Below are 576,716 nucleotides of genomic sequence, written 5' to 3' on the forward strand. Positions count from 1 at the left end.
AGAAAATGGGAGCACTGCGCCATCTTGTAGGTGAGTAACTAACTCCCTCGTGCGCTGTGATTTGGCCTGTGGCGTTCCACAGCCTTTTGGCCCACTGTATTACGCAGCCACTCACCCCACTGCAGCACCCACCCCAGAATCATTGCCCAAAGGAGATGAACCGGCTGTGCATGCCTTGGATGTTGGTGTGTTCGAGTTGAACCATCGTAGGTCTTAATAAACACTAGAAAGGCTTGTAAATTTAACAGCACATTTCCTTACTCGCATTCAGCTACTGGGGCATCGTGCATCCACCACTCTCAAGTGTGATGTGGCTCTTAAAGTGTTAGTGTTAATGCTCTAGCATAAAATAGTCCCAGATTTCCTCAGTGTATAACAGGTGGATGCTCTCGACTCCTGGGCTGGGGGCAATGAATAGGGGTAGTAATGTCCACATGTACTGGTTTGTGTCTGTCTATAGTAAACAATTGAGAATGCCCACAATGTTGAAAGTGTATACAACGCTATCCCTTTCGATCACGCAGAAAAGGCCATCATCCAGCCATTGCAATGGTGTTCCTGAGGCTTGTCTATGCATGAACACAAAGTCAGTGTCAAGAAGGGCTGGAGACATATGCTGTGTGGAGGGTCCATGCCACTTGGTTGGAATCAGCTTTCTTTTTGCGATGTGGTGTCAAAGCTGTTGAAGTATGTCCAGATCAGAAGGGCAGTAGTTGAATAAGAAGTGAACGTCACCTGGAACTGAGAGAATTGAACCATAAACCATTTCTGTGGACAACGCAGGCATGTCTTCCTTCAGGGCAGTGCGCATTCCCAGCTGAACCCATGGCAACTCATCTACCCAGTTGGGCCCTGTGAGTTGGGCTTTGAGTGAAGCTTTGAGTTGCCGGTGGGAAGGTTCCACTAGACCATTGGACTGCGAGTGTTACACTGTGGCGTGGTTCATTTGTATGCCACAAAAATGCGCATGGGCTGTCCATAACACGGAGTTGAATTGCGCTCCGTGGTCTGAGATGACATGTGTATGAACTCCGAATCTTGAAGTCCACTTGGTAATGAACGCTCTGGTGCATGTCTCAGCATCGCTGGATGGCAATGGGATGGCCTCTGGCCATCTCATGAATTGGTCTATGACTATGAGGACGTATACACTGTTCTGATACACTGGCAGTGGTCCAACCAGGTTTATATGCACATGCTCAAAATGTCAGAGCATCGCTGGGAAAGACTGGAGAGGCACCTTGGTGTGCCACTGGATTTTGTAAGTTTGGCAGTGGATACTGCGCAATGTCTCTCTTGAGTCCATGCCATACATATTTGGTTGCCATGAGCTTGACGATTGGTTTGATGGAGGGATGGGACAGGTTGTGAACTTCATCAAAAAAGCGGAGTCTCCAAGACACGGGGACTACTGGCCTGGGGTAGCCCATAGACATGTCACAAAGCAGACTCGGCCCACCCGGTTGTGGTCCCACATGTTGTATGTCCAGGCTTGTGATGGCAGTTCTATATGCCTGAACATCGGGGTCCACAGCCTGTGCCCTCACCAAGACAGAGGTATCGATGCCATCCTGGATATGGTGTACTGCGCATCAGTGTCCAAATTGTTTTCTCCTGAAACATGATGCACATCCGTAGTGAACTCAGAAATGGACGACAAGTGGTGTTGCTGCCTGGCCGACCACAGGTCTGATATCTTGCCAAAGGCAAAAGTGAGTGGCTTATGGTCCGTGAACTTGACAAAATGACGGTCCTCCAAAATGTATCAGAAGTGTTGTGTGGCCAGGTACAACACCAACAGCTCTCGATCAAATGCACTGTACTTCATTTCTGATGGCTGTAGGTGACAGCTAATGAAAGCCAAGGTTTGCCAATGGCCATTGTCGGACTGTTTGAGAACTGTGCCCACCGCTGTATCAGAGGCATCTGTGGTGAGTGCCAAGGTGGTGGTGGGATTAGGATGCGCAAGTATTGCTGCATTGTCCAGAACGTCTTTGATGGCTGAGAATGCAAACTCGACCTCTGAGGTCCAAGTAACTTGTGGTGAGGAGTTGAAATAGTGGGCAAAGAATGTCAGTGCTGCCAGAATTAAACGGTTATAGAAATTCACCATGCCAAAAATTTCTGCACTCCCTTAACTGTAGTAGATTTCGGGAAAGCACGTACGGCGTCCACTTTGGTGGATAACGGAAACACACCTTCTGCCGTGATCTTGTGCACTAGGAAATCGATGGTCATTCTGACAAACTGGCATTTTCTTGGGTTGATGGTAAGTCCGAATTCATCTAGCTGTTGAACAGGAGGCATTGGTGCCATTGGTGTTCTCGCTCATCTTGACTGGATGTCGTCTAAATATATGTATGCGAATTCTAAATCCCTGCCGATGGTGTCCATAAGCCACTAGAATGTTTGAGCGGTGTTTTTCAACCAAATGGCATCCTGAGGAATTCAAAAAGTCTGAAAGGGGTAATAATTGCTGTTTTGGGAATGTTATCTGGATGGACTGGGATTTAATGATATACCTTGACGAGGTTGACTTTGGAAAAGACACGGCAATTGTGTAGGCGGGCAGAGAAATCTTGTATGTGCGTAATAGGGTATCTGTGGGGCATAGTTATATGATTGAGCCTGCGGGCACCATGTGTAATGGTGATGCCCAAGGGCTGTTGGAATGTCGAATGATACCTAATTCCTCCATGGCAGTAAATTCTGCTTTGGCCTGCTATAGTTTATCTGACAGGAGACGACGAGCCCTGGCGTAAATCAATAGGCCAGCAGTGTCAATATAATAGGCCACGCATGGGTCATTGTCGAGGAAATGAATTTAGGAATGAGCACGCCATGAAATTCGTTGAGCAAGTCAGCATAGATGTCAATGTGTAGAGCGTGGACCCCAAGTAGGGAGATTCATCGTTTCCTGGTTGTCAGAGGGTATGTTTGGAAAGAAGTGGCATTAACTTGCCTTTGCTTAATATCACCTAGCAGGTTATGGGCCTGGAGGAAATCTGCAAGTTGGGTTGTGTGACGGAAGCCAAAATGAAATCCCAATGGAACGCCATCTTCCCTATCTTAATCGTGATGTATCGCGTGCCAAAGCTGGGGATGGAAGTTCTGTTCACAGTTTAAAGGGCAAGTCCCTGCTGCTTATGCATCTTTTCAAAGTATGTTGGTGGGAGTAAACTGAGCTCTGCACCTGTGTCCATGAGAAACTTGTGCTCATGAGTCTCATAGTGGAGTAGAGGAGGCCAGTATTCATAGCAGCCGCCACAGCCATTACTGATGGCTGGCTTTGTCATTTCCTGGCAAATTTTCAAGGTTGCCACTGCCACCGTGGTACTCACATGGGGGCACACATCTATGGGTATTTTTCCCCCACTGGAAGTGGTAAAAACACCATTCTCAGCGTCTGTCAGTCTGTTTGCCCCTTTTTGTTTGAACTGCAGCTGCGGGTGGTGTACAGGGCAAGGGAGATGTCTCTACTGCTTTGGTGTGCAGTACAGTATCAGCTTCCCAGGCTATGTCATGGGGATGGCTGAAATCCATGTTTGCTATTGGTATGAAGACCTGGAATAAAGTCTCAAAGAGAAAGCAATTGGAATGAGTGTCTGCTAGTGCAAACATTTCATTAATTAAATCAGATGGATTCCTGTTGCCCAGCCCTTCCATATTCAAAAGTCAGATGCCTCATTCATGCCTGGATAATTCCAGGGTGTCCAGGAGGAACTGCCGGGACCAGGTTTTCTGCCAGGAGGTGGCCAATAAATTCACTTACTTTATTTAGCTGCTGTAGCAGCATCCAATGCATTGATGTCGTACCAAAACTTTGTGTCTTCAGCTGTTAATCCACGAAGGTGAAACTGGGTCTCAGCCTGGTTGAGCCACACTCTAGGCTGGTGAGCCCAGAAAGGGGGCAAGTGGACACCTACTGCGTTAACTGCAGCTATGGCAGCAGCATCTGCTGCTGTTGTTGCATTCATGTTGACTGTGGATTCAAGCTTCGGCTGAATCTCGCAGTTAGGGTCACCAGTTGTAGCGTCTACTCCAGTAGAGCTACTAAATCAATTCACCAGACACAGTGGTTACTCAGAAAAGACTGTTTATTCAAACTTGCCTCCTCTTTTATATCACTTTCGGCCCAGGCACCCAGGACCGGAAGTAATGTCATCTCGTGCCTGCGATGCACCTGAACGGCGCATGGTTTAAAGTGAAGATGATGGGAGCCTCGCGCCATCTTGTAGGTGAGTACCTAACTCCTTAGTGCACTGCAATTTTGCCTGTGACACTGCACGGCCTCTTGGCCAGCTGCGTGAGTGGCGATTAGGCCCGCGGACATTTGGCCAGCTACACAGGTGGCGGTTCGGCCCACTGTGTTACCATCATTGATCAGGATTTAGGGCAGGTCCACCAATGCTCAATATATCGTGACATCAGTGGTAGAAGGAAGAACAGTCCTAACCCCTGGGATGGCTCCTTACAAGTGTAAACTCGTGCAGTGTCCCAGTTAAGAGTGGTCAAGCGTGAACAGCAAAAACGCCGTTCCTATCCCAGGACACTGAATGGCCTACTTAATGGGATGCAAATGTAAAAGGGGTTTCAGTGACCTTCACCTGCTTGATTTTCATTAATCTCAGCACAATAGGGAATAGCTCAATAGCTCTTCTTGATTTCTCTGCGCTCCTTTAGAATTGTTAATCAACATAAACCTTCAAATGGTGGCCATTCATTGTTAAACAGCATCGTTGGCCAATTACTCTACCGTTTAGTCTTTTGCCTTCTAAGGATATGTTCATTCCACCCACTTTCTGGATTGACTGTTTGGACAGAGACAACTGCTCAGCTTGACTCCATGGATGTTATCAGGACTTGGTGGGGGTGGGGTGGGGGGTTCTTAAGGAATGCGGAGAGGTTGATCTGATTGGGGCTTTATTCCTTCAAATGTCGGAGAGTGAAGGGTGATCTCCTAGAGGTATACAAAATCATGAGATTAATAGATCAGGTGAATGCAGAGAGTGTTTTGCCCAATGTAGAGGAAACTAAGAATCAGAGGAGATAGGTTTAAGGTGAGGGGTGAGAGAATTAACATGGACCCGAGGAGTAACATTTTTTTTTTCTGCACATAAGGTGGTGAGTGTAGGGAACGGGCTTCAGGGGATGTAGCCAAGGCAGGTAGTATTATAAAAATTGGTGAGAGACATGGTCTGGCCTGTGATCCAAATTTATCTGGCCCACAACACAGCCTCAGGCAAAACTGTTGGAAGGGATTGATTAATACCACATTCCTGCATTCGCAAAGTACATTACTCAAGAGTGCTGTGCAATGCATGCCAGTGGCTCTTTGTTTGGTTCCAATTCACTCAGACGGCAACAATCAGAAAAAACCTCGCTGGTCTAATCAGGCATCAATGCGGGTGCATCGCTGCTCCGGCAGCCGGAGAGTGGCTGACTGAAATGAGTGGCGAGTGCTCAGGAGGGAGGACAGCAGTGCTGCCCGCGTGGAAGGAAGGGATTTCAATCCGAGAGGAAGATCATGAAATGGATAAAACTGTAGCAGAGAGTCAAAAGAAGCAGGGTTATCTCAGCACGGTGGTCATGTGGTGGTTTCCAATTCCCAATGCTGGATGCAAAACACAAAAATCTGAGGTAAAAACACAAAGTTGGAGAAAGTTTGTTTGAAGTTTGTGAGGTCCTCCAGCTTTGTGTTTTTATCCCAACGCTGGATGCTCAGTAACAACAACTTCAGGCTTTCCCTGACTGTGACACATCTGTCAGTTTTATCCTCTCCTTTCATGCAGTTTGTTCATCAGCCCTGCATTTCTGCATGTTAAAGGGTCTGGCATCCGCCATAGTGAAGTACTTTAAAGGGCTGGTCATGGCTCACATCATCTGGAGCCGACCACCACCCTTGACCCAATTCAATTTACCTATCGTCAAACAGGTCCATGGCAGATGTTATCTCCCTGGTTCTCTATTTGGCCCTGGAACATCTGCACATTAAGGACACCTATGTCAGATCACAATTCATTAACTATAGATCTGCCATAGTTCCAAAAAGATGGTATCACTGTTTGGCAGTACAGACGTGTGTGAGCAACTGCTCTCAGAAATGAACACCAAGAACCACTTGAGAACAAATATGACTAATGCCCATTTAGATGATGTCTTGCAATTGGCATCAACAACTATTGTATGTCACCCAATATTAAAATGCTTTCAAAGAACAAACAAAATCAAGTTTCCCACTGGCTGAGCTACTGTTTGTTTTGGGGCTAGTTATTTTGTTTTCAATATGAGTAGTATTTCTCCTTTTTTGACTTTTGTTTTTTTAAATTGTGTTATTTTAATGACTAACTCGTGATTTTTGGTGCATTTCCAGATTTGAAGATGCCTTTCCTGACCTGAAATGCCTCATCATAGTTTTTTGGACTTTTCCTGTGGATTGTTTTTGATAAATTATCGTCAGTTATGTTCATACATTGTACATTACATACTTCAGGCAGAGACAATCGAAAACTTCAATTACTTAATGTCTATGTTTCATTATTCATTTCATTTATGGCAGCACACACACACACACTGACACACCATCTGGCCCATGCTTGGTAAAAGGTTGCCCGCATCTGGTTTAGAGGGATATGGGCCAAACACAGGTGGGGGGGACAAGTGTAGGTGGGTCATTTTGGTCAGCATGGGCAGGTTGGAAGAAAGGGCCCATTTCTAAGCCATATGACTATGACTAACTCCTGCAAATTTGACTCCACTTTGTGGACTCACCTGTTCATCTTGGTTGTTTTCTGGATTATTGTGTTTTATTTCAAAGCTTTACATGTCTGACTCCAAATTGCTATGTCCAGGCTCTGAAGCATCTATGAATATGATGGCATATTGATGCTTCCAGGATCCTATTTTAAATGCCCCCTCAGAGCCTACTTAAATAATTTTACATCGGACCTCCATCGGTGAGCTCAAACACAGATTGGGCAGCTGCTTTGGTGAGCATCTGTCTGCAGGGGCCCCAGCTGGCCAGTCACTCTAATTCCTCTCCCTATTCCCACATAGATCAATCTGTTCTTGGCTGTGAAGCCAATCGTAAACTCAAGGAGCATCATCATATTCTACCTCTGATCTAAAACCCGACAGCTTGAACAGTAAATGTTCCAATTTTAGGTAACTGCCCCAATCATCTGGTCCAACTGTCTCCACTTGTCCATTACCTCTTCTTGTACTCGCTCTTCTTTTAACCCTGCCCTTTTCCCAGTGAGCTCTTCACTTCCCTCCCTCTACACCTCTCCCACTTTCATTTGTCCAGTGGCTCCTTGCCAGCTCTTCCCCACCTCATTTTTATGCTTTATATCTCCATTTCCTATTGTAGTCTTGAGAAAGGGTCCCAACCTGACCAACTGACTGTCCACTTCTCTTCATAGATGCTACTTGATCTGCTGAGTTCTTCCAGCTCCTCTCTCTTTGCTGTCTGTTGGACCCATTGTCTCACCTTCATCCCAGTGATCATGTACTGGCTCTTATTCTGAAGCTCATACTTTTCTCTTTCAAGCTCCTTGGTCTTTTCATCTAAGTTGGGGTGGACACGAGGCTCATCTTTGTTGAGAGAATAAAAGATGGCCAACTGTATGGGGCAGTAGCTGGCAAACTAGGAGATGATATACACAACTTCAGCTCCAACATGGAATAACTGATCCACTCAGAGTTCATCGCCATCATCACCTGGCAAAGCAGTTCTTAACTGACTCTGCAGAGAGGGTTGTGGCTGCGGAATCTGGCAGATGTCACTGAGGACTTTGCCAAGGACATTTGTACACCATTCCTCAGGGGTTCAGGCCATGTGAACTGCAGGGATTTGTTGCTGTTTAGAAAGTGTCACCTTCCTCCTCCCTCCTTTTCTCAGCAATCTGTCCTGGCCTGCACGTTCCCTCAATCAATCCATGTGGAATGCCCAGAGCAAGGAACAATTTTTTTTTGAAGTAGCTAGAAATCAAGAAAAAGTCTTTCAACTGACCTGTGGACATATGGCACGTGAATCCAGCCTCGAAACTCAAGAGGTAAGTCACCCAGTAGGTAGTGGATGATCACTTCAAAAGCAATGGGGAGGAGATCTTTCCTGTATTCTGCCAGGCCAGTGCAACTTGCTCATGCTGACCAAAATGTTTCAACTACACTAGTCCCACCTACCTGCATTTGGCCCGTTTCCCTCTAAATGTATCTCTTCATTTTTTTTCTTAAACATTGCAATAGCACCTGCCTCAACTACCTACTCCATGCAGCCACCCCCCTCGATTTAAAAATAGCCCTGAGGTTCCTGTTAAATCTCTCTTCCCTCTCTTTAAACCTATGTTCACAGATTACGGATTCCCCTACTCTGAGCAAAAGACTGACATAGATCCATAGATATCCACTGTACACGATTCTGCACTTTTAATTTCTGCTTTGATTAAATTTCTAAACCAACTCTGTTACTGTTATGACTTTACAGTAGACTAGCACATGAATACTAAATACTTTGAGATTAAATCATATTTAATGAATGCACTAATCAGTTTAAATGACTGAACATTGGAAAAAAAATCATGTAATGATACAAATATATTAAAACGAATAATTTTGAATTCTTTAGGCTAATCGTTTCTTTTGTCTTTGTTACTTTTTTAATGAAATTCCAATCAATATTTCAATGATTCAAAATGGTGTCTTACAGTGGTGACTCTTGGCAGGCAGCTCTGATGGGAATGATCACATATTCCTATTCAGAAATATTAAATTCTGATTCTGTATTCAAATTGCAAGGTGAGTATGTTTTTATTTAATTGGGTTGAAGTACAATAATCAAATAATTCACCCACTGCTTCACGTACATGTAGGTGTTTCCAACTTGTGATATTTTAGCTTTGCAATCTAATTATCCAAGACAAATCTTAGGATTGTAACCCTTCATAGTGATCAAAATGCTCTTACATTGAGCAGGAGGATAAAGTAATAGCAAGTATATCCAGCTTTAAAATAAATACATTGATTTCAATCTTACATGTTCCACGTGGTAATATATCATGTGAACTTTTCCTTTTCTTCCAAAACGTTTATGATGAAATTACTCTTAGCTTCAAGAATGACTGACAATTTTCATTTGTAATTTTTATTTCCACACTTATTATATCTTACAGAAAGAGACACAACCAAAATATATTGCCTTTATGTGGAGAAACCTTACAGACACAGCAAAAACAATAATATTGTGAGAACAAAGTTCTCATCAGAAAGCCGTTAATATATATTTTAAATAGATTATGTACAAATATTTTTCTTGCTATGTACAGTATGTGCACTACTGTGAATGAGCTTGGCAATGAGGACTACATCAAAACACAATACAGTATATTTGATTTCTAGCCTATGCTTTAGTCAGTATTTTGACATTATCCAAGTCACATCCATTTTTGGAATCAATATTTGAATATTAACTCAAATTGCATTGGTTACTGCAAAACCAACATTCAGAGGTTTCATAATTAATATTATATTATATGCTGAAACATAATCAAAGGAGAAATGGTTATTCAAGAAAATTCAATACAACACAATTTGTCAGGCAATCAAATAGAAAGGAGTGGACATGCTGTTGAAACATTTGTGTATATTAAAAATAATGATGTTGTAGTTAGTATTGGATGTAAAAAAAAATGGGGTGGCTGATAAATGTTATAAAGGGTTTCATACCATGTTGGTTTTGGCTTTGGAAAAAACTCTGGCTGGTTTCTACATCTTCCCTATGAGGTAAAGATACACTTGTGTCAAAAGAGCTAATAATTATTTGTTATAACATTATACAATTTCAGCTAGCAATTTGAGAAAAAGACAAATTAATGCTTTGGTGGGAGTCCATCATCCTCTTGTAACATGAACCTGTCCTTTCAGATACTGAGTATTTTAAAATGTATTTTTCAGCATTTTCATTGTTTATCATTGTTAAAGGACAAACACTCATTCCATATGACTAGAGAATAAATCAGAAAAATAAAATCTGAAACCTAAAGTTAGCAATAATCTCCAGGCATATTGGCAGATGCTCACTGATCTATTGACTATTTGAGCAGACAGTTACTATTAAGATATTGCTTTGCTTCAGATATAAGAGAAGCAAATTTGATTTTTTTTCACCAACTCACATCACTGACGTGTTTTCCTAATGAAATACTATGTGTTAATTCCCCAAAATGATGTTTGCATCACTATAGGCACATTTCAGCCAAACTTATTTTACAGAAGTGCTTTACCGTGCTTAATGAAGTATATTTATGTGCCTCTATAAATATTAGTTTGCTTTAAATCACATTTGTAAGGTCTTCCATCAGACATTAGTTCACAGCATTTTCAAAATCTCTATCCAGTTGTTATACTTCAAACAGATTGAAAATTCATGGTGATTGTTCCGCGGGGTTTGTTGCTTACCTGTCATATAGTTAGCAGCCAAGCATGATGTAAATTCTAATGAATATTCTTTTGTGCCATGATGAGGTCAGAAGTTATTCTATCTAATGAATTTGGAACGGATGCTTTACAATGCATATTATACCCATTAGTGCCTTGGCACAAAGATAAGGAGTTTATAATAAATCCAAACACTACATATTTAAAGTTTGATGGATGATATTTGCATCACATATTCTTTACTTAGAAATGTCAGTCTAAGCAGAAATAGTTTTGTTAAAAAGTTACCATTTTATTTTCATGCAGTACATTCAGAAGTATAAGTGAATGGTTAGAGGGAGAGGTTGAAATCTATCGAGAAATATTAACAAGTACTAATGCTTTGCCCAAAGTTACAGTGGGATAATGAAAGAGATTAAAAGTAATTACAGCATTGCGATGTTTATTTGTTTGTTAATTTACTGCTGTCAATAAAAAGAAATTGAATGTTGTCAGCCTAAGCAATGCAATCTTTAAAATAATCAGTAATTCATTTGACTGAGGCCAAACTCCTGCTTCATACAATAGGTTTGGGTCCTTGTTAATGCAAAGGAGGAAAGTATCACAAAGTTTGAAAAAGTAATTTGATGAGCTGCATCAATGATTAAAAATATTTTGTATTTTAGGATTGTGCCATTGCCACCCATTAGCTCAGGTTGAACGATACTTGCAACACATTGAGGGAGATGGTCCTCAACTTAATATATTAAAATATTAACATGATTTAAGTTTGATCAAGAGTACATTATCTCTGATTCATGGATTGTCACTTTCTCTAATTGTTTTAAGCACCTACAAGTATCTGAAGTATTAAACGATTTTAATGAAGACCCATGCTGTTGAACTATTTTGGAACATGGTCAGAGGTATGTTTGCTCCCATGATATTTACACTGATATTTGCCAGTCTTGGGATTATTACTGAGAGGAATCATTAGTCAGTGACCTAGAGCATGGAGCTACTTCTCCATTCACTTATTAACTAGAACTATGAGGTATTTAAACAGTGGCTGAATCAACACCTCTGCCAATTCTCTGGGAAGTCTAAAATAATGTTTGTACCAAGAGGCTGTGGCAGGACAAGGGGGAGGGGCAGTGGGAGGTGAAATAGCAGGAAAAATATGCATTCACAATATACTGATCCCAACTTCTTTCAGCACATTTTATAGAAAACCTTAAATCCTTTGAATAAATCTTTTTTAAAAACAAATCATGTAAACATTCTGTACCCATTGAAAGGAACTTATGATATTTATGAGAATTATCTTGCCTTAAAACATGATATTCAATGAAGAATTTGATCTGCAATACATCCATTTTATAAGGTGTAAAGTAACTGTAGTGAGGGCTAAATTTTGGGTCCCATTGTATCAGACGCAAAGAGTGTCAAGATATTACTGGAATATTTGTTCAGGCACCCACAGCAGCCACCTAGAACAAGAGTTATCCCTTAATGTGAAAATAAAGAGTCCTTCCTCTTTTGTGTGATTCTGTGACAGAAATTAAAGGTGACAAGCTAGACCTGTTCAAATCAGGGTTGAATATTGTTGTTGGCAGATGTTTCTGAAGTAAACATTTAAATATTGGAATGTACTGCTTTGGAAGCAGAAGTTGTCTTCTCCTCATTCCCACTCTCCCCAAACTGGAATTTGCTATTGCTGATGAGACATGTGAAAGCTTTTTTTTCCTCCTTAAGACAGGCTGGCTGCTTTTAGAAAACTGAGGCTTAATTTTTGTTGGTCTTCTGTCTGTTCATTGAGATGCACACCTTGTCACCAAAGCAAGCCTAAAGAAATATCTTCCCTTGTTTTCTTACAGCATGAATTTAAAAAAAACATTTCAACTGCAGCAAACAAGCTAGTGGAAGGATAACTTGGACTTCACAGCATGGGAACATCATCACTTTTGTGTTGCAGAGATGACTTTACTGCAAGACAGTTCAGTTTAAGAGACACATACTTTGAAAAACTTGTAATGCATTACTACATCTACAATGGAATCCAATGAAGCAAAATGGAATATGGAAGGTGGTTAAAACATAAAATAATGAAGGAAAAAGTTGTAGGATCAGTATTCATGTCTAAAATACAGAACACATGCTCTAAATCACAAATGTTAATTACCATTATTCTATAAAGTACGAGTCATTAATATAATCTTGCTTTATAGCTTGAGGTGAAAAGATTGAAGTGCTTAACTCAAGAATAGATTTTAGTGAGATTACCTTGGGAAAATGATTTTAAATCCCTAATAGCAACAAAATTGAAAAACAGTGCCAAGGGTGACCATTTTCATTTTCACTACAGCCTCTTCTTTCATTTATGGTGGCAGCTGACACCATCGACAGGCCAACAGAGAGCATCATTCATTGCTGTTCTAGAGAGGCATCAGAAACTATTGCATTGAGATTTAGAGTTGAACAAACATAATCAATAAGGCTAGTGCATATTTGTTGCCTCTTATGTTTCAGCTCCTACATTCATCATGTCAAAATAAAATTGTTGACTTGATAAATGTTTCTAATGAATTCACACATTTTATTTTGCACTTCAAGACATAATGCTTGCAAAATGGCACACAAACATCACGTTGCACATACTGTTCCAAGATTGACAATAAGCGCATGTCATTTCATTTTTTTTTACATTATGGCCATCAGTCCAAACATGGACTTTAATATCCATCAAGGAAAGGTTATTGCTGTACTTTGTTTTATTGACAGCTGCAAATGAACCAGTTGAATCTTAACTATTTTACTATCTACTGAACATTAACATTAAAAACGCCTAGTTTATTCAGTATTTATATATTTATATATTTATTCATTAAAAACACACCTTTTATAGTATTTTCCAATGTAATGAATCCAGTATATTGATCATATTACATAAAGCTTGAACAGTAGCATTAAGAATAAAGACCTATATTAGTTGTGATGTCATGAGTGCGCAATGTAAACTGGCATGCCACACCTTTCTCCAGTGTTAAAATTTTCCTGTAAATACTGTAAAACTTGTGTAGTGAGATTAAAAGTAACATGGAGATCTGTCCAAAAGTGTAATAGAGTGAATTCTTGTTCAATGGATTAGCAACTCAATTCATTACTGAAGTTATGTTGTGAGGGTGCACATGGGCTACCAAATTAAAATAGAGAGAAATGTAAACTTGAAAAAAAGTTACATTCAAGATAATAGTCTCTTCAACTAGAACTCAATGAAAAGCTCTTTTAACCTACTCTACATCAGTTTTACTTTGAAAATATATTGTGATCTTAATAAAAGAGCACAGTGTAAAACATACAACAATGTCTATCTGTTATTGTTGAAGTAAAGTGCAGAAATGATCTATAGGCCCTAAGGTGTCAATTCCACAATATGGCAGAATGTTAGCAACTAGATTTTTGTTTAATGCTAGGCAGCGAAGCAATAATGCTGTATACAATAGATAAATAGTTACAATCTTAGCAATAGATTAATAGCACTATGACCTTAATCTTGCCATTCACCCCTGATTCTGGTACTTGAAAGCAAATCAATCCATCCAACCATTATTTCATTCATGAATTGAACTGGTCATTTAAATTGTCATGTTAAGTCAGAGGAAAAAAAATTACAATTTAAGATGTAAAATTGTGACCTGGTTTAATACGTGTGCAAAAAAAACCAAAGACTCAGGACTTGCAGAAGTAACTGTACCAGTTCCAGCACTAACCTGATGTGCAGTGCCTGAAGAACAGGCACGTTTGGCTAACTGTCTAGAAGAATCCCAAAATATTGTACCACCCCCTCAAATACACAATATGCCCTCAAAATTAGTTTAATACACCATTTTCTTTTCAAAAATAAATTACCACACCAGTCATTTTAAAATATAATGTGATATCATTTCAATATCTGAAAATGTGGCAGAAAAAGACTGCCACTGAAATATTGTCTAGCAACATAAAAGGATATGGAAGTAAATCTTCCTGAGGGGATTTTAACCAACATCAGCTGTGGTCTTTCTACAGGGTGTGTATTCCAGTGAAATCTCAGAAAGTGTAAATCTCTCCAAGTCACAAACACCATCTTTACCCACTTGCCAGAAATTCAACCAATCAAGAAAAAAAGTTATTATTGTTTAGAGTTCCTTCTCATTTACAAATAAATTGCAGGTCCTGGCTGAGTTTATCTGGAAAAAAAAAGAGAGTTGCAGCGAGCAGGATGAGTTATCATTTTCCATCTGTACTTCAAAGTGAGAAAGAATGTGCAGTGGCAAAGCTCACACCGAAACAGGACATTGGACGATTTTCTCTTCCAGCAGAACACTGGTGACCAGAAACACAATGTACAGTATAAACATGATCAAACCAAGAATTTTGTTCATTTTCCATCTGCAGGCTCCAATTGAAAGAATGACAAAGAGGAGCATGATGAAAAGCAGGACAATAGCACAGAAGAGGCCATTACTGCTGACCTCGACAGGCCTAAAGTTGTTTGAAAAGGATTTCAGGAGCCATGGCAGAGGCAAGCTGCAAAATGATGAAGGAAAACAAATGTCAAACATTTCTGAAGCAACACGATAAACTTTTACTTCGTCAATACTTCATAGTTAAATTCTTAATGCGAGACATGCAGATTTTGCTTTTATTTTGAAGATGAAAGTACATTTTATCTGTGGGGGAAAAACCCTGCATTTCTCAATACTTTTCACATTAAGAACTGGAGCAAATACTTAGCTGTTAAGCTGATGAGTATTGGGTAAGACACCAATAAAACCTCTAAAATGTCATAGCATCTTTTATATTCAACTAAATCAGATATAACACCTCATTTTGAAGGGCATTGCTAACAATGTGTCATTCCATTAAAATTTCACAGTTAGAAAACATGGATTATGTAGCCAAATTCTGGAGTGAGATTTCAATTGAGCAATTGGAATCATTCATAACTTAACAGTTTTGTCATGCTTTCATTCTGCTGTGAATGTGTAAACTGAAATGATTCTTAGTAAGGAGAGAAAAGCATCACGGATCTGGAGAAAACTATATCTGTAATGTGAGATTAGGAGTTGAGAAGGGATGGTCAAAGTATTCATGAGGGGTAACAAAATCTGCAGATGCTGGAACCTTGAGCAGACAAAGAATTTCCGGAGAAACTCAGCAGATCAGACAACATCCATGGGTAGTCAAATGTTTCAGGTCTTGATAAAGGGTCCAGTTCTGAAATAATGATCGACCATTTCCACCCATCTATGCTATCTGACCTGCTTAGTTCCTTCAGCACTTCTTTGTAGGCATGAGGTGGTTTGGTAAATCGAGGAGAAACTACAAGGGCAGTAAGCCAGGGATGGAATGCACAAGAGTCATATATTTGAAAAGTCTCTTACAATAATAAAATTTAGCTGATGTCTTCTTTTAATAAATATCATTTTATTTTCATTCAGTCAACAGATGGTGTCAGTAGCAAAACTAGCATTTTAAATTCCAACTTAGATCACAGCATGGTAACAGGCCCTTCTGGCCCATTAACCTGTGCCACCTAAATGCACCGATGTGATCAATCAACCTAACGTCTTTTGAATGTGGGGGGAAACTTGCGTGGAGATTTCAAACTCCTGACAGAATGTGAACCCGGGTCGTAGTTGGTGTAATAGGTTTGTGCTAAATGCTACACTAACTGAGCTGAAATAGAACCTCAATAGCTCACAAAGTCACCTCCTTTAACTGCTGTGGAAAACTTATCTTCCATTTACTGCTAAAGCTCATCCCTAACAGGATTTAAGAGGAGATAACTTAAATGTAAATGTGTTTAAGAATCACTTTGCAAAGACCTGCGAGTTGGCTAGTGGGTGATTCAATGGGGCCAGGTTGCATGCATGGAGTTAAGGGAAAAGGCAGGAATACAACATATGGGAGAAAATTGGACAATTTTGAAAGCATCCTGCATTGAAAGTCAAAGGGAAATATAAATAAAAAGGTCAACATTATGTTTCATGAACTTACCCAACCGTAATATCAAATATATTACTGCCAACTGAACTGGACACTGCCATATCACCAAGCCCTTTCCGTGCAACAATTACACTTGTGATTAGGTCAGGAATTGAAGTGCCTGCTGCTAAGATTGTCAATCCCATAATCGCTTCAGAGATCCCAATGGTCTCCCCAACCTACAGAATCAAAAGAGCAAATATTATTTTGAGTGACACCTGTATTAAGAAAAGCTTATAACCTACATCAGGATTCACCCACAAAGGTCACCATACTCTAACACACTGGTCAATTGATTCTACTTGAGCAATTCCTGAAGAAAAGGATTAACTCAGTCCGTTAGTGTTATTAAGATGCTTGAATAATTTTCTGGGTACTGCATTGTTTACAGATTCAATGACAAGCAGAGAAGAAGTCTGTTCACAATGAAGCAATTGTAGTTTGAGAAAATGATATCTGATGATAAAAGATTTTTCTGTTGAGGTTATGGTGTACTATGTTTTTCATATGTATAATAGATAACAAAGTAACTCCAATAACTGACACCAGGTAGTAACAATTTGAAGGATGAGAAGAACATTGGATTAATTGAGGTTGTCAGAGCTCCTCTGCAAGGAGGGACTCATCTATTCCTTTGCTCAAAAGGTGTCATAGAATAACACTGTATAGAAACAGTCTCTTTGGCTCAGAGTCGATATCATCAATGCACTAATTCTACTAACACCACTTTATTTTCCTGATATTCCCATGAAATCCTCTTCAGTTTCTGCCATTCATCTGTGCACCAGAGGCAATATACAAGAGTTAATTAACTTACCAACCTGCAATGTAGGAGGAAATGAGCACATTCAGAGGAAATCAATATGGCCGTAAGAAAAACATGTACACTCCACAAAGATAGGGTCAAGTGTTAATGGTCAAGGTTCCTTTTATTGTCATGTATTAATACATTAAAAAATCTAATATAGATCATATGCCGTAACTTTTGCCTGCTGTAAGGCAAAGCCTCACCATTGGTATTGTCCATATGAATGAAAGAGAAGTAAAAGAGACTCCCTTCAGAGTCACTGAGTTGTGGTGATTGGGAGTTAGTGATCCTTCTGACCACTAGAGGGAGTCAGAGATGAATGTTCCACCTCGGGTGCGGGTTAGATGCAAAATGGATGCGCCACAAGGTCATGAGTTGTTAATAAAAAATATAATTAACACAAAAGAACCCACATTTCTTTATTACAATAAAAGAAACACAACATGGTACCAGGATTGGGTATCAGAAGGAGACAAGGAAAGTGTGAAGCTGATAGACACTGTGAATTGGACTGGGAATGTTGGCCATGACAGTTGTTCAAACAATGATTCATGCTGCATCTGCAAACCATTGGACTCGATAGCAAACCGGATGCATGGAAGATTGCAGCTCTACTTACCATGGTGGAACCTTAAGCACAAAAGGTTTTCAAGATGTTTGCTTTTGCCAAGGCGGATGACCAGGGAATGTTCGACAAGGTTATTGAGGTGTTTGATGGACACTGCTTACCAAATAAAAATGAAACATCAAGAGGTATGTGTTTCACTTGCACACGCAGCTGCAGGGAGAAAGCTTTGATACTTTTTAAAGAGACTTGAAATTGAAAGCAAGAACATGCAATTTTGGATCACTACAAGATTTAATGATCCATGATCAAATTGTGTTCGGAATTATTGACAAGGAAGTGAAAGAGAGGTTGCTATGAGAGATGGAGCTTACCTTAGCTGGTGCTGTAAAGATATGCCATGCCAGTGAATTAGCTCTGCAGCACACGAAAAAGTTCAGTGAGAGTGTAAAAGACAGTGAAAGTGAAGGCGTAGCCATGGCCACAGTGTCTGAATGCACACATAACAGAGAACGAGACATAGGAAACAACTAAAAGATGGAGAGACATTCAATTGTAAATGATGTGGCACCCAACATGCATCAAACAATGTCTAGCCTATGGAAAAGTCTGTAACAAGTGCAAAGGGCAGAATGCAAAATATGCAAAGCAACATTTTTCCAATGGAAACAAAACAGAAGTGAAAGTGTGCACACTATGGAAGAAGCTGCCCTCAGTGATGCATTCTTCATGGGCATGGTAGCGCAGGAAGGTTTCAAACCAACAGACCCTGAACAGAGTTGAGCAGGACAAGTGGATGGTGCCATTGCATGCAAATGGAGTAGCTGGACACAGGGGCAAAGGCCAATTTGATCTGTGAGCACAACATCAGCGCAATGAAGATAAAGCCACACATATATCCAAATTCAGTTCAGCTCAAAGCCTACAATGGACAGTGCATTGACAATAAAGGCACATGTAAACTCAAGGTGAAATTTAGAAGTAAAGAGTACCACCTCACATTTGCTGTAGTCCCAGATGAACATGATTCACTGGTTGGTGACAAAGCATGTAAAAACATAGGCCTAGTCAAGAGGACGTACAGAAATAACAGTGCCAATGTACAGACCAGCACAGAGGAAATACTAGATCAATTTCCAGACATCTTCAAGGGGTTTGGTGTTCTACCATTCACCTATATGATACAGTTAAAGGAGGATGCACATGCCCAAAAGTGGGTTCCAGAACCACTAAAAGAAAGTTCAAGCAGGAACTCAATCCAACTACATTGCTAGGGGTCATAAAGAAAGTAGAGGGGCCCACAGAACGGGTGTGTCACTAAGAAGAAGTGACCGACTCATGTGCATGAACCCAAAAGACTTGAATGCTAATATAAAGAGGGAACATTATCAGATTCCAACCAGGGATGAAATTATAAGTGAGATGGCTGGTGCAAAGGTTTTCAAATTGGATGCATCCCAGGGCTTCTGGCAATTAAAACTGCATGAAGATAACACAAAATACTGCACATTCAATACACTATTTGGACGATACTCCTGTCTGAGGATGCCTTTTGGAATTTCCTCAGCTCCTGAAGTGTTTCACAGGACAGTAGAGCACATTATAGAAGACATAAATGGAGTACGTGTGTACATGGATGACGTGAACCTATGGGGATTCTCACAAAAACAAAACAATGAGAGGCTCATCAAATTGATAAAATGCATCCAGAAGTATGGATTAAAGTTAAACAGAGAAAAATGTCACCTTTCTGGGAGATAAGCTGTCAGAGGCAGGTATGGAGCCAGGTGAAAGCAATTCTAGAGATGCCCAGATCCACAAACAAAAAGGGTATATTGAGAGTGCTGGGAATGATCAATTTCATTGGTAAATTCATACCAAACCTGTCTTACAAAACAAAGTACCTGAGGGAGTTGTTTCACGACAAATGTGAATTCAAGTGGACAGACAACCACGAGGAAGAATGGGGACAAATGAAGATCATTCTAACTACAGAACTGGTGCTTTTGACATTCTTTGAGCCATTCAGAAGGACAAAAATATTTACAGACACTTCAAAAGATGAAATAGGTGCCATACTACTTCAAGCTGTAGAAGAAGATTGGAGGCCAGTAGCATTTGCATCAAGGATGATGATCACATCTGAATGTCAGATGGAGAAAGAGTTCCTAAGTCTGGTCTGCTGATTTGAAGAATTCCACAGTTATGTGTATGGTCTACTAACATTTGTGCCAGAGACAGATCACAAGTCATTAATAGCCATAATCAAGAAAAACATCAGTGAGATGATGCCTCAAATCCAAAGACTGATGATGAAGCTACAACGTTATGATTCTGAAGTGGCGTACACACCAGGGAAACTTATTGTGCTGGTTGATGCATTGTTTATGGAAATGACGCAGAGTGAAGCACACCATGAGAGCTTCACAGAGACAGATGTGAATCTCCACATGAACCTGATCACTAAATCTTTTCCTGATTTGGACATAAAATCCAAGCAGATTACAGCTGAAACTGAAAAGGACATAGCTCTACAAAAGGTCAACAAGAATCCAAATGAAGGATGGCAATACCACAATATTAGAGCAAAGGTGCGTGTTGTCAATGGGCTTTTACTCAGACAGAGCAGAATTATTATTCCGCAATTACAATGACAAGAGATGTTGAAGGGTTGCATGAGGGGCACCTTGGAATGGAAAAATGCAAGAGGAGGGCCAGAACTACTGTTTATTGGCCAGAGATAAATGCCAACATTGACAGAATGGTCTGAAGCTGTGAGACCTGTCTGAAACATCAAGCAAAGCAGCCAAAGGAACCCATGATCATAAATGACTTCCCAGAGGAGCCATGGCAGATCTGTTCCACCTGGATGGAAAGGATTACTTGCTGGTTATTGACTATCCAGAGATTGTGCTGCTTCCCAACATGGTTGCTGCCTGCGTGATAAAATACATGAATTTTCCAGACCCGGAATTCCTCAAATTGTCTACTATGCCAATGAACCATGCTAAAGTTGTAGAAAATTTCTGAACTTTGCAGTAAAGTATGATTTTTGACATGTGGCTTCAAGTCCTTTGCATCGCCAGTCAAATGGTGAAGTAGAAAAAGGAGTTCACAGTGCCTCAGATCCTTATTTAGCTTTGATGAGTTACCAAGCTTCACCACTTGAACATAGCATGTTACCTGTTGAGCTCCTAAAGAGATGTAGACTATGCACCACACTTTTCTACTCTGCAGATCCAAACAAGAGCAGAGATGTCAAAATGAAACAAAAGGAGAAAAAAGCAAACTATGACAAGTCAGAAAGTTGCTTAAGGGCCGCTGTCACAACAAGACACAGTGAGACCCAGAGATTTCAACACCTGGAACAAAAAGGCCACTGTTGTGGAGGAAGTAAATCCAAGATCCTACAGTGTCAGAACAGAGGATGGCCAAATATTGAGGAGGGATTGAAAGAACCTGCTGAAAACGCAGTGACGCAGTAAGAACAGACAAATGCAGATGATCCAGCTTGCACAGCAACAGAGGAAACACTACCAGTGCTAGACAGTCGTGGACCAGCAGAGCTGACACATGCACGTGTGTTGAAAAGATCCACACATTATATCAAAGGACCTAACAGGCTGAATCTCTAAAAGAAAACGAATTGCCCACCTAAAAGTTTGTGCTGTTGATGTTGATCTTTATATTTGTGTTTAACTTTAAATTGGAATGAAAGCTGTATTACTATATAATATTGTTGGATTGAATATCTTAATGAAAGGAAATGTGGTGATTGGGAGTTAGTGATCCTCCTGATCACTAGAGGGAGTCGGAGACAAATGTTCCATCTCGGGTTAAATGCAAAATGGATGTCCCATGAGGTTGAGAGTTTTTAAATAAAAAAAATAATTAATACATAAGAACACAAATTTCTTTATTACAATAGAAGAAACATCACATATCTGTGGATTCACCTCCAGCATCCCCGCTGTTCGATCCATTGGCAACCTGAGCTCCAGATTCAAACCTCTAGCATGGTCTGGAAGCCTTCAGCTCCTGAGGATCCCTTCATGAGCCCTTCTTGCCCTCAGTATCCTCTCGAATCCCGGCTCCTGTTTCCATGAGCCTGTTCCAGCAGCTCGCAGCCCGCAAGGGTCACCTGACCATAAGTCACCTGCAGTCTGTGAGGGACCCTCATCTGCTGAGCCCCTCACTGGCCCACATCTGTGGTCACAGTTCTGAAGGGTCATCTCCTCTGGTTCCCCTTCTCAACGGGGTGGAGGGGGTTCTGCCCATTACTGGTGCCCTGCGTTGCTCTGCTGTTCCTTTGGAGCCTGCAACCCCTCGTGGCCACTGCCAAGCACAGGCACCACCATCTTGGGCACAAACCTCCGCGGTTAGATAATAGCAGAGATCAGGACTGAAACTGGGTTACTGGATCTGTAAACCATTAGGAAGATGTAGCAGGAGTACAAGTCATCATGGTTCACTGAGTGGACTCTGGATTAGAAGATTATTGTTGTAGGGGAAAGAAGAGTGAGGGCAAGAATGAGTAGACAGGGATGTGGAATGTGTTAACGTGGTAACAAGGAACCAAATAAAGGCCCAAGAACAGAGCCATGAAATACAGCAGTGACTTCATCTAAGTTTCAGGAACATAATTAAATTATGGTGTGCTCCCTCTGCTGTAATAAAAAATAGATTAATTGTTAAGTTACAATCATAACATGCAACCTGAGACTCATTGTTAACAAAGTTAAACTTTTCGATAATTAAGCATCTTATTCAGTAATCAACCTTTATCTTGCCAATAACTAGATCTTTGTAGTTCCCATTCTGTAAACAAAACAGAAATCGTGTCCATTGAGAGTACAAAACCTGTACCAAAATCATGATCTGGAGATCAGCTTTGACTGGTTTCCTGATGCACATCAGTTATATAATCACCTGCTATTTCAAATGCCAACTCCACGTGGCGTTTCTATTTGCTCCTACCATAATCTTGGGGATTCTGAAGCGAATAGTGAGGCTTGCTAGCTTTTCACTTCTCATCGTTTATTCCCCATCTCCACCTCCCTCAACTGAAGAACGAGGAGTTGTTGTGGATCTCTCTGGAGTTGGTGCAGTCCTCTCTGATTCTGCAATGCTTTCTGAATACCTTTGAGGATGAGGAACCTCTTGATATTCCCTTTGGCTGCTTCTCACCAGTGTCAGAGGGGCTGCGTGGTTCTTCAACCTTCATGATTCCTTTTTACCTCCTCGACAATCTCTGGAGTCAGCATCTTTACAGCCTGTTCCCTCCATCTTACTGCTTCCTCTGCCTTTGTCACTGCTCATGTTGTTTGCATCCTTGGTCAAGGAGATGTCTGTCAGTGACGTGCCCCTTCCCACTTTTAGAGTATCAGTTCCAGATTTCTTTCTTTTTTTAAGGTTTCTTTTATTACTTGACAATCTTCTGGTTCCCTTCCATTCACTCCTTCAGCAGATCCCTCCTCTATTGACTCTGCCTCTTGGCAAGGAGTGTCAGACCTCCTGATTAGGGATTGAGGTGGACATGGTGTCTAGATGGTGTCCATCTTGTCTAGGTCTCCATGGCAGTCGAGGATAAGGGGTTATTGACAGTGCTGGGAGTGGTGATCTTGGCGCCTAGTCTAGTGCATAGGAGCAGGCATGTTTTTAGGCAGGGTAACAATGTCACTTATTAGAGGACGTGTGTGCAAGTCTGTGGGGTGTTTAAAGGAAATGTGCTGAGCTGTACTATATTCTATGAACTTGTAGGCTGTAAGTCAATTGGTGGTATTCCTATTTGCCTGTTGACTTGTCCTTAGTCATCAAGGTGGTGGGATTGGGGAGTACATTTAGAATAACTGAAACATAATTTTGGAAAATGTACGATCATGCACTTTTGTAGAAAAAATAAATGGACAGAGTATATTTTAAATGGGGAGAAAATAGAAAACACGCAGAAGCAAAGGGACTTGGGAATTTTCATGCATGATAGCCTGAAGGTACATGCGAGATACTTGCATGTCAAAACAGTGGTAAAGAAGGCAAATGCAATGCTGGCATTCATTCAAGAGGAATAGATTAAAGGAGCAGGGATGTGATGTTGAGGCTTTATAAAGCACTTGTGAGACTTCACTTGGAGTATTGTGAGCAGTTTTGGGCTCCTCATTTAAGAAAAGATGTGCTGATGTGTTGGAGAAGGTTCACTAGGATGATTCCGGGGATGAAAGGGTTACCATTAGAGGAGTGTTTGAGCTCTTGGCCAGGAGTCATTAGAGTTTAGGAGAATGAAGGGGGGGGGGGGGGGTCTCATTGAAACATTTCAAATGTTGAAAGGCATGGACAGACTAGATGTGGAAAGCTTTGTTTTCCATGAGTCCAGAAAAAGAGAGCACAGCTTCAGGAATGAAGGGCGTCTGCTTAGATGCAGAAGAATTTCTTCAGGCAGAGGGTGTTAAATCTGTGGAATTTGTTGCCACAGGCAGTTGTGGAAGCCAGGTCATTGGGTATACTTGAGTCAGAGATTGATAGATTCTTGAATAGCCAGGACATTAAAGGTTATGGGGTGAAGTGGGGCTGAGTGCTGAACTGAATCAGCTCATGATTATATGGCGGAGTAACTCGGTGAGGTAAATAGCCTATTTCTTCTCTTATTTTTTTTAATGGTCTGATCTGAGTAATGTGGAGTAGTGGCATGGTTAGTGCAATGCTGTAACAATGCCAGCAATCGGAGTTCAAATCCCACACTCTGTAAAGATTTTGTATATTCCCCATGTCTGCGTGGATTTTCTCCAACCATTTGAAATGTACTGGGGGTTGTAGGTCAGTTGGGTGTAATTGGGCAGTACGGGCTCATGGGCCGAAATGGCCTGTTACCGTGCTGCATGTCTAAATTAAAACAAAATAGCCTTTGTGAAAAACTACAGTGTATTTTGAAGGTCTTCCTTGAGATGATCGCCTAGGGCCACCGTTACTTGCACTGATCCCTGTACATTGATCAGGTTATGCTGCATGTGGACCAGGACCCTTTCATTTTATGAACAGTTGTGAGTAGAATTGAACATTATGCAAACATTGGCATTTCTGACCTCACGATGGGAACAAAAGATCAACAATGATATGGCTGAAGATGTTAGTGTTCAAGACACTAGTCTTGAAAACACTGGCCATAATGTCTTGCAGCTTGTTATGATTGACCTCCGGCAGCCACTGCAGCATTGTAAAAGAATATATACCTTTCAAAAGACAATTTTTAGAAAAGGACATTCCACAAAAGAAAAGTAATATCTCTAGCAACTTTAAGATTAGCAAGTAATATCACCTCATTTAATTTTTTTTTCAATAGTCACAGATAATCATTTCTTTGCTCTTTATTTCTTAAACTGGCAGGTCTAAGTCTCAAATGATATTCATCCACATCTACACTCAGAAGGCTGCCGATATTTGGTGTGATGGTCATGAAATGCATGGGAGAAGAGTTGGCCAAATTCTACCAGAGGGAAAGGGAAGGAGTAATTAAGTAGTAGTGCGCTTTATTAGAAAAGAGACAATGTTTCCCCGAACCCGCTGTGTTACATTAAAACAACATTAGAACTACAAACAACATAGGAACAGAAACACCAAGCAGATGAGACCTCGAGATCCAAATGCAGTCCTTCTTTTTGGACATTGGCATAATGTGGCAAACAGAGTACAACAAGTGTAATATCTTTACTCTAACACCAGACATCTAAGTAATATTTTCAAAGGGGTAAACTCTGTTCATTACCACCTTTGATACCTAGAATTTAGCTTTTATTTAGATGGTTTGTGCGCATGCAATTTATTTATTTTATCTTTTTTTTTCATCTGAAGTACAGACACAAGTAATTTTTTTAGTTAGAATTTAACTAATTACCTATATGTAGATTGGTCAAAATAACTTTTTTTAAAATGTAATTGCATTTTGATGTGTTCATTTCATAATTCCATAATTTTTTCCTCAGACATTAATGGATTAGGTCGTTTAGATTTTGTCAATCATTTTAGAAGATGCCATATGGGATAAAGATTTATCTTGCTGTATGCAACAACTAAATAAGCGATGCAGAAAAGTGTATAAACTTTGCTTCCAAAATTAGATTCCGATTTTCAGAAAACAAGCCCCCATTATACATTTAATGTTTACATCTCTTTCTCTTTTGAAGTGCTAATGATGTGAAGAATTACTATCTGATGTCTACTTAATGAGAAAAGGAATAATACCTGCAGAGTAAAAAAGCAGTTAAGTTTTTGGTTTATAATTAGCAGAGATCAGTGTACTTACCTGGTGAGCCAACCAGACCATTAGATAGGAAAAGCCTGCAATCCACATGATTGACCCCAAGAACGAAATTACAAAATATTTCTGCGAACTCTGCAACATGAAAAAAAGTGTGGGCCAATTCTGAATGTAAATGGCCTATTATAATATCTCAAAATATGCTTGGGTGTCTACTTATATGATGAACCATATCCTTCAATTTACAAGCAACTTTCCAGTAATAGTGAAAATACCTTAGATTTACTTAGAACTAATTTACTTAGTACTAACTTCCCCCCAACTTCAAATTCACTTGGTCCATCTCTGGCAACACTCTCCCCTTTCTCAATCTGTCTCCATCTCAGGAGAAAAACTCTACAGATATTTTTCACAAACCTAAGTCTTAGTGTTACCTCAACTACATCTCTTCACGCCTCATCAATATAAGGATTCTATTCTTTTCTCTCAATTCCTTTATCTCTGTCGCATCTGCTCCCAAGATGAGGTTTTCCATTTCAGAGGTTCTCCTTCCTCAAAAAATGTGGCTTCCCCTTCACCACCATCAACTCAACCTTTACCCACATTCCCTATATTTCCCACACATTCTCCCTGGCCCCCTTTGCCTATACTCGCAACAAGGATAGAATTCCCTTGTCCTCACCTACCAGCCCTCAAGCCTAGGAGCCAACATGTCATCCTCTACCATTTCTGTCACCTCCAATGTAATTCCACAACCAGACACATCTTCCCCTTTCCACCTTCTGCTGAACCATTCCCTTGCACACGCATCCCTTCCCAATAATCACCCCTTTTGTATCTACCCTATGACCACAATTCTACATGCGGCCACATATCCTCCCTCACCACCATTCAGGGCCCAAAACAATCCTTCAAGTGAAGCAACACTTTACTTGTGAATCTGCAGGGATCATCTACTCCATCCAGGTCTCTTGTTGTGGCCTCCTCTACATCAAATAGGCTGGATGAGAACTGGGATATCATTTTGTTGAGCACATTTGCTCTGTCTACAGCCATAGCAGCAAACTCCCAATGGCCAACCATTTCAATTCTGCACCCCACCCCTCATGCACTGCCAAACTGAGGCTATCTGCAAATTGGAACACCTAATGTTCTGTCTAGGCACTCTCCAACCAGATGACATTAATGTAATCTTCTCTGGATTCCATTAGATCTCTCCTTCCCTGTCTCTCTCTCTCTTTCTCTATCCCTCTGTCTCCTTTCCTTCAGCACCCCATCCCCTTCCCTCTCTATTCAGAGAGCTATCTCCTCTCCTCTCATTTCCCAGCTTTCTCTTCTGCTCTCCCATCTATATCTACCTATGACCTCTTGCCTGTGGGCCTGTGCTTCTCCACCTGGCCTTCCCCACCATTTTATTCAGGCACCTGCCTACTTTTTGTTCTCACCTTGACAATGGGATCAGGCCTGAAACATTGGTTATGCATCTTTGCCAAAGAGAATGCTGTATGACCTGCTGAGTTTCTCCAGCATTTTTGTGTATTAAACTACAATATCAATGTCTGCACACTGTCTCGATCAACTTCCTGTCATTGTGATCTATTTTCTAATCTGCAAAGAATTCCTGTGTTAGCTGATGCCTTACCTTGTCTCTATACTTCTTGTATATCTGTACAGATTGCAGTGTGATGAAGAACACCCAAGACATACCTACATTGTCAATCATTTTTTGAAGTGGCTTGCTTTATGAAGGGTAATTATATAGCTAGAGTGGGAATGGACTTTTAGTAGACCTTTCATGGAGTTTTCACTATCCTCTGCACTCGGGTTCAACAGTGCCTCATTTAGCCACTTTGTTCACTTTGTTAGCTGAGCATGTTGATAGATGATGTGCAAAAAGAACTTGGGTGATAAGGAATAAACAATATTTGCTTCCTTTGATCATCTCCCTTCCGCTCATAAGGAGGATCATAGAACACTACAGCTCAGAAACAGGCTCTTTGACCATTCCATTCAGTGCCAAACTGTTATTCTGCTTAGTCCCCCACTGAACTGCAAATGAAAGTCCAAATACCTTTAGAATCCCACAGAAAGATTAATTTTTTAGCCATTAATGTCAATTTCCTCCTCAAACTCTTCTTGAATAACTTAAATTGGTTCCTATTATTCTAACACATGAAATTTCCCCCACCCCCCACTCAAAAATGGGGACCAATGAGGATCAATAGATATTTTTATTTTGATCATTATGTATGTTCGTAAATAATCTGTTTTCCAATGAATGTTGAAATCAACATTTTTCCCCCATAAGGTATTCCAGGATTTTCAATATTTGCCATTTTTACCCATTTCCCGCGTGAGATCAACACATTTGCAGGGGATAAAACTTTCAACATTTATTTCTGAAGACTCCTTGGGGTAGAAATTCACACTAAAAACTACCAAAATAAACTATGGAACAGAGTTTGGGTTCAACCTACATTTTTAAAATCAAGATGAAACTGATTCTATTCCTCCACTTTTTTCTCTCATTCTCCACATTTTCATTTGCTTCATAGATGCAGATATAGACGTGCAATACTGTGCATACTTGAAAAATTGAGAAAATAAAATCTACACAGATGCTTACCTTCTTCCTGACGTCAGGTAAGGTTATCCACAATGGAAGGATTATAGGGAGTATAATTAGATAGATAATTCGTTTATGTGTTGTATCTGGCCAGGCCAAGCTTAGTGGCTGGTCCTCATCTTCATTCTGTATGGCCACCTCAGCCTAGTAAAGAGGAATGGAACCACAATTACAGGACTCAATAGTTACTGTCAGTGTTACACACATATCATGATTTCAAGCAAAATGCTATTTTTGTTGACATTGGTCATGAAAAACTGAGCAATAATTTTGTTGGCAGAACAATAATGGATGCGGAGAAGCTAATGTTCATAGATTAAAGGAGTGTCCACATATTGAAGAATGGAAACTTCTGTTGTTTCATAGAGTCGTATAGTGGGGAAATAGGCCCTTCGGACAAACGTGTCCTTGCCAACCAAAATATCCCACCTCTATTAGTTCCACCTATCCTAACCACATATCCCTCCAAATGTTTCTTAAATGTTGCAATAGTACCTGCCTCAACCACCTCCTCCAGCAGCTTGTTCCATACACTATCAATCTGTGTAAAAAAAGGTTGCCGCTCATGTTCCTGTTAAATCTCTCCCTCTCAATTTTAACCCTTGCCTTCAGGTTCTAGATTCCCCTACTCTGGGCAAAAGACTATGCGTTCACCTGATCTATTCCTTTCATGATTAATCTAGAATTTCAAAACTTTTTGCTGTAACTAGACCACTACCACCCACATCTACCCTTTCCAACCCTTTTGCACCTTCAACAGGGATCGATTTTTCTGTGTCGCCCTGGTGTGCTCTTCCCTTTCTATCCACTTCTCTATGGCCCCCAGTACTTGCCCCTTAAACTACACTAGGTGAAACATTTTCTCTTACACCTCCATCATTCTTGTGAGGCCAGGATTCATGAGTACCTCCTCCAACCTCGTCAACTGCATTTGGTGCTCCCGATGAAGCCTCCTTGAAATTGGTGAGACCAATCACACACTTGAGGAGCATCTAAACTCTTGTCATCATGTCCATTTCAAGCTCCTGGTTGCATACTATTTCAACTCCCTTTCCCATTCTCACAAAACCGGAACAGTCCACATCCTTCACCGGGCAGAGCTTCCTGGGGTGCTTCTGCTGGCTGGTTGAGAAAGAGTCCATGTTCAAGAGTTTTAGCTAGTTTAATGGCTTTCTGCAGCTTCAGCTCACCCTGTTCTAGCAGTCGCTGATGAATGTAATCCGATCTGATGCCTGCTACACTGGCATCTCAGATCAGCTCCTCTGTGTACTCTTCTGCTGATATGGCCTTGCAGCCACAGGCCTGACTGAGGTCTCGCAGGACCTGAAGGTAATCATCGATCAGTTTCCCGGGTTGCTGCTTATGCATGGCTTGGCATAGACTTCATTCACCTGGCCCAGGTACTGGCCTTTCAGAATGTCCACTGCTTCGGCGAATGTCTTGCAATCTCTGACCATTGGGTAAATGCTGTGCCCAGCCCATGAGAACAGTAAGTGCAGTTTATCTGCGTCAGATTGGATAATCGCAGTGGAGGCCTGCAGAAACACGTTGAAGCAGCGTAGCCAGAGTTCGATCTTGTCGATGTTTCCAGTGATTGCGGATTGATTTCCAGACTCTCTGGTCTCAGTAACTTGTCCATTCCAAAAAAAAATTATGGTAATAAAATTGATGAGCTATCAATAACTCCAAAGACTAGAAGTTACCTGACTGATAGGCTTTTATTACCATAGACAAAAGGCACCTCTATGTTGCTGACCCAAGACCGGAGCTTGTTCTGGGGGAAGGGTTATGGCATTGCCACCTTTATTAGGGGAATCAAGGTGGAGGAGCCACAGGTACAATCAGTAAGGGATGGGTCAACCATACACACACAAACAGTATTAACAGTGGTTCCACCACATAAAACTAATGGTTGTCATCTGGGAGGCTGGCTGGCTGGGAATTACTTGGCTGTTTTTGCTATAGCTTCACAGTTAGTCCAGAGATTTAACATTATTAGATTGATGCTTAACTATCAGGCAAGTCTGATGCTGCTCCTGGCCTGATCTGCTGCACATCAAATTCGACAAGGGTTGATCCATCGATTTATAGCAATTGCAGAGTGAGGAACACATCAAGGTTACAGACTGTCGTGGTGTAAAATTCTGCTGCTCCCTGATGGTCCACATCACCTCAGGGATGGCCAGTTTTGAGCAGTTTTCTGATTTAAGCAAAGAGACACAGGAGAAACATAACACATCAGGCAGCATTCCATGGGCAGAGATGGTTAGTTAGCATTTCAGGTCGGAACCTTTTACATCTCTGTCAATGGATGCGGCCTGTCCTGCGGAGTCCCTCCAGTTTCTCATTGTTTGCTCAAGATTCCAGCATCTGCAGGTTTTGGGTTTCTTGACTGTTCTGATTTAAACCCATTAAACATAATGCAGGGCATCTCTAATATGAAGACAAAACTTTTTGTGGGCAGTGATTGTTTGGTGGTCAGTTTTATCAATGCCATCATAGACAGATACATCCAATACAGGCAGATCAATGAGAATGAGGGGAGATAAGTTTACCATTGTGTTGGGCCACATTTTATCCATCACAAACAAAATCCTAGGCCATTCAGAGTTCATCCAGCTCTGGTGATGGACATTGATGCCCCTCACCTAGAGTACAGTCTTGTAACTTTCAGTGCTCCTTTGAGGTGTCATTCAATATAGAGGAGCAGTGATCAATCAGTTTGGAGAGAATAAGAGGTAATAATCAGAAGGGGATCTGAGCTGTTTCCAGGAAAATTCAAAGGGCTGGAGTCAATGTTGATGGATTCCAGAGTTTTCCCTAACTACCTTTCTATCTCTGTATCATAATAATGAAGGATAAATGGGAGGACGAGAACTTTAAATGTGAGAGTTTGGTGAACAAGGCAAGAGGACAAGCACATAGCTGATGGACATGTTCTCAAAATATAATCAAAGCCCTACATTTTGTTTTCACCACTGGACAGATAAAAGACAATTAATCCAGGGTTCTTGGGATATTGTATTAATTGGATGCTCAATCAAGGTGGACTATAAAGCTGGAAAATCCAATAAGGCAGTAATTATGGAAATTTGGATCAATGCCCATGTGAAGATAGCACAGTCAGTGATGAGCACACAAACAAATGTCGTCATGGTAGCAGTGAAAACCCTTTCAAGTGTACACCATTATTACAAACCAGCAGATCTGCAACTGAGAAGCACTTGAAATTTATGACTACAGCTGCAAATAGATTAACCTGCAACTCCAAGAGCAAATCAAGCAATTGCATGGAGAGAAAATAAAAGGACTGTACACATAGACCCCGGAAGCAAACTTATTTTCATGAAGCCTTGAAAGTTGCTCAGAATCAACTAATACCATTTTTCCTTTAATTGATGTTATTTTATAATCTTTAACTGAGCCTTGACAATAGTTGGGCTAAAGCACACCTACTGTTTGGTGGCTCGGAAGACAGCAGCTGATAAGGCACTCTTGCAGCTCAGCAAGTTTCCTGATTCATGCGACTGAAGACTCAAGAGTGGAATGTGAGCAGTCTGGTGCCACAGGTCCTCTCCCTCCACAGAGGGGGCTAAGGATAGATGTATTGCATGGAGGGGTAGGGTACACATTTAGCTCTTAGGCTTTAAGCTACCAACTTGTGCAGCCCCAGTCATCTGGATCAGAATGTTGGCTTGTTTTGTTCTCTGTTGCCAAGGTAAGTTTATTTATTTTTAAAAATTAATAGCTATGTTAATTAATTTGCATAATTTTTAGTTGTTTTAAAATACATTCATTTTAATAACAAACTAAAATAAATTAAACAATATTTCAACTATTTCTAAATATTTCTCAACAATAGAAATATTTATCAACAGTTGAAAATGCCTTTGACAATGAGGAAGGAATTAGATGAGAACAGGGAGAGAGGTGGGGGGGGCGGAGGGGGGGGTGGTGGGGGTAGGGAGAAAGTCTCTCCCTGAAATCTGCTGACTGAGGCTTGGTCATTGGCTGCACCAAGTCTGAACTAGCTCAATTATTCCTCATTTTGATTAGTCTAAATCAGGATTTATCAACATTTTTTGGTTATGGCCCCCTTAGGACTCTGCTCCAAGTTTATTGGCCCCCTTCCCTGTGAAGCAGACAACTAAAAAAAACATAAAAATATTTATTTTATGTGAGTTGAAAAGAAAACCAGGCTTTTACAAGGCCCCTGTTGATGATGGCTGGTCATAATGGATTAGATTGAAATAAATGCTCACTGATGGAATAATTATGGAAAAATGGTATTATTTAACTGAATATTATTCAATAGCATTGAAACTGGGACATGAATGTTAGTTACAAACTTGCTCACAACTGCATAGTAAAATAAAGGTTGCTTCTTTCTCTATGGTCAACATTAGAGCAAAGATGCTTACAATGCAGAGAGCATTATGAAGGTAAATGGAAACAGTTGACTAGTTTCAGATGTTCTTCAGTTTGAGATTGGCCCCAACAGCATGACTTAGTCCAACATAAATTTCATCTGTATGCATTATAATGCAACTTCCAAACCTTTCATGGCTAAATATTTCCAAATTTTCTATTTTTTGTGTGTCAATGAAAAAATAATTGTTTAATAAGCAAAGTAGCAAAGATACCAATTCAAACATAATTATGGGATTAAGCTGCTAACAGTTCAAATCTCTGACGGTGGACGACTAACATATTTGCCTTTCCATCAGAGACAACCAACTTTTCACAGACATGTGTACTCAGACCTGGTCCACTACAACCTCTGCAAGGACATACATACACAGGCCTGGCTCACCGCCACCTCTGTGTGGATGAACATACACAGACCTAACTCATTGTAACCTCTGTATGGACACGTACACATACCTGGCCCACTGCGACTTCTGCTCCATTGGGCAGGCATCCATTTTGCACTGCGGGGGGAGGGTCCTTTGGAGGTGTTACTTCAACTTCTACTTGGGCTGTGTTTGGCAGCTCAACTTTGCATAAAATAAGGAAAACACAACAAATTAGAAAGTAACCCCAAAATGCTCATCAAAATAACAATTCAGTTTCTTAAAAATCTTACGTTATGCAAAATATATTGATACAAACTACTAAATGTGCTCTAAAATTTCAAAACCCACACATTTACATAATACAACCCTCGAGTCCTGTTGATGGTGGACCGAGCTGGCCAGAAATAATTTATTTTCAAATGTCAACTGAACATGGATGCATAATTCAATAAAGGTGAAGGTTCCATTATTATCACATAATATGACATTTAGAATGTTACATAAATGAAATTCTTTTGAAACTTTTCCACTGGAACCTTGTCCCTGGAATTGATGGCCAATTTACCCTTTAAGGCACCAGTGGAAAAGGGAAATAATTAGCACACTGGCTTCAAATGACGTAAAATCACCCCAGGGATTGACGACCTTGACCCCTACTCATATCCCTGGCATCGGCTGATTAAACCAGTAGAAAAAGAACAAGTTGCATCCTGGGACTATTGTTGAAGGTGGATTCTCCTGTTATCAAGGATGACTTGTGGTCAGTGTGAAAGCAGTTTGTGTCCTGGTTAAAAGTGGCCCAGTGGAAACAGCAAAAATGGCTTCTTTAACCAGGACACTGTGCAGTCAATTAACTGGGATGCCAGTGGAAAAAGGGCTCTCAACTTTTGCCTATCATAAGGCAGACAGAGAATCACCACTTTGTCCAGCACCCTTCATGGAAACTAACTGCACCCAGTGTTCCTGGTTGGTCTCTCCTCCAAGTACTGGCTAGTCAATCCCAGTTTTATTCAGGCTATTATGTGCTGTGTGATATTCTTCTTTTCCCAAAAGGTGTTGTCATGCTGTATCAGTATGTCAATGTCTAACCAAAATAGTGCCCTTGGTGAATGAACTGAACAAGCTCCATGTCTTGGGAATATAGCAGGAAACGACAGCATCCAAATGGAATCCAAGCAGTCATAATGAAGACGTGCAAATTCCACAGAGACAGAATAGGAGGTCAGGTTTGAATGCAGCTTATGAGATTTGTGAGGCAGTACCTCCACCAGTCCTGCCACTCTGCCCCACTCCAATGTCCTGTCCACTCTGCTCCCACTCCAATGTCCTGTCCACCCTGCTCCCACCCCAATGTCCTGTCCACTCTGCTCCCACCCCAATGTTCTGTCCACTCTGCTCCCACCCCATTGTTCTGTCCACTCTTCCCCACTCCAATGTCCTGTCCACTCTGCTCCCACCCCAATGTTCTGTCCACTCTGCTCCCACCCCAATGTCCTGTCCACTCTGCTCCCACCCCAATGTCCTGTCCACTCTGCTCCCACCCCAATGTTCTGTCCAGTCTTCCCCACTCCAATGTCCTGTCCACTCTGCTCCCACCCCAATGTTCTGTCCACTCTGCTCCCACCCCAATGTTCTGTCCACTCTGCTCCCACTCCAATGTTCTGTCCACTCTGCTCCCACTCCAATGTCCTGTCCACTCTGTTCCCACCCCAATGTCCTGTCCACTCTGCTCCCACCCCAATGTTCTGTCCACTCTGCCCCACTCCAATGTCCTGTCCACTCTGCTCCCACCCCAATGTTCTGTCCACTCTGCTCCCAACCCAATGTTCTGTCCACTCTGCCCCACTCCAATGTCCTGTCCACTCTGCTCCCACCCCAATGTCCTGTCCACTCTGCTCCCACCCCAATGTCCTGTCCACTCTGCTCCCACACCAATGTCCTGTCCACTCTGCTCACACCCCAATGTTCTGTCCACTCTGCTCCCACCCCAATGTTCTGTCCACTCTGCCCCACCACAATGTTCTGTCCACTCTGCTCCCACCCCAATGTTCTGTCCACTCTGCTCCCACCCCAATGTTCTGTCCACTCTGCTCCCACCCCAATGTTCTGTCCACTCTGCCCCACCCCAATGTTCTGTCCACTCTGCTCCCACCCCAATGTTCTGTCCACTCTGCTCCCACCCCAATGTTCTGTCCACTCTGCTCCCACCCCAATGTTCTGTCCACTCTGCTCCCACCCCAATGTTCTGTCCACTCTGCTCCCACCCCAATGTTCTGTCCACTCTGCTCCCACCCCAATGTTCTGTCCACTCTGTCCCACTCCAATGTCCTGTCCACTCTGCTCCCACCCCAATGTCCTGTCCACTCTGCCCCACTCCAATGTCCTGTCCACTCTGCTCCCACTCCAATGTTCTGTCCACTCTGCTCCCACTCCAATGTTCTGTCCACTCTGCTCCCACCCCAATGTTCTGTCCACTCTGCTCCCACTCCAATGTTCTGTCCACTCTGCTCCCACCCCAATGTTCTGTCCACTCTGCTCCCACTCCAATGTTCTGTCCACACTGCTCCCACTCCAATGTTCTGTCCACTCTGCTCCCACTCCAATGTTCTGCCCACTCTGCTCCCACTCCAATGTTCTGTCCACTCTGCTCCCACTCCAATGTTCTGTCCACTCTGCTCCCACTCCAATGATCTGTCCACTCTGCTCCCACTCCAATGTTCTGTCCACTCTGCTCCCACCCCAATGTTCTGTCCACTCTGCTCCCAACCCAATGTTCTGTCCACTCTGCTCCCACTCCAATGTTCTGTCCACTCTGCTCCCACTCCAATGTTCTGTCCACTCTGCTCCCACTCCAATGTTCTGTCCACTCTGCTCCCACCCCAATGTTCTGTCCACTCTGCTCCCACCCCAATGTTCCGTCCACTCTGCTCCCACCCCAATGTTCTGTCCACTCTGCTCCCACCCCAATGTTCTGTCCACTCTGCTCCTACTCCAATGTTCTGTCCACTCTGCTCCCACTCCAATGTTCTGTCCACTCTGCTCCCACCCCAATGTTCTGTCCACTCTGCTCCCACTCCAATGTTCTGTCCACTCTGCTCCCACTCCAATGTTCTGTCCACTCTGCTCCCACCCCAACGTTCTGTCCACTCTGCTCCCACCCCAACGTTCTGTCCACTCTGCTCCCACCCCAATGTTCTGTCCACTCTGCTCCCACCCCAATGTTCTGTCCACTCTGCTCCCACCCCAATGTTCTGTCCACTCTGCTCCCACTCCAATGTTCTGTCCACTCTGCTCCCACCCCAATGTTCTGTCCACTCTGCTCCCACCCCAATGTTCTGTCCACTCTGCTCCCACTCCAATGTTCTGTCCACTCTGCTCCCACCCCAATGTTCTGTCCACTCTGCTCCCACCCGAATGTTCTGTCCACTCTGCTCCCACCCCAATGTTCTGTCCACTCTGCTCCCACTCCAATGTTCTGTCCACTCTGCTCCCACTCCAATGTTCTGTCCACTCTGCTCCCACCCCAATGTTCTGTCCACTCTGCTCCCACTCCAATGTTCTGTCCACTCTGCTCCCACCCCAATGTTCTGTCCACTCTGTTCCCACTCCAATGTTCTGTCCACTCTGCTCCCACCCCAATGTTCTGTCCACTCTGCTCCCACTCCAATGTTCTGTCCACACTGCTCCCACTCCAATGTTCTTTCCACTCTGCTCCCACTCCAATGTTCTGTCCACTCTGCTCCCACTCCAATGTTCTGTCCACTCTGCTCCCACCCCAATGTTCTGTCCACTCTGCTCCCACTCCAATGTTCTGTCCACTCTGCTCCCACTCCAATGTTCTGTCCACTCTGCTCCCACTCCAATGTTCTGTCCACTCTGCTCCCACCCCAATGTTCTGTCCACTCTGCTCCCACTCCAATGTTCTGTCCACTCTGCTCCCACTCCAATGTTCTGTCCACTCTGCTCCCACCCCAATGTTCTGTCCACTCTGCTCCCACCCCAATGTTCTGTCCACTCTGCTCCCACTCCAATGTTCTGTCCACTCTGCTCCCACTCCAATGTTCTGTCCACTCTGCTCCCACTCCAATGTTCTGTCCACTCTGCTCCCACTCCAATGTTCTGTCCACTCTGCTCCCACTCCAATGTTCTGTCCACTCTGCTCCCACCCCAATGTTCTGTCCACTCTGCTCCCACCCCAATGTTCTGTCCACTCTGCTCCCACTCCAATGTTCTGTCCACTCTGCTCCCACCCCAATGTTCTGTCCACTCTGCTCCCACTCCAATGTTCTGTCCACACTGCTCCCACTCCAATGTTCTGTCCACTCTGCTCCCACTCCAATGTTCTGTCCACTCTGCTCCCACTCCAATGTTCTGTCCACTCTGCTCCGACTCCAATGTTCTGTCCACTCTGCTCCCACTCCAATGTTCTGTCCACTCTGCTCCCACTCCAATGTTCTGTCCACTCTGCTCCCACTCCAATGTTCTGTCCACTCTGCTCCCACTCCAATGATCTGTCCACTCTGCTCCCACTCCAATGTTCTGTCCACTCTGCTCCCACCCCAATGTTCTGTCCACTCTGCTCCCACCCCAATGTTCTGTCCACTCTGCTCCCACTCCAATGTTCTGTCCACTTTGCTCCCAACCCAATGTTCTGTCCACTCTGCTCCCACTCCAATGTTCTGTCCACTCTGCTCCCACTCCAATGTTCTGTCCACTCTGGTCCCACTCCAATGTTCTGTCCACTCTGCTCCCACCCCAATGTTCTGTCCACTCTGCTCCCACCCCAATGTTCTGTCCACTCTGCTCCCACCCCAATGTTCTGTCCACTCTGCTCCCACTCCAATGTTCTGTCCACTCTGCTCCCACTCCAATGTTCTGTCCACTCTGCTCCCACTCCAATGTTCTGTCCACTCTGCTCCCACCCCAATGTTCTGTCCACTCTGCTCCCACTCCAATGTTCTGTCCACTCTGCTCCCACTCCAATGTTCTGTCCACTCTGCTCCCACCCCAATGTTCTGTCCACTCTGCTCCCACCCCAATGTTCTGTCCACTCTGCTCCCACTCCAATGTTCTGTCCACTCTGCTCCCACCCCAATGTTCTGTCCACTCTGCTCCCACTCCAATGTTCTGTCCACACTGCTCCCACTCCAATGTTCTGTCCACTCTGCTCCCACTCCAATGTTCTGTCCACTCTGCTCCCACTCCAATGTTCTGTCCACTCTGCTCTCACTCCAATGTTCTGTCCACTCTGCTCCCACTCCAATGTTCTGTCCACTCAGCTCCCAACCCAATGTTCTGTCCACTCTGCTCCCACTCCAATGTTCTGTCCACTCTGGTCCCACACCAATGTTCTGTCCACTCTGCTCCCACCCCAATGTTCTGTCCACTCTGCTCCCACCCCAATGTGCTGTCCACTCTGCTCCCACCCCAATGTTCTGTCCACTCTGCTCCCACTCCAATGTTCTGTCCACTCTGCTCCCACCCCAATGTTCTGTCCACTCTGCTCCCACCCCAATGTTCTGTCCACTCTGCTCCCACTCCAATGTTCTGTCCACTCTGCTCCCACCCCAATGTTCTGTCCACTCTGCTCCCACTCCAATGTTCTGTCCACACTGCTCCCACTCCAATGTTCTGTCCACTCTGCTCCCACTCCAATGTTCTGTCCACTCTGCTCCCACTCCAATGTTCTGTCCACTCTGCTCCCACTCCAATGTTCTGTCCACTCTGCTCCCACTCCAATGTTCTGTCCACTCTGCTCCCACTCCAATGTTCTGTCCACTCTGCTCCCACTCCAATGTTCTGTCCACTCTGCTCCCACCCCAATGTTCTGTCCACTCTGCTCCCACCCCAATGTTCTGTCCACTCTGCTCCCACTCCAATGTTCTGTCCACTCAGCTCCCAACCCAATGTTCTGTCCACTCTGCTCCCACTCCAATGTTCTGTCCACTCTGCTCCCACCCCAATGTGCTGTCCACTCTGCTCCCACTCCAATGTTCTGTCCACTCTGCTCCCACTCCAATGTTCTGTCCACTCTGCTCCCACTCCAATGTTCTGTCCACTCTGCCCCCACCCCAATGTTCTGTCCACTCTGCCCCCACCCCAATGTTCTGTCCACTCTGCTCCCACCCCAATGTTCTGTCCACTCTGCTCCCACTCCAATGTCCTGTCCACTCTACTCCCACCCTAATGTTTTGTCCACTCTGCTCCCACTCCAATGTTCTGTCCACTCTGTCCCCACCCCAATGTTCTGTCCACTCTGCCCCCACCCCAATGTTCTGTCCACTCTGCTCCCACTCCAATGTTCTGTCCACTCTGTCCCCACCCCAATGTTCTGTCCACTCTGCTCCCACTCCAATGTTCTGTCCACTCTGCTCCCACTCCAATGTTCTGTCCACTCTGCTCCCACCCCAATGTTCTGTCCACTCTGCTCCCACCCCAACGTTCTGTCCACTCTGCTCCCACCCCATTGTTCTGTCCACTCTGCTCCCACCCCAATGTTCTGTCCACTGCTCCCACTCCAATGTTCTGTCCACTCTGCTCCCACTCCAATGTTCTGTCCACTCTGCTCCCACCCCAATGTTCTGTCCACTCTGCTCCCACCCCAATGTTCTGTCCACTCTGCTCCCACTCCAATGTTCTGTCCACTCTGCTCCCACCCCAATGTTCTGTCCACTCTGCTCCCACTCCAATGTTCTGCCCACTCTGCTCCCACTCCAATGTTCTGTCCACTCTGCTCCCACTCCAATGTTCTCTCCACTCTGCTCCCACTCCAATGTTCTGTCCACTCTGCTCCCACTCCAATGATCTGTCCATTCTGCTCCCACTCCAATGTTCTGTCCACTCTGCTCCCACCCCAATGTTCTGTCCACTCTGCTCCCACTCCAATGTTCTGTCCACTCTGCTCCCAACCCAATGTTCTGTCCACTCTGCTCCCACTCCAATGTTCTGTCCACTCTGCTCCCACTCCAATGTTCTGTCCACTCTGCTCCCACCCCAATGTTCTGTCCACTCTGCTCACACCCCAATGTTCTGTCCACTCTGCTCCCACCCCAATGTTCTGTCCACTCTGCTCCCACCCCAATGTTCTGTCCACTCTGCTCCTACTCCAATGTTCTGTCCACTCTGCTCCCACTCCAATGTTCTGTCCACTCTGCTCCCACTCCAATTTTCTGTCCACTCTGCTCCCACTCCAATGTTCTGTCCACTCTGCTCCCACCCCAACGTTCTGTCCACTCTGCTCCCATCCCAACGTTCTGTCCACACTGCTCCCACTCCAATGTTCTGTCCACTCTGCTCCCACTCCAATGTTCTGTCCACTCTGCTCCCACTCCAATGTTCTGTCCACTCTGCTCCCACTCCAATGTTCTGTCCACTCTGCTCCCACTCCAATGTTCTGTCCACTCTGCTCCCACCCCAATGTTCTGTCCACTCTGCTCCCACTCCAATGTTCTGTCCACTCAGCTCCCAACCCAATGTTCTGTCCACTCTGCTCCCACTCCAATGTTCTGTCCACTCTGGTCCCACTCCAATGTTCTGTCCACTCTGCTCCCACCCCAATGTTCTGTCCACTCTGCTCCCACCCCAATGTGCTGTCCACTCTGCTCCCACCCCAATGTTCTGTCCACTCTGCTCCCACCCCAATGTTCTGTCCACTCTGCTCCCACTCCAATGTTCTGTCCACTCTGCTCCCACTCCAATGTTCTGTCCACTCTGCTCCCACTCCAATGTTCTGTACACTCTGCTCCCACCCCAATGTTCTGTTCACTCTGCCCCAACCCCAATGTTCTGTCCACTCTGCCCCCACCTCAATGTTCTGTCCACTCTGCTCCCACCCCAATGTTCTGTCCACTCTTCTCCCACTCCAATGTTCTGTCCACTCTGCTCCCACTCCAATGTTCTGTCCACTCTGCCCCCACCCCAATGTTCTGTCCACTCTGCCCCCACCCCAAAGTTCTGTCCACTCTGCTCCCACCCCAATGTTCTGTCCACTCTGCTCCCACTCCAATGTTCTGTCCACTCTGTCCCCACCCCAATGTTCTGTCCACTCTGCTCCCACTCCAATGTTCTGTCCACTCTGCTCCCACTCCAATGTTCTGTCCACTCTGCTCCCACCCCAATGTTCTGTCCACTCTGCTCCCACCCCAACGTTCTGTCCACTCTGCTCCCACCCCATTGTTCTGTCCACTCTGCTCCCACCCCAATGTTCTGTCCACTGCTCCCACTGCAATGTTCTGTCCACTCTGCTCCCACTCCAATGTTCTGTCCACTCTGCTCCCACCCCAATGTTCTGTCCACTCTGCTCCCACCCCAATGTTCTGTCCACTCTGTTCCCACTCCAATGTTCTGTCCACTCTGCTCCCACCCCAATGTTCTGTCCACTCTGCTCCCACTCCAATGTTCTGTCCACACTGCTCCCACTCCAATGTTCTGTCCACTCTGCTCCCACTCCAATGTTCTGTCCACTTTGCTCCCAACCCAATGTTCTGTCCACTCTGCTCCCACTCCAATGTTCTGTCCACTCTGCTCCCACTCCAATGTTCTGTCCACTCTGGTCCCACTCCAATGTTCTGTCCACTCTGCTCCCACCCCAATGTTCTGTCCACTCTGCTCCCACTCCAATGTTCTGTCCACTCTGCTCCCACTCCAATGTTCTGTCCACTCTGCTCCCACCCCAACGTTCTGTCCACTCTGCTCCCACCCCAACATTCTGTCCACTCTGCTCCCACCCCAACGTTCTGTCCACTCTGCTCCCACCCCAATGTTCTGTCCACTCTGCTCCCACCCCAATGTTCTGTCCACTCTGCTCCCACTCCAATGTTCTGTCCACTCTGCTCCCACTCCAATGTTCTGTCCACTCTGCTCCCACCCCAATGTTCTGTCCACTCTGCTCCCACTCCAATGTTCTGTCCACTCTGCTCCCACTCCAATGTTCTGTCCACTCTGCTCCCACTCCAATGTTCTGTCCACTCTGCTCCCACCCCAACGTTCTGTCCACTCTGCTCCCACCCCAACATTCTGTCCACTCTGCTCCCACCCCAATGTTCTGTCCACTCTGCTCCCACCCCAATGTTCTGTCCACTCTGCTCCCACCCCAATGTTCTGTCCACTCTGCTCCCACTCCAATGTTCTGTCCACTCTGCTCCCACTCCAATGTTCTGTCCACTCTGCTCCCACCCCAATGTTCTGTCCACTCTGCTCCCACTCCAATGTTCTGTCCACTCTGCTCCCACTCCAATGTTCTGTCCACTCTGCTCCCACCCCAATGTTCTGTCCACTCTTTTCCCACCCCAATGTTCTGTCCACTCTGCTCCCACCCCAATGTTCTGTCCACTCTGCTCCCACTCCAATGTTCTGTCCACTCTGCTCCCACTCCAATGTTCTGTCCACTCTGCTCCCACTCCAATGTTCAGTCCACTCTGCTCCCAACCCAATGTTCTGTCCACTCTGCTCCCACTCCAATGTTCTCTCCACTCTGCTCCCACTCCAATGTTCTGTCCACTCTGGTCCCACTCCAATGTTCTGTCCACTCTGCTCCCACCCCAATGTTCTGTCCACTCTGCTCCCACCCCAATGTGCTGTCCACTCTGCTCCCACCCCAATGTACTGTCCACTCTGCTCCCACTCCAATGTTCTGTCTACTCTGCTCCCAGTCCAATGTTCTGTCCACTCTGCTCCCACTCCAATGTTCTGTACACTCTGCTCCCACCCCAATGTTCTGTCCACTCTGCCCCCACCTCAATGTTCTGTCCACTCTGCTCCCACCCCAATGTTCTGTCCACTCTGCTCCCACTCCAATGTTCTGTCCACTCTGCTCCCACTCCAATGTTCTGTCCACTCTGCCCCCACCCCAATGTTCTGTCCACTCTGCCCCCACCCCAATGTTCTGTCCACTCTGCTCCCACCCCAATGTTCTGTCCACTCTGCTCCCACTCCAATGTCCTGTCCACTCTACTCCCACCCTAATGTTCTGTCCACTCTGCTCCCACTCCAATGTTCTGTCCACTCTGTCCCCACCCCAATGTTCTGTCCACTCTGCTCCCACTCCAATGTTCTGTCCACTCTGCTCCCACCCCAATGTTCTGTACCCTCTGCTCCCACCCCAATGTTCTGTCCACTCTACTCCCACCCTAATGTTCTGTCCACTCTGCTCCCTCCTCAATGTTCTGTCCACTCTGCTCCCACTCCAATGTTCTGTCCACTCTGCTCCCACCCCAATGTTCTCTCCACTCTACTCCCACCTCAATGTTCTGTCCACTCTGCTCCCACCCCAATGATCTGTCCACTCTGCTCCCACCCCAATGATCTGTCCACTCTGCTCCCACCCCAATGTTCTCTCCACTCTACTCTCACCCTAATGTTCTGTCCACTCTGCTCCCACCCCAATGTTCTGTCCACTCTGCTCCCACCCCAATGTTCTGTCCACTCTGCTCCCACCCCAATGTTCTGTCAACTCTGCTCCCATCCCAATGTTCTGTCCACTCTATTCCCACCCTAATGTTCTGTCCACTCTGCTCCCACCCGAATGTTCTGTCCAATCTGCTCCCACCCCAATGTTCTGTCCAATCTGCTCCCACACCAATGTTCTGTCCACTCTGCTCCCACTGCAATGTTCTGTCCATGCTACTCCCACTCCAATGTTCCGTCCACTCTGCTCCCACTCCAATGTTCCGTCCACTCTGCTCCCACTGCAATGCTCTGTCCATCTGCTCCCACCCCAATGTTCTGTCCACTCTGCTCCCACCCCAATGTTCTGTCCACTCTGCCCCCACCCCAATGTTCTGTCCACTCTGCTCCCACCCCAATGTTGTGTCTACTCTGCCCCCACCCTAATATTCTGTCCACTCTGCTCCCTCTCTAATGTTATGTCTTCTCTGCTCCTACCCCAATGTTCTGTCCACTCTGCTCCCACCCCAATGTTCTGTTCCACGCTGTTCCTACACTAATGTTCTGTTCTTCTCCTCATCCACCCTAATGTTCTATTCCACGTTGCTCCCACCCTAATGTTCTGTTCTCTGCTCCCACCCTAATATTCTGTCCACTCTGCTCCCACCCCAATGTTCTGTCCGCTCTGCTCCCACCCCAATGTTCTGTCCGCTCTGCTCTCACCCCAATGTCCTGTTCCACGCTGTTCCTACACTAATGTTCTGTTCTTCTCCTCATCCACCCTAATGTTCTATTCCACGTTGCTCCCACCCTAATGTTCTGTTCTCTGCTCCCACCCTAATATTCTGTCCACTCTGCTCCCACTCCAATGTTCTGTCCACTCTGCTCCCACTCCAATGTTCTGTCCGCTCTGCTCCCACCCCAATGTTCTGTCCGCTCTGCTCCCACCCCAATGTTCTGTCCGCTCTGCTCCCACCCCAATGTTCTGTCCGCTCTGCTCCCACCCCAATGTTCTGTCCGCTCTGCTCCCACCCCAATGTTCTGTCCGCTCTGCTCCCACCCCAATGTTCTGTCCGCTCTGCTCCCACCCCAATGTTCTGTCCGCTCTGCTCCCACCCCAATGTTCTGTCCACTCTGCCCCCACACCAATGCTCTGTCCACTCTGCTCCCATCCCAATGTTCTGTCCACTCTGCTCCCACTCCAATGTTCTGTCCACTCTGCTCCCACCCCAATGTTCTGTCCACTCTGCCCCCACCCCAATGTTCTGTCCACTCTGCTCCCACCCCAATGTTCTGTCCACTCTGCTCCCACCCCAATGTTCTGTCCACTCTGCTCCCACTCCAATGTTCTGTCCACTCTGCTCCCACCCCAATGTTCTGTCCACTCTGCTCCCAGCCCAATGTTCTGTCCACTCTGCTCCCAGCCCAATGTTCTGTCCACTCTGCTCCCACCCCAATGTTCTGTCCACTCTGCTCCCACCCCAATGTTCTGTCTACTCTGCCCCCACCCTAATATTCTGTCCTCTCTGCTCCCTCTCTAATGTTATGTCTTCTCTGCTCCTACCCCAATGTTCTGTCCACTCTGCTCCCACTCCAATGTTCTGTCCACACTGCTCCCACTCCAATGTTCTGTCCACTCTGCTCCCACTCCAATGTTCTGTCCACTTTGCTCCCAACCCAATGTTCTGTCCACTCTGCTCCCACTCCAATGTTCTGTCCACTCTGCTCCCACTCCAATGTTCTGTCCACTCTGGTCCCACTCCAATGTTCTGTCCACTCTGCTCCCACCCCAATGTTCTGTCCACTCTGCTCCCACTCCAATGTTCTGTCCACTCTGCTCCCACTCCAATGTTCTGTCCACTCTGCTCCCACCCCAACGTTCTGTCCACTCTGCTCCCACCCCAACGTTCTGTCCACTCTGCTCCCACCCCAACGTTCTGTCCACTCTGCTCCCACCCCAATGTTCTGTCCACTCTGCTCCCACCCCAATGTTCTGTCCACTCTGCTCCCACTCCAATGTTCTGTCCACTCTGCTCCCACTCCAATGTTCTGTCCACTCTGCTCCCACCCCAATGTTCTGTCCACTCTGCTCCCACTCCAATGTTCTGTCCACTCTGCTCCCACTCCAATGTTCTGTCCACTCTGCTCCCACTCCAATGTTCTGTCCACTCTGCTCCCACCCCAACGTTCTGTCCACTCTGCTCCCACCCCAACATTCTGTCCACTCTGCTCCCACCCCAATGTTCTGTCCACTCTGCTCCCACCCCAATGTTCTGTCCACTCTGCTCCCACCCCAATGTTCTGTCCACTCTGCTCCCACTCCAATGTTCTGTCCACTCTGCTCCCACTCCAATGTTCTGTCCACTCTGCTCCCACCCCAATGTTCTGTCCACTCTGCTCCCACTCCAATGTTCTGTCCACTCTGCTCCCACTCCAATGTTCTGTCCACTCTGCTCCCACCCCAATGTTCTGTCCACTCTTTTCCCACCCCAATGTTCTGTCCACTCTGCTCCCACCCCAATGTTCTGTCCACTCTGCTCCCACTCCAATGTTCTGTCCACTCTGCTCCCACTCCAATGTTCTGTCCACTCTGCTCCCACTCCAATGTTCAGTCCACTCTGCTCCCAACCCAATGTTCTGTCCACTCTGCTCCCACTCCAATGTTCTCTCCACTCTGCTCCCACTCCAATGTTCTGTCCACTCTGGTCCCACTCCAATGTTCTGTCCACTCTGCTCCCACCCCAATGTTCTGTCCACTCTGCTCCCACCCCAATGTGCTGTCCACTCTGCTCCCACCCCAATGTACTGTCCACTCTGCTCCCACTCCAATGTTCTGTCTACTCTGCTCCCAGTCCAATGTTCTGTCCACTCTGCTCCCACTCCAATGTTCTGTACACTCTGCTCCCACCCCAATGTTCTGTCCACTCTGCCCCCACCTCAATGTTCTGTCCACTCTGCTCCCACCCCAATGTTCTGTCCACTCTGCTCCCACTCCAATGTTCTGTCCACTCTGCTCCCACTCCAATGTTCTGTCCACTCTGCCCCCACCCCAATGTTCTGTCCACTCTGCCCCCACCCCAATGTTCTGTCCACTCTGCTCCCACCCCAATGTTCTGTCCACTCTGCTCCCACTCCAATGTCCTGTCCACTCTACTCCCACCCTAATGTTCTGTCCACTCTGCTCCCACTCCAATGTTCTGTCCACTCTGTCCCCACCCCAATGTTCTGTCCACTCTGCTCCCACTCCAATGTTCTGTCCACTCTGCTCCCACCCCAATGTTCTGTACCCTCTGCTCCCACCCCAATGTTCTGTCCACTCTACTCCCACCCTAATGTTCTGTCCACTCTGCTCCCTCCTCAATGTTCTGTCCACTCTGCTCCCACTCCAATGTTCTGTCCACTCTGCTCCCACCCCAATGTTCTCTCCACTCTACTCCCACCTCAATGTTCTGTCCACTCTGCTCCCACCCCAATGATCTGTCCACTCTGCTCCCACCCCAATGATCTGTCCACTCTGCTCCCACCCCAATGTTCTGTCCACTCTACTCTCACCCTAATGTTCTGTCCACTCTGCTCCCACCCCAATGTTCTGTCCACTCTGCTCCCACCCCAATGTTCTGTCCACTCTGCTCCCACCCCAATGTTCTGTCAACTCTGCTCCCATCCCAATGTTCTGTCCACTCTATTCCCACCCTAATGTTCTGTCCACTCTGCTCCCACCCGAATGTTCTGTCCAATCTGCTCCCACCCCAATGTTCTGTCCAATCTGCTCCCACACCAATGTTCTGTCCACTCTGCTCCCACTGCAATGTTCTGTCCATGCTACTCCCACTCCAATGTTCCGTCCACTCTGCTCCCACTCCAATGTTCCGTCCACTCTGCTCCCACTGCAATGCTCTGTCCATCTGCTCCCACCCCAATGTTCTGTCCACTCTGCTCCCACCCCAATGTTCTGTCCACTCTGCCCCCACCCCAATGTTCTGTCCACTCTGCTCCCACCCCAATGTTGTGTCTACTCTGCCCCCACCCTAATATTCTGTCCACTCTGCTCCCTCTCTAATGTTATGTCTTCTCTGCTCCTACCCCAATGTTCTGTCCACTCTGCTCCCAACCCAATGTTCTGTTCCACGCTGTTCCTACACTAATGTTCTGTTCTTCTCCTCATCCACCCTAATGTTCTATTCCACGTTGCTCCCACCCTAATGTTCTGTTCTCTGCTCCCACCCTAATATTCTGTCCACTCTGCTCCCACCCCAATGTTCTGTCCGCTCTGCTCCCACCCCAATGTTCTGTCCGCTCTGCTCTCACCCCAATGTCCTGTTCCACGCTGTTCCTACACTAATGTTCTGTTCTTCTCCTCATCCACCCTAATGTTCTATTCCACGTTGCTCCCACCCTAATGTTCTGTTCTCTGCTCCCACCCTAATATTCTGTCCACTCTGCTCCCACTCCAATGTTCTGTCCACTCTGCTCCCACTCCAATGTTCTGTCCGCTCTGCTCCCACCCCAATGTTCTGTCCGCTCTGCTCCCACCCCAATGTTCTGTCCGCTCTGCTCCCACCCCAATGTTCTGTCCGCTCTGCTCCCACCCCAATGTTCTGTCCGCTCTGCTCCCACCCCAATGTTCTGTCCGCTCTGCTCCCACCCCAATGTTCTGTCCGCTCTGCTCCCACCCCAATGTTCTGTCCGCTCTGCTCCCACCCCAATGTTCTGTCCGCTCTGCTCCCACCCCAATGTTCTGTCCACTCTGCCCCCACACCAATGCTCTGTCCACTCTGCTCCCATCCCAATGTTCTGTCCACTCTGCTCCCACTCCAATGTTCTGTCCACTCTGCTCCCACCCCAATGTTCTGTCCACTCTGCCCCCACCCCAATGTTCTGTCCACTCTGCTCCCACCCCAATGTTCTGTCCACTCTGCTCCCACCCCAATGTTCTGTCCACTCTGCTCCCACTCCAATGTTCTGTCCACTCTGCTCCCACCCCAATGTTCTGTCCACTCTGCTCCCAGCCCAATGTTCTGTCCACTCTGCTCCCAGCCCAATGTTCTGTCCACTCTGCTCCCACCCCAATGTTCTGTCCACTCTGCTCCCACCCCAATGTTCTGTCTACTCTGCCCCCACCCTAATATTCTGTCCTCTCTGCTCCCTCTCTAATGTTATGTCTTCTCTGCTCCTACCCCAATGTTCTGTCCACTCTGCTCCCACCCCAATGTTCTGTTCCACGCTGTTACTACACTAATGTTCTGTTCTTCTTCTCATCCACCCTAATGTTCTATTCCATGTTGCTCCCACCCTAATGTTCTGTTCTCTGCTCCCACCCTAATGTTCTGTCCACTCTGCTCCCACCCCAATGTTCTGTCTACTCTGCTCCTACCCCAATGTTCTGTCCACTCTGCTCCCACCCTAATGTTCTGTCTACTCTGCCCCCACCCCAATGTTCTGTCCACTCTGTTCCCACCCCAATGTTCTGTCCACTCTTCTCCCACCCCAATGTTCTGTCCACTCTAATATTCTGTCCACTCTGCTCCCTCTCTAATGTTATGTCTACTCTGCTCCTACCCCAATGTTCTGTCCACTCTTCTCCCACCCCAATGTTCTGTCCACTCTAATATTCTGTCCACTCTGCCCCCACCCCAATGTTCTGTCCACTCTGTTCCCACCCCAATGTTCTGTCCACTCTTCTCCCACCCCAATGTTCTGTCCACTCTAATATTCTGTCCACTCTGCTCCCTCTCTAATGTTATGTCTACTCTGCTCCCACCCCAATGATCTGTCCACTCTGCTCCCACCCCAATGTTCTGTCCACTCTGCTCCCACCCAATGTTCTGTTCCACGCTGTTCCTACCCTAATGTTCTATTCTTCTCCTCACCCACCCTAATGTTCTGTTCCACATTGCTCCCACCCTAATGTTCTGTTCCACGCTGCTCCCACCCTAATGTTCTGTTTCTCTCCACTCCCACTCTAATGTTCTGTTCCCTATGCTCCCACTCTAATGTTCTGTCCACGCTGCTCTTATCCTAATGTTCTGTTCCACGCTGCTCCAATCCTAATATTCTGTCTACTCTGCTCCCACCCCAGTGTTCTTTTCCATGCTGTTCCTACCCTAATGTTCTATTCTTCTCCTCACCCACCCTAATGTTCTGTTCCACGCTGCTCTCACCCTATTGTTCTGTTCCTCTCCACTCCCACCCTAATGTTCTGTTCCATTCCGCTCTCACCCTAATATTCTGTTTCTCTCCACTCTCCCACCCTAATGTTCTGTTCCACGCTGCTCCCACCCTAATGTTCTGTTCTTCTCCACACCCACCCTAATGTTCTGTTCCACGCTGCTCCCACCCTATTGTTCTGTTCCTCTCCACTCCCACCCTAATGTTCTGTTCCCTCTGCTCCCACTCTAATGTTCTGTCCACGCTGCTCCAATCCTAATGTTCTGTTCCATGCTGCTCCTACCCTAATGTTCTGTTCCATTCCGCTCTCACCCTAATATTCTGTTCCTCTCCACTCTCCCACCCTAATGTTCTGTTCCACGCTGCTCCCACACCTAGTGTTCTGTTCTACTCTGCTCCTACTCTAATGTTCCATTCCACTCTGCGCCGACCCCTAATGAGCCATCCAGTTCATTCAGTTCTCAAAGTTTATGGTTTCAAGTTTCTGTCTGAATCTCTTTTTAAAGTTACTTTCAAACGAATAATAACCAAACTTGTGCAATGATACATGGTCAATATTTTTCATTTTTTCAATTATGCTATGAGTGAGAATAGAATAAACATTCCTTCTCCTCCCATTGTTCAAATAATTTTATTGATTTAAGATTATTTCTTAGACTTTGGACCCAGAAAAGTAATTCAGTAATGGAAAGAGTAGAGAGCACCAAGTTCTTCAGAGTTCATTGAACAAGTGACCTATCCTGGAACCACTTGTCAGTAAGGTGGAACAGTGACTGAACTTCCTGAGAAAACTGAGGTGGACAAGGCTACTGGTCACCATCCTGTCAACTTTCTACAGGAGCTCCATCAAGAGCATCTGAGCCGACTGCATCACAGTGTAGTATGGTTGCTGTAGAATTTTGGATAGGAGAGAAGCAGAGAAGATCACTGGGGTCTCCCCCACCCCCTTCCATCAATGTGATCTACCAGGAGCATTGTTTGAAGAGAGTGCACAAAATCATTGAGGACTCCTGCCACCCTTGAAGCAGCATCTTTCAGCTACTCCTGTCGGGAAAGAGATACTGGAGTATCAGAGCAAGAACCACCAGGCTGAGAAACAGCTTCTTCCTACGGGCAGTGAGATTGGCAAATGACTGAATTAACTGCTCATACTATCCTTCCAATACTCTACTATTTATTAAACAATATTTATTTATTTTTATACTGCATGAGATCACTTGTCTGTATGTGTGATATGTCTGGTTGCGTATTTGCATGTTTTTCCACTGAGTGTTTCGTTGGGTTGTACTTGTACAATTGATGAACGGTTAACTTGAACTGAACTTAAGGAATCAATTTGACAGCAATCATATGATATTTAAAATACGACATCCACCTGCTTAAATCTGAGTAATTCAATAATTAGAAATGTATCCTTTCCTGAAACATAAACATATTTATTCAAAGTAATGACATAGAAGGATTTCAATCTGTGTTAAATAGGAAAAGATACAGATTTTTGTTGTCTTAATAATCCTGTAATTTATTATCATTAAATATTCTTGCACAGGGCTGAATCAAATATCAATTATTTTACGGTTGATCCATAATATTAGAAAGCGATTGAGCATAGCTCTGTTGACTATTGCATACTGTGCAACATACAGATGACACAAGTTTCATGTGTTTTTAATTCTTGATGTGCAGATCACAGCCAGATCTTAACTTAATGATATTATTAATGAAATCTAGATACAAACTCTGGTGATGTCCAAAATTGAGCTTTTAGGACTTCATGACTAAAGGAGACCAGTGGTGATTGTACTTGTGGACACTTCTGATTCTGTAAAGACAGCAGTTTGATCCTTAAATTGCAGACATCCGCATTTAAATGCCAATGCTCAGAGGAAAAATCATAATGAAAATTTTAGTGAGTCAGCACAGAAGCACTGAGTAACAGCACCCAAGGTCAACATGATCTGATTCATTGCTCAATCCACATGGGGATGATCAGTTCCATTTTCCTTCCCACTATTACCCTCACCCTTCCTTAGGCATTGATGACCATGGGTCTGAACATTCAGAATGTGTTTTACAGCTGTCAGTGGAATATCTCTCAGCAGCATTTCGGGCTGCATTAACTAGTGCTGAGAATTGAGGGGACGTGGTCTGAGGTGTGGGAATGATGTCATATTTGCAAAGGAATATTCCATCTTTGCTGTGCCTCATGCCTGACTTGATGGTATCTCATGCAAATATAGTTATGAACAGGGAGCACAATGCAGAGGTATTAGTTGAGTGGAACTAGATTTAAATAATGGTGTAATGCCCTTTCAGGGATCTTGATGGGACATGGAAATAGTGAAAATACAGATAGACCCCTACTTACAATGGGGTTCTGTTGCTGGACCTGCTATGGTAAGTTGAAATTATTGTAAATTGAAATATTAGCGGCCTCTACCTTTTTTATTTGAAACTAAAATGTTGAAGCTGCTCATTTATGTTCATTCATGTGTTTAATACATTAATGCACTATAGAGCGTGGATATGCAGAGTGCACAGTGCATGGTTGGACATCACTTTTATGATTCTTATTCTCACTGAGAGGCTTGCACCTTCCATAAGCCAGAGGATGTCCATGGTGGCTTTGTGGTCTACCTCTGGGTGGCAAAAAGAAACCTCTGAGCAGGTATCAGGTGAATGTTGGGAACTTCAAGGGTAGCCCTGTTTTATCGGTTAATTCCAAATAAATACCCTTTCAAGAACTGACAAAACCTAGCTTTAAGAGGAATTAAAGCACAAATAGAAGATAATTGCAGTTCGACGATGTTAAAATATTGGTTCATTATTTTTCATATTGGTTAAATGGATTAACTGATTTAGGCACTTAAGATAGAGATCCCCACTTGCAGGGACTTTTTTATTACATAAATTTTCAGAATGAGGGTGCCTTAACAAGACTGGTAGCCTTTGCCCATCCGTTCTTTCCCTTGAGATAGATATCTATTTGGGAAGTGAGGATAGAGCAACTATGAAGAAATAAATGTGCATTTTTAATTAAACAGAATGAAGGAATAGGATGGATTGATGAAATGATCTCTCTGGGGCTGATGGCGGAAACCCAAAATAAAAACAGTAAATTCTAGCATACTTCACAAGTCAAGGAGTGCCAGTAGACAGGGAGAATGGCTTTCATTTCAGGCTTTTTATCTTTAATAGAAACTTTCTTGTTCCCACGTTATAAAGACAAAATACAATTCTGCACAAAATAAAAAATTTTGGATTTAAATCCAAATGACATCACAGTAAATTATGTATTTCTGTTTGGGGTATCTTGCAGTATGTTCATGGACATTCATTTTTCCAAATACACAAGGAACTGCAATTGTAGATGAACAAGTTTATAAAACAACATTTACTTTATCTTCATATTCTGCTTTTGTAGAGTTACTTAGGAGGAAGGTTTGAAATCAACACCATGACAGTATGTCTGGTTTTACAGCAGAAAGCCTTACCCGTGTGATTAGTAGTGCTATTGGCTTTCTCGCTGTCGTCCACATTGCATTTGTTTTTGGCCAATTTGTGAAGTATTGAAGCTCTGTGACGGAATTTACCTGCAACAAAGAAAGGAATGAGTACTTACTTTTGCCTCTTGAATGAAAATTCATCCCACGGAAAACCATGAATTTGAGTATTTACAATAATCCGTCTACATTTTTTTTTACAACCAGTTTAATGTTATGAGCAATCTTAAATGATGCCCATAAAAAAAAGCAGACCATGATTAAAACAGGGCAGCTCAATTTCCCACTCCTAAATTTTGCTGAATGCTGTCAGGATGTCTGGCAAGAAATGCAATATTGGATTTGATGTAAACAATGCTGGCAGATTTTGATACTAACCCACTCTGGAATGGCCAGCACATTGGATGAAGCTGCCGGGGAGCCAGGAACTCCAAGATGTTCTAGACAGGGTTGAGCATCTAGGTCTCAAGGAAAGTTTGGAACTCAATAAAAACTTAAGCTTTTGTTCATTTGGACACCATGTTCTTCTCGTCTGCACTCTCCCTGCTCCCACAGCCACAAAAACCTTATAAAAACATTGCCTCAGCCTGGCCTCAAATAAGGATTTGAATTTTCTTAGATGCCACAGAGAGAATCTGCTGATTTGAACGCAGGTTTGCATCGCTGCTGGGCACTACAATGCTTACTAAATCTGTTCGATGTGGCTGAATAGCTGTTTGGCAAATAAGATAAAATATGCCAATCCAGGCTTGTGAATTTCCTGCCAGATGCTATAATCAGAGCAAATATATTCCTGGCGCAGTCCTAGATGAAATAATAAAAGAACTGATGACATTGCAATGCATGAAAGATAAATTAAAATAATTGGCCTACTTTTCAAAAAGATATATTTGCATTGTACAGATCACATTATATTTTTAATATTTGTTAATTATTGTGGAATTGATACATATAAATGATGAATTTGATGGCATGAATGATGAGACACAAATTGCTCCATTTACAAAGCTGAAATCTGATCACGTGGAAATTCCTATGACAATTTCATATTTATGATTGAGTTTTGAGGCATTACATGTTTCAACAATTACATCTTGAAGGAACAACATTCACCATGATATTGTACTCACGACTGAGCAGGGTTCCAAAAAATATTCAAGGAATCAATATTTAAAAAAAATACTTACAGTCATAAAATAAACTCAGTTTCTCACTAAAATTCAAGAATGAATGGCAAGGAGTTACATTTTTAATATTCACTTAGTATTAAACAATTGAGCTGACAGACCTGAAGCCATCTGTACGTTTGTTTTGCTGGCTGACGTGACCAAGGGGAGGACAAACATGCAACTCAAAGGATGTCTTCCACAGAACTGGCACAGCTGTGAAGTGTGTGCAGTAGAACCAGCCTGGGTTTGTAGGGCTTGCTCTCCAACCCTTTTCCAAACTTGAGTGCATCACATTGACCTTTGCACACACTGAAGGAGGAGAGCTTTTATTCTTTCATTGATATCAGGTGCACTTGACATGAGACTAGAATGTAATTTTCTAGTTTCATTGAATGCACGGGATTCCATCGAACCTTTTGAAAAGGGAGGATTGCTCTCCATGTTCAAGAATACTGTTATGCTTCAAGAAATCTGTTGCTATATATCTCTTGGCTGCAATTGTGTCCTTGATGTGCGTTTTTGCCTCCATAATGCAGATGACAAAATAATAATTCTTAATTTTAAGGTTCTCTGAACTTCCTAAAACTGTAAAAGGTACCACAGCCACATACTATACACATTTATGGATGTCCATTAATATTCTTGTGGGATACAACGGAAGCAATGCAGTATGTAGAATGATTTTAAGAGGATCAGCTTTGAGCAGAAACCAGCTAACAGGTGGGTAAAGTGACTCAGGTGCCCGGCCTGTACGATATCTGTTTTGCTCCCTCTTTATTCACAATGAATTATCGAGGAAAAGTTTTAACATCATTCCATCTGTTTAATGAATGTAAACCAGGATGCGATGTGATGGCCCACACATCTTAAGTGCACCTGAATCTATTAAAATTGCCAGGATTTTTTGATATTAAGACTCAGCCTTCAGCTAACATAGGCTACAAATCAACCTTCTTAGGAAGGCAGGGCCCATTTCTGGGCCTATTAATATTATACTTTGAACGCATCATTTTGAATGGTCCTGAAGGACTTTAATCAATCAAAACTTTGTACACCCTTGCAATTAAACATTAATAGGCCACAGGTCAATTCATTACATGAAGACTGAAAGAATTTCATTCTCCACAACTTTGCTATATTGTTCTTTCTTGAATTTCAAACTCTAATTTATCCATTTTTCCTTTTCATTTTTGCTCAAATTTCCTTTCAGTGCAGTTTCACCTTAGTTTTTGAGAATGAACATATGCATGTCTTTCTCACAAACCAGTGTCAGGTATTGGTATTCACAATGCCGAACCCTGACTTCTTCACAGGACAACAGTACAATTAAAGCTTAGCCCTCTATTTCTATGCCAATTACTAATTAAAACCAGCCCCACTTGTCGCCACTATGTATGGCAGCAAGAGATACATTTTCCCATTGTGCTCTCACTTAATTGCTATTTTCGCCTCTTCACTGGCAAGAGTCTGTGGAAGAGCTTGGCAAGGAGTGAACAAATATGAGAAATGACTAGTGCCAAAGGCCAAAGATTTATAGCTACACTAGGCAGCACTGAATTGTTCAGTATTGAAATCATGGAGTATTTTGCAAGTTAACTTTTGGAAGCAACACTTTTATTCTATCTCCTGTTATTTGTAAAAAATACGTTCCTTTGTTGCTATTCCAGGTATATACCATAAATGAATATTACACAATGTACTCTGTTATTATAATCAATTACAATGTCATCCATTTCGATTGTGTAAGCATTATCAGTACCAGCTTTAAAATCCAGTATGATCCCATTTTAATAATAATTTGGTGAAGCCCACTTTGTTCTCAGATTCCTAGCATTCCTCATCCTCAACTGCTGCTCACCCAGATCTACTGTTAAATCAAAATTTTTTTCCTTGACCGAAATTATTTCTCCCTTCCATCTAACCTAGCTTTCCATAAGGAAAAGATATTATTTGTTACATTGCTAAGAATGACTATTCATCAAGAGAAGGTCAAAATGCATACACTGGAGAAGTCAAAGACTGTAAATAATAAGTAATAATAATCAGAAAAACTTCTCTTTCAGATTAAAAAAAAAAGTGGAAAATACATGATTCAGTCTATAAAATATAATTCACGTTGGGGCAAATTCCTCTGGGAGATTTTTCCATGTTACATTGGTATGGTCTCATGGCTTGCCATTGCTCTTCTCCCTGATCTGAACATGGTCCTACTGTCCAAGAAGCAGACCCTAAGTGGTGACAAGGCCTCTGATATGGTTATGTTGATGGGGGTGGACAGCAACATGTCCTGCCCTTAAAACTCTTTTGCAACTATTTAAAGGGTATAAAGCTCTAGCAGCTATCAAAGATACCATTTTAATATTGTTTAAATTAAACTGATTAATTAAAACATTAAACAAGTAACTAATTGAGGCCTTCTCTGGTTGCGAATGGTTTCCATTTTTACAGATGCCCCCAAGTCAATTGCGTCCCGAAGTCTGAACAAACACAGAAGAAAAATCACTCAATATAGTAATCTAACCTTCACAGTACTGCAGTGAATGGTGTGGATGAGGACCAATCAACAAGAATATTTTTTTAATGCCTTTCTCTGCCTAGTTGCAAAAGTACAGGATCATGTACAATAGACAATGTCCATCAAATAGTGGTTAGCATGGAATGTCCTGCAGACACTGAGAGATGAGGATTTGATGGGAACTGTGGAGTGGTTCCCTGAGCAGACTGTCCAGGTCATCTGGTGAAATGCTTCATTGCCAGAGCTCACTAATAAGTACCAGGACGTGGTCTGTCTGGAGGTGACTGGAGCACTCCCAATCAGATCCTTTCTGCACAACAGAAATATCACCCACAATGCATGTTATTCCCAAGATGACTGCAGTGGAGTGGAGATGGTCCCTTTGAGCGTCCCTGCTTTTCAGAATTCAGATTTGTCAAGAATGTGTGAAGAAGGATGCCAAGGTTCTTTCATCTCCAGCAGCAGCATGATAGAGGATTCTCTGATTTACTGACTGTTCCTGGGAACCAATGCAGAGACAGACATCCAGAACTGCCTTTTGGTCTTCTCAAAATTTAGTATTTTAGCATACTGAGATGTCAGTGAGGGAATGCTGCTGACTGGCACATTCCAGCCTACAGGAGTACGTATTGAAGGATTCACTGAGGCTTGGTGCAGCCAACACGTGGGCACCATGGGGAAGGACCACAGCCTATACTCCTTCTATTACTGGACACTCAGGGGCTGAGGCCAAGGGGAAATTCCTCAAACAACAGAGGGGGTGGGGGAGCAATGACGAGGTGCCACAGTGGTGGCAATGATAATAATTAGAGAAAGTATTTAACAATGTATATTGATTGAAATGTATGAATACAGCATTAAGGATGAGTAAAAACTTTGAATGATTTTCTTTTCTTTGTAAACAATTTATTGTGAATAAAGTTTATTTATTTATTTGCTCCTCTGAGGTAGCAGGAGAGGTTGACAAATATGTCACACAGGACACCTCTACTAGGCCAATTTGCATGTGAGAGTTGAAGAAGTGCTACCCAACCTAATCTCCTTTCCCTGGTCCTGGCCACATCGAGGTAAATCTGACCAGGCTTTCTCCTGCTAGCACCCATTCAGGCAGTGAGTTTCAGATCATTAATACCCTTTAGGCACTTCTATAAATTACTTTTAAACCTACGCCCCTCCTCAATTACTTTTCCCTTCAGTTGTTGCTTTTCCAAAACAAACAACCTCAGTTTATCTAATTTTTCTTGATCACCACCATTTCTGAATCCTGGCAATATCCTTGTCAATTTTTTTCAGTCCACTCTCCAGTTAAATCATGCTCTTTATTTTATACAGTGACCAGAACTGTACACTATTTATGTCAAGTTGTCTATTGCTTATCATCATGTTCCAGGAACTTCTACAGAAACCATCATTCAACTCGTCACTTTTTAGATAATCAACAGCTGCCTGAGAACCATTCATAACTAAATATGGAAAAAAAACATAAATCACCAACTGAAGGCTGTGGAAAATACTTGGTGGAAACAAAAAGAATGGCAAATGTTGCCATAATAAATCAATTGAAGCCTAATGAGGGAAATGATTTTGAAAGGTTCAAGTACAGATAGTCTACGACTTATGACCATCTGTACATTCGACCAAAAAAAAACTGCATAAATGAAAGAAAAGAAAAAAAATCTGTAAATATAAAAATGACACTTTTGGGGTGATAGTAGGGGCCTATCTATGGAAAATAGTGCCTATGGCAGGGGTGGCCAACCTCTCACGAGAGCTGGCCTTTATGGCCACCATGTTGAATTTGATGAACGATAAAAATAGAAAGTGAATTTCTGACTTACATCCATCTTGAGATATGGCCGGTCACTCAGAGCAGAACTCGGTCGTAAATCGGGGACTAACTGTACTACAACTTGAAATAACTCAAGAAAACTCAAAGTCAATTTATAATAGGCAATTAATGAGTCGTAAACAAATCTGCCACCACCCAAAATTGAGGGCTGAACTACTGAAAGATTCAATTAAAAATCTGAAAGAATAATTTTAAATTCAGACAGGATTAACAAAAGAAATACTAGAAAAAAAATTAAGATGCAGGAGTACTGACACAAGGTATTCCATGTCAGGATTAGCTCATTACTCAGAACAAGTCATTTCTTCTCCCATGGTCAACCAGAGAACTGCTGCTAGCAACTAGTCTTAAGAACATGGAGTGAATGGGCTGCAAGGGTCAGCATGAGCAATGGACTAGCCCTACTTTGCATGGAATAAGAGATCATAGAAAAGGAGCACCATGATATCTTTCACCTTTATTATCAGCTGTGCTGTTGCATCAGAACCCACAGAAGTCATAAACATTTTAATTTCTAATTGGTTGTCAATTAGGCTTTGAATGGAAATGAACTTCCATTTTGCGAGACTATGCTGGGGAAACATCGTACACCTGAAAGAAATGTCTTGATGTAAAAAAATCTGTTAGCATTAGGCTTCTGCAGTAGTAGCAGGATGACAAACACATTAATGAAAAAAAAATTGATGCAAATCCAAGGTTTTGACAGTCAGGAGCTATCATCTTGAAATAAAAAAACCCACTAATGATAAAGAGATGGGAAATTTCTTCTCCTGCTTTAAGCATTTTTAAAAGTTTTTATTGGATATTAGAAATGTCTGCTTAAATAATGGGATTAAAGTAATTTTTTTTGTACAAATTAATTGGTTTTAATTTCCTTGTTCATTAGTTTCCTTTCCTGACTTTAATTCCTGAATCATCTTTAATGTTCCTTGAGGTTCATTGTCTTCATAAATGAGTAGTTTTGTACTAACCGTTCACTGGCTTCTTTCCACACTTTTAAATTCAATACTCCCAACCTTGCAAGTTCTGAAGCTTCTCTTTTACTCATCAGCAGAATTAACATTACATACACAATAGCTCGTAATGAGGAGAAACAATTTCAGAAATTGTTCAAACGAGAGTAAGGAGATGAATTCTCACAAAATTGTGAGAGATTGTGCAGAAAATATAAATACATGCAGAGCAATTTGGGGATTTTAAGATGGTACTGAGATCCAAATGCAGAATGTGGATCTCTCTCCCTAAAGATAATTGGAAAATTAAACACTTGAAAGAAATTAAATGATTCACATATTTTTCTCTTAAAATGTGTTCAATGAATAATAAATTTCAGCCTGCGCACATGAAATTATTACTTTTGACTTAAACTCTGTATTCTCAGAGCATCTGAAGAACAGCATACACATGGGGTGAATACTTTGAAATCTTAATAATCGAGTAATTCACACAAATTTATAAAAAATTCAAACAAATTCCCGATCAATAAATAATTTTCCCTCTTCTGAATGCAATGACAAAACTAAATCCAATTTGTTAAGAATATTGACTTGGTCGTCAGTGGTCATTCTCAAAGTGGATAGAAGTTTCAAAATACAAGGTCATCTCGAAGTTGCAATCTGCAACATTCTAATCTGCAATGAATTATTGTAAATATTCATGTATAATGCGTTTTGTGTATAATGCGACCCCCATTTTTGAGGGGAAAAAGGGAGAAAAATTTTACCCTCATGTATAATACGACCCCCCTCCCCCTCGCCCGCCCGAGTCACGCTGGCGTCTCTCTTTCCCATCGCCCGCCTGATTCGCGCTGCCATCTACCCCCATCCAACCTAGTCGCGCTGCCATCAATGTAGTCAGTTGCTGATAATCTTATTTATCGTTAAACCTGGCAGAAAAAATTGCTAAAATAATAACCTCGTGTATAATGCGACCCCCCACTTTGAGCTCAAATTTAGGTACAAAATTTTTCGCATTATACACAAATATTTACAGTACTTTATCTTGGTATCACACTCAGATCAGGTCTGAAATCCATAAACAGAATATTACAGCTGTAGTTACACATTTAAAATGTTAGAAAAAGTTACAAATAACAATTTAAAAAATGCCTGAAATTCTCAACCGATGCTTTTTTTGTACAAAAAATATTAATGCAAATCATTAATATTTCAGATCAATGGCATTTTATCAGAAGAATTATGAGAAATAATTTAATGATGAAAGAATGAGGCTTCTTGCCCAGTGATCTTTGAATACCAAAGAAAATGTGTGGCAATAATTAAGATTTAAAATGCTATTAAAATTAATTTACAATATTTCAGAACTGAGTAGTTTTATAAATAGGCCATCACCTTGATATGACCTTAACTGTTTCTCCACAGATGCTTCCTATCCTGCAGAGTACTTCCAGTACTTTTGTTTTAAACTTACCTTTCATCAATTGTAACATTTTGTTTTCAGAGAATGTTAAGGTTTAGTGAATGGTTTTACTGCTATGATTAATCTTAAATGACTGCCAAGCAACTTTTCTTGTACTGAAAGATTGCATGGCATTGTGTCGTATTGCTTCACAACTGAATTATTGTTCCAGACTAAAAAAATTGGAAAATCTTCCTCCATTTATCCCAGTCACACATGTATCAACTCCTCTTTTTAGCTTTCTACATGTTTTACAATGACTGAAGTATTCCTTTGAAGGCAATCTACCTAATTTTGAAAGCAGAGCATTAGGTGCATAAACCTTCATAATATGCACATTGCAAAGAATAAATTTCCAATTGTGTCTCAATGAGGATTCTTCTTTCTGACTTTTTAAGGAACCTCACAGTTGCTACCCTGGGCAAACTTTCCACAGATAGCCTGTGAATGCTGTAATGCTGGAAAGGATCTCCAGTTACTAAAAGCTGCAACTCTGTAGATCTGTAGACCTAGAAGCCTACAAAAAAAAATCTGTGAATAGTTGCACAAGATTCATTCCATGGCCTTTACAAAATGCAGCACACAATCTTTCTCTCAGCAAATTTGTCGAATCTGCCTGTGTCTCTAATATCTGCAGATTCTTCTCTCAAAATATTCAGGCAAGTTTCACTTCAGCCTTCTTGCTCTGTTGGCTCCACTTCCATAACTACATTATTTTGCAGTTGCTGGATATTTGTATCTATTGAGTAATTTCAAAGGTATCAAAACATCTAGTTTTGAGTGAAACCCTTTCAGCTTCACAAGGTGGAGACAAGCAGAAAACAAATTTGGATATTTTAATGATTCAATTAAAAAAAAACTGCTGATTGTGATAACATTGCAATTATGTCCCGATAACAATCGTCACAAAACTAATGAAATTTCCACAATATAACAAACATTGCAAAGGTGTTGTGAGGAAAATGGATGAGTAAGTCTAATAGACCACAAACTTTGTTTATGATTAAAAAAAGGGAAATTATTTGGAAAATTAGCAAATTATTCCAAAGATGTATGGGGTTAGTAGGTTAATTGGTCATAAGGGTGCATTTGGATGGCGTGGGCTCATGGGCTGGCAGGGCTTGTTACTGTGCCCTAACTTTAAAACAAAATATGAAATTAGGGTGTAACTCCAAGTTTTTTTTAAAATATCTTAATCAAATTGTTAAAGCATCCAGATACTCAGTTTAGTAGTTTTAATCAACTCTGTGATAAACAATGAGTACGTGTCACTGTTTCACTGTTAGGCGTTGATAATTCCTAGTTTTGTTGTGTATTTCTCCACTAATTGACTGAAATGATTGTTATTAGTACCTGAAATGAATAAAAGATAATCAAGGGGATTAATAAAACTATCTTTTATTTCATTACAACTAATTAAACCCATTAAAGTATCTGCAATGTAAACCAAATATTAGGAACCATATGGTAAGGGACAAGATGTGAATGCATTTACATTTGTTCAGCCACTTGTGACTCATTCAATACGTTTGCCTCAAGTAACTTCAGAGCAGTCTATAGAAGAAAAGGAATTATTTTGTAACCACATCTTCCAGATACTAAGTTTTGTAACAGGAACAGGATGTTGGATGAATTGAAAAACAGCATGAAGTGGATAGCATCTCACACTTACGGTTGTACAATTGTTGCTGGTGACTTCGATTATGTCAACCTAAAAACAGTCCTGCCAAAAATCCAACCTATTCTGGACCCACAACACCTCCTCATTAGTTAGGAAGGCACAGCAGCATCTACACTTCCTAAGGAGGTTGAGGAGGGCAAAGTTACCAGGCGTCATTTTGACAACTTTTTACAGGAACACAATTAAGAGTGTCCTGTCTGGCTACATCATTGTATGGTATAGCAGCTGCAAGGCATCGGACTGGAAGTCAATACAGAGGATCATCAAAATGGCCAAGATCACTGGGATCTCCCTTTCCTCAATGGCTAACATTTACCAGTGTTGCATAAATAAGGCTCAAAGAATTATAGGAGACTATTTCCATCCAGTACACAATATCTTTAACCCATGACCATGAAGGAGGCATAGGAGCATCAGGCTGGGAAAAAGCTTCTTTGCACAGACTGTGAGATTGGTGAACAGAATCTTGAACTGTGTAAATTATCCCAAAATATTTGTTTCTATTTTTTAATTATAAAATAACATCTCTTTGTATGTATTTGATTTCTATGGGCTCTGTGTGTATTTGTGTGCACTGTGGTCCAGAGAACCCCTGTTTTGTTGGATTGTCTATGTGCAGTCAGATGATAATACTTTGAAACTCGCATGCCAATTGGACCTTTACGTGGCAGTTTTAGAAAAGTCAAAGGTCTTGAGTGGAAATGGGCAAAAGGGTGTGATTGCAATGAAGCTGTTGCCAAATGCAACCCTATGCCTATTGGTATGTTACAAGTAAAATTGTCAAAGTTTGTGCAATTTTCAACATCAGAAATAGGAGCAGGAGAAGGTCATTTGGCCTGTTGAGCTTACTCTGTCCTTCAGGAAGATCATGAATGACCTGGCCATGGACTCCAGTCCACTTGGTGGCTTGTTGTCCATAACCCTCAATTCATTCAAAGCGGCAGCTTCTGCTGCTTCCTTGGGCAGAGAATTCCACAAATTCACTATTCTCTGGGAGATGCAGTTCCTCCTAATCTCTGCCTTAAATCTGCTCCTCTGAATCATGTTGCTAGGTCCCCTAGTTCAAGTGTCACCTGTTAGTGGAAACAATTTCTCTGCTTCAGTCTTATCTACTCCTTTCATAATTTTACCTATCTCTAAAAGACTCTCCCCCTCATCTGTCTAAACTCCAAGGAGTAAAGTGCCAGTCTACTCAAGCTCTCTTTATGAGATAACCCTTTTATTTCTAGAATCATCCTGCTGCACTGCCTCCAAAGCCAGTACATCCTTTCTCAATTAAAGTGACCACAATTGTTCCAGGTGTAATCTCACCACTACCTTGTACAGTTGCAGAAGAACAAGATCTCAATTGCCTTTTTGATTACCTGTTGCATCTACAAAATAACTTTTGCATCTACAAAAAACTTGGTGGCAGTCTTGGAGTTACATCCTAATTTCATTTTTTGTTTTAAAGTTAGGGCACAGTAACATGCACAGTCTCTGCATGACAGCATGCTGAAATATTGCCACTATTTAAGTTTGAGTCCAATCTATAATTTTTCTTTCCAAAGTAGATGCCCTCATGCCAGATCCTTGCCCACTCGTTTAACCTATCGACATCTTTCTGCAGACTCTATACCCGCTACACAATTTGGTGTTCCAATCAGCAAACTTAAAGAAGTTACACTTGGTTTCCTTCTCCAAATCATTTATGTGCATTGTGAAATATATATTTTGAGCCACTATGTGGGAAATTTCACTGCAAGAGCATCAAGCCAATCAGAATTGAAAATTGGAAAGACCAATGTTCATTTCTATTACCACAGTTACACAGGAGATTGTGGAAGAAAGCAAGACAGAATCATAAAAGAAGAGCAAATAAAAGAAATTGCAATTTTGAACTGTAACGGATTTGTGTTAATCTTTAATTTAATTTTAAACTATATTTCTCATATATAAAAATGTCTTAGTAAATTATAGATTTAAAATATTGTATACGTTTTCTTAGTAAGTTAGTTGTGGGCTGGTATAGGGTCACACACAGGTCACAGCACATTTACAGATACACCATTGTACTCAGAGATGAGAGTTCATTCTTGCAGTTGCAGCATCTTGGAAATACAGAGCTAATGGATTTGAAGTGGGTCTTAATTATTCAAGAACAATGGAGTGTTTGCTTTATTAAAAATAGAAGTATCTAAGTGCTCAATAAGAACTGAAGGAAGCCATGTTTTTAAACTAAACCACAAAGCCTCTTGAACAAGAGAAATGAAACTCAAAGCCATATGAGTGTTAAACTTAATCCTTTGAAACAGAAGTGAGGTGATCTTTCGGAGTTGTGTCATCTACAAGAAACAAGTATGAAGATCACATGGTTTACAAGAAATTGGGTTGGCAACTGTTTAAAATTCCAATAAATGATCACAATTTTTCTAGGAAATAAGAATGACCTTGTTGATGATTTAACTGTCACAAGGTTTGGAGAAATATATTATAAAATTCAGACATTTTTACTTCATTTCAGTTTGGAGTTTACAGAAGTCAAAACGCTGTGGCACACCGGGGTTAAAACCTTGTAAAAGACAGGGTTGAGTTTCAGTAACCAGAATAGGTGCTATTGTGTGTGTTACTCCTTGAAAGGGGAAACACAGAATCAGTGCTTTTGAAATAAGGAAGACAACTTCACTGTATCTTTGGAAAAGAGGACAGAATTCTACTGGGTCTACTTTTGTTCGGCCACTTCATTTAACCCTTGTCTGGGTTTGTGAATTCATCGTGCAAGAAAATAGCCACATTCCCTCTCTCTTTGAAAAGACGGCAGAATTGTGAGTAAAGAGGCCTGAAGATATGATGTTTAAAAGCACTTCGTAATTATTTCTGAACTGAGAATTTAAGAGCTTCAAACAAGTCTAAAATGACGCTGAAGTTTTAAGAATTGACTTTTCAGAGTGGGACTTTATTACACACACACACACACACACTTATATTTTACATTTGCACATAGTGGGTTTAAATTTAGAGTTAAGTTTAAAGATAAGTAAGAAATGTTATGTTATTAATAGTTTAATTTAAAAAAAATCTATTACTTTGAATTTACCATTGTCTGGTGAATTTTCCATTGCTGTTCCTGTGTTAGTGGTAACAAAGTCCCTTTAGTCCCAAAAATAATTAAGAGGGTTGTTAGTTCATAACAGAACAAATAATACCATTTACATGAACATGTATTTTCAGGATTAGGAAATGCCAATGAATGAAAAAATATATTTACTATAGTTGTAAAACATCCATTCATAATGTACTCCATCTTGCAGGCCGGCACCATCTACTCCTTGATTAGACATTAAGTTTGAGCTAAAGCTTACCAAAATTGCTTGTGTATCAGAAGTTTCATTGTGTCTGAAACCTCCATTTTCCAAAACCTATGGCCTATTTGAGCAAAGTTGCTAATTTGAAGACAGCTAGTGCATAATTATGACCAATGGCTCCTCGGAGCAACATTCAGCTCCTGTAGCTTGGAGTGGATTCACACCAATATTCAAGAATGTAATAACCATTTGGTGTGGCAGATCTCTTCTTTGAAGTGGATCAAATGGAATCAAATGAAACTGCAACTGGAACTGGTCAGTTAATGGTACATAATAGCAATTTATCATTATCAAAACACCAAGTAGCTTCCAGCAAATATTTTGGTTACAGGTGAGAAATACAACACTATAAAGCTTATGCACACATACACTCTTCTCTCTCTCACAAATACATAAAACAGTTATAAAACAGAATTCTCTCATCATCGAGGTAAGAAGGTTTATTAAAGAATGGATTTCAATTGAAAACACAGAAGTGAGGCAAACAAAGTGATAGAAATATTTTTAAACAAGAACAACAACAGTTCAATTGCATATGAAAATATTTTTTCACATCATCACATTTACTTTTTCTCTATCAGTACAATGTTCAACGGCACAAAAACAAAACAACGTATACATAAAGATGCAGTGAAGATTAGGGAAAAATGTTAGATGTAATAATGAGACAAAACATTGTTAAAATGATTTTTTATTGTAATAAAGAATGTGTATGTTCATGACTATACAGATAATGTAACAGAGAAAGATGGAGTTCTTACCTTCTTCAGTCATTGAGTCATAATATTTTAGCTTTCCATATGTTCCAAGTTCTACAACATTACAGTAAAAAAAGACAAATGAGCAAAAAGCAAAAAAAGAGATTAAAAATCAGGAAGCAGCAGAATGCAATTTAAGGTGGCGCGCACACACACACAGTAGGTGCTCTAAATATGTGCCTGAACCAAAGTTCAGCGGTGAATGCTAAAATATGAAATTTGGAATATTGCTGCAGCAGATTCATCAATATTCAAATTAGGAAAACAAATGATCGTCTTAATCAAAAGCAATGTTTACACTGTTGAAAGGGCACAATTTTACCATGGTGCATAAAGCTCTATAGTTTGCAGAAAATTATAACTGATAATTTCCTTCAGTGTGTTGATTTTGTCTTAGTGGTGGCTTCCCAGGGCCTACCATTTAATAGATCAATTTGCTTTATTTTGTTCATTACACTGAATGGATAGATTTAATTTATCACATTAAGCTCCCTGAGCAGACAGTTAACAAGTACTGATGAAAAACCTGCTTTGGAAAAAAAATGATGGGAGTCCTGTCATTCATATATAATGATTTTATTTCTTTCTTATATCCTGGAAAACAGTCTCCACCATTCCCATTTGTTTTCTAAAATTAAAAGCTTGGAATTTTATGTCTTGTCAATAAAAACAAGGATAATGATATTTATTAATATGCAAGTACAGTAGTACAAAGTAGCAAGACACATTCAAAAAGCTGCATAAAAATCTCAATTAATAACAGGTTTGGTGAAACTATGATTCATAACCAAGGCTATCATTTTTCTTTGATTAATGTAAAAACCGTAATCTTGTAAAATACATTTAGAACAAAATGATCTGCCCTTATTAGCACATCCACTTCCCAGATCTATGGTCTTAAATTGGCTCGAGTTTGGCAGATGATTACTCTAAATTGAACTATTCTAAGCCTAAAAACTAGCCCAGTATTTCAACACAAATCTACAAGTATGAATAAAATAATTTTTGGGAAGTTCAAAAGCCATATACACAAGCATTACATTAGCAAAATAAATTTATAAAAATTCTAAATGCACCAGCATTTTTGAGGTGTTTTATATTTCTAAAGATGTTGTTCATTGTTGTACTACTCATGAAATAAAAATTTTATTTTGCAGTTATTTCTCTGATATTTATACGAGACCATTAAAACAAGGTTCCCTGCTACATGACTATTAAACCACACTTTGCTTTTAAATTGGGCAGGGCAAGAGGAAAAAGGAACAGTTTCCTCTAATAATTACTTTCCTCAACAATTTGAGAGTTTCATTGGTAAATCAATAATTCAAGTAGCATTTAATGAGACCCAAGGTGATTGAAGTTCATGAATATAGTAAAATGCCCAATAGTTTAATGTTAAATTCTGTGATGTGTGCCCAGTGTTTAGAAACTGTCACAATGCTGATGGGAGGAAGTATATACAAGACTAACAAGGTCCTAGTTGGCCTTCTAGAAGTTTTAAAAAATAGGCCAAAAGGTCTGTCATTGACTAAAGTTTTTGGTGTAGGATGTATTGACTGATGAATTTCTGAAGACACGCATCCTTGCTCGTCTACACTTCTGCAAGTATTCCAATTACCCATGCAGTGATATCTGTTGCTATAGTGTGTGCAGTTGTTCCTTTTCATGGAACAATGATGTTTGAACTGTCAGTTTACATTTCTGACCAGTCTTACCTCTGAGTTTAGCATACATTGGTCAGAACTGTGTTAGAATTGAAGCCATTTAGGAGATTGTAGGTGCTAATCTGAAGTAAAACAGAATCCGATGGAGGAATTCAATGATCTGAGCAGCATCAGTGGGAGGAAAAGAATGGTTGGCATCTCAGGACAGAACTCTAGGTCAAGACTGAATTAATACTATTGAAGGATTTCCATTTGGAATAAATGAAATCCAAGTTATTTGAAGATGCAAGCTGGTTTAGTTTAACAAAATGATTTAAACATTTCTTTGCTTGAACTGATACAAGAGGAGTGAAGAACAAATTATATCATGTTTGATGGTGATCAAAATAATTCATTGTTTCAACTTTATTGAATAAAGTTCACAATTTTTCTTTGTAGCACAATCTATTTGTTAGTCATTGTCATATAAAGATTAGGCATTAACCCTAAATCAGATATACAGATAATTAGTGCAATTAATTTGTAAAAAGGAGCTTCCTTCAACTGTTTATGCATGAAATCTGATTGAGACAATCCTTCTAAATGCCATTTTCATGGAGCTTGTTTGCTACTAAATCCTAGAAACGCATTATGTGTTTTATTAAATGTTATGTTTGGAATAGAATCCAAATAAAAATTGGAGAAAGCTCTTGCTTTTTTTAAAAAAAAGAATTTATCTCTTTCTTTTTTGAATATATTTTTCACAGTAGCAGAGAATATGCTATGACATTTAGTGCCTATTCACCCTGGACAATAAGCTGTAATGTTCAAATTTTCAGCTGAAGTAAAGGGAAAAATGCGAGGAAGGGGCCGAGGCAGGATTTTCAGAGGAGAAACCTGTAAGTATGGGGTTCCTGCCAAATTTGGAGGTCCTTTCATGTTCAAAAAATTTCCCTCCTGATAGTCAGCCAGCCTGACAGATCAGTTTTTCTAAATTAGTCACTAATTAAGGCATCAAGTGATGCAGATCCAAGACAGAAGGATACTAAATGGAGTAGAGAAGTACACTGTGGAGTAAGAATAATCTCTGGAAAAAACAAAACGGGGTTCAATGGCTGAATTCCTAATCCTACTTCTGTATTAAGATCATGTAAAACTGCACAAATCAGAAATGGCACCTGGAAAAAAATTTCTTCACATTCTATAATACCGCATTCATTACCTGGCTCAGACATTCTGTCAATCAAATGTGCATCAATTAATATTTCATATCACAATATTGTTAGTACTTACATAAATAAATAGAAAAGCAAGATGAGTAATTTGCAGTTAAATCATGTGAAATGTATTGTACATTACTCAACACTTACTGTTAAAGCTGATGACACAGGTTAAACATCAAATTTGGAATTCCCATTTGCCATTATGTAGTACAAAAATTAAATTTGATTTTCCTAAGTTGTTTCTTTTAAATCCTCAGTAAAAATCAAAAACCAGTCTGCTTTTCACAGGGAGGTGACCTGTTCTGGTTCTGCACTGTTCAGAGTTCTCAGAAAACGCAGTACATATTTGTAGCATGTGTTGTGCATAACAGAGACATTCATTAAATAATAATAGTTTCTTGTGATGTCATTAATTACTTTCAAGACACACAGAACTGACTCAGAAGCAGATGGACCCAAGCATTTGAGAGCCAGATAACTCAGGGCTAAATTAATTCATCAACCCTCACTGCACACACTTAAGTACTCTGCAGCAATTAATTTCCTGCACATTGAGAGTTTCATTTACAATTTTGTCTCCAACTGATAATTAAATCACAATTTACAAACAGTAGCCTACCTCAAAATGAACTTTTGTCCCAATGTGGAGTTGAGAGCAACTTAAACTCCTTTGGGTACAGTTGTATTGCCTACATTGTTTGCTACTAAACAACCTAGCTGCACTAATCATGATTGCCACTACACTGCACTGGGCAATAGCGACCTACTTGCTCATGACTGCCCGTGTTTGAATAGCTTCCTTCACATTTCTTTAAGAACTTCCCAAAGGATCTTGCAGCCCATGGAACAATTCTGGAAATTTAGAAGCCAGTTTGCCCACAGCAAAGTTCTACAAACAGCGTGTTAATGGCATGACCATCTTGTTTTTTTTTAATGAATACTGTTGGAAAATGTGTCTAGAATCCTCAACCTGGCTTATTTCAGTTGATCATTAAACATTACAAATGTGTCCACAGGTTATCAGATTTAATGAACACAACAGCATTTTTTTTATTTTGGAAATATTAATCTCATTTTAAAAGATATTCTGAATGACGACTTTTGTTTTTTCTTCATTTCAAATTGATTTAATCCAAGAATTCTATATTTTTGGAAGGCGGACTGGCTTGGAATTCATGGTATTTCTCTCTGGGCCAGTCAAGCAGATGCATTTTAAGATTGCTCAGTTAATGATAGGATACACTAAATTATTTGGCAGCCAGAACATTGTGAATCCCCCACCCAGTGCAGCAAGATTTGGTACAGCTCTCAGGATTTTGCAAAGGAAAGCCTCAGAAGCAGTGAAGGTGCCCAATGTTCTGATGTTGACAACTCACTAAACTAATCACCAGTGACCCTAGATATCCTTATGATTCTGAAACTGTTCTTCCCAGTAGCAATTCCGGTTTTCTGCAGAGACACATCCCATGTGTGATAGACAGATTAACCTGCATGAAAAGGATTTCATGGTGTCAAAAATTTCAGCTCACATAATACACTAAGCAATCAAACTATGTTACTTTATTTTTTTTTGTTATAAAATTATTGTTAGCTTGCAATGGTGCATATTTGATATAAGTGCAATTAATTGTTAAAATATACATAACTAGCATTGAGTTACACATGCCTAGTGATTCATTTGTTAAAATGAAGTGTGTTAAATGTTAAATAAGGTGTGTGAGACATTTCAGATAAACTTTGTACTTACCAATTTCCTATTTCTATGCTTCCATTTCATGTGGTGACACTGATAGATTCAGGAGTAATGTCTCAGTTGTGGCTCAAGCTGGTGTGTGACACTTCCTTTGGACTAATTCTTCTTCTGTGGTCCACCTGGCATTCCTGATTGCAGTGCATTCTTCTTAGCAATTTTAAAAAATAACATTAAAATGATTCCTGGAATTCTTTCCATGCCCTTCAACTTAGCAGACGGAAGCTTCTGACGAAGGTGAACAACCTCATCTGCGAAATAAATCTTGTATTTGGTCTTATGGTATTTCTCTGAGTTCTCCTTCTCAGAAGTCTGGAAATAATAGGTAGCAGTATCATTGGTGCATGGTTTACAAGATTTGCTGTCCTGTTTTCATTTGTTTCAGATAGTTTTTATGCTTTTTCATAAAAGCAGTAAATGGAAAATATGATAATTCCATAATTCAAGGAATGCTCCATTCACAAAAAAATAGGATATTTTGGCATTCATTACTCTAAAGAGTCTGCTAAATTTGGTTATCCATAAACATCATCTTACATTTCATTTATTTATAAAAATTATTTAATAATTCATGTCAGAGTCACCTGCAATGCAGACATGATTGATTGATGTATTAAGGCAAGACAAGACATGGTTTAAGGCTGGTCATCTATTTTGCACCTGTGGGGCTTCATTCTATTGAAAACCAGTGAAGAATAAAATTAGGTGGAATAGAAAATGGGAAGCAAACTCAGAACTGCCATTTCCATGCTCAGTAAGTTGTGCTCAAAGTTTCCCCTCAAGTTTTCGTTCATCGAAGAAACATTTTCAACTTTATCAGGAACTTAGTCATCTTAGGAGTGACTGACTACTTAGACAGCCAAGATGGGAATATAACCAACTTTGATTTTCTTAAAAAGGAACAAAAATAATTGATATAATCTTAATTTTTCAGGTTTGAATGAACTAGGGAAATTAATTCTTGATTTTATTTTTCTCTTTACTGTTATTAATTAAATCCACTAAGAATGCACTTGATACTTTGTGTCAATACTCAGCCCAGAGCTTTTTTTTTTATAACCTCAATTAACTATTCTGTTAGGGTAGAGAGTTAGCACAATTATTGAAAGCAGTAACCTGCTAAAAACCTGCAGTCTTATTCAACTTGATATTCTGCTCCTCTTGAAATTTCTGCTCCTCATGCTGGCTAAATATTTAAGATGAATGAATTTATTTATTGGAATCTATTTTCAGATACCTTGTACTAGTGGCACAATTTTACCCGACAATTTACTTCTGATGGAGCAGTGTAATTTAATAAAACAAAGCTCCTTGTTGAAATAAATATTGTACAATAGTTTCCTAATATAATGCAGATGCTGGGATTAATTGCCAATTTTTTAGATTGATACACATACATTGACTACAGTGTGGCATAAAGGCTATTCTAACCATATTGCGTGCAAATGAAATAAAACATCATCTCATCATATGCCCCAGTGAATATAATATTCAATCATGAGCCAGAAAGCAAAATGCAATCAATAAAAGTAACATTTTTAGAAATACTCTCATATCCAGTGCTTTTGTCAAATCATGATTCAAGAAATCTCACAAAGACATTGGAATAGACATGATCATTGTGTAAATTCTTCCATCTTCCCCATCACATTTGAATCATTTTATCATTTCTTTATGATAGTCAAAATCACTAAATACCATTAAAAAAGTTCACTGTACAAGCTGAGGATGACAGAAGTTTTTCTTAAAGGAAAAACAGTTTTAACCTTTCAAAAATATGATCTTACAAATGTAACACAAATAAACATGGCCCTACCAGCACTAGTTTGATGTCAGATCAACAAGAATAATCGCCAATCCTTTAATTCAGGACAAAATCAATATGTATCTCTTTACTGTAGCCCAAAACATATATAAAATAAAAAAATATATATAACAATAGTTTTAATGCAAAAGAAAGTTGGGTAGATTTCCAATATAGATTGCAAGTCACTATCATTCATCTTGCAATACTGTACAGGTAGTACTGACATCCTAGTAGGCTTTGAGACATCAATGCCTGCAATTTTCCATCAAACATCATTTTGGGCTAGGCCTGGCACCACTTATTTCATAATAAATGCTCATTAATGCGAGAGTACCATTTCACGTCATGAAAGATGTGAGCAAGTATTTGCCACACTATTGAATAACTGTTTGCAAAATTCCAGACTGGAATTGAGATAATTTACTCTGTACAGTCTCACATCCCAGTGCAGAGGATTACCTTCAGCCAGTGGATCCAGAGTGTTGATCATCAGCTGAAAGATGCTGTTCCTCATGAGGGTGTTGTGCAGTGAAGCTGAGCTGCCACCTCGTTGCAGACGTGGCCTGGGCTGCAAAATAACAAAGATTAATAAGCACTACATCCTTTTCTTTTGTTGGTATTTAGGATGTGCATGGTACCTGTAAAATGAGAAATATACAGAAAAAGAAGCATCAAACATTCTGGTTAGTTGTCAGCATCTTTTAAAAGTCATTCATATGTCTTAATAATTCATAGCTCATATGGAACTTCACACATTACTCGCAATTTGCTGTGAAAGTACCATTAAAAATAATACCTAGCACAGATTCAATCTTGTGAATCATGTTGGAATATGTCATCACCCAGATCTTTCCTTTAGCTACTATATAACATGACCTGTTAATATCAGTACAAGATCAAGTTGTATTTTAAGAATAAACATCAATTCATGTATTAGCTTCATTCCAAGCAAGTTCCTTGCAAACATCAGCTGGAAGAAAATTGTTAAGGACACAAAGGGAGCAATTGTTCCAAGTGCATTTAAAAAAGTTTCATAGAATTTTAATTGACAGTGTTTTCCAGATTCTCTCTCCCTCTTGATTTTTCTCCACCTGTTCAAGGGAACTAATACTGTGGGATCTTTGAACTCAGTGACATTTGCAGTTTCAGTTTGTACATATTCAACTCGCATGCTTCAGCAATTGTGTGTGGACTTGTGAAAAGACATCTTCTTCAAATACACACCTTTATCCTTTCAACCTATTCCATCACCGGCCAAAATATTACAAGCACATCATTAGAAATTAGGACCACTGGGCATTTTGATAATATATTGACTATCTGTATTCAGGCAGAATATCATGTATAAATTTGTAGCATGGCAAAATGGGAACATGTACAGACAGCATGAAATTTATGTTGCAAAGAATAAGCAGAGGCCATGCAGAGAGAGACCACGAATGTCTGTGTGTCTGTTTGGTGACTAGGCAGTATTATTATATTTGCTTGCAATATCAAGAATATATTACATCATTAAGAGACATCACAAAATCCTAAAACACCTGCATCCTCTTTATTCTACCACACTGGGAACATGTGTATTACTCATCCAAACCTTTACATTCATCTCATTGGTTTCTCACTTCTACATGCACACAAACAAGCATAAGGATTAAGAACAGAAGTTAGCCACTTAGTGCCTGAAGCTTGCTCCACCATTCAGAATCAGAATTTATTGTCATGAACAAGTCATGAAATACAATGTTTTGCACCAGCATCATATTATTATCATCTTACAACATTACTATAAAAATTGAGCATGAAAAGTAAGGTGGTATCTTTAGTTCATTGATTATTCAGAAAGCTGTCCTTGTGCCGTTGCACGTTCATCTTGAGGCTCCTGTACCTTTTTCTTGATGGTAGAAGGGTGAAGCAGGCAAGGCCTGGGTGGTGGGGGTTTTCGAGGAGAGAGGCTGATTTTTTAAGACACCACCTCGTGTAGATGTCTGGTACCATTCAACAGAATAATGGCTCATCTGACCGTAACCTCAGCTCTATACTTGCATTCATCCCCAGTAATCGTTCACTTAAAAGAAAATAACTCACATATTGGCGGCGGCATAGTCGTTAGCTCAAAACTGTTACAGTGCCAGCGACCAGGACCAGGGTTCCAATCCTCCACTGTAATGAGTTTGTACATTCTCCCGACGTCTGAGTGGGTTTCCTTCAGCTGCTCTGATTTCCTCCCACCCTTTAAATGTACTGGGGGTTGTAGGTTAATTGGGCTCCACTGGCTCTTGGGCCAAAAGGGCCTGTTGCTGTGCTGTATGTCTAAATTTATACTGGGTACACCACATTCTCAAGCAGGAGGGTGAGCAGCCAGATTTTGTTGTCCAAATAGGTCCCAATGACACAGATAGGAGTAGGGATAGAATATAAGGAGTTAGTATGAGGTCTTGATGAGGGAATACAGGAAGCTACAAAGAAAGCTAAAAAGCAGGACCTCACTAGTTGTAATCTCAGGATTGCTGGATGTGCCATACACCAGTGAGGGTAAGAATAGCAAGTTGTGGCAGATGAATGCGTGGCTAAAGGGTTGGTGCAGGGGTTAAGATTTCTGGATCATTGGGATGTCTTCTGGGGAAGGTATGACGTGTACAAAAAGGATGAGCTACACGTGAATTGGAGGGGGACCAATATCTTGGTGGATAGATTTGCTAGAGCTATTGGGGAGGGTTTAAACTAGTTTGGCAGGGGGATGGGGACCAGAATGCCAGGGCAAAGAATAGAGCAGAAGGTGGAAAGGATGATGTAATGTGGGTTTGTGAGGAAGGACAGGCAATAGGAGGAAGCATAAATGTACTCAGTCGGAGGGTTTGAAATGTGTCTATTTCAATGCAGGGTATTAGAAATAAAGGCATTGAATTTAGAGCATGGACCTGGGGGTTGAATTATGATGTTGTGGATGTTACAGAGACCTGAAAAAATACAAGCATAGGATTGACTGATGCAGGTACCAGGATTTAGATGTTTTAAAATGGAGTGGATGGGGATATAAAGAGGGAAGGGGAGTATAATTTCCAGTCAGGAATTGTATCACAGCTGCAGAAGGGGAGGATGCTGTGGAGGGAGTGCCTACCAATTGGTGTGGGTGGAAGTCAGGCATAGGAAGGGCGCAATCACTGTATTGGGAGTAGCTTATAGGGTCCAAACAGTCCTCGGGACACTGAGGAACAGATAAATAGGTAGATCTTGGAACGGTGCAAAAGTAACAGGGCTGTTGTTACTGATGACTTCAACTTTTCTAATAATGGCTAGCTCCTCCTGACTGCAAAAGAGATAGATGAGGCAGAATTTGTCAGGTGTGCCAAAGAAGCATTCCTGACACAGTATGTGGATCAACTGACTAGGCAAGAGGCCATACTGGATCTAGTACTGGGTGAATTCAGTAATAATGACCACAACTCCCTGAGCTTTAGCGTTGCTATGGACAAGGATAAAAGCAGACAATATGGTAAAATGTTCAATTGAGGAAGAGTTAATTATGATGGGATGAGGTAGGAAGTAGGGAAAGTAAACTGAGAACAGATGTTCTTGCATGAAGATATTGAAGTGATGACTTGTGCAGGGTTCTGGATAGGTTTGTCCCACTGAGATAGCCTTTAGATGGCAGGTAGAGGGAAGGATAGTTGACAAAACACATGAGGCAGCTACTTAAAGAAGATGGAAGCACACATTAGATTAAGGAAGCAAAGAACAGGAAGGGCTCATGAGAATTATATGGTAGCCTAGAAGGAACTTAAGACTTAGGAGAGCTAGAAGTGGGCATGAGAAAGCCATGGCATGTAGGATGAAGGAAAACCTTAAGGCATTCTATGTAATGTGAAAAACAGATGGATGACGAGAGTGAAGGAAGCACTGCTAAAGGATAAAGGAAGCAACATGTACCTGGAGGCAGAGGATGTTGGGGAGGTCCTCAAAGAATACCTTGCTGCAGTATTCACCAGTGAAAAGGACCTTAATCAGGGTGAAGTTAGAACAGGACAGGCTTATGTGCTAGACCATGTTAAGATTGAGAAAGAGTAAGTGGTGAAACTTTATTTTAAATTAGGATTGATAAGTCCCTGAGATATAGCCCAGGTTGCTATTGGAAGGGAGGGAAGAGATTGTTATGGCATTGGTGATGATCTTTGCATTCTTATTGGTCACAGGAAAGGTGCTGGAGGATTGGAGAATGGCAAATGTGGTCCCCTTGGAGAGGATTCTTAAGGACAGGATTTATGAGCATTTAGAAAAGTACAGTTTTCTCAGGTATAGTCAGCATGGCTTTATGATGAGCAGGTCATGCCTCATGGCCCTAATTGAGATTTCTGAGGAGGTAACAAAATAAATTGATGAAGGTTGAGCAGTAGATGTGGTCTATATGGATTTTGGTAAGGCATTTGACAAGGTCCACATGGGAGACTCGTTCAGAAAGACACAAAGCAAAGGATCCATGGAATCTTGGCTGTGTGGATTCAGAATTGGCTTGACTGTAGAAAACAGAGAGTAGAAGTGGACAGAAAGCCTTCTGTCTGGAGGTCAGTGACTAATGGGGTTCCACAGGGATCTGTTCTGGACTCTGACTCTTTGCGACTTCTAATAAATGACCTGGATGAAGAAATAGATGGAAGGGTCAGTATGCTTGTGGATGATACAAAATTTGGAGGTGTTGTGGATAGTGTTGAACACCATTGTAGTTTTCAACAGGACATAGACAAGATGCAGAGTTGGGTGGAAAAATGGCAGATGGAGTTCAGTCTGGATATATGTGAAACGATGCATTTTGGAAGGTCGAACTTGAAGGCAGAGTACATGGTCAATGGTAGGATACTTAACAGTGTGGAAGAACAGAGGGACTTTCAGTCCAAATCCTTAGATCTCCTCAGGTGCCGTGCAGGTTGATAGGATAGTTAAGAAGGCCAATAGGATACTGGGCTTCATTAGTTGGGGAATTGAGTTCAGGAGTCATGAGGCAATGGTGCAGCTTTATAAATCTCTGGTTAGACCACACTTAGTATATTGTGTTCTATCTGGTTGCCTCATTGCAGGAAGGGTGAGGAAGCTATGGAGAGGGTGCAGAGGATTTACCAGGACAAGGCCTGGATTGGAAAAAAAAATCTCTTATTAGGTACTGTTAATAGAGCTTTTGCCTTTGGAGTGAAGAAGGATGAGAGATGACAATAGTCTACAGGATTATGAGAGACAAAGATAAGACAGCCAGCATCTTTTTACCAGTCCTCTGGAGTAGCAAACACCAGAGGACATCTATACAAAGTGAAGGGAGGATAGTTTAAGGGAGACATCAGGTTTTAAAAAAAAACACAAGGGTGGTGGGTGCCTGAAGGTGGTGGAGGTTGAAACAATAGGGGCATTTAAAAGACTTTTAGCAGACACATAAGCACATAGATGAAAGAAAAATAGAGGATTATGGAGTAGGGAGCGTAGTTTTTTATGGTAGGTACATATAGGTCAGCACAACATTGTGGGCCAAAGAGCCTGCACTGTGCTGTAATTGTTCTATATACACCTCATTGCAGCTTTATTCTCTCTGCATGCTTCCTAACTCTCTTTGGTCTACTTAAAAAGTACTTGTGTCATTGACTTGACGATTTTATCACTTCTTGACTCATTTCTTCCAGGCTCCACAAATGAATTTGTTACCTCTTTAATATTCTTTTGCACATCTCTTGGAGAAATTACACAACTTACATGGACATTTTTGATTCATCTCCAACTTTCACAAGCTCTTTTTTGAATATTTCATTTTTCATTTTCCATCCATCCATAAAAAAAGTCACACATTCCTTCAATATACACAAAAATCCACCAACTAATTACAAATATGTGATGTTTCCCCCTCCCTCTCCCACTCCCACATGAAGAAAAATCCCTGCCATAACATCCAATGGTGCTTTCATTGGACATCCAGAGAAGCAATGGAGCCACTCCCTTATATAATTTTTTTATTAATCCACCTATTGCTATTTTTGTTGAGTGCAGCTACAATTGCGCTCCCATGTGCATCAAGTATGGTTGCCATATGCTGATGAAGGTGCTGTGTCGGTTTCTAAGATTATAAATTATCCTTTATCCGGAACCCTTGGGGGACAGCGTGTTCCAAATTTCAGAAAGCCCACCAGAATCATGCTGCCGTATCCACCCCCACCTCCTTCCAGTCACTTGGCCACCTCCCCCAACCACCGGTCCCCCGGCCGCCTCCACCAACTGCCGGTCCCTCAGCCTCCTGGCAGTCTCCCCCGACCGCCGGTCCCTCGGCCGCCTGGCCACCTCCCCCGGCTGCCTCCCTTGACCACCTGACAGTCTCCCCCAACCGCCGGTCCCTCGGCCGCCTCTCCTGACCACCATTTGCTGGATTTTGGAGCTTTCTGGATTTTGGAGCTTTCTGGATTTTTGATGTCTGGATAAAGGATTGTGTACCTGTACATGATTTTTTCCTGTGGGAATACAGTGACTGATAATGAATGGGGAAATCAGACTTCCAGGTCATAACTATATGTTTTTTTTTATATGGACAAAGCAACTAATACAGATTGAATTTCGAATTTAGATAGTTTATAGCTAATCTCCATAAGGTTCCCCTTAAGATATATTGTCAGGTCCAGTGTGAAGGCTACTCCAGTTATCTTGGCTAGTATATTAGCTAAATCCTGCCAAAATGGGCCCACCTTTACGCAGGAGCAAGTTGTGTGAAAAAAAAAAACGTTCCCACCTCCACCCCACACCTAAAGCACATCTCCGACACCTCTGGTTTTGCCTTATGGATCTTTTGCGGTGCGAGGTAGAGCTGGTGCAAGAAGTTGTATTAAACCAATTTGTATCTAGAATTAATCTCTGCGGTCACACTCTTTCTGCACCAGTCTGACCAGCATTTCTCACTAATTGTGATGCTCAAGTCTGACTCCCATCTCTCCCTTGATCTGTGTAGCCCCTGCTTGAGGCTCCCACCTTGGAGTACAAGGTACTTTCTTGAAATAAATTTCCCAGTCGCGGCATCCCCTCTGCCTCGTTAGGTGTAGGCGGAGTCATTGTGGGACCCCACCTATCCCTTAGATCCCTTAGGAATGATCTTAACTGGAGATAGCAGTGAGACAGGCCTATGATAGAAATGTGGCAGCTCTTGAACATTGAATGCGACAGCATAGAAAACAGCCCATTTGGCCCTTCTAATCTGTGGTGACCATCATTCTGCTAGTCCCATTAACTTTTCCATAACTCTGCAGATTCCTCCCATTCATGTATCTATCCAATTTTTTTTTTAAAAACTTATGATCGAGCCCGCATTCACCACATCAGCTGGCAGCTCATTCCCCACTCCCACCACTCTCTGAGTGAAGAACTTTCCCCTAATGTTCCCCCTAAACCTTCCTCCTTTCAGCTTAAAACAATGATTTCTTGTCTTTATTTCCCCCAATCTAAGTGGAAAATGCCTACTCGCATCCACTCTGTCTATACCTCTCAATCTTGTAAACTTCTATCAAAATTTGTCTCATTCTTCTATGCTCCAAGGAATAAAATCCTAACCTGTTTAATCTTGCCCTGTAACTCAACTCCTGAAGACCTGACAACATCCAAGTAAATCTTCTCTGCACTCTTTCAATTTTAATGATATCCTTCCTGTAGTTAGGCAACCAGAACTGCACACAATATTCCAGATTTGGCCTCACAAATGTCTTAAGCAACTCCAACCCCTATATTCAATAATTTGATTTATAAAGCTAAGATGTACTCATACATTTTTCTCCAGTATATCTTTGTCACTTCTAACTTGCCTCTCTGTCAAACAATTTGATGCCACTACCTTCAGTGAAATAATACCATTTGCTTAATTTCATGGTTCTTTTACAGTTATGTACTACATAAAGCATTCCTCTAGAAATGAATGTAACAGGAGGGCAATTATTGAAGTCTAACACTTATGGTAAGCGATGAAATGAGACTATAGATGCCAATCTTTAAAAATTATGCTTTTTATACAGAAATTTGGAAATATTTCCAGAAAGAAGACCTGGCATTAAGCTGGCTTTGGTCATTTACACTGAACCAAACAAAGTTGGCATAATGCTGGGTCAGTGTGTCATTTTACACAGCAAGCCAGCATTCTGGGAGCAAAAGAGGCGGGACATGTATCACAACAGCATCGGTGTCTGGTGTTATGTATAACATACTGTATTTGACAGCATGTGGACCCATTTTTTTCCCCAAGGAGTGGTTCAAAAGTATTCCCCCAGTCATATATGTGAAGTTGAAATTAGGTATGTCAGTGGAGGGTGGAAGGTTGGGGGGGGGGGGTGGTGGTGGGATCAGTGTGGGCGCTGATGGCAGGCTATCGGGACACTCTCCCAGTAGCCAGCCTGTTGAGCTCTGCACTGGTTACTGTTATGTTGAGAAAGTGTTAGGTTTGAGAGAGACAAATCTGGACACAAGCGTTCTGCAATCAAACTTTACTTACATTTTAAAAAAATATTTTGTCCTTGTTTTTTTCCATAAATATAAATTTCAACATTTTCCATTTTCAAAATATATTTACTTTTTCTTCCAAAACAAAACACAACAAACCCTCCCTCTCCCCCACCCCCTTCACAGTATAAGTTAGGACTTACATTTGGGTCTCTACTGGGGAGGTCACATATTTTTATAATAGAAGCAACTTTTAAAAAAAAAACTTAAATTTGGGCCCCCAAATAATCCAAATATGGTCACCATAGTTTTATAAATACATCATATTTGTTCTTTATTATGTGATTTTTTTCCATAGTTATAGAACTGTTCATCTCTGCCTTCCATCATCCTAAGTATAGAGAGGGGAGTCGGATTTCCAAGTAATCGCAATACATTTCTTAGCCACAGCAAAAGCTATTTTAACAAATGAAATTTGGAATTTAGTTAGTTTATTACTTATTTCAAAAAGGTTGCCCAAAGGATAAAGCTTTGGGTCATGTGCGAAGGCCACCCTTGTTATCCTTGATAGTATATCAGTAATATCCTGCCAGACTGGTCTCACCTTTACACACAACCACATAGCATGTAGAAACATTCCTATTTCTATCCTAAACCTTTCTGATAGTTTTGATTTTGACTTATGCAACTTTCTGTGGTGTTAGAAATAATTGGTGTAGGAAATTATTTTGCACTAATCCATATCTTGCATTTATAATTGACATCATACTATCCAAACACCCATCAGACCAGTGCCTTTCAATTATTGCAACTCCTAAATCCATTTCCCATATCGCTTTCTCTTGATCTCTGTAAACCTGGCTTTGCACCTTCATTTGGGAGAGCAAAGTGTCATGATAATGAATATGTATGAGATGTACCGGAAGTCACGTGGTATGAGAGAGAGATAAGAACACAAGCAAGAGAACAAAGGAAACGGGAGAATAAAGACACTAAGAAGTTTACCTGATAAAACTTGTGTTTAATGTTTCATTAACTTCACATTTCAGGCCACAAATGTGACATTGGCGACGAGGATGAAAGAAGCTTGAAGAAAATTAAAGACTAAACAAGATTACAGAGGATTACAGACAACTTCAAGGTGATAAGAATTTTCTCTTTGACTCAGTACTTTGGGGCTGGAATATTTCCTCATGGCTGGGGCAGACGGTGACTTTCTAACACATAGTGGAATTGCTCATTTTGACCCGACTGGTGATGCAAGCACTGTAAGTGTGAAGTGGAAGGCATGGCTGGAAGAATTTGAATCCTATGCCGACAGTCGTGGCCTATTTCTACATACTGGTACAGTTGAACAAAAAGCGCAGAGAAGGGCGTTACTTCTTTTCACTGCAGGACCCTCAGTTCGGGAAATGTTTAAAACACTTTTGAATACTGGAAGAAAGGATGAGTACCGGAAAGCGGTAGATGCATTAAATGCACACTATGTAGTGACACCAAATGCTACATTTCAACGCCATTTGTTTCGGAGAACGAGACAAGAAGATGGCCAGACAATTGCTCAGTACGTGACGAGACTACGCCAGCTAGCTGTTGGATGCAATTACATGCCAGCTGATTTGGACAACCAATTATTGGATCAAGTTGTACAGCACTGCAGATCAGATAAACTCAGAAGACGTCTACTGGAAAGAGGGAGGGAGTTGGAACTCACCGATGCTTTAACCATTGCTGCTGCATTAGAGGCTGTTGAAGGGCAATTTCATACCATGACCCTGAAAGACAACTCAAGCCAACAAATTAAGAGGCTCTCACATCGCCATAATCAGCCAAGATATACACCGACACAGGACGTGGAGTGTTATCGATGTGGAAACCGAGGTCACTTTGGAAAACACCCATATTGCCCGGCCAAAGGCAAAGTTTGCAGAAAGTGTGGAGGTAAGGACCACTTTGCAAAGAAGTGCAAAAGCAAGTCCAATGCAGACCAGAAGAGGAAGAGTACAACTTCCAAAGGCAAAGCCTGGGGGAAAGGAAAGTATCCTGGAAAGAAAGATACCATTCGCCAGATAGACGGTGACGATGATGATACCCAGGAGGAACAGAGTTGTTACCAATTTACGTTGAATGAAGTACATCATGAGAAGGTCCCAGTGATCATTGGTGGAGTGACAGTTCAGGTCATTGTAGACTCAGGCAGTGACAGTAATGTGATTGATCGACATTTATGGGAGAAGTTGAAAAGGAAAAAGATCATCTGTACCTCAAAGAAGTGTTCCAAGAAACTGTATCCATACACAGCAACCAAGCCATTGCAGACCATTGGATGTTTTACTGCAACTGTTGAAGCTGGAGATAAGTACACCGAAGCAGAGTTTATGGTCATAGAAGAGAGGGGAGAACCATTGCTGAGTAGAAGCACAGCGCAAGACCTGGCGATACTTCATATTGGAGCTTGTGTCAATTCAATTCAGTCATACGAGGATATGAAGCAAGAATTCCCCGCAGTCTTCCAAGGAGTAGGAAAGCTGAAAGGTCGACAATTGAAGCTAGCGGTAGATGAAACGGTCAAACCCAAGGCACAACCAATGCGCCGAACTCCGTTTGGACTTCGTGGGAAAGTCGAAGCCAAAATTAAAGAATTGATCGAACAAGACATTATTGAACTGGTGGAACATTCAACACAATGGGTCAGTCCCGTAGTGATTGTGCCCAAACCAAAGGGTGACATAAGACTATGTGTTGACATGAGAATGACCAATGAAGCTATAATTAGAGAACGACACCCTATACCAACAGTGGAGGAAATACTTCAAGAACTAACTACCAGTAAGATATTCTCAAAAATTGATCTGAAATGGGGCTATCATCAATTAGAGCTGGATCCAGGTTCCTGAGATGTAACTACATTTGTGACTCACTGTGGATTGTATCGTTACAAGAGACTATCATTTGGAATTAATGCAGTTTCGGAGATCTATCAGTATGAAATCCATCGAGTGATTCAAGGCATTCCTGGAGTTGCCAACATTTCTGACGACATCATAGTCCATGCACCAACGAAGGAAGAGCATGACAAACGGTTGAGGCGTGTACTATCTAGACTACAGGAGGCAGGCCTTACCGTGAATGGAAACAAGTGCCAGTTCGGTGTGTCAGAAATGGACTTCATGGGACACAGACTTACACAGGAAGGACTAAACCCTGCAGAGGCCAAGTTGAAAGCTATTGCAGAGGCACGTGCACCTCAGAACGCAACAGAGGTGAGGAGTTTCCTGGGATTGGTCAATTTTTGTGCAAAGTTCATTCCTAATCTCGCTACTGTGGCAGAACCACGAAGGAAACTAACCAGGAAAAGTGTACCATTTCATTTTGGATCTGAGCAGAAGAAAGCGTTCACAGTGCTGAAGCAAAGCCTGACAGATGCAAAAACTCTTGGATATTACGATCCGGCGGCATCAACCAAAGTCATAGCGGATGTCAGTCCGGTTGGTTTAGGAGCCGTGTTGGTCCAGATGCATGATGGAGGACCAAGAATCATTGCCTATGCCAGCAGATCGTTATCAGATGCGGAAAGAAGATACTCTCAGACAGAGAAAGAAGCACTCGGACTTGTATGGGCCTGTGGGAGGTTCCATGCATATTTATAGGGCATTGAATTTGAACTCATCACAGATCATAAGCCATTAGAGGTGATCTATGCACCTAGATCCAAACCATGTGCCAGAATAGAGAGATGGGTACTCAGACTACAACCCTACAAATATAAAGTAATCCACATTGCAGGGAAAGCAAACATTGCAGATCCGCTGTCCAGATTGATGAAGGATGGTGGTCCACAATCCAAGTCAGAATTGGGAACAGAAACAGAGAGCTTTGTACGCTTCTTAGCTATTCAGTCGACACCGAAAGCTGTGACTACGAAGGAAGTCGAGAGAGAATCCGAACGTGATCCAGAACTCATGGAAGTAAGAGAATGCATACAGAATAGACAATGGGACAAGTGTACTTACAAGGCTTACAATCCCATTAGAGACGAACTTTGTTGCATCGGACAGTGTGTATTAAGAGGTTGCAGATTGGTGATACCGCAAAGATTGAGACCGAAGATCGTATCCTTAGCGCATGAAGGACACCTAGGTATTGTTGGTACCAAGCAAAACCTCAGGACCAAGGTATGGTGGCCAAGTTGTGATAAGGACGCAGAGAAATTTGTTAAAACTTGTCACGGATGTCAAATCACAAGTAGAAGTAATCCGCCAGAACCGATCCGGAGTACGCAACTACCGACAGGACCATGGATCGATGTAGCTGTTGATTTTCTTGGACCTTTACCGACGGGTGAATCAATTATGGTAGTGATAGATTACTACAGCAGATACTATGAGTACGTGGTGTTGAAGTCCACAAGCACTGAAAAAACAATACAAGCATTAGCAGAGATATTCGCAAGATATGGATTACCTGTTACATTATACTCTGACAATGGTCCACAATTCATTTCAGAGACATTTGCGAAATACATGAGGACCACAGGTATCCACCATCATAAAGTAACTCCGAAATGGCCGCAAGCCAACGGAGAAGTAGAGAGACAAAATCAGTCCGTTGAAAAACGATTGAGGATTGCACACGCAGAAGGTCAAAATTGGCGAGAAGCATTGCTATCTTATGTGGCTGTCTATCGAGCAACGCCTCATGCACCACTGGAAAAAGTCCTGCAGAAGCATTTTTTGGGAGAAAAATCCGCACAAAAATGCCAGAAATAAAGGAAATCTGAGACGACCAGGAGATGAGGGACCACGATGCTGAAAAGAAAGGTGCAGCAAAGCTGTACACAGACTCAAAACGTGGAGCCAAGTACTCAGACATCATGCCAGGAGATAATGTTCTAGTGAGGCATGAAACTGGTGGTAAGCTAGACACACCGTATTACCATCAACCCTATACTGTCGTATCCAGAAGTGGCAGTATGGTGACAGTCAAGTCTCCGACTGGAGTCCTGTATAAGAGAAATGTCTCAGGTGTAAAAAGGTACCAGTCCAGAGATACATCGAGCGAAGAGGTTGAAAGGCCAATACGAGATGCTGAAACTGAGAGACCTGATGATGTTCCAGAGGCAGTTACCAGCACTCCTGATGAAGTGACTAGAGCGCCAGAAACACCCGAAGCCATGGCGAGCAGTATTGCCGACGCCGAGAGTGAACAACTGAGAAGCGACGACAATATCGCAGGCAGGCCGAAACGAAACCGGAAAGTGCCCAAACGATACGAAGACTTTGTGCCATAGTTTTAATAAGAACTTTGGGACAGTATTTAATCTTATATCATACAGTGCATGTATGAGTGCTGTAGGAAGTAAATTTTATGTAGTTGAGTTATAGTATTACCATTAGTTACGATGTTTGTATGTTTCCGAGGGATATTGGTAAGTGAAGGTAAAGTTTATTTCTGATTAAAGGAGGGATGTCATGATAATGAATATGTATGAGATGTACCGGAAGTCACGTGGTATGAGAGAGAGATAAGAACACAAGCAAGAGAACAAAGGAAACGGGAGAATAAAGACACTAAGAAGTTTACCTGATAAAACTTGTGTTTAATGTTTCATTAACTTCACATTTCGGGCCACAAATGTGACACAAAGTATATCTTAATTATAAATTTAATCGTGTTCCCCAGCCAAATCGTTCGTTCCATCTCACTAATTTCAGGTGGGGCTAAGTTTGGTTCCCATCTTTCTCTTAAGAATAATCTTAACTGTAGAAAGCTGAAGAATGTCCCATTAGCCACTCCATACTTATTTCTTAATTGTTCCAAAGACATGAGATCCTTCTATATAACAATCATCAACATATCTTATTCCTTTGTCATTCCATGAATTCAATATTTTGTTACCCAGATTCATAGGTAGTAAGACATGACTTGACATTCCACATAAATAAAGCCCTTCACTGTCTCCTCTTATTGAATTAAGTCCCATTCGAATCCATGATGGGTGCCTGTTTTCTTCAAAGATGATATAACTCTTGTTTGTGTCGATACATAAACTGTACTTCTTAAAATCCAGAAGTCTAAGTCTTTCAAATTTATAGTCCCATCTTAACTTTTCCAGTGCAATTTTTGGTACTTTGTTATTCCATAGGATATTCTTCTACAATTATGTAATAATTTAAAGAAATTTTTAGTTAACGCAATAGGCAACTATTGAAAGAGATACTGTAGTCTTGGCATTACCTTTATTTTAATATAATTTACCTTTCTTATTAATGTAATCAGCAGATTTTTCCATTTCTGTAAATCTTTTTCTATTCTTTCTTGTAGAGGAATATAATTAAGCTTATATAAATTCTGTAAATGATTGTCATTATTCCCAAATATTTAATTCCATCTTTCTTCCATTTAAATCTACTAGCTTTTTGGTGTCTTTCATAATCAAAGTTCAGCAATGGCATTATCTCACTTTTATCCATATTTATTTTATATCCTGATATTCTTCCATATTTTTCTAATATTGTTTGTAATCTTATCAGTGATTCAGTTGGGTCAGACATATTTAATAGCACATCATCAGAAAATAAACTAATTTTATGTTCTTCCTGTCCAACTTTGAAACCCTTAATATCCAGATCTCTTCTTATAGTCTATATATTCTTATAGCTAGGATGAATAATGCTGGTAATAGGGGAGACCCCTATCTACTTCATCTACTCAAGGGAAAATAGATGACATTTGGCTATTAGTTATAATTTTAGCTTGTGGCTTATGATAAAGAGTTTTTATCCAATTTATAAATGTTATGCCTTAACCAAATTTTTCCAATGATTTAAATGAGAAAGACCATTCTAATCAATCAAATGCCTTTTCTGCATCTATATAAATAGTTACGTTTGGATTCAACCTTGATTTTGCCATATGTATTATATGAATAATCTACCTAGGCTATTTGAAGAATGTCTTCCTTTAACAAATCTCACCTGATCTGGATGTATTAATTTTGGTAAATACTCACCAAATCTGTTGGCTAGTGCCTTTGCTAGAATTTTATAGTCTGCATTCAGAAGTTATATTTGTCTCTACCTTTCTTCAGTAACACTGTAATTACAGCAGTTGAAAAAGTTTACAGGAGGGTCTGGGTCTCTACTGCCCAGTCTAACACATCCATCAAAAGGGGAATCAACAAATCTTTAAATTGTCTCTAAAACTTAGGAGGGAACCCATCTTCCCCAGGAGACTTATTAGCTTGCAAAGTACCCAGAGCTTTCTCTATTTCTTCCTTGTAAAAGGAGCATCTAAATAATATTTTTCTCTTTCTTCTAGTTTAGGAAGTTCAACATTTGTTAAAAGTTCTTCCATCTCATTTTCATCTCCTACTAATACTAATTTATATAGTTTCATATAGTATTGGCTAAATGTATTATTTATTTATTTTTGATTATATGTTATAGTATCAGTTTATGTTTCTATTGCATTTATTTTTCTGGATGATTCCTCTGCCAAAACTTTATGCACTTGTTCTCCTAGTTCATAATATTTTTGTCTAGTTTTTAATATAATTTTTTCCATTCTATATGTTTGTAATGTATTATTGTAACTTTTTGTTCTCTAATATCCTATATTTTTCTTTTGTTCCTGATATCTGATATTCTTTCTCCACTTTTGTTATTTTCTTCTCTTGACCTTCTAAGTCTCTCACATATTCTTTCTAAAGATTTTTTAGTTTAAGAAATAATTTGTCCCCTCAATTAAGCTTTAAGTGTATCCCAAATTAGAAAACTGTTATCAGTGGAAGGAAGATTGTTTTCACAAAATATTTTTATCTGTCTCTTAAAAATTCACAAACATTCTTCCTTTTTAATAATGTAGCATTAAGGCACCATCTATACATACTTTCTTGCTTTCCCATTATCATAATAGTTAATGTTAACAGCGAGTGGTCTGATAAAAGTCTTGCCAAATACTCTGTTATAAACCACTCAACTTTGTAACTGGGCAGACATTTCCAGGACCCATTTTCTCACTTAGATAAGCGTCTCCACCCTTTTCCCAGATTTTTTTTCCTTTACTGAGCTTTTTTTCCTTTACTTTTAAACACTAAATACAAGACAGTTTATCAAAAATTTTAAAAATGTTTTCTAGTTTTAATTAGTTCCATTATTAATATTTTCACAATCTTCTCCCTCAGCAACCTCAGTCTTTTTTTTACAAACTTCACAGAAACTCTTCCACCTTGCTCTTGGTCTTGAAAAAAAAAATTGCTGTTTCCCTTCCACTATTTTGACCCTCAGAGTCTTAGGATATATCATTGAATATATTAAGTTTTTAGCATGTAGTTGTCTTTTCACATCTTCAAATTATTTTCTTTGTTTAATTAAGGTTGGGCTAAAGTCTTGAAAAAAAAAACTTTTTCATGATCAACCTTGGGTGGGCAATTATTCTGATTAGAGAAGTCATATGCTGCTCCCAGAATTATCTCCTATTCTCAGTAGCTTGAAAGTCTCACCAGAACTGGTCTTGGTCTCTGGTCATCAGCTCTTTTTGGTCTGAGTACGTAGTTTTTCTCCAAATTTGTCTTCTCCCAACACTGTGGAATCTACTTTTGAAAGAAGCTCACTGTGTCTCTTACTTCGATTCCTTCCTTCAGTCCAATGATTCGATCATTGTTCAACTGACTAAAGTTCTCCATATGGTCAATTTTGTCCAGCAGTCCTTGTTAATCCGACTCCCATTCCTTAACTTTATTTTTTCAAAGCCTCAAGATTTTCATGTGTTTCCATCAGTTCAATCTCTGCTCAACCCCATTCTCTCCATCAAGTCTTCAACAGTTTACTTTATTTTGGTCATTTTCTCTGTCATATCATTTCCACATTTATGAATTAGTTACTCAAATTCTCCATTTTTTCCTGGGTGATGCTCAATTCTTGACCTGACTCCCCAGTTTTACCTGGTTCTGCCGGTCCCATTGCCATTTTTGCACCACTCCCTTTCGGGATTTCACCTGATGTTCCTAGTTGAATAGAAGCTTTTTCAGTCTTTGTTCTCAGCTGCCTTGGCTTCTTCATACTTGTTTTATCCATTTTTGATGAAGAAAATATTGAATTTCAAGTTTTGGCTGTCTATTTAGTACTCTTCACAGAGAGCTCCGCTAAAACACATCTAAGTTCTTTGCATGGCCACACACCCAATATTACTTTTATTAACACACAACAATTAACAGAAGAGTGTGGGAAAATCATAATGGGAATAAAACACACACATGCACAATTTATAAAATGGTGTGGGAAAATCTACTGCAAGTATTGATCTGTAGCAATGGATTTCAAACTTTTTCTTTCCACTCCCATACCACCTTAAGTACCGTATTTGACAGCATATAAGTCCCACTTTTTTTTTAACCCAAAAATTGGCTTAGAATTATCCCTTGGGTCTTATATGTGAAGTTGAATTAGGCCCCCTCCAGTAGTGCAAGACCCTTATATACCTGCATGTTTTATGTGCCATCAAATATGGCAATCCCTTACTAATCACTGCTATCTAGCATTGGGGGCTGATAGTGCACTGTCAGGGGGTGGGGGATCAGAGAGCAGGGCAGTAGCATCAATTTGGGGGATGGTCTTTAATCACATTGCCACTCCCGAACACTAATCTCCTCTCCCTTAATATTGAACATAAAACAATAGTGCACAGTACCATGTGGTCTTATCAGTTTTAACATGACCTCTCTATTCCTGAATTCATTCCCCCTGTAAATGAAGCCCAGCATTCCATAGGCCTTTTAAAATTTCCTATCAACCTGTGTAACAACCTTGAGGAATGTATGGATTTGAACCCCAAGGTCCCTCTGTTCATCCACACTCTTAAGTAACTGACCATTAACCCTGTCCTCATTCTTCTGATTTGTCCTTCCAAAATCCATCACCTCACACTTATCTGAATTGAAATACATCTGCCACTTTTCTGCCCAACTCTGCATTCTGTCTATATCCTCTTGTAACCTTCAACAACCTTCTGCTCCATCCACAACTCCTCCAAACTTTGAGCAATCTTCAAACTTACTGACCCATCCTTCAGGTTATTTATAAAAATCACAAAGTGCAGGGGTCCCAGAACAGACCCTCGCAGCACTCAACTAGTCACTGACCTCCAGGCAGAATAATTTCCTTCTGCTACAATTCTCTGCTTTCTTCCTACAAGCCAATTTTTAAAATCCACACAGTCAAGGTCCCACTGATCCCATGCCTCATGACTTTCTGGATGAGTTTCTCATGGGGGTCCTTGACAATAACACAGTGACACAGGCACTGTGATAACTGAGACATGTAAAAATGGAATGGCATTTGTGGGGGACTTTAACTTCCACGTTGATTGGGAAAATCATGTTGGTTGAGGGAGTCTGGAGGATGACTTCATAGTAGTCATGATCATGATAGCTTTCTTGAGCAGCATGTTAAGGAACCAACAAGAGAGAATGCTATTTTAGATCTAGTATTGTGCAATAAGATAGGTAAAATTAACAATCTAGTAATTAGGGACCCTCTTGGAAAAAGAGGGTGCAATAGTTAGATCTAAAACTAGTGTTTTTTGCTTGAACTGGGGAGACTACAACAGGATGAGGGAGGAATTGGTCACCATGGGCTGGGAGCACAGGCTAGTTGGCAGAACAGTTGAGGAACAGTGGAAGACTTTCAAAGAGATTTTTCACAGTGCTCAACAAAAATATATTCCAGTTAAAAAATAAGGGGAGTAAGAGAGGGAAGGGTCAGCCTTAGTTAACTAAGGAAATAAAGGAAAGTATAAAATTAAAAGCTCGTGTACAAAGTCACCAAGAGTACTGGGAAACTAAAGGATTGGGAAAAATTTAAAAGATAACAAAGGACAACTAAACGAGAAATAAGGAAAGAGAAGAAGGATTATGAAGGTAAATTAGCACAAAATACAAAAAGATAGATTATTTTTTATATAAATATATAAAATGGAAGAGGGTGATTAGAGTCAATATAGGTCCCTTGGAAGATGAGAAAGGGAAATTGATAATGAATAATGAGAAAATGGCCAAGGGATTGAACAGATACTTTATGTCACTCTTCATGGTGTAAGACATATCCAGCATGCCAAAGAGTGGTGTTAGGGATGCAAAGGACCTTGATAAAATAATTGTTACCAAAGGGATAGTGATGAGATAACTAATGGGTCTGAAAGTGGACAAATCATCTGTTCCTGATGGGATGCATCCCAGGTTACTGAAGGAAATGGCAGGAGTTATAGTCAATGAGTTGGTAGTTATTTACTAAAATTCTCTGGATTCTGGGCAGGTCCTGGCAGATTGGAAGAGAGTAAATGTCATGCCACTTTTTATAAAGGGATGTAGTCAGAAGATGGGTAACTATTTGCCAGTTAATTAACGCCTGTAGTCGGGAAAATGCTTGAAGCTGTCATTAAGGATGATATAGCAAGAGATTTAGAATGAAGGGATTCCATCAGCACATGTAGCATGGATTCAGAAAGGGCAGGTCTTGTTTGACAAACTTGCTGGAGTTCTTTGAGGATATAATGGGTCCAGTAGAGGGGAACAGATTGATGTTGTACATTTGGATTTCCAGAAGGCATTTGATACGGTGCTTTACAAGAGTTTTATCAATAAGATACAGATGAATGGAGACAGGAGAAGTATATTGGCATGGATTGAGGATTGGTTAAATGACAGAAGGCAGAGAGTCGGGATAAATAGGTGTTTTCTGATTGGCAGACAGTGGTAAGTGGGGGACCGCGGGGGTCGGTGCTGGGCCCACAGCTGTTCACCATTTGCATTGATGATTTGGAAGAGGGGACAAAGTGAAGTGTAGCCAAGTTTGCGGATGATACTAAATTGAGTGGAAAAGCAAATTGTACAGAGGATGTGGAGAGGCTGCAGAAGTATATGGTTAAGTTAGGTGAGTGGGCAAAGATCTAGCAGATGGAGTACAATGTTAGTAAATGTGAGGTCATCCACTGTGGTAGGAAAAATAGGAGAGTAAATTATTATTAAAATGGTGAAAAACTGCAGCATGCTGTTGTGCAGGGGGACTTGGGAGTGCTTGAGCATGAATCACAAAAAGTTGGGTTGCAGATACAAAAGGTTATTAAGAAGGCAAATTGAATGTTGGCCTTCATCACTAGAGGAATTGAATTCAAGAGCAGGGAGGTCATGCTGCAACTGTACAAGTTACTGGTGAGGCCACACCTGGAGTATTGTGTACAGTTCTGGTCTCCATACTTGACGAAGGATATACTGGCCTTGGAGGCAGTCCAGAGGAGGTTCACCAGGTTGATCCCAGAGATGAGGGGGGTTGGCCTACAAGGAGAGACTAAATCATTTGGGATTATACTCACTCAAATTCAGAAGAATGAGAGGAGATCTTATAGAAACATATAAAATTATGAAAGGGATAGATAAGAGGCATGAAAATTTTTTCACTGGTAGGTGAGACCATAACTAAGGGACATAGCCTCAAGATTCAGAGATGATTTAAGACAGAGATTAGGAAAAACTGTTTATCCCCCATAAAACATTTTTTAAGGGATATGGGAAAAAGGGAGATAAGTGGAGTTGAGTCAATGATCAGATCAGCTTGATCTTATTGAATGGAGGAGCAGGCTCAATGGGCCAGATGGCTTACTCCTGCTCCTATTTCTTATGTTCTTAAGTAAAATCCATGTAGACCACATCTACTACCCTGCCCTCATCAATTACTTTTGTTTCCTCCTCATAAAATCTCAATTAGATTCATGAGGCACAACCTTCCCTTCACAAAGCCATGCTGACTATCCTTCAGTGGACTGTATATCTCCAAATGCTCATAGATCTTATCCATAAGAATCCTCTCCATTAGTTTGCACACCACTGACACAAGGCTCACCGGTCTATAATCCCCAGGATTCTCCCTCTTACCTTTTATAATAAAAGGGACTACAGTTGTCATTCTCCAATCTTCCAGTACATCCCATTTAGCCAAAAATGATTCAAAGATCAGAGCTATTGCCCCTTTCTTTTTTTTTCTTTGGCTTGGCTTCGCGGACGAAGATTTATGGAGGGGGTAAAAGTCCACGTCAGCTGCAGGCTCGTTTGTGGCTGACAAGTCCGATGCGGGACAGGCAGACACGGTTGCAGCGGCTGCAGGGGAAAATTGGTTGGTTGGGGTTGGGTGTTGGGTTTTTCCTCCTTTGCCCCAGTTATCTCTTTGTTCACTTTCCACAGCAGCCTAGGGTATATTGCATCCGCCCTGTGGATTTATCAATCTTGATGTTTTTCAGAAGATCCAATACTTCCACTTCCTTAATCTGCACATTCTCCAGCACATAAGCCTGTTCAATTTCAACTTCACCATGATCAAGGTCCTTTTCTCTTGTGAATTGAATACTGATGCACAGTATTCAATTAGGACCTCCCCAACCTCCTCTGTCTCCAGGCACACGTTGCCTCTTTTATCCTTTAATGACCCCACCTTCATTCTCATCATCCTTTTGTTCTTCACGTTTGCATAGAACAGCTTGGGGTTCACCTTAAATCTACATGTCAAGACCTTCTCATGCCCCCTTGAACTCTCTTAAATCCTTTCTTAAGCTCCTTCCTGGCTCCTGTACACTTCTCATGAGCCCTTCCTGTTTTGTGCACCCTATATCTAATGTATGCTCCCTTCTTCCTCTTGACTAGTTGCCTGATCTGTTTTGTCAGCCACAGTTCCATTTTCCTACCATCTTTTCCTTGTCCCAGTGGGACAAACCTACCTTGAACCCTGCACAAGTGGTTCCTAAACTTCCTCCACATTACATCTTAAACATCTGCTTCCAATTTAATTTTGCTAGTTCCTGCCTCACATCTTCATAATTACCCTTCCCCAGTTAAGCACTTGCCCATTTTGACCATTTTTATCCATTTCTATAGCTATGTTGAAGCTAAGGGCGTTGAGATTGCTCTCACTAAAATCCTCACCCACCATGACGTCCACCACCTGACCAGATTCATTCTCCAGAACCTGATCCAGTATGGCCTCTCCTCCAGTTGACTGGTCCACATACTGTGCCAGGATTCCTTCTTGAATGCACCTGACTTCTGCATTTATGGGAGCATGCATCGACTTCTGAGATGGGCTAAACCCCAAGTGTCTGCCAAATGAACTACTTGCTGTCAGCCAGATTGACTCTACCTTTTACCTTTCTGTATAATTGCAGCTCAATTTGGCAAACCTAGTGACAAATCAGTGATGTACTGGGAATATCTTGCTGGGTTGGTAGTGGTCCAGCCACACTTTGTGATTGCCCTCACCCCTCTTCACGAGTGGCCCTTAGCAACACTAATAATTTGCTGCTGGATAATCTCAACTACTGCGAGGCTTCCATGACTGTCACCAAATGGAGGGGGCCAAAAATCAAAAGTGAGCTTTAGAATGTTCAAACTGAGGACAAATCCACAGTCAAGCTTGCTCATAGCATAAGATGACTAGAGATACCTGGAAACAGCTGGAAGTGGAGCGGTGGGATCAGTGTGGGGGATGGTGGCAGGCTGTTAAGGACACTCCCGGTGGCCTGCTGTCAGTCCCCACGGTGGTCCTACTGCCCCGCTTCCCCCCTCCTCACATGAGAGCAGGCCACCGAGAGACTCCTCCACAGCCCGCCACCAGCCCCCACACTGATCCCAGCACCCCACTTCCAGCTGTTGCTAGGTGTCTCCAGTCACCTTATGCTGTGAGAATTTGAGAACAATATTTTATGTTTCTTAGCCAATGGCAAACGTGTAACTGGACAATAATCTGATCTTTTCAGTGTGAACGTGATGCTTTCACACTGTCTGAATTTCCACTTGGAAACTTTAAGATTTCTGCTGCAATTGCACACTGCCTCGAAGCTTCATGTAGGATCACATTAAGATGAAGATCCAGTTTGGAATCTTGCTGCAGCCATTGTTAGTAATGTCACCTTTGTACCTATCTTACATAGGCTAATGGTCAAGACTAAGATTAAATGCCCATCACATGGGAACTGATAAAGTGCTTGTACACCAAAAGACAATTCCAAAATGCCCTTCTCTCATTTTGAGCTTATTTTTTTTCTCATTCTTCACTCATGTGTGATATTCATGAAGTTATTTTTCTTTTGAATACCACCCATTACATGACTGATTCCAGATTCTTCAATGAAATGAATTTAATAATATGTGCAGTGCTCTAGTGAACAAGCAATCTTTGCCTCAAAGGTTCTTCCTATGCAAATCATAGTTTTTTTTTTCTCTTCACAATCAGAATTATGCTTATTGCCATGAATGTGTCACAAAATTTGTTGTTTTGGAGCAGCAGTATTGTGTGTTACAGGTGGGAAATTGCTATAAATTATAATCCTGTAAATATTTACAGGATGTTAAAAAAATAAATAATTAGTGCTAAAAGAGAAAAAGGTGGGGTAGGGTCCAGAGGTTTATTGTTCATTCATAAATCTGATGATGGAGGAGAAGAAGCTGTTTTTTCCCTTTGTGTGTTTGTCTTTAGGCTCCTGTACCTCCTTCCTGGTGGTAGTAGAGAGTAAAGGGCATGGCCTGGGTGGTGAAGGTCATTAAGGATAGAGGCTACTTTTTTGAGACACTGGATCTTAAAGATGCCCCTAATGGAGTGAAGACTAATGCCCGAAAGAAGTGAAGACCAATGCCCATAATGGCGCTGGAAAAATTTACAACCTTCTGTATCCCTTTCCTGTTCTGTGCATTAGCACCTTAATACCAGAGAGTGATGCAACCAGCCAGAATGCTCTTCACAGCACACTTGTGGAAATTTGCAAGATTCTTTGGTGCATACCAAATCTCTTTATACTCCTCATAAAATATAGCTGCTGGCGGGCCTTCATGATTGTATTGACGTGATGGCTCCAAGGTAGATCTTCTGAGATGTTGATACCCAAGTTCCTTACCCTCTCCACTGCTGACCCCTCGATGAGACTGTTTATGTTTTCCTGGTTTCTCCTTCTATAATCAGCTCCTTACTTTTGCTAATGTTGTTGTGACACCATTCAACTAGCTGATCAATCTCACTTTTGAACACTTCCTCTTTGCCGTCTATAAATCTGCCAACAACAATGGTGTCATCAGCAAATTTCTAGTGGCATTTGAATTGCCATATTGAACTACACAAAACCCATGAACACCTGGACAACAAAGATGCATACAGCAGGATGCTGTTTATTGACAACATTTCAACATTTAACACCATCATCCCCTCAAAATTGATCAGCAAACTCCAAGACCTAGGAATCAACATCCCATTGTGTAATTAGATCCTCAATTTCTTCACTTCTAGACCACAATCAGTGAGGATTTTTGAACTGGTAAGAACATCTCCACAATCTCAATCAGTACCAGAGCACCACAGGGCTGTGTTCTTAGCCCCTGCTCTACTCACTATACACCTATGAATGTGTGGCTTGGTATGACATCAACATCATTCATCATCTACATATTCGCTGATGATACCATGGTAATAAGTTATATAAAAAGGGAAATGAGTCAGCATACAGGAGGGAAATTTAAAATATGGCTGAATGGCTCATCAACAAGAAACTTGTACGCATTGTCACCAAATCCAAGGAGCTCATTGTTGACTACAGGAAGGGTAAAACTGAGGTGTATGATCCAGTAATCATTGGGGGATCAGAGGTGGAGAGGGTGAGCAAGTTTTTCTTGGTAGTCACTATTTTCCTGGATCAAACACTCTAATGGCATAGTGAAGAAAGCACATCAGTGCCTCTATTTCCTTGGGAGTTTGCGGAGGTTTCTTATGACATCAGAAAACATGACAACTTTCTACTCAGGTGTGATGGAAAGCGTGCTGACTGGCTGCATCATTGTCTAGTATGGGGACACCAATACTCCTGACCGTTATGCCCTGCAAATGTAGTGGGGACAGCCCAAGACATCACAGGCAAAACTCTCCACGCCATCGAGAGGCTCTACAGGAAGCACTGCTGCCAGAGAGCAAAAGCAATCATCAAGGATCCACATTGCTCAGCCCTCACTCTTTTCTCGCTGCTACCACTGGGAAAGAGACATAGGTGGCACAAGACTCGCACCACCAGGTTCAGGAAGAGCTGTTACCCCTCCACCATCAGACTGCTCAACAACAAATTCAATCAGGGGCTCATTTAAGGACTCTTACTTTTGAATTTAATTGACTTTTTTAAAAACTCTGTATTGCACAGTTTGTTTACATTTCTTTATTTGTTTAAATGTTTTCATTATGTACCTTTTTTGCACTATGAATAAGTGGTAATTCTGCCTTGCCCGCAGGAAAAAGAATCTCAGGCCTGTATGTGATGCCATGTATGTACTCTGACAATAAATCTGAATTATGCCTAGCCACACAGTCATGGGTGTAGATAGAGCAGTGGGTGAAGCACACAATCTTGTGTTAATTGTCAGTGAGGGGAGACATTATTACCAATCCACACTGACTGCAGTCTTCCAGTGAGGATGTCAAGGATCCAGTTGCAGAGGGGAATGTAGAAGCCTAGGTTTTGAATCTTGCTGACTAGTACTGATGGTATGATGGTGCTAAAAGCTGAGTTGAAGTCAATGAAAAGCTGCCTGATGTACGTGTTGCTGTTGACTAGGTGATCCTGGGTTGAGAGGAGAGCTAATGAGATTGCATCGCTCCATAGTGAATTGTGGCAGTAGGGAAATTTCCATGGGTTCAAGTCTTTTCTTAGGAATGAGTTAATTTTGGCCATGACCAACCTCTCAAAGCATTTCATCACTGAGGATGTGAGTGTTACTGGGCGATAATCAATGAGGCAGCTCACTCTACACTTCTTTGGCACCAAGATGATTGATGTCCCAATTCTATTTTTAAATATTTTTTCTTTCATTGGTGTAATGGCATAGGTAGTGTTGGAAGAACTGGTGAAAATCTAGTAATAATTCAGGTTTTCACGTTCTTTGGTTTCTTCATCTTCACAAGTGCTTTAACTTATTTTTAATTGGTGCTATTTATTTGCATAAAAACACACAGAAAATGCGGGAGGAACTCAGCCAATCTCACAGCGTTTATAGGAGATATATTACTGACTTTTCAGGCCTGAGCCCTTCTTCAATCTAGAAGCAAAAGAACAGAAAAACATTCCAATTAAGATTGGAGACGGAGAGAGAATGGGAGGGACCAAATGGTGTTAAACTGGATATGAAAAGAGAAAAGGTGAGAATTGTTTCTGGCTCTGTGAAAGGGAAGAAAGAGATAGACAGAGCGATGGAAAGCCAACGGGGCAAAGTGTGTGTGGGGGGGGGTGGGGTGGTGGGGCAGTGGTTTAACAGAAACTGGAGAAGTCGAAGATATAAAGTTGGTAACTAATTTTTACCTTGTATGGATGCCATGAGACCAGTTGAGTTCCTTCAGCATTTCTGTGTGTTTTTACTACAATCACAGCATTTGCAGACTGTCATGTTTCACTCTATTCATTTGAGTCTACTTTTAGCTCCAGATAAGCTCCCTTAACAGCATTGGCAGTCATCTATACCTTGCAATTGCTGGCCCCAGTAACATGTGAAAAATAATCATAGATTTCACACCATGTGTAGGCTTACAGATCTTCACGTACATTAGTTGCCAAATATTATTAACCCATCATCCAAGTTTAAATTACTTCATGTACTATACAGATCTAGTTTCATGAAAACTTTTCCTCTTGTCAATTCTGGATAACTATCTTATGAAGCACATAATAAAACTGCTTGTCATTAAATGCTTGAATTAATAATTCACTATGTAACATTTAAAAAGCCAAAACTGCTTTGATAAATATTTTCCAATGTTTTCTATCCAAGTTAGAATGTCCCATAGACTCAGTCACAAACAAAAATGTCAAATGTAATTTGATCAAGTCCGAGTAGTCATTATATCCCCTTCTGTTTGATGCTGCTCTTGCAAAAACTGGTGATGTCACATCCTAAAGCCCAGCTTCCACATGGTCCATTGGTTTAATGGCTGCACTCATTCACTGAAATATTGTTATCGGTACAATTCCTGCACTACTAGATCCATTACACTCTCATCCGAGTGTGTGAACATACTCAAAGTTATTGGTTGTAGTGGATCCATAAACCTTCTCCACAAGAATCGTGCTGATCCTTGCCAGAGTTGCATGTTCTAAAGTATCTGAAGCAGTGCCATTCCCACACCTTATGTAGACATTCACTTAATGTTGGCTATCGCTATGCTCATATCTGATGCCGTGGTCATCACTACTGTCAGCTTGCTGGTAAATTTATTTTTAATAAATCTTTTCCTCCTTTGTGAAATCCTTCCTTTATATCCTTGTTGACAATTGTAACAGGCATGAAGTGAGTTGATGAGAGTTTATTGTCACACACATATATATATAAAAAAAAATATATATATAAATATATAAGTGCAATGTATGAATACACTGAAGTATACAGTGAGTTAATGAGAGTTTATTGTCACACATATATATATATATATATATAATATATATATATATATATAAAATGTGTGTGTATATATATATATAAATATATAAGTGCAATGTATGAATACACTGAAGTATACAGTGAGTTAATGAGAGTTTATTGTCACACATATATATATATATATAATATATATATATATATAATATATATATATATATATAAAATGTGTGTGTATATATATATATAAATATATAAGTGCAATGTATGAATACACTGAAGTTCTTACTTGTTTCAGCCAAACAGATACGCAAGATACATCGACTGCAATAGTATACATTAAATTTCCATAATACGCTGAGACAGAAAAAGAGAATAAATATAAACGGATAGATATATAAATCAACGTACTCTAACTTCATGTAATCTAGAGAATTAAATCACTAAGCAACTAAGACAAATAACTAAAACAAATGCATCTTGTTTATTCCACTGCCTTCAACAACACTATACACCCATGGGTCATACATTGCTTAAGCATACATCACACAGTTACCTATACTGAAGGCCATATTAACTAGATGGGGAGGTTTGAAAGAGGATGCAGGGATGACTGACAAGGCTGCTAACAAAGCAGATAAGATTATTGGCATTGTTCATATTTACATCAAATAAATGTAAGAGACCACAAAAGGAAAATTGTGCTCAATTCCTTGGCAACTTTAGGAAGAATGAGAAAGGTCTTCAGGTGATCAGTGAGAGGGACCTTTTTTGGGGAGAATGGAGAAAATGGATTTGTTCTTTCCAAGAAATGATTTAAGAGAAATGGTAGATGTCCAAAACTGTGAATGGCTTTGTCACATCAATATCTCCAACGGTAAAGCAGAGGAAATGATGATCAGAGTGAGGCAGTGTGAGAAAACATTTCATTTTTAATGAACGTTGTCAATTTAGAAATATACTAAATGACTGACTTAATTAAAATATCCAAAATATAAATGGTTAAATATTACAGAAGGGTAAAATTATAAAGCTATGAGTAATGGGTGAAGATTTAATGGGATAGTCCAACTGAAGTCTACAGTACTCACTAGCCAGCCCAATGATGGACTATTTCACTGCTGTAAGACCTCATTAAGATGGCTTTAAAATACAAACTTTTTCATTGTTTAATATCAGGTGTAGTGCCAATTATATGAAGTAATTTTAATGAATAGTCTGCCAATAGTCTTGCACTCCGAACCAAAAACCCCACAATATTAGCTGAATTTGAAAGAAATCAGCGTTCCAACCAGATTCAAATGGGAAAATGGTAACTTAAAATGATTAAGCTACTCATGTTTTAATTAGTCCACTGACCACTGCTTATGCTATGGAGCTGGAGGCTGTGTCATTAGTCAATGCAGTCATGCTCAACACAAAATATTTATGTCTATCAATAAATTTCACGCAACCATAAGTTCTGCATTCAGATTTCTTGCAAGCAGCAAATTTTTAAGACAATTTGGAACAATTACACCACATGACACAGAGTGGACAGCCAAGACACATTAATGACTAGAAATCACAATGACATCACCACAATAATTAGTTACAATTGCCTCCTACCGTGAGCATGTTGGGATTCTTCTGACCAGCATTGGCTTCCTGATGTTTACCCACCTTTATATGTAGTGAATGGCAGGGCAAGTGAATAAAACAATAAATCATAAATTAAATGAAAGCAACATAAATTAAGTCAATCAGAAAAGTAATCATAAAACAACTCATTTCAAAGAGAAACAAAAGCCGTATTTCACAAAAAAAAGTTTAATGCATTTCAAGGAAATTCTAGGATTGTGAAACTTGAAAATGTAGAGATAATACAGCTGATAACCCAAGAAATGCCATTTCAGTTAAATAAACCCTGTTTCTGTGGAAGTAATTGTACAGTAATTTAAATGTTTATTCATCCAATATGCACATTGGCATTTCCCAGTTGAATGAAATGGATGGACAGCCACTAACTTAAAATTATGAGTTTATTTACATTAATAAGTTAGTTCAGTATATTCAAGTTCTAAATTAATGTTCAACCCAGTGGCACTTATTCCTTCTGAGAATTTCAGATGTTATCATCACATCCTATTCATGGCCTCATCTCAGGCTTCCCTTCCATTATTCATTACTCACTTTTCCCTATTTCCTGGTGCCATCACTACTTGGGTTACTGATCCTCTTCTGACCCCAGAGATCTTCCCTTTTGCCTTCTCCTCCCCATTCTTCCTTCATACAACTTTTCCCACAGTTTTGATGAATGACCTGCGGAATATTTTTGTTTTTACTTGTAATTAGAGTTTTATTTTCAAGCAGAATTTGTGGTCAATTATTTCACACGAATATGTATGGGTTGGCTGGCTGGAGTACCCACAAAACATTCTGATACACATGACTATAAAACGTGAGCTTGCTTGAAACATTATTTTTCCAATGTAATGAGCTGTATTTTTGATTTACATACTTCAAGTCAAGTGCTATTGTGGCAAGATCAGAATTGCTGCCATCTGGTAGTGCTTTAGCAAACTGCTGGAGCCAAGTTAGTGATGGTGTTCCCACAACAGTGCACTCAGGGCAGTGACAAATTTCCTCATCTCACTTTTTGGCATTTCTTGCAATTATTTATCACAGTTTCACCTGAAGTAACCCAGGACTCAGGACAGATGGGGGTGGGGGTTCAAACGTCAGCTATATCGTAGGCTGGGATCATCAAGTCAGGCTGGGTTAGTGATGCCAAATTCCATTTAGTACATCTCCGATTTATGATTACAGAGCAGGATTTATGGACATTTTTTCATCACTCCATGCAAGTTTACTTAAAAAGAACCCTCTAAAATGTCAGATAAGCTGCTCTTATTGCCAAGTAGTGAAAGCTCTGGCCAACTCCAAATCCTTACTCAAAGTTAATCTAATTCAAGTTTGTGATTGTGAATTCAACAAATATATTTGGAATATCTACTTGTCTCTTCTGCAGAAAATCATATACTGTGAAGTAATTGTTCTTCTTTGGCTTGGCTTCGCGGACGAAGATTTATGGAGGGGGTAAAAAGTCCACGTCAGCTGCAGGCTCGTTTGTGGCTGACAAGTCCGATGCGGGACAGGCAGACACGGTTGCAGCGGTTGCAAGGGAAAATTGGTTGGTTGGGGTTGGGTGTTGGGTTTTTCCTCCTTTGCCTTTTGTCAGTGAGGTGGGCTCTGCGGTCTTCTTCAAAGGAGGTTGCTGCCCGCCAAACTGTGAGGCGCCAAGATGCACGGTTTGAGGCGTTATCAGCCCACTGGTGGTGGTCAATGTGGCAGGCACCAAGAGATTTCTTTAGGCAGTCCTTGTACCTTTTCTTTGGTGCACCTCTGTCACGGTGGCCAGTGGAGAGCTCGCCATATAACAGGAAGTAATATTGAAATGATTAAATGATCTTTTGGAATGGATTTGTCTTGTCATTTTCTTAAGGATTGTATGTCAGTTGTTTTCTTTTACCCAAGTGACTTTTGAGCAAAATATCTCATATTACCTTCTGATAGTGAGTTTTCAATTGCTCAAATAACCCAAATCAGCATGATTTACATGCAACTGCCTTTAGAAGATGGAGAATCAGAAAATATCTGCAGAATCTATTTGTCAGGGATATGTTATTGTCTGGATATATTTTTGGAATTTACCAAGTGTTTACACATTGCTTTTATGTGACTATAGCTTTTGCATAATATAACCCCCTGTGAAAATATATCAAATTTAAATTCAAGGCAATGTCAGACAATGTCATACTCATTCATCAGCCTCAAAATTCTCAGTCATTATAATGAATTGCCAGTAAATTACAAATGGAACCTTCTGAAAATTAGTTCCAAGTGCCCCATACATGATAATGAAAATAATTCCACCACCCTAAACTATTTGCATTCTGGCTGACTTATTTCATCATCGTCAGAGGGAAACCAAACAAGGTTCAATGATTTCAGATATTCTATCAGAAAATTTTCAGCCAAACATCGATCAACAACTCACATCTCCTGTCAGCTACAATCTGATCCAGAAAACACATTGTCAAGCAGTCACTGAGAAATACCCATCAAATCCTTTGAGACCAGGTCTCCTGTCTGATGTACAATTATGTCCTCTTATGAACCTTAGATGACTTACTTTACCTCCTACAAAAGAGTAAAGATAAAGTATTATTGAATTTTAACCTCGAAGATCTTGACAATATCATCCTAAACAGATAAGCCAGTATTCTTCATTCCATACCACTCCCATGGTCTCTTCAGCAAGGCCACACCGAGCTCCAGAGAGTTTGATTGACAACATTTGTCTTTTATCGTTTTGGAACTTAGTGTTATTTAAATTTAATTTGCTCTTTGCAGGCCTGAAGCAAACTTTCCTCCCCAGATTTCTTCAAAATAAAACACACTATCATAAAATATTTTATCATTTTGTTTTAAAGATCTCCTCCTCAAATTCTTCTCAAGAAAGAGTTCTGTATCATTAACTAAAAGTTGGAAGATTTGGTACTGCCCAACAGTCATGGCATAGACTAGACTGATGAAAGGATTTTTAATTAAAATGCTATGATACCTCTGGGTTTGGAGGACCAATTTATTCAATCTAAAATCAAACAGAAACCAGAAGTATAACCTTGGCAGCAGCAAATATTAAGGTTACTGACGTGCGCAGCCAGGGTACAAATCTCTAGGAGGGGAAAATATACAAAGCCTTACCACCCACAATTTATTTTGCCTTTTATTTTGATATCCATGGTGTTGAAGCCTTTTAAGTCACAATTAATTTCTCCTCCAAGTGAAGAAAATACATTGCAAATGAAAATACAAAGAAGCTGTGGGAGGTGCAGCCCACCACATTTATTCTGACTTCAGCATTAAGTACTCATCTATAATAGTCCCATTTATCTGCACTTGGTCCAAAGGCTTCTTTGCTTCGGCAATTCAAGTGCTTATCTAGACATTTTTTAATATAAAGTTGTGAGTACTTTTGCTTCCACACTCCCTCAGGTATCACATTCCAGATTCCAAGTACATTCTACCTGAAATATTTCTAACTCCAAATCACCTTGAACTTCTTAATCCTCACAATATACATATCCCCCCCCCCCCACCCCTTGTTATTGACACTTCTATTATGGGGGTAAAGTTTTCCATCTCCCTAGAATGAATCTAAATTGAGTTACTGTGCTATTAAGACAAAAGTACAAGAAAATAGCCATCATAGAAGTGGAGTATTTTCACAAATTAACAAGACTTTAAAAACAATGACAGGGAACCAAATAATCTCACAATTCTGTTCTATCCATTTAAAAATTATGAGAAAGAATTTTCAGAATCAAACTATTAATGGGACTTAAGTAGACATAGTTCCAGTTAAACTAAATCATCATGTCAAAAATTGAAAAGAAGGCAAGAACTGATTTAAAATTCAATGCACAGATGATTGTGGTATCTAGTTATTGATTTTACAGAGACTTCAAAGAGTCTACATAGTCATTAACTGGTGAAGTGATTTTGATCACTTGAGCAGATTTAAACTGTATTCTTTACTCAGTTTTGTTTTGGAAGAAAACCTGAAGGGTGACATTGGAGAATGAGAGAGGTATTTTAACTTGTACTCCTCATATCAGGGACATGTCCTGGGAGATTGACAAGTGGGATCTGCTTTGGCTTGAAGTAGTACTAGTTTTGAGCAGCATTAATTCAAGCAGGTCATGAAATGAAAACTACTCCCTTCACATCAACTTTTGTGTTGACATTTGGTGTCAAATGGGAGACAAAATTTCAGTTCCTGTTGTAGCTTCTGTTCATTCACTGTTCATTAAACAAAATGACTGCTTGATTGTTGCAACTTGACATTTTTGCTTAGATTCTTACTAAACCTCAAAGAATGTATTATTTTCAACGGTTTAAAATTATCTTTCTCATAGTTTAATGACCTATTGTACAATAGCTACAGAAAGTTGCATCATTGCTCCTCACCAGAATGGAATAATTAAAATCAAGGTTAAAAAAGTAGCAGCAAAGATATCCATTAGGATGGTAACAGGAAGATAGCAGATATTGCAACATTGTATTGTGAAGTAGGGACGAAGCCACTTCAAGATAAATCCCATGGAGCTCAATGATGGGAGAGCTGATGGAAGACAATTGTATGGTGTACACATGCAACAATTAAGGTGCCTGAAATAGAATTGTGTGTTGCAGTGGAAGGATGTTGCTCACAGCAATGCCTAAGAGTTTTACAGTGACTTGAGAAAGATAACAACAGTTTGAGACAGTGTGGGTTTGAGCTGAAGGTTGTGGATTGGGAGCTAACCAAACATTTAGATTTCAGATTTATTGTCAAGATTACATACATGACATCACATACAACCCTGAAATTCTTTTCCTGCAGGCGAGATAGAATTACCACTTATTGGTAGGGAAAAAAAAACTACTTAAATGTACACACATAAACAAACTGTGCAATAGAGAGAGAAAATAATCAATAAAGTTCACAAGTATGAGTCCTTAAATGAGCATCTGATTGACTTTGTCATTGAGGAATCTGATGGTGGAGGGGTAGCAGCTGTTCCTGAATCTAGTGGCATGAGTCTTGTGGCACTTATACTCTTTTCCTAATGGTGACAGCGAGCGCAGAAAATGTGCTGGATGATTTGGATCCTTGATGATTGCTGCTGCTCTCTGACGGCAACGTTCCCCGTAGATGTTCTTGATGGTGGGGAGGGTTTTGCCTGTGATGTCCCACTACCTTTTGGAGGGCTTTCTGCTCAGGGATATTAGTGTCCCCATACCAGACTGTGATGCAGCCAGTCAGCACACTTTCCTCTGCATAGCTTTGAAATATGTTAGGGTTTCTGATGCCATACCAAACCTCAGCAAACTCTTGAGGAAGTAGAGGCACCGACGAGCTTTCCTCTCAATTCCATTAGTGTGTTGGGTCCAGTAAAGACCCTCCGAGATAGTGACTCCCAAGAACTTAAATTTGCTCACCCTCCCCACCTCTAATCCCTCAATGATCACTGGATCATACATATCTGGTTTTCCCTTCCTGAAGTCAACAATCAGCTCCTTAGTTTTGGTGACATTGAGTGTGAGATTGCTGTTGGTGCACCATTCAGCCAGGTTTTGAGTCTCCCTCCTGTAACCTGACTCATCGCTCCTTTTTATACACCCCACTAGCATGCCATTGTCAGTGAATTTGTAGATGGTGGTGTTGTCATACGGTGCCACACAGTCATGGGGGTATAGCGAGTAGAGCAGGGGGCTAAGAACACAGCCCTGTGGTGCTCTGGTACTGATGGAGATTGTGGAGGTGATGTTCTTGCCAATTCACTGATTGTGGTCTGGAGATAAGGAAATCCAGGATCCAAATTACAGAGTGTGGTATTGTGTCCCAGTTCTGTGAAGAGGGTTTGGGAAGGGAGGGCAGCAACGGAGAGAATTTTTGTTTTCTTGGAGCAGCAATAATTGGTTTAAAATGAAAATGGAAAGAACCTCAGTAAAAGGAAACAGACTGGTTTTCAGGATTTCAGAGTGCAGCTGATTTGGAGATCAACAGATGTGCATCTTTACAGGATCAGACCCGTGATCCAGAAAGAAAGATAGTGGGGAAATTACAAAACCTATTTCCTGTTTTAAAATTGGTTGAGGTAGTTTCCCCTGCGCCAGACATGGAAGATGTAGCAGGCCATATCAGACTGAAACATCCACAAGAAATGAATGAATTGCTGGAGAGAGGTGGTGGGGTGGGGGGAGAGAGAGAGAAGAGGGGGAAGTCAAAGGTGGAAATCACCAACTATAAATTAGCTTCTGCCTCTCAAATTAAAATCCATCTGAAAGGCAAGCTCCAAATAAAGCAAATCAACTTTAAAGACTTGCTCTGTGTATTTTCTGATAATGTTCCAATTATAGGAATATAACAGGGTGAGAAAGGACAAAGGGATAATACCTGTGGTTACTGTTGTTGCGAAATGATGAGGTAGATGGAAGGATGATTCTGCTTGTTGCTGTCGTGACCTGCTGCAATGCAACATTTTGACATTGTGGATTCTGCCATCTGGTGGTCTAAATGGTAACAACTAAGTAAAGAATGGAACTGGAATTTGGTGTGCAACAAGTGTGAACTAACAGAATATCTCACCACACATTTAAAGCTTGAATGTTCTCCTTCCTTTAAAGAATTTATGGAAAGCAGAATTGCAAAGGGACAGAACAATTTCAGTTGAGACCAGGTCCTAAAAATCAGTACTCAGGTAGTTTCAGGTAATTATGACTGTAACGTCCTGCTGTGACCCAACCTGCTCGTAGCCATGCTAAATAACAAATTTTTTGAATCCGAATCCATTGTTAAATCATTGAGTACATGCAGCAGTAACCTGGACACAAATATTTCAAATAATTAAAAACAACGGGCAGACTAGCATTTAGGAGTGGTTTTCATATCTCCTTCATTACTCTTGACAGCAGAGTACTTCTGAAGTAGAATCATATGCAATGCATAAAAAACTGCAGCCGATGGGCACACTGCATTTTCTGACAAGAGTCTGTTTCAGCAGTACTAAGGAACATCTAATTTAGATTATAGTGGCACAGTAGAGGTCCAACAATCTAGATTTAATCTGGTGCTAATGTGAATTTCCTAATTTGCATGTTCTCCCTCTGATTATATGGGTTTCCCTCATGTGCTCTAAAATACATGCAGGTTGATAAGTTAGGTGTTGTAAAATACTTCATAAAAAGCTGGATGGAAGAAGAATCGGGGAAAGTTGCTGGGAACCAGGCAGAGCATGGAATTGATGAGAGTGCTGAGAGTCAGTATAGATACAATGGACAGAATGTATTGCAGATGCAAAAAAGACAAGTTTGAGAACATCTACACCTGCTCCTAATCTTCCTCAAAACCATGCTGTGGGATTATTTACATCAACCTCATGGGACCTCATCTAAAATGAAGACACTCCAGTAATGTCATGCTGCATCAAAACTGAATTGGAATGGCAGTATAGATTTGGTCCTCAGTTTCTACAGCCAGACTTAAAGCTGCAACTGTCTGTCCCTTAGGCAAGGTTGCCACAGCTCACACTCAAGTGCAAAGGGCGAGATTGGCAATGTTAAACATTGCCCTCAACGCAAGAATGAGAATTCAACAGCCTCAGAGGAACAATCTGAAATAAAAGCTGACAATGGTAGAAAAAAATGCTTGGCCATAACAAAAGATGCAACAATTCAGGGTCATTTCCCAATGATGGCACCCAGCTGATGTCTCTTCATCTAAATGCTGATTAAAGTAAGCTATTATTAACATCATTTAAATCAGCACCCCACCAAGCCAGTCTATATTATCTTGTAGATTTATCCATAATTATATAAAGAACAAACAACATGGGCAGCTTCAGGAATATTTGGGAAATACTAACTATTTCAATATTTGTTACTTAACAAATTTGTTACTTAACAAGCTCCAGTCTAGAGTGATTTGGCACAATTTTATGGGACAGAACAGTACAGCACAGGGACAGGTCTGTAGGTGTTTGATGCTAAATTAAGGTAATTTCATCTGCCTGCACATGGTCTATATTCCTTGCCTGTTCATGTGCTCATTGCAACGTCTCTTAAACATTACTTCTGTATCTGCTTCCATCACTGCCCTTGGCAGCATGTCCCAGGCACCTGCGCAAAAAAAAACTTACCTCGCACATCTTTTCAACTTTCCCTCTTTCACCTCAAACTTATGCCCTTTGGTTCTTGACATTTCCACCCTTGTATAAAGACTATCTACGCCTCTAATAACTTGATAAATTTCTATCAGTTCTCTGCCTAGCTTCTAATGCTCCAAAAAAAACAATCCAAGTTTGTCTGGTTATAGCTAACATTCTTCAGTTCAACCCACATCCTTGTGAACATCTCCTTCACCCTATCCAAAGTCTTCAAATCTTTCCCATAACGTGGCAACCAGAACTACACACAATACCCCAAATGTGGCCTAACCAAAGTTTTACAAAGCTGCTAAGTGATTTCCTCACTTTTACACTGATAACCTCTCTTTATCATCTGACTTTGTGATGTTGTTGCTTCCAGAAGACTGTGGACTTGCATCTCAAGATCACTTTGTACATCAATGCTCCTATATATTCTTTCCCTTTTGTCCTCTGAAAGTGCACCACCTCACACTTATCTGGATTAAACTCCAGGTACCATTTTCCTGCTCAAATCTCCAATAGATTTATATCCTGCTGTAGCTTTTGATAACCTTCTATATTATCTACAACTCCACCAATATGTGTCATCTACAAAGTTACTTAGCAGTAATTCTTCATGTTTGTCCAAATATCTACATATATCTCACTAAGTCCCAGAGCCAATCTCTGTGGAACACCACTGGTCACACCCCTTCCCCACTTCCCATGTCAATTTTGAATCCAACCTCCAAGTCACCATGAGACTTAACCTTCTGTACCATGAGGGATCATGTAAACTGCCTTACCAAATCTGTGGCCAACACCCATTGGCCTACTGTCATCAACCATCTTTGTCATGTCCTTAAAAATTCAATCAAGTTCATAAGACACAAGATGCTTCACATAAGACCATACTGACTTTCCCCAATAATACCATGCTTTTCCAAATGCAGGTAAATCCTATCCCAAAGTTTCTTCTCTAATAGCTTCCCTGCCATTGATGTGATGCTCATCGGTGGATTATTGGCAGAAAGATTAATTTCATGTATATATAATTATATTTTTCTATCCAAAGAATGTCTTCACCTGTGAAATTCACCCTTCATTTATTCTGCTAGTTCAGCAACTTGCTTTGGCAAGATTGCAGTCAAGGCAGCCAGGAAATTATTCTATATTCCTAGTGTCCAAAGCTGCCAAGGCCTCTGAGGGACTGATTACTCCATGAAACCAGCCCACTTTTCAAAAAGGAGCCTCATCTTTCTTCATTAATTTTCTCGAATCTTGTAGGGAATGAAGCTTTTCTTCACAATTCGGGGCTTTGACATTCTTGACCCATTACTTTGCTGCAAATAGAAGCAATTCCCGTGCTAAAACTTCTAACCTTGGGAAGTGAGATGGAATGAGAGAATATATATTAGTGTGAGGAAATTCGCCAAAAAAATTAACAACATGTGGCCAACGTGTAGATATTAAAATTAAAGCAGAAACACAATAAAGTCCAATGATCTACTGCTGCAACAGAAATTTTATCCGTCCTTTTGGTTATTGCAGCAGCTAGCTCTTTAAATCAGATAGAGGTCATGCTTAAATAACTGGTGTTAAGAAAGACAGGCTGCTTAAGCCCCAGGATCAGTCAATCGAGGTGACCAGAATAATGAGTTTCATTGTGAAGCAAGATCCAAATTTAGCAGCATCAAATGTTAGTCAATTAGTGCTTCCAAATCAGAGGTCACTGGTGGTGCTGCCATGGTGAAGAAAGAAAAGAACAGAGATGGTGTAAGTGCACACTTTGACTGCATCCTATTTCTATACTCCAAAGTTGCCATGAAAGGACTTGCAAATCTCACACTCTGGAAAAGTCTCGGGCTTCAATTCTGGGTCAGTGCTGACATGGTGACCTCCTTGGGGCTGATGCTACAGTAGTTACATTGATGGTTGCACTTGTACTTCTTTGTAGAGAGACCACTGGCCTGCAAACAAATAATAACTCACAACATGGATGAAACTGGAATGCAGGTGTGGCATCTGGCGCCGCCTCTGGCTCAGGAGCTATTATTGACTGGATGATTTGTGGTAATCCTCTGAATGAAAGCTGTGAAAACCAAGTCAGTGAAAATTCCTTGCTTTATTTCCTTAAAGGTCTTGAGAATTTCAGAACTAAGATCTGTGGCAGTGTTAAAGCTTGGGATTTGTGTGATCTATGAAGTGCCTGATTTTCCTTCTGGTACTTTAATGGACATGTGAGCATCCAATCATTTGCAGCTGCATCCATGGGTGTAAAATTCATTCATGTGAGTGTGTGCTGTGGGCCATTCACCTGATAGTCCACAGACTCAGCATCTGTATCTCCTTCATTGAGGGCTCCAGCCCATAGACTTAGCAACTATATCTCCTTCATTGGGGGCTCCAGCCCACTAACTCAGTGCTTGAATCACCTTCAAATGGGAGCTCCAGGCCACAGACTCAGTGCTTGAATCACCTTCAAACAGGAACCCCAGCCCACGGATTCAGTGCTTGAATCACTTTCAATGGGCAGGAAACTGTGAAAAGGTTGAGGGGTCTTCATTCAGTCCAAGAGCCCTCACTCTCTGAACCCCATCCAAGCCAATGTTTCAGAACCTAGCCACATCTCTTTCTCCCTGCTCGGCCACCCCTATGCTGGTACCCATCATCCCTTTCACACATGGACCTCTGACCTACCCATGTTTTTTCTACTCACTTAATTGTCTGTTCTTTTTTTTAAACCCCCACACGTTGCCATGTCAACTAAACAAGCAGAGTACAATTAACACAAAACATCATGGTCTGAAGAATTTATAGGCTATGACATGTGCAAAACCATTCTAAAGCAGCACTTTCTAATCATTTTTTTTCTGAAGAAGAGAGCCAGTCCTCTGTGCATCTGAGAAAACTTATAGCCTGCTGTGCGTTTGATTTTTTTTGTTCCAACTAACTGGCCCCTCTTACTTTACACTTGCTCCCAGTTTTTGTGATGAATCTGTAATGAAAGAAGCTGTGAAGAATTGTATTTAAAAATCAATTTTAAAAACAAGTTTGGTGAGCTGCTGAAGTGACAGCTGTCAATATGTGAATGATCAAATATAGTAGAGATACTTAATGAGTTCCCCTGTGATCTTTACGAGCAAGAATATTGTAGAGAAGGCAAAACAAAATTGGCATGCTTAGGTGTGAGATCAATGTTATGGTACAGAAATTAAAATGGCAGATGAGTTGAGAAGCTGCGGAAGGTATAGCACTAATATTGAGAGGAAAGAAGGAAAATTGCAAGGTTCAAGATAGTGACATTTTGAAGGAAAACTGCAGCCAATGGCATTCCCCCATACCCGTCTTTCTTGGTGGCAGAGATAAGAAGTTTGAGACATGCTCTTAGTATGGCCTATGCCAATAAAACTGCATGTTGCAGTTGGTATACCCTACATCTACAGTACACTGCTGATGGAGCAGATGAATATATCGGGTTGTGGTTGTGTGCCACTCAAACAGACCGTTTTGTTCTCTTCAGTTCAGTGGCAACATTCACATTGATTGATTCACATAAATGCATTAACAGCATTCATTTAGAGAGGAGTAGAATATAAAAGCAAAGATAAGGCATTGGTCAGACCACCATTCTGACTTGTTTTGGGTCCCATAATCTAATGATGTGCTAGAACTGCAGAGGGTCCAAAGGAGGCTTCCATGAATGATCCTGGAGATGAAAGGGTTAATGTACAAGGAGTGATTGATGGCTTTGGACTTGTACCCAGTTAAGTTTAGAAGGAATGATGGTGGGAAGCTAATTGAAAAGACAGGTTAGAGTTAATGTGGAGAACTTTCCAGAGTCTAAGACCAGATGACACAGCCCCATAACAAAAGAACATCCCTTTAGAACAGAGATATTTCTTCAGCCAGAGGATGGCGAGACTGTGGAATTCATTGCTACAGATGGCTGTGAAGGCCAAGATATTACATATATTTAAAACATAGGTTGATAGGTTATTGATTAGTGAGGGTGTTAAAGATTATGGGGAGAGGGCAGGAGAATGGGGTTGAGAGGTAAAATACATCAAGTATAATTCAAATGGCAGAGCAGATTTGATGACCTGAATGACCTAATTCTGTTCCTGTTTCTTATCGGCTCATAGACTCCAGTCTTCTTCATGATCTTGAGCTCATAATCTAGTTTGTTATGAAGATATGGAACTTTTGGATGAGATGATCAACTAAAGATACTAACAACCTACATTGATGAACATAAACACTCCAATCTTGCTCTTTGCAGTGACCACAATACGACATGGGAGAAGACTATGATAAAGTTACCTCCCATTACTTTATCTTTCCGGATTCAGGCTGAGAAGATTCCACTGCAGAAGAACAACAATATTGGTTAACACCAAAGACACAGCTTCAAGAGAGGAAGCAAGGACTGGCTGGGCTACAGTCCAAATTACATCCAGGCTGCTTTATGCTTCGGCCATTTTCATTCCTAATACAGTTATTTTTGAAATCAGGCAGACATTTTTTCAATGGCCGAGTTAAATTGTTACATCATTTAGGACTTCTCCTAATTAATGATGATATGGTGTGTGCGCGAGTCACATTGTTGCTGCAGCTCCAGAGAAGTGAAGATAGCATCTTCTGAAGGACAAGCAAATACAGCTGACAGGAGGGAACACACAACCTCTTCAGTTCAGTTTGATGAGTGTTATCATTATTTTTGGTTATAGATGGAAAATCGTCTAATTTATTGAGGAAGGTTATTATTAAAGACAATTATCTATTTGCATAGAGCTTTTGGAAGTGTTAATTTACCTCACAAAGATAAGCGTATACAGAGCCGTTGTCATACCCACACTCCTGTTCGGCTCCGAATCATGGGTCCTCTACCGGCACCACCTATGGCTCCTAGAACGCTTCCACCAGCGTTGTCTCCGCTCCATCCTCAACATCCATTGGAGCGCTTTCATCCCTAACGTCGAAGTACTCGAGATGGCAGAGGTCGACAGCATCGAGTCCACGCTGCTGAAGATCCAGCTGCGCTGGATGGGTCACGTCTCCAGAATGGAGGACCATCGCCTTCCCAAGATCGTGTTATATGGCGAGCTCTCCACTGGCCACCGTGACAGAGGTGCACCAAAGAAAAGGTACAAGGACTGCCTAAAGAAATCTCTTGGTGCCTGCCACATTGACCACCGCCAGTGGGCTGATAACGCCTCAAACCGTGCATCTTGGCGCCTCACAGTTTGGCGGGCAGCAACCTCCTTTGAAGAAGACCGCAGAGCCCACCTCACTGACAAAAGGCAAAGGAGGAAAAACCCAACACCCAACCCCAACCAACCAATTTTCCCCTGCAACCGCTGCAACCGTGTCTGCCTGTCCCGCATCGGACTTGTCAGCCACAAACGAGCCTGCAGCTGACGTGGACTTTTTACCCCCTCCATAAATCTTCGTCCGCGAAGCAAAGCCAAAGAAGAAGAATTTACCACTGTAATTTGTGAACAAATCAATTGAAGTTTATTTGCCATTTACTGAGCAGAGCCAGATGGAAACAATTTATGAGGATGAATTGACTAGTTGGCAAGGTACGGATCAATCTTGTAGCTCTTTGGTCTAACTTTTGCCTGAGATTGTCCCTGAATAACTCCTTTTCTGTGATTTTATTATTGCTTTCTTTATTCCACTGGAATCCAATTTGATTGTAAACCTAGCATCTCCAAAATAGATCAAATTCTTGCTTTGTCACATAATAAGATATGAAATTAGAGATTCAAACAAGATCAAGAGTCCAGGTGATCAAAGGAAATTGGATAGTTAAACAAAATGGGAGAGTGCATGGGCCTTAATTTTAATATGTGGTTGCTAAACCTTTGTGAAACTATTACGCTTATAAACCAAATGTGTGCTAAGAATTTTTTTAAGCGGAATAAAAAATTTCTTAAAGAAATGGAACAGTAGCTGCACACAACCTCATTTAAATATTACTCTGCAAATAAAACAATAACACTTGCATGCTTTTCAGTTTCACTTGCCAAATAGAGAAATCAACAGCAAGCATACAGGAAGCGAGAATGAGACTAATCTCAATCTTTTTGTCAAATTCACTGGACAAATGTTTTCGAAAAGGCTTGCTTCCTGAAAAGAAATGGGGATGATGGTAGACGACTTCAAGCTGAACACAGATGATTTCAGATTTGCGGTATCTCGTAGGAAATTGGAGAAACAATAAATTAACTTTTTTTGAATTTAGTATGTTTAATTGCATAATGATCTTGATACATTGAATTAGTTCAACTGACCCAAGTTTTTCCACTGATTTTCTTTTGGGCTCAGCATCTGATGTCCTGTGTCAGTGTCCAACAATAGTTGACCATTATTGATGGATTCCAGTTGCACTGATACTGTTTTTCCAATGTCCTGGTGAAACCTTTCACCATGTTTAGCATTGACTGCACCAAGATCAGCAGGGAGGAAGTCCACATGTGAATGGAGAAAATACATTTTCAATTACATATTGCATTTCATGGTTTTGTATGCTTGAAGCATGTTAAAAATGACTAAGTCACAAAAATAGGTTACATCTAAAAAAACGGAAGGTGATAGGAAAAATTTAAGGTGATTTTCATGATCAGTAGCCTAAAATACACCCAAATACATTCAGGGAGCAAAATTTCTGTTGTTCATACTTGAGATTTGGGATTGTAGTATATACACAAACACACACACTGATCCACTCTGGTTCCTAAATGTCTGAAGCAATCAAGAATCATCAAACATTTAATGATCCACCTGCAGGAGCACATTTTTGCAGCTTTCAGCTGATTGAGGACAGAAGCAGATGGAAAAAAGCAATTGCAGTGGCATTGACATGGTTCCCACAGTGAGAAAATCTATTCCACCTGCCTCACTTTTATGTCAAGATAAAATATATACACACAGAAACAGAGAATGTTGTGTTTATGCATCAATACACACAATCTGATTACATTTAGTGTAGTAGTTATTTACTGCACTGGTAACCTTGAGGCAATGGCACTGAAAATAAGCATGAACTCAAATTCCAGCTTTTAAGTTTAAGAATTTGTATTACAGGAAACGGACTTAAATATTAATATTGGGGAGAAAAATTAGTCAGAACTTTGTTATGATAGTAAGACAAATACAATTAAAGTTAGAGATTAGAACAATATCATTTTTTACTTCAGTTGCATCTTACTCCACAGTAATTACATAGACTGGAAATCAGATTTATCAGATAAATGTTTTAGATGTGATCAACAGATAGGTACTTTTTTTTTTACATACTCCACCTGGTCATGTTTTAAAATGGTTTTGGATGGAACTGGAGTATTTTTACTGGAGTTAAATTCCCCCAAGATCCTAAGCTTTTCTTATTAGATAATATATCAGGAATAAGACCAAAAATGAAAATTGTATTAGCAATTGCAAGAAAGTGTGTAGCAGTATCATGGAAATCAGATACATATTTGCGATTAGATAGATGACATGCTGTAATTCGTAGTTGTACACCTCTCGAGAAGATTACATATAATTTAAGAAATAGATATGATTTCTTTTTGAAGATTTGTAGCCCATATTTACAAGTTGTAGGTATTTATTCATAAAAGGATATCCCCTAGACCTCTGAGGACCTTATCAGCTTCTTGGAGTTAATTAATTAATTGGCATATATTTTGTCAAGGAATAAATTTGCTGAAATTATTGGAATTTTAATAATCAGATGGGTTCTTATCTTATTTCTAACTTTTCTCTTTTAATTTTTTTCTTACTTTTTTGCTATTTGTTCTTTCCTTTTCTGGGGTTACTATTTGGGGGGAGGATGTGGGAGGGCTGAATGGGAAAAATTCATGTATTTTAGTGGTTATAAGAATGATATATGCTGTAATTTTATTAATACATTTTTAATGTGGAATTTAAATAAAATTAAAAAAAAATGAATTTGAATAATGTTTGGAAGTTTCTACTTTGAAATATCAGAGAATTATTGTAAAATTCAACCTGTGCCTCTATGATATTATTAACCAGCGCCAGAGCGCAAGGTTAATTTTTTTTCTGGAGTTTCATCACCATTCCCAGCAAAGACCAAGCACAGCAGAGTGATCTTTCCAGCTAGTTTTGATCACTTGTGTTGGTCAGGGAGGGATCCCTGATTTAAAACCAGAGGATTTGTGCATTTGAAGGTTTGTTAGGAAAAAAAATCGCCCGGACCGGGCGATGATTATCCAACTGCACGAAAACCAACAAGGTCGGGTCAGATACAGCAATGAGCTCTCTGAACCCTTCTCCATTAACAATGGCGTGAAGCAAGGCTGTGTTCTCGCACCAACCCTCTTTTCAATCTTCTTCAGCATGATGCTGAACCAAGCCATGAAAGACCCCAACAATGAAGACGCTGTTTACATCCGGTACCGCACGGATGGCAGTCTCTTCAATCTGAGGCGCCTGCAAGCTCACACCAAGACACAAGATAACTTGTCCGTGAACTACTCTTTGCAGATGATGCCGCTTTAGTTGCCCATTCAGAGCCAGCTCTTCAGCGCTTGACGTCCTGCTTTGCGGAAACTGCCAAAATGTTTGGCCTGGAAGTCAGCCTGAAGAAAACTGAGGTCCTCCATCAGCCAGCTCCCCACCATGACTACCAGCCCCCCCCACATCTCCATCGGGCACACAAAACTCAAAACGGTCAACCAGTTTACCTATCTCGGCTGCACCATTTCATCAGATGCAAGGATCGACAATGAGATAGACAACAGACTCGCCAAGGCAAATAGCGCCTTTGGAAGACTACACAAAAGAGTCTGGAAAAACAACCAACTGAAAAACCTCACAAAGATAAGCGTATACAGAGCCGTTGTCATACCCACACTCCTGTTCGGCTCCGAATCATGGGTCCTCTACCGGCACCACCTACGGCTCCTAGAACGCTTCCACCAGCGTTGTCTCCGCTCCATCCTCAACATCCATTGGAGCGCTCACACCCCTAACGTCGAGGTACTCGAGATGGCAGAGGTCGACAGCATCGAGTCCACGCTGCTGAAGATCCAGCTGCGCTGGATGGGTCACGTCTCCAGAATGGAGGACCATCGCCTTCCCAAGATCGTATTATATGGCGAGCTCTCCACTGGCCACCGTGACAGAGGTGCACCAAAGAAAAGGTACAAGGACTGCCTAAAGAAATCTCTTGGTGCCTGCCACATTGACCACCGCCAGTGGGCTGATAACGCCTCAAACCGTGCATCTTGGCGCCTCACAGTTTGGCGGGCAGCAGCCTCCTTTGAAGAAGACCGCAGAGCCCACCTCACTGACAAAAGGCAAAGGAGGAAAAATCCAACACCCAACCCCAACCAACCAATTTTCCCTTGCAACCGCTGCAATCGTGTCTGCCTGTCCCGCATCGGACTGGTCAGCCACAAACGAGCCTGCAGCTGACGTGGACTTTTTACCCCCTCCATAAATCTTCGTCCGCGAAGCCAAGCCAAAGAAAAAAAGGAAAAAAAATACTTTCAAGGTGAAGATTGTCATTTGTGGGAATGAAAACGAAAAAATGTGGTGTAAATAAACTATGACAAGTCAAAAAAGAGGTGCTACATATAAGCAGCCTTTTATACAACATGCTTAATTTTCTGGTCAATTGACTCCACAGAAAGCTACAAAATAGTGAGCCAATCCATCTTGGTCTGTCTGTTCTGTGCTCTTATTAAAGTTCACACTCTTGCTGGTACAGTCCCACCTCTCTGGAACAAAACTTTCAATGTTGATCATAGAATTTTAGAGCAAAGGAAATTATTTAATCCATTCTGTCAGTATCAGCTCTTTGAAATAACCATCTATTTAATCTCCATCCTCTAGTCACTGAAGCTCTGCAATCAAGTATATATCCAATGCCCTTTCAAAATGTGTTACCAAATCTGATTCCATCAACTTTTTGAATGGTGCATTCTTCATCATAACAAATAAAAGCCCCATTACCACATATGTATATTTCCTCCATGATAAAGTAAGTCTTTCACCTGTTGGGAGCAAGGATACTCTTTGAAATTAGTTTGGCATTTACAAACAACCTCCAGGCACCTGTGTTTCTCAGAGATCAAACCAACCATACAATTCTATTTTAAAATGATATACAATGGATAGTTGCCACTTGGGTGGCTCATATGGCAAACTAAAAGATGTTGGTGCATTGAGGTGGATATCAAGGAATTCTCTCCTTAGTGTTCTTGTATTCACCTTAGGAATACCTCTTGCAGATCTGACAGAAGCCCACACACACAAAGAAGTTCCCATTGATTAATATGATGAATGGAACTATGGCATAGTGGTTTGTTACTTGGCCAGTAATCCAAAAATGGCTTGATGAATGATTTAGAAAACTGCAAATCCCACCATGGAAGCCATGGAACTTAATTATTTAATTGGGAGCTAAACTGTTACTTCAGAAATAGTGTCTTTGTAGCCATCAGGTTGTCAAAAATATCTATCTGGTTTATTAAATTCCTTTAGAGAAAGAAAATTGCATCCCGTCTGATCTGACCAGGTGCTTGATACAAAATAAAATGGTGTTACAAGGCAATCTCTATAAAGTACAAGATTAACACCTTTAAGATCAACTTCAGCATGGGGCTGACAAAATTAAAAGACATTTGTAGCCCAGTTTATCATCTTACAATGAAGATAGTTGACAAGAGAAGAGAACCATGCCATGTACTCACATTCACAAAAACAAACCTTTGAGCTAACATCTAACATTTCTGTGTCACTATCTCTGGATACTTCCAGGCTCACTGTCAGTACAAACTCATCAGAAGTAAGGCAGAACAAAAAAAGTGGGATGTGATGGACTTGAAAGTCCAATTACATCCAGGAATAAAAAAACCCAGCAACAAACACAAGCATGCAGTGTACCCCCACTCTAGAGAGGAGGTTTTTTCTTAGAAAACAGTCCATATCACCATTTTACACAATGTAAATCCTTGCTCTCCATTAAATCCCATGTTGTAAGTGGAGATACATCCTCACTAGAAGTATTTATCAGAAAAGTAATGATTCTACAGGGTACGTTGCCTATAGGGACGGGAATTTGGATTGTGCTTTTGGCAGAAGAAAAAAGGTTGTTGCTTTAATTACTGGTAACTAAAAATGGATGACATTGTTTGATAAAATTTTATTGTACAATTATCAATAGAATATATTGCCTTGTCAGTTTTGAAAGCAAGTTCATAAGCAGGCCTCCCACTGGAAACCAGTAGCTGGTGATTATTGTACAAAAATCAATAGAAGAGATTGCCTTGTCAATTGCTAAATCAAATCCCTTAAATGCTCTCCTGCTGTGAATTGCCATTAATTAATTATTGTCCTTGATAAACTCATTCAGTTTCTGTATGATTTGTTCATTTATTTCAAGGAATCTCTGTGAGAACAAATTTTTATACTGTTTCTTAATTTTATTTTAGTAGTAATTTGTGAATTCCATGAGGGGGAATCCCAATGCAAGAACTAATGTAATCTCAGGATAGACTATATTCTCTCTTGAATTGTGAAAATTGCATTCTACTTGTTTTACGAGTTTGACCATGTTTGTGCAAATAAAATGATGGACAAACTCCTCATTTTTTGATATATTGGGTGGGAATAAAAGGACTATAATGAAGTCTAGGATTGCTTGGTAATTTGCACAGAAACTTGTATTGAGTTTCAACGCTGGTCAAATCAAATACATGGTGTGTAATGAGGAGGAGCACCAAACAAACTGGCAAATCCCAAGTAGTCCTGCCGGGCACACACTAATGCAAGCTGGAAAGGCATGTAGAATCAATTTGGAAGTTGGAAAGGCACGTAAAAGCCATGTAGTTGCAGAACACATCTGTATCCCTGAATTACACTCCACCCCCTGCCACACAATCTTTCACCACACAATCACCCAAATAATCTTTGAATTACAAAAGGAGGCTTGAAGTAAAATTGGGGAGAAAAAGCCTGGCAGCACCTCAAACTTAGCACACTGTTGGGCATTGTGGGGCTTTCAGGTGCATCATGGATTGGGTTCAGGCATATCCTGATAATAGCACCAGGATGTCAGGGCATGGATTTGTTTGGCTCTTCTACTTTCAAATAAAAATACACATTCTTAATAATTAGAATTCTTAGATATGCAGTGCTTTCACCTCCAAAGCACTTCACAGCCAAGAAACTACTTTTGAATGACAGACTCTGTCATTAAAAGGGTGACAATTTCAACATAATCTGCATAAATGACTGTGTGCTCAAGTGGTGATGATTAAGGGGCAAATGTTAGCTAAGAAACCCCGGCTCCCTGATTAATAGCCACACAGAATTCTTTTGGAGCTTCACATGGAGAACAACCTCATCAAACCCCAGTAAAGTAAAAACCACATCCTATCTCAAACTGTAGCATTCATGAAATATGTGCAACTAATTATTATTATAATACATAATTGATGTTTTATAATATGACATTTTAAATACCTGCCACCTGCTTACATCATGCAAGAGTAAAAATATCCATCTCAGGGATACAAAAAAAGGTGCCTATGCAGTTAATTATCCATTCAGAAAAATTAGATTTGGAATTGTCCATATTTCCAAAACTATTGTCATGCCAATCATATTTTCTGATGCCAACCATTATCAGGCTAGCAATTTTGTTACATGAACATGTATTGAATGAAATATTGAGAATCTTTATGTCAGTCCTATGATCTTGAAAACTTATATTCCTGAGGAATGGTGCCTGATATTGATGCTAGATTCTTATTCACAAAAGTTTTCCATCCTCCTGCACCCCCACCACCTTGATTCTAAACAGTAATATGTGGAACAAGCTCAATTCTGATCCCTCAACATTAATCTATCAGATATTTTTGGATCAACTTTTAATTTCCCTGCAATGTAAAGAAAGAATGACATCTGTGACATTATCCATGCCTTCATTATTTCACAGTAAATTCACCATTAACAAAAATGCCAAATCAGTCATCCAGGAGTTCATTTGCTTTTGCATTATCTTTCAACGACGGTCAAAAAATTAAGTACATCTTAAATCTCAGGGCAGTCACAAACGTCGGAGTACAAAAACAGTAACAGGCCATTTAGAACCATTTATTTTTTACACTTTCCCCCTCCATCTTCGATTGCATAAGCAATGCAAATAGCACATCCCTCTGTTTTCAACCCTTTCTTCTCTCCCCTCTGTTTGAACCCATCTGTTTGCAGCCCTCTGGTTGCATCATGGTTTCAACACCTCTGTTTCCACCCTTCTTTTTCCACACCTCTGATTCCATGCGGTGTCTACTCCTCTTGCTTTTGACCCCTCTGTTTTGAGCCCTCATAGCCATAAACTTCAAGCTTGGCTTAATCTTTATTTCCGGAGGGATAGAACTGAAAAGTGGGAAAGTCCCACAAAATCTGTATATTATCTTGGCTAGATCACAAATGGAATACAGTTCTGGTCATGTAAGGTTCACCCTTTTCACCAGAGCACTGTATAATTGCAAAGATATCTCAAATCTTGGACTCAAAATATTTTTTCAGTCAAGGCCAGCATGCTGTTTGCCTCTCTAATCATTGCTAAATCTAACTGCTTCCTGTAGATAGCCATCCGGGTTCCTCTGAGCACCGATACTTTTCAATCTGGAAGTATTTAAAGTAGGTAGTTTAATATTTTTCTGTAATGTTTTTGTCCATTTACTATGCTTCTCTCCACATCCTTCTGAGTCCTCTGCATCCTCACTCCACAGTTACTCCCAAAACAGATTGACCCTGTATTGAATGTGCCCAGAAGTATTGAACTGCATGTTTCACAAACATTTTTATGACTGATTCCACCTGCATTGAATTCGCCCATTGTTATTGAATGAAGATCTACCGGGACCAATGCCTGAAGAGGGCGCACAAAATCAGTGAACCGGTGCGGACTCGAAAGGCCAACATGGCCTGTTTCCACTCCGTAAATGGTTACATGGTTATATAGTTATATAATGAAGACTTGAGGAGAAAACTTGCAAATATGACATTGATCTCATGGTCACAGTCAGGTGGTAAAGTCTATTCAACCCCTCTGAATGTTGTACGTTTTTTCTGGATATACTAAGAATAGAATTAAAGCTAATGTAGAAAATAAAGATTCTATCATCTGGATAATCCCCTTACTGTCAGGAGTAATTATGAGACTGAAAATGTCTCTGGATTACCTTGGCAGGTAAGCCTGCTGATTCTCACAGGATCCTTTAATGCACAAATCAAGTTTTAAATCAATCCATCAACATGTCACATTGATAGCAGAATCACATTATTCAGCATGCAACTTCCATTGGTCTGGTTTACAGATAATTAGTTGACCTTTCTTCTCTTTGTTACTGAAAGAGCACATTTCAATTCTACACCCTTCAGAGAAAGGTGATTTCATAAACATACCAAAAAGCTGGATTTTAACATTACTGTCCAGATCTGACATTACTTTATAAGCCCTAGCTCCAACCCTACAGCAATTGGCAGCATTCTAGTCAGAGCAATGTTTATAGGGGGGGGGGGGGGGGTGGGAAAGTCATGTGATGCCATAGGGAACAAAGCGCACCATTATGACTCCTGGGGATTTAATTTAAAAAGTGCTAATTAAGTAAAGTTTATATCGTTAAAGTTACTTTAAATTATTTTAAAGTAATTACAGATAAGAATAGGGTTCCTCCGCGAAAAGAAAAGTACTTGAAAATTACCCCGAAAGAGAAACACGAGGAAAGAAAAGAACTTGGGCCTACCTTATCTGTGAAACCAGATGCTGAATTTTCTTCTGGAACCACTGGAGACAGCCCTGGTGAGGGACTATCTCACAGAGCCACCTCTGCAGATCTCCGCAAAGATGGCGCCGTCGCGAAAAGTAGATCTGCACGGCACATGTGCGGGGATTGGAAAAATAACAAGGAAAAAACTTTCCAATACTCTTAAAGGGCCAGTCCAGCACTCCAGCTGTTGAAGAAGACTTTCCTGACATAGAAGATGATTCTAATAACTCTACAAGTGAAGAGAAAGATACGAGAACAGAAGAGTTTAAAGGGAAGGCTAAGTTTTTCAAGAAAAAAATGGACAAAATTGAGAATAAGATTGATAAACTTACGAAAGCAATGGAAAATCATTTTAAATTTCTAACTGGAGAAATACAACAGGCTAAAATTGATTTGACCAAATCAATCAACAATATTTCACAAAGGGTTGATAAATTAGAAGAATGCAAGATGACCGTGAAGAAGTTCAATGTATTGCAGAATGAGTGAATGTTAAAGAAGGTTCTGTTACTGCTTTGGTTTATATGAATGAAAACTATTGGAGAAGGTCAATAATTTGGAGAATTATAGTAGAAGGAATAATCTCAAAATTGTTGGGATGTCTGAAGGTAAAGAAGACCAAGACATAAATTCATTTTTTTCATGATTTGATACCGAAAATGTTTGAGCGAGATAATTTTAAAAAGAGCAACACTTATACATTGCCAACGAAGGATGATTAAGCCTTAGGTTCTAATTAGGATTCATTATTGTCATGTCATAATAGAAAAAAAATCTAATCACCCACAAAATTAGTCAACTTTTGCCTGTACACAAAGGGGTACCCTAACCTAGCTCAGAACCCCAAAAGTACAAGAGAAGCAAAGGAGAGTCCCTTCAGAGACACCAAGTATCCATAAATTCTCCTCCAGTACTCTAGTCATCTCTGCAGCCACACAATCTCCCGCATGATCCATTTGTGAATCTGAGCTCCCAGATCTGAACTTCTGATACAATCACAAAGTTGTCAGCAGCTGAGGCATTTCAGGAGCCCTTCTTGCCATTAGCACCTGCACAAATCCTAGTCCTTATACCTGGTTCTCATGAGCCAGTCTCTGGCAGCACACAGCCTGTGTTGGTAACATTCCCTGCAAGGTTGTCTCCCAGGCTTTCTCCTCTCGATCTAGGTCTCAGATCTTCCCGTTTCTAATGCGGATCCCCGGAGACCACAACCCCTTGTGGTCCGCTGCCATTTTAGGCACTGACTTCTATGCTTTCAAAGATGTCAATAAAAGCACAGTTGCCGTTTAAGGCCCTTCAGGGTATATCTAGGTTTTAATGTTAGTGGCAGCGAGCACATAAAAAAGGTGCTGCGACCACTGTTCACTCACACATTTTGCAACCAGTGCACAAAGGAAATTAATGTGCACACATCCACGATGCATGTAAAGTAATTTTAAATTCATTATCCATTTTTATTTTGTATTCAACATTTAAATATAAGGAAGATATAGTTTTAAAGTAAGTACATAATTGTTATATATATTTAAAATCAAAACATAATAAAAACACGTTATTTAACTATTTTAAATTTTAAATGTAAAATTTGAGTGGGTTGAAGCACTGAAGAAATTGTATGATGCTTGACACCCCAACTCCGAACCCTCCCCTCAGCCTACCGCACACTGGAGGACCCGACAGCCTGACTCCAAACCCTCCCTTTGGCCTACTGCACACTGGAGCTCCTGATGGTCTGACTCAGCCTACTGTACACTGGATGCAAACCCCGATCCACACTAGCTAATAGCTGAAGAGTTGAACGTACCCAATCAGCAGAGAGCTTACACCAATCAGTGACAGGTGAGCACACAGTTTAAAAAGGCACCACTTTTGAACAAATGTCCTCGGGGAAGTGGTCGCTCCCCCTGCATTCCCCCCACCCCCCAAACTACGCCACTGTATGTCGAGATCAGCACAATTTTCAGGCAATAGGAACCTGAGGAGGAGGAATGCTGTCTCTATATTCCCTTCTCTCCTGGCTCCGTGCCATTGGTGCCATTATATAGCAGCATCGGCACTTTATATTTTCTTAAAGGAGCTTTGACCTGAAACATTGACAGCTTCTCCTTCCACAGGTGCTACCTGACCTGCTGATTGCTTCCAGCATTTTTTGTTTTTAAATTCAAATTTAAAAATGTAAAAATCTTCAGTTTATTTATATTTGATCAATGGTTCATGTCATTTTTAAAAATTAAAATATTGTTGTTTGTGGAAGTTTGCTGTTGGAAAATTAGTTGTTTTTTTTTTAAGCATTACCACACTGACTACATTTCAAAAGTAATTAGCTAGTTATAAAGTACCTTAGGACATCCAGAGATGATGAAAAGCTCCAAAAAAAGTCTTTTTTTTTCTAGAAAGTTAAATTATATATGCAATTAATAATATAAAGTTTTTGTAGGAATGAGAAAAAGCTTTCATATCTTGAACTTGCTCCATGCTTTGTTCTCACCTGGACTGTGCATGAAGCCTCTATTTTTTTGTTATCCTTTATGAGATCTTTAAAATACCATAGCCACTCATTTTCCAGATGCTTTTTTTCTGCAAATCAATCAAGTTCGCGCATGATCTTTAGTTCATGATTGGTTCCTTAACTAATTATTATATTTTGATTTTAGGCAACCTACTGGGCATTTTTTCATCCTGTTTAGATGTTGAAAGCTAAGGTCAAATCCCTTATTTCACTGTCCCGCTAATCCTTCTTTCCTGTCTGATCTTCCTTATTTTCCTCCCTTAAATAATTAGTTTAAGGAATTTATGCAATAGGTTTTAATTCAGGAAAGAATTGAGACCACTTTTTTGATAAAATGAACAAAACAACACACTGAAATTCCACGGGGGTTTTCCTAATCTCTTCAGAGAGGACAGCAATAATTGGGGGCAACTGTTTTAAAAAATGGCCATTACACCTACTTCCCTCTTCCAATGGAGTAGAAACTCAGAAAGATTTATTATTCAATCATGAAAAACTCATCAGCATTTAACAAATTATTATACACAAAATTGAGAACCTGGACTATGCATTTCATTAAAAGCTCAAAATAAATAGATTATATACTTGCTGTTATAGTTGAATGCTCAAAGTACAAGCTTTATGGTCTTAGAGCTTCTCATAGATCAGAATGTGAATTCATCAAGTTGGATCATGGAACTATAATTTTATGGTGGGGGAACAACAACTGGATCAGGGGATTCCCATAAGTTGAAGAAAATATGTTCCAAAAAGTATATTTTATTTTTATCTTTAAATGAAATTTCTAAAGTTTGAAATAAAGGTTGATGTAAAATTAGAACAAAATGAACTATATATTCCATAGTAACATGATTGCATTATTATCCTTTAATGGCTTCATTAATTAAAAAAAAATAAACATGTTATTTTATACAGATTTCTTTCAAGGCAAGCAGTGTTCATTTTTTGCACAATAGCTCTATAAGTGAGGCGAGGTAAAAGATGCACTGGCTGGAGCAATTGATTTGTTGTGCTACAAACTTCAGAAGCTGCATTTATCAGACAAGAAGGGCAAATGAGTGAAGGAGACTGGAAGGTGAGTGAGTGGGAGTGCTGGATGGCCAACTTGAGTTTTTCTTTCAGGTATGCTGCTGGATTCTCATGTTGTATCACTGGAAATACTCCCGTCATTTCTTCACTCATTCAAATTAATGGGGTTATTGAATTGCTGTAATGTTGAAATTCAGAAAATATTCTAATGCTATGAGTTATTGTTCCACTGATCTCTTGCATTATTTGTTTCAACACACCCTGTCTAGAACTTCCACTTGGGTTGGTACTAAATCCTGGAAGTACCTAATGCACTGCCACCTCTGAGCATTCCTATGGCCTTTCATATTGCCAAACTACGATCTTGTGTCAAGATATTTTTTCTGGGAAGATGGGTCATTTTCTTCATCCTGACTCCTAATTCTGTATCCTTATCACTGGTTCCTTCACTCTTCTAGCCATTTGCAGTCTTTATATCCCATTTGAGGCTGATATCTCATGTCCTACCCTACAGGAAGGCCTTCTAAACCATTGTCCGAGCATGGAAGAGTGAAGGATGTGTTGAAACAAATAATGCAAGAGATCAGTGGAGCAATAACTCATAGCATTAGAATATTTTCTGAATATCAACATTTAACCTTGGTCCATTTCCTCAAATTCTATTTCTCATCTCCATCCCCTAATGTCAATTTACAAATTTTTATCCTCAGTCCAGTCACATGTCCTTGTTTCATTCAGTTCTATAATCTGTTGAGAATTATGCCCAATAACCTTTGCTTGCCAAGAAATCCAAGGCATTTTAGTGTGCAAATATATTGCCTTAAATCTATGATAGTAGGTTATTTTTGTGCAAGACTGCTAAAATCAACCAACAGATGATTTTACTAGCAAATATAAAATTACTGTTGCTTCACGACATTAATGATGTGCAAAAACAGCAATCATCTTACCCTCACCCCCAAAGAATTCACCAAGAATTGGATATGACACTCACATCAAATAAATATTATTAACTTCAAATAATCTCATTTTGTCTGCTCAGTTATTGATAGGTTTCAAATCCTTCTCAATCAGTGACCTCACTTACAGGAGGCATTACTGAGATTGACATTGGATGGCAGCCAAACTGACATTCCCTGTTAAAATTATACACAGTCTCTGAAGCAGCCCGGGTTAATGACTGTATATCCACTGTTGTTAGTGCTGCTTGTTTTTAATTGAATAATTGTCCAAACATAACCAGTGTTTGCAAAGATACATAATATTGTTGCATGCATGTATGAATCCTTAAATTAAAAGCAAAACTTAATTGGAGGATTTGGAAGGTGTCAATAATGGACCTTATTATTATTTTAATTCCTCCTGAATCATTTTCATCTAATAATGCTACCTAAAGTTCATTTAGAATTTCTGTGTTTTGCCAGGTTTCAGCTTGTGCCATTTTGGGGCTGGTCAAATCATAGCAGTTTGTCTTTTTTTTTTGCACTTAAGCAACTTTCCATTCCAAAAATCTTTCCTTTAGCAGTTTTAAAATAAAATACATTCCACCTTGTCTTTCCAATAGGAAAGAAAAAAAAAGATTAAAATAAAAGTCACCATTTACTTTCCTGTATGTTTAGTTTCTATGATTTTCCTTTAATCTTTGAAGCAAGAGACTGCCAGACTTTATGATGTATTATTGCTGCCGATATATCTAAATACTAATCCATGACAGGCAATAACCAAATATTATCCATTGTTAGGATGAGACTATTACAAAATAGTAGAGTTAACATGCTTGCCCTGACAGTTAATGATTCGTTTCTTTCTACAGAAATAAACAAGGCCAGATGGTTGCAATGCTTGTTCCCATCTGGGAAATCCTAGCGCATGATCTCCCCAGTGCTTTTCAATACATTTGAACCCTCATAACAATAAAACTAGCTCGAATTGTTTGCTAGACAATAAACCTACAGAGAACCATATAATGCCTCAGCACAGAAACAGATCCTTTGGCACATCTAGTCACTGATGAACCATTTATTCTGCCTAGTCCCTAGACCATAGCCCTACCTCTTCCATCTAGGTACACATCCAATCTTCTCCAAATGTCAAAATTGAACCCACATCCACAACTTCTGCAGGCAACTCAATCCACACTCTCACCACCCTCTGGATGAAGTTCGCCCCAAAGTTCACCTTAAACATTTCATCTTTCACCCTTAACCCATGTCTTTTTGTTCTTGTCTCATCCAACCTTTATGGATAAAACCTGCTTGCATTTACCATAACTATACCATTCAATTTTGTATATCAGATATTTACAGAGAACACTTTTAATATATTGTCAGGTCCTAAAGATTACAGAAATCTATTCAAGTACATCAGTTCATGAAACTGCATTGTGTTTGTTCCCCCCCCCCCCACCCCCCAAGGAGTGTTGATGTCACTGGTAATGTTAAAATCCCTATTTTTACATTATGTAGTTAAGAGTCAACGACATTGGTGGATATGGAGTCATATACAGGGCAGATTGAGTATGAACCTCACCTTTCCTTCCCTGAAGGACAACATCAGTTAAAGGCACAAATGTCCAGGGCACCTGCAGTTTCATTGTTACTGTCACTCTTCCACATAACTTTTATATTTTATACACTTATTTAGACTTTTGTATAAAACATTTAAAAAAAACAGAAATTTCACATTGATTCCACCAGGTGGCACTTGCACCAGGTTCAGTCACTTGTATCAGTGATGTGAAAATGAACTCTTGTTTTTGTGCATTCCACAGGAAATAACAGTAACAGGAGCATTTTCAGAAATGGGCAAATGGGGTTAGAGACCCAGCCTCATCACTACGTGCAGCAATTGAGATAGACTAAGGATTAGGGTTTGGGGAACGTGGTATATGAATAGTGTACTTGACCTTCAGTCAGGACCTGCCTTACCAATGGGATATACATCTCACATTGGAAATGCATGGATCCTATCTGGGCATTCAATCTAGTATTTGGGCATGGACACCCAAACATCAGATAGCATCCATAAACACCCATCCTTACACACATTTTCCCCTACTTCTGTTACTCTTCAGCAAGCCACTTCCAACAAAGATGTTCCTTCAAACTATCCAAGGGCCATAATATTCCCCACTCTATAGAGTTTCTGCAGAGAAGAGGAGCAACAAATGTCACCACAAGATTGCCAGGATCACATCAATTGTAAAGATAATGTTTCATTATGTTAGGGGTGCAATAGCCCTCATCTGACATGATATATCAGTTGCCTTCAGTTTTCCCAATTCAGAGCTGTTAAGATATGGAAAATCATCAAAATAAAAGTGGGACAAGAGCCAAATCAGAAGGAAGCTTTGCTGTACAGATTTCTTTCCCATTTATAAAGAAATAGCAATGTTATTTTGTTTTAAATAAAATGCCCTCTGCTAGAACATAAAGCTGAAAATGTGAGCACCCCAGTTGTTTTTGGAGTTAGCATTACTTCATATTCTCTCAGATGATGACAAGATTTTGGCTTCAGGTACTCCTTCCTGATTGTTCCCCATAACCCTCAACTTCCCAATACACCAAACAACACTCCTTTTTGAACTACTTTTATTACAAGCCCAGAGGACCCATAAACCCAGTAGCAATAGATATTCACCAAGAAAAATGGTTACTTAAACAAAAGTTGCATTTAATTATCTTTAAACATGAAAAGAGAATTACACTTTAACTTATCACTATTGACTAACTTGGCCCCCTTCTAATTCTAAGCGCATGTGTATACAATGTGTACATTCAGAAAAGTTCTTTGATTCACAGTCCAATCTCACTTCTCATCCTCCAAGTTCATTGGTTGCAGGCAATTCTTATACTGTGCACAGAATTTAACATTTATAAAGTTCACCAGGCTTTGGTGCTTGAAAGGTAAATGTTCTTGTTGGTTTTCAGAGAGAGATTTGTTGTTCCTTTTTAATCAGCCACTTCAGTGTCTTGCTGATGAAACATGCCTCCTCAGGGTTCTCCAGATGATAACCTCTTTCTTTCAGGTCACCACAGAGTTCCTTCTTGTTCCTTTAATTCCAAGTGAAACATTAGACAGCCAGTCCTCTCCTCTTGCATGAACCTCAAGGGTTTTGACCAGGCTGAATTAAGCACTCACAACCCATCTTCCAAATGGGGCTTTCCACAAGCTTTCCAGCTTGTCCTGTTCCAGTCCCAGCTGCTGTTGCTGACTGTAACACTGTAGAAGTGATCTGTGTGTGTGTGTGTGTGTGTGTGTGTGTGTGTGTGTGTGTGTGTGTGTGTGTGTGTCTGTGTGTGTCTCACACAGAGAGAAAGCTTGTTTGACTCTCTCTGCTTGCAAAACCACATGACCCTCTTAGAACAGCAAGTTCTATTCCAGAACGAAGGTGGCTATGACAAGCTCTTTCATCTGTTGCCTTTTTGTAGACAACTATCCATTAATGAAGTCTCTTGGTCACTTTCCAAAGCTCTTGCAAATGCTATGGGGCCAATATGTCTGGCATTAGCAGAGTTCCAGTAGTTCAAACAAGATCTATTTTAAAGTGTTTGAATGTGACCTACTCCAAGAAACGTTTGACAATTTATCTCCCAAAAACATATTTATATACTCTGTCACACTTTGATGGGTATGTAACTCGTGATTTGTGCTTCTTCTTATTTTTACTAGTAGTGCACTTTTTCTTTATATTGCCGTGAAATTTTGGAATAGTTTAGAGCTTTGATTACATAATCATATTTTCTTTTCTTTTCTATCTTTTTACATTTTTCTTTTTTTTTAAATATATCCTTAAATTAATAATGTATAAGGTTAAAAAATTGTTAACGAGTTTGCTTACTTTGTTATAGCTGTATCAATGTTATTGAAAAGGAACAGGGACAAACAACAATCTCTCTTGGCTTTGGATACATTTGTGGATTCAGAGGCCTCAAAACAACAGAATCCTTACCCCTCTGCACTGTATACTGAACTCTTGTATTGCTTCCCATTTCATCAATAGATATTCCACTATTTTTGTTAGTTCAACACATCCTGAAGGCGGGGATGCACAGATAATGATGAGCCATCCAAAGGCCCTTTTAAAAAAAAAATCAAATAAATACTCACAGAGAGAGGTCAAACACAACACTTGTACCCAGCAAAATAGTTTGGATCAAGGTCAAGTATATATCATGGCTACAAAAAAAATCAATCAAATTTCTGCTGACATAGCATTGAAATCTAATCCATGGATTTGGATAGAAATCAGTGCAGCTGCTTAACATTCACAATGTTCTTAGAAACAGATTTCAAACAAATCATGGGTAAGCAAATTTAGTACATAATGTTATAAAAATGAATGCTCCTATTTGTGGTCATAACAGTGCAAACTAGAAAGGACAAGGAGAAGAACACGTGTGTATGCTAAAGTGAGAGTAAGAAAGGAGTAATGTAGAACTATAGAGTTCTACAACAGAGAAAATCAGATTTTTGGCCTATCTATTGTGCCAAACTATTTTCCACCTATCAATCTATACACAGACCATAGCCCTCCACACCCCTCCCAACCATGTACCCATCCAATCTTCTCTTAAATGTCAAAATCAAACCTGTATCCACCACTTCTGCTGGAAGTTCATTCCACTCTCTCATCACTCTCTGAGTGAACAAGTTCCCGCAAATGTTCCCCTTTAACATTTCATAGTTCACCCCAAATCATGGCTCATTTAACCTTAATGGAAAAATCTTGCTTTCATTGATCCTTTGGGTATCCTTCACATTTTGGATACCTTTTTCCAAACTCCCCTCATTTTCCAATTCTCCAGAGAATAAAGTCCTAACCTAATCAACCTTTCCCTTTAACATAGCTCCTCAACTCCCATCATCATCCTTGCAATTTTTCTCTGTACTTTTTCACAATGTTATTGATAGATTTTTTGTGGTTAGGCAACCAGAACTACACACAACACTCCAAATTTGGCCTGAACAACATCTTATACAACTTCAACATCCCAACTCCTGTACTCAATAGATAGAGAGTAGTTATGAGTAAGAAAACCTCTCGAACTCTGTTGTTTGGTTCACATTTGGCCAAAGAATGTGATGAGATCTGGGGCCAAATAAACAATGCAAAACCAAAACAACATTGATGACCCATGTATTGGTGAGTAAGTGCCACCTGATAGAGTTGACCATGACATCTTCCATCACAATGTCAACTGAGATCAGACTAATTGGGTTCCAATTACTCAGTCTTTATTTGTCCTGTATGTTGTGAACAAGGCATACCTGTGCTCTCTTCACATTGTCAGGTGGAGGTCAGTGTTACAATTGTACAGGAAGAACTTGGTCAGAAGCAAGATCAGTTCAAGAGCACAAGTCTGTAGCAGCGCAACTAATATATAGTCTGGTCCTATAGTGGCCTAAGTGGTCTCATTCTTGATATCATGCAGAGTGAATTAAATTGTCTGAAGATCATTTTCTGGATCATCACTCAGTAGGTTTGGCTGTATATGGAAGGAAAAGCTTTCACCTTTTTCTAGTGCTCACATGTTGGGCTTCACCACCATGAGATGGGTTCGTTCTTGGAGTCAGGATTAAATATGGCAGGACTGAACTTTACAGGCTCACTCAGCTCTTTGTTGCATATTGGTTTACCCTCTAGTATGAAAATCTCTCTGCTCCCTTAAAATTTTTGATAATTGTAAAGCTTTTTGTAAGGTCACCCTTTAGTTTTCATGCTGTCATAAGAAAATGGCCTGGCCTTTCAACCTTATAAAAAATGTCATTGAGGTTCTGATATTCAACTTTGACACCACACTTCATCAATGAATTGACCATACTAAACACTGTGTGTTTCTCCAGTGAAGTAGCCTTACTACTTGCTATTACATCATGTTGAAATGCACCAGGGCATGATATGTTTTTGTTCTTACCTTTACTTGTGTCATTACTGTTAGAGGTTTATAGATTTAGATCTCCCCCATCCATGGAATTTCCAGATCAATATCATATTAATCTAAATTAATATCATATGTATTTGTCTCAAGTCTGTGCTCTTCTTAAGGCCTTTGGTCTTGATATTCATAAGGAAAATTAATGTTATTTCCAAGCAACTGACCAGCTTGCTGGTGAATCTGAAATGGAGGAGTTTGAGTAAGTCAACAGCATGCTTTCAAAGTAAGCCCATCTAAGCTCTCATCTGGGGAAATACAGACAACTGGCTACTTAAACCAGCTGTCACAACTGGCTAGAAATGGATAACATCCTTGCTGGAATTTTGCTCTTTATATCCATTTCTTTTTGGAAGAAGAGGGAGAAGACAATCTCTAACGTTTCTGTCAATGAGGCCCAGTGATGTTCATTGTAGCTTTCCAGTATTAACAATGGTGTATGATAAATCAATTTGCACATCTGTTATTTGGAAGCAACAACTTTTTATATTAAAGCATGCATGGCCAAACTCAGTAAGAAATAATTACATTTACATTTGGCAGGATGTTCTCTGATCCAGCCCAGAAGTACACAATAGTGCACTAACACACTAATTGTTTCTCCATCAGCATTTTGTTTATATAGCATCTCCAATGGAACAAAATTCCCCAATATGTTTCAACTGACTGTTACCATGCTGTATGTCTTTAAAAAAAAAACCCAGAAGTATCATCAACACTAAGATATTAAGATAAATGGTCAAGAGCTTGGTCAATGAGGTCTACATCAACCCACATGCTAACAAGAAGTAGGAAAGTGGAGAGATTTAGGGAGTCAATTTCAGACATCAAGGCATTGTTGCTGTCACCAATAGTGGGGGATTTAAATCTTGAGACATCCAAAGATGTTGAAATTGGAGAAGTGTTCAAGAGCTGGAGGTACAGAGAGGGGGACATGATCATGAAAGGGTGTGAAATCGTTATGTTCTAATTTGGACATATATTTTAAGCTACTTTCGGAACAAAATTTTCCATTTTCAAAATATATAAATATACATATTTATAACTTTCTCTTTTCTTAAAAAAAAAACCAAAACATCCCCTTCCCTCCCTTCCTCTTCCCAGTATGAATCTGTACACTGTCAGGGCTTACAATTGGGTTTAAAAAAGAAAATCTTCATTGGGGAGGTCACATTTTTAAAATCATCATAGCAGCTTTTTATATTTGGCCTCTGTATAGTCCAGATATGATGGCCATATTTTTATAACTATATTATATTAACTTTTTAAATTGTATGTGATTTTTTTTCATAGGAATACAACTCTTCATCTCTGTCTTCCATTGTGCTGTATGTAGAGGGGAGTCAGCTTTCCAAATAATCGCAACACATTTGTTTTGACACAGCTAAAGCTATTTTAACAAATGAAATTTGGAATTTAGTTAGCTTATTACTTAGTTCAATAGAATTTCCCAAAGGATAAAGCTTCGGGTCATCAGCAAAGGTCACCTCTATATTTCCTTATTAGGATAACATTGGGATCTCTTCTGGGGAAGGTCGGACCTGTACAAGAGGGACGGACTCCACTTGAACTGGAGGGGGACCAATGTGCTGGCAAGCAGATTTGCTAGAGCTGTGGGGGAAGGTTTAAACTAGTTTGGCAGGGGGGTGGGGAACAGAGTGTGAGAGCAGTGTCCAGGGAGTATGGCCACCTAGATAGGAATAAAAAAGATAACAAAGGTAGGATGGAGATTAGGGTAGAAGGTAAAAAAGAGAATATATGTGAGGGTCATTCTCTGAGATGCATATATTTTAATGCAAGAAGCATAGTGAACAAGGTAGATGAGCTGAGAGCATGGATAGATACTTGGGGTCACGATATTGTGGCAATTAGTGAGACCTGGCTACAGGAGGGGCAGGACTGGCAACTTAATATGATGTGATAGGTCAGGGGGTAAAAAAGGAGGAGTTGCTCTGCTTGTTAAGGAGGACATTATTGCCCTGAGGTGGCAGGATGGTATGGAGGGATCGACCAGTGAGGCTGTTTGGGTGGAATTGAGGGGTGGAGGAGGCAAGAGGGTGCTAATAGGGGTGTATTACAGACCACCAAATGGGCCAAGAAAATTAGAGGAACAAATTTGTAGGGAGATAACGTATATGTGTGAAAATCATAAGGTAGTGATCATGGGAGATTTTAACTTCCCACACATTGATTGGGATACCCATGCGGTTAGAGGGCTGGATGGGCTGGAGTTGTTAAATGTGTTCAGGATTGTTTTCTAAATCAGTTAATAGAAGAAGCGACTCAGGACGGTGTAATACTGGATCTCCTGTTAGGGGACGAGCTAGGTCAGGTAGCGGATATTCATGTTGGAGAACCAATTGGGTCTAGTGATCATAATTCTGGTAGTTTTAGGGAAGAGCAAGGAGAGGCCTAAAGTTGAGGTTCTGGATTGGAAAAGAGCAAATTTCGAAGGAATAAGAAGGGATTTGGGGAGTATTGAGTGGGACAGGAATTTTCAGTTAAGGATGTTAATGAAAAACCGAGGATATTCAAAAAATACATTTTGAGGGTAGAGAGTAGTTATGTCCCAGTGTGGATCAAAGGAAAGGCTGGAAGTCATAGGGAGGCTTGGTTTTCGAGGAATATTGGAAATTTGGTTAGGAGAAAAAGGGAGGTGTACAAGAGGTATAAAGAGCAGGGAGCTGAGAAGTTGAAGGAAAACTACAAGGAGTGTAGAAGGAATCTTAAGAAAGAAATTAGAAAGGCCAAAAAAAGGCATGAAGAGGCTTTGACTGACAGTAAAAATAAATCCAAAGGGTTTCTATAAGTACATTAAAAGTAAAAGATTAGTGAGAGATAAAATTGGACCCCTTGTACATAGCGAGGGTAGGCTGAGTGAGAAGTCTGAGGAAATGGGGGAAATTTTGAATGATTTCTTTGCCTCGGTATTCACTAGGGAAAAAAATGTTGAACCAGTTCAAGTAAAGAAAAATAGTGGGGAGGTCATGAAGCATACAAGGATAAAAACCGAGGAGGTAGTGATGGCTGTGTTAAAAAAGATAAAGGTGGATAAATCTCCCGGACCGGACAAAATATTCCCAAGGACACTCAGGGAGGGTAGTAGATAGTTAGTGGGGCCATTAACAGAGATATTTAGGATGTCACTGGCCATGGGGGTGGTGCCAAAGGATTGGAGGGTGGCGCATGTGGTTCCTCTGTTTAAGAAAGGGTCCAAATGCAAACCTGGGAATTATAGGCCTGTAAGTCTGACGTCTGTGGCAAGTTGATGGAAAGTGTTCTGAGGGATGCTATTTACAAATTTTTGGAGGTACAGGAGTTGATAGGGAGTAATCGGCATGGTTTTGTCAGGTGTAGATCATGCTTGACAAGCCTGATTGAGTTCTTCGAGGGGGTTACAAAAAAGGTTGATGAAGGGAAAGCTGTGGATGTTGTCTATTTGGACTTTAGTAAAGCTTTTGACAAAGTTCCCCACAGGAGGTTAGGAAAAAAGGTGGAGGCATTAGGTATAAATAAAGAGGTAGTGAAATGGATTCAGCAGTGGTTGGATGGGAGGTGTCAGAGAGTAGTGGTAGAGAATTGTTTGTCCAATTGGAGGTCGGTGACTAGTGGAGTTCCTCAGGGTTCGGTCCTGGGTCCACTATTATTTGTTATATATATTAACGATCTGGATGTAGGGGTGGAGAATTGGATAAGCAAGTTTGCGGATGATACAAAGATTGGTGGTGTTGTGGACAGTGAGGTAGATTACCGTAGATTAAAAGGTGATTTAGGAAGGCTGGAGGTGTGGGCTGAGAAATGGCTGATGGAATTTAATACAGATAAATGTGAGGTGCTATATTTTGGAAAGGCAAATTTAAATAGGTCATATACATTGAATGGTAGACAATTGAGGAGTGCAGAGCAACAAAGGGATTTAGGAGTTATGGTAAATAGTACCCTCAAGGCTGATACTCAGGTAGATGGTGTGGTGAAGAAGGCATTTGGAATGTTGGCCTTCATAAATCGGAGTATTGAATTCAAGAGTAGGGAAGTTATGATGAAATTGTACAAGGCATTGGTGAGGCCAAATATGGAGTACTGTGTACAGTTTTGGTCACCAAATTATAGGAAAGATATAAACAAAATAGAGAGAGTGCAGAGAAGGTTCACGAGAATGTTGACAGGATTTCAGGGTCTGAGTTACAGGGAAAGGTTGTGCAGACTGGGGCTTTTTTCTCTGTAGCGTAGAAGATTGAGAGGGGACTTGATAGAGGTGTTTAAGATTTTAAAAGAGATAGACAGAGTAAATGTGGATAGGCTTTTTCAATTAAGACAGGGAGAGATTCAAACTAGAGGGCATGGTTTAAGAATGAAGGGGGAAAATTATAAGGGGAACATGAGGGGAAATTTCTTTACGCAGAGGGTGGTGGGGATGTGAAATGAGCTTCTGGCAGACGTGGTCGAGGCGGGATCATTGGTTACATTTAAGGAAAGACTGGATCGTTACATGGATAGGAGGGGACTAGAGGGGTATGGACCGGGTGCTGGTCAGTGGGACTAGGAGGGTGGGGATTTGCTACGGCATGGACTAGTAGGGCCGAACTGGCCTGTTCTGTGCTGTAAGTGGTTATATGGTTATATGATTATTTCAGTAATATCCTGTCAGAAAGATCTCACTTTCACACACCACCACATAGCATGTAAAACATTCCTATATTTCTGATTTTGATTTATGCAACTTCTGTGGTGTGAGATATAATTGGTGTAGGAAATTATATTGCACTAATCCATATCTTGCATTTATAATTGAAGTTATACTATCCGAACACCAATCAAGCCAGCATCTTTTCATCATTGTGCCTCCTAGATCTGACTCCCATCTTGCTTTTGATCTCTGCAAAGTACATTCTAGATATAAATATAGGTGTATTCTCCAGCCAAATTGTTCATTCCATCTCACTAACTTCAGGTGGGGCCAAGTTTAATTCCCATCTTTCTCTTAAGAACATCTTAACTAGAGAAACTAGAAGAATGACCCATTAGCTACTCCATACTTATTTCTTAGTTGTTCAAAAGACACGAGAGATCCTTCCATATAACAATCAACATATTTTATTCCTTTCTCATACCATGAATTCAATATTTTGTTATCCAGATTCATAGGCAGTAGTACAGAGATATTTAGGATGTCACTGGCCATGGGGGTGGTGCCAAAGGATTGGAGGGTATTGAGTGGGACAGGATATTTTCAGTTAAGGATGTTAATGAAAAACCGAGGATATTCAAAAAATACATTTTGAGGGTACAGAGTAGTTATGTCCCAGTGTGGATCAAAGGAAAGGCTGGAAGTCATAGGGAGGCTTGGTTTTCGAGGAATATTGGAAATTTGGTTAGGAGAAAAAGGGAGGTGTACAAGAGGTATAAAGAGCAGGGAGCTGCTCTTTATGGTGTCCTCAGTGATATATTTGGTATTTTCCCCGATACATTCATTTATTTCTTGCCATATCCTAACATGTGCAGGATTATCCATTTTTTTGTTATTAATTTGATATTCCACTTATAAATGAGCTCCTTCATTGTCTCCTCTTATTGAATTCAGTCCCATTGGAATCCACAAAGGGGGGACTATTTTCTTCAGAGAAAGTTGATAAAAATCTTATAATATATATATATATAATACTTCTTAAAATTCAGAAGTTTAAGTCCTCCCTGTTTATAGTCCGATGATAACTTCTCCGGTGCGATTCTTGGTACTTTGTTATTCCATACAAATTGTCTTATATAATTATTCAATAGTTTAAAGAAGATTTTAGTTAGTACAATAGGCATTACCTTCATTTTTATACAATTTACCATTCTTATTAATGTAATTGTCAGATCTTTCCATTTCTGTAATTTTTTTTCTATTTCTTCTAGTAGAAGGGAATAATTAAGCTTATGCAAGTTCTGTAAATTATCATCATTTTTCCTAAATATTTAATTCCATCCTTCTTCCATTTAAATCTACTGCCATTTTGGTAACTTTCATAATCAAAGTTCTGCAATGGCATTATCTCACTTTTATCCATATTTATTTTATATCCTGATATTCTTCCATATTTTTCTAATTTTTTGTTATCTTATCAGTGATTCAACTGGGTCAGACATAATACATAATTGCACATAATCAGCAAATAAATTAATTTTATGTCCTTCTTGTCCAAGTTTGAAGGCCTTAATATCTGGATCTTTTCTTATAGTCTATGACTGAGGTTCAATAGCTAATATGAATAATGCCAGAGATAGAGGATACCTCTGTCTACTTGATCTACTCAAGGGAAAAATAGATGACATTAGTTTATTAGTTATAATTTTAGCTTGTGGCTAATATTTTTTTATCTCATTTATAAGTTTTCTGCCTACACCTAATATTTCCATTGTTTTATATAAGAAATACCATTCTAGTCAGTCGAATGCCTTTTCTGCATCTAAAGAAATAGCTATGTTTGGATTCAGCCTTAATTTTTCCATATGTTATATTGAATAATCTACTAAGGCTATTTGGAGAATGTGTTCCTTTAACAAATCCTGCCTGATCTGCATATATTAATTTTGGTAAATACTCACCCAATCTATAATTTTATGGCCTGCATTCAGAAGTGATATTAGTCTAAATTATGAGGTTTTTTGTGGATCTCTACCTTTCTTCCATAGCACTGTAATTATGGCAGTTGAACAAGTTTCCAGGAGGGTCTCTGTCTCCACCGCCTGGTCCAACACATCTATCAAAAGAGGCACCAACAAATCTTTAAATTGTCTGTAGAACTCAGGAGGGAACCCATCTTCCCCTGGGGACTTATTAGCTTGTAAAATACCTCGAGCTTTCTTTATTTATTCCTTTGTAAAAGGAGTATCGAAATCATATTTTTCTCTCTCGCTTCTAATTTAGGAAGTTCAACATTTTGTTAAAAATTCTTTCATTTCATTTATATCCCCAGCTAATTTTGATTTTTAGAGTTTCATATCGTTTTGTCTAAATGTATTATTTATTTCTTTTTGATTATATATTTATAGTATCAGTTTCTGTTTCTATTGCATTTATCATTCTGGATGACTCCCCTACTTTTACCTGCCAAGATAACACTTTATGTGCCTGTTCTCCTAGCTCATAATATTTTTGTTTAGCTTTTACTATCATTTTTTTCCATTCTATGTTTGCAGTGTATTATTTTGTAACTCTTTGTTCTCCAACTTTTTTTTGTGTTCCTGATACCCCTTTTTGCAATTTCTTTCTCTAAACCTTCCAATTCACACATACTCTCTCAAGATTTTTAGTACAAGAAATAATTTGTCCCCTCAAGTAAGCTTTAAGCATATCCCAAATTAGAAAACTATTGTCAGTGGAAGGAAGATGGCTTTCACAAATTATTTCTATCTGTCTCTTAATAAATTCACAAAAATCCTTCTTCTTTAGTAATTTAGCATTGAGGCACTATCTGTACATACTTCTTTGCTTTTCCATTATCGTAATAGTTAAGTCTTGCCAAATACTCCATTTTTACCACTCTACTTTGTAATTGGGCAGACATTAAAAATAGGGCAATCCTTGTATGTGAATCATGTTCCCTTGGATAGAATGAATAGTCTCTTTCTAAGGGGTTGAGCCACCTCCATGTATCAATTAAATTTAAATCCTTCATAAATGATAATGTCATTTTTGTAGCTTTTTCCCTTGTTATTGCCCAATATTTGATCTAAAAAAAAATTGAAATATCCTCCAATCAATATATTTTGTTTTCCTCCTCCAGTTTTAAAAACTATATCATTCATAAAGACTTCTTCATAGTTTGGGCTATAAATATTCATAAGTGTCCATGATTCTGCATAAATTTCACCATGTGCCATTACAAATCTTCCAGCTTGATCAGGTAATGTCTCTTCTATTATTATTGGTATATTTTTATTAATTAAAATCACTGCACCTCTTTCTTTTGATCCAAATGAAGATGATATTACTTGTATCACCCATCCTCTTTTTAATTTTGTGTGTTCCAATTTGGTAAGAGGTGTTTCTTATAAATAGACTATACCTCCCTTTAATTTTTTTTAAGTATGCCTAGACCCATTTTCTCTTCACCTGTCCATTAATTCCATTAACATCTTTCTAGGTCTTTTGCATGGCCACATCCCCAAAACAAAAATATTTTTTTCAGAAATCACAATAGAAAAATGAATATCAAATTCAATAGTGTACAGTAGTGCTGCCATTGGTGCAGACCCAGGAGAATGGAAAGCAGATGTTCAGTGTTGCTCTGGAGGTTTCAACTGCCCTTTCTCAATGCCAATGGTTCCTTCAGTGCTGGTCAAGAAGCTACAAATTCTAGGCCTCTGTACCCTACTCTGCAACTGGATCCTTGACTTTCTCATTGGAAGACCACAGTCAGTATGAATTGGAAACACTGCCTCCTCCTCACTGATCATCAACACAGGTGCCCCCAAAGGATGCATACTTAACTCACTGCTCTACTCATTATACAGCAATAACTGTGTAGCCAGGCATAATTCCAATGCCATCTACGTTCGTTTGCTCATGAAACCACAGCTGTCGGCAGAATTACAAATGACAATGAGGAAGCGTACAGGAGGGAGATAGATCAGCACATTGAGTGGTATAATGATAACAACCTTGTGCTCAATGCCAGCAAGATGATGATTGTGGACATCAGGAGGAAGTCAGGGGAACATGACCCAGTCCTCATCGAGGGTTCAGTAGTGGAGAGAATCAAGAACTTCAAATTCCTGGGTGTCAGCATCTCCGATGATCTGTCCCGGAGCCTCCATATTGATGTAATCTCAAAGAAGGCTCGCCAGTGGCTATACTTTGTGAGGTGTCTAAAGCGGTTCAGTATGTCTCTGAAAACTCTTGTAAACTTTTACAGATGTACCGTGGAGAGCATTCTGGCTGGTTGCATCACTGCCTGGTATGGAGGCATCAACTCTTAGGTCAAAAATAAACTCCATAGAGTTATTCATTTGGCCTGCAACATCACAGGCACCAGACTCCATTCCATCAAGGACATCTACATGAGGCAGTCTTAAAAAAACCAGCCTCTATTCTCAAAGACCTTCACCACCAAGGCCATGACCTCTTCACTCTGCTTCCATTGGGGAAAATGTACAGGAGCCTAAACACGAGCACTCAAAGGCACAAGGACAGCTTCTTCCCCACTGTCATCAGATTCCTGAATAATCAATGAACCAAAGACACGGCATTACTTTTCGTGCACTCATTTTGTTATTATTATTTTATTTTTTAAGTAATGTTGTAAGATGGTTATATATGAATGTTTGCACTATGATGCTGAGCAAAACACTGAATTTCGTGACTTGTTCATGACAATAAATCCTGATACAGGCTTAAAAGTCTTGTTAAAGCAGCCAGCAGCATTTTATTTTAAAATCCTGAAACCTTGTGGTCTGTGGCCTAGATTGTGGCGCTATGCTCGGCAGCATCCATGAAGGGTTGCAGACTCTGGGGGGAGTAGCAGACCAGTGCACAGCACCAGAAATGGGAAGAACACCCCCTTCCCCCCCCACCCCCATGTTGAGGAGGAGAAGCAGAGGTGATGACCTATAGTTCAGTGACTATGGCAGCAAATCACCAGCTGAAGAACCTACAAAGGCTGAGGGAAATGTGCAGTCAGAGGACCCGCATGGACTGCAGGTCACTGGCTCATGGGAACTAGATATCGGAACCAGGATTCAAGAGGGTGCTGAGGGCAAGAAAGGCTCCCAGGACCTGGAGGTTTCCTGATCATATTGGATGTTTGGATTTGGAGCTCAGGTTGCCGATGGTTTGAACTGGAGTCTGTACAGTTGCAGGATTGCTGGAGGCAAATTCACAGACACTCAGTGATTCGAAAGGGACTCTTTTGCTTCTCTTTTTCTTGTACTGTTAGGGATGCCGGGCAACACTAATGGTGACCCTTTGTCTGTCTTACAGCAGGCAGTAGGCAATTTCATGTCATATTGCGTGACAATGAAGGAATCTTGAATTTTGAAATTCCAATGCTCCCTCACCCACTTTGCTTTACTCTTCAAATCACAGTTAAAGAATGCAAATCTTAAAAATGGAGTCGGCAAGGAGAAAGTACATAAAAGAAGATCTGTAATAGCTGAAAAACTAAGATAGTATAATAGGAAAATGCCATAGTAGAAAAATAATGGTACATGATAACCTCAAACTCATTTAATAATGGATCTGGTTAAAAATAGTTCATGGAAATACATCAGTGTGTTTTATTCATAAAGCCTAATCATTTCATAATGACAAGCTCATTACAAGATTTAAGAGAATATCATTCAATTCTTTTCTAGTAACAGTAATGTGGTGGCACAGTTGGTCTAGCTGTTAGCGCAACAGCTTTACAGCGCCAGCGATCGGGACTGGGGTTTGAATCCCGTGCTGTCTGAAAGGAGTTTGTATGTTCTCCCTGTGACTGTGTGGGTTTTCCCCGCGGGCTTCAGTTTCCTCCCACCATTCAAAACGTATTGGGGGGTTGTAGGTTAATTAGGTGTAAATTGGGCGTCATGGACTCATAGGCCGAAAGGGCCCATTACTGTGCTGTATGTCTAAATTTTTTAAATAAAATGTAATATTGTGCTTTCAGGAGCGAAAAGTAGAATAATATTGGACACATCATAAGGAGTAATCACTCCCATCTTAGCAATAACACAATTGGAAGCATAGTATTGCTATTCCATAATGTCGCCTTTAATTGAACAGCCATCATCTCCTCCAAAGGACAACTTTACACTACTTCCATTTGCCATCATGGCTTCAAAATTAGTTTGGAAAATTGCAGTTAAAATAGAACTGTCTACACTGCTACATAAGTATGATGAGGTCACACAAGTTCAGTTCATACATTACTTGCACAGCATGAACATCTGTGCTCCTCTAATGTTGACCCTTTGAGCACATTTAATGGACTTCACTCTAGTCACACAATTTCACCGACTCCATTGTGTCTGCTCCAAGGTCAACACATTCAGCTGGTTTCCATCTACTATTGTTGGCAGAACTCTCAACCATACTGGCTCCATTTTCTGTGCTTCTCTTCTCACTTCCCGTGTTCCCCTGATGAACAGGCCCCCTGTATAGCCGAGGTGAGGAGAACCCTATTCAGGGTGAACCCACACAAGGCAGTAGGACTTGACAGCGTACCTGGTCAGGTACTGAAGGACTACACAGACCAATTGACGGAGGTCTTCATGGACATCTTCAACACCTCATTGCAGCAGTCTAATGTTCCCGCAGGGTTTAAGACAGCCAGCATCATCCCAGTACCCAAGAGTACAACATGAATGCTTTGAGCAGTTCGTGATGGAATGTACTAAAGCGCACCTCCCAGGGATGCTGGATCCATTTCAATTTGCTTATAGAAGAAACTATTTCACAGACGATGCTATAGCCTTGTCACCTCACTCCATCCTGGCCCACCTGGAGAACAACGTCTCATGCGCCAGGCTGTTGTTAATTGACTTCAGTCCAGGTCAATAGCAGAATATTGAGCGCGATTGTGCTGAGCAATAGCGCACCTCAGAGCTGTGTGTTCAGCCCGCTCATGTTCACGTTATTGACCCACGACTGCATCGCCAGATCCAGTTCCAACAGGGTCATGAAGTTTGCAGATGACACAACAGTAGTTGGTTCATCAGCAACAACGAGTTGCACTACAAAGAGATAGAAAATCTTGTGAAATGGCTTGAAAGTAACAACTTGAATCTCATTGGGGTCAAGATGAAGGAGATTATTGCAGTCTTCAGGAGGACCAAGAACGACCACCTTCCACTACACATCAACAACTCTGTAGTAGAGTGGTAGTAGAGAATTAAATAGTGACCTATCATGGACGCAACTGCGATTGAACTTCCTGAGAAGACTGAACCAGGCAAGGATACCGGGTACCATTAAATCAACCTTCTATAGGAGCTCTTTCAAGAGTGTCCTCGCTGACTGCATCAGTGTGGAACGGTTGCTGCAGAGAAATGGATCAGAGGTCAATCTACAGAACCATAAGTGGCAGAGAGGATTGCTGGAGTCTCCCTCCCCACCATCAACATGATCCACCAGGATTGTTGTCTGAAGAGGACACGCAAAATCATTGAGGACCTCTTCCACCCTGCACACAGCATCTTTCAGCTGCTCCCATCAGGGAAGAGATAGAGGAATATCACCAGGCTGAAGAAAAGATTTTTCCCACAGGCAATGAAAATGCTGAATGTCCAAAGGAATTGCTCACACTAACCATCCGAGACTCTCATTTGTACAAAACAATGTATATTTATTTATTTATATAGATAGAATGCTTGTCCTACATATGTATTTTTGTATGTGTGTTATGTCTCGTTGTGTGTCTGCATGTTTTTGCACTGAGAACTGGAGAATGCTGTTTTGTCAGGTTGTACTTGTACAATCAGTTAACAATAAAATTGACTTGACAACATCTACTATCATGCCTTCATCAAGCTTCAGGGATGCAAATTCTATAAGCAAATTGAAATGGATCCAGCATCCCTGGGAGGTGCACTTTAATACATTCCATCAAAAAGCTCAGCTAAAATTTTGAGACATGGATCAAGGTGTAGCCAGAATGTAGATCAACCTTGGCCTGCTGCATCACAGAGCGGTACAGTTGCTGTAGAGCAGTGGTTTTCAAACACTTTCTTTCCACTCACATACCACCTTAAGAAATCCCTATGCCATAGGTGCTAAGTAATTAGTAAGGGATTACTTAAGGTGGTGCGTGAGTGGGAAAAAAAGTTTGAGAATCACTGCTTTAGACCCAATTGTTACTGAAATAATTTGCTTGAAAAAAATTGTCATTGGCCCATTTCTTTTGAAGTTATGAAACTGTGCATATAACAAGTCAATTAGGTACAATTAAAACAGTGGTTTTCAAACTTTTTCTTTCCACTCATATACCACCTTAAATAATCTCTTACTAATCACAGAGTACCTATGGCATAGGATTACTTAAAATGATATACGAGTGGAAAGAAAAAGTTTGAAAACCACTGCTGTAGAGGAATGGATTGGAGGTTAATCCATAGGACCATAAGAGTGGCAGAGAGGATCGCTGGAATTTCCCTCCCCTCTGCCAACACCCACCATTGACGTGATCTAACGGGAATGTTGACTGAAAAGGTCATGCAAAAGTCATTGTAGACCCCTTCCACTCTGCACAGCATCTTTTAGCTGCTCCTGTCAGGAAAGAGATACAGGAGGATCAGAGTCAGCGCCACCAGGCTGAGGAACAGTTTATTCCTACAGGCAGTGAGAATAAGAACAAACAAAAGAACTGCTCACACTAACCACCCGAGACCATCATATTTAAGAAACAATATTAATTTATGTATTTGTGTATATGAATACTTAACGTGCTAAGTATTGTTTGTCCATGTGTGTGTTATGTCTGGTTGTGTGTCTGCATGTTTTTGCACCAAGGACCGGAGAACACTGTTTCGCTGGGATGTACTTGTACAATTAAATGACAAACTTGACTTGACTTTCTCACTTCACTCTCACTTACCAACTACCAATTGGATCATTCCCTCCAATTTCTGGCACCTCAATAAGATGCCATCACCAGACTCATCATCCTCCCCTCTTTCAGCATTCTGGATGGGTCATTCTCTCCACTATTCCCTATATCATTCATCTGAATCCACTCCCCATCTCAGCATCTTCTGATGCAACCACAAGAGATGCCACACCAGCCAATTGATCTTTGTCTTGTCACCATGTTGGGACTCAGCTCTACTCCCAATTGGTCTTCCTCCTGCTAAGTGTATTGTGGTCAATGGTCACAATACACATGACACCTCGACATTAAGGAAATCTACACAGATTGGGTTGACTACTGTAAAATCCCTAGCACCCGGCAATGACAGGAATTGGTAGATGCCGGTTATGTGTATTTTCCAGTTGCTTGAGGCCACGTGTTGTGTGAATGGAGAACTAATGGCGAAGCCTGTAAATTTTAAAGTTCAATAATTTTATCCATTTATTTTCCATGATTTTTTGGCTAGTTGTTTGAATTCCATATAACAGGGATTTTACTGTATTTTGCAAGTCCTTAATCAATTTGCAGAGATGACCCTAAATTTCTAATTGCCTTTACTATCCCTACTCTGACATCCATTTTTGGCCCCTTGCAATGTCCTAATGAAGCCAAAGTAAACTCAGAAATCTTCTGATTTGGCACATCACAGCCATTGGGATAATATTAAACTGAACAATTTCAGATTACCATCATTTCCAATTTGCACCACAAACTGAAATTTTAAGTTTCACATGGCACAGCAATAGGCCCTTGAGTCCGTCATGCACATGTCATCAATGCTGATCTCATTTACCAGTCCATAATTTTCTTTGGCTCACCAACCCAAGTGCTTCTTGAACTACTTAAATGCTGTGAGGGGGCCACTCACTCAAGCAGTTCATTTCAGATTCTAATCATCCTCAGATCCCCTCTAAACCTTTTATTCTTCTCCTTTGCCCGTGCCTCCAAGTTTCAGAAAGGCTTTGAGAAGAGTTTCTTTGGAAGAACATTTCTAGCATATTTTACTTTTATTTCAGATTTCCAACATCCACACTGATCTATATCTCACAATTCCAGCACTTCTTTTATTTTCATTCATCTCTCTTTTGCTTCTTTCAGACGGATCAGCCTTGATGAAGAGCTCAAGCCAGAAATAATTTTTAAAAAAATCTTTATCTTAGCTACATAAAGGACACTGTTTGATCTGCTGAGTTTCTCCAGCATTGCAATTTTACTTCAATCATGGTGTCTGCAGACTGTCGTGTTTTATTCCTCTCAGCTGTGATGAATAAACCTTCAATGACCACTTTCAATTGTCACCATCAAGACCTGGCATTGAGCCGCAGATGGTCTCCAAGCTGTCAATTGCCCTCTCTTTTATTTCTCCACCCTTCTCTGCAACTTAAAACATATTTCAACTTTTAGTGATATTGAAAGGCCTTTGAACTGAAATGATAACTCTCTCCACAGTTGTTACTTGGCCTCCTGACTATTTTCAGTTTTTTCTGTTTCAGTTTCAGATTTCCAGCATCTGCAGTTTTTTGATTTTCCAAATTGGGCTCTGACACCATTTGTGACCGTAGTTTTATCTATCCTTAAAGTCTTTCATCCACTGTTGTGAATTGGAAAGGCCAGTGCTGAATACAGAGCGGTCAATCTGAAAACACTGGGTAGGCAATAAGCAAAATAATAGCACAAAAAAAAAGAATCGAGAAGCCCAAGGACAATATCAAATCAGAAATTGCACATATTTAATTGAGTGAATAAATATTTAATGTTTGAATTTCTTTCCTCGTGGGATAGATTATATTTGTGGAATCTAATATGGCTGATGAGGATCAGCAAAATATTTCAAGGTGAAGTAATTAGTAATTCAATAAAATGTTTGAGATTTTTTTTACTTAATGTTCACATTAAATCCTGAAATAGAATTTGCACAAGACAAGTTGGCTGGGTAATCTACTGATAGAGAAGATGAGGACAACACACTCAGGAAGTCTAATGGTTTCTTAGCCTGTACTTCAAGGAAGTCAAAACCTTTCTGCAATGGTGAATCACCTGCAACACCTTGTGGAGATTTGGTCCCTCTGTGCAAAGAATGGGTACCATGAAAGGTCAATAGACAAACTACAGATTTAGGATTCAATCTAACAAAACGTAATTGGAGAAAGTGTACCTATACTCTTCAGCATTTTGAAGAATGGAAGTCAATTCTCTACAATCCATAATATTCTTTTAAGATGTGGCAGGGTTCGAGAGGGTGCTGAGCACAAGAAGGGCTCCTGAAGGGCCTCAGGTGCTGAAAGCTTCCTGATGGTATCGGAGTTTTGGATCTGGACCTCGGGTGCCAATGGAGAGAATAGGGGTCTGTGCGGCTGCAGAAGCTTTGGGAGCACTGGAGGTGGATCTATGGACACTCAGTGACTCCAAAGGGACACTTTTACTTCTCTTTCTCTTACTATAAGGGGCGGCAGGCAATACTAATGGTGACTCTTTGCCTGGCTGTCAGCAGACTAAAGGAAATTTTGTGCAATATTACATTTTCTATTTTATTGCATGACAATAAAAGAATCATGAATCAATGCTGAGAAGCCACTTCTTCTCTGTAAAGGTTGGGGTGGGAGGTTCATGGTCTGGCATCATGGTCATGGCCCACTATTTATCTCTTATTTATTGTCAATAAAAGAACAGATCATTTGATCAGAACCACTGCTTTTGTGGAAACTTGCTGTCCTGGTAGTACACCGATTCAGTGACCTGGAAACTGTGATGCAAATGTTACTTGCCTCCTATCTGCTCAAGCTAGGCTTTTCAGCTGAACGGCACAGACTGTTTCAAGATCCAAGGAACTGCAAATGGAACTGAGCATTGCAATCATCCATAAAATATTCCCACTTCTGACCTAGTGTGCATGAATTGCTGATGTGGTTGGGCTAAGAATACCATCTTGAGGAGCTCCTGCAGTGATGTCCTGGGGCTTGGATGATGAGCGTCTAATAACTCCAGTCCTTTGCATGTAGCACAATGACTCTTAATGAAGAGTTTTCCCCTCGTTTTAAGTTTTATTAGGTCTCATTGGAGCCACACTGGATACCATTCAGATGTCAAGGACAGGCATTCTCATTTTGTAACAGACAAACTGCTCTTTTAACCATGTTGGTGCAGCAAACTCTGTAGCCGAATGGTCTTGACACATGCCAATCTGAGCATCAGTAACTAGCTTATTAGGGAGTATATGCTATTTGATTATAGTGATGAGATGTTCCTTTACTTTGTGGAGCAGTAATTAATGGGGTGCATTTCCAGACTTTTTAATAAAAACAGGTCACATCTGCAACAGATTCTCCCCCACGTAAAGCAATTTAAAAAAAAATCGTTAAGCATATAGGGAAATAAAAATGCACCATTTTCTTGACAAGTTCCATGCATACACGAAACAAATAACATCTCTCTATATTGGGACTACAAAGCATTGCAGTGCATGAAGACCTTTAGTGAGTTGTAAACCTTTTGTAACAGTTTTCTGTTACTGATGAATCATTGCTTGTTTATAATTTAGTATTACACAAGAACTAGGGAATGCAGCCTCCAGATTGAGTGGAATATGTTTCTCAGAGAGTGGTGATTCTGTGGAATTCGCTGCCCAGGGGAGTAGTGTAGCCGCCCTTATTGAATATATGCAAAATGCATAGATTGTTTGCAAAGTAGGATAAATTAAGGGTTATTGGACAGTGGAAGGGAGGTGGAGCTGAGTCCACCGCAAGATCAGCCATGATCTCATTAAATAGTGGAGTGGACTCAACAGCATAATGGCCTACTCCTGTCCCTATTCCATTGTTCATATACTTCAACAGATAGTTTATACATCTCTCTGTGTTGCAGATCCTGACTTGTGGGCCATATTAGCTAGTGTGGAGGATCAGAACACAGCTAGTATGGAAGGTCTCGCTTGCTGCTGCCTTTCAGCTAACTAACTGACTGCACAAGGATTACAGCCTCTATTTAAAATCAGCAACAATATAAATAAAACCTCATCAGGTGCTTCTAGAAATGAAATAGTGAATCCACCTAATCTTATTATACTTCCATAACAGTATTTAAATACATTTCACTTCTCCTTCATCTCACCTCTAAATGTTACACCAATTCATTACCAACAAAAATTAATACTATATCCTACTGAATTTAAACTCAAAATGTTTTAGCCAGCTCATCAAAATACACATACGGTTGCACGGCAATATAGGCTATTTAAAGGCTAACCAAATTACCCTATAAATAGCCAGTTTAGGATAATGGATATTGATCATTTGGACATTTAATCTCCATTCTCAAAAATACTTATTAGCTCCAGATATTCTGAAATACTGGTGACAGAATATAATTGGATTGAGATAACCAGTATCTCATGTGTGCCCCAGTACTGAGGCCATTTCAAAATCTGCAACAATGGCCTTTTTTCTTAAACACGCATCAATTTTTATAAACAGAGGTAATAATGGATTCAAAATCTACCCAAATGCTACAATTCAGAGATTCCACAAAAATACAAATAATCTGGTAACTTGCAATATTTCTTGCTGCTCTGCTGGAAGCAGCATTTAAGAAAATTGAAAGAGATACAACATCCATTAAAATATGCTGGATGCTTTTAAATGGTGATCAATTGGTTAAAAAAGTTAAGATTGCCGTTTCAGTGAAACACACACCATGATGTCTGTCAGAAATGAATACAAGCTGGAGTACTATGAAGAAATTTGTCTTGAAGAAACAAAGTCTTGATAAAGGGTCCTGACCTGACCTTACCAATTCTACTTATGGATGATGTCTGACCTGTCAAGTTCATTGTTTGTTCAAGATATATAATCGTTGTTACTATGTTCAATGAACTTGGCTGATGTTTCTTGGGACAAATCATTACAGGGGAACCAGGGAGAGAGACTACTTCTAATTGTTCTCTGGTGGGGCTGTTTTCCCTTCTGCCTGTCCATGTTGGGAAGGGGAGTGGTCTTTATAAAATCACATACCCAAAGGGCTCTTTATTTTGATTCCTGTGGCAAAGAACTGTTAGCATTTATTGCCCAGGCTAAAAAAAAATTTGCAACCTACTAAACACGTTGGAAATTTTTAAAGGATCTAACTACGTTTTAGTATTCTAATTATTTATATAGATCAAGTATTTTATAACCATATAACCATTTACGGAGCAGAAACAGGCCATGTTGGCCTTTCGAGTCCGTCGGTTCACTGGTTTTGTGCGCCCTCTTACCTTTAGCTCCTTGAAGAATTTGAATTCTCATCCTTCTTCCTCCAAAGAAGGAAGCACTAGGTCTGCTAATCTTTAGGCTGTTGAGTTTCCTGCAATATAATATTGAGTATGACTCCAGGGTGTGAAGGGCAGTACAGCAATAATTCAAAGCTCTGGGTATAGATGTGGCCAACTTGTGTCCTGACAAACCACTTCTCAAATCAATGAGGGACTGCTTAGCCCTTGTATTGATGAGCTGCTTGTGTTTACAGAGTTGTTTCTTCAATGTAACATAATGCACATAAAATGGATTTTAAAAATTTTACTTATTATTTATACTGACTGGTATTTAGACAAAAGCAACATTTGGAAGAGGGGATGGAACAGGCTGCAGAGCTGGAGGAAGTTTAAGATCTCACGCACTTGGTCAAGGTCAGTGAAAACATTAGCAAATCACATCTCTTAGCAACTGCACCACTAGATCACACATTACTCTCTCTGTACACCACACTATCATTTATCTAATTAATCACCAACAGCTATGCCTAACACCTAGCCTTATATCACATCCTGGCGCACTTTGCAGGGAGGATCTTTCTCCTGGTTGGGTATCTAATATCTGGGGTCATAATGTCAGGATACAGGAGAGGATACTTAGGATTGAAATGAGGACAAGTCTCATGTCATTCAACAGCATTGCTAAAGCCCAAACCCCTACCATTGACATCATCAGGTTTTCCATCGACAAGAAATGGAACTGGACCCCACATTCCTTCTTGTGCCTGTAATACATAGTTGGAGGCTTGGCCTTGTTGGCAACTTGTTGAACTCTTGAATTTGTAAAGCTGTTCTATCATCCACAAATTAGAGCAGGTGTACAAAAGAGTTTGTCCCACTTGACATTCTCTAGAATGAACCAATCTTCTTGAATGGTTCTCCACATCTACCACACTAGGTATTCTGTAAGGAGTTTATGTTCTCCCCATGACACATGCTTGTATTCCTCTGGGTTCTCCGGTTTCCTGGCACCCTCCAAAAGCATACGAGGTTGTTGATGAATTGGGTGTATACAGGTATTGTTTAAAATCTTTTCAAGAAAACAGTACTCACAGCTGTGCACCATGTGTGCACATGGCTATAGTTTGCATTATCGTTGCATTATATTATTATTTATAATGTTGGCATCCAATCACCAAGTGCTCCCATTATTGCCCTGAAAACATGAACTTCAGTAACTATCAGCTGTGTGGCTTCATCCGCGTCACACGCCATCCTGACTTCCAAATGTGTTGCCATTCACAGTTGTTAACAGATACAAATCTTGGAAGACTGCACACTGCAGAAGAACCTTCTTGAACAGCTGACAGCCAGAGAGCAGCTCCTTGTCACCTTTCGAAGTGATGATTATTCATTGCTGAACTCTGGCAATGGACGCACTCCTTGCCTAAATAAAATATAGAGGGAGCCGTTCTCCACTGCATAACAGCTTCTGTCTTATCGTGACAAAGGGTTCAGTCCTGGATCATTAGTTATATATCTTTGCCTCCTATGGATGCTGCAAGGGGTGGCGAACCTGTGGACTTCATCACAGGAGATGATGGAGGCCAGTCCATTGAATACAGTAAATATTGATTTATGGACACAAAAGACATCAAGGACATCAGATACTTAACACTGAGACAGAAGACCAGCTTTGATCCTACTGAATGATGGAGCAGGCTATAAAATAGAATGGTGTAGTTCTGATTTATCTTTCACTTCCCTCCAGCTATTCAACATGGGCAGGCACATTATTAAAAACATTGCGACATCGTCATACACTTTTCCCAATTTAAAAATACAGCAGTTACAAGCCCTTCTAGCCCATGCCACCCAAATATCCCAACCTACAACCTCTGTACGCTTTGAAAAGTGGAAGGAAACAGGAACACCCAGAGAAAAGCCATGCAGGTATAAGAATGTACAAACTCCCTCCAGACAGCACTGGTTTTGAAACTGGGTCACTGGTGCTGCAAGCATATTGTACTAACTGTTAAATTAGTTTTTTATTCTTCACTCAACCTTGCAGGACAAAGTAGCAAAACATCAGCCAGCAACCTCAGGCTTGCAGAGGGCAGCCCTGGGGTCCATTGGCTCTGCAGCCTGGAGGTGGTGATGCTGCTGGTCATTACTTGAGCAGTGAGATTTCAGCACAGAGATGAAATCTCTCTCACCACATTCTCTTCTGCACTCATGTCACAAACTCTTCCTATACTGATGGCTTAAAAGTGAGCTTCTTATTTCATACCTCGCCTCGTCAGTTGATGTAACAAGTTCAGTCACAAATCAGGTTCACAGATATCCAGGGAGCTGGTTCAGATATGGGATCCACTCTGACGTGCAGTCAGGTCACCGGGGAATGGCCCCTCATCTACACTGTACCTAAAGAATAAAGTCACATACAAGCCCTCCTCTCAAGGGCTTGAGATAAAATTGATGGAGTCGTTTCCTGACTTCTGATGAGCACAGAACACTGAAGCATTTGGGGCATTGTCAGTCTTCTTCAAAATCTGAGACTGAGTCCTTCTTCCACCATTCCAGAGCTCTGCCTGGTGCTAGGGATCAATAATTTCTGTTGAAATCATACCCAGCTCCACATTACTTGGCAAGTTTGTATTTGCATTGCAGTTCAAGCAGAAGTTGCCTAATGTTTGCCTGATGCGGTGGACGTTCGGACTCTGTCACATCGGCTAGAAGAGTCGAATGACCTGCTTTTCTGTTATGCGCACCCAGCTATTTAGCTGCTCTGTCACACAAGCCAGTTCTGACTAATATTTAAAGAGCCCTTTGACTTCATCCATGTTCTCCAGAAATCTGACAGCTTCATGATGTGGCTAAATCACTGGCCTTGGAAAGAGCATCAGTGGAAAAATGAAGAACGAATTTACAGGTCACTGTTACAACTATATCCTTTATGATCCCTCTGGTGTGATAATTTGATGCAAGTGGCCAGTTGCTGTTCATAGTCGGCGCATCTGAAGCTGTGCTGTTAAGGTGCAGTGCTGTTGCCTTCCAAGGCTTGATCTCTGCAATGAAGCAACTTCCCAGCAGCTTGGGTACAAACCAGGAAACTGGCTGCTGAGAAATATAAGGACAGGAAAAGACAAGAGGGTTTATACCTAGATAGTTGATCAATTTGTTAATGATTTCAACCAAAAGTTAAAATGTTGTTTGGATGATTGACTTGGTTGTGTATTTTCTTCATTAACTCTGTTTACAGGGCTGCTGAGAAGGCACAACAGAAGCTAAGACTCAAAGGTGCTGGTGAAACTCAGCAGGTCTTAGCAGAAACAAAGTATAAAAAAACCAGGACTGCCAGGCTAGGAAACAACTTCTTTCCGCAGGCAGTGAGACTGCTGAACAACCCTAGCAACTGGTAAGTTAGTTATGTATACATTTATTTTAGATGGCTATGTATACATGTTTGTGTGTCAGGGGTACTGTGTGTCCTTGTGCATGCACTGTGGTCCAGAGATACGCTGTTTCATTCAGTTGTATATGTACAATCAAATGACAATAAACTGAAGATCTTGCAGCATCCATAGGAGGCAAAGATATATAACTAATGATCCAGGACTGAACCCTTTGTCACGATAAGACAGAAGCTGTCATGCAGTGGAGAACGGCTCCCTCTATATTTTATTTAGGCAAGGAGTGCGTCCATTGCCAGAGGTCAGCAATGAATAATCATCACTTCGAAAGGTGACAAGGAGCTGCTCTCTGGCTGTCAGCTGTTCAAGAAGGTTCTTCTGCAGTGTGCAGTCTTCCAAGATTTGTATCTGTTAACAACTGTGAATGGCAACACATTTGGAAGTCAGGATGGCGTGTGATGCGGATGAAGCCACACAGCTGATAGTTACTGAAGTTCATGTTTTCAGGGCAACAATGGGAGCACTTGGTGATTGGATGCCAACATTATAAATAATAATATAATGCAACGATAATGCAAACTATAGCCATGTGCACACATGGTGCACAGCTGTGAGTACTGTTTTCTTGAAAAGATTTTAAACAATACCTGTATACACCCAATTCATCAACAACCTCGTATGTTTTTGGAGGGTGCCAGGAAACCGGAGAACCCAGAGGAATACAAGCATGTGTCATGGGGAGAACATAAACTCCTTACAGAATACCTAGTGTGGTAGATGTGGAGAACCATTCAAGAAGATTGGTTCATTCTAGAGAATGTCAAGTGGGACAAACTCTTTTGTACACCTGCTCTAATTTGTGGATGATAGAACAGCTTTACAAATTCAAGAGTTCAACAAGTTGCCAACAAGGCCAAGCCTCCAACTATGTATTACAGGCACAAGAAGGAATGTGGGGTCCAGTTCCATTTCTTGTCGATGGAAAACCTGATGATGTCAATGGTCTGGGGATTAGCAATGATGTTGAATGACATGTGGAAATATTTAAATGCATGCCAAATATGGTCACTGCTGGATAACTACATGAATACAATTACACTTGCCATTTATCATCTCAAGTCAAAATATGTCAGTCTCTCTGCACTGGTGCAGATGGTTATGTTTTGTGGTTATATGGAATTGGATCCTCTACTAAATCATCAGTCATTTCCTGAGGGCAGATTTGTAGACAGACTTTTATTGTTGCCTCTTCCCTTATTTTGGGATGACACCAAAAGTGATACAGTGCCCGTGCTAAAATACACCTCAACCAATGGCTGAAATACCTTGTATTTCTACAATGTAATTTGAAATTCCATGAATCTCACCAATTTAATGCTATTCATGGATTATCATCTAGTTTTCTTACCAAGCACAATAGACTGATTTCCTCGATGATCTATGCACTTAGAGTTCTTTCAAGCAATGAAGCAACATCAGAATTTTACAAAATGGGTACAGCGAGCATTAAGAAATAGGCAAAATTCTGCACGTCACACAGCATCAAAAGAGCTGGGAACAACTGTTAATTGTCAAGGTAAATAATCTTACACTCAATGTAACCAAAACTAAGGAGCAGATTGTTGACTTCAGGAAGGGAAAGCCAGAGGTGTACAATCTAGTGATTATTGGGGGATCAGAGGTGGAGAAGGGCGAGCAAACTTAAGTTCTTGGGAGTCACCAACTTGGAAGATCTTTCCTGGACTCAACACACTAATGGCATCGTGAAAAAGCACATCAGTGCCTCTATTTCCTCAAGAGTTTGCAGAGATCTGGTGTGACACCAGAAACACTGGTAAATTTCTACAGAGGGGTGGTGGAAAAAGTGCTGACCAGCTGCATCACAGTCTGGTACAGGGACACCAATACCCAAGCATAAAGCCCTCCACAGGCAAAACCCTTGAAAACATCGACAGGGTATGCTTCTGTTGGAGAGCAGCAGCAGCAATCATCAAAGATCCACACCACACACACTCTGTTCTCATTTCTGCCATCAGGAAAGAGGTATAAGTGCCACAAGACTCGCACCACCAGGTTCAGGAACAGCTGCTACCCCTCCACCATCAGTCTCCTCAACAACAAACTCAACAGGGACTTATTTAAAGACTCTTGTGCACGTCAATGATTTTTAAAAATTCTCTCTGTATGGCACAGTTCTTTTACATTTGCTATCTGTTTACAGTTCTTTATTTGTATACATGTATACACTGCATACAGTTTTTTTGCACTTCCAATAAGTGGTCATTCTGCCTCACCCACAGGAAAAAAAGAATCTCAGGGTGGTATGTGATATCATGTGTGTACTCTGACAATAAATCTGAAATCTGCTCTTCACTTGTGGTGGACCGAATTGAGAAATAATGAAGATGTCTGCATTGATGGGGGTGTTTTAAGACAGGTATAAATGCTTTGCTGACTAAATTTCAGTAAAGAAATAAATTATTCAGCATCTTTCCTATTACAACTTCCACATTGGAGGCATTTTCTCTAATTCCTTTTCTCAGAATTCTTTGTGTGGGTGAAAGATGGAATAGTTTTGGGAGTGAGAATGATCTGTTTCACCCCGTATTGCTTTAACCAAACATCAAATATATAAAAAGGTGAAGTACAATGTGAAATCCTAATGAGAATCCACACTGCACACGTGGGAAGAGTTGCAGTAATTGCCTTCAAAGTCTCATTAATCAGTGCTGTTTCCTCTTGTTTCATTTGCCACAAGTACCACCTGCATGCAATGGCCCTAGCAACATTGATTGAACCAAGTTTCAAGCCAATCTCTCTCTCTCTCTCTAAACCTTGTTCATTAGTGGCAGCGGCATTAGCTGACTACAGGCTGAAATGCTTTCTTTAGGTTTTAATTTACAAAATAGAGAAATTACAAGCAACACTGCATCTTCTTGCCAAAAATACTGCTTCAGATTGTCAGTGTTGGCAGGTGGCTTTATGACAGTGTTTACCACAAAATAAGATGCTCTTTGTTTGCGTGGAATAAATCACAGTACATGGCACACTGGGGCCAATCTTTGAAAACAGCTGGCATCCTGTGAGAAATGTATGCAATCTTACATTGGATTCCTGTTTGTGCAATTGTTACACAACTATATTCTATGTTTATTAGCAGTTCTTGAAGCAGCATAAATTAAAACCTGACCATTGAAATACATGAGTGAATTTAATAACAGAATAAAATTAAGATATGTAATTTAGCAATAATCAAACCATTCCAAAGGGCATGGCACTCTTGGTATTGAATTAGTAGTGGACTTATCAAAATTCAAAGAAAACAATAGTGAACTTTGTCCTCAAATTATATAGTAAAAGTAGCATGATTTTAAAACAAAACATTGTACCTCATAATTGTTAATTGGGGAAGGGGACTGATTAGAGATAAATGGTGGGGACATGTGTCTGGAGGCAGAGTGGAATTGATCCTAAATGGATAATCTGCTTCTCAATGTTCTCTAGGCAAAGGGAACTTGGTGAATATGAGATCAGAGTAGAACAAGCTAATGTGCAGGAGCTTGTCATGGTTTAGAAAGAGAAAACGCTGGATTTTCTTAAAAACATTTTGATAGACAAGTCTCCAGGACTTGACTGGATTCACCCAGATTATCAAAGGAGAGAAGTGATTGCCAAGTGGTTAATGGCTTGATTCTAACTAGTATTGAGGAACAGAAAGATCTGGGGTCACAGCTATATGACAAAATACGCGGAGGATTGTTAAACAATTAGACTGAGTTAATGAAGGCAAGTGCAGGCTATGTTGTTGACAGCTAACATATTTGTCTGACCAGTTGGTTAGAAAAAAACAGTTGATCCTGAAAAGTATAATGCATTTGATGAATTGTAACAGAAAAAGAATATACAACAGATCAGAAGTTGCTGAGATATGCGGAGGAACACAAAACCCTGATTCTGCAGATCCATGAAGGCAGTGGACAGGCCAATGAGGTGGCTTCAAAGACATGGATTGCTTTATACAAGAACAAGGATCTTTTGCTAGAACTATACCCAACATGGGGTTAGATCATATCTAGTTAACTTACAACTTGAGTGCTGAACCCTATTCTGATCACCTCATCGCAAGTTTTACCAGAGTGTTCAGAAGAAATTTATGAAGATCCTGCCAGGACTGGAAGATTTCAGTAGTGAAAAAGGAGTCGTTTTCCTTCAGGGATGAGTTGCAGACTTCTTGCACTCAAAGAGATTTTCCACCCCCTACCCCCCCACTCCACACACATTTTTTCTTGTTTTATCAGTAGAGTCTTGGAGTTGGTTAATACTCCATCTAGATCCATCAATCTGCACCCGAATCATAGCCCTCTATACCTCTCCCATCCATGAGCCTATCCAAATTAATCATAAAAGTTGTAATCGAACCTTCATCCACAGCCAGCTTGTTCCACTCTCCCATCGCCCTCTGTGTGAAGTTCCCCTTCAAGATTTCACCTTTAAAACATGTCCTCTAGCTCTGGACTCACCCAACCTCAGAGGATAAAACGTGTTTGCATTTACCCAGTCTTTTTGATGGTCCAATGAATAAAGTATTAACCAACTCTAAGTCCCAGCAACATTCTTGTAAATTTTCTCTTTCAATCTTACTGAAATATTTTCTGCAGATAGGTGATCAAAACTGTACAGAATACTCCAAATTTGGCGTCAATGTCTTGTATAACTTTATCATAACATCATACTTCAATTTATGAAGCTTAATGTGCCAAAAGATCTCTTTACAACCCTAATTAACAGTGATGCCACGTTCAAGGGATTGTGCATCTGTATCCCTAGATTTCTCTGTTCTGCCACACTCCACAGTGCCCTACTATTTACCAGGCAAATCCTAGCTTGATTGATCCTCCCAAAGTGCAATACTTTACACCTGACTGCATCAAATTCGATCTGACATTTTACAGCTAATTTTTACAGCTGGTCCAAATCCTGCTGCAAGCTTTGAGAGCCTTTCTCACTGTCCACAACACCTCCAATCCGTAAATTTGCTGATCCAATTTATATCATCCAGATCATTGATATAGATGACAAACAACAATGGACCCAACACTAATTTCTGAGGCATCCCACTGGTCACAGGCCTCTAGTAAGAGAGGAAATGATCTTCTACTGCTCTCTAGTTTCTCCCATAAAGCCAATGTCTAATCTAATTTCCTACCTCATCCTGGATGCCTAGTAGCAGAACCTTCTTGACCAACCTCCCATGCAGGACCTTGTCAAAAGTCTATGTCCATATGTACAACATCCACCATCTTACCTTCATCAACTTTCCTAGTAACCTCCCCAAAAAATCTTTAAGATTGGTGAGACATGATATTTCAATCAAAACACCATGTTGACTATCCCTAATCAGTCCCTATCTACCCAAGTACTTATGTACCTGGTCTCTTTGGATACCTTCCAACAGCTCACCCTGTACTGATGTCTGTTTCACTGGCCTGAATTTTCCAGATTATTCTTAGAGCCTTTCTTAGACAAAAGAATTACATTAGCCATCGTCCAATCCTCTGACTCCTCATTCATGGCTCAGGATGTTAAAGGTTTAAGTTTACCCTTTAAGTTTTACCTACTAAGAAAAATGTCTTTCCTAGTCCCTATTATTTTATGCACCTTGAATAAGTTTCCCTTGAACCTACGTTTTACAAAGTAATTCTGAGACATCCCCTAAAGGGTGACAGAGTGAGAAGCCATCATATTCTAGTCCGAGAGTGCTCATTTGTAGAGCTGTGATTTGAAAACCCTTGGAGGAAGTCTAGAGGGCATGATTCTGTTCCTTTTCCATGGATAGAATGGACCAAAATGCCTCACATTGTAAATGTACTGATTTCTAAGAAATGTACACATCTCCAATTATTACTTTTTACAAGTACAACTGGAGCAGCAAAGTGTTTCTTCCTACCATACAAGCTTATTGACATCAGAATCCTTCTTCCGGTAGACCTGTCAGAATAGCTCGATGTTGTAACATAATTTTCTTTAATTATAATTTAAGGATATATTTATTTTATAAACACAAGTATAGCCAATGTTATCTAGAATTCTACACAAATCTGCTGCAGCCAAGAACACAATACCAAATACAGTAGAATACAGGAAAATTATCCAATGGACTGGTGACGAGTTGTCCCGTGAATAACAAAAAGAATCATAATGCTCAATAATGTACAGGCATTACCATTGAATTCCAAGAGCAGTATTTTTGATGTTCCTCAGACACAATTCCAGGAAAAACTGAACGCAAGAAATGATGCATTCGTTAATCAAATCACGAGAAACATTTGATCACAGTAAGTAAATGTGACATTTACAAGACTGGAAATAAAAGATGACACGGTGTGATCGTTTGAGAAAGCACTTCAAAATAGTGTCAATTCTCCTCCAAGGTGGCATGGTTCAGCAGTACAAAATCAAATGTTTTATTTTGAATATTCAACTAGTGAGCCTGAAAGGTTGAGAGATCTTAAGACCAGAATTTTCCCCAAAAATCCTCCCCATTTTCTAGCAAAGCCAACAACTTTTATAAATTAAATGCTGTATCCACAAATGAAATATCCTTCTGAGGACAGTGCATCTGCCATGTATTTCATTTTTTTTCTCCAAGGCTAGATTACAGAAGGCAGACGTCATCCAAAACTCAGAATCAGAATTCACTGTTATGAACAAGTCAGGAAATTAGGTGATTTTTGCGGCAGCATTTCAATACCAACATACATATTATAATCATCTTACATTACTATAAAGAAAAATAATAGTGCACAAAAGTAAGGCAGTGTCTTTGGTTCATTGATTATTCAGGAATCTGATGGCAGCAGGGATGAAGCTGTCCTTGAGCTGCTGAGTGCTCGTCTTTAGGCTCCTGCACCTTTTTCCCCAATGGTAGCAGAGTGAAGAGGGCGTGGCCTGGGTGGTGGGGGCCTTTGAGGATAGAGGCTACTTTTTTAAGACTGCCTCATATAGACATCCTCCATGGAGTGAAGTCTGGTGTTTGTGATGCAGCAGGCCGAGTTAACAACCCTCTGGAGTTTATTCTTGTCCTGAGAGTTGGCGCCTCCGTACCAGGCAGTGATGCAGCCAGCCAGAATGCTCTCCATGGTACACCTGTAGAAGTTTATGAGAGTCTTCAGTGACGAATCGCATCTCCTCAGACACCTCACTAAGTGTAGCCGCTGAATTAATGAGCCCCAGGGTTGCAACATGTCCAGACAGAGGATGAGGTGTTTTTCTATAAGCTCACATTGGGCTTTGTTGCAAAAGTTCCATGAGAAGGGAGGTGGTTGGTTGATATCGTAGAGCAGACCAGGATGTTTAAAGAAAAAGCTCCAATCAGAATATTGCAAAGATAGGAGAAAGTGTACGTAGTATCACATTGAAGCTGTTGAATACGATGAACCATTGGTGGTGTAGAAATGGTGTGGACAAGAGGCATCTAACCATGCATGAGTTGGGAGAAGATGATAAGAGTAGAAAGAACAATACTCGAAAGTGCTGGATCTTAGCAGCATCTATAGGAAGTAAAAGGCAGTCAATTGTTTCAGGCCTTAATTGAATATAAAAAGAAGGGGGGGGGGGTAAGTGGAAATAGGTAGAAACAGGAAAGAGTGGTATGGTTGAGAGCCCTGAATGAGGGTTGGCTGTCGTTCAGGAAAGTTAGTTACTTCATTTCTGTCATTTCTTCCCTAGGAGAGTGGAATCAAGTCCTTGGGGGAAGGAATCAAGGCTACTGTGGAAGACTGGGCTTTTAATTAACATTGAGCACTGTCCTATCCACGGAGTGATAGATAGAGACATCAGAAATTGTCCATGTCTGACTATGTAAAAACACAAGCAGGCAAATAGAATGAAACATTTGTCGTGTTTAAATGCATGACACTACACCGATATAGTCGTCAATGAAGTGGGAAAAGCATTGAGATGTGATGCTTGAGTAAGACTGAAAGATATTCCATAAAATTCTAATAGCAACACCTTTCATTTCAAGGAAGTGATTAGTTATAGAGGAGGTTGTTGAATGTACGGACATGTTCAGCTTAGAGTCTGTGACAGTAGGGGGAGGGGGTTGGGGAGTGGGGATAGGCTGCCAGGGCAGCCTAATTTAAGAAAATAAATCTAATTAATTAATTAATTATTTTTAAGATAATTAATTAAAATCTATGAAGCTGGAATGACAATGCATATACGTGAGCTTACTCTTCAAACTTTAATCTGTCTAAATAAATTTAAAAAGTACCTAGCAAGCTCAAAGATGCCCCTACATAGTGATTAATGGGTTTTGGCAATGGCCAAATTCCACACTATATCAAACATACTGCACTATGTAAAGGTGATTAATCTTTGCCAACAATAATTGTTTATTTAGAAAAGTAGCTTTTTATTATGCCTCAGACTTTTGGACATATGCTCCCAATTCCACTATATTTAAATGTGAGGGCAAAAGATTTTAGTCACAAAATCCTGTATTATGATTGAAGAATAATCTTGTTTGGTAAAGCTGATCTCGGAATGGATCAACTGTAATTGTCCTTGCTATTACTCTTTATGTCCTGATAGCATGCTAATACCAATATCAGACATAGTGCACCATTTAAAATTATTTCTGTGTTCTCTGGCTCTCCACTCAGCTCTGGATCACCTCAAAAACAGAAACTCATACATACACTACTCTTCATCGACTACAGCTCGGCCTTCAATAACATTATTCCCTCAGTGCTAGTCAAGAAGCACAAACTCTAAGCCTTTGAACCCTTCCCTTCCCCCACTGTGCAATTGGATCCTTGACTCTCTCATCGGAAGACCACAGTCAGTACGAATTGGAAACAACATCTCCAAGGATGCGTGCTTAGCCCACTGTTCCACTCATTATACACCTATGACTGTATGGCCAGGCACATTTCCAATGCTATCTACAAGTATGCCAATTTTGAAGTTGTGGGATCAGAAAGGAATTAAATTAGTTGAAGATTGTTATGAAGCAGGATATTTTATTTCATTTTAAAGAATGAAAGAGAAATATGAAATATCTTCGAATACTCTTTTTTCTTCTTTGGCTTGGCTTCGCGGACGAAGATTTATGGAGGGGGTAAAAAGTCCACGTCAGCTGCAGACTCGTTTGTGGCTGACAAGTCCGATGCGGGACAGGCAGACACGATTGCAGCGGTTGCAGGGGAAAATTGGTTGGTTGGGGATGGGTGTTGGGTTTTTCCTCCTTTGCCTTTTGTCAGTGAGGTAGGCTCTGCGGTCTTCTTCAAAGGAGGTTGCTGCCCGCCAAACTGTGAGGCGCCAAGATGCACGGTTTGAGGCGATATCAGCCCACTGGCGGTGGTCAATGTGGCAGGCACCAAGAGATTTCTTTAGGCAGTCCTTGTACCTTTTCTTTGGTGCACCTCTGTCACGGTGGCCAGTGGAGAGCTCGCCATATAACATGATCTTGGGAAGGCGATGGTCCTCCATTCTGGAGACGTGACCCATCCAGCGCAGCTGGATCTTCAGCAGTGTGGACTCGATGCTGTCGACCTCTGCCATCTCGAGTACTTCGACGTTAGGGATGTAAGCGCTCCAATGGATGTTGAGGATGGAGCGGAGACAACGCTGGTGGAAGCGTTTCTTATTATCAAATTAAAGCCCTATTGTTGGGTAATTTTGGACATACGTTACGATTACCCAGACGGGTCTAAATTTGAAAATTTACTTACTGATGGTGGCAAGAAAGGATTTATATCTGAGATGTATGTTTTATTGTAGAATAAAATGCTTAAGTCAGATGTTTATAAATCTAAATTAAAATAGGAAAAAAGATTTGTCCATATCTATTTCTCAGGATGATTGGATGACTTTATGCGAGGATAGTATGACTAAAATTGTAAATGTAAGGTACAGATTGGTTCATTATAATTTTCTTCATCAATTATACTTAACTCCAGAGAAATTAAGGAAATATAAATTTATTTCTTCTGATTTATGTTTTAGATGTCATAAGGAGCTTGGTTCTTTTTTTATATTCTACTTGGTTATGTGAGACAGTGAAACCTTTTTGGAGCAAATTTATGAAATTTTTAGAAGCTATTTATAAATTGAAAATTTCACTTGATCGTTTAGTATTTTTATTGGGCTATATTAAGAAATTGAATTTGAAGTTAAAATTAAATAAATTTCAAATTACTTTTTTGAGATTGGCCTTAGCTGTTGCTAAAAAATGATTGGCAATTACTTGGATTATTCGGTGATGGCATTTAGAAATGAGATCTTGTATTCCATTGGAAAAGATAACTTAATTTATGTAATAATTATTCTTTTTTGTTAAAACTTGGAGTCTGTATTTTGGACTATATGAGGTTGAATTATTAATATTCTTCCCATGCATTGATGGTGTTGCTCTGAATCATGGGAAATAATTGAAAAGTTTTATGTTTTGTGATCTTTTTTCTTCTTTCTTTTGGGGTAATTTAGTGGGGGTGCAAGGGGTATCATTTTTTAAAATATCATATGTATTATGTTTTTCATATTGTATTTTTTATTGTACGATTTATCATAGAAACATAGAAGATAGGAGCAAGAGTAGGTCATTCGACCCTTCGAGCCTGTTCCGCCATTCAACAAGATCATGGCTGATCTTAAAGTTCAGTACCCTGTCCCCGCCTTCTCTCCGTAACCTTTAATACCCTTATACTGAAGAAATAGATCTAATTCCCTCTTAAATATATTTAATGAACCTGCCTCTACTGCCCTCTGTGGCAATGAATTCCACAGATTCACCACCTTCTGGGTAAAAAAATTCCTCCTCATCTCAGTCCTAAATGGTTTGCCTATTATCCTCAAACCATGGCCCCGGGTTCTGGATTTTCCCATCATTGGAAACATCCCATCTGCATCCATTCTGTCCAGTCCTGCCAGAATTTTATATGTCTCTATGAGATCCCCTCTCAATCTTCTAAACTCCAGCGAGTACAATCCCAATTTGCACAATCTTTCCTTATAAGTCATTCCTGCCATTCCAGGTATCAGCCTGGTGAATCGCCTCTGCACCCCCTCCATTGCAAGAACATCCTTCCTTAGATAAGGTGACCAAAACTGCACACAATACTCCAGGTGTGGTCTCACCAAGGCCCTGTACAGCTGCCGTAAGGTATCCTTGTTCCTATACTCAAACCCTCTTGATATGAAGGCCAACATACCATTTGCCTTTTTAACCGCCTGCTATATCTGCATGCTCGCCTTCAGAGACTGGTGTACAAGTACCCCTAGGTCTCTCTGCACTTCCCCATCTCTTAATCTATTGCCATTCAAATAGTAATCTGCCCTCCGGTTTGTATTGCCAAAGTGGATAACCTCACATTTATCCACATTGTAGTGCATTTGCCATGTATCTGCCCAGTCCCTCAATTTATCAAAATCACACTGGAGCTTCCTGACCCCCTCTTCCGTGCACACAACCCCTCCTAGCTTAGTGTCATCTGCAAATTTGGAGATATTACATCCAATCCCCTCGTCCAGATCATTAATGTAAATTGTGAACAGCTGGGGTCCCAGTACAGATCCCTGTGGCACTCCACTGGTCACCACCTGCCACTCAGAAAATGAGCCATTTATCCCAACTCTCTGTCTTCTACCTGCCAGCCAGTTCTCAATTCACATCAATACCATGAGCCTTGATTTTGGAAGCCAGTCGTTTATGCGGGACCTTATCAAAGGCCTTTTGGAAGTCCAGGTACACCACATCCACTGGCTCTCCCCCATCTATTTTACCTGTCACCATCTCAAAGAACTCCAATAGATTTGTCAAGCACGATTTACCTTTTGTAAATGCATGTTGACTCCATCCGATCCCTTCTCTGCTAGTCATATGCTCCGCTATTACATCCTTAATAATGGATTCCATCATTTTGCCCACTACTGATGTAAGGCTCACCAGCCTATAATTCCCCACTTTTTCTCTACCCTCCTTTTTAAATAGTGGGGTAACATTAGCTACCCTCCAATCCATGGGTACTGATCCTGAGTCTATTGAGTTCTGGAAAATAATTCTTAAAGCATCTGCTATCTGAATGGCCACTTCCTTAAGTACCCTAGGATGTAGATTATCAGGCCCTTGGGATTTATCTGCCTTCAATCCCATCAATTTCCCCAAGACCATGTCCTTAGAGATACTGATTTCTTTCAGTTCCTCCCTTGCATTAGTCTCTATGTTTCCCAACATCCTTGGGAGGTTATTTGTATCTTCTCTTGTAAAAACAGAACTAAAGTAAGAATTTAATTGGTCTGCCATTTCCTTATTCCCCATTATATATTCCCCTGATTAAAATTTAAAAAAAACATGTTTGCCAATGACACCACAATTGTCGGCAGAATCATAACGGCAATCAGGAAGCGTACAGAAGGGAGATAAATCAGCTCATTGAATGGTGTAATGTCAAAAACTAAGATGATTGTGGACTTCAAGAAGAAGTCAGGGGAACACAACCCAGTCCTCATTGAGGGCTCAGTAGTGGAGAGAGTCAAGAACTTCAAATTACTGGGTGCCAACATCATAGAGGATCTGAATTAATGAATTCAACAATTGCAGATAATTAGTCTTTCCTGTTTGGTTTTGCTCAGATGTTTGGAAATTCACCTGTAACAAGAAACCAGTTTTTCCACTTTCCAAGAACGCTACATGATCTGCTGAATATTTCCAGATTTCTGATATGTAGCATCTCATGTCCTCTACACCTCATAGTTCTTGCACTCTCCATTTCCTACCTTATTTATCTTCCCCAATTTACATTCACCCAGGCAGGCCACCTGTTTTTATATTAATTGGGAATGCAATGTAGTCGTCAGCCACAATGATGAGGTACTAGCTCCATCCGATGGAAAGCAAAAACTACTTTTAGTTTAAAAATAGTTTGCAAAACCTTTTTAAAAATGTTTTTGTTGAATTTAACATAATAATCCAACATACAAAGTCTACTAATACAACAAAAAGCATGTCATATCATATACATGTCACAAATTAATTTTAAAAATCCATCCATATTTATTGATTTAACATTATTTCTTAAAAATAATTCTGGATAAAAAGTAATAGAATTACTTTTTACTAACCCTTGGTCAAAACACAGTATTATGCCTAATTTGACAATATGATCTAGGACAGTCATAATTAAACCTGTATATAATTAATCTAAAAAAGAAGTAAAAAAACTAGAACTAAATCTAATCTACCACCTCCTTCTAATCAAGGTTACCTTGTACAAATAAAAAGTGAAGAACCTTCTAATTTATGCAATGCACCTTGTTAGCTAATTGGTAAATACATTGATTGGAAGTAATTTTAGGTGAATGTTTAAATCTTCAAAGATAGTTCAATGGAATTTACGTCTGATAACGTAAAGCACCTCCTTTACCTCATACAGTACACTGAATGCGGAAAATTATAAGAATAGATTTTTTCTACGTCATTAATCAAGCTAGAGACACGAGTTAGAATTCTGGGAAGATTTATCAGTGAATATAAAAATCTTTGCAAAAAATTAAATGGGTATCAACTCAACCGTAGATGCAATCTTGTAATAACTTTCTTTCACGACCATCCATGGTCACCAAATTAGGTTTAAAATAACATTCCTTACTTATAACCAAATGAGAAAATAACTTTCTGCACTGTACAGTAATGATGGATTGATTCAAGGGGAACAATGCAAGGCATTCAGATGACATGAACTACAAATGCCAAGTTCAAGAAAGACAGAATACTTAGATTCAATTATGAGGGTAATTTTATCATTTAGAATCTAATTTTACATTTCTAGCTGCTCAGAACAAAAGTTATTGAGCAGCACAACAAGAGATCAGAATGACATTGAACAGATGCCATGTGATTGTTACTATAATCGGGCCTGACTTTTCCTGTCCAGTCATCGACTTTGCTACTGCTTTTTAATAAAGGCCTGGAAAGCCATTATTTCTATTTTCATTATCAAACACCCAGTCATTCTTCAGACAAGTTACGCAAGGTTTCACTCCCAGAGTAGATCATGTCTTGAAAAACAGAGGGGAAAAATTTGGGGACCGTAAAAGTATAGCTCATATCTCTCTTATCTTCTTGGAGTATAACAGTTTCCACATTTGTCTTTACTCAAGAAAGGAGGCAATCATGCTTGATAAATTGGAAGTAAATAGAGAAAAGCAATGAACAAGGTGGCAAGAAGTAATCAACGCAAGGACATGTAGGTAACAGCATCAGGTGAAAAACATTTCTTCAAGACAACCTATCAAATCATTTTCACAATGCTTCTCGACTCACTGGCTTTTCAGCTTGTGTGTTTCATAATTCTGGGGCCACCAGATGGGGGGCGGGGGTCCTCATTTATTAAGCCAGTGTTTATTAATCCAAAAGAAAATACTAATTACTTAATCAAAAAGAAATTAAAACTGTTCCAGTAACAACAGAATCCATTACTTAGGTTTCATGCTTTGCAGATTTACAAGCCTAGTGATTTTAACACTCATGAGAGAAAAAAAAACATACACAAATGCTGGAGAAACTCAGCAGGTCAAACAGTGCCATTATGAGGCAAAGGTGAAGATACATCACCAACGTTTCGGGCTTGAGCCCTTCATCAAGGTCACCAAATTAGGTTTAAAATAACATGCCTTTCACATAACCACCTTGATGAAGGGCTCAATCCTGAAACGTTGGTAATATATCTTCACCTGCTACATAAATGCTGAGTTTCTTCAGTATTTGTGTTATTTTTTCACTTAATCACAGTGTCAATGGAATCCTGTTTTACCTCAACACTCATGAGACTGGTTTTTAGAGGAAAGCTTTCTGAATATTGTCGTTTAGCACAATCACAAAACACAATGTTCCACTCTGGTGCCCACAAACTATTTGTGGACTTCCTTCCTTGCTTTTTAGTCTTGAGAGACTCCAACAGATGAAAATTTTAGAGACATTTGAACAAAGCTTCCATGCTGGAGATTCCAGACTAGTTAAACCACCCATGGAGAGAATGAAATAGCCATCTCTTCTCCTCAGCAACCCCATTAGTTCTACTGCCTTTTGGTGAATCAACACAAGGTTATACACAAAGGAGGGGAAATGGTTGAAAATGGTGAGACATTACATCCTGTCAATCAAGATGACAAGACATCATTGCCTCTTGTCAGGCTCCTCTAATGGTGTATGGCCAGGCTGCCTTTTCCATTGTGGAATGGCAGGTCACTAACATGATCTCTTCCAAGGATCTAGGAGGAGGGCACACAAAACAGACCAATCCCAAAAGGAATCTAATTATGCACACCACACTGAACTAATTTGTGTGCTCTTGCTGTTCAGCTAACTTGCAGGAAATTTCAAGATTTGAGTTTTCCCACAGAAAATCTTAGAAAGCAAGGGTTACTTCCCATTTTAGCAAAATAAGCAAGTTGAATAACTCAGCTAAAATCCTATATTTAACTATTCAGTCACACAACAGTACAGGAATAGGTTATTAAGATTATGCTGGTATTTATGCTCCATACAAGTCAAGATTTAAGATTCCTTTATTTGTTACATAATAGAACAGAAGTTGTAATGTTACACAAAATTGCCTTATGCCTGTCGTAAGGCAGACAAAAAAGTTGCCATTAGTGTCACTAGACACCCCTGAAACTATGAGGAAAAGAGAAGCAAAAGAGTCCTTCCAGAGTCACGGAGTATTCGTTAATTAGTCTCTAGTGCTCCCACAGCCTCTGCAGCCGCAGAGACTCCGATACAATTCATTGCAATCTGAGCTCCAGATCCAAACCTCTGAGATGATCAGGAAACCTTCAGTGTCAGAGGCCCTTCTTGCCCTCAGCACCCTCTTGAATCCTGCTTCTCATGAGCCAGTCTCGAGCAGGCTGCAACTCCAAGCAGGTCCCCTGACCACAAGTCACCCGAAGTTTGTGTGGGCCCCTCCGCTGCTGTGGGTACTGTCCTGTAGGTTCTCATCTTCTCCTTAACAGAGGGTGTTCTCCCCTTTTATAGTGCCCTGTACCAGCCTTCTGCTCCCCAGAGTCTACAACCCATCGTGGCCACTGCCAAGCACGGCGCTACTTTTGTGGGTGCAGACCTGTTGCAGGATTTTGGTGTTAAAACACCATCAGCTTCTTAAACAGGCCTGTATGGAGCCTGCAGCATTAGGAGCAGGTGGTTGAATCCTTTGGAGTAGCGCTGTGACCGCGCTCTGCTCTTTCGGGTCCACACTAGCAGCAGTGTGGCCATTGGAGCAGCACTGCCTTTTTTCCCCTTCTGGCACTTCATCTCATCTCTTTTTCATATGTGTTTACCTTTTCTGTTCTACAAAGCATTTAGCCTTGATCAAGGGTTCCATCCCAAAACATTGACTGACCAATCCATATCTACCCATGAATGCTGCCTGGCCTATTGAGTTCTTCCAGTATCTCATTGTTGGCTCAAGACTTATGCTTTTCTACAAATGATTTGTTCTGTCTCCTCATTGTGATGGGAAGTACCACATTTTGTCAAGTTTAATAAAATGGACTGATCAAAATATGATTAATAAACTGAATGGTAATTGTATTCCCTGAAGCATTTCGATGCCTATTTTCTAGTTTGCCTTGGTAATTGGAAAATGCCACGCACATATTTTATTTAATTGCAAATTCATCTCATCTGTGAAAATAGGTGATGAAATAGAAAAGGTAATCCAGAAACAGAGGGAGGTCTTGTTTGCTGAAGCAATTACAAACTGCTGAGGATTCATGATTATTTATCACTGATCTACAATTGGAACAAAACTGTGAAGGCTTTAGTGGAGGACATAATATATATTTTTTTTCTTTGGCTTGGCTTCGCGGACGAAGATTTATGGAGGGGGTAAAAAGTCCACGTCAGCTGCAGGCTCGTTTGTGGCTGACTAATCCGATGCGGGACAGGCAGACACGATTGCAGCGGTTGCAAGGGAAAATTGGTTGGTTGGGGTTGGGTGTTGGGTTTTTCCTCCTTTGCCTTTTGTCAGTGAGGTGGGCTCTGCGGTCTTCTTCAAAGGAGGTGGCTGCCCGCCAAACTGTGAGGCGCCAAGATGCACGGTTTGAGGCGTTATCAGCCCACTGGCGGTGGTCAATGTGGCAGGCACCAAGAGATTTCTTTAGGCAGTCCTTGTACCTTTTCTTTGGTGCACCTCTGTCACGGTGGCCAGTGGAGAGCTCGCCATATAACAGGATCTTGGGAAGGCGATGGTCCTCCATTCTGGAGACGTGACCCATCCAGCGCAGCTGGATCTTCAGCAGCGTGGACTCGATGCTGTCGACCTCTGCCATCTCGAGTACTTCGACGTTAGGGGTGTAAGCGCTCCAATGGATGTTGAGGATGGAGCGGAGACAACGCTGGTGGAAGCGTTCTAGGAGCCGTAGGTGGTGCCGGTAGATGACCCATGATTCGGAGCCGAACAGGAGTGTGGGTATGACAACGGCTCTGTATACGCTTATCTTTGTGAGGTTTTTCAGTTGGTTGTTTTTCCAGACTCTTTTGTGTAGTCTTCCAAAGGCGCTATTTGCCTTGGCGAGTCTGTTGTCTATCTCATTGTCGATCCTTGCATCTGATGAAATGGTGCAGCCGAGATAGGTAAACTGGTTGACCGTTTTGAGTTTTGTGTGCCTGATGGAGATGTGGGGGGGCTGGTAGTCATGGTGGGGAGCTGGCTGATGGAGGACCTCAGTTTTCTTCAGGCTGACTTCCAGGCCAAACATTTTGGCAGTTTCCGCAAAGCAGGACGTCAAGCGCTGAAGAGCTGGCCCTGAATGGGCAACTAAAGCGGCATCATATATTAGAAGCCAGTTAAATGATGTCCTATTAATATCCAGCAAGATGATTCATTGAACTATTGTTATTTTGTACAATTATTCATTAGTCAGATTTATTGCTAAAGCAATAGTAAAACAAATGGATTACCAATGAATATCAAAGCAAAAGAATTTGCTTTGCAGTTCTCTGGATGAATGGTGGTGTCCAGTGTGATGACACCCAAAATGTACTTGTAGAAAGGAGGTAGTATTGTAGTGAGCCGAGTGACTGCGCGGTTAGATGGGCTGAGTCATCACTCCAGTCATCCAACACAAGATGGTGCAGGCCCCCTCCCATTCTGAGGGAGGGGGACAGAGCTGCTTCCGTGTTGCATGCCGCTGGACAGGGAGTGACGCCACAACATGCAGAAGTCACTTCCAAAGGCCAGCGCGCCCCTCACAGGAAGTGGGTGGTCTCCTCGAGCAGCGCAAGGAACTCAAAATAAAGCAGTTACTGGTTCACCTCGTGCTGTGTGGCTGTCTCTCATTTCAGTAGCCCTGCCGTTAGCAGACACTACAGTGGTGAACCCAACAGTTCCAATGTCTTTGGAACCCACCTCATATGTGACAAAATGCAGGATGCTGCTAACGCTACAGTAGCAACGACTGCGACCAATGCTATGGATGTGCATTTGCTGCCCTTCTGGGCAAATCAGCCCAGCTACTGGTTACAACTGGACGAGTCACAGTTCCAGATCAGAGGCATTATCTTGGAGAACACCGCTCTGGTTCATCGTCAGCGCCCTGGACGCCACTACCACAGTTAAAGTAAGCTCCTTCATGGAAAATCCTCCTATGGAGCACAAGTACGAGCGTTTCTGCCATTTCTTCCTTGATTCCCCGGAACTCAGCTAACACGAGTGCGCTGTCCACATTCTGAATAATGCAAGGCCCCTGGATGATAGGAACCCCTCTGAGCTCATGCAGAAAATGGTGGCCCTAGCAAATGAACACACAGACTGTTTCTTGTTTGAGGCCCTGTACCTCTCCAAGCTACTGGTGCACATTTCCTTGGCAATATCCAACATGGATTTCAGTGCCCGACACCTCGTAGCCAAAGAAGCAATCAGACTTTTCCACACCCTGCAACAGAGCTCCATACACATGCAACTGATCTACACCGTCGGCACCACCGAGTCAGCCCCCACCCCCCACAGTAGCTGCAGCCCAGCCGCAATGTAACGAGAGCTCAGACAGAACGATTACTGTTTCTATCACCGCAGATGGAGCCGTAGCACCAAGGGTACATCTCTCCATGCTTGTACCCCAACACCAAGTCAAGCAGGAAATGGACAGGCTAGTCGCCGAGAGTGGCCTTGGCAGCACCTACTTTACCTCAGGGACTAGCAAACAAAGAGGGATTTCCGAGTTGACCCAATCGCAGAGATAAGCCTTATTCCACTGACATATTTCAAACTCAAACACAATCCCAAGGGATTTCCCCTACAGGCAGCCAACGGTTCCTCCATTTAAAGTTTCGGCACCCGTCTGGTCACAATCCATGCCGTGTACAATTACATCTGTGGGACAAGCCCTACTTGGAGCAGATTTCCTCTGGGCACACAAGCTCCTGGTGGGCGTGAACAGATGCCATTTCGACAATGCTACCACGTTCCAGTCACATCCCCTCACTCTACAGCAAAGTTCCTTTCTGTCTTTAGCAATCTACACTCTGGACCATAATGAATATGTCCTCCCACTGGCCAAGTACCCGTCACTGTTGGTGCTCAACTTCAACAATCCTAAACCAGCACATAGCATTGAGCACCACATTGAGACCACTGGGGCCCCAGTGTATGCAAAGACTGAGTTAGCTGCCATGGAGAAGTTGGGTATTGTTCGCCATTCAAACAGCCCCTGGGCATCCCCACTGCACATGGTCCAGAAGAACTCTGGTGGCTGGCATCTGTTGGTGGCGACAGCCACCTCAAAGACACCACTGTCCCAGATAGATAAGTCATCCCACACGTCCAGGATTTCACCAGAGGCTCCAGGGCTGCCAGATCTTTTTGGAGGTGGGCCTTGTCAAGGAGTACCATCAGATTCCTGTGCATCCTAACGATGTCCTTAAAATGGCCAATATTACACCTTACTGTCTTTGAGTTCCTTTGGATGCCTTTCGGTCAAAAGAACGCAGCCCAGCCATTTCAGCGTCCCATGGATGTGATTGGCAGGGACCTCGATGAGGTCTACCTGGATGGAATTCTCATCACCAGCCCTGACGCCAGAACCCACAGGACGCACCTGACTCGCCTTTTCAACAGGATGCAGGTGTTTGGACTCATAATGAACCCAGTTAAGTGCCAGTTTGGCCTGGAAACTATCGATTTCCTGGGACACCATATCACCTGAGAGGGGGCCACACTGCTGCCGGATAAGGTGGAAGCCAACCAACATTTTCCCAGGCCAGGCACAATCAAAAGCCTACAAGAATTCCTAGGGATGGTGAACTATCATCATTTCCTCCTGGGAGCAGCTACCCTAATGCAACCCCTATTCAATCTCATCAAACTTGACAACGAGGCACTCCAGTGGACATGCAAAACCGTGGAAGCATTCCGGAAACCAAATGGGCCACATTTTTGGCCCATCCAGGCTCTTTCTCCTGCAGGCCCTTACGACAAATTCATCGGACAAAGCAGTCAGCATGGTGCTGGTGCAGTCGGTTGATGAACAGTGGCGTCCCCTGGCTTTCTTCAGCAAACATCGCCGAATAATAGAAATCAAGTACAGCACATTTGACCACGAACTATTGGCTCTGTACCTGGCAATATGACATTTCCGATACATGTTAAAAAGAAGGGTTCTCGTTGCTGACACAGTCCACAAACCACTCACCAAGATTTTGAACCTGTGGTTTGTGAGGCATCAACGACACCTCTCCTACATTTCAGAGTATACAATGGACATTCGCCATGTCGCAGATGAATCCAACATGGTGTCCAATGCGCTGTCCAGACCAGCCATCGTCACTACCTCAGGAGGGCTCGATGTTGTTCAGTTAGCCAAAGACCAAGCAGAGGATGCAGATGTCCAGGCCTGCCGGACCACAATCACCAGCCTGAAGGTTAGTGATTTCGGTCCTTCACCGGGGAGCCTGACTTTACTGTGTGACATGTCCACAGGCTTCCCCAGACCCATCTTACCCATGACCTGGTGACAGTGGGTGTTGCACCAAATACATGGTCTGTCTCATCCTTCCATAAGGTCCATGATCCACCTGCTGTCTGACAAGTTCACGTGGCATGGCCTCTGCAGCTACGTAACCCTGTGGGTTAAGACTTGTTTGGACTGCCAATGCACCAAGGTGCACAGACACATCAAGGCCCCACTCCAGAATGTCAACTCAGCACAGCCCCATTTTGACCGTGTGCACATTGACATAATCGGCCCACTACCTGTGAGCCAAGGTATGCAATATTTATTCACAGTAATTGACCCTTTGAAACATTGGCTGGAAGCAATACCCCTACCCACATGTGACATAGAGGCTTGTGCAAGAGCTTTTTTGTCCATTTGGGTTGGACGCTTTGGAGTCCTGACCTACATCACAGAGTTGCCCAATTCACGTCCTCACTCTTGGCCAACCTAGCCAAGTTCTGCAACAGCCAATTACACCACACCATGGCCAACCATCCTTGAATGTTTCCACCACCACCTGAAAGCAACTCTGAAAGCTCGACTACAAGGCCCTAATTGGAAGGACGAACTCCCATGGATGCTGTTAGAAATTCACACAGCACCAAAAGACCTACCAGTGTCGTCAGGTGAGATGGTGTACAGCTCCCCACTTATAATCCCAGGGGACATCCACTTCAACCGTCCTGACCCACAACCCTGTGCTCTGGACGTCCTCCAGCGATTGAGGGAACAAGTGGGTAGACAGAAACCTCCACTACCTTCCCGACATGGCTCTCCACCTTGCCACATCCCAGTGAACCTGCAGACCACCGAATTTGTTTTCATGTGGAAAGGACAGCAAGGGATACCCCTACAATGCCCCTATGAAGGGCTTTTCAAGGTGTTAGCATAACAGTGTCATTTTCACCTTGGATAATGGCACGTGGTAGGCAAGATTTACCATCGACCATGTCAAGGTAGTGCGTCTAGACTCATATCAGCCCACCCCAGATCCCCAGATCATACACAAGGCCACCCACCCAAAGACAGTACAGCAACTTGCTTGCAGCGATTCTTGGGGGGGGGGGGGGGAGTGGTGTAGCGGGCCGAGCGACCAAACGGTTATACGTACGGAATTGCTGCCCCAATCAATTGACAGAAGATGGTGCAGGTCCCCCTTCCCTTCTGAGAAGCCCACAGTTAGAAACACGCATTGCCCGGGGAACAGCACTGCTTGTGTTGCATGCCATTGGACGCATTGATGTCACTTCCTAAGGACAGTGCACCCCTCACAGGAAATGGACGATCTCCTCGAGCAGTACGAGGAATTCAAAAATAAAGTTCATTTACTGGTTCACTTCGTGTTGTGTGGACATCTCTACAGTGTGACCAATTACTAATTGTAATTTAGCTTTCTTAGCTTGCTTAATTGATTGACTCACCCCACTGAAATTGTCAATTGAGTACTTAACATTCAACAATGAAGCACAAGTCTGATCTTAAGAACACACCAACATCTTCATTATGGTAGGTGCCAAGCATGAAAATATTAATATCTAGATCTGGACCTTAAAAATCTGAATGTTCTTCATGCAAACATCAGCAAGTAGGTTTCATGTTCTGAAGAAATTTTCATGATGTCACTAGACTAGATTTATGAATGGCATATTCGCTGGCCAAGATGAGATCAAATAGGCCTAGGCTGACATTCAGAGTTTGGAGGAGAAGTGATTTCATTGAAACTTACAAAATTCTGAATGCTCAACAGGTCAGGCGAAAGGAGGAGTGTTCCAGGCTTAGGAGCCAAGGATCAGGCTTACTCTCTCAGTGCATGGGACAAGTTATTTAGGATAGAAATTTAAAAAAAAAAGTAATTTATTACCTCAGAGGTCAGTGAATCATTGGATTTTTCTATCCCAGAGTGACTCAGAGGCCAAGTAATTGTGTTCATTCCTTTGGATATTAAGGGAATCAAAGGATATGGGGGAAACTCAGGAAAATGGCTTTGAGGTAGATGATCTGACCTCGCTGATGGGAAGAAGAGATCTGATGAACCAAATAACCTGCTTCTCCTCCTATTTCTTAGGTTCTAATATAGTTATGAAATGGAGATGCACCAAGAGGAATTACAGTTCTGGAAGATACATCAAAGATGTATAAAAATAGGACAGGAGATGTAAACATGAGAAACAGGTGAAAGAGTGAGCCAAATGGCCTCTCAAGCCTTCAAAAAGATTGTGGCTAATCAAATATTTGCCTCAACACCATCTTCCCCTTCTTTTTTCAATACAGCTTGATCCATTTATAGTTCAACCTTGAATATATTTGTGGACTCCCTTTCTCCAGTACTAGAGGCTTCAGGAATCACACCATTCATGGCTTCTGTGGCAGCCACGTCATCATAGAAAGTGAATCCACTTGTACAGGCAAGAAACCAATCCCTTGCATTGCTACAAACTCAAGATTGATGAATGTGGGCCATATAGAAGTGATAAATGGAAACAGTACAATGGCCATAATAAGCTTGACAGTCTGGTTGCAAGTTTGTCTGTAGGGTAAAGGACAACTAAGACACATCCATTCCTTGGGGAGCACAAGCTAAACATAACCTCTTCCTGAAGTTCGCACCCTGCAGTTTGCTTGCGGATGCTCACACGATGCTGAACATTGCAGACGGATGCTGCTTTTTGACCTGCCTTACAAGCCCCAGTCAACTGTATTTTCTCCTCTTCAAAAATATATGGATGTGGCAAGGTTCAAGAGTTTTTTTCCCTCCTAAGATATCCATAGATATCCATTATTGTACTGAACAGATCAGCAAAGAAAAGAATGCACAAAGTTTTCTTGCAAATTCAGTCTGAGTTCTTTAATAGCTGATAGTTTAATAAACAAGTAGGCTAATGAAACAATGACTCTTGGCAGGAATGCAAGGAAGCTATGTGAAGTATCATCTTCAGTCAGCTTTGCCCATTTTAAAGCTACACATCAACTATCGAAATGTAAATCAGAGTTCAGTTCAAATCACACCTCAGCTATGTTGCAGTCCAAAATAACACCAGGTACCGGCAAAAACTAAAAAAAGCTGACCTTCCCATTTTATAGAGAAACAGAAATACTTTTCATGGGCATCACAGTGACAACTAATTTGACTACATATTCCCATCTTATAGAAACTTTTGATGGGAGACTGACTTTGAGAATGAATGATGTTTTGAAACACAAAGACTACAACAATTGATAGTTCAGGTACCAACAAGCTAGCTTAATACTTCCTCTTTGGCTGCAAATAAACTTTTATTTAAGTTGCTTTGGTGAATGATATGCACTTAGTATCCAACCACAATGGTTATTCTCATAACCACATGGAGAACTAGAGATAACTGGCATGAAAAAGGAATGCAAAAGAAAGGGAGAAAATAGGTTAGTTTGATTGAGTGCAAGGGTGCAAGAAGTGAGGAGGTTTAGACAGAGCATGAACTCCAAATGCACTGTATTGTTATTTGGGTAAGCAACATTGATGTTAGAAAGAACATCGTATTATGTTGTACTGATGGAATCAAAAATAGTCTCTGTTCACTCTGTACACCTTGAACCTCAGTCTAGTTCAGAGAGATTGCAGTTGTAGACATCCACCAATCTAAGCAAAAACGAGCTTATTGTTGAATGGGATGTGAAGCATGTGAAACACCTTGCCACATCCAAAAAAAAACCCCTGCTCCTTCTGAAACAGCATTTGGTCAATCTTTAATGAGCCACTGGTATTTTTCACGGATGGATTCCTGACAGTCAACTACCGTCTGTCTCATGTGAACTTAGCAAAGGCTGTATACACAAAGAGGAACAGGAGTCAGCCTTTGGCTCATTTAGCCTGCTCCAGTATTCATTAAGATCACGGTTGATTTAGCCATGCACTCAGTTCCATTTACTCGCCTGTTCCTCATAACCTTTAATTCCTACATTCATCAAAAAATCTATCTTTATCTAAAACACATTAAATCAGCCTCTACTGCTTGCATGGGTAGTGTAGTAAACCAGTTATACATAGAAACAGAAGATAGGAGCAGGAGTAGGTCATTCGACCCTTCGAGCCTGCTCCGCCATTCAACGAGATCATGGCTGATCTTAAAGTTCAGTACCCCGTCCCCGCCTTCTCTCCAGACCATGATTGGCAGCTGCCGGCTGGACACACCTCCCAAGACTGATCCTACCCATAACCCTCTGCATGCTCTCCCTCTCTCTTTGCTTTGATCAGTCAATGAGGTTGATGGTGGTTATAGTTTCACAACTCCAGCCTTTTGTGGTACATCAATTTTATTAACTAAAAATTTCAAAGCAGCATGGAACAGTACCTGAAACTGATAAACTTGACATCAATTCCTTGGTCACCGCATGCCCCGAACACGTTTTAGCTTTGGCTACACTGCTTTAAAAACTTCCTGGTGGCAGCCGCAGATGCCATCACCACAGATGCTAACCAACTGAGACTACTCCCCTTATGGGTCAGGACCCAAGTGTTCCCAATGATCAGCAAAGCCAGCTCATACCAAGCAACTATGCAGATCTTCAAGGCCCAGTATCGCAGGAAGGTTAATGAGGTCTATGCCAAGCACCTCCTGGGCACCAGTAAACAGCGATCTGGTGAGTCAAGCACCAAGTACCTGTGGGCCCTGCAGAACCTGTGTAGAGCGTGTGACTGTAAGGCCTTGTCAGCTGCCCAGAATGCAGAGGACCTCATCAGAGACACATACGTGCTGGCATCAGCTCTGGGCAATGATTACTGGAACAAAAGGTACTCAATCTGCAAAGGGCAGTTAAACTTGCAGAGATACTGGAAGTGGGCCTCCAGAACACAAATTAATACTCGGCCACTTGGTTGCCACTATCCTGGGACGAGGCATCATCCTGCCCTGTGAGTGACCGGTCCCCTGCACTGTCCCACTAATCTAGTGATTTGACCTTGGCTGCTGTTGCAGGTCATCTCCCCAATTTCTTCTACTTTTGTTTTAAAAAACTTTATTTATTGAAAAATTATTGCTAAACATACAGAATACACTTAACAAAATTTGTGTGTGTGTGTGTGTGTGTGTGTGTGTGTGTGTGTGTGTGTGTGTGTGTGTGTGTGGAGAAAGAATTTTTTTTTTTTAAAAGAAACCCACCCCCCCACCCATCTCTTCAGCCAGCTCTCTTAAGGAGAGCCAAAGAAATATATAAAGAAAAATTAAAAATAAAATAAATCAAGGTACATCTAAATGCATATATTCCAAATATAATGGCTGCTTATTAACAAAAAAAAATAATTATCATGCAAAACATATGTAATTTTTTCCATAACAATACAAGCTTTCATTTCATTATGCCATCGCATTATATTAATTACTGTATTATCCTTCCATGTACTTGCTATACATTTTCGGGCTCTTTGGCTTGGCTTCGCGGATGAAGATTTATGGAGGGGTAATGTCAACGTCAGCTGCAGGCTCGTTTGTGGCTGACAAGTCTGATGCGGGACAGGCAGACACGGTTGCAGCAGTTGCAGGGGAAAATTGGTTGGTTGTAGTTGGGTGTTGGGTTTTTCCTCCTTTGTCTTTTGTCAGTGAGGTGGGTTCTGTGGTCTTCTTCAAAGGATTTTCGAGCTACAGACAATGCTAAGTATACAAATGCAATTTGGAATTTATCCAACCCCAATCCCTTTAAAGGAATCACATAACCCAATAAAAAAAACAAATGGATCTGATGGTAACTTAAACTTATACAATTTTTCCAAAATTAACTTAATTTCTACCCAAAATGGTTGTACACACATACAGGACCAAACAGCATGTAAAAAAGTTCCAACATCCATACCACATCCAAAACAGGAATCTGAATTACTAAAGCCATATTTTTTCAATTTCTCCGGAATTAAATATAACTGATCCAAAAAGTTATAATTAACCATTCCATATCATACATTTGTCAATTTAGTAACACTGTCATGACACATATTCATCCAGTAGTCTTCAGGAAAAACAAAAGTTAAGTCATTTTCCAATTTAAGCTTAGATTTTTCCCATTCCAACTTGTCTATATTATCTTGTAATACTTGATACATAACAAAAATATAGCCCTTTTTAGGCATAGAAGAAATCAAAGACTCGAACTCCGACAATACGGGTAAAATCATCTCTCTACCATACATTTTTTTTAACCAGCAACCGCAGTTGATAGTAAACAAATAAAGAAGCTTCAGCAATATCAAAGCAGTCTTTCAATTGAGTAAAAGAAACTGACCTTCTACAAAACAATCCTGCAAAATTTTTATACCCTTAAAGTTCCAATTCTTTAAATGACTATTAAATAATGAAAAAGGAATAATCTGATTATTATATAATGGTGTTAAAATAGATAATTTACCTTTTGATCCTATGATCTTATTCTTTTTTATCCATAACATCAATAGATGTTTTAATATTGGCACATTATACTCCCATAATAAATCTATATTCCATCAAAATATAAATTGATGTACTGCAGTTTCAGAAATACATGCCATCTCAACTTTAGCCCAACTTGGAGGTCGATCCAAATCTATCAAACCACTAATAAATTTAAGTTGGGCTGCTTCATAATAATTCTGAAAATGAGGTAATTGCAATCCACCTAATGCGTACTTCCAAGTAAGCTTATTTAATGCTACCCTTGGTAATTTACCTTTCCATAGAAATTCCTTAGTGACTTTATTTAAATCCTGGAAAAAGTTCCTTGTAAGAAACCATGGTATTGATTGAAACAAATACTGGATATGCGGAAAAATATTCATTTTAATACAATTAACCCGGCCAATCAAAGTTAACGGAAGGTCTTTCCACTTAATTAAGTCTGCTTTTTTTTCAACAATGGTACATAATTTATATAAAGATTGATATTCAGTATTCACAATTATTCCTAAATATTTAATTTTATCCATCCATTTCAAATTAATAACATTTTTATAACTAAATAATCTCCTTCACCTACCAGTAAAATTTCACGTTTATCTCAATTAACTTTATACCCAGATAATGATCCATACTGTAATAAACATTCATGTAAATGTGGCAAAGATTGTTCTGGATTTGTTAAATATATCAAAACATCATCTGCAAATAAATTAATCTTGTATTCTTCATCCAGAACTCTCATCCCTTGTATCTGCTCATTTTGCCATATTAATTGAGCTAATGGTTCAATGACCAATGCAAACAGGCCTGGTGACAATGGATAACCCTGTCGAGTAGAAAGTGTCAATTTAAATGACGACGAAACCTGTCCATTTGTCACCACCCTAGCAGTCGGGTTTGTATATGAAGCTTTAACCCAGCCAATAAAAAGGGGGCCACATTTAAACTTTTCCAAGACCTTAAATAAAAAATTCCATTCGACCCTATCAATAGCTTTTTCTGCATCAAGTGCAACCACCATTGGATGGTTGGGCTGCCGTCAGTATGCATTGATCAAACTAATTAATCAAAGAGTGTTATCTGAAGCATGTCTATTTTTAATAAAACCTGTTTGATCTACATGTATCAATTTAGGTAAATATTAAGCAAGCCAATTTGCTAACAATTTAGCTATTATTTTATAGTCCACATTCAATAAAGAAATAGGTCTATACAAAGACACCTTTAATGGATCTCTATCTTTCTTTGGAATTACAGTAATTAAAGCACTAGAACAAGATTCTGGTATCTCATAATATTCAGTCACCCGTTGTAATACCTCCCCAAACACCGAGGATAAATCTTCATAAAAAATTTTATAAAATTCCACTGAAAACCCGTCATCACCAGGTGACTTACCATTAGGTATTTTCATCATAACAGTCTTAATTTCTAGGTCTGTGAACAAAGCTTCCAAATCTATAATATCCTCTTTATCTCATGCTGATAAATTTAATGTAGATAAAAAAGAATCAATAGATCCATTATCCTGTTTCCCCCTCAGAAGTATGTAATTTTTTATAAAATGAATAAAACTGTTCATTGATTTCCTGAGGTTTATAAGTAACTGTTGAATTATTTTTAACAGCATTAATAACCCTTGAAGTCTGCTCCTCCTTTAACTGCCACTCAAGTACTTTATGTGCCTTCTCACCCCACTCATAATATCATTGTTTGGTTCATTAAGTAAACATTCAAATTGATAAGTCTGTAACATATTATGTCGCAATTTCAATCTAGTCATAGCTATTTTCTGATCTTCTGTCACTCTCTTCTGAAATTCTTTCTCCAGTTCATCAATCTGCTTTTCTAATTTAATACTTTCAGCCATATACCCTGTCTTAACTTTAGTAGCGTAACTAATTACTTGTCCTCTAAATAAGCCTTTAACGCAGAGTTAACATTTTCTGTTAAGAAAAAAATCAATCTGTTTCTTAACAAAAGCAACAAACTCAGGTTTATTCAACAACATTGTATTAAACTTCCATCTACCAGATGGACGTATCACCTTCGAACTTTCATAAGAAAAAAATAATAAAGAATGATCAGATATTACTCTACTCTTATAGTCTGCCTGCAATAACTTTCCCTGTAAATGCGCCAATATTAAAAAAATCTATTCTAGAAAAGGAATCATGCCTAGAAGAATAAAAGGAAAAATCTTTCTCTGTAGGGTTAATACTTCTCCAAATAGCTACCAAATTTAAGCCTTTCATTAAAGCCCCAATTTATATCACCATCTTTGATTTTCTCATTCATTTTGGGGATTTATCCATCAATGGGTGCAAAACACAATTAAAATCTCCCCCAACTAAAATATTTTCATTAGCTTGACTTAATAGCAAAAAAGCATCTGAAATAAAACATTCATCATCTACATTAGGTGCATAGATATTAAGTAAGGTCCAAAGTTCATTAAAGATTTTACAGTCCACTTTTAAAATCCTCCCAGCATTCCCCTCTACATTCTGTAACTCAAAAGATAGATTCTTATGAACTAAAATTGCTATACATTTTGCCTTAGAGTTAAATGAAAAAGAAAAAACATGACCAACCCAATCTCTTTTCAATTTCAAATGTTCTTTTTCAGTCAAATGTGTTTCTTGTAAAAAAGAAATTTCAATTTTCATTTTCTTAATTTCAGCTAAAACTCGCTTTTGCTTAATTGGATTATTTAATCCCTGAACATTAAAAGTTGCAAACTTCAAACTAGACATTTTAATAAACTATCAATACAAGGACGTAATACCAAAAAATGCTCTCCTGTTAATAAACAGAATCTACTGTCCCTCCCCTAATGTTATAAAAAGTTAATATAAAAAGGAATACAATTAATTCCCCCCCCCAAAAAAAAAAGAGAAAAACACCCAAAGGTAGTAATTCCCTAAAAAACTGGGTGTGGTACACCCCACCAGTGGCAGATGACTATCAAAAATATCAGTGCCATCCACCTCCCCCAGTCATAAATACAATATATATAATAATGTAATTCAACATCATTAATATATTCATCCCTGGGACTCCAGTCCCAAAGATTGAATCAAATCTTCAGCATCACTAGGACTGTGCGTCAAAGCCTCCTTCTTCCCATCTTTCCATTTCCATGACCATTGGCCCTTCTTTTAGCTGACAACGCTGAGATTCTTCCCTGACCACGTAGATCTGGTAACAAATTAGCAAAAACCAATGCATTGTGATCATTCTCAAAAAATTGAGACTAATAATTGCCATAAAAGACCTTCAACATTGCAGGGTATCGAAAAGCAAATTTATATCCTTTCCGCCACAGCACATCCTTAGCCGAATTAAACTCGTGTTGACATCTGATAATTTCTTGACTCAAATCAGCATAGAAGAAAACTCTATTATTCTGACTCATCATTGGAGCTTGACTTTGTCTTGCCTCTGTACTGCCAATCGTAAAATCATTTCTCTATCCTGATAATTCAAGCACCGAATTAACACTGCTTGCGATGGTTGACCCGGTAACGGTTTCCTCCTCATCGCTCTACGTGTCCTTTCTAATACCAAACCACCTGGAAAGAACCTCAGGGATCCAATCTTTAAAAAAAAATTTATTGGATCCGCACCTTCAATATCTTCCTGAAGGCCGACAATTTTTACATTATTTCTCCGGCTTTGATTTTCCAATGGATCAATTTTAAAAAAATTAATTCTCTCTTCCAAATTCCCCAATCCATGAACGAATCTTCCACTTTTTCTAGTTTGTCTTTATTATGTAGAACTTGGTCTTTACATTCAGAAAAAGTTGTCTCAAATTTTTTTTAATTCTCCTGTATCACATCTACTGAATTAAGGCATTTAACATCTCTCTTAAGCGTTGATAAATCTTCAGACATTGTAGATTGCATTTGAGTCATTTGATGAGATATAGTATCCATATAACAAGCAATCCCTTCCAACACAGTAAAAATAGAGTTCAGTCCGGATTCCATTGCCACATCTTGAGACCCACCTTCTACAGGCTCCTCCTCCAGTTGTTCCTGTGAACTAGTTGTGTGAGGCAAGTCCACTTCTTGTTCCATCTTTGTCAAGACTTTCCCCGTGTGGTTGTGGGTTTGGAAACCCAACGACGATGCACCGACATGATTGGGGTGCCGCCGCTCAGAACCCCTGCAGTCCACACGCATTCCATTAGATCGCGGACCCTGGAAGCACCGCGCATGCCCGACAGAGCCAGGGGCTGCACAGGTGCGGTCTCCAGCGCCTTCCTGTGCACCCCCAACTCCCCCGATGGCAGTGCTCTTTGTTCCTTCGGATCTCCTACATGCCCGACTTCGTGAATGCATGGGTCATCGGTCGGTTTCTTCAACTTGTGGGAAGAAGACCAGCGCAATGTTCAACCTGGCTGGAGTTCTCTACGGCTTGGAGGCTCCTGACGGCAGCTCCATGGTTCCAGCTGGACAGGTAGGCCTCAGTTCTTCAGCACTTTTAAAGAGTAATTTTTTCTGTAGTTGAACCTTAGGTTTTTTTAAATATTAGCCACCATTATAGGCAACTAATATGCTTAGAAACAGAATTAAAGCATTTATATACTTAAATTAAAGTTTAAAAATGGGTACTTTAAAAAAAAACTGGCTGGGGAGGATTAGGATCGCACGTCTGTCCTCTACGCTATCTTGCCACGCACCCCCCTCCCCCCAATTTCTACTTCTGCAGGCAGGGTAAGCACCCGAGAAATGTTGCCCTGTCAAGGATCCAGTGTGCTCCAGTTGCCAGAAAAAGGGGAATCACTCCAAAGTTTCCCAGTCCAAACCTTTCATGAAATCTACCAGCACTGCATGTGGACAGTCGCCACTCTGGGCAGCACGATCAATGTCATCTTCTCTGAACACCAATGGTGCCATGTGCAAGTCATGGGGGCCACTATTTTGGACTGTACGCCAAACACCATCTTCCCAGGCATATGACACCATGAGGGGTCAAGGCCAGCCATCTCGAGAGTGTGAGCACCCATCAGACTCAGTCAATGAATCCACACTGGCCTCTATCACCCTGAACCAGGAGGCACTGCATGAACTCGTCAGGTCCATGATGGATGTCTAGGTAAATAGGCACGTTATCAACTGTTTATTTGATAGTGCGAGTACAGAAAGCTTTATCCCACCCCAATACTGCTAAGCGACTGTCCCCTAAAGTACGGCTGCCAAGCACGGGTTATCACTCACATCCAAATCATACAGGGCAGCCACTCATGGATCCTGTATAGTGACTGACTGTTGGAGGCATACTGTACAAATGCTTCAGAATGCTCGTCAGAATGCTTGCTACTGGGGTTGGATTTCTAGTGCCAACTTCAGAAAGTCAATGCAATTTGAAGGCCCCTTGCAGGTGACGTGTGGCCTCTCAACTCTCAAGGTCAACCCTACCCCTCCACCCTGCTGTTTGCCAATCTCATCCCTGATTGCAAGTCGGTGGCCACCAGAAGTAGATGGCACTGTGCGGCTGACAGGGTGTTCATTAAGTTGGAGGTTCAGCGCTTATTGGATGAAGGCATTGAGGCCAGCAATAGCCCTTGGAGGGCCCAGGTGGTCATGGTAAAGAACAGGAATAAGAAATAGATGGCCATAGACTGCAGCCAGACCATCAACCAGAATACACAGCTTAATGCTTACCCCCTTCCCTGCATATCTGATATAGTCAACCAGATTGCACAATATTGGGTATTCTCCATGACTGACCTGAAGTAGGTCCATCACTAGCTCCCAATCTGCCCATAGGATTGCCACTATACAACATTCAAGGCAGATGGGCACTCTACCACTTCCTGCGAGTTCCTTTCGGTGTCACAAACGGTGTCTCTGTTATCCAGCAGGAGATGGACTGCATGGTGGACCACTATAATGCACAGGCCACTTTCCCATAACTATCTGCGGCCACGACCTGCTGGTTCATGATGCAAACCTCCACAAGTTCCTCCGGGCAGCAAAATACATGAACTTTACTTATAACGAGGACAAATGTGTATTCTGGACACCACAACTAGCCATACTTGGCTGCGTGGTCGAGAACAGCGTCATTGGCCCTGACCCTGACTGCATTCATCCACTGATGGAGCTACCTTTCACATATACCCTCAAAGCACTGAAATGATGCTTTGGGTTCTTCTCATACTACGTTCAGTGGGTCCCCAACTATGCAGACAAGGTTTGCCCTTTGATCAAAGTCACCACATTTCCCCTGCCATCAGAGGCCCAAGCTGCATTTGACAGTATCAAATATGACATCACCAAGGCAACCATGCATGTCCACTCTATTCCAAGTAGAGAGCGATATGCCGGACTTTGCCCTAGCTGCCATACTCAATCAAGTGGGCTGACCCATCACCAGTTGTCAAAGCCCTCCATAATATCTTTCATGCTCTTTGGGAATTCTGGCTTCATCCACAGTGACCAGGTGGTATCATTCATGAGTGATGAGTTGCAGTAGTACCTGCTTGCCATGGCTATCGCCACAAGCAGGATCACCAGTTACAATCCTAGGGGTAATGGGCAAGTGGAAAGGGTGGAAGACTATCATCCTCCTGGCACTGAGGTGACTGTGTCTCCCAATGGCAAGAAGTCCTCCCAGATTCAATCCACTCCATCTGGTCACTTTTATATACCGCCACCAACAGCATGCCTTACCTCCCCAGGGTGGTCCTGCTCTGGAAGCACGTCAAGCAATCTAAGTCTGACCCACTGGTCGAGATAGTCCATCTTCTCCACACTAACTCCCAGTATGCCTACATTGCCTTCTCTGACGGGCACAAAGACACTATCTTGATCCAGGACCTGGCGCTATCGGGGCCCTCCCTGACCACCACTGACTTTCAACAGATTCCCTTCCCCCAACTTTAACCTTGGGGGTCCCAGGAACTGCAGCTGACCACCCCCTTCCCCTGGCCACTGCCGTCGCCAATGATATATCAGCACCACACTCCCTTAGTACCCCACCTGTCCCCACCCCACAGCAAACTGTTAACAGGCCAATGTCACAAGCTGTTCAGGATGATACAGCAGCACCCCAACAATTGCACGGCAGAGGAGATCCCATGATAGACTGAACTTGTAAAATGTATACACGTACAGTTGTTTCACCCTCTCTTTTCTTCCCCTCACTCTGCAGGACTCTTCTTAAAAAGGAGGGTTAAACATGGTTTACCACTGTTATGCCATGATTGGCTGCTGCAGCTGGACATGCCTCCTGTAACCCATTCTATCCATAGCCCCTTGCATGCTCCTCCTTTCTCTTTGATGGTTGTTCCAGTCTAGTTAATAAAAGCCTGATAGTTTCACAACTCCCGTCTTTTTGTGATTATTGATGGTACACCAGGTGGAGACTCCATAGACACACTAGTCACAGGGAGAGGCAGTTCCCCCTCATCACTGTCTAATGCTTTCCCTTGAATTTGAGGCTTTTTGTCCCGTAGTTTCAGTCTCAACTACCAACGAAATCAACCTCCCTCTTTGATCTGATCTATCTTTTCACAATTTTCTATAAGATCCCTCCTCATCTCTCACAGCTCGAATAAATATAGTCCAAGCTACTAAATCTCTTCTCATAATCTAACCTCTATTTCTGGAATCAGCCTGGTGAACCTTCTTTGCACCATCTCCAAAGCCAGTTTATTGTTTCTCAAGTAATGAGTCCAGACCTCCACAAAGTACCCCACGTGTGGCCTCTCCAGTACCCTGCGCAGTCACAGCAGAACCTCCCTGCTCTTTAAAATACAATCCCTCTAGTGATGAAGGTCAACTTTCATTCACCTTGATTATCTGCTGCACCTGCAAAGTTACATTTTGCGATTCATGCAGACCCAGGTCACTCTTCACAACAGCACGCTGCAATATTTCATCATTTAAATAATAATCTGATCTATTTTTCTTTCCAAGGTATATGATCTCACATTTACCAATGTTGTTTTCCATCTGCCAGACCCTTGCCCACTTAATCTATCTAGAGTATCTCTCTCTACAAGCTCTGAGTTTTCCATACAGTTTGCTTTTCCACTCAATTTAATACCATCAACAAACTTGGCTATGCTAAAATTAAGTAAGCCAGTGAAAATACCCAGATTCATAACAGTATAAAGGAGGACCACAGGTTCGACTAAACAACAGGACAGATCTCACCTGCACTTTGCCTACCCAAATCAGATCCCTCAATAATATCTAGAGCTTTAAAACAAAATCTTCATTGTTCACTACATAAAAAATTAAAGCATAATTACACAAACCAAATTTAATCAAATTACAAAGGAAGAGGATGTCATTGCCAAAATAATTCCTATATGTACTAAATTTAAATATCTCCTTTAGATCCAAATATTTATGTTATTAAAAGCCAATTCCATGTGTTTTTCTCTCCCCCTCTGAGTGAACACAGACACCTGCCTCCTCTAATTTCTCTGCAATATGTCATGAAACAACCTGCTGAATCAGAAACAAATCAACAGCAGATCCCTCGAGGAAACCTTGATGTCCAAATCCTCCCAGTACCATACTACAGGAGGAATGGAAGAAATAAGTAAAAGACCAAGTTAGCTAACACAAGAGTGGCATCTTGATTTAAATTCCCTACATCTTAATTAGTTAGAAAGATGCATTAAAGTACCAAAGATGGTGCAGTAATCGCTCTATCAAAAAGAGGATGGAGGAAGAAATCCCATGTGCCCTTCTGCTGCTGCAGTGCTCCCAGGGTTGAATTTAATCCAGTCAGCAGCACTTTGAAAGAGAACATCTGCGACCTTGGTGATGCTGCAGGAAGATGCAAGCTGGCTGATTCTTGCCAACTCCTGCTGTTGCCTGAAAACATCCTGTGGAAGTTGAATGTTATCATTTTTATTGTTACTGTCAGTATAGTGTTGCTATTGCTTTGTGACTTCATGTTTAGTTCCAGGAAATGATTTTAGTTCATCAAGGGCTATGTGATTTCCAGCTGTGCATCCCTGCAAACACCTTCTGTTACCCAGTCTGGTCTCCATCTCTGTTCCTCAGTTAGATTCCATTTCTTTCACCATCAGGCCCCAATCACTTCACCTTGCAATGCCCTTCCACGTTCAAATCTATTAATATAATCTTCTTGTTTGTCATACGAGGATGAACTGAAAGGGAATGGCAGAGGGACAAATGAGAGGTGATGTATTTTAGTGAGTTAAGCCAAGGCAGGATATGCACAGTGAAAGGTAGGGCCTTGGGGAGTGTTGTAGAACAAAGAGACCAAGAAGTAGTAGTTCCCTGAAAATGGTAGCCAGTTTGATGAATAAGATGTATAATCCTCTTGCTTCTAGCAGATGGGGGACTGAGCACTAGAGTTGGGATGTTGTGTAAGCAAGAAAGACTGCAGATATTGGAAAACTGGAGCAACACACAAAATGCAGATGAAATTCAACAAGTCAGGCGGCATCCACGGAAAGCAAAAGTAAGTCAATGTTTCAGAAGGAAAACCTACATGAGGAAATTTTCATATTGTCATTATTTCTGAAGAAGGATCTTGGCCCAAAATGTTGATTACCTATAGCCTTCCATAGATGCTGCCTGGCCCGCTAAGTTCTTCCAGCATTTGTGCGCTGCGATGTCATGATACAGCTGAACAAGACATTGGTGAGAGTGGACTGGAAAATGAAGGATGTCATTAAGCTAGAAAGGGTGCAGAAAAAGGTCACAAGGAGGTTGTCAGCATTGAATTGCATGAGTTACAAGGAGAGACAGGATAGGCTGGAGATTGAATCCCTGGAGAATCAGAGGCTGAAGGGTAGCCTTCAAAAATCATGAGGGGGCATAAATAAAGTGAACGGTCACAGTCTCTACCACAGGGTCCAGGACCATAAACCAGAGATAATTAGTTTGAGATGAGAGGGGAAAGTTTTTTTAATAGTGGGTGGTGTGTTTATGGAACAAACTGTCAGAGGAAGTGGTGCAGGTGGGTACAATTACAATGTTTAAAAGAGATTTGAACAGCTGCATGGAAAGATTTAGAGAGATAAGGGACAAATGTGGGCAAATGGGACAAGTTCAGGGAGGCATCTTGATTGGCACAGATGGATTGCGCTGAAGGGCATGCTTCCTTGCTGAATAATGCTATGTCTACCATGCCAACGACAGGTTATGGATGTGCTAGAAAGTGAGAAACTGGATATAATAGTCACTAGTCACCAACTAGCCATCCTCCACCCTCCTCGCCTAGCGGAACATTCTTACCCTTAATAAAGATGTATCAAAGCCTTTAGTTTCTTTCTTGACAAAGAGACCTAACCGGTCATCTTCCACCAACACCCTCTTCCATCTAGCAGAACTTTCTCTCACCTTTAAAGACACCAGCATTGTTTCTATTTCAACCATAGTGTCTGCAGACTTTCATGTTTTACTTCTGGATACTATAATGATCATAAAAGGAGGGGTGCTGCACAAATTTGTGGGCCTACAGACCCTTCATCTTAATGGAATTCATCCCAAGGTACTGAAAGAAATGGCAGAAGTTATCCTTGAGGGTTTGATGATAACTTACCAAAGTTCTCTAGACTCTGAGCAGGTCCCAGTGAATTGGAAGGTAATGAATGTCATGCCACTTTTCAAAGAAAGATGTGGGGAAAAAGAAGACAGGTAACTATACGCCCGTTAGTTTAACATCTATAGTTGGGAAAATGCTTGAAGCCATCATTAAAGAAGAAATAGGGAGACACCTGGAATGAATTGGAACCATCAGGCAGATGGATAGGTAGGTTTTGTTTGACAAATGTACTGGAATTCTTTGAGGATATATCGTGCATGGTAGATAGAGGAGAACAGGAGGATATTATTTACCTGGATTTCCAGATGACATTTGATAAGGTGCCACATAAAAAGCTTATCCATAAGATGTCTAGAGTTGTGGGTGATGTAATAGAATTAATAGAGGATTGGTTAACCAGTAGGAAGCAGAGAGTTGGAATGTATGGATGTTTTTCTAGTTGGCAATCAGTAGCGAGTGGTGCAACTGCATGTATTGTTACTGGGCCTACAACTGTTCACAATATACATTAATGATCTGGAAGAGGGGATAGAGTTTATTGTGATTACTAAATTGAGTGGAAGAGACTGCAGAGAGATATATAGATAGATTAACTGAGTGGCCAAGGGTCTGGCAAATAGAGTACAATGTTGGTAAATGTGAGGTCATTCACTATGGAAGGAAATGTAGAAAATCAGATTATTACTTAAATGGCAAGTATTTGCAACATGCTGCTGTGCAGAAGGTCTTTGAAGAGCTGGTGCATGAATCACAAAAAGATAGTTTGCAGGTGCAGCAGGCTATCATGAAGGCAAATAGAATGTTGGCCTTCATTGCTTGAGGGATTGAGTTTAGGAGCAGGGAGGTTATGCTGCATCTGTACATGGTACTAGTGAGGCCACATTTGGAGGTGGCAGGCAGTTCTGGTCTCCTTACTTTTCAGGAAGGGCATTCTGGCTTTGGAGGCAATGCAGAGGAGAGTCACTAGATTGATTACAGAGATGAGGGGATTAGCCTATGAGTAGAGATTGAATCGCCTGGGACTGTACTTGCTGGAATTCAGAAGAATGAGAGGGGATCTTATAGAAACACAAAATTATGAAAGGAATAGATAAGATAGAGGTAAGTAAGTTTATTCCACTAGTAGGTGAGAAGAGAACCAGGGGCCATTGCCTCAAGATTCAGAGCAGTAGATGTAGATGCTTTATCCAAAGACTGGTGAATCTACAGAAACTCTGACCATGCAAGCAGTGGAGGATACCTCATTAAACATATTTAAGGCAAGATTGGATAGATTTTTACATAATAGGGGGAATTAAGAGATATGGGGAAAAAGGCAGATAGGTGTTGATGAGCCTGTCATCGAATCTGCCGTGATCTTATTGAATGGCAGAGCAGGGTCAATGGCCTACTCCTGCTCCTATTTCTTACATTTTTATGTAAGCCCTCATCCTGTAAAGAATGTGTCAGGCAGAAGAATGCAGAGGCTACCCAACTCCTAAAACATCTCTGGCTTAGATTATCAGATAGATATGTCTTCTTGAGCCAGACTAGAAACTCTTAAACATAGATTAATGTCTTATACAAGCTGGACATCCTTACCTTCATTACTAAGAAGCAGAGTGTATGCAAGACATTATTTTCCTCACTTGTATCAAGCAAAGGTAACAATAATGAAATAAAACTATGCAAACATCTCAGGAAACAGCCTGGGAAGATTTCAATAATCTTTTTGTGGACTGAGGTACTGCAGGGGAGCACCTAGGATCCCACCATCATACTCCAATGAGCTTACAATAAGATCTGCTGTGATAGATTGCCAATTCCTCTTATCACAATAAGTACAGCCACCTTTTGGGTTTTAAACTGGCAGTGACGAGTCACCAACTTCATGCTCTACTGCACGAGGAAAAAAAGTCACCAAACTATTTGGAACAGAATATTATTCCAAATAAAATTTTACCATCACCTTTAATTGGTTTCTTAATAAGTCCAAAATAATTGACATTTAGAGGAATCCTTGGAATTACCATTAATATCAACACATTAATTTACACATTATAATCAATAGCTAGCTTCGGGAGCAAGCACACACTCCAACCTGGGATATACTATAAGAAGAACTGCTCTTCTCCTATTCCAATATATTCCAACTGGTCTTTCTCATGCTTCTGTAAATTTGAGGTAATTAAGAACTGGTGACCAGATGCCAAATTTCACAAAGACCCTATCATTTACCACCTCTGCAGTTGTGCATAAATACTGGATCCCAGTTAAGTAACGGTTTTAATATTCTTGTATGCTTGCAGATCTCTCCCGTCTTCCCCAGCCCTATAACACTAAGATAATTTGCCTTCTTGAACTCGCTAAATTTAATTAATCTACTACTTGATGGCTCTGCTTTCAGTTCCCAAGTACCTAATCTCAAAAAGTTCATCACTCTATGGCAAATCAATTAGAAAAGATAATGTGTTTTATGTTTCTACAGGAAAAATAATAGAACATCTTTGAAAACTCCATAGTGACATGTCTCTAGTATGTTTGTGAATCATCTACTCAGCTACTGTGGATACTCAGAGAGCCTTCATTGAAATTAATGAAAAATGTTTTTATATCACAACAGTTCCTCCTGGTCCTGCTTTCTATAACATTTACTTAATATGGTAAATATTTTAAAGCACAGATCATTAAAGCACTAACTGTTGCTTTCAGAATTTGATACAGAATTGCTGAAATCCCTAAATTCTTAAGGATTAAAATGATTGCAAGGTAAATTTAGATTTGGATACTTTTTAAATTTTACTTAATTCTGATACCCATTATTCATTTAAAATTAAAGTGGGAGAAACATGTAGCCCTGTTTCTGAATTCTAAAATGAACTCTTTTTGGTGCAATGACATCACATAAGCTGCCACCTTGATGCTGCAGTACTCCCATGACGCAGAGCTCACAGAATTTTGTTTTCACTTTTCTGAACCCATGAAGCAGTTGTTACAGTGAGAAAGAACATGTATTCCCAGTCATTACTATATTGACCCTTTTAAAAGGGTGCACATTTATAATTAATAACAGCCTTAACTGAACTCTTATTCAATGCAGCACATCAGAAATATTCCTGTGAAATATATGGATCACTGCTTAATGACAACTGAAAGGTAGGAAAACAGACTCTTAGCATTCTATTTCAGTGATAGACAAGGATAAAGCATCACTGCAACGCATATGTTATTACAGCACCAAGAGCTTATAGTACATTGGGCACGTAACAACTCATTTGCTACTTATCCATTTCTGATATTCCACATTTATACCTTGCATTCTATATTCGATACAAATATATAGGTGTAATACTGTTACCACAGCAAAACAGACTACCTTGATCTATAGCTTTCCTTTGCCCCCCCCCCCCCCACCAAAAAAAAACTATGTGCTACTGTCGCTATCAAGGTCAAGCAAAACATTCTTATGACAGGTTAATGCAGCAGATGAAAGATAGCCTCTGCTGCACTAGCTGGTGCCACATTGCATTACATTGTGCAGCACTATGCACCACAGGTTAGCTTGCCCCTCATTGTTAATTTTCCATAATAAAAGGTAGGCATGTTTGTCCAACTAATTTTATTTTGGAGCTGGATTTTATTGGAAATACAGATCAATCTGCAATAAAATGTTAAGAAAGAGGGTTAATTCATCTATTTTTACAAAATTTAGAAGATATATACCAACAATCACTGTCATATCTAGATCCTGCAACCCTTTAAGTCAACACAGTAAATTTCTAATTGCACAACTTCAGAGGCTCGGTCATAGTGGTATAAACAGCAATCTATGATTTTGCTCATGTTTGCACGTTTCTCCTATCTTTTGGAAGACAGTCTGATGTATGTTTAACCAAGATAAGGTTTGCTGTAAAATAATAAGCCTTTACATAAATGAACAGACAAACTTCCAGTGAAATAAAATAAGTGTAGAGAATTCCATAGTTTGAACTCCTGGTGGTTACTATAGGACTGGAACCAGCCACGCTCACCAGTAGGGGCTTGCTGTAGGTGACGAGGAAAGTGGGAGTACGCCATATTTGCTTAGCATGAAAAATCAACATCATACAACCAGAATACAATATAGCTGCAAACAAATTATTAAACAAAAATCCCTTTCCTGCCAAATAGCAAAAATCTTGAAATGTAAAATGCTGAAATAATCTTTTTTTGAGACCTTAGTTTTTCCATCAATTTAGGTTCCAACTAGAAATTTCGTACTATTTTTCCTAGAGTGTCGACACTAGAGGTCAAAACTTTCAGCATGGATAGGGATTGGGTGGAAGAAAGTACAGAACAGTTAGTATCTGGAAAGTGCAAGGAACAATTCTGACTTATGATCAAGGCAGAGCTCCCTGCAAATATTCAGAAAGATTCTCCGGGCACACAGATAGATCAGATCCTTTCATAATCCTCCAACGCAAAAGCCACTTTGCAAAAATGCACCTGCAATAATACCATGAAACCACAATATTCTTCCAGATGAATAATGCGTCTATTCATCACTTTTTCCATTGCACAGTGAATTCCAACTTCCAAAAATGGAACATTAGCGGAAGACCTGAAGAAAACATGTCAATATTTCTGATAAGGTAATTAATTAATGATACTCCATAAATCCCAATTGTGAGCTTTTGGAATATTGGAATAGCAATGGTTAGTAATCAGCAGAGAAGTATTGTAATTTATTTTTCCATCCCCAGTCAGCTGTTCATTATGTCTGTAATCTATTTTTAATTTATTTTCTCCATCATAAAAAACATAAAAGCTTTCGGAAGAAATATAATCACTGCCCTGGATCTCTAACATCTCTAAACCAAATATGTTTGCACAGATATAAAAAAATAATCATTAAAATAATGAAATTAACCATCATTTTTGATGTGGATGGAAATGGCCATTTCTTTGTATTGTTGAGTCCAGATCCTGGAACTCCCTACTCAAAATCCTAGAACTCCCTACTCAAAATCCTAGAACTCCCTACTCAAAATCCTAGAACTCCCTACTCAAAATCCTAGAACTCCCTACTCAAAATCCTAGAACTCCCTACTCAAAATCCTAGAACTCCCTACTCAAAATCCTAGAACTCCCTACTCAAAATCCTAGAACTCCCTACTCAAAATCCTAGAACTCCCTACTCAAAATCCTAGAACTCCCTACTCAAAATCCTAGAACTCCCTACTCAAAATCCTAGAACTCCCTACTCAAAATCCTAGAACTCCCTACTCAAAATCCTAGAACTCCCTACTCAAAATCCTAGAACTCCCTACTCAAAATCCTAGAACTCCCTACTCAAAATCCTAGAACTCCCTACTCAAAATCCTAGAACTCCCTACTCAAAATCCTAGAACTCCCTACTCAAACAGTTCAGGATTATTTTCACAACAGGGTAGGCATACAGACCAAACATTATAGAGGAATTCAGGAAAGGGAGTTGAAATGTTAATTTGTCCTCTTTCCATAGATGTTGCTTGACCTACTGTACATTTCCTACATTTTCTGTTTTTCATTTAAATGCTCTAACTGGGAGAATGTTGCTTAAAATTGGATTCAACCCATGTTTGGTTCTCTAAAGCATGGCTTCAGTTAGTAGCATTGCCCAATCAGGAACTCTTATTGGACAAATTGCAGATTGAAACAAAAGGATTACATCCAGAAATGAGTGAGAACTGAGACCTGAATTATACCATAGGGGATCATGCTCAGTTATGGACGATCTCTGACATTTGGCCATGGAGGTTCCAAAGAAGGACGTTGGTGCTTAAAGACATGCTGCAATACTCTCAATGACTGCAACAGGGACAGAATATCTAAAGGAACAAACAAACACGTAGTTCCTCTACAGGTAGGAACAGAGGAGCAGGAAGCATGTTAGGCCCATTCTAAAAGTCTGACAGCTGATAATTACAGTAGTCACCTGCAGAAGACAGAAACTCCATACAATGGAGCAATGCTGTAAGAAATTTATGATGTATCAAGTCATGTGCACAAGCATTGATACCAGCACTATTCAGATCCACATTGTAGTTACCCTGGATGGTTTGAGATCAATCAAGGTGACATTCATTAGAAGAAAGAATTGTCGTTGCTAACCATTGGAGTATTGCCTCAGATGTTAACCTCAGTGCAGATGGCCCCATTTAAGCAGGGCAGGCATGGATTTGTGCAGTCTCTCTCCCAGCTGATTATTGGTATACCATGTTGGCATTAATGATCTATCTAGGAAAAGGATTGTTTGGCTTGCTTCTACAGACTTCATTTTGTGGGCTTCTTTGGACCATCTCCGTTAGGGTCTCCTTTATATTTTGTGCAACTTATGCTGCCTTTTCTGTTCAGCAAAGAGATGAGCCTATGTCATGGTCAGTTTCTATCGATCTGATCTCTGCCTTCTTCCCATTGCCTCGTGGATTTCTGGCACTTGTTGCTAGTAATGGTGCCATTTATAAAAATTATTTGTCTCATACTCACCAAGAAGGTTAAGTGACTTGAGTTTCATAGTGGCAACTTGTTGTTCGGGTTTGTGTGGGTTTCACAGGCTAAGAACCGGACTAATGTTGAGGTACAAAGCACACGTTTATCTTGGGAATGCAAATGGGACAACAGGGTCAAATATGCTAGGCAAACCCCCTATACACACATAGTATGCAACTGGTAAATGTACACTTTGGATAACGAGGGAGGAACCGAAAGAAGACTGGGGGGAAATTACATGAACACACACATTCAACAGTCAGGATCAAGATGACACCATGTGCCCCCACCCCTTAACCGGTACAGACACAACTCTTGCTACTTAACCTCGGGACTCACCCCAACCCAGTGTGAAAGGTGCTATTTACATGCCATGAGGAGTCTAAAAGAGGCAGAGCAAAGGGGAACATGGTCCTTTATAGTTCTGCAGGCAGTACGGAGTGGGAGGGGGGGCAATCACTTGGGACAGGCTGGACCCTGTTGGCTGCTGTGGCCAATGGCTCAAAATCAAGTGCAGGGGCTCAGCAGGAATCAGCCAAGGTGATTCACCTGGGTCAATTGGGTGAAGGTCAGGGCTGAGTCTGGGGAGGCTGCCTGGACTGCAGCACCTAGTGATTTAGGTGGGCCAATCGCAAGGGTCACTTTGATGGCTTGGGGTGAGTCTTTGACCTTGATTGGCAGGTTGTGTCCTCCTAACAGGAGCACAGCAGTGCCACCAGGTGGTAGACGTTGCCTGTCCATTACACAACTGCTCCTCTCCCTTCACCCCGTTTCTCTGGGAGGGCATTTGCCATGGAAAAGCTTAAAAAGATAATGCTGCTGTCATTTTGACTTGTCAGCAGTGTCCATGTGCATGTTGGAACAAGAGTATTTAACTGGTTTACAGTTATTCTTTAGCCTATTCAATACCAAAATTCTGGAAGGCAATAGACGCCTACATCAAGGGCAATAAGTCTTTAGACAGGTTAGCTATGAGGATGCTGTGCTGCCTGTAGTACTTCCATTTATGCAACCAAATTAAAATGAATTAAGTGATAATTTCCAACTGCTGAACTAAACTTACCAATAGAGAGGGCACATTCCAACATGCACAAGTGGATTTGCAATAACAATACCGAGGTTTTGATCACAAAGCAGCTTTCAGTTGTGGGTCTAATCAAAATGACCAGTCATCTTCAAGTAAAAACACTCTTTAAAACCACAGCAACAGGCAGGCTAGCTGATAACCGGAGGAAAAAAACATCCCAGCTCTCCACCATAACATGATCTCTAAGTCACTCCAGCTGATAGTAGGAAAAGCTAATGATCAAATCAGAAAATTAGCAACAAATTTCACAGCAACGACTAAGAGAGATCAGGTTCAAACATAATTTTGACTCTTGGATAAGACTAAAAGATTGTTGCAATGATTGCAAAAGAAAACATTTCTTTTGAGGCTTCTAGACCCACATTAGAGTAGTTATTCTTTGGCTTGGCTTCGCGGACGAAGATTTATGGAGGGGGTAAATGTCCAAGAGTAGTTATTCGGGAATTGGCAAAAGACCAATGTTGTAGACATTGGACAGAACATCAACCTTAAGTGGAGAGGGAGTAAAAAAGGACAAGAACATCAGAAGAGGAGCAAGTCCCTTACACTTCAAGCCTGTCCATCACTCAATATGATCATAGCTGATCAATGTTGACCTCAACTCTTAGTTCTTCAGTTCTTTCAGATATTTATCTCCACCTTAATTCTAAATCATGATCTGGTCTTCACCATCCCCTATATCAGAGGATTCCAAAGGTTCACTATCCTCAGAAGAAATTTCCGCACATCTCCATTTTAAATGATCATCCTCCTGTCCTGAAACTTGATGTTTGAAAGTCACCCTTCATTCTTCTAAACTTCACACCCAAATTTTTCAGCCTCTCTTGAAATAAGGAAGAAATAATTTAAAAAACTAGGTTTAACTCTTTGATTTTAAGAAGGAAAAAATATTCACTCTCATTCTTTCATAATCATGTTTTGTTCTAAAAAGTTTGCAAGTTTTTAAATTTTAACAGCAACATTGCAGCACCCCATTCCTCATTTTGCATTGGCAAGAGTACTGATTTGCTTTAGTACTCCAGTTAACCAAAAAAAAATTCCACTTGCTGAGAACCTTGCACAAACCCTTGTCCTAAACTGGCATCGCCCTAGCAGCAAACTACCCAATAGTCCAGTGTGGAGAGACTATCTGCAAGGGCAAGGGATAAATGGGCAGCCATGAGTAGAACTGCTCTGGGCAGAGAAGGAGGGTCCAGGGTGACATCTTGGTCAGCAGTGAGTGTGTGCCACAGCCTGCGAGTATATACCATAGCTCCTGAGCAGCAGTTCCTGCTCTACTTGTTGACAGACTCTCCTAGATATTGTGGTCTCCTTCACTACCTGCTTTTGGATGTGATAATAGATTATGTTGTCTTCGGTGTGTGGTTGAACAGCTCAAGGTCATAGCATTATATTGCACAGTAACAGGCCCTTCAGCCCAAATAATCCATGCCAACCATAAAACACTTATTTGCATTAATCCAAAATTGATCCTCTTTTCAATTTCACTCCACATTCCCAGAATCTCCCCCCACCCCCCACAATTTTGACCCTTCTCGAACATCTCATAACAGTTTGCAATAGCTGACTAATCTATACACGTGCACATTCTTTGGGATATGGGAGGAAAATGCAGAACCTGAAGAAACCCACACAAGTCCACATTTGCAGCACCAGAGGTCAGGGTTGAACTTGGGTCTCTGGAGCTGATAGGTAGCAGCACTATTAGCTGTGGTGCTGTGCTGTCTACAAGCTATCCTCAGTCTGAAATTACATCCTAACAACTGAACAGTGATGCTTTAAGGAGATGTCATCCAGAAGAGCTGGAGATCTTCCAACACATCCAGCAAGAGGTGATGAGAATAACCATATGATCCAGGCTGTCTATCAATATCTGAAGCAAGTATTGCTAGTTTTTAGAAGTGACCCACACTCATCATGCAATGAAGGGGTGGTCCAGAGTCCCACTTCTCAATGGTGCAACACTTATCCCAGCCCACCCAGGACATTCCCTCCACACTGGGCCATGGGGTAATTTTTCCACTGGATTTGCTCCAGGTTCCCTGCACATTAAGGCACAGCAGCCAGGAAGGGAGGAGTTAGGACTGGTTCTCAATACTGCACCACCGTCAGCAATGCAAGTCTCTTTAAAAATTACCATAATAACTCCTTTCAGATTCCATTGGCAGTCTCATTCCTTTAAAACGCACCTTAAAACTCACCACCTTGTCCAAGTACCTTGGTAGTTATAATAAATATGCTGCATAAATGGTAGTTAACTTTGTCATGCAATGCAATCCTCACCACTTATGGAGAGCTCATTTACATAAACCTGATATATCTCCAGTTAATTGTCAATACAAGGTAACACCATTCATAAAATTGAAATATTTTTATTCCATTCAGCTGTCTGTATAGCCAATCTGAAAAAATTACAGCACTAATTTATCTATAGTAGCCTGGAATATTTATGGCAGTGATTTTACTCCATAAAGTAGCTTGCTGTACAAATATAATGGCTTGTGAGTATAATCATCTGCATTCAGTTTGGCAGATACTTGAAATAGATCTAAAGCCATGATCAATTCAGCACCCTAATTTTAAGACATAGCGTGTATTACTCTATTGTGGGTAACTTAATAATCTCTAGAGAGCTGGATAGTCTCATCTGCTTTTGCTATCACTACGCCTAGAATGTTCAAATCTCTGTGTTAATTTTATTAACATCATGTTGGTCCAGTTTAGTACTTATTATATCTCATTCAGTACAAATGCTACCAGACTACGCTTTTGATAGATAAGATTTGCATTTGTTTTTCTACATGAAATTGATGCCCCTTAATGCTCTCAGATAAATTTCTAAAATGCACTGTGTACTGCAGAAGTTTCTTTAAACATGGTTATGAAATATTCATTCTAAATGTTTTTCTCAAATTATCGGTTGGTCACACTCTGTAGCAGAAATTGTTTGTTTACTTGATCATCCACTGTCATCATTAGCCTTTGCTTTTCCTCATTGGGGAAAACGACAGCTTCCATTGTTCCTAATATCCTTAGGGCTTCTCCGGAATAGGTTCTCAGCAATATTTTTTTGTTTCTTGCAAATGGCATCTGCCTTAAATTCTGGCCACAAAGACATGTTTGAAGATGCTGTTTGCCTAAAGCTATGTCTATATTTTTTCAAATAATTGTATTTAAAAAAAATATTCTGGATACAAACAAAATAACTCATACCCTTTAAATTTTTCACCTTCCTCAATATCACATCAATGTTCTTTCAGATTTTGCTGTAATGGCATTCCCTTGGGACACTGCTTGCTATATTCTATTTAGCCTTGCGACTGTAGTGACTATTTTAAAAATTTTGACATAGAGCACCATAGCAGGCCGTTTTGTCCCACGAGCATGTGAGGTCCAATTACACCCAATTAACCAACAATCCTAGTATGTTTTGAATTGTGAAAGGAAATCGGAGGATCCAGAGTAAACCCACAGAGACACGAGGAGAACTTACAAACTCCTTACAGACAGCGCCAGATTCAAACCAGATTCAAGCATTGTGCTAACTGCCATCTTCCTGATATCATCAGGATTAATCACAGGTTTCTCTTCTTGCCCTACCAATACAGCGACAAAACCACTTAACATCCTCAGTGGTTTGTTTTTGCAAATGTACTCAGCAGACTATTAACCTTTAATAGTACATAGTGCAGAATGTACAGATCTGTGTATATGAGATAAGAACAACTCAGTGTGTGTAAAGTTTATTTAATAGCACCTCATTAATCACCTCTGAAATATTTTCTAAATGTAACAGTGAATTGTCACGTGACAATTCTTCAATCAGCCTTAAATATCTCAATTACTCACAACCAATATTATATATTCCACATATTACAATTTTGTTTCCCTCAACATGCCAATCATAAAGGAAGAGATTCTTTGTTTTACAGGTACTTTATTTTAGCATGAGGAGTTCAACATAAACACCAACTATTCACTGGATGAAGTCTGTCATTTGTAAATATTTGGGTTAAAAATTCTGGACCTTGCAATTGGCAAGCCCATTAATTTTATATTCCCAAAGATTGCATATGATCAAAGATGTGAAGGTTAAACATCTCTTGCATGAGACACAATTCAATTGTAAGGAAGCACAATAACCATTTCTGCAGCCTTATAATGAGAAAAGATGGTTATAGATCAAGTGAAAATAGTACTTGTTGCATTTGGTTTAAAAAAAATTGATGAATTTCTGAGATTTTGCAGCAAATAGCCCACAATACAATACCAACAGGCTAACTTGTTTTAGTTAGAAATACCCTCCAGTTAATTTTAAAATGTTAGAGATTGATTTCTTTGGATTCAACGCAGGAGGACGAGAAAGCACAGTTGTGTGCACCTACAAAATCATTGTTGAATGAGAACATTTGACAATCCATTGTTACATTCATGAAAATGTTTCATTTCCAAATTACTTTAAAAGTTCATAGCACAAGGTGTAAACCACAAAAGCATCAAAGAAGACACAAGCTTGAAAATGTCCTTCAAAATATGCATTGTTAACAAGCTTTTGGATGAAAATTGTGAAGTGCTATTATGTCCCAAATCAGTGAAGATTGGTAAGGACATCTCCCTCAGTACTGGAGCAATACGAGGCTGAGTGCTTAGCCCCCTGCTTTACTTGCATTACACCAATGACTGTGTGGCTCAGTACAACAACACCATCTACAAATTTGTTTATGATACCATGGTAGTGGGTTGTATAAAAAGGGGTGATGAGTCAGCATGCAGGAGAGAGATAGAAAACTTGGCTGAATGGTAGGCTATCAACCACTGCCAGAAGATCACCAAAAGCAAGGAGCTGATGGTTGACTTCAGGAAGTCAAAACCAAAGACGTATGATCCAGTGATCACTGGGGGAATCAGAGGCGGTGGAGAGGGTGAGCAAATTTAAATTCCGGTGAGTCACCATCTCAGAGGACCTTTCCTGGAACCAACATGCTAATGTCATTGTGAAGAAAGTACATCAGCATCTCGAGTTCCTCAGGAGTTTGTGGAGGTTTGATAGGACATCAAAAACTTCGTCAAAATTCTACAGATGTGTAGTGGAAAGTGTGCTGACTGACTGTATCTCAGCCTGGTATGGGGTTACCAATATCTCGGAGCATGGAGCCCTGTAAAATGTAGTGGACACAAAGCCTCGCCTTTGTGGAACGCTGGCATCGGAGTCCACGCAACAATCACCAAGGATTCATATCACGCAGGACATGATCTGTTCTCACTGCTGCCATTAGGAAAGAGATACAGGTGCCACTAATACCACCAGGTTCAGGAACAGTTTTTGCCCCCTTCACCATCAGACTCCTAAACAACAGACTAAGTGACTCATTTAAGGAGTGTTACTATGCACATCATCTATTACTGAATATATTTTTTTTCTGTATTCCACATTGTTCACCTTTGTTTCTTTTGCATTCACACCTTTTCTTGAGTTCAGTTCTTTGCATTACTGATGAGTATAAATTCTACCTGGCCTGCAAGAAAAAGAATCTCAGGCTTGTATGTGATGTCGTGTAAGTACTCCAACATTAAATCTGAACTTTGAACTTCAATATCTTTTATTACAAGTGGTGAATTCTTTATTCTAAAGCACACCCCTTGCAATATTATGCTGAGAACATATTGCGAAGTATTTTCTTATCCAGAAATAGCACAATAATTGAGATAGAACAGAAAATGGTGTGGATAAATAAGTGGGTTATCTGCCTTGCCTAAAATACCTCAATAAAGGAATGGAGAATGAACAACAATGGGCAATGAATTGGTATTTTGAATATCCAAGCCTATAACTGTATCTTTGCCAATTAAAAAAATCTTTCACTCAGTAAATCTTGGATGTTTTGTGAACATAAATCAGTATAGTGGCTATTTTGGATATTAAACTACAGGAGCCAAACTAATTTGAGACCATTAAATAATGATATGTAGCTGCATTTGTTAATTAACACAGAGTAACATGGGTTGACAGTGTTTTAAACTCTGCTTTCACCAATACTAAATAATAAAGGGTTCAATGACCAAGAATTCCTAAAGCCATTTTAACTTTATGATTATATTGTTATTAATGGACATCATCTTGCTTTACAGAGAAAGATCAAATTAAAACTGATGTGTTGAGTATTTTTTTCCATTTAGGGAGGATTGTAAAACTAAAATCATGCCTGGCTCATTACTGCCAATTTTAGATCTATTCAAGGAGGTTTCGTTCCATGATTGATTGCACCAGAAGTAAACCCTTTTAATGATTGGACTCCAACCTACAACAAAAAAAGTCTCAGTAAGCTGGGAGGAAATCTCAGCCATGTCATCAACATTAATTAGTCTTTAGCATCATGCTACGATTTTAGGCCCACCTCATTCAGGCCTTTATTTCATCTGCGTCAGCACCTGCCCATCACATAGAACTGCAGAAGATTTGGTCAGCGCAGGTGCAATTATACTTCTTCATCAGTACTTGCACTAAGGTGAAGAATATTCCTCAAATTAGTCAATCTGAGTGGCTCAGTCCCTGGTCTGTGCACAATCATTTTCATAGCACAGAGAGATGCATCTTCTGTTTCCTCAGAGTTTATTTGATTTCAGAAAACTCAGACAATCTTGGAGAGTTGGCAACTCTAGATGCATTTCAGAATTCAACCGATGAAATAGCCAAAGTGTTTGTCAATTTGATTTTTTTGAAGCTACCACACATGTACTGGAGCTAAGATCACACATAAATGGATAAATAAATGGTCTTAGAATGTACAACATATTTTGGTAGATACATTAAATTTCAACATTCAAAGTTTAAGAACTATACATCATTTTCACTTGCACAAATGTCAAAATCTTGCAACTTTTACCTTAATTTTGTCTATTGATTCTGTACTCAGGCTGGCTTCTGAATTTATTACTTGTAATACTAAATGTCTCCAAGTAAAATGGCTAAGAAGTTTTTAAAAATACATTGCAAAATATACTGCTTTGTTTTTAAATAAGACAGATTTAAATCTTTCAATACAAGATTAAGGAACACGACACAATGGTGACTGCCAGAATGTCAGTGGTAAACCCAAAAATAATAATGCTGCTGAATCTTAATGATAGATGCCTAGATTCTCACTGAGAGGTAACAGTTGCCTAGCATGTGGCATGAACATCACTTGCCACCCATCAGCCATTTATCAGAATGTGAGCACAAGGAATATGATGTACTCTCTACAATGATTTATTAGGTACAAAGAATGGGATAAACATAGAGAGATGTTAAAGAGATGTAACCTGAGGAATGGTGATTAAAAAAAGCAGCATGAAAACAAGAAAACTACAAACCAGAGAGACGGTTCTCCAAAATTTTAGCAATTATGTGATGACAAAGTAAAGAATCCAACCACTGAACATGCATAATATTTGCTGTATACTTTGGATTAATCACATTGCTGTATTGAGCAGATCAATAATAAAAATTAATGGCAAAATGAACTGAACACCTAGAAGGCAATTTTGCCCTTGTGTGCGAATTTTTCACTCAGGTGTAACTGAAATTAGATACTCATTTTAGGTACAAAATCTTTAGGAATTGTACATTTGCAACCACAACAGTTACAACAGCTGGGAATATTTTTCATGTGCGTGGCTGTAGGGAGATGTTGCTCTGCTATGACAAACTATTGAGACAGAGTAGAGGAAGCTTTATGATGCATCTAATTACCACACACCTATTCTGAGAAAGCTCACTGCACTTCCCATCACCAGTTGGCTTCATTTCAGTAAGTACAAAATTCATCAAAATAAAAATCTCATCAGTAAATGAAGATTATACTGGAATGCAATCCAACAAGCTGTCAGAATGCCAACGTTGAAATCAAGAGATGGATTGCAGCACACAGGGTCAATTCATTCCATCTACAAGTTGCCTCAAACAAATGCATCAGGAACCAAAGTCTAGATTCATCAGTACTGTCAAAAATCTTAATCTGATATGTGGGCTAAATGGGAAGATTGAGCAATAGATTTGCTACTTGGGAAGGTTGACAGTGCACTGCCATTGCAAGAACAACTGAAATCAATGGCATTTTGCTGTTGTATAATATTCAACAGAAAATGTCTGATGGTGTTTGAATGAACGGACAAATCAACAGCAAGCAACAGAAGAGGAAATAAGTGACAGAATTTTAGAAGTTGGCTGTCATAAATAAGGCATAGGGAAGAGATGGAGACTGAGGAAAAGAATTTCAAAACACAGGCTACTGAGCAAGCCATCATTCGGAACTCAAAGATGAGCAATAGATGCTGTGAACATAAAATATTTTACTAAATATTTAGGAAAATTGAGTGGGCTGGATATTTCATTTTTTTTTTTAAATAAATCATTCATTGCCTCATATGTCCATTTCATGAATTCCCTCGATGTCAAAATGAAAGACCCAACAATTTGAGAGAAATCCAACTATGGCGCACCAGTTAAAGAAAGATACACAAATGACAGAATTGGCATCTAGAAGAACTGTTAATTTGTATTTGAGGCACTTCTGTCATAATGTATAAAGAGGGATTTTGAGTGTTACTTTTAGAAGCAAGATTGTACAGTATTAGAAATCATAGATGTGATATTTTGTTTCAGGATAATTCTGACCTTGCTGGAACATTTTTCACTTTAAAACCTCATATGTTCTGGTCATTGTACATTGCCATTCTACCAATTGACAGGCGATCAAAAAGCTAGAAGGAAGAAATTTGATCCCAATCTATGCTTGCATCGCCAGTCAGGGACAAATTCACAGTGGTGAACTGGACACAAATGAAAGAGAATACTGACTAAAAGGTGAACGTTGCTGCTGACATCATCACGATAAGTCAAGCAAACGTACTAATGAAGAACCCAAAGCAAACAGGGGTTAACAAAACTCAATTAGAAAAATATAAATTGCATGAGTTTGGAGGGATTCCTGTCACCAAGCTGTTTCTTCTGTACTTCTCCCCTACTGACTACATTAAACAAAATATATTTTATGATTTCAGTCTGTAGCTCCCCTTAAATGTGATCTTCAAATAGACCAATTTTGTCCCTTACTATCCTTTTGTCTTAATATACCTGTAGAAACCCTTAGGATTTTCCTTTTCATTGTCTTCCAATGCAATCTCATGTCTTCTTTTAGCCTTCCTGATTTATTTATTCCTCAAGTACCTAATTTGCTCCATGTTGCCTTTACCTGCAATACGCCTCTCTCTTCTGAACCAGATCCCAATATCCTCAAAAACCAAGGTTCCTTATGCCTGCTAACTTTGCCTTTGATCCTGACATTGAAACACTGTACTCTCAAAATTTCACCTTTTGAAGATCTTTCTTGTAGGCTGGTGAAAGCAGTCAAGGTTCTCAGAAGTATGTCCATTCTCCCCTTTGGAAGTATCTGATGGAGTTCATCCTGCCAGTCAACAGAAGCTCGTGTTTTATCAAAGACTGATGTTGTTTACATATTTTCAACATGTTCTTTATTAATGAATGGATTTACAGCTAATTGTGGAATATGATTGAACCCAATGAAAACTGTAGTGTTTCTGCCTACTGGAGCAGTATAGTTCTCACAGGGATGTCCCAGTTCCACATTAGGGGAATCATCTCAGAGGACACCAAGTTCTGGCACATCATCAGCGCTCTGGACACCGCCACCACTGCTAAAATAAGCTCCTTCGTGGAGAACCCACCAATGGAGCACAAGTACAAGTAGTTCTGATGGTTCCTCCTCAACTCCCTAGAACTCAGCCAGCACGAGTGCGCCGTTCGAATCTTAAACATGCAGGACCTTGGTGACAGGAATCCCTCCAAACTCATGCAATTTATATTTTTCTAATTGAGTTTTGTTAACCCCTGTTTGCTTTGGGTTCTTCATTGGTACGTTTGCTTGACTTATCGTGATGTTGTCAGCAGCAACGTTCACCTTTTAGTCAGTATTCTCTTTCATTTGTGTCTAGTGAATTTGTCCCTGACTGGTGATGCAAGCATAGATTGGGATCAAATTTCTTCCTTCTAGCTTTTTGATCGCCTGTCAATTGGTAGAATAGCAATGTACAATGAGATGACAGCTTCACAGGGAATGGGGCCCATATTCTTTGAGCAAAGTCCTAAAGGGGCCATAACCAAAAAAAAGGTTGAGAATAAGTGCACTAAAATCAGGAGAGAAAATAAGATCAGGTGCTGTTTACCAGGGCTCCTTGACCCAGAGTCATACATAGTGATGCCAAGTGTTCATACACCACCCCTGCTTTGCAACACTCCACGTGATGTGCAGAATCACTTGGTTTGGACAGGTGCCTGCTGAAGGGATGAAGAGCACGTTAATAGCATGTACAATGTAACTAGAGGCATAAAGCAGCTGGATCCCTCAAAAATTATCTCTGGCCATTTGAACTAATAATGAACCACAACACAGCAAATAGCGATTCCATTGCACATTTCTATAATACCACAAATAAAAAGATATGTCGGGATGAATTAGTTTTGGGAGAGATGTAAAATACATCCATTGACCCGCCTGCCTTGTAAATGAGGGGAAGGTTTTGGGAAGTCAGGTGGGTGGGGGGGGGGGGGGTGGTAGGAAGCGAGGGGATTGCGATGTTTAGAGTTCCAGGATACAGGTGCATGACAGGAATGGAGTTAAGGAAGGGAGACCGGGTTTCTGATTAAAGAGGACAACAGAGCAGATTATTCTTGGAAAATAATCCAGACTATACAGGTGGAATTTAGAAATAGGAATGGAGATAAATAGGGATGTGATTGTTCCACAATTCTTCCTAAAGTTGGTGGGAATTAGAGGAGATCACTGTCAGAATACAAATGTTCTAATAGTAGGTGATTTCAACTTTCCTCATATTGACTGGGACTGCTAGAGTGCTAAAGACTTGAAAGAAACAATTTTGTGTCCAGAAATTCTTACTAGAGAAGGACCAACAATGAACCTCAAATTGGAAAATGAGGTAGGACAAGTGACCAGAGGGTCAGTGGGCAAGCACGCTTGGGCCAGTTAAAATCATTATGGATAAGGATAGGACTGGTCCAAAAGTTGAAATGCTGTATTGCGCCAAAATCAATTTTGAGAGTATTAGATAGGTTGATTGGGTGAGACGATTTGGAGGTAAGGGACCTCTGGCAAATAGGAAGTTTTTGAATGTCTGATAGGGAGAATTTGGTGACAGCGTAATTCTGTTTGAGTGAAGGTTAAGAGAACCCTAGATGACAAGGGATATCAAAATTCTGGTCAGGGAAAGGGAGGCACTTGCCAGATATAAACAGCTGAAATTAAGGTACATCAGAGTACTTACAAGAGAAATCAAGAGGTTAAAAAAAAATCAAGATAGCTTTGGCAGAAAAGGTAAGGGAGAATTCTGAGAGATTCTATGAGTAAAAGGGTAACTCGGTGGAGAATTCGTCATCTTGTGAATCAATATGGTCATCATGTGTGGAGATGCAGGAGATTGGCAAGGTCTTAAATGAAAATTTCTCATCTTCATTTGCCATGCAGAAGATGGGAAGTTGAGAAATTCAGGGTCATGCTGAATTCAAGGTAGTGCTATCCTGAAGCATAAGCACATTTTAAAAGAAGATGCTGGCAGTTTTAAAGTGCATTAAGGTGAATAAATCTCTGGACCCTGATCAAATGTATCATAGCACATTATGCAAAACTGGAGAAGAATTACTGGGGCTGTGGCAGAGATAATTGTGACTTATTAGCTCCTTGTGGGGTACTGGATGGTGTCTAAAGTTGTGGCATTATTTAAGAAGGATTTCAAGAAACTGTATAAATAAGCCAGGGATCTACACAGTGGTGAGCCCAAAATAGGTTTTGAGAAAGTTACTGGAGGGATTTTTAAGGGACAGTATTAGAAATAGGAATGGAGATAAATAGGGATGTGATTGTTCCACAATCTACTTGCATTTGAAAAAGCATTAAAGGAATATCACCATAGCTTTGAGCGTGTGAAAATGAGCATGACAAATTTCATTTTGTTTTTATATCAAGATGTGATATAAAAAAGGAGTAATGGTCTCATCCATGTGGACATTTGATGCTCACGTAGACTTTATCAAAGCCTTTGACATGGTCCGCATAGTAGGAAGGTCAGATCATGTGGGATCTAGAGTGAGCTACTCACTTGGGCACAAAATTAGCTTCAAGCATAGGAGTTAGTGGAAAATCATGTGACCTTCCTGGTTGGAACCTAGTTGGAAGTCACCTCACCTGCCCACCTGTGAGGTTGATGTGTGATTGATCCTCCAGTGCGAATCAGGTGAGGCTGACATGCAATTGGTCCTGGCAGGTCACATGAACAGCCCCTCCATTGAAAAAGCAGTACATGGAGTCTCTCTTTCTCTTGCATGGAGACCATCACTGAACTTCAGGCTGCAAGCAGCTTCAAAGGGCTGAATGCAATGAGCTCATCTCGGATCCCAAGCCGTGGGAAAATCTGGAGACCAGGTTCATTTGATAAACTTGTTAGTTGTAATTAATTTACTGTTTATTAGTGTACTCTGATTGGTAGAGATGGAGAGGTATGTTAGTAGGTTTTGTGTGTTTAACCATCGCGTTCCAAAATGAGTGTTGAGAATGTTTAACAGTGATTTATTTGCACCCAATGTGTAGTTATGTGTATTATTCTGGGTTTGTCTGTGTGAGTGTGTATCCTTTAGTGAATTTTTCTGTGCATAAACAAAGACCACTGTTGTGTTCAGAATAGGTTTGATGGGTTCAAAGAGAATTAAAGCTGGACAGGTATTATTAACAAACAGATGTGAATGCTGTTGACATGCTTGTTCTCGTAGTGAAGGTGGCCAACTAAAAGTAAACAGGATTTAGATCAGCTGGAGAAGTGGACCAAGGAATGACAAACATGACCTATTGCAGTTTGGTAAGGCAAGCCAGGCACTATAAGCAGTAGCATGTGGTGGAACAGAGACCCCATATCATGGTGAAAAATGCTTCCGGTACCCTACCTTTATTTATCTGGGCAACAAATAAAAGTGTTGGGATGTTACATTCCAACTGTTGGTGACACGCTGGTGAGACAAACTTGGAGTATTGTGTGGAATTCAGTCATGAAGCTGGACCAGATGCAGAAAAATCTGCAAGCGTTTTACTGAGATTGGAAAGCTTGAGTAATAAGGAGAGGCTGGATAGGCCAGGACTTTTTTTTCCCTTGTAGCAGAGAGGCTGAGGGATGACCTTGGAAGTATACAAATTCATAGAGGACACACAAGGTAAATAGCTGAGCTTTTCTCCTGGGGTTTATCTTAAAAGCAATCACTCCAGAAATTCATTTCTTCAATACATATTTGAACCATGGGTTTGAGGTCTGAATCCAAGTAGAACTCAATCAACCAATTAATGCTTCATTTATCAGTGAGCAAGTGTTGCAATAATAATAACCTTGCTGCTGAATGAGGGCAAACCAAATGAGTGATAGCCAACCAGGTTAGAGTTATCCTGCTTATTGTGGACTGGATATAACATGTAATTTTCACAGCTTTTGGTGTACAGCAGTTACATTGGCATAGCTGATTTTTGAATAAATTTCCTAAGTTATCTTGTAACCTTTGCCAGATTTAATGCTTCCAAGTAGTTTCCTAGTATTGTGCAGAGTGAACCATCGTGCCCAGTGACCTTGGATCGAATTTGATGCTGTCTAAAGGAATGGACAGGCTCATGGGCCAGAAGGGTCAGTTACATTGCTGTATATCTAAAATCAAAGTTTTAAAAAAATCATTAGATATACTCACTACTACATAATTGATTCCATTAAAGGATCAGCTGATAACACTCATGTGTTTAATATGAGCAACCAAGCAGACTTCACTTCACTTGGAGAGGAAAGGTCTAATAAACAAGGTGATTGGTGAATGTGAGAACAATTAAAAATTTGGGACTTGAAAGTCTTCTGGCATTCCAGCATTCTTGGAACACTTAATTTTCCTCCTTATTCACAAAGGATATCTGGCAAAGAATGTACAGCTCTAAACCAATATTGTTCAACATTTTGTCAACCAGAGAATGATGCTCAAAACAGATTTAAAATAGCTATTTTATTTGATAAAATATTTTAAAATTTTTTTTTAGAGATACAGCATGGTAACAGACCCATGCTGTCCATATAATCATTTAATCCACTAATCCTGTACATCTTTGAAAAGTTGGAGTAAACCAGAGCACCTGAAGGAAACCCTCGCAGACACAGGGAGAACATACAACCTCCTTACAGACAATGCTGGATTCAAACTGGATTGCTGGCACTCTCATAGCATTGTGCTAACCAATATACTTACCACACCACCCTAATTTCCTAAAACATCCTGTTCTCTGCTGAGACTAAGGATGACAGTGATGTCACTATGACACAGTGATGTCACTAAAACGTCCTGTTGTTCTCTGCTGAGACCAAGGATGACAGTGATGTCACTATGATGTCACTATGACACAGTGATGTCACTAAAACGTCCTGTTCTCTGCTGAGACTAAGGATGACAGTGATGTCACTATGGCACAGTGATGTCACTAAAACGTCCTGTTGTTCTCTGCTAAGGATGACAGTGATGTCACTATGATGTCACTATGGCACAGTGATGTCACTAAAATGTCCTGTTCTCTGCTGAGACTAAGGATGACAGTGATGTCACTATGATGTCACTAAGACACAGTGATGTCACTAAAATGTCCTGTTGTTCTCTGCTGAGTCTAAGGATGACAGTGATGTCACTATGAAATTGAAAGATTAAACTGACAGCATCAATCAAGGATTGTTGAGATTTCTTATAAACTTGAAAGCCTTTTCAATAATAAGATTTTGATCAGCAAGACCATCAATGAGACAACTTCGATAGACCCATCAGCTATGATCGAGACTTGGTAATTAAGACTATGACAATTTCTCAGCAATATCTGGAGACTGATGCCCACTTTCAGACCACATGGGAGCCTCAATGTCTTCTACAGTGATCAACTTGTAACATCACAAGTATTCAAGTTTGCAGATTCCTGATGTATAGATGCAGAGTAATGGACCTGACAGGTTATTAAGTTGGTAATGGAAGGAGTAATCTATGCCATGTCCTTTGTAAACACTAAACCTCCTCTTCATAGCAGGCTCATCCTGTCAAGAACTAGAGCACAACATGTATGCCAAGAACAGGGAGAGAACCCACAAGTGGGCAGCACAATAAACTGTAGATCATGCAAATCTTCAAATGATGCATTTAGAGGTACTACTAAGGAATGATTTCCTATTTGAACAAGGATTAGTGCTTTAATCAGTGAGGAATAACCAAGGGAGCAGCAACAGATTGTTCATCACCTTCGAAGATCTGCCACTCTACTATCATGTGCGTGACATCAAAATTTTCCCCTCCCATTCATTTATTTCACCTGCAAAACACAACCAGATCCTAAAAGGATAATAAGGTACATGGAACCCATCTTCTGTAAGTGACACTCAGTTGAGATACTACAGATATTAAATCTGTGGAAATTTAGGAAGTCTGCATGAAGAATAAAGGGGATAAATATGTTTTGTTCAGTTTCTTTCTTAATGTGCTTGTTATTTTAAACCCTTAAAGTCCAAATGATATGAGCCATGGAAGGCTGATGTGCAGTGAAAGAGAGGTTTTTTTTTTAATTGAATTCTGCATAAACACTTGATAGTTGTAAAGATAAAGAGTGTGAGTGTTTAGGAATACAAAACTTGCAGCCAATATGCTGATGATGTTTTCAAAAGTCTGCATTTCAACCTTCCTCTCTGAACCAAAGAGAAAATATCCAAACTGAAATGGCTCCTCTTTAAATAGGTGCCAATAACTTCTGTTTTAAATGTGGTCTAACTGCTTAAGCAATTACAATTTTCCAGCCTGTTCCACAATTTGTGGTTTACTAGAAAATGCTAGGGGTTGGTGGAAAATTCAACTTATAGTTGCTTACAGTATAAACATTTAGGCACATTGGTTGCCAGATGCATGGTTCTCAGTTAAAATCAATACAACTAAGTGTAAGAGACAGACCAAATGCCAGCTTTTTGCTCAGGCAACCAATGATAAATTCCAGTTCCTGTATTACCAACCACTGGCACATCCAACCCCTCCTGACAATGTCTTCCTTTATGAATGCAGGAATGCCTTTGACAACATTCTGCACAAGAAACTAGCAACCAAAGTGGGGGATTTGAAGGTAGCTTTATGATATGATTCCATAACTGAATAGGAGGCTGGGAACAAAGCAAGTGTAAAAGGAAATTTCTATGATTGATAGAACTTGGTACAAGGTTCACAAAGTTTAGCAGTGGGATTTCTCAGCCTTCTCAACCCCAATACCTTGACTGAGGCATGGAAGAGTTGCACTTCCATGTTTGCAGATGACACTAAATTACAAAACTGCTTTGTAGCTAGAAAGGAGTAGTCACAAGAGGGACTCAGGTGTATGAAGTGACAAAGCAAAATTGCATCAGAATATAAGTTTAATTGAAAATTTGTCATGACTACCTTGGGACAAGGATAAATTAGAATATTTTCCTATTGTGCAGAGGGTAGGAGAAATGGAAGAGCATTTGGAGTCATGATGACACTTATTTTTATTTTCATCTCTATCAGGAGGAACAATACACAAAAGTTTCAATGCACTGTTGGTCATTAACCTGATCAGAATGATTTTGGCGAGTTTTGAGATAATGCATCTGTTACACTGAACCTGTGTGAGTATCCATAACAAGGCAAATAGAATTAGACACTAAACCTCAATCCATTTCTGATAGTTGGTCTTTAAAAGGCAAGAGTCAGATTGCACGAACTTACTTTGCATTTAGGTCATATAAAAGTTTGTGATTGAGTTTATCAATTTTAAAATGGAGAAATGCAATAGAGAAGAACAATAAAATCAATTCTTCAAGACTATATCTGAAGAAAATGAATAAATTGAGAATGCCATTTATGGGAGGAGCCAGGAATAAGTTTAAGATTTTTAAAAAAATGTAATCAATTAAGCCAGGAGTGTGGAGCATCAAATTATATGAAGGAAAAAATTGGCACTTGGATTTTAGTCAACTCCTAACCATAGACTTGTGTATTTGTCCATCAGTTCTCTACATCAGCAAGCCTAGTTGGTGCAAAACAAACATCTGCTGGAGGAACTTAGTGGGTCAAGCAGCACCAGTGGGAGAGAAAGAATGGTCAATGTTTTATGCCTTTAATCACACTTTAAAACCCTTTATCAAAGCATCAACAATTCTTTTCCCCACTCTGGTACTTTTCAACCTGCTGAGTTCAACACTATTCACCTCAGATTCTACGATTTGCAATCTCTGGTGTGTCCCCAAGCTGAATATGATGCCAGGTTCAAGAAGGCAAAAGATCCAGTGCATGAAGAGAAGGTCTTCAGATATCTCAGGCCTCATAACTGGTCAGAAGTTGCCCAATGCTTCAATCTACCAAAATTAACCAGATTCATTTCCCAGCATTCATCAACTGTTGGTGACACACAAATGAACAGAAAACAAACCATTTGGCACTTCAAGGGAATTTTTTTTTTAAAATCACTATTGAAGCCATTTCAATTCTAGGAACTTGTGCGCCAAAATTTGCATGACTTGGGATCTAGTTTAATAGCAATTCACTGTAATGCCTTCACTGCAATGCAAATTTAATACAATTATTTTCAATAACGTGGCAGAATCAAACATAGAACAAACTGTGCATCTCTCCAGATGTTTACTCACTTCTAAACATTCTTTCCAGTGAAGGTTGCCTAGAGTGAATGTGAAGGCCCCAAAATCCACCTATAATTGATAAATATTTTGGGAGAATTTGGTAATATTTGGGGGGGGGGGGATTTTGGTAAGATTTAGAGTAGGTTACATACATGCACACATTTTAAAACAGATTTTATTTGAAAGACTGAAGAAATATTGAAGATCTCTGGAGAATGTTATGCACATTCACAAGTAGGTGTTAATTGAACTGACATCATAAAATGAATGACCATTGTTATGAACTGGTGCCAGGATAGCTACAAGTACCTTTCTGCAGGGTGCTGACAGGAAGGTCACTCCTGGGTTTTGTTTATCTAACAGCAACTTGAGCAGAAGAAAGAACTGTTGTTTGCTGAAGAAGGTGGGGGGTTTGCAAGTAAATCACATGGTTTTGCTGGAACTTTCAGTTGGAGAGAGGGAAGGAGAGAAGAGAAACCCTTTCAGCTTGTGCAAGTGTGACACTGAAAAGCAGTTGAACAGTGCAAGCCAGGAAGAGCTGGTTGAAACTGATGAAAAGTTCCAAAAGCAGTGGATGATTGGAAGTGCTATCTGTCTGATGTTTCTCTTGGAATAAGAGAAGAACCTCTGTGGTGACCTGAAAGAAAGAGGTTACCATCTGGAAAACCCTGATGGGACAAATTTCATAAGCAAGACATTGAGGTGACTAATGGTGGTACCTCAGTTGTAGAAATCCTGGAGCAACAAAACTCTCTCTGCAAACCCTACAAGAACCTTCCTGAGCAGTAAATATTTACCTTTCAAGAACCAAAGCCTGGTGAACTTTATACACGTTAAATTCTGTGCACAGTATAAGAATTGCCTGCAACCAGAGAACTTGAAAGAAGAAGTGAGATTGAACTGTGAACCAAAGAACTTTTCTTAAATTTACACACACATTGCATACACGTGCGCTTAGAATTAGAAGGGGGTTAATTTGGGTTAGTTACGTTAAAGTTTGATTCTATTTTTCATGTTTAAAGTTGATTAAAAACAACTTTTATTTTAAAAATCACTCGTCTTGGTGAATGTCTATTGCTGCTGGGTTTTGGGGTCCTTTGGGCACGTAACAATGACTGAACAGGATAACCTTGAAGGCTCTACAGTAATGTCCTCCCAGTTGATCCTTCCTGCCAATGTTTCTTTTTGTTTAAGGGATATGGGGATCACAGAATGCCAACCCTTTTTGCTGATTCATGACACCATGAGGTGAGTGATGGCGGACAATCTGTATCTTGAAATCATGCGCTAAACTCTCCTGTTGCCAGCTTTTTACTTCCCATTAGTTCTGCTTCAACAAAGGAACAAGTCTGGATGTATGTTTTGGAAAAGTTGGGTTGGATCCTACTTGTACTTAAATCACATCTAATTTTGCAGAGTTGGCCAGTAGGTTACATCATAAAAATCAATACTCATCTCATTTAAAATCAAGAATTGAATATTTTGCGGTAATTTATCAGTACAACTGATCTGTAAATTTAGTACACATATTCTGAAATTTACAAAATAGGAATTACAAAGGAAAATATTCTGAGTTATTACTCAATAAGGAATGTAGCATAACTGAAATTCATATCATAATTTCAGGCACACATTCACATTTCCAAACGCAGAGAATGAGTTGAATGGATTTTGGGGTAAAGGGCAATGGTGAAGTAACTGAAAGTTTTGTCCTGGGAACCAAAGCTGAAGATCCTGGAAAATAGAAGGGCTTACAGAAGTAATGTCAGACCACAAGGCTCATCCAGCTTGCTAAATGTACAGCTGCAAATGAGATGGATGGAAAAGACATCAGAATTGTAGAAAGTTGTTCAAGTGTGGGACAGATTGTTAGAATAGAGACAGAAAGGGACAAGACCATGAAACGTATTAAACAAAGAATTAGAGTTTCGGATAAACTCCATTTTGAGATGTGGAGAACATCATTTGAATAGTTGAGTCCGGGACTAACTTACAAATTTTAATTAATCTTAAATGCTTTATCTGGGCTCTGCAAGCCACAAGCAGGATAATTGGTGAATGGAGGTTGAGGTGAGGGGAGGGGTAGTGGGGCAGGGCAGCAACTTGTCTTTCAATCCTCAACCATTTCTGCATGCAAACATGAGTAGGCCAAGTATTTTTGTTTGATGTACCAACAGAAAAAAAAACAAAATCAATATTGTTCCCACTCTAGCTGATCCTGACAACATCAGCGATTCCTTGTCATTAGAACTGATTGAATTTAGAATAGTTTTATTCAAGTCAGGCAGCAGCATTCCTTTACTGCACTGTTACAGGTTAGTACCATTACAGAAGTTCAAAGGGTCTAAAGATTTTGTTTGCATCATCCAGGAACAGATTCCAGGATCAGACTGAGCACCATGCAAGAAGAGCACCAAAATTCACAAAAGCTACAGTTCAAATGTTATTAAAAGTTGATTTTCGATCAAATTATCTCTCTCATCATTTATAGTGAAATCCTGATCATTTTGATATAAAATTGCAAACTTATTCTTGTGGTGATATGTAATTACACCACTAGGTCACCAGGGGTCATCCCGGTGACCTTGTATATAACTACAGTCTAGCCTTCCAGGTTTGTCTTGCAGAGAGACAAGACCTCTTCGTGTACATATTAGTTTATTAAAGCTGTCTTATACTCACACTGCTGTTGTGGTTATTGTCAGTACAATTCTTAAACTGTATTGTATCGTTTAGATCATGCAGAACAACAAAGGACCAATCAGTTCAGCTTGTAATTAAGTTCTGCACAAGCCTCTTTTCATCCTTCTTCACCCAATATGGTCATCATAACTTTGTCCCTTCCTCACATTGGTCTATCTAGTCCCCAAAATGCACCCACATGCTTCAAATGCTTACATTAACACAATACTCTGGGATTAAAAAAAGTCCCTCCTTATTTGTCCACGTTTATACATAACCAAGTTCCATCCAACTCTAACATATGGTTAGTGTAGAGCTTAGCACAATGCTATTACAGCACCCATGCCACCAGGGTTCATATCCCACCCTGCCTATACGGAGTTTGTACATGTACATCTTCCCCTTGACTGCATGGGTTTCCTCCCATCATTCAAAACGAACCAGGGATGTAGATCAATTGGGTGTAATTGGGCAGCATGGGCTCATGGGCCAAAATGTGCTCTATGTCTAAATTTAAAATATAAAATCTGTATTCACTAACATATTCAGGCTTCATAAATAACCATATAACTATTTACGGAGCAGAAACAGGCCATGTTGGTCATCTCATCATCATTTCACTCCTCACAGTCTCTCCAACTCCCGCCAGCCACGAACCCTTCACAATCAATGCCCTTCTAGTTCATGACTCCATTTCCATTGTCAGCAGTGCCTTCAGCTGCCTCAGTCTGTGAACCAGAAAAGCCTTCCCCAAGCTTTTCCTTCCCTGACTCACCTACTCCTACCTCTTTCCACAAGGCCCTTTTATAGAGGGAAAAAAAGCAAATGTAAAGACAGAGATTCTCCTTCTTTACATCATTGCATTTACTTCCATAAAAGGTCTGAAGGTGGATTGCCTGCTCAAATTTGCTCCATCTTCCATCAACCTAATGGGTTACACTTAGGGTTAGAGTGAAGTCACTCCACCTCCTATATAAAAGGATTGCTGTTGAAAGCAGCTTCAAACAATAAGGTCAGATGATTGACGTTGTGTTGACAGCCCCATTGCCTTGCCACAGAGAGGCTGGTGGAGAAGTCAAGCTGAGCTTGCTCACCCCCCTCCCCCCATGTCACTCCCCCACTCCTTTAAGCCAATCTCCTGCTGCTCTCTCACACCACCTGCTCCTGATGGGTCTGTTGGGTCACAGAGCAGCTGCTGCTATGTTACACACCCCGGCCCTTTTTGCCCTGAGAAGCCAGCAGGCTGCTCTGGGCTACATAAAAGGACTGCATTATCTGCCTTTTCAGTCCTATGCGTAAAAAGTAAATTTACCTTTTAAAAAAAAATTAAAAAAAGCAAGCAGGCAATAGTGGGGCTTTTGTGCCTAAAAACCCCTACAGATACTGACTGAAAATGCTGGAAAGAGAACAGGCAGAATCTGTGGAAGTGTCAAAGGGTCAAACATCAGGATGTTCTGTGGGTTCGTATGAAGGTCTTTGTCTTAGAGATCTTAGCACTGTTTCTCTGTACTGGCATTTCCCAGCATTTTCACCTTCATATTCCCCTTCTGATTAAATTTATTGTCATTTACCACAATTTGATAACCATTTGTGAAAGTCATTTAGGAGTATTTACTTTACCAAATATGCTAATATAAATATATATTTTGTTGCGGTTAGGGGTAATTACAACTCATGTTATCTTTAATAGAGTTCCCTGAATTTTGAATTGCATTTATATTTATCCAAGGTTCCAGGAACATGATGCAAAATTAAAAATTACTTCCACACTCATTTGTAATTTTAGAGCAATGGCTGCTTGGAGTGAAAGTAAATACAAAAGCATTAATGGAAAGTTAAGTGGTAAAAGAATACATTTACTATTGCATTAATGGAAGACCCAAACAAGAAAAACAAGTGTTTTAATATAAAAGCCATGGATAGTTTTCAGGAGCTCTTTATTGAAATTACAATGGCAATTATCCCTGGGGAAATTGCTCAGTTCCCTTTCCTTCCCTGACGATCTTTCTGGCATTGCCCCTCATCATCAGAGGGCCATCCAAGCATAATTAGAGATTTTTATAGTTTTACGTTAGATCCAAACTCTTATTTTTACCCTGGTGCAGACTGCTTTAGTTCTGATTTTTGAACTGGATAATTGATGTAATTTGCAGACGTCAATAAATCTGATACACTGCAATGTACAATATGTCACACAACAGGTTTAATGTTGCTGACCAGAGATTAATTTCAAAGCAATGCAACAATTCACCTCATCTACACATTTTAATCATTTGCTTCAGGTGCAATTGGCTGTGTTTCAATCCAAATGCTTCCATACTTGAGCATTTTGAGATTCTGTTGTTCATGCAACATCTCATCAAATGTCAGAGTTGAAGTAGTTTCTTTATTCAAGCTCATCCAGTCAGGAAAGTGATACAGGAGTATCAGAGCCAGAACCCCCAAGCTAAGAAATCACTTATTCCCACAGGCAGTGAAATTGCTGAACGACTAATAAACCCTCTGAGACCCAACTATTCATTAAACAATATTTATTTATTTTAAAAACACTTGTACATGCTCTGCACTCGTATTATTTGTCTGTATGTGTGCTATGTCCGTATGTATGTTTGCATGTTTTTGTACCAAGGACTGGAGAACGCGGTTTTGTGGGTTGTACTTGGACAATTGGAGGATAATTAACTTGAACGGTAGAGTCCATGTTTTCTGTAACGAAAAACCTATTGGTGCCAATATCTTAAAAGATTAATGCCAAGACAACAATTGAAAAAAGTCAAAAAATAAAGTAATTCTGCAGAAATAATTGAATGAATTAATTAACAGAATTAACTAATTAACAGAATTAACTTATTGACACTAAACTACGATCCTCTCTAATCTCAGAATGCTGTTAGGACTGTGATGTGAGACAACATGCAAGTACCCAGTATTGTAAACTTCATGTACAGATATGGTTGTGCTACCTTGTCACTCTCATCAAGAGTCGTCCAATGATGCAGAACATATTGCTGATGATGGTCTGGGCTGGGAAAATGTCAAGATCTCCATTTAATCGAAAAGAATAGTCCAGCAGTGCAAAGCTCTGCAAGTACTGACTGCAATTACATTGGTACAAACTTTAACAAGACTCAAAATTAATTATTTTTCTTGAGATAATGCAATTTTCAAACAGTTTTCTCTGGCACATTCTGCCTTCTGAGTGCCTCTTTCCTCCACAATATCTTAAAAGATTTTTCAGTGTCTTATTTCTAAAACTGTGGTCCAAAATGCAATTTCTGAGCACAAAATCGGATGTGATATTGATGAGAGATGGCAAGAAAATAGAACTGGAGAGAATGCAACAATCTGAATTAGTTCAAACTAACCAAGAGATTTTGTCAACTATTTTTCACCTTTGAGGCTGTGGTGGGCCCTGTGAAAAATACAATAGTGCTTTAAAATGAACATTACTTCTGGAAAAAATTGGGGAAGTGCATCCCTGCATATTCAACATTTGCCTTTGCTACCAAGCAAAAGTGTACAATGAGATCAATGCTATTTGGAGAATGCTATATTCTGCAATTGCATTTGAATTTTTGGATAGTAGTAATTTTCTCAAAAGTACAAGAATAATCTAAGTGATGTTTGTGCAAAAATTCCCACGTGTTATGTCAATCTGTTCTATCCCACCTTCTCCAAATCTCACTTATCAAGTAAATGGTCAAGGTTCTTCCTTGATAAAAGAAAATCAAAGGATTTTATCCTTACAGTCATATAGGTCCCTCACGTCTATCTTCCCACTCACAAGCACAATACAGTTCTGATTATCCAAAAAAATTCAGATAAATGAGGATATCCAAAACAAATCAGAAATCCTCATTTATCCAAAAATTTTTCAGAGCCGAACTGACTGGGGATCTTGGGCTGCTACTGACAGTGGGGACCACGGGCTGTCGGGGAGAAGCAGGGACCTTAGGCGGTCAGGCAAGAGTGGGGCCTCAGTGGGGAGGCATCAGCAGCCAACATTTTTTGTTAAGAATTAAACATTATTTTATGCTTAAAAAGCCTTCCCTTGTTGTTTGTTGTTGTTTAAACATTGATTCAAGTGATTTGCTGTGGCGATAATATCACCCAGTGATATTCTAAAATAGCCACTCTGACTCCTGTTTTTTTTAAAAAAGTTCTCAAAAAAAAAATTAATCCATACAGGTCTGGTCCCAACCATTTTGGATAATCAGAGTTATATTCTATTTTTCCAAATAGAACTGGAATTACACTCAACAATAAAGGCCTCCAAATTGCTTGGAATTTATAGACACGTGGAGTTAAAAGGAGTCAAAGTCAGTTATAGTCTTACATTTTAAGAATGATTTCAGTTAATTGGGACCACACATAAGTTTTTTTAAAAAATTGTAATATTTATGTTCATCTTTAAAGTTAAAATATTTAATTGTAAAATATACATTTCACAGTAAAGTTATAGATTTAAATATATTTCTAGTGAGGGTATTGTGGGCTGGATCCAGGGTCACACATAGGTCACATTACATTTACAGAGACTAAGAGGGAAGAGTTCATTTTCAGAGTCGCAGCGTCTGGAAAACAGCCATAAAACTGAAGAGGTGTTCTTAATTGAAACACAATTACCATGTGTGGTTCTTAAAAACATTTTTGTGTACATTCAGCATTATGCTGGCAGCCGATTCAAAATTTCAAGTGCCATTTGGATGGCATGAGCCAGATTTTCCGGAGTCATAGTCACTGATACAGAGACGATGTCAGAAGTTTGTAGATGTGAGGAGGTCATCTATCTTAAGTTGTGTCTTGGACAGAAATGAAACTGAAATAGTAGTAATGTCAGGTCACATGTTTTCAGAGAAACAAATGAAGAGAGAGGTTTTGAAATTAGTTGGTAGAAACCATACCTCCTGTGAAGAATACAGGGATGTTTTCTCTGTGAAGAGAGGAAGTTTCAAAATCCTTTGAAAAGAATCTGTGTTCTTATTAACAGAAGGAACACCCAGTGATATTCTAAAATAGCCACTCTGACTGCTGTTTTAAGAAGAGGCAGCCTCATTTCTGTCCAGAGAAATGGACACTTGATTAAGAAATTTGAAATCAATGGAAAACAGACTCCACAACTCTTAGGCAAGTTAAGAGGGAGTATATGAAATCACTCATAAGAAGAAATCTCTCTGAAAGACAACTCAAGAAACTTGCGAGCTTAAAGAGATCTGAAAACAGACAATGTTTAAAAATGCTTCATAATTACTTCTGAACTGTGATTTTAAAAGATCTCGGGTTCAACAAGATAGTTGAAACTAGACTTTAAAATTTACTTTTTCCAAAATCAAACTGAAACTGTAATGGTTTGAATTTAATCACACGCATGTATATACATTTGCACATAATGGGGTTTAAGATAGATAGTGGGGTTTAAGATAGAGTTTAAGTTTAGAGATTAGTAAGAAATGTTATGTTATTAATAAAAACTATTATTTTGAATTTACCATTGTCTGGTGAATTTTACATTGCTGTTCCTTTGTTCGTACTAATAAGATTTTATTAGTTTGAAAACTTTGTGAGATGGCAAGACCAACAATTATTGCTCATCTCTAATTGGTTTGGAACAAAAGACCTTGAGAAGGCAGTTAAAAGTTAATTACATTGTGGCTTTGGGTTAAGGATAACAGATTTATTTTCATCTCTGGAACAATCTCACTGCTTCAGTTAGAATTATTGGCAAACATTTTTCTTTGTTATTTAAACACATTTCCATTTCCAAACCTTGATGGTGGGATTTAAAATTAATCCAGTTTTCTAGAATTCTAGCTCGGTTACACAAATGCCAAGAATGACCCGTCACAACTGCTTGATTTTTATGATAACTTTGGAGATTGAATGAGGTCGATTGGGAAAGTAATTGACACAAATATTTTTTGAAATATTTTTGTCTCCACTCATCGTGGAAACTAATTAAAGTCTAGAAACAAGATAAATAATACTCAAGGTGTCAAGAAATATTACAAGCAACATAATTATTTCTGCACGGCTCTGCTGTTCATGATGTGGTTGAGGATGGATGATCAAATGATTAAAGACCATGACTCACACAAAAAGAGCACCAAGATATCAAATCACATTGGAAAAATAGTCACATAAAATTGACCCTCAAGTGGAGATCTTTATGGACTATTTATTATTATATGGTTCATTAACTGCCATATTCCAATGAAAATTTACAAGAGGGTCAGTTGGGAATTCAATTTAGTTATTTACATAAGAAGTTGGAGCAGGAGTGGGCCATCTGGCCCATCGAGTCTATTTGGTCTTTCAATATCATGGTTTATTTACCCAAGAATTCAGCTCCCCCTACCACCTTTCCCCCCCCCCCCCATAATCCTTAAATTCTCCCACTTTGTAAAAATCTGTCTTATATATATTTATCAAGGCAGCTTTGACTGCTTCCTGGGGCAGAGAATTCCACAGATTCACTTATCTGTGGGGAAAATCAGTTCTTCTATCTCCATCCTAAACCTACTCTCTCATATCTTAAGGCCATTTCTCCTGGTTCTAAGTAGAAACAACTTTTCTGTGTCTATCTTACCTATTCCTTTCATAATTTTATCTGTTCTTATAAGATCCTCCCGCTTTATTCTGAATTCCCAGGTAACTCAATTTCTTCTCATTGGCTAACCCCTTCATCTCGAAGATCAATCTGCTGAGTCTCTTCTGGATCACTTGCAAAGCCAATACATCTTTTCTTGTGAGGAGGCCTCACCAATGCCCTGTACAGTTTCAGAACCCCCCCCGCCGCTCACAAATCCAATCCCTCAAGGAATAGCCTTGTTCCCTTCGTTAAATGCAGGAAATGAGAATGGCCAACCTTATTCACGTAACACCTGCTTTCATGTGATATTTATCCATTTGATTAAATGTACACTTGAATTAATGTACACCTCTCTATTCGAACAGAATTATACACATTTTCATGGTTTCTGCAGATTGCTTTTCCCTGGCAAAATTACAAATATATTTAAATAGAAAAATATTCTTATATCAATAATTTATTGCAAATGGCCTTGCATTATTGCTCTGTATTTAATGGGGTCCTTGGAGACTCGAGACCTTACATAGACATGAATATATTTGCCTCTGGGTAATGCATGGAATTTATTTATTCTTCTGACCATTTTGTAGGATTAAAAGTGAATACAATGCAAAACACTTTTGTATGAATGTACGTTGTCATTTTGAAATGCACAAGTTATCCGTGGTTGCTATGCCAAAGCCCGATGCGGTTAGTGAATACTATGATTCCATTCTTCCAGATGTAATCAATTTAATTTGGTCTACACTGAACTTTAACCCTTTACTTGGCAATTTGTTCTATTTGGAATTTAAAAATCAACTTCTACACTTATAGCAAGGATGGATATCAAATGCATGATGTGATTAAAGTAACTGATTCAAGCTTATTTCAAAACTTCTGACGCAGAGTTGTAGATCGACAGGGTACCATTAAAATGTTTTTCATGGAAGTCAATCCAATATACTCATTTCTTTTGTTTGTTACAGGCCCAGAAGACCCCAAAACCCAGCAGCGATAGAAATTCACCAAGATAAATAGTTAGTTAAACAGAAGTCATTTTTCATTTTCTTTGAACTTATTACTATTAACTTAACCTCCTTCTAATTCTAAGTACACATGTATGTAATGTGTGTGTGGGGGTGTAAATTCAGAAAAGTTCTTTCATTCACAGTCCAATCTCACTTTTCACTCCTCCAAGTTCACTGGTTGCAGGCAATTCTTATACTGTGCGCAGAATTGAACATTTATGAATTTTCACTGAGCTCTGGTGCTTAAAGGTAATTGGTTACCACTCAGAAAGGTTCTTGTTGGTTTCAGAGAGAGGTTTGTTGCTTGTTGGACGCACACAAACTGATTCCCTCTGATCAGCTACTTCACTGTCTTGCTGAAGAAATTTGCCCCATCAGGGTTTTCCAAATGATAACCTCTTCTTCTGCAGGTCACCACAGAGTTTCCCTTATTTCAGGTGAAACACTCTAGCCAGTCATCTCCTCTTGTATGGACCACAAGAGTTTTCAACAGGCTGAACTCAGAACTCACAACCAGTTTTTAAAATAGGGTTTCAACAAGCTGCTAGCTTGCCATGACTGCAGAAACCAGTTCTTTCTCCCTCTCCAACACACACTCACCGCCTGTTTCATCTCCCCTCTCTCTCTCTGCTTGAAAAACCTCATGACCTTCTTAGAAGAGCAAATTGCACCAGACCCAAACGTCAGAGTCTATTCATCTGATGCTTTCAAAACAATAATCCATTACTCCACAGCATGTCCAATTAACACCTACTTGTGAACTCTCTATGGACATTCATCAAAGTTTTTGCAAAGGTTCCCGGAGCCTGGACTGTCTGGCTTAAGCATTGCTCTGGCATTGTGAATGAGATCAGTTTTGTCAAGTGTTTGTGACCTGCACTACTCCCACAATTCATCTCCTTCAAAAACATCATATAATATAAATATAATCTGTCATGTTACTGCAGATCATTTTAAACATTAGTTTAAAAAAGAAATGCATCTTTACGTACTCTGATCACAGATGTTAAAAATATTCATAGCAAGTCAATATGCTTGCTACATTAGAATAGTAGTTTTATTTATTGGTCCTTGTTAGATATCCTTGTTCTTGGCACAGATTGCAATCAACATTGTATTTTAGGCACCCCAAAGTAAAAATTGATTTAGTAGATTTGAGTGCTAAATGGGAGAAATGCATGTGAATGGAGGTCTATGAGATCCTGCATCATTAGATCTGCAAATATTTTGTAATAAAAGAGTTACTTATTGGAATTAGCAAAACATCAACAAATGTTCAATGTGGGCCTCCCTTCCATTTTGCAAGTCTTTTGCAAAACAAGCAGAAAGCGGAGCAGAATCTGCATCGGGCAAGCTAGGATTCCACCATCTTTCCTCCAAACAGAATTTAACTGTATTACTTTCAGGGTCTCCATTAGTCAATATTATGGGAAAGTCATGTGGTTCTCTCTTCTCAGGATCAAATTCAATTCTCAGGCACAACATACATTGGTTAAGCATTACATTAAACGCACTAGTAGAACTGGGAGAGAAATGAGATGGATTCTAATGATCCAGATCAGCCCAATGTTGAGCGATTAATGAAGCAAAGAAAATAGGAATATCTTCCCAGGTAATAAATTGACGTTAATGATAGTCAACAGCAGCAAAAATGTGTCATGAAGAAGAATGTTCCTTTAATTGATCAGACAATTCCTTGTTCAGAAAATAAACCACTTCATGGAAACAGCAGCTTGAGACTGTTTTGTCATCCTGAGGCTACATTCACCAAGGCTGTTTGGAATCATTTCAATGTGCTGGGTTCCTGAGTCCTTAAATCTACATCTAAACTTAAAAAAAAAAATCACACAAGTGGCTTAAATCAAAAGACTAGCACATTCTATTCTGACCGACAGAAGGGAATTCACAACAAAAGGAAGAGTCAAACAGAAAAAGGAATGATGACTAAAATGGTAACAGCAAATTTAAGCATCAAATTTAGAAGAAAACAAGAAAAAAAATCTTAGATTTCAGAGCACCAAAGTTGTCCTTAGATTTTACTTGCCCAAAGTAGTTTAGACCAGAGGCATTTGGAAATTTCAAACATATAAAAAGAAAATTCACAGGTAGATTTTAATTGACAGTGTTTTTTTAAAAATTATTTACAACACAGTTGAAGCTGATTCTGGCTACTGAAACCCATGCCACCAAATTAACCTACAACCTCATTCATTTGGAGGGGTGGAAGAAATTGGAGCAACCAGAGAAAACCCACACAGGTCATGGGGAGAACGTACAAACTCCTCAGACAGTGCCGGGTTGCTGGTGTTGTAATAGCGTTGCGCTGACCGCTCCTTGTACACCTTGCCTAATATTGTTTTAAATAGTGTTATACTGTAAAGAGTGAACATCTTTATTTGTCACTGGCCAACAGGCAACTTCTGGGACACCTACTGGTACTTTTTATGCTCTTCATTTGGATGGAGCCTGCTCTCCAACTTGACCATAAGAAATCCAACACATTTAAAACATGAATTTTCAGTTAAATCATTTCCTTAAAAAGTTCAAGTGTTCATAAATCAACTATTTTCTGAATTTGTTGTTAAGAAATTTATTACTAATATGTACATAAAATTACAAGATACTGTAAAAATTATACAATTCAAAAATCCAATGGGAGAAAGATTTAAATATAAAAATTCAGGAGGAGATTTGGTCACAATTATGTTATGAAAGAGTTACAAGTACAGTAAACGTTAGATATCAAATAGTTCAATATAACTTCCTTCATCAGTTGTATTATGCTCAACATAAGTTAAATGGACTTAATCCTAATTATTCAAAGAAGTGTTTTTGATGTGCGAAAGAAATAGGGACATTTTTGCATTCAGTGTGGTCTTGTGAAAAAGTGGAAAGGTTTTGGAATGAACTGAGTTTATTATTAGGGCAAATTATTAAGATAACAATACCAAAGGATCCAAGAATACTTTTACTTGGAGATATTTATGAAAACAATATAAAATTGAAATTGGACAAATACCAAGAATTTTTAAGTAACTGCAAAGAAATGTATAGCGATATCATGGAAAGATGGAGAAGTGTTATTAAGTAGATGGTATAATGAGATGCAAAATTGTATATCTTGTGAAAAAATTGTGTATAGTTTAAGGACTTGAGTTTAAAAAATTTTTTATAGTATTTGGAAACCATATATGGATTTTATGGATAATTTTCCATCCACCTCTTCCATCTTATCCACTCCTCTTAATTAGTCATTTTTAATAAGAATTAATGATTGTCTCTGCTAATATTGTGTATTAAATAGTAGGTGTTTCTTTTACTTTTGGGTGGGGGGGATGGGGAGAAAAATATAAAAGTACTTTTGTTGTATCATTGGTTATGGATATTTGATTAATGTTTTATTCATTTTTTCCGTAATGATGCAAACAATTAAATAAAATTTTATAAAAAACTGTTTTCTCAATAACATTAAACAGTAATACCATACTTGAAGTAAATTTATCCAGTTATATTTTGGCAAATTTCAGTTTCCTAATGTTCCATCCCTGTAATCTCCCTTTTACATTCATTGTCCATCGGCAACATCTACCAAGGGCATGGGGGAAATTCAAGATAAATTCCATCTTTGGCATCATTTTCTAATTCTGCATGATCAAACATCAAACTGTGGATGTACAAGAACTTGGCAAGTGATTGCAAGTCTGAAGTGATCTTTTCCGAAAAGATACAAAAATTAAATCACCGTGTTCACTATCTAATAACTTGCAGAAGCTGAAATGCATGTTTATAAACATTCATGTCATTCATTTGGGAGTACGTTCAAACCCCAAGACTAATGTACTTCAATCTTCACAGCATCTTCTCCTTTTGCCACATTACATATTCACAAAATTATTATTATTGTCAACACCCATTTCTCCAAAAACCTCCTTGCCAAGTTCTCCAACAATGCTCTTCATCAACACTAAGTTCTATCCTGCATAAATCATGTTTTGTTGTAGCTAGCAGCACATTTAGCTTCATTTACTCAATCCCCAAGGTCCACACATCTACATAGAACCAGAGAATATTACAGCAGAAAAACAGGTCCTTTGGCCCATCTCGTCTGCTTGGTCCCAATGATCTGCACCCACACCATAACCCTCCACACCCTTTCCATCCATGTACCAATCCAATTTAAAAAAAATATCAAAATGGAGCCAGCATCCAATATTTCTGCTGGCAGCTCATTCCACATGCTCACCATCCACTGACTGAAGTTCCACTCAATGTTCTCCTTAACACTTCCCCTTTCACTCTTAGTCCATGTCCTCTAGCTTATGTCTCACCTATCCTCAGTGGAAAAAGCCTGCTTGGACTCATTTTATTTATACCCTTCATAATTTTGTATACAACTATTACATTGCTCCTTATTCTTCTACACACCAGGAAATAAAATCATAGTGGAAGTTATTTGCCAGGGTCAACTGTATCACTGAAATTGTAAAATTTAAAATAGAATTAGGAGAGATTATAAATATGTAAGCATTGTTTATTCTGGGTTCACTGCATTTATGTGTTTGAACAGTTATTTTTCCTTTTCCAGACAACTAGTAAAAGGCATAATCTACATAATATTTTGTTAATGGGGGGGATATTTTTGACAGTTTAGTGAACATTAAATCATCATGAAAATAGCATGCAGTGCAATTAGAAAGAACAAGGAAAGGTGCCTTAAGTATTTAACATCTCGACCATCTGATTCTCCATAAAATGTTGTGTTGTTCTGTGCTGAACAGATGGGCCGGGTTAGAGGAGGTAGTAATGGTGAGGGGGACATCCTATTTATTGACTGGTAACACACAATTGGAATTAATTTTATATTAAGGAACAATTTACTCATGGAACTGCTACATTTTAAGTCAATATGCTTGAACTTGTGTTCTTCTGTCTCATTAGCCCCTTAATTACAACTCAAATGCACAATTTCAATATATTCACAACATGCCTAGAACTTGTTCTCATCTCAGTAATTGGAGGCCAATCAGTTCATCACACCCAAAAATTTGTGCCCAGTTCTAAAAACTGACAGCCAACTTCCGTACTTGCAGCAAATAAATGACAATAGTTCAGCTGCCCAATTTTCATTGCCATTAAAATAAACAACCTTACAGTATCCCTGAAGAAGGGCTTAGGCCCAAAACCTTGGTTATATATCTTTACTTCCTATGGATGCTGCAAGATCTGCTGAGTTCCTCCAGCATTTTTGTGTTTTTGCCATAAAGTGCACAGAAGAATTAATTGTCTATTGAAACCCAGGATAATATCATTGCTTATCCTTTATTTTTCAAACTCAGGCAACCCAAGATGCAACATCAGTTAATATTAATATACATTCTTTATCAACCACAGAAAAGAACTTCAGAGGGGGTTATAGAAGGTAACAAAATACAATTGCAAAGAGGATGACTCCAACCAAGAGAAATAAATACTGCAGATGCTGGAATCTTGAACAAACAATAGCCCCTTTTCCATTGGCACCCTATCCCAGGAATTAACTGGGAATTTACTGGGATGGAGTCCAGTAGAAAAGGAACATTGTCCAAACACAGGCATCAAATTATGTCATTTCATGCTGGGATTAACTTACTCATATCCCAGGTGTTTGCTGATAAAACCAGTGGAAAGGGGACAGCAGAAAGTCACCCATCTGCAGTTGAAAGTAGAACACTCTGATCCCCAGGGATGAGTTGTGTTCAGTAGAAAAGCAATTAGTGCCCCAGTTAAGGGTAGCCCAGTGGAAACAACACAAAGGGCTTCCTATCCTGCACAGCCGAATAACTGGGATGCCAATGAAAAAGCTAAGGACTGCTGGAAGAGCCCAAAGAGACAGACAACATCCCTGTGTTAAAACGATGGGTAGATTCAATAAAAGGTCCAAACTCAAAATGCTGACTGAAGATTTCTACCCATGGATGCTGTCTACCTGCTGAGTTCCTCCACTAGTTTGCTGTTTGCTTTGGGCTCCAACTAAGCCTGCTTTGCTCATCAATAAGCATTGAACAGTATTGGCCCACTTGCAAATGTAAAGCCAGATGGTGATATTTGATCTGATGCAAAGGGAATAATACAGTTACATCATTGTTATAGTCAGAAAAAAAAACCAAAAGTCAGGAAAATAACATTTGAACCAATGAAAGACAAAATCCTTAAACAAAGCACATTTGACTGCATAACGCTTATCTGTGGCTAATGGCCAGCTACATTATATTTGCAGGACAAAAAAGTTAGGGAAGAGATCGAAGACAGAAATGACCTTGTTCAGTCACCGCACCTCACACATCATCCTACCTCTTAGCTTAGTGCTAGCCGATGATTGGTATAAATAGCATAAGTCCATTTATCAAATGGGTTACCAACTTTAGAAGTGCAAGCAATACATTTTTCTCCAACTTTTGTCTACTTTTTTTAATAGTTTAACCATATTTTTTATTTTTAAGATTTTTTTTAAATTCAAAGCTCATCAAAATGGATTTAAATGACTGTCAGAAGCAATTCAAACAGTTCAAATGTTTTTGAGAGCAGCAAACTTTTGAAAATGAGTCAGGAAATTCCAGTGGTGAGATCCACGATTCAAGGCTTAGTCATCTCTTGCAGCCAGCACCCCATTAGGATTACAATGCAAACACAGCCATGGTAAAAACAATGGGGGATCTATGCATGTTGCCATCAAAAATGATCTGGCCAAGCCATTGGAAATCATTTTAATGCTGGAATTGTTATACCTTTCCCTTGCACAATACTTTGCCAAGGTATACTTTCAAATAATAGAGTATATAGAATGAATACAAATTAGCAGAGAGGAAGTGAGTAAAGGTCCAATGGAGCAGTTGAAATACTCAGGTATAACATCAGGCTGATAATTAGATTCTCAAAGTTATTGATGTTGGCCAATTTGGAAAGGGGAAACTATTCATAATAAATACTGAAGGTATAAAAAATGGTAATATCAGAGGGAAATAGGAACTGATTCACATTTGGCTGAAGTAGTAACTTTCAGGTTACGCAAGGTTAAAAGAGCTGCAGATAGACAAATTCACTGAAGTGAAGGAGAGATATTTTTATCTACAGGAGATCGAAGTGAAAATCTAAAGATATCAGTGGGTACGTCAGAATAAACATGTGCATGCTACAGAGAAAGGCAAAAAACTAGAAGGTGAGTGAACACATTCAGCTACTGATAGAGATCTTTGCTGAAATTGTTTATCAGTGCTAAACTTGATTTTTCTAGCACTCCAGTGGCTAAATTCTCATCTTTCACTTTTGATAAACTTGAATTATTCTAGATTCTGAGAATGTCTCCAACTCCTAACATCCATCAATACCATCCCACCAACCTTCATTGGTTTGAAGACTAGTGATTCTGGAGAGTGCCCCATCTCCAGAAAACCAGATGTTTAAACATAAAATGCTAAATACACTGTGGGTGAGGAGAATGCAGTGTGAGCTCAAAGTTCAGATCAGCAACCTTTGACCTTTCTCAAAGTGAAAGAATCTGATAAGTCTCAAATGTATCTTCGGGTTCTCTTCACGGATCCTACCTGACATTTTGTACTATTTTTTGTTTGTCTATTTTCAGAACTCTTATGGGAACAAAGCCTTTGTGAAAATTAGTGGAATATTCAGCCCTTGAAATTTGGAAGACTAATTTGTTCCTTACACCACAGCTCTGCATACAATTACTGATCAGAGTCTTAAAAATTGTTAATGGCCCAGAGTCAGGAGATTTATTTTTGAGAATAAATTCTAGATTTCACACACCACTTCACTTGGTCCATTATTGACAAGCTATTCAATTAAACTCACTCATTTACTCTCTTGCCAAAGCACAACAATGTTTCACTTTTTCCAAATATTTATTTAATTCACTTTTGAAAGACACTGTTGAATCTACTCATACTGTCCATTCAGGCCATGCATTTTCAATCAAAACTCACTGACAAAAAAAAAATCATCTACTCTGGCTCTTCTGCCAAATACTCTAAAACTGCACCGTCATTATCACCCCAACAGTATGTCAGAGAAACAAGTTTCTACCAAAGCCCCAAAACTTTGAATCATAGCTTGTCTTACCATTCTGTGATTGAAGAAAATAATTACCATACAGCAACTCTAATCCATGGTGAAAATCTGTAATGGAACAAACTGCTAGAATTAATTAGCATCTGCTGGAGACACCACACTTGCCTTTTCTCCTCTATCTTTCCTACTGCCCAGGGTCCTAGACACTCTCTGGCTGAATGAGCTATTGATTAATATAGTGAAACACTGATTTTACGGGCCCCGATTTAACGTGAATTTAGATATATTGCGATGAGTCATTGCACTGGGTTTTTTTTGGTCATTCAGGAACTGAAAAGTTTTTTGTTGCGTTAAATTAAAAATGGAACAAACTGCGAGAAAAAGAAAATCTTTTTCTGTGAAAGATAAACTTCATGCACTTTACCTAATCAAGAATAAAATTCAAACTCAACTTGCATGAGACCTTGGGATACCGGAATCAACATTTTGTGGCTGGAAATCAAGAAATTATGTGTGTTGCTTTAAAAAGTTGAAAAATTAGGAGTAAAAGCTAAACACCGAAGATAGCCAAAGATGCCAGCCTCGATGACTCCCTGTATGAGTGGTCCTATTTTCAAAGCTCAAGCAGAGAAGTTTGACAAGCAGATCAATGGAGAAACCTTCCAGTTCAAAGCTAGCAATGGATGGCTAGACCAGTTTAAACACCATCATCGGATTTCTTAAATGTTTGAAATCGGCTCTGCCGGGGGGGCGTGGCAAGATGGCATAAGGATCAGACGTGCCTTCCAGTCCTCTCCTGACTCTATCTTATTGTTTTGTCTAGAAATGCCCGTTAAAATTCTTTAAAAGTTTAGATAATTTCAGTGCTGTTAATTTAACTTATGATGGTACAATTGGTGGAAAAGAGCAAAAAAAACTGACAACAGATCATCAAAAAAACTACATTTTTCAAAAGTTCAAGTTTTGGAGCCTACCTACAGGAAAGTCACCGGGACTCAGCGTGAAATGGATCCCAGGAGAGAGGTACAGTGTTCGGATGTAGAGCTCTATGTTACATCAGTAGAGCCCCCTAAAGAGGGTGCCAAACAGCCTTTAGAACAAAGAGTTACTCAAAGGCATTTGTCAACTGTAGAGGTGGCGCTGCAAACTGCGTCTCTTGAGATAGAAAAACCTATACAACTTGATGTACTGGGAGAACTTAATACATTATGGACTGGGGAAAACCCCGGCCAGCGTCCTCCAGTCATTGCTGGAGAGGCTGTGGCTGGGGTTTCCACACGCAGTCATACTACAAGGAAGGCAACCAGAATGAAGGAAGGAACAGAAGATCCTTTGGTTATGCAGTAGAAGCAGGAATCTGTTGAGCCAAAATCTCTTCCAATTGAAAAGATTTTTGTGAATCTTGAATCTAAATTATCTTATACAATGCAGGGATTATCCAAGATTATGATTGAACTTGGTACTAGGTTTAATACTCTGGTGAAAATACATTCTCAACAGATGGCTGAGTTTGGAGCTTTTTAAGCTTGAAGTGAGAGATAAATTTAATTTGTGTGAAGATGATATAGACGAAATACGGGATCAAGTTTTTGATGTGACCAAAATGGTCGAAGACTTACAAACTCAAAATAAAAAATTGGTGAAAAAGATTGATTATTTGGAAAACCAATCCAGACAGAACAATATAAAAATTATTGGTTTGCCGGAAGGTATGGAGGGACCAGACCCAAGAACATTTTTTACTGAATGTATTCCGCAGGTGCTGGGTCAAGAACATTTCCCGGAAGGTATAATACTGGAACGTGCTCACAGAGCCTTGCGTAGAAGACCTATTTCAGGTCAAAGTCCAAGACCTGTTTTGGTTCGTTGCTTGAATTATTACGACAGAGAAATAATTTTACGAGTGGCTATTAGAAATGCACAACAGAGAAAATCACCCTTGATGATTCAAAATAATCGAGTTTTCTTCTATGTGGATTTGAGTCAAGAAGTTATGTTCCAACGACGAGAATTCAATCCTGCTAAAGAGTTGTTGTGGAAGAAAGGTTACAAGGTAACCTTTAGATATCCAGCTGTTTTGAAGGTTTTCCAAGATGGTTGCCAACCAAAGTTCTTTGATTCTCCAAAGGAAGCTATAGCATTTGCTCAAGAGCTGCCAATTACTCAGTTTCAAAAGAGACATAGTCCGCTGCGATCTCTAAGGAGACAAGAGATGGAAGAAAAGAGCCGTGCTCCAAGAAGGAATGGTTGTAATGGTGACTCAGCAGTTGGAGCTGATTAAAAGAAGAGTTGTCCTTTTTTTTTTCTAATGTTTTTTTTAAAAAAAAGGGATATTAAATAATGATGATGTTAGTTTAAGATGAAGTGAGAATTGGGGGAGAGAACTGGATAGGCACTATTTCCTGAAAGTCATCTGCTACGTGTGAGTTATCTCACACCCATTTTTTTTTGGGAGTTACCGCATTGCGCGGTTTAGACGGTAGGGGGTATTTTTAACCTCCTACCCGTTTTTTTTTCCTTTTTTTGTATTATTAGATTAAAGAGTGAAGGGTTTTTTTTGTTTAAATATAAAAAAAGCATAAGAAAGTATTTGATTGTTTAAAAAACTAAAAATTGATGTGGTTTTTTTTGTAAAGTTTATTCAGTAGATAAGGAATATCTGAAATTTAAATGTGAATGGGATGGATAAGTTTTTTTAAAATATTTTTTCTTTAACTTTAAGGTGAAGGAGTGGTAATTCTGGTGTATATTATTTTGCTATTTTAGTTATAGAACGAAGGGAATAATGGTGAAAGTTATAAATTGAATTGTACAATTCTTAATGAGGCTTGAATTGTGTTTGTGGTTTATGCTCCATTTGTTGAAGATATAGATTTCGTTGTAGATGTGTTTTTATTATTTGAATATCTGAATTTTAACGTAATGATTGGGGATATTTAAATGTGGTATTGGAGCTTTTATTGGATAACTATTCAAGAGTAAATGGGAAAAATGGTGGAAGAGTACTAAAATTGAATTGTACAATGCTTAATGAGGCTTGAATTTTGTTTTAAGATGGTGGTTTATGTGATTAATATGATGATTAATGTGAAGTTAGTTGATATTTCTCTATAGAGAAAGTTTTTTTTCATCTTTTTTTTCATGCTACAATTTTTTTTAAGAATTGATTATTGCTTAAGAATTTTTGATAGATAATGTTACTAACTTTACTAATTTTTTATATTAAGTTTGAGTTAAATATGTTTCATCTTAACTCCGTTTGTTAAATATATGCATTTAAGTTTGATTTAAATATGTTTTTTTAAATCTGATATCTTAGTATTAATTACTTTTCTTTTTGTTAGTATTTTAATTGGTTATGTTTTTGTTTTTTTTGTAAGTGGGTTTTTTTTCTCACATATATTATTAACTTTATTAATTCTTCACTCTTTATTTGGGGGGGAAAGGGGGGTTGGACTAATTTGAGTTGGGTTATTAATGTGTAATAATTATTGGGGAGGGTATAGTTTATTCAGATTACTGATACTGTATTGTAATTTTATTATTTTATTCTTAATTTTTTTTAAATGTAATCCTATATGTTATTCATGTTATAAAATCTTAAATAAAGTTTAAAAAAAAAATAGGCTCTGCCGACAATGCCGCCGCCAGCCACATTCAAGCAAGCGACACGCGATCATTTTAAAATAAATAGAAACTGGAGCCTCTTTCACACTTGCATCCCACTAAATTGCCAGTTCAATGTCCTGAGATAGGAATGGGGTTAAGTTTTTTTACACTTGACCACTCCTAACTGGGACACTGAATGCTTTCACACTTGCAAGGAGCCATCCCCAGGGTTAAGACTGTTCTACCTTCTACTGCTGATGTCATGTCACATCGAGTGATGGTGGACCTGCCCAAATCCTGATCAATGTATTATGGCCTTGCATGCAGTCTGGCAATGTGAAAAGGTAGATAAGTTTTGGAAGGACAGAAGTATTTTATTGGGACAAGTTTTGAAGATGCAAATTTTGAAGGATTCCAGAGTATTTTTATTGGGAGATATTTTCCAATTGAAGTTAGATATTTATCTAAAGAAGTTTTTAAGTGTAGCAATAGTAAAAAAAATCTATAGCTGTAACATGGAAATCTGGTGATATTGTGGGTTTGAATAGATGGTGAATGGAATTATTAAATTGTATATCATTAGAGATAATAATGTATAATTTAAAAAATCAACCAGAAAAATGTGATAAGATTTGGAAACCCTCCATGGATTTTATTGCTACCACTCTGCCTGTAGCATCCACCACACCCCCATCCAACCTACCCTAATTAGTTATGGGTTAAGATTGTTATGCAAATTGCAGTAAATTAATTAAAAGATACAAGTTTATTAGGCAGGCTTTTCTTTTTCTTTTTTCCTACTTTTTTAGGGAGGGGGGTGGGTAGAGGGGAGAAAATATATAAAAACTGTATTACCTGTGTCGTAGTTTTTATTGTTTTCATGGATAAATACTGTATGTTTTGACACAAATAAAAAATAAAATTTATAAAAAATGTTATGATCTTATATTTTAACAAAATTAATCATGCATAATTATAACATAATTAAACTTTGTGAACAGCACAGTATGAGCCCTTCAGCCCCTGCTGTTGTTGTGCCGACCTATATAAACCTTTATAAGGGACAGTGGGAAAGTGCTAGCTAAATAGCAATAGTGAACAATTTTTAAGAAGGGTGGGAAAGTTGGTAGTTGATAGCAGACAATTTATAAAGACCATGGTTAAAAGCAATGGTGGATCCTTCACTAGAAGGATATTGCATTGGTCAGTTTCTAATGGAAGGAATCCTCCTCCACAGAGATCAAGTTTTAGAAGAGGATTGTTATCTAAAAATATTTAAATTAAATTTGTTTCAATAAAAACCTTCTGTCACACTCCTTGTGTTAAAATCTGTTATTGACTTATTTAATTTTGATTCAAATCAGCTTCAAGTACTTTGCACATGGTCTTCAGAAACTAAACAGAACAGTCAGGTATGATAACATGTGCTTCATCTAAAATGCATGAAAACACCTCGTGCATGAAAACTGAAAAATTAAACAGATAGTTTAAATTTGACAGATACAAGCAAGTGTATTTTAAATGTGCTGAGAATGGCTTCTTGCTTTGGAAGCCATCAATGCATGTTATCTTCAAGAAGACATGTGCCACTAAGAGCTTTATAGGTTAATGATCCACACCTTGAACTTTAATGTCATTAGAAATTATTACTGGTCAGGTCACTTGTCTGAGTACTACTGGTACCTGTTGCATGGTCAGGTGATCAGCGACTAAACCAGCTCCCCCACCAGGCTTGCCTGGTGAGGTGAGTGGCAAGACACCATGCAGAATAAAGAACAAGACCTATCAAAGGGCAGATGAACCCTCTCATAGGCCATCTAGCAAACACGTGCCATGAAGCGCAGAAAGGGCATCCCTTGCATCGAAGCTTAGTCTGGTAATTCACTGCAACATAACTTCCCCTAGCCGTCTTGGACCACACCATGCTACTGGATCCCAGAGAGGATGTCGAGAGGGTGGGTTTCGACCCCTACTTACCTAAATCCATTCATGCACACACTATTCCTTTCTGAGGAGTTGAGATATCCTCATATGAAATTCCACAAACTGACTGAAAGGAATGATCATCATCCAATGGAATGGATAGCCAGAATTGGAATAAAGTCAAATGCACACCATGCAGTAGTAGCCCACTGATGGATATGAGGGGAAGGATCAAACTTCACATATACCCATTTCCCTTTCTGCTCTACAGTTTAGATAAATCCAGATGTTCAAATGGTTTAATAGTGTTCATGATAAAAGCACAGATAACACTAAAATCCGTACTAATAAAATGAGAAAAATTCAGATGTAAAGAGGGCAGAGGTAAAACAAAGACCCCTGGAGAAAAGAAGCAATGTTTTGGGCAAATAACCCAAGTACATTAATCAAATTATTTCATGTGGTAATGCTGGCTTGTTCTTAACCATCAGACATGGCCTTCTTCAACAATAGACTAAAATAATAGCAAATTCAGGATTGGAATAATGATAAAGAATGCCATGATTATTTCGGTTGACTATATTATCACATGGCTATGTTCACTCTATGTACTTTGAAGCACCTGTAAAAATGATCAAGGCATTCATGCACAATTTCCATTCCAATAAAATAAATCTTTGACCACAAATATTTAGCTAACTATAGATGAGGCCTGGCAGTGTGATAATAGAATAACTGGACATTTTGAAATAACATCAATGTTAAAGGGGCAATGACAAATATTACAAAGTATCACACTTGAAAATGTAGATGTAATATATTGATAGTTTCAAATTAAATTTGCTCAGTCACTAGGCTTTAACTAGCAACTCTAAAGATTTATATGACCCATTGTGTGCTCATTTCCAGTATTAATCGCTAAGCAACCAAAATATTTTCTGAAGAGTTGCTGTTAAATTGTCAATCACATCCTTAAAAGACAGTCAGATTAGATTAGGGACATTCAGACACCATACTACACAAGTGTTTCAAAAGAACAGCAAGCCCTCCAAACACACAAATGTTAAACAGTGCTCATGCACTCAGTTTGTTGCCTTTGGGGAAGCTACAAATTTCAAATACTTTTCTTAATTTTGCTCATTCTTTGGTTCTGATTGTAAATGACACCCCCTCATCCACTGCTGCTGCAAAGTTGTCACTGATGTTAACATTAAAGCTTATACAGGAACAGTAGCAATCAGCTTATGAGTAGCATGTGCTGAGAAATAAATTTGCATTTATACCATGTCGTTATCATACACAGGAGGTGCATGGTTTGCATGAAGTATCTTCATTTTGCTCCAAGTTTGAGATTATACCTCATCACTTTTAACAGTGACTGAAAGTAGATGTCTGGGGAAACACCAATTACAAGTATCGAATTCTCAGAATATGGGAGGGAGTCATATTATTAGATCCTGAGAGTTCGGGACAGACTTCAATCAACGAACCAATGTTTTTTCCTTACCAAATTGTGTGCACATTAGTAATACAAAATATTCATTATTTGCAGAACAGATTAATCACAAGCCAAATACTTGCAGAAGATGTTAAGCCAGAGTTGGAGTGGTATTATTGGATTACCATCTTAGAGAAAAATTGTCCTATTTATGCATATATTGGCATGAATAATACGTGACTAAAAATAATACATATTGCAGGAGTTCACTTGGATGTATCAAAATGAATGCAGCAAAGATAATTGCACCTTCAAAATCAGAACTAAATTCAGATTCTATCCCATACAAGGTTGTAGGTTAGCAAAACTGAAAGACATCAAAGACAAGCAAATTACAAATCTGCTTTGCCAAATTCAATTTTCTGCATTGTCACTCACAGGAATGCACTGGAATTGTACCAGCTACAGCCAACATGAGAATTTATATTGCAATTCCTCAGAGCAAGTTATTCATCTTGGTTATGTTGTCAGGGGAAGGGATAGGATGCACAAGAAGAAATGGAAAATTAGAGGAAACGATTGAGCAAACGATTAACTTTCCTTTTTGATATCACAAATACAGCTGTTGCAACCCAGGAAGCCTAAACATAGCTTTCAGCAGTTATTCCCAAACATCAAACAACAGTACAGTCACCATCACTATTCATCATCTCCATAACTTTCATCCATCCTCATCTTGTAAAATAGATTTAATCCAATTACAAAAAGGAAAATCCTTCACATAATGTTGCATGCAAAAACATTACGATCACAGAATGTACAATTTCCAGAAGTAAAAAGTACAATAGGGCAAAATTACAGAACTTCTCTTGGTTTCATCTTCCTACAAACTTTTGGAAATATGAATCTGAACTAGCAAGATTCTGGCAAAAAGCTAAAATTAACTAAGAATGAACCACAATTTCAAAAAGGAGCACTTCCGCAAATTTTGTCAGCTATTTACTAGAACTAAAAGATATACCAAGTAATGAATTTGCTGCATTTCCAGATGTTACATTTCTGATATACATTTAATGGCCTGAACTTAATACAAGGTATTATATTATCAAAGTAGTATTTTATGTGTGGCATTATGTGGAAAAATGGTAAAAGGTTTTGATAAAACCCCCCCAAAAAACACAATTCTTCATGAAACCAAATAATGTCCATGAAAGAAAGCAGACAAAGAATTGCTGGAATAACTCAGCAGATCAGACAGTATCCAGGTCAGTCAACATTTTGAAATTAAACTCTTTATCAAGACTACAATTGTTGTGGTGAAACCACTATTGCATACATTTGCATGCCACATGTAAAAAGTCATGACCTTTCCTGGTTAATCCTGCTCTCATTAGCCAGCTCGTGACTCCTTCCCCATAGAGGCTGTCATGCCACAAGTCTGGGTCAGTGTGAGTGACCAACACAGTGATGCTGTCCATCTCTTGTAAATAAAAGCAACTTCAATCTTTGTGTAATTGATCATGATTCAATTGCATAAATAAAGAACATGGAGGAAGGGCCCAAAGGCAGTAGGTCAGAAAGTGTGAAGAGACAGGTAGAGGGAAGAGTTATTGGGAAGGAAGGGGGGGGGGGGTGGGAAGTCAGAAAGACAAAAAAAAGTAGATAAATAAGAGATGGAAACAGTAGAATTAGAGGGGGGGGGGAGAGGAGTGGAGGTTACTGAAAGTGAGAAAAATTATTGTTTGTGCTGTTAGGTTTAAGAGTGTCCAGAAGGAATATGATGTATTGTTCCTCACATTTATATCTAGCCTCACCCTTTTAACGGATGAGGCCAAGGACACAGGTTTCATTGTAGGAATTCCTTGACTGCTCAAGATTCCAACATCAGCAGTGTTTGTGTTTCTCACTCTATGGAGAGAAGATAATAGCAGACACAACTAATGATATCTTATCTTAGGGGATCATACTAGAACACTCAAGTAAAAAAAAACATTTCTGCTCTTTTGAGGTACATTTGCTGGAAAATCAACAAATTATTACTGTGCCATTTGTAAATCATTAATTTGGTCATTAGAATTGATTGAAATAAATATAATCCTTATGCACCTCTTGTTCTTTTGTACTGTGCAAAAGAGCATACCAATAGAATGCTGGCCCATGCTCCTGATCCAGTGGTTCTCAACCTTTTTTTGATGCCATAGGTGCTCTGTGGTTAGTCAGGGATTACTTAATGGGGTAAGTGAGTGGGGAAAGAAGGTTGAGAACCACTGTCCTAACCAATTACAAATATCTTCATCTATCACAGGGATCCTGTAGATTTAAGTCTCATTCAGGCTCGGTCACAGTAGAATTATTCTTCAATTTGTGTGAGTGAATTGTATTGATACTTGCTTGCACTTCATCTTTGCAAAATTAGGAAAAGAATGAATGGCAGTGTGGTTCTGTAAAACTGAGGCTTATTCTCGGAATTCTAGAGTCTAGTGATCACAACCTTAATTGTTTCCATTCAATGCATCAAATACATTGAGAGGAAGATCAAATAAAAGGCTCATGATATTGATTAAACAAAGAATTAAAACTAAAATTGTGAAAGCAAGCACAGTGAGAGTTCTGATACCTTGTTTTTCCTGGCAAAATATTGTATGACTTGTGCTAAATGGCTAAAAAAAAAAAGACATTTTGCAAGCGAACTTTTCAAATCTAATCAAGCATAATATAACAACTATTTCAAACAAGAATATACAGGTATGGCATAGACAGGAGAATTTTGATAGATGCAAGCTTTTAAAAAATGTTTCAAGCTTTACTTTTCAATGTTTGGGAAGCTATCAACTAGAAACGCAGCCAATCGAGGTCCTGTGAATTGTATTCTTGGGCACAAACCAATGAACAAGATCAAAGCATTTAATTTAAAGCAAGACCCACATTATGAAATAGCATTGCCCGCTGGACTGCATGAACACAGCTCACCCAAGATACTTCAGTTAATAGCATGTCTCCCGCACCCAACGATTGAGTCTATCTCCGAATGGAGTTGACATGCATCAAATGCTTACCAATATTAGATATGACCGTGAGAGCCCCGTTTTAAAATTCTCTAGGCATTAATTGCGGAACCTTTCAGCTCGTGTTCGAATAACTTAGGACTTGTCAGCATGCAAAACCCTTCCTCAAGTTTGACGAAGGATTTCTGTCCCTATGAGCTTCCAGCACGACCCGTTTTTAGATTGCAGCGCACAGGACCGTTTGAAAGCCTCTCCTCAATGATTCAGGACAAAGGTCATCTATAAAATAAGATCACACCTACCTTTTCATCGCCATCTGTGGCTGTCGCCTCCACCACTTTGTTCCTGTTTAATTTATTTTTCACCCATTTTTCGATCTGAATGTTGAACTTCATGAAGATCACGTAGCTTCCATAACCGGACAACAGAATTAGACTCTCCCACCAAAAGATGGTTTTATCCAAAAAGAAAGCTATAAGCAAAATCAGGTCAATGATATAAAATGACACATCTCTGAAGAGCGGCCACCAAGTGAGGCGCAGAATTTCTTTGGAGAAGACAGCGCACATCCCGATGACAAACAGGATGTTGAACACTGCAGAACCCACTATGGTCCCAATCCCAACGTTGCTGCGAGATATAAAAACTCCTATTAAAGAAGTGAAGAGCTCTGGGGCCGAGCCACCAGCTGCCATAAAAGTTGCCCCCGCCACGTCGTCCGATATTTTCATCTTATCAATGATAACTGTCAAGGACGGTACAAAAAATTCGTCGCACACGATAGCTAATGCCACGAACATGTAAATCATGCCAAAGACGTGGAAAATGATAGCTCCTTTCCTTCGCTGCTCCAATGAAAAAATATCCGGAGGATAATCTCCACTATCGGTTAAATTATTCTCAGAGTTGGAGGCTAGCGACTCCGCGTACCTTAAAGCGAGGGCAGATCTCGGGGTATAATTTTGAACCTTGGGAAATGTCTGCTTTCCCTCAAAGCCCAGCAGAGTTCTGCGTTGGACCTGTGGCTTGGCGGAGTTGCTTGATTTCCAGGCGAAGGCACTGAATAAGATGGAGAACGCGCTGAGAGCCATTAAACCGAGGCAAAAGCCCACAACTCGCGACAGCCTCAGCTTCCTCTTGGCCTGGTACCGGTGCTTGCGGCAAAACCGAGGATGGGAAGAGAGTTGCTGCCCTCCACAGCACAGACCCGTCTCCTCAACCCCAGTACTCAAGTTCTTCGAATTCATGACGAGTCGCTTCTGGACTTGACCAGAAATGCCGTGTTCTTCCTTTATTTATACAAGTCGAGTGATCAGAGAAGAATCCTTCATTCACTACCCGTCTTCATGGCTTTGAGAGGAATTTCTCATGGGAGCCAACTTGTGCTTTAAAACGAAGCTTGAGGCGAAATTGATGCGAGTTTCAACGTCCTGCAAAACATACAAAGCCACTTAACACTTGCATCAGAGTTTTAATAGAGGATTGTAACACTGGGCAGTTTTTTTAATATATAAAAAAAATACATGATTGAATTAAACCTTGTGATAAAGTTACTTCAACATGCAGCAAGACTGGTCTTTGCGTTACATTACCAGGAGCTGTGAGGACTGCAGTCTTACTTCCCAATATTCTCGGTGAAGTCTGCTCCTCGTGTACTAAGTAGCAGAATGGGAGGGGAAAGGGGAATCATCAACCGAGGCTCTCGCTTTTTAATCACAGTCCAGTGACCCCTGCTGGTAAACGCAGCAAGAGGAGATTTGGCAAGATCAAGGTCCACTGCAGTGGCCTTCGTTTATTTCTCACTCCTCTAGCCCCCTCGGTTTCATAGTGGCAGAACGGATTGTCCCCACTCCAATATAGGAAAGGGGCTTTTCCGTACGTTTACAGCCCGAGACCAGGTTGCGCTTCGCTGGAACGGGGTGCGTGGAACAATGGTCATCGCTTAACGGGAACCGTCCGTCTTAAGGGGTAAATGGCACTGTCCTTTGTCTTCCTGAAGCAGGGGGAGGTGGGGAATTTTCACTTGGGATACCTGGACCTGCCAGTGTCCGTCCTCCTCCATTGGATCTACAATGGGCTTAACAGATCGGTCAGCTCGGTCTCGGTTTGATGTGGAACCGCATCCCTGTCCAACAACAAGTTCACCGGGTCTTTTGTCAAGACGGGATGAAAGCAGCCGCAGTCCGTAATTTAAATTCACGTTCAGCCGAAGCCCCTCGAGTCGTCTCCCTGGTCAGTGTCAATGAGCAGATCGGGCTTAGAGATGACAAGCGCCGACAATTACAATGAGCTCTTCGACCTTGCGTTCACTTAAGATTTGATCGGAACCAGCAGGGGCAATATGATTGCAGTCTTAAATTACGACCCTTTTGTCTTTGACGAAAGGTTGGTGGAATATACAAATCAAACTGGAATGCACAAACTCCCCCTATTCACTGCGGGACGATGATTTAAGAAATAGTTGGGTGTCCAAGAGCAAAGTCCGCAGGACTGAAAGGTTCTTAGGTTCGTTTTTTTTTTAAATCCCCCCCAAAATGGTCAGATGAACTGTGTGTATTTCTAACACTTCGCATCAATAGTTGCAAGCTTTTCCTAAAATCGATGAGACACGACATACATGAAAATATATCCTGCAGCGCAGTTGCCTAATTCGAATCCCTCCGAGGCTCGAATCAATAGCGACACTCGCCTTCTCCAACTGCGATTTTGTTGATCACGTACAGGTGATATTTTAAATGCTCGCTATCTGTACTCGTGAAAACATCCTGGCAAAGCTCGTCTTGGCTTGGAGATGATACATTTCAAAACAGCGCAAACCCGAGTGCATCAAACATGGGTTTCATACACAAGCGAATTGATACATTTTGCAGAGTTTTCACCTGAAAAATAAAAGAGGCTCACCGGGCTCAGTGGCTGCAGTTCGAGTTCCAACGTTCCCTGCCCCTCTTCACGTTGAAGCGTCGCTGCTGTGCAGGAGAAGCTCCGGGACACTGGCAGCAGGTTGGATTCATCCTCCTTCACCAGCAGGTTTCATCCTCGGGAGACCAGAGAGAGAGAGATCATCTAAGCTTCAGACGCGGGTGTACCACGTGAGCGCCGTTTAATAGGTTTTTACACCAAAAAAAATCGACAATTATTTCGCCGGTTAGCTTTATTTCTCCGCCATCTAAGGGGAAAGCATCGGGAGGCTGATTTTTATTTTAACCCGTAGTTATGGCTACCAACGCGGTCTATTTGAATGCACAATGCAAAAATAGAGGAATGGTCTGTTCAAAGTGCTAACTTCCAGTGGTTGGGGGGGGGGGGGGTATTCCAGGAGACTGTATCGAATTTGATGCGAGTTTCGGGGCCGCAAGATTCACCGACGATCGAAGATCTCGCCACTGGAAGGTTTCACCGGAGATGCTCGGCGCATATTGCGTCAAATCTCTGGAAAATGCTTGTCAGTGAATCGATGTGTACGTGATTTCCCCCCCACCCTGTCACAAAATAACCCATTAACAAGCCAGTGCTGTGAACTTAATAGGTGATGTCGTTTGGCTGTCAGCGAGTGGCGGTTCATAAAAAGTTTCTATCTGCTGGTCTGGTGTGCCATCGTTTATAGCACGTTTTGCGCATTCCTACGATGTTTACCGACGACCAAACAATATTGCAGGCAAAACTTAACGTGGTCAAACTCATTCTGTTTGCTGACTACACTGTGGTGAGCAATCTATTATTCTGCAGTGACATAATTGCTGCTGATTAGATAGTTTGTCCAAGTCAGCTTGTTTTATTAATAGACGATTGTTTCTCTGTGAATGCGAGATTAGATGGTCATGGGATTTGGTACCTTGGCTCCAATGTTTCACGCGTATTTCTTCCGCTCTCCCTCGATTCATTCGATTTTTTGGGGGTGTATTGTTGCTAAAAGCATTTTGTCAACTGGCATTCAGTGCACCAAAGGTGACCAGTAATTCGCAAGAATTCTGAACGTGGGTGAAGAAAGACCATAATTGTATCAAATACATTGGTTACAAGCTGCTTAGAATGCGAGTAGTTAGGACTAACGAACTGGACTAACAAATGTTACCTTACCCATATGAAGAATGCCATAAAATGTTTAAAAATTGTAACTAAATGCACTGTACTTTTAAAAATGAAACAAAATATCTTGAATATTAAGCTATCAACTTGAAACATCTAATTAAGTGGGAATCATTTCCACATGTAGATTTAATTGATGCTTTCAAAATGTTACCATTTGCTCGCAGAATGGGCTGTAGATTGTGATAAATTTGCTCCTTTAAAGGTTACAGAGAGAAAAAAAAATCAGGTAGCATAAAGGTAGATAAATCCCTGGGGCCTGGTCATATGCCACTTGTGGGAAGCTAGAGAAGAAATTGCAGGAGCCCTGGTAGAGATGTTTGATTGATCTTGAGCCACAAGGTATGATTAGATTAGAGGGCAGCTAATATTGTGCCTTTATTTTAAAAAAGGCCTTAAAAGTACATCAGAACTACAGGCTCCTTGTCAGTGGTGGTTATGTAACTGGAGAGGATATGAGTGATGGGATCTACTTGCATTTGGAAAGGCATTTGCCTTTTGGGTGGAAAATGAATTTAATTTATTTTTAAAGAGGTGACCAAGATGATTGATGAGAGTAGGGTGGTAGCTGTTTGCAAGGACTATAATATGACCTGTGTTGAGGTCCAGGAGGCTGACCCAGAAGGTTAAATTCTATGAGATCCAGGATACAGAACTGGCTTGACTGTAAGAGAAAGAGTTGTAGTGGAGAGCTGCTACTTGGATCCGAGGACTGGACCAGTGATGTATTATGGGAATTGCTGCTGGGTCAACTGTTCATTGTTTATATTATTGACTTGGATGACAATGTAATTAGCAGGTTTGTGGGTGACAGCAAAATTATGGTATATTCGACAGTGAAGGTTATCTAAGATTACAAAAAAATGAACTGGGAAAGTGGAATAAGTGCAAGATATTACCCTTTGGTAAGTTTAACCATTTACACAGTGAATGATAGAGCCCAGGAGTCTGAGGAGCAGAATCTAGACCTCATCAAGTGCTCAGTAGTGGAGAGGGTCAAGAACATCAAATTCCTGGGTGTCAAGATCTCTAAGGATCTGTCCTGAAGCCTCCATGTCAATGCAATCATGAAGAAGGCTCATAAGCTGCTATACTTTATGAGGTGTTTGAGGAGATTTGGTGCATCATCAAAGACTTTTGAACACTTCTGCAGGTGCACCGTGGAGTGCATTCTGGTTGGTTGCATCATTGTCTGCTATAGAGGTGACAGGCCAAGCAAAAAAAATCCTTATGATTGTTAATTTGGCCTCCGACAATATAAGCACCAGGTCTCATTCAATCAAGGACATCTACGTGAGGCAGTGTCTTGAAAAGCAGCCTCTATCCTCAAAGACTCCCGCCACTCAGGCCATGACCCCTTCACTCTGCTACCATCGGGAAGGAGATACAGGGGCACAGAGACAGCTTCTTCCCCACTGCCATCGGATTCCTGAAAGATCAATGAACCAAAGACACTGCCTTGCTCCTCATGCACCACTATTTTTATTTTAATTTTTAAAAATATTATTGTTGTAAGATGATTCGTAATATCAACGTTTGCGCTGTGATGCTGCCATAAAACACCAAATTTTGTGACTAGTTCATGATAAATTCTGATTCTGGGAGTGTCGTATTACAAAAGACCTGGGGGTACATAAGACATCGGAGCAGAAGCAGGCCATTCAGCCTGATGAGTCTTCTGTCATTCCACCAAGAGCTAATCCATTCTCCCAATCAGCCCCACCCCTTGCTTTCTCCCCATAATATTTGATACTCCGACTATTCTGATAACTATCAATCTCTGCCTTAAATGAACCCAACAAACTGTTCTCCACAGCATTCCAGAGGTTCGCCACTCTTTGGCTAAAGAAATTCTTCTGCATCTCTGTTTTAAGTGGTGCTCTTCAATCCTAAAATTGTGCCCTCGTCCTTGATTCCTCTCCATGGGAAACTATTTCCATTAGATACCACCTCATTCTTCTGAACTCCAAGAAGTACAGTCCAAGAAGTACAGTCCTCATATGCTAATTCCTTTATTCCAGGGATCATTCTTGTAAATCTCTGAATCCTCTCCAATTCCAGCACACCCTTCCTTAAATAGTAGCCCAAAACTCTACCCTGAACTCTGTGAGGCCTCACCAGTGCCTTATGAAGCCTCATCATCAAATTCCTGCTCTTCTACCCTGTTCCTCTAGATGTGAATATCAACATTTCATTCACCTTGTTCATCACTGACTCAACCTGGAGGTTAACCTTTAGGGTATCCTGCCCGAGGTGTTTCATCCCTTTTCAGCTCTGAATTTTGAATGATCCCTATCCAAATAACAACCTGCCATTTATTCTTTCTTCCAGAGTGTATGACCAGAGATATTCCTTCATTGTATTTCATTTGCCAATTCTTTGCCCATTCTCCTCCTCTGCAGCCTTTCCATTTCTTCCTCACTACATGCCCCCTCTATGTATCTTTGTATCATCTGCCAACTTAGCCACAAAGCAATTTATTCCACAATACAAATAATTTATTCTGTAATCCAAATCATTAACAGGCATATAATTTCACAAATGTGGCAATTGGCATGCTGTCATCTCTCTCCTGACAACCTTGAAAGGTATACTACAAGTGTTTTTCACAATGAAGACTGACCTATTCAGTTCCATTGCCATCTCCCATAACAATTTCTCCAGCATCATTTTTAATTGGTCCTATATCTACTCTTGCCTTTTTTTTAAAGAAAAAAACTTTTAGTATCCTTTTTGATTTATTTGCCAGCTTCCTTTCCAAGTTCATCTTTTCCTTCCCAATAACCTTTCTATAAGCTTTTGAAAGCTTCACAGTCTTCTACCTTTCCAGTAGCTTTTGCATTCTTGTTTGCAGTTTCTTTTGCTTTTTCTTTGGCTTTGACTTCTTTTGTCAAACAGAGTTGTCATTTTTACATTCAAATTTTTTTTTAAAAATATTCCTGCCCTGCACCTTCCTTGTTTCTCGCAGAAACTCCAGCCATTGCTGCTGTGCCATCCTCCCTGCTCTTGTGCCTTTCCAATCAACTTTTACCAGTTCCTCTCTGACCTCTGTAGTCCCCTTTTTCCCATTGGTATAATGACATATCTGATTTTTGTTTCTGCCTCTCAAACTACAGGGTGAATTCCATCATATTATGAGCACTGCCTGCTCAGTATTCCCTTAACTTTATCTCCCTTATCAACTTTGGTTCATTCCACATTCCCCAATCTAGAATTGCCTGGTCAGCTCAGCCACAAGCTGTTCTACCAAGCCATCCTGAAGGCATTTGATGAATTCCTTCTCTTGGGTGTCAGTACCAACCTGGTTTTCGAAATCCCCCGTGACTAATGTAACATTGCCCTTTTTTTCTACACATTCGCTTTTTCCCACTGCAGATGGCTGGTCACATCCTAGCTATGGTTTGGGGGGCCTGTACACAGCTCTCATCAGAGTCTTTTTTTTACCTTTTACAGTTTCTTTATTCTACCCATTCATATTATCTATCTTCTGATCCAATGTCTCCTCTCTTCAAACATTTAATTCTGTGTTAACCAGCAGAACTACCCTCTCCCTACCTCCCTGTCCTTCTGAAACATTGTGTATCCATGAATATTTAGTTTCCAGCTGTAGTCTTCTTACAGCCACAATTCAGTGATGGCCAAAATGTCTTCACCTGCCAACTTCCAGCTGCACGCCAGATCATCAATTTTATTTCTTGTACTATGAGCATTTAAAGACCTTCAGTGCTGTAGTCATCACCCTTAACAATTTTGTTTCCAAAGTACCCCAAATTAAACCATGGAACTTGGGTTTCAGTTTTGTTCTCTTGACTGCCGATCCTTTCTCATAATCTTGCTACACAGTATCTGTTATGCTTGTTCTTTCTAGAAGAACTGACTTTATTTTCCTTGAGCTACTTCAACTGACTTCCAGTGACAATGCCCACGACGTCTGTCAGATACCATTTTCGGTGTCCTGACCACCTACGTGCATTGCATGCTGGGAAATGTAGTTCTTATTTACACACATCCTTTCCCATGAAAAAAACCACAAATGCAATACTATGTGTACATAACAAAAGTATCTACATTCCGTGGCCAGTCTTTCTTCAGTTACATCAGATGACATCTGGCTTTATGAAGTCATTCGAGTTCATTCAGGGCATCAGCAAGATTCAGCTGAAATTCAGAAATTCATGAAGAGGCTTTCTCCTGCTCTTATTTTTCCTGTTTATCAGCAAGTTCATGAACAGTGGCCAGTAGCTGTTGATTTTGCTGTTGCAGTTCCTCAACATTATGATAGGTCACCAGATGCTGAGAAATCACTTCAAAGGAACTGCTTATGTCAGCAGAATTAACTTCATCTTCATGTAAAATATGATTTCGTCGCACATCTTCTAGTTTCATCAAAAGCACCCTATTCTGCTGTTAAAGATCTGACATTTGCATTTTGTATCTCTGATTCTCCCTGTTGAGTAATGAAGCATGCTCATTTACCTCATTGGTGCATTTTTTGTAAATGGCAAATTTCCTTCATGGCATCTTTTAATTTAGCTGAGAGATTTTTCACAGATTTTTGCACACATTCATATTCTTCACTCTGGCACTTCAGAAGCAGAGCTTTTATCTCCATTTCTTTCACAATTTCAACCAAATATTTATTCTTTCACTTATTTTCATGTTTTGCTGATAGCAATTGGTCCTGGGCTTTTTCCTTTTCTTTTTATTTGTTTTAAACAATACAAATTTAAAAATACAATGAAAATCCATTATGAACTGTTACACATGGCTATTCAACAATCAGTACATCCAAACAAGTATATAAATTGAAAAACACATACATAAATCATAATCTGGGTAGTATATTCCAACAAAAGAAAAAAAAATAGAAAACCCTTTTCCCTTACCACTGCTCTGAGGTTATATATATTTAACATTCAAATAAAAGCAAAGGGAGATTTTTTTAAAAAATTTTAAAAATGTAGGTTAGAGAGTCAAATTATCCTGAAAAGTTATAAAGTGGGAAAATGAGTCATGAATGACCCCACCACATCTGAAATCCTATACCTGAATTATTAACTGAATATTGAATCTCTTCCATATTCAGACAGGACATGATGTCCCCCAGTGTAATGGACCTGTGTTAATAGTAACATTTAGGGTTTTGTGAGCTGGGATGCAACTTGGTTCGTGGGCCATTACAATAGTAACATTTTCTAAATGTATCATTTACCTGATATTATGTTACCATTATCTTTATGAATCTTTGTAATATGTTGTTTAGCACCAAATCCTCTCAATTGGTTATCAGATTTATCACCATGAATGTAAAAGTGACTCTTAGCCTTCAAAAACTGGATATGTTGAGAGAAGATCAAATGTAAAGTTCGATGCATTTTTAAAATATAATTCTGGATTTTTTTTTAGTTTGAGCATACTGTTGATCTATTATTTGATTTGGTTAATTAATTCAGATCTTTCATTATTAGTCTTCACTTTTTTAGTAACAGAAAAATAAATAATTTGTCCTCTGAGAAAAGCTTTCAAGGCATCCCATACAACTAAATTGGAAACCTCCAGTGAAACATAAGTATCAAAGAAGAAAGCTGTCTGTTCTTCCATAAATTTAACAAAGTCATTGTTTGAAAGTAAAACTGAATTGAAACACCAGTGTCTTTTTACTCGAGGAAAATTAGGAAGAGTCCTTGATAGTGTAACAGGGATTAAGTGATTATCAATGAGAATGTAATCTATACGTGAATGACGAACATGTGAGGAAAAAAAATACTCTTTATTAGTAGGATGAAAGAAACCCCCACTGTCAGAAATACCATAATCTGATAAGAGAATAATTAATGAGGCAGATTTACTTCATGTGGCAGGGTTAGTGGATGAACGATCTAACCAGCAGTTAAAATCTCCACCTAAAACAGGTGAATATAAACTTAAATCCGGCAAAGAAGAAAAGAAATTTTGGGTGCCAGTATGTTTAAGTTGTTTACTTACCTAGTTTGGTCGGCGTCCTGTTGATCCCCGTGAGCATTGGAGGCATCCACGGATTTGTTTAGCTTTCTGTGGCCATCTTTGTTCTTATGCGCATGTGCATTGGTTTATTAGAGTGCCCGCTGGAGCATGCGCAGTACGTTTGTATATTGGAGTCCCAGTTGGAGCATGCGCTGAAGTGTATGATGCGAATCAGGAGCTTTAGATAATTAGAAAACATGGTAGCAGTTAAGAAGGAGGGTAAGTGGATCATCATAAATTTTGATGACCGTCTTCATGAATGTTACTCTGGATTCATGGAACTTTAATGCAAGGTTATTTATAATCATTTCATTGAATGTTAAAAAAGATAGTTACCAGATTACATGTTAAATAAAAGATTTAAATATATCTTGTTTTGTATTGAAAATAATTGAAATGCATCACGAACAAGTGTCTTCAAGCAACTATGTATTGGAGCAAAGTCGCTATATTTTTATTCAGTGATAGCTTATTGTTTGGAACAAAAAATTAAAGGATCGAAGATACAAAAGAAACTCTCTGTGCTTTGGATTGATATTGAAAATATTTGATGGCCATATATGATGGCCTAACCCTAACCCTAACCCTAACCCTAACCCTAACCCTGACAATTAGCAAGTGAGGAAAGTAATTTTTTTGTGTGTGTGCCCCTTGAGTTAGGGGCAGTTTGTAATCCACATCCAGCTGCCATGAGTAACAGCCAGAGAGGGATTCATATCTTCTAATCTTATTGAAAAGTGTCATATAATCATGTTGGTGAAGCCATTTCTTGAAAATCAGCAATATTATTGATGGATGCTCAGGTGGAAACTTGTTTATTAATACCAGCACATTATGGCCATCAGAAGTGGTAGGCTTTTGCCTGTGGATCCTGTGTATTTTGTGGAAAGTTTGAACACCATTTGGATTTTGCTGCTGCTAGTCCATTGGGGACTATTGATTTGGCTTGTGTTGTGTGTGCTTGAAGTACGGAGGAACAAGATGAGTAAAAATGGCTGCAACATCTGCTGACTTTGCTGTTAAGGTGCAACATATTGAAGGCATGAAGGCTGCGGATCTTAGAGAAGAACTGAGCCAACGTAAACTAGATACAAAGGAAATAAATATGTTCTCACTGAAAAACTGAATCTAGCAAGGGAAGAAGCCAAGGCTTTGGTTGATGGGAATGAAGACATTTCAAAATTATTGCCGAAGGCAACGACTGAATATGAAGATATGTCACCAAAAGGTGATGAAGATAAAAGGCTGAAGGTGTGTCACCAAAAGAGGATAAAGAAGGCCAAGAGGCTGAAGATGCAACAGATGTTTAATTTGATTAGAGGGAGAGGTAAGTAAGAAGACGACATATGACCTGCAGGACAAAGTAAAATCAAGTGACAGTGCATCAAATGTTGAAAACAAGAGAAGCAAACAAAGTTCTTCTGGTTCAAGCTCCAGAGTTTCTAGTACAACATCAACACATGAAAAAGTAAGAGCTGAAAAGGCTGCTCTTGATGCAGAACAAGAATGGCTTAAGGATAAATATGCCTTAGAAGAACTAGAGGAAGTCCAGGTAGAGCAGCTTCAAATAGAGAAGAGCAGTTGGAATTGAGAAAAAAGTTGTTATTGATTCCTGGTTGAAAGTACTAGAAGGTTCAGGGGTATCTGGAGCTCAAAGTAGATTATCTAAAATGTATGATGGTATGAAATCATAAGAAAGAGCCACAGGAAACAAAACCAATTATTAAGACTGATATCCGAGTACCTCAGGTACAAGGGCAAATCCTTCCAGAGTGTGGTATAGTCAAATGTTGCAGTTTCCTTGGCATTTGAGTCAAGTATCAGAATATGGGTAAACCTACACATATGAGGTTTTCCAATGCATGCCGTGAATGTGGCAACAAAGTATCATCCATGAGAAGAAACAATGAAATCACTGCATCATTGTTCTGGCTACAGTTTCTCTCTTCTTTGCCCAAGCTTTTGATACCCACTTCATTGCCAAACATTCATAAGATCTTTTAGATGCAATATTGAAAACAAGTGCCAAGACCCTGGAGATTGTCTTTATTATTTGGAAATGTACACAGAAGGACAGCCATAGGAGCTTGTAAAGTGTTGTCAACACGTATCCTCAGGATTCGACAGAGCTAAGTCTTTACTAGAGCAATATTTGGCACAGCATTGAATTGGTTTAGCCTATATAAATAAAGCTCTTAAATGGTCATCAATAAAACCAAATGATTTAACGGCTCTACAAGCATATACTCTCTTTTTAAGAGGATGTTCTAATGCCATGGAAGATATCAACAATATTTGTGATCTTGAAATGCCTGGTAATATCATCTTAGATAAATTACCCTACCAAATATGGGATAGATGGAGAAGAATGGCTTGTGATTTCCATGAAAAATATGGTCAAAGAGCTACCTTGAAGGATTTGGTGGATTTCCGAGAGGGGCAGGTGTACATTGAAACAGATCCAATATATGGAAATACCAGAGACGTTTCAATGGGGATCAAAAATGTAGGAAGGTCTAACTCTCAGTCTAGACTGAAATTGAAAAGAACTTTTGCTACTAATGTGACAGTTATAAATAAAGAAAAAGATAAAGTAACTAAGGAGAAGAATTGTTTGTTCTGTGAAGGTGGACATGCTTTGGAAATGTGTTTACAGTTGGAAAAGAGAAAATCACTTTTAAAGGAAAATGGAATATGTTTTGATTGTCTGTGTGAAAGGCATGTCAGTAAAAACTGCAAGAAGCAACTTAGTTGTAATATATGCAGTCAGAAGCATCCTAGAATGTTCCATATTCATCAGAGGAACAAGGAATTGGAAAAGGAGCAAACAGAAACTAAGCTAACATCAGAAAGCATAGTTATAGCCTCTGATCAGACAAGTGGTCTTACTGAGGCTGGTGTGGGTAACTGCAAACTCTCAATAGTGCCTGTACAAGTCAAGACAAAGAATGGGGATGCAATAATATGCACTTGTGCATTTCTTGACCCAGACAGTATTGCATCATTTGCACAGTGGGACTGATGAACAAATTTAATCTTCAAGGAAGAAAGTTGAGGGGAGTCAATTTATGCAAGATATTTTTTGAAGATTGCAGATATGCAGGGGAATATACTAATAGGAGAGGATTTTAACCTTAATTTGGACTCAAAGATGGATAAAACTGGAAAAAAGACTAACAGAAAGAACAAAGTAACCAAATTTATGGTTAAATCAATGCAAGAAATGCAACTTTTGATTATTATGGAGGAGACAACATCCAAAGGAGAAGGAATATTCATATTATTCGGGTAGACATACTCAAGGATAGACCTATTCCTGTTGTCAGCCCACATTCAAGGGAGAGTTAGGAAAATGGAATATAAAGCTAGATTGTTATTGGACCATTCACCCCTGTTATTAGCAATAGAGCTGGAAGACATCCCACCGAGAACGTATAGATGGAGATTAAACTCCATGCTACTTAAAAGACAGGATTTTAGAGAATTCATTGAGCAACAAATTAAAATGTACTTTGAAATAAATACAGAATCAGTGAAAGATAAGTTTATGGGATGCAATGACAGCGTTCATCAGAGGGCAGATAATAAGTTATATAACTAAGATGAAGAAGGACTACAATTGGGAAATAGAACAGTTGGAAAGGGAAATAGCAAGTACAGAAAAAGAATTAGCAATAAAGGAAGATACAACTAAAAGAAGAGAATTGGCAGACAAAAAAATAAAATATGAAACACTACAAACATATAAGGTGGAGAAGAACATAATGAAGACAAAACAGAAGTATTATGAGCTAGGAGAAAAAATGCACTAGATACTAGCGTTGCAGCTCAAGACAGAACAAACTAAAAGAATGGTATTGGCATCAAGGAAAAAAGACGAACTAATTACATATAACCCAACGGAGATCAACGAAAACTTCAGGGAATTCTACGAGAAATATATCAAACTGAGAACGAAGGGAAAGAAGACAAAATAGATAAATTTCTAACTAAAATTGAACTACCGAAATTGCAAACAGAGGAGCAAAATAAATTAATAAAAGCATTTGAAATAGAGGAAATACAGGAGATATTAAAAAAACCTACTGAACAATAAAATGCCGGGAGAGGATGGACTCCCAATAGAAAGACTTGTTAATTCCTCCTCTCCTGGAAGTAATGAACCAGATTGAAAAAACACAAAACATGCCAGATTCATGAAAAACAGCAATAATAACAGTAATACCAAAGACGGGGAAAGATCCACTAATACCAGCATCGTATAGATCAATATCTCTACTTAACACAGATTATAAGATAATAGCTAAACTATTAGCAAATAGATTGGCCGACTGTGTACGAAAAATAGTAAAACTAGATCAAACTGGATTTATTAAGAAAAGACGAACAATGGACAATATCTGTAAGTTCATTAACTTAATCCATGCAGTACAAGGAAACAAGACGCCAACAGTGGCGTTTGCTTTAGATGCAGAGAAAGCCTTTGACAGAGTAGAATGGAATTATTTATTCAAAGTACTACAGAAATTCAACCTACCAGAGAAATATATTAATTGGATTAAAGCATGTAAAGCATGGGAACATTGGCGAAGGTGACAGTAAATGGATATATATCAAACCAATTTAAATTAAGCAAATCAATTAGGCAGGGATGTCCACTATCTCCCTTACTGTTCACGTTAGCTATAGAACCACTGGCAGAACTGATAAGAACAGAAAATAAAATGAGGGATAAAAATAAAAGAGAAGGAATACAAAATCAGTCTATTTGCAGATGATGTCATAGTATACTTAACAGAACCAGAAATATCAATAAAAGAATTACATAAGAAATTGAAGGAATATGGAGAAGTATCGGGGTACAAGATCAACGCAAATAAAAGTGAAGCAATGCAAATGAATAATGCGGATTTCACAAAGTTTAAGAAAGAATCACCATTTAGATGGCAAACACAAGCAATTCGATACCTAGGTATACAAGTAGATAATAATCTCAGCCATCTATACAAACTAAATTATCAGCCATTAATGAAGAAATTACAAGATGACTTGGAGCACTGGAAAGACTTACCACTAACACTGATAAGAAGGGTAAACTGTATAAAAATGAACATCTTCCCAAGGATACAATACCTATTTCAATCATTACCAATTCACCTAACAGAGAAATTCTTCAAGGAGCTAAAGAAAATAATAAGGAAATTCTTATGGAAAGGGGTGAAACCGAGGATAGCGCTAGATAAATTAACAGAATGGTACAAACAAGGAGGCTTACAGCTACCAAACTTTAAGAATTATTATAGAGCAGCACAATTAAGATACCTATCAGATTTTTATCACACAAGGGAAAAACCAGATTGGATCAGATTAGAGCTAGATAAAATAAGGGAGAAGGTACCTGAACATATACTATATAAGTGGAATGAAAAGTTGGTGCAACATAGGAATTCACCAGTACTGCACCATCTGCTCAACATTTGGAAGAAGATTCACGTAGAAAGGAATAAAATAAATTATCAACTACCAAAATTAATATTGACGCAAAATCAACTAATCCCTTTCACAATAGATAACCTTTCTTTTAAAGAATGGGAGAGAAAAGGGATCAAAAGAATAGAAAATTGTTTTTTGGGAAATAAATTATTATCTTTTGAACAAATGAAGGACAAATATGTTTGCATACCACCAACTGAAAATCTACTTGAAGGACAAATTGGGAAGTAGTCTGAGGTTACCAGAAGGAAGCAATTTTGAATATGTGATTACAGACACAATGATAATTAAAAGATTTATAACAAACATGTACATCAAACTGCAAGAAAAGGAGAACAAGGAAACAAGCTGTAAACCTAAACAAAAATGGGAACAAGATCTAAACATAAAGATAAAGAATGAAACATGGGAAAAGCTATGCTCTGGAACTATGAGAAATACAATAAACACGAGGTTATGCATGATACAATATAATTGGTTACACAGGCTATACATCATGCCCCAAAAGTTAAAAAAATGGGACCCAACAGTATCAGTCAGATGTTTTCGCAGTAAGAAAGAAATGGGAACAACAGTACATGCAATTTGGACATGTGAGAAAGTGGAAAAATTTTGGGAAGATCTAAACAAGGTATTTAATAAAATCACAAAAAAGCAACATACCAAAAAATCCAGAGATTTTTCTTCTAAGGAATATAAGAAATAAAGTACTTGGACTCGATTTGGATGGAGCACAAAAAAAGATTTTTTATGATAGCCTTAGCTGCAGCAAAAAAATGTATTATGTCAACCTGGAAATTAGAAGATAGCCTGAGAATACAGCAATGGTACATAGAAATGAATAAATGTATTCCATTGGAAAAAATAACATATAATTTAAGAAATAACATTACAGTATTCGAACAAATTTGGGAACCGTACATGGAACACAATAGAGAAGTCCTACCGCAGACTCCCACCACCTAAAATGACAGAAGGAAAAGACAATGAAATGAACTGACCCAGTATGTAAAAGTAGAAGACACAAATTTTTTGTTTACTTTCATTGTGTGATGACATTGTTTAATGGGTTTAATATATCATTTAGATTGAACGTTGAGTGAATGGGGGGGGGCGGTGAGGGAGGGAGGTGAGAAAATGACACTGTGTATATTCAAGAGGGAAATGTCTGTGTATATTTTGGTCAGTATGGTTCATAGTGTGAAAAATTTTTTTAAAAAATGAAGAAAGTTGAAGATTATATTGAAAAACATGGGTCAAGAAAATATCAATTAAACCAGCATTGTTTCAGGCTCAGAAGTTTCTGGATTGCATGGCAAATAATTTTATACACTCCAAAGACTATGCCTCTGCATGAAGGAAACGTCCCACGTCAAAACGATATCCATCAGTTGTCTTACCTGTGGAAGGTTTATCTCCCTTAAGTTATTATGAGGTAGAGATGCTGATTGATTCAGATGTACCAAAGGCTTTGGAACCACTATATGTAATACAAAGTAGGGGAGATGGAACTAGGCTTGGATGGACAATTCATGGACCTTTAGGAGGAAATAATAATATTGCTCAGGAACAATTAGAGGCAAGCGTCAGCAGGATTTTGGTTGTAAAGGTTGATGAATTGTGGGAACAGCAAAAGACTGTAAATAAGAAATTCACTTCTGAAGAAAAGAAAACAGATCAATATGAAAATAAATCAAAGGTATCTAAAACAATATTGAAGGAATTATTTTCATCAGAAATGAATGAAAATGAAGTATTAGAAGATGTTGCAAATTCTGCTGGTGCTTATTTCCGTGTAATTGAATCAGAGGCAGGATTAAATCAAAAGACAGAACAAATTCAAAAGCAACTTCTGTGGTTCAGAGATTACAGCAGACAAAGTCAATGAAGAAATCTTGCAACATGCTGCAAAACTGGCAAATGCAGAAAATTGCACTGATGGAATAAAGAAGCATGTTACTGACAATTTGGTCCAACTGCATTCAAAGAACAAAATGTTGAAAAAAGATTTGGAAATATTAGATTGTTAAAGTTTGCATTTTTATTTTGGACAGACATTACTCTTATGAGAAAACGTTATAGATTTATTTGTATTTTTTTTATAAAATCAGTCACTAGCCCCCAGGGTTGCCAGAGATAAAAACTTATTCCCAACAAGACAATTATCACCCATCAACTGGTTATGTAATGCCATCAAAGAAACATTCAAGAAGGCTCACAAATGAGATAATAGCTTATAACATGGAGGTGCTAAATAGCTTGTTCCATTCTGTCGAACTGTCAATGAACAACTCCATTCATAAAAAGCTTCCCGTGCAAACACAACTGTCCAGGTTTCATTACCTGTCAGACCCAATTTTAATTGTCAAAAGCTGTAGAATGCACCCAGTGACTCTAACAGTGCCAGGCCAGCCCTGACCCAATATTGTTTCTGCCCAGAAGTTTCACTCTCCATTGTTGACCTGATGGTCTAATATTATTGCAAAATTGTCCATTTGCATATGATAATTAAAGACCAGATATCAGGCAGGCAGAGTACAGATGTTAATGTATATTGGGAGTAACTTTTCCAGGCTACTGTTGATTTTGTATGCAAAGATATCTTTTAATTATGATTTGCACATGTGAATAAATGATTGACATACAACCATTTCCGTCTTTAGAAGGGAACGGTACCTTATGTAAAATCTGTGCCTGTAAAATTTGGTTCAAAGAGATGCCTATTCACCACAAAAGTTAAATAAATTGAAAACCATTCTTTTTTTTTGATTTATGTTTTAGATGTGGATAGGAAGTTGGTACTTTTTTGTATTCTACTTGGCAGACACCTAAGATCAAATTATTTTGGTTGGAAATTTATTAGAAAGAATAATTGGAGTTAAATTCCCACAGGATCTAATGTTGTTTTTATTGAGTAATATTAAGGGGGTGAAACCCAAATTAAAATTTAAAATATGTTCCAAGCAAAATTTGTAAAAATTGCTCTGGTAACAGCTAGAAAATGTATTACAATTAACTTGGAAGTCAAATATAAATTTGGGAATTGAAAGATGGCATGCAGACGTTCGGAGTTGCATACCATTTGAAAAAAAATACTTGCAAAATATGTGATATTTATCTCTTAAATTACAAAATATGGAACCCATATTTTAAAAGTGTGGGTATGAATATTTAAGTGAAACTCTGATATAGCCTTTCTTCTAAAATAGTTCTCTATATACTATGTTTTACAATATGGGAGGCTTCTGTTGAGGGTCTCTTGTCCTATATCTTTTTTTTTGTCTCCTTTTTTATTGTTGGGGGTTGGGGGGAGGGAGAGAGGGGGACTAATAGGGTTTTTGTTTTCTTTTCTCTTTATATCTATATATATCACGTGTGTATGTGTGTGTGTGTATATATCACAATGTGTATTTGTAATATAAAATAATTGCAACTTTGTGTAGTTTTAAAATTTATAAATAAAAGTTATAAATTTGTATGCAAGACTATGCCTTAAATATTGTACTGTTTCAGCTGAACCTTCAAATGAGATTCTGGTATTAACCATGGTAGTACTAGCTACCTGACATTAATACTACTCATTCCTTCTGGTGTGTCTCATATTTTGTGGTTCTGCTGTGTATTTTTGTACCTTGACAGGTGGCACGATTGTTACATTGACCTAGTCAGCAACCTCTCACTGCAAAGATCACCACGTATGTTGTAATCGGCCACAAGGACACTGGAACATCAGATAGAATTGAAGTGCCCCTTCGGGATCCTTGAGCCTGAACTCCTTCACTGTTCCTGGGGAGCATTGTGATCACTCATACAAGGTTAGGCCTGGTTCCCTGCCGAGAAACAGAACCACACAGAGAACCCAAGACACAGAATTCAAGGCAAGTATAAGGAATTGTGAAGGATTGTGTCAGAATTGTGCTTGTTATCAACAGGCAAAAGTTTTGTGAGAACTGTGTTGGACGTGGTTCCACTCAGAAACAGCTATGACTGTTAGGCAAATTTAACTCAGAAATTGGTGATAAAAGTATAATGAAAACAGTTTTGGAAATAGTTAATTTGGAAAAGGCTACCTTTGCTAGTTGGGGAAATTAACTTTTACACTGTCTGAGAATGTGGACCTTAACTCGGAGGCTGGTTACAAAATTATTGTTTAACTGCAAACCTTTTTGGAATTGGTTCATTCAGAAAAGGTTACTTCTGTTAGTCGGAGAAATTTTACTGTTAAACTCTACATTGAGAAAAGGCTACGTTTGTTAGTTAGTGAAATTGTTTTTTTTGTTTTTTCATAACTTTCTTTATTCATTCAACAAAGTTATTACATACAATAAGAAAAATACATATTATGAACAATTTAAAAAAAAAAATCATTTATGTATATCAAAAAAGAAAAAAAGAAAAAATAACACCCCTCCCCCTCTCAGCCAACTCTCTTTAGGAGAGCCAAAGAAAGAGAAAAGCAAAATGAAATATATTTACTAAAATCTAATCAAGGTAAATCTAAATGTAAATATTCTAAATATAAAGACCACTTATTAAAAAAAGAATAATTATCATGTAAAACATATGTAATTTTTTCCATTACTAAATAAGTTTTCATCTCATTATGCCATCTATTAATATCAATCACATTAGCATTTTTCCATGTACATGCTGTACATTTTTTTGCAACAGATAAAGCTAAATACACAAAAGCAATCTGAAATTTATCTAATCCTAAATTTTTCAAAGGATTCAACTCACCCAACAAAAATATTGTCGGATCCAGAGGTATTTTGATCTTATACAAACATTCCAAAAACAATTGAATTGCTTTCCAAAAAGATAACGAAACAGCATGAAAAAAAGTTCCAACTGAATTACCACACCTAAAACAAGAATCTGATTCATTAAAACCATTTTTTTAAACTTTTCAGGTGTTAAATACAATTGATGTAAAAAATTTTAATTAACCATTGCATAACCAACATTTATCGATCTAGTAACACTGACAAATATCTAACCAGTCATCCTCAGAAAAAGAAAAGTTGATATCCCTTTCCCATTTAATATTAGATCTATTCCATCCCTTTTTTTCCATACTACCCTGTAATATTTGATACATCAATGAAATATATCCCTTCTTTGGTGCAATCACAAGAAAAAACTCAAATTTAGTCAATTTAGGTAAAATCATATTTCTACCAAATATTTGTTTTACTAGAGATCGAAATTGATAATAAACAAATAAAGAATTCTCATTAATACCAAAATCTTCCCTCATTTGATTAAATGATAAAAATTGACCTTCTTTAAAACAATCCCACACCCCCCCCACCCCCAGTTAGGGAATTTTTATGGAGAGGTAAATTTTTGAGAGTAGCTTTGAATAAATTAACTTGGAAATATAAGTTAGGGGGATTACGTTTACCACATTTTCAAAATTATTATGAAGCAGCCCAACTTAAATTTATTAGTTCCTTGATGAATTTGGAACAGCCTCCTAGCTGGGCCAAAATTGAGATGGCAAATATTTCTGAATTTGAAATACATCAATTTTTGTTTAGATGGAATATAAATTTGTTACAGCAATATAATGTGCCTATCCTAAAACATTTAGTGAAGTTATGGATTAAGAAAAATAAAATGATAGGCTCTAGGGCTGAATTATTGGCTTTGACTCCGTTGTATAATAATCAACTTATTTCTTTTTCAACACATAATCGAAGTTTATTGCATTGGAGATTTAAAGGTGTGAAGAATTTTGGAGATTGTTTTAAAAATGGTAAATTTTTATCTTTTAATCAGATGAGGGAAGATTTTGGTGTTGATAAGAATTCTTTGTTTCTCTATTACCAAATTCGATCTTTGGTAAAACATATGTTTGGTAGAGATATGATTTTACCTGAAATGACTAAATTTGAGATTTTTCTTATGAAGGTACCAGAGAAGGGTTATATTTCATCTATGTATCAAATATTACAGGATGGTATGGATAAAAAGGGTTGGGATAGGTCTAAACGTAAATAGGAAGCGGACATTGGTTTTATTTTTTCTGAGGATGATTGGTTAGATATTTTTTATGATAGTGTAACTAGATTGATAAATGCACATTATGCAATGATTAACTATAATTTTTTACATCAATTATACTTAACACCTGAAAAATTAAAAAAGTATGGTTTTCATGAATCAGATTTGTGTTTTAGATGTGGTAATTTTGTTGGAACTTTTTTTCATGCTGTTTGGTCATGTATACGTATACAATCTTTTTGAAAGAAAATTCAATTGTTTTTAGAATACCTGAATAAGATTAAAATACTTTTAGATCCGGCAGTGTTTTTATTGGGTAGTTTGCAACCTTTGAAAAGTTTGGGATTAGATAAGTTTCAACTTGCTTTTGTATATTTAGCTTTATCTGTAGTGAAAAAATGTATTGCTAGTACATAGAAAGATACAAATACGATTGATAGTAATAGATAGCATAATGAGATGAAATATTGTTTAATAATGGAAAAACACATATGTTTCATGTGATAATTATAGTTTTTTATTAATAGGTGGTTGTTATATTCAGAATATTTACATTTCAATTTAAATTGATGAGATCTTAATATGTATGTTTAATTTTTTTTATATTTTTTTCTTTCTTTATGGCTCTCCTTAGGAGAGTTGGCTGAAGGGGGGGGGTCTTTTCTTTTTTTTCTATATATAAAAACATAACATTCATGTTTAGGGTTAATTGTATATGTTATGTACTAATTGTTTTTTGAACGACTTAAATAAAGTTTAAAAAAACAATCCCCCAAGTTTTGTATACCTTTAGATTTCCAATGTAATAAACATTGATTATACATTGAAAAAGGAATAAGTTGGTTATTATATAATGGTGTTAAAGTCAATAATTTACCCTTAGAACCCTTCTATTTTTCCTCATCCATAACTTCATTAAATGTTTTAGTATGGGCACATTATATTATTGTAATAAATTTAAATTCCACTGAAACAAAAATTGATGTATTTCAAATTCAGAAATATTCACCATCTCAATTTTAGCCCAACTGGGGGACAGTTCCAAATCCATTAATAAACTAATAAATTTAAATTTAGCTGCCTCATAATAATTTTGAAAATGTGGTAAGCGTAATCCCCCTAATGCATGTTTCCAGGTTAACTTATTTAAAGCTACTCTCGGAAATTTACCCTTCCATAAAAATTCCCTAACCATTTTATTTAAATCTCAAAAAAAAAATTCTTATCAAGTAAACACCGAATTGACTGAAACAAATATTGTATACATGGAAAGATATTAATTTTGATTGTATTTATTCTTCCAATTAAATTTATAGGAAGATCCTTCTACTTAATCAAATCAGCTTTGATCTTTTTCATTAATGGTACATAATTTAATTTATATAAAGATTGATAATCAACATCCACATTTATACCAAATATTTAATTCGATCAGTCCACTTAAAATTAATAATATTCTTATAAACTGAATAATCTCCTTCACCTATCAGTAAAATTTCACTTTTTTCTCAATTAACTTTATATCAAGACAAAGATCCATGTTGTGTTAAACATTCCTTCAAGTGTAAAAGTGACTGAGCTGGGTTTCTTAAATACACCAGTACATAATCAGCAAATAGATTAATTTTATACTCCTCATCTAAAACTCTCATACCTTGTATCTGTGTATTTTGTCGTATCAACTGTGCTAAAGGTTCAATTACTAATGCAAACAAAGCTGGAGACAAAGTACAACCTTGTCGAGTTGAATGAGTTAATTTAAAAGGTTCTGAGATCTGACCATTTGTCAATACCCTGGCTATTGGTTTATTATATAAAGCTTTAATCCAAGCAATAAAAGAAGGACCAAACTTAAATTTCTCTAAGACTTTAAATAAAAAGTTCCTTTCAACTCTCTCAAAAGCCTTTTCTGCATCAAGAGATATCACCATCGGATGGTCAGGGCACTGTTGATCACTCGAAGAATATTATCTGAAGCATACCTATTCTTTATAAAACCTGTTTGATCAACATGTATCAACTTAGGTAAAAATTTAGCCAATCTATTTGCTAATACTTTAGCTATTATTTTATAGTCTACATTCAACAAAGAAATTGGTCTATATGAAGAGACCTTTAACGGGTCTCTATCGTTCTTAGGGATTACAGTAATTAAGACACTAGAGCATGATTCAGGTAAATCATAATGTTCCTTAATCTGTTGTAACACATCTCCAAACATTGTTGATAAATCATCATAAAATACCTTATAAAATTCAACCGAAAATCCATCATCACCAGGTGATTTTCCATTCGGCATTTCCAACATAGCCGATTTAATTTCTAAATCAGTAAAAGAAGCCTCCAGCTTCAATATGTCGTCTTCTCCTAATACCGATAATTTCAACACCGATAAAAAGGAGTCAATCGAACCGCTCTCCTGTTTTTCCTCAGAAATATATAATTTCTTATAAAATGAATAAAACTCATCATTAATCTCACGAGGTTTGTAAGTAATAGTCGAATTCTGTCTGACTGCATTAATAACCCTTGATACTGTTCTTTCTATAACTGCCATGCAAGTACCTTATGTGCTTTCTCACCCCATTCATAATACTGTTGTTTAGATCTATTAATCAAGCATTCAAATTGATAAGATTGCAATGTATTATATTTCAATTTCAATCTAGACAACTCTTTCTTCTGATTTTCTGTTGCATCTTTCTGAAATTCCTTTTCTATTTCATCAATCCGTTTCTCTAATTCAAGATTCTCGGTCAAATAGTTCTTTTTAACCTTAGAGGTATAATTAATTATTTGACCTCTCAAGTAAGTTTTCATAGCATCCCACAATATAAATTTATTCTGAATGGAGTTAATATTTTATTCCAAAAAGAGATTAATTTGTTTTTTTGAAAAATTCAATAAATTCCACTTTTTTTTTATATTCTGCCTGCAGTATTTTCCCCTGTAAATGTGCCGATACCAAAAAAAAATCAATTCTGAAAAAAGATTCATGTCTAAATGAATAAAAAGAGAAATCCTTCTCTGTTGGGTTAAGATGTCACTAAGTATCCACTAAATTAAAATCTTTCATCAAAGCTCAGATTTGAATTGACATTGTAGATTTTTTAACATTTTTTGGAGATTTATCTAATAAAGGTTCCAAAACACAGTTAAAATCTCCTCCAAACAGAACATTTTCATTAGCTTGTCCCAAAAGCAGAAATGCATCCAAAATAAATGCTTCATCATCCATGTTCGGTGTATAAATGTTAAGTAAAGTCCAAAATTCATTAAAAGTCTTACAATTCAACTTAGGAATACATCCTGCATTCATTTCCATTGATTGTAATTCAAAAGATAAATTTTTATGCATCAAAATTGCTATTCCCTTAGCTTTGGAATTAAATGAAGAAGAAAAAATGTCCAACCCAATCCCTCTTCAATTTCATACTTTCTTTTTCATTCAAATGTGTCTTCTGTAAAAAAGCAATATCAATCTTCATCTTTTTAATGTAAACCAAAACTCGCTTATGCTTGATCGGATTATTTAATTCCTTAACATTAAAGGTAGAAAATCAAATTTGACATATCTAATACAATTGTTAGATACCAAAAATAGTCACAAAATTAATAATAGCAAAGAATTTTTTTTTATATATAGAACCCTCAAATTAAAATATATAGGCCCTCCAAATAAAAATAATATTCGTTAATAAGAGAGAGAAAAAAAAACAAAACAAAACTACCAAAAGGTAGTAACTCCCTAAAAAATCTTGGTGTGGATTACCCACTAGTGATCGATGACTTACAAAGAAGTTAGTGCAATCCCCTCCTCCCCAGCCAGCCAGTCAGAAATATTAACATATTACAAAAAAAAATCAGCCTTAAGATTCCAGTCCAGATGGTGAACTCATTTCAAGAGTAGATGAACTCTTTCCATTCCCGTTCTTTCCATTTCAGCCATCTTGTCCATTTCCAAGTCTATCAGATTTTCTTTTAGGAGATAATGGTGGACTCTTTCTTTGTCCTCTTACATCTGGTAATGAATTACCAAAAACCATTGGCTCATGCTCACTCTCAAAGAATTGAAACTGATAATTTCCATAAAACACTTTCAACACAGCAGGATAACGAAAAGTAAATTTGTAATCTTTATGCCATAAAACATCTTTAACTGGATTAAATTCACGTCGGCATCTGATGATATCTTGACTCAAATCAGGGTAGAAGAAAACTCTACTATTCTGAACCATCATTGGAGTTTGCTTTTGTCTTGCATTTTGAACTGCAAGTCGAAGAATTGTCTCTCTATCCAAACAATTCAAACAATGAACTATCACAACTCTTGGCAGCTGATCAGATAAAGCTGGTCTTCTTAAAGCTCTATGTCCTCTTTCCAATACCAGTCCGTCAGGAAAGGACTCTTCCCCCAACATCTGGGGAATCCAATTTTTAAAAAAATTTGACGGGATCTTGACCTTCTAAACCTTCTGGCAAACCCACAATTTTCACATTATTTCTTCTGTTTGGATTTTCCAAATAGTCCATTTTTTTATTAACTCTTTTTCCAGGGCTCCTAAATCTTTAACTGAATTTTCCACCTTTACTATTGTTTCTGTATTGGATTGTACCTGTTGTTTACATTCAGAAAAAGAAGCTTCAAATTTTTTGAAGTTTTCTTTAACTTCTGCCTTAACCACATTTAAGTCTGAAATTATATCAGTATTGATTTGAACCACCTGAAGTGCAGTTTGAATTACAGGATCTGGTTCCATAATTTGTAACTCACTTTCTTCCAGCTCTTCTTCCATTTCCTGTACAGCAGTAGAGTAAGGTAAGTCCTCTTCTTGTTGCTTTTCAAAAGTAGCATTCTAGTCGTTTTGCTGCGAGTTTGGACACCCAACGATGACCCCCTGACTTCCTCAGGGGTCGTCACTGCTGTCCCCCCGCAGACCATTTTTTAATAAAATTATGGAGTTCTCTGTGATTAATAGCGCCACCCAAGCGCATAGTCACTGCAGACTGCGTGTCTGCCATCAGAATCTTCTTTCTCCGTGCTCCCGTCTCTTCCAACGGGAGAGTTCTCTGTAGCAAGCCTCCAGGCTCGTGTCTGACTTCTTGGGAGCGTGCTCCTTCCTCCGCAGAATGGGTCGAACCAGCGCCATCTTGAGACTGGTGAGTAACTGTTACCTTTGCTTTTGTGCCTACCAGCGATCGTTGAAGCTTGGGGATCGCTGAAAACGGATTCGAGGCTGTTCCAAGTTGTTTAGGCCCCAATTCTTCTGCACTTCAAAACTGTATTTTCTTTTGTAACTGAGACTTAGTATTTTTTACATTAGTATCCATAATGGCTCACCAAAATATCAAACTAAAAATTAAAGTTTTAAATTAAAAATAAAGGGTTAAAAAACAGACATTTAAAAGTCTGACCAGAAAGGGCAGGGATTACACGTCTGATCTCTATGCCATCTTGCCACGCCCCACAGTTAGGGAAATTGTAAGGTAAATCGCAGTTTAACTCAATCTGATATAGAATAAGGAAAACTGTTTGAAAAACCGATCAAAATAGGGTACCCTTGTGCAGCAGATGTGTTTTCTGCATCCAAACCATGGTAAACAGTACCGTTTCCTCTCAAAAGACTGGGAGATGAAGCTTGGCTAGCAGGAGGAACATGGAATAAAACCAGTTTAGCCGAGGCTGAACAATTAAGACGGGGAGGGAAAAAGCTGCAGCTAAGAAATGGAAAAAGAGAATTAGAGAATGGATAGAGGAAGCCAATGAGAAGTGAGATGTGGAGAAAAACTGAGTACTCAACCTTAGGAAAGGACAGGGAAATAACCAGAGAGGATGGGGCACAGATCCTATATCAGAGAATTCAGCAGGCCTATCCCAAGAAGACAGATGGGACAGAGAACTCCCCATGTCATATACAACAGAAATAACAGACTGTATAACAGAAGGATTAGTGGTCTGCCTCAGATTAAACCTAATAATAGCTGCTTCCAGTTTGGAGGGAGAGGACATTGGAGTAGGGTTTGCTCTACTAAAGACAATGATGCAGGGGTCCCATAAGTGCAAACAAACTATGCTGGACAGCAGCAGGAGAATAATATAATGAAGTTTGGGTCCCCACTACATGTCTGGTATATCGACCCTGATCTTTTCTTGGTCAAGAAATGATTGGCAGATCCTGCCCTATCACCCCTGTGCCATATACTTTTTAATGACTGACATTAAACTTTCTCCAGCAGTTACAGAAACTAAACATTTGGATGAACTACATATCAAGCTAGAAGTTGCGAAGTGAAGGCTTCCAAGTGTCAAAACAGAAGCCCAATAGAAGGCATTACTCAATTGTGATCAAATTTAAATAAAAATTAAATGGGATATTTAAAGACCACAAATGGTTACAATTTAAATAAAGAAACAGTCCAGCACCAACTACAGAATGTGAAACTGAAGTATCATTTCAGGTTAAAAGTCTGGTAGTTACTATTAAAATATTAGCAAGTGTGAGGGGAAAAAAAACAAACACACAATTTATAGCATGGGGAAAAATGATATATATTAAAAATACGAGTGTGAGCAGATCGCAACCAGGTGAAAATCTAAATAGAAAGTTCTATTCAGTTCACTTATGCACTCTTCCTCACAACCCCACCTTAGAGAGAGAGAGAGAGAGAGACTTTGCTATCACATCAGATCTGTATGTGCTTATTAAATGCATTTAAAGTGCTGTTTTGTTTCCTATACTGCACTGAGCCCATGTTAAATTTTCTACTTGACATTATTCGAAGATAAAAGATGCTATTGACAAAAGCAGGTTAGTAATTAGCAGTTATTAAAATACATGCAAAAAAAATTTTTAGGCATTAAAATAAGAAGTCATTTATCAGTGCCCATTTTTCATACATCACTTCATCATGTTAGAAGGGAAGCACTATAGTCTGATCAACTTTTTCCATTAAAATAAAAGTCATTTATTGCTTTCATAAGTTTAACAACTTTAGAACTCTTTCAAGTAATAGTCGTCAGACTTTGAGTCAGAAGGCATTTACAAACTGAGGCTGCTCAGGACCTGTGATTCCTAACCATGTAGTGGGCTCCTTGTAGTGCGTGTCGAAAGAACCAAAGACTTGTTGATCCAAACCAAGGCTTTTATTAACTAAAAGACTGGAGCATATCACAGGTAGGTCGACCAGTCCAGAATGACCTGGTCTGGCTAGGAGCAATCCTTTAAGACCTACCAGTAGGTGTGGCTACACTCTCAGCCAATCACAGTCATCCTACACTACCATCTGTACCTATGTACATACACACATTGGTGATGGAATCTGTGCTATCACACCCCTGCAGCCCTTTACACATTGGACCCTAAATTGACTGGTTGAATGGTGATCGGCCAAATTAAGGACGCTCCTGCCCCTTCGGTGACGCGGTGAGTGATGTGTCATGCACTCACCATGTTGCTGGAGGCCCCACAGAGAAGACCCTGTTCCCTGTGATGACCTCCAAAAGGTAAGTGGCCAGGGCGGGTGCAGAATCAGGGTGGTGGGGCAGAGGGGGGCACTGTTGGGGCCAGGATGAGTGCTGGGGGGGGATATGCACTGTTGGGGCCAGGATGAGTGCAGGGGGAGGGGAGAATGCTGTCAGGCCGGCATGCGAACACTGTCAGGGAACGGAGTGGGGCGGCGGGGAGTGGAGTTGGGGCATGAGAAATGGATGTCCTTCTTACCCATAATCCTCTACACTGCTGGAACCACTCTGGAGTTCCAGCAACGTGGGGGATTATGGGTAAGGAAGATGGGCGTTGCATGCAAGGGCTGACATCATTTTCTACACGGGCAGCCATTGATCTCTTACAAATTGACCAGCAGCAGCTACATGGTGCATGTTCATGGGCCGGCAACCCACCTCCAAGATGGTTTAACCGGCCAAATTGGCCGGTTAAACTCATGTTACAATCCAATTTGTAACCCCATGCTGAAATCCTTGTTGAATAGGTAAGAAGTTTCATGTTAATGTATTGTTGTGTGACAAGGCAGTGAGTGGACCCATGCCAGGTTTTGCGGGGGAGCTATTATTATTGTAATTTTAACTTGTAGGCTGAGAGCTTGGGGGAAGAGAAGGCCAACTGCGCAGGCACTATGAGTGACATCAGCAGGGTTCAGGCACCAGGTTTAAAATGGTAAGCTCCTTTCCATTTAGTTTAATTGCTGTGTGAGGAGGCAGTGAGAGATTAGTTGATTAGGGATGTGTCTAATTGACACAATTGATTAGGGCTAGAAATCAATTGAGTTAACAGGTAGAGAGTAATAAAATGAGGGACAGCTATTGGGGCGGCCAGCAACAGAGTGATGCATTGATGTTGTGGGTTTGTCTCTCAGCGGCTTTGTCAAGCAGCAGCTGAAGTTGAGGAGAGCTTTCTCCTCATAAGGTAAGGGTGGTAAGTTTGTTTAATTAATTGTGATTATTGTAAGAATTAAGTTATAGTGCCAGCAGTTAAGGCAGTCCAATGTTCCAAATTCAGGATCTTGGGATGACCGGGGCAGCACAAGTGTCCCTAATGACTACATCTGCAAGAGATGCATCCAGCTGCAGCTACTGGGAGGCCAAGTTAAGGAGCTGGAGCTAGATGAACTCAGGGTTGTTCGGGAAGCAGAGGTTGTGATAGATAGGAGCTTTAGGGAGCCAGTCACCCCTAAGTGTAGGGAGGAAGGTAGTTGGGTGACTGTCAGAAGAGGCAGAGAGAACAGGGTAGCCCTGTGGCCATCCCTGTTTTTGATACTATTGGTGGGGACTACCCACCAGGGACAAGTTGTACTGGTTGGATCTCTGGCACTTGGACTAGACCCTTAGCTCAGGAGGGAAGAGAGGAATGCAGTCATGATGGGGGATTCGATTAATTAGGGAGACAGACAAGAGATTCTGTAGGAGAGATTGATTATCCTGGATAGTTTGTTGCCTCCCTGGTGCCAGGGTCGGTGATATCTCAGACCAGGTGCTCCCGATTCTCAGAAGGGAGGGTGAGCAACCAGACGTCATAGTCCATGTAGGGACTAATGACGTGGGCAGGAAGGGTGAGGAGGACTTGATAGGAGAGTTCAGGGAGTTAGGAGCAAAGTTGAAGGAGAAGACCTCCAGGGTTGTAATCTCAGGATTGCTATCCATGCCATGTGCTAGTGAGGTGAGAAACACAAAGATAACACATGGCTAAAGACATGGTGCAGGAGGGAGGGTTTCAGGTTTCTGGATAATGAACTCTCTTCCAGGGAAGGTGGGACCAGTTTCAGTGGGATGGTTTGCATCTGAACTGGAAGGGGACTAACATCCTTTGGCTAGTGTTGCTTTGGGGGGGGGGGGGTGGTTTAAACTAGATTTGCAGGGGAAGGGGAACCAGAATGTTAGAGTAGATATTAAGGAGGAAGACTATGAGAGTTATGCAAGGACTGCATGTAAAGACAGGGTTGTTCAAGAAATAAATGGTCTCACATGCATCAACTTCAATGAGAGGAGTATTGTCGGTAAGGTGGATGAGCTTTGAGCAAGGATTGCCACATGGGATTATGACATTATTCTTATTAGTGAGACTTGGTTGCAGGAGGAGCAGGACTGGCAGCTCAATGTTCCAGGGTTCTGTTGTTTCAGATGGGGTAGAGGGCAAGGGAGGAAAGGAGGAGGTGTGGCATTGTTATTCAGGGAAAAATCACTGCTGTACATAGACAGAACGCCACTGAGGACTCCATATGTGTGGAGCTGAGGAACGGGAAGGGCTGTATTACAGACCACCCAATAGTCTGAAAGAAATGGAGCAGAAAATCTGTAGGGAGATAGCAAACTAGTGTAAGAAGCAGAAAATTGGGATAGTAGGAGATTTTAACTTTCCACACATAGACTGGGACTCTCTAAAGTAAAAGGGCAGGGTGGGTTGGAGTTTGTCAAATGTGTACAGGAAAGTTTTCGACATCAATATGTGGAGGTACCAACAAGAGAGGATGCAATACTTGATCTTTGAGGGAACCAGGCAGGTCAGGTGGAAGAAGTTTGTGTAGGTGAGCATTTTGGGTCCAGTGACCATAATATCACTAGTTTCAAGTTAATTATGGAAAATGATAGGTCTGGTCCTCAAGTTGAGGTTCTGAATTGGAGAAAGGCCAATCTTTAGGAAATGAGGAAGAATCTCAGAAGTCCATTTGAATAGGTGATTTTCTAGCAAGGATGCACCCAGCAGGCGGAAGGCCTTCAAGGATGAAATTTTGAGAATGCAGAGATTGCATGTTCCTTCCAGGAATAAGGGCAAAGTTAACAGACGTAGGGTACCTTGGTTTTCAAAGGAGATTGGAGAGCTGGTTAAGAAAAGGAGTGGGCTATATATACAGTATAGGCAACAAGGAGCAAATGAGCTACTTGCAGAGTATAGAACATGTAAGAGAATGCTTAAGAAGGAAATTAGGACAGCAAAAAGAAGGTGCTTAGGCAGATAATGTGAAGGAAATTCCAAAGAGTTTCCACGAGTATATTAAAAGTAAAAGGCAATCAGAGTGGTCACTCTGTATGGAGCCTCATGAAATGAAGGAGATCTTAAACAATTTTTTTTTGCATCAGTATTTATGCAGGAAACTTGCATAGTGAATAAGGATGAAAGGGAAAGTGTCATGGAACATATGAAGTTTAAGGAGAAGGAGGTGCTTGCTTCCTTGTAATGAACAAAGGTAGACAAATCCCCTGGACTGGCTAGGATATGATATTCCCTCACATCTTGAGGGAAACAAGTGTTGAAATTGCAGGGCCCTGGTGGATATATTCAAAGTGTCCTCAGTAATGGGGGAGGTGCCAGAGGATTGGATGATGGCTCATGTTGTCCCATTGTTTAAGAAGGGCTCCAAGATTAAACCAGGCAATTATAGAACAGTCAGCCTGATGTCAGTAGTATGTAAATTATTTGAAGGATTTCTGAGAGATAAGAGATATAGTTATTTGGACTGTAATTAGCTAATTAAGGACAGTCTGCATGGATTTCTGTGTGGTAGCTCATGTTTAACAAATCTTGTAGAGTTTTTTGAGGAAGTTACCAAGAAGGTTGATGAGGGAAAGGCTGTGGATGTTGTCTATATGGACTTCAGTAAGCCTTTGACAAGGTTCCACATGAGAGGTTGGTTCAGAAGTTTTGATACTAAGTATGCACAGAGAGGTTGCAAACTGGATTTGAAATTGGCTTGGTGGAAGAAAACAGAGTGGTGATGGATAGTCTCTTCTCAGACTGGAGGTCTGTGTTGAGTACTGTGGCTCAGGAATCTGTGTTGTTATCAATTTTATAACATTATTGTTTGTTATCTATATAAATGTCCTAGATGATAATGTGGTGAATTGGATTAGCAAGTTTGCTGATGACACTAAGATAGGAGGCATTGTGGACTCTGAAGAAGATTTTCAAAGCTTGCAGGTGGATCTGGACCAGCTGAGAAATTGGGCCAGTAAATGGCTGATGGAAGTTAATGGAGATAAGTGTGAGGTGTTGCACTTTGGAAGAGAGCATCAGGGTAGGATGTACATAGTAAATGGTAGGCCAATGAGAAGAGTGGAGGAGCAAAGAGATCTGGGAATACATATACATTGTTCCCTGAAGGTGGTGTCGCATGTGGACAGGGTTGTAAAGAAAGCATTTGGCATCTTAGCCTTTATAAATCAAAGTATTGAGTACAGAAGTTGGAATGTTATGTTAATTTGGGATGTTATGGCCACACTTAGAATATTATGTGCAGTTCTGGATGCCCAGCAGCAGGAAAGATATCAATAAGATTGAAAGAGCACAGAGAAAATTTACTAAGATGTTGCCAGGTCTTCAGGAGTTGAGTTACTGGGAAAGATTAAACAGGTTAAGACAATAGTCCTTGAAACAAAGAAGCATGAGGGGAGACTTGATAGAGGTTTATAAGATTATGAGGCGTATAGAAAGAGTAGATGTGAGTTGAATGTTTCCACTCAGATCGGGGGAGATAAATATGAGAGGTCATAGCTTTAGGCTGAAAGGGGAACATTGGGGAAAGGTTTTTCACTCAGAATGGTAGGAGTGTGGAATGAGCTGCCATCTGATGTAGTGAATGCAAATTCAATCTTTAAGTTTTAAAAACAAATTGGATAAATACATGGATAGGAGAGGTCTGGAGGGTTATGGAATGAAAGCTTCTCATTGGGACTAGCAAGTTTTATTGGTTGGCACAGATCAGAACAGTCAAATGGCCTGTTTTCTGTGCTGTAACATTCTATGTTTTTATAGTAATTACTTGGAGCAGGAATGTCTCTTCCTGATCCTGGCTAATTACTTACCAGTCTGCCAACTTGCTGCTTAAAGTTTAGTCAGGCTAGATGGGGCTTTTATCTCAGGAGATTAGCAACAAAGGTATCAGTCAGTGGTCAATAAAGTCAGGATGGTGTATGGAAAACAATTAAAAGTGAAGAGAATTTAAAGTAGACCTAAGAAACAAATGATCAGAAATAAATTGAGTAAGAAATTCCACAGAACCATTTTCTGGATAAAGAGTTTAAAATGTAAAAGAATTGAGATGAATTGCAGGGGAAGTTGTTTAGGGGATATGTCAAAGACAAATATTTTTATTCTGAGAGTAGTAGGTACCTGGAACAGTCTGCTAGGAGTAATGGTGGGAACCAATACAATAAAAAGATTTAAGAAGCTTCCAGATAGCCGAATGTGTATGAAGAGGATGGAGGGATGTCTATCATGTTTAAGCAACAGAGCTTAATCTGTTTAGGTGTCTGGCACAGACACATGGGGTTAAAAAGTTTGTTCCTGTGCTGTGCTGTGCTATTCTATGGATGCTTTTAAGGGGAAGTGAGGTAGGCAGTGAGAAAGAGAACTATAGAATGTGAAAACAAGTGTGGTTGGAGGCCGTGACTAATGAACTACAAATACCAGCAGTGAGTAAACAGGTTTGTGTCTTAAATGCTGTGTCATTTTAAATGATTTTTAGAAGCTGGGTGAGAGGGGTAAAATCACAGCACCACAAAAGTTCTGAAAAACTTTACGTGTAAATCGGAGGAACAATACCTCACCTTCTGACTGGCCACCCTCCAACCGGATGGCATTAAGGACAACTTAAATTTGGTTCTTTTTATTTCAAATTTAACTGCTCAAATGTTTTGCAGGAAATGCCTTCAAGGAAAATTATACCCCAAATAAGGACATTAAGAAAGGCCTTGGATTGAACCATGCACGTGTGACATAAAATTTGTTGAGATAACATCATTTCAAAATTTACATTTTCACTGCTACCTTTTCTTCAACTCAGGATATTCACTTTTAAACTACCCTTGTTTTTTAAAAACACTCCAATTTTCTTTAAGGTGAAGACTCTTTAAACTCAATTGTAAGTTAACCTAGTGTTCCTGCAAACCATGAAAAGAAAGGCAATCAATAAATGGTTACATTGAAAATTAACAAGGAATGTCTGAATATTTTCATTCCATTGAAATGCAGCAACTCCGCAAAGGAGACAAGATACCCAAGTAAACAGGCAGACAGCAAGTTTCTGGACAACTGGAACAGTGAGAAAATTAAAAGCTGCTTTCTTTTGCCTGACAGTCGACAGACCGGATTTGCCAGATATGTAACATGTTACAGTGGAAGGACTGCCTCTGAGAAACAGCAAGGGGAATAGAAGGATTGTTTCCCATCCTGATACTCAGTTGTAGATGATGCCGACTGACCAAACTTGTACAGTACCTGATTTCTTTGTTACTTGATTACATGCACAATTATACCCACATTGGCAAGAAAGGAATGATAAATATTACTGTAAATACCCTGCTGCAAACATGGTGACAGTAGGATGCACCTCTTGCCATGATGCCATTTTTTGTTTACAATTAACTATTTTTTGTGATTACAATTAGCCATATGATCAGCTTTTACTAAATTATCATAAATGCATTGCTGTAAATATTGGTGCAGTAGAGTTTGTGCTACACGGGTGTGGAGAAGAACAACATGTACACCAAAGCCTTATAAAATGAGACTGGTTTATTGTTCTGGTCATCACGCGTAAATGGACCCCAGGTGCTGACTTCAGGAGCTTGAGAATAAAAGCAGGACTGTGAGCCCAATAAAGCTGAGTGTGTTAACTACACCCGACTGAGGTTTGTGTCGTTCTTTCCGGGAGCAGTGTGTCCTTTCTAAGCTAACCTGCATACAGCTATAACCTTTCCTGTGCTGTGGGCTCTGTCAAGCCATAGCTTATAGCAGCTAGTTACAGTATATAAATTTTATTAACAGACTCTCAATCATGGATACCTCCCTGAAACCTGGAAGACTTGAGATGCCACCCGAGCTGGAGAAATTTTTCACCACTGGCTCCCAATGTTTTGAAGCATACCTGCGCGTGAACAATGTTGTGCAATATGCTGTGGAGATGGACCATCTTGTGGCTCTCCTCAGAGAAGTACCCTACTCCATGGTTAGGGAGACAGTCATGCACCAGAATGCACTGAATCTCTTCAGAACCTACTATGATATGCTACAAAATACTTTGTTTGCAAGACATCAACTTCACACTCAAAGTCAACAAGCCAGAGAGAGCGAAGATGCTTTTGCATTCGCACTAAAATGGCTGTCCAGACCCTGTGCTTGCGCTGCTGTCACGGCTGAAGTCCACCAAGAATCCTTAATGTTGGATTGGGGTACATTAGACAATGCTTACTGGAGACCCCGGGCCTAACCTTTAATGCTGCTTTGCAACAATCGAAGACGCTTTGGGCTGCGCGACAAAGCACTAAAGTCCGTGAGAAGAAAAGAGGTGCCGAAGCGGCACCCCCAAGGCCTGTCCACAATGATGATCCACTGCTGAGCGCCACCAAACTGCAGCGTAGGGACTGCGACAGAAGTTGCTACTTCTGCAGATTGGTGCTGCCTATATGCTCACGGTGCCCCGCGTGACGAGCTGATAATGCCAACTGTGCAAAGCGAGGGCACTGGGCCAGAGCCTGCTAGGCACAAGAGTCATCATTTAGCTCACGCCGGGAGTTGAAGAGAGGGAATAAGAAACGCACAAGTGCTGCTAATAAGCAAGGCGCCACCGTGAGACTGCTGTGTTGACTTGGAGAGCCAACAATTCATCTAACACCTTCCGAAATCATGAATGGAACTGCCAGTGACAGGGTGAGCTCTGAAAGATCGTTGGCACGGGAAGACCCTGTTCTGGCATCGATGACGATAAACCAAGATGAACCCCATGGACTGCAGCATTCCTCCATGAAGGTGAAGGTAAACAGGAGCCTGTTGACTGTTTGTTTGATTCAGACAGTACTGACAGCTATATCCACCCTACGACCACAAGCTCCCTGAACCTTAACCTGTATCCATCTAAGCACAAGATTTCTATGGCTTGTTCTGGACAAAATGAGATGTTACAGATTGCTGCAGAATAATCCTGAAAGTTCAGGGAAACAAATACAATGATTTCAAATTGCAGGTGCGACCTGGTCTGTGCGCCCCAATGATATTAGGGATAGATTTCCAGTGCCAAAGGCAAAGTATTGTACTGGCATTTAACGGCCCATTACCATCGATCACGATACCCCAAAGGGCTGTTTGTGGGTTGCAACCCTTAAGATTAAACCTCTGCATCTTTTTACCAACCTAACCCCGGATTGTAAACCTATAGCTACAAAGAGTAGGCGCGATAATAAAGAGGACAGACTCTTTATCAAGGACGAGGTTAGTCGTTTATTAAGAGAAAAAAATCATCGAACCCAGTACAAATCCTTGGCATGCACAAGTGATAGTCGCCAAAAATGGCACGAAACCTAGAATAGTCGTGACTACAGGTTTACACGACTGGATGCTTATCCCCTGCTACGTATCTCAGACGTTGTAAACCAGATTGCACAATACAAAATATACTCCACAATTGATCTGAAATCACCCTACCATCAGGTGCCCATTCACAAGAATGAAAGGCAGCTTACTACTTTTGAGGCAGATGGCAGACTATTTCAATTTAGAAGGGTCTTTTTTGGAGTTACCAACGGTGTTTTGGTTTTCCAAAGAGAAATGGATAAGCTAGTAAACCCTCACAAATTGCAAGACACCTATCCTTTATCTGGATAATGTGGCAAGGACCTTAATAATCGCTGTCATAACTTCGAGAAGTTCCTCCAGGTGGCCAAGGATCAGAACTTGACCCTTAACAATGTCAAGTGTGTATACCGCACTAAACGCATGGCTATACTGGGCTACGTTGGGAGTAGAGGCGAAATCAGCCCTGACCCAGAGAGAATGAGAGCTTCCCCCACCTGTGACGCAAAATTCCCTCAGGCACTGCCTGGGTTTTTTCTCCTATTATGCCGAATTACACAGATAAGGTGCAGCTACTGTTTAAAACAACTGGTTTTCCCCCTGTCTGAAGAAGCCCTTTGTGCTTTTGAACACTTCAAACAGGATATAGCCAAGGCGACAATGTCAGCTATTGATGAGGATTTACCATTCCAAGTGGAATCTGACGCGTCCGATTGGGCTTTAGCAGCAACACTAAATCAAGCTGGTAGACCTCTGGCCTTTTTCTCTCATACATTACATGGGCCGGAGGTCAGGCAATTGTCTATTGAAAAGGAAGCACGAGCCATTGTAGAATCCATTCGCTAATGGAGACACCTTTTAGCCGGAAAGAAATTCACATTACTGACTGATCAAAAATCTGTTGCCTACATGTTCAACACTAAATTGAAGAGCAAAATTAAAATCGATGAGATCATGGGTTGGCGAATTGAGCTTTCCACTTATGATTATGATATACTCTATTGCCCAGGAAAGTTCAATGACCCCCTGGACGATCTTTCTCGCATGACCTGTGCAAGTCTGCAGCTAGACCATTTGAAAGGCTTTCATTTTTTTTTAAACTTTATTTATTCGTTCAAAATACAGATAATAAGTAACATGTATAACAATAAACAAAGCATGAATGTTATATTTTATATATATAAAAAAAGAAAGAAAAAAAGGAAAGAAAACCCCCCCTCTTTCAGTCAACTCTCCTAAGGAGAGCCATAAAGAAAAGAAAAAAATAAAGAAAAGTAAAGCATACATTTTAAAATCTAGTCAATATAAATCAAAATGTAAATATTCTGAATATAACAACCACCTATTAATAGAAAAAAACCATAGTTATCCATGAAACATATGTAATTTTTTCCATTATTAAACAATATTTCATCTCATTATGCCATCTATTAATATCAATCATATTCGTATCTTTCCACATACTAACAATACATTTTTTCGCTACAGATAGCGCTAAATACACAAAAACAAATTGAAGTTTATCTCGTCCCAAACCGCTTCAAAAAAAATTCCAACAGCATTACCACATCTAAAACACAAATCTGATTCCTAAAGAACATATTTTTCAATTTTTCAGGTGTTAAATATAATTGATGTAAAAAATTATAATTAATCATCGCATAGCGTTCATTTATCAGTCTAGTTACACTATCATAACAAATACATGACCAATCATCCTCGGAAAAAATGAAACCAATATCGACTTCCCATTTACCTTTAAATTTATCCCAACCCTTTTTATCCATACCATCCTGTAATATTTGATACATAACTAAAATATAACCCTTCTCTGGTACCCTCATAAAAAAGTCTCAAATTTAATCATTTCAGGTAAAATCTTATCTCTACCGAACACGTTTTACCAAAGATCGAACTTGATAAAAATACGTTTACACTTAATCAGACTGTTTAAACCCCGAACATTAAAAGTAGCAAACTTCAACTTTGACATATACACTAATATTACTAAAAACTAATAATATCAATATATAAAGACTCAGATCAACGTAAATAGGCCCTCCAATAGGAGAAAAAGAAAACACAAATTAAAGTCTAAATAAAATGAAAATAAAAGAAAGATAAAAAGAAAAAAAAATCCCAAAAAACTACCAAAAGGTAGTAATCCCAAAACAAAAGTTAGGTGTGGATCACCCACCAGTGGCTGATGACTAGTAGAACATAGAGCAAATTTCTCCGTCCCCAGCCAAACAAAGAATAACAACAAAATATCATAATGACATAAAAGGAAAGTAAAAATAAAAAAGTTCTTCTATTCATCCAAGGGATTCCTGTCTAAGTGACCCCATTTCAAGAGAGCGGACTTTCTGTTTCCATTTCTCCCATTTCTGCCATTTCTTCCATTTCCAGAACAACCAGATTTTTCTTTAGGAGACAATGGTGGGCTACATCTTTGTCCTCTTACATCTGGCAACGAATCAGCAAAACTCATTGCTTCACACTCATTCTCAAAAAACCGAGATTGAAAGTCTCCACAAAACACCTTCAACACTGCTGGATAGTGAAAAGTAGACTTATAACCTTTATGCCACAAAACTTCTTTAACTGGATTAAATCGACGCCAACGCTGAATAACCTCTTGACTCAAATCAGGATAGAAAAAAACTCTACTATTCTGAATCATTAATGGAACTTGTCGTTGTCTCGCGCTTTGCACTGCTAAACAAAGTATCGTTTCTCTGTCCAAATAATTTAAACATCGAATTATCATGGGTCTCGGTGGTTGACCAGGCAGAGGTCTTCTTCTTAAGGTTCTATGAGCTCTTTCCAATACCAGACCTCCAGAGAAAAATTCCTGCCCCAGTATTTGTGGAATCCATTCGGTAAAAAAAACGAAGAGGATCTTGTTCTTCCATACCTTCTGGCAAACCAACAATCTTCACATTATTCCTTCTACTTTGATTCTTCAAATAATCTACTTTCCTCTCTAACTCCCTCTCACGTTCTTGCAATTCTTTAACGGATTTTTCCACCTCCAACACTTTTTCTGTATTAGAAGCCACTTGTTGTTGACATTTCAAAAAAGCAGCCTGAAATTGTTTAAAATCCTCACAAGATGCTTCCACACGTATTTTAACTGTATCCAGTTCCAAAATGAGCCTCTGAGACATTTCATTCAGCATACGCTGAATGATAAGGCTTAGCTGTTTACATTGTAATTCAGAAAAGCTCAGCTCTGCTTTCTCTTGCATAGTGGCAGAACCAGGTAACTGCAGCTCCTGCTGCATCTCAACAACAGGCAGTTTAACAGTTTTATTGTGGGTTTGGAATCCCAGCGACAGCACCCCGACTTCCTCAGGGGGCCGACGCTGTTCTCCCCCCGCAACCTGTTGTTGCTTCAAAAACTCACAAAAAAGATCAAGATATTCAGATTGGAGTATATCCTGGGGTATTTCAAGCAATGGAGTCGTCTTCTTGCATGCCCCCTCTTATAAAGTTGGCAGGCTGCCAGGATCGGGATCCACATCAGGGGCACACGCACCTTCCCCTGAGAACGGGTAATTCCAGCGATGTCCTTCTCCTGGTGAGTAGTAGTCATTTTTTCAGTTCCCACAGGCAATCTCCATGATTTAGGCTTGAAAGAAAACAAACCTGAAGTTGTAGCAGACTGTTTAGGCCCTAAATCTTCAACACTCCGAAAATGTAGTGTCTTCTGTACTTGAGGTTTAATCTTTTTACCATTAATGGCCATAACAATTCCTTGATACTTTAAACTAAGTTTTAAAAAATTTAAACCTGAAAACAAAGAGTTAAAAACGGGTTCTTAAAAGTCTGGCCAGAGAGGTCGAGATTACATGTCTAGACTCTACGCCATCTTGCCACGCCCCCCTTGAAAGGCTTTCATGATGAATTATGTCACCCAGGGGTCACTAGATTTTATCATTATGGTAAATCCCTCAATTTACCATACCCTTTAGAAGGCATCAAAAAATTGACTAGCGAGTGTTCAGTCTGTGTGGAGTGTAAACCACGCTATTACAAACCTCCCAGTTCTATGCTAATTAAGGCATCTAGACCCTTCGAATGCCTCAGCATAGATTTTAAAGGACCACTACCCTCAAAGAATAAGAATGTCTTCTCCTTTAACATAATTGATGAGTTCTCTCATTTTCCCTTCGTTATACCATGGGCGGATGTTTCTGCTAGTAGTTATTAAATGTCTTGATACGATTTTCAGTATTTTCGGTTACCCTAACTTCATTCATAGTGACAGAGGGTCAGCTTTCATGAGTACAGAACTTAGGGAATACCTTCTTGATAGGGGAATCGCTACTAGTCATACTACAAGCTATAACCCGTGAGGTAATGGTCAGGTGGAATGTGGTAATGGTACAATCTGGAAAGGTATCACTCTTGCACTGAAGTTGAAATGTTTCCCCACCAGCTGCTGGCAAGATGTGCTGCCAGGGGCATTACATTCTATTTTCTCACTGCTTTGTACAGATACCAATGAAAGCCCTCACCAACGTGTTTTTACTTTCCCCAGAAAATCAAAAAATTGGATCCACCTTGCCAACCTGGCGAACTGAGCCCATAGAAGTCTTATTAAGAAAACATGTCAGATTGAGCAAATCTGACCCGCTTGAAGAGCATGCTCAACTGCTTCAGGCTAACCTGCAGTATGTTCATGTTGCTTTTCCTGATAGGAGAGAGGACACTGTTTCCCTTTGAGACCTGCCTTCACCTGGTCTGCGATCTGCTAGCCCTTCCACTATTCTGATACCCTCACTGCCCTCCCCACCACAAGAAAATCAGTTACTTGATCCATTACCCATGGAACAATACTCTCCGCGTGAGAATGTTGCCTCCCGCTCTCCATTCCTTTCCATAGATGGGGCGAAAAATCCTTCATTAGGAGATAAAGTTCCACTCTCACCAATGCCTTTGCGCAGATCTGCTCGTATTTCTAAACCTCCCTAGAGGGTGTGTTATGACCATTTTTAATCGTAGACATAATTACTGTTATCTCTGTAGCCTGTTTTCTGATACGTGTTCCAATTAATTCGGGTTTTGTATTATCTTGCTGTAACTGTTTACATCTGAAATTGGTCAATTTTTGTGGGAGGTGAATGTGATGAGGTAATGGGGGGGGGGGGGTGCTTCTCATTCTTGGAGTTGCTTGCTATTGCCTATGACTGTATAGATGCTCCACACTACTGGTATAACAGATGGAGATGTTTTCCCACTGGCCGGTATAATGATGGTTATAGTCTGTTAATAAAAGCCCTGTATTAGTATTACACTTATCTGGTCCATGTCTGTGGCATATCAGGACCCAAGGCAGTTTGTCCTCCCAGTTGGAATCCTTGAGCTGGGCCATCAAGGCTGCCTTGAGGTGCCTGTGAAAGTACTCCTCCATTGGCCTGAGGGTGGTACGCTGTCATATGGTGGAGCTGTGACCCCAGGAAGTTAGCCAGCACTGCCCAGAGCCCAAAAATGAATTGAGCCAAATGGTGAATTGTGTGACCCTGTCCAAGGTTAGGTACTCTGGGATCCCGAATCTGAACATCTAAGTGTCGATGAGTGCCCTGGCGCAGGTTTCTGTGTTGGTATCAGCCAGCAGGGCAGCCTCAGGCCACCTCATGGAGTGGTCAACCATGGTCAAGAGGTATCTTTCCCAAGGGAAACTAGTAACAGCCCCACTATGACCATGTGTATATGGCTGAAGCTGCGTCGTGCTGGTTCAAAAGTCTGTATGGATGCTTTCATGTGAACCTGTACTTTGGAGGACTGATAGTTCGTGCAGGTCTTGGCCCACTGGTTGACCTGCTTATGGAGGCCATGCCAGACAAACCTGCTAGCCACCATTTTGTGCCAGGTTGTGAATGACATCGAAAACCTCGTCCCTCCATGCAGCAGGAACAATGGGGAAGGCTGCCAGTGAAGACGTCGCACAACAGTGTCAGGTTACCTGGGCCGAAGGGGACATCCTCTCCCCTGAGATCAGAGACAGCTGACCTATATGCGACGATCTCAGGGTCCTGCTGCTATGCTTTGGCGAGGGCCATATAGTCGATCCCCTTAGCGTGTACCGACTTGATTGCGGGATGTGAAAGAGCATTGACTACTATGTTGCTTTTCACCATGATGTGCTGTTTGTCTTTGGTAAATTCAGACATGTAGGACAAGTGTCTCTGTTGTCGGGCCAACCACAGGTCCAATATCTTATGGAAGGTGAAGGTCAGTGGCTTGTGATCGGTTAAGACCTTGAATTGCTGGCCTTCCAAAAAGTAACAGAAATGTCTTACTGCTGGGTACTGCACCAACAGCTCTCAGTCAAAAGCGCTGTATTTGAGCTCTGAAGGGAAGAGGTGCCTGCTGAAAAAGGCCAGGGGTTGCCACTGACCCTCAATGAGTTGTTCCAGCACACCCCCTACTGCTGTGCTGGAGGTGTCGACTGTCAGGGTGGTAGGTACCTCATGTCTGGGGTGGTCCAGTAGGGTGAAATTGGCCAGTGAGTGCAGCTTTAGCATTCTGGAATGCCCTGGAAGACTCATCATCCCAAGTAATATCTTTTGACTTGCCTGCCATCAGAGCGAAGAGGGGGAACATGATGTGTACCTGTGGTAAAAGTTTATCATACTGGTGAATTCCTGTGGTCCTTTTATTGTGCATGGCTTAGCGAAGTTCTGGACTGCCTCGACCTTCTCGGGGAGGGACGAAGCCCCGTGTCTGTTTATCCGGTGCCCCAGAATGCACAGTTGTCTCAGGAGGGCCTTTGGGGTTGCAGCTAGTGATGAGGATGTTGTCCCACTGTGTTCATCAACTTCTGAAAAGTTTGTACCGCATTCCTTAGGCTGAAGGGCATGCGGAGAAATTCAAATAAACTAAAGGGGGTTATAATTGCAGTCTTGGGAATGTCATGGGGGTGAAATGGGATTTGGTGGTACCCTGGATGAGGTCAACCTTGGAGAACACCCGTGACCAATGCACATTGGCAGCAAAGGGATAACGGCCGGTGTCACCCCCAGGTCTGCACAGTCACCTTGTTTGTTAACCATTTTTTGGGTCGGTCCACATCTCCGTGTGCAGGCCGCTATACTGCTTTGATTGTTAAAATGATAATGCCTTGATGGTTAAAATAATACTGCTTTGATCATTAAAACAACATTGCTTTAAATCTTAGTTAAAAATTTTGTTAAGGGAAATCATTCCCTGCTATGGACCACCTGAGGCACTGAGTTCAGATAATGGTCCTCACTTTTTAGCCAAGGAAAATGAAGAATTGTATAAGGAATTGGGGATCCTGCAATGTTTCATCTACTTCCATCAAACCCAGACAACAGGAATAATGTGCAAATTGAACATTTAAAAACTAATCTGGTATAATTGACTGAGGAAACAGGGCTAAAATTGGCTAAAAAGTGTGACCCCTGGTATTGTTTAAAATGGGGGTGACAAGTAAAGTCAGGGCTATCTGCTGAAGTGATGGTCCAAAGACAGCCAATATGGACACCTTGGGGAGCAAAAGCCTGCACCACCAGTGGGGGATGGATTTATTATCAGAGGGTGATAAGATGACCAAATATCTGAGTAATCTAACTAAGACTTTTTAAAACAGTGCATTCACAGGTACATTACGCCCACATAAAGGAGGATGATCCAACAGATCGAACTGGTGAATTTCCAAACATTGAACCTGAACATCACACCCTCTTAAAGAACTGGGATCAGAAGAAATTGGGAACTTGGTGGGAGGGGCCTCACTGGATACACCAATCAGACTGAAGGAAAAAAGGCCCACCTCAAACCTAAAGACCTTTTATTCTAACAGACTGAGGGGGAAAAAGGGGGCCCACCTACAACATGAGAACTTTATTGTTATGACTTTTTGTTTCAACTGAATACTGGAGCTGTGACTGAAAAGAGGAATTTTGGGTGACCGTTTAATACCTTTTTAAATGTGCTTTACTTGTATGTCAGGCGTGGCCAAACCTGCTTAAGGTAGGAGCCATGTACAATAAACGTCAGATGTTTGAGAGCCGCAAGGCATGAAAAATATTACATGTTTTTACTCTTACATGCAAATTTTGATACAAAAAAATTTACATAACTATTAAGAAATACATGTATGTAATAATATTAATGTATATAGGCTTTAAACTGCTCATTTATATTGGTTTCATTAATCAAAATATACTCGGGTGATAGTCGAAATCTATGGGCCAATTTTTAGGGTAAAATTTAGGGGTCAATTATTACACACATACAACTTTTGATCTCGGTAAGTACCGGAGTTGTTTGAAGCATCAGGAGCTCCGATGAGCGACCAGCAGGGACTGGGTGGTAAATCCATGTTCGCAATATCAGGAGCTCCGATGGGTGGGTGGGTGCTACCATCACCAAATTGCAAGCCATATCTACTAACACTTCACATTTCAAATACCTCCATGAGCTGCACATTCATGTCAAAGAGCCACATGTGGCTCTGGAGCCGCAGTTTGGCCATCCCTTTGACATGTTGATAAGATTAATGTTAAGAGCTGTTGAATCTATTCCCATTTTCTAACTAACCCAATGGGAGGCATTCCCCCAAGATCCAGCCAAACAAGTTGTTTCCTTAAGAGTTCAGATTCTTGTATTGATATATTCTTATTCTCTAATGCAGCCATTCTTACTTTTAAATGCAGCTGAAGTCACTCATTCGAGTTGAGCTGAGTCTCTAAATTTCTCAAACATTCTTCGATGCTGCCATGCTGCTCTTCAGCCTTTGTCAGAGCTGCAACTCGCTGGGCAAGTTCAGCGTCTGCTTCTGGTAACATTTCTGCTCGCTTCATTTTTTGCTGCAGTTTCTGTTCAGCAAGTTCCAGGCATTCCTGTAACTGTCTATTTTTGTCTTCCAGCTGGCATAAGAAGGCATCCTTATTTGCCAACTCATTTTCCAATTTGTCATTCATGTCATGTAATGAGGTTGATTCTCACTGTGCATTAAGATATCGCTTCTCTTTAAGTAGCCACTAAATAGGATAAAATATTTATGTTAGGATTGATACCAATTTGTAAAATTTATATAAATTAAATTATATCCCCTTGCTGAAGAAAATAAAAGACATGAACAGATGGAAAAACCTGCCAATAACTTTGGTAAGAAGGGTTAATTGTATTAAAATTAATGTGTTGCCAAGACTCCAATTATCTTTTCAATCATTACCACAAAGATTTGTTCAAGATTTAAATAAAAATGTTCGAAAATTCCTTTGGAATGATAAAGTGGCCAGAGTTTCTATGCAAAAATTAACATGGGATTATGATATGGGAGGACTTTGACTCCCAGATTAAAAAAAAAATTACTAGGCAGCACAGTCTAAGTTTATTGCCTCTCTCTTTGAGGGGGGTGGTAGACCTTCCTGGGCATAAATTGATCTGCATAAGGTAAGTGAAAAGATACCAGAGGACTTTATTTATAAATGGGATATAAAATTAATATCTGCAACTATTAAAACATATAATTAATGTCTGGCATAAAACAAACAAACAAATTGGAATTTAGGATGTGCTGTCACCTAAAACTCCCCTATTTAATAACAAATTAATGCCATTGACATTAGATAATAGGATTCTGGACACCTAGTCTCGTAAAGGGATCAGGTGTATCGAGGACTGTTTTGATCAAGGGCAATTTATGATGTTTGATCATCTTAGAAATAAATATTTTATTGAATAATACGTTCCTCTGCTATATTCAATTAAGATCTTTTTTAAGGTCAACTTGACATGGAAACAGTTGTTCGAAAGGTGAATATAAAAAAATTATATCAGCTATTTATCTTCAGCTTCAAACGGAAGCCCCTAAACCGGGGCTACACAGGTCAAGACAAAGATGGGAATCAGACTTAAATATAATAATTTGTGAACAATGCTGGTCTGACTTATATTGTGACAGCAGGATAAATACTATTAATGTTAAGACATAGACTGGTGCAATATAATTTCTTGCATCAGTTGTACCTCGCGCCTCATAAGTTGAACAAAGTAAAATCTGAAATTTCAGATCATGCAGCAGTAAGATAAGAACCATTTTACATTCAGCCTGGTCATGTCCCAAAGTGAGAACTTTATGGTAGATCTGGGTGATCTTCTAGAACAAATTACCATGAAACAATTTCCACATCCCAGAATTATTTTTGTTAGAAAATATTAAAGATGTAAGACTTACAATGAAGCTGTCAAAACGTCAATTACAATTTGTTAAGATTGCATTGGCAGTGGCCAGGAAATGTATAAAGGTTTCCTTAAAGTCTGATCCCCATCTAGGATTGGCACGTTGGAATGCAGAAATGCAAAACTGTGTCCCCCTGGAGAAAATCACTTAATCTGAGGAATAGGTACGACATATTAATGGATATTTGGCAGCCATACCTACAACATGTAGGGATTAATATTTAATTGTTTCACCCCTTGCCCTGCCCCACCCAACCTTTACCACCCACCCCAATCCAAAAAAGTCAGGTAATTTTTAGGCCTGAAAGATTAATGAAGGAGCCTGAGTTATTTCTCTTCTTATTATTTTGGTTCTTTTTCTATCCTTACTTATTCTTTCTTTTGTTCTTTTCTTCTTTTTCCAAGGGATGGAGGGAGGGGTGTCATTTATAATTATAGTCAAAAGGAAGGATTGTTGTTATATTTATTTGTTAATTGTATTGATGGGTTTATATGATTTGATTGACTTATAAATTCTATAAATAAATTATTTAAAAAGAAGATATCACTTCTCCACTGTAATTTTCCTTTCTTTCATGAGTGTTGTGTGCTTATCTTTAGTCTGTGAACCCATTATGAAGACTCTTTACACCAGGCCGAGCTCTTCACAGATGCTCAGACCTCATATTGGCTGTACTCTCCTTTCTATATTCAGTAGTTGTGATTTTAGATGTTGCCCTTCATGTTTGAAGATCACCATAAAGGGCCCTATTACTGAAACGTTCTCTCCAGTGTAGCCTGTCACTTTTAATTTCACAGGATAAATCTTGCTCTTATCTCTTGATAAGAGATTGATAAGAGATTCACTTGGGCTCTGGTGTCGAGCTTAAATGGAATTACTGTCTCATCACGGTCACTGGAATGATCCATTCCATTTTGCCAGCAGCGTTCTAGAGTAAATCCGTAAAGAATTCCTCCATTTCTTCATCCACTGTGTATACGTTCCTCTTGGCATCCCCTGCTTTGCAGCTCTTTGCAAAATGATTCCTTTTCCCACATTTATGGCAGGACTTTCCATAGGCAGGACATATCTTTGGTATATTTCTACCTCCACACCTGCTGGATTTGCTGTTTGATCTTACCACATTGCTTTGTTGTTGCTTTGGGAAACTCCGGGTGCTCTGCTCATCTGTTTTCATTGCATACACTGTTGTATCTATCCTGTGCATCTCCTTAACTGGTGTGTCTACCTTGTGCAGCTACTTAGCTTGTGCTCATGAGGTCTCTGCTGCCTTACACAAATTCAACATATTCATTCATTTCCAGTGTCAAATCTTTTTCACGTAACAGTCGATTATCTGAGATTTTGCAAACTATTCTGTCTTTAATGAGTGAATTTTCAAATCCCCAAATTCACAGGACTTGGTGTGGTGAAGCTCAGCTAGGTATTGGTCAAAGCTCATAACCTTGTTTCTGGTCACACTAGAAAAACTTGAATCTCTTAAATGTGGCATTTTTACTTGGAACAAAATACTCCTCAAAATTTGTCATCAGAGTGTTAAATGTGAAAGCTGTCACATCATTTTGAAAACTGTTATGGATGTCCAAGGCATCTTCACCCATCACGTGCAGAAACATAGACACTTTTCATTTTCCATGGGTCTCTCCCATTCCACCAGCTTCTAAATAAATGTTGAATCATTGTTTGGAGCATTTTGAATTATTGGTTAGATTGCTGGTAAACTTCATCAGTGAGGGAGGATTTAACTTATCCACGCTTATGAACTATTGTCTTCTCTTACTCACTCAGACACTTCTGACACCATATTCTTTCCAGAAGAATTACTTTACGTGGACTTAACACTTAAGTGACATTATTTTCCTGAAGCTGTTTCGATTGACTTCCAGTGATAATGCCCACAACTCCCGTCATTTACCACTTTCGGTTTCTGGGCAACCATGTGTGCATTGTATGCTGGGAAATTTGGTTCTTATTTACAACATAATAACACAGTATCTATTTGTGTATTTTGTGCCTTATACATTGCCCCCTCACTCTGCTTCCCATCCCACTGCCAAACTAATTTAAACACTTCCTAACAGCTCCAGCAAACCTGTATTCCAGGATATTTGTCTCCTCCCATTTAGATGCAACCCTTTTTGTACAGGTCAGGCCAAAAGAGATCCCAATGATCCATGAATCTGAAACCCTGTCCTGTGCACCAATTCTTCAGCCACACATTAATCTGCCATAACTTCCTATTCCTGCCCTCACTGGTGCTTGACACAGTCTGCACTGCAGAGATCACCACCCGTGAGGCCCTGCTTTTTAGCTTCCTTCTAAACTCCATAAATTCCCTTTTCAGGACCTCATCCCTAGAGCTATCTATGCCATTCGTACAAATGTGGACCACAACGTCTAGCTACTCACCCTCCCACTTGAGAACACTGTGGTCAAGATCTGAGACATCTCTGACCCTGGCATCTGGGAGGCAACGTACAATCCAGGAGTCTCTATCATCTTCACAGAACCTCCTAACTGTCGAATCCCCCAATCCCTATAGCTCTCCTCTTCTCTCTCCCCCCCCCTTCCCTTCTGTGCTAGAGACTTGACCACTGTGCTTTGTTCCCCACAACCTCCCAACATATAACCATATAACCATATAACCATATAACCACTTACAGCACAGAACAGGCTAGTTCGGCCCTACTAGTCCATGCCGTAGCAAATCCCCACCCTCCTAGTCCCACTGACCAGCACCCGGTCCATACCCCTCTAGTCCCCTCCTATCCATGTAACGATCCAGTCTTTCCTTAAATGTAACCAATGATCCCGCCTCGACCACGTCTGCCGGAAGCTCATTCCACATCCCCACCACCCTCTGCGTAAAGAAATTTCCCCTCATGTTCCCCTTATAATTTTCCCCCTTCAATCTTAAACCATGTCCTCTAGTTTGAATCATCTATATGTTCATCCAAAACAATATAGATTGTTTAGGTGAATGGCTACAGGGGTGCTCTGTGCTGAATGCCTATTGCCCTTTCCTCTCCGAACAGTCACCCAGTTACCTGCCTCTTGGGTTCGACTGTCTCCTTATGGCTTCTGTCTATCACCCTCTCTTTTGTCTATTAATCCCCTCTTCCTCCTGAATGATGATGCAGCTCCAGCTCCCTAACATGGTCTGTAAGGAGCTTAATTTCTTGGAGGAGTAGTCATCAAGGACACTTGTGCTGTCCCAGATTTCCCTCATCCTGCAAATGGAGCATACCATTGTCCTAGCGCCATTTCCTCTACCTGCTTTGGGTTACTATGAAAATATCTTACCTTAGTATGTCCTTAGCCTCTGTTCATCGAACCCTCTCAAACCAAAGTCTCTAAATTATAGAATTTATAAGTCAATCAAGTCATATAAACCCATCAATACAATTAACAAATATATATAACAACAGTCCTTCCTTTTGACTATAATTGTAAATGACATCCCTCCCTCCATCCCTTGGAAAAAGAAGAACAAAAGAAAGAATAAGTAAGGATAGAAAAAGATCAGAAATAGTAAGAAGAGAAATAACTCAGGCTCCTTCATTAATCTTTCAGGCCTAAAAATTACCTGACTTTTCTGGATTGGGGTGGGTGGTAAAAGTTGGGTGGGGCAGGGCAAGGGTTGAAACAATTCACTGGGCCACTCACACACTGGCCAATCCAACAATGGCTGCTCCAGTTGTGCCTGCTTCTTTCATTTGTTCCTGCTAATGAACTGCAATGTAATTGGTTTGCTAAAGCTCCTTTTTAAACTCTTCTCTCTGACCTGTATATCGCTCTCTCTCCTTGTGATTCAATTGGTTTTTAGATCAAAACAACAGGCTTAAAACAAGAGATTAGCCTTTCAGGACTGAGAGAAGAAATTTCTTAGAGGCGAGAAGTCTGTGAAAACTTGATCGCTAAGTAATAGACCGAGATCAATAGACTTTTGGATATAAAGGGAATCAAGGAATAATGGGTTTACACAGGAAAATGGATCTGAAGTAAAAGATTTTACTGAATTATGGAGCAGGCAAAATTGCCCATCTCTTGTGTTCTAATTACCATGTTAATGGTTTTGTAGTTGTGCTTGCCAATTGATCCTTTTACCAGGCCTGAAGTTTTATTCATCAATGAACATAGCTAGAGAAGCCTGTCTGAGGAAATTTTTTCTCTTATATATTCATAAGCATCAGATAACAATGTTTTACTTACACTTTAATCGTTAAGTTTGTTAAAAGTGCGCTGTTCAATATGCACTCATTTAATCTTTTGAAGATTTATCTGGTTGACTTGCCAATTGCACTACAATTAACCAACACTGAATATCAGATACACCAGGTGAATGTACCTTCATCATTGCTAGATTATATAGTAATGAAATGTATAATATTTTGGAGACATGAATTAAAATTCTGCCTTTGCAGCTGAGAAATTAAAGTTTATTTAGCAACCCATAAATTTAAAAAAAATCACCTAAAGAAAAATACATGTGTTCCTTTCAGGAAAGATATTGCCATTTTTAAATTATCTGGCTTGTTTGTGAATACAGACACATAGCAACATGGTTTATTCTTGTGACCTCTAAAATGCTTTTGGAAAGGTACTCTATTTTAGCAATTCCCTGTAGAAATTAATAGTTAGCCTTTCCTGAATCAATTCTGGCACTGCATTCAAGAAAAGTACACACTACAAACTCATCCTTTCCAACATCAGAGGTGTACAAAATGCCAGAGCTATCACATTGAGCAGAGCTGTCCTACAATCTGTAGACAAATTTATTCTTGAAACTGTTAAAGGTTGTACTGTAACATGCCCTCAAGCAATGCACCAGTGGTTCTCAACCTTTTTCTTTCCACTCACATACCACTTCAAGTATTCTCTATGCCATAGATGCTCTGTGATTAGTAAGGGATTGCTTAAGATGGTATGTGGGTGGAAAGAAAAATTTTGAAAACCACTGTTTTAATCATACTTAATTAACTCGTTATGTGTATGGTTTCATAGCTCCAAAGGAAATGGGCCAATATTTCAGTAACATTTGGATCTAGAGCAGTGATTTTCAACCTTCCCTTCCCACTCACATGCCACCTTAGCAATCTCTTACTATCACAGAGCACTGATGGCATAGGAATTATTTGAATTAGTATGTGAGTATGTGAGCCACCTACGGCTCCTAGAACGCTTCCACCAGCGTTGTCTCCGCTCCATCCTCAACATCCATTGGAGCGCTCACACCCCTAACGTCGAGGTACTCGAGATGGCAGAGGTCGACAGCATCGAGTCCACGCTGCTGAAGATCCAGCTGCGCTGGATGGGTCACGTCTCCAGAATGGAGGACCATCGCCTTCCCAAGATCGTATTATATGGCGAGCTCTCCACTGGCCACCGTGACAGAGGTGCACCAAAGAAAAGGTACAAGGACTGCCTAAAGAAATCTCTTGGTGCCTGCCACATTGACCACCGCCAGTGGGCTGATAACGCCTCAAACCGTGCATCTTGGCGCCTCACAGTTTGGCGGGCAGCAGCCTCCTTTGAAGAAGACCGCAGAGCCCACCTCACTGACAAAAGGCAAAGGAGGAAAAACCCAACACCCAACCCCAACCAACCAATTTTCCCTTGCAACCGCTGCAATCGTGTCTGCCTGTCCCGCATCGGACTGGTCAGCCACAAACGAGCCTGCAGCTGACGTGGACTTTTTACCCCCTCCATAAATCTTCGTCCGCGAAGCCAAGCCAAAGATGTGAGTGGAAGGAAAAGGTTGAGATCCACTGCAATACACTATTACTGCAAACATTAGAGTCCAATCAAACAGACACTGATCATCCCTGACATTCCACTTTGGTTCTGCTAGAAGGTAACATGCCATCAATCATATCTTCAGATTTCTTCTACCTTAATATTCCTTTTTAAAATAATATTGTCTTAAAATTTAAATTAAGGCACTGTGTTTCAGCATTTACTTGCATACTCTTGCAATTTTAATCACAATCCAGCTGCATGTTGAAATATTTCTAGAATGCCACAGAAATGTATTGGGCATGAAGACGCAAATGATCCATGCAGTACAACCCACTTTTCTATAAAGACTTCTTGCGAAAACCAGTGGAGTTGCAAAATAATAGGCTACTTTCATGTTCCAGCTCTACAAATCAAGCTAGCAGACACTGCAGATATCACATGCCTTCTTTCCCATCCTATCTACTTGTTTGGTCACTTTCAAGGACATAACGATGCAAACTTCATGAAATCCAGCAGCTGACGGACACTTCCTGCTACCTCTCTGCAATGACTCCATTCCAATTCAATAGTGAGGAAAACAGAAACGTTTTGAGTAAGTAACTTATATTTTAAAAAGTTACCGTAAATATTTGTGTATAATGTGAAAAATTTTGTACCGAAATTCGAGCTCAAAGTGGGGGGGGGGGGGGGGGTCATATTATACATGAGGTTATTACTTTAACAATTTTTTCTGCCAGGTTTGACGATAGGTAAGATTATCAGCAGCTGCCTACATTGACGGCAGCGCGACTAGGTTCGGGGTGGGGGGGATGGCAGCGCAACTTGGGCGGGTGAGGGGGAGAGAGATCACAGTGAGACTCGGGCAGGCGAAGGGGTAGAGAGAGACGCCAGCGTGACTCAGGCAGGCGAGGGGGTAGAGATAGCAGCACAACTCAGGTGGGCAAGGTGGGACAGAGACGCCAGCATGACTTGCGTGGGCGAGGAGAAGGGGATCATATTAATCATGGGGGTAAAAATTTTCTCCCTTTTTCCCTTCAAAAATGAGAGGGGGGTCGCATTATACACAAATATTTACGGTAAATTAAATATTTTGATACCTTTTGGCTTTTCTCTGATCCATTGTTTTAAATTGTTTTGATATTATTTCTTTTTAAATGGAGATTCATTATTAATGGTTTTATATATTAATTCCCAAGTACTCAAATTCTTTAAAAGCCAGAGCATTTCCATCTGTGAGCTCTTGGATACAATGGGAACAGAATGTTATTCTTGACAGGGAAGAAAAGTCAATGTCTTTGCCCTCCAACAAAACATCTGTGAAAATGGACAGTTATGATAGAGGTAATGATACTTTATAGCTGTTGAAATCACTCTGACAAATTTAAAGAAGAACAATTGAGTCATTTGTGCACTAGATAAAGTTCTGTTCTTGGACTTTCAAGTTCCAAGTTTATTGTCAGGTGTACCAAGGTACAAAGAGAAATTTGTTTTGTGTGAAATCCAGCCTGTCAAGCTATACATAGTAGAACAATTAAAAACACAGTACTAAGTGCAGAGAGAGATCAGTTAAAACAGATTTTGAGTCTGATCATGCATGATCTCACACTTGTGAATCTTCTTCCCAATGGGAGGAGGAAGAATTGTGTGCGGCTGCAGAGAGAGAGAAGTCCATTCATATGTTGGTTGCTTTTCCAAGGCAGTAGGAAGTGCAGCTGGAGTTGATGGAGAGGAGGAAGGATGTGAGGGAGCAGGTCAACCTGGTGTTCATATATTTACTGTTTTGTTGAAAACAATGGTTAGCAAGAAAATAGCTTACTTGCTTAATACAACACAGAAGGAATCCATATAGACCAGTGGTTCTCAAGCTTTTTCTTTCCATTCACATACCACTTTAAGTAATCCCTATGCCATCGGTGCTCTGTGATTAGTAAAGGATTGCTTAAGGTGGGATGTGAGTGGGAAGGGAAGGTTGAGAATCACTGCTCTAGACCCAATTGTTCCTGAAATATTTTGCTTGAGGAAAATTGTCATTGGTCCATTTCCTTTGGAGTTTCGAAACCGTGCACATAACAAGTTAATGAGGTACGATTAAAACAGTGGTTTTCAAACTTTTTCTTTCCATCCACATACCACCTTAAGCAATATTGAAAGTGAAGACCAAGGTTTGGGTAAATTTAAACGTACAGCACCCTTTCGGCCCACGAGCCTGTGGTGCCCAATTACTCCCAATTGACCTACATCCCCCAGTACATTTTGAAGGTTAGGAAGAAACCAGAATACCCAGAGGAATCCCCCACAGATATGGGAAGAATGTACAAGCTCCTTATGGGCAGTGCCAGATTTGAATGCTGATTGCTGGCGCTGTAACAGTATTAGTGCTAACTGTTCTGCCCTTCTGCTATGAGATAAACAGGTGCAGAGATGCAATATGTCGTATGAATTTAATATACTGCATATAACTGTCTTGAGACATTTAAGTGGTTAGTTTTCTGCAATATCATTAATAGTAAATAAACCCTTAAATAATGGTCAATCTCAATTTAAAACGACATTGTTAGTCAGAAAGGCTATGAAGGGGGAATTTGGGGTTTATGTACATAGTCTCAATCAGTCCTTTTTAATGGTCAGATCTGCTAGGTGATAACTATAGAAAATCTATTGATATGAATGAAATCCATGCATTTGCAGCTTACCTGTTTTTATTTTGTACCAGTTCTCTTGTTTCTAGTGCAATAAACCAGAAAAAATGAGAAAGATGTTTTTTTTTTATAAATAACAATGAAACAATCTTCAAATTCTCCCTCCACTGAAGTTGAAAATGTTTTTACCAACAATGATTTTACACGTAGTTACTGTACTTGGAACTTAGAACATTTACAACCTTAAATAAATCTCTTTGGGCTGAAAGGAAAATGTGCCTTTATGTCATGACCAATAATTGAGTAGCAAAAAGGAATTGAAACACTGGATCTACCATGATATTACGTTTGGATAGGACAGCAGGACCATGAGGCCAAACGATGCCTCTGCTACTTGTTTCTTTTCATGTATGCTGTTATGAACCATGCATAACGAGCAACAATTCACAATTGACCAGCTAATTATATTTCTAACTCTTATACTATAGTCTTAACTTTTAAATTATCCTTAACACTTAATCTATGCCCAGCTTTGTTCAGGTGTCTAGTGTATGTGTGTGTGAAATACCCAAATCATTACAGTTCAACCTAAAATCCAGAAAGTTACTTCAAAGTTCAGTCTTTTCAATTCATTGTTGAAGCATAGACCTTAGAAATTTGATGCCCAGAATTACAGATGAATTGATGAGAAGACTGGAATTGTGACTGATACAGACTCTTGAATTCTTCTTGCATTGCCTTTGAAGAAATGTCCTAGTCCTTTTGTAGGCAAGATTCGAACTAGGTGGCCTCCAGAAAACTTCCAAGACCCTGGCACCAGTCTCTCCAAGTGACTGGCACTGTTAATCACAATCAAAATTACTTCCCAAAAAGACCCTCCTGGCACAGGTCAGTCCACCAAAAAGGCCCAGCCATTCACAGAGCATGCTTTGCCCAAAAATGGCATGATTCTCCCTTGCAAAATCACAATGCCTTTGGAAATGTATCGAATTGTAAAACAGTCTGTGACAAGCCTTCCCTCACTTCTTCCAATGTATTGAATTATCGCTGGGCTGTGACTTGTGCATGTGATCGTGTGAAATGTTAAATGTTAACAGTGTCTAATCTATCCCTTATAGTGATAAACCCATTTTGGTGCTAATTTTTTTCACAGAGATAGGTCATTATGCAAAATGGATTGAATAGTATGTCTTATTTTTTTGCTATTCTGACTTTGGCTTCTGAGTATGGTATGTACTACAGTGATGCCAATTTGGGAAAAATCTCTTATTTTGCAATGGTCTGAATTATAGTTCATTTGATATGAAGATGAATATCTAAAATAAAATACAAGAATAGTGTAAGATAATTAATCACAGTATAAAATATATTCACAGCCTCAAAGGCAGCCAATATTATAAAGTACCCACATCACCTTGACCGTGTCTTCTGCTGAGTTCAGGAAGAAAGTACAGAAGTCTAATATCCATCAGGGGCACTGACCTCCCATCCTTTGAAAGCACCCATGTAGGTACTGTCTCAAGAGGGCTGCTGACATCATAAAGGACCCCTGCCACTCTAGTCACATTCCCTTCTTGCTGCTCTCTTTAGACTGAAGGTACATACCACCAAAGCCTGGTCCAGCCCTGGAAGCCATTTGAACAGCATCTCTAATTTCAAGTCAGATTTTTTAACCACCTGCGATTAGGATCTTAAACTTGCCCGTCCATTCCGAGTCAAGTCACCTTGATTTCTCATTCATACCATGCTCACACAATAAAGACGGAATAGTTTTTCTTCAGGACTATGGAGCAGGTTTACATAAATATGTTAAAAGTTAAACATTTTAAAATATTAAAATGTATACAGTAAAAGTCCACGTTACTATCCACATATGTTCTGGGAATTCAGGAACCTGGTTGCTTGGGGGGGAAAACCTGTTACCTGGGTGCTATGTTACCACCCACCAGATGGCAGAAGGGAGAACAGTTTACATGAGGGGTGTGTGGAGGCCTTCACAACGTTCATTGGTTTTCGCCTGCATTGACTGTTGTAGATGTTCTTCATGGTAGGAAGAGAGCCCCCAATGATCTTTTCCGTTGACTTCACTATCCTCTGCAGTGTCTTGTGGTCTGAGGAGGTACGGCTTCCAAACCAGGCGGTGACGCAGTCACATAGGATGCCCTCAATACATCCTCTTGAGAATGTAATGAGAATGGAGGGTGGGAGATGATTTTTCCTCAGCCTTCGCTGGAAGTAGAGGGGCTGCTGAGTTTTCTTGGCTATGGAGCTGGTGATAAGGGACCAGGTGAGAGTTTCCACTATCCACTCCAAAGAACTTGATTCTTTTGATGACCTCAAAGGTGGACCCGTCAATCGTCAGCAGAGTGTGGTCCCCCTGGGCCCTCCTGAAGTCGACAACTACCTCTTTTGTTTTTTTAATGTTCAGATACAGGCTGTTGGCTTTGCACCAGTCCGTTAGCGACTGCACCTCATCTCTGTAAGCGGACTCCTCATTCTTACTAACCAAACTACCGCACTCCTCAGTGCCCAACCGTTCACCGTCTTTTCACGGTTTGTCCTTCAAAACGCAACACCTCACAGTTGTCCATGTTAAATTCCATCTCCTGTTTATTCCAGCTGGTCCAGATCCCTCTGCAAGCTTTGAAAACCCTTGCTGTCCACAACGCTTCTGATCTGAGTATTGTCTGCAAACTTGCTGATCCAATCACCACATTGTTGTCCAGATTGTGGATCTAGATGACAAACTATGCTGGCCCCAGCACGATCCCTGCAGCACACCACTAGTCACAGGCCTCCAGTCTGAGAAACTATTGTCCACGGCCACTCACTGGCTTCTCCCACACAGCCAATGTTTTTGAATATTTTAATATGTGATTTCACATCCAAAGTACAGAGAGCCTATGGATAGATGTTAAAATTCTCAAAGATACACTACACTTAAAATCACCAATGCCTGAAGAGGGCGCACAAAATCAGTGAACCGGTGCGGACTCGAAAGGCCAACATGGCCTGTTTCCGCTCCGTAAATGGTTATATGGTTATATGATGACTGATTATAAAGTCATTGCTGGATATTTCTCAAGTTCTATTTGGCAGCCGATTACAAGAAAACCACAACCAGAATATGTTAACAATCATTGGATGAGAGTATGTTAAGATGCTACTCTAATGCTCATAAAAATAATTATGGAGGATGTGAGGCTTGGAGTAACAGTAGTGGAACTGTACACTGTTAATCCCTGTCGAATAAATGTAATTGATGGGTGAATGATTGGGATGTATTGCACAGAGTAGATTGAGGCTAATGGGACAGTTGGTGGAAGATATGATTTAGTGATAGCTTCACTGATCTTGGTCTTTGTGTCAGTCCATCTGCGGATCATTGAACTCGGTTCCTTGCCTTCAGCTTTGATTGTTGCTCTTTCATTATTCCTGCTTGACCAGGTCTGGGGTTCTATAGCTTACTGGGGAGATTACCTCTATCTACCAGATCAGTTGTTACACAAATCCCACAGAACCACATCCTAAAACCAGGGAGATTATTCTCACTTGTATTCTACCATTCCTTTCAGCAAAGTGCTATGACCTTTAGATTGGCTGTCACCACTTGTGGCAGGCCACAAAGTTCGTCTTTCAGAGATGCATGTTTAGTTTTATGCAGCTTCATCTAATGCTAACTAGTAGTGGCATCAGCCATCCACAAATGTAGTAAAAATACCCAGAAATGCTGGAGCAACTCAGCTGCTCTCTCAACTTCAATTGGAGGTAAAGATATATGGATACTGCAAAACTGGCTAAGTTCCTCCAGCATTTCTGGGTGTTTTTACTACAATTACAGCATCTGCCGACTTTCACACTTCACATCCACAAATGTGGTTTTATGGTCAAGTGCAAGTAAAGAAAATAAAGCACTTGAATACCATCTAACAAAATATTTCTTTCTTTGGCTTGGCTTCGCGGACGAAGATTTATGGAGGGGGTAAAAAGTCCACGTCAGCTGCAGGCTCGTTTGTGGCTGACCAGTCCGATGCGGGACAGGCAGACACGATTGCAGCGGTTGCAAGGGAAAATTGGTTGGTTGGGGTTGGGTGTTGGGTTTTTCCTCCTTTGCCTTTTGTCAGTGAGGTGGGCTCTGCGGTCTTCTTCAAAGGAGGCTGCTGCCCGCCAAACTGTGAGGCGCCAAGATGCACGGTTTGAGGCGTTATCAGCCCACTGGCGGTGGTCAATGTGGCAGGCACCAAGAGATTTCTTTAGGCAGTCCTTGTACCTTTTCTTTGGTGCACCTCTGTCACGGTGGCCAGTGGAGAGCTCGCCATATAATACGATCTTGGGAAGGCGATGGTCCTCCATTCTGGAGACGTGACCCATCCAGCGCAGCTGGATCTTCAGCAGCGTGGACTCGATGCTGTCGACCTCTGCCATCTCGAGTACCTCGACGTTAGGGGTGTGAGCGCTCCAATGGATGTTGAGGATGGAGCGGAGACAACGCTGGTGGAAGCGTTCTAGGAGCCGTAGGTGGTGCCGGTAGAGGACCCATGATTCGGAGCCGAACAGGAGTGTGGGTATGACAACGGCTCTGTATACGCTTATCTTTGTGAGGTTTTTCAGTTGGTTGTTTTTCCAGACTCTTTTGTGTAGTCTTCCAAAGGCGCTATTTGCCTTGGCGAGTCTGTTGTCTATCTCATTGTCGATCCTTGCATCTGATGAAATGGTGCAGCCGAGATAGGTAAACTGGTTGACCGTTTTGAGTTTTGTGTGCCCGATGGAGATGTGGGGGGGCTGGTAGTCATGGTGGGGAGCTGGCTGATGGAGGACCTCAGTTTTCTTCAGGCTGACTTCCAGGCCAAACATTTTGGCAGTTTCCGCAAAGCAGGACGTCAAGCGCTGAAGAGCTGGCTCTGAATGGGCAACTAAAGCGGCATCATCTGCAAAGAGTAGTTCACGGACAAGTTTCTCTTGTGTCTTGGTGTGAGCTTGCAGGCGCCTCAGATTGAAGAGACTGCCATCCGTGCGGTACCGGATGTAAACAGCGTCTTCATTGTTGGGGTCTTTCATGGCTTGGTTCAGCATCATGCTGAAGAAGATTGAAAAGAGGGTTGGTGCGAGAACACAGCCTTGCTTCACGCCATTGTTAATGGAGAAGGGTTCAGAGAGCTCATTGCTGTATCTGACCCGACCTTGTTGGTTTTCGTGCAGTTGGATAATCATGTTGAGGAACTTTGGGGGACATCCGATGCGCTCTAGTATTTGCCAAAGCCCTTTCCTGCTCACGGTGTCGAAGGCTTTGGTGAGGTCAACAAAGGTGATGTAGAGTCCTTTGTTTTGTTCTCTACACTTTTCTTGGAGCTGTCTGAGGGCAAAGACCATGTCAGTGGTTCCTCTGTTAGCGCGAAAGCCGCACTGTGATTCTGGGAGAATATTCTCAGCGACACTAGGTATTATTCTATTTAGTAGAATCCTAGCGAAGATTTTGCCTGCAATGGAGAGCAACGTGATTCCCCTGTAGTTTGAGCAGTCTGATTTCTCGCCTTTGTTTTTGTACAGGGTGATGATGGTGGCATCACGAAGATCCTGAGGCAGTTTACCTTGGTCCCAACAAAGCTTGAAAAACTCATGCAGTTTGGCATGCAGAGTTTTGCCGCCAGCCTTCCAGACTTCTGGGGGGATTCCATCCATACCTGCTGCTTTGCCACTTTTCAGTTGTTCGATTGCCTTATATGTCTCATCCAGGGTGGGAACCTCATCCAGCTCTAGCCTTAGGGGCTGTTGAGGGAGCTGGAGCAGGGCGGAATCTTGGACTGAGCGGTTGGTACTGAAAAGAGATTGGAAGTGTTCTGACCATCGGTTGAGGATGGAGATCTTGTCGCTGAGGAGGACTTTGCCGTCTGAGCTGCGCAGCGGGCTTTGGACTTGGGGTGAGGGGCCGTACACAGCCTTTAGAGCCTCGTAGAAACCCCTGAAGTCGCCAATGTCCGCGCTGAGCTGTGTTCGTTTGGCGAGGCTAGTCCACCACTCATTTTGGATCTCCCGGAGTTTGCGCTGAAGATGGCTGCATGCGCGACGGAAGGCTTGTTTCTTCTCTGGACAGGACGGCTTTGTAAGGTGAGCCTGGTGGGCAGCTCGCTTCTTTGCCAGCAGCTCCTGGATTTCCTGGCTGTTTTCGTCAAACCAGTCCTTGTTTTTCCTGGAGGAGAAGCCCAGTACCTCTTCAGTGGATTGCAGTATGGTAGTCTTCAACTGATCCCAGAGGGTTTCAGGGGACGGGTCCGTGAGGCGGGTTGCAACGTCGAGCTTTGCTTTGAGGTTTGCCTGGAAGTTTCCTCTCGCTTCGTCTGACTGCAGTTTTCCAACATTGAACCTCTTTCTGGGGGCTTTATTGTTCCTGGGCTTTGGCTTGAAGTGAAGGTTGAGCTTGCAGCGAACCAGCCGGTGGTCAGTGTGGCATTCCGCGCTAGGCATGACCCTGGTGTGGAGCACATCTTGTTTGTCACTTTCTCGCACCAGGATGTAGTCCAGGAGGTGCCAGTGTTTGGATCGGGGATGCATCCAGGTGGTCTTAAGGCTGTCCCTCTGCTGAAAAAGGGTGTTTGTAATGACAAGCCGCTGTTCTGCGCAGAGCTCCAACAGGAGGCGCCCATTGTCGTTGCACTTGCCGACGCCATGCTTGCCCAGGATTCCTGGCCAGGTTTCTGAGTCTCTGGATTATTATGTAAACTTGGAATAAAAAAATGTTACATTTCTGTTACAATCACAGCCACATTAAGAACTCTAAAAAGGTCTTAAGCATATGATTTGCACATACCTGAAGTATATCATTTTGGCTGCAATGCTATATTTTGTTGGGTTTTTTTGTCAAGTTTATATAAAGTGTGTTTTTTCTGCCACCTTGTGGTGACTGATATTTGTAAAGTGCATCACCTCTCACACATTGCACTGGGATTTAGATGGAACACTGCCTATTGGTAAATGTTCCTGAAATGGCACACATTCGGGAGATTTTTTTTCATTACACAGATCAGAATAGTAAATAGTTGGAATTCTCAATGAAGCAAAATGCACAAATAGTGTGATTATTTATATTTTCCAATACTTACAAAATATTTTGTTTTATTATCACAGAACAAAATTTCCACCAACAAGTATTTTGTAAGACATGGATCAAAGTTGGCAAATTGCATGATAAAAAGAATTTTAAAATTCTTATGTAAAATATAAGAATCTCAAGGTCCTTAAGCAGCATGATATTTAAGTTTCAACCAAACCTTCTAAGTCAATTAAGATACATCAATACCTTTTTCTCTTCTGCTGATGGACTATGACCCAGCAGCATCAATACTGTCCCCAAGTGACCATTCTAAATGTGTCACTGAGCCAGGAGGCTCTGTCACCCTATGTGCATTAATGCTAAGCCTGATCCAGCCCTCAGTCAACATCCACACACAGTCACTCAATAATGGGTAACAGCAGGAAGCCAAGCTGATTTTATTTCCTTCACTTTGTAGCCAAGCTGAGATCATTTAACCTATTTTTGTTGCTTAATAGTTATGATTAGATAGTGGAACAAAAATGTAAGAGACCAAAACAAAACTCATCACAAAGCAATGCAGAGAATTATGCAAGATTTATTCACCACAATAGTTGCCCTGATTACACAGGAATGCATGTGTCCCAGTGTAGGGTCTGGTTGAGATCAGAAAGCACTTCAGAAACCCTAAGCTGTTCATTCTGGTTCCATGTCACATTGGGTATTGTAGTTCTCCACAGTAGCGTGTCGAATGACTCAAAGGCTTGTAGATTCAAACCAAGGCTTTTATTAGCAAAAGACTGGAGCGTAGTACATCGAGGTCGACCAGTCCAGACTGACCTGGGTCTGGTTAGGTGCAGCACTTTATGACCTGGCCAGTAGGTGTGGCTACGGCTCTCAGCCAATCATTAGTACTATTTACAAATATATACAGAGGTGATAGGATCCCATAGTATCACATCCACAAAATGGACTTAGTCTTTGATTTTAATTATTTTTTTCCATGATTGCTTTAATATTTGTACCTTTTAATATTAGTTGGGTTTCTTCTCATCTTTCTTTCTAAAATTGATCACATCAGGTCATGAGTTTGTCTTGGATTGAAGGAGAGGAATAAAATCAGCTCATTGATATTCTCTTGAAAATCAAAATTTACAGATGCTGGAATAAAAGCAGAAAATTATAGAAATGCTAACAGGACAGATGGGGGAGGAAATCAAAGTTCGAGTTTCAGGTTGAAGACCGGCCATTAGAACTGGGAGAGAGAGAAAACCTGTAGTGTTTAAGTTGCAGAGAGAGTAGGCAAAGGATGGATAGGACAAAGGAGATATCTCTTATGGGCTGAGACCACGGTGATAAAATGCTGACAATTGGCAGGTTAACGAGTGTAGTGAGAAGAGTCATTTATTGAAGTTACAAACCCAGCAGTCCTCCCATACTGATAATATTAGTTTCAAAGGCTGTAAATTTTTGAAAATTATTTGTCAACACGAGAACTTTGTTAGAGGAACTAATTAAAATAAGCACCATTATTGCAAAGGCACCTTTAAAGAACTACCTGAATTATTGATCAATTAAAAATGTATTTTGCCTTAATTTCCCAAACCTTGGGACCCTGATGCTGGAAACATTGAATTTGAACCTAATTAATCACCAGTGCCAAAATACCTATGTAATTTCTCTGAAGGGCATTAACTGTGGTGATAAATACCCATCGGTTTGCTCAAATTATGATCCTGACACATGCAATCTAAAATGAACAATCTCACCATTCCTCCACAACCCCACCTTGCTCATAATTTCTGTAGAGCTTGAGTTTGCATGTCAGCCCCTGTCAATACATACTCAATAACTGGTCTTCAAATCCCAGATCACTGGAATGCCCAAGGACTGAACAGATGCAATTTATTGTGATCACCAGTAAGACTAATCTGATGTATCCATGGAGAATAATAGATTGACAGAGAAATATAGCAAATGCCAGCAGACAGACAGGCTCAGTAAGTTCTTGAAAAATAGAAGGATAAGGTTGCAAATCAATGAGCTCAAAGCAAGCTCATGAGAAAAATAGAATGAGAAGGCAGGGAAAAGTTTATTTCTCATGTGCATCCCTTTGTTTTTCCAACAAAACAACACACATGGCCTGTTTGTCCTGTGTCATATGTATTGCCATAACCAATGAGCTGTGATCTGGTGGATGGCTTTATTCTTCAAACTCAAAACATATTTTAGGCTCTAGTAGAAGTTACCTGATTGGGAAATGCAGAGGCATGCTATCAGTGGAGGAGCAAAGCGTGGTAATCAGCAGCCCATCTAGTTAATCTGTTATACATGCTTCCTTTAAAATTGTTCTTTGGATTTCTGAAGGATGCAAAAATAGATTTTTTTTAAAGTTAACACACTATGTAAAAGAAGTTTGTGTATATTGGAAATGTGGGCAGTATTGCCATGTGCCATATACAATGCTTTCATCCATGACTCTTCTTCTTTTCTTTGGCTTGGCTTCGCGGACGAAGATTTATGGAGGGGTAATGTCCACGTCAGCTGCAGGCTCGTTTGTGGCTGACAAGTCCAATGCGGGACAGGCAGACACGGTTGCAGCGGTTGTAAGGGAAAATTGGTTGGTTGGGGTTGGGTGTTGGGTTTTTCCTCCTTTGTCTTTTGTCAGTGAGGTGGGCTCTGCGGTCTTCTTCAAAGGAGGTTGCTTCCCGCCGAACTGTGAGGCGCCAAGATGCATGGTTTGAGGCGATATCAGCCCACTGGTGTGGTCAATGTGGCAGGCACCAAGAGATTTCTTTAGGCAGTCCTTGTACCTCTTCTTTGGTGCACCTCTGTCACAGTGGCCAGTGGAGAGCTCGCCATATAACACGATCTTGGGAAGGCGATGGTCCTCCATTCTGGAGACGTGACCCACCCAGTGCAGTTGGATCTTCAGCAGCGTGGATTCGATGCTGTCGGTTTCTGCCATCTCGAGTACTTCGATGTTAGGGATGAAGTCGCTCCAATGAATGTTGAGGATGGAGCAGAGAGAATGCTGGTGGAAGCGTTCTAGGAGCCGTAGGTGATGCCAGTAGAGGACCCATGATTCGGAGCCGAACAGGAGTGTGGGTATGACAACGGCTCTGTATACGCTAATCTTTGTGAAGTCTTTCAGTTGGTTGTTTTTCCAGACTCTTTTGTGTAGTCTTCCAAAGGCGCTATTTGCCTTGGCGAGTCTGTTGTCTATCTCGTTGTCGATCCTTGCATCCGATGGTGCAGCCAAGATAGGTAAACTGATTGACCGTTTTGAATTTTGTGTGCCTGATGGAGATGTAGGGGGGGCTGGTAGTCATGGTGGGGAGCTGGCTGATGGAGGACCTCAGTTTTCTTCAGGCTGACTTCCAGGCCAAACATTTTGGCAGTTTCCGCAAAACAGGACGTCAAGCGCTGGAGAGCTAGCTCTGAATGGGCAACTAAAGCGGCATCGTCTGCAAAGAGTAGTTCTCGGACAAGTTGCTCTTGTGTCTTGGTGTGAGCTTTCAGGCGCCTCAGATTGAAGAGACTGCCATCCGTGTGGTCCCGGATGTAAACAGCGTCTTCATTTTTGAGGTCTTTCATGGCTTGTTTCAGCATCATGCTGAAGAAGATTGATGCTCTCTGTTGCAGGCAAAATCTTCGCTAGGATTCTCCTAAAGAGAATAATACCTAGTGTCGCCGAGAATGTTCTCCCAGAATCACAGTGCGGCTTTCACGCAAACAGAGGAACTACTGACATGGTCTTTGCCCTCAGACAGCTCCAAGAAAAGTGCAGAGATCCAAACAAAGGACTCTACATCACCTTTGTTGACCTCACCAAAGCCTTCGACACCGTGAGCAGGAAAGGGCTTTGGCAAATACTAGAGCACCTCGGATGCCCCCCAAAGTTCCTCAACATGGTTATCCAACTGCACGAAAACCAACAAGGTCGGGTCAGATACAGCAATGAGCTCTCTGAACCCTTCTCCATTAACAATGGCATGAAGCAAGGCTGCGTTCTCGCACCAACCCTCTTTTCAATCCATTACTATTATCATTGAAAATAACACCAAAAGATTGGAGTTACTAGACAACAGGCTTTTATTTCCATAAGACTGGACACTTGCTCCTGTTGCTGGCCCAATTCCAGGATTTGTACTGAGGGAGGGACTTGGGCATAATTGCCTTTATTGGGGAATTCCAGGGGGAGGAGACAGGCCAACCATACAAAGAGATACAGTACCAATGGCATAACAGCATCACAGTGGTATCACCACATTCACCCCCTCTTTTAAAAGAAAGTCCAGCGAGATGGAATGGGTTCAGTGTCCATTACAGGTTCAGCCAGTCCAGTGGTCTGTGTCTCAGGGACCGCTGCGGTGCCGGCTATGGCACAGCTGCTAGTTCCTGGTCGATTTGGAGCATGTCAGCAGTTGGCGTACCCGGTGAATGGGGAGGGGCAGGTAGGCGGGGGTTGGGACAGGGTGGTCGGAGCAGTTGGTGCATGAGTCTTACTAGATTGGTGGCTGTCTCAGGATTTCCTGCACATGCCAGGTCCCAGACATAGACAGTGTCTTTGCACTGTTACAAGCCCAGAGGACCCATAAACCCAGCAGCAATAGATATTCACCAAGACAAATGATTACTTAAACAAAAGTTGCTTTTAATTATCTTTAAACATGAAAACAGAATCACACTTTAGCTTATCACTATTGACTTAATTAATCTAATTTAACCCCCTTCTAATTCTAAGCGCATGTGTATGTAATGTGTGCATAAGTTCAGAAACGTTCTTTGATTCACAGACCAATCTCACTTCTCATTCCTCCAAGTTCAATGGTTGCAGGAAATTCTTATACTGTGCACAGAATTTAACATTTATGAAGTTTGCCAGGCTTTGGTGCTTGAAAGGTAAATGGTTACCACTCAGGAAGGTTCTTGTCAGTTTTCAGAGAGATTTGTTGCTCGCTGGACACAAACTGATTCCTTGTAATGAGCCACTTCAGTGTCTTGCCAAAGAAACTTGCCCCATCAGGGTTCTTCAGATGATAATTTCTTTCTTTTAGGTCACCACAGAGTTCCCTTTTGTTTTTTTTATTTTAAGTGCAACATTTGACAGCCAGTCTTCTCCTCTTGCACGAACCACAAGGGCTTGGACCATGCTGAACTAAGCACTCATAACCTGTCTTCCAAATAGGTTTTTTCCATAAGCTTTCCAGTTTGTCCTGTTCCAGTCCCAGCTGCTGCTGCTAATGTAGCACTGCAGAACTGAATTCTCTCTCTCTCTCTCAATCTCTCTCTCTCTCTCTCTCTGAGAGAAATTCTGTTTTCTCTCTCTGCTTGCAAAGCCACATGACCCTCTTAGAACAGCAAGTTCCACTCCAGACTGCCTGCGGCTCTGACAAGTTCTTTCATCTGTTGCCTTTTTATAAACAATAATCCATTAGTGAAGTCTCTTGGGCACTCTCCAATGTTTTTGCAAAGGCTCTTGGAGCCAGACTGTCTAGCATGAGCAGAGCTCCAATAATATAAATAAGATCTGTTTTAAAGTGTTTGCATGTGACCTACACTAAAAAAAATCTGCACTGATTTATCTCCCAAAAACATACATATAATCTGTCAGAGTGCCCATCTGGGTATGCCACGCAGGCATATTGGGGGTTGGCATGGACGAAGTGGACTTTCTTTTTTTTTTGTAACTTTTTATTTATTGCATTATAAACCATATCAACCAAAGTATGTATAAATGTTTAATTAAATATACACAGTGACATTTTCCCTTTTTTTCTCCCCTTCCCTCCTTTCCACCCCCCTCCAAAACCAATAATTATTAAACATATAAAGTACAATAAAACTATATCTTCACACAAAAGAAAAACAAAAAGCAAAAATGTGTCATATACTTCTACACATTATATCTGATCGTGTTTATCTTCTTATCACTTTAGGAGGTGAAGGTTCGGGGCCGGCATTTTCTGTTATATTTCATGTATGGTTCCCAAATTTGTTCAAACAATGTAACTTTGTCCTTTAAATTATATATAATATTTTCCAATGGAATACACTTATTCATATTCAGGCGCTCTTCCATTTTCCAAGTTGACATTCTTTTGCTACTGTTAAGGCTATCATAATGAATCTTTTTTGTGCTCTATCCAATTTGAAACCTAGATCTTTACTTCTTATGTTACTTAAAAGAAAAATTTCTGGATTGTTTGGAATGTTGTCATGGGTCCTCTACCGGCATCACCTATGGCTCCTAGAACACTCCCATCAGTACTGTCTCCGCTCCATCCTCAATATTCATTGGAATGACTTCATCACCAACATCAAAGTACTCGAGCTGGCAGAGTCCACAAGCATCGAATCCATGCTGCTGAAGACCCAACTGTGCTGGGTGGGTCACGTCTCCAGAATGGAGGACCATCGCCTTCCCAAGATCATGTTCTATGGCGAGCTCTCCACTGGCCACCGAGACAGAGGTGCACCAAAGAAGAGGTACAAGGACTGCTTAAAGAAATCTCTTGATGCTTGCCACATTGACCACCACCAGTGGACTGATATCTCCTCCAACCGTGCATCTTGGCGCCTCACAGTTCGGCGGGCAGCAACCTCCTTTGAAGAAGACAGCAGAGCCCACCTCACTGACAAAAGACAAAGGAGGAAAAACTCAACACCCAACCCCAACCAACCAATTTTACCTTGCAACCGCTGCAACCGTGCCTGCCTGTCCCGCATCGGACTTGTCAGTCACCAACGAGCCTGCAGCAGACATGGACATACCCCTCCATAAATCTTCATCCGCGAAGCCAAGCCAAAGAATAATATCTGATTTAGCTCTTCCCAAAAAGTATTCACTTTTGAGCATGTCCAAATTGCGTGTATTGTTGTTCCAATTTCTTGTTTACAGTGAAAGCATCTATCCGATATTGTTGGGTCCCATTCTTTTAATTTCTGAGGGGTGATATATAGCCTGTGGAACCAATTATATTGTATCATACGTAGCCTTGTATTTATTGTGTTCTTCATAGTTCCAGAACATAACTTTTCCCATGTTTTGTTCTTTATTTTTATGTTTAAATCCTTTCCCATCTTTGTTTAGGTTTGTACCTTATTTCATCATTTTCCTTGCCTTGCAACTTAATGTACATGTTTGTTATAAATCTTTTAATTATCATTGTGTCTGTAATTACATATTCAAAGCTGCTTCCTTCTGGTAATCTCAGTCTGCTTCCCAATTTGTTCTTTAAATAAGCTTTCAATTGATGGTATGCAAACATTGTACCTTGAGTTATTCCATATTTGTCCTTCAACTGCTCAAATGTTAATAAATTGTATCCCAAAAAATGATTTTCTATTCTCTTGATTTCTTTTCCTTCCCATTCTGTAAAAAAATAAGTTGTCTATTGTAAAAGATATAAGTGGATTTTGCATCAAGAGTATTTTTGATATTTGGTAATTCATTTTTTTCTTTTTGTGTGTATCTTCCTGTAGAGCTCGTCGAAAGAACCAAAGACTTGTTGATCCAAACCAAGGCTTTTATTAGCAAAAGACCGGAGCTCTTCACAGGTGGCCGACCAGTCCGGAATGATCCGACCTGGCTAGGGACACAACCCTTTAAGGCCCAAACAATAGGTGTGGCTTAGCTCTCAGCCAATCGCTGTAAGCACAGTCTAGATACAGTAACTATATACACTATGTACATTGGTGATAGATCTGTACTATCACATTCACCCCTTCTTGGAGAATTGACCCTGGGAAAAAAAAACAAAAACGAGGGAGAGAATGAAAAGGAAGGGGTAGGTCAAGGACTGTAGCGGTCAGGGGGTCTGACCATCCGGCGTGACCGCCGTGGTGCCGGGATTGGGGTCACTGGAGTGGTGTCGCCAGCGGGCTCATCGGGTGCGACTGCTCCGTCGCTCAATTCCCCAGTCGTTTTTTCGGCAGGGTGGCCCGAGTCATTGGGGTGCTGTTGGTCCTTCTGTTGCGGCACGGGGCCTGGAGCATAAGGAGTTGGGGGGTTTGCTGGGTCTACCGTGTCCTGAGCTAGGTCCCGCACCGAAACAGTGTCCTCCTGCCCGTCTGGGAACTCCACGTATGCGTAATGTGGGTTCGCGTGGAGTAGAGTCACTCGGTCGACCAAGGGGTCGTTCTTTGAGTGCCGGATGTGGCGTCGCAAAAGGACGGGGCCAGGGACGGTGAGCCATGCCGGTACAGTGGTTCCCGATTCGGATTTCCTCGGGAAAAGGAACATCCTTTCGTGGGGGGTGGCATTTGTTGCAGTACATAGGAGGGAGCGGATGGAGTGTAAGGCACTAGTGAGAACCTCCTGCCAGTGAGAGGTGGGGGGACCTTTAGACCGGAGAGCCAGTGTAACCGCTCTCCATATGGTGGCATTCCCCCTCTCGACCTGGCCATTACCGCGTGGGTTATAGCTCGTGGTCCTGCTTGAAGCAATACCACACTCCAGAAGGTACTGTTGCAGCTCTGCACTCATGAATGAGGACCCCCTATCACTGTGGATGGAATTGGGGTACCCGAAGATGGTGAAAATACTGTGAAGGGCCTGTATCACTGAGGTGGCAGTGGTGTCTGGGCAGGCCACAGCGAATGGGAAGCGGGAGTATTCGTCGATGGCCGTAAGGATGTAGGTATTACGGTTGGTCGATGGTAGGGGTCCCTTGAAGTCTACGCTAAGACGCTCGAAGGGGCGGGTGGCTTTGATGACGTGGGAGTTATCCGGACGGAAGAAGTGGGGCTTGCATTCGGCGCACACCGAACAGGCTCGGGTCATGGAGCGGATCTCCTCAACTGTGTAGGGTAAGTTGCGCGCCTTGACAAAGTGAGCAAACCTAGTGACCCCTGGATGACAGAGCGCCTCATGGAGTTTCCGTAGTCTGTCCATCTGTATGCTGGCGCACGTCCCCCTGGAGAGCGCGTCAGGCGGGTCGTTGAGCTTACCAGGCCGGTACAGGATGTCATAGTTAAAGGTGGAGAGTTCGATTCTCCATCTGGCGATTTTGTCGTTTTTTATCTTACCACGCTGGATGTTGCTGAACATGAAGGAGACCGCGCATTGATCAGTCAACAGTGTAAAGCGCCTCCCAGCGAGGTAATGTCTCCAACGACGTACCGCTTCAACTATGGCCTGGGCCTCCTTCTCGATCGAGGAGTGTCTACTCTCCGGACCCTGGAGGGTTCTGGAGAAGAAGGCTACAGGCCGACCGGCCTGGTTCAAGGTGGCTGCCAGGGCGAAGTCGGATGCATCGCTCTCGACTTGAAACGGGACAGACTCATCGATCGCGTGCAGCGTCGCAGCAGCGATGTCAGATTTGATTCGATCGAAAGCCGCTGTGGCTTCGGTCGAGAGGGGAAAAGAGGTGGTCTTGATAAGAGGACGTGCCTTGTCGGCGTAGTTTGGAACCCATTGGGCGTAATACGAGAAAAGGCCCAGGCAGCGTTTGAGAGCTTTCTGGGTATGTGGGGGGGGTAAGTCCATTAAGGGACGCATGCGGTCAGGATCTGGCATGACTATCCCGTTTTCCACCACACAACCTAGAATAGCGAGTCGTGTGGTCCGGAAAACACACTTGTCCAAATTGTAAGTCAGGTTTAGCTGACGGGCAGTTTGAAGAAATTTGTGTAGGTTGGCGTCATGGTCCTGCATGTCGTGGCCGCAGATGGTGATATTGTCCAGATACGGGAAGGTAGCGGTTAGCCCGTTCTGGTCCACCATCCTGTCCATTTCCCGCTGGAAGACCGCGACACCATTTGTGACCCCGAATGGTACCCTGAGAAATTGATATAGCCGTCCATTCGCTTCAAAGGCCGTGAATGGTCGGTCCTCGCAGCGGATCGGGAGCTGGTGGTAGGCCGAACGTAGGTCAATAGTGGAGAAAATGCGGTACTGGGCGATCTGGTTCACCACATCCGTGATGCGTGGCAGGGGGTACGCATCCAGGAGTGTGAAGCGGTTAATGGTCTGGCTATAGTCGACCACCATCCGTAGTTTTTCCCCATTCTTGACAACCACCACCTGGGCTCTCCAGGGGCTTGAACTGGATTCGATGATGCCCTCATCCAGCAATCTACGCACCTCACTCCTAATGAATTGCCTGTTTTCGTAACTATATTGCCGACTTTTGGTGGCCACAGGCTTCCAGCCAGGGGTGAGGTTTGCGAAGAGTGCTGGCGGGGCAATCCGGAGTGTGGAAAGGCCGCAGGATTGGTCCAGGGGCACGGGGGCGGGTGGCTCGGGTGCTTTGGGAGTGGGGCGATGGCAGACCGAGAGGGGGGCATGGGGTCCCCCAAAGTGTAGGGACACCGTTTGGAACTGACACTGGAAGTCTAATCCCAGCAACACTGGGGCGCACAATTGGGGAAGGACGAATAATTTAAAGTGGGTGACCGTCACGCCCTGTACTTCCAGCGTGGCGATGCAATACCCCTTTATCCCAGTCGAGTGCGACCTCGTCGCTAATGAGATCCTCTGGGTAGTGGGGATAATGTCAAGTCCCCAACGGAGGGCCAGATCTGGCTGGATAAAACTGTCAGTTGACCCAGAGTCAAATAAGCAATTGGTGTAGTGTCCATGCACTTTAATCAGTTCCATTGCTCTGGTGAGGGGATGAGAGCATTGCTGGTTTAATGTTATTGAAGCAGTTGACAGGCGAGTTTTGCGCGATGACGTCACGCAACGGGATGACGTCACGCAACGGGATGACGTAGTCAACGCTCGAGGAGCAGGTTGGAGAACCTCCCGGAAGTGCTGTTGTGGCGGGTGAATGGTAAGTAGTGGGGTTTGTAGTTGCTCGCGATCGGCGGTCGGGCCCTGGCGGTCGTCAGCGATGGACGCTAGGTTGAGCACCTGGTTGGCCGCGGGGGTGGCTGCGGCGGCGGTAGCGTCGGCCCCGGGGGTGTCTGTGGCGGCGGCAGCAGCGGCGGTAGCGTCGGCCCCGGGGTTGTCCGTGGCGGCGGCGGCAGCAGCGGCAGTAGCGTCGGCCCCGGGGGTGTCCGTGGCGGCGGCGGCAGCAGCGGCGGTAGCGTCGGCCCCGGGGGTGGCTGTGGCGGCGGCAGCAGCGGCGGTAGCGTCGGCCCCGGAGGTGTCCGTGGCGGCGGCAGCAGCGGCGGTAGCGTCGGTCCCGGGGGTGGCTGTGGCGGCGGCAGCAGCGGCGGTAGTGTCAAGTGTTCCGCACGGGGGCGAGAGGCAGGCCATCACCATGGTTGCGACGGTGGGTTGCCCCTTCCGGGTTCGGCGTCTCCGTGACGTCAGACGTTGCCGTGCAGGGGAGCCCTCGCTCTCATTGGACGAGAGCTCTGGGGAAGAAGAGTTTGAATGGGATAGTGGCGGTTGAGCTTCACACGAGGCACTGTGTTTGCTGGCGGCCATTTTAGACCTACAGACTGCAGCAAAGTGGCCCTTTTTAAGGCACTTCTGGCACCTGGCTTTTCTTGCTGGGCACTGGGATCTGCTGTGCTTGTCCCTCCCGCAGAAATAACATTTCGGGTTCGCACGGGGCAGGGTAGCAGCAGCCGACAGGCCGTCAGGGGTAGGGTAGAAGGGCACTCTACTCACATCAGAACGAGGGGTCCAGTCCCTAGAGAGCTCGGTGGACTTTAAGGCTGCATCCTCCATTGTGATTGCAATCCGGGCCACGTCCTCTAGTTTTTCTACCCCTTGCTCGAGCAAACGCAGCCTCACTTCGTTCGACCGGAGCCCGGCCACATAGGCATCCCGGACGAGGTCGCTAGTGATCTCGGCAGCAGTTTTGTCCACACAGTTACAGTCCTTGCCCAATGCCTTTAATACTTGTAAATATGCCCTGCTGGACTCGCCGGGCTGTTGCTTCCTCGACGCAAGCACGAGCCGGGCATGAACTCTGTTCACCGGTTGATCATACAGTTCCCTCAGTACCTTTATGGCTGCGGTGTAAGTGGTCTCATCCTGGAAGTTCTCGTAGACTCTCAAGGACACCATAGACAGCAATGCTGTTAGACGCTGGTTATCCTCCTCTACCTGAATGAATCTCAGGAAGTTTTCAAAGTTCAGCAGCCAGAACTTAAAGGCTTTGAAGGCTGTAGCTGACTGTGGGTCGATATCAAGTTTTTCTGGCCGAGTTAAACGCTCCATCCCTTTCAAAAAAAATTCTTTTTGCTAATAAAATTGTAGAGCTCGTCGAAAGAACCAAAGACTTGTTGATCCAAACCAAGGCTTTTATTAGCAAAAGACCGGAGCTCTTCACAGGTGGCCGACCAGTCCGGAATGATCCGACCTGGCTAGGGACACAACCCTTTAAGGCCCAAACAATAGGTGTGGCTTAGCTCTCAGCCAATCGCTGTAAGCACAGTCTAGATACAGTAACTATATACACTATGTACATTGGTGATAGATCTGTACTATCACACTTCCATATTTTAAGTAAGTGATGCTTTGCCAGTACTGGTGAATTGTTATATTGCACTAGCTTTTCATCCCATTTATAAAGTATATGCTCCGGTACCTTTTCTCCTATTTTATCTAGTTCTATTTTAGTCCAATCTGGTTTTTCTCCCATCTGGTAAAAATCTGATAAGTACCTTAATTGCACAGCTCTAATAATTTTTGAAGTTTGGCAACTGTAATCCACTCTCTGTTAATTTGTCTAGCGCTACCCTTGATTTTTTTTTCCCCTTTCCAAAAGAACTTCCTTATTATTTTCCTTAGTTCTGCAAAGAATTTCTCAGTTAAGGGAACTGGTAATGTTTGAAATAAGTATTGTACCCATGGGAATACGTTCATTTTAATGCAATCCACCCTCCCCATCGACGTAAGCGGTAATTCATTCCTATTTTCCAAGTCTTCCTGTTTTTTCCTTATTAATGGTTGATAATTTAGTTTGTTCATGTGGTTTAGGTTGTTATCTATCTTGATAACTAGGTATCGAACCCCTTGTGATTTAAATGGAAATTCTTTTTAGAGTTCTGTATCGTCCACATTACTCATTGGCATTACGAAGAATTGGACTTTCTCAACCAGTGGGTCAGTCTTATGGCCACACACATGCTTTTGGAGCAGGACTGGTCCTGGGTACATCAACCAGGATGGTAGCGGACATCCTGGGGAAGGAAAATGTTCATTTATGTGGCGTGGTGTTAGTGGCTGTACACAGGAGGGATCTAACTGTGTGGAGTGCCTCAGGGAGGACCTCCTGCCAATGGGAGACATGTAGGCCTCTTGATTTCAAGAGGTGGCATTCTCCCATTCCACCTGGCCATTCCCCTGGGGGTTATCGCTGGTGGCTCTACTGATGCCAATGTTCCACATCAAAAGGGACTGATGCAACTCGTTGCTCATGAAGGAGGACCCCTGATCGCTGTGGATGTAACTTGGGTACCCAAATAGGCTAAAGATGCTGTGCAATGCCTTTATGACTGTTGCCATGGCCATGTACGAGCAGGGGATGGCAAAGGGGAATTGAGAGTTGTCATCAACTACGTTGATGATGTACAGGTTTTGGCTGGAGGAGGGCAGGGACCCCTTGAAATCTATAGTCAGGTGTTCAAAGGAGTGGATGGCCTTGATCAGGTGTGACTTGTCAGGCTTGTAGAAGTGTGGCTTGCACTCAGAACAGACCTGGCAGTTTCTGGTCAGCATCCTGACATCTTTCTGGCTTTGATGAAGTGAAAAAGCCTGGTGACCCTTGTGTGACAGAGGCAGTCATGGAGTGCTTGGAGTCGGTTGGATTATAAACTGGTGCATGTCCCCTGGGACAGGGGACATTGAACTTCTCAGCCAGTACAAGATGTCATAGTTATAGGTGTAGAGTTCTATTCTCCACCTCAGAATCTTGTCATTCTTGATTTTACCCCACTGCTTATTATTAAACGTAACAGCGACTGCATGTTGATCAGTCACAGAGTAAATCGTTTGCTGGCCAGGTAGTGGCTCCAGTATCGCACTACCTCAACAAATGCCTGGGCCTCCTTCTCAATAGAGGAGTCCCAGACTTCAGGGCCAAGGAACCGCCCGCTTGGTTAAGGGTGGCTGCTATGGTAAAGTTGGAGGCATAGCTCTCCACATGGAATGGGGTGGATTCATCCACAGCATGCATTGTGGCCTTGGCAATGTCTCCAAAGCCGCCCAAGTTTTCACCGATGGGGGGAAGGAGGTGGCCTTCACCACCAGGTCTTGTCCACTTAAGAAGCCCAGGTACCTCTTCAGGGCCTTTTGGCTGTGAGGGAATGGGAGCTCCACCAGGGGTGCATGTGGTCAGGGTCAGGCCCATTGATGCCATGTTGCATGACGCAACTGATGATCTTCAGGTGTGATGTGCAGAACACACATATGTTTTTATTATAGGTGAGATTGAATGCCTTGGCTGTTTGGAGGAATTTTTCTAAGTTTGCTGTGTGGTCCTGCAGGTCATGGCTGCAGATGGTGACATTGTCCAAATAGGGGAATGTGGCCTTGAGCCCGTGCTGGTCCATGATCTGGTCCATTTCTCTCTGAAAGTCACCATTGATGACTCCAAAGGGGACCCGTAGGAAGTGGTAGAGATGGCTGACCGCCTTGAACGTGGTGTACTAGCAATCCTCCTGGCGGATAGGGAGCTGGTGGTATGCCGATTTTAAATCTATGGTGGTGAAAACCCAATACTGGACAATCTAGTTCATCATATTGGCAATATGGGGGAGAGGGTACACATCCAGCTACTTGAAACAGTTGATGGCTTGGCTGTAATCAATCACCATGCAAAGTTTTTCCCTGTTTTTGAGCACCACGACCTGAGCTCTCCAGGGGCTTGTGCATGGTTCAATTACCCCTTCGGCCAGAAGGTGGGCACCTCTGACCTAATGAATGCCCTGTCCCCAGTACTGTAATCGCCTGCTCTTGGTAGCGACTGGCTTACATTGAGGGGTGAGATTGGCGAACAGGGGTGGGAGGATATCCGGAGGGTGGACAGCCCACAGGGGAGACGCAGTGGACGGATTGTAGTATGCCACTTGGTCATGTGCAGCGGGGAGGGCAGGCAGTTTTGCGGATCGTGATGGGGAGCGATGGGGTTCATCGAACTGCATAGTGAAGCTCTTGTGGTGAGACTGGAAGTTCAATCCCAGTATATCGGGCACTCAAGCTGTGTATTTCATAGGTTGTGCTGTGTATGGTCAGCGTCACCGTGCAGAAGCCACAAATTTCTGCTGACTGGGACCTGGAAGCCATGAAGATCTTGCAACGCGCTGGACTCACCACAAGAGAATAGTCCCACACAGTATTGGGATGTACAAAGCTCCCTGTTCTTCCACTATCAAATAGACAATTTGTGAGATGACCATTTTCCTCAACCTCCATCATTGAACAGGCAAGCTGGTGAGGACTGTCCTGGTCAAGAACAAGCAATTCCAGTACCTGGTCCTTGTCGGAGTCGCTGTGATTCGGACTGGTAAGATGGTGCCCACAACCCAGGCTCATAAGATAGTGGCATCCATGGCACGCACATGGTGTTGTTACTCGGGGGCAGAAGTGGTGTCGGAAGTAACGCTGGCCAAGGTGGCGGCCCCTTGGCCCACACGCAGTGTTGTCAATCAAGGGTGGAAGTGAAGCTGGAAATAATATCCCCACTGCTCGGATGTGACGCTGCTAGGGAAAGGGAAGCTCTGGACTTGCAGACTTTGGCATAGTGTCCCATCTTCCCACATCATGAGCACACCACTTCCTTGGCTGGGCAGCGCTTCCGGGGATGTTTCTGTTCACTGCAGAAGTAGCACTTCGGGTGCTCGGTGGCGGCAGTGAAAGAGGTGAAGTTGGGGTGCACCTACATAGAGGGGGCCTGGGAACTCATTACCCAAAATGGTGGCCCCCTTTGCCCACGTGCACTGTTGTTGTTAAGGGGCGGAAGTGATGCCAGAGATGACGCTGGCCAAGATGCCACCAGCCTCCACTGCCCGCACGCAGCGCAGCTAGGGAGAGGGGAGGGTCTGGACTTAACAGACTTCCGCATCATGTCCCTTCTTCCCACATCCTGAGCACACCGCTTCCTTGGCTGGGCAGAACTTCCAAGGATGCTTCTGTTAGCTGCAGAAGTAGCACTTCGGGTGCTCAGCAGTGGCGGTGACAGAAATGAAGTTGGGCGCCCCTGCACAGAGGTGGCCTGGGATCCCGCATCCCATGTCTCCCAAGAGGCAGTCATGGTGTCAGAGGAGAATGAGTCTGTTTTCCAGAGGGCTGCATCCAATGTTTTGGATACCTCAGAAGCCCTCTGAAAGGTCAATTCATCCAGTTCTAGCAGCCGTTGGTGGATATAGTCTGATCGGATGCCTGCTAGGCAGGCATCCTTAATGAGCTCATCTGTATAGACCTCAGCATTAACGTCCCTGCAGTTGTAGGCTGGCTTGAGTTCAGCCAGGACCCAAAAGTATTACTCAAGGGGCTCACCAGGTTGTTGCTTGAGAGTGGCCAGGAGATGTCTGGTGTAGACAGTGCTCGTCCTGGGCCTGTACTAGCTTTGGAGCTTGTTCATGGCCTCCTCATACGTTGGGCAGCTCCTGATGATCACGTAGGCATGGTGGCTGACCTGCAATCATAGCAGGTGTCAGAATCCACGTCTTTTGAGCGGAGACGTGCAGAAAGTTGTTAAAACAGAGTAGCCAGTGCTCAAATCAGTCTGGGGCTTCAGATTAATATGTAGTTTGACTGGCCTCGGAAACTGTCCATTGAGGTTAAAAAACATCCTTACAGTAGCGAGTTTCAGACATCAACCATATCTGTTTAAAAATATCACCCACAAATCTCCTTTAAAACTCCTTCCTCTCATTTTTAACCTATGCGCTCTTGTATTTGATGTTTAAGATTTTCCCTCTGGAGGAAACATCTCAACAGCGACTTTGTCATACTCCTTTAGGAATATGTAGATTGTAATAAGGTAACTCCTTGTTCTAAACTCTAACTTTTTTAGCTAATAAGAGAATTCAATAAGTGAATCTCTTTAGGACTACCTCTAATTAAAATATGTCTTTTTTTAATTAAGCATACCAAAACATACCAATACACAGGACTCCAGGTGTGGCCTTGTTAATGCCCAGTACAATAGTGGCAATATTTTCCTATTTCTAATCTCCAATCGCATTCAATAAAGACCAACACTGCCTTTGTCTTCCTGACTACTTGCTGTATCTGCCTGTTACCTTTTTGAGATTCGTGCTCAAAAACAGTTAGATCCCTCTATATTCATCTGTGATCCTTTTCCCTTTGGGTAACAGTCTGTCTTTATGTTCCTCTTATGAAGTGCATCTCATACTTACCCACATTAAACTCTATTTACCAAATTTTTGGCCACTCACTCAGCCTATCTATACTGCATTGCAAAATCCAAATATCTTCATTGCAACATACCCTCCCACCTATCTTCAAGTCATTTGCCAGTTTGAATATCTTTGCCCCCTCCTCCAGGTCATTAATACAAGTCAAAAGTAAATGAGAGCAAATAACTAGTCCTTGGGCATTCTATGAGACATATCCTTTCAGCCTGAAAAATGCCTGTTTATTCCAACTCTAAAAAAACCAGTCTTCAATCCATTGCTCCCTTACCATGAGCTCTTATTCTGTGCACTAACCTTTTATATGGAACCTTGTCAAATGCCTTCCAAATACTTTTCATCTAAAGATTCCTCTCTATCATCTTTACTTGCTACACCTGAATTCTCCAGAACTGACTATTTTTGCTAGTTATTCCTCTATTCTCTTTTCTTTCATTTATATGTTCTATCTCGGACACATTCCAGTAGGTCAAACTGTACAACATCAGCCAGACTTCACAAGATTAGCAAACATAACACAGACAAAGGGGTGTAACACCCAAAGTAATGTCTACATTATGACACACATTCCCTTAGTCCCACCCACTGGCCCTCCCCCACCTCTGCTACCTGGACTACTTGCTTTCTCTCTTTCTCAAGGAGAATACAGGTACAGGCTATCTAACCCCTATACTCTCAGTCTTTATGAAGGTTCCAACCTGAAACATCATCAATTCTCGATTTTCCATTGATGCTGCTTAACCCATTAGTTTCTCCAGCAGATTGTTTTTTTTTCTCTCTCTCCTTTTCGGTCCTGTTGAGGAGTCTGATGGTGGAGGGATTGAAGCTCTTCCTGAACCTGGTGGTGCAAGTCTTGTGGCACCTATACCTCTTACCTGATGGGAGCAGCGAGAACAGAGTGTATGCTGGGTGGTGCGGATCTTTGATGATTGCTGCTGCCCTCTGATGGCAGCGTTCCCTGTAGGTCTACGCAATAGCAGGGAGGGTTTTGCCTGAGATGTCCTGGGCTGTGTCAACTAACTTTTGGAGGGCTTTAAGCACAGGGGTATTGGTGTCCCCATACCAGACCATGATGCAGCCAGTCAGCACACTTTCTACCACAACTCTGTAGAAATTTGTCAGGGTTTCTGGCGTCATACCAAACCTCCGCAAACTGCTGAGGAAGTAGAAGCGCTGATGTGCTTTCTTCATGATGCCATTGGTGTGTTGGGTCCAGAAGATCTGAGATAGTGACATAACTATCTTAACTACAAAAACTTAAATTTGTTCACCCTCTCCACCTCTGATCTCCAATGGATTGTATACCTCAGTTTCCACCACAGAAGTGAAGGCTACTATATTAAAAGTAAGTTTTTTTGGCAACTGAACTGTATCAAAATCTATTTGGCTGACAAATCCATAATGAGTAGCTAAAGTTTTGTCTTACTATCTTTTCAAACTTGCTTAAATACGTCTAAAATAGGACAGCTTCAGACATATCTTAACCAGCTTTGAAGAATTGGTGAGGCTGAGCTCATCATGGAACTGTATCAAAATAGAAGGAAATGAGCTTTAAAATAAAATACAGTTGGATAGAAACAATCTACTTTTCACGGTTTTCCAACAGAAAAGTACTTTTGTAGCATTTCCAAATTTATACAAAAATGAAACAAATGGAGAGGAACAGGCCTTGAGAGATTTTTCATAAAGGAGCAAGGTGGTGAAATAATATTGAGGGAGAGAATTCCTGACAGCAAGAGGCAAAGTGATTGAAAGTGCAGCCATCCTATGAGAGGTTGGGGAGGGTGGAGTAGAATGGAAGGTCAGGGTAGATTTCAGTCAAGGGCATGGACTTGAGGCATTTTCAAGAGTGGTAACTCCCTGCAGCACAGCAAGGAACAATGATGCTCATTGAGTGAATACATGTTTTTAGTCATTAAACTTCAAATTCTTAAAGAACAAAATACCTCTCAATGACAATAAAAGAATTCACATTAATGTCTAGAGATGGGAACTGAAGAGGACCATTCAGCTTCTCGAACCCGCTCCTCCATTCCATTGCATCAAGGCAGATCTGTTCTTCACCTCTATTTCCATTTCCCCACGTTAGCTCCATTTGCTTGGAAAGGTGTTCAGTGTCATCTTCTGCCAGCCACGAAAGTTGTATTATTTAGCTGCTTTTTTCATTAATGTAGCATAGAGTTAAAGATAATAAGTTATACAGCATGGAAAATGATCCTTCTGCCCACTGAGACCATCAAGCATCTATTTTACAGTAAACCTATACTAATCTCATTTTATTCCTCTTCTCAAATTTTACCACTCACCCACATACTTCGGGACAATTTACAGTGGCCAATTAATCTACAAACTTTTGGATGTGCATGGTTAATGATAACGATAATGGAGGAACTATGTATAAAATGTGCTTGAATTTCTACATGGTCAAACCAAAATGTATGCAAATAACCTTGAATAAAATCTGGAATATGCACTTTCATCACGTTATCAAATTTGATAACAAATTAAAAAATGTAGAGCATAGGGGCAAATAAAGGAGAAAAAATTGTGTCTTTGTCCCAAACATTATGAAGGGCACTGCAGGTCAGAAATATTCAGTTATTCTAGAAAAAAATGACTTTTCAATGGTGCAGGTAATTCTTTAATGGTGTTGGGGCAGTCTATGATTAGTGTTACTAGGGGGAGGTTCAAGAGCCTGGTGGCTGTTGAAAAGAAAAACATTTCTTGAACCAGGAGGTCCTGGTCATCAGGCTTCTGAATCTTCTGTACTGAAAGATAGCAGTGAGGAAAGGTTGTCACCAGGGTGATGGGTGATGGCACCACCCCATATAGATGTCTTCAATAGATGGGAGCTCTGAGCTTATGATGGAACTGGCTTTGTTTGCTCCCTACTGCAGACTTGTGCGTTTCAGGATGTTCAGATGATCAAACCAGGCTGTAATCCAACTATTCGGTATATCATTCAATAGTCACAGAGAGAACATATGAACTCTACATCGACAGTGCCAAAGGTCAGGACTGAATCCAGATCACAGCAGACACAAGGCAGCAGCTGCAATAGGTACACCACTATGCCACACACTTCTGGTGTCTACTCTAAGGTTCATAATTTGGGTTCCATATCTCTACGACTTGTTCATTTTTATTAATGAAGGAAGTATGCCCATTAAGCCACTGATGTTCTCGTGGAGTTGAAGGCTATATAGGTCTTTGAGATTCTGAGGTCATCTGGTCATTTGGAACATCTACTGTGTTTCATTCTGTTTCAACAGTGTACATAAGGATTTGGATATGATTTTAAATTGGTTGCCATGTGCTTTTAAAATAGGGCTTAGAAAAATATGCAGAAAATGAATCAGATTGTCAAGTTTTGATTAATCCATAGATTGTTCATGGAAAGCAGGCATAATCTGTAACAATTAATCATTTACCCAACATACTTAGCTATCTCAGTCTTGGACAAGTTCCATTCCAGATTTCTTCTTCAATCAGTGTTTTGAAATAAAGGAAAGTATCATTAATTACATTTAAAAGAATGAATAAGCATGTACCTAATAATGGCAAGCTCTAAGAGCTAGCAAATACTTGATTGGCCTCCTTCCATGTTAAAAGGAAATATGGGAACAAAATAATGAAATATGGAAACTGTCCTGCATTGTTCAACATATTATGTCTGAAATAAGTTGGAACAGGATTAGCCTATTTAGCTTCCAGCCTGCTCTGCCATTCATGGTTGATTTAACTTTCTTTCTCCACTTTCTTGATCTATCTCCAAGTCCCGGAACTATTTCCCAATTAAAAATCTAGCTCATGTATTTAAGGATTCCCCCTGTACAACTTCCTGGGGGCAAGGAGGAACTAACACATCTTTCTGAAAATTCTTGGTGGAAAGTATGACCTTTATGTGTATTTCTGCCACAGGGTGTCACTAATGCATTGTGTGTTCGAAGTTTACATTGGCAACAGCAAAGTCAAATGAGTTTGTAGCAACAATTATACAGGGCCTCCCTGCCCAGCACATTTCCATAATGTTCCAACACATTCTTAAGCAAGTTATCTTACTTCTAGTTATGCAATAGCAAGAGAGATTTTTTTTTCTCTCCTGCATACTGGGTGGATCAAAAGCTTGGATCCCAATCTAGTAGTATTGAAAGAGTAACTTCACCTCAAAGGAATTCTTTATGGAAATAATCTATCATCAAAGCAACCAGTGATAGACAATAAACATTATCTTATACCACTGTGAATATTCCAAGAAGTTAGTTAAGGAATTGATCTCATTGTACATTGAGAAGATGTACAATGAGATAATGGCATGCTACATTAGTATGCATGTGTATTAACTAATTTAAAAAAACTAACAACATGTTCTTGTTTATCTTTGGGGAATTTAATTCAAGTGTAGGGAGATGATGCTTCAGTTACACAGGGAATTCATGGGACTATCTGGTACACAGTGAGAATTGAATTATTCGAAACCTGAGGAATCATTGCAGAGTGGAGGTGAAAAGGATACCTCCTCTTGTGGGTAAATCTTAAAAAATATTGGTGACAGTCTGAAAGTAAGGGGTTATCCATTTAATACAGATATGATGCAAAAAATATCTTTCATATTGGTCCCGATTGCTGACGCTGTAATGGCATTGCACTAACTGATATGCTATCTGGACCGCCCAAAGGGGATGAAAACTACTGGGACTAAGTAGGAATATAGATATGGTTTTACAAATTATTGAGCAGTCTCAAGGGCTAGGTTTGCTTCTGATTCCTATGTCTGAATGTACTACAGCTCACTGAAGTTACAATAGAGTACCTCACAGCACAGAAATGTTTTGTAGCAAATGATGAATGTGGAGTTAAAGTTCGAAAGGTAAGGATGGACAAAGGGGAGAATTTCAAGGAGGTTTTTGGAAAAATAGGTGGTAAGTGACAATTCGAAGGAAATGGATTAGTCTTTGAGTGATTTCTGCAGGAAACCATACAGAATGACAAGGGCGTTCATCAATGTAGGGGCTAAATTTACATTTCCAAAAATTATAATTGAAGAGATAATGAAGGATTTAAATTGTGGTAGGTAAACTTACAGTATCTCAATCACCACCTTCCACTGCAAACCTCAGAAAGGCAGTAAGTTACCGTGTTTGAGGATAATGTTTAGACAAACACATTTAAGGTGTGTTGCAAGGAACTTTATCTCAAAGTAGAAATGATGTAATCACGATACAAGTTTATTACAAAATGTCATGCTTTGATGTGCCAGATAATATACACCAGACTCCGTGTTACCTTATATGTAACATGACAGCAAACCTCGGTTAATTATTGTAATCCTTAATGTCGCTTTGGAGACTTTATTTTGTAGAGTGCAGAGCATTAGTCATTGTCAATACGAAGACACCTGCAACCCTTTGAACTTTACCCAGAGGAAATGAGTTTCACAAAGGAGTATTCAATGTTTCTCTTATCAGTCAGTTGAACAGTGAGAGCGGACAAAGATGCAGGTTGGAACAATCTTCATTTTTTAAAGAAATTTTATACATTAAGCATGTGAAATAGTAATTTTTTTTCAAAATGCTAATGTCTAAACATAAAATTTTGGGGGAAAGCCAGGTTAATAGTTTTCAACAACTATTTTGATGTGGTTTATTTCATGACGTTTCTTGCAATGTAGAATTCAACAGAAATGATTGAAAATGTATCATCTCATATATGACTCCCCATTTATTCATGACTGTAGAGTTAATGAGAGTTCTGTCTTCTACATTTTCCTGAAATTTAGTTTGCCCCACATTCCTTTGATAATATTTATCTCTTTTCCTTCCCCATGAGATTCCCTCATTGAGCAGAAAGCAGCTGTCTGACCTTAGCCAAAGGCAACCTTATTCTTGTCATTGGATTACAAATGTGGCAGCTGCAATATTTGAGCTGAATGTCAAATGATTCCTCACATACTAGTGATGATTGGACCTACCACTTATCTACAGCAAATATACAAGTTAAATTTGCTCTTATTAGGATTCCAAATTCCACTCATTGAAATTAATTGCTAGCTCTTAATCCTTGTATCTCAATATGTTTTCTTGACAGACGTCGATCTTCTTCAGAAATATAAATTAACACTATTAATTTTACTATTAGCTTCCCTCACACTTGGACCTTGAACAAACCTGCAAACTATCATTGCAATTATACAATTGACACTTACCTGGCTGGATTTCACGCCACTGTTAAACGTTCAGGCTTCAATGACATCATTCCATATGTTATAAGACCTCTTTCTACTTTCCACAAAATATCATGACGAAAAGAAAAGTTAATGATGAAAACAATTCATTGTCTCTGGAATTTTCATTCTCTTGATCCAATTTATTGTCTTTCCTGACAAAGTATTATGCATGTAATGAAATTTTTGATGTGCTGCTTCTGACCTTCCCTGTCCTATTTTAACTATAAATCATTCTTTTTCTAAATCAACTTTGTTTTGTGAAGCAACCTTTCAATCACAATATCCAAAAAAAATGTTGGAGTTTTGAAATAATGCTTTTTTGACAATGTAAATATTTTTATTTTAAAATGTTTTATAAAAATATGGTTTAACTCTTGAAGTAAAATAAACAATAGCAAAACAAGTTATAACCTTCTTTGTACATGACATCATGTTTCATTTCAAACATCAATTTATTCATTTGCCCATCTCCTTTTCTTCCTTCATGTTCTATTCTCTCTTATCTATTTAGGGCAATAGTTTGAAAAAGAATGATCAGGGGCACAACACAATTTAAGTTACAATTCACAAAGGCTACAATGCCAACCATTGTACAGCCTTGCACAGTCAGAAACAATTAGCCCAATTTTATCAATATTTTCATCTTTTTCAACAGAAATATATTGGAAAAAAACCCAGAAATTTGCACCATGTTCTCAAAATGTAATATTACTAATGATTATAAATGAAGTTAAAATTAAGAAATAGAGCTCTCCATTATTTAACTTCATCACTAGATTCATAAAAGCCAATCTCTCTGATCGTAATGTCAGGAAAACCTGTTTCTCTAAATTTACTTATGCTCGGTAGCAAGAGCATAAATGATTTAACCTGGAATTAAAGAATCATTCTTTGTGGAAAGATCAAGTGGACTGAGCCTACAGTCTCTAAAAGTTAGAAAGGAGAGGTAATCTCAAGGAAAGTACAAAATTCTTACGGAGCTGGCATGGTTGATGCAGGGATGATGTTTCTCCTGATAGAATGTCAAGAGCAGGGATCACAAAAAATGTCCACAATTAAGCACAGAGATAAGAAGAAATTATTTCACCCAAGTCTTTCTGCACAACTGAATGCTGCAATCTTCCACCATTTAAATAATGATCTGATCTTTGCTTTTTCCTTCCAAAGTGGATGACCTCACATTTGCCAACATTATACTTCATCTGTAAGATCCTTTCCCACTCACTTAGCTTATCTACATCTCTCTGATTCCTCTGCATAATTTGCTCTCCCAATCAATTTTGTGTCATCAGCAAGTTTCTTTTGTTTAAATCTCCTCCACCATTTCCCCATCTTTTTCATACTTATCCAGCTTCCTAGCTTTTACTTTGTGATTTTGTTTTCTCCTATTGGAGGGCCTATGATGTGGGAAGGAAGGAGGTGATGAGGTCCTGCAAAGAGAGTTCAGGGAGCTAGGCACCAGGTTGAAGGTCAGGGCCTCCAGGGTTGTGATCTCAGGAATACTACCCATGCCATGTGCTAGTGAGGTTCGAAATAGGAAGATCATGCAGCTTAACATGTGGCGAAAGATGCGGTGCAGGAGAGAGGACTCTCTTCCAGGGAAGATGGGGAACTGTTCTGATGGGATGGTTTGCAACTGAACTGGAGGGGTCTAATATCCTTACAGGAAGGTTTTATAGTGCTGTTCTAGGTGGGTTAAAACTAGATTTGCAGGGGGATGGGAACCAGAGTGCCAGAGCAGATATTGGGGTGGAGGAAGGAATAGATGATGTAAAAACTGCATGCACTGTTTGAAGTCATCAAGTTGTTAGCAGGTACAGCTATTTCAATGCAATGAATATTGTAGGAAAGGCAGATGAGCTTAAAGCATGGAATTATGACATTGTGGCCATTAGTGAAACTTGGTTGCAGGAGGGACAGGACTGGCAGCTCCATGTTCTGGGGTTCTGTTGTTTCAGATGCAAGAGAGCAGGAAGGATGAAAGGGGGAGGAGTGGCATTGCTCCTCAGGGAAAATATCACAGTTGTGCTCAGGTAGGACAGACCAGAGGGCTTGACTAATGAGGCTATATGGGTGGAGCTGAGGAACGGGAATGGTATGACCACACTCAACATCACACCCCCCCCAATAGTCAGCGAGAATTGGAGGAGCAAATCTCAAATCCCGGAAACAAAGTTGTGATAATAGGATATTGTAACTTTCCACATATGGACTGGGACTCTCATACTATAAAAAGGCTGGATGAATTTGTCATAGGTGTTCAGAAAAATTTTCTAAATCAATATATAGTGGTACCAACTCGAGAAAGTGCAATACTGGATCTCCTATTAGGAACCAGACAGGAAAGATGACATAAGTATTTGTAGGGGAACAATTTGGGTCTTGCATTCATAATGCCATTAGTTTCAAGTTAATTATGGAGAAGGATAGGTCTGGGCCTCAGGTTGAGATTCTAATTTGAAAAAAGATCCATTTTGAGGAAATGAAAAAGGATCTAAAAAGTGTGGATTGGGAGAAGTTGTTTTCTGGCAAGGATGTGTTTGGTAAGTGGAAGACCTTCAAAGGTGAAATTTTGAGAGTACAGAGTTTGTATGTTCCTATCAGGATATCCCCTTGAAAACTCAGATAATGCTGGGACTTCAGGAACTGAGTTACAGGGTAAGGTTAAACAGGTTAGAACTTTATTTCCCTGGAGTGTAGAAGAATGAGGGGAGGTATACAAAATTATGAGGGGTATAAATAGAGTAAATGCAAGTAGGCATTTCCCACTGAGGTTAGGTGAGATGCAAACAAGAGGGCATGGGTTAAGAGTGAAAGGGGAAAAGTTTTGGGAGGAACACAAGGGGAAGCCTCATCACACACAGAGAAGTGGGAGTCTGGAAGGAGCTTCTAGCTGAAGTGGTGAATGGAGACTCAATTTTCACATTTTAGAAAAAATTGGCAGGTACATAGATCAGAGGGGTTATGGATTGGATGCAAGTCAGTGGAACTAGGCAGAATAACATTTCAGCACAGAAAGGAAGGGCTTCAGTGCCTGTTTCTGTGCTGTGTAATGTTCTATGGTTTTATATCATCTTCCATCAGAACAACATTTTGATGAAAGGTCATTGCTGCATATATACTACAACCCTAACCCTAATGAGAGGTTATGAACAATAACTGTGACTATAAAACTGGTACTTCTTTGAAGTTTGTGTTGGGTAACTAACTGTTCTGTGTACTGCAATAATGTTGTAGACAGTTTCTGAGAGGGAGTCTGTGAAAAGCCCCAAAATAAAGGAGATATATTTTGTACTCCCCACTCTCTGACCTGAAACATTATCTCCCTCTCTCTCTTTACAGATGTTGCCAAACTGTCATATATTCCCTGAATTTTGTGGTTTACTTAAAAATTTATATTCAATTGCAGACTTGAACCTCAACAACCCATCAAAAGATTCATCTGTCTGCCTCAGATTTCTCCAATACAAATGTGTCCAGGAACTAATAAAAATGTTTATCTGCCTACAGCAGTCAAAGCATTATTGAGTTCCACATATTTCTTTGGCTTGGCTTCGTGGACGAAGATTTATGGAGGGGTAATGTCCACGTCAGCTGCGGGCTCGTTGCCGGACAGGCACATATAAATGTTCAAGATTTCACGGATAAAGTGGAAAGTGAGAAGTTTGGCACAGGATGTTGTGTGGCCAGGTTCAATCATGTCAGGAGATGCTGCTCTAGTGGATGACACTGCTTAGAGTCATAGAGTTGTACAGCATAGAAACATGCATAGCTTATTATGCTGAACAACGTGCCCTCCTGCCTTCACCCCACTTGCTCACATTAGGCTCATATCCTTCCAATCCCCTCCCATCCATGAAGTTATCCTAGTGTTTTTTAATAGAAATTAACATACCTGTTTCTACTGCTTTGACTGGCAGCTTGTTACATATCCTGCCTAAGTTCATAATTGTCCCCTCACATCCCTTCTAAATTCTACCCTCCACACTTTATAATTAATCCCTCTGGTCTTAAATTGTCCTACTCTAGAAAACAGGATGTCATGATTGATCTTTTCTATGCCTCTCATAATTTTATAGACCTCAATAAGATCCCCTCTCTATGGAAATGAGATCTAGTCCTTCCAGTCTCTCACAATAACTCAACTTCCCTAATCTTGGCCATAGCTTCATAAACCTCTTCTCTCCCTAACAGGCATAGGGAACCTTGTTATTCAGAGATATTAAGGTCCTGGTTATAAAGAAAATGGAGATGCATAATAGGTATAATAGATGCATAATACAAGGAACAAACAAAGTACTTGAGGACTATAAGAAATGCAAGAAAATGCTTAAGGAAATCAGGAAGGATAAAAGGCATGAGACGTCTCTGGTAGACAAGGTAAATGAAAATTCCAAGGGCTTCTAGAGATATATTAAGGGAAAAAGGATAGCAAGGGTCAAAATTGGTCCTATGGAACATCAGGGTGGTCCTATGTTCAATGGAGTCAACTGAGAAATAGGAAATCTTAAATGGATTTTTTTGCATTTGTATTTACTTGTAAGATAATAGAATACATAGAATCCATAGAATCGAGGTAAAACAGCAGTGAGATCATACATGCTATACATATTACAGAGGATGAGAGGCTTGCTGCCTTGAGGCAAATAAGGGAGAAAAACTGCAGGGGCCCTAGCAGAGGTATTTAAGATGTTCTAAGCCACAGGTGAGGTACTGAAGGATTGGAGAAAAACTAGTGTTGTTCCTTTTTGTTTCTCTATGAATAATCTGGGTAATTCTAGATCAGTGAGCCTAACATCAGTGGTGGGTACGTTACTGGAAGGTACCTTAAGAGACTGGATATATACAGTAAGTACATGGATAGACAAGGACTGATTAGAGATAGTCAACATGGCTTTGTGCATTATAGGCAATGTGGTTTCAGGGATTTTACCAGGAAAGTTGATGAAGGAAAGGCAGTGGATATTGTTTACATGAAATGTAGTCAGGCCTTTGACAAGACCCTATAAGTGGTCAAGAAAGTTGAGTCACTCAGTATTCAGGCTGCAACATGGCAAATGCAATTTAATGCTGCCAAGTATGAGGTGTTGCATTTTGGGAGGACAAATCAGAGTAGGACTTCTATAGTAAATGGTTGGGAACTGTGGAGTGTGATAGAACAGAGAGATCTGGGAATACCTTGAGAGTGGCATCACAAGTAGATAGGGCTGCAAAGCAAGTATTAAGAACCGGAGTTGGGATGCTCTGTTGAAGTTGTACAAGATATTGGTGAGGCCAAATGTGGAGTATTGTGTGTGGTGCTGGTCACCTACCTACAAGAAATATATCAATAAGAATGAAAAGGTGTAAAGAAAATTTACAAGGATGTTTCTTGGACTTGAGGTTAGGATTTTATATTCTGGAGCATTGAAGAATGAGGGGAGATTTGATAGAGGTTTCCAAAATTATGAATGGTATCGATAGGATAAATACAAGCAAGCTTTTTTTCATTGATGGTAGGTGAGACAAGAACAAGAGAACAGGGTATAATATGATTGATTGCCCTCAGAGACAAGCGAGGAGTACAAACACGCTATTAATAGCTTACAATCAGTGGCCAGTAGACACAATAGAATCTGAGGTAAGGCAGGAAAACCAGGGTTTATATTGGGGTTGGTGAGGGTGGAGCCAGCCATCTGAACCACACACAGACAGTGAATTTCAGTTCACTGCAGTCACCCCTTCCTTCAGAATAGAGCCTATGGGTGAAAAACAGAGACCATAGATTTAAAAAAAACCTAATAGTTTACAAACATTTACAAGTTTAAGTCTGTCAGGGATCTGGTAATTCTGGTTGAGCTGGGGGACTTTGGGCTTCCTGAACTTCCTGGACCCACTGTGGTAAAGGGATAGTGGGTCTCGAGGACTCCAGCTCAGGTCATGGGGTGGATTTGACTACTACCCAAGCAGTGTCATCTGGAACCCTGGGTGGGGTAATTGGTAGTTCCTGGCTCGTTTGACGCATCAGATCCTCAGTTCCAGTGGGTGCCAGGTTTCTGATCAAGACGGGGTCCTCTCTGCCATAAGTGTATGCCATGTCGGCATATGTTGGGTGGGCAGGTGCACCTTCTCAAATGGGGGGGTCTGTCTTGCTCCTCCTCACATACTTTCTTAGCTGGACTGGCCCCAATGCCATTAGCCAAGCCAGGAGAGTAGCTCCAGATGTGGATTTCCTCTGGAGCGTGAACATAAGCTCGTGAAGAGTTGCGTTGGTCGCCATGGAGTGGAGCGCCGTGGGTAGGACTTCTTGGGGATTGTAGCTAGTCGTCCTGCTAGAGGCAATGCCTCTTATGAGCAGGTACTGGTGTAGTTCTTCTCTCATAAATGGTGAGCCTCAGTCACTATGGATATAGCTGGGATATCCAAACAGGGTGAACATAGAGTGCAAGGCCCTGATGACCATGGTGGTGGACATGTCTGGTCAGAAGATGACGAACGAAAAATGTGAATACTTGTCGATTACGATGATAAAATACATGTTTCTGTTGGTGGAAGGGAGGAGACCCTTGAATCGACACTGAGTTGTTCGAAGGGATGGGATGCCTTTATCAGGATGGTAGAAGTGCGGTTTGCACTCTGTGCAGACTTGCCAGGACTTGATCATTTCCCTGATATTCTCAACAGAGTAGGGCAGGTTGCATGCCTTGACGAAATGAGCCATGCGAGTGGTGCCCGGGTGGAAAAGCTCATTGTGCAGTGACCACAACTGGTCGGTGTGTGCAGAGGCACAGCTTCCTCTTGACAGGGCATCTGGAGTTTCATTGAGAGTACCTGACCTGTATGCCATGTCATAATTATAGGTGGAGAGTTCAATCCTCCACCTGGTAATCTTATCATTCTTTATTTTTCCCCTTTTTGCATTATTAAACATGAATACCACCAATCGTTGGTCAGAGCAGTGTAAATTTTCTGCTGGCCAGGTGGGTTCTACAATGGCTTGAGCCCCTTTCTCCACTCATGGGTTCCGAAGCTCGTGGCTTTGTAGGGTGCCAGAGAAAAAGGCAACTGGCCTGCCCACCTGGTTAAGGGTAATGGCCAGACCTAGATCAGAGGGATCGCTTTCCACCTGGAAGGATGTGTTCTTGTCCACCATATGCATGGTGGCCTTTGCGATGTAGCTCCAAACATAGTCAAAAAACACCTGGGCTTTGGCTGATAATGGGAATGAGGTGGATTTTAAGAGGGGGCAGACCTTATCCACATAGTGAGGGACCCACTGGGCATGGTAAGAGAAGAAGCACAGACACCTCCATAAGGCCTTCATGGTCTTTGAAATCAGGAGGTCTAACAGGGGGCGCATTTCATTGGGGCCAGGGCCCACAACTCGACCACATAGCTCAGGATCACCAGATGTTTCATCCAGAACACCTACTTACTGGAGTTGTACATGAGGTTCAGAGCCTTGACCGTGTGGAGAAGTCTCTGGAGGTTGACATCTTGGTCTTCCAGAGAGTGGCCACAAATGATGATGTTGTTGAGATAAGGGAAGGCAGCCTTCAACCTGTATTCGTCGACCATTTTGTCCATCTGTCTCAAGAAAACTGAAACCCCACTGGTGATGTCAAAAGGGACTGTCCGGAACTGATAAAGCCATCTGTCTGCCTCAAATGCTATGTAGGGCGGTCCTTGGAATGTATAGGTAACTGGTGACATGCAGCTTTCAGGTTGGTGGTCATATAGATCCGATACTGTGCAATTTCATTTACAATGTCCGAAATTCGAGGGAGGGGGTACACGTCCAGGAGTGTGAAACGATTAATTTTTTGGCTGGAGTCATTCACTAGCTTGGACTTTTCTTTCTCTTTCACGACTCCACCTGCTGTTGTTAGGCTCAATTATATTTTCTTTGAGTAGCCGCTGTGTCTTGGCTCTGATAAATTCCCAATCCCCCGCACTATATCACCTGCTCTTTGTAGCTATTGGTTTGCAATCGGAGGTTGTGATAGTACAGATCTATCACCAATGTACATAGTGTATATAGTTACTGTATCTAGACTGTGCTTACAGCGATTGGCTGAGAGCTAAGCCACACCTATTGTCTGGGCCTTAAAGGGTTGTGTCCCTAGCCAGGTCGGATCATTCCGGACTGGTCGGCCACCTGTGAAGAGCTCCGGTCTTTTGCTAATAAAAGCCTTGGTTTGGATCAACAAGTCTTTGGTTCTTTCGACGAGCTCTACAATTTTATTAGCAAAAGAATTTTTTTTGAAAGGGATGTAGCGTTTAACTCGGCCAGAAAAACTTGATATCGACCCACAGTCAGCTACAGCCTTCAAAGCCTTTAACTTCTGGCTGCTGAACTTTGAAAACTTCCTGAGATTCATTGAGGTGGAGGAGGATAACCAGCGTCTAACAGCATTGCTGTCTATGGTGTCCTTGAGAGTCTACGAGAACATCCAGGATGAGACCACTTACACCGCAGCCATAAAGGTACTGAAAGGACTGTATGATCAACCGGTGAACAGAGTTCATGCCCGGCTCGTGCTTGCGTCGAGGAAGCAACAGCCCGGTGAGTCCAGCAGGGCATATTTACAAGTATTAAAGGCATTGGGCAAGGACTGTAACTGTGTGGACAAAACTGCTGCTGAGATCACAAATGATCTCGTCCAGGATGCCTATGTGGCCGGGCTCAGATCGAATGAAGTGAGGCTGTGCTTGCTCGAACAAGGGGTAGAAAAACTAGAGGACGTGGCCCGGATTGCAATCACAATGGAGGATGCAGCCTTAAAGTCCACCGAGCTCTCTAGGGACTGGACCCCTCGTTCTGATGTGAGTAGAGTGCCCTTCTACCCTACCCCTGACGGCCTGTCGGCTGCTGCTACCCTGCCCCCTGCGAACCCAAAATGTTATTTCTGCGGGAGGGACAAGCACAGCAGGTCCCAGTGCCCAGCAAGAAAAGCCAGGTGCCAGAAGTGCCTTAAAAACGGCCACTTTGCTGCAGTCTGTAGGTCTAAAATGGCCGCCAGCAAACACAGTGCCTCGTGTGAAGCCCAATCGCCGCTATCCCATTCAAACTCTTCTTCCCCAGAGCTTTCGTCCAATGAGAGCGAGGGCTCCCCTGCACGGCAACACCTGACGTCACGGAGACGCCGAACCCGGAAGGGGCAACCCACCCTCGCAACCATGGTGATGGCCCGCCTCTCGCCCCCGTGCGGAACACTCGACACTACCGCCGCTGCTGCCGCCGCCACAGACAACCTAGGGGCCGACGCTACCGCCGCCGCTGCTGCCGCCGCCACGGACACCCCCGGGGCCGACGCTACCGCCGCTGCTGCCGCCGCCACAGCCACCCCCGCGGCCAACCAGGTGCTCACCCTAGCGTCCATCGCTGACGACCGCCAGGGCCTGACCGCCGCGACCAACGACCTACCCACCGCCAATCGCGAGCAACTACAAACCCCACTACTTACCATTCACCCGCTAACGCCGCCACAACAGCACTTCCGGGAGTTCCTCCAACCTGCTCCTCGAGCGTTGACTACGTCATCCCGTTGCGTGACGTCATCCCATTGCGTGACGTCATCGCGCAAAACTCCCCTGTCAACTGCTTCAATAACATTAAACCAGCAATGCTCTCATCCTCTCACCAGAGCAATGGAACTGATTGAAGTGCATGGACACTACACCAATTGCTTATTTGACTCTGGGTCAACTGACAGTTTTATCCAGCCAGATCTGGCCCTCCGTTGGGGACGACATTATCCCCACTACCCAGAGGATCTCATTAGCGACGAGGTCGCACTCGACTGGGATAAAGGGGTATTGCATCGCCACGCTGGAAGTACAGGGCGTGACGGTCACCCACTTCAAATTATTCGTCCTTCCCCAATTGTGCGCCCCAGTGTTGCTGGGATTAGACTTCCAGTGTCAGTTCCAAACGGTGTCCCTACACTTTGGGGGACCCCACACCCCCCTCTCGGTCTGCCATCGCCCCAGACCCGAAGCACCCGAGCAACCCGCCCCCATGCCCCGGGGCCAATCCTGCAGCCTTTCCACACTCCGGATTGCCCCGCCAGCACTCTTCGCAAACCTCACCCCTGGCTGGAAGCCTGTAGCCACCAAAAGTCGGCAATATAGTTACGAAAACAGGCAATTCATTAGGAGTGAGGTGCGTAGATTGCTGGATGAGGGCATCATCGAACCCAGTTCAAGCCCCTGGAGAGCCCAGGTGGTGGTTGTCAAGAATGGGGAAAAACTACGGATGGTGGTCGACTATAGCCAGACCATTAACCGCTTCACGCTCCTGGATGCGTACCCCCTGCCACGCATCACGGATGTGGTGAACCAGATCGGCCAGTACCGCATTTTCTCCACTATTGACCTACGTTCGGCCTACCACCAGCTCCCGATCCGCTGCGAGGACCGACCATTCACGGCCTTTGAAGCGAATGGGCGGCTATATCAATTTCTCAGGGTACCATTCGGGGTCACGAATGGTGTCGCAGTCTTCCAGCGGGAAATGGACAGGATGGTGGACCAGAACGGGCTAACCGCTACCTTCCCGTATCTGGACAATATCACCATCTGCGGCCACGACGTGCAGGACCACGACGCCAACCTAGACAAATTTCTTCAAACTGCCCGTCAGCTAAACCTGATTTACAATTTGGACAAGTGTGTCTTCCGGACCACACGACTCGCTATTCTAGGTTGTGTGGTGGAGAATGGGATAGTCATGCCAGATCCTGACTGCATGCGTCCCCTAATGGACTTACCCCCCCCCCCCCCCACACATAACCAGAAAGCTCTCAAACGTTGCCTGGGCCTTTTCTCGTATTACGCCCAATGGGTTCCAAACTACGCCGACAAGGCGCGTCCTCTTATCAAGACCACCTCTTTTCCCCTCTCGACCGAAGCCACAGCGGCTTTCGATCGAATCAAATCTGACATCGCTGCTGCGACGCTGCATGCGATTGATGAGTCTGTCCCGTTTCAAGTCGAGAGCGATGCATCCGACTTCGCCCTGGCAGCCACCTTGAACCAGGCCGGTCGGCCTGTAGCCTTCTTCTCCAGAACCCTCCAGGGTCTGGAGAGTAGACACTCCTCGATCGAGAAGGAGGCCCAGGCCATAGTTGAAGCGGTGTGTCGTTGGAGACATTACCTCGCTGGGAGGCGCTTTACACTGTTGACTGATCAACGCGCAGTCTCCTTCATGTTCAGCAACACCCAGCGTGGTAAGATAAAAAACGACAAAATCGCCAGATGGAGAATCGAACTCTCCACCTTTAACTATGACATCCTGTACCGGCCTGGTAAGCTCAACGACCCGCCTGACGTGCTCTCCAGGGGGACGTGCGCCAGCATACAGATGGACAGACTACGGAAACTCCATGAGGCGCTCTGTCATCCAGGGGTCACTAGGTTTGCTCACTTTGTCAAAGCGCGCAACTTACCCTACACAGTCGAGGAGATCCGCTCCATGACCCGAGCCTGTTCGGTGTGCGTTGAATGCAAGCCCCACTTCTTCCGTCCGGATAACTCCCACGTTATCAAAGCCACCCGCCCCTTCGAGCGTCTTAGCGTAGACTTTAAGGGGCCCCTACCGTCGACCAACCGTAATACCTACATCCTTATGGCCATCGACGAGTACTCCCGCTTCCCATTCACTGTGGCCTGCCCAGACACCACTGCCACCTCAGTGATACAGAGGTCAGGTTCAGAAACAGAGGGGGGGGGTCAATATTTAGAGTGGAGAGATGGCATGTGGCATTCGGCTTTTGGGCCCTTCTGTTCCGCACCGGGATTGGAGGGAGTGGGACAGAGTACTCCATGGTCACGCTTTTAAGGTTACACAGGAAGTCCAGGCCCAGCAACACAGGAGCACACAATCCTTCAGTACATACAGTCAGAACTTTCAAAATTCCCCACCCCCCCTTTTTACAGTTAGATGTACTACACAATACCCCTGGATCATCATAGAGGGAGAGTGCAAAGTTAGGAAAATATGATAGTCTGTCAGGTACATTTTTAAGTTGTACCACAGAGCCATCGCAGAGTTTATAAAGCTCTCCGTGGAGCCAGTGTCTACTAAGCAATCTGTCAAATGTCTGTTTACCCTCACCTCCATTGTTGAGTTATTCAATTGTTGGGGTATTGCCTGATCCAGGACGACCGATGCCAGTGCTCTGGAAGCCACGTTGCTCCCCATGCCAAAGTCAACTTTCCTCTTTGTCTGTGGGCAGACAAGATGGCATCGACCATGAGGCACGGCAAGATAACCACCATTGCTTCTCGTGATGGTTTACTTCCGGTGGCGGGTCTCACCATGAGGCGCAGCAAGATGCTGGCGGCGAGTGCGGGGAGAGGCTGAGGCTGGCACTTCAGGACTCGGGCACAGGTTGAACGTTAATTTGGGGGCCCTCTTTGGGTTCCCTTAGCCTTCGAGACCTTTACCCAGTGCCCTCGCTTACCGCATCCTGAGCACACAGCATCCTTCTTTTGGCATCTGGCACAGGGGGGCTGTGTCAGTCAACAGAAGTAGCATCCCTGATCATACATGGCTGCAGCATTCGGCGCTGGGGCTGGGGTGGGTCACCAGCGCCCCAATGACCTGGTCCTCTGAAAAGGCACCACTTTCACCCATGAGGTCATCAGCTTGTAATTGGTCCTGTTCGAGCATGTTCATCTGCTCCAGTGTGCTGGCCAAGTCTTTCTTCCCCAACTCTAGCAGTCGCTGCCTCATGTATCTTGACCTCACTCCTGCCACAAGGGTTTCCTGGATTTGTTCTTCCTCTCTCACCCGGGCTGTGACCACTTCATAGTGGCATTTTCTAGTCAGGGCCCACAGTTGAAGGACGTAATCGTCCAGTGACTCGCCCGGACACTGCTGATGTTGAGAGAGCCAGTACTTCACCAGGGCCTCATGTAGCGGGGGTTTAAGCTGTCTATGGCCAATTCATAAGTAGTACAGTCTCTGATGACAGTGAACACCTTGGGGCCGACTCAAGAGAGAAGAGCAGATCTCCAGAGACAATTGGAGTTGTAGACGTCTTGTAAGGCTGTCAGGTAGGACTGGAAGCAATCCAACCAGTAGGCGAATTCCTCTGGGGCCTCTGGGGACAGAGGGTCAACCTGGAGCATGCCTGGCTTCAACTGGGCTTCCATCCTGCTTCAAAATGAAGCTATTAAAATTGTAATGTGACTGATTGCACTCAGAGACCGTGAGGAGTACAAACACGATTTTAATAGCCTTCAATCGGTGGCTGGTAACCCTTGCGTGAATCTGAGGTAAGGTGGGAAGACCAGGGTTTATATTGTGATAGGTGAGGGTGGAGCCAAGGGAGGAGCCAGCCATCTGAACAATACATAGATAGTGAATTCCAGTTCACTGCACAGGGGTTGAATGCGAAAGGTGAAATGTTTAAATGGAACATTAGGGAAATGTCTTACTCAGAAAGTGGTGAAAGTGTGGAATGAGCTGCCAGTGGAAGAGGTAGATGTGCTTTTGATTTCAACATTTTTAAGATAAGTTTGGATAGGTTCATGGATGGAAGGAATATGCAGAGTTATGATCCAGATGCAAAGTGATGGGATAAATAGTTTGGTACAGACTAGATGGACCAAAGGATCTGCCTCTGTGCTGTAGTGTTGTAAAGTACCAACTTTTCAATCTTCCAGACCTCCAGAACTTCTCCTACCCTCAGCAAAGAGTTTCGAATGGCTGTCAAGGCTCCAATAATTTTCTTCCTGCCTTGCCACAATATTCTGTGTACACCTGGTCTGTTTTATCCACCTCATATAATCTAATTACACTGTCACCTCTTCATTACTGACACAAACTAGGCTATCTTTAGATACCTCCCTCACCTCCCACACCCGCTCCACGTACACAAAATATTCATCGAAGATCTTCCACATCTCCTCTAGCTTTATACATAAATTCCCGAGACCTATATTTTCCCTCATGACCCTTTTGTTCATAATACTTTTATAAAATCATTTTGGATTCTTCCTTGCCTGTCTGCCAAAGCCATCTCCAAAACTTTTTTAGCTTTCCTTATTTTCTTCGTCACTATGCCCCTACATTCCTTATGCTCTTGAAATGATTCCCTTGAACCTACCTGCCCTGTACCTGATATATGCCTTTTTCTTTCTTGTCTGTGCCTCTCAATCTCTTGTTCACCAGAGTTCTTTTACCTGGCCATTCTTGCCATTTCACTTACTGGGAACATATTTGTCATGGACCTTCCTTATCACACTCTTAAATGCACCCACTCCCTTTACCAATTTGACAGTTGTGGTTTTACTCTCCAACATTTACATCCAGTCAAGTATTGCTAAAAAATTGTTCTGCACCTATCCACATCCCAAGCTCATTTGCTTATCCACCAGGCTTTTTGTGTTAAAATAAACATGGGTTACCCGTCCTACCTCGCTGCTTGTCCTCCATCACCATATTCTGTTTCAACACACTTCCTTCACCTTCCTTTCTAATTGTAACCTTTTCAGTCCCACTCATTCCATCGGAACCTAGTCTCCTCCTAGTCTAGTTTAAAGCCTCCTGGGATGAATGTAGCAGCTTACTCCACCAGAAAATTGACATCCCCCTCCTCATTCCAGATGTAACCCATCTCTCTTATACAGGTCACTTCTCCCCAGATAGATCCCAATTATTCATTAATCTGAAACTGTCCTTCCTGCATCAACTTCTCAGCCATGTTTTCATGCATTCTATCCTCTTATTCTTATTCTCAGTAGCATGTGGCAGTGGTGGTAATGTAGAGATTACCACCTTGGAGGTCCTACTTTTTATTCATTGCCCTAACTCTCTGTATTTGTTTTGCAGGACCTCATCCCATTTCCTATTGGTAACAATTGTATGATGACTTAGGAATGCTATGCATTTGGCCTGAGGTCTGCCTGACCCAGACACCCACGTGGCAAAATTCCATCCACGTGTCTTAATCTTGGTCACAGAACCTTCTGCCAGTCCCTCTGAGCATCGAGTCCTTGTCGTATATTAAGTTTTGAGAAAACTCTGATGTCAACCAGACTTGCAATTTCTTGAAGCTACTTTTTAGGCTTAATCAAAATTGGGTGGAACTAAATAAATGGATTGTATTGTGATGCAAAAAAGATTCAAGACTTCCAAAGATCCCATTAGTAATGTTTGACTTGCTATCTGTCAGTTTAATGCAGGAAAGCTTGAAACCCTTGACAGAAAATGACCCAGACAGGTGAAAAATTATAAATATGAAAGATTTTGGCATTTATTATCTCTTTTTAATTCAATTAAGTATACCATTGTGGTTGTTTTTAGTTGTTTTTGTAACTTTTTTTAAATGAGGTACTTATATTCAGCTGCAACTCTAAATTCCAGCACATATGTGCAAGGATATCAGATTCAGCATATCTCGAAATTCATTGTTTTGCAACAGCATCACAGTGCGAACATCTTAAAAAAAACTTTACAAAATAAATAAGAAAAAGACAAAATAAGGCCGAGTCTGTGGTTCATTGGTCATTCAAGAATCTAATGGCAGAGGGGGAAAAGCTGAGTGCTCGTCATCAGGCTCCTACACTTGTTTCCCAATAGTAGCAGAGTGAAGAGGACATGGCGTGGGTGGTGGGATCCTCGAGGATAGAGGCTGATTTCTTAAGAGACTGCCTCTTGTAGATGTCCTCGATGGAGTGAAGTATGAAAGAATACATTTTATCAATATGATTAATAAAGGGATAATGGATTAGTTAAGATGCATAGCTGTCTGTGCAAATGTGGGAATAAAATTGCCTTCTTTAGATGGGAATATAATTGCCTCTTAACATCTGTGCCAAAGTGAGATAACTAAGTTCTCAAGTATGTCAATAAACCTTGAATTCAGGACACACTGACTTTCCCAGATCATTTCTTGACATTACAAGGTAACCTGTAATGGTAAACACAACAAGCAAGGGTGTGAAACTTGTGAGGGTCTCATGCAGACACCTGGCCAAATTGTGTTTAAATGAACAACAAACACTCTGATGCTTTGAGTGTTTGTGGCTCAGTGTAGACAACAAGTCACTCCTGCTAGTATTACAAAGTGTTAAATAAAAAAGTTGTTGTATGCTTAATTGGTTCTGTTGTGTTTTCTGCTGTTTGTTTTCTTACAGCATGGGTTGACTTTCACAGGAGACTGGTGCCTGTGATGTTTCAGGCTGAGTTAGAATCATATAATGCAGCACAGAAACAGGCCCTTCTTGTCCGTATAAAACTATTATTCTACCTAGTTTCACTTAGCTGCACCCTGACTATAGTCCCCCATATACCTCCCATCCATGCACTTGTCCAAATTCTTCTGAAAAATTAAAATTGAGCCCGCATTCACTATGTCAGCTGGCAGCTCTTTCCACAATCTGAGGAAGTTAAGGATCCAGTTCCAGAGGGGGATGCAGAGGCCCAGGGTTTGGAGCTTGTTGACCAGCACAGAGGGAATAATGGTGTTGAAGGCTGAGCTGTAGTTGGTGAAGAGCAGTCGTATGTATGAGTTTGCTGTTTTCGAGGTGATCTAGAGCTGAGTGGAGAGTCAATGATATTGCATCTGCTGTGGAGCAATTGTGATGGTAGGTGACTCGCAGTGGGTCCAGTCCATTACTTAGGCACATGTTAATTCTGGCCATGACCAGCCTCTCAAAGCATTTCATCAGTTTAGAAGTTAGTGCCACTGGGTGAGAGTCATTGGGGCAGCTCACTCTGCTCATCTTGGGCACCGGGATGATTGATGCCCTTTTGAAGCAGATGGGAACCCTCAACTGCAGTCATGAGAGACTGAAAATGTCGGTGAACACTCCAGCTTGTTGGTTGGCACAGATTTTCAGTTTTTTGCCAGGTACACAATCAGAGTCTGTCTCCTTGCGAAGGTCACCTTCTTGAATGATGCTCTGACGTCAGCCTCAGAGACAGATATCACAGGGTCCTCTGCCTGTGCAGGATTCTCATAGGCATGAGTTCTCTTTCTCAAAGCGGGCATCTCTTCTTGTAGAGATCTTTATCTCCAGTCTTAAATATCCTTGATCTCACCTTCAGCATATTGCGAAACTTCTGATTCATTCAAGGCATCTGGTTGAACAATATGTATGACAATAAACTCATTATCCTTTCTTGATGTTACAGTTGAACATATAGAAAAACGAAGAAAGCAGGATCAATCAGTTTAATTACTCTTTTCATGTTGAAATGGCTGCCCACAGTCATTTGTCTCTACTCTACCTGTGTGTGATTACACACAAGTTGTGATTCAAGCCAAGAGTTCTCCACTAATATAATTGCAGCACCGATCAGAGTCTAGCAGGTCAATCATATCCCAACTCCCCAATTTTTCTTGCCATCATGCTGTAACTCAGCTCCACAAACTTCCCACTGAAGGGCAGGAATCTGCAGGACAAGTATGAAGCACTTCAACTGGTGTCACATTTACTCCAGATCCAAGGTCATTCCAACCTCAAGCATTGAAGTGGCAGCCAACAAATGTATATGTACATATTCAGAGGCCAAATACCAAGTCATTCTTGATTCATTCACTGGAATATATAATAAACATCCCAAAATCAAAGTTCCTCCACCAACATCCTCTGTTGCACAACATCATTTCCCAAAGGCCCATGCAATTGCCAACAAATAGGAGCAGGAATTGGCTATCTGGCTCCTCCCTACAATGATCCTTGGTTGTCCATCACAGGCTTCATCTCCTCTTCTGTCAATTCCCCATAGCTGTCAATGCGCTGATCTTGGATCCAACCACTTCAATCCTCCAGGGTAGTGAATTCCAGACACCAACAGTTTTTATGGGCTTTAAAGGCCTTTAAAGTTTTTATTTTTTTTACATTTAGGCATACAGCACAGTAACAAGCCATTTTGGCCCAAGAGTCCGTGCTGCCCAATTTACACCTGATAAACCCTACACCCCTGGTTTGTTTCAAACAGTGGAAGGATACCAGAGGCATCGGGGAAAACTCATGCTGATACAGGAAGAACATACAAACTCCTTACAGACACCGTGGGATTTGAACCCCAGTTCCAATTGCTGGTCCTGTAAAGGTGATGCTTTAACCACTATGTCAACTGTACTGTAACTATAGAAATTGAAAAAAAAGGGCTCACTGTCCCCACCTGGTAGCAACCTCTCAGTAAAGAAAGGTAGCGATGACAAAGTTCAGCAGCACGGCCATTAGCCATTTGCATGTAAGTGCATTCAACAAACCCATCATTGAGCTCAAGGATTACAAGGCAGCCACAGTCCCATTCTCCTATGTGTTTCAGAGACATGGTCTACCTGCTGCAGAATTTTAAAGTAGTGGAGAGACACCACTGCAAATTCCTCTCCATTTATTGGTAAGAGAAGTGAAACCATGTCAGAATTGCTCCCACAGCAGCAACTCCAAAGTCAAGCTTGTAATTACACTCAGTCCAATTCAAAAGCCAGGCATTATTGTTGCCTGACATCCTGAGTCCCTCCAGCTTCTCGATCACTTATAGTTCTTGTGAAACAAAAAATGAAGGAATGAACTTTAAACTGGAGAGTCAGCTATGATCTTCTTGAAAGGTAGTGTCGGCCTATTCCTGCTTCTATTTTTCACATTAAAATATGATGGATGCAGAGAATTTGTTTGCCCGCTTTCCTCTATCAAGGATTTAAGCAGAGTGCAAAGTGTATGCTCATGTTACTGAATTGGGTGACCGGTATTATTTCTTTACTTGCTACTCTTTCAACACTAATATTAAACAAAGGTGACCTGATGGCGCCCAGCAAAATTCACATTCTTTGTCAAAGCCATTCATCGAATACACAAACACCAACCCTGAAAGGCTTCTTTGGAATTGCGGTAGAAAAAGTCAACAAGCTCCAGGAAACTGACTGATAATTTTCTCTTTTTCTCCCTGCCTTCCTTATCATCATCACCCATCTGAATGCCAGGTCACCTTGAATTTTTCTGCTGGAGGTCAACAGTGATCTGATAATTACAGCTCTCTGACTTGTTGTTTAAACAGATGCTCACATTTAATAGAAGAATGACCAACTCATCCTTCTCAATACTGAGTGATTACAAGAGAGAAAATGAGCACCCAGTTCCTGCTTTGTCAACTTTCCCAAAGCACACAGCAAAATAATCATTGATGAGAAGAATTAAGAAAATGGCTTTCTTACTAAAAATGTCCATATTGCATTGACTTCTCCTTTATCTTTACAAAATAACAGGAGCAAACCACATGGAACAGAAGAAATTCTGGATAACCATGCTGCTTTATTTTCTTCCCTCAGGCAAGTATCGGCTTGTACACAGTTTTTTTTAACATTTTCCACCCAGCTTTCTCAAGCAACCTTTTTGGTGTGAATGATCACAGGGGTGGGGGAAGGGGGGGGGGTCTTCAAGCTATTTAATCTGGGTCAAACAATATGTACTTTATTTTTTTTAGATGTCAACAGCATTTGCTGGAGCACCCACTAGGAGAAGGAAGCTTGCCTGTACTTTCTCTCTTCAACGACACATGCTGTAGCTTGCACTACCATTCCATTTTTTTTATTGGGTCACAGGATATGAATACTGCAGATAAAGCTGTCATTTACTGTTCATTCCTAACTGACTGAACCGTGTGGCCATTTCATAGGACATTTCGAAGTTAATTGCATTAATGGCACTGGAGGTACACTTCGGCCAGTCTGTGTATGGCAGATTTCTCTTTCTCAACGGCAACATTCAATCAGATATTTTATGACAATCCAGCAGTTACTATTTCAGCTTTAAAGTTCCCTCAACTGTTTGGAACTCTTGTCCCAGAACGATGGTACAGGTCTCTGAATGTTAGTGATTTAACCATGACAATATCATATATTATATTACACTTGAGAAAATTACTTACAATTTAAGAGATAAATATCATATATTTTGTGAAATATGGAGCCCATATTTACAAACTGTTGGTATTAAAATTTGAATGAATCTCAAACATACCCTTTCTCTTGTGGGTCTCTATGAATATATACACAAGTTCAAAGTATTGGAAAGTGAAGTGCTCCTGTTGTGGTTTTCTTGTCCCCTCTCTTTTCCTTTTTTTCTTAGTTTGTAGGGGGTTTGGGGAGGGGGTGGGGTGGATTTAGAGGAGGTTTTTCTTTCTTTTGTATTTTTTACTTTCTTTTTTTTATAAAATACCACATGTATTTGGATTAAGTTTGAAATATTGTGATATGTTTGTTACGTGATTAAAATATTAAGAAAAACAATATCACATGCAACAACCCCATGTTAACAGTATGTATCCAGGATTAAAACAAGAGTCGTTCAGGTCTCTGAAGCCCACATGTTATTCACAACTGAGCCACCAAATGAGTTAGCACAGCAATGTTTATTACAAAACTCAAAATGATACAAACTAGGAGATTCCTGCACCATGGCTTTCTCCCACGCACAACCAGTTTTCAATAATCCATAACTTTCCTTGTTTTAATGTTCTTTATTACAGATATAAAACTTATTTTGAGCAGATATTCTGTAAACTATTGTGAGTCATTGTATTGCTGAGTTCTGAAGACATGCTTCAGGTTTAAAAGAATTTATCAATGTTATTGAATTAACTCCAAACATTGTGCATGTATATACCCCTCATTATTTGCCTTTTTTGAATGTGGTTTATATTCCAAAGCCCAACCTAAGTTGGTTAGGCTCACTACAATAAGCAATAATGCCAACTTAGAGGCTCACTGAATGAGAAGAGTGATGTTCAGAACAATAGAGTGGACATTGAACAACCAGAGAGTACTTCATTTTAAGATTATCGTGTGTCCATGCCTTTTCAAAATCTTACTGATCAAGTTGCGCTTATAGTTTTGCTTTCATCTGTAATTAATGTAATTATTGCAAGTATAATTACCCACAATCCTGTTCGGCTCCGAATCATGGGTCCTCTAACGGCACCACCTACGGCTCCTAGAACGCTTCCACCAGCGTTGTCTCCGCTCCATCCTCAACATCCATTGGAGCGCTTTCATCCCTAACGTCGAAGTACTCGAGATGGCAGAGGTCGACAGCATCGAGTCCACGCTGCTGAAGATCCAGCTGCGCTGGATGGGTCACATCTCCAGAATGGAGAACCATCGCCTTCCCAAGATCGTGTTATATGGCGAGCTCTCCACTGGCCACCGTGACAGAGGTGCACCAAAGAAAAGGTACAAGGACTGCCTAAAGAAATCTCTTGGTGCCTGCCACATTGACCACCACCAGTGGGCTGATATCGCCTCAAACCATGCATCTTGGCGCCTCACAGTTCGGCGGGCAGCCACCTCCTTTGAAGAAGACCGCAGAGCCCACCTCACTGACAAAAGGCAAAGGAGGAAAAACCCAACACCCAACCCCAACCCACCAATTTTCCCCTGCAACCGCTGCAACCGTGTCTGCCTGTCCCGCATCGGACTTGTCAGCCACAAACGAGCCTGCAGCTGACGTGGACTTTTACCCCCTCCATAAATCTTCGTCGGCAAAGCCAAGCCAAAGAAGAAAAGAAAGAATTCTGTGAATAGATTGCAATTCTTATGGTGCCGCAGTATTCGTAAACATAAATCATCACTTGGCATTATTCATCACAATTGAAAGGATCCATGTCAACTGCAAGTTCAAATGTGTTTTTATGGAATTCAAAGTTACTAATGAAGGCAATAGCGTCAAGCATTTCCCTAACATCCTAATTTACAATTTATTATCTGACACCAACATATCAGACAGGCAGAATAACAGACTGAAAGTAGCTCAATAAAGTCTCAAAACAAAAGCAATGTGTTTTTTTTCTGTTTCTCCTTTACAATTGTTGTTAGGGAACCATTCACATCATGTCCTATAACCAGAAGCCTCTAATGCCAGCATCTACTGAAACTCCGTTATAAATCTCACCTCTAAAGTTACATATTAACATGTAAATATCACAGCATTTGCTGGATTTTCTCACCATGTCCAATTCCATATGGAACAAGGTGCAGTGACAAAGTTTGTTTTGGGTGCAATCCAGCTGGACATCCCATAAACCCCATATAAAGTACAAGAAGTAAGACAACACAGAAGAGCAGAATTACAGAGAACTATCAGTCAAATCAGAGAAAAGGCAACATAATTTTGCACGTACAGGGTTCATTCAGGAGTCTGATAAAGGCAAGAAAGAAACTGTCCTCAGATCTGGTGGTGCATGATCTTACAATCCTGAATTTTCTTCCCAATGGGATGAGCAAGAAGAGAGTGCAGCCAGGGAGGGATGAGTCTTTTTTTTTTAATGGCTGCTTTTCCAAGGCATTGGAAAGTATAGATGGAGTCAAAGAAAGGGAGAGGAGTTTGTGTGATGGTCTGATCACAACCCTCTGCAGTTTCTTGCAGTTTTGGAAGAAACAGTTCACATATCACACAGTAATACACCCGAACAGGATACTTTCAATATTGCCTTTGTAGAATTTGTTAAAGGAACACAGGTAATGTGGCTAATTTCATCAGGCTTTTAAAGAAGTAAAGGTGCTGGTGCCCTCTTTGGCCTTCATATGAACATGGGTAGACCAGGACAGGTAATTATGGTTGTTTACTCTGAGCAACTCATAGATGTCTTCTACAGCCATTCTCAACAGGTCCTCTATATCCTCCTGGGGGCCATACCACATTTAAGTAAAAGCCTAATTTTCTTTTCACTTCACATAAATATATTTTTTTTATGAGGTTGGTAGGAGAGAAGTACAGAATAAATCTAAACTTGACTGAATCACAGGGAAGGTGACCCCAAAACATGAAAGTTTGCAGACGCTGTGATTGTAGTAAAAGCACACCAAAATGCCGTCTTTTCAGCATCGATGGGAGACAAAGATATATTCACAAAGTTTTGGGCCTGAGCTCTTCTTCAAGGATCAGAATCAGGAAATCTCAGAAAAGCTCAGAATTCAGACAATGCTGGCTGGGGGAGGAATCTAGATCAACAAATGTGTTAATTGGATATGATAAGGGAAGAGGTAAGAATTTATCATGTTTATGCGAAATGAGATGGAAGGAAGAGAAAGAGCTCAGGGAAGGTGAAGGGGGAAGAAGTAAGGGGAAGGGTTTAATGAAAGCCAGAGAAGTCAAAATTAATACCATCCAGGTGGAGGGTGCCCAGTCAGAAGATGAGGTGTCATTCCTCCTATTTGCAAGTGGTCTCAGATTGGCAAAGTATGAGACCACGCAGAGACATGACACAAGGGAATGGGATGGGGAAATGAAATGGGTGGCCACTGGGAGATCCACGGTATTGCAGAGGAAAAAGCCGAGGTGCTCAACAAACCATTCTCCCAGACTGCTCCAATCTAGAGGAGACCACAAACTTTGGCCCATAACTTTGAGCAGAGTCCTAAAGGTGCCATAGCCAAAAAAAGGATGAGAGAGTCTGGTTGACAACTTCCACCTCAGCACCGTTAATGCAGACCAGAAAGAGAGCTCCACTCCTCTTCACCATTAATGCGGACCGGAAAGAGAGCTCCAACCCTCTTCTGGAAGTTGAAATCTGAGTATGCAAAATTTAGAATCATTATCAAAAAACATTCAGGATGTGAAGGGGAGAACTTTTGGGGGGTAGTGAATAGTGAGTGATTTTGAATAATCTTCTGGAACACATTGCTTCATAGGGTGGTGGAGTCGGATTCATAATTAGGTTAAGAAAGGTATTGGATAGATTTGAAAAGTAAGTGATGGTGACTGTCAACTTGACAGCACAGACATGACGGGCCAAGAAGTCTACATGATGCTGAATGATTCTATGTTTCTGTGCATGCAGGAGGACAAAATTATCTTCTCCTGACTCCAGACTGCAACTGCAGGCAGATGCTGAACACTGCTCTATATCTGCCCTTCTGTTTTCCCTCCTTCCCTTGGGATTTGGCTCCTACAGATCACTAGCACTCTATGACTTCAGGAAGCTAACAAATTTGATATATCCTGCTTTCACTCCCTTGGTTTAAGCAGTATGTGCTGTCTGTAAACCATTCCCCATTTCAGACATGGTCCACCTTCAATCCCCCAATGTCTAAAAGCTGTTAACATCCGTGGGATTTATTTGGAAGTTATTGAAGAATAAAAACAGACTGTCCTCCATGTTTACTTCAGAAGGAATTCTGATCGCCAAAACAAACTGTGACAATGTTCCTATGTCTAAGAATGAACCAAAACTTCCCTCCAAATTGTTAGCGAGGTTCCCCTTGCAGGTCAATGGATTCTTGATGTCTGTATTATTGAGACTTCACCCAAACACAAACAGTGCCTTTGTTTTCCTCACCTCGCCTATCCACTGCTATTTATAACATAATTTTCAAAACTCTCTGTTCTGCTAAAAGATTGCATTCATTCTTCACAAAACCTAATTGACCAGCTGAACGTTTCTGCCATTCTCTGAAAATATTTCATTTGATTTGTGATTTTTTTTTGTCTTCCCTCATTTTTTAGATTTATATATAATTTTGATCCAATTTTAAATTTCCCTTTACTACGCATTACAGCAGGAGGCCATTTAGCCCTCGAGTCCATGAGAGTATTAGCAGAATAATACCATGCCCCATCTCTTTATTTCTCTGCACTCTGGTAACTTAGATTCTTTCACATATGCCCCTAAATTCCCATTGATTCGTTTCTCACATGCCCACATGTCTTTGAGACACAGGAAGAAACCAGGGCATTTGGGAAAACTCATGCCGTGACAAGGTGCAGTGAACTGGGATTGACTGGCGGTGTGTTATGTTGATGGCTGGCTCCACGCCCATCTGCTCACTTTTAACCCTGGTATCCTGCCTAAACTCAGAGCCCTTCCGAAGACTACTGTGAAGCCCTACCCATAGTTATAAACAAATAAAAGTTTTTATTCTCCCTCCAGTCGTGAGAGCTTTTATTCACGCTACAATTTTATTAGCTTATTCCCTAGAAGATGGAAGTGCTGCTCAAGCCAGGTATACTGCTGATAGACTCTCTGTCCCCCGACGCAGCTGAGGAGTTCACGTACTGGCTAGACTGCTTCCAGGCCTACCTAAGTGCAACCAGAGATGTCTTCCAAACCGATGTCCACACTTGTTTTGAGGGTAGGAGCAAAATGGTATGCAGACATCAGGAACTCCGCAACATATGATGCTGTCATTGAGGCATTGAAGGCTTGGTACCTGTAGTAGCAAAATGAGGTCCTAGTGAAGCACTGACTCGCTCTACGTTGCCAATGACCAGGAGAGACCATCGATGACTACCTGCTGGATCTGTGGACACTTGCCAAGAAGTGCAGGTACAAAGCGACTATGGGTCACATCCGTGAGGAAGAACAAATCCAGGACATTCTAGTCGCAGGGGTCCACTCAAGGTACATGAGTCGGGAAAGAAGAACCTGGCTAGTCATTTGAACTGGACTAGTTCAAGAATGACAACCACGAACCCAGTGAGCCCGCTCACCCAGGTGACGCCTTCCAAGAACTGGCTGCTCCCGCTACCCCAGTCCTAACGGCTGCCACTTCCCTTGCTAGGGAATGCTTTTTCTATGGCAAGAGCCAGCATCCTTGATCTCATTGCCTGGCTAAAGACTCAGTGTATCCCAGCTGTGGCAAGAAAGGGCATCATTGGGTGAGGGTTTGCCACGTAAAGGGAAGCCCAGAGTAGTCTGTGGCCTGCACCACTCCCGGATCCGATTCCTGCCCCAAGCCATCTTCCCCGAATTCACCTGAGCCCAGTTGTTGCGCTACATGCCGACGGGGGGATGGCAGAGGCAGTGAGGAAACAGCGCAAAAAGGCTTGGCGACCATCTTGCTGCAACTCAAATTCAAACTCGGCGCCATCATCGTTGGAGGAGGAAGGAGGGCAGCCAACTTGCCACACCACAGGTCAACTCCATCTTACTCACATGGGGGAACCCAGGATGGTGGGGGCCACTCGAGTGAGGAGTATGGAGTCTCCAGCATCCTGGGCTCAATGGTCCAAGATCAGGACAGACCTCACAAGCTCAGCAACTCCATAGTGACTGTAAAGGTAAATGGACATTCCATTTAATGCTTAATCGACACGGGCTCTACTGAAAGCTTCGTGGACTCATGAACTGTGCAAGAGTACAAACTAAAGACATATCCTTCTAATTATCACACATTCCTTGCATCTCATTTTCATTCTATGCGTGTTTAACAACATTGTATAATAAATCTGTTATTTGAAGGAGGGGAATTCTGTAAATTTCACCTGTATATACTTGATGAATAGTGTGTTACAGTGTTGTTGGGTCTGGACTTCCTGTGTCACCTTAAAAGCGTGACCTTGGAGTATTCTGGTCCCCTCCTCCCGTAACGGTTCGGAACGGAGGGTCCCTAAAATCAGAACCCACATGCAGCCTCTCCACACTTAATAGCAACCCCACCTCTCTTCCCGAATCTGTCCTCAGACTGCAAACCTATTGCTACCAAGAGCAGGAGGTACAGCACAGCAGACCGAGATTTCATAAAGTCTGAGACACAACGTCTGCTCAACAAAGGTATCATCAAACCTAGCACCAGCCCATGGAGAGTGCAAGTGGTAGTGATAAAAGGGGAAAGTAAGAACAGGCTAGTAATTGACTATAGTTGAACTATTAGTCAGTACACACTCCTGGACACATACCCCCTCTCTCGAATTTCGCACATGGTGAATGATATTGCGCAGTATCAGGTCTATTTGACCATTGACTTGAAAGCTGCTTATCACCAGCTGGCAATCCATTCCGAGGACCACCCATTTACAGCATTTGAGGTTCACAGTTGTCTCTATCAATTCCAGAGTGTCCCTTTCAGTATTACTAATGGGGTTTCTATCTTCCAGAGGCAGATAGACAGAATGGTGTATGAGTATGGGTTGAAAGCTACCTTCCCCTACCTCAATAATGTCATCATCTGTGGCCACTCCTTGGAAGACCATGATGCCAACCTCTAGAGTTTTCTCCACGTGGTGAAAGCCCTGAACCTCACTTATAACTCTGACAAGTGCATGTCCAGGAGTAAACGGTTGGCTATCCTTGGCTACGTGGTGGAGAATGGCATCATTGGCCCCGATCCCAATAGCATGTACCCCCGGTTAGAGCTCCCCATCCCAGGACCACAATGGCTTTGAGGAGATGCTTGGGTATTCCAGTGGTTCCTGATACGCTGATAAGGTTCACCCTCTCTTAAAAGCCACTAACTTCCCCCTCTTGGCTGAAGCCAAAATGGCTTTTAAATACCTCTGAAATCATATTGTGAAGGCCACCAAGCATGCGGTGGACAAGAATGCACCTTTCCAAGTGGAAAGCAACACTTTGGATGTCGCCCTGGTCACTACCCTCAACCAGATGGGCAGGCCAGTTGCATTTTTTTTCTCCAGACATTACAAGGCCATGAGCTCTAGAGCTGATCTGTGGAAAAAGAGGCTGAAGCCATTGTAGAATCTGTAAGGCATTGGAGACACTACCTGGCTGGTAGGAAATTTACACTCCTCCCTGACAAGCTCCCAGTCACATTCATGTTCAATAATGTCAAGAGGGGAAAAATCAAGAATGACAAGATTGCTAGGTGGAGGATTGAACTCTCCTCCTACAATTATAACATTGCCTATCAGCCAGGAGCCCTTAATGACCCCCCAGATGCCTTATCCAGAGGAAGTTGTGCCTTTGCACACACTGGTCAACTGTGGCCTCTGCATAATGAGCTCTGCCATCCAGGGGTTAACCTCATGGCTCATTTTGTCAAGGTGCACAATGTGCCCTACTCCATGGAAGACACCAAGGAAATGACCAGGTCTTGCCAAGTCTGCACGGAGTGCAAGCTGTACTTCTACCACCCAGCAAAGGTGCACCTGATTAAGTCATCCAGGCCCTTCAAACAGCTCAGTGTTAATTTTAAGGGACCTCTCCCCTCCACGAACGGGAACACTTTCTTTCAGGTACTGATGGTAGTGATCAGCCATGATCTGTAAAATGGCGGTGCTGGCTCAACGGGCCGAAGGGCCTACTCCAGCTCCTATTGTCTATTGTCTTTATTGTTGATCAGTACTCCCACTTCCCTTTCGCTATCTCATGTCCAGATATATCCACTTCGTGGCCCTAGATTCCATTTTCATCCTGTTTGGGTATCCCAGCTGTATTCATAGCAACCGGGGCTCATCCTTTATGAGTGATGAGCTACATCAGTACCTGCTGGTGAGGTACTGATGTAGCCACAGAGCTCATTCTCGCCACCCCCAGTCAGGGCTTTAGGGGATCTGGTTCAGGAGGAAAGTGCATCTCCCTCCATCAATAAGCCAGAGACCCAGCCCACCTTTCCTCCATCACAAGGAGACCAGGAGACCCAAGGAATCCAAGGCCCCCCCCAGGATCTCCAGACCCCCGGACCACTTAAATCTGTAAATTTGTAAATAACTGTATATTTTTCTTTTTTTTTATGAACCCATGTTCTCTGTCTTCATTCACAGACCCTAAATTCTACAGGAAGGGGTGAATACAGTGAACTGTAGTGTGTTGTGCTGATGGCTGGCTCCACCCCCATCTGCTCACATAAAATCCTGGTTTCCCGCCTAAATCCAGAATCCTTCCAAAGACCTCTGTGAAGCTCTATCCATAGTTATAAGCTAATAAAAGCATTTGTTCTCCCTCCAGTTGTGAGAGCGTTTATTCGCACAGCACAGAGTGACCAAGCAAACTTCACATCGTCAGGATTGAGCCCAAGTCTATGGAGCTGTGACGCATCAGGAGGGCCATGGGCTCCTCCTCTCATAGCATAGACAGCTGATCAGAGCCAATCTGGAAAGCCATTCTGCAGATGATAGGTGCATAAGAGTAACCTTAGAGACAGCAATGTTTCTTCCCTCTTCACATAGAAGGGTGTAGTCTTTGCTTGGTAACTCACTGTGGTAATTCAGCAAGGAGCAATGTTCCACCAGATAGAATCCTTTTAGTGTCAATTTGCAATTAAAAGCTTTTTGAACAACTCAATGGTGTGGATCATGCTCAACTCTCACCCTTCCTTGTATTTGTCCCCAGAACGACCCCACACATCCGCACAGACCAGTAACAAGCTCATACATCTAATTGCTGCAGTAAGCTGATGGGAGTGCTAGTTGAGAAAGTGGTCAAGGCTTGTTAAGTCTGTAGGAACTGTAAATAGGTGATGAATGAGGAAAGAGAAGAAGAGGGAGAGATAAACAATTAACAGAACTAGTGTGGTGAGATGCAATTCATGGAGAAACAATACTCTGGAGATGCCAGACATCTGTAATAAAAGCTTGTCAAGCAGCATCCAGAGAAACAAAGTTACATTGACAGGTTACTGGTCTTTCATGAAACTGGCTGGTTTTCTGAAATTGTTGAATGCAAATCTAAGCCTCAGGGATTACAAAGTGACATCTAAAGATGAAATACTTCAAGCTTCTTTTTTGTACATTATAATAGGTTCAAGGGTAAAAGGTGTGAGAGGAAGTAATTGGAAAATTAAAATGATCGGTCACTGGTAGCTTGGGATCAACCCTGTGGACAGAGGGAGGTGGCTTGCAAAGGGGTCATGCAACCTGCATTTTATTTCTCTAATGTAGATTAGTAAGTTATTGGCATCAAACTAGGCTTTAAATCACAAGATAGCTATCATACTAGACATTAGCAATTGCTTTTAATTCAATCTCCCATGAATCAATACCACTTTTTCTGATACATATACATGACTATGCCCAATGATCTACAAGTACTTTAATTAGACTGGAGCTGTCCTTTTCAAAACTGCCATTCTGTGCCTGATGGTTTTGAATGCAAATCAAGAGGGTTTGCAAAGTATTGGTGTGCTGCCAATGCTTTCAGAACTGATGACCTGACTGTGTCAAAGTGGTCAGGTCACTGATTAGAGGGGATGTAATGGTAACATGCGACCATCTGACAGTTATCAAATTGACGCACCAAATGCACCAGGACAGACAACCATTTAATTGGATGTCGCAGCCTTCAGCAACAGTTGCTATTTCAGTTTTTGTGTTCCTGTGTGGAGATGGAAGGATTTCCAGTTTCATGTTAAAAAGCCATCAGAGGAATGCTGGCAGAGTCACACATCGAATCGCAGGAGACATTTTAACCAAATAATAAGTGCTGTATTGGCCATGGCTTAATATATTCAGTCATAACGAACAGCCACCTCCTGTACAGGAAGAATACAGTAGGCATTTGACAGCAATATTAGCTACCATTGTGAAATATTACATGATATGTTGGATACAGTGTCTGATTCAGACATGAAGATTCTCAGCCCATCATGTAGCATTTAAAAGAAGTAAAGGGTAACTAAGGTTTTGGGCCTGAGCCCTTCGTCAAGGTATGAGCAAAAAGCAGGCAGGCCCCTGAATAAAAGAGTGGGGGGAGAAGAAGAGAGGAGGGAGGAATGGGCAGGGAGAGGAGTATATGGTAACAAGTAAGAGGTCAGAGGTGGATATAGGTGAGAGGGTAGAAGGGAAAAACATTGAAGTGATGGGGAGGAGGTAGCTCAGAATGTAGAGGAAATAGAAAGGGATAGAGAGCTGAAGGAAAGGAGACAGAGGGATAGAGAAAGAGAGAGAGAGTCAGGGGAAGGGTTTAACAGAAACTAGGTTCATCTGGATGGAGAATGCCCAGACGGAATATTAGGTGTTGTTCCTCCAATTTGCAGATAGCCCTGGTTTGGTAGTGCATGAGGCATTAATGGTTTGCCTTTAATTCTCTTTGTGAAATTTGCTATTTGCCTTGATAATTGGCCTGTCAAAGGCAGAAGAATAGAAGAGAGAAAACTTGCCTCTCTTTTGCATCTGTTAATACTTTCATTCTAGTTTAATTTCAATGTTTCAGAAAATGTGATGGATAGCTTCAAAGCTAAAAGTGAGAAAACAAACTATGATTTAATCAGATATCATGTATGGAGAGAAAATCATTAACTAACATGTACTGAGAACTGGAACAGATTGGTGAAGAGGGACTGAGGGACTGAGCAAAGCAGAGTGTTCCCAGATCTGCCAATTATTAAGGAAAGCCCTTTGAGTTTTGCCAATGTTTGAGGACTCACACAAGGCCAAAAGGTTATTAGGATATAGTTACAATATAGCAGGGTGTTCCATAGGTAAATTCCCAAAGTAACGTAGCTGAATGAAATAATTTCCATTTTGTGCAGAAACCTGAATGCTATTCAAGGCTTCACAAGAAAAGCTGACTGCACTTAAGTCACCCATATTCTCTGTCATGATACCCTCTTGAAATCAACCTCACCTCTTCTTATCCTACCTAAACAATGGCCATTTATCTGCATACTGGACAACCAGGTTTCTCTTTCTGCCAGTCTTGGCAGAAAATAGACTGCTTGTATTTAAGACACTTGGGAGTAAAAATAGCTCAGCCTTTATTGAGGCTAACATCTGTTTCCAATTCATTGTCTGCCCACAACCTTCTCAAGCTCTTGAATTTTTTTTAAACTGTAGCACAACTGAAGTCATAATACATTTGCTTGGCTAAACTCCATCTGCTCTTCCATACTGAATGAGTTGCTGGTTTTAAAAATAAAAGCACAATATTGAAGGAAAGGTAGGTCCAGCCTTCTTTTGAGAAGTTTGCTTTCCTAGTCATGAGCACCATTGATAGCAGTGTAAAAAGTGCCTTTTGCCAGCCACGTACTGGTATAGAAGATGAAACTCTTCCCATTTGACTTTTATTTGCATTGAATTAATTCTATTCCACTTTGTATTAGCATTCTCTCCTCTAAGCTTCAATATTGTTTAACTTCCAAGGAAGTTCAATTAGGCACACTCCCTTTTCCATCAGGCAAATGGGACATATTTTGATGCTTTCAGTTTTGATATTCCTTTATGCAAAACATCGGAGCTTCAGTTTCTAGGCCCAGAATTTCCAATGAAGTACTTTTACAGACAGATTCACAGTAAGGCAAGTCAAAACTTATTCTCCTCCATATCTCGTCAACAGACATTTTTCATTCTGAGCTCTTTTGCCGAATCATGGTTTCAAAACCAGACATGACTCCCATGTCTAAAATGGATTTCTCCCTCATCTCACACTCTTCCTCCTTTCCCCTGGACCTCCCATCACCCATGGCCCCTCCCCTTTAAATTGTGACCTACTTGTGTTCTTGTAGAGCTCGTCGAAAGAACTAAAGACTTGTTAATCCAAACCAAGGCTTTTATTAGCAAAAGACAGGAGCTCTTCACAGGTGGCCGACCAGTCCGGAATGATCCGACCTGGCTAGGGACACAACCCTTTAAGGCCCAGACAATAGGCGTGGCTTAGCTCTCAGCCAATCGCTGTAAGCACAGTCTAGATACAGTAACTATATACACTATGTACATTGGTGATGTACTATCACAGTTCTCAAGTGGAGGAAAGGCCTCATGCATGCAGTACATGCAAGGCCTGTTCTATTGCACACTTCCTTTGCAATTGGGATTTGGTCTGGGGGCCCATGAAGGAAACATATATCAGTCTTCCACCATTCATCACCATTAAAAGTATTGGCACTGAACAACTTCCTGGACAATGGACAGCTGATAGAAATGACAGTTCAGTACAGATGTATAAATGTTGTTCTAGGGATGGAGAAGATTAAGAAAAAAGAATTGCCTTTTTTTTCCAAATAGTTGGAGATATATTCCCATCATATAAAATCGTAAGAGGCCAAGATGGGATGAAAAATGGGTATCTGTTGTTTTCAGCATCCATTAGGGGCTGTCACGCAACATGCTGGATGTCTGGGATGCTTAACATTTGAGATAAGGTGAGGTGAGAGTTTATTGTCAGATACACAAGCACAATGTACAGGCGCACTGAAATTCTTCCTCGCTGCAGCAACGGAGGTATGTAAGACACACCAACAAAAATAAAATATTCTAAATAAAAGTCAATTGTAACCATTTTGTTTGTAAAGAGCAACCACAAGTACTTGTCACTTAATCAAAATGTAAAGATGAATATCCTGCTTGACCTGCTGAGAACTTTCAACATTTTATAAATCAATTCGTTGTTGACGAGACATGAAATTGATCCAGATGTTAACTTCCGAATGAGAATTAAATTGCTTTCTATTATTAAAACGTAATATTGAATGAACTGAGACAAAGGGGTTTCATAGCTTTGAATCTGCTGCTCAAAAGATCAGTTCAGCAGTTTCTCTCTTGTTCTGACCTCCAAAAATTTGGGAAGCCGTTTTAATACTGGAAAATCTGTGCACATTTTGCATTTGAATTCCCAATATATTCCCAGCAGATAATTCAGTTATAAACAGAAAATTCATTAACAGCACTCTAAATATTAAGATGCAATGAATAAAGACTAACTAGGTCAAAATTACTGTTTTGGTGTTGTAAATAGATTTAAACTTTGGTGTTTTAAGCAGAATTGCTTTTATTCCTGTCATATACAAATTGTTTTTACACAATGAATCAATTACTGTAATTACTATGTAAGTAATCTAGCTTTCAACAACAGGTTAAGTAAGGACACTGAAATGGGTTTTCAAAGAATATGCTAGGAAACCTGGGTGAATGCTCAGCATCTTGAGGTTTTAGTAGCTTTATTCTCCTTGTTCAGGCAGTTTTTCACTCAAATTCAGAGAAACAATGAGTTAGAGAGAAAATACATTTGTTTTAACCATTTTTTTGCAGCACATAACAAGCTAATAGAAACCCAAATTCAGAAAGCAACATTCTTTTTCTCCCCCAAGGACAGTAAAAGACATCCAATCTGAGAATGGACTAGACTATTTTTCAAGTCCCCTCAGTGCCAGCCTAAAAGCAACGGTTGAGTAATATACCGAGGTAAATATGGTAGTTAATATATGCCTCCGCTCCCTTCAGATGAACAACCTAAGGAATCTTCATCAGGCACTATGGTCTAAGCAATGGCAACCAATGAACGATTACAAAAACATAAAAATACCAGGAGGAGCAGTAGCTTTGTATACTCAACTGTTTGTTAAATAAAACACATTGATATTCATTCCAATTCATATTCCTACATATTCTATTGTAATATTGTATATTATATATTACACACCCTTAAATATATGAATCAAATTATTGCAAAAATCAAATTGTTGGAAAAACTTAGTGATTAATGGCCTCTTTAGGGGGAAAGGAATTATTGACACCCATAAGTCGTAGGAGTACAAACAGGCTATTCATTCCATCAAGTCTGCCCTACCATTTAATCATAAGATAATCCATTTTCCCACTCAGCACTACTGCTCATCCTTCTCCCCATAACCTTTGATGCCCTGGCTAATCAAAAACCTATCAATCTCTGCCTTAAATGGACCCAATGACCTGGCCTCCACAATGGCCTGTGGCAACAAATTCCATAGATTTACCATCCTCTGGTGAAGAAATTCCTCCACATCTCTGTTCCATTCAGACATTCTTCAATTCTGAAGTTGGGCCCTTTTGTCCAAGACTTTCCCTCCATGAGAAACAACTCTGTCCACACCTTCCAACATTCTAAATGTTTCAATGAGATTCCCCTCTCATTCTCCCAAATTCCAATGAGTACAGTGTAAGAGCTGTCAAATACTCTTCATATCATAACCCTTTCATTCCCAGAACCTCTTCTGAACCCTCTCAAACGTCACCACTTCCTTCTTAAATGAGGAGCCCAAAACTGCTCACAATACTCTGTGAGGTCTCACCTGTGCCTTATAAAGCCTCAACATCACATTCCTGCTCTTGTATTCTATTCCTCTTGAAATTAATGACAGCATTACATTAGCCTTCTTCACCACTGGCTCAACCTGCAATTTACCTTCAGGCTATCCTGCACGAGAATTCCCAAGTCCCTTTGCATCTGGGCATTTTTAATTTTCTTCCCATTAAAAAAAAATTCTGCCTGTTTATTTCTTCTACCAAAGTATATGATCGTACACTTTCTCACATTTTATTTCATTTGCCACTTCTTTGTCTACTCTCCTAATCTGTCTGCAGGCTTCCTGTTTCCTAAACATTACCTGCTCCTCTGTATCATCTGCAAACTTGGCCACAAAGCAATTCATTCCACAATTCCAAATCATTAATATATAACACAAAAGAAAGTGGCCCCAACATCAATCCCTGTGGAACACCACCAGCAACTGGTAGCCCATCTAGAATATCAACTCTGTATTCCAACTCTCTGTTTCTTGCCAATCACCCAATGCTCTACCCACGCAGGTATGTTTCCTGTTATACCACAGGTTCTTGCTAAGTAGTCTCATGTGCAGCAGGTTGTCAAAGGCCTACTGAAAATCTAAATACACATCATCCTTTATTTAGTCTGCTGGTCACTTCAAATAATTCCAATACATTTGTCAAGCACATTTTTTCCTTAAAGAAACAATGCAGGCTTTGGCTTATCATGTCATGTGCCTCCAAGAACTCTGTAACCTCATTCTTGACAATCAACTCCAACATCTTCCCAACCATAACTTTCTTTCTGCTGCCTCCATCGCTTCTTGAATAGTGGGATGACATTTGTGATTTTCCAGTCCTCCAGGACCATACTAGAATCTATGAATTCCTGAAAGATCATTACCAATGCCTCCACAATCTCTACAACTACTTCTTTTAGAGTCAGAATGTGAAATCCATCTTGTCCAGGAGACTTATAGACCCTTAGACCTTTCAGCTATCGGAACAACTTCTCCCTTGAAATAGTAACTCCAAATCCTTCATCATCTTGCAATGCTAATAATGTATTCCACAGTTAAGACAGATACAAAATATTTATTTTCTGTAGTTCCTTGCCATCGCCTTATCTCCCATTGTTATATCTCCATCTTCATTTTCTAATGGTCCTATTTCTACTCTCACCTCTCTTATGCTGTTTATGTACTTAAAGAAGCTTTTTGTATCCTCTTTGATATTATTTGCCAGCCTACTTTCACACTTCATCTTTTCCCTCCTTATGAGTTTTTTTAGTTACCTTCTGTAAGTTTTTGAAGACTTCCCAATCCTCTATCTTCCCCTAATTTTTGTTTCCTTGTATGCTGTTTCTTTTGCTTTTACATTCTTGATGCCCACAGCTCTGATACATTTCTATTTAAGTATTTCCTCTTCCTTTTGTATGCACTTATCCTGCACCTTCCTCATGTCTTGCAGAAACTCCATCCATTGCTGCTTTGCCATCTTCCCTACAGTAGCCCTCATTCCAATTTACTTTGGCCAATTCCTCTGTCATGCCACTGTAATTTCCTTTAATCCACTGAAAAACTGGCACTTCTGACTTTATTTACTTGGTGTTAAATCTCAAATTGAACTCAGTCATATTGTGATCACTGTCCCTCTAATGGTTCCTTTACTCCAACATCTCTGGTGCATTAGACAACACCCAATCCATTACAACTGTCCCCCTACTTGTCTGGATTCCTCCCCCACCCAGCATTGTCTGAATTCTGAGACTTGCTGAGATTCCCTGCTTCTGGCTCATTCTGCTCATTCCTTGAAGAGGGGCTCAGGCCTGAAACATTGGCAATATATCTTTGGATACTGAAAAGACCAACTAATTTCCTCCAGCATTTCAGTGTTTTTACTATTTTCATGAACAAGCTATTCTAAAAGGTCACCTCGTAGGCTTTCTAGAAATTCCTTCCCTTGAGATCCGTCCCAACCTCATTTTTCCTATCTATTTGCATATTAAGATCTCCCATGACTACCATCACGTTGCCCTTCTAACATAGCTTTTCTCTTTGCTGTTGTAATTTGTTGTCCACATCCCGGTTACTGTTAGGAGGTCTGTATGTAACAGCCAACAATTACTTTTTGCCCTTCCCATTTCTTAACTCAACCCACAAAAATTCTATATCTTCTGATCATATATCACCATTTTCTAATGATTTAATGTTATTCCGTACTAACAGAGCCACACCACCCCCTCTGCTTACCTGCCTATCCCTTCATCCTTGAACATTAAGCACCTACTGACATCCATCCTTTAACTCTGACTCTGTGATGGCTACAATATCATGCCCGTCAATCTGCAGCAGAATTACAAGGTGATCTACTTTGTTTCTTATGCTGCATGCATTTAAATACAAAACGTTCAGCATTTTATTTGCTACTTTTGACTCTATGTCCCTGTGGCATTGCAACTCATTCCAATTGCAATTTTGCCCTATTTGTCAGTCCTTCCATGCAAACCCCCTACAAGCTGCTGTCCCTACTTGTGCTCCAACTGCCTCTTCCTCTGCTTTTTCATTTTGGTTCCCATTCCCCAAGTATCCCCACCCCCAACAGCATTAGCAAACCTCCCTGCCAAGATATTGGTTCCCCTTGAGTTTAGGTGCAATTTGACCCACTTGCGCAGGTCACCCCTTCCCCACAAATTTTTGAAATTATCCAAGAACCTGCACCATCTCTTCAGCCACACATTTGTCTGCACTACTTTCCTGTTCTCCCCTTTCCTGGAAATAATCCAGAGATTGCCACTTTGGAGATTCTGCTCTTCAGCCTCTTTCTTAACTGCCTAAATTTATTTTGAAGGATCTCCACCCCATTCTTGCCTATGTCATTAGTACCAATATGCAGCACAACCTCCGGTTGCTCACCCTTCCCCTTAAGAATATTCTGCACCTGTTCGGAGATATCCTGGAACCAAGCACCCAAGAGGCAACACATTATTCTGGAGTCTCTTCTGCAATTGCAGAATCTCCTATCTGTTCTCCTGACTATTGTTCCTTCTTTTTATTAGCTATAGCTAATTAGCTAATGGAGAAATTTAAACAAGCATTTACCTCACCTGCTAATTTTTTTTTAAATTCTTGTTCACAGTCCTGTTCTTGCTGTCCCTGATGAGATCCATGAAGTGCTCCGTTTTAAACTCTTCTTCCCAACCTGAGTGCAGCTTGCTCTGTGAATCGATTGTTCCACCGCTGATGGAGAGTTGTAATAGTCAATATAAAGCAGAAAGGGGAAGAGACTGTGTATAGATCATCAAATCACTGATCAATGGCCTATTATTCTAAAGTATATCTCAGATAAGATCCACTTTTATCAACAAGTGTTGGATATTGTCCTACTGGTCTGGACAACATTGAGATATAGGAGCATGAATCCTAAGTGAGGCAACATCTATATTATGATGCTCTCTACACCACACTGCTGATTACTTTAGATAGGCCAACTTGACTAATTGCAAGCCAGAGCAGAGGAGTGGTAGAAATTGGTTATCTTTTTCCAAAGAAACAGTACTGATACTCAGACTTTAATAGCCTCAATCTCTGCTGTATGTTTCATGATTTCATGGCTGAAATGAAAACTGCTGATGTGAAACTTACAGAATATAATCACAACTATGTCCAGTGGCTGTTCAAGCTACTTTATCAAATTCAGTTGTTCCAGTCATTACCATAAGTGACCTGAAAGAAAATGGCACCCAAGAAGGAAGAAGTAAAAACAACGGGAAAAAAAAGAAGAAAAGATGCCAGAAGAGAAAGGAAAAGGCCTTACCCGCATGAAGAAGGGAGCCGTTATGGAGAAGAGAGCCCATTCTCCGAGGTTGGTGACGACCTTGCAGTCACGACCCCTCGACCGCTGGTCTGCAAAAATGGCTCTCTGAGCCAAACAAAAGTGTGCAACTGTGCACTAGATTGGAAAATGTGGAAGAATGAGAAACGGCTGTAGTAATGGAAGTGAATGACTTAAGAAGAAAATTGGAAGAAAGTGATAAAAATGTTAAAGAGTCACAAGAGTTGTTAGCTCAGAAAATTGATATGATGGAAAATTATAGTAGGCGAAACAACATAAAAATAGTGGGCCTAAAGGAAGATGAAGAAGGCACAGATATGAAGGAATTTATAAAAGAATGGATTCCAAAGGTCCTGGGAATGACAGAAATACAGGAAGGAATGGAAATAGAAAGGGCACACAGAACACTAGCTCTGAAACCACAGACACATCAAAAACTAAGATCCGTTTTAGTAAAATTTTTGAGATATACGATAAGAGAAAATATACTGGAGCAGGCAAGGAATAAAATTAGAGAAGACAATAAAACATTGGAATACAAGGGTCAAAAAATATTTTTTTACCCAGACACAAGTTTTGAACTCTTAAAGAAGAGAAAGGCGTTTAATACAGCAAAATCGATCCTATGGAAAAAAAGGTTATAAATTTATGATAAGACATCCAGCTGTGCTTAAAATATTTATCCCTGGGGAGCAAAACAGACTGTTCTCAGATCTGAAGGAAGCATGAGAATTTGCAGAATGCCTGCAGGACAGAAGGAGAGATGAAGAGATGTAACAAGAATGAAGAACAGCAATAAAATACATATAAAGATGTAAAAATAATGTATATGTAAGAACTAAAGAAGGGAAAGAGAAGGGAAGAAAGGAAGTAAAGGGGAAAAAAGAGGGTGAGCTTTGTTATATGTGTAAAAAAGTCTTTTTGGTGGGGGGGTTGGATAGGAGAGAATAACCGTCACTGCGAAATCAGTTGGTGCTTGCGAGCAGGTTCGCAATCCAAATGGAGAGGGGAGTTGTGGTTGCCCAGCAAGGGATAAGGGGCAACTTAGAGAGGGGGGGAACATTTGGGGCTAAGGGAATGATGGATGTGGTAGTTGTTGAAGTATTTTATGTTTTAAATCTGTTGTCATACATTGAGTTTAAAAAGGGAAAACTGAGAGATGAAAATGGGGAAAAGGGGGATGGTGGTGGTGAGGAAGCAGAAATGAGGTGTAAACAGGGTATGAGATGGCCATGTTGAATTATATTACAATAAATATTAATGGAATACATAACCAAATTAAACAGAAGAGGCTATTAAATTTACTGAAGAAAGAAAAAAATAGACATAGAATTTGTGCAGGAAACGCATCTAACTGAAGTGGAACATAATAAATTAAAGAGAGACTGGGTAGGGCACATAGCGGCAGCATCATATAATTCAAAAGCTAGAGGTGTAGCTATATTATTTAATAAAAATGTACCAATCAAAATAAAGGAGGAAATAATAGATCCAGCAGGGAGGTATGTAATGATAAAGTGTTAGATATATTCAGATTTTGGAATTTGCTCAATATATATCTGCACCTAATGAAAAGGATCAAAAGTTTATGCAAGATATTTTTTTGAAGATTGTAGATACACAGGGGAATATATTGATAGGAGGGGATTTTAACCTTAATTTGGATCCAATGTTGGATAAAACTGGACAAAAGTCTAGCAAAAAGAATAAAGTGGCCAAATTTATGGTTAAATCAATGCAGGAAATTAAACTTATGGATATATGGAGGAGGCAGCACTCAAGGGAGTAGGCATAAAACATACTCAAGGATTGATATGTTTTTGTTGTCAGCCCATATTCAAGGGAGAGTTAGGAAAACTGAATATAAAACGATTGCTATCTGATCATTCACCTCTGTTATTAGCAATAGAACTGGAGGACATCCCACCAAGAACATATAGATGGAGGTTAAACTCCATGCTACTTCAAAGGCAGGAATTTAGAGAGTTTATTGAATGCCAAATTAAAATGTACTTTGAAATAAATACGGAATCAGTGAAAGACAAATTTATATTATGGGATGCAATGAAAGCCTTCATTAGAGGGCAGATAATGAGTTATTTAACTAAGATGAAAAAGGACTACAATCAGGAAATAGAACAGTTGGAAAGGGAGATACTAAGTAGAGAAAAATAACTAGCAACAAGGGATGATATAACAAAAAGAAGAGAATTGACGGACCAAAAAAAATATGAAACATTACAAATGTACAAGGTGGAGAAGAACATAATGGAAATAAAGCAAAACTATTATGAACTAGGAGAAAAAACACACAAAACATTAGCCTGGCAATTTAAAACAGAACAAGCTAAAGGAACTGTATTGGCATCAAGGAAAAAGGACAAACAAATTACATATAATCCAATGGAGATTAATGAGAACTTTAAGGAATTTTATGAACATTGATACCAAACTGAGAACGAGGGGAAAGATAATAAAATAGAAGAGTTTTTAGCTAAAATTGAACTGCCAAAATTGTAAGAGGAACAAAACAAACTGATAAAACCATTTGAAATAGAGGAAGTACAGGATATATTATAAAAGCTGCTGAACAATAAAACGCCTGGAGAGGATGGATTCCCAATAGAATTCTATGAAACATTTAAAGAGTTATTAATTCCTCCTCTCCTTGAAGTAATGAACCAGATAGGAGAAACACAAAACTTGCTAGATTCATGTAAGATAACAATAATTACAGTAGTACAAAAGACGGGGAAGGATCCACTAACACCAGCATCAAATAGACCAATATCTCTACTTTATTCAGATTATAAGGTAATAGCAAAATTATTAGTAAACAGATTGGTCGACTGTATACCAAAAATAGTAAAACAAGATCAAACTGGATTTATTAAGAAAAGACGAACAGCGGATAATGTCTGTACATTTATTAATGTATTTCATGCAGTTCAAGGAAATAAGAAGCCAACAGTAGCTGTTACTTTAGATGCAGAAAAAGCCTTTGACAGGGTAGAATGGAATTATTTATTTAAAGTACTACAGAGGTTCAATCTACCAGAAAAATATATTAATTGGATTAAAGCATTATATAATGGACCATTGGCGAAGGTAACAGTAAATGGATATGTATCGAACCAATTTAAATTAAGTAGATCAACTAGGCAGGGATGTCCATTATCTCTCTCACTATTAGCTCTAGCAATAGAACCATTGGCAGAACTGATAAGAACAGAAAATAAAATAAAAAGGATAAAAATAAAGAAGGAGTATAAAATCAGTTTATTTGCAGATGACATCATAGTATACTTAACAGAATGAGAAATATCAATAAAAGAACTAAATAAGAAATTGAAGGAATGTGGAGAAATATCGGGGTACAAGATCAATGCAAATAAAAGTGAAGTGATGCTAATGAGCAATGCGGATTATACAGAATTTAAAAAAGAATCACCATTTAAATGGCAAACACAAGCAATCGATACCTAGGTATTAGGTTAGATAATAATTTAAGCCACTTGTACAAATTAAATTATCAGCCACTAATAAAGAAATTGCAGGAAAACTTAGAACATTGGAAAGAATTACTGCTAACATTGATAGGGAGAGAAAATTGCATTAAAATGAATGTCTTCCCAAGGATACAATATTTATTTCAATCATTACCAATTCCCTTAACAGAGAAATTCTTCAATGAACTAAAGAGAATAATAAGGACATTTTTATGGAAAGGGGGTAAACCGAGGATAGCGTTAGATAAATTAACAGAGAGGTACAACCGAGGTGGTTTGCAGTTACCAAGCTTAAAAAATTATTATAGAGCAGCACAATTAAGGTATTTATTGGATTTTTATCAGACAAGGGAAAAACAGATTGGACTAAGATAGAGCTAGATAAAATAGGGGAGAAGGTACCGGAACATACACTTTATAAGTGTATACTAATTAGTATGAAGATCTAAATCAGGAATTAAATAAAATCACAACAAGCAACATACCAAAAAATCCATTGATCTTTCTTCTAAGTAATATAAGAAGTAAAGAATTAGGCCTCAAACTGGATGAAGCGCCAAAAAGTTTTATTATGATAGCCTTAGCTGTAGCAAAAAATGTATAATGTCAACTTGGAAATCAGAAGAGAGCCTGAGAGTACAGCAATGGTACATGGAAATGAATAAATGTATTCCATTGGAAAAAAAATAACATATAATTAAAAAAATGAAGTCACATTATTTGAACAAATTTGGGAACCATACATGGAACATAACAGAGAGGGCTTACCTCGGACCTCCACCCCCTAAAATGATAAGAAGACAAAACGACTTGATCCAGTGTGTAAAAGTAGATGAGACATTTTTCTTGTTTATTTTTCACTCTGTGATGACATTGTTTAATGGTTTTATTGTATTGTATATGTTGAATGTTTATTGGTTTTGGAGGGGGGTGGGAAGGTAGGGGAAAAAAAGGGGAGAAAATGCCACTGTGGAAGAAATGTTTATATGTATTTTGGTTGATGTGGTTCACAGTGAGAAAAAATTTAAAAAAGAAACTCGTAAGTCTGCAGTCACTGTGATTGGATTAAAAACACCAAAATGCTAGAGGAACTCAGCAAGTCGGCTGCAGGACCTGCTGAGTTCCTCCAGCCTTTTTGTGTTTTTACTGCACGGATTGGCATTTTCACCCTAGACCAATCCGTCTGAAGGCTGATGAACTAACATATGGAAGGACACCGTTTGGCATGATTCATTCAACTGTGCTTAATTGTAAAGGTGATTCTAGGTACTAAGATGACACTAAGTTCATCCTCACAATTAATGGGTAATATGAAATATAAACTGCATGCTTCACAAGTTTTCTTATTTAACTAAACAAATTAATATCTAACATTTTGCATATGTGATATTGGAATATCAGCAAAACTACAGATATATTAATTACAAATTCTGTCTTTCTCTGTAGCTTTTCTCTTTCAGAACGCCTTTCTCCTAGTGTGCCTATATTTCTTGGCATTTCTTTCATCCAGTCACAGAAACACACATCAAAGTACATTGCAACACAATGACTAGGAAGTATTTTCTCATTATCTAGATGGGCTAACAAAGTACTTTTTGTTTGGTCAATGGGGAAGCCAACTTTTATTCAACACAACCACTTCTCACCTTTGTCTTTTTTTTTAAAAAAACATATCTTTAATCAATAAACTATTTTTTTCAGGGAAATGGCCAAAATATTCTTTTTTTTTAAACACATATCCACATTAGCAGAGCAAAGTGATTACAAAGAAGAGCTATTTTTAAGAACGCCACATGAGAAAAATGTTCACTTTCAAAAGTTGAGCTCACTCAGATTATCCACATTGACCTCAAAAGCAATTTTAACAGGATTGTGCCCAAGTGATGGAACTTGCAACAGCTTGGCACCAAACTATTGTGACCAGCAGACAGTATAAGTGGAGAAAATGCCATGGCATTGCGTCATAATTTTCCAGAGTCCCAACTGTTATTGCTGAGGGATTCATTTCCTTCCTGTGCTCACAAAATTCTCTTCTAAACTCAATTAAAAGACTGTGAAGATCTAAGCAAAAAAGGATGCAATTTCTAAAGCAATTCTTGTTATGAACCTTGCAGACATGAATGCAATTGGCTTTATTTTACTTTTTGATTTCTTTACTAAAATATGAGCAGCTATTTTATTTTCATTCTTTCCACAATACAAATTTATTTAGTAAAAATGTCAAAATGTATCAGAGCCAAAAACAAAAAAAGAATAATTGCAAATCATTTCAAAAATAGATCACACAATGCATATTCACTAGATTTTGGAATAAGTTATCTAATTATGATCAGTAACAAAAATAATTACTAAAAAGCCAGCAGGACAGCAGAGCATTCTAATTAATCAATCTGGGTGTGCTCTGTGATTCCAAGTCACTGGTGGAGAAAAGTGACATATTCTTAGAGAACCAATTCCATTGGCTTGTTACCCCAGCAACTAAACGTGACATCCAAGTATAACCGTTTCTTCCCCATACAGGATAATGCTACATGTGCTGATTTATGACTGGGGTAGTCTGCTGAAGTGTCACACTTGTTTACTCTCCTCACATCTCCCAGTGCACTTGACCTCAATCATAAACTCCATTATGGAGCTATAAACTCCTGTTGTTCATTAGACGTTAATCTTGCCACCCAGGGTTACCTTACTTTTAATATTGCTCGCCCTCTTCTGGATCTGCCAGCAACAAGCTTTGGTATTTTAATTTTGTTAATGTTCAAATGCAGTACCTAATGCATCAATTTCAATAAATATAGACAAACTAAGTTGTCCTAAAATATAGGCTCTATACTAATTAGTATGATAGGCAAAGTGGTTTATTCGAATAGAGTTGCAACATATTTGTAGGGAATACTGAGTCCACACATCTAAAGTTACTTTCTTTTTTACACAAAAGGCTCTGACAATACTCTGAATCCATTCCACCAGATTGCAGTCAACGTTACTGAAACTCTTCATAGTTCTGTCTGACAATTTGAAGACATCTGCTTGTATTTGGACGTGACCAATATTTGTTAATGTCCATAAGACATTTAATAAGATGCTATATCAAAAGTTATCATGGCAAATAAGAGCTCATGATGTAAGAGAAAACTAGTGGCATGATCAAAAGATAATCCCATGTCCAAATGTTACCCCCAAAAGCTATGAGAGTAGGCATAAGTTGATCTTTTCCTGGTTAACAGTAGGCAACATGTGGTGTTCCACAGAAACAGTTCCTGGGCTTCAGTGTTTTACAACTGATATAAAGAACTTGAATGAAGGCACTGAAGGAAATATTATTCAATTTTCTGGAGACAAAAAGGAAGTCGTGAAGAAGATACAAGGAGGCTACAAAGGGATATGGATAAGTTCAGAAAATGGGCAAAAATCTGGCAAATGGAAGCTTTATGTGGGAAAGGTCTGTTTTGACAGGAAAAATGGAATGGAAGCATATTGTCAAAATGGTGAGAAATTACAGAGTTGTGAGAAGCAGATGGATCCTCGTGTCCTAGCATATAGTTTGCAACAGGTTAACATGCAATGCTGCATGTAATTAGGAAAGCTAACAAAATGGTGCCATTTATTGCTTGGGGACTTGAATACAGGCTGCAAGGAGATCTTGCTTCTAATAAGTAGGGCCACATTTGGAATTCTGTGTATAGTGCAGATATATTAAATGTGAAGGATGATAATATGTTAAAAGATGTTCAGAAAGAGTTTACTGGGATGGGGAACGGGAGGGTTGACTTAGAAGGAAAGGAAAGTTATGCTGTATCCGCTGGAGTTAAGGTGAGTGAAAGGGGATTTGATTGAAATGTATCCTGAGGGGTCTTGACAAGGTGTATATAGAGACGATATCTCCTCTTGTGATAAAATCTGGAACTAGTAGTCACAATTTAAAATAAGGGATTGACTATTTAATACAGAGATGAAATCATTTTTTTCTCAGGTGGTCACAAATCCATGGAATTATCTAATTATCAAAGAGCAGTTGTAGCAGAGTTTTTTGGATTTTTTTAAGTAGAGGTAGGTAAATTCTTGACAAGGTGCTAGTCTACTGTTGTTATTTGAGAACTTACCATTCAGATTATAATTTGATCAGGCAACATTTTATTGAATGGCAGAATTGAGTGGCCAATTGGCCTCTCCTGCTCCTACTACAAATTGTCTGCCTTGTGATATTCCTCCTTATACACACTATCAATGACTCCAAAGACTGAGTGAGGAACAATAGGCTTTAATACACATTAGATTTCAGCGGGCCCATCTCCATGAGTTCGAACGAATGGAAGGTCGACCTATATGGCCAGGTCACAGGGGGAGGGGTTACAGGGGATTGAGTCATCAGTGGGCGGGCCAGCCACTTATACACAGAACCATAGAACAGTATACGCATATCTTGACTCTACCATCAGTTGGAATGCTCATAAGGTTCACTTGTTCCTTCATTTATAAATCTTATTGAATGGAGACTGCAGAAAACTTATAGTGGACTCAGCTGTTTTAATTTCCTGCTGACAAAAAGTATCCTGCAATTGCTCTGTCAGTTCACTAAAATGTTGTTCACTGAAATGTGGTTCATTCAGTCAGGAACTTTTCAAGTTTGTGAAAATTTCCCATTTGTTTTCTACCAGAGAGACCAAAATTTCAATTACTTAATAACTGAAGATAGTTGCATTTTCTAGATTTAACTCATTCAGATTAAAGATTATATGAGAACAGGCAGTGTCGTGCAGTGAGAAAGGAGAAATATGGCATCCATAAAAATTGACTCAGTTTTGAAGTGAAGTTCAAAAAGAAGTGTCAAAAGTGGTTTTCTGCTTCAGGGTCAATTCCTTGTGGTGCTCAGATGTGGCGATCCTGTCTCATGTCTACTCCTCTCATCTGGAACATCTGGTGCTGAAGAGCTGACCAATAAATTTACGTCTGTTGTCCACATTGCAGTCTATATCCCTCCACAGGTGGACATTAAGCTAGGACTGGAAGATCTACAGGCAATGATCAACAAACATCATACAGAGTATCCCAATGCCTTCTCACTCATTTCTGGGGACTTTAACCAGGCCAGTTTCAAGAAGGTGGTCCCACCCAACTACTACCAACAAGTCTCCTCCAACTCCAGGGTATTGCACACACTCAACCACTGCTACTCTACCAGCAAGAATGCCTTCCACTCCATTTCCTTTTTCTGGTTCACGTTAAGGCTCAGGTTGTTGTTCTTGCACCATTTTTATGAGTTGCCCATCCCTTCCTCTCTGTAAACCAACTCATCATTGATGCTGATGAAGCCGACAACTTTAAAAAAATATTTTATTTTTGTTTTTATTCCATAAATATACATAGAAAAACTCTCCAATATTAACTATATATATTAAACTTTTTCCTTAGGAAAAAAACAAAACAACCCCTCCCCCCTCTCTTTCACAATATAAATCCACACACCATCAGGGCTCACAATTATGTTGATCATCAAAATTTGTATGAGGAAGTCACTTGTATTTATACTATAGCAGCATTTATTATTATCCTTTTTAATATTATAGTTATAATTATAATTGGGCTGCTATATGATCCCAATATGGCTGACATATCTTAAAAAATTATATCACATTTGTTCTTTAAGTTATATGTAATTTTTTTCCAGGTATGCAATTATTCATCTCAGCAGTCCACCATGCTATATATGTAGAGGGGAGCTAGATTTCCAAGTAATCTGTATCTTGCAATAATCTGTATCTTGCATTTATAATTGATGTCATGCTATCCAAACACCAATCAGACCAATATCTTTCCATTATTGCAACACCTAGATCCGACTTCCATCTCTCTCAATCTCTGTAAACCTGGTTTCACACTATCATTCTGGAGAGCATAATACATCTTAATTATAAATTTACATGTTCTATTTCACCAATTTCAATTGGAGCTAAATTTTGCCCCCATCTTTCTCTTAGGAACTATCTTAGCTGGAGAAAACAAAATAAAGTCCCATTAGCAGCTTCAAATTTATTTTTTAATTGATCAGAAGACATGAGATCCATCCACATAATAGTCATCAATATATTTTATTCCTTTATCATACCATAAATTCAATATGTTGTTACCCAGATTCATATGTATTAATATTGGGTTATCCATCTTTTTTGTTATTTAGCTTAACATTCCACTTATAAATAAAGTCCTTCACTGTTTCTTCTTCTATTGAATTCAATCCCATTCTGATCCAAGATGGGGGCCAGGTCCTCTTCAAAAAAAAATAATGAAAATCTTGCTTGTGCTGATAAATAATATTTCTTAAAGGGTAGAAGTCTAAATCTTCCCAACTTATAATCCCATGTTAGATTTTCTAATGAAATTCTTGGCACTTTTCTTATTCCATATTAATTTTCTTATGTAATTATTCAACAATTTAAATAAATTTTTAGATAATACAATAGGCAATGATTGAAAAATTAACTGTAATTCTGGCATCACCTTCATTTTAATACAATTTACACTTCTCACTAGAATAATCATCTGGTCTTTCTATTTCTGTAAATTAAATTTATACAAGTTCTGTAAATAATTATCTGTCATTGTTCCTAAATATTTGATTCTATCTGTTTTCCATTTAAATTTACTACCTTTTTGATATCTTTCATGATCAAAATTTTTCAATGGCATTATCTCACTCTTGTCCATATTTATTTTATAACCTGATATTCTTCCACATTTTTCTAATATTGTTTGTAATTTTATCAAGGATTCAGCTGGGTCAGATACATATCATAACACATCATCAGCAAATAAAATAAATTTGTGTTCTTCCTCTCCAACTTTGAAGCCCTTAATGTCCAGATCTCTCCTTCTAATCTCCACCAGTAGTTCAATAGCTAGGAATAAAAAGTACTGGGGACAGAGGACACCCCTATCTATTCAATCTACTCAAGGGAAACCCAGTGATATCTGATTATTAGTCATAATTTTGTCTTGTGTTTTATGTTAAAGAGTTTTTATCCAGTAATACATTTTTCTAATGTTTTAAATAAGAAAGACAATTGCTTAACTGTTTTTTTCTGTATCTAAGGAGATGGTTATACTTGGATTCAACTTTGATTTTGCTAAATATATATTACATAAAATAGTGTACTTAATCTATTTGAAGAATGTCTTCCTTTGACAAATCCCACCTGATCTGTATTCTGGTAGATATTGTCCCAGACTATTAGCTAATGCCTTTGCCAATATTTTATAATCAGCTTTAAGGACTGATATAGTTCTATATGATTAAGTTTTTAATGGGTCTCTACCTTTCTTCGGTAGCTCTGTAATTATAGCAGTTGAAAACGATTCCAGGTGGGTTTGGGTTTCCAGCAACCTGTCCAATAAATTCATCATAAGAGGTATCGATAAATCTTTAAATCATCTGTAGAACTTGTGTGGAAACCCATCCTCCCCCAGAGATTTGTTAAATTGTAGTACCCAAGGCTTTCTTGGTTTCTTCTCTTGTGAAAGAGGCATCTAAATCAACTCATTCTCTATCTTCTAATTTTGAAAATTCAACATTTGTTAAAAATTCATCCATCTAATTTTCATCTCCTAATAATTCTGATTATTATAGTATCATATAAAATTCTCTAAAATATTATTTATTTATTTTTATTATATGTCATAATATCAACCTCTGTTTTATTGTATTTATCATTCTGGATGACTCCTCTGCCTTTAACTATCAAGTTAAAACTTTATTCTCCCATTCTCCTAATCATAATATTTTGTTTGGGTTTAATATATTTTTTCCATTCTATACATTTGTAATGTGTTATATTTAATTTTTTTGTTCTCTAACAGTCTACATTTTTCTTGTGACCTTGTTCTCTGACATTTTTTTTCCAATTTCGTTATATCATTTTCTAGACTATCCAACTCTGCAGCATATTCTCTCAAGATTTTTTCGTATAAGAAATAATTTCTTCTCTTGGATAAGTTTTAGCGTATCCCATTTTAAAAAGCTATTACCAGTAGAAGAAAGGTTAGTTTCTCAGAAGAGTTCTATATGTCTCTTAATAAACTCACAAAAGTCCTTCCTTTTCAATAGTGTGGCATTGAGACATCATCTATACACACTTTTCCATTATTGCAATAGTTAAAGCTAATAGTGAATGATCTGATAAACGTCTCACCAAATATTCCATCTCTAACCATTCTACTTTTTAACTGGGCAGACATTTAAAACAAATCAGTCTTTGTAGGTGAGTCATGTACCTTTGATTAGAATGAATAGTCTCTTTCTACAGGGTTAAGCTGCCTCCATATATCAATCAAATTTAAATCCTTCATAAATGATAGTGCCATTTTTGCAGCTTTTGCCCTTGTTACTGTTCTGGCTGATTTATCCAGTATTGGATCTAAACAGAAATTGAAGTCTCCTCAGACCAGTATATTTTGTCTTCCCTCTGCTGTTTTTAAAAATATATCCCTCATAAAGGCTTCATTGCCATAATTTGGTGCAAAGATGTTCATAAATGTATATGATTCTGCATAAATTTCACAATGTGCCATTACAAATCTTCCAGCTTGGTCATTCGGTGTCACTTCTAATTTTATTAGTACATTATTGTTATTAGAATCGCTACTCCTCTTGCCTTTGAGCCAAATGTAGATGATATTACTTGTCCCACCCATCCTCTTTTTTATTTAGTGTATTCTGATTTGGTAACATACATTTCAGGTAGAAAGACAATATTTGCCTTTAATTTTTTTTAGATGTGCCAAGACCCACCTCCTTTTCACCACCCCATTTATCCCATTAAAATTAAGAATAATAAATTTTAACATTCTGTCCATATTGATTTTTTAAATAAATATTGTTTAACAATAAAACCTTTTCAGTTGTTTAAATAATATTGATCATTCCCCTTAAAAAAGACATAAAATGTCCCTGCCTTGACAGTGATGTAAACAGGTGTTACAGCCATTATGAGCCCAGAGGACCCCAAAACCCAGCAGCAATAGATATTCACCAAGACAAATGGCTACTTAAACAAAAGTTGTTTTTAATTATCTTTAAACATGATAACAGGATCAAACTTTAACTTATCTCTGTTGACTTACTTAACCTAACTTAACACCCTTCTAATTCTATGCACATGTGTGTGTACATTCAGAAAAGTTCTTTGGTTCACAGTCCAATCTCACTTCTCATTCCTCAAAGTTCACTGGTTGCAGGCAATTCTTATACTGTGCACAGAATTTAACATTTATGTATTTCACCAGGCTTTTGGTGATTGAAAGATAAATGGTTACTGCTCAGGAAGGTTCTTGTCAGTTTTCAGAGAGAGATTTGTTATTCCAAGACATCCACAACTGATGTAATTCCCTCAGTCACTTCAGTGTCTTGCTGATGAAACTTACCCCCTCAGGGTTCTCCAGATAATAACCTATTTCACCACAGAGTTCCTTCTTGTTTCTCTTATTCCAAGTGAAACATTAGACAATCAGTGCTCTCCTCTTGCATGAACCACAAGGGCTTTCACCAGGCCATCTTAAAAAATGGGCTTGCCAGCTTGTCCTGTTCCAGTCCCAGCTGCTGTTGCTGGCTGTAACACTGAACAAGTGATCTCTGTGTGTGTCTCTCTCTCACTGTCTCTCTCTAAGAGAAAGCCTGTTTGACACTCTCTGCTTGAAAAACCACATGACCCTCTTACAACAGCAAGCTCTCTTCCAGACAGCATCGCCTCCGACATGCTCTTTCATCTGTTGCCTTTTGCAAACAACAATCCATTAGTGATGTCTCTTGAGCACTCTTCAAAAGCTCTTGCAAAAGCTCTGGAGCCAATACGTCTACCATGGAGCAGAGCTCCAATATTTAAAATAAGATCTGTTTTAAAGTGTTTGTATGTGACCTACTTGAACAGACCTTTCCCATTTTATCTCCCAAAAACACATCTATATATATTTATATACTCTGTCACACATTAAACCCTGAAAGTCCGCGAAAAAACCCCATGGGATCTCTTGAGGAAGAAAAACCCTTCCCTCTTGCACCATCTTTTATAGATACTCCTCTCCAGGCCCCATTCTTCATCTTCGGATGGAGTCTCCATCTTGCTACTACTTTTCCCAAGTTTACTCTCTTTTCTAAGCTCTCCATCAACATTTCAATAAAATTTACTTTTCAACAATAAATACGATATTTTTAAAAAAAATACAACTTTTACTTAGTCCCCTTATAATCATTCATCACAGTCTTCCTCTTTGGCATCCTTAGTATTTTCATAAACCTCGCAGGAAGTCTTCTGCCTCGTTCTTAGTCTTGAAAAATCATTCATTACCTTCTCTTACTTTGATCCTCAGAGTCGTGGGGTATGTCATTGAATATTTCTTGTTTTTAGAATGCAGTTGTCCTTTTACGTCATTGAATTTCTTCCTTTGCTTAATCAAAGTAGGACTAAAATCTTGGAAAAATAGCACTTTTTCAGAGTCAATCTTGAGCGGACCATTATTTTGCTTAGAGCACACATGTCAAACTCTGGCCCGCGGGCCAAATTTGGCCTGCGATATAATTATATCTGGCCCACAAGATCATTTCAAAAATGTATTAGAGGTGGCCCGCTGGCCGCCGCGCCAGTATAGAGCATGCACAGCTAATACTATAAATCCCAGAATGCATTGGCGTCAGCCCGCTAATCGCCCCCACCTCCTCTGTTTACGTTGCAGGGTCTCACCGTGGACTCTGGTTTTGGGGCCTGGCCGGTGTCAGGGGAAGCCAAGGCCGCTTCCCAGCGCCCGGAACCGGAGGCCTCGGGCCTGACCTCGCCAGGACCGTTGCCCACTCCCCCTCCCTGCCACAGGCCGACCCGCGACTCACGGTGACGGGGCCGCTGATCAGCCGAGACGCCGCCCTGCAGCGAGAGCCGATGCCCCCACACTGTCGTTGTCCAACCCGATTGCCCGCAAACCCCACCCTCCCGCACACAGGCCTGAGTAAGGATTATGAACTTTAATCTCAGGATAAAACGATCTTCCAATAGTTTCATGTCACAGTGATAAATATATTCCTGGTTAAAAATGGTCCTGCACCTGGATACAAGCTCATTAGGTATAAAACTTGAAAAGTGTGTAAATCAAAGGATATCTGTACCAATGGAAAAAGGGCATGGAAAATAACCCTGCTAGAGTTCATGCCCACAATCAGTCACCCATTTGATTGTTTCAGGAATCATGTTATTCTCCCACATTCTCAATAGCCCTCAGATTTTACTATTCGACAGCACACTAGCAACATTTGACAAATCCTCTATAGAGAAATATTATTTATTGAATATTTTATTTCTCATTTGTTAATGCTTCTGGAAAGAGTTTATCCAAAACTATTATTAAACATTTATTTTAATAAGAAAAAGTTTAACATTACATATGTTGAAAGAAGAGAAAACATGCAGATGTTGTTGAAAATTTTCAATAAATATTTAGTTCGGCCCTCGACTTAGTCCAAGTTTTTAATTTTGGCCCTCCGTGAATTTGAGTTTGACACCCCTGGCTTAGCGTATTCATATGTTGCCCCTAGAATTGTCTCCTATTCCCAGGAACTCAAATGTCTTACCAGGAATGGTCATGGTCGCTGATTGCCAGTTCCTGAGTCCAAGGGTCCAGGGAGCCTTTCAATATGCAGTTTTTCTCTGAATTTGACTTCTTCCAATAATCGTGGGATCTATGCTTCGAAGAAGTTCACTGGATCTCTTCCCTCAGTTCCTTCTGTCAGTGCATAATTCAGACATTATTTTGCCCGATAAAATTCTCCATGTGGTTGATCTTGACCAGCAGACCTTGTCTGTCCGACTCCCATTGGTTTGCATATTTCTCCAAAGCTTTTAGCTTATCTTGTGTTTTTACCAAGTCTACTTCTGCTTGGGTCATTAAGTCTTCAATGATTTCTTTAATTCCAGTCATCCTTTCAGTCATGTCTCTCATTACATTTTCAAAGTCAACAAATCAGTTGCTCAAGTTTTCCATTTTCTCCAGGATAATATTTAGTTCTTGCCCCGACTCCCCAGGTCAGCTGGGGTCCACTGGACCCAAGGCCACTCTTGTGCCGCTCCCTTTCGGGCTTTTGCTGAGTAGAAACTTCTTCATTTTTTGTTCTCGGAAGCCTTGGTTTCTTAGTACTTATTTTGTCCATTTTTTAAAAAATGAAACATTTTCATTTTTAAAATTTTAACCATCTTTTTTATATTCCTCATGAAGAGCTCGATCAAAACATGTCTGTCATCACACGGTCACGCCCCTACCCAACCACTTTTGTATCGATTGTTTGAACTGTCAGTGCAGTTGTGGGTCAACAATGTGGACAATCGCAGCCCTGAGGTCAGCATGATGGGACTTTGGATTTTGCTATCAACCCTAATTGACTGTGGATGTTCAGTCAAGAAATCCAGAATCCAATAGCAGAGAAAAGTGTTGAGTCCCAGCGAGGACACTTTATCCACCAGCCTCTGAGGTATGATCATGTTGAATGCCAAGCTGAAATCAGTGAACAACAGCCTGGTGGATCGGGACAGAGTGGAAGATCAAAGCTCTAGCACCATCTATGGGCTGATATGGGTGGTAGGTAAACTGGAACTATTCCAATGTTGCTGGAAGATGCGATTTGATGTGTTCCATTACACTTCCAGAGGACTTCATGATCATAGAAATCAGTGCCACGAGGCACCAGTCATTTAATCCAGTTACCATCACTTTCTTGGGCACTAGATGGCTGCATTGTATCCTGTGGGGACAGTGGACTGCTACAGTGAAATGTTGAAGATGTTCGTTAGGACCTCCGGCAGCTGAGCCACACAGGCCTTCAGGAGGTCTCTGGTCCTGTTGCTTTGCATGGGCTGACCCTGGATAGGATTCTTCTCACCTCAGCTGTAGCTAGTAAAACATGAAGGTTTGCAGACACAGTGCTGGAGAAAGTCAATGTAATTGAACAGCTGTACTCCTCTTGAAAAGATCACACAGATTATATTTTATATTGTATATAGATATGTTTTAAAACGAGAAAAATTATGGCAGGTTTTTTTTTAGTGTAGGTCACATACAAACACTTCAAAACAGATCTCATTTAAAATGCCAGAGCTCTGCTCAAGCCAGACAGTTCAGTCTCCAAGTGCCTTTGCAAAAAACTTTGAAGAATGCCTATAAGGACTTTGCAAGTAGGTGTTAATTGGACATGCTGTGGAGTAATGGATTATTGTTTTGGAAAGCAACAGATGAATGAACTCGGATTACGTCCAGAGCACAAACTGAGTGCAGTTTGCTGTTCTAAGAGGGTCATGTGGTTTTTTCAGAGAGAGAGAGAGAGAGGGAGAGGGAGAGGGAGAGGGAGAGGGAGAGGGAGAGGGAGAGGGAGAGGGAGAGGGAGGGAGAGAGAGAGAGAGAGAGAATTCAGTTCTACAGTTCAGCAGCAGCAACTGGAACTGGAATGTGAAAATTTGAGGAAAATCCCCATTTTGAAGACGGGTTGTGAGTTCTTAGTTCATCTTGGTCAAAGCCCTTGTGGTCCATACAAGAGGAGAGGACTGGCTGCCTAATATTTCACTTGAAATAAGGGAAATAAAAAGGAACTCTGTGGTGACCTGAAAGAAAGAGGTTATCATCTGGAAACCCCTGATGAGGCAAGTTTCTTCAGCAAGACACTGAAGTGGCTGATCGAAAAGGAATCAGTTGTGGGTGTCCAACAAGCAACAAATCTCTCTCTGAAAACTGAAAAGAACTTTCCTGAGCAGTAACCATGAAGCACCAAAGCCTAGTGAAATTCATAAATGTTAAATTCTATGCACAGTATAAGAATTGTCTGCAACCAGTGAACTTGGAGGAGTGGAGAAGTGAGATTGATCTGTAAATCAAAGAACTTTTCTGAATTTACACACACATATTACATACACATGTGCTTAGAATTAGAAGGGGGTTAAGTTAAGTTAATCATAATAATTTAAAGTTTGATCCTGTTTTCATGTTTAAAAATAATTAAAAGCAACTTTTGTTTAAGTAACCATTTGCTGTGGTGAATTTCTATGGCTGCTGCGTTTTGGGGTCCTCTGGGCTCACAACATAGTAAAGGTAATGATATATAACCAATGTTTTGGACTGATCCTTTCATTAAAGTATGAAAAAATGTCAGCAGGCCCCTGAACAAAATGGTAAGGGGGGAAGGGGCACATTCCCAAAGGCAGACGTCCTTCCAAGTGAAGCAACACTTTACATATTTGTGGGAGTTATCTACTGCATCCGGTGCTCCCTTTGTGACCTTCCCTATATCAGAGAGACTGGGTGCAGACTGGAAAATTGCTTCAATGAGCACCTTCACTCTGTCTGTATCAGTGACAGGGATCTCCTAGTGGCTAACCACTTCAATTCTGTGTCCCACTGTCATGCTCACATGTCTGTCTATGGGCTCATGCACTATCCCACCAAGACCACCCGTAAATTGGAGGAACAACACCTAAATTTCTGTCTGGGCACTCTCCAGCTGGATGGCATTAACATCGACTTCTCTGGTTTCTGCTAGCCTGCTCTCCATTCTCGCTCCCTTCCCTTTCTCTTCTTCCTCCAGCTCTCCAACTTCTTCCCCTCTCCATTCACAAAGCCATACCACTCACCCTACTTGCTTGTGTGTCCTCCCTCCCTTATCCACCTATTACCTCCTGCCTTTTGGGTGTGCTCCTCCCCTTGCCCTTTCTCCCCCGCCCCCTACCATTTTGTCTAGGCACCTGCTGAAATTCTTTCATACTTCGATGAAGGGCCCAAGCCTGAAACGTTGGTTATGTTCCTTTATATTTACTATATAACGTCACCTGTGGCTATGCAGGATGCCTGTTCTTCATGGGAAGGGCAAGGGGAGGAACAATGGTATCACATTGTTTTTCTCATCGAACCATGCGAAGAAGATATTCAACCTGTCATAAGGGAGGCATCATTGTCACTGACCTCAGATTTCAGAATGATTGTCAGGGTGCATACATGACATCACATACAACCCTGAGATTCTTTTTCCTGTCGGCCAGGCAGAATTACTACTTATTGCTAGTGCAAAAATACTGTTCACAATGTAAACATGAATTGTAAATAAATAAAAAAAATTAAACAAACTGACTGCATACAGAAAGGAAAAAAAAAAAACCAATGAAATGGAAAAGTAAAAGTCCTAAAATGAGTCCCTGATTGAGTTTATTGTTGAGGAGTCTGATGATGGAGGGGTAACAGCTCTTCCTGAACCTGATGGTACAGGTTTTATGGCATGCGTACCTCTTTTCTGATGGCAACTGTGAGACCAAAGTGTGTGCTGGGTGATGTGGATCCTTAATGCTCTCTGATGGTAGCATTACCTCTAGATGTTCTTGATGGTGGGAGGATATCCTGGGCTGTGTCCTCTATCTTTCACAGGGATTTACACTTGGGGGTATTGGTATTCTTATACCAGACCATGATGCAGTAGCCAGCACATTTCCTGCCACACATCTGTAGAAATGTGCCAGGTTTTTAAAAAAAAATTATATTTTATTTTTCATTTTTAAGTATATTTAACATTTAATAATTATACAAAACAATAAGAAAACTCCACTTCCCCTTCTGCATAATCCCAATTAAACAAAGAAAAAGAAAAATCCCATGGTCAGTTTGTACAGTGAAACACATGGAGGCATGATATTACTATATTGCCCTATTCTTCACAGTGGTCTACTGGCTACCCAGAAATAATCACATGCAGTGAAGTGCCTATATGTTCTAGATAAGGTTGCCAAATTTTCAGAAGGTGTTATATCCTTTTCTAAGATTATATGTGATCTTTTCAAGAGGAGTATAACTGTTCATTTCCAAAGACCATCTATCAATGAGCAGAGGGGAGTCTGATTTCCATGTCGCTACTATACATTTCCTGCCCACACATCAAGCAATTTCTGTAAATTTAATTTGGAAATTAGTTAACAATCTACTAACACTCGTAAAATTCCCCAATAACAAAGCTCTGGGTCAACTGGGAAGGTGACTCCTGTGATCTTAGCCAGGGTGTCCCAGAGGTCATGCCAGAAGGGTCTCACCTTTGAACTGAGCCAGGGAGTGTGCAAAAAGGAGCCAACCTCTATACCACACCTAAAGCACATCTCTGACTACTCAAGTTTATATTTATATAGTTTCTGTGGGGTGAGGTACAGCTGATGAAGAAAATTATAGTGGACCAATCTATACCTTGCATTAATAGTAGTTAATGAACTTGCTTGACGTAAATCTGACTAGAGTCGTTCACTCCCATCTCACTCTGGATTTATGCAAATCTGGATTTGGGCCTTCATTCATCAAACAGTGTACTTTATGTAGCAAAGATAAAGATAACCTTGAATTCCACTGCCACACTTTAGAAAGTAGATCATGGAGGTGTGCATCCACTTCCAACATACAGTCAGAAACTGAAGAACACAGGATCAGCAGAGACAACTGCATATAGATGGTCTGGAAGGTAAAAGACTGGCTTTATGACTGTCTGGAGTCAGTAGATTGAGCCACATTTAAGGATTCAGCTAAGGATCTGAATGATTATGCCACAATTGCCAATGTTATCAGGAATTGAATGGATGAGTGTGTTCCAACCAAGCCTATCCAGGTATATCCTGTATCAACCAAAAGACACACAAACTGTTGAAGACCAGATATGTGAATTCAAATCAAGTGATTCAGAAACCTACAGAAAGGCCAGGCTCAACTTCCAGGAAGTCTTTACCAAAGCGAAAAGGCAATTCCAGACCAAGTTGGCATTTCAGAAGGATGATCGGCAACTGGGCCATGGTTTGTACATCACATCCTGTAAGGCCAAACTGGATAATATCATTAAATGTGGCACATGTCTTTTGGACAAGCTCACTGCCCTCTTCAAAACAATCATATACCCTCATAGGGCCTCACTGACCTCATCAACTCTGCGCTCCCAGTTTCTGAGTCTGATGTAAAAAGAATCCTCAGGAGGGTGAATTCTTGAAAAGTGTCTGGCCCAGCCAGTGTACCTGCCAATATCCTCAAATCCTGTGCATAACGACTACCTGGAATTTTTGTAGATATTTTCAATTTCTTGCTGCCATAGTCTGATATCACCACCTAGTTCAAAAGAGCATGCATTGTACCAAGAAGAGCAAAGTGAACTGTTCAACAACTTCAGTCAGTGGAATGTACATCTACTGTGATTAAGTGCTTTGGGAGGTTAGTTTTTTTCAAGCTTTAATTAAAAGATAACAGAAACATAACACAATATAGAAATAATCAAAAAAATTTTTTATTAATACCCATCCCCCCCTCCCACCCCTACAGCCAGCTCCCTTAAGGGGAGTAACAAAAAAAATATCGATTATATATATAAAAATAATTATAAATGTTAATAACATTTCAAAGTATATCTAAATGCATATATTTCAAATACAGAGACCACGTACTAACAAAAGAATGATAATTATCTAGTACAAGTAATTTTTTCCATAAAAACACATACATTCATTTTCCCAATGTGCTATATTAATCTCAGTATCATCTTGCCAAGTACTAGCAACACATTTACATGCTACTGATAACAGCAAATGTAGAAAAACAATTTGAATTCTATCCAATCCCATTCCCCTTAACAAATACAAATTTCCCAACAAGAAAATCATTGGATCTAATGGTAGTATAAAATTATATAATTTCTCCAAAACTACTTTAATTCCTTGCCAAAATGATTGAACTTTAACACAATTCCATACAGCATGTAAAGAAGTTCCAATACATGAACCACATCTAAAACAAGAATCCGAATTACTAAACCCATTTTTTTTAAAAACTTTTCCAGGGTCAAATATAATTGATGTAAAATATTTTAATTAACCATTCCATATCACACATTAGTCAATTTAATTACATTGTCTTGACACATATTCGCCCAATCTTCTTCAGGGAAAATAAATTCTAAATCACTCTCCCATTTAAGTTTAGATTTCTCCCAATCTGGTTTATCCATACTATCTTATAACAAATTATACATAACTGAAATATAACCCTTTTTCAGCATAGAGGAAATCAAAGATTCAAATCTCGACAAAGTAGGTAAAATCATCTCTCTACCATAATTATCTTTTATCAAACCCCAAAGTTGATAATACGCAAACAAAGAATTTACAGGTATATCAAATCTTTCTCTCAATTGGTTAAAAGAAAGAAATTGCCCCTCTACAAAACAATCTTGCATTGTCTTTATACCTTTAGAATCCCAAATCTTTAAATGATTATTAAACATTGAAAAAGGAATAAGCTGATTGGAATTAAAATAGATAATTTATCTTTCAATCCTAACACCCTATTTTTTTTTAACCAAATCTTTAATAAATGCTTCAATATCGACATATCATATTGCTGTAACAAATTCAAATTCCAACAAAATATAAATTCATGTATTTCAACCCTAGGAATACACGCCATCTCCACTTTAGCCCCGCTAGGAGGCTGATCTAAGTCCATCAATCTACTAATAAACTTCAACTGGGCTGCTTCATAATAATTTTTAAAATGTGGTAGTTGTAGTCTGCCCAATGTATACTTCCATGTAAGTCTATGCAATGCCATTCGAGCTAATCTACCTTTCCATAAAAACTCTCACACTGCTTTATTCAAATCTTGAAAAAAACACTTAGAAAGTAAACAAGATAGTGACTGGAATAAATATTGAATTTGAGGAAAAATATTCATTTTAATACAATCAACCCACCAATCAAAGTTAATGGAAGATCTTTCCATTTAATCAAATCTGATTTAATCTGCCTTAATATAGGTACATAATTTAATTGATATAATGATTGATAATTCATATCCATAAACACACCTAAATATTTAATTTTACTTGTCTACCTTAATTTTGTAATTGTTTTAGATTCAGAATAATCTCCCACTCCAACTGGTAAAATTTCACTTTTATCCCAATTAACTTTATATCCCGATATTTCTCCAAATTTCAACAAATACTCTTGCAATTGTTTCAACGACCGTTCCGGTTCTGGCAAATATACCAACACATAGTCCGCAAATAAATTAATTTTATATTCTTCATTCTTAACTCTCATCCCTCTAATTTCATAATTTTGTCTAATAACCTGAGCTGATGGTTCAATAACCAATGCAAATATGGCTGGTGTCAATGGGCAGCCCTGTCGAGTTGAACGAGTCAATTTAAATGGTAAAGAAATCTGTCCATTTGTCACCACCCTAGCAATCAGGTTTGTATATAAAGCCTTAACCCAACCAATAAAAAAAGGGCCGAATTTAAATTTCTCGAACACTTTAAATAAAAAATCCCACTCAACCCTATCAAAAGCTTTATCTGCATCTAATGCAACCAGTATAGGATGGTTAGGTTGCTTTTGATATGCATTGACCAAAGTAATTAATAGAAATATATTGTCTGATGCATTTCTATTCTTAATAAAACCTGCTTGATCAATATGTACCAATTTAGGCAAATATTTAGCAAGTCTATTAGCTAATACTTTTGTTATAATTTTATAATCCACATTTAATAAAGAAATAGATCTATACAAAGACACTTTTAATGGATCTCTATATTTTTATGGAATGACAGTTATTAAAGCACTGGAACATGATTCTGGTAACTTCTGATCTTCAGTAACTTGATTCAACAATTCTCCGAATTCATTAGAAAAATCATCATTAAAAAAGTTTATAAAATTCCACAGGGAATCCATCATCTCCTGGGGACTTTCCGTTTGGCATTTCCTGAATAGCTTCCTTAATTTCAAAATCCATAAATGGAGATTCCAATTCCTGAACATTATTTCCATCTAATATCAGTAACTTTAATTTATATAAGTAAGAATCAATAGAACCATTATCCTGTTTCCCCTCAGAAGTATATAATTTTTGATAAAATGAATAAAACTGGTCATTAATTTTATGAGGCTTATAAGTTATTATTGAATTCTTCTTAACAGCATTAATAATCTGAGACAACTGTTCAGCTTTCAATTGCCAAGCAAGTACTTTATGAGCTCTTTCCCCAACTCATAATAACGTTGTTTAGATCGATTAATTAAGCGCTCAAATTGATAAGTTTGTAAAGTATTATAATGCAATTTCAATCTCTAATGCAACTTTTTTTTAAATCTTCTGTTACACCTTTCTGAAAATCCTTCTCTAACTCAGCAATCTTATTTTCTAACTCTGAACTTTCTGCCATATATTCTTTCTTAACTTTCGTAGAATGACTAATGATCTGCCCTCTCAAATAAAGCATCCCATATTACAAAATGACTATCCACAGATTTAACATTTTCAATCAAAAATAAAGAAATCTGATCTTTAACAAAAGTAACAAACTCTGGTTTCTTCAATAACATTGCATTAAACCTCCATCTAAATAACGGACGTACTACTTCCAAACTTTTGCAAGAAAAAAGTAATAGTGAATGATCTGATATAACCTTACTTTTATATTCAGCTCATAATATTCTACCTTGTAGATATGCTGATACCAAAAATAAATCAATTCTAGAAAACGAATCATGTCTCGAAGAATAAAAAGAAAATTCTTTCTCTGTAGGGTTAACTTTTCTTCAAATATCCACCAAATCTTTCATTAACGCATTGATTTGTTGCCATCTTTGATTTCCTTTTACTTTTTGTATTTCTATCCACTAAAGGGTTGAGAACACAGTTAAAATCACCACCAACTAAAAAAATTTCATTAGCTTGATTTAACAATAAAAAAAGCTTCTGAAATAAATCGCTCATCATCTATATTATGGGCATAAGGACTTTGGGAGGTTAGTTATGGAGAAAATCACCCCCTGTCTCAGGAAGGACCCAGACCCACTTCATTTCTCTTATCTTCACAACAGGTCAAGAGTGGATCCATCTCACTGGACCACCACACTGCAGATCAGCTGGACAAGAACACCTATGTCAGGATGTTGTTTATTAATTACAGCTCAACATTCAACACCATCATACCAGCAAAACTTGTGAGCAAAATAAGGGATCTAGGACATGGTCATCCCTCTTCAAATGGATCCTCAGCTTCCTCATCTGCAGACTCCAAACAGTGTGGATTGGCCAAATCACATCCTCCTCACTGACCATCAATGCAGGGGCACCTCGAGTCTGTGTGCTTAGTTCTCTGCTCTCTCATGTAGCCATATTCAGCACCGGTGAAATCTATAAATTTGTTGAAGACCAGAGGGTGGCGAATCTGTGGAATTCATTGCCACAAAGGGCAGTAGAGGCAGGTTCATTAAATATATTTAAGAGGGAATTAGATCTATTTCTTCAGTATAAGGGTATTAAAGGTTACGGAGAGAAGGCGGGGACGGGGTACTGAACTTTAAGATCAGCCATGATCTCGTTGAATGGCGGAGCAGGCTCGAAGGGTCGAATGAGTGAGAATACAGGATGTAGATTGAGAATCTGGTTGGTTGTGTCAGAACAATGTCAACAAAACTAATGATCGTGTTATGGTTTTACAAAGAAGAAGCTGAGGGACCACACACCCGTCTATCGATGAGACAGAGATATCAAGTTTTAGAGGACCTTACCTGGAGTCAGCACATCGAGGCAACCATGACGAAAGTTCACTAAGGCCTCTACTTTGTAAGGTATCCTGTGGAAAATATACTGACTGATTGCATCATGGCCTGGTCTGATCATTCAAGAGCTCAGGAAAGCAAAGGCTGCTGAAAATAGCAAGCATAGCCAGGTCTATCTCAGATCTGACCTCCCATCCATTGTACATATCTACAGTGCCCTCCAAAATGTTTGGGGAAAAATAGACTTTTTTCCTTTATTTGCCCGTTTGCTCCACAGTTTTAAATGTTTAATCAAACAATTCATGTGATTAAAGTGCCCATTCCAGATTTTATTCAAGGGTATTTGTATACATTTAGGTTTGACCATATATACATAGTCCCCCCATTTCAGGGCACTATAATGTTTGGGACATTTGGCTTCAGAGGTGTTTGTGAGTACTCAGGTCTGTTGAATTGCTTCACTGGTGCAGGTGTAAGAGAACAAGGCTTGCTGCTAAGATTTTGAACTGCTTTGGTGTCTGTAGTTGCCATTTTTCAACATGAGGTCTAGAGTTGTGCCCATGAAAGTCAAAGAAGCCATTATAAGGCTGAAAAGCAAGAGAAAATAGTAAGAGACATTACCCAAACTTTAAGATTACCAAAATCAACAGTTTGGAACATCATTAAGAAGAAAGAGCTCAATAATCACAAAGGGACTCGTATTCCAAGGAAGACCTCCACTGCTAATTCAGAAGAATTCTCTTTATAATAAAGAAAAATCCCAAACCATTGTCTTGCAGATCGGAAACACTCTTCAGGAGGCAGTATGAATGTGTCAATAACTACCGTCTGCAGAAGACGTCATGAACAGAAACACAGAGGATACACTGCAAGATGCAAACCACAATTAGCCATAGAAATAGGATGACCAGAGTAAAGTTTGAGACCAAGATTAACCCATATCAGAGCAATGACAAGAGCAAAGTGTGGAGGCGAAAAAGAACTGCCCAAGTTCCAAACCAAACCACCTCATCTGTGAAGCATGGTGGTGGGGTTATTATGGCCTGGGCATGTCTGGCCGCCACAGGTACTGGCACAATTATCTTCATTGGTGATGTAATTGCTGATGACAGTAGCAAAATGAATTCTGAGGTGTATAGAAACATCTTATCTTCTCAAGGTCGAGCAAATGCCTCGACACTCATTGGACAGCGCTTCATCTAACAGCAAGACAATGATACCAAACATACCGCTAAAGCAACAAAGGAGGTTTTCAAAGCTAAAAATTGGAAAATTCTTGAATGGCCAAGTCAGTCACTCACCCAATCTAAATCCAATTGAGCATGCCTTCCATGTCCTGAAAAGAAAATTTAAGGGGATAAGCCCTGAAACTAGCAGGAGCTGAAGATGGCTGAAGAGCATCACCAGAGAAAATATCAGCACCTATTAATGTCTATGAATCATAGGCTTCAAGCAGTCATTGCATACAATGGATATGCAACAAAGTTCTAAATATGACCACTTTAATACCATTGCTATGTCCCAAATATTAAGGTGCCCTGAAATGAGGTGACTATGTATAAAAAGTGCTGTAGTTTATAACCTTGAATAAAATCTAGAATGGGCACTTTACTCACATGTGCATTGTTTGATTACAAATTTAAAACAATAGAGCACAAGAACAAATAAAGGGAAAAAAAGAGTCTTTGTCTCAAACATTATGAATCACTGCCCCATGAAAGATGCCAACATTGTAACGGACCTCCCATCGCTTTTGTCACTACCTCCTCTCACTGCTAACTTTGGGAAGAAGGTACAGAAGCCTGAAGTACAGCAATTCCAGGTTCAAGAACAGTTCTTTCCCTCCCAATCGGTCTCATGATCTTGAACCTTCCCTTCCTGCTTTCATCATTAATATTCCAAGACCACAAAAATGTCCCCTTTATTGCATTATTTCATTTCCTGAACTTTTTATTTCCTTGCACTATCAGTAACTGTAAATATTTATTATCTATCTAACTTTCTATGTATTAACTCTTTCCTTACAGAAGTACCTGTTTGCCTGATCAAGTAAGAATTTCAGTGCATGTGTACATTGTACTTCTGTGCATGCCAATAACGTCATTATCATACCTCAATTGATTGTCATTGGGTTCCCATGTACCGCAATGGAGATGACTTGCTTAGTTCCCATCTTATCACATAGATGAGAAGATTCTAGAATTGAGCTTTTATAAAGTTTAAAGAGGAGTTTCTAATTGATAAAGATAATTTTACTCTTTTTCTCTCTCCACAGATGAGTTTGACCTGCTGAGCATTTCCAGTATTTCTTGTTTTATGTCACATTTCCAATATCTGTGGTGTTTTGCTTATGGAACACATTCTCCTGGCAATAAATGCATCTGAAATTCTGGGCATAATTGGTCTGAATCACATCACTATGTTGCCATTAATTTTGCTCATTGGCCGCAGAGGTCAATAGAGTGTGAACAGAATATTTTATTGACGTGTTGAGTAACTAAAAAATCTCTTCAGCTGATGTTCCTTTGGTGGTGACTAACAAAACATTATGTGCTCATTGCACTATAATAAATGTTCCACCACAGCTCTGGCCTCCTATGTTACACTGCCACAAACTTAACACCAACCTCTATGTCAGTGGTTCTCAACCTTTTCTTTCCACTCACATACCACTTTAAGTAATCCCTATGCCATAGGTGATCTGTGATTAGTAAGGGATTGCTTAAGATGGTATGTGGGTGGAAAGAAAAAGTTTTAAAACCATTCTTTTAATTGTACCTAATTGACTCATTATGTGCACAGTTTCATAGCTCCTAAGGAAATGGGACAATGACAATTTTTCTCAAGCAAAATATTACACTAACAAATGGGTCTAGAGCAGTGGTTTTCAACCTTCCTTTCCCACTCACATAACCACCTTGCAATACCAGTTTATTTAAATAGTGATATATGGTAACCTATGACCATGTACTCCTTTAGACTGGCCACCCTACATCATAGGGTTGTGTTAGGCAATGATATCAACCTGAGGCCATTTGATGCAAATTCCAATAAGTTGTGCTGTATGTGGCAAAATTTACAAAACTGTGGAACTTAACATAACATAACAATTTACAGCACGGAAACAGGCCATTAGGCCCTTCTAGTCCGCACCGAACCAAACACCCCTCTATAGTCCCACCTCCCTGCACAATGCCCATAACCCTCCATCTTCTTCTCATCCATATACCTGTCCAACCTTTTCTTAAATAATACAATTGACTCCGCCGCCACTATTTCTCCCGGAAGCTCATTCCACACGTCTACCACTCTCTGAGTAAAGAAGTTCCCCCTCATGTTACCTCTAAACCTCTGCCCTTTAATTCTTAACTCATGTCCTCTTGTTTTAATCTTTCCTCCTCTTAACGGAAATAGTCTATCCACATCCACTCTGTCTATCCCTTTCATAATCTTAAATACTTCTATCAAATCCCCTCTCAACCTTCTATGCTCCAAAGAATAAAGACCTAATCTGTCCAATCTCTCCCTATACTCTAGATGCTTAAACCCAGGTAACATTCTGGTAAACCTTCTCTGCACTCTCTCCACTCTGTTTATATCCTTCCTATAATTAGGCGACCAGAACTACACACAGAACTCCAAATTAGGCCGCACCAACGTCTTATACAGTCTCAACATCACCTCCAAACTCCTATATTCCATGCAATGATTGATAAAGGCCAGCATACTAAAAGCCTTCTTCACCACCCTATTCACGTGAGTTTCTACCTTCAGGGAACGATGTACTGTTACTCCTAAATCTTTCTGCTCTTCTGTATTCATCAATGCTCTCCCATTTACCACATATGTCCTGTTCTGATTCTTATTACCAAAATGAAGCACCTCACACTTATCAGCATTAAATTCCATCTGCCATTTTTCAGCCCACTTTTCTAAGCAGCCCAAATCCCTCTGCAATCCTTCAAAACCTTCTTCATTATCCACTATTCCACTTATCTTAGTATCATCTAGATCATTAATGTATATAACGAACAACAATGGGCCCAATACAGATCCTTGAGGCACACCACTGGTCACCGGCCTCCAACCTGACAGACAATTATCCACTACCACTCTCTGGCCTCTCCCTTTCAGCCAATGTTCAATCCATTTGACTATCTCAAACTTTATACCTAAAGACTGCACCTTCTTAACTAACCTTCCATGTGGTACCTTATCGAAAGCCTTACTGAAGTCCATATAGACAACATCCACTGCGCTACCCTCATCCACATTCCTAGTCACCTCTTCAAAAAATTCAATCAGATTGGTCAAACATGACCTTCCTCCCACAAATCCATGTTGAGTGCTCCTGATCAGACCCTGTCTATCCAGATGTTTATAAGTACTATCTCTAAGAATTTTCTCCATTAATTTACCTACCACAGACATCAAACTTACAGGCCAATAGTTGCCAGGCTTCCTCCTTGAACCCTTTTTAAATAACGGAACCACATGCGCAATGCGCCAATCCTCCGGCACTATCCCCATATCTAATGACATTTGGAAAATTACCGCCAGAGCCTCTGCTATTTCCTCCTTCACTTCTCTCAATGTCCTGGGGAAGATCCCGTCTGGTCCCGGAGACTTATCCACCTTTATATTCTTCAAAAGCCCTAAAACGACATCTTTTGTAATCTCTATATTCCCCATATTAACCCAATTTGCTTTTTTTATCTCACATCTCCCAATATCCTTCTCCTTAGTGAATACCGAAGAAAAGAAACTGTTCAATATCTCCCCCATTTCTCTAGGCTCCACACACAGTTTTCCGCTCTGATTCTCTAAGGGACCAATTTTGTCTCTAGCTTTCCTTTTACCATTAACATATTTGTAGAACTCTTTTGGATTAGTTTTTACCCTGCTTGCCATAGTTTCCTTGTACCTTCTTTTAGCTTTCCTAATTCCTCTCTTAAGATTCCTCTTACATTCAATGTATCTTTCAAACATCCCCTTAACTCCATGCTTCTTATATCTAATGTACGCCTCCCTTTTTCTTTGAACCAAGTTTCCAATATTCCTTGAAAACCACGGCTCTCTCAAACCTTTTTCCCCTCCTTTTAACCTAACTTGGTATAGGATGTAAGACAATTCTGAATTTCCAAACAGAATTGTGTCAGACTTTGTTTTCTCCAGGTTATTTTTTTTTCACGTAGCAAGAAATATAAATTCTAATAGAAAATCAATCACATCAAGCAAGGTTTAGTACAAAAAAACCCAAAAAATATTGATCAAGCAGAGTAGCATTGTTAACAGTGGATATTTTAGATTTTATAGTCACTTATTTGAAAATGATCTGCCAACTAGCAAATGTTTTAAGCAATATTCACAAAGGTTCTAGAAAGACCATTTACTTTCATTAATTTATTACTGGCTCTCAACCATTTAACATTGCAAAATAAAATTCACATCTTTAAATGCTGAATGGCTCCATGTCCTGAACAGTTCCGCTATATATAAAATATATTACATGTTTACAGTAATGTTTTTATTTCACAATGGGTTCTGACCAGTGTGCCTTACATGCTGTGAGTTGGTGCTTATTTGTGCTAATCTCATTACCCATAACAGCTATGGAATAAATGTTCTTATGTGAATTGTACCATTTACTGTCATTTCCTGCCCAACCACAGCTGTGTTAATGAATGCATATGGTGTGCCTTGGGGTCATTATTTGATTGATAAAAAACAGGCATAAAGTCCTTTTTGCTGGTATGAATTCTTTAATGGATCTTTTCATTATATTACATTATCTCTCTTTCTTCACACTAGGAGACAACATTAAGGTTCTCTTTACGGCTATGGTCTCATGGATGCCAGCAGCTAGCTACAATTTCGGACAGAAGGTTAATAAAGTGCTAACAGCTATACTGTTCCTCCTTGTGCAAAACTGTATAGTAAAACTGCACCATATACCTCAAGGAGTGTGGTTAGAATATTCTCCAAAAATATACCTTTAAAAAAAAAATCAAAGAATTAAGGATCAACAGGATTTCTTTTCCCATTTTGGAATCAATTTGTCCTGCAATAAATCAGTGGAAATTGTTCCTGTGAAATTATAAGATGGTTTCACCACCAGATGGCTCTATTCATTTGGGTGAGCTTTCTGATAACAGGCTCTAATGGATTTTTATCTGCCCAGAATGAACGCAGCAAAAGAATCTCCCTCATTACAAGCAAAGTTATTTTACTGGACAGAATTCTTTACAAAATGTTTTACTAGGTTTGAATAAAATTTTATATTCCAATTTGCATTGAAAAAAAAATCAGACTTCAAGGACGTATTTAAAAATATAAAACCAGTCTAAAAATTACTACTTTAAAATGTACGGTAATAAATTATTTAAGGTCACCTTGATGTTGTTCAGACAGAAAAGGTGAGTAGATTTTTAAAAATTTATTCACTTGATATTAAATATTATTCAGTGCTTATAATGTCAAAGGCTACAAAATTAGGCACATTTGAAGTGGCGGTGGTCTAAAGTTACTCCTTCTTTCAAAGTCCTTCAAACACAATCTTAGAAGATCAAGGCTGTGCCTATATTTCATCGTATATTGTTCCACTACAGGTTCACTCTGAGTGAGATTACAAATTATATTTTTTTTAAAGAGTAAAATTCCATCATTTGCTCACTCAACCTATCAATTTTTCCTTCCACAAGTAATTTCATGCACAATCTGTACTATAAATCGCTCATCTCCAAGAGAAAATTCAACACACTATCTCCTGGCTACCCATATAAAACTCCAAGTTCACAATTTGCCACCACTGCTGATCTTTGTGAAAAGAATGCTTGTATTCTACGTGAACAATGTGTTACCCACCTCATTCCCAGCCATCATAGGGCATAGTATCTTCTGTTTATTCGTTTTTGGCTTTAATTCAACAAAAGTGTAGATTTAGTGTAGAATTGGCAAAACAATCACATGACAGTTGTTGAAGCATATTTTCCACCCAGAGTGTAATGGTGGTGTGGAGAAAACTTCTAGAAAGGCCAGTGGAGACAGAATTCTTCAATCATATTTGAAAAAGTAAATTCAGATTGGCAATTTTTGGCATTGAGCCAAATTCCTCTATGCCATTAATTTCTATGATTTTATAAACAATGATGAGGACAGAAAACACAACTTTAGGGAGGAACTCAAGGTCAAACAAGAAATGGAGACCATTTCCCAAACTATCAGATTACACTTCACTTGTGATAGGGCTTAAAAGTGCTAAACTCGAACTCATTTCTCTTTCAGGCATATTTTCACATTTTGCAATTGCCTTTATTCTGACTGGCAAGGAATAAAATACAGAAGAGGCTTCAAAAAAATACTGTGATGAAAATCAAGTCGTTTGAGACTCAGAATGAAGTATGTTGGGACATTTTTATTTACATTGGTCTTAAGCTTGTTCTCATTACATCAGGGCCCACTTTAATAGACAACTTGACAAACGTGAACTGTCCTTTAAAATGATATGCAACAAATACTGGGTGTAACTTTTTAATTGGCTTGTAAGGTTATTTCACATGTTAAACGAAAGTTCATAATTAAAAGAAGTATAACCACAGGGAAAATGTTTTCAGTGCAAGATACAAAGCTCCATGTGTGTTCTGCATCGTTAACTTTAATAACCTCCCCTTCTTTGAACACCAATACTCAGCTGAAGAGCTGCTCCAGAGAGCACAGGAGACTGGCATTTCATTCAAGCGGAAGTGAATCAGACTCACTCTGTTGATATGATGCTGATGGATCCTTTGGAAGATTGCTCACCATCAACAGCATCCATATAACTCAATCCCGTCTTCAGCAACCTCCCCTCCCCCCACAGATGGCTCAGTAGAAACACATTTCCTTCCCAGACATGGCTAGCTCATGTGCTATTTTGACTAGTGAACAGTAACAGAGTATTTATTGTTGCATCACTTCTGAAATAATACTCATTGTTTCTTGTTTGTAAACAGGTAAGTCACAGAAAAATACTTGACTTAGTTTTCGGAAGGAGTGACAACAATCAAACTGAATGCATTTGGCCATTTTACAAACTGTTTAGCTATTTTGCTTTCCTCTGCAAATTTAAATGTAATGGTTGGAGCTGTCTTAGGGCACAGGTAGTCTGACTCTATAAAAGTGCTATTATTTCTGAGAGAAACTTGTTGCCAAACTCTCTATGCAGATCAGTCCAATCATTTGTTCTTTGAAAAATAAAAGACAATATGATGAGGTTTTTCCTTTTGAATCATGCCCTGATTCAGCACATTGATGTTCCTCTGCAAGGCATTATAGAGTGGCAAGACATTGATTTACGCAACCACATTCTCACTGTGAATGCTTTACTATGCATAGCTATCAGCTGGAGAAATTGGACACACCATAGGAGAAACTAACATTTTCTTAGACTTTTCAGGCGCTCCAAAATCCCCTAAAAGCTGATGAGGTGTTTCAGATACAAAAGAAGCTCGATTCTCCAATAACTTCTACAGATGTGCCATCGAAAACATACTTGCTGGATGCATCGCTGCGTGGTATGGGAGCTGCTGTGCTCAAGCGTGGTATGGGAGCTACTGTGCTCAAGCGTGGTATGGGAGCTGCTGTGCTCAAGCGTGGTATGGGAGCTGCTGTGCTCAAGCGTGGTATGGGAGCTGCTGTGCTCATGCGTGGTATGGGAGCTGCTGTGCTCATGCGTGGTATGGGAGCTGCTGTGCTCATGCGTGGTATGGGAGCTGCTGTGCTCATGCGTGGTATGGGAGCTGCTGTGCTCATGCGTGGTATGGGAGCTGCTGTGCTCATGCGTGGTATGGGAGCTGCTGTGCTCATACTTGCTGGGTGCATCGCTGTGTGGTATGGGAGCTGCTGTGCTCATACGTGGTATGGGAATTGTTGTGCTCATACGTGGTATGGGAGCTGCTGTGCTCATACTTGCTGGGTGCATCGCTGCGTGGTATGGGATCTGCTGTGCTCATACTTGCTGGGTGCATCGCTGCGTGGTTTGGGACCTGCTGTGCTCATACTTGCTGGGTCCATTGCTGTGTGGTATGGGAGCTGCTGTGCTCATACGTGGTATTGGAGCTTATGTGCTCATACTTGCTGGATGCATCGCTGCATGGTATGGGAGCTGCTGTGCTCAAGATTGGAAGAAGCGACAGCAGATTGTGAATGCAGAACATTACAATAGTTTCCCTCCTCTCCATGGACTACATCTGTGTCTCCCACTGCCGTGGAAAGGCAACCAACATATTGAAGAACCTATCTTACCCTGAATGCACTCTCTTTTCCCTCCCTCCTCCCATAGGAGAGAAGGCTTATGAGCGTGAAACCACTCACTAATAGGCTTAAAGGCAGTTTCTTCACTGCAGCCATCAGTGTCCTAAATGGACCCTACAACAATGCTACCATCCTGCCTTTACTTGTTGCTAATTGATCATTCTTTTTATTGTAATCCTCTAATCTGCAAATTGTGCTCTTAAAGATAATCATTGATTCTGCTTGCAGAAGAAGCCTTCTAGATATTTTGTGACAAATGACAAGAATTTTGAATATTTCAATCTCTTAAACTCTAGATGGTACAAACCCAATCAGTTAATCTTCCCTCACAGATATCCTCTAGGTATATGCCTGGTGAACCTACGAAAGAACATGAGTGAAAGTTAATGCGGGTGTATTACAAATAATTATGAAGTCAAACAATACATGATCAATTACTGGAACAGAACTTGAGCACATGAAAATAAGAAATAGGATCAGAAGTCAGCCATCTGGCCTATTGAACCTGCTCCTCCATTCATCTATTCTTCAAAAATCTGTCTGTGTCTTAAATACATTCAATGAGGCAACCTCTATTGGTTTGTTGGAGAGAGAATTCTTCAGATTCACTCCCCAGAATTTTGAGGCTAGGTCCTCAAGTTCTACTCTCATCTGCCAGTGGAAACAACCTTTCCGCTTTTATCTTATCTATTACATTTATAATTTTGTACAAAACAAAATGCTATAAAATTTAAAATGGCCCAGATGACAATAATGAAAATGGCACAAAGGTTAAAAATCAGCTATAATCTTGCTGATTTTTAATGTAGGGATGAGGGCTCAATGGTTACTAAAGCTTTTTCTTATGCTTTTCTGTACACGTGCATGTGATACGGAATGATCTTTGCATTGAGAATGGTAAGGGATATGCTGAAAAGTATGTGGAACCTCCATTCAGAAGCACAAGTCAATCCATCACCTTCCTCCTCCAGGAGGTTCTGTGCTTTATGCCTTCCATCCCTTGGAAGGTCGATAGTCAAGAAAAGTATCTGATTGCTCAACCCGATGAAACAGCATTCTCCAGTCCTCAGTGAAAAATATGCAGACACACAACTAGACATAACACACATAGAGACAAACAATAAATATGCAAGACACAATTGAGATGAAGATATAGGTTATGGACTCCTGTGCATCTCTGCGCACTTCAAACTTGTGAAAAAAACTCAGTCTCCTGTCACTGTACCTTCTTCAGACTCTCTTTAAAGGAAGTAGAATTGTCGGGCTGCACAACAGCAGCCATGGAGATTCCTGAAGTAATAACTATCAGCAGATGCCTGTCACAGTGAGTAACGTGTCAAGATACCTGAAATTATTGCAGCATCAGATGGTCTGGAGAACTTTTTAGGAAAGGTATTCCTCAACAATAAAAGCAATTTAGAACAACCTAAGTTTGATTAAATTACATTCAATGAAGTGCTTCTCAAACCCCCCCACCCCCATTTGAGAAAGAGAAGCAGAGGAGATAACCCAAGGGATGGCAGCCATGGCAGCGGACCAGCGAGGCATTCTGCAGCAGTGGATTTTTGGTAACTCGAGGCAAAGAACCTGCACAGGCTGCAGGCAACTGCAGTTGAGGGATTAACACTACATGGTGGATTGCCGGCTGAAGGGGTACCAGGTATTGGAACCAGGATGCGAGAGGGTGCCAAGGGAGCTGAAAGTTTCCTGATCATGTCGGAAATTCGGATCTGGATCTCAGGCTGCTAATGGATTGGACTGGACTCTGTGTGGCTGAGGAGGCTGCAGGAGTGCTGGAGGCAAATCAATGGACACTCGGTGACTCTGGGGAAACTCTCCTTTGCTTCTCCTTGTCTGTAAGAGGTGCACCAGGCAATTTCTGCCAATGGTAAATCAGTCTGCCTGATGACAGGTTAAAACAAATTCTGTGTAATTAAAGAATCTTCAATCATTTGACGCAATCGATTTTAATGGCTAAGTTACAAGTTAAGAAGAATCACAAGTTAAGAAGGATACTTGTCACACCAACGTGCAATGAAAAACACACATATGAGGGACCTGCTTAAGGGCAGGACCTTTGATATATCTTTGAATCAGTTGAACTTGAAGGATTGGTGCAGGAGCCAAAGAAAACTTCCTCAAACACCAATATAATTAAAACTATACATTCTGTTTTCATGATGATGGCTTGGGGATGAGTAATGACCGAAACAAAGAGGATCACTCCATTCTTCTTCTTTAAAATAGTTCTAAGGAATAACCCAAGAAAGAAGTTTTAACCAAATATAGACATAGCATCAGACTAGATTTTTTTTGCTGATATCTCTGGAAAACAACTTCAACCCAGAAGCTTTGACTCAAAAGTAACCAACTGAGGCACAAGTATCAAGTTGAAAGGATCTTGGAAAATAAGTACTTGATGAATTTATATTAAAAAAAAAACTATTTATCAGAAGTTAAAGATCTAACCTTATACCTTCTGGTTTTTACATCTCAATATCACACAAGGCAAGGGATCCAATCTATTAAACCATGCAATATTTCCCTGTGTTGTAGACAAATGAGAATGAAGGGAAGACCAATCCTTTTATTTTCAGAACAACACTTTGATTCTTTAGGACATGCAACATTTCAATCAACAAAGCAAAATCAGAAAAATACATTTTTTCCTTATTTGTTTCCATCTGGGGAAAAAAAAACACAGCTGAAACATTTCATTTGCACAAACTGTATTGGTGCATCATTTGTCTTTTGGGGGGGTGGGGGGGAATAATGGGAAGTTACACTCCAACTTCTATTGTCCAAAATCAAGGGAAACCTTAGCCTAAAAAGCATTCTTCAATGTCTTTCACTGTTTATTTTCAAAACCTAGTCTGTTTGCTGTGCCTGTGAAGTGAGAATGGAATCTCTAATGTGCAATTCTGCTACCTTTCCGATTCCATCACCTCAACTCTGCATGAGCAAAATGATGAAGTGAAAGATTTACACCTCGTGCACCATGTCCTTTGAACTCCTTAGCTTTGAACATGATTTATCCTTGGCATAATGAAATGAATGGGCAGACAACTGCTGCTCTCTGGTTCTCTCTTGCTTGGTGTGAAAGCCTTGACAGTAACTGATCTGATACAAAGACAGTACTGAAAACCTGATTAATTCTCGCTATGTTATGAAAAGCAACAGAAATAATAAGGGTGCACTAAAAAATTTTAAAAAGAAACCTTTTTATTTCAGGCCCATTAGACTGAACACCATTTATGTTCAAAAATAATGCCTGGAATTTTTTTTAATCCAAGTGAACAATTTTAAGCCTCTTATTAGTTGTTGAGAGGGGCTGGGAATGCTGCTCCACCCCAGAGGACAGCTGAGATTTTGGACAATTTTAATTCTAAATCATGGGGTATGGAACTAATAAGGAAGGGAAAAAACAAGTCAGCACACAGTGAACTACACGTCTGCAGACATTTTCCAAGGTTTCAGATGTCAAACCAAACATGTGCAAACACCTGAGGAAGTAACGACACTAACATGCTTTCTTCTGGATGACGTCAGTACGTTGGGTTCAGGAAAGGTCCTCCAAGATAGCAACTCCCAGAAATTTACCCTGCTCACTGTCTCCACCTCTGATCCCCCAATGATAACTGGATCGTACGCTTCTGGTTTTCCCTTCCTAAAGTTTGCAATCATCTCCTTGGCTTTGAAGACAATGAGTACGAGGTTGTTGTAGGTATCAGATTTATTGTCAGAGAACATACATGGCATCACATACAAACCTAAGATTCTTTTTTTTCCTGCAAGTGCGGAAGAATTACCACTAATTGGTAGTTCAAGAAAAAACTTTGAAAGTGCAAACATGTAAACAAAGAACTGTTAACTGATAACAAATGTAAGCAAACTGACTGTGCAATACAGAGAGAACAAAAAGAAAATCAATAAAGTGCACAAGTAAATGAATCCGATTGAGTTTGTTGTTGTTGTTATTGTTGTTGAAGAGTCTGATGGTGGAGGGGTAGCAGCTGTTCCTGAACCTGGTGGTGGGTGAGTCTTGTGACACCTATAAATCTTTCCACCCTTACTTTAACTCCATGTTTTAATGAAGTCTGACCCCATAAATGGACTAATAGTACCTTGAGCACAGAGAAGGATCCAATCCATCATTAGCTTCTTCCAATGCATCTAGGTTCTTCAGAGAACCTTTTAATCCACTATCATATTAGTTGCTTACCATCTTCAGCAATGGCTTACTTCACTTTGTTTGCATCAGCACTTCCAGAGGCCCCCCCCCCCCCCCCCCCCCCACCGAGGTGGTCATCTTTTGCACTTCACACTAACATCAAGATTATGTGATTATGTGGCCACCTTGAATCTACAACCAGCTCACCTCTCCATCACCTCAATCAATCCTTGCTCTGCCACACTGCAACAACCTTGTGTCTAAGTGGTGTTCTAATGTCATAAAGCTGAGGTCTATTTCAGCTAGCATCTAGCCTATGGTTTTATTAGAAAAAGATCAGGAATTCTTACTGAATATACAGTTCTCCAATCATGTAAATTCTGATGTTATACATCATTTCAAGTTCATGTTTGTCACCAGTGCCAGGTACAGTAAAAGATTTGTTATATATGCTATCTAGCAAGTCTATCCATACATAGGTGCAGAACAATAAAACAGTACAGAGAGCAGTGCTACAATGAGAGGTCAATTTGAATGGAGTAAAGACAATATTATTTAATTAGTGTATTTTCCTATTTGATTTGAAACCAGAAAATCAACCATTCATATCCCAATACATAAAATAAAATCTAATTTTTTTCTTGCTCTATCAACCCTCTAAATTATCAAATCAATTGCTGTCACGTGGTCACTCTCAGAAGCCGACTATTATTAAATTAAAAAAGTGAAGCATTAAAGGAGTTGGGTGGCATGGTTAGCGAAGCAATTAATGCAATGCTGTTACAGCACCAGCGATTGGGACTGGGCTTCGACTCCCGCGCTTCCTTCGACTCCCGCGCTTCCTTCGACTCCCGCGCTTCCTTCGACTCCCGCGCTTCCTTCGACTCCCGCGCTTCCTTCGACTCCCGCGCTTCCTTCGACTCCCGCGCTTCCTTCGACTCCCGCGCTTCCTTCGACTCCCGCGCTTCCTTCGACTCCCGCGCTTCCTTCGACTCCCGCGCTTCCTTCGACTCCCGCGCTTCCTTCGACTCCCGCGCTTCCTTCGACTCCCGCGCTTCCTTCGACTCCCGCGCTTCCTTCGACTCCCGCGCTTCCTTCGACTCCCGCGCTTCCTTCGACTCCCGCGCTTCCTTCGACTCCCGCGCTTCCTTCGACTCCCGCGCTTCCTTCGACTCCCGCGCTTCCTTCGACTCCCGCGCTTCCTTCGACTCCCGCGCTTCCTTCGACTCCCGCGCTTCCTTCGACTCCCGCGCTTCCTTCGACTCCCGCGCTTCCTTCGACTCCCGCGCTTCCTTCGACTCCCGCGCTTCCTTCGACTCCCGCGCTTCCTTCGACTCCCGCGCTTCCTTCGACTCCCGCGCTTCCTTCGACTCCCGCGCTTCCTTCGACTCCCGCGCTTCCTTCGACTCCCGCGCTTCGACTCCCGCGCTTCGACTCCCGCGCTTCGACTCCCGCGCTTCGACTCCCGCGCTTCGACTCCCGCGCTTCGACTCCCGCGCTTCGACTCCCGCGCTTCGACTCCCGCGCTTCGACTCCCACACTGTCTGCAAGGAGTTTGTACATTCTCCCTGTGTCTGTGTGGGTTTCCCACCCTCCAAAACATACCGGGGGGTTGAAGGTCAATTGGGTGTAATTGGACGGCCTGTTAAAAAGAGTCCGCGCTTAACCCAGATTTCTTGTGTGCTTGTTGTCGAGTTGGTGATACTGCAGATACAAATGCAGAAGCGTATTTTTGTGCAGGTACACTTGCATATGAACAAGATGCCAAGAACAGGTTTAGGCTATGTTCAAATAACTAATTATCTTTCAATAGCTTAACTCAAACACAACTTCTCTGGGGTAAATGCCATAAATATCTGGTTGGCATTTGTGGAATCATATCCGAACAAGTTGCAACGGTTTAGGAAGGGCTAGAATAAAGATTGTCAGAAAAAGAAAATGTCAAAAAGGTCATCAAAAGGCAGCTGAACCCCCATTGTAACCAGAGTTTCAAATTTAATTACAAAACAAAGTATCACTTTTAAGTGTACAACTCCTAAGCCTCATTGTTGATATTATAATAACACAAATTCTTCCTATGCCAAACTACAAATGGACTTCATTTGTCAAGTGTGATATTTTGGAATATGATAAAGGAGGATTGGATTAAAAAGTGAATCATATTAATGTTCTCTTACTTCTGTGACCTGGATTTGAATTCAACCAAGATGAAGGAATACTTTTTTCTTTACCAGTTGTAAAAATCCTGCACAAAATGCATTTAAAGCAGTGTCAACCTAATAGGTCAGTGTTGAAATTTTTTAAAGTGGAGTGTCAAACTGGCCACAAACAGGGTTAATAAGAAAAATGACTGTAATGGAATTGGTGCATTAGAGCAGCAGCTTTTTGTCAATTCGAATAATTGAGGCAAAATACCAGGAGTTTTATTCCGCTTTTGATAATGTTGTAATTGAATGCATAACACTGGCAGTGAGATACAAAAGTCAGATTTCCATTGCTGATAATTCCAATGCCTGTATACCATGAATGAGTTCATTCAGTCCCAATGATCTCACCTCAGAAAGATCTACCGAAAAGAACCGCAGCCTTGTGATCTGCAATGTTCTCCACTTGGCACCATGTCAGTGTTGCTTTGTGGTTTCTGTTATTCTTTCCAACGGGACCCTTCAAATGATCATATATTGCCTAAAAAGATCTCATCTCCCTCTGATTTCTCTTTGCAAATGTGCCAATGGATCTCATTTTTCTATTCTGTCAACAATAGAACAACATGTAGCCACTTTAGCTGAGAATGCATCTGCAGTGTGTTAACCAGATGATTAACTGAGAAAAGTGGAAAATTATTTAACTTGGCAGTGCACAGTATCAACATATTAAAAATAGGTTGTTTCAACAATACCACCATTTCCTTTAATGCCATAATTATTGTTGTGTGTGGAGGAAACATGGCCACCCTGCCTGTCTGGAACATACGTATTCCAGGTAGTCGCAAGACCTCCTCGTCTGCAACTAATTCGGAAGTCACATCATCAAGGTTGGACTCTGGCCACCCATTAGTGCACACCTTGCCATTGGCTAATTTAAATCACCTAGGGTTATTATTGGCTAGAAACACAGATTAGCACTGTATATAACACCAATGCACAGCACATTGTTTCTCTCTGCCTCGTGGTCAAAGCCCCGGACATCACTTCATGCCAGGTTGCTACTGTATCGCAGAGATCCACAACCCCATTGGTCTTGGAACCACGCACGTGTGTGTGTGTGTGTGTGTGTGTGTGTGTGTGTGTGTGTGTGTGTGTGTGTGTGTGTGTAAACCTGCTAACCATCAGGGGCAGCAGGAGGCAACCCAGGGGTTAGATTATAAAATGCCCAGGCAGACCAATGGTCATCAGAGCACCACATGCCCTCCCAACTGGAGTTTCCTGAGGCCAGGGGGAGTTGTTGGGGAGCCCTATGGTTACTGATATCCCTACTTAGTTGCCAGTAGGGTATCACATCCAAGTTAAGTAATCAGGACACACAGAAAGATAGGGAGATAGAATCCCAGCAGCATCACCATTGTGCCCTACAGGAGGCGGTGCAGACTGCCAAAGTGCGAGTGACCATCCTAGAAATTAAAGTCAGGGAGGCAGCTTCCAAGATGATTGAAACACAGCAGCTGCAAGGGGAGTGGATCGACACGTGGTTGGGGGATGGGTATGTATGGATGGATGGTGATAACCATGAGGAAACTGAGTCCCATGATGCATGTCCTCCTCCCTGTGTGCCTGAGCCTTTGCAAACCCAACCAGTAACTATGCAGCCCCAGAACAGCCATGAGGGCCCCCATCAACCCTCTAAAATGGAGTGGTAGCCAAAAAAGGGACCACTTCGAGGTGGGCATGTATATGGTCACTGTGAGTTAATGGAGTCCTGGGACTACTCTGGTAAGGGGATAACCAGCCAAGGGGAGCGATTGTGATCCAGGCCAGGTTCCTTTCCCTCCTAGAATGGGACTTACACAGTCGGCTGCAGTGGCACACAGTTGGCAAGGGGACATGGGTTTTTAGGGAGTGGGCACTGAATGGGAGTATCTACTGAGGCTCCCATGAGCACCACTTCCCAGGAAGGATGAAGGTGACTGGTACCTTGGCATGCTATTTAGTCACCACTGCATGCCCTGACCATAGAGGAGTGGTCTTGCCCCTCGTAATGGAAGCCATTACCATTCTGGATGGATCAGAATACATAGAGCACAGTGCACCTGCTCAGGCTTGCAGGGCTAAGGCAAAGTTCAGTAATGTCACCCAGTCAGTGACTCACAGAGGCAGGTATGGACTCTAGAGAGGGCATTGTGGGGGGGGGGGGGGAAGTCCAGTGGGGAAGGAGCTTCCTGTGTGGCACACACTCTGACCTGGACCAACCCCCCATCTGGTCCTCCCCCACTGGAGGTTGCCCCTGATCAATCTATCTGTTGAGCTCTCCCAAACCCCAATCCCCTCTCACCCCCAGCAGAAGACTACCCTTTAAGCTGCTCCTCTTCTCAATCTAAAGGACTATGAAACACTCATCTCAACAGACTGCTGTGATCCCATCAAGGATTTCAGCTAACTCCATTTCAGCAACCAGCAAGAAACAGCTTTTTGTCACCTATTATGCAAAGAATTCTCAGCAACACAGGCAATAGCCGTTGCCATGGAAATTTAAACCTCAGCATTAGACGTTTGATTGCATTTATTGTGATTTGTATTATGGGCACAGACTTTATATTAGACTTTTTGTGTTGTTTCTCTCCTTTTTAATCCTGTTCAGCTGTTGTAATGTTTTTACTAAGCACCCTGTCTATTGAGGTTACAATTTATAAGTAGTGTCACAGATTCAAAGTTACAATTAGAGTGTCATTGATCAAATAATAGTAATTAACATTGTATATTTTGTTTCACTTGACAATGACAGTGTCACTCCTGCGCTCCTATTAACAGAAACAAATACCTCATGGGATGGGTGATTCAGGACCTTTTATTTAAAAATCAAACAGAGGAGTCCCAACTCCTCCTGGCTATCATTACAGGGATCCACCATAGGCAAGTGTGCCATCCGTTTAAAGAGAATGCGAGCAGAAAATTGGGCTGCTCTGGGTACACCCTGGATATATGACTGCTAGCCTGCCCCCCACCTCAATATGGGATAGCACGTAAACAGGCAATTGGTATCTGTGCTTAAGGAGCGCCCAAGCAGGAGGCAAAGACATTAGGCTTTGGCACCTGGTGGATGATCTTCCACTGCCTGCCTGCTCGCACACATTGGTGGTAAGAGCGCTCACATTTGCCAGCCAAGCTGGAGAAACCAGGCATGCGAGTCAGTGACCAGACAAATTTCTTTTTCTACCCTCCTCTCTGACACTGGGGAGCAGCTCCTACAGCAACATGCTCTATGAGAAACACAGTGACACTGTTTGGTCAGTTGGGGGGGGGGGGGGGTGGGGAGGGAGGGAAGAAAGCTGGTGAGGCACTGTCATTGAATTTGTTATGTGTCTATTCCAGCATACAGAAGGCATTTGTGCATATATTGATCTGCTTGATTGGTAACTTTTTAAAATTTTAACCAGTCTTTTTGGTATTTTTTAAAATCTCTTCCAATTTTTAAAGTTATAGTATGTACATAGAGTTATTGATGGTCTTCATAGTGAATGCAGAGTAATGTGTCTTCCAAAGGGTAGAATGTTATGTGAGGAGGATACGTGGCCTCCCTGCCTCTCTGGAATGTGTGTGTGTGTTGTGTTGTTCCCCATCTGAAATTTATTTGGAACTCACATCACCTGTCAATCAAGGATGGACTCTGGCCACCCATTAGTGCAAACCTTGCCATTGGCGAATTTAAATCACCTAGGGTCATTATTGGCTGGAAGCACAGATTAGCACTGTATATACACCAAAGCACAGTACATTCTTTCTCTCTGCCTTGTGGTCGAAGCCCTGGGCATCGCTCCATGCCAGATCACTACTGTGGGCATCGCTGGAAGTGTCATGGGTAAGGTGTGCTCTTCACTGAAGTGGAGTTGTTATTACTGCAATAGAACTCACAGAGAGCCACACCCCATTGGTCAAGGAACTGTGTGTGTGTAAGAGTCTCTGTTTGTAATGCATGAGCAGGTCAAGTATACATTTACTGTTGTCCAAGGTGAAAGTCAATCTCATCACTTAAGTGAAATAGTGAATGAGTATCATTTAACCTTCTCCCCGGTTTGTCTCCCATGTGTCAATAAAAGTTGTGTAATTGTAACACTTGTCCAGACTCATTTCTGAAAACTCACCAAAGGTGATGCTCTTTTCAACATGACAATTATTTAAGATTCCGGTTGCTTTATTCAAGGCCTGAATATTTGACTGGATGTGCATCTTGTATAAAATGTGGGTTAAAAAAACCTTTTTTCTCCCTCCTCTGAAGTTGTCAGTTCTGGTTTTTAAATTTCACTTGTAATTTACATAGAACCTTAAAGTGAGACCCCAATTACCCTCAAAGATTCCACGGCAGTCCTTTAAAAGACACCTGAAAAGTTATCTTGAGCGTCCTGAATAATATTTAACCCTGAATCAATTTTCATAAAATTAGATTTTCATTTTGTTCATTGTTGGAGCATGCTCTGGACAAATCAGCTGCTCGTTCAAATTACCTGGATTGTCTGACCTGTCATTTATAAGTTAAAGTCACATCGCTTGTCAATGAATCTGTGGAACTCCTGAGACTGACTGGCTGAGCCTGTCACAGACTTTGCAACACTCAACATAATTTGGGACAGGAGAGGTCACATTACTGGCCTTCTCACACTATAGCCAAGCATATCAAAAAGAACTTTTAATTGAAATGATCAGATTAAAAATTGGTCTTATCCAAGTTTTTAATTTATCCCAACTATGACAGTAGATTTCAATCTAATGGATAGGTTTAAAAAGTGTTTCAAATTAAATGGGTCAAAATACACAAAATAAGGCAGACAAAAATTGCCGTTAGTATTGCCTGGCATCCCTTAAGTAAGAGAAAGAGAAGCAAAAGAGAGTCCCATCAGAATCATTTAGTGTCTGTGGATTTGCTTCCAGCACTCCTGCAGCCACGCAGACCCCTATTCTATCCATTGGCAATCCAAGCTCAGACTCCAAACCTCCAATATGATCAGAAACACTTCAGCACCCAAGGCTTTCCAGGAGCTCTTCTTGCTCTCAGCACCCTCTTGAATCCTGGTTCCATGAGCCCATTTCCAGCAGCCCACAGCCAGTATGGGTCTATTGACTGCAAGCCATCAACAACCCACAGCCTGTGTGGGTCCTTCAGCCACTGAGCCCCTCGCTGGCCAGCTGGCAACCATCCCAGAGGTTCTGCTTTCAATCTTAAAGATCTCCTTTATTAGTGGCACTTGATCTGATGCTACATTTGGAATCCATGCCTTCCATTTTCTGATTTAATCTGAATTATGCAGGTTAAATTGAGTAAAGGAGATAAATCACAGAGATGCCATCACATTGAATAGCAACAAATCAACTGGTGTTGAGACACTAGTTGATTTCTCCATTTCCAATGATGTAGTGATCTGAATCCTGCAACAAGAAACCACACAATATCCCCCGAGATTATACAACCCGAGATTATCTTTCTTCAGCAACAGAAAACACATATAAACAAAACTGCAGATGCTGGAAACCAGTAATAAAACAGAAAATGTTGGGTACACGTCAGGCTGTATCTGTGGAAAGAGAAACCAAGAAATCACTTCTGTTTGTGAGCTCCCTCCTCACAAGCCAGCAGATTGCTAAGGGACCTCATGAATCCAATCATCTTCCAACCTAATGTTATGGTAGGTTCAAGCAGTTAGAACAGATAATGCCCCAGAGGCACTATTAAGGTATTTCATTGGCTTCAAATATTTCAAATATTTCTGAAAGGCACAACAGAAACACGCATTTATTTTGTTGCTAGAGCTTGTTGCACTCTTGTCACATTCAAATGGGCTGATACAGTATGTGTTGGTGCAAAAGACTCAATAATTGACCTCAGTCCTATCCTCACCAACTTCTCACATATACATAGAACATAACGCAGTATAGGCCCTTCATCCCAATATGTTGTGCCTATACAGCCTTCTCCAACAAGCTAATCCTTCCTTACCTCACAACAATAACCCTCTATTTTTCTTACATCCATATGCCTATCTGAGTCTTTTAAATGTCCCCATTGTACTAGATTCCACCAGCAGCCCCAGCAATGCATTAAAGGAAGATTTCCTCTGTGTTTAAAAAATACCTTCATCATCTCTCCTAAATTTTTCTCCACTCACCTTAAGCAGATGCCCTGAGGTGTTCGCTATTGTTGGCCCAGGAAAAAAAAATCCTGCTGGCTGTCCATCCTATCTCTACCTCTCAATCTTTATACTTTATTAAGTATTATCCTCCATCTCTCCAAAGAGAAAAGCCCTGGCTCTAAGATGTCATAAGATGTTCTCCAATCCAGGCAACATCCTGATGAATCTCCTCCAACCCTGTGAATTCAATGTAGGACTCATTGAATGGCAAGGTCAGGAGAGGAACTTTGATCAAGTCATCTTGTCCTCAAACTACAAATGCTAATATCATTATAGAATTTCTTCCATTCTCCTACCCTAATAGATATAGATAACAATGCACATTCTTGTCTGAAATAGTGGAACCTATTTGACAACAGATCCATCTCAAAATCAACATTAAAAATTTATATCACAGGATTTCTTTCATAAATTATGTCCATGCTAGATGAGAAATTGTGATTTGGCCCACTTCACCTTTTAAGCATTTGATCTGTAGCCATTGCAGGGCCATCACTCCTCAACTGCAATTGTGATGAGAATATATACCTCCACCAACTTTCAGGCAACAGGTTCCACACACCCACCACTTTCTTGGTGTACATGTTTTCCTCATCTCCCTTGTAATACTTGTCCCAATTACTTTCAATGTATGGTAACTGATCTTTGTCTCTACAGCCATCCCACTGACTACCACGCATTGATATTCTGCTTGTGTCAAGTCTCAATGCTATTCCACTCATGGTTTAATTCAAAGATGAAAGGCGGCCATTCTATTAATGGGCAATATAGAGAGAAAAAATTATCCAGCTGCTAGAGTTTCAATACAAATCAGTCTGCTCTGATAACTGATGGATGGCACTTGACTTGAATCATCAGTTTTCACTATCCAGCAGCTATTGAATTTTTTCTCACTACTCTTGGGTGATTTATTCTTCCTTGTTAATGGTGACCTTGTCAGTTCTCTTGGAATTAGGTTTCTCTTTCTGCAAATGCGCAGGGATGGTGGTGTGGAAATGAAGAGAAAACAATTTCTTGTAAATAAAAAGAAATCACCTTCACTGCTTGCTAATTTCACCAAAATAATAGTTGTATGTATGTAATTTATCAGAGAAAGAGAAATTTAGAATATTAGTTATCAAACATAGAATTGTCAGGTAGAGATTTTCCAATCAACACACAGCTAACCACATTGAGATTAAACACTTCTGCAGAGGGAATGAGCACATTCTAGGAAGTCTCATTTGAATCCTTGCCCACATTTTCCAGGTTCCACCTAAATAGCAGCTTTGTCAAAAAAACCCAGGAATAGATCAGTTTCCATTTTTTGTTGTTTTTTTTTTAAAAAAAAAACTTTCATACACCTATTAGTTTACTTGCATTTCACACTTTCAGCCAACAAGATTTACCTTGTAATTTTACCTTTAAAATATTATTCCAAATTTAAATGAAAATTATGAACACAATATAGATAAGGTTTGATACATTTTAAAACCAAGCTCAACATAGATGAATTCTTGCTTACTAAATGTGCAGACTGTGACTTTGGGAAAGAAATAACATGAGTTAAGTGATTAAATTTATGTGTCACATAGAACCTTTGAACTTGAAAGGAGACAGCATTAATAACATATCATTCTAAATTGGTTGTAAATGACTTGTGCCTCTGGGTCTCCAGTGTATCATTTTTTCCTTTGGTGCAATGAATTTGACACAGAAATGACTTCATTTGTTCACTGATTGAAAGAAATATATCATAATAATGACCTTTCCTGATGTTCAGGCATAAATTCTTGACTGTATTAATTCTTACAGGATTTTTAATAATAGCAGGTTTACACAATGTTCCCAAATTAAATACAAAAAATAGATTGATTGCCTACAATATATTGACGTATCAGGTTGAAATAAGAGTTTATAGAGCTGTGAAGTGTACCAGATGTTGCTGGTAATCCATACAGAGTAAAGCCTGCATTAGTCCTTACCCAAAGAGCTTTAAATGATGCATCAGAAAAATATAGCCAAAGACGGCGATCTATTTTCATTATGCTTTGGGGAGCTACCTTCAAATTTGGCACATTTTACTTTAAAGGAAAGTAAATCCTCAACATTTTCCTTATAGAAAAGGAAAATATTGTCAGAACTGAACAGCATTGGACACTGAAATTCATTTTAATTCACTGTGAAATGCATACTAATACTTCTTACAAGCACTTGGCTTGTAACTTTTTTTTGCTTCACTGCATACACACCTTCCCCCACCCATCCACCTTCCAGAGGCCAAAATCACTCAGATGTATATATAAAAAAAACTTTTTCAGTCCCCCTCTAAATCTCTAACCTTAAATCTCTGCCCTCTCATCTTAGTCTTAAATTTACCTATTCTCCTTGAAATTTTGTATACTTCTAACAGGTTCCCACCACATCTTTCTCCAATCCAAGAAAATCAAACCTAACCAGGTCCTAATCATTGTTGAAATGTTCTACTCCAAGCAACACCTTTGTAAATCTATTCAGCATCACCCGACGGTGAACACTTGTAGAGTGACAATCAAGTTAGGTTACAAATACATATAATCAAGACTCCAAAATGGACAGCACCAGGTTTTGTTACATCCTCATATCTACCTTATTGACCTTGAATTATTCCCTTTTCTAGATAGATAATAATTTAATTTTAAATTGAAAGTGCCAAAAAAAAAACCCTGCCACAAACCACCTGGATCTATAATTACCTACATTTGTTGCATTGTTCGTTTTGCAAATTAACACTACATTGGCCTCTCTTGAAGATAAAGACCTCTGACTACATTTCTTGCAGATGTTCACATTGAAAAACAATATAATGTTTGACAAGTCATTCCACTACAGGATCTTCTCTCAAATGTTTAACAACATTTTTCTCCTTGCCTTTTCTAACTAATTAAAAAAAAATCTTTCAATTACCTCGAAATGTGCAGATCTAGTCCTGACATTATCTATGAAACGGTCGCGCCTTGTTCCAACAACCCTGATGTCATCAAACTGACTGACCATCCAATTAAAATGAAGAATACTCACTGTCACAGCACAGAAACGAAATGTTATAAGTAACATTTTAAAATACAATTAGGAGAAAAATCCATTATTTTCGAAATATTTATATAACAGGGTTATTCTCCTTTTACTAACGCCCGCTAGCTAAAAGTAGCACCTACCGTATTGTATAATCAATCATTTGCAATGTGATTAGTTAATAAACTCATTCACACATTCAATTAATTTCACCTAATTACGTTAGAGACAGTAGCCAACAGAGAGGGGACTATTTAACTCAAACAACGCGAGGATTTTATCTTAAATTATGCATGCATAAAAGTCCTGGAGTTGCTGTCAATTTCACGGTGAAAGTTGATTGATTGTTACCATTACAATTGCACATTCGGAGCAATTAAAATCCTTGATCTGAGAAAGGAGTCCAATCCCAACAAATTGAAATGAACCAGTGTCACCAAACCTCACGTCCTTGGGAGGCAATGCGCCTTTTCTCAGTCCACTGAAACAAAATAACAATGAACATCGTCACGGGAGATGCATAGAATGTTTATTTTAGATCTGTGTGTCCACTTACAAATTACATTTTCGAACATGTCAACTTGGTGTCGAGGAGAAGACCGGTTCCTTCAATATGTCTACTCCTCCAATTCAGAACAGATCATTCATCATTTTAATTGTTGAGGTTCCAATTCCTAGAATACCCTCCTTAAGATCACACTGGGTTCATCTTCAAGTGTTCTTTGAAATCTCCTTGAAAAAAATATATTAAATATTGCTGATAACATTCTTAAACACCTCATGAAAAGATTCTGTGTAGATGCAAGCGAACGTTGTTTATTTGTCTTTAAGGACTAACATCAGAATCCAGAACAAATACATAAAAAAGTAAAATGGTTGTAATACATTCCCATAAATCATTGTCAACGCTCAAATACATATTGTGGAAATATATTTATGATGTGAAGCAATAGAATCGAGTCGAGAAGTACGGGCTTGGAGAAAACTAAGGCTAAGTATAACGTGCATGCGGATCTACACTGCATTTGACTTTGCGCTTGATATGTGTGGCCTGTTATTGGACAGGGGAGATCCTACTTGCTTGAATTTGTTGTTCATTAATCTGATCTTCCACAAGTCACTTGATTGATTCCATTAACAAATGACACCTGCGTCAAAAAAATTCGCCCGAATATAAAGACCTTGTCGCATGAACACTCTTTTCCAGCTCGTTCATAAACGGGGATGACATTTTCGCACTATGAATACCATATATATTTTTTTAAGTGTGTGGATGAACTCTTACTGGATCTGAAATTCTCCATTTCTACTGAGGGGATGGTGTAGAAAAGGGTGTCATTTGATTTGGATGCGGTCAGGAAACATTGGCTTGGAAATGGACACTGTTGAAACATGACTCATGATTCTGGACTGGGGCTGATGGATCGTGGGGAGTGAAACCTAACAAGAACATTTATCATTCAGATAAAAGATATCAGAACCTGGAAATTCGACACGAAGGTTGCATTTCCCTCCCAAAATAAAATCTTTGAAGTAACTGAGAAAAGCACCAAGGATAAACGCGACACCTGGCATGTCTTTAACTCTTGAGGCTTCCGAGTAGTGCAATCAGACACCAGTGGCACCTTGCCACTTGAAGCCCTGCCAAAAGGTAGGTTCGAGGAGAGGGACTGAAACTAATAGAGCAGAAGTACAAGTAGAGGCACATTTTTTGGTGCCATATAAAAACTACTAAACGTCTGTGGAATAGGAAGGCAATTAGTACTTGGATTTGGAGCCATTTTTAGTCAAGTCCTTGACGAATTCACATGCATCACCTGCAGAGAATAAACAGGAAGGTCCTCGACCGATAGCCATCGCTTCTCTGGGAGCCGACAGCGAAAGGACGGCCTTCCGAGGGGAAACCAATCCCCATGCTTCTGCGCTCTCGAATAACTTAGGCGCTTTTCATTGGGGATTGATCGAACTCGGCTCGTGTTAAGGTTATTCTGGTAAATCATCACGGGAAACTAAAGAGACAGTGAAGAGACCGTCCCGTTGTTTTTGACCGATGTCGGGTTGAACTGGCACGTTAGGCTTCATCATACTTGGGCGTTGCTTCAACTTACAACATTGCGATTTTGAGAAGTATTTGTGCTGTTTTAATACAATCCAATTTATTTCTTGATGACATTACATGATCTTTCTGGAAATGATCACAAAAGCCAGAGTTATCACGTAATCAATGTGAAGTATCTAACGAGTCTCAATCGATTCTAACCCGCCCAACCAGAATGAAAGAGAAATCCTCCTCCCACCAGTCGGTGGCGACCAATCACACACACCTCGACCCCAAGACATTCAGAAGCGACTGAACTTATACTCGCGCGTGAACGTTGTAGATCAGGGCGGCCACATTTTGGTTGAGATTTATTAACAAAATAGCGTGACACGGAATCCCGTGGTGTCCGGAGAGACGTCAATGAGACCGGTTGCTCAAAGATTTTTTTTGCGCCGCTATTCGGGTGTTTTACGTTTCGGTTGAGGTTTTGAAGTGCGGACACTTCATCTGAATTTATTTCTCGATTTTGCTAATGTATCTTTTTGCCTATTTTCGAACTCTATCGATCTAAAAGTTACGATAAACGTGCAGGGAAACAGCAGGAATATCACAAATTAAACACAAATGTTATGGCTCGCTTCGGATTAAAGGAAACTGGTGGCCACGGTTAACCGTCCGCAAACTCTCAACCCAAGACACTGCATCAGAGCTAAATGTCGGTGAAATGTGGCAAATGTAATGAAACAGCGACCTAGCAGGTGGGTTTATGTGCTGGTCTGGATGTGTAGGGTATAAACACTTCACAACAGGATATTTGGATTACCTCTGGTCTTTAGATTGCATCCGTATTTAAAGCTCAACTCCGAAATGAGTTGGCGTGTTTGAATTGAAACACTTCGTCATTCTGAAATCACACTGAAGGGAACCAATTTGCCTTTGAACTCTGTTAGGCACGCAGACTTCGAATCCTTGCAAATCCAAATCTAATTGCCAAAAGGTGGTAGTCATTTTTAAACTTTCATCAGGGGTTTTTACAAACTAGTTTTATCTCGAGAGAGAACATTCATTCGGTTGGCACGATGTGGAGCACCTTTAATTATTTTAATCCGTTCACTAACAACAATTTACAGATTGTGATTACATACAAAACGGATTTACAAAGGGTGTTCAAAATTCCTTGCAGCAACACGTGTATCTACTCAGCAGAAATGTGGTCCCATTTCCGCACAAACAGAAAGCAACGGGTGTGCAGTCTAATTAAACGGCAATGAAGGGAAAGGTGTGCATCAATGACAGCCTCGCTTGCTTGGAGTTCGGATTTCAAGAGGAAGCTCAAACCCCATTAAATATCAATTAATCCGCTCACTGGCCAAGTCATGTGAGAGGCAGTAATCGCGGCATGCAAATGATTCTTAAAAACAAGTCACCCTGCAAACATTCATCACCTACATTATATGCTGATAGAACTGGTCTCACACGAGTCGAACGCTCGGATTTTGTGGCTTGACTATTTTTTAATACAGCCACAAAGCAACAGCCCGGATAGCGCCACGATGTTACAGCGCCAACGGGATAGTTCGAATCCGACACTCTCTCTCTCTCTATTAGGAGTTGGTATGTTCTCGCCGAATCTGGGATGGTTTCCTCTCAACCTTCAAAACGTAGCGGGGTTGCAGGCTAATAGGGGCATTTGGACGGCACGGTCCGGAAGAGCCTGTGACCGCGCGGTATGGCTAAATTAAAATAAAACCCATCCAATACCAGAAAAATAACTTATTCTAATACCAATTATTTCTGTATAACCTCTTTACGTGGGATGAGATGCCGCGGGGAAACGAGAATGTCATGGTATTTCACTAAATGAGCGTTCCCACGAGGGAAAACGGGTGTACATTTAGCTGATCGCTGCAGTAAGTGTGGTCGGTTATGAACGGTGGGTCCCGACTTAAAATTCGCAGATTGACCACTCTGGTCCCCAGTTTTCTCGTTGATTTAAGCTACCAGAAAGGTAAAATTCATCTCCACCACTTTATTCCTTTTTGCACAATCATGAAGCTGTAATAAAATTGCACAGTCAATTTGATGTCCAAATCTTTGATCGTTTAATTTTGTAATGCGTTCAATCTTTCTCCATGTCGAACCTATCAGCTCAGCCTGCTTCACCTGGGTGTTGTCCAACAAAATCAGACACTGAAACATTGAAGCAGCGACTGCGCGGCGATTTTAACATCTTATTTCACTCTCGATTTCAAGCATTTTGGCTGCGCTGTTGATCCAATTAAGGAGCTTTGATATTAACTGTGCCCAGCCTTTGGTGACGGTCTCTTGAAGTGTAATATCGTTCATTATTGTTGGCTTTCGCCAAGAACCTGTCCTTCATACTGACGCCATCGCCTACTGACCCGCAGCGTTATGGCTCAAAACAGAGCGTCTTCCCGTTTACCTCACTACATCTTTTCTATATCTTGATTCTAGATTGTCCAAATTTCAGCACTGGATTAGCAGAAAAAAACTCGCTAAATTTTGGGAATAAAAACATTGTTTTCACATCCTAAATTCCATTGGGGAGCTGAAGATTCCAGTTCTCTGGATCTTTACTAGACTTGATGCGGTATTTGAGCCCATGACTGAATTTTGAACCATACAGTACATTCATAGGAAACGCAACACTAACGACTTCTTCCTCCATTCAGCTTTGTCACAATATGTTGACAAAGAATTGTGCAGATGCTGAAATTGGGAACAAATAAAGAACCTTTTACTTTGTGACACCTTTTGCCTCGACAGATCTGCCATCATTATATTTATTTTTGAGCCAAAGTGTGTTGTGCACTCAGTTCATCTATTGTTGAGCGCCTCATACCTGTTAACTGCAGACTCATCTATTCTAGTTTATGCTGATCTCCCTCTTCTTGTCCCTGTAAATTTGTGTTTATTGAAACATTGCTAATATTATAATTACCCATTGCTAACTCTTGTTTCCCACCTGTCAACAAACTTTCAATGCATGCTAGTGTGTTCCTGCAGCTTCCTGTGCTTTAATTTTGCACACTAACCTGATGTGGGACTTTATCAAACACCTCCTTAAAATCCAAATATACCACAGCCATGGGTTCTTCCTTATCTTTTCTGTCAACAAAAAGCCCTGGTAGGTTTGTCAAACACGTTTCCTCCCTTCAGAAATCCATGTTAGCTTTATCTAAAGTCTGATATTTTCTATTTTTCAAAGACTACTTCCCCTGTGAATGAGAGTTCCAGTGAACAGTAACATCTGAAAACAACAGCAGCATGGAGAAATATGATGACTAGATTACACTCTACTTCACCATCACTTGCTACAGACTCCAGCTTGTCGGATTGCATGTCCAGTACTAAAGGAATAACTAAGTATTCCATAGACACCGTCACATTGAGTCTTGCCATAAAATTTAGTCTATGGCTATCAACTTCACCACCCTCTATGGCAAAGTATCTGCATTTTGAAACCTTAATCTTGAGATGAATTGCCAAACATAAAGCCGTGCAGTGGTAAAATCCATCTATTTCATTTACTGCCTCACTTCAGTCCCTATTACACACCTTCTAGTTGTTGAAACTCTCATCCATATCTTTGTAACCTCAACTTTGCTCTTTACCCACCTATTCCTGAGTGGGTAAACAAATGGAATCTTAAAGTGATGTAGCACAGAAGCAGCCCTTTGGCCCAGCAAGCCCGCTTTCATTAGCTCCTCCCATATTCAGCTATTTACTCACATGTTCGGAAACATTTACAATGGCCAATTAAACTACAACCCTGCACATCTTTGGGATGTGGAAGGAAATTGGAGTGTCCAAATGAAACTCGTGCCATCATAGGGTATATGTGCAACTCCATTTAGATGGCGATCAGGATGGAACTCAGACCTCTTGCACCAACTGTTCTACTAACTGCATCATTGTGCTGCCTCAAAAATGGAAGCCCTCAAAACGTATCTGAAATGACATCATTTCTTTCATGTATTGCCATGTGCTTGCTGATCACACTCTTTCTTGGTGATGCCTAGGGTTCTCAATTACTTTCTTCTATCTTTGTGTCCTGTGGTAACACCTAGTTATTCACCATTTTTGTTAAGTTCTCAATTTTGTTTTCAACTAATTCTGCCACTTCACTGTTTCCCAAAACCATAACTTCTTTCAATCCTTTCAATATCAGGGATATCCATATTCATCAACTCATAATCTTGAGAGGAACTGAATATGAATGTATCAATGTCCTGTTGCAGAGGGTCAAACCAAAATGCTGATTCTCCTTTTGCCTCCACTGATGCTGTCAGACCGCCTGAGTTCTTCCTGCAGTTTGTTCTTTTAGATATGAACAGAGAAATTGGGAGCAAGAGTAGGCTACCTGACCCTTCATGTTTGCTCCACTATTCAAGACAATCTGATTGTCACCTCAATCCCACACTCCCTTCTTTTCCAGTAACCAGTCAATCTCTTTTCTCATAGGTATCTGCCAACCTCTGCATTAAAAATATTGAAAGACTTAATTTTGAGGGAGTTCCAAAGACACTCCCAAAGAAAAGAAAAGTCACACATGTCTGAATATGCTCTGACTTTTATTGAGTTACAGAGAAACTGTGGTTATAGATGTTAAAGGCCTTTGTAGCAAATGCAGACATTCAAGAGGAGAACTGGGCAGAAGGATCAGCATAGACTTGGTCAGCTAAAGGACCTATTTCCATGCTGTACAACTCTATGATCTTATGGAAGACCATCTCTTGATGATCTCTTAGTAGAAGTCCTCTAAACTCAAACTACATTGAGCTTTTATACTCTTTAGAACAAAGATAATAGTAAGAGATTAAATACAATTTCATGTGTTACAATTGCATAGATTACTTCAATATTTGGGTGCGGACAAATGGTTCCATCAAATTAACTTTTTTTTTAATGGGAATACATCTCAACTGTCAAGATACCTTTGACTCTGCAAATACCTTTACTGGGACAAAATAATTCACGTTAATGGTCCAAAACCTTTTGAAGACAGAAACCCCCAGATACTCAAAGTTAGCGTTGTGAGGCCTGACTCTTAGTGAACACAAACAGATGCCTATAACCATATTTGATGTGCAAAGTAGCAAAATAACCAGATCCACTTGAAACCTTCTTTGGCGCAAACGAATTTAGCTGAAGATGTCCGATGGCTGTTTTTTAGTAGGGCAATTAGCACAGCCCCATTGTTTTATGCTAGTCCAATGCATGCAAGAATGTCACATGGTTATGTCAGTTTTCAAACCATATTTTAAGTAACCTCCTGCTGTGAGCTCATTGCCAGTGTTCTGCAGATAGTAGTTTCTTTATATAGCTGTCCTTTTAATTTCCAAACTGATGATTGCTGATTGCAGTTTATATTTTGAAATATTTCCTGAATCTTGGTTCTCTTCTGCATTAATAACTCATGAAGGATCCCGATCAGAATGGTGGCAAATGCTAATTATTTTCTAAAATGAAAAACATCACACTTGCAGATACCATAGGATTTTACATTAAATTACTCCACCTTGACCAGGGTGACATCAGTTAAGATTCTGTGAGCTATATTTCCCCTCCTAACCCTTTTTGCTTTCCCACATTCCTTTTCCCCATTGTGCCACTCCTTCAAGTCAAATCAAGATAAGTTTATCATCATCTGATTTCACAGGACGAAACAGCATTCTCTGGTCCTCAGTGTAAAACATACAGAAGAAGAAGCTTTCCTCAGCCTGGTGGTGCTGACTGATACTCCTGTATCTCTTCCCCAATGGGACCAGCTGAAAGATGCTATGTGCAGGATGGAAGGGGTCCTCAATGATTTTGCGTCTCCTCTTCAGTCAACGATCCTGGTAGATCACATTGATGGGGAGGAGGGAGTCTCCAGTGATCCTCTCTGCCACATGTATGTTCCTATGGAGTGACCTCTGATCCATTTCCCTGCAGTAACAGTATCACACTGAGAATCGGCCAGCCAGAACAATCTCGATAGAGCTCCTATAGAAGGCTGACATAATGGTGGCCAGTAGCCTTGCCTGCTTCTCAGCAAGTGCTGTCACTGTGGTGCATTCCTGACAATTGAGGAGATGTGTGTCCATGATTAGGTCACTGGTTAAGTGAACTCCAAGGAACTTGGTGTTTTCCACTCTCCCTACTATAGCGGTTTTGATGTGTAGTGGAGGGCATTTATTCCTGGTCCTCCTGAAATCTATGATCATGTCCTTAGTCTTGTCCCACATTGAGCCTCGGGTTCTTGCTCTAGCACCCTAATGTTAGATTTTCCACCTCTTCCCTGTCATGCGACTCATCGTTGTTGCTCATGAGGCCAACTACTGTTGTGTCACCTGAAAACTTGATGACACTGTTGGAGCTGGATTTGCTAATGTAGTTGTTGATCAGTAGCATGAACAGGAGCTGGCTAAGAACACAGCCTTGAGGTGCATCAGTGCTTAGCGTGACGGTGCTCAATGTCCTAAAATCTCATCTGCCATACTACCTCCATACATTACATCTTCGATTTTGAATTTTGTTTGAAAAAAATCTGCAAACTGCATGATAAATTTTACTCCACTGAAAATACTATTTAAATAAAAGGTATTGTTAGTTATCTTGGTAGTTTATTTGAAAGATTGTTTTCTTAAAACCTGCAGATTAATTCAGCATCACCCACAGATTTAGTTTGTTTCGTCATTTCCCAATTGATGCTCCTCCCTTCAAACCTTCCTCCCCCTTACATTTTTAGTTAGACGTCTACTGACGTTTTTCCATACCTCGATGAAGGGCTCAAGCCCGAAATGACGGTCATGTATTTTTTTTATCTTTGCTCTATTAAAGACACTATTTGACCTGCTGAGTGTTTCCAGTATTGTGATTTTCGGGATGCCACACCTGTTGGCTTTTAGTAAATGTGTTAGTAGAGGCCCACTGGTTCTTATGTCCAATTCGTCACATTTTGTAACAAATTCACTTCATGTTGGCAATCTATTGTACAGATTCTGTTTATATTAAAAAATTAAAGATTTCCTTTATTATTGCATTTCATTTCAGATGATAAAATGTGAGATTAAGTTTTAAGATATTGCTGCATGAAATAATGGGATTGCAGGATAAAATAATAACTACCAGTGCAATCTAAATCCCTGGAGAAACAAGCAGGAGTAACTACAGTACAAGGAACCAACTTCAATTGCTTAACCTCTGATCTCTTATCCTGTCCCTTGGGTACAGGTATCAATTAATACGCATAATGTGCCAAGGACACCTCAAAGAATAAAAAACAAAAAAATCAATTATTCAAGCTTTAACACCCCAAAACAAGAACTTTAACCTGCAACTGCTGAGGTGATGAAAATAAGACGGATATCGTAAATGTTCTGCTTGGTCTGCTGACAGGAAAAACAAACAAAGACTCTCCATTCAAGAATGCTGTCTAAGTGACTGTGACTGAAGTCTTTGCATAGGCAGAAGGATTAGGTTTCAGACTATCTATTCTCAGACTTGCTTATTTTGGATTTTTTTGAAGAACCTATAAACTGTCAGTTCTTATTATCTGCTTCCTTGTAAAAGTCTGAATCGCCAACTGATGAAGTTCCTCAATATTCAGTTAAATGTATCAGGCATGTTACTTCTAGGGAAATTAAGATGGAATATGTTGGCTGATACTCTTTGAAATCATCATTGAGTAACAATATCCTATCATGGTTGATAGGAGAAATGATAAAAATATTTCTTCAATTTCCTACAGTGTATTCTAATGTTGGCAGTCAGTCCTGAATTAGATCTGCTTTAGGATCCAGCACAATGAATTCCCCCACAGGGATTTTATTGCATCCAATGGAACAGTGGAAATCCCTGTGCTTTCAGATACAGTGAAAAGTCATGATAAAAACATCTATTGAGTGCCAAGTTACATGCTGCTGTATGTCTGTAACCAGGCATTTTGTGATCAACATCTGCCACTTGATCCTTCATTGTCTTCCATCTGCCTTTCTCCAATGCGGTCCAAATGTCACTAGCAAATTAGCTTTATGAATTAAGTCCAGAGATTTTTCTCCTCCCTACTGTAAACATATTTAAACAAAGGACAAAAATAATACTTTGGAGTAACAGAGATGCAGAGGAAATGATATAGTAAATAAGTGATAGACTTAGACTGGACACATCTAATCATTCTCACCAGCCCAGTGAAAAGCATCAACCATTTTAAGTAGAAGACCTTTCTTGCCTCACTTGCTTGTTATTACCCCATAGTTTTGACAATTTTTTTTGATATTCAGATGAGATCCTCAAAAAAAGAAATTGAAGTAGGTTATTGTGCCCTTACCCCAACCCTCTGCCATTATCTTTTAACTTCTGCACCTCTTCCCTGCACTAACTCCATATCCTTTTATTTTCTTACTTTCCAAAAAATCTGTAACATTTTGTCTTAAACATACTCAATTTTTTCGTAGTGTTACGAGCCCAGAGGACCCATAAACCCAGCAACAATAGATATTCACCAACACAAATAGTTACTTCTTTTAATTATCTTTAAACATGAAAATAGAATCACACTTTAACTTAACTAACCTAACTTAATCGCCTTCTAATTCTAAGTGATGTGTATGTAATGTGTGTGTAAGTTCAGAAAAGTTGTTTGGTTCACAGTCCAATCTCACTTCTCATTCTTCCAAGTTCACTGGTTGCAGGCAATTCTTATACTGTGCACAGAATTTAACATTTATAAAGTTCAGCATGTTGGTGCTTGAAAGGTAAATGGTTACCTCTCAGGAAGGCTCGTATTAGTTTTCAGAGAGGGATTTGTTGTTCCAGGATATCCACAACTGATTCCTTTTTAATCAGCCACTCCAGTGTCTTGCTGACGAAACTTCCCCCTTCAGGGTTCTCCAGATGATAACCTCTTTCTTTCAGGTCATCACAGAGTTCCTTTTTGTTTCACTTATTCCAAGTGAAACATTAGACAGCCTGTCCTCTCCTCTTGCATGAACCAGAAGGGCTTTGATCAAGCCGTCTTCCAAATGGAGATCTCCACAACCTTGCCAGCTTGTCCTGTTCCAGTCTCAGCTGCTGTTGCCCACTATAGGACTCTATAACTGATCTCTGTGTATGTCTCTCTCTGAGAGAAAGCCTGTTTGACTCTCTCTGCTTGCAAAACCTCTTAGAACAGCAAGCTATCTTCTAGACAGATAGCAGCTCTGATAAGATCTTTCATCTTTTGCCTTTTTTAAACAACAATCTATTAGTGAAGTCTCTTAAGCATTCTTCAAAGCTCTTGCAAAGGCTATAAGGCCTTGATATGTCTAGCATTAGCAGAGCTCCAGTATTTCAAATTTCTGTTTTAAAGTGTTTGTATGTGACCTACTCTAACAAACCTTTCCCAATTTATCACCCAAAAACATATCTATATACTCTGTTGTCACAGTAGAGAATTTCAAAGACTTGATGCCACCTGAAGAAATGTCCTCTCTTGTTGGCTCACCCTTATCATGATATATTTATCCCTGGTTTTTGATAGTCACCACCTCTGTATTTAAACCCCGCTAGACTTTTGTATGTTACATCTAAATAATTTTGAATAGGTTTACCTCTCAATCTCCTAAATTCTAAAATAGTAGGGGCTAGTTTGCTTAATATCTCCTCATTGGATAATCCTGCCATTCCAAATTCCAATCTGGTGAACAGTTATTGCATTTTCTTTATCATATTTTTATATTTAAAAAATATATTAGATATAACAGATCATTTAAGACCATGAGTCCATGCTGTCCAATTTACACCCAATTAACCCCTAGCACGTTTCAAATGGAGGGAGGAAACCAGAGCCCCAGGGGAAAATGCATGCAGACACAGGGAGTTCATACAAACCCATTACAGACAACACAGGATTCAAAACCTGGGTTCAATTGCTGGCACTGCAAAGGTGTTGCACTAACCATAACACCAACCATGCCACCCAATACACAGATGGTCTCCCATCCAAGTACTGACCACACCTGAGCCTGCTCAGTTTCTAAGATCAGACAAGATCAGGCATTTTCAGGCTTACATGGCTGTATGCATACTAAAAAATATGTTTATAGTAATATTTATAGCAATAGCAAAATAATAAAAAATATTTATAGCAAGTATATCTTGGCTAAGGTCAGAAGATCAGAATGTGTGCAATATTCCAGATGCATTCTGACCTCAATATAGTCTTATCTTTAGCATCACAATAAATGAAAATAAGACATGGAAGCTTCGGATTTAAAACCTGGTTCAAGTTCACCTTTGAAAACAAAAGTAAAGTTATGTTTTCTCTTGCATCAGACCACAAGAACTTTGATTCTAATTGAGAGTACTCTCAATTTGCATCAAACATGGGAAAGTAATTCCTTGAATATAAAGTCTTAAATGTATATTGGAGCTTTATTTAAAGTTATATTAACTTCACTATTATTTATCTATAGATTGAAAGGCCTTTGAAGACTTTGGTTCTCCTTTTCATATAGAGTAGTGGAGCAGAACTGCTATGTCTCAATAAGATGCCTTTTGTCTACCTGGGCTTTTGAAGATCAGGAAGACCCTGTTCCATTTTTTTTTGAGACCTCAAGAAGTTTGATGAGTTGCCATTTCTGAGATAAATAAGTGCAACTTTTATTGATGCATGAAAATATAATTAATAATCATATTTATTATACTATTATATAATTAGATTAATTTTAATTAATAATTAGGTGATGTTATCTAATTCCACAGTAATTACAAATTTGGGAAGCTATCCAACTTTACAATATGGTGTTGATTTAAATAGATCCTTATTCATCATTGTGTTTATCCTTTGTTCAATTTTGCTTTCAAAAGTTGGGATATCTGGAGTATCAAAGTCTTGAAACAGGGAAAAGTATTGACAAGAAGAAAAGACCCAGAAAACAGTGTGCTATTCCTCACTCATTACCTGTTTGTGTCTGACACAGAATAAATCAGTGGTTCTCAACCTTTTTCTTTCCACTTGCATACCATTTTAAGTATTCCCTGTGCCATAGGTGCTCTGTGTTAGTAAGGGATTGCTTACGGTGGTATTTTAATCGTACCTAATTGACTCATTATGTGCACGGTTTAATAACTCCAAAGGAAATTGGCTAATAACAATTTTTCTCAAGCAAAATATATCAGTTAAATTTGGGTTTAGAGTAGTGATTCTCAACCTTCCCTTCCCACTCATATACCGCCTTAGGCAATCCCTTATTAATCACAGAGCACCACTGGCATAGGGATTACTTAAAGTGGCATGCAAGTGGAAAGAAAAAGATTGAGAACCACTGAAAAACTGAATTTTAAAAGTGGGATTAAGTACAAATTTGTATTGTGCAGTTATTATTTTTGAATAGTGTAAGCCCTTTTTTGAAGCTTGTGATGAAATTATTCATTTTTCTTCTCAAAACACTTCCATGTTTAAATCAATTTACATTTCATGCTCTGCCAGGGTTCAATTGTATTGACTTCCTGGTAGAAAAAGGTAATGTTTCAGGGTGACAAAAAAAAATAAGCTCACAATTTTCAAGCATAATTTTCAAAGTTATTAATCAGTCTATTTTCTTCCCACCCACACAAAAAAGATGATATTGAAGTAACTAACAATGTGATACAGTTTCTCATTCTCACCTTCTATGTCAATAATTAAACCAAACTTTCTGGTCACTTTGATCTCTTGATATTGAATCCAACTCCTTTATTCAGAAGCAGTCTCTTGTGTCTTGTGCATCAATTTCAGGGCTCAAGGGAGAAACAAGAGAGTGAGGTGCATTGCAGCGAGCTGACATGGATAGTCTATTCTACAAATTTCTATAATTGGTTAATGATAATGGTAATGTGTCTATTGTCATATACATTGTACAATGTATACCATCTAGAAATTGATTCAGTCCAATCCCTGCATTTTCTACATTCCATTTCTTAACTCCTACCTTATCTATTCTTTATTTCTGTCAGCTTTATTCATGACTTTTTGGTCTTCAACAATGGATTTATTTGTTCTAAGATTCTCTTGGATCCCAAAATTCCCACTTCCTCACCTGCACTAATTTCTTTGTTATGTTTCAAATAACAACTACATTTTTCGATAAGGAACTCATCTTTTTCAAAAGAAAAATGAACACAAGACAAAAAAAGGACTAAAATTGTTTTTTTTAAATCTTAGCAATGAAAGAAGATGGATAAAGGAAACCATAAAGAGATGTTAGCACATCTCCTCTGTAGGGAAATTATAAAAATTGATAATATTTACATTGAGAAAGAAAGTGCATGGTTAAAAGTTTGTGAAACACAAGCAAAGAAAATGTGAAAGTTATTTTGTTAATTGTACTGTAATTTTGATAAAAAGAAAAACATCCAGGAACTCAGGATTTACAATAATTGATATTCAAATTAAAGCAACTCTATTCTAACTTCTGAACACATACACAAGTAATTTTCCACCTGGTATTTTGCAAATACTGTATTTATTTGCTTTCTAATATCAAATTAGATACTGTACATTTAAAAACTTGAATTTACATGATAGTTTTCACATATAGGGTACATGTACTTCAACTCACATTGATTATTATTGTAAGCAAATTAAAGCAAAGTCTCAGACACAACAAATGGAGATCAAGAGTGATGATCATTGAAGAGCTGTCATTATTCAAGAAATTAGATGGTCTATGTTTACCTGAACATGTTGGTAGGACCTCCAACTGAAAGGTAACACCTTTTTCAATCCAATGCTTCTTCCCTCTCAATTCTTAGTCCTATTGCAGGGTCGCAACCTGATATGTCGCTAATTTCTTCCAATTAATAGTTGTTGCTCAACCTGCTGAGTTCTTTCAGCAGTTTGATTTTAAATGCTTTGCTCCCTCAGTGTTTACACATCACTTTGGTACTCAATTTGTATTTTAACCCATAAGTTTCTGAATATTTAGGAGTATGATCAATGGGACTATCTGACATATTTATGCAATGATACAAAAGACTAATGACTTACTAGAGCATATTCTTGCATCTTAAAGTCTCAACATATGCTTGCAATAAATATATAAACACACCAATAAAACTAGCAGGGTATTTGATAACAATGGATTGGAAAAAATCAAAATCTACTCCTAGATATATGGTGCCAATGTTTTACCTCTGTAAAAGATGTACAATATGTTTATAATTAAAATTAGCATAGAAGACAGAATTCCCACACCAGCTCCTGGTAAGTGAATGGTGACAGTAAATTACAATATAAAGTGGACCTCCCACCTTTACAAACAGTTTAATTGTGAAATATATGATCTACTAATGGTTTCAGAATAAATGTTGAGTTTATTAAGTCACGTACCCATGGTTTTAATAACGAAAAGTGATACCCTTGAGACAAAAAACGTAATTGAATTGATATACTGAGGTTAAAAAAAGGGGAATAATAATGAAAATCTATTTATAATGCATTTGTGATAAGAAGCAGATGTTCTCCTGTAACATTTTCTCTGTTTCCGCTAGACCACTGGGAAGGTCAGTAAAAAATGACAAATATTTCTAGTTTCCACCATGAAAATTAGAAAAAAAAAACATGTTACATCTGTGCACCTCCTTAGATAGGGCATAGCTATGCTCTGCTGTATTGATGCCAATCAACTTTATCCCTGTCAGGATCTTCCCTTCCAAGCTGTAATAGAATTACATATTTATTAATGGAAATCTCATCTTTATTGTTCTTTTGGATAATGTTAACATTATTGTTAAATTCAACAATGTTAATTTTTCTTAACAATACAGCAGGGTAGAAGCCCTTCCATCCCATGAAACCTGAGGAGCCCAATTACATCCAATGAACCTACATTTTATTTGGAGGGTGGAAGGAAACCAGGGCACCCAGGTTATTGGGAGAACATTCAAACTCCTTGCAAACAGTGCCAGATTCGAACCCAGATCGCTGGTGTTATAATAGAGTTGAGCTAACCACCACACTAACCGTGCTGTCCTTTTTAGACTTGTTGGGGACTAATGAGGCTTCACAGTGGTGCTTACAACTTTAATTATTTTAACTGTGGCTTTTCTGTAAATACATTGGATAGATGTACAGTTACAACTTAACTTTCATTCCTTTTTTTCCTTTTTTTAATTATGGATCAGGAACTCTGTATGTCCAGCAGTTTATTTAACTGTGACTCATTTCTGAGTTAATTGTGAACTTGTTTAAAGTTCTCTTTACTACGAACTGAAATCACATTGACAATACATTGAAAAAAATTCAATGAATTCCTAAAACTCTGCTAGACATGTTGATTAATTTCATTATTAAAGAATGAGCATTAGGGCATAAAGATGTTAATAGCAAAGTTGATAAATACTTTCAGACTGGTGGGGTGTTGGTTTTAATAGGACATTGTACCTTGACATGATTAATTGCATGTCTTTTTAAACTTACTTGTTTTAGAATAAAGGAGGCATTCTTTTTTATTATTTGGTTTCATTTAACATGTTTGGGGAGGGCACAAGATCTGTGAGGCTTAGAAGTATTTGGTGATCTTATCTGTCTTAACTAAATAAAATTGCTTTTGCAAGGTGAGGTGGCTGCTTTTCAAATTTAGCATTCATCCATTTGTTTTTCCTTCAGTGTAAACAGCAGGTTTTTACTCTGATTGTTTAATTATGTTATACGGCATCTCATACCTTCTATGCAACACTCTCTGGTAGTACAGATTCTATCACCAATGTGTGTATGTACATAGGTACAGATGGTAGTGCAGGATGACTGTGATTGGCTGAGAGTGTAGCCACACCTACTGGCAGGTCTTAAAGGATTGCTCCTAGCCAGACCAGGTCATTCTGGACTGGTCGACCTACTTGTGATATGCTCCAGTCTTTTAGTTAATAAAAGCCTTGGTTTGGATCAACAAGTCTTTGGTTCTTTCAACGCGCACTACACACTCCAGCTTTGAAGTCATTTCCAAAACCAAGGTTGTTGATGGTACCACAAGTTCCTGCTTGAGAGTACCAAGAGCAAGTGTTCGCAGAATGTATGAGGAGGAAAGCAGACCAAAACTCCATTGTCTGCATAGAATCATATACTTAGAACACAATAAATAAAAGCATGAGTTGGTCATCTAGCCTATCGAGCCTACTCTGCCATTCCATAATATCATGGCTGATCTGGCCATGGACTCAGCTCCACTTACCCACTTGTTACCCATAAACCTTAATTTCCCTAGTCAAAGAAGGGGAGAGAAGCCACATCTTGAGGCTAATGATGGGACAATTAAATTCAGGGTCGAGCTAGAGACTCATTATAGGGATACGGATATCTCAGTTAATAATGCTAGTGCAAATTACAAAGATAGAGGGGAGAAGATTGTTGCAGCACTCGTGTTATAGGTACCAGTTATTTCGCTAATGTGGGATTAATGCCAGATTACAATATGCACATATCAGAATAGATAATAAGGTGATCAGATCCGGCAGAGACACGTACAAATGAGTTATCAGCTTCCACACAATAACACTGTAAATTCATTTCAGTCAGCAAAATGGAATTACAAGGTTGCAAACTAATCAAAGGGTTGAGATGGTGTCATAAACCCCAAGAACAAAGACTGTGTGGTTTCTGAACAATGATTGAATCCCAAAATTGTTGACATATTTTATGACAGGTGATAATGACTTTATCTCTGAAGGCTAACAGCACAGTGTCTGGTCAAAGGCATGGTATCCTTTTTCTCAAATAAGTTAAATAGGGGGTGATTCTTCCTGCAGATTTGTGGCACCCAAAAATGTGCCTATTTATGGAAAGCCAGGAAAGAAATTGCTGGGGCCCTATCACAGGCCATGTGTGAGGTACCAGAAGACTGGAGGGTGGCTACAGTTGTTGCACCTTTATTCAAGAAGGACTACAAGGATAAGCCAGGAAGCTACAGGCCAGTGACATCAGTAGCAGGTAAGTAAATAACGGGATTCAGAGAATTTGAACCTGCTCACATTTGGATCATCGAAGACCAAATAGAAAAAAAGTCAGCATGGCTTTACTGCATGGGAAATTGTGTCTCATAAATTTTGTGGAGTTTTTTGAAGAGGTGACCAAGAGAATTGACCAGGTGCTAGATGTTGTCTACATGAACTTTAGCAATGCATTAGACAAGGTCTCACAGGCTAGGGGATTCCAGGAGGTCAGGTCATTGGGTTCAAGGGTGAGCTATCCAATTGGATTCAAAAGTGACTTGGTTGAAAGAATCAGAGATTGGTAGTGAAGTGTTGCTTTTCTGATTGGAGCCCTGTAAACAGTGGTGTGCTGTAGGGACTGGTGGTGGGTCTACTGTTGTCATCTACAGAAAAAAAAAACCCTGGTACCTGGCACCTATGGGGTTCACAGATGCTGAACAAGTGTATTTTTCTGTTGTTTGAGACTTACTCAATGCAACACCTAACTAATACACCTACATTAAGAATAAACAGTTTAAAAGACAAAAGACCGATATACTATACCGTACTTACCATCAGAAATAGATCTTCAGAGCCTGCTTATTTAAATAAGTTGCACTCCCTTTATGCAATGGAATATGTAAACCATCTATTATCCCTTCATACATTTGTGTCCTTGTCAGTATAGGCCCTGATGGAATTCCATTTCCTACTCATTGCCCCTTTTCATTGGCTGAGATTGAGCAAATCTGCTGGCTGAATTTGCATCAATGTAGTGAATTGTCCCTTCGCTGTAAAATGTGGAAGCATGAGATGAATCATAGGGAACCTATGCAAATGATGCAAACAAGAAAAGGCAAAGAAGACATTTTTTCTCTCACACTTGTCTACATCCTTGAAGAAAATTTGACCTGTGTGTCCTGGTTACACCTCTGGCAACCAGCCTGAGCTCCAGTGGACCAAAGTGCTACACTCCTTTGTTGCAAGACCCCAAGACAGCTCTTAAAGGAAAGATCTATGCCACAAAATTAATCTCTGCCTGTAAAAAGAAACCCGATTTGGAGGAAGCGCTGCCTTCTTGAAGAAAAGCTAACTTTGCTTGAGTACCTATTCTTACTTGTTTTCATTTTTATTTATTTTCTGACTTTTTTGCCAGTTATTTGAGACTGCCAGTTGCTTGAATTCCAGATACCAAGAGTTTTAGGAATAACTTGGATGTTATTCTGTTTCTATTTATAGATCAAGCCTCCCATGGAAATCATGATTTCAGAATGTTACCAATTGGACATTTTTTTTGATTGCCCTTCATTGTGCTCAGAAAAGAGAAAACACAACAAATAGCAAAAGAACTAAAGAGGTTAATGGGGCCCAAAACTCGCTGATGGTGATGGCATCCTTAATATCTCATTGGGTGATCCCAATTTCAAGCGTGTCAAAAATGTGGCCCAGTTATTTCCTCAAAAACCGGGAGAAAAGCCAGCTTCTACCAGTCTCACTCAGCTGTGGTTGACTACAGAGTGGGCTGGTGTTGATTCCTAACATTTATCTCCAAGAAGAATTGTTGTCTCAAACCTAAACCCGATCAAAGCGATGATGAGTTTTATTTAATTAAACATTCCAACAACCTTGTTAGTGATTGACAATTATATCACAGTACTTTGAAAATGTTCTTACTGTGGTGCACTAGTCCGATTCATTTGGTAGGTCATTTTAAATATACAAATCAATGTTCAATGCAAGTATCGAGTTAACTTGTCACCTTACTCTTCACTTAGAAGAAACAGCAATAGACAGCTGAAGAGAAGCAGATATCGAGAAATTGCAGACAGTGGGTAATGAGGTTTGGGCAGTTTTGTGGACCTTGTTTAACAAGCACCAGGCTGGAAATTGACCCACTGATCAACATACATCCTATGTGGAATCCAGCAGATTCATTGATGGAGATTTGCATGTAATTATTTTGAAGAATTTTAACAATACTCCAATAAGCAATAATTTTTCCTCAGCTAAACACAAGAAGGTTTTATATCAGGCCAATTAAAGTATACAAAAATAAAATCAAGACAGAAAATACTCAGGTGTTCACACCACACCTATAGGACGACAGACAAACATTTAATGTTTCAGGTTGAAGGCACTTTCTCAGAACAAAAAAGGGAGACAAAAAATAACGTGATGCTGCAGGGCGAGTCATATCGGAGCGGGGGGGGGGAATCGTCTCTGATAGGGTAAAACTTGGATTCCCATGGCAAAAAGCTGTAAACAAGGTTATCTGATCAATGATTGCAGTTTTGAGGGTGAGAACAAGACATAAGAATGGAGATAGAAGATTGTGGAAGTTGCAAAATGCAGAGGAGGAGGACAGCTGTGCCTGGCAGGTCAGGGTGAGCACATCGCCATTTACAGAAAGGTGGGGAAGGAAAACAAGCTGAGCTAATATTACAGGTGGTCAGCTGATCAGACTGAGCAATCAAGTTTCCCATGGAATTCAATCCTGGGTTCAGAAGGCTGCAATGTGACCAGACTGAAGCTGAGCTGCTCTTGCCCAAGGCCTCACTGTGACAGTGCAGGAGGCCACCAACCAATATGTCAGAATCTAAGTGGGTTAAAGGGATTAAAGTTGTAGCTACCAGAAAACTCAGGATCACCCATATCCTTCAGGTCAACCTGGTTTTACCCCATCAGAAACCCCATACTTCCTGCAGCTTTACAACCTTATTTTGTTTCCTCTTCAATTTTCATTAAGGGTCTTAAAACAGGGAAAAAAAATGTTTCTCTTTCTACAGCCGGACCTGCTGAGTATTTCCAGCATTTTCTCCTTTCGTTTTAGATTTCAATCATGAGTCAAGCCATCCCCTTTCTGCCCTCTGCAGGGGTCACGCACACTCAGTGACTTGTTGGGACTCCCAACCCCTTCCTGTCCTCTGGCACTTTTCCCCTGAAAAGAAGTGCAACAGCTGTCCCTTCGCCTCCTCCCTCACTACCACCTAGGGACCTAAAGAGCCTTTCAAATTAAGGCAGTGGTTCAGGTGAACCTCTTCCAACCATTCAGTGCTCACGGTGTGGCCTCCTCTGCATTGGTGAAACAGGCAAAGACTAGCCAATAGTCTTGGAGACCACTTGTTCTCTGACTTCAAGAGCTGCTTTGAGTTCCAGTTGCATTCCATTTATCTCTCTTTCCCACTCTCACATTAACCTGTCTGTCCTTGACCTTCTCCATCAATGAAAAGAAAACACAAATTTGATCAGTTTTTATTCCACTTAGAACTTAATTGTATGAACATTGAATTTTCCAGTTGTGGGTAATTTTCCCTCCCTTCCCCTGTGTTTTCCTCCGTCACACACTCATCCGTTCACCTAGTTTTCTTCTTCTCTTGATTACCTCTCCCATTGCTTCCCCTTCCCCACCAGGTTCCATTTGCCCAAGATCCCTTTTCACCTATCACCTACAACACCCACTCAACCTCCCGCCCCCCCCCCCCCCCACCACCCACCCCGGCACTGCGACATACTGCCATTCTTCCCTGTCAGCGCTGACCACTCAAAAAGTTGACTTGCACCTTTAGCCTCCAGAGATGCTGCTGGGCCTGCTGAATTGTTTTATGGTCTTAGATTCCTGCGATTGCAGCCTCTTTATTTTTCAACTCTCTGATCTCCTGTTTTCCATCAGTTCCTCGTGGGAAATGCCTTAAGGCGTATGATCTCCCTGCCAAGACTGGTACTCCCAATCACAGCAGGCATTGAGGGAACAGGAGAAACAAATCTGTGCAAATGAGTGGAATTTTCTAGTATGTCTTTGTTAATGAGTCCGAAGTGTCATCACTTCAGCACAACTTTGATTATTCTGTTCTGTATTTACAAACCAGCAAAGAGGGATCAACAACTTTTTTTTCTAAAGATTTAAAATAAAGCTCAATACCTCCATATAACTGTAACTTGTTTGACTGGATTGTAATAATGATGCTCTGATCATAAAAAAGATGAACATGGAAGAGACAGACCAAAAGATCAGAGCTCATTTCTGAGAATCAATTTGTCTATTACAATATCTGTCTTTTCATGCCTCTGTGGAATTTATAATTGTTTCAGGGGCTTTCCAACAGGAAAGGGTAATGGCTAAAAAAACAAGCTAAAGGTTGACAAGCTTCAATTCAGCAGTAAGCAGCAATGGAATGGGAAGCCATTTTGTACTATTTTCTGCCTTTTTTCTCTCCCTTTCAATAGAAATTGTTGCTAACATAGACCACACCAAAATCCTTTCTTCCCCTTTCCCTTTCTTTTTAAATCTTTTGCTGAACACTGTCTGTCTGAAAGGAGGACAAGCATGTAAATTATGCCAGACATTTTGTGAGCTCACATTTTCAGTATTGGAGGTACACACATCACTGACTGACTAAAAAGGAACGAAGGGGGGAGAAAGAAGAAGGAAACCTAGCAAGGTCAGTAATCTTTCTGAAGGGAGCCAGATTGCTTCAAAGCCGACGGGTGCGGATTTGCTGGCTGTGATTTTTGTTGTTTTTTTTGTCTGTTCATCGGGCCAGACGTGGTGGGCAGGGAATGCTCACACACCAGTGAGTAGCTGAGAAATATCGAAGAGAACAAAGTGCTTCTAACAGCGGTCATCGTGAAAACCAAATCAAAGAACATGTTTTGATCACGATTTGTTTTTAAAAGTTCCATATTTACCATAGAAAAGAACTTGTATCTGTTAATCCCATTATCTCTATGACGCACTGAAATTTCTGTGACCAATGGCAAACTAGCCAATTTGTTTGGGTATAAAATTTAGTTGGTATAATTTCTACAATAATGACCTCTTGGAGATATCACACTTACATTCACAACAGTCAAAAAGAAAGACCTTTAATGGTTCATTTGATCCTTTATTTTGCGGTCGTTTTTTCACTATAATTGTTTACATAGCGTGTTTATAAAGCAATTGTAAATGTTCATGTCAGATGTCAAAAGATGCACTAATTACAAAGTCTGTGCTAAATGCACAGAAATATACAACCATTGATGCTAATCTGTTTTTTTTTCCCTGACAGTCTGCTTTGGAATCAGAATGCACAGTCCTAATCCTCTCTATTTTTATTCTTTAATTTTCATTTTGATGTCACATTTTTTTAAAAAAAGATTTAAAAATTATATTTACTGTAATTTTAATTACAGTCCTCGATGCACCCCCAAACTATCCTTTAATTACTCCTTGTTAACACTAAAATTGGTTTTACAAATAGTTCAGTTTAATTTTGTCGAATTACAAATGCATCTCACATTAGCACACACCTAAACAATAACTTCAATGTGAACTAATGCTTCCACATTATGTGAGCATTGTCATTTTCCTTGTCTTTTACTATTTGCTGCAGTTTTGAAATTGTTAATTTTCTTTCTTGTTAAACTCTTACCCATCTCTTGTATCTTTAGATGCTAAAGTGAATGATTAATTTGAACTGACAGCTCAAAGCCCTTTAGAGTAAGAAAGTACATGGAGAAACAGTTTAACCCATCATAAAAACATCATAACATAATCATTTATGAGCTACCCCATGATGTTATGCCAAACATTCAAAACTTTTGCCAAAACTAGCATTGTTAGATTATTTTAATTCAAATTAAATGCTTCTTCATTGCACAATTATTTGTACTGTTTCCTTAATAGCCTAGAGGATGCTTTTGCAGGCCAAACTATCATAAAATGTGAACTAAATAAATGAGATTTTTTAATGACTTCCTTAGGTGCTGTTTGACTGCTTTCCAGTAGCTCCACAGGACCTCTTTCTACATTGCTGGACCTTTGCCAGTATGACAATCAACAACTGAGCTGACTCTTCTGTTGGAGATTATTTCTAGATTTTTTTTGATTAGTGAACGGGGTTATTTCTAAACTGAAACAGGATGTCCTGCTGATGTCTCAGGCTGTGAAAGGCTCCATTTTTTTCAGCTGCACAGGCTCTGGAAAATGGCTTAGCTTAATCCTGGGTACGAGTACATTGCAGTTGCAGATTTCTTTTATACGAGGGATGAATGCAGCCTGGCATTATGGATAAGCTTTTGTGCCATGGCTCAAACTACTTGCAGCAATAACTTTGCACATTTTCAACAAGAACATCCATCATTGCCTTGCAGTGGTGACTGATGGATGATGAAATATCTCAGCATTGATCATTTTTTCTTTTGTCTATCAGCAAGGCTCCAAAATACCTTTTAGATGTGCTGGGTAAGGGGCCAAAATTAAGAATCTGTTAGTTTTCTGCAGAGGTGATTGTAATTAATGCAAAAGAAAGGAGTAAATAAATATCCAAACTTCCCAATAGTCAGTGCTTAGCTCAAATGCAATTATTTTCACCTCTTTAAGCTCCAAAGTGCCTTGGTCATTTTCAGCTGTAAGGGTGGGATTTCTCTGTGATGGCTGCCAAGCATTATGTATCTCGTAAATTTCTGTCGGCAGCCGTACATGCAGCAGAAAATGCCTGATGTGCATTTTATTTTTTTTCAGCCGTGCTTGGAGATAGATGCCCAGCCAAGAATCAATAGAAGTCTTTCCAGTTAGGAAACAATGGGTGGGTGTGAGTGACAAGAAGCCCATAGGACCAGGCTCTGTCAGCATCGGCCTTTGAAGTCAATACTGTAATAGGCTGACCCATGGAAAATCACATCATAATTGCAGGACAAACTCATTGCAGCTCCTTCAGCTGCTTTGTCATATTCACTGAACCAAGAATAGATGCACTGGCACTGGAAGTCTGGAAGATTGGTCTAAGCACAGTTGGGTTAATATGTGTGCACAACAGGAGTGACTCTATACAAATTATATGAATACTAGTGGATGAATTGTTGCTTGTGAATTTCTCCCCATCTGTCCTTCTACAAAGGGAATTTAACGTTGTTTTATCCTGAATGTGTAGATTACCATCCTATAACAGATCTCACTTTAAGTATATAGAGTTAAAATTGTAATACATTGCAAATTTTACATCTGTTTGATTTGCTCTGGTGTCAAAGCCTTACAATTTTTTCCTCACAATTACAATATCGTCATGTGATACAATCAAATCAACCAAACTAACTTACAAAGTTACATTTCAAGATCCAATTAAAGTGTATGCAATAGCTTTTGTAAATGTGAGATAGCAAATGGTGTTACAATTTAAATTGTTAGGGGCAGGTGTGTATAACATGAGCAGCCTGATTCATCCCTCTTGAGGAGCCCAGCATAGTAACACATTCCAACTTACCCACATAGTGGAATATTCCGTGCATGAACATTCAAGTCATCTCTCTAAGAGAATCATACAAAAACATTTGAAGGCTCAAAATCGATATTAAGACTTCATTTTGTAGTACAGAAACCTCCCAGATGTAATAAATGAATAAATTCCTTGTACAGTACATCATTGGAACTACAGAACATTGGAATGTCAACTTAAAGAAAGATAATAGATTACTACTACACCTAAACCAGAGGAATCAGTGCAAAATGACAAATTACTCTCATCCCATTAACTGTTCTTTCTCTGAAAAAGATGTTCAGTGTATTTTAGATCTGCACTGAGATTGTAACAGCTGTTATAGCTGAAAGTTTGGTCTCTTGCAGCCCAGAGTTACAAGTGCTCTTATTTATTTTCTCTGTGGTAAATTGTCTTACATTTGTTGTTCTTTTCAATAATATGTATCAAGCACAGACCATTACATGACTTGGATTTGAATGCAGAACAGCTCAAATCATGTACTACAGTGGCATTTTGATTCTAGCCACTTAATGTGTTGACAAGCTTACCAGCTAGTTACCCAGCTGGTCTGAATTGGTGGCATGCCTTCTAACAATCAGGGTTTGAGAATTTCATACTCACTCCAGAACTGGAGGGTATCAAGTAAGCATATTTCACTATGCTGCTGACTGAGTATTGAATTGTAGGAGATCTTTGTCCTTTGGAGCAAATGTAGAGCAGAGCTTCCATTGTGATACGGACAATATTCATTTGGGACTCAAGAAACTGCAACTGCAGTAAATTTGATGGGCTGAATGGTCTTTTTATGGCACAGTGCTCTTTATTTTTTCCTATTTTCTTACAATATGGAAGAAGATCCTTCAATGTACGAATCATACACTAGCTCTCAGACCAATCCTATTCTTCCATTTATCTTCCTGAAAGCTTTTTTCTCTCCCATGCCCATCAATTCTCCTCATTTGCACTAGAGATAATATACAACACTATTAACTGACCAACCAGCATATATTTGAGACCTGGGAGGAAATCAGAGGACTTGGATGAAGCAGTCACTAAACTGCTATGTCATTGTGGCACCCAGGAAATGAGCAAAACAAACCATCTCTAACCCTAGGATCGCTACATTGTGATTCAAGTTTTAAAAAATGAAGCCTCCAACTTTGGCGGAAAAATGAGCAGGGTATTTTTTAGCTAGTGAATAGTTGAAATTTGAGAATGTTTAAAAGGGGTCCGGGTGTCTTCATAAACAAATTACTGAAACTTTATATGCAGGTACTCCATGCAAATAAAAGGAAAATAATATTGTTGCCTTTATAGCAAGAGGATTTGAGTGCAAAAGTAGTTCAAGTTCAATTCAAGTTCAAATTGATTGTCAGAGTACATATTTCACTGAAACTATATGGTCCCTGTTTGACTGTAGCTAGTATAGATCTGGTTTCCCCAGCGAAGACAGGATACATTAGCAAAAATGGGAGTGCCATGAAGCTTCACTCACAACGTTTCCAGGAACCATGGCATTGTCCAAAGAGGAGAGAGAGATTAAACAAAATCTTCTTCGTAGTCTCTAGAGTTTAGAAGAATGAGATGTAATCTGATTAATTATGCAGTGATTCTGGAAACGATTGACTGGCTGGATGAATTTTCTTGGATGGTAGGTGCCAGAGACTGAATGGAATAATCCTGATTCTATTTCTTATGTGCAAAATTTCCAGCCTAATCCTCTTCACCCCTGTCCATCCCTTATCACCCTCTCTCTTCTCATATGATGCTCACTTTTTTCTCTTTCAGAGTTTGTGATCACATTGTAATCATTCCTGATGTGACTCACCATTATGTTTTGTTTAATATGCCCTTGGGAAAAAGCTTAGGATATTTTTCCATATTAAAGTCACTGTGCATAAACAATCCATTCTGCACACTATCGTACCCCATGGGAATGGCCTTGTCCTTCCTCCATTGATTCTGATAGAAAGCAGCTTCCAACATATCCAACAGGAAGTGATGAGAAAGATTATAGGATCCAGGTGGTCTGTTAGCAAATTGCACAATTGCTGATAACCTATCAACACCTTCCCATCCCACCCCAACCTCAGCATGAGCCAATGTTTTACTGCCAAATAACCACTGCCCTTCTGAGGTCTATGGTTGCTGTTCATCCACCTAAATCCTACCCATATACCAGTGCTAGGATAGTACATATTCAGTTGCAATAAAATACAGCCAAAATTTGAAGTGGGTCCATAATTATCTCTCTATATATCTCCACTATATGTCTCTCTATATCACTATATATTTTGCTATATCTCATATATATACACAGGTGTATGTACTATATATATATATATATATATATATATATAGTACATATAGCTGTATACCTCTATATCTCTACCTGTATATCTCTTTATACTGTATAATATATATCACTATATCTCTCTATTTTATATTTATATACAAATGCAATAAAATTACTTTTAAAAATAAATTAATTAGTGCAAAAATAAGAAAGTTTGAAAGTGCCTGTGGTTCATTGTTCATTCAGAAATCTGATGGCAGAGGGGATGTCCACGATGGAATGGACACTGATGCCTGAAATGACCGAGTTCACAACATTTTGTAGTTCTTTTCTTGTCCTGTCCATTGGCACCTCCATACCAGACATGATGCCACCAGTCAGAATGCTCTTCATTGTACATCCATAGAAATTTGCAAGAGTCTTTGATGACATTCCAAATCTCCACAAACTCCTAATGAAATATAGCTGCTGGTGAGCCTTCTTCATGATTGCATCAACTGGGAGGCCCCTGGCAAAATCCTAAGAGATGTTAAAACCAGAAACTTTAAGCTCATAAACCTTTCTCCTGCTGATCCCTCAATGATGACTGTTACATGATCTCCTGATGTCCCCTTCCTGAAGTCCACAAACAGCTCCTTGGTTTTGCTCATGATAAGTGCAAAGTTGTTGTGGTGGCACCATTTATCTAGCTGAGCTATTTCTACATCTCTCTCTTTCTCCAGGAGATGTTCAGTCTACTTAGAGCAAAATCAAAGTAAAAGAGTTTTAATATGTATTTGAAGGCTAGCAAGAATACAAATCACCATCTCCTCCCTTCACAGACTAAATGTTATAACTAGTTAAGCCATGTGTACACTGTCCAATCAATCAATTCTGCAGATTGTATGGCATAACAATGTCTATACTTTCTAAGAAGTCTGAGGAAATTTAAATGTCATCAAATACTCTATCAAACTTTTACACCTGCACTGTTGAAAGTATACTGACTGTATACTCAGAGCCCCATATATATAATCAGAGCCTGGTTTGGTTATTCAAGTGCCCAAGGACAAAGAAGACTGCAGAGTGAGCCAACATGATCAAGTCCATCACAGGCTTATTCCGACAAACCGGAACGCCCTCATTGGACAGATCTGTACAGAGGTATTCATTAGCTTCCAAGATTAGTAGGCATACCTTTAATCCAATACTTAAACATACATTACAGATTTGGTTTCAATTTTGCAAATTAAAAAATTTTGTTTATCTAGGACTATTTATCTTTTTTTCATCGTCTCTAATGGATCAAGCCTTTTCTTTTTGGAAAAGCAAAGGAATTGTCCATTTTTTTTGTTCTGTTTATAGATGGATGTTTAATATCTTTTGATACATTATCTAACAAATGTAATATACCAAAGTCACATTTTTTTAGATATTTCCACGTTAGAAGTTTTTGAATGAGATACTACCTAACTTTCCTATATCCTATCCACCTGATTTGGTTGATTCTCTTTTTCATTTGAAATCCTTCCCATAGATAATATTTATAATAATTTATTAAAATCGCAATCAATCTCTAATGATAAAATTAGAGGAGCTTTGGAATTGGAACTTCAGTCACTTCCCCCAGAGGAACTTCGGGAAAAGATTTTTGGAATGGTTAATACCTATTCATTATGCGCCCGTCATACATTGATTTGGTTTAAAGTGGTACATCAGGTTCATATGTCGAAAGATAAATTGGCTGGTAGATTTCCTAATGTTATTTCTATGTATGATAGATGTAAATCACAAGTGGCCACACTAACGCATATGTTTTGGTTTTCCTCTGTATTGGAGAAGTATTAGACAGATATTTTCAAGACTTTGTCAATTATACTGGGTATTAGATTGCAACCTAATCCATTGACGCTATTTTTGGAATTATAGTTCCAGAGATGGGTCAAGTTCCCACTTCTGCACGTCGGGTTGTAGCCTTTACTACACTGTTGGCCAGAAGAATCATTTTATTTAAATGGAAAGATCCTAATTCACCTACTTTGATGCAATGGCTCTCTCAACTTATGTAATGTTCAAGTAGAAAAAAAATTACAAGTTGCACTTTTGATACCATCATTAAGTTTGAAGAGACTTAGTGTCCTTTTATAAACTATTTTCATATGAATTCACCTATATTTTGACTTCACCTGTTTGGAATTTCTGCTTTTTTTTTATTGGCAAGGACCAGATAAATAGTTTGTATTAATCTGTTGTAATGAACACTCAGTTTAGTTTGCCCAGACCTTTTTTTTCTTTATTGTTGTTATTTCTTTAATGTTTATGTTGGTAGGTTAGATGGGGGTTTTAACATAATTTTTTCTCTTTTTTGAATATTCCAAATTGAGGAGAAAGGGACAATATTGTTCGATATGTTTTAATCTTATATGTTGTATTAGGTATTGCAATATATTAATGTTTCGGTTTTTCCTATTTGATTCTGTATTCTATTCTCCTTATGTATTGTTTACTATAACATGTTTAATAAAAAGATTGAAAAAGAAAAGTCCATCACAGGCTCCAAACTCCCATCCACTGCAGACATCTATGTGAGGCAATGATTAAAGACTCCATCACCCTGGTCACAATGTCTTCTCACTGCCACCTTTGGTAAAAGATATAGAAGCCTGAAAACCAGCTCCTCTAGATTTCTTTCCAGCAGCTATCAGGCTCTTGAATGTCTCCTTTTTACACTAATTACAACATCACAAGAGGACTGTCTGCGTAATTTTTAACACCATTTTTTTACGTGCACTATGGTAACTGTGAATATTTTTTTATCGATATATATCTTCTAGATTTATCATCTCTTTTTCAATTTAATCTAATGTTTACAATGGTGGTTTTTTTTGTGAAGTACCTGTTCAGTTGCAACAAGTAAGAATTTCAGTGTATCTGTATATAGAACAATGTTTATGACAATGCATTTATGATTATTATTACCTTTGTAACATCATGAGTTCTTGTGTCCCACTTGTGACACTTGAAAGACTGAAAAAAATTAAAAGATATCAACTTAAAGTGAGTTAATAAATAAATTTAAGCAGAGGTTTAATATTGTGCATGAATTCATTCATTATTTTATGACACAGTTTCAAACTTGGAATGTCAGACAAGCGTGTTAAAGCTGATTATAACTGCGTGTCATTGTCTGCACCACACAGTATTCTCCGCAAATCCATCTGCTGCTTCCAAGTCAAGAAGACAGCTGTTGCCTTTCTCCGTTTTCAACTGTTTGGAAAAACTTCAGATCCTAGATGAAAGCACTGACTTTATAGATTGCTTTCTGAGAACTCAACATGACAATTTTCAATTTATTTTAATTAATTATTTGATGTTTTACTGAACAGAGAATTGTATGCACTGATTTGTATTTGTTGAGAATATCAGACCTGAGCTCAGAAGAATATTTCTGTTTACTTTAGCTTTGTAAGATAAAAGACAAGTAAATTCTTGGGATCTAAACCTTAAAGTAAAAGTGTGCATTTTAGCATAGTTTATAATAGACTTACATTTATACACTGCCACCCTTTTCACATTTGTTAAAAACCTGCAGTTTTTTGTCTGTAACCATTAGATTGGAAACAGAGCAAAAGACTTTGTTCTTTTACATGCTGGCAAAATAACGTTCTTCATTTAACAGATGAAGGTGAAGCTGGTAGGGCCAGCATTATATTACATGGCCACTTCCTGAAAGAACCGGTGTGCAACCATCGTGAACTACTGCAGTCCTTCCAAAGAAAGTATTCCCGCTGTGCTGTTGCACAGTATGTCAGAATCTCGACCCAGTAATGACAACGGAATGGTGATATATTTCCAATCTACAATGATGAGTGTAGGATATACATTAAGTGTGGACTCCTAACATCTAATAAAGGCTATTTTTAAAGTATGCAGATAACATGATTAAGGTTCTAATTATATTGTGATTTTATGGAAATTGTAAATTCAGGGATACAGCATGGTAACAGGCCTTTCTGGCCCATGAGCCTGGCTGCAATGTCCATACTTACTAATTCCAGTTGTCTTTGAAATGTGAAAGGAAACTGGATGACCCAGAGAAAACCCATATGGTCATGAGGAAAACATACAAACTCCTTACATTTTAGCAATATTAGGTTCCTGACAAAATGTTTTGACCTGGGCTGCCAGTTCCAAATTTTACTCCATGCACTCAGCCACGTGCTTGATGCTCCAGACACCAAATCTGGCAAGGAGAGACTGGGCAATGAGATCAACATGCATTGGCCCAAATCAGTAAATATCAGGGAATGGAGAACTGTCTTTGGAGAATTTGTCTGGACAAGTTTGAACAAGTTATTGTTGAGTAAGTGCCATTCAATAGAATTGTCAAAGATACCTGCTGATGAGTAGGACTTGACTGATTGAGTAGTAATTGGACTGAAAGAATTTGCTTATTTTTTGTGGACCACATTTATCTTTTACTATTTTGTTGTATGGTTTCATTGAGAATGGGATGATCTCTCTGAGCATCTTCCAAAACATATCAATAGATCTATCGTAGACTTTGCTGCTTCCCACTCTCTTTGGCGTTACACATTGAGGGACATGGCTTGTCAGGAGGATCGAGTTTGGAAACTTTTTCAAACCGTCATAACAGAATGAAAGGCAACCTCCACGGATAGAGAGAAAAAAAAACCAAGAGTTAATGCTTCAAGTCAATAACTTTTCAAGAACCCATCGCATCCTTCAACCATTTAATGTGAGAGGATTCATCAACAGAGGGAATGACATGGTCTTGCATATTTTGGCAAAATTCTCATCTTTCTGAGCTGGAATATTATCTCCTCAGAGCGTCAAGTACAGTTTAATGTTGCGGTTGATTTCCTGCATTAACTTAATCAAACACTTCAGAATGTGAGCCAGAGTAAAGTACACTTGTCAAACTGTGTATGGAAACTGCTTTACCATAGTTACACAGTCATTCTGATAGGGAATAACTCAATTTAATAGCATATACGCAATTATACATTTTCCCATATTTCAATTTTGTTTCAGGAAGTTCTTTGAATGTTAAGGAAATAATTGAAATATGTATGGACAGGAACAAATCTGCCTTGACATTTTTAATGAAAATTAATGACCCATCTCAGTGGCAGTATTGTTTCACTACTTGCTGTCAATGACAAAACAAATATTCAGAAGTCTTTTAAGTCATGCTTCAATATGATATATTTGTTGGCTAACTGAATACAATTTTATGGCTCTCTGAACTATTTTATTGTTTATTTTGCAATAACATTTTATTGCTTTTTTCATATTAAATATAAAGGAAAAACAGATGTGGAAGAAAACCAGTAGACTTAAAATGTGTACCATGATCCACAATGCATTTTAACAGCGACCATCCTCTGTAATCCTGTCATTTCTGGAGCACTTAGTTAAACATTGCTGTACTTTTAGTAAATCAGGATTTCTTTGTCTTTGGCTTGGCTTCGCGGACGAAGATTTATGGAGGGGGTAAAAGTCCACGTCAGCTGCAGGCTCGTTTGTGGCTGACAAGTCCAATGCAGGACAGGCAGACACGGTTGCAGCGGCTGCAGGGGAAAATTGGTTGGTTGGGGTTGGGTGTTGCGTTTTTCCTCCTTTGCCTTTTGTCAGTGAGGTGGGCTCTGCGGTCTTCTTCAAAGGAAGTTGCTGCCCGCCAAATTGTGAGGCGCCAAGATGCACGGTTTGAGGCGATATCAGCCCACTGGCGGTGGTCAATGTGGCAGGCACCAAGAGATTTCTTTAGGCAGTCCTTGTACCTTTTCTTTGGTGCACCTCTGTCACGGTGGCTAGTGGAGAGCTCGCCATATAACACGATCTTGGGAAGGCGATGGTCCTCCATTCTGGAGACGTGACCCACCCAGCGCAGCTGGATCTTCAGCAGCGTGGACTCGATGCTGTCGACCTCTGCCATCTCGAGTACTTCGACGCTAGGGATGAAAGCGCTCCAATGGATGTTGAGGATGGAGCGGAGACAACGCTGGTGGATGCGTTCTAGGAGCCGTAGGTGATGCCGGTAGAGGACCCATGATTCGGAGCCGAACAGGAGTGTGGGTATGACAACGGCTCTGTATATGCTTATCTTTGTGAGGTTTTTCAGTTGGTTGTTTTTCCAGACTCTTTTGTGTAGTCTTCCAAAGGCGCTATTTGCCTTGGTGAGTCTGTTGTCTATCTCATTGTCGATCCTTGCATCTGATGAAATGGTGCAGCCGAGATAGGTAAACTGGTTGACCGTTTTGAGTTTTGTGTGCCCGATGGAGATGTGGGGGTGCTGGTAGTCATGGTGGGGAGCTGGCTGATGGAGGACCTCAGTTTTCTTCAGGCTGACTTCCAGGCCAAACATTTTGGCAGTTTCCGCAAAACAGGACGTCAAGCGCTGAAGAGCTGGCTCTGAATGGGCTACTAAAGCGGCATCGTCTGCAAAGAGTAGTTCATGGACAAGTTTCTCTTGTGTCTTGGTGTGAGCTTGCAGGCGCCTCAGATTGAAGAGACTGCCATCCGTGCGGTACCGGATGTAAACAGCGTCTTCATTGTTGGGGTCTTTCATGGCTTGGTTCAGCATCATGCTGAAGAAGATTGAAAAGAGGGTTGGTGCGAGAACACAGCCTTGCTTCACGCCATTGTTAATGGAGAAGGGTTCAGAGAGCGCATTGCTGTATCTGACCCAACCTTGTTGGTTTTCGTGCAGTTGGATAATCATGTTGAGGAACTTTGGGGGACATCCGATGCGCTCTAGTATTTGCCAAAGCCCTTTCCTGCTCACGGTGTCGAAGGCTTTGGTGAGGTCAACGAAGGTGATGTAGAGTCCTTTGTTTTGTTCTCTGCACTTTTCTTGGAGCTGTCTGAGGGCAAAGACCATGTCAGTAGTTCCTCTGTTTGCGCGAAAGCCGCACTGTGATTCTGGGAGAATATTCTCGGCGACACTAGGTATTATTCTATTTAATAGAATCCTAGCGAAGATTTTGCCTGCAATGGAGAGCAGCGTGATGCCCCTGTAGTTTGAGCAGTCTGATTTCTCGCCTTTGTTTTTGTACAGGGTGATGATGATGGCATCACGAAGATCCTGAGGCAGTTTTCCTTGGTCCCAACAAAGCTTGAAAAACTCATGCAGTTTGGCATGCAGAGTTTTGCATTATCCCTGAATTAAAATACAAAGTTCAGAAACATTGTGAATTTTCTTTTATAATAATAAAGAACTTGGATTCTTTTGAAAAAACAATATTTTATTAACTTTATCATGACTGTGAGGAGGCATCCATCTTGAATCATCCTAAACTGCAATAAACTAGTCTCTGACTCCCTCTAGTGGTCAGCATGATCTCTAGCACTCTATCACTACATCACCTTTCCTTGAGATGTTTAATCTAACAACAAACACACTAATACAGTATTCATTTCAATTTACAATTCAATACAAACATAAACAAACATCAGTAGCACAAATTCTTTAAGTTCGTTTTGTTTTAGAGATTCAGTCTGTCAGCTGCTTTAATAACACATTTGGATCTTCTTAATGCAGGTGCTTGTTGTTGGCTTTGCTGATCCACTACTGCATAGCATTGGCGGTGTTTCCTCTGTTGTTGTGCAGCCTGGATCTTCTGCATTTGTCTGTTCCTGTAGTGTCTCTTGTATTTTCTGCAGGCTCTTTTGATTCCTTCTCAGTATTTGATCTTGGATCTACTTCCTCCAGATTTTAGCCTTTTTGTCTCAAGAGTTGGAATCTCCGAGTCTCACTGTGTCATGTTGTGCCAGTGGCCCTAAACTTCTTGCTGACTTATCATAGTTCACTTTCTGTCTCCATTGCAGATGCTTTTGTTTCCATTCGACATCTTTGACACCTCTGTTCTTGTTTGGATCTGCAGAGTAGGGAAGTGTGGTGCATAGTCTACATCCTAGCAGAAGCTCAGTGGGTGACATGCCATGTTCAAGTGGTGAAGCTCTGTAACACATTAGAGCTAGATAAGGATCTGAGCCACTGTCTATGCTTTCTTGAGCAACTGTTTAACTATGTGTACTCCTTTCTATGCTTTACCGTTTGACTGTGGATGCAGAAGATTTGAAGGCACACATCGAAAATCATTTTTTTCTGTAAAGTTCTGGAATTCTCTACTACTGTATAATGGTCCTTTGTCATTGTAGACAATCTGAGGAATTCCATGTCTTGCAAAGATCGATTTCATATATTTGACACAAGCAGCAGACATATTAGGAAGCAAAGCATTCTCCATATAGTTTGATAGATTAATCAATAACCAGCAAATACTTTTTTTCTATCCATGTGGAACAGATCAGTCCTAATTTTCTGCCATGGTTCTGCTGGTAAATCAGATATTATCATGGGTTCCTTTTTCTGCTTTGCATGATGTTTCAAACTGGTTTCACAACTTGAAACATCCTACAATGCCAGAGTTTATCCCTAGCCAATAAACAGCAGTTCTGGCCCTCTTCTTGCTTTTTTCCATTCCAAGGTGCCCCTCATGCACCTTTTTTCAGCATCTTCTGTTCCAGTGATTGAGGAATGATAATTCTGCTCTGAGTAGAAGACCATTACAATACTCAGCCCAGCTCTGATGTTGTAGTATGGCTGACAGTCACTTCTAGGCCACCCTTCATTCATATTTATGATGACCTTCTGTCAAACTGTGCCCTTTTCTGTTTCAGCTGTGAGCTTCTTGGATTTCATGTCAAATACGGGAAGCAATTCAATGATCAGGTTCACGTGGAGATTCACATCTGTTTTTATGGAACTCTCATTGTGTGCTTCACCATACTTTGTTTCCTTGAATAATGCATCAGTTAAAACAATAGGTTTCCCTGGTGTATACATCCTCTTGACTAGGCTTAAGTTTTCACATAGTTTGTCACCCAGCAGTGATTCATGTCCATCTGGGACTACTGTGAACCTGAGGTGGTGCTCTTTAACTTTAACTTTGAGTTTACAAGTACCTTCTGTGTCAGTGCTTTGCCCATTGTAGGCTTTGAACTGTACAGGATTTGCATGGACATATGGCTTTACCTTCATTGCCCTGATGTAATGCTCACAGATCAAATTGATTTTACCCCTATGTCCAGCTTGAAAGGAATATTTTTTTCCATTAGTATGCAATGGCACAGTCCATTTATCCTGCTCTACTCTGTTCATGCTTGGCTGTTCAGTGTCTGTTGGTTTATAAGCTTCCCGCACTACCATGTCCACGAGGAGTGCATCACTGAGGGCAATTTCTCCTATAGTGTGTACAGGATGCACACTTTCATTTCTGTTTTGTATCCCTTTGGGGAAAAAAAAACTTTGCTTTGGATAGTGATTCTGCCCTTTGTACTTATTACAGACTTTTCCATAGGCAGGGCATTGTTTTGGTGTATGTTGAATGCCACATCATTTACAATTGAATGTTTCTCCTTTTCATTGTTTCCTCTGCCTCATGTCATGGACATATACTATGGCTGAGGCTATGCCTTTGTTTTCACTGGCTGTTGCAACTCTCACCAAATTTTTTCACATGCTGCTGAGCTAATTCACTGGTGTAGCATATCTTCACAGCTCCAGCTAATGTGAGCAGTCAATCACAGGAACCTCTTTTTCACTCTCTTATAAATAAACCCGAACACAATTTGATCACAGATCATTGATTTTTGAAGTGATCCAAAATTATATTTAATTTGAATGGCAAGTCTGTTAAAAAAAGTATCAAAGCTCTCTCCCTGCAGCTGTATGAGTAAAAAAAAACATATCTCTTGAATGTTTCACTTTTCTTTCATGAGCAGTGTTCATCAAACATCTTGAACTTGCCCTGGTCTTCTGCGTCAGCAAAAACAAATGCATTGAAAACCTCTAGTGCTTGAGGACCCACCATAGTAAGTAGCAGTGCAATCATCCATGCTTAAAGTTTTCTGTCGAGTTCAATGGCTTGCAGATACACCATGAATCTTTGTTTGAACAGCCTCCATTGTGGTCGACATTTCCATCCCAATTTCCAGCATCAAGAGTCCTTACACTTTCCATTTCTCTGCTGCTCTTTTGAATGAACTCACTCCTGGTACCATGTAACATTTCATTTATTGAAACAAAGAAACTTGGGTTCTTTTTTAAAAAAACTATATTTTATTAGCTAAAGAACTCACTCAGGACCATATGGAGGCATCCATCTTGAATCAAATCAAGTCAAGTCACGATTATTTATCGTTCATACCATGCTCTCACAGTAAAGACAAGATAGTATTTCTTCAGGACCATGGAGCATATTTACATAAATATGAGTTGGAATAGAAATTAAACATATTAAAATACTAAAATATTAAGACATATAGTAACAGAGTATGGTACCCTATTGACAAATTTTCTGGGAATTCAGGAGTCTGGGGGAAAAACCTGTTCCCCAATCTGGACTTAGGGGTCCAGGTGCTGCAGTATATCCTACCAAATGACAGAAGGAGAACAATTTACATGAGGAGTGTCCTTCACAATGTTTATTGCCTTTCACCTGCTTTGAATGTTGTATATGACTTTCATGGTAGGAAGGGAGCCCCCAATTATCTTTTCCATTGACTTCACTATGCTCTGCAAGGTCTTGCAGTCCGAGGAGGTACAGCTTTTTTGGCTTTGAAGCTGGTGTTAAGGGAACAGGTGAGATTCTCCACCAAGTGCATTCCAAGGAACTTGATACTCTTGATGACCTCAGTGGTGAATCCATCATTGGTCAGCAAACTGTGGTCCTCCAGGGCCCTCCTGAAGTCAACAACCATCTCTTTGTTTTTTTTTAAACGTTCAGATACAGGTTGTTGGCTCTTCACCAGTCCATTAGTGACTGTACCTCATCTCTGTACCCTGACTCATCATTCTTTCTGATCAGGCCCACCACGGTTGTGTCATCAGTAAATTTGATGATGTGGTTTGAGCTGTGTTTAGCTGCATAGTAGTGGGTCAGCAAAGTGATCAGCAGTCAGGCTAAGCACACAGGCCTGGGTTGTGGGGGGGGGGGGGGGGGGGGGTTGCTGCTCAGTGTGATGGTCTTGAAGGTGCTGTTACCAAGCCGACTGCTGAAGTTTCTCTGAGAGGAAGTTAAGAATCCTATTGCAGAGGGAGGTGTTTAGACCCAGCAGGCTCAACTTCCTTATCAGGGACTGTGGTATGATCATGTTGAATGCCGAGGTGGTTGATAAAACAGCATTGAAATACCGAGCCTTTGTTTTCCAGATGAATGAGGGCTAGATAGAGGGCAGTGATGATGGCATTGTCTGTAGAGCAGTTGGGTCTGTATGCGAACTGCAGTGGGTCTAGTGATGGGGTCAGCAGGAGCTTGATGTGCCCCGTGACGAGCCTCTCAAAACATATCATGATGATGGACATGAGTAAGTAGTCATTGAGGCAAGACATAGATGACTTCTTCGGCATAGGAACAATGGTGGCAGCTTTGAAGCACGTTGGGACCACAGTGTTTCTCAGGGAGATGTTAAAGATGTCAGTGAAAACTTCTGCCAGCTGAGCCGCACATCCCCTGAGCCCTCTGCTGGGAATGTTATCTGGTCCAGCAGCTTTCCGCGGGTTACCTTACCGAGCTCCCCCTTCATGTCAGCCACTGCAAGACACAGCACTTTGTCATTTGTAGGAGAGATGGTCTTCTTCGCTACCGCATCATTTTTCACCTCAAATCCAACCCCAGCTGCTACAAACATCTCCGGCTCCCTCTAGTGGCCGGAGGATCTCTATCACTTTATCACTACAGTCTCCGTCTCCCTCTATTGGTCAGGAGGATCTTTATCACTGAGGATTAGCACAGAATTAAAACACAAAGTTCAGAAACAAAACATGGTGTAAGTTAATGAAAGGATAGGAATAGCCTCATCAGGAGTGCGTCCAAATATTTCTACAGAATGAAGATGATACTATATTGAAATAAACCTTAATAATTCATTTTTAAAAGTTAAGTGTTCTAATAGTCAATTTAGTAAAAATTGTACTTCAGTTAATAACAGTTATTAACTATTCCATTAACTCACGGGAATCCTTGCATCATGACTGACAACATGGAAAAGGAAGATCTGGAATGGTATTGAAAGCCTTTTCTGCTAGATCTCACAGAAGCCCAGTGTGAACAATGGAAAGTGCGCCTCCCAAACCATCCACCTGCCTTATCTATTGAGCCCCTGCTATTTCATCTATGGTAGCATCTACAGGCCCCACATTGACTTTATTTGTTATATCAAACTGGGGTAGAATCAAATCATCCATAGCAACATGGAGCTACACAGAACATAGAAGATTATGTTAGAATATACATAGACAGTAAAAAGAGATATAAAATGGCTATTTTTAAAAAATCAGAGAATTCTTGCTCTGAAATGCAGAATAATATCCTATTATTGTCTCCATGTTTACTCCATAATTTTCATGCTTAGAGATCCTGTATAAATTATTTTGAAATAGATTTTTAAAGTACTTAATATTTATTTTGCAAGCATTGACATGTATGTTTGTTTTACATTTCCTGCTCCTAGTTAAAACCAATTTTCCCTTAGTAATTGTATAACAATAAACTCTAATTTAATCATCTATGACTTATCTTCACCCACCTGACCCCCCCTTCTTTCTTGCCTCTCTATCCCTTTATCTGACACCTGCCAGTCAACTGCTTCCACCACCTGTTATCCTTCACCCCTCCCTAGTTCACCAATTCCCCCCTGGGTCATATCCACCCCTCACATCCTGTCCTCCTTCTACTGGCTGTTTCCCCTCTGCACTCTCAGTTTTGATGAAGGATTCTGACCCAAAACATTGACCATTCTTTTTCTTCCACTGATGCTGCTTGACCTGTTGACTTCCTTCTGCATATTGTGTTTTTTTTATTTGCTCCAGATTGCAGGTTGCTGGTGTGACCTTTGATGGGGACCGTACTCAATTTAAAAGCTCTTTCCAAGAACTTGTTGCATTGAATCAACTCTTGATGCTGTTAGAAGTCAAATTAGACAGAAGGTTTGTTTAATTTTAAAGCTTATGGGAACAGGTTGCTGATATAAATTGCCTGAATGAGCTTGGTATTACTTGCATTAGTCAACTTATGAAATAAAGACTGGTAACTTCTTGAGAAACTGCCCGTGGAAAAGAAATCTTTTGCAACCTATATTTCAGCTCTGATGTTTTTTGGGTCTCTCCAAAAACACTTATCTGATTGACTTTATACCGAGGCTGCCAGCTTGTCGTGGCACAAATGTTTCAAAGCAAAATAAGTGCATATGCAAGTATTTTTTTTAAAATTCCAGAGTAAAATTCGTTTATTCAAAAGCAATGGAAACATTCCAGTTGACTCTGAATGGATCCTGATAGAACAGACCAGTGGAATGGTAAAAGCAAGAAGAGTTTCTCATCTTTTGCCTCTACAATTGGCTCAGAATGAATCATCCTCCTGCTCTATTAGGTTTTGCTAAGATATTCTATTGAAAGTTTAACCATCTATTTTATTCCATATAATATGCTATGGGCTTAGTTTCCTCAACATGAAATTGATGCAGGAGGTGTCGCTGATGTTTTAATCTTTTTTTCTACAGAGAAGATGGTAGCATTTACAAAAACTAGTCCTAAAGTATTTAACAGCCTCTTGTTGCAAGGAAGATTTGATCTTTCTGATTGTGCATTAGTTCCTCTATAAGGAATTTTTTTCGTATGTAATATTGCTCCATGCATTGCATTTTTTAAAAAATCAAGAGTGAAGGAAGATTGCCAATAGACTTTGACAATTATCCAAATAGCTTATACAGTCAAGAATGATTAGAGGTTTGTCAAGTCAGGCTGTTACACCATGTCTCTGCCAATTAATTGATTGCATCTTATATTGGATTTGTAATGGGACAATGTTTGTAAGCACAGGTGCCCTGGGCATTGATACTGGCCATTTCATGCTTGTTCAGTTGGACATTGTTAGTTTTGACATGCAATATTGAGTGCCATACCAGAGGGTGTAGGAGCAGAGGAAAGACAGTAGTCCACTTAATCCTGGATTTTTTTTTCCATCATTCAATCAGATCATAGTTCATCTGTAACTTACTTCTGTGTATCTTCCTATGTCCATCATGCTTTAGGACTTTTGGTGATTTTTTTCAGAATTGATATTAATATTCAATTGACATTTATGCAAGAGTGTTCCAAAGTGTAGTTTCCTTTACACATAGAAATAATTCATAGTTGCAAAAGCTGGTGCCAATTTTTATACTATGTCCTTTAATACCAGGCTCCCCAACAATGGAAAGTTTCTCTCTCCTTCCCACCCCCACAATCAGCCCTCAACCTAAATTTTAGGGAATATAAAATTTGTTTCTGTCATCGGCCCTTTTAATTTTTACCAGTGAAATCCAGGTTTTATTCTGGTAAATCCAAGTTGCATTCCCTCTTTCAATAACCCAACACCCAACCCCAACCAACCAATTTTCCCCTGCAACCACTGCAACCGTGTCTGCCTGTCCCGCATCGGACTTGTCAGCCACAAACGAGCCTGCAGCTGACGTGGACATTTACCCCCTCCATAAATCTTCGTCCGCGAAGCCAAGCCAAAGAAGAAAGATCACAAGTGCAGTGAATTGTGATTTGTTGTGTGATACACAAGGAGACTGAAATATAAATAGTTAAACTTGCCCATAACTAAATGGTTTAATTTATTAGTTTGGCTGCTAAAACCTATATTAATTTTAAACGTGATTCCAATCTGTTATTTTCTGAAGAAAATAACATGATAGCACCGAAAATAAGCACGGGCAGAAACAAACAGAAGAGGTTTCCCAGCAAACTCTTTCGGCAAATGACAAATGTTTCCTGTCATCTGGGCAATGCTCTGGGTTCTTCTACCTAAAAAGGTAGTCAGCAGTAACAGTTATGAAACATGCATGCAATTTTTTTAAAAAGCATAAGGAAGTCCCCAAGCATAATAATTGTGAAGAAAACTTTTGCATTGTTTTTGTCAAAATGAATTTCAATAATTTGAAATATAGCTTCAAAGAATTTTTGCCAATTGAAAGATGATGTGTTAATGAATATGCCCACTTTCAATGTGTAACAGATTAAGCAGGCAATTAAACCCATACTCAAGAACTCACCCCAATAATTTTGGGTAACACTTCATTCAGTACTTAGGGAGCAAGTGGCAGGATCATTGGTGAGATTTTCTTCCAAATCAGAACAATGAACCTTCCAAAGCATATATACACAGGAGGAGAATATGCATGACTTTAAAATGAGTAGATTTAAGACTTCACCATCCAGTGGAATCAATTCTTGCCTCAAAATCCATTTCACCTGAGAACTATAATGGGGCTGTTTCTTCACATGCAACTTTATGGGAGGTCGACTAGTGTATCAAACTAATCCATACCAATATAAATCTTTTTTACTACTCTTATACACTGTGGTTAATTCCACATGGGTTCAATCTTAGGACATGTAAATATACTTGCTGGTAAGATGTAGAGAAATTTTGGAATAAAACACTGCAATTTCAAGGCAAATATAGATTCCTCTTTGGTGCTCTGTATCTATCACATATCATTTTGACTTTACACAAGCTGCTATTAAAGCCCAGTCTGGTGGGAAGCAGAATTTCTAAGAGATCTAAAGCAGTTATTGAGGTAGTTAAGAAGTTTTAAATTTTGAACAATTTTGTTTCAATGCTAAGAGGAAGCAGATGATGAGCCCTTTATCTGAACATTAAAAAAATGAGGAAGAAGTATCAAAAACAGATATGCATAACTCTTCTGTAATTGTCAGGAAGCCTCAGATCACACTCAGATATAGCAATATAACTTTAGCCTTAAAACAGGGTATATTGAATGTAGACGGTGGAAACTTTGGAAAAGTGAGTAGATTCTCATGCAATATTAGGTAGGGAGCTGTAAAGCAGGGTACTATATGGAAATTGCCCTATAAATTCTGGATATAAACTAAAATGTGATGGGAAGCTGAACACAATGAATGTGCTTTTCCTGCCTTACGTTCTTGTATTTTCATTTATCCCTCCACATTCACAATTTTTCAAATGCTGTATACTTTCCTATTTATAATTATACTTCCAATGAAAAGTTATTAATCTTTGAATGTTGGGTTTTAATGAAATACTTGTGAGCTCTCACATTTGAGAAGGTCAGGGACTTTAAGAAGAAATAAAACAAAAGCATTAATTGTCATAGCAAAGAGAGAACATTAACCCTGTCAAAGAAAGTGAAGCTGAGCAGTAATGGTCCTTTTTATGATTTAAAGGATTAGTACAAGTTAAAATAAAAGCCTTTCCACAAAGAGTAGAAAGAAATCTGTTTCATGCTTCTTCGGATTCAGTATCACTTTTAAAGTTCTGCTAATAGCATCTTATACTAATTCACAAAAACTAAGCCATATTGCTGCACTTAGCACTGTTGAGACCACCCACACGGGTGTACATACAAAAACCACATGTGTGAGGAATGTCTGCTGTTAATGGAAATCAATATCAGCATTACAACCCTATTACACTCACAGAGCAGCTTAGCAGACAAAATCACTTGATTCATCTTTTAGGTATCGTCAGCTACATTTATACAATTGGATATTACTCTGCTGGCTATCTTACCAAATGTATCTTAATTCTAATAGAAAATAATGTTTCAATTGATTTAATTACCCCCTGACACATTGGTTGGTGAGAATACTATGCTACATGGTGGACTTCACATCTGATTAACTAGATGTGAAGGGCAACTTGAATGTTATGATAACAGGTGGTAAGGGTCTCTTTTTCGGCTCTCCCCTTGTGCATCTTTATAGAGAAGCAAAAAGTCCATTGGAAAGATAAATTTTTTTTAGGGGCAAAGCAGGATTTCACTCACAACTTTATTTTATATGATACACTTATTTTAGACAAGCTAACAATTTGCTTTTTAACAGTAAAACTGAAGCAGCCATTCAGTTTGCCTATAAAATTTAGAGGGAGGCAAGACATTTGTTGTGTGGTCTCCACATTCAACTTTGTGAAGTTTCAATGCAGCAAATCAATGCAAACGTTTCAATACCAATCATGCATCAAGGACTGAGGGGAGAAACTCGGAGTTGCATGGGAGACCACAGATGTTAGAATATGAAGCTCAACATAATCTGCTGGAGGAACTCAGTGGGTTGTGCAACATCAATAGAAAAACATTAGGTTTTGCTCTTTCCCGTTCATCCTCATTTCATCAAAAAGTCACATCAGCATTTACATTTCAAAGATACCAAATAAAATGTATCAGAAACCCAGGAAAACTGCTATGATTTATGGTGAAGGGTTTGCAATGCAAATTTAACCCAGAAATAAAGTCCACACCAGATTCTTTGTGCTGTGAAGGTACATGTTGAATTTTACACTGTGGCAAGTTGTAGGTAATGGAGTTGTAATGGTTATATAGCATATTGAGCCTCATAGATATCTGGCCCTCTCATTGAAAATATACCGGATCAGGATTTATGTATTTAAATACAAACAGGACTACGATCAGGGAAAAGACTCCATTGTAAATTACCAGTGAAACTTCAACTAAATCTCTTCTCAAAACATTAAATATTTTACCTCTATTCAACCTATTCTACGTATTATTCACTATTTTGTTTTCTTTTTATTGATTTTACTGTGATATGAAACATACAATAGACAATGCATAGAGTGAATATGGATACATGATTGACAAGATTACAATATACAACAACCAATGAAAAATTGGTGTCTTCATCTCTCCATACACAGTCAAAGAGGAAAAATAAAAGACATATTGTACTAAAACCCCCTATACTAATCTATATAAAAAAAAGAAAAGAAAAACAAAAACAACACTAAAAAGCATTGGAAAGCCTTGGAACAGCATTCATCCAACATAAGAAGCCTGGTCCTCACCTACAAGAGAAACTTGATGATATCAGGAAGGGACAACAACTCCAAAAGAAAAATGTTAGAACTTATGTCATATGAAAATATTATATGAATGGGCACAAAGTTTCTTCAAATTTAATAGAAAGAATCAGATGTCGTACTTCTAATTTTTTTCTGAATTGTTTGAGAAAACCATTAGACTATAGTAGGAGGAGTGGTTCCTTCCATCTAAAAAGAATTGCTCTCCTAGCCATCAGGGTAGCGAAAGCTATTATCTGATGAGTAGAAGCCGGAGAGCGACCTACATCCTGCTCCTAAAACTCCAAAAAGAGCAGTTAAGGGATTTGGCTGTAAATCAATTGCAAGAATTACTGAAAGAGGACCAAAAATATCTTTCCAAAACTGGACAGAACCTAAACATATGGGTCAATTAGGCCACTTGTGAATTACAAGATCGTGTTATATGGCAAGCTCTCACTGGCCACTGTGACAGAGGTGCACCAAAGAAAAGGTACAAGGACTGCCTAAAGAAATCTCTTGGTGCCTGCCACATTGACCACCGCCACTGGGCTGATATCGCCTCAAACCGTGCATCTTGGCGCCTCACAGTTTGGCGGGCAGCAACCTCCTTTGAAGAAGACCGCAGAGCCCACCTCACTGACAAAAGGCAAAGGAGGAAAAACCCAACACCCAACCCCAACCAACCAATTTTCCCCTGCAACCGCTGCAACCGTGTCTGCCTGTCCCGCATCGGACTTGTCAGCCACAAACGAGCCTGCAGCTGACGTGGACTTTTACCCCCTCCATAAATCTTCGTCCACGAAGCCAAGCCAAAGAAGAAAGATTGCATTCAAATTAGGAAAAATATGGGCAAGCTCATCTTTAGACATGTGCACCCAATCTACTACCTTAAATTGAATAGGGGAATGTTGAGCACACATTGATGAAGTATTAACTAGTTTAGGAATCTTTTCTCACATCTCTGCAGGAAAAGATAGTTGAAGCTCTTGCTCCCATACCCTTTTAAATTTATGTCAAGACAGGTCGCAATTTTAATAACGTCATGTATAATTGCTAATAAAACCTTCTGGGAGGCGATCAAATTTTAAAAAAAGCATCAACCATATCTGACTGATATAGCAGGGGAAAATTAGGTAATATGGCATTCAAAAAATGTCTAATTTGAAAATATCTAAACAGATGCAAATTAGGGAGACCATGCTTATTTGAAAGTTTCCTCAAAGGACAAAAGGTAATCTTCCATGAACCACTCCCGAATACAAAGAATACCCTTAGCCTTATGAAAAAAAAGCTTGATCATTCACAGATAGTTGAAAAGAATAATTAGATAGAATAAAAACGGATAGAGTAAAATTCTTTAAATCAAAGAACTTCCGGTACTGAAACTATATCCATAATGCATTTGGGTATAGGAGTGGTTATCAATTTACTAACCTTGGTAAGTACAAAAGGAAAGGAAACTCCCAATAAAGAAAATTTCAATTCTAGATTTACCCACAATGGATGTTCAAATTTATCAGAATGAAAATTCCAGAATATGGTATATCTAATATTAATTGCCTAATACTAAAATCTGAAGTTAGGTATTGCCAAGCCTCCATCCTTTTAAAACTTCTGTAATTGAGCTTTATTTAACCTAGCATTTTTATTCTGCCAAATATAGGAAGATATTGCGGAATCAATAATATCAAATTATGACTTCAGAGTAAAAATTGGAATGGCTTGAAATAAATACAAAAATTTAGGTAAAACTATAATCTTGATTGCATTAATGGGACTCTACTAATGATAATGGGGACCATACAGAGAGGGATTGTTTCACGTGGTCAATCAAAGGAAAAAAATGAGCTGATATAAATCTTTAATTTGTTTTAAACGTCTAGATAGATAAAATATTCCTGAACATTCTTAAATAGCATATGCTCATAAACAGATACCTGAATATTCAGGTGAAGTAAGTCACTCTTCTGAAGATTTAATTTATAGCCAGAAAAAACACTGAATTGCGAGCAAAGAAAACATAAAGGAATACATTTCTCTGGGTCTGAAACATATAACAGCCAATCACCCACATATAAAGTTTCTTTATATCCCCCCCCCCCCACCATTAATTCTCCCAATATTGTTAGAATCTCAAAACACAATTACTAAGGGTTCCAATGCTAAATCAAACAGAGCTAAGAGGACAGCCCTGTCTAATTCTGCGCTGAAGTCTAAACAGGGAGGATTTTGATGGTTGGTAACAACAGATGCAGAAGAAGTGTGATAGATCAGTTTAATCCAAGAAATACAACCAGGGCCAAAATTAAATTTCTCTAAAACCTCAAATAGATAAGGTCATTCCTGTCAAATGCTTTCTCAGCATCCAATGAAATAACACATTTTGGAATCTTAGTTGAAGGAGATATGAATATTTGAATATGAATAATGATTTTTAATGAACCCGGTCTGATCATTGGAAATAATACAGTGAAGAACAATATCCAACTAAATAGCTACAATTTTAGAAAAAAATTTGAATCAACATTTGATAATTATGTTGGTCGATAAGAAGCACGATCAGAAGAGTCTTTATTCTTTTTTAAGAATTAAAGAAATTAATGCCTTGTAAAAAGTCTGAGGCAGGGTTTCCAAAGAGATAGAGTCCTTAAACACTTTACATAACCAGGGAACAAACAGGTTAGAAAATGATTTGAAAAGCTCAATCACGCATCCATCTGGACCAGGTGCTTTACCCGATTGAAGAGAATAATAGCTTTAAAAATTTCATCCTCAGAGATAGGTTCCTCTAAAGATATATTATGAGACAGTTTAGGAAAGTTCAATTGGCCCAGGAAATTATCCATTGAACTTGAATGATTATGAAAATCAGATTTGTATAAATTAGGATAAAATTCATGGAATCCCTTATTTATTTCATCATGATCAATAGTCAGGTTTCCATCTCATTAATGAATCTCTGTAATCTGTCTTTTAACTAGCTAATATCTTACCAAATTTCTCCCCATGTATGCAAAACTGGCTTTTGGATTTAATGAGCTGGTTTTCAATTGAGCAAGTTAAAAGCAATCATTTGCATTTGGGGTTCCACTCTCTCTTTATAAAAGTCAGAATTAGGAACTACTGAGTATAATCTATCAATTTCTTTAATCTTATTAACCAACAACATTCTTTCCTTATTTGTTCGCTTTCTCAGCCCCACTGAATATGAAATAATTTGACCTCAAAGATAGACCTTAAAAGTATCCCATAATATCAAGCTCGACATTCCTTCAGTAGAATTTATTTCAAAAAAGGTATCTGTTCTTTAACAAACTTTTCATCCTGTAACAAAGTAGAATTAAACTGCCATTGCCTGGAACTGGAAATGACATCAGTCAATTTAATTGAAAGCTTCATTGGCGCATGATCAGATATAACAATTGCTTCAAAATCACAAGTAGTAACAGATGGTGCTTGCCAGTGTCAATAAAGAAATAGAATATTTATGGTGAACATGAGAGAAAAATGAAAATTCTTTATCATCTGAATGCAAAAACCTCCAAATATCTAGAAGCCCTGAGTCCAACAACAAAGAATAAAACTAGCCAATTTATTTGTGAGTATCTGATTGGAGGCTGATTTATCAATCAAAGGATTGAGACAGCCATTGAAGTCTCCCCCACCCCCCTCACCCCCATAAACAAAATATAATTATTCAAATTCAGCAATAATGAAAACACATGTTTAATAAATACAGGGTTGTCACAGTTAGGAGCATAAATGTTCACCAGCACAACCTTATTTTCATATAGGGAACCAGTTATAATTAGAAATCTACCATTGTAACAGTATCAAAATGTATAAACTGAGTAAAAAAATCAATAAAAATTGATACTCTTTAATTTTAGCTTGGGATAAAGAATGGAATTGTTGGGCCTCCCAAAAATTAAAAAAAAAAAATTCTGACTAACCTCCCCTCGAATATGCACCCCCTGTGCACCCCCTATAATGTTAGCTTGAAGCCTTTTAAACACATTAAAAAAAAATTCTGACTAACCTCCCCTCGAATATGCACTCCCTATGCACCCCCTATAATCTTAGCTTGAAGCCTTTTAAACACATTTTTAAAAATTCCATTCAATTGGATTATTCAGGCCATTCAAATGCCACAATACTAGATAAAAAATCTTGCCATTCATCATGTCTAAATACTGTGTAAATCTATAACAGAACCATGTATATGGAGCAAGAAAAAGCCACATCCAAAGGGATGTTTACAGACCATGGAGAAAACCAGGCAATGAAGCAGTTAAAATTGGTAAGGATGGAATTCCAAGACAGTCCGGAGAAAAGTACCTAATCTACATAACCTTTCCCCTCCCTAAAACCCAAAAGCTATCCTATAGTTAGATATCAAGCTAATTAGCATTGCAACCCCCATTGTCTCCAGCTGGCTAAGCTCCAAAATACAAAAAAAAATTAATTCCCAACATAATGTATTCAGAACATGCAGGAATTATGCAACATCAAATTATAAACCAAGAAGATGTTCTGTCTGAAAGCCACAAGGTCAAACAAAACCAATTAACATACATCATCCATTTTAACCTTAAAAGTAAAGTAAAGCTGAAAACAATAGGATATCTTAGATATCTTCAGGAGAAGAATGCCAACTAAAAAAAAGATAGTAAAAAATAAACAAATTATAGATTGACCTAAAGAAAATACTTTAAATTAAATTAACCTTCCACCAAACAAAACCTCTTACGAAGACCATCTTTCGGTGTAATTTTCAAACGTGAAGGAAACAATGGGAAGGTCGAACCTGTTTATATAGTTCAGCCATTATTGCTTTATACTGTGCTTTCTCAGTAAGAATTTCAGGGCAGAGATCCTCCACAATGCGAAATTCAAATTCTTTGTACTTATGTTTTTTCTGTCATTATGCTTCACGGATTATAATTTCTTTGGTCTGAACGTAATGCAGACACAGAATCACTGGTTGAAACTTTAACTCTGGGGAAGGTTTCAATCATAAAGCCCAATGCACTTTATCCAAGATAGGAGGTTTCTATAGTACAGCTCCCTCAAATAACTCAAACAAAAAATTCAAAAAGATTTTAATTGTTGTTTTCAGGTAAACCAATAATAAGTAGATACAGTCTGTAATTGTGACTTTCCAATCACTTTCTGTTTAAACTTGTTAAGTTGCTGTGTAGTGGAAGTTAAAGTCTGCTCCAAAGAATGTAACCTTCAACATGCTTGACTGCACCCTACTCCAACATAGAGATCCGACCATTATGAGCCTCTAAGTTTAAATTCAGGGCAACCAGTTTGCTTTTAAAACCTCTAAGTGTTGATTCTAGACTTAACAACCATTCATCCAGTTTAGCATGCAGCTTCTTGAGAAGTTCAGTAATTATTTCTACTGTTAATGGAGTGTTTTTAGGATCTTCCTTAAGGTTTCCATTTTTCTTTCTGTTTTTCCCATTTTTAGTTTACACTTCTGAGCAATGTCATTGTAAATAAAATGAAATACTATTATGCAGGGCCAGATTTAAGCCTATTTGACCAATTTGATCAAATTGGGCCCCGTGCCTCAAGGGGGCCCCGTGCATGTGTCTGAGCCCAGGCCTTGAGCAGAGAACACTGTGACGGACTTCATTTAAAATTGTAAGAAAATAATAATACTATAGGCCTTATAAACTGAGGGATTTGTCAGTGAACTCATGAAGTTATTGCCTTTAATTGATCGTATTATCTCAGTGAAATATTTTTAGGAAATATGTCTTTGATTAAACTACTGGCTATAGGCCTCCTTTGTCTCCTTAGCCAAAAATGTCATGTTTTGTATTCATTGCATCCAGTAAGATGGATGTATTCCGGAGCTGATGAAGCATCTCTTATTATTATCAAGATCAAAACAGGCGATAGGCTAATCAATAAGAGAACTTGTCATTTAATATGAGATTGAGATAGCGTCATGCTAGCCTAGGGCCTAGCCTATATCCTAGGCTTAAGCAATTAGCCTGAACGTAAATAGCCTCGGCCCTAAATGTAAAATTTCTGACAATATTAGCAATCGTAGATGGAATTAGTTAGGATATTCGGGTCTTGTAAAGATTAATAACTCCAGAGTTAGGTTATTTTAAGTTGATCTTTACTAGGCTAGGTCACTGTGGGGGTTATAGCCTACATCTTTATGAGCTGGTTTACAAGGTTATTCAGCTATAGGGGCATGTACTGTACATCTCGGGGTTTTTCATCTTTACAAGATCCAGATATTCTTAGCAAGGCTGCCTCTGTCATTGTTTCATAATTTTGCAGTAGTTTGATTTAGTATTAAAATAGTACTAGGCTACTGTTACTAACTATGCTATTGCACTGCCAGGACTTAATATAGCCTATTTCAAGGTTTTGGTGATTTGGAACAGCTTGACCATGTGGAAATTGTTTTCTTCAGGGGAAAATTTCATCCATTACACGCATCAGTTTTTCCGCCAATTTTCTAGCCAAATATCTAGCGACAAACTAGCGCTAGACATTTGACTAGAAAATCAGCTAAACAAAACAGCAAAATTAAAGTGTGTCCCCCCCCCCACCCCCCATTCTGGAATGTAACCTTAACTAACTAACCTAACCATTACTAAAAAAAGGCAATTCTTACCTTATTCGAAGTTGTCATCATTCAACAAATCCAGAATCGGTCGCTTGTTTTGCTGTTCTGTGGCATGCACAACTTAAGAGTCGGGTGCGTTGTTCCAAGCTGACGTTGGAACAACGTAAAGCTAATGAACAAAATGACGTGGGATTGACTTTGGTTTCATACGTTGTACCAATGATGATGACAACATTGTTCCACTTTTATAACAAATTGCTAACATCTTTTGTGTAATTTTAAGTCTAAACATTTTAAAATATATTTCTTTTATCTTAAAAATATAGCCCAGAGAATTAACTGCTTAAAATTTATATGTCATTTTACATGGCAGGCACAAGACAAAGGGCGTAAGTATTTAAGCGGCAACCAGAAACAAGCACTGGCCAAGGCTAAGGTAGCTGAAAATGAAAAACATAGAGCTACTATCACAAAATTCCTTGTCACTCCATCTTTGAAGTGCCCATGTATTGAGGATGAAGAAAACAAAAACAATTCAGAAAATGACAATACAGCCTTGAGACCAATTACAGTTGATGAATACAATGATGAAATTGATAACAAGTTAGAAAAGGATGACACAGCTGTGAATCAAATTGAAGACGATCTCAATACACCAGAAGACAGTGCCAAAGCGGCAAGTCCACTTATAGCCGAAAAAGACCAAGCCCAAACATCACGCAATGATGGATCATCGATGAGTACAGTTGTAATTAACATTTATGATGACCCAGCCAACTGGCCAGCATACATAAATCAAAATGTAAGAGATTATTTAAGAATGAAAGGTCGTCCTATTCCAGTGAATAACTTCCCACAAAATGAAAAGGGATCGTGTTTTTCAAAGTTTCACTGTAAGAGGAAACTTTCAAATGGGGAGTGTGTTGAAAAACCTTGGATTATATACTCTCAGTCTGCCGATAGAATTTATTGCTTTTATTGTAAACTTTTTAGTAAGAACACAACCAGTCCACTATCAACAAGTGGATTCAACAACTGGTCTAATCTTTATACAAGGTTGTGTGAGCATGAAAATTCTAAAAACCATTTGGAAGCCACATGGAGTTTCTGGGAGTTACACCGAAGACTTTGGAGAGGACAGACAATTGACAAAGAACTTGAAATAATCGTCAATGAACATGCAAAGCACTGGCAGCAAGTATTCAAAAGGCTCGTCGCAATAGCGCAGTTTCTTGCTGAGAGAATCTAGCATTTAGAGGAACAGAGGAAAAAGTTGGTAATGAGAGTGTACACAATGGAAACTTTTTAGGTCTTGTTAAGCTGTTTGGAAAGTTTGACCCTGTTCTTGAAGAACATTTGCGAAAAGTCAAAACCCACGAAATTCATAATCACTATTTAGGAAAAGATACTTAGAATGAACTATTAGACATTATGGCTACAGCTGATTTGAATGAGATACCGAAACGCGTAAAAGCAGCTAAGTACTACGCCATAATTTTCGACTGCACACCTGATATGAGTCACCAAGAGCAAATGTCTCTAACGATCAGGTATGTGTCTGATGTTAACTTGGCTCCTCCAGGTGTTTATGAACTTTTCATAAAGTTTATGCAGGTTGAAAGTAGCACAGGAGAAGATTTATATAAAACATTATTAAACACACTGAAGGAATTAAATTTAGAGGTGAAAGACATTTGAGGCCAAGGCTATGACAACGGTAGCAACATGAAAAGTCACACATCTGGAGTAGAAGCACGAATGTTAAAGATAATTCAAGAGCTTTCTTTGTACCCTGTGCATGTCACAATTATAACCTTTTACTCGGAGATGTAGCCAAGTGTTGTCCAGAAGCTATAACAATTTTTGGGATCTTGTAAAGGATCTACATATTGTTCTCAGCATCAACTAAGAGGTGGGCAGTTTTTAACAAACATGTACCCGGGTTATCAGTGAAACCCTTGGGAGTGTCAGCTTTATAGTGTTAAAGCTATTTGTCATCAGTTTGGAGAAGTATATGATGCACTTGTGGAAATATCAGAGATATCAGATGAGCCCAAGGTAAAAGCAGAAGCTGAATCTTTAGCAAACCAGCTAAAAGACTACAAATTTTTAGTTTCTTTGATATTTTGGCATGAAGTACTTTTTAAAGTTAACTATGTAAGCAAGGAACTACAAGGTGAAACAAAGGACATTGATGAAGGCATGGAGTCATTTGAAAAACTATTATCGTGGCTAAGAATTTATAGAGAGGGCAGTTTTAATGTTGTCCTAATAGGCGCAAATGAATTGGCTGAAGCTGTTGAATTACCATTGGAGTTTAGACAATTTCAAGAAAAAAAACTACGTAGAAGGAAGAGAATGTTCTCATAAGAGGCAAAAGATCAAGGTTTAGATGATCCAAAAGAAGCACAGAGTTCAGTGCTTCAGCTTAGTGCTAGACAAAGCTATTCAATCTTTAGAGTCTAGATTTAAGCAGCTTAAAAGCCATGTAAAATTATTAGGATTTTTAAATAACTTTCAGAGCTTACAAAAGGCAGAAATAAGGAAACACACAGCATACCTTGAAGCAGCTTTAACTGACACCATACTAAAACAGAGCACTGATGGAGGGGTAGTTACTGAAACGACTAAAGACGTGGATGGTTATCTGTTGGCCTAAGAACTTGAAGCTCTGAAAACTTTTCTTCCCTTCAGTGTCGTTAAGTCTCAAGCTCTCTTTCAATACCTGGTAGTAAACAATCGATTCACAGCATTTCCTAATGTTTTTATTGCTTTGAGGATTTACTTAACAATAACAGTCGCATCGGGCGAAAGGAGTTTTTCCAAAACTAAAACTGATTAAAACATACTTACAGTCAACAATTTCATAAGAGAGACTAAACAATTTGGCGATGCTATTTATAGAAAATGACATGACTAAAATCATTGATTTTGAACTTCTTTTGAAAGATTTTGCAAATAAAAAAGCCAGAAAAGTCTGTTTCTAAAAGACCTGCATAAACAGTATGTCTGTAATTGTCTTAACTTGTATTAAAAAATTCAAACTTTCATATTGTCTTTCAATATTTAGTATATCAAACATTTAATGCTTTTTGGCTAAGAGTGGCATACTATATGAAATATAAAACATCAGTTTCGACTTTTGTAGAGTAGAGGCCCTGCTATCAATTTTCGAATTGGGTCCCGCAATTCCTAGCACCGGCCCTGCTATTATGGAGAGAGCCAGTCTAATGAGAAAATTCCCAGCACCAACCTGATACCAGAATTGGTCCTCTGGTCCAGCTCTCAGTAGAGTGTCTTTATCATCGAGCTGATGGTCCCTTGGGAGGGTGCCATGGATGGGGCACAAAAACACAAGATACTATGTTATTCTAATCATGGTGACAAAGCAGAAGAGCGAGATGGAAAGCGTTGTAGAGGATTTGTGGCCACCTCCATGACCCTCAGAATGGCAATTAAATCACTCTCCAACTCAGTCAAAATGAGCAATCACTGGATTTGGCTGATAAGGAGGGATCCTATCTAGGTTCCAAAATAAGAGAAAATGGATATGGAACACATATCCATAGTCTGATCAGCATGTGGTGGGCCTACCTTAATGTTATATGTGGATTGTGGAGGAACACGTGGCCTCCCTGTGTGCCTGAAACATTATGGATTGTGGATAGTCCAGTGACCTCCCTGCCTGAAACTTATTCAGAAGTTGCATCACCAGCCAATCCCCATGTCTCCTTTCTTCTAGCGGTGTCTGTGCATCTTTCCTTTTCCCTCCATCCCCTTTCCCTAACCCCTGCATTCACAGAGCCATATCCCTCCACCCATCAATTCTTACCTTTCATCTTTCCTGTGCTCTCATCTATATCTAATCAACACCTTTTGTCCGTACTCCTCCCCTTGCCTTTTCTTTTCTTCTCCCCAGCTATTAATTCAGACACCTCCCTGCTTCCTATTCATAACCTTGAAGGGCGCCTCTGAAATGAAATCAGACTGCAAAAGAATACACAGAAAAAAAATCTCTTCAAAGCATACAGACTTCATTATAACTAATCAACTCGTATACGGGGAGTGAGGAGGACTATCAGGAGATGTCTCAAGCAGACATCTTTCCAAAGTCTCAGCTCTCACTTCAAAAATACAGAGGTGTGCTTCTATATTTGTGCAATTTAAAATGAGAAAGGGGAAAAATGACCCTTATTCTTAATAATACACCATTTTATATATAAAAAAATTAGTTTCTCTGCCCCAAAGCTTGGCTTTTTGGTGTTCACCTTTCACAGGTAAAATAGAATGTGTTTTGCCTCGAAAAATACAAAATTAATGATGCTTGCACTAGCTTTATCTCAACCTTTAATTGTTCTTTTGCAAGCCACATTGGGTGACATTTTTGACAACATGCTGCAAGGTCATATTTACAGCTGTTTTCAGCCATATTATGACACACTAAACATTTGTCAGCCATCTTGACTGTCTCTAAATTTTAAAAGCAGCAGCCTTAGCATTGGGATACAAGTCAAAAGCATTGAAATATTAGTGAGATAGTGATCATTCTTCTACAGGCTCAGGCCTGAAAAGTCATTTATATATCTTTAACTCCTATGGACGTTGTGAGATCTGCTGAGTTCCTCCAGCATTTCTGTTTTTCAATAAATTTTAAACTTTGATCTTTGAAGAACCTTTTTCGCTTGATTGGATAACTGCAAATTCAGTCACGCGATGGATTGATTTTCAGGGAGATTTTGAGGTAAGCACACATGTTTGCTTGGATTCCAACTCCAGTTTATTCAAAAGTATAAAATTCCTGGAGATAACTGTGGTTCATAATGATGGGAGCTCAGAGCAGATAAAACCTCATTCTTTGCCATGGAATCTTCCCAGATCATCCTCTGAGCCAGAATCTGCTTTGTTCACACTTTTCTTTCTAAAGGTTCCCCAAGGGGAATCTGTGATCTGCATCCTTAAGGAAGTAGATCAACTTTAATTGAACAGCAAATGTGCTCCACCTGAATCATAAGAATATCTATGCCAGGATTGTGTTCATCGACTACAGCTCAATGGTTAACAACATCATACCAGCAAAATAATCAAACTTGGGGATCTGGGGCATAAGAAATCAGCAGGAGGAAACCTGCAGTTCAAGCAGCATCAGTGAAAGAAAAAAGAATCAATGATATTTCTGGCCAGAACCCTTCATCAAAACCAGGGACTCTTTTCCCCCCTTTGCAACTGGATCCTGAACTTCCTCATTGTCAGATGCCGTTTGGTGCAGATTGGCAACATCATTTCGTCCTTGGTGATTCTCAGTACACATGATTGAGTAGCCAAGTTCGGCTCCAACATAATCTACAAATTTGCTGGTGACGTCACTCTTGGTGGTTGAATAACTGGCCATGATGAGACAGAATACAGGATAGAGATCAAGACTCTGGTGTGGTGCCAGTCAATAATCTTGGTCGCAAAATCAGCAAGATCAAGGAGCTAACTGTGACATTGGAGTCTGAGGGGCCACACATACGCCTTCAATGGCAGTGGAGTGGGTGAGGACTTTGAAGTTCCATGACATCTAGTTATTTGTCTTAGAACCACATTGCCAACATATCTCGGCAATCAAGTCTGAGAAGATTCAACAAATCATCAAATATTCTATCAAATTTCCACAGATGTTTTGTGGAAAGTTTTGGACTGGTTGCATCACAGTCTGGTTTGGAAACTTCTGTGCCCAGAAATGTAGAAGGCTGAAGTCGGTGTCCATCGCTGGCGCCAAACATTCATCCTTTGAAGACATCTACCATAAAGTCCTGCCTCAACATCATTAAGGATTCTCATCACACTGGCTACAATCTCCTCTTGCAGTTACCTTCATACAGAAGCTACAAGATCTGGATTCAAGACAATATTTTTCTAAAAGTTATCAGTCTTTTGAATCTCCTTATTATTACCCAAACCTCAAACTGGGACCACCAAATGATCGGTCTGCACAATTTAAACATTTTATTTTGGACCAACTACAACTTATCTGTCCTTTTACATTTCTTTTCTCTTTTTCTATTTCATGGTGCACTATGGTATTTTAGTTCATACTATTGTAGTTGATGTATCTTATGTAACTGTGCAACTACAGCAAGTAAGAATTTCTATGCATCTGAACATTATAGTTACATATATGACAATAAACTCCTTTATCAGATCAGAAACATCTTCACACCAGATATACTGAGGAACTGATAATCTTTCTATGCAGATTTGTATAATAGACTGGCCACAGAGAGCGGAGCCTTTTGGAACTTGTCGAGGTTCATCTGAGCAGTATAACAGAGGACTTTCTCAAGATGCATATTGAGGCAAACATCATGTGTTGCTGGAGACACAAGAATCAGCAAATGCTGTAATCTAGAGCAAAAAATTAAACTGCTAGAGCAACTCAGGAAGTCAGCCTCATCTGTGAAGGTATTTCAGGCCAAGTCCCTGCATCAGGACAGTGTAAAGGTGGGGTGGGTAGGAGGGAAATACAGCCAGAATAAAGAGAAAATGAGGCAGAGGCAATAGGTGAAACCAGGTGGAGCAAGAGATGAACTTGGAAGACCGTGGCTGGTGAAAGGTGGAGACACAAGGAGAGAGAACAAAAAGAGGAGAGGGGAGGAGAGGAGAGGGTGGAGATAGATAGAAGCTAAAAGGTAATTAGTGAAAACAAAGAGACTGTAAATGCTAGAATCTGAAAAGTAAGTAGTGAAACCAGACAAGGAAGGGTTAATGGGCAGATAAAACCATTTGGGAATTACTCTGGGTGACATGGATGGAGGAACAGAAGGAGAAAGGGGAGCATGGGTCACACAAAGTTGGAAAATTCAATGTTTATGCCATTGGGTTGTGACTAGGGTTGGAAGAGCTTTTGGCACATAGTCCTTCATAAATCAAAGTACTGAGTATGGGAGTTGGGATGTTATGGTAAAGTTGTGCAAGACATTGGTGAGGCCAAAGTTGGAGTATTATGTGCAGTTTTGGTCACCTAACTACAGGAAGGATATCAATAAGATTGAAAGAGAGCAGAGGAGATTTACCAGGATGCTGCAGAGACTTGAAGAACTGAGTTAAAGGGAAAGGTTCAACAAGTTAGGAATTTATTCCCTGGAGAGCGGAAGAGGGAAAACTTGATGTGTAAAACTATGATGGGTATACATAGAGTAACTGCAAGCAGGTTTTTTCCACTGATGTTACGTGAGATTAAAAACTAGAAGACATGGGTTAGGGAGAAAGAGGAAACGTTTAAAGGACATTACAGGGAACTTCTTCATGCAGAGAGTGGAAGGAGTGTGGAACAAGATGCCAGCTAAATTGATGAATGTATGACTGTTATTTTGTCTTTTACGTGGCTTGAACTTTTGTTCATCCACATTCCTCCTCCTCTAAGCTCTGGGATTGTATTTATTCTCAAGCTTGGAGTTTAAGAATGGGCATGTGGTCAACACAGGCAGCAGCCACACAGGATGAATTGAATTGTTTATTGCTGCATTCATTAAAATACAGTGAAAAACTTTGATTTGTTTGCTGTCCATGCAAGTCAACCTTTGCACAATAAGCAGACAGTTGAAAAATAAAAATATAAGAATTACAATAACACGGTATAGTGTCACACAAGACTGAAGTGCAAGGTATAGCATCAACGAGAAAATTACAGTTAAACAGTGCCATAATCTTAAATAAGAGAAAACAAGAAATTGTGTTGTACCTTATGCATCCTGTGGCTGAAGAGAGGGAAGAGAGTGATATGTCCTTCAACATATCGGCTCCTTTCCTGATGCTCCAGGAAATGAAAATGGAGTCATGGAGACCTAGTGTACAGAAACAGGTTTTGATGTCCACCAAACTAGTCCCACTTTCTAGCATATAGCCCTCATCCCTCTAAACCTGTATAAATGAGTAGAGGGTAGAATGGTTTGAGTGATGGCTTGAGCTGTGTTCACAAGTCTCTATATTTTCTTGTCATTTAGCAGAGCAGTTTCTACACATCCAGAAAGGATATTTTATACACTGCATTATAAATTAGGTAAGGTATCTATTGCTACCCTTCCACCATCAGACTCCTAAACAACAAAACCAGAAACTCATTTAAAGACTCTTATTATTTTTATTATATTCTGAATTGCAATTTGCTTGTATTTATTTCTTTGTTTACATTTCTCTTTTGTTTACATACATTTTCTTGAGTACAGTTTGTTCCACTACCAATAAGAGGAAATTCTGCCTGGCCCACAGGAAAAAAAAGCATCTCTGGGTTGTATGATGTCATGTATGTACTCAGATAATAATTCTGAACTTTGATTTGAATTGCCTCAGGCTTCTGAGGAGTTAGAGGCATTAGTATCCTTGACTCAAACGAGCTAAGGCTTTCAGACTCATTATTGGAGAAGTTGTCACATTTGATAAATTCCCAGCAATTACATAGAATTATTTCTGAAAAAAAAAAAATCTGATTCATTGGTTTGGAGATTGCAAGGCACGGTTGGTAATTTCCATGATCTCGAAAAATCAGGTGTGCAGGTATGAAAGTTCCAAAGGGGCAGCATAATCAGAAATCTAAATAGGTTTGAAGGCATTTTCATTTTCAGACAAAAAGAAAACACCTGTTGCTCTGTTATTTTCAACTACAGTGCCCTCCATAACATTTGGGACAAAGACACCTTTTTCATTTATTTGCCCCGTGCTCCAAAATTTTAAATTTGTGATCCAACAATTGGCATGTGATAAAAGTGCACATTCCATTTTTATTAAATGTTATTTGTAAACATTTTGGTTTGACCATGTGGAAATCACATCACTTTTTACACATTGTTCCCCATTTCAGGGCATCATAATGTTTGGGATATTTGTTTGCAATTACTCAGGTATCGTTAATTGTTCCATTGGTGCAGGTACGAAGAGCACTGTAGTTACCATTGTGCCTGATGAAAGTCAAAGGTGCCATTAAAGAGGCTGAAGAACAAGAATAAAGAGACATCGCCCAAATCTTTGGATTACCAAAATCAACAGTTTAGAACACCATTAAGAAGAAAGAGTGTTCTGGTGAGCTCAGTAATTTCAAAGGGACTGATAGTCCAAGGAAGACCCTCCACTGCTGATGACATAAGAATTCTCATCATAATGAAGAACAATCCCCAAATGACTGTCCGACAGATGAGAAACACCCTTCAGGAGGTAGTTGTGGCTACTGTCCACCGAAGACTTCATGTACAGAAATGTAGAGTCTATACAAGATACAAACTACTAGTTTGCCACAGAAAGGATGGCCAGATTACAGTTTGCCAGTATTTAAAAGAGCCTGCAGAATTCTAGAAAAAAGATCTTGTGAACAGATGAATCCAAGATTAACTTGTATCAAAATAATGACAAGAGCAAAGTGTGGAGGTGTGAAGGAACTGCCCAAGTTTCAAACCATACCACCTCATCTGTAAAAATTGGTGGGGTGTGTAGCACGAATAAAAGCTCTCACGACTGGAGGGAGAACAAACACTTTTATTAGCTTAAAACTATGGGTAGGGTCTCACAGTAATCTTCAGAAGGCTCTGGGTTTAGGTGGGAAACCAGGGTTATATGTGAGCAGATAGGGGCAAAGCCAACAATCAGCACAATACATTACCAGTGAATCTCAGTAAACTGCATTCACCCCTTGCTGCAGGATTTAGGGTATGCGAATGAAGACAGAGAACATGGATTCAGAAAAAAAGTTGAAAAATATAGTTATTTACAAATTTACAGATTTAAGCGGTCCATGAGGTCTGGAGATCTTGGTGGAGTGCCTAAGCACTGGGGGACCTTGGACTCCTTGGGTCTCCTGATCACCTTGAGAGCTCGATCCTCCACCTAGCAAGTTTATCATTTTTTATTTTATCCCTCTTGACATTATTAAACACAAATACGACAGAGCGCTGCTCAGTGAGGAGCATAAATTTCCTACCAGCCAGGTAGTGTCTCCAGTGCCTCACAGCTTCTACAATGGCTTAAGCCTCCTTTTCCACAGATGGGTTCTAGAGCTTATGGCCTTGTAATGTCAGAGGAAAAAAATGCAACTAGCCTGCCTGCCTGGTTGAGGGTAGCTCCAAAGCATTGCTTTCCACTTGGAAAGGTACTTGCTCGTCCACCGCGTGCATGGCAGCTTTTGCAATGTAATTCCAGAGGTAGTTAAAAGCCATTTGGGCTTCAGCCAAGAGAGGGTGAACTCTATCAGCGTATTGAGGGATCTACTGGGTGTAATATCAGAAAAACCCCAGGCATCTCCTCAAAGCTTTTGTGGTCCTGGGGATGGGGGCTCTAAGAGAGGACTCATCCTATCGGGATCAGGGCCAATTATACCATTCTCCACCACGTAGCCAAGGATAGCCAGACATTTAGTCCTGAGTACACACTTGTCAGAGTTATAAGTGAGGTTTAGGGCTTTTGCCACATGGAGAAAACTCTGGAGGTTGGCATCGTGGTCTTCCAAGATATGACCACAGATGGTAGCATTATCGAAGTAGGGGAAGTAGCCTTCAACACATACTCATCCACCATTCTGTCCATCTGACTCTGGAAGATAGAAACCCTGTTAGTAATACTGAAAGGGACTCTTTGGAATTGATAGAGATGACAGTTAGCCTCAAGTAGCATATATGGATGGTCTTCGGAACGGATTGGCAGCTGGTAATAAGCAGCTTTCAGGTCGATGGTCGAATAGACCTGATACTGTGCCATATCATTCACCATGTCTGAAAGTCAAGGGAGGAGGCATGCATCCAGGAGTGTTAATAGTTTGGCTATAATCAATTATTAGTCTGGACTTGTTTTCCCCTTTTATCACTACCATTTGTGCTCTCCACAGGCTGGTGTTAGGTTTGATGATACCTTCGTTGAGCAGATGTTGGGTCTCAGACTTTATGAAATCTCAGTCTGCTGTGCTGCACCTCCTGCTCTTGGTGGCAATAGGTTTGCAGTCTGAGTACAGATTCGGGAAGAGAGGTGAGGAAAGGCTGCATGTGGGTTCTGATTTTAGGGGCCCACCATTCTGAATGTTTCAGGAGGGAGGGGACCAGAATACTCCAAGGTCACACTTTTAAGGTGACAGGAAATCCAGACCCAACAGCACCAGACCACACAATTCATCAGGTACATACAGGCAAATCTTACAGAATTCCCCCCTTTGTGGTGGTACACCACCAGCCTACTGGAGTGGGCCACCTCTGTACCTGCAGAAGTGTAAGGAGACAGAACAACACCTGGCCAGCTGTCATTCAGTCAGCCTGAATGGATCAAGCCCCACCCGGTCGGGTGTCAATCACCCTCCAGGAAATAAGCCTGCGCCGGCCTCCCGAGGCCTTACTCAGAGTTGCTGCAGCCACAGCCAGCCTGGCTCTATGGAAGTCTTTGTGGATTAAACCCTGTTGTATAGTCTTTATCTTTGTGTGTGTCTGATTCTGGCTAACAGTGCACCACACCCTTCAAATGCAGATGTGCTATGTGCTATACAATGTTGTTGAATACACATAGAATGCGAATGAGATGCAAGGAATATGTGATAATTGGAAGGATACACCTCTTGCACAGTCCGTGAATCTATTAAGTTTTCAGTAGAGCCTGTGTTGATTAGGCATTTAATGGAATGTCTGTTTACCTTCACAGTCCTTATGGAGTTGCTGAGCTGTTGAGGTCTGTCCTGGTCCAGAACCATTGAGACTAGAACCCCGAAGACTCCATTCTCCTCACTTAAGTGGCACTCACCATCATGGGTTGGCCTGAATGGGAAAGATGGCGTAGATTTTGTGGCGTGGCAAGATGGCCGCCCTCCTTTCTCCTCTGATGATGATGGTGCCAAGTTTGAATTTGGGTCACGGCAAGATGGCCACCGAGGTTTTTCGCGCCATTTCCTCATGGCCACCGCCACACTCTGTTGGTGTGTAGCGCAGCAACTGGGCTCAGGTGAATTTGGGGCAGAAAGCTTGGTGCTGGAATTGGATCCAGGAGTGGTGCAGGCTGCGGACTTCCCCGGGCTTCCCCTCATGCAGCAAACCCTTGCCCAATGCCCTTTCTGGCCATAGCTGGAAAACATGGAGTCTTTAGTCGGGCATTGTGATTGGGGATGCTGGCTCTTGCTGCAGAAAAAGCACTCTCTAGCACAGGAAATGGCAGCTATTAGGGCTGCCAGTCCTTGGAAGGGATCACCTGGGTACTGGCTTCAAGGTACATCATTCTCCAGCTTGACCTGTTCCAACGATTTAGCCAGTTCAATATGGCTAGCCAGGTCCTTCTTTCCAGACTCGAGCAGTTGCTGCCTCATGTACCTCAAGTGGACCCTGCTACTAGAGTGTCCTGGATCAGTTCTTCTTCACGAACACGGCCCATAGCCACTTCGTACCTGCACTTCTTGGCAAGCGTCCACAGATCCAGCTGGTAGTTATCGATGGTCTCTCCTGGCTGTTGGCGACATCGAGCAAGTTGTTGCCTCGCTAGCACCTCGTTTTGCGAATTCTGGAACCAAAACTTCGAAGCCTCAAATGGCAGCGTCATATGTAGTGCAGCCCCTGATGACTGCATACCCTTTTGTTCCTACCCTCAAAATGAGTGCGGACTTTCCGAGTTCATTGGTGTGGAAAATGTCTCTGGTCACGTTCAGGTAGGCCTGGAAGCAGTCTTGCCAGTACATGAACTCCTCAGCTGCGTCGGGGGACAGAGAGTCTATCAGCAGTATACCTGGCTTGAGCAGCACTTCCATCTTCAAGGGAATAAGCTAATAAAAGTGTAGCGCGAATAAAAGCTCTCACAACTGGAGGGAGAACAAACACTTTTATTAGCTTATAACTACGGGTAAGGTCTCACAGTAGTCTGGGTTCTTGGTTTAAGTGGGAAATCATGGTTATATGTGAGCAGATGGGGGTGGAGCTAGCCATCAGCACAACACACTACCCAATTCACTGCAGGATGGTGGGGCCTAGGCATGTATGGTTGTCATAGGTACTAGTGCACTTATCTTCATTGATGATGTAGCTGCTGATGGCAGTAGGAAATTGAGTTCTGAGGTGTATAGAAACATCTTATCTGCTCAAGTTTGAGCAAATGCCTCAAAACTCATCGGACGGCACTTCATCCTACAGCAAGTCAATGATCCCAAACATACTGCTAAAGCAACAAAGTAGTTTTTCAAAGCAAAAACCTGGAAAATTTCTCAATGGCCAAGTCAGTCACCCAACTAAATATAATTAACCATACCTTCCATATTCTGAAGAGATAACTTCAAGAGCTGAAGATGGCTGCAGTAGAGACCTGGCAGTACATCACCAGAGAAAATACTCAGCACTGGTGATGACTATGAATCACAGAGTTCATTGCATGTAAGGGATATGCAACAAACTACTAAGCATTAATATACATACCATTGCTATGTCCCAAATATTATGGTGGCCTGAAATGAGGGGACCATGTATAAAAAGTGCTGTAATTTCTACACAGTCAAACCAAAATGTACACAAATACCCTTTAATAAAATCTGGAATGTGCACTTTAATAACATGTGAATTATTTGATTACAAATTTAAAACTGCGGTGTACAGGGGCGAATAAAGTTGAAAAAATTTCTTTGCCCAACCATTATGGCGGACACAGTCTACTTGCTCAGTAGCTTAGATTGATCCTATAGCTCATGTTTAAGAGAAAATGCGAAGCAATTAACTTGCTGCTAAATGCATTCATTTTCATTGAGGCATAGACCGTTTAAGATTCCTTTTATTGTTATGTAATGCAACAAAATTTGTAATACTGTATACATGAAATTTCCTTTTGCCTGTCGTAAGACAAACAAAGTCACCATTAGCATTGCCTGGCACCACTTACAATAACTGAAACAGAAGCAAAAACTCCCTTCAGAAACACTAGTGTCTGGATTAGTTTCCAGTGCTCTTGTAGCCTCACAGAATCACGTTCAATCCATTGGTAATCCGAGCTCCAGATCCAAACCTCCGATTCAATCAGGAAACTTTCAATACCTGAGACCCTTTGGGAACTCTTCTTGCCCATTTCTTAATAGTTCCAAGTGTGGCAAATACATGAGATGGTGAATCTTTTCTAGAAAGAGGAAAGGCCTATTCAGACCATCAAGATCATAAGTGCATTTCTGTGGATAACCAATCCAATGGCATTTAGAATCCAAAATGGTAAATTAAATCTCACCTTTGAAGCCACATAACTAAACTTTGGTAACAGTTGCGGAACTTAATAGGACAGCCTTTAAATTGTGCAAATATGGTTTTAAAATCTTGTTTCAGAGACAAATACTCTTCCATCTGTTGCATTTAGTTGGAATAGACTTCTACATCTATATCGAGGAGCAGCACAAGTCGCTATAAAATCTAGGAATACACGATGTTTTCTCTAAGTTATCAGTCCTGTTGTCAGGCCAGCATTGCAGAGGCAGTATATGCTTATTTTTTTTCATCGTGGAAATTTGTGGAACTTCCAAGGGATTTCTTAATTTATAATATAGTGGGTGCTGTTTAATGAATGCATTGAATAAGCATTAAAAAAGCTGCACATTAATAAATTTCAGTTTTAATTTAATATCCTCTGATACAGAGTAAAATGCACATGGCTATTTTGAGGAAAAATCAATCTAATATAGCTACATAGATGACTAGCACATAGGCTAAACAAATAGTGTCCTCCATAATGTTTGGGACAAATAGAAAACTTTTTTCCTTTATTTGCACTGTGCCTCAGTTTTAAATTTGTAATCAAACAATTAAATATAATTAAAGAGTACATTCCAGATTTTATTCAAGGTTATTTGTATACATTTTAGTTTGACCATGTTAAAATTACAGCACTTTTTATACATAGTTCCCTTATTTCAGGGCATCATAATGCTTGTGACATTTGGCTTCACAGGTGCTTGTAATTACTCATGTTTAATTGCTTCATTGGCGCAGGTATAAGAGATCAAGGCTTGCTTCTAAGCTTTTGATCTCATTTGGAGTCTGTATCAACACGAGGACTAGAGTTGTGCCAATGAAAGTCAAAAGAAGCCATTATTAGGCTGAAAAACAAGAATAAAACAGTAAGAGACATTGACCAACCCTTCAAATTACCAAAATCAACAGTTTGGAACATCATTAAGAAGAGCGTACTGGTGAGTTCAGAATCACAAAGGGATTGTTATTCCAAGGAAGACCTTGACTGCTGATGACAGAAGAATCAGAATGAAGAAAAATCCTCAAAGTACTTCTGACAGATCAGAAACACTCTTCAGGAGGTAGGTGTGGACATGTCCGCAGAAGAATTCATGAACAGAAATACAGAAGCTACACTGCAAGATGTAAACCATGGAAAAGGTGCTACGCTTTGGATATTAGGTAGTTCCTTTGCACCTCCACACTTTGCTCTTTCCATCTCTCTGATACAGGTTAATCTTGGTCTCATCTATCCACAACACCTTTTTCCAGAACTCTTCAGGGTCTTTTAAAGACGTCTTGGCAAACTGTAATCAGGCCACCCTATTTCTGTGGCTAACTAATAGTTTGCATCTTGCACCTGCCCTCTGAAGAAGGTTTCTTATCTGTTAGAAATACATTTGGGGATTTTTCTTCATTATGATGAGAATTCTTCTGTCTTCAACAGTGGAGCTTTTCCTTTGCCTACCAATCATTTGTGATTACTGAGCTCACCAGTACGCTCTTTCTTCTTGACCATGTTCCATTCCAAACTGTTGAGTTTGGTAATCCTAAGGCTTGGGTGCCGTCTCTTCCTGTTATTTTTCTTGTTCATCAGCCTCCTTAATAGCATCTTTGACTTGCATTGGCACAACTCTGGTCCTCATGTTGAAAATGGGCAACTACAGACTTCAAAGGTGATCAAATGCTTAGAAACAAGCTGACATCTTTGTAGCTGCACCAACGAAGCAATTCAACAGACCTGAGTACTCACAAACACCTGTGAAGTCAAAGGTCTCAAACATTGTGGTTCCCTGAAATGAGGGGGACCATGCATAAAGTGCCATAATTTAAACCTGGTCAAACCAAAATGTATACAAATAACTTTGAATATTATCTGGAATGTGGACTTCAATTACATGTGAATTCTTTGATTACAAATTTAAAACTGTGGAGCACAAGGGCAAATCAAGGAAAAAAATCTTTGTCCCAAACATTATGAAGGGCACTGTAGATACCTCAGAGGTAACATATTATCATTCGACCATAGAAAGTATGTACACAATTTTCAGTAATTTGGAAAAGAGGATTTATTTTGTACTCTAAATACAAAAAGGTGATGGAAAAGATAAGGCAAAAATATTTTGGGAGTGTGACACACTTGTTCTAATTAAATATTGTGGGAGACTCAACATTGTAATATGTTCTGCTTGAGATGCAAGCTGAAAAGTTGATGTTCACTTCAACAAAAAAAATGTAAGATGTCCCACATTTTGAACAGCCCCAGTTCATTTCCATCTTGATTTGATTACAAGCAAACATGTTTGGTTTAAACCATTAATGTTCCAATATCATATTTTCCCTTTAAAGCAAGCAATGAAACCAACCCTTTTTCATAAGTCTCAACTGCACTGTTTTCACTGCATTGCCTTTTCACATCTGGATATACAGGGTACAATCAAATAAAGAATGCATTGGATGGAATCATAGGATTGGGTCACAATCAAATTTAGCAACAGAGCTTTAAAAAGTTTGGAGGATTTGTACTACATAATTTATCCACACAATTAAGATGGACCAAACAATTATATAAATTAAATAGAAATCAAAATACCAAGTGGAACCTCTGAAGATTGGAAGAGATATTTTTTTTCTCCAAGAAATAATGCGTTTTACATTTACAACAAAATTCAAACAGTAATGGCAATTGAAAACATACACTGAACATCACATAGATGAAATTGAGAAGTTTTCTTTTCACCCATTTCATTTTTTTTTAAAAACGCAGACTGATTCTTCTGATACAAATTGCACATTAAAAGTATGGTAACATTTCAAGTAATGAATACAATGACCGATTTGAACCTCGTTATCATTGGAAAGTACACTTGTTCTGCTGGAAGCAACTTCTGAATCTTCAGTAATAAAAAAGTACTAAAATTCATCCCCTCTTTGGACTCAAAGTAACAGTTAAGGTCTCCTCAAAAAGACTCCTTTGAATCTATACTCTCTAGAAAAAAATCTATTCATAATCTAAAGGATGGACAGATATGCATGGACGTCTTACCAGAATGGTGAAGACAGCAAAAACAGACTTGGCAGTGAAGGGTGCATTTCAAATAAATAATTAATCCCAAATTAAGAACTCTCTACAACAAACTTACAGAAAATTGGCAAAAGAATATTTTAGACAATCCCACAGTCTTTTCAAAACAATTTAAATACATCTGAAATGCCAAAAGTTTTAAACTAGTGATCAACCAGCCTGGTTGGCAAGAGTTCTCTTCTGTACTTCATCAATTGGTTTTGTGAGCCTGCACAATGGTAAGACTGAGCAACACGTGGGTGGATATATGTTTGTATCAAGAAACCAATGTGAGCAAAACATGTGAGTTACAGATTCACATGGGTGACAAAAGCATGCATGAATAAAGCTGCATTGTACATTATAAAGTCAAGAAAACTACACCCACTAAAGAAAATCCCAATTCCTGCTGAAGTTTGAATCAATGCAGAGGAGAAAATCTATTTATGCTGATAATATTCATTCTGATTGATCACTAATTAAACCAAAGGTGGTAATATTTCAAAGAACAGTGCACAATTATAGATTTTAAAGCACTACAGTTTTCAATTACTAAGGCTACATGTTGTGTAGTCACATATAGTGTTCCTACTATCGCAGCTAGTTTACAAAAGAATATTAAGAGTCCAGATAAATTCACCAGACAACTGGCAAATGGTTACAACTGCATTCACAAGCCACGTGAAGAGTGCTCAATATCTGGTAGTGTTGCTCCAAGGATCCAAGAATATTGTTCAGTTTACTTCTTCAATAAATATATCAGTTGTATACTAAGGCAGTGTTGCACATGCATCATTTGCTATGTGAACTTGAAGACCACTCAGATACATGCAGAGCAAATATCTAGGGATGGAAGGTAAAGGACCTCACAGTCCAACATTCCCAGTATTTTCCTCAGGGTGATTGGAGTCTGTCAAATCTCTGCATTTATTCACCCCCCCCGCAACATGTTTTGGAGTGAGAAGCACGTCTAGCTGAAAAAGGTGCAGTAAGTTGCTCTTTTGGGGCGAGCCACATGGTCTGCACAACTGCTAGTTCAAATCTCCAGCTTGTGGCCAGAGGGTGGGGGTGGGATGAGGGTCATGTTTTTCCATCAGGAAGCTCCCGAAGTTTCCAGGTAACTCTGCAATTTGCGAACTGTGGTTTTGTCCAGTGAGCAAAGGTCAAAATCAAACGTTGTGTTTGTGATGTGAAAATGTCCCGTCTCTTCTATGAGATTAACAATCTGAAAACAGATAGGCAACAAATTAGCTGAATTCCATTCCCATCTATTATCTATTTATTATGCAAACTGAATTTCAATTGTGGAATATTTAGTACCAGGGTTGACTCAGCATGTCACTATGGCAATCACATTTATTAATAGATACAATAAAAGGCAATATGCAACACCATAAGTCATTGGAGTAGAAATTCAGCCCATTGAGTCTGCCCCACCATGTGGATCCATTTTTTCCACTTAGCCCCACTGTCCAGCCTTCTTCCCATAACCTTCGATGCTCTAACATGCTCTCCCTTAAATATACCCAATAACTTGCCATCCACAACCACATGTGGCAACAAATTCCATAGATATACCACCCTCTCTCTGAAGAAATTCCTCCACATCTCTGTTTGAAGTGGATGCCCTTCCATCCTGAAGTTGATCCCTCTTGTCCCAGACTCTCACACCATGGGAAACAACCTTTCTACATCTACTCTGTTCATGCCTTCGAACATTCAAAATGTTTCAATGAGATCTCACCTCATTCTCCTAAATTCCAATGAGTACAGGCCAAGAGTTGTCAAATGCTCCTCATCTGTTAACTCTTTCATTCCCCGGATCATTCTCCTCTGAACCTTCAATGTCAGTTACATCCTTTCTTAAATGAGGAGCATAAATCTGCTTACAATACTCCAAGTGAGGTCTCACCAGTGCCTTATAAAGCTTCAACATTACATCCCTGCTCTTGTACTCCATTCCTCTTGAAATGAATGCCAGCATTGCATTTGGCTTCTTCACCACTAACTCAACCTGCAAGTTTACCTTCAGGTTATCTTGAATGATGTTTCCCAGGTCCCTTTGCATCTGGGTATTTTCAATTTTCTCCCCATTTAAAAAAAGTCTGTCCATTTATTTTTTTCTGCAAAAGTGCATGACCACACAATTTATGACAAGGTATTTCATTTACCATTTCTCTGCTCATTCTCCTAATCTGTTCAAGTCCCTCTACAGTCTCCCGGTTTCCTCAAAACAACCTTCTCCTCCACCTACCTTTGTATCATCTGCAAATTTGGCCACAAATCATTAGCCATAATCAAAATCATTAATGTACAACATAAAAAGGAGCGGCCCCAACATCATCCCCTGTGAAACACCACTAGCAACGACAGCCAACTAGAATTCTTTTTATTCCAACTCTCTGCTTCCTGTTGATGGAAACAAAATGCAGGTAATTTTATGTGCTAATTTTGCCAGTGGGCAAGGTTTAATTTATGAAGAATTAGCTTAAAATTGTTTGCTTAACACTATCAAGGAAAATGTTTGAGGTTAGCTTCAGTCAAGAACCTGCTTTAGACACACATGTGTTTAGTTATGTGGGCCCCCCACACACAAAATCTATTAATCGCTTGACCCAATGCAATTCACCAAGTACAGTAAACAAGAAAGAATAGAACTCAGTGGGGCAGTCAGTATTCAGGAAAGCCATAGCCAGTCAATTATTAGGGCTATAAACCTTCATCAGGAATAGCGAGAAAAGGATTTAGGGGAGCTCAAAGGGGACACAAGAAGCCCTTGGCAAATTGAATTAAGGAGAACAGAAGGATGACGAGAATGAAGGTGCCTGAAGGTGGAGGAGGATGGGGAGGTCCTAAATGAATACCTTGCTTCAGTATTCACCACAGAAAAGGACCTTGATCAAGGTGAGGTCAGAGCAGAACAATCTTGTATGCTAGACCATGTTGAGATTAGGAAAGAGGAAGTGCTGGGTCCTCTTAAAATCATTAAGATTGATAAGTCCCCAGGGCCAGACGAGATATACCCCAAGCTGCTGGAAGAAGAGAGGAAAGAGATATCTGGCAATGATCTTTGCATCCTCCTTGGCCACAGGGGAGGTACTGGAGAATGGCAAATATGGCCTCTTGTTTTAAAAAGGCAATAAGGAGAATCCTGGGAATTATTGACCAGTAAATCTTACGTCAGTGGGGTGTCAACTAGAGGAGAGGATTCTTAAGGACAGAATTTATAAGCATTTGGAGAAGTACAGCCTTCTCAGGAATAGTCAGCATGGCTTCGAGAAGTGAAGACTGTGCCTCACAAGCCTAATTGAGTTTTTTGAGGAGGTAACAAAACAAATTGATGAAGGTATGATGCCAGATGTGGTGTTTATGGATTTTTGTAGGTCACTTGACAAGTTACCCTATGAGTGACTCGTTCAGAAAGGCATGAGGCATGGAATCCATGAAACATTGAATGTGTGGATTAGAATTGGCTTTCCTGTAGGAAACAGCGAGAAGAAGTGGACAGAAAGTATTCTGCCGGGAGGATAGTGACTAGTAGATTTCCACAGGGATTTGTTCTGGGACCCTCACTGTTTGTGATTTTTTTTGAAAATAAATGACCTAGATGAAGAAGCAGAAGGATGATAAGAAAGTTGGAGTTGGGCAGAAAAGTGATGGATGGTGTTCAATATAGATAAGTATAAGGCAATACAGTTTGGAAGATCAAACTTGAAGGCTGAGTAAAGGGTTAATGGACGGATACTTAACAGTGTGGAAGTACAGAGGGATCTTTGGGTCCAAATACATACATCTCTCAAGGTTGTTGCACAGTTGATAGCATTCTGGGATTCATTAGACAGGGGACTGAGTTCAAGAGTCGAGAGGTCATGTTGCAACTCTACAAATCTCTGGTGAGACCACACTTAGAATGTTAAGTTCAGTTCTGCTCACCTCATTATAAGAAGTATGTGAAAGTTATGGAGAGGATGCAGGCAGATTTACCAGGATATTGCCTAGATTTGAAAGTAAGTCTTATGAAGCAAGGTTAGTAGAGCTAGGACTTTTCTCTTTGTGGCATAGAAGGATGAGAGGTAACTTAATGGAGGTCTACAATATTCTGAGAGGCAGAGATGAAGTAAATAGCTAGTGCCTTTTTCCCAGGATATGAGTTGCAAATCCAGAGGGCACTTATACAAAGTGAAGGGAGGGAAGTTTAGGGGATTAAACTAATTAACCAGGATTAATTTAAAAAAAAACACAAGAGAGTTGTGGGTACCTGTAAAGCATTGCCGGGGGAGGTTGGAACAATACAGGCATTTAGAGACCCTTAGACAGGCACATGGATGAATGAAAAACAGAGAGTTACAAAGACAGGAAGGGTTTTATTTTTGGTAGGAATATATAGTTCAGCACAACATCAAGGGCCAAAGGGCCTGCACTGTGCTATAGTGCTTTATATTCTATACAGAGAAAAACATCAAAGTTGCTTTCTATGTGCCAATGCAATCACCTGGAAGGCAATTTATCAAGGGGTTTGGGGCATCAAAAACTCCCAAGAAATGGCGATACTCTGCAAGTGTCTTCAGGACCCTGGACAAGAGTTGAAATCGTTGCACCAATGGAGAAGGTACCAGAAATGCCCAGGAGACTACAAATGTTGTAATGAGGAGCAGCAATCAATCTGCTGGAAGAACTCAGTAGGTCAAGTAACATCCTTTATCAGTCTTGATGAAGGGTTCTAGCTGAAATGTTGACAGTTCTTTTTCTCCCACTGACACTGCTTGACCCACGTTCTAAAGAGAGGATGAGGCAACAATGGTCCATTGAGTTCATTTGAGAGCGGAACCTTACTGACTCCTCCAGCACCAGATTTGTTGCTTTTTTTAAAGCAGGTTATGTCATTTAACCCCTGCTACAACTGAAGGGCATCCTTAGTTGTTTCCATTCTTGACCTGAATCTCCACTTATTGATGGCAGTTCGGCATTCAATAGCATCATCCCCTCAAAACTGATCAGCAAACTCCAAGACCTGGGCCTCAATACACCACTGAATAATTGGATCATGGATTTCCTCACCTTCAGACCATAATCAGTGAGGATTAGTAAGAACATCTTCTCTCCAATCTCCATCAGTACCAGAGCACTACAGGACTCCCCTCTTAGCCCCCTGCTCTACTTGCTTTACACCTATGACTGCACGGCTCAGTATGACAACAACACCATCTATAAATCTGCTGACATTAGTGGTTTGTATAAAAAAGGGGTGACGAATCAGCAAGAAGGAAGGAGATTGAAATGCTGCTGTCTGAGAACAACACCACTTGAAGATCCACACCACCCAGGAGATCCCTCAGATATCAGTGCCACAAGCCTCATACCACCAGGTTCAGCAATAGTTGCTACCCCTCCACCATCAGACACCTAAATAACAAAATCAGAGTCATTTATGGACTCTTACTTTGGACATTATTTATTATTAAATGTTTATTTTCTGTATTGTTTACATTTCTCTCTTTTGTATCCTTATCTAATCTTGATTACAGTTTTTTTTTGCATTACCAATAAGTAGAAATTCTGCCTGGCCTGCAGGAAAAAGAATCTCAGCATTGTACGTGATGTCCTGACGATAAATCTGAACTTTGACAAGGCAAGTCAGAGACAGCATGAATGCAAAAGAGAGGGCATACAACATTGGAAAAAAAATTACAGGAATCTAGATGATTGAGAAGCTTTTAAAAACAAAAGGCAATTTAAAAAACAGCAAGGTGTGGAAAAATGAAATATCTTGATAAGCTAAGTCATTAATATGAATGAGGATACAAAACGATTTTTCAGATAAACAAAAGAGAAACAAGTATAAATAAATGTAAAATTGTAAATAATTGAGACAAAAGTGATTGCTTCTCAGACTGGAACCCTCTGTCTAGTGGTGTGCCTCAGTGATCGATGCTGGGATCATTGTTATTTGTCATCTGCAGTATATCAATGATCTGGATGATAATGTGGTACATTGGCTCAGCAAGTTTGCAGATGACATTAAGATAAAGAGGTGTTGTGGACAGCGAAGAAGGCTTTTAGAGCTTGCAGAGGAATCTGGACCAGCTGGAAAAATGGGCTAAAAAATGGCAGATCGAATTTAATGCAGACAAGTGTGAGGTGTTGCCTTTTGGAAGGACAAACCAAGAAAGGATATACACGGTAAATGGAAGGGTACTGAGGAGTGAGGTAGAACAGAGGGATCTGGGAATATAGAATCATAATTCCCTGAAAGTGGTGACACAGGTAGATAAGGTTGTAAAGAGAGTTTTTAGCATATCTGCCTTCATAAATCAAAATATTGAGTATAGGAGTTGAGATGTTATGGTAAAGTTGTACAATGTATTAGTGAGGCCAAATTTAGAGTATTGTATGCAGTTTTGGTAACCTAACTATAGGAAAGATATTAATAAGTTTGAAAGAGTGCAGAGAAGATTTATTAGAATATTTTAATTTACAGGGAAGAGTTTAACAGGTTAGGACTTTATTCCCTGGAGCATAGAAGATTGAGGGGAGATTTGATAGAGGTATTTAAAATTATGAGGGGGATAGACAGAGTAAATGTAGAATGCTTTTTCCACTGAGGGTAGGTGAGATACAGAGGACACATGGGTTAAGAATAAAAGGGGAAAAGTTCAAGGGAAACATGAGGGGGAACTTCTTCACACAGAGAGTGGGGAAACGAGCTTCCAGATGAGATGGTGAATGCAGACTCAATTTAAGAAGAATTTGGACAGGTATATGGATGGGAGAGGTATGGAGCACTATGGACTGGGTGCAGGTCAGAGGGACGAGGCAAAAAAAAAATTGCTTGGCACAGACTAGAAGGACCGAAGGGGCTGATTTCTGTGCTGTGGACTTTGGACTGCTGGAAAATGATCTGGGAAAATAGTAACAGGAAACAAAGAGATGGCAGATGAACTGAATAAGTATTTTGCATCAGTCTTCATTGTGGAAGACACCAGCAATATTCCTGAAATTAGAGAAAGTCAGTGGCAGATGTGAGTGTAGTCACTATTTACTGCTTGGGAAGCTGAAAGTGCTGCAGGTTGTTAAGTTACCTGGACTGATGGACTACACTCCAGGGCTCTCAAAGAGGTAGCTGAACATATTGTAAAGGAATTAATGATCTTTCAAGAATTATTGTGGGCAGGAATAATTCTAGAGGACCAGAAAATTGCAAATGTCACTCCACTCTAAGATGGGAAAGAGGCAAAAGACAGGAAAAAGTGGGGAATTTTGTCTGACTTCAATGGTGGTTTAGATTTTAGAGTCCATCTCTAAGGACGAGGTTTCAGGGTACTTGAAAGCACATGATAACATAGGTCAAAGTCAGCTCGATTTCCTTCAGGGGAGATTTTTCTTGCAGGAGAGGCAAAGGTGAGTAAGTGGATATTGTTGACTAGATTTTCAGAAGGCCTTTGACAAGGTTGTTAAACAAGAGCCCATGGAATAACAGGAGAGGTACTAGCATGAATAGAAGATTAGCTGACTGACAGAAGGCAAAGAGTAGGAATAATGCGATCCTTTTTTGGTTGGCTGATGGTAACTAGTGGTGTTCCACAGGAGTCAGTGTTTTGGGACTGCTTACATTTCACGTTATACATAAATGATCTGGATGATGGAATTAATGCCTTTGTGACAGCTGTGGAAGCCAAGTCATTGGGTATATTTAAAGTAGAGGTGGATAGACTCATGCTGAGTAAGGATTTTATTTCACTCTTATAATGACGTGTTAAATTTCTCCTGTGTGCAGAAATATTTCAAGCAATACTTCAGTCCCTTTATCTAATGATCTAGTGAATCCATGATACAGCAGCCATGACCAGGTTCACTATTAAAATCAGTGAAACTAATCTGAAGACAAAGATATTAAAAAGTTAAACAATCCATTCAAATTCCCATCAGCAGTCAACTTGTTTGACTAACTCCAGAGTTCCTGGAGTGCCATGACTCAGCTGACCGTGTGCTCACATTTCCAAACACTTCTGGGTTCAAGTGCCACTTCAGAGACTTGAGGACATATTCCAGGCTGACAAGGCAGTTCAGTGTGGAGAGAACAGTGTACCACAAATACAAGATGCAATGACCATCTGTTAAACAGGGCACTAAACAAAGTTCCTGTTAAAAAAATATTTTGAAGGGTATTTGTCCTGGCCAATATTATCCCTTCACACATAGCAACACAAAAAAAAATGCTAACACTGGAAACTTGCTCTATGAAAATTGGTCATGACAATCTGGGGCAGAAAAACAATCTGCTGGAGGAAGTCAGTGATTTGAGCATACATATTAGTATTTTAATGTGTTTAACTTCTATTCAAATTTATGTAAATATGCTCTGTAGTCCTGGAGAATCACTATCTCATCTTTACCATGTGAGCATGGTATGAATGATAAATAAAGGTGACTTGACTTGATCAGTGGGAGAAAAATAATAGATGGGTTGAACATAAGAAATAGGAACAGGAGGAGGCCATCCGGCCCATCGAGCCTGCTCTGCCATTCAATAAGATTGGATAATTGACTCAACTCCATCTACCTGCCTTTTCTTTATATCCCTTAATTCCTTTTTTCAGTAAAAATCTATCTAACTGAACCTTAAATATGTTTAATGAAGTAGCCTCAACCATTTCCCTGGTTAGAGAATTCCATAGATTCACTACTCTCGAGGAAAAACAGTTTTTCCTCATCTCCGTTTTAAATCTACTCCCCTGAATCTTGAGGCTGTGTCCCCTAGTTCTGGTCTCACCTACCAGTGAAAACAATTTCCCTGCCTCTATCTTATCTATCCCTTTCATAATGTTATATGTTTCTATAAGATCTCCTCTCATTCTTCGGAATTTGAATGAGTATAATTCCAGATGATTCAGTCTCTCCTCGTAGGTCAATCCCCTTATCTCCACTGCCTCCAAGACCAAATATGGAGACCACAACTGCACACAGTACTTCAGACACCAGTATCTTGCAGCATGACCTCCCTGCTCTTGAATTCAATTCCTCGAGCAAAGGCAAACATTCCACTTGCCCTTTTAATAACCTGTTGTATCTGCAACCCAACATTTTGCAATTCATGCACAAGCACTCCCAAATCCTTCTGCACTACAGCATGCGGCAGTTTTTCACCATTTAAATAGTCTACTCTTCTATTTTTCCTACCAAAATGGATGGCCTCGTATTTACTAACATTGTACTCCATCTGCCAGACCTTTGCCCACTCACCTAACTTAACTATATCCTTCTGCAACCTCTCCACATCCTCTGTGCAATTTGTTTTTCCACTCAATTTAGTATCATTCGCAAACTTGGCTACACTACACTCTGTCCCCTCTTCCAAATCATCAATGCAAATGGTGAACAGCTGTGGGCGCAACACCGACCCCTGAGGCCCCCCACTTACCACTGTCTGCCAATCAGAAAAATGCCCATTTATCCTGACTCTCTGCCTTCTGTCAGTTAACCAATCCTCAATCCATGCCAATATACTTCTCCTGACTCCATTCATCTGTATCTTATTGATAAGACTCTTGTAAAGCACCGTATCAAATGCCTTCTGGAAATCCAAATATACAAAATCAATCTGTTCCCCTCTATCTACTGCACCCAATATATCCTCAAAGAACTCCAGCAAGTTTGTCACACAAGACCTGCCCTTTCTGAGTCCATGCTATGTCTGCCTGATGGAACCCCTTCATTCTAAATGTCTTGCTATTTCATCCTAATGACAGCTTCAAGCATTTTCCCGACTACAGACATTAAGCTATCTGGCCAATAGTTGACTGTCTTCTGCCTACATCCCTTTTTAAAAAGTGGCGTGACATTTGCTCTCTTCCAATCTGCCAGAACCTGCCCAAAAATTGGTAAATGACTACCAACTCATCGACTAGAACTCCTGCCATTTCCTTCAGTACCCTGAGATGCATCCCATCAGGACTGGGTATTTGTCCGCTTTCAGTCCCATTAGTTTGCTCATCACTATCTCTTTTGCAACAATTATTTTATCGAGGCCCTCATCTCCCTTCACATCCCTACCACCACTCTTTGGCATGCTGGGCATGTCTTCCTCCTTGAAGAATGACACAAAATATTTGTTCAATGCCTCGGCTAGTTTTTCATTACTCACTATCAATCTCCCTTTCTCACCTTCCAAGGGACCTCTGTTGACTCTAGTCACCATCTTCCTTTTCATATGTTTAGAACATTTTTTGCTATGTTTTAATATTTTTTGCTAACTTACCTTCATAATCCTTCTTCCCTTTCCTTATTTCTCATTTAGTTGTCATTTGTTGCCTTTTAAATTTTGCCCAATCCTTTAGTTTCCCACTACTCTTGGCTACTTTGTACATATGACCCTTTAATTTTACACTTTCCTTTATTTCCTTAGTTAACCAAGGCTGACTCTTCCCTCCCTTACTGCCCTTATTTTTAAACGGGAAATATTTTTGTTGAGCACTATGAAAAATCTCTTTGAAAGTCTTCCACTGTTCCTCAACTGTTCTGCCAACTAGCCTGTGCTCCTAGACCATGCTGACCAATTTCTCCCTCATCCTGTTGCAGTCTAACTATTGCACCCTCCATCTAAATGAGAAATTCAATCATGCTCTGATCACTTTTTCCAAGAGGGTTCTTAACTACTAAATCATTTATTTTACCTATCTCAATGAACAATACTAGATCTAAAACAGCATTCTCCCTTGTTGGTTCCTTAACATGCTGCTCAAGAAAGTTATCATGGATATATTCTATGAAGTCATCCTCCAGGATACCTCAACCAACTTGATTTTCCCAATTTACGAGGAAATTAAAGTCCTCCAGACAATGGCCATTCCGTTCTTACATGTCTCAGCTAACTCTCGGTTAATGGTCTGTGCCATTGTGCTATTGTTATTTGGTGGGCGAGAGACAACTTCCACCAGTGATTTTTTAAAAAATCTCAACCCAGATATACTCAACATTCTGTTCTTTAGATCTTATGTCATCTCTCTCTCTCTATCTGTTCCCCTGATCTCATCATTGATTAAGAGCGCCACCCACTACCTTTACCATCCTCTCTATCTTCTCATTCTACCTGATACCCTTGAAAGTTTAATTCCCAATCATGACCAACTTGCAACCATGTTTCTGTGATGGCCACTAAATCATATGCCTGGGTACTGATTTGCACCTCAAATTCACTGACGTTGTTTCTAATACTATGAGCATTTAGATAATGACCCTTATGCTCATTTTAAATTTTTCCCAATCCTTTTAGAATCTAGTGACCTCTGCATCTTTTGCTTTTGACTTTTCTGCCCTCTTTTTTTCTTTTTTCTCTTTCCTAACTCTATCTTTGGTCTTTGTACCACCTTCCTCATTCTTTCTTTGTAGGTTCCCATCCTCCTACCCCATTAGTTTAAACCTTCCCCAACAGCACTAGCAAACAATCTCCCTAGAACATTGATCCCACCCCTGCCCAGATGTAGACTGTATGGTTTGTACTGGTCCCATCTGCCCCAGAACCAGTTCCAATGCCTCAAGAAACAGAAACCGTTCCTTCTGCACCACTGTTCAAGTCACATATTCATTCTAACTAATCTGCCATTTCTATTCTGGCTAGCTCGTGGCACTGGTAATAATCCTGAGGTTATTACTTTTGAGGCCCTACTCCTTAATTTATCTCCTAGCTCTCTTCAAGATAGACTGCAGAGAGGAGATAGCCAGTACAATGAGGGCGGGGGTGGAAGGGGCTGGACAGGAGCCAGTTGACTGAAAGGTGCCAGATGAAAGGGATGGGTAGTGGGGGGGGTCAGTTGGAGGGGGGTCAGGAGGAAAAAGAGGGGGGTCAGGTGGGAAGGTGAATTGTAGATCACGAGATGAGAGTTTGTTGTTATATTCATACAATTACAATGCACAAATTCACCAAAATTATTTCTTGCTGTACCTGAGCAGACATTCAAGTCAGTATACATTAAATATACCAAGGCAGTAAAGGAGATAAATATAAAAGGATAAATAATTAAATATTAACAGATGCAGTTAATGAGAAAAAATTAAATTTCTCTCGTGCAAACTGGTTCCGGAGTAGTTTATGGTTTGGGTCAGAGCGGAAAGGGAGGTTGATAGCCATTACATAAAAACTATTCTTGAACCTAGAGGTGTTTGCCTTCAGCCTTCTACCTGAAGTTAGCAGTGACAAGAGGTGATGGGGGTCCTTAATGATGATGTCTGCCTTCTTGAGGCAGTGTCTCAGAAAGAAGTTTTCATGAACAAGAGGTTGTTGCCCATTATGTACTTGGCTGTGTTTGCCACTTTCAGTAGCCTTCTGCATTCCAGGGCACAAGTTTCCAAACCAGTCTGTGATACAATCAGTTGGTATACTTTCTGGAGTACACCTGTAAGTTCAATAGCATATTTGACAACATGCTAAATCTCAAACTCTTTTGAAAGTAGAGGTGTTGGTGTGCTTGCTTCACCATTATCTTGACTTGTTGGCTCCAAGAGAGGTTCTCAGATACATATTTTGCAGGAACAAAGGTACTAACCCTCTCCACCGCTGCCTCCAACCAAAGGAGTATGTGATCCCTCCACCTCCATTTTCGAAAACCCACCATCATATGCTTGGCCCTGCTGTGTTGATAACAAGACTGTTGCTTTGACACCACTCAACCAGGTTCTTGATCTCCATCCTTTATTCTGACTCATTGTTCCCAGTTATTTGACAAACAATGGTGGTGTCATTAGTGAATGTATAGATTGCACTGGAGCTGAAATTGACTATCCAATCGATGATGTATACGGAATAGAGCAGGGACTAAGCACACAGCCTTGAGATGCCCATGTTGATGGTCAGCAAGGAGGTGATGTTGCCATTCGAGGTCTGCTAATGACAAAATTGAGGATCCAGCTATACTAGGATGAACAGAGGCCCAGGTCCCGGAGTTTGATGAGATGTTTTGCTGCTACGATAGCATTAAACATCAAGCTGTAGTCATTAAAAAACGACATGACATAGGTGTTCTCGTGACCCAGGTGATCTAATGCAGAGTGGAGGGTCAGTGAGAAGGCATCTGTGATTGACCTGTTGTAATGATAGGCAAATTAAGATGTGTTCCAGTCCTCCCTGAGACAGGAGTTGATTTGCTCCATAACCAACCTCTCAAAACACTTCGTATCACAGTAGACACAAGTGTCACCAGCTGGTAGTCATTGAGGTAGGTCACCTTGCTTTTCTAGGGCACTGATATTATGGATGTCCTTTTGAAGCAGGTGAGGACCTCAGTCAGTAGCAATGAGAGGTTGAAAATGTCTGCAAAAGCTCCACCCTTTTGGTCCGTGCAGGTTTCAGGAATATGGACAGGTACAATGTTTAGGCTGGATGCTTTCCAAGGATTCACCCACCTGAAGGATCTTTGTAGATCAGCCACAGAAACTGGGAACATGGAGTCACTGGACATTGTGGGAGGGTGTATTTTTGTTGTCCCCTCGTAAGCAAGCATAGAAGTAATGAGCTCATCCAGAAGACATGCGTCACAGTTGATGATACTACCTAACGTGTAAGCTCTGGCACCGCTTTCAAGTGCCACATTGGGATAACTAGAGGGTGGTGATTAGTGAAGACTTTTGGCCTAATTCAGCATGAGCTTTGGACTTAACTTCAAAGAAATGTTCAATTTCAGTAGGTTGGACTTGATCAACTTTACTATGTCTGTAGTCAGGGTACAGTGGAAATTAGCAGCTAGAAAAGGCCTAAAATAATGTGGTTCATACTAATTTTATTCATGAAATATCAAAATAAAACTCTATTGACAAAAAATACCCAACAAATTTCAGCATTAAAGTGAGATATACTATTAAAAGAAATTGCCTCCAATAACCTGACTGCCAATTAGAAATATGATAGGAAAAATACAAAATGGTCATTTTAAAAGGAGATACATAGGAAAAAAAACTAATGGAAAGAAAGACTTTGAGATAGAAGCTCCTTGCAATGGAACTCATAGGTTCAACTTAAGGAGCATCTCTGGCATATAAATTATGAATTCAATTGTACTTAAATTAAGATATACATTTAATCAAACACCAGACCATGACACTTTCTTACCTGTTGTAGTATGTGCCGCTCACGAAGTGTCATTAGTCTTCTATGAAGTTCAACCAACTCATCCAGATATGCCTAAAATAGGAAAACAAGTAGGAAATTAACATTTTATAAAAGATATTTGGTATTCAAAAGTATTATAGATTCAGCTGCAATGTGAGCCTTGCATATAAAATCATTGTCAAGTGGTATCTTTGGGAATTTGCACATCATTCATTTTCAACTGAAGCTATTCTATGCAACTGTACTGAAAAAAACCCAAAGCATCTTTCATTAATTATTTATACCAATTAATTGGATTCAGAATCCACCAAACATTTCACGGCTTCCTATGATGGGGTTAGGCAAATTAAAGAGAGCAAGGGACACATAAATTTGTGCATTATGTCCAATGCCAAGATTCCCAGTTTACTTCTCAATTAGAAGCCAATAGAAGTGTTACTGATTGCAATTGATTCTGCCGAGTTACATAGAATGAACATGTATGTATATTAGCCATCGACTTCTTTACTGATTTCATTGCTCATAACTTGCCCTACAGCCTTCCATGCATGGCCTTTGAAGTGTCATCACATACTTCTCTAATGTTAAGATAGTATTTCCTCTACCACACTTCATGGTATGAAGTTCAAGATTTCAACAACTTTTTGGATTAAAAAAAACTTTCCTAATCTTCATCAAACCTCCTGCAGTCTTTGGTTGAAAACATTTTATCCTCATTCATTCATAATAAAGAAAACAAGTTTATTGTCATATATGTACATTACTCTGCACCAAGGTCAGCAAAAACACTCAGTTGCTCACTTCATTTTTGAGTCACTTTTTCCTTAAAATACAGAACTTAAGTTCTAAAATAATTAAGCTTACAAGATTTGCATTTAAGCTTCCTGAAATAATACAAGATCGGTACAACATGGAACATGTGTAGTATTTACTGTTAAAAATCTGATTTATGTGGAAAAATATCCAGTTTCCTTCAACTCATTCAGGCTGTGTGGGCTTCTAAATTATTGTTTTGATACCAAAATTAAAACCCAAAATTGTTTTCTTAAAGTATTAAGAAACCAGTCAAAAACTATGTGTAACACAAATAATCCAGTTAAATTTAAATTTTAAATCTAAAATATATTAACTTGCCAAAAATTTCAAAATTACATACTTACAACAAGCAGGATGGGTTAACTGGGAACACATCTTACAACTGGGGAAAGGGAGTGGAAAAACACAGAGAACCATAGCCAGAAGAGGGTAGACAAACATTGGGCTGATGAAGACAAAGGGCATGGAAAAAAGATCTAAAGAACAGTATTTTGGAATCAACACTAAAAGGATTTTATTCAAACAGATGAAACTGCTCACATATTCAGTAATGTTTGAAGTGATGCAATTTTCTTCAACCCATTTTATCCTGCCATTTAACGCCCTGCTCCAGCAATAGGTCTTCTCTTGTTTCAATAGTAATTAAATGCTGTTGTTGCAAACTAATGCAGACAAGTAACACTCAATAGCAGCAACAGTTGAAACTCAATGAGAATGCAAATGAAGTCACCATGCATTACAGTGGATCTCATCTTCAAATCAATATGCACCATTTACAAAGATTTAAAGTGGGTTTACTCAATTTACTAAATATACCACAATCAAGAATTAATTTCCTTATTCTTAGCTAAGACTTTTGGTCCTTCAGCAACTAGTGCAAGAAACTAAAATGGTGAATTAAGAATTGTCCCATTACACTGGACAATGAAGATTTTGCTTCCTGAACTTTTTTTGGTGTATTTTTATGGATTTTAGGCTGCTGATCACAAAAATTTAATTGCGATTTGTGGCGGCTCACCCAGGCGAACCATCTCATGGAGATGCGGGCAAGTCAACGGCAGATCTGAATGTGAGAGCTCGGGGTGCAGGGCAAGCCCACAGCCTGGCAGCTGACGTCATAAAGGACGTCGTAATGGTGAAGCATCATGGGGTTCCAAAGGATTTAAACGCATGCGAGAGTTCTATTAAAGTTAGTTGGTTCAACTCACTAACAACTCTCCATGGTTCTTTTGCTCGCCGTGTGCCTAGTGCAACTATATTGGTGACCCCGACAGTCCAAACCACATTTGGACCCAATGTTGATTGACTCAAGCATGCAGAATGCCGTTTCACTGAAGATGCCAACTTTCTGGATCTCTTAGCTGCAGGTTTGGTTTGAACAGGCTGAAGCCCAATTCCAGGTCAGGCAAATAGTCTCACACGTCACAAAATACTATGTGATCACATAGTGATCGGTTCACTTGACCAGGAAACAATAGGCTGAATTATTGACTTCCTACACCAGCCACCAGTTGTGGACAGGTATGAAACAATCAAGGCACTCCTGATCTGTACTTTTGGCCTCTTCCACTGTGAGCGTGCAGCGAGGTTGCACCACATGGACGGCCTAGGCAACTGTGCGCCATCGGCCTTAATGAACGAGATTTGGCACTAGCAGATGGCCATAAGCCATGTTTATTGTTTGAACAAGTCTTTCTCGATCAGATGCCAGAAGATATCCGCCTCCTCATCACTGATGATTTCAGTGACCCACACAATGTAGCGGCTCGTGTAGATATCTTGTGGCACACCAAGCATCACGGCGGGGTCTCCATCAGCCAAGTTACTGCTGACCAAGTTTCCCGGGCCTGGTCCACATCATCAATGAAGCAGGTGACTCCCACAGCATGGAGTGGCCCCAAATCAGACTGCTGGTGTTTTTAACCACCAAAAGTGGGTTTCAGGAGCCCATCGTTGCTGCCCACCCTGTTTTTTTCTGAGAAACGCTGGGGTTGGCTGTTGCTAATGGCTACGACAGCTGGCTACCGTGATAGCCTTCTTTACTTATGGGACCGACATTCAGGGCAAAAGTTCCTCGTAAACAAAGGGGCGGAGGTTAGCGTCTTACCCCCTCGAGCCATGACACCCATGCCAGGAAGTCAGGACCAGTGGTCACTGCTACCATCCACAGCAGTATTTGCACATACAGCATGTGAACCATTCCATTACAGTTCAGTTCCAGCTGTTTCACTTGGTCATTTATGCTGGCAACTGTGTCGCAGCCTTTATTGGGTGCAGATTTCCTCCAGGTGCACTGCCTCCTAGTGGACCTCAAAGGACAGTGCCTAGTGAATGCCAAGACCTTATCAGTCCGCAAAACCAAGTTACCAGCCCCACACCTGGACTCTGTGACTTTGTCAGGCAACAAATTTGCCAGAGTACTGGCAGAGTTCCCGACCATTATTATGCTGCAGCGATGCCCCCAAGCATGGTGTACAGCACCACATTTCCACTCAAGAAACATTGCTACACAACCAGGCACACAGGCTCCTGCCCGACAAACTCCACCTTGCCAAGGAGGAGTTCAGGAAAATGGAGATGGGGATCATCCGGTGCTCAGACAGCCCATGGGCCTCTCTGCTGCACATGATGCCCAAGTTGGCTGATGGCTATGTGGCGACTACAGAAGGCTCAATGACACCACTACGGCCGATTGCCACCCAGTATTCCACATTCAAGACTTTTACGGCCAATTTTCATGGGGCATGCATCTTCTCCAAGGTCAACCTGGTCCATGGGTATCACTAGGTTCCTGTCCATTCCAGCAATGTCCTCAAGACAGCCCTCATTCCTCAGTTTACCCTATTTGAGTTCCTGCGGATGCCTTTCGGACTCAAGAATGTAGTACAGATGTTCCAGTGGCTCATGGACTCAGTATGGCACAGCTTGGAATTTCGTCTTCATCTGCCTAGATGATATCCTAATCGGCAGCTGCTCGACTAAGAGAATTTGACGCATTTGTGCCAAATCTGCCACCACCCGAATGAATACAACCTGGCTATCAACACTGCAACAGTTTGGACTGTTGACCATTGATTTTCTTGGGCACTGCATTGACCGACATGGAGTGGTTCCCTTGCTGGCAAAAGTCAAGGCTATAAGCCAGTTTGCCAGGCCATAAGCCAGTTTGCCAGGCCTAGTTCAGTCAAGGGCCTACAAGAGTTTGTGGGCATGATCAACTTTTACCATTGATTCCTACCATCAGGAACCCGTTCAGCCTGATGTCCAGCAAGGCCGAGGAAATCACCTGGGATACAGAGTCAGCAGTGACTTTCGAGCAGGCCAAGGGTGCCCTTGCAAACAGCAACCTCCTGGTAAACTCATGGGTGGATGTGCCCACAGTCTTCAAGGTTGATGCTTCCATCTCAGCAGTTGGTGGCATGCTGCAACAACTAATTGAGGGTCAGTGGAAACCACTTGTGATCTTCAGCCAGCACCTGCGACCTCCAGAGCTGAAATACAATGCCTTTGACAGGATGAATCTTCTACATCGTCATCAAGCAGTTTTGGTATTTCTCAGAGGGGTGGGAATTCACAGTCTTCAGGTCCATAAACGTCTCACCTTCGCATTCGCCAAAGTGTCGGATCTGTGGTCGGTATAGCAGCAATGCCACCTGTCATACATTCTGGAGTATACCACTACCGTCAAACACATGTTCAGGAAAAATGTCGAGGCCAACGTACTGTCTCCCATCTCCATCCAATCGATGCATTCCCTGTCCCCAGGGTTGGACTATGCAACGCTCACCGAGGCACAGCAACTGGACAAATAAATGCTGGCCTATCACACCGTAATCTCGGGCCTGCAACTGGAAAACATCCTCATTGGCCCAACAGACGTGTCCACCCATTGTTCCAGCCACTTGGAGGTGTCACATTTTCAATGCACAACATGGTTTGGCCTACCTGATCATTTAGGTAACCATCCAACTGATGGCAGATAGATTTGCTTGGCATGGCCTAAGCAAGCAGATTGGGCACTGGGCCAGGACATGCATATACTGCCAGCTGACGCACAGGAGATTTGAGCACGTGGACATCATCAGTCCGCTGCTGCTCTCCTGGGTGGGGGTAGGGGAGGGAGTGCAAGGTACCTGTTCACCATGGTCAACATGTTTACTAGGTGGCCAGAAGCAGTATTGCTCGCCGACACATCAATGGAGCCTGCACCAGAGCATTCATTGCACTTTTCAGCCTCCTGCCACATCACTTCAGACAGGGGGTCGCAGTTCATGTTCAGTCTATGGTTGGCGCTGGCACAGCTACTTGGGACCCAAGTGCCCCACACCACGGCCTACCATCTGCAGTCCAACGGCCTGGTAGAGCATTTCCACTGGCACCTGAAGTCAGCCCTGATGGCATGTCTCTGAGGCTCAGATTGGGTGGACGAGCTCCCATGGGCACTTCTTGACATCTGCACGGCACCCAAAGACCTTGGCACCCCACTGACGGTTCCAAGCGAGTTTGTGCCAGTGGCCCATGCACAGAGGACACACTCGCGGGAGTACTCACAAGACTCCTAGAGAAGGTAGGAACACTAGCTCCTGTCCCAACCTAGTGCCCAATTCTTAGCATTAGTCAGATTTCTCCTTGGAAAGCATTAACATTATTATCCTTTATGATATCTTCGCTGCATTTAAAAATGCCATCAGCTTATAAATACCAAGCAAATCATGGGTTAATTAAATTTAATTTGTTTTGCTCCATGCATGATAAAATAAAGATAAAGGGAAAGACAACAGATATTGATTTTCTGTGGTATGCTATATTAGGAGGCAAAACTGGCAAGATATTTCTCGTTTAGTGTGATGCCAGCTCCAGGGTGCCAATTAAATTAATGGATAGTGTTAGAAACTGCATTACCAGCAACAATAACAAAAGTTCACCTTAAAATTCAAATATAATTCCATCTAAAACCAGTCAGACATGCTTGTATCCCTGCTGTATGATCATATGTGCCCCATTTGTTCATTAGAGTTCAAGTTCATTATGGAGGCCATTTGGCCTGCTGAGTCTGCTCCATTCTTCCACTCAGCCCCATTCCCCTGCCTTCTCCCCATAGCCTTTGATACTCTGACTCTGCCTTAGATATCCAACAACCTGGTCTCCACAGCTGCCCTTGGCAGAAAATTCCAGAAGTTCAGCACTCTCTAGCTAAAGAAATTCTTCCGCATCGCTTTTCCCTTCAATCCTGACGATGTGCCTTCTTGTCCTTGACTCCTCCACCATGGAAAAGAAGTTTGCCACATTTACTCCATCCAGGCCTTTCAACATTCAAGATGCTTCTTCGAGGTTCCTCATAACAGAATAAGATACAGCAATTGCTATCAAAATTAATTACAGAAGGATCGAAAGGGCACCGTGGGTCTGAGTGACACAATATCGTGGATATGAGCCATAATTCAAAATGTCAAGGACATGGGTTGACCAGAATTGTTTGACTACGATGGGGAAAAAAGACAAGAGAGCAAAACAAAAGATCAGTGCATTCGCACAAACTCAAATGCCATTAGAATCAAAATGATTGGACAATTACCCAGTATAGATAAGCTGATTTAATTTCTTGATTTAATTATCAGTTGACTGAGTCCAAAGGAAAGTGCCATAGTTTGTGGATTTATTCAAGTGAATTCTGACATTCAGTAATCAAATTCAATACTGCCACTGCTCCCAGTCAAGGGGCTCACCTGATTCCATGCTTACACCATACATCATTTCGGCCCACTCATATCTGGATTTTATGGAAGGTCCGAAAGCTATCTTTGAATCATTACTGCTATCCAAAGGAGCCTCATCTCCAGGAAACTTATTTGTTTCTTATCTGATCAGTGCCGTCCAAAGCAGATTTAGAAGAGATCAATTTTTGTTCCCTACTTTAACTTCAAAATACCAATGCTCTTCCAAATCTGCACAGCAGATTCCTCAGTAATGATATGTGCTAAGTTCTTGTCGACTTTGGAGCTTGTGGTATTGTAACACTGCTGCAGCTGCAATACAAACAGTGCTGGCACTGATGTGAACTGAGGAGCAGAGATATCTTCCAGCATCCCTCTGCAGGGTCCCAATGTCCAGTAATTTAATTGACAGCCCTGTACAGCTTTAAGCCACCTGTTGAATGAGACTGGTGTTTTTCTTCTTTCAAACCATTAGTGAACCCAAGGAGATCTGACCCAAGATGACAGCAGCCATTCTTGGCAGCCCAGACCATGAAAGTGTGGACTCCGTGGCAGCAGAGGACCTGTGCTGGGTATCAGAGTAAGAGAACATCGCCCCGCCTTGAGTGATGACCCTAGATAGTAGGAACGACAGCAGTGGATCAGTGAAAGCCCTCATACCAGGTCCTGGGATGATGGAAACTGGCAGATGGGAACCAGGTATCAGGATTTATGATGGTGCTGATGACAAGCAGGGATCCTAAAGGGCCTCAGCGGCTAACATCTTCCTAATCATACCATGGTTTCAGAACCAGGGGCCCACGAGGGTTACTTGAATGCCTGAAGCTCAGGTTCCATTGCTTGACCCCAAGGTTACAGGAGCAAAGGAAGTGGCAGGATTAATTGACGCTCTGAAAAGACTCTCATTTGTTTCTTGGAAGGGGTTTTGGATGTGTGGTCCAATTTGTGTTCCTTCACAGCCAATCAAATGTAAACAAAAATATTATCTATTTATGTACATGACAATACAAGAATATTGAACTAGATCATGATCAATTACCCCAAGTCTGACATGGGACAAACCATTTTGACCAAAAGCTTCTCTTCCACAAGCCACACTTACAAAAATAAAAATCAAACTCAATGAATGAAACTGCTTTGGATGAAAACATTCATTTCAAAGAAATGTTCCTGCAAGATGATTACGGCAGCAATCTATTGGGCCAATAGAGTGCGTCTATGCTCTGCTCTATCATTTCAGGATTGTACAAGCACCAAACTACATACTAAAGTAACAAGATAGAGAGTGAAGCTTCAGAAGAGATCAAAGATGTCTTTAAATTGTCAGGTTCTGAAACAGTGTTCAGGAGTTTCATGCAGCCCTAGAAACTGCAGTTGATAAAGGGAAGAGAGGAGAGAGAGCTAGTTTGGGGATGAGCTAGGAGAAAAAAATGCTTTTGGCTCATGCAGTTTTACAAAGTTTAACCTCACAGAACAATTCTGCCTCAGCCGTTTTCCCCAGAGAATAAGTAAAATGTATCAGCAAAGTGGAACTCGAGAAAAGGGCAAATGTTTTGCCATTTTGAGTCACACTTATAAAATGTCCTGCTTTCATATTTGCTCTGCCCAACACTCAGGACTACAATGTGCTATTGTATGAAAGAACTTCAAGAATACAAGAAACACAGCTTACCTTGTCATATTCACCATTCTTTATTGCTTTCTCAGGTTTGCTTTGCTTTAATGGGCTTTTGACTTCTAACACCTGTTGTAATAGAGGCGTAAATACTTCAGCCACAGGCATCCTCAATGCTCTACTTTCTGGCTGTTCTCAGGCTCCAAAAATAACTACACTTCATGAAAAAAATGTTGACTTTGGCAAGTACTCCACCTCTCCAAATTCAGTTACCTTCTCAATTTTCCCATCCTTAGCTCCAAAGTGAGGGGCACAGTCATCTATGACTTTTTCCACATCCTCTATCTGCATACTTGCAAAATCATTCTGCCACCTATACCCAGCAGAAGTGGGTACAGGTATACCCCACTTTACAAATACTGTACACAAATTATGAAAAATTGCTTTTATGAAGAAATCAGTGTTCACTTTTACAAAAGGATTTGAATGGGTTTTCATTTTTCACGAAAATAACTTCCAGTAGTAGTGAAAGAGTCTTCGCTATTTCGGCTTACGAAAGGTTTCCTAGGAATGCTCTAGTTTTGTAAAGCAGAGTATACATGTTCTTCATTTACTCCGCATTAGCACATTTGTTTATCTGTCTACAAATACCCGAGTTTGCGCAAGAATGGATAGTTGGTGAAAGTTCGAAAAGTTGGTGAAATGCATTTAGTTGCATCAAAACTAGAGTTGGAAGCCATAATTTATTTGGAAGCATTTCTTTTGAAGGCTTTCACAACAATCTTACAGGTTCAGGGAAGGTATTGTAACATTGTATGAATGTCTGACATCAGTGTTCATTCCTTACCAATAAACAATGAATGAATGGATCCTCAGTCCAGTCAAAATAATGTGTTAATTTCTGACCCTATTCATAATAGCTTGTCATTTAAACATTAGCTGATTGTGGATGGCATATTTAAGAAAAGTTTTAGTATTTGCTTCAAGCTTAACCCTGGTGTAAAGAATTTTACTTAGTAAATAATATTCATTCTCACGGAAGAAAAAAGTGTCATGGCTATTCCAACTTTTTTTCCTGCTCCCAAGAGAGGTTTTCTTTGTACTTTATAATGACACTGGCTATCTGACAATAGCAAGATTTTTTTGTAGACCATGACCATAAAGCAAAGGTAATAGAAATGCAGATAATGCGAGAGAAAGTGGCAATCGTATTTGAATTTGAGCACTGACAGCATCTTTCAAAAAGCACAGTTCATCTACAGAAGTACTTTCCTCTTGATCATGCAGTTTCAATTAAAAAGTTTAATTTTCAAAAGATAAAATGTATGTAATAGTAACTGGAGAATACATGCTGAGAATATATCATCAACTAATTATCTAATCATTCACACTATCCTTAATCTCCATTTTTATCATGGCATGAACAGAAATATATAATCAGTAGCAGCTAACAGTTACTGCAGAAGATGGAAAATTAAAGAGCAAGTATTTTTTTAAAATTTAATTCACAGTCACAGCTCTTTCAGCCCACAAGCCTGTGCCGCCCAATTACACCTTATTAATCTACGACCCCGGTACATCTTGAAAGTTAGGAGGAAATTGGAGCACGGCAAGAAAACCCATCCAGACACAGGGAGAATGTACAAGCTCCCTACAGACAGCACTGGATTTGAATTATGGCAGCTGGCACTGTAACAGCATTGTGTAGGTATTTATTAAAGCAAATACCGAATTTGAACATTGGTCATAAAGGAACTAGCTGCAACACTGGGGTACTTTGTTTTACATGGTACATTTAGACATTACTATTTTCTGCAATATACTTTTTTGGAAACATTCATGCTCAACAAGTTTTGTGCAATTACCACTTTCTCCAATAGGCTAAGTTGCACCTAACCTTGCTAAGAATCAAGAAAAATTAAGACAACAGCTTAATGGGTACGATAAAGTGAGATATTCATCTCTGCAAGAGATCATTGTTTCAAAAGCATATTTATCAAACTTAAGTTCAGCAGTTTCCAGTGAAAGCTTGTGATAATGTTATGCAAATACTGCTTGCCCTTTGCTATAATTTATTTTTCAGAATGGCAACTCATATTTGCAAATGCATGATTCATCTGTCAAGTGAATGTAGAGAAGTGCAACAAAATAAAGGCATCTTAGTATACCAAAGTTGAATGATGAGGGGGTGGGGGGGGGGGGGCGGGGGGAAGAGGGGAAATGGAAAGAGCAAAGGAAAGAATTGGGGGCAGGGCCCACTCAGGGAAAATTGAGGGGAGGAAGTCAGAGAAAAAATAGGGATAAAGGAAAAGTGAATTTCAAGTGTTCTAATCAGTTCTCCAAAAAAAAATTATTCCCAATACATTTCCGATAATATCTTCCAGATTCATACAAGTATTTTAAAAAAATGATATTTGGGTTCAGCTTTCCAAATGCTGTAGTTTATTGCACAGCTTCACCCATACCTGATTATTGATGTTGCTTGCTTTTAGTATTGGAGGTGCTTCATTTCTGGGTGGGGTAGAGTTGCCACTGTTCTCACTGTCGCTCCCATCACTCAAACTCATTCTGTAATAACAATTAAGCAAAAAGTTGAGGCACAAAACACTCAAGGATAAATTGGGAGTAGATATTTAATTCCTCAGAGTTCATTCCCATGTCGATGAGGCTCTGCTATAAAGACTTAGGTGCACAATGATAAATTGTTTCTTCTTTCTAATTCATTATTTCTCTTGTTCCCACATGAAATTATTATTTTGATCAAGAGGGCAATTTTTAAAAAAAAATCTTTATTTTGTTAACTTTTAGATCATGTTTCTGGAAGGACTCTTGTGATGTTCTCTGGGGGAATAATTTTTATCATGTGAGTAGTGTCAAAATCCATTTCACAACTTACTAAGAGGTGCACAAGTATCAAGCAAGCAGACAAGCTTTTCCACCTTCATCCCATCAAGGGAACAAACTGCTTTAATTTTCCACTATTATCTTTGAAATCCCAGCTTCAGAACTTGTTCCTACAGCAGCAGTGTTATCATTTTTAAAAAGTTTCCTTTTCGATCTTACTTTCAATTAATGGTGCTAATAGAAATGAAATTTTCAACAAGTGCAAATTATGCAGATTGGCTTTCTACGTGAACTGAGAAGGCAACATGTAGGGTACACCAGCCATTCTCAACCCTTTTTCAGCAATGAGCACCCCCTGGACTCTGCTCAAAGTTTATGAGCTTCCTTTTCTGTGAAGCGGCTTTAGTTTCTTCAATACATCTCTCATACCAACTACATAAAAAATATTTATGTTACGTGAGGTAAAAACAAAAGGCTTTTACTTAAATGTGCTGTGCCCCCTGGTTTTGTGGGGGAGGGGGTTGGGTCCATACTGAGAAGAGCTGGTGTACACATATACTAATTAGTCAGACATTAAATCAAAATAAACTCTGCATTTGTAACAAATATCCAAATTGACCATGAAAATTTCTAGTTTTGATACAGAACTGAAAAGTAGGGATTATTCAATAGAGATTTAACCAAAATGAAAAACCAAGTCATCTTATGCTTTCTGTACTGAATGTAGCAAAATATTATAGAGTTTAATAACTAATACAACACAAATTTTATTTCTAGAAATTTAATGAAGGAGAAGCACACCATGCTTCATTCACCTTTTGGAGATTTTCTACTTTCAGGAAACTTGACTTGCCTCCACTGCCATTTTGGTAAACAAAAGCAAAATCTGCAGTTTTCAAATGCTGATTGGGTGCATAATACATTGAAGGGTCAAAGAAAAAGAACAGAATGAAATGAGCAGACAGAAGAGCACAAGATAGAGCCCAACATGGGCACGATGGGCCAAAAGCCTCTTCTGTGCAATTGTCTTAGAATTCCAAGTGACAGGTTCCCAGCTCAGTCCTGAGGAAACATCGAGAATCATGGGTATTATGAGATATCATGAGAATTGACTGATATTTAATACACTGGACACCACAGGACTAGAATTATATAATGAGCAAAGGCAATATATTTTTTATTTCATCATTCTAAATGTTAGAAAAAAATTGACTGCTTTAAGACCATTATTGAAATGACCTCACGAGGACAGAAAGTGAAAAGCATTTATGACAAATGCCAATATGGATATTTACATGGAGCTTTGAATGGAAGCAAATTTTAATTCTGATAAAATTCTTTGTAAAAACCAGCAATAGTTGGTCCTAAAACCTAGCTTTGAATATTTCCTTTAGAAATTCTCTATGATGAATCTACCAATGATTCAGAGTGCACATATTGCAGAATGCAACCACAATCAAATAAAACACTGTCCTGTCATTTTATCAGAAAAATTATATTTGTGAGCACAAAACATTGCCAATACATGGAGCAGGACTTGATTTAAAATTCCTTTATTGTCATGTAACATGTAATATCATACGAAATTGTCTCTTACATCAGGCAGAAGGCAAAGAGTCGCCATTAGTGTCGCCCAATGCCCTTACAGTAAGAGAAGCAAAAGAGAGTCTTTCAGAGACATTGAGTGTCCATGGATTCATCTGAAGTGCTCCCACAGCCTCTGTAGCCTGTTCCAGCAATCAGCAACCTGAGCTCCAGATCCAAACTTCAGACATGATCAGGAAGCCTTCAGTGCCCGAGGCCCTTCAGGAGCTCTTCTTGTCCTCAGTGTCCTCTCAAATTCTAGCTCCAATACTTGGTTCCCATGAGCCAATCTCCAGCAACCTTCAGTCTGTGAGGGTACTCCGACCGAAGGTCGCCTGCAGCCTGTATGGGACCTTCAGCTGCTGAACCCCTTGCTGGTTTGCTGCTGTGGCCACCATCCTAGAGAGTCTTTCAGTTGCAGAGTCCCTCATTGGTCTGCTACTGTGGTCACCGCCTTGAAGGTTCCCTGAACTGCTGAGCCCTTCACTGATTTGCTGCCGTGGTCACCATGCTGTAGGACTATCTTCTGTTTCTCATTCTCCATGGTGGAGGGGGAAAGAGTGCTCTCCCAGTTTCCAGAGGCCTGCACCAGTCTGCTGCTCCCCCAGCATCTGCACCCCTTGTGGTCCTGGCGGGCACAGGTGCTGCCATCTTGGGCACAGACCACATTAGTTTCAATATTTTAATTTAAAAACACTGTTGGCTCCTTTAACAGGCAATTAAACACCTCTACAGGTTACAGCAGCTCCAGCAGTGTAGCCTTTTTTTTTTAAAATGAGGAGCAGAGTAGGAAAACTCATGGTGGCATGGTTAGTGCAGCGGTTAGCACAGTACTATTATAGCACCAGTGATCCGGGTTAGAATGTGGAGCTGCCTGCAAGTAGTTTGTACGGCCTGCTGGTGATTTGATTGGATTTTCCCAAGATGCTTTGGTTTCTTCCAATCTGCCAAAACCCAGGGGGTTGGTAGATTAATTAGACAGTACGGGTTTCATGTGTTGCAATGAGTTTCTACCATTGCGCATCATTACAATTTGTATAAACAAAAAAGTGTTCTCTGCTGATATGTACTTTGGTTCACGATCCTCAATCCAGAATGATCCAAAACGAGACCACGGATAGTGTCAGAGTAACACATTGAAGGAAGATGATGAATAGGTCAAAATATGGACTTCAATTTCTGGTTTGCCAATGCTCTTAAATAACAGAGCAACCTGAGCACGTCATGACTGCTCAAGACAGTAAAATACAAAATCACTGAAATACCAGTTTTCGTCATTTAAATAAAGTGTGGTTTCAAATGTGCTTAAGGATTTTTTATTTTGCTGAAGTTTTAAATGTACTTCTTTCAGTAATTTATAAACTATCGTAGAAAAGAGCATAAAACACAGCTTAGGGTTTCAGGAAAGCCCAGTAGATCAGCAGATATTGCTCCAACTTCATCACTCCAATGACCTGAGTTTTCTGTGTGAATATAGAACAGTGCAGCTCAGGAACAGGCCCTTCAGCCCATGTCTGTGCCAAATCTAAATTTATCCTATCTGCCTGTGTGGTCGGAATCCATGTTTGTTAATGTGCCTGCATAAGTGTCTTTTAAATATAAAAACACACAGAGAAATGCAGGATAAACTCAGCCGGTCTCTCAGCATCCATTGGAGGAATATTATCAATGTTTTGGGTCTGAGCCCTTCTTCAAGGTATAAGCAAAAAGCAGGAAGGAATCGGAATAAAGACTGGAGAGAGGAATGAGAAGAGTGCAGACAACAACTGAAAGGTGTTAATTGGCTATGATAACAAGCTGAGAATTGATTTTGGCTCTGTGAAAGGAGACAGAAAGAAAAGGGAAGAGAGAGAGAAAGGGACAGAGCTGGGGGAAAGGAGAAAGGGAAAGAAGAAGGGGGGGGGCAGTTTAACAGAAACCGAGGTCAATGTCGATACCATTCAGTTGGAGGGTGCCCAGATGGAAGATGAGACAAGTCCTTCCAATTTGCAAGTGCACGAGTCCATGGACAGTCATGTCATCAAGGGAATGAGATGGGGAATTTCAATGGGTGGCCACTGGGAGATCCATGCTATTGCTGCAGATCCAGCTGAGGTGTTCAACAAAGTGATCTCCCAGTCTGCACTCAGTTTCTCTGATATAGAGGAGACTACCATGGGAGCACCAGAGGCAGAAGATTACCCCTGCAGATCCACAAGAGAAATGTTGCTTCCCTTAGAATGAGTGTTTGGGGCCTGAATGGTGGTGAAGGAGGTGGTGTGGGTGCATCTTCTGCAGTCACAGAGTTAGGTGCAAAGGGGACGATTGGTGGGGAGGGAGGAGTGGACAAAGGAGTCACAGAGGGAATGGTCCTGTGGAGGACAGAGAGGGGAATATGTGTTTGGTGCTGGGATTATGTAGGAGGTGGCAGAAAGGGATATGTTGGGCATGGAGGCTGGTGGTGTGGTAGATGAGGACAAGGGGAATCCGGTCCTTTTTGTACGTGAGGGTGGAGGGAGCCAGGGCAGATGTGCTGGTAATGGATGATGATATGGGGGTGAGGGCGAGTTGATGGTGGTAGAGGGAATGCCATGTTGTTTGAAGAAGGCCTTTTAAATGTTGCTGTTGTTTCCACCACCTCCTCTCCTGACTAAGTATTTCTCGACCATCTATGCCGTTCATCATATTTTATATTTCTACTTGGTTACTCCTCAGCCTTCTATACTCCAGAGAAAACAATCCAAGTTTCTCCCACCTCTCCACACTCCATACAGGCAACATCCTAGTGAACTTATTGTACATCCTTTCTACAGCCTCCACATCCATCCTATTGTGTGGTGACCACAACTGCACATAAAACTTCAAATGTAGCCAATCCAAAGTTTTATGCAGTTAAAAATTATTTCTCAACTTTTGTACTCAATTCTTGATCAATGAAAGCAAATAAAGGGCCCTGGAATTTGAATATGACCTTTTAATACATTTTCCTGGATTAAACAAGGTCTGTCATTTTTCCATCTAAATTTCCAACTGATTTATAACTTGCTGTATTTTTTGACAAGATTCATGGCTTTCATTTACAAACTTAAGAACATAGAACATTCAGCCTCTTTGGCCCATGATGTTGAACTGACTTATATAAACCTAACTCACAATCCAAACCTTCCCTATTTCACACCCATAACCATCTTTTTCTTGCATCCATATGTCTAAGTCTTTTAAATGTCCCTATTGTACCAGCCACTACCACCACTCCTGACAATGCATTTCATGCACCCACTTCTCTATGTAAAAAAAGTACCCCTGATGTCTTCCTCAAAATTTCAATCCCTCAGCTTGTACAGATATCCTTTGGCATTTGCTACTCACCCCTTGGAAAAAAGGCAGTGGCTGTCCACCCTATCTTTTCCCTTCATAATCTTGTAGACCTCTATTAAGTCTCCTCTCATTCTTCTTTGATCCAAAGAGAACAGTTCTGTTGACCTTGCCTCCATTCCAGGCAACATTCTGGTAAATTTCCTCTGCACCCTCTCTTTGGCTTCCATATCTTTCCTATAATGAGATGACCAAAAATGAATGCAATATTCCAAGTGTGGAATAACTAGAGTTGTATCAGCTCTTTAACTCCAAACTAACAAAGGCTAGCATACCATAATCCTTCTTAACTACCCTATCAATATGTGTGGCAATATTGAGAGATCTATACATTTGGACCCCAAGGTCTCTCTGTTCTTCCACACTGTTAAGAATCCTGCCATTAACCATGTACTCAGCCTTCAAATTTGACCTTGCAAAATGCAGCACTTCACATTTATCTGGATTAAACTCCATCTGTCACTTATCCACCCAACTCTGCATCCTGTCCATATTCTGCTGTAATCTTTGACAACCTTCAACACTATCCACAACACCTCCAACCTTCGTGTCATCTGTAAACTTACTTACCCATCTCTTTACTTAATCCAGGATTCCCTGAGGAATCCTCTGGTCACTGGTCTCCATGCAGAATATGATCCATCCTCTACTATTCTCTTACAGGCAAACCAATTCTGCATCCATTAGAATTACCACCGACTTTTTCATCTGCAGACAAGCCAATTCAGAATCCAACAGGAAGACCACTTCCTTTTTCATCCAAATTGTACATCTTGGTAGCTATATCCATTATCTACATATTGCAAGCAGAAGTTCCAGGACTGATCCTTGCAGAACACTGGTCACAGATCTCTAGCTAGTAAAACACTCCCCTACTATTTCTGTCTATGATCAAGTATGGATCCAGTTCATCAACTCACCACTGATCCCATATGACAATCTTCAGGACCAGGCTACCATGAGGGACTTTGTCAAATGCTTTACTGTAATTAACTACCCTTTCTTTATGATATTTGTCACTTGTTCAAAAATTTTAGACACGACCTCTCCCACACAAAGCCACTTCTGACAAATCCATGCTTTTCAAAATTCAAGCAAATCTGTCTTTAAGAATTTTCTTGAATAATTTTGCGACCACCAAAGCAAGGTATGTTGTCTTAGAATTTCCTGGCTTGTTCTTTGGTTCCCTTCTTAAACAAAGGAACAACTGATTATTCTCCAGCCTTCTGTTGCTGGAGTGAAAATAAATATTTATGTTAAGGTTCCAGCAATTTCCTTCCTTACTTCCATCAGTATTCTAGGATAGATTCCATTAGGCTCTAGGGATTTATCCACCTTAAATGCTTTACTAAGATACCCAGCATGCCTGGTCAAAAAAAAATACCCCTTCCCAATCTCACCATCATGTATGTCATTCTCCTTGGTTAATTACTCTCCAAGGACTTAACCCATTTCCTCTGGCTACATGCACAAATCCCTTTTTCCTTGACCTATGTTTTGCCAATCTACTATTTTTCTCACTATATATATATATATATATATACTGAATACCTTGAGTTTGTTCCAACCTCCCAGAGACATGCCAGTAGAAAGTTTAATTAGTGATCGAAAATTATCCCCAGGTTAGGAGGATCAGAGAAGAATTGAGGGTGCAAAAGTCAATTGCACAAGGGAGAGAACAATTTATGTCAGGTGGGGTGACAGTTTTGGCTTTGCTCTGCTAGCAAAAATCTATGTGATAGGCTGAATGGCCTATGTGTTGTGGGAAATACACAGAATACATCAGTTAAGGAAAATGCAAAATAATAACATTCATACATCTCAACTTTCTCGTTGCTACACTACCTGTGCCCTCTGCTTCCACAATGAGTATTTAGTGATCTCTCTACATCAGACAGGTTTCCATTCTCATCTTCATCTGACTCATTGTCTTCAGAATGGAGATCTTCCATAATAGATCTCAGTGGACCTATTTAAAATACAAATGAAATAAACTTCACAACCAACGTTTGAATGGGATACTGTCAAATGGATTACAATGCAGATCTTTCCTCTCTAACTTGAAAACAAAGAATTCCTCATTGAAGAGGTGACTTTCATACTCTTTCAAACAATGAACAAAGCTGAAATTGCACTGTGGAAGATAATGGTACAAGAAAATCTAGTCTTCTCATAATTTCACGCATACACTTCTCATGGAGATCAACATTCAGAGACTGTGGATACTTTCTTTTCCCTTCACACAGAGATAAATGGCACACTATCAACTAAGACTTCCTGGCTCAGCACCAAGGTGAAGTTTAACATGTTTTTTTCAGAATTTGCACAACATTTGGCACACTTAATTAATGAAGCTGGGAGATTGCAAAGAAATTGAATATAACAGTTCTTTTTTAGGAACTACATTAATCAGTTGGCCACAAATCATGAGCTATTTCAACCAGTTGTTCCTTTTTGACCTTATTTAAAAGCTCAGCAATTAACCTTGAGCCAATCCAAGGGAAAGGGTAAGGTTTATGATACAATTATAGATCATTTCTTGTGCACTTCATATAACAGGAGTCCATCATTAATTTCAGCACCAAATTGTTTGGCTTCTTCCCTCATTAGCTAACAGTAGCAGTTGATAATTGGCAGGTCAGGACAGGTCAGATTTGTTCTATATGGCATGCACAATAAACTCAATTTGGTTATCAGTCAGTGGTTAGAATTGAATTCAAGGGTTTGAATAAACACACTATCTTGATTAAGCACATCAAGCTTCAAAGTTAGCCTCATTTTGAATTATATTTCTTATACAGTCGTAAATGTAAACACTCAGCCTATATGAATGAGCATAAATTTAAAGTGATCCCAAAAGGTGATATACAGATGCCATCTTGATCTGAACTGGAATTGGAACAATTCAGATGGGAAAAAAATATCCTTGCAGTAGCCTCTCCCCACACCACATAATCTATTTGAACTATCTTGTCACATTAAAAACTATGTAAATACAATTTAACAAATGAACGTTATTGCTTTATATTCAAACTGGTCAGAAACAAACCATCAAAAGAGAACAACTCTGAGGACTAGATCCAAACCCAGTCTGGGGGCTTCAGTACCAAGTGAATGACAATTACACTATCTGCTAAAAAAAATATTGTTACACCTCAGTTTTCAGAGAGACATACCTTCTGATGGCCTGATAAACATTCTTCACTTAATCAAAATATTACTTGGTTCTTTGCCATTTACTGCTGGCAGACCTTGCTATGTGCAAATATCACATTGAGTGATTTCATCAAATTTTAAAGCAGTGGAGAAGGTCATTTGTACTCTGGCTTTGTCAGGTCTTGAAAAGAATTCACCCACAACTTAATTTGTTTCTACAATAATTGGATTTCCATTCATTTGCAAGTCTTTTGAAGGATCCTCCAGAATCTGATCCATATCACACCACATTTATTTGGAGCTGCACCATTAGTGTAGCAGTTAGAACAACACTGGTACAATATAATCCCAGCGATCAGGACCAGGGCTCAAAACTTGTCTTGTCTGTAAGGAGTTGGTAAGTTCTCTGTGTCTGCATGGTTTTTTTCCTTAGGGCTCCGGTTTCCTTCCACCATTGAAACAAACCAGGGGTTGTCGATTAATTGAGTTTAAATGGATAGCACAGGCTCATGGGCCAAAATGGCCTTTAACTGTGTATGTCTAAATTTTAAAAAATTCTCAGTAGGTCATTTGCCCTCTGCCTCTCCATACTTGTACTGACAAAATCCCACAAATTTTAATGCAATTTGGTCTCTACTCCTACGTCTCCAGCCTCGAAAACAAATCAGCTTCTTCACTGTGTAGAACAAACATCTTTCATTGCTGGTATAATTTCATATTTCATTCAGGAATCATAGTATCAGGCCAGTTGTAGTGCACATAAAATGCTCGAGCAGTTACAGGGCTTTTAATGAGTTGGAAAGGATAAATGCACAAAAAGACAAGTATTCTATGCTTCAGCAGCAAATTGAGGACCCCCAAAAAAACATTAATTGAATCTTAGAACAAAAATGACAAGTGGAGGAATTACTAGGTGTATCAATGGAAAACACTAACTCTGAAGGGATACCCAAGCTGCATCTGGGGAATGAATTAAATCTGAAAAAGGAAAAGGCAGGGAAATTGGACCATAGAATAGACAGATCAAAGTGTTGAAGATACCCAATAGGCTTGTATAAATAACACAAAGGCAGAGAAGACAAATTCAAAGTAATATGGACATCCTAAAGCATGGAGGACAGGACAAACTTCAGACACCGCTAGAAATTATATGCTTTGAATGGAAATGCTTGTGGTAATAGGAAGAACAAAATGGCAGCAAAACACAGCGAGGAGTTATGATAGGGTGCAAGGACAGAACACGGGGAGAGGCATGATGAACTAGTGTGGCTGGACAACTGTAATAAGAAACAAAGTTAACTAGGCCTTGCATCCTATTCCTAAAAGCATTCAAACCTCCAAATGATATTGCAATTTAAAGCAACAAGCATCAGGTATCATGAGCATCAGGCAAAGGATTGCTAAATAGCATACTCAAAGGAACTCTATGGGTTTACTTTGCTTAAAAAGCAAAAAATAGCAGTGGAATCAGGAAATATACAAATAAGAGCTCAACAAAATATGAGCAGTGAAAGATTGTTAGCCAAAATGAAACCCAATAATTACTGCACAAAAAAAAGGGTAAGAAACCATCAGCAGACAGGGAGATGGAAATTCTGACAGGTTCAACAAAACCAACTGTTGAAGAACAATGGAATATTGACAGAACATGCAACTCACAATAGGATTCAGACAAAGTTACACTGGGATCCTGGAATATACCAATAGACTCACAGAAACTTGGAAGTCAATCAAGGGAACCACAAGGCTGACATTTTGCATTACAGGGACAGATAATGAGGCCAAGTGAGGGGGAACATTGAGATAGCTTAAATGCTACCCTTGCTAAGAAGCTAATAAACAATGAAAAGGGCTACTAGAGAAGAGAATTTCAATGGATTTTAAAAAATATGGGGATGCCACTTCAAATCTTTACCTTGTCTATTGTTTTGAGATGGTGTAAAACTCGAACTGGAATTTGAACTGGAACTAGAACCAGCAGGACTTGGCTGTTGAGACTTCAAGGAAAAACACAAGAGGAAAACAGTCAGTATTATTGCAATAGTTGACCAAGTATAAAATTAAATAGTTGAAAAGTTCTTTGACATCTTGTAATATTGGCTCATACACTATATTTTTTTAATTTACCTTATTTAAAAACACAATCAAAGCAATTAAAAATTAAAATCAGTTCAGTTCTCCAAATGTGGAACAGCAATGTTTTCTGCTATGGATTATGATTCAATTCAAATTATCAATTGAGATTACTATTGTTTAAATCAAGAAATAATTAGTTTTACAACATAGTCATTGGGAACTTTTTTCCAAATTTGAGAACTTGGTTTCTACTTGGAAATATCACCGGGTAGTCTATTTTTGCATGCAACCAACATTTCCCATATCAGATTTTTTTCCCCACTGCTTAATAATGAATTTTCTTTTTAATTTCTGCAAAGTTCTCTCCAGCTGTTTGGAATTGTTGTTTAAAAACACACCCAAAATTGAACTACAGACATGGATCTAGCTTGGTTACTCAAAGTATTCATCATAGAGGCCATTTTCTAACAGGGATATAGCATGATATCAGCAGAGAACTGGACAATAGAAGGTGAACAGCAAAACCCTGGAAAGAGGTCCAATTGAGGAAAAGGGCTTTTGAAGATCAAAACCTCACACTTGGCACAAAGCGAACAGACAATAATGATCTCTGTCCTCTTGCATGCTTCTCAGATCAGCATTAACTGGAGCAGTCATTTCAAGGCATTGGAAAGATGCCACCAACGCGGTCAGCACAAAATCCTCAAAATTTCCTGTAAAGATCTATGAACCAACAAAAGCATTCTCTTTCAGATTGACATCTCCAGTCTAGAGGCCATAGTTCCACTGTTAGTCAGATCCTATAATTTGCATGCCCAACATCAGACTCCTGAAAGAAACTCACAAATTCTGATCTCTCGTGGAAGGGTAATAACTAGATGGATGGAGACATTTTCAAGCCTTATTCAAATCCAGCAATGGAAAACACAACATCCCCTATGACTGCTCAAAGTGGAGGTGGCAGCTTCAGGAAGATATTTGAAACTTTGCATCCGGAATACAGAGTGTGCAAAGCAAATTGTTTCACAAACTACTAACCAACTGCCTGAAATATGGACAAGTTTCCACACTGGCCTTAGCCAACTGTGAACCCACAAAATCAGAGGGTAAAAGTCAGTCATTCTTGATCCCAACAGCCCAAGCAGAAGTCAAAGATAAGTGAAGATGGGTAACATCTACTCAATAATCATACTCAACACTGAAGCTCCTCCAGGCTGTCTGCTCAGTGCCCTCATCATATCTATATGTTGGTCAGCCCTGCGACCTACAAGATCAAGCCTCCAACATGAACTTTCACCCTGAACCCGGCAGCCTACAGGACAAGCTTCAGACACTAGTTTCTATCTTAGTCTCTGCAACCTACGGGATCAAGTCTGTCATGAACTCCCATCCTGGCTCCGGGAATGCTCGGGGCCCTCTCCCTCCACCCTCTGACTTCCCTAAATGCTCCCCTCCCTCACCTAGACCCTTCGTACCCTCCACCTCCTGATCTACCTCATCCTCCTCCCCAAAACCCTCTACCCTACTGAACCTCCCCTAATCCCTGCTTGCTTTTCACCATCCCTTCCAACTTTCCCCTCTTGGAAACTGAAGGCTCAGTCATCAGTAGAGTCCTCATCTTTGTCCCCCTTCACCCACAACTCAACAAGTTCCACACAAGCCATGATACTGAACTCTTCTTCCATTTGCTCTGTCTCCATGCCCAATTCCACAACTACGATTCTCCAACCACTTCTACAGACCATTTCTCCCGCTTTAAACTTTCTTCCTTCTCTTGGAAATCTCATTCCAGTCTCCTGCATCTTTATATTTCCAACTGCTGCAATGATATCAACCATATTAACTTCATTACTCCCCACACTCATTCCAATCTCACCCCCTCTGAACGCCTGGCCCGCCACTCTCTTTGCACCAATCCGAACCTCACCAATAAACCTGCAGACAATGGTGCTGCTGTTGTGGTCTGGCACACTGACCTCTATCTGGCTGAAGCCAGATGACACTCTCAGACACCACTGACCCCTCCAACAAGATCCCACCAAAACTCATCAAACCACTGTATCAGAAACTATCTCTGAACTGCACTTCCGGTAACCTCCCTGGCACGGCCTCCAATCTCATTGTTTCCCAATCCCACACCTCTGATTCTACCTCCTACCCAAGATCCACAAACCCATTTGTCTCGGCAGACTCATCATGTTCGTGTCCGAGTCCCATGGAATTGGACTCCACTTACCTCGACTTGGTTTTGTCCTCCTTGGTCCAGTCCCTCTCCACCTACATCTAGGACACTTTACATGCCCTCCATCATTTCAACATCTTCCAATTCTGTGAACTCTATTGCCTCATATTTACCATGGATATCCAATCCCTGTACACCTCTGTCCCCCAGACCGAAGGTCTCAAAACCCTTGGTTTCTTTCTGGAGAATAAACCCAACCAGTCCCCCTCTATTACCACCACCCTCCATCAGCTGGTAGAACTTGTCCTCACCCTGAATAACTTATCCTGCTTTCTCCAGGTTAAATAGGCAGCCATGTGTACCTGCATGGGTCCCAGCAATACCTACCTTTTTGTTGGTTATGTGGAGCAATCCATGCTACAAGCCTACACAGGCAAGGCTCCTCAACTCTTCCTCTGCTACTTTGATGACTGCTTTTGTGCTGCCTGATGTGGCCATGATGATCTTGTTGACTTCATTCACTTTGCTGTTAACTCTCCCTGCCACTCCCCCATTCATTCTCTCAATTCCTAGTCTTTGTCGCATCTGCACCCAGGATGTGGACATATGCCAGATCATCAGAGTTGTCCTCCTTCAAGCAACATGGCTACCACCAACTCGAACCTCCCTTGCAATATCCTCCATTACCCATACATCTGCCCTGGTCTCCTCCTCTCCCACACGTAACAAGGACAAGATTCCTCATCCTCACCTACCACCCTCCACATCCAACAGATTCTCCTCCACCATTTCCGGCACTTACTACATGATCCCACCACTAGACACATATTCCCCACTCTCTCCCCCCCTGCCTTTTACAAGGACCAACCCCTCAGTGACTCCCTTGTCTACTCATCCCTCCCCTACCTACTCCAATTGCACCCACACCTCCTCTCTCACCATCATTCGGGGTCCCAAACAGTCCTTCCAAGTGACCACATTTCACTTGCGAACCTGCAGGGTCATCTACTCCCCTTGTGGTCTTCTCTACACCAGAGAGATTGGGTGCAGACTGGATGATTGTTTTGTTGAACACCTCGGCTCTGTTCGCTGCAATAGTGTGGATATCCTAGCGCCAACCCATTTCAATTCCCCATCCCATTCCCTTGCTGAAATGTCTGTCCCTGGTCTCGTACACTGCCAGATTAAGACACCTACAAACTGAAGGAACGCCACCTCATTATCTGTCAGGGCACCCTCCAACCAGATGGCATTAACACTGATTTTCCTGGCTTTCATTAAACTCCACCCCCCCCCACCTTCACACACACCCTATAAGCTTCTTCCCCCAGCTCTGTCTCTCTCACTTTTCCCTTTGTCTCCATTCACACAGGCAAAAATTAATTCTCACTTCTCCCCTTTTCAAATCCACTTTAAACCTTTTGATGGTCTTTACTCCTCCCGCAGCTAGCATTAGGCTCTTTCAAACTGCTGTGTAAAATGGGGTTAACCGGGCAAATTTCCTGGTTAGCACCCCAGTTACATGGCAGTTAGGAAGGGTCTGACCCAGTCAATCCCGTCAGAATCCAACCAGGACCCTGACCTACCTCAGAGATAGTCAGGAAACCCAGTTAAGCTTACCTAGGTAACGTCCACAGTCTATTTGAAAATGAAAATGGCCGACCTGCTTATTCCGGTGACGTCAGCGCTTGCGTACATGCATCAATGGGTAGCCAGCATCCCAATATCCGGCAGTACTTCTGGTATGTGCTTCATCATTGCGGGTGTGGAATCGCCCTTAAATTGCTGGGTTGGTGATTTAATGGATAGATTCCCCCCTGCAATTTAAAAGGCGCTTCCAGCACCTTTGCCCCAGTAATCACACCTGGGTCCCGGGGGGCTACCCAGGTGCTGCAGTTTAAAAGAGGCTAGTGTCTCTATTTCAAGATTTCCTGTTTTTTGCTTCTTCTTTGTTTATTCATCAAAGATGGACACAGGCCCAAAACATCGGCAATATATCTTAATCTCCTATGGATGCTGCAAGATTGGCTGAGTTCCTTCAAAATTTCTGTTCGTTACTGCAATCTCAGTATCTGCAGACTTTCATGTTCACTAATACCCCTATAACTGTACAGCCAAATACCTTTCCAACTCGGTCTTCAAATTTTCAAATGAAATCACAATAATCGGTTATGTATCATGTCACGATGGGATGGAATATAGGAAAGAAATCAAATGCTTGGGTCATGGTGCCAAAATAATTTCTTTCACAACTTCAGTGAGATGAAGGAGATGATCACAGATTTCTGAAGAGGGGAAAGAGATCACATCTCTGTGCACATCAACAGTGATGAAGTGGAAAGAGTTGATAGCTTCAAGTTCTACAGAATACATATATCCATTGAGCTGACTTGGGACAAACACATTGACTTAGCAGTTAAGAAATTGCACCAATGCATCTGCTTCAAAAAGACCAAGCTCAACACAATTCCTTGTCCCTGAACAACTTCTACACGTGCACCATCCAAAGCATACTTGGTGGATACATCACAACATGGCATGGGAGCTGCTCTGCTCTAGATCGGAAGGTGCTACATGAAGTAGTGAATGCTGCTCAGAACATAATGCAAACTTCCCTTCCCTCTTTGGGCTCCATCTACATCTCCAAATGCTTAGGAAAGCCTACCAACATATGAAAAGACCCATCTCACCCTGGATACATTCTTTTCTCTCTTCTCCCATCAACGGGAAGGCTTAAGATTGTGAAAGTGCACAACAGCTTTAAAACAGTTTCTTCCCTGTGGTCATTAGTCTCCTGAATGAACTTCACCACAGGGCTGTCATAGTGCCTTTACTTGGTGCCAATTTTAATATAATTCTGTATTCTGCAATTGTGTTCTTCACATGGATGTATGAATTTTAGAGACAACTGCTCTTAGAAGAAACCTTCTCACTATAGTAGGTATAAGGCACCAAATAAACAAACACCAATGGGTGTTGCTCCTACAGAATTCACTTCTGGTCACAGAATCTCTTAGTCATGCCTGGCCAATAAATACCAAGAATGTCCACCTGCCCATAGCCTACCAGCTCTTAACTGCAGTGCGGCTTGGACTCAAAGCCACTCCCGATCGGCAAGGGACTATTCAGTGCAGGGCCACCCCACCAAAGTTACAAATTGTACTCTTAGAATTGCTCATCACTTCAGGCATATCCCCAGTTCTCTTGACAAAGAATGTGATGTTTCCAACAATTAAATATTTTTAAAATATTGAAAAGAAAGTTAATATTAAAAATTTAAACATGAATAAACACGAGAAAGCATTAAATACATTTTAAACATAATTCATGCAAACCTATAAATTAGGTCTGGAGAAGGCCAATCAGCCCTTTAAAATGCTTCATCATTTAACAATAACTGTGGCCAATTCAATTGTAATCTCAACCCCATATTCCCATCTCTGGCTAGTAAACTTTATTCCCCTTTCTTATCAATTACCTTCCAGTTTCCACTTAAAAATATGCAAAGACAGCTTCCATCATTCTTTAGCAGAAGAGAGTTCCACTAAACCACAACCTTTTGAAAAAATAAAAATGCAGCTCATCTGTCTTGAATGGATGCCCCTAGAAACAGTGATCTCCACTTCTGGATTCTCCTGTACATCTTCCTCACATTCTCCCTTATAATATTCACCAAGATATTCTGCTTTGTTCTTTTGAAACCCCATCCAATACAAGTCTAGCCTGTTCAACCTTCCCTCACAAGACAACCTACTGATTTCTGACATTAGTCAAGTAAACATTCTCTAAACTGCTTCCAATGCAAATCATCTTTCCTTAAATAAGATTAGTACTGTACACAGTACTCCAGATATGGCCTTACATAAACAAAGCATGACCTCCCTGCTTCTGAATGAAAGGAAAACATTCAATTAGCTTTCCTAATTAGATTCTGTACCTGATGCAAGGCTTTTACAATCTCTTATTTAGATGATGTGTTTTGACTTTTCTAGCTGAAGTGGACAATTTTACACTTTTCTACTTTGGTTACACCTCCAGTGAACTTCATTCAATCGTGACCTTTGATGCCGAAATTTGCATGCACACTTGCTATAGTTTCCTCTCATATCTCAAAGGTTTTAGGGATGATTTTCAACATGTTGGAAAACTGCTGTAAGCTGGAGCTTAGTTGCTGAGGAGAGAAATACTGTAGCAAGGATAACAAGGTTTCAGGATCTCTGCATTTGAATGTGCAACACTCTTATGGCCAAATTGTCAATCTCATCCTTCGAACATAAAAATATTTCAGTTGCATGATATTTTCAAATCATTCATCATAATGGCCACATGGCATGTCAAAGCTTCTGATCCACACAAGGCACTGCACAATGATCTTTAAATGGGAATTCTTTGAAAGGAATACAAATATTTTCTGCATCAAGGACAACTTTTGTGGTAATAGTTTCCTGACCCAATCGGTGTTTCAGTCATATTCACACCGAAAACTGAACAGTTAAGTCGTCTCTGTTCTGTGATATGTTCAGTTATTTCATGGATAAATAAACTACAACAGCAGTGCAATTTTCGTGTCACTGAAGCCAAGCTGTGAAAAACACACTTCTATGCAAGGGTCTCAGATGCTCTCAACAGTTGCTTCCAGCCATAAATCCAGCAATTGTACTATCCTATTGAGCAGGATGATTTATAACCTGGTTTTGTAAACTGCTCCTCCCACCCCCTAACCCTAACCACTCCAATTCCCATTCCCCAGAATGTCCTGCTGGGTATATTGGTTAATAGGAATTGTGGGGACAGGCAAGGGTGGTGAGGGAGTGCAGTTGATGGAATGGAGGAGAAAAGGTTTTGAAAGGTAAAGACAGCTCATTCTCTTTGAATAATTTTTTTTCTGAAAAATGGACCACAACCATAAACACTCACTAGAGCAAATCATTAAAAGGATGGTGGCATTTCAATTTCACAATCCCCTCATAATCCAAGTCACTTTGAAAACAGCAATTAATCTGAATTTGGCCACAGTGTAGTGAACAGTACATTTTTGGGAGGACATTTGTTGAAAGACTCAAAATTGGTCACTTAACACAGAGATTAATTACATTATTATTATTATTTGAAAAACAAACTGGACCCAAGGTCCATTCATCCATTTTAATGCCCTAACTGATCATGCAAAGAACAACATGGTTCAAACAAGTGAAATTCACATTAAACATGAAATAAATAGGCTATTTTAACTGAACTTACCAAATTAAAAACACTATGCAGAATGAATCCAGGTTCTTTGGGAAATCAACATCAAAGTTATCAAGTCAGAATGCCAAAACCTCCACTTCAGATTTAGCAAACTGGTCTTTATGCTTTAATTCTCTAATATACAATTACACAGATATGATGCAAGCTGGTATTAGTATTGATCTGGATCAGTGGCAGAATGGGAAATGTTCTTATTGGCTAACTCGTGTAAAGTATTCTTGTACTTATTTATTCTTCTGGGGAGAACTCCATCGACTTAGGTGCATGCAAATCAGTAAATGCATTTTCATTTTTGTCACTGCCCACATGATAGTACGCTGATGGTCTTCTTTCCCAGTTACCTTGACAGGTACATTTTCCTCTCCATTTTCCCCATACTTAAAAGGGATCAAGCTTTGAGCCATTAAGATTTATTTCTCTGCTGGTTCATTGGTCCCCTGCTGGTCAGCCTGTTTATCTTACAACAGTGGTTTTCAAACTGTCCCCTAAACTCACATTCCACCTTCAGTGTTCCCTGTGACACAAGTGCTCTGTGATTATTAAGGGATTTTTTTAAGGTGGGATGTGAGTGGGAAAGGAAGGCTGAGAATCACTGCTCTAGACCCAATTGTTTCTGAAATATTTTGCTTGAGAAAAATTGTCATTGGCCCATTTCCTTTGGAGTTATGAAACAGTGCACATAGTGAGTCAATTAGGTACGATTAAAACAATAGTTTTCAAACCTTTTTCTTTCCACTCACATACCACCTTAAGCAATCCCTTACTAATTGCAGAGCACTGTTGGCATATGGTTACTTAAGGTGGAACATGAGTTTGGGGTGGCAGTTTGAAAATCACCATCTTACAACAATCTCAAATTTTGTTTTAAACATTTTCTCTGGATTTGCTCTCGTGAAAATGGAAACATTAAATATTGGAAATACACAGGTAAGGCAGCAGCCTTGCAGAGAGAAACAATGAACTTTTCAGGTTTAAGATACGTCTTGAGAGATAAACAAAGGAACCAGCATGTTTTAAGTAGCAAAGAGTGGATAGAATATAAAGAATAAGTGGTAGATCAGAGGCAAGATGGAGACCATGAGAGACTGAAGGATAAGTGGTGGTCTCCATCTGACTGAGAGATGCTCATTTCCTGATTTTGTTACTTTTGATGAAAGGTCATCAATCTGAAATGTTAATTCAATTTCTACACATTTACCGTCTGACCTGCTTCATGGATTTCTGGCATTTCTTGCTTTCATTACTTCATCTTTAATCCACCCATTTTCATTCTGTTTCCATATCTGCCATAACTTGTAAATAATTCAATTTTACCCCTTATTGCACACATGTCAAACTCTGGCCCGTGGGCCAAATTTGGCCCGCGATATAATTATATTTGGCCCGCAAGATCATTTCAAAAATGTATTAGAGGTGGCCCGCCTGCCGCCGCGCCAGTATAGCGCATGCACAGCTAATACTATAAATCCCAGAATGCATTGACGTCAGCCCGCTAATTGTCCCCACCTCCTCTGTTTACGTTGCAGGGTCTCACCATGGACTCTGGTTTTGGGGCCTGGCCGGTGTCAGGGGAAGCCAAGGCCGCTTCCCAGCGCCCGGAACCGGAGGCCTCGGGCCTGACCTCGCCAGGACCGTTGCCCACTCCCCCTCCCTGCCGCAGGCCGACCCGCGACTCACGGTGACGGGGCCGCTGATCCGCCGAGACGCCGCCCTGCAGCGAGAGCCGATGCCCCCGCACTGTCGTTGTCCAACCCGATCGCCCGCAAACCCCACCCTCCTGCACACAGGCCTGAGTAAGGATTATGAACTTTAATCTCAGGATAAAACGATCTTCCAATAGTTTCATGTCACAGTGATAAATATATTCCTGGTTAAAAATGGTCCTGCACCTGGATACAAGCTCATTAGGTATAAAACTTGAAAAGTGTGTAAATCAAAGGATATCTGTACCAATGGAAAAAGGGCATGGAAAATAACCCTGCTAGAGTTCATGCCCACAATCAGTCACCCATTTGATTGTTTCAGGAATCATGTTATTCTCCCACATTCTCAATAGCCCTCAGATTTTACTATTTGACAGCACACTAGCAACATTTGACAAATCCTCTATAGAGAAATATTATTTATTGAATATTTTATTTCTCATTTGTTAATGCTTCTAGAAAGAGTTTATCCAAAACTATTATTAAACATTTATTTTAATAAGAAAAAGTTTAACATTACATATGTTGAAAGAAGAGAAAACATGCAGATGTTGTTGAAAATTTTCAATAAATATTTAGTTCGGTCCTCGACTTAGTCCAAGTTTTTAATTTTGGCCCTCCGTGAATTTGAGTTTGACACCCCTGCCTTATTGCATACATTTTCAACAGTTGAATGAGGACTGTTGCAGTATTCAGTTAAAACACAGATTGATGAACAAAGATACAGAGGTGAAGTAGTAAAGGGTTTTGGAAGATTTATCATTGGTCTTTGGGTGTAATCAGGTTCACTGTCTACAGGAGACCTTCTTGTTGCCCATTGTGTGAGAACACTCAGGCCGCTTGACTGATTTGTACAATGGAGACCATTGGAGGAGTGCAGGTGATGTGTTGAAGGCTAGAGAGAGTTAAATCCACTCTAGTATTTGACATTTCCACCTTGGGAAAAGGACGGACTAACCTATGTATGCCTCTCATAATTTTACGTGCTTCAATCAGGACATTACTCAGCCTCCAATGCTCCCGTGAAAACCTTCCAAGCTTAATCCAACCTCCCTTATTGCTCACACTCTCCAATCCAGGCATATCCTAGTCAATCACTTTCAGCACTGTTTCCCAAGCCTCCACAATCAACCAGGACCATTCTGATGCATTGCAAGAGATAGAGATGAGGTTTGGTGAGAAGTGTGGATGTAGGATGGGCAATCAAGGCATCGAAAGGCAAGCTGGTTAAAAATGGGTGGGGGGGGGGTTAAATAATAGCCAAGAATATTTTTTTCTCAGTACAAACACTTTCAGAATAGAGAAAGGCACTATTGGATAAGGAGAAAAGAAACTTTTGTAGCAGTTAAGAAAGCAGTTTAAATGGGAATGGAAGATTTGGAGGAAGAGATGTCCACGGGCACAGGTTCCCATGAATAAAATGAGAATAGAATGGGGTGAAAATAGAGCAATGGGATTCATGATGAGGGGAAAAAGCCGCCTGATGTGGCTGATGTGGTAAGTGGTAAAAGCAGTAGAAGCAGCTGAATTAATGATGTATAGATTGGGGAGAGAAATCATGAGTGGCAAGAGAATTAAAAGGACAGAATAAGTAAACACAGACAGAAGGCTGAAACAGCAAAAACAGCAGACTGATAGAGACAAGCAGAAGTCACCATGGACAAGACAGTTGACAAGTTGACATGCTCAAGATCTAGAGTTACTGAAAATGGCCAACGCAAAGACAAGTCAAAATCTGATTGAATCTGGATACTCAATGTTGATCTGAAATCTTCAATGGCAATTAAAATTATTTATGTAAAAGTGCATTTTTGGCAGGGGATACACAATAGTTCTAAATATGTCATGCAAATCAAGTTTATCTGATGTGAAGCTCATGGAATAACTACTGCATTCACTGATATAGCCAAGATATTTGTAACTCAGTGCAAAGAAGACTGCTTAGAAACCAGGAAAAAAAAATCTCAATCTAGAGCTCAGAGTTGTAATTTTAGATTAATAATTTTTGATTAAAATTGAATATATGTTTAATTCTTTTTCAATTTAAATGAAGGCATTAATGTTCCTGGTTCCTCTCAATATGGATCAATTTTGTTTAGATTGATGACATTAAAGAACCAATCTTAAAAGAATAAAGATAAGTCAGGGTAGCAATTGTGCTAAGATTTGTCCCACTATGAATTCAGGAAACATGCTCTTCAGGAATACAAAACTACCCCTGCTGATTCTATATATGAAAAAGGATTACCATCCTGCTGGCTTTGACACCTCTCGAAAGCAGAGGCAACCTTTAGCACTAAATGTGTGTCTTGACAGTTTTACAAGCTGTTATTCCAAAGACTGCGCTATTAATGGCATTATTCACTTGGGGCATTTGACCACATGCCCCTGGTAACTAACCATTGAATGTTTGGTGCATAGACCAGAATTAGCATAAAGGCATTCTACAACAATAGAGGACTCATTGCTTTCTCTTGTGCCGCTGCCACCCACCAAACCCATCCCAGCCCCGTCCCACCACAAAAAGTAAATAAATGCTTATTTTGCTGTTAAGGGGCCACCCTATGCCTTCTTTCTGTTTTACTCATTTTCTAGTCCCATAGACAAATTAAAGGGAATTGGAGTAAGATGCTCATTTATGCACTGGCCTGTTGCAAGATTTACAACATTCCAAAATGTGTTTTTCTTTTAGTGCCTTCATGGTGATCTGTAGAAAACCATGGTGTCATCCTCCTATACATTCTTTAGGAAGTCTTTTCAATCAAATGAATTCACATTTCTGCTGCCCTTAAGGTTTCCACAATTCTAAAAATAAACATATTATTTCCATATTTCATGAAACACCTTGTTCAACAATAGGTACAAAAGGAAATTTTGGCCAAATACACAAAAAACAGCTACAATTATTTAAATAAGTTGATTTTTTTTTAAAATCCATTCCTTCAGTAGCCACCAAAGAACTTCTGTGAGGTTCAAAGTCTATTTTCCTTTTGCATGTTTCCAACAATTGTAGAAGGAAGGGGTGGGAAAAAAAGCAAAATGAGTTCATTTATGTCCCATCTGTAAATAAATGAGCATTCCTTTAAACTGGTTGAAAGATCTTCCAATCTATATATGTAGTTCTTAATTTTAGGTGATCAAAAGCTATCAGAGTGCACAATAGTGATAAAATACACCATTACCCTGCTCTACCCATTGTGATAGAATGGAGAATGTGACTAAAAGACCAACTAGGGTGGTAAACCATAGTTAATTCTATAGATTTCTGGGGAGAATGAGATGTACTTTGAAGTTTTTCTTAATGCAATTTACAGCCTGTTTGTCTGTCTGGGTGTCTAGCTGACAGTAAACACATGGTCAAGAGTCTTCAATAAATCACAATCCTTGAACACATGCTTTGCCCAGCCAGACACCACTAAGGAACTCATAAAAACAGAACCCAACACTTATCTCTCTTCCGGACTCTTATTTGTTTTAGAAAGAACACTTAAGGATAGTTGCATTTTAAAAGAAACATCATTACCAAGATATCCCAGCAACAAGGTTCAATTAAATGCAAGTTTATCTCTAAGTAATAATACACCAGTCACATATTTGTAAACATAATAGTGCAAAGAATTGATATAATTCCAAACTTTTAAAATTTAGATATACAACACAGTAAAAGGCCATTTTGGCCCATGAGTCCGTGCCACCTAATTTATACCGCAAAATTACAAAGTTATTGTAAATTTGAATAGGTTACTCAAGGGTCATGTTCTCCAATGAACTTCAAGTACTTGCTTCTGAGCTTGAGGACAATTCTGATTTAGAGGGTGGCATGTTACAAGCCAGCTACTTGGACAGGAATAAAATACAACGTAGTCATTCAAAATGTTGTTCTACTTGAATGGCTTCCTTATGCCAATCCATTTCACAGGATACAAAAGACCAAATTAATATACATCTCAGAAAGAGTATAGGAAGAGAAATCTTTCTTCATCATGAAGAAGCAAGTAGGTGATGTCCAGTGAAAACTGCTCTGACAAACAAAAAAGTTAAAAGCCGTTGGTTAGGAAATGGAGTTAATGGGGAAGATGATGGTCTTGGTTTCCCATTCTGATGGTGTGAAGGGAAATGGAAGGCTCTGAGCTGGGAAGTATTGAGAAAACAATATTTGCAGTCAGAAATGAGACTGGAAGGAACATGCAAATAAAATAAAAGTGACTTTTGTTCAATATTAACTGACAATTTTAAGTTATTTATGTAGAATTAGACAAAAATAAATTAGCAAGACTGAGGCCACAATTACATGTTCACTGGAAAGGAACAGGTTCCAAAAGTCACATTGCTTCCACATGTTCCATGTCTTTTGCTCTATCAGACTGCAGCTAGATTTTAAAAACTTTGTAGTAGATAAATATTCTCTGATGGGTTATGTCCTTGGATGTTGAGATGTTTGAGCTTTAATTAGCTCAGAATATTCAAGTATGAACTAGCTTTACCTCAAATGTATTCCATGTCAAAATAATTTTACTTTCTATATTGGGAGAGTGAACACAGCCAAAACAGTCTATTGTGGAAAATATAAAAGCATCAATTTAATTTCAATGTAATACATAAAATTATTTTTCTCATGTAAATATCTTGCCATGACTGCACAAGTTGACAAGAGTCACTCATTCAACATCAACAATTCTAAAAGTATAAAGAGTAAGGTTTTGAGGAACAATGTAAACTGGCCAATTTCTTCCTCAGATTGGCATAAGTTTAGATTTTTAGAAATCTCAAGTTTTGCTTTTTAAAATTCTATCTCAAACACAAAATAACCAAGAGGAACTAGTAGGGTGGAGGGGCAATTAAAACAAACTTTGCACTTTTCCTCCTCTCACCTTAAACCTATGCCCTCTAGTATTTGACATTTCCACCTTGGGAAAAGGACGGACTAACCTATGTATGCCTCTCATAATTTTACGTGCTTCAATCAGGACATTACTTAGCCTCCAATGCTCCAGTGAAAACCATCCAAGCTATCCAACCTCCCTTATTGCTTGCTCACACTCTCCAATCCAGGCACATCCTAGTCAATCTCTTTCAGCACTGTTTCCAAAGCCTTCACATTCTTCCTGTAATGCAGCAACCAGAAATGTACACAATATTCCAAATGTGACCTAACCAAAGATTTATACAGCTGCAAAATTACTTGCCACCTTTTATATTCTATGCCCCAATTGATGAAGGCAAGTGCAGCTTATCCACTTGCGTTGCCACTTTCAGGGATATTACATCCAAAAGTTACATGAAAGGTTATGGAGACAAATATTACATAATAGGTTATAGAATGAGATGTTTCATTAGTGGTTATAGTAAGTAATATTACATTGTATGTAACATTATTCTTCCCAGAGTTGATCAATATTCTCTCGCCAATATATTAGTGCAAATATAAATGCAATGTTTTTCTGTTAAGTTTTAACTCCCCAACTTAATTTCTTTTGAATGAAAAAACTAATTGGTGAAACACTTCTCGAAAATGATCACAATTTCACTACCGGTGAGCTAATGTACAAATGATTCCACTGCCACCATCATCCCACCCCAATCCCCAATACTGACCACGATTATCTGAATCTTTGGATTTATCTTGAATTGTGAATATATTCAAATGAATGCTTCGTATCTGGGAATTTAAAGCAGACTTTTATACAATCATGTAATATTTCCAACAAATAGGTCAGGAGTTACATGCACCAACTAAAAATACATTGGTTGAGGAAATTATTTTTGAATAATGCCATTATTAGCAAATAAAGATGAATTATTTAGCAAATTTTATTTGGTGATGTTGAATTTTCTTTCAAGCTGCCCTCAATACAAAAAAGCTTAATATAACAAAAACTGTACACAAATAATGATCTATGTGAAATATTTCAAAGAACTGGAAAAGTCTAATAACGTTTGCAATGGAAATGGATCATAGAATTTTCATCATTTGTGAATATTTTCTGCTGCAGTTTAAAATCAGAAAATCATTGTCATTTTCAAAATGTTTACTATTTAAGGAAGTATTTATTCAATGCAAATGAAATAAGATTCAAGTACAGTACATTTTCCTGTATCCGAAATGCTTGGGACCAAATGTCGTTCGACTTTTCAGTTATCGAAACAAAACCAAAAAACCCCAAACCAGCATAGTAGCATCAGCAGTTGCCGGTCCCCAACACCTCCCCACCGTCGCCAGTCCCAACCATGTTCCCCACACTTGCCCATAAGCCTGACATCCCCAATCCTGCCTGGGAGGCTGCTCTCCTTGATTATGCTGAGAGAAAGGATTCTTCTGACCGACTTGTAGCTGGTGACAGTGGCACGCAGTTTGGAAACTAAGTACAGTGGAGGGTAAAAAAGATATGGAAAGAGAGAAGGGAGTTAACAGAAATGAAGACCATCAGTATTCACGCCCTTTGGTTTAAGGGCTGACCTTTGCATCTAATTTTCCCTCATGCGCTGCCTGATCCGCCAACTTCCCCCAGTCGCTCACTGATGGCTCGAGATTCCAACCTTCTTCTGAGCCAACATCCAGCCCTTCAGTGTCCGTTTTCTTGGCTGGTTCTGAGGTCTGTTGTTACCAAAGGGCCCCACGTGGGCAAGTCAGGTGGTAATTTTTTTTTCAACTTGCGACGTCATGTGGGCACTGATAAAACAATTTGGTTTTTTGATTTTTCAGTATTCAAAACTTCAAATTACAGGGAAACATACTATATTACAGAAGTAACATACTTTAAAATAGTTTTACGTTATGTTGCTGCATTTTATAATTCTGAATCAGAAAAAAAATGTTCAATCATAAAGCAGCAAAACACATTTGCCGTGCCAATTGATATCTTTATAAAGATGACAGCAGATGCAAAAGACATTTAGAATTTTCTATCCGCAAGAAAATTAAAAATATGAGAATGATAATATTAAAACATAAATTGAACACTAACATCTGAAAATATCAGAATTGACTGTAGCAAGTGATAGTAAACTTGTTCAGGTCAATAGTTGTCTAACTATGCCAGTACTGGTCATCTCGTTGGGCACTTTATCAAAGAATATCACAGTGAAGAATGTTTCAAAAGCAAGGAATTAAAAAATCCATTTAGAAAAAAGAGAAATGCTGTAAATTTGTTCAAGGATAAATATAACACACATAAAATGAATTACTAGAATGGGGGCTGTGGTTCACAATTTAAAAGAATTAAAAAGGATGCCATTTTTAAGAAAGTTTTAAATGATATTACACTATTTCAACAAAACAACTAAACTCAAAGAAATTGGTGAAATGGTTAAAAAAGTGTTTGGAAAATGATCAGAACAGTTAAAGAATTTGTGGGTAACCAATTTCACCAGGAGGTACAAAACAGCCAAGAGAAATCAACAATATTTTAGATTCATTGGAACTCCCTTCCTATTGATTTTAATGGGCAGTGTTGGATTCATCCCATCATCTGCCATGTGAAAATTAAACTTAATCCTGTCTGTTCTCAAGATAACAAATGAACCAAAAATAATGAGCATATTGGCGCAGACTTAGAAATTGTCACTGTGACAAATATATCAACAACGGCCCCGCAGAGGGTCAGTTTGCCTGAGCTTGCCATGCAAATTGTTGTTAAACAGGAAATGCAGCAGTCAACAAGTAAACAGAGAAATGGGATCTCTGACGAATGCGCATCCTTGCAATTAGAGTGCAAGTTCACATATGTGTTTGTCTGCTGCAGGGCCTGGTCTTCAGTTAACTTCCAGGCATTGGATCTAGACCCTGCTCTGTCAATCCAGTCCACGTACAATGACCACTTCACTCTAAAAGAACTCGTGCACAGACATCATTCATTAGACATTAGAGAGGAAGTCAGCCTTTTATTTAAGAGTGTTTTAAAATAATAGACAAGGATACACACAAATAAAAGCAATTAAGATTAAAAGTAAAGCAAATTCCTTAAATTTACAAATGAACAGTCACTCAATCGAGCAATAAAAAAAAAACAAACTGCCCAATTTATGCTCTCTAGCCCACTAGGATATGGACATTTTCTGCTTCACAATAAACAAGAATGTTTATGTTGAAAGCTTATTCTATAAGGTCTAGGGAGAGAGGACTCAATGGCCTACTTCTGCTCCTATATGTTGTGGTCTAAATCATTAGGATGTAATGCAGTGTGCAGTTAATTGTCCCAGTTTGGGGAGGAGAATTTGGTTTCATGTGCAGAATATTAACATGGACTTCCTTCTCTGATGTAGAGAGCATGAAGGCAATACAATAAAAGGAAAACATAATGCAAATTATAAGATCCAGGCATCTTAAGTATTGTTCTTTCAACAAAACTCCTCACAATGACCTCTTCATTTCTTACCCAGTTTCATTAAGCTCTTGCCACGATCTAATTTTGAGTCAACTGAAAAAATTTTTGCCCAAATCTCAAAGCACTACACAAAGTGTTGATGAGGAAGAGGAAGGAAGACTTTAATTAAGTTATCAGAACCAGATGAATTGCTTTTAAAAAGAAATGGGGGCACAATAAAGCTATTAAAAGAAGACCGAGGTTAGTTTCTACAGCCTAAGGGGCTGAGATTTGAGGAAGGGAGTGGGGGGTGGGGAGAGAAAGAGGGAAGAGAAAAGAGGGATAAGCAGAGACTTTGGTTTTCACACAGACTACACTATTATTCTACTTGCACCATAAAACTATAAATTTCCAACAGCAGCTTCCAATAAAACTGTCATGGTCCCATGTGAAGGTTCTTCCAGTTTAACATTAATGAGCGTGCATCACATAAGAAATTCTGATTCATAATGAAAGTCATTCTTAAATCTAGTTTGACTTCACCTATGGTTAAGTTTGAAGTAGGTATCAGGGCCAAAATAGACCAGAAAATTATCACCTCTCTTTGCCTCAGATTACTCATGTCAGCAGGAATATAAACAGGAAATAATTAGAAACTGCAATTATCAATTTCCTGAAATAAACAAAAGGAAAACAAAAGGGGCTCAATAAACATGACACTCTTTGGTGGCCGAGCAAGCTTCCTGCCAACAAAAGGCACATTAATCGCTAACTGGATCATAAAAGCTTGCACCTGCAAGACACTGTTTGATGTTAGTGAGAATACAAGCTTCGCTCATCATTACAAAAAGTTACTCCAAAAAAAACTTTGTAACCAGCAATATGGTTGTTGTATCAATCCACTTTAACTAGCTTGCTTTGAGGGAGTGGGTGGGGGGGCGGGGGAAAGGAAAAATAAAAATCACATTTCTAACCAACTTTTAAATTTGTTTGAATTCTTAATCCAATTTTGGAGAGACAGGTACAGGGAATCACTTTGACACGTATGGTTCCAATACGAAAAGTGACTGATCCCATTACACACCACAAATTGAACAAATGAGGAACACAAAATCAAAAATCATAGCAAAGGGCTTTATGGCCTAGTTATTGATGAAGAATGACACTCTTGAAAAGAGAATGCAGGACATTCATACCCAGGCTACATTGCTAACTCTACCTTTGGGTCTGACTGCACAAGACAACTGCCACTGCAGACCATCGCAGAACACAGAAAAGCATACAGACAACTGCATCAGTATATTTTAATACCCTCAAAAGAGACAGCAGAGCAATTAACCCTTGGCACATTAACATTCCGCTCAAAGTGGAGGTTATCAAACTATCAATAAGTAAGGTTCTGTTGATAAGACAATGGACTTGAAGAAAAGCAAATGCAAATTTGATCAACTAAGGATCATTTTTGTTCAGGAATGCCCGAATAACTAAGGCAAGGAACACCTGGCACCTGTTGCAGGGCCTAAATGCCATAACCTGTTACAAAACCAAATCCGGAAAAGTAGCTGATGACAAAGCATCTCTCCCAAAGGAACTCAACACCTTCTATGCCCAATTAGATGACAGTAACAAACTGTGCCGCCAGACGATCCCATCCTAACCTTCAAGACAGGAAATCCAAGGAACGCATCCGGCCCAGATGGAGTACCTATCTGAGTATTAAAGATCTGTAATACTCAACTTACAGAGGTTTTCACAGATATCTTCAATCTCTCGCTCCAGCAGGATGTGGTACCCACCTGTGTCAAACAGACATCAAGAAGAGTGTAGTAATAACAATCAACCAGTAGCACTTACATCAACAGTGATGAAGTGCTTTGAAAACCTAGTGATGATGCATATCAGCTCCTGTATGAGCAGTGACGTGGATACATTCCAGTTTGCCTATCATGGAAGCAGGTCTATGGTGGATTCCATCTCACAGCCCTGGAACATCTGGACAGCAAAGATGCATGTATCCGGATGGTCTTTATCAACTACAGTTCGGCATTTAATACCATTATCTCCTCAAATCTGATCAGCAAACTCCAACACCTGAGAATTAATACCCACTGTGCAATTGGATCATGGATTTCCTCACCTCCAGACCACAATCAGTGAAGACTGGTGACAACAACTCCTTCACAATCTCCATCAGTACCAGAGCACCACAGGGGTGTGTTCTTAGCCCCTTGCTCGACTCACTTTACACCTACAACTGTGAAGCTCAGTACAACAATAACACCATCTACAAATTTGCCGACAATACCACTGTAGTTGGTTGTTCAAAGAAAGGTGATAAGTCAGCAAACAGGATGGAGATTGAAAACTTGGCCGAATGGGACACCAACAACAACCTTGCACTCAATGTCACCAAAACTAAGGAGCTGATTGTTGACTTCAGGAAAGCCAGAGGTTTACAATCCAGTGATCATTGGGGGAATCAGAAGTGGAGAGTGTGGGCAAATTTAGGTCCTCTGGAGTTACTATCTCAGAGGATCTTTCCTGGACCCAACAAACTAATGGCACCGTGAAGAAAGCATGTCAGCATCTCTTCCTCCTCAGGAGTTTGCATTGGTTGTTATGACACCAGAAACCCTGGCAAATTTCTACAGAGGTGTGGTGGAAAGTGTGCTGACTGACTGCATCATGGTCTGGAATGGGAACACCAATACCCATGAGCGTAAAGCCCTCCAAAAGGTAGTGGACACAGCCCAGGATATAACAGGCAAAACCTTTGCCACTATTGAGTACATTTACAGTGAACACTGCCATTGGAGGGCAATCATCAAAGACCCACACCACCCAGCACACCCTCTGTTCTTGCTGCTGTCATCAGGAAAGAGGTAGTGGTGCCACAAGTCTCACACCATCAGGTTCAAGAACAGCTGCTGCCCCTCTACCATCAGAATCCTCAACAACAAACTCAGTCTCATTTAAGGACTCATTCTTGTGCACTTTTTGATAAATTGCACAGATTGTTTACATTTGTTATCTGTTTACAGTTCTTTTATCTGTTTACACTAGCCCCTTTCACACTACAATCTTATCCTAGAAATTAACAGCCAATATACCAGTTAAAGGGCCAGTGTGAACGCTCAAGAATCAGCAGGCACGCATCAAATGACCCTGAGATGGACCTCCTAGGAAGGGTGTATCATTCCTGGGTTCATCTAATGCCTGTGTGATGATTAGCCAAGTGTGAAAGGGACATGGACTATCCAGGGACAAAGTAGTGACACATTGATGATGTTTTTGCATGAGTGCAGGAACGTGAAGGAAACAAAAAATGAGAAAGGTATAAATTTTGTATTCAATTTACTAAATCTTTATCAACACATTATGATCTTGTATTTAATCAAAATTAATCATGCCTAATTAAAACATAATTAAGCATTATGTATAGCACAGTATGAGCCCTTCAGCCCATTGTTGTGGCAACCTATAAATTTATAAAAGACTTTGGGAAAGTGGTAGCAACAATAAATCACATACGTGCACAATTTATAAAGACTGTGGGAGGGAGAGAGGGGGAGAACGTGGACTTGGCCTTCCAGAATTCCATGTGGCAGAGAAAGGGCTGTATACACTGAACACTCATGGAGGGGTTTCTCTGCTGCACGGAATTCTGGGAGGGCAGGTCTGCTATCACTCGATGCATCATTCAGACGTCACCGGTGGTGGATAGGCACCCCTCTCCCCGGGGATGCCTGGTGGTGAATGTGAAAGGATGCAAAGAACTAGTTAAGAGTGGTCCAATGTGAACAGCAAAAACAGCTTCTTTAACCAGTTCATATTTTTGCACTACCAATTAGGGGTAATTCTGCCATGGCCACAGGAAAAAGAAATCTCAGGGTTGTATGTGATGTCTTGTATGTATTCTGACAATAAATCTGAAATCTGGCTTGCAAACTATAACCAGAAAGATTGAGAATTTTAGTAGGATTTAAATATCTCAGTCGACACCTAGGACATCTCAACTTTTATGCTGTCCACATCCTAAATCCCATTATACAAAACTTCTCAAGACAAGTTGTTTTAATTTTACGTTATCACTACAGCTTTATAATCTGGCAGCAAATAATTTGGAATCAATAACAGTACAAGCTCGACAGCATGTTATTGCAACAGGATATCAAAATGAGAGAAGTCTTGAAAAATTCATATTGATTTTTCCTTCATCTTATTCTGATTGCTACCAAACAAAAAGGAATTAGAAATAACATCTCAAAATGCCAAAATGTAGTGGAAATTGTTCAAGTATATTACATGACTCAACCACTGAGTATATTAAGTAGAATTTTCACATCAATTTGCATTGAAAATAAATTTAGAATGACAAATTTAAAGTATCAGAAGATACTGTGACAGAGTATATAGATATGTTTTTGGGAGATAAATTGGGAAAGGTTTGTTAGAGTAGGTCACATACAAACACTTTTAAACAGATCTTATTTGAAATTCTGGAGCTCTGCTAATGCTAGACATATCAAGGCCTCACAGCCTTTACAAGAGCTTTGAAGAGTGCTCAAGAAACTTCACTGATGGATTGTTGTTTGCAAAAGTAAAAGATGAAAGAGCATGCTGGAGCCGCTGCTGTCTGGAGGAGAGCCATGTGGGTCATGTGGTTTCGCAAGCAGAGAGAGTCAAACAGGCCTTTCTCTGAGAGAGAGAAAGAGTGAGAGAGACACACACACAGATCACTTGTGCAGTGTTACAGCCAGTAGAAGTAGCTGGGACTGGAACAGGACAAGCTGGCAAGCTTGTGGTAAGCCTTTTGGAAGATGGCCTGGTCAAAGCCCTTGTGGTTCATGCAACAGGAAAGGACTGGCTGTCTAATGTTTCACTTGGAATAAGAGAAACAAAAGGGAACTCTGTGATGACCTGAAAGAAAGAGGTTATCATCTGGAGAAATCTGAAGGGGCAAGTTTGGAGTGGCTGATGGGAAATATATCAGTTGTGGATGTCCTGGAACAACAAATCTCTCTCTGAAAACCGATAAGTACCTTCCTGAGTGGTAACCATTTACCTTTCAAGCACCAAAGCCTGGTGAACTTTATAAATGTTAAATTCTGTACACTGTATAAGAATTGCCTGCAACCAGTGAACTTGGAGGAATGAGAAGTGAGATTGTGAACCAAAGAACTTTTCTGACTTACACACACATTACATGCACATGCGCTTAGAATTAGAAGGGGGTTAAGTTAGGTTAAATAAGTCAATAGAGACAAGTTAAACTTTGATTCTATTTTCATGTTTAAAGATAATTAAAAGGAACTTTTTTTAAGTAACCATTTGTCTTGGTGAATGTTTATTGCTGCTGGGTTTATGGATCCTCTGGGCTCGTAACAATATTCATTCCTAATCATCACTTTGCAATATTACCATGATGCATTTTGTTTTCACCCTCAAGAGATAGAGGGAAACAAATTGTGTGCATTAACATCCCAACAATCCTTAGGCTCAGGAAGGATTGATCTTGGCTGCCATTTAATACTGACAATGGGTTGGTATTTTTAATCAGGAGCCTAACTAGTAGACCTGAGAGCAATGAAATTTGAGTCTCAGATATGCATTGGGCATTTTCAAAAAATTCCATATCCTTATGATGAGTTAGGTTGGTCATGATCAGGCTGAGTTTTAATATAATCCAGAGATCAATATTGTGAGGAGTGCAAAACTGGCAAAGGGAAATTAATTTAGTAAGTCCAACGTTATCATCATTTAGATCTTCAAATTTGGAATGTTAAATTTTTGATGAATGATGCCCATAGAATTACATCATAAGAAATCAAGACAGTAACTTTCCATTGTTTATAAATTAGCCAAATTTGTTTAGGTATTTCAAACAATGAAAACAATTCTTTAAGACATTTTCATTCGAAAAAAAATTCCTTGGCTTTACAGTGCAGCCTGAGAAATAATGCCAATATTCATCTGACCCAAATAAATGTTTATGCTCAAATTTACAATGCAAAATTACAACCAGATTTGGTGTTGAGTATGCAAAATGTTAACCAATATAGTATTTTTATGTCTATTAGAGCATACAAATATCCATAGCATCCATAGAATACTCTTTGCATTGCAACTTTAAATTACAAGATCATCCACTTGAAATATAATTTATAGCTGTAATATTTGTTTAAAGAAAATATAAAGTTCTAACACTAACATGTTGTTGAGTTACATAAACCTCCATGATCCACATATCTTTCAATAAATTAGGGGTCAGAAAAAAAGTTACTTTAATTAGAATTGGTAGAACCAGACAAATATTAGCCAATGTATAGTTTATTTTGAAGTAAATCCTGAAATGTCACAGGTACAGGATCAAACAAAATTCATTGGGTCAAGCAGCATCAGGGGAAATGAAGGAGGGAAACTGGTCAGAAGATTGTCTAGGAAGAAGGAGGTGGGGTAAGATTAAGATTTTCCTGATGGGGCTACAAGGTATATAGAGACTGGATGCCCATGGTGAAAGCAAGACGGAGGTACTAGGGAATCAGAAGTTGTTAAAATGGCAGAATGCGTGCGAGGTACCCCAGATGTAAACAGGGGGGGTGGGGGGGGGGGAAGAATAGCGCTGAACAAGGAGAGAAAAGATGTTGTCAAGTTACAAGGAAATAACTTCAGTGGAACAAACCTGCCAGTACCTCCTGAATATGCACACTTGATAATGCAATAAACAGCTTCAACCCCTTCCACCATCAGATTTCTGAACAGAACAAATCTATGGACACCACTTCACTTTTTCTTTTTTTTTGCACTAGTTATTTTTTCAAATTCTTTATTTAAGGAATTGTAATTTTCTACTGTGTTCTGTACAATACAACAGCAAAACAATACATTATGTAACACATTCATGACAATTAACCCAATTCTGATTCTGTTTGTGGATCCCAGAGAAAGAAGTGCAAAGAGTAGGGTTGGGGCCCTGTCAGGTTGGAGGGTATGAAGGAGAGATCTCCTGATGCAATGAGATCTGTTACAGTGCAAGCGAGTGGCCAGAGGCATCACCACTGGGAGGTTTGGTGGCAGGGGGGGGGGGGGGGGGGCTGGTGGTGGTGTAGTTCTGTTGTTGAGGACTCCTTACCAAAGAAATAGGTGGAGGCAGAGGAAGAAGAGTTCAACAACATTGTGGGCCCAGATGAGCTCTGCAACAGTAAATATGGTAAGGGTTCAGATGCACAGGCAGGGGCACAAAAGGTATGCCTCTGCTGAGGAGACACCAGGGAGAGAAAGTCAAAGACCTGGCAGGGACAGAAGTTAAAGCCCATTGTGAGATCAGAAGAGTGGGAAGTACACGACAGAGGAGGGGGCTCAGGGAAGTGGAGGAGCTCGGAAGAAGAATGAGAGGGGGAGGGGACAGAATGTGCTGGGGTTGGGATGAGCCAATTATGTGCGAAATTAGCAGCTGTTCACTGCAAAGGCTGAGAGACCTTCAGAGGAAATGGAAAATATTTCTCTGGTAACTGGTTGAGAGGATTAATTAAAGAATCAGTTTTGCAGTCATTCATAACATTTAAAGCTTGACCACAACTTTAAAACGTTAACTGTGCTAGCTGCAACTGCAAAACAGTTCTGTATTTGTGCAGCCAGTGAGCAATTCTCAGATTACCACACCTCAGCATCTATTCAAAATACATGTGGAGAACTGTTTTCATTTTTCTTTTAGTCAACTCTATTGTAAAAAATCAAATTCTTCTGCATACAGAAAGAGAGGACTCCTGCTCCAAAAGGTGTGAGGCAGTGGTAGAGAGAAAGCAAGAGTTTCTTGAACTTTTCCTTGCTGTTTAACAGGTCCATCATCAACACATGTTCCTGAGGATACGTTCATGTTTATTGTCACACACATCAAAAATAAGCATTCATGTAGAGATTGCTCTGAGAGCAGTCCAGTAGACGTCTCATGCTCAGTACAAGACAATACCAAAGTGTGGCGTTACAAACAGAATTGGTTGGTATGGAGCCAAGGCCATTTTGGGGTTCATTCTGGAGTCTGACAACAGCAGGAAAGAGATTGTCCTTGAATCTGATGGTGTGTGATCTCAGAGTTGTGAACATTCTTCCTGATGGAAGAGGGTGAGAGCATGGCCAGGGTGTTGATGAGTACTTTAATACATTGACTACTTTTTCAATGCAGATGGGGTTGCTGGAAAGAAGGCGGGTGTGTATGAGGACCTGAGCCATGTTCATGACCACAGTGCAGTCTTTTGATGTTTGAGATGCTAAATAAAACAAAGACTATTGGGAGATCAACTTCCTCAAAAAAACTTTGGGATTATACCCAATATTTATGCCAATGCCACTATGGCTATGTTCTCTTAGCCATCTAAAAACATCTAAGGATACAAGAGTAAAAATACAACGCTGGAGAAACTCAAGCAGGACAAACCGTGTCCTTTATATAGTAAATGTAAAAATATATCACCAACATTTCGGGTTTGAGCCCTTCATCAAGGTATGGAAAAATTTCACCAGGCATCCAAACAAAAGAATAGGGGGGAGGGGAGGAGGTGTGATTGCAATGGTTGGTGATAGGGAGGGAGAGGACAGCAGCGATCAATGGGAGGAGGGATGGCTAGGTGAAGGGGGAAGAACAGGATAAGGGAAGGGAAGGGAGGGGGGAGAGGAGAGCAGGTTAGCAGAAACCAGAAAAGTCAATGTTAATGCCATCTGTGTGGAGAGTTCCCAGATAGAAAATCAGGTGTTAATCCTCCAATTTGTGGCTAGTTTTGGTGGGATAGTACATAAGGGCATGGACAGACATGTGAGTGTGAAACAGAACTGAAATGGTTGGCTACTGGAAGGTCTTTATCACTGGTGCGTACAGAACAAAGGTGCTCAGCGAAGTGATTTTCCAGTCTGCGCCCAGTCTCTCCGATGTAGAGAAAGCCAAAAGGGAGAACCAGATACAGTGAAACAGTCCTGTGGATATAAAAATGAAGTGTTGCTTCATTTGAAAGTCCTATTTGGGGCCCTGGAATGTGGTGAGGGATGAGGCGTGGGTGCAAGTGTGGCACCTCCTGTGACCACAGGGGAAAGTGCCAGGGAGGGAATGAATACACGAGATAGTCACGGAAGGAGTGGTTCCCACATGAGGCAGAGAGGGTAAGATGTTCTGGTAGTGGGATCCTGTTGTAAGTGCCAGAAAAGTGTGCCCATACTTTTGGGGGCCCAAAAAGGCCTTTCAAGTGAAGCAATACTTCACTTGTGTATCTGCAGGACAGATTTACTGCATCTGGTGCTCCCTTTGCGCTCTTCACTATATTAGAGAGATTGGGCGTAGGTTGTAAGATCACTTCGCTGAACTCCTTCGCTCTGTCCACACCAGTGACAGAGACCTCCCAGGAGCCAACCATTTCAGTTTTGTGTCACTCTCCCAGTCACATGTCTGTCCATGGCCACATGTACTATCCCATCAAGACCACCCGCAAATTGGAGGAACAGCAGCTGATTTTCCGTCTGGCTATTCTTCACACAGATGGCATTAACATTCGACTTTTCCGGTTTCTGCTAACCTGTCTCCTCTTTCCCCCCCTCCTCCTTCTATCCAGTTCTCCTGCCCCCTTCCTTCTCTATTCACCCAGTCATCCCTCCTCACTTTGCTTGCTACTGTCCCCTCCCTCCCTTCTCCACCTATTATGACCTTGATGAAGGGCTCAAGCCCAAAACGTCGGTTTTGTATTTTCACTTTTGCTACATAAAGGACATCATTTGTCCTGCTGAGTTTCTCCACCAATTGTGTTTTTACTTCAACTATGGTGTCTGCAGACTTTTGTGTTTTACTTCTTAAGAATACAGGAGTCATGTTTCAGAACTTTGAGAAAAGACTAACAACTAATTTTTTTTTGCAAGTACAATGACAGGAAAGAAATAAATCACTGACAAGCTACAGCTGAAATTAGTTCAGAATAGCTGAATCCTTGATGGTATTTGAAAAGCACATCACTGATGTTCTTTTAACACAAGCTTCTTGTACCGGGCTAAATGGTATTTAAAACATTGTGGACCCATCTCTTCCAAAACTAAACAGCTAAATACCCAGTCATCTATTTTCTTTCACCTCATGGGAATTTGAAATTGAAATTTGACTCTGTAGATGTTCCAAGAATAGAAGAAAGAATAGGTTGTGGCGGCTCACCACAAGGCAAGCGAACTGGCCCCGCTTGTAAGCCACGTGGCGGGGCAGCTGGTCAAAATGGCACTGTCGGGAGTTTCCCTTCCTTCCAGCTCGCGGCTCAGAAACCTGCGCTAGGGGACCACGTGATGCCCGGATGACGTCAGTGCCCTCCAGCGCGGTTCTCAGCCAGGTCCAGGCTGGGAGTATAAGTGCAGCCCAGCAGCCTGCAATAAACTAGTCTGTTCACTGAGCTCAACCCGTCTGGTTGCGTGTGTTATTGCAGGAGCAGTGTAGCCGCTGCTACAATTGGTGACCCCAACTGGTTCAAACATCTTTGAACCCATCATGTGCGAGCCTGGGATTGGTGCTATAGCCGTGAAACTGCCTGAATTCTGGGTTCAGGAGCCGGAGACCCGGTTCATCCACGCGGAGGCCCACTTTCACCTCCGCCAGATTTCGTCCGACACGACCAAATTCTACCATGTGGTCACTGCCCTGGACAAGGCCACCGCCAGATGTGTGCTGCACCTTGCTCAGCACCCACCCACCGAGGACAAATACGAGACCATCACGTGAGTGCTTACCAGGTCCCTCGGACTATCCAGACACCAGCGTGCCACTCGGGGGCTGCACCTCGATGCCCTGGGGGACAGGTCCCCGATGGATGAGATGCTCAAGCTCATCAGTGAGCACACCAACTGCCCACTTTTCGAGCACACCTTCCTCAAACAGATGCCTGGGGCATCCGCCCACTGCTGGTACAGGAGAGCTTCACCGACCCGAGGAAGGTCACCCAGAAGGACCAAGAGCAATGGCTTGCATGATTCTCAGAAGGCTCAGTGGTCCAGCAGGTCATGAAGCACGGGCACAACCACGCCAGCCCACCCCTAGTGCTAACGTAGAGCACCCGGCCCCTGCAGGGGCCCTCAAGAGCATAACCAAGGCCACAGCATCCGCTTCAGGCCTCTGGTTCTACCACCAGCACCAGGGACCCAAGGCTCGGAAGTATCATCAGCCCTGCTCATTCCAGAGAAATGACCAAGCTGCGGCGGCTGGCCAAGGACACAGCCTTCTCTACCTGCAGGACTCAGTCAGTGGCCAGCGGTTGCTCGTTGACACTGGAGCCCAGATTAGTGTCATACTGGCCACGACCATTGAATCCAGGAACCGACCTCGTGGACCTCCCCTCCATGCAGCCAACATAATGACAATCCGGACGTATGGAGACAAGACAGTCCACTTCCAGAACGCCCAACAGAATTTCGCATGGAGGTTCACCGTCTCGTCCCTCCCGACTGCCATCCTGGGTACAGACTTCCTCCTCGCACACGGGCTTCTGGTGGACTTTTGAGGTAGGTGCCTGGTGGACGCTCGTACCTTCCAGGTCGTTCACCTCGATGCCTCCCACTCGGAGCAACCGCAGATGGCCGCGATCAGCATGCCCAGAGACGAGTTCCAGCAGATCTTGGACAAGTTCCCAACACTCTTTAAGCCACATTTTTCCACTGCCTCATTGCGCCACAGGGTGTTCTGCCACATTCCCACCCAGGGCCCGCCAGCTCCCACCTGACAAGCTCCAGGTAGCGATGGAGGAGTTTTTGCACATGTTGGAGCTGGGGATCATTCGGCAGTCTGGCAGCCCATGGGCCTCGCCAATCCACCTGGTCCTGAAAGCCTCCAGCGGCTGGCGTCCCTGCGGAGACTACTGATGGCTTAACGAGGCACCATTCCTGACCGTTACCCCATCCCTCACATCCAGGACTTTATGGCCAACCTGCATGGTGCGAGGGTCTTCTCCAAGGTTGACCTGGTGCACAGATATCACCAGATCCTGGTGCACCCTGAGGACATACCCAAGATGGCCATCATCACCCCCTTTGGCCTGTTCGAATTCCTGCGCATGCCGTTTGGGCTCAAGAACGCCACTCAGACCTCCCAGTGCCTTATGCATTTGGTGGACAGGGACTTGGATTTCGACTTTATTTATTTGGATGACATCCTTGTCGCCAGCAAGGACTGGGTGCAACACAAGGCCCACCTATGTGCCCTTTTCTCTTGGCTGGCCGACTTCAGCCTTACCATCAACTCAGCCAAGTGCCAGTTCCTGGGCCATAACATCACGGCTGAAGGAGTCACGCCCGCTACTGCGAAGGTTTCCGCCATTAGGGAGTTCCCATGCCCGAACAGCCTCAAGAGGCTGCAGGAGTTCGCGGGTATGGTCAACTTTTACAACCGCTTCATCCTGGGAGCTGCGCACATCGTACAGCCACTGTTCGCCCTCATTGCAGCCAAGCACAAGACACTTGCTTGGAACCCACAAGTCTGTACCGCATTCGAGGCCACCAAGGATGCCCTCGCGAAGGCCGCCATGCTCGCCCACCCGCACACCGACCTGCATATGGCACTTTCTGTCGATGCCTCTGCCACATCCGTCGATGCCGTCCTGGAGTAGCAGGTGATTGGGCATTGGAAGCCGCTGGTATTCTTCAGCCGCCTGCTCCTCCCACTGGAACGCAAGTATAGTGCCTTCAACCGCTAATTACTGGGCATGTACCTGGTGGTGCGGTATTTCCGCTATTTTTTGGAGGGGAGGACATTTACCATCTTCGCCAACCACAAACCCCTCACCCAGGCGCTCGCGATGGCAAAGGATCCCTGGTCGGCCCGCCAGCAGCGTCACCTCTCCTTCATGTCGGAGTTTACCACCGACATTCGGCACAAGGCGGGGAAGGACAATGTAGTTGCTGATACACTCTCACGATTGGCCATCTGCGCGCTGACACATGGCCTCGCCTTCAACCAGTTCACCCGGGACCAGAAAGCTGATGAGGACCTTCAAGACCGCCATCACCGGCCTACATTTCCGAAACCTCCCGACTCCGAGCCGCAAAGGCACCATCCTGTGCGATATCTCCTTGGGCACCCCGTGGCCAGTGGTTCCGCAGCAGTGGTGCAGGCAGGTCTTCCATCGCATCCATGACCTTTCACATCAATCTATCAGGTCCATGGTCCGGATGGCAGCAGAATGGTTCATATGGCATGGGCTGCGGAAGCAGATCGCGGGCTGGGCCAGTACATGCACCCATTGCCAGACGTCCAAGGTGCACAGGCACACCAGGGTGCCCATACAGGAGTTCGAGCACGTCCAGGAACTGTTCACGTGGACATCATCGGGTCCTTACCCGTTTCCCAGGGAAATTGTTACCCGTTTCCCAGGGAAACTGTTACCCGTTTCCCAGGGAAACTGTTACCCGTTTATGGTGGTGGACCGCACCACTCGCTGGCCCGAGGTGATCCCGATGTCAGACGTCTCCACTGACTCCTGCTCCCGAGGCCTGTTGCATGGTTGGGTTGCCCGGCGTCCTGGCTCACCTCACCAGCTATCAGGATGCCCAGTTCACATCTGCGCTCTGGACACAGCTCGCCAACATGTTGGGGATACAGTTACACTGTACCATGGCCTATCACCCGCAGGCCAATGGACTGGTCGAACTTCTGCACTGCCACCTTAAGTTGGCGCTCATGGCCTGCCTCATTGGATGGACGAACTGTCTTGGGTGCTCCTGGTCATCCATGCCACTCCCAAGGAAGATCTGCAGGCGTCATCAGCTGAGCTGGTCTACTGTGTGCCGCTGGCACTACCTGGTGAGTTCGTCAATGTACCTCACAATTCCCAGCGGTCGCCGCATGAATTACTTCCTCACCTCAGGGCACACTTGGACTCCTTTAAACCCCCACTGCCACCCAGGCATGGCACTCGCCCAACTCACATTCCTGGTGAGCTGCTTTCTGTGGAGTTTATTTTCGTTTGGCGGGGCCCAACCGCAGCACATCTGCAGCGATTGTACGAGGGGCCGTACAGGGTGATACAGCGTTCCGGCTCGACGTTCACATTGGATTTGGTCGGCAGGCATGAGCTGTTTACCATGGACAGGCTGAAGCCAACGCACCTCGATACCACCAATTCCGTGGTCGTTGCCCAGCCCAAGAAGCGAGGATGCCCGGCAAAAAAGGACATTGGCGGTGGTTCTGGGGGGGAAGGGGGACTGTGTGGTGGCTCACCACAAGGTAGGCGAACCGGCCCCGCTTGTAAGCCATGCGGCTGGGCAGTCAGCCAAAATGGCGCAGTCGGGGGTTTCCCTTCCAGCTTGGGGCTCAGAAACCCGCGCTTGGGGACCACATGACACCCGGATCACATCAGCGCCCTCCAGCGCGGTTCTCAGCCAGGTAAAGGCTGGGAGTATAAGTGCAGCCCGGCAGCCTGCAATAAACCATTTGCTCACTGAGCTCAACCCGTCTGGTTGCGTGTGTAATTGCAGGAGCAGTGTAGCTGACGCTACAAGGTTAACATACCATTTCTCAATGAAGATCTTTACACACTTTGTAGTGGGATTTTGTGTTTTACTTTCAAAACCAACACATTTGCACAACATTTCTAACCATTTGATTCCTCAGCCTTGCACCACTGTGCAGTGCCCACGAGACTTTTCCTGCTCTTTTAAGATCCTGTCCTCCTTTCTTACTTCACTAAGATGTTGATGCTTGCTAATTTGCTTTCTTCATGTAAACATTTGAAACCAAAACTTACAATTAAAATCACACATTTCCAAGTTTTCTTTAATGATTTAAATCTTCTTGAACCCCTAATGGTATCCTGCATAAAGAAGCTTAGATCCGCAATTTGTTTTCTCACTTTTTAAAAATAAATAGGCTTGTGTGAGAAGATAAAGGTGAAGACTTCCAATTCTTATTTCAGAAGTGCCATTTGCACAGACCACATTTTCTTGCACACTAAGATTTAGGACTTTGGTGCAAAAACTTTTCACAAACCATGTATGAAATTCACACAGGAGTTTGTCTTAAAATTTGTTGTTTTTCTGTCAAAAAAATTAATGAAGATGACAGAAATTGCCTCAAATCTGGTGTTTAGGATTTTTTTTACTGAGGTTATATTAATGTTACAATAAATTACATTCATAAACATGGACAGCCTATTTAGGTCTTGTTTAGAGCCAATACAAAAGCAAAAAAAATCTCTGCTTAGATTGTCTAAATGAGAAGAATTTTTTTTGAATATTTTATTTTTGTTTTTTCCAATCAATATACATAAAGTTTTTCATGTAAGTATATGTATTTATATATACATACACACACACACACACACACACACACACACACACATATATATATATATATATATATATATATATAAAAACTTATATTTTTTTACAAAACACAACAACCCCTTCCTTCCCTCCCTCCCTTTTCCCAGTATAAATCCATACACCATCAGGGCTTACAAGTAATTGGAACATTTTTTTGCCACAGCTAAATCTATTTTAACAAATGAAATTTGGAATTTAGTTACTTATTTCAATAAAATTGCCCAAAAGATAAAGGTCCAGGTCATCTGTGAATATCCTGCCAGAAAGGTTTTATCTTCACACACAACCACGTAGCATGTAAGAATGTTCCTATTTCTATCCCACAACTAAAACACATTTCAGATTTTGATTTATGCAACTTCTGTGGTGTGAGATACAATTGGTATAGGAGATTACATTGCAGTAATCCGTACCTTGCATTTATAATTGACATCATACTATCCAAACACCAATCAGACCAGCATCTTTCCATTATTGAAACTCCTTGATCTGACTCCCATCTCTCTCTCTCTCTCTCTCTCTCTCTTGATCTCTGTAAACCTGGCTTTGCACTTTCATTTTGGAGAGCCAAGCACATTTTAGATATAAATGTAGGTGCATTCCCCAGCCAAATTGTTTGTTCCATCTCACTGACTTTAGGTGGGGCCAAGTCTGGTTCCCATTTTCTCTTAAGAATTATCTTAACTACAGAAAGCAAAAGAATGTCCCTTTAGCTATTCCATTCTTACTTCTTAGTTGTTCAAAAGTCATAAGAGATCCTTCCATAGAACAATCATCAACATACCTATTCCTATGTCATGCCATGAATTCAATATTTTGTTACCCAAATTCATAGGCAGTAGTACATTTTTACATAAAGGTGTCCTCAGTGATACACCTGCTTTTTTTCTCCCCATTACATTCATTTATTTCTTGCCATATTCTATTCATGTGTATCAATTTAGGATTATCCTTCTTTTGATATTGACTTCACATTCCACTTATAAAGTCCTTTATAGTTTCTTATTTTATTAAATTCAGTCCCATTCTAATCCATCAAGGGGGACTATCTTCTTCAGAGAATGATGATAAAAATCTTGCTTGTGCTGTTGGATAATACTTCTTAAAAATCAGAAGTCCTCCCAGTTTATAATTCCATGTTAACTTTCCCAGTGCAATTCTTGGTACTTTGTTATTCCATAGGAATTGTCTTATACAATTATGTAATAATTTCAAGAAATTTTGTTAGTACAATAGGGAACAATTGAAAGAGATACTGTAGTCTTGGCATTACCTTCATTTTTAAACAATTTACCTTTACCTTTCCTATTAATGTAATTGGCAAATCTTTTCAATTTCAGTAAATGTTGTTTTTTTCTTTTTTTTAGTAGAGGAATATAGTTAAGCTTATATAAATTCTGTAAATTATCATCATTATTCCTAAGTATTTAATTCCAACCTTCTTCCATTTAAATCTACTGCCTTTTTGATATCTTTCATTACTGAAGTTCTGTAATGGCATTATCTCACTTTTATCCATATTTATTTTATATCCTGATATTCTTTCATATTTTTCTAATATTGTTTGTAATCTTATCAGTGATTCAGCTGGGTCAGACATATATAATAGCACATCATCAGTAAATAAACTAATTTTATGTTCTTCTTGTCCAACTTTGAAGGCTTAATATCTGCATTTATTCTTATAGTCTATGCCAGAGGATCAATAGCTAGTATGAATAATGCTAGAGATAGAGGACACCCCTGTCTACTCAAGGAAAAAATAGATGACATTAGGATATTAGTTATAATTTTAGCCTGTGGCTATTGATAAAGATTTTTATCCAATTTATGAATTTTCTGCCTACACCAAATATTTCCATTGTTTTATATAAGAAATACCATTCTAGTCAGTCAAATGCCTTTTTTGCATCTAAAGAAATAGTTATGTTTGGATTCAACCTTGATTTTGCCATATGTATTATATTGAATTATCTACTTAGACTATCTGGAGAATATCTTCCTTTAACAAATCCTACCTGATCCGTATGTATTAATTTTGGCAAAATATTCACCCATTCTATCACTAGTGCCTTTGCTATAATTTTATACTCTGTATTCAGAAGTGATATTGTTCTGAATGATGAGGTTTTTAATGGATCTCTACCTTTCTTCCGTAGCACTGTAATTATGGCAGTTGAAAATGTTTCTGGGAGGGTCTGGGTCTCCACTGTCTGGCCTAACACATCTATCAAAAGAGGCATCAACAAATCTTTAAATTAACTATAGAACTCAGGAGGGAACCCATCTTCCCCTGGGGACTTATTAGCTTGTAAAGTACCCAGAGCTTTCTCTATTTTTTCCTTGTAAAAGGGATGTCTAAATCATTTTTTTCTCTCTTCTAATTGAAGTTCAACATTTGTTAAAAATACTTCAATTTCATTTTAATCTCCTACTAATTCTGATTTATATAGTTTCATAGAGTACTATCTAATAATTATTTGATTGTATGTTATAACATCAGTTTCTGTTTCTATTGCATTTATCATTCTGAATGACTACTCTGCTTTTACCTCCCATTGTAACACTTTGTGTGCCTGTTCTCTGACCTCATAATAGTTTTGTTTAGTTTTTTGTATCATTTTTTCCATTCTATATGTTTGTAGTGTATTATATTGTAACTTTATGTTCTCTATTTTTTTCTTGTCTTTCTGATATCTGATATTAATTTTCCAATTTTGTTATATCCTTCTCTAAACCTTCTAATTATTTTGCATATTCTGCCTTAAGATTTTTAGTGTAAGAAATCATTTGTCCCCTCAAGCAAGCTTTAAGTCTATCCCATATTCGAAAACTATTGTCAGTAGACTTTTCACAAAATATTTCTCTCTTAATATATTCAGAAAAATCCTTTTTTTTTAGTAATGTAGCATTACGATACCATCTATACATACTTTCTTGCCTTTCCAATCTTTCTGACTTATGCAAGCTACGACCACCCTCACATGTGACCAAATTTTAAAAAAAATTATTTATTAAAACTGCTGTACAAGTACATATTTTGTATTATTTTGCTTTTGACAAAGTTCCCCACAGGAGGTTAGGAAAAAAGGTGGAGGCATTAGGTATAAATGAGGAGGTAGTGAAATGGATTCAGCAATGGTTGGATGGGAGGTGTCAGAGAGTAGTGGTAGAAAATTGTTTGTCCAATTGGAGGCCAGTGACTAGTGGAGTTCCTCAGGGATCGGTCCTTGGTCCACTATTGTTTGTTATATATATTAACAATCTGGAAGTAGGGGTGGAGAATTGGATAAGCAAGTTTGTGGATGATACAAAGATTGGTGGTATTGTGGACAGTGAGGAAGATTACCGTAGATTAAAAGGTGATTTAGGAAGGCTGGAGGTGTGGGCTGAGAAATGGCTGATGGTATTTAATACACACAAGTGTGAGGTGTTACATTTTGGAAAGGCAAATCTAAATAGGTCATATGCATTAAATGGTAGGCTATTGAGATGTGCAGAGCAACAAAGGGATTTAGGAGTTGTGGTAAATAGTACCCTCAAGGCTGATACTCAGGTAGATGGTGTGGTGAAGAAGGCATTTGGAATGTTGGCCTTCCTAAATCGGAGTATTGAATTCAAGAGTAAGGAGGTTATGATGAAATTGTACAAGGCATTGGAGAGGCCAAATTTGGAGTACTGTGTACAGTTTTGGTCACCAAATTATAGGAAAGATATAAACAAAATAGAGAGTGCAGAGAAAGTTCACGAGAATGTTGACAGGATTTCAAGGTTTGAGTTACAGGGAAAGGTTGTGCAGACTGGGGCTTTTTTCTCTGGAGCGTAGAAGATTGAGAGGGGACTTTATAGAGGTGTTTAAGATTTTAAAAGGGACAGACAGAGTAAACGTGGATAGGCTTTTTCAATTAAGAGTGGGGGAGATTCAAACTAGAGGGCATGGTTTAAGATTGAAGGGGGAAAATTATAAGGGGAACATGAGGGGAAACTTCTTTACGCAAAGGGTGGTGGGGATGTGGAATGAGCTTCCGACAGACGAGGTCGAGGCGGGATCATTGGTTACATTTAAGGAAAGACTAGATAGTTACATGGATAGGAGAGGACTAGAGGGGTATGGACCGGGTGCTGGTCAGTGGGACTAGGAGGGTGGGGATTTGTTACGGCATGGACTAGTAGGGCCGAACTGGCCTGTTCTGTGCTGTAAGTGGTTATATGGTTATATTAAAAGTACTGTATACAGTGGTGCTTGCTCCCCATCAGCAGCCTAAGGTCCCATTCCCCATCGTCACCCTGATGCAGCCAGATGTCCAAGTTCCCAGACTTGCAACCAATCCTTCAGTCCCCATTACAGACATAAGTCGGGGACTACCTGTAGTTAATGTTAATGGCGAGTGGTCTGATAAAAGTCTTGCCAAATACACCATCTTTACAACTCTTTGTAACTGAGCAGACATTAAAAATAGGTAAATCCTTAAATAAAATGAATAGTCGCGAAGGGGTTGAGCCGCTTCCATAGAGCAATTAAATTTAAATCCTTCATAAATGATAATGTCATTTTTTGCAGCTTTCGTCCTTGTTGTTTCTGATTTGTTCAATATTGGATCTAACCAAAAATTGAAATCTCCTCCAATCAATATATTTTGTCTTCCCCTTGCAGTTTTTAAAAAGATATCCTTTATAAAGACTTTATCATCATCATTTGGGGCATAAATATTCATAAACATCCATGATTCTGCAAACATTTTACCATGTGCCATTACGAATCTTCCAGTTTGATCAGTTAATGTCTCTTTTATTATTGGTATATTTTTATTAATTAAAATTGCTACATCTTTCGTTTTCGATCCAAATGAAGATTATATTACTTGCCCCACCCAAACTCTTCAATTTTGCATGTTCCAATTTGCTAAGATGTATTTCTTGCAAAAAAGACTACATCTGTCTTTAATTTTTTTTTAGGTATACCAAGAACAGTTTTCTCTTCATTGCCACATCAATTTCATAAACATTAAAACTAATTTCAATGTTTATCCATATTCTTCCTTAAAACTATATTCTTAACAATAAAATATGACTCTTTAAATATTAAAGTGATCCTTTCCCTTTAAGAAAAACACACAATGTCCCTGCCCCAACTGTGACGTACACGTACAGTCCCGAAAGCCCGTGAAAAAAAAGCCCATGGAATTTCTCTCTCAAAGAACCCCTCCCTTTAGTGCCTTTTTTTTGGTTACTCCTTTCCAGGAGTCATTATCCCCCTTAGACCAAAGTCTCTACCCTGCTACCACTTTTCCCAGATTTTTTTCTTTTGACTGAGCTCTCCATGAACACTTCTATATCTTTTACTTTTAATTAATACAAGACAGTTTAACAAAAATTTAAAAAATACAACTTTTACTACTTTTACTTAGTTCCATAATAAATATTTTCACAATCTTCTCCACACCAACCTCAATCTTTTTTTTTTTTACAAACTTCACAGAAAATCTTCCACCTCATTCTTGTTCTTGAAAAATCGTCGGTTCCCTTCTGCTATTTTAGCCCTCAAAGTCACGGGGTATATCATTGAATATTTCAAGTTTTTAAGCACGTTATTGTCTTTTCAAATCTTCAAATTATTTTCTTTGTTTAATTAAAGTCCAGGTAAAGTCTTGGAAAAAGAGGTACCTTTTCATGATTAACCTCGGGTGGGACATTATTCTGCTTACAGTAATCATATCTTGCTCCCAGAATTATCTCCCATTCTAGGTAGCTTTAAAGCATCACCAGAACTGGTCTTGGTCTCTGGTCACCGGCTCTTCTAGGTCCACATGTTTGGTGAGCTTTCTCAATGTGCAGTTTTTCTCCAAATTTGTCTTCTCCCAACACTTGTGGAATCGATTTTTGAAAAAAATTCACCGATTCTCTTCCCTTGATTCCTTCCTTTCGTCCGATAATTCAGACACTGTTCCATCAACTGAAGTTCTCCATACGGTCAATTTTGTCCAGCTGTCCTTGTTATCCAACTGCCATTTTTTTGACCAAAGCCTTAAGTTTTTCACATGTTTTCATCAATTCAATTTCTGCTTGGCCCATTCTCTCCATCATATCTTCAATTATCTCTTTTATTTCATTCAATTTTTTCTGTCATATCTCTCATCACTGTTTCAACACTTATGAATCGGTTACTCAAATTCTCCATTTTTTCTAGGATGATGCTCAGCTCTTGACCTGAATTTCCATTTTTACTTGGTGTGTCAGTCCTGTTGCCATCTTTGCACCACTCCCTTTTGGACTTTCACCCAGTTCCTGGTGAAAGAGGAGCTTCTTCACTCTTGGTTTTCCATTGCCTTGGTTTCTTGTGTTACCTTTATCAATTTTTGATTAAAAAAATCTTGATTTTCAAGTTTTAACCGTCCATTTAGCACTCTTCACGGAGAGCTCAACTAAAATACTTCTGTCTAGGTCCCTCACATGGCTACCCCACCACCACCCCGCACCCCCATAGTGCATTAATGTTAAAGTGAACACAATATCTAAAAAACAGTGTATTCTGTTTCTCCATTCAAAGAGAAGCAAAGGAAAAGTTTGTACCCAGAAATACATTGCTGTAATTATCATGGCTGGCATCTTTGAATTAAATTATAGAATGAACCTCAAGAGATTCTGGGAAAGTATCATCCTCTGTCATGTTAATTGACTGTGCAAAGAAATGCATGCTAAATTTTGAGAATGACTCATGAAAAGTTGATTTATAAAAATTGCCCCTTCAACAGCATTTGATCACAAAAGCACAACTATAATACTGCAGTGGAAATCAGGCATCATCTAAATTTTCAACAACCATAACTATCACTTGAAAGATAAGCAAATTGATAAGCAAACATCTGCATGAGAAAAAAAGTGTGTAATGCTTTAAATGTTGCCTGACTGTATTTTCAGAAAGCAAAGATTTTGTTTCAGATTTCCAGCAATAATTCACTTCTGATTTCAAACTCATGAAAGGTCTAGTCAGGTGAATTGGCAAAGGAATAGGGAACTGGAAATTATAGATTTTAAATAATTGACAAAGAAGCAGAGAAAACAAGAATTTTTATCCACAGAACCCATAGTTCCAATCTAGAATTCGCCATCTGAATGTTTGATGAAGGTTGATTGAGACATAATTTCCATCTCACAGGGTCTACACAAAGTCCTGGAACATCTAGACAGCAAAGACGCATACATCGGATGCTCTTTATCGACTACAGTTTGGCATTTAACACCTCAAAACTGAACTTCCAGGTTTTGGAGATTGCTGATTACACCCCACTATGTAATTGGATCATGGATTTCCTCATCTCCAGAATACAATTATTGAAGATTGGTAAGAACTTTCCTCCACAAACTCCATTAGTAACTGAGCACAACAGGACTGTGTTCTTAGCCCCCCTGCTCTACTCACTTTGCACCTACGATTGTGTGGCTCGGAATGACAATAACATAATCTACAACAATAACATAATCTACAAATTTACCGATCATATCACAGTAATGGGTTGTATAAAGGAAGGGGAATGAGTCAGCAAACAAGATAGAGATTGAAAACTTGACTGAATGGTGCCCCAACAACAACCTTGCACTCAATGTCACTAAAATTAAGGAACTGATTGCTGACTTCAGGAAAGGAAAGCCAGAGGTGTACAATGCAGTGATCATTGGGGGATCAGAGGTGGAGAGGGTGAGCAATTTAAGTTACTAGGAATCACTATCTTAGAGGATTTGTCCTGGACCCAATACAGCAATGGTATAGTGAAGAAAGCACGTCAGCGCCTCTTCCTCCTCAGGAATTTGCGATGGTTTGTTATGGCACCAGAAACCCCAGCAAATTTCTACAGATCTGTGGTGCAAAGTGTGCTAACCTACTGTATCATGGTCTGGTATGGGAACACCAATATCCCTGAGCTTAAAGCCTTCCAAAAGATAGTGGACACATCTCAGGAAAAACACTCCCCACTTTTGAGTACATCTACAAGGAACACTGCCGTCAGACTTCACCAGCAATCATTAAAGACCCACCACCCAGCACATGCTCTGTTCTCGCTGCTGCCATCAGGAAAGAGATATAGGTGCCAAAAAACTCGCACAGATTCAGGAACAACTGCTACCCCTCCACTATCAGAATCTTCAAGCACAAACTCAATCAGAGACTTATTTAAGGACTCTTACTTCTGCACTTTATTGATTTTCTTTGCTCTCTCTGTAGTGCACAGTTTGTTTACATTCATTATCTGTTTACAGTTCTTTATTTGTTTACATGTTTTACACTGTGTACACTTTATTTTTTGCATGATCAATTAGTGGTAGTTCTGCTGCACTGCAGGAAAAAGGAATCTCGGAGTTAAGTGATGTCATGTCTGTACTCTGACAAGAAATCTGAAATATGCAAATAGCACTGTACAGATACTCAAAAGAAGAATATAGGTTGTGCGAGTTTATTGGACAGAAAATTAGATGAAAGTATTCACAATTGCAGTTTGTGTAAGGAAAAAAAAGTGATGATTTCAATGGAACAAACAGATCTTTTGGTAGTTCTGGGCTAGTGTATGGATAGGCTTAGGGTACTACAGTCGGATTTCTGTAGGATGAAAACTTTGTGAACCTAAAGATACTAGTCTTCAGGCTTCTGTACAAATTCTGCCTGAAGGTAGCAGCAAGAAGAGTTTGTGATTAGGGTTGGGGGGGTGGGATGGGGAAGGGGGGAGGGAGTCCTTTATGATGATGGTCACCTTCTTGAGGAAAGTCTCACACAGATGTATGGGAGGTCAGTGCCTGCAAAGGATGAAGGCCTTGGCTAGGTTTGGCACTTTCTGCAGCCTTTCACAATCCTAGCTACTTGAATTACCAACCAGGCCATGATTCAACCAGTCAGTATACCTTCCACAGTACAGAATGGTAGTGTTACAAGTGAATTTATTGATTGTAATTAAGTTATACATGGTTACACAATCATGAATACACAGGAAATTTATCAGGCTATAAGCAGAAGTTTTGAGGAGCCAATATTAATGTTTAGTATGGAGGAAATGGTTGAGACATCATTTGGAGACTGGCAATGTGGAAATGGAAGATCGGTGTAAAGGGATAAACAAATCCCCAGCTCCCTGAGTTTGATAACATGATGGTGATTATTTGAGTTTGATTTTTGCTGGTATGATGGTGTTAAAACACTGAGCTTAGCTGATGAACAAAACCTAATGTAGGTGATCCGGGTGATAGAATTCAGAGCAGAGGGCCAGCGAGATTGTATCTGCTGTTGACCTGTTGTCCAGGTCCTTCCTAAGACAGCAGTTGATTTGTTCCACAGTCACTCTCTCAAATCAAATCCTACTGGCCAATAGTAATTGAGGCAGATCACCTTGCTCTTTGTGGGCTTGGATGTCCTTTTGAAGTAGGAGGAGACCCCATACTATAGCAGTGAGAGTTTGAAAGTGCATGCAAAAATTCAGCCAGTTGGTCTGCATTCATTTTAAGGATTTGGCCAGGCAGTGTGTCACCAAGGTTGATAATACCTGGTGCTGCAGCTTATGGTGTCAACCCCTCACCTACAATGGACTGACTGTAACAAGTATTGAAGAAACAGGTGTGTGTTCCTTGTATGTCCAGGGTGGTGGCACTGAGCGGAGGGTGGGGTTGCTGACTGGAGCACGTTACAAGGTTCCAAAAGTAAATTAGCAGAGAGTTTTAGCCTTGTAGGTATATTGATACATGCAAGCTGGGCTTATGAAAAAATAACTGATGGCAGGGATTGGTCCTCACTCCCTAATAACGCCAGTGTGGCCAGGTACAAGGTCTGGACCAGACACTTTCCAAGGATTCACTCTCCTGAACATTCTTTTGACATCAGCTTCAGAAACTGGGAGCATAGATCTGTTGGGGGCTGTTGGGGTTCACAAAGGTGCATCATTATTTTCCCTTTCATAGCACGTATCATGAACTACTGAGAAGGAGCTGGGAAACAGAATGGATGACAGCTTTGCAAGAAAGCCACTGGAACTTGGAATAGATAGCTTCATTTACACTGTAATGATTCTTATATTTATGTTGTACAAATCAGCAAATTTAGTTAGTTAGAAAAGCACAAGTTTTATGACAAGGATTTTGTAATTTAAAAGCTGCTTATTCACGTAGTCCATTAGCAAAAACTAGAATGACTTATTTTACATGAATACAAATGATCCCAATAACTACAGTCATTTATTTAATAGTTCTAAATTAGTTTCTCAAATAATATTGCATTAAAAAATGTGGGTTCACACTCTCACACAAAATAGTTATTAAAACAGCCATGATGTCAATGCACAACTCAAGATGAAAACTGTAAAACTGTAAAAGATTTATTTAAAAAAACCCAAAACCAAAGCAGAGTTTAAAATTTTTTTTAAACCAATTGGCACAGGTGGCGTGCTGGTTAGAGCAATGCCTTTACAGCACCTGCAATATGGACCAGACCTGGGTTCGAATCCCGTGCTTGTCTGTAAAGAGTTTGTACATTCTCCCCATGTCTGCGTAGGTTTACCCCCACCATTAAAAATGTATCCGTGGTGTAGGTTAATGAGGTGTAAATTGGGCGGCACGGACTCGTGGGCCAAATGGCCTGTTACCATGCTGTATGCCCAAATTTTTAAAATTAAATTTAATTAAATTCCCTATTTACATCAGGAAATTATTTGGTTCACTTCCCAAAGAGGGCTTACAAAATTTTATTTTCATTGAATAATGAAAAGGATTGTGCAATTAAAATACAAATTCATGAGCTTCCACAAATTCATGAGCTTCCACAAATCTTAGAGAGCCAGATTTTAGAGGCAATTGCCTTACTCAGAAATAACTGTAAACGGATTTTTCCCAAAGTCAGAAATATATGTTTTCTATATTAACCTAGTATCATTATACATTCACATGCTATAGTTATTTCATTCAATACCTTAACAATACCCATTATTAAACTTGTACAAACATTAATGTATGACATGAAACATTTTATTACTGGCTTGAAAATGCTTTTAAAAATATGGGAAGAATTTACGTATAGTTAATTCAGAACTTAGGGAGCTTGTGTATTACTTCAACAAATCTACAGCATTTTCACCACTTTGGCTGCTTGAGCTTTCATTTCCATGAAATGTTCTTCTAATGTGGCAGAGGAGAAATATCAACAGTCACCAAATACGTGCTCTTTTATTAAACTATAATAGTAGACCAAGTATTAAATTTAAATTAGTTTGGAAATCCCAAAATGTTTTATTTTTCTCAAAAGTATCCTTATCCAATAATCAAACAGTGCTCAAAGTCTATTTGAAAATTACTACAAGAATATGAAATTATTCAACCCTGATTCTGCTTCTTCCATCCAGGAACATCAGCAACTTTCGATGAACACAACCATAAGAGATCATAGTCGCATCTGTTTTCAGTCTCTACTCAAATAAACCTAAATGCACGTTTCCATCTAACCATGTAACCCTATAACAGTTTATGGCATGGAAACAGGCCATCTCGGCCCTTCAAGTCCATGCCAGTTCACTCAAAAAACTCCACTAGATCCCCCCACCTATTCTCCACCCATAACCCTCCAACCCCCTCCTATCCATGTATATATCCAGTCTCCTCTTAAATGAAAGAATTGACTCTGCCTCAACTATTTCAACAGTTATAAAGCTAATGATACTTATTCTCAATGAGCAGTCACAAGAATTCATTATCAACACATAGTAACAGACCATGACTCATCTCAACAGTACTTGAGAGCTGCCTCAACCTTCCAGTCAGACTGTGTGAGTAGACAAGGAGAGAAAGTAGAGCATGAGAATACTGGAAGGAACACAGATTCAGAATTTTGAAGTTAAATTATAACATATGAACAATTTTAGCTGATTCTATATTTTGGGTTGCAATAGCTTTTCAAGTTAACAGAATTCATCCTCAGTTTGAATTTCTTTTTTAAGAAAGTGTGGTCAGAAGAAACAACGGTCAGGAAAGAGAAATTTTAGAAAATGAAACTCTCTTCAAACGGTAAGGGGTCAAAACATGCATCGACAATTCAAGCATTCCATATTTTCAATAGTTCAACCAGTACTAATTTGATATGTTCTCATCTTCCACTATGGTTATCCCTTTGTATTTTCAAAACTTACACATATGGCTCTCTATTGCAACATCTGCTAATAAGATCAGCATATTATTCATGTATAACATTACCAACTATCAGTTGAGCAATTATCAATAAAAAGTCCTCTCAATCGTAAACAAAATCTGGAAGGTTTTTTTTTCGATGAAAATTTTTTTTTAAGTTTTTTCCTCAACATCTAATGTTAGTTATTTTCTTTATGGGATCTCTTCGCAACAGTTAAAAAAAAAATGAGCAAGAGAAAGACTTACTGCTAGGCATCACATGTGTATCTAATGTGGGAAAATTATATTCATTTGACTTTCTTTCCTTTTAGAAAGCAATTATCCAACTCTGCAACTTTACAACCAAAATCGAGTGAGGTGGCTTGGGGTTAAATCAGCTAGCACATATAATAAATTCTTTAATCAATGCAGCACCAATAAAGGTGGCACATCTAATTTGGATAATCTGAAAAAATGTATTCTTTCTTTAACCAGGTCCTTTAATTTATTTAAAACTTTAGACATACAACATGGTAACAGGCTATTTTGGCCCACGAGTCGTGTTCCCCAATTACACCCAATATGTTTCAAATGGTGGGAGGAAACTGGAGCCCCCAGGGAAACCCACACAAACTCGGCTAGAACATACAAACTCCTTACAGACAGTGCGGGATTAGAACCCTGTTCCTTATCAATGGCACTGTAAAGGCTTGCACTAATAACTACACCAACTGTGCCACCCAAGGCACTATCAATAAGAGATGACTTCATACATAATGTGTGCATTAGCCCACACACAAAATTTATGCAAATTCACAATTGAGTTTCTCGGCAAAAAAGACAAAATTTGCTTTTTCATGTAAATTTACACCAAATATGCTGAGCTAATCTCATACATGGAGAACTGAAATATTTAATCATTCAAAAATCAAATTCCATATTTACCTTCTTTCAACTATATTTCTATTCTTATCCTCATCCGCCCCCCCCACCACTCCTCAGTTTGTTTAATTAATTATTTACACAGACTTAAAAATATTGAAATAGAGAATGTGTGGAATACTATTTCCTCATTCAACAGTACTCTGAGCTGCAAAATAAATGCTGTGGTTCAGTCTCAGGTTGACACTCCAAAAACAATCACAGATGAGACTAAACTGCAAACATAACCTGTTGGATCACAATTAAATAAAGCACTTAAATGACTGCTGTTTCATAGCAGTCCTTAGATACCTAAAACATTGTTTTTAATGTACATCTTTAAAGAGAAAGGAACTCTGATTCAAGATGATGCTCAAAAATATAAGTTATCCATCTGTGAGCAGTTTTATTACATGAGATACTTTCAAAGATTTTTATTTACCGCTGGACTTGGCCAACCTAAATCTTAATATTTTTGAAGTGCTTATAAATGGGAATGACGGAACTACCACCAATAATCTAGTTCACTGGTTCTCAACCATTTTCTTTCCACTTACATACCACTTTAAGTATTCCCTATGTCATAGGTTCTCTGTGATTAGTAAGGGATTGCTTAAGGTGGTATATGGGTGGAAAGAAAATATTTGAAAAACACTGTTTTAATCGTACCTAATTGACTCGTCATGTGCACTGTTTCATAACTCCAAAAGGAAATGGACCAATGATAATTTTTCTCAAGCAAAGTGTTTCAGTAACAATTGGGTCTTGAGCAGTAGTTTTCAACCTTCTCTTCCCACTCACATACCACCTTAAGTAATCCCTTATAAATCACAGAGCACCGATGGCATTGGGAATACTTAAAGTGGTATGTGAGTGGAAAGAAAAACTTTGAGAACCACTGATCTAGTGGCACTGTGTGATGTATGAGCTGAAATGCTCACATTTGCTGTTTTACCATGGACCCTTGGCCAGCTATTGGGCAGTTTGAGAGGCTAGCCAAACACCAAACTGAAAATCAACATGGGCAGCCCAGGGGAGAGGAGATAGAAAGGAAACCAGCCATGC

General features: G+C 40.2%; 2 protein-coding genes and 3 long non-coding RNA genes across 15 annotated transcripts in view; 2 read left to right on the forward strand and 3 right to left on the reverse strand.

Moving 5' to 3' along the window:
* Positions 1-13,262: 13,262 nt before the first annotated feature.
* Positions 13,263-250,895, reverse strand: LOC138758132 (sodium/potassium/calcium exchanger 2-like). Of its 4 annotated transcripts, none has more exons than XM_069926631.1 (9): positions 250,701-250,895; positions 74,157-74,265; positions 67,278-67,328; positions 53,532-53,630; positions 33,575-33,687; positions 28,691-28,834; positions 26,110-26,199; positions 16,456-16,622; positions 13,263-14,982 (listed from the first exon to the last, which is right to left on the reverse strand). In XM_069926631.1, the coding sequence occupies exons 1-9, from the start codon at positions 250,791-250,793 to the stop codon at positions 14,733-14,735; spliced, it is 1,116 nt and encodes a 371-aa protein (XP_069782732.1). In that variant the 5' UTR covers positions 250,794-250,895; the 3' UTR covers positions 13,263-14,732. The 4 variants fall into 4 exon arrangements, with proteins under 4 accessions (XP_069782732.1, XP_069782758.1, XP_069782750.1 ...); XM_069926657.1 differs by lacking the exon at positions 250,701-250,895 and adding an exon at positions 218,660-218,697; XM_069926649.1 differs by lacking the exon at positions 250,701-250,895 and adding an exon at positions 103,183-103,227.
* LOC138758151 (uncharacterized) lies at positions 158,136-269,852 on the forward strand. 6 transcript variants are annotated; one of them, XR_011354176.1, is made up of 4 exons: positions 158,136-158,324; positions 158,655-158,810; positions 239,473-239,557; positions 239,981-240,212. It is a non-coding gene; the product is annotated as an uncharacterized lncRNA (long non-coding RNA). The 6 variants fall into 6 exon arrangements; XR_011354173.1 differs by lacking the exons at positions 239,473-239,557; positions 239,981-240,212 and adding exons at positions 165,067-165,140; positions 167,472-168,084; XR_011354178.1 differs by lacking the exons at positions 239,473-239,557; positions 239,981-240,212 and adding an exon at positions 269,620-269,852 and having other exon boundaries at positions 158,138-158,324.
* Positions 220,971-224,550, forward strand: LOC138758145 (uncharacterized). Its single transcript, XR_011354170.1, has 3 exons — positions 220,971-221,070; positions 223,276-223,329; positions 224,452-224,550. It is a non-coding gene; the product is annotated as an uncharacterized lncRNA (long non-coding RNA).
* A 178,427-nt stretch (positions 269,853-448,279) lies between the features above and the next one.
* On the reverse strand, positions 448,280-477,487 carry LOC138736261 (uncharacterized). Its single transcript, XR_011340190.1, has 4 exons — positions 477,381-477,487; positions 455,793-455,840; positions 450,545-450,588; positions 448,280-449,522 (listed from the first exon to the last, which is right to left on the reverse strand). It is a non-coding gene; the product is annotated as an uncharacterized lncRNA (long non-coding RNA).
* A 13,608-nt stretch (positions 477,488-491,095) lies between these two features.
* The window catches only part of mllt3 (MLLT3 super elongation complex subunit), a 164,645-nt gene continuing 79,024 nt past the window's right edge, over positions 491,096-576,716 (reverse strand). Inside the window, exons 6-12 of one of the 3 annotated variants that reach the window (XM_069926702.1) lie at positions 529,676-529,757; positions 526,450-526,573; positions 524,599-524,781; positions 519,288-519,390; positions 516,880-516,951; positions 508,678-508,749; positions 491,096-495,804 (exon numbers count right to left, since the gene is read on the reverse strand). In XM_069926702.1, the coding sequence (XP_069782803.1) occupies positions 495,673-495,804; positions 508,678-508,749; positions 516,880-516,951; positions 519,288-519,390; positions 524,599-524,781; positions 526,450-526,573; positions 529,676-529,757 (768 nt within the window). In that variant the 3' untranslated portion in view covers positions 491,096-495,672. The remainder of the gene's footprint in view (positions 495,805-508,677; positions 508,750-516,879; positions 516,952-519,287; positions 519,391-524,598; positions 524,782-526,449; positions 526,574-529,675; positions 529,758-576,716) is intronic. The other 2 variants (XM_069926713.1, XM_069926723.1) reach the window with 2 other exon arrangements.

Source organism: Narcine bancroftii, chromosome 1 (assembly GCF_036971445.1).
Source record: "Narcine bancroftii isolate sNarBan1 chromosome 1, sNarBan1.hap1, whole genome shotgun sequence".
Lineage (NCBI taxonomy): Eukaryota > Metazoa > Chordata > Chondrichthyes > Torpediniformes > Narcinidae > Narcine > Narcine bancroftii.

Coding starts and splice junctions, on each gene's coding strand:
- LOC138758132 (XM_069926631.1), bottom strand. CDS start 250,793: ATGAAGTTCAACATTCAGATCGAAAAATGGGTGAAAAATAAATTAAAC. Junction 26,200..28,690: donor TACCTGACGTCAGGAAGAAG/GTAAGCATCTGT, acceptor TTCATGTTGCAG/AGTTCGCAGAAATATTTTGT. Junction 14,983..16,455: donor ATATTTGATATTACGGTTGG/GTAAGTTCATGA, acceptor ATCATTTTGCAG/CTTGCCTCTGCCATGGCTCC.